Genomic DNA, 510,167 nt, shown 5'->3' with positions numbered 1-510,167 from the left:
TTCAAAGCCTGACCTGGGGCTGGGCAGGGGCACCGAGGCCCAGGGGTAGAAAGTGGGGCCTGCCAGGGGCATCCCCACGCCTGAGGATCAGCAGGCCTGTGCCCCACCGTCGGAGCTCCATCGGGCCCACACAGGGGCCTCCCTTCCGGCCAAGACACCTGAGGAGTGCTCTCCAGGCTGAGGGCACAGCACCAGTGAGGGGGCAACAAAGCCAACACGGTGCTGGTGCCAAGAGCACAGGGGTGGGGGGGCCCTAGTGCGGGAAGGCCGGGAGATGCGGCTCAGCCACGAGCGCGTCCGCCCGGTGCGGGGAAGCAGGGTTTGTGAACAGCCCTCCCCCATGCCTGCTTTCTGTCGCTGCCGAGCTGGACGGGCCCGGGTGTGTGCTGTCTAGGCAATGGCTTCACCAGAGCCCTGGACAGAGGCACACTGCAGGTGACACGGGGCCACTGGAGCTGCTAGCTCCCTCTGCCTCTAACTGGCTGGGGGCATGGTGGTGCTTCCAGCATGGGCAGCTCCCAGGGGCCCCGAGGAGCTGGCCCTGGGGTCGAACCAACCCCTGCCTGATCGCCTGTGGCCTGGGGCGCCCATGCCGAGGAGCTGGGGGCTGCCCGAGGACCAGCTGTAGGAACGAAGCCCTCAGTCCCCGGGCTGAGGGGGGCCCGTCTGGCGGGGAGACGGGTGTATGCATGGCCAGTCACACGTGGGGAGGTCTGGGTGGGGAAGGTGCTGGGCCCCAGAATGGAAATGGCAGGGGCCTGTGATGGGGGCTGGCGGGGCAAGAGTGGACTCACCCCCGGCCCCAGGGTGGCTGAGTGTTGGTCTCTGCCCCATGAAACCCCACAGTCCCTTCCCCTTCTAGGCCCCAGGTGACTCAAGACAAGTTGTTCCTTGCGTGTTTGTTGAGTGAGGGCTTGAATGAATAGGGGCCCGACAGGTGTGGGCAGCAGGGTTTTATCTCCACTATAGGAGCAGCTTATCCCATGAGATGGCACAGAAGCAAGGGCATGGGAGAGGATCCCCTGGCCAGGCAGCGCCCCCAGCTGGTACCTCATCGTCTGCCTCTGGCTCAGGAGGTGGCAGGGCAGAAACAACACAGTTCCATTTTACACGTGAGGCAACGGGAACCTCAAGGCTGAGGGAAAAACACAGCAGCAGTGCAGCCCCGGGGGGGCAGTCCCAGAGGCAGTGTCCCTGCCTGGTGTGTGTGTGTGGGGGGGCTCTTTCCTTTGGTGCCCATCGCCCCTCACAGGAGGTGAGTGGGAAGGGGGCGGGGGCTACAAAGGCCTACACTGGGGGGTGGGGGACCAAGGTGGGGAAGGGCCAGGCTGGAGGTTGGAAAGGCATCCAGGGACTGTTCCCAATTTGAAAAATCTCGCATGTGCCTCACCAACACCTGGAGTTGTGTTGGGGTCGTGACCCCTCCCAGCCCACACTCCTCCATCCCCCATGGCCTATCCTAATCCTGGATATTAGGGAAAACAGGAACCTGGGGACCTGAGCCAGCTGAATGGGGACAGGAGCTCAGGCTCAGGAAAGAGCTGGAGGAGGCTGCCAGGCAGTGGAGGCTGGCTGACTCCAGGCAAGTGATGGGCACAGCCTCAGACTCTAGTTCCTCAGCTGAGCCTGGGCTCCCACCGCCTACTGGCGCTCTCCCCCTGTAGGAGACACCATGCTCCTACGGGGGCCCTCAGCTCTAGGGTCCGGTCTGACCCTGCACAAGCCCCTCTCCTGGGCTTCTCACCATGACCCCGCCGGCCCCCAGAGGTTCAAGAATGCAAGGGTTCCCATGAGCCCTTGGCCGCCAATGCCCTGGCCTCTGGCTGTCTGATACAGTTCCTCTTGCTGTGCACCGAATTGGGGTTACCCCGGCTGCGCTGATGCAAGGGTAGAAGGAACATCCCCTTGTATGGCTGGACTGGGGCCATTGTGAGGTCCTTCCCAATTTGAAGTCCTTAAAACATGGGCCTGGGGGTGAGGGGAGGATGGATTCCCAGCCCGAGTCTAAGATTCCAGGTTAGTGTTTGCTTAGAGAAGTGGAGGTGGGGGACAGGTCCCAACTGGGCCCCAGAGGCTGTAAGAACAGGAGGGGCCCTGGCCCAGAGTCTGTGCTGGGGCAGTCAGAGGGGCCACTGGAAATCGGGGTGGGCTTCCTAGAGGCATCCTTTGAGCTGAGGCTACCCCCCACCCCAAGCCCCCCTCCCCACAACCTGGGGCAGGGCTCAGGAAGGGAGGGCAAAGCCAGAGACCAGGCAGGGCCTGGTGGCTGAAGGCCTTGAGTGCCTAGGGAGGGAGGCTGGGTCTTAGCCTTCAGGAACAGTGCAGCCATGGAAGGACTTGAGGAGGAGGTGGCCCCTGCGCACTTCCCAGATCACAGGTGGACACTGGGGACGGATGACAAAGGCAGGCGCTGACCCAACTCAGCTACAATGATAAGGGATATAGCAGAGCCCCGGGAGGACCAGAGCTGCAGGGACAGCCCTGCAGTCTTCTTGGAGGAAAGGGAGTGCGGGCCGAGGGCCGGGCGGGGAGGAGAACTCGGGCCGGGCCACTCGTCGAAGGGGAGGGGGTGTGGCGCTGGAGGTGGCCAGACGGACGCGAGCCAGGAAGAACACGCTGGGGGGCCGCGGGCAGGGATGTGGCGCTGTCCAGCTCGTCGTGGCCTCGTCCTACCGCCGGCATCGTCCAGGCTCGCAGGCCGGCTGCTCCCATCCCAGGCGCACTCAGGGCCTCGGTTTCCCCGCGCGGCGGGGCGGGGCGGGGACAGTGCGAGTCTCGAAGCCGCCTGCAGGGGGCGCCCGTGAGCGCCGCGGTCGGAGCCCGAGCCCGAGCCGCCGCGGAGACAGCGGGAGCCGGCGCGCGAGCGGCAGGTCAGCCGGGGTCTCCGGTCCGGGGTCCCGAGGGTCCCTGGCGGGCGGCCGGGCGGCATGGGGCCGTCGGAGGTTGAGGGGCTGGGAGGGACGGGTGGCTCGGGACCCCTCCCTTCAGGGCACCCGGCCGTCCCGACCCTCTCTTCCCGCCCCCCCGAGAGCGAGTTCACAGGGCTGGGGTCCGAGCTCTGCCCCGAGGCGGGGACTGGAATGCCGGGCGGGTGCAGGGGCGGCTCAGGCGCGGGCGCACGTCTTAAGCCCGGTCGGGGGGCGGTAGTGCGGACCCTCCGGGCCGCCCCAAACTGAACCGGAAGGTGCGCACGGGTAGGCGGGGAGGGGAGGGGGCGCGAGAGCCTGATGGCCCGGGCGGCGGGGGTTGGGGGGGCAGGCGTCTGGACCCGCAGGTGACGTGCGGGGAACGTCCGTCGGTCCGTCTAGGCGCCACGGGCCGGCCCCAGGGCACTCGGCTAACCTTCCGGACGCGCCCGGCGGGGGTGGGCTGGGGGCGCAGAGGTGCGGCCCGAGGGAGGGCGGGTCGCATCCCCGGCAGGGGGGGGGGGCGCGAGAGAGGGCTTCCGCAGGTGGAGCAGCCCAGGGCGGGGACCGCATTCCGGGGGAGGAACGGCGGCGAGGGCAGACGCTCGGCATCCCGAACGCCTGGGGCGCGGCGAGAAGGGGAGTCGGGAACGCTGGGCCGAGGCGGGAGCGTTCCGGGGACAGTGGTGGCGGGACCCGGACTTAGGGGACCCAGGGGAGTCCGGAGGCCGGGCAGGGTGGGTGCACGCCTCGGAGTGGGCCTGGCCGTCTGCCGGGCTGCCCTGAGCGGAGGTAGGAATGGCGGGAATGGTGGCGGCCCTCGAGGGATTTGGCGCAGGACGGCCCAAAGGCTCAAGGAGGGGGCCGCGGGCCCGCGGAGCGGAGACCTCTGCGTTCCCGGCACCGCCATGCCGCTTTAGACTTTAACTTTCCAGACTGTAAAATGGGAGGACGGTGGAGGCCAAGGCGGAGGCCGAGGGATCTGTGGCGGGAGAAGAAGCGGGAGGGCAGGTCTCCCCCTACCCCATTCCCTAGGACTGGAACTGTGGTTGGCCCCTGGGGGAGGATTCGGCTGCCCCTTTGTCCCGCGTTCCCTCACCATCGCAGGGAGCACCCAGGCCCGTTTCCACCCACAGGGCCAGTGCTCACCTGTGGCCCAGGACTCAGGCTGCCCTCCCTTTGGCCTCTGCTGTCCAGCCAGCCTCTGCACCCTCCAGAACATGCTCTGTGTTACCTCCATGCCCCACCATGGTTGCCCCTGGTTGTCCGCCCCCCACCCCGACCGTGGGGACCGTGATGGGGAGCTCTTTGGAGTGCAGTGGGCCAGAGAGGATGTTGTGGGGTCCGGGGCTCCCTCTTCAGTCCTGCTGTGGCTGGTCCTGGAGGCACTGGCTGGGCTGGCACAGCCCTGCCCTGTGGGCCAGCTCCCCATCTCGGGTCTCAGCAGGTCCATGACGGGAGCTCCTCACCGAGGCCTGTCCACAGGTAGTGGTGTCAACACCTCTTTGCTCTGTCCTTGCCCTTTAGGGTCTCCCTGGCTCTCCCAGGTTTTAGTGTCCCTCGGGCCACTGCCCCTCCATCCTAATCCCCTCAGTGTAGACCAGGCTCTGGGCTAAGCCAGCTTCCCTGCTGATAACCTCAGAGAAGCTGAGGGCAGCCCAGACATGGATGGCAGGTGAGAGGCTTTGGGCCAGGTCAGTCCTGGCTAACCTTTGGGGCCCTGCATGTTGTCCTCCCTCATGTTGGTCTGTGGGGTGCAGGCCCCCAACCACACCGTGGTCCTGCCCCCTAGGAGCCCACAGACCAAGAGAGCAATGGCGGGCTTCAAGGGCAGCCCAATGGGCGGCAGATTTCGATGCCCAAACCTGGGTTCTGGTCTTGCCTCCTTGGCACACTCGCTGTCTTATCTGTGAAACAAGCATGATGGAAAGAACCACGCTCGACGTACAGGGTTGTGATGGAGAGTAAATGAGAGATGGGCATGAAAGGGGCAGGTCAGAACCAGAGGACGGGTTGGGGTCTGTGCTTGAGCTGGGGAACCCCAGAGGGAGGCTGTTGGCCCTGCGTGGAGGGGGGCACACCACAGGGGATCACAGAGGGACATGTGGCCTGGAGTTGGCTTGGTGGCAAGCACTTGGCTTCAGGGCACCACACCCTGCAACATTTAACCTGTTTCATTCCTGAGCTACCTTACCCCGATGGGCTGCAATCGCCAGCTCAACCATCTTGTGGCGTTTGTCTCGTCTGCCGCAACTCGGACTGGGTGCTGAAAGATGTGCACAAGGGAGGCTAAGGGGAAGATGACCAGAGGGTGGGCCACGGCATGAAGGATGCCGAGAAGGGGTTTTGGGGTGTGTGTCAGGGGCTGCTGAGGAGACACCGGGAGTCAGGTGCTGAGCAGGCAAAAGGAACAAGTCCCAACTCCCAGGGAAAGGGTCTGGGCCCAAGAAGCATCAGCAGTCACAGAAGGGAGGGGTTGTTACTTCATGGTCGGGAGGCAATGGTTGGGGTGCAGTGCCTGAGGGCGGTACCCTGGAAGTCTGTGCTGGGCCCAGATCGGGGGAGGGAAGTGGGAAATGGGCAGGAGCTTGGAGCTGGGATGCAGAGAGGAGGCCCCCAGGAGACTGCTCACCTTCTGGACAGGCCCTGGGAGCACTAGGTGGTGCGAAGGGGCAGGTTAAGTGGCAAAGGTCCCTCAGCCCCTGCCTACAGAATCGCGAAAAGGGCCCTGGCAGAGTGGGGTCCACGGGATCCTGCAGGGGAGGGGAAGGTCTGGATGGAGGCGAGGAGCAGCTGTCTCTCACTCCAGCCTGGGGGGTGGGGGGTGGGAGGTACACAGGGAAGACAGGGTGCTCCAGCTTTCCAGGACCCCCCCCCCCAAGCTGTCTCTGACAGGCCTCTGAGCCTCATACAGGCTGTTGTATTTGCCTGGAGTCTCCCCCCTCCCTCCCCTCATTTCCCTGTCCTCCAAGCCCCGCCCAAGTGGCCCCTCCTCTGGGAAACCATCCAGACTGCTTTGGGCCCAGACTCCCTTCTGCAGGACACGCCTGTCTCCGAAGATGCTGGGCAGGGGCTGGTGCTGTCTTTCTGCGGCTCCCACTTCTGCCGCTGCTGCCAGGTACTGGGGGCCACTGAGTTAACAAGGAGCAGTGGCGGAGCCGCGTGGCGTCCGGTGCAGCCCACGGGGCCGTGCTGCCCTTGCTGGTTAATGCTCTCACCCTCTCCCTTCAGCTTCCAGGGCTGCGTCATCACACCTTCGTCCCAGGGACCCCAGAAAGGGGGTCTGCTTCCCTCCCATCCTCAGTGGGGCCACTGTCTAAGGAGCTCCTGCCTCCAACAGACCAGCCTTCTGCCAGGGCCCCACCCAGGCCCACTAGGGCCATCTAGGACCCACCTCCCCCCGCCGTATCCCCTTCAGGCCTCATAGTGCCTGTCATCCCACCATTAGAGGATGCATTTGAGGGAGGTGTGGGTGCCAAGCACGTCCTAGGGTGCCGTCTCACCGGAGCCTCGGTGCAAAGGGGAAGACTCTTGCTCGGGATCTCAGGGAGTGTGGGATGGAGCAGGAGTGGGATCCCTCCTAAGCTCCTTCCACCACAGAATGGGCACCCAGCACCTTGTGTGTGGGGTGACTTGGAGGGGAGCCTGTCAGAGAGGTGGCCAGTGAGGCGGTGAATGGAGACCTCCGGCTGGGAGGACGCAGACTCTCCCCGTATCTGGCCTGGTTGTGTGGAGATGGGAGAGGGCCTCTGGGCGCCCCTGTGGGGAGAAAGGAGTTGGGGCAGGCCCTGTGGCCCCAGGAGCCGATGATGTGGAGGCTGCTCGAGGGGCCGGATTCAGTACAGGGAGCTGGCTCTCCACCCCACCAGTTCCTGCCCACATCCTGCCCCTGGGGCTGGAAAGGGCAGCCTCCAGAGGGGCGGTGGGGGAGGGGGGGGGACCACTGGATGTCTGCCTGGTACTTCGGGCCCGGCCTGCACCATGGTCCTGAAGTTGTCCTGCAGGGAGGGAAGGAGAGAGGCCCGGGGCCCCAGTGCTCCATGGTTGCTCACCTCCAGGCAGTACAGGAAGACACTTGTCCCACTCCAACCGATGGGTTTGGAGAGGGGCTTGGTAGCTTCCAGGGCCCCTGGGGTTCTGGGAGGCGTGTGCCCAGGCCCGGGCCGCTCCAAAGACTAGTCACGGCAGAGCCAGCAGCGGGCTTGTGGCTGAGAGCTGGAGCAGAGCTGCCTGTCCCGCTGTTTCTTCTTTGCCTGTTGCCCTCTCCACGCTGACTGAGCTCCCATGAGACAGGTGTGGGTACTTCTCCGTCTACCTTCCACGCCCCTCAACTTTATCTCCTCATGGGCTTTGTGTCTTTGGGAAGTTGCTGTGATAATTCCTCAGTGCTGGTGAGCGCTCAAATCCGCAGGTGTCTCCCAACTGTGTGCATGCCTGAAGCGCAGCATGTGGATTGTGTTCTTTGCCTCGGTCCCTTTATTTTTCATTTCGGGGACTTTTTATTATTTCTTGTTCACGTTCATCTGTTCTTGTTTCATTTCTGCCAGTCGAGTCATAAGTTCTCATTCTTGCTTGTGGATGCTACTCCTTTTTTCAGTTCTTTAAAGATCCTAAATGTCTTTGAAAAGCATTATTAGATTATTACCTTCGTCTCTTCCCGAATGAATGAATCTCCATATTTGGGGTGCTGTTGCTTGTCTTTCTTAGCTCGAGTTTTGCTCCGGTGCTTCGAAATTGTGGTTTGCAGGCTCATCATCAGTGGGAACTGAGGCCCTGGAGGCAGGGAGTGACTGCACGCTAGGGTAGCAGCTGGCTCTCAGCAGTCTCCTGGGACAAGTCCTCCTTCAAGGTCCCGCACCGTAGGCACTGTAGGCTCAGGACCCTGCTGGGGCCAGGCTCAGCAGCATGTGGTACAGAGCTCCCTCCCTGTGATCCTGCAGCTGGGATGCTGCTTGGCACAGAGTAGGCACTGGTGGAACGTTTGCTATGAGAAAGTAACAGGAGAGTCTCGGGCCAGGATTCTGGAGCCCAGCACTGGGCCGAGCATGGTTATTCCAGGTCCACGTCCCTACACTGGGCCTGGTATGTTGCCTTGTGCAGCACCTAGGAGCAGAGGGACAGGGTCCTACCTGGAAGCTAGCAGGCACCTCCGTCCAGTAGACTCTGGGGGGGTACAGCCACCACCTGGGCATGTGTACAGAAAGCCTTGCTAGGTGTGACTTAAAAGGAGCCAGAAGTGGGCCAGGAAATATGTGGGTTTTGATTAAATGGAGTTTTAAATAAAGTGGCCAGGTCGGTGGGGTGAGGAGGAAAGCCAGAAGCAGCAGCAGCTTTGAATCTGACTGCTGGGAATCCTCCAGGGCTGTCCCTTCGAGGCTCATCGTGCATGTTCCCCAGCACGTGTCTCTAGTTTTTATGGGACAGCTTCTGCCCTCTGCCCTGTCCCCAACAAGGGATAATCAGAGGGAAATATTACATTATTAACATTTAATTTCCTTTCCTGGCTAGCAACAGATGACTCAAGAATTAATTAGATAGAGCCAGCAGAGAGGGATAGGAAATTGCCAGATCCTGGCTCCACCCCTGGCCCCCTCCCCGTGGGCCTCAGACCTTCCTGTTGCTCTGGGAGGCCTCTGAAGGGAGGGAAGCTGAGAGGGGCCAGGAGGCCCCAGGAAATCTTCCTGCTGCTGTGTTTTCCATGGGCATTTCTCTCAGCTCTATCCCACCCTTGCATGCTCTCGGTAAGGCTGGGGGAGGTCGTTAACCTCTTTGGGACTTAGCTTCCTCATCTGTAAAATGGGGCTCATGGGGCCAACGAGAATAGATGAGCCCATTGTCACCATGCCCTCATATTGTGAGCTCCCAAGCAGGCTGCCTCTGCTAAGAGGGTCTGGAGTAGAGTCCCGGCATCCTGGGAGAGCGCAGGGCTTGGTGGCTCAGTGGTGGCCAGAGCCCAGTGACACAGGCTCTCTTGAGCTGTGTGTGCCAATTCCCATTTCTTGTCAGTGACACATTAGTAGCTTGAAATTGGCTATCCTGGGAGCATTTACACCATGAAAGTCTGACAGAGGCCACAAGTTAGGGTGCCCCCACCCCCTGGGCTGATTTGCCCACCTGTGGCTGGGAAGCTCCCAACCTTCCCACAGAACAGCTCCAGTAGGGGGCTGTTCAGCCTTCTTCCTGCCCTGTCTGTCCCCTGGTGCCTTGGGCTCCACTGATGTTCTCTGCTTGGGGGCTGGCACTCTGGTTTACAGATGCCCAGTCTGCCTGTGGGGCCAGGCCAGCCTCACCCCAGGATGAGGTGGCAGCAGCTGGAAGAACCCACAGGAATGCTGTAGGAAGGGCAGATGCAGAGCCAGATGTGCAAGGAGGCAGCCTTTTAGGACCCAGCTGTCAGGGGCATTAGCTCCTTGCAGGACTGACTTGGGCAGGAGGATCTGCTGCACCCAGTGAGATGGGGAGGGCACCCCAGGCATGGTGTACAGCAGGCATGTGGCTTCAGTGTCGTCAGGAAGAGTGTTGGTACCGGGTGCTGTTCACCATGGAAGCCCATAGCGCAGAAGGTGGTGGGGAGGCCCTGAGGACTGGGGGTTTGCAGGCAGGTACCCAGGGCTGCCAGGAGAGCCTCACCAAACAGAGGGCTGGGTTAGGCCCCTTGAAAAGGCCTTTCTAATCCAGGCATCCTGGCTCATGGAGTCAACCTGGCATCCAGGACAGGTGCTGGTGGTGTGACCCCATCAGCGGGGCTTTGGGCAGTGGGATAGGGCAGCCCGGCCTCAGCTCCACAGAAATGTGATACATATTTGGGTCAAGTGGACCACTGGTGGTCCTACGTCGTCTTTCCCCAGGAAGGGCCTTCTGAATCTGGACAAAGGTCTGGGGCCAAGTCAGGCCTCTAGCCTGGGCTGGTCAGATTGGCAGAGGCTGTGGCGCCTCTCAATGCAAATTCCCCTGGAGAGACCGTAAGTCCAGGTCAGAAGGGTGACGGGTGATGGTGAAGAGGCTAGAGGGCAGACAGCTCACAGGTAGTGGGAGGCAGGGTCCCTGAGGCTTACTGGGCCTGGCCAGACCCCACTGGACAGTGGCCTGCTGCCTCTACTGCTGGACCTGGGAGGCCCCTGTGTGGCAGGCAGTCTTGGGCCTGTCACTTCCCTTCTGCTGGGTGAAAACTAGAGCCCGGACACACAGCTTCTGCAGTTGGGGGGCGGGGGGGGGGTGTCCCTGGTGAGTGCTGCTTTGGGCTCTAGGCCAGGGACCCTGGGGCCAGTGATAGTACTGGGGGACTTGGTCTGGCCCTCCTCTGCCAGTGACATGCTTCGTGAGCAGTTGGCTGGCAGGTACCCTGCGTATACTGGGGTCTTGGGATTCATTCACGGTCCCTGCGTAGTGGGCCCCTGCCGGGCCTGGGAGAAGCCCATGGGGTCTGCCCCAGGCTGCGGGAACCCCTCCACTTTTCAGGGACTGTCCTGTTTCCCGGTGTTGGGTGCTCCACTGGAGCCTCCCGGTGGGCACAGGGCCTAGCCCTCGGGTGTAGGTCCAGCTGCCTGAGGCACACTGGAGTTAGAAGGAGACTTGTGTTCCTCTGGTGCAGCCCTCTGTCACCTCCTGGATGGGGTGGGAGGAGCCTGGCCCTTGGAACATGGCAAGGGACCATGAGTCACCTTCCCCCAAGGTTACCAGTCCTACCTTGTGTCCTGCAGGAGTGAGGGAGGACACACTTTCCTGAGCCCATGTGTGGGCAGCTGAAAGGCAACTTCGGGCCTCTTGCCCCCAGGCAGGCAGCAGCTACTGCCCGTGCGCACCTGGGGCCCCGTGAGGGCCCAGGACCGGAGGAGGGGGTGGATGTGACATGAGGGGACACTGCGAGGCAGCACCTGTGAGTGACAGGTGGGGGCAGCGGCAGTTGGGAGAGGCCCCCAGGCTGGTAGTGGGAGATGGAGACCATTTCACAAGCCCAAGGGAACCCTGGGAGTTTGGGCTGGGGGAGCCCGAGACCTTGACTTCTGCTTGTGCTTCTGCGGGGTGTCATTCCTTACATTTCTATGACGTTTTGACTCTGGAGGAGCCCTTTCAGATCTATTTATTTCCTTCTCATGGAATCACGAGTGAGAGCTGCAGCGGTCCCCAGAGGCTCTCTGGGGTCTGATCTCCTCATGGTATCAATGAGGAAACTGAGGCCTAGAAAAGAAAAAACCATCCTTGCCTGCAGTTCCCCAGCAAGTCCTGGCTGAGCGCCCTGCTTTCTGCCCAGCACCACACTAAACTTAGCCTATGCTGGCATCAGCCAGGCAGAGGAGCAGGTTGGGGAGCAGGTGTGGGAGGAGGGAGGGGAGGCCGCCGCCCCCCCCCCAGACGTGCCGTCAGCTGTCAGGGGCTGCTGAGGGGCGGGCCCCCTCTGTGCCTGCTCCTCCACACTGTGCAGCGTCACCAGCAAGGGCCTGGGGGCTCACCTGCCAGCAGTGGGAGACAGGACCAGACGGGCCACCCGGGTCCTTCCAGATCAGAGCTCTAGATGTCTCTGGGCCTCTCCTTAACCTAGCGGCGTAGGTAGGTCCTGGTGGTTCCCAGGGAAAGCTCTTGGGGGACGGAGAGGACTGAGGCTGGCCGAGAGAGAAGGTACGTGGGCCTGGGAGAGCCGAGGAGTGAGGGGGCCTTTCTGGAAGGGTCCTGGGGGTGGCAGTGAGCTCAGGGACCCAGGAGACTGAGGGCTGCCACAAAAGGCTTGGGGAGCTGAGCATGGGGGGCAACACAGGTGACTTAACTTTAAAAGATTCCTGTCTCCCCTAGAAAACACAAGGGCTGAGGCTGATGACCAGCCCCGTGTCCAGGGCGGGAGGGGCGGGGCACAGCGGGTTGTCCTCAGGCCGACGCCTGGCCTGCGGGGAGGGCGCTGGTGAGTGCGACTGATGGCCGCCCCCCGGGGAGTCTTCCGCTTTGCCCGCTTTGCGGTCCAGCTCCTCACGAGGCTTCTCCCTTGGCAGGTGCCTTGGGGACTACGAAGCCGAGCTGAGCCAAGATGCCGCCGGGGCCCCTGAAAAGGGCCCAGTTTCTGGAGACTCAGAGTGGGCTGTGAAAAGCCCTTGGGGAGCCCCCCTCCCAGGCAGGGAGGCTCTCGGCTCCTGTGAAGAAGGGGCTCAGGGGCCTGGGCAGGGCCAGCTGCACTGCAGCTATGGACCGTGAGCTGGCCTGGCCCGCGTCCTTGCTGACCCTGCCTGTCTGCAGCCGTGCCCACCATGGTCTCCTGGGTGTACATCATGGTGGAGCTGGCCATTGCCGTGCTGGCCATCCTGGGCAACGTGCTGGTGTGCTGGGCCGTGTGGCTGAACAGCAACCTGCAGAACGTCACCAACTACTTCGTGGTGTCCCTGGCGGCAGCCGACATTGCTGTGGGAGTCCTCGCTATCCCGTTCGCCATCACCATCAGCACAGGGTTCTGTGCGGCCTGCCACAACTGTCTCTTCTTCGCCTGCTTTGTCCTGGTCCTCACGCAGAGCTCCATCTTCAGCCTCCTGGCCATCGCCATTGACCGCTACATCGCCATCCGCATCCCACTCCGGTGAGCTGGGGTCTGGGCGCGGTGGGTTGCCCCTGTTCTCTTCCTTGGCACGCCTCATGCCGGGGTTCACACCTGTGAAAAGGCTGCCTGTGCCAAGGTCTGCTCTGCGCCCAGCCAGGGTCCGGGTGAACCCGGGGTCCGGGTTCGGTCTTTGATGTCTGCGTGTTTGAGCGGAGGACAGCTCCATGGGGCTCAGTCTGGGGCTGCCCAGGGCCCGGCACACGGCCAGCAGCCGTGCCGATCCAGTTGATCCCTGTGGGCACTGGGCACCCTGGCCCTCCCCGGTCTTCCCCAAGCTGCGTGGTTGAGGCTGCTGCTTCGGCTGTTGGCAGATGTGTGTGGCCCAGGCCTGAGCGGTGCATCTGGGCCATTTTCTCACACGGCATGATGCTGGGGTGGGGCGGGGCACCACGGGAAACCACAGGCCCTCAGAGCCAGAAGCCCTCCCGCCTGCCCGCCTCCAGCTCCTCTGGGCCAGCTGCAGTTTGCACATTAGGAAAATGACCCAGAGAGGGGAAGTGATTTGGCTGAATGCCACAGTGAGTCACTTGGACCAATATGCAAATTTGGTGCTCCTCAGGTCAGCAAGTACTCATGGTCTTGGAGAGAGCTTGTGGGCTCAGCTAGTGGAGGGGGTTTTCATGGTGAATCTTCTGTGAAGTGACTTCAGCCCTGGACTGTGTAAATGAAGACTTTCCCTGAGGCTGAGTTCATTTAATGTGGCCTCCACCTACCTGGCCCTGAGGGAAGCTAGGAAGTACCTCCCTCCCCCAGAGTGTGTGTGTGTGTGTGTGTGTGTGAGGGGGGAGGGGACCTCCTGTCCCACCTCCTTGACCCTACATCTGGGAGCTGGGTTCCACAGCCTGGGTGGCTGCAGACCCTGAGGGAGGTCTCAAAGGACCAGGGTACCTGGCCCTGTGGGGAATTCTCCCAAACAGGTGAAGTGCCTACCTGTGGAGCAGGCCTCAGCAACCCCGTGCTGGCCAAGCGCAACCTAGCCAGGAAGAGGAGCGGGTTCAGTGAGAATGGAAATTTAGAGTATCAAACCCAAGGGGGCCCTTAGAGGTCACTTCCTGTCATCTTCTGGACGGAAAAATGAGGCTCAGAGAAGGGAGCCAGCCCCTCAGGGCCACACAACGAGTTGGCAGCACAGTTGGGCCTAGGAAGAAATGTGGCCTGTCACCCAGCGCAAGACTCCAGTCTTTGGGGAACAGGGTCACAGGGTGGCCCCGGGCTCCCAGACCTGCAGTAGGTGGCCACTCCCATCACGTGGGCTCAAAGCGGGAAGCAGGCACCCTCCTCATGCTGCTCAAAGGAAGGGAGGAGCCTGGGCCCCGTGTAGCCCTGTAGGGTGCTCTGGTCTCAGGAGAGCTTACGACTCATGTCAAAGAGGAGACTCTGGCCAGCCTTAATATTAGAGGACTGGCCTCATAGTGCAGAGTCCAGGTTCACTGAGGGACAGCTCAGAACTGGGCTCAGGATCCCTCAGGATCCCAGGTAGACTAGAGAGAATCGGTGTCTATTTTAGGCGAGGCTGAGCATGAGCCGAGCCTGGGCCAGCCCTGGTGGGCACATTGAGTAGGGAAGCCGAGACCTCGCTTTCACTTCCTTTCCTGATTCAAAGGGCAACAGTAGTCTAGGGAGAGATCGGGGCTCAATTGAAAGGATCTCGGCTTCTTTTTCTCATCTCTCTGTATTCTGAGAGTCAAGAGAGTGATTCCTGATATAGGAGTATGGGACATGCTGTGTGATCATAAAAAGTCAGCTGTCATTCTCTGGGCCCATTTCCTCATCTGTAAAAGGGGACGGGCCTCTCTGTCCTGCTGAGCTCACAAAGGTTTTGTAAGGGTCCAGTGAGTGGACGGGAGTGATGGGGCCCGGAGGAAGGAGGGTTGGTGGGATGGAGCAGGTGGGGATTCAGCTCTTTCTTGAGCTACTGGAGTTTGAAAGCGGGGTCCCTAAATGGAGCCTGGCCCTGCCCTGCCCCATCTGTATCGCCAGTTCCCACGATCTTCCAGAGCAGGACCTAGTTCCGCCCAGACCCTAGCCGTTTGAGCAACGCTTGATAAAGCTTTGGAAGGGTCAGCCTGGATCTCTTGGATCTGGGAGTTGTAGGGATGACCATGCTCATCCTCCCGTCAGGCAGAGAGCCTCGAAGTTGCCAGAGGACGTCAGCGCAGTTTCTCCTTTGATCCTCACAGCCCGGCCTTGTGGCCAGGGCGGATGTTATGACCCTGGTGTTACTCATGGGGAGGCCAGAGCAGGAGAAGGAAAAATGTCTGCTGACTCGGGGGCCTGCAGGGCCCTTCGTGACATTCCAGGCTTCCTTGGGTCCCTCCACTTTCTTATTCCTCAAGGGCCCTGGGCTGGGGAGGGCGAGGTGCATGAAGGTGCAAGGGGGAACGAGGTGAAGAACCCAGAGCTCCTGGCAGCTCTGGAGCCACTGCCCGACCCAGGCTGCCCGCTCCTGCCTGTCCCCATGTCCGCTGCCAGCTGGGAATCTCCCCTCCTCTGCATGCTGGCCCCTGCTCCTCTCGGTAGGTGCGTTTGGCTGCTCTAAGGGGCACATCCCCTGACTGCTGCCCTGCACGTCTAGCCCCAGGCCTGGGTCACCCACCCTTCGGTTCTCTCTCTCTTTCCTCTTTCGCCTCCTTCTTTCCTTTTTTTTTCTTGTCCTTTCCTTTCCTTGCTTTCCTTTCTCCCCCTCTCTTTTTTTAGACTTTTTATTTATTTATTTGAGAGACAGAGCACAATCCGGGGAGGGGCAGAGGGAGAAGCAGACTCCCCGCTGAGCAGGGAGCCTGACGTGGGTCTCAAATCCCGGGACCCCAAGATCATGACCCGAGCCGAAGTCAGACGCTTAACCAACTGAGCCACCCAGGTGCCCCTCTCTCTTTCTTAGAAGAATTTAGTATCAGAAAAATCTGTGCTCCTTCCCAAGTGCAGGGACCCTGGTGAGCTGCATACGGCAGGGCTTAGTCAGGAAGCCAGTGAGAAGCAGCCTGGCCAGAGGCAGAGATGGGAGCTCTTGTAATCCCCAAAGGACGGAAAGCCTAGGGTGAGAGACTTTATTTTTTGTGCCCCTTGTCTCCTGCCTCTCACATTAGCCCCTGGTGAGCACTCACTGTCCTTGGGAAACAGGCCACATATGGAGTAGCAGTTGGTGCAAAGACCTGAGGTGTACGTGGTGAATCACCCCATGGGGACAAAAACCACGTACCTGGCTTCTAAGGAGGGCAGGACTGGGGAGAGGGCTCCCTGGAGGAGGTGATGCTGGCTGGGTCTTACAGGATGGGCATGTGTGGGGGGCAGGTGTAACAGGAGTGGGCCAAGCCTGGACAAAGGCCCCAAGGAAGGAAGGAATATGTGGGCTCTGGGTCAGGGAGAGGTGACAGACAGAAGAACAGGAGGGCAGGGAGGGTGTGAGGCTGCCTCAGGCCTGCGTATGCCCAGGAGAGAGTTTGGGTTTCACTCATGGGTCAGTGGCTCTTCAGTTCTCAGATCACTGACTCCTTCAGACAATTTAGGAAAGAGAGCTCCACCTTCTCTCAGTGTAGGGAAAATGCCCAAGAAGCCCCAGCTGGCGTTGTGGGTGGTATTCCTGGATCATAGAGTGAGCCCCCAACATGGGTAATGGGGAGTCCCCAGGAAGGGGCAGCCTGTGAGCTGGAAGACGCAGGGATGCAGAGGTACCTCCAAACCTGGTGAGCAGTGCTCTGGCACCTGCTCCCCGTGATGCGTCTGGGATCCCCTGAATGGCAGAGTGTTGTGCTGGGTGCCTTTGGCACCACTTACACTAGACGGTCTGTGCCTGGGGCCCAGGAGGCCAAGATGTGACTACCATCAGTCATAGACGCAGCCCAGGGGATGCCCCTGGGCCAGGCTGTGGCTTGGCTGTTATTCCGTTTGGGCCCTAATGCTGTTCCAGTTCCCCAGGGGCCCGGGTCCAGGGCTCTCAGCCTAAGGACTTTTCTTCTGAATAACAAAATTAATCTGTTTGATATTTGTGTGTGTGTGTGTGTGTGTGTGTGTGTGTTTAAATAAATTATTACCTGCACATACTAAAACATCAAAAAGGAACAACAGGGTATATGGTGAAAAACCTCCCCTTTTGTCCTCTGCCCTGCCTTCAGTCCTCTTCCTGGAAGTCAGCATCAGGAAACCTGTCAGAGATATTCCTTGCATGCACAGGCAAGTGCCATTAACATGTGTTTGTTTCTGTCCCCACAAGGGCTTTCATTTTAAAATGCAGTGCCAGACTTCCCCTCATGGGTTTCCTTGTCTGTAAAAGCAGACAGCTGAACAGACCAGGGATTTTCAAACTGTCCTGGAAGCCTTTAGGCTGGGCTCTGGTGTCCCCACCACCTCATTCATTCAGTGAATATCAAGCTGCCTCCCTTCCTCACCACCCTACCTCTGTGGTTGCCTGGGAATGTGAGCAAGAAGGTCGGCTGCTGGAGGACAATTTGGAAATCCCCAAAGCAGGTGGTCTCCAGGCTCCTCTACACCATCCCTATAACTGCTTGCTTCTGCTTGCTTGCCTCAAATGACAGGAAGCTCACTTTCCCTGAAGCAGCCCATTTCTTGTGTGCACAGCTCAGCTGAGAAGTTCTTACTTGCCCTCACTCACAATCCACCTCCCTGTAATCTCCGCCCACAGATTTTACATTCTGCCCTCATGGGACAGGGCTCACAGGCCCTGGATTTTTAGTGCCATTTTACAAATGAGGAAACTAAGGCTCAGAGATGCAGAGTGACAGAACATGGCCAAACCAGGAACGCATCAGCGCTGGAACTCAGGGAGGGATACACTTTTCTCAGGAAAAATACCAACATTAAAATAGCCTCCTAGTCAATGAGATTACATAAATTATAATTTGTAGAGTACTAAAGGTGCTGTGTAAGTATTAAGTGGGGGGGGGAGGGGGGAGCCTGAGACTTTGTGTTTGAGGCTCCAGAATAGGAAACAGGGCAGCATAGGCTCTCTGCGGCTTGGTGGAAATGGTCAAGTCCATGACCTTCTTCCTGCCCAGCCCTGTTGCAGGCACCCAAGCCTCTGCTAAATGGGGTGAGGGCGGGCTCTTGGGGGTGGCCCTGCCCAGTTACTGTTTGGATTTAAAGCTGACGTAGATTCAGAACTGACACACTTACCTTGGCCCAGGGTGCTCTGGGCTCCTAATATGTCCACGGCAAATCCATTCCTCTCCTTAGGCTTCAGTTTTCCCATCTATAAAATGAGGTGGTTGGATTAGATAAGAGGTCAGAGGCCAGCAGATATTTTTTTCCCTTAATTTGAATTTGTTGACAAAATGTAAACCACGGGCGATCTTACCCAGAGAATCAGCTCTTCGGCCCCTTCTGAGATCTGGCGGCACCAGAAACACATTCTGCATGGGCGGCCAGGAGCTGAGCGGCATAAACTGTCTCTTGTACGCACAGTAAATGTCCTGCCAGCCTGCCTCACACACTTCTTACTTGTAGGCCCATGTTTGCCATCCATGGACTAGATAGTTTCTGTGGACGCTTCCCATTCTGGAATTAAGTAAAGGACATCTGCTGTGTGTCCCTGTCTCAATGCTGGTGATGCAGAGATGGATGCAGACAAACCCTGCCCCCAAGGGGCCCCTGGCCTCAGGGGCCCAGATGGAGTAGAGATTAGCTGCCCCTGGGTAGGAAACTTCTCAGGGAAGATATCTAGCCTGAATGAGAAGGATGGGTAGGGTTTACCAGGTGAAGGGGAGGGCAGTCTGGTGTTGCCAGAATCAAAACCATTAAACAAATGGTCATCCCTCAGAGATCACTGAGGTCACCTTCTTCAATCAGGGAGATGATTTTTTAATTGCCCATTCTCTCTCTTTTTTTTTTTTTGGAGAGAGAGAGAGAGAGAGAGAGCGTGCATGTGCAGGTGTGCATGGGGGGGGGGGGCAGAGGGAGAGAGAGAATCTTAAGCAGGCTCCCTGCCCAACACAGAGGCAAATGCAGGGCTTGATCTCATGACCCTGAGATCATGACCTGAGCCGAAATCAAGAGGCAGGCACCCAAATGACTGAGCCACCCAGTGCCCCAGACTGCCCATTCTTTTAATAAAATCTGTGCCACCTTTTCTGTGGGCCTGGGATCAACTTCCTGGCTGGCAGATCAGGTCAACACTGTGAGTTTGGGACTGAGTCTGGCTCTCTATAGAGTCCTGAGTGATTTCAGGCAGATATTTTTCCTCTCTGGACCTCAGTACCTCATGCAGTTCTTTCCTCTTGAATGTTAAGACTGCTACATGAATGTTAAGACATACTGATGTCGTGTCTCTCCAGAGGGCTGTGAGCGAATTTGGAAGGGAGAGAGGGTCTATTGCCCAGGACTTCCACCTCTCCTTGGGGGCTTCTGGAGACCTTCAGTTCAGTGGGGAAGAAAGAGCATGGAGAACAAGAGACATGAATCATCTACAATCTGATCTGGCAGGTTCTGCCCCCAGCCATTGAGTCTGCACTCCTGACCCATTCCCACTCTAAGGGGAAACTTATTCTAGCATCAACTAAGATCAACATGGAGGTGATAAGTTCTCTCACGTATAAATTCCCTCAGACTGAACTAATTGAGTCCCAGGACTACTTGTAATACTATTTAGTAATCATCTGAATGTCTATGCAGTGGCTTCCTTGCCAGGGAGCCTGCTCTCCCATTAGCTCCTGTGGGAAAAGGCAGGGCTTGGACCTGCCATGAACAGAGGAGGATTCTGAGGCTAGGAGGCAGGAAGTGACCAGTCCAAGACCTTCGAGCCAGTGGGTGGGGGATGGGGTGCCTCTCTGGGTTTCTGACTCTTGGCCCCCCTCCAGCCTTGGTTTTTCAGACCTCTGATGCTGGTCTCCTTTCCCCAGGTACAATGGCTTGGTGACTGGCACAAGGGCCAAGGGCATCATTGCAGTCTGCTGGGTGCTGTCGTTTGCCATCGGCTTGACTCCCATGCTGGGCTGGAACAACTGCGGTCAGCCAGAGGGGGGCCAAAACCACTCACAGGGCTGTGGGGAGGGCCAGGTGGCCTGTCTCTTTGAGGATGTGGTCCCCATGAACTACATGGTGTACTACAACTTCTTTGCCTGTGTCCTGGTGCCCCTGCTGCTCATGCTGGGCGTCTACTTGCGGATCTTCCTGGCGGCTCGGCGACAGCTGAAGCAGATGGAGAGCCAGCCTCTGCCGGGGGAGCGGGCTCGGTCCACGCTGCAGAAGGAGGTCCATGCTGCCAAGTCACTGGCCATCATTGTGGGGCTCTTTGCCCTCTGCTGGCTGCCCCTGCACATCATCAACTGCTTTACCTTCTTCTGCCCAGAGTGTAGCCATGCCCCGCTCTGGCTCATGTACCTGACCATCATCCTCTCCCACACCAATTCTGTCGTGAACCCCTTCATCTATGCCTACCGCATCCGTGAGTTCCGCCAGACCTTCCGCAAGATCATCCGCAGCCACATCCTGAGGCGGCGGGAGCCCTTCAAGGCAGGGGGCACAAGTGCCCGGGCCTTGGCAGCTCATGGCAGTGATGGAGAGCAGATCAGCCTCCGCCTCAATGGCCATCCTCCTGGGGTGTGGGCCAATGGCAGTGCCCCTCATCCTGAGCGGCGGCCCAATGGCTACACCCTGGGGCTGGTGAGTGGAGGGAGTGCCCATGAGTCCCATGGGGACATGAGCCTCCCAGATGTGGAGCTCCTCAGCCATGAGCACAAGGGAGCATGCCCAGAGTCCCCTGGCCTCGAGGGTCCCCTGGCCCAGGATGGAGCAGGAGTGTCCTGATGATCCACTGAATTTGCCCCTTCCTGCAGGAAGGAAATCTTTCTCTTTGGTGGATAGAGCCAGTCACGTTGGGAAAAGAGTGAATGTGCCTGGAGACCCTTTTCATGGCCAGTTCCCACTTTGGACTGAGAGGAGGGGGCCCTGGCTGGAGCAGCATGAGGCCGAGCAGGAAGGGTTTGGAGTCCGAGGAAGTGGACGTTTCACGTTGGGAGGCCCTACATCAGGTCAAGGCCACGGCACCAGAGCATCTTGGCTGGGCAGGGCCTGGTTCCCCACTCTGGTGGCATCTAGAAGTACCACCTTGACTTGGCAGAACAGCTGTGGCAGAGCAGGCTGGCCGGCCCTGAGGCTGGGGGGCGGGGAGGGTGGCTCCAACAGGCCCCCTACCACACACACAGACCACCCTCCCCAGACTTTCCAAGGGTTCAGGAGCTGCTGTGCCCAGAGGTGGCATTTTTCTCTTTCTTTCTTTCTTTTTTTTTTTTTTCCCCAGGAGAAAATGTTAAGTGTGAAGAATACTTTTTTTTTTTTTTTTTTTAATTATCTTCCTTCCCTGGTTGCTGGGTCTGTTGTCAGTCCTGCTGCTCACCCCGCTCCAGGGGTCAGCCCAGGGAGCCCCAGGCAGCCCTCTCTGGCTACCATGAGCAGCCATGCACTTCTTACACTATCAGTCCCAGGGCCATCTTTGGGGGCCACAAAGCTGGACTCAAGGACGGGGAGTTGTAATGGAGTGCTGCCTGACTGTGGGCTCAGGGGAGGAAATGGGGACTGGCCCACCGTGCAGTGTGCCTGGGTAGCTCAGAGCTGCCCAGTCAGAGGCCCTATCTAACTGCCTTTCCTTCTGAAGGGAATGTTTTTTTCTGAGATAAAATAAAAATGAGCCATGTTGTGTTTTAAGCTTGTCCAATGAGAATGGTGTCTGAGTTCCTTTCCCCATTCCATAGTCATGCCTGGCACACATACATATGGGGTGCATATTGCATGTGTGAGAGAGTGTGTGCATTTGTGCATAGAGAACAGACAGACACCCTGCCTGACTGAGGGTGCCTCACAGGCTCCCATCTTCCGAGGGAAAAGGCTGTCTGGATGCACCAGAATCTAAATGCCCCTGAGCAGCCCCCAGACCTGTGTTCCTGTGAGACGGGGGGGTTGTGGGAAGAGGGGCTTCCCAGCTGCTCTCCCTCCAGAGGCCATGACCCCTCTAGCCCTCAGTGTGGAGTGTGGCTCCTCCCTCCCTCATTGCTTCCTTAAGTCCTGAAAGGAGTGGCCTACTCTCCCCATGCCCTGCTCCACCCCTTAGCCGAGAGGCCACAGAGGGATCTGGAAAGAGATATGGGTGAGGATTCAACTGCCTTCCCCTTCCTCTGGAGTCACCCCACTTCTTGCTCCCAACAAAGAAACCTATACGGTTTCCTGCTCTGAAGCCTGCCCCTGGGGCTGTGTCATCCTTCCATGCTGGACGAGTTTGAGGCCCAGGGGGAAGTTAGCAATCTGCTGCCGCCGGACGGCCAGTCTGGCCTCAGGTCTCATAAGCACACTCAGGCAGGGAGGGGGAAGGGGTGTTAGAACTTCACAGGTAATCCTCACACAGCCCTGGGAGCCCCATTTCACAGACGACTGAACAACCTCTTTTGAACAGAGAGGTTAAGTACTTGCCCCAGGTCACATAGCTAGTAAGTGGCCGAAATAAACCTAAAACCCAGGTCTGACTACAAAACCCATGCTCTTGTGATGAACTATTTCAACCAAACCAAAAAGTATGAGATAATACCAGGTCCCCACCACTCTGCTCAATAAATGAAACATTACAACTACAGTGGAAGCATCTGACTCCCCCCCATATTATTACCCTGCTTCCTACACCTGGAAACGACTGCTTTCCGAGGATTTCATTTGGTTCCACTGCACATCTTTGTACCTTTACTACACGGGTGCATATGTACTTCTAAGCCAACACAGATTTGCTTTAGGCTCTATTTTACCGTTACATCAATCAGAGGTCCTCCAGGCTGGCTGCACGGAAGAGATACTTAAGGTACTTTGAAAAGCACCAAAGCCTAACCCCCTCCCCCAGAGTTCCCCAGGGGTTCTCATGGACAGCCAGGGCACAGAAGCACTGAGATAATTGCACAAGCCCATCCCTGTCCACACCAGCTCCCCCCTCTCTCCTACACACTTTGGTCTGTGCTGACTATGGGCTGAGGGTAGAGCAGTGCCTGGGTTGTTTCTAAGGAGGCCAAGAGTATGGATGCTGTTGGTCCTTGTGACCAGTTGGTGGGAAGAGGCCAGAAAGAGAACCACAAGGGTAGAGAAGGAAAAACATTGTCTCGCCTGGGGCTTCTTAAGTACTGAGCTTTGGGTACTGAGTACATGCGTGTAGGCTTTGGGGGCCAGGGAGGGACAGGACCAAGGGCTCAGGAAAGGCTCCCAGGTACTACCGATCCCCAAGTGCTCTTAGGGATGGCCCGCAGCCTGGCTCCAGAGCCCAGACAATTCTACCTCCTCAGGTCCCATGGGGCCCAGTACCCTACTTCCATACGCCGCCCCCCATGCAGGCTCCCACTGTGAGTCATGCCTAGAGTATAGGAGCACACGCACAGAAATAAACAGATGCATGCGTCACCCCCTGACCATAAGAGAATACACGTGTGCGCACGCGAACATACACATGGGCAAAGCCCACTTCAACAGAAATAGGTGCCCACAGTAGCAGCATAAGGTCGATGTAAAGCTTGGCCCAGCCCTACGGAGTGCAGATGCGTCTGCCCCAGGCCAGGCTGCCAGGGGTACTACCAGGGCCGCTCTGAACCCTACAGCTCTGTCCAAGGGCCCCTGCATTCTCCATGCTCTGCCCAAAGGGCTAAGAGTGGATAGCATGTCTCATTCAGACTTGTCCTGAGCACAAGGGTCCCATCACAGAACCTACTCTGGTGATGGCCTGAGCCCCTCTCCATGGCAGCAATGGCCAGGGCCCCCAGGGAGGCCTATGGGCAGAAGCCTGGTTCAGCCTGTGTTCTGGTTCATTATCACTGGCCCTCAGGAGAGGCAGGCCCTCTTGGAAGCTTCCCCTTTCCCTCCTCCACTTGAAACCCTTCCTTTGCAGCTCTCCCCACTTGTGTTAAAATCCTTTCCTCTAGGAGACCTCACACAAAATGCTCTGGGCCCCAGAGAACCACTTGGGAAGTGACGTAGAGCCTCAGTTCTGTATGTGCTGACAAGGGGCAAGCCCTAGTGACAAACCACAGCAGAGCAGGGATGAGGGACAGCCTGGAGAGTAAGAGGAAATGAGTGATGATGCCCCCTGGGTCTACCAGAGCTGAGACCATGGTCTTCTTTTCAACCGTGGTTGGAAAACAGGAGCCGGCGGGTCTCAGAAGCCAGGTGCCTGGAGAGAGGGAATGGTTCTGTGCAATTTGCCCCCATGCTTGGGGCTAAAGGAATGGTATGTCAGCGTGGCATTCTGTACCTAGAATGCAGCTCCTATCCTGCTGTGCCAAATAACACCTGGCATGGCTGCTCCAGTGGGCAACCCCCCGAGATCCTGTGCTGGGCCCAAGTGCTGCCTGAGCCTGGCAACAGCCCTCCGAGATGGAAGAGGTTACGTAGGTGTTGGCGGGGACCTAGGTCGACTGTGGGACAAGCCAGTCCCTACCAGGTCTTTATTTACTCTGAAAAGTGGATGGTGCTCTATAGAGTGTCAGATTATCACCTCTCCCCCTCTCCTCACTCCAACCCCTCCTCTGTCCCTAGGTGCCCCTCGCTACAGCTGTCACTCATCATTAGCTGTGACTGTCACTGTTGGAACAGCCCCTGTCAGGTTGCAGAGCCAGGAGGGGGCAGGAGAATGTCAGATGACTCAGACAACCTCAAAGGACAGGGATGGGCACGCAGAACCTAGAGCCTAGGTACAGGAGGCACCATTCTAGATGCTCTGCCCTGACCCTTTCCTCTGCCAGAGGAGAAAGAGCAGCTCAGCAGAGCTTTCCCACAAGCCCCCCTGCCCTCCCACTAGTCAGGCTTAGAGAAGGGCTGGATGCAGAGAGAGGCCAGGCTGAGGGTATCATCGGCATGAGGCTGGGCAGGCGACAGGTGAGACAGACCCAGTGTTCTCTGACAGAGGGATTTTTCCCTGCCAGTGGAAAAGGCTTTGCATGGAACCGTCCACAATTCTTTGCCTTGCCCAAGGGAAGTGTCTGTGTGTATGTGTAATTTTGCAGAATTAGCCGTCAGACTAGCACCTGATGACCAGCTAACTTCTCAGCAAAGGCTTGGATAGGACAGAGCAGGCTAGAACTCGAGCCCCATCTCCTGACTCTGTTCCACTCTCAACAACTTAATGAGCACCTACTGATGAATGCTAAGCCTGGAGGGGGGTCAGCAGGGGTGCACAGGGAGCCAACAACCAACTAAGGAAACTAAGCTAGATGCAGCCTGTCAGGGCGGCCAGAGGTGAGGGCCCTGAGTGGGACACAAGTGCTGGAGGTTCAGAGGAGGAACAAGTTGCATCCAACTGGGCAATCAGGAGGCTGAAGTTGAGTTAGCCTTTTAAAGGCCAGCGGTCAACTCCAGGGCCCGTATCTTCAAGGTGTTCGGTAGGAGATAAGAACAAGAAGCAGCTGAGTAACTGTGCGCCTGATTTACATCTGCCTACACAGAGGCAATTTTCAAGTTAAAATGTTGTCAGAGGGTTGTCACAGTTTTGATCTTTCCTTTCTGTTCTTTCTCAATCCACCCACATTTTCTGGTTGGGTTGGAAAGGGGAGTGAGGGGAATAGAGCCTGGTTTAGATTCCAAGATTTTTGGAATTGTTAAAGTTAAACAGGACTTTTTAAAATGATCTAGTTTTCTCTTAGGAAAATTCAGGCCCAGAGCCCAGCATCACAACTGTTCCATCAGATGCAGAGCCTTCAGGGGAATTAGAGAAAGCAGGTCAGGAGTTCTACAGTCATCCCCAGACTATCTCTTGGTGTTGCAGCTTGATTCTCTTTCCTGCCTAGTTCAGAGATGTGAAATAATCCCTCTGCACACTCCTTCCAGCCACCACCCTGCTCCACCGAACTCTAATGGGGATTCAGCAGCAGGCTCTACCCTGGCCTTGCTGTTGACTTCCTCTCTTACTGTGGGCAAGTCATTCTCTGAGCTGCCATGCCCACTTTCAGATAGAACATGACAGTAAATGCGAAAGTGCTTTGGAAAGTAGGTGTGACATAAATGCCCAGGGTTATTATTCGTGCTATAACAAAACCATTCTCAGTTCAGAAAACACAAGAAGGCAAGCAATCATAGCTTCAGTGTTCTTGAGACCAGAGTAGAAAGGAGGCCAGAAGGGAAGAAAGATGGAAGGGAGAAAAGGGCTGCTTACCTGGTTGCTATGCTCTGTTCACTGGTATGGCCCAGCCATCGCCAGATAAAGAAATGTGGTGAGTGTGAATTTAAGCCAGGCACCTGGTGTCTGTAGGACCCAGGAGGTGGGTGTGGGAACTGGCAGATGACTTAGGCAAGGAGCACTGTCTGTGGATCATTTACTATCTTCAGCCCCGTCCTGTCCCATATTTTCACTAAAGTCTTGAATCCAGGGGAACTAGGGCTTATCAAAGAGGTGAGCAGAGAAGGGGTCTAGTCTGGGCTGACAGAATTCAAAATCACATCAGGGGGCCAGAGAGATAATACTGAACAAAGATCCGTGTAAAGTCCTCCACTGAGTTTGAAGAAAGCAAATGTACAGGACTAAGACCAATCATTTCATATCAAAACAACATGGACATTTCACCTGCTAAGTTCAGCACGGGCTAGCCTGGTGGGAAATGCCTGGGAGACAGGGGACCATGGCCTTAAGGGGCATCACACAACAGTCCCTAGGGGCCCCAGGCTGAAGGAGCTCCCTCCCAGCTCATGGCAGAAGACTCGTGCTATTCTCAACACCACAGCTGATCACTGACAAGCTGAAATACCGTATGTGACCGTGCCTGCGATGAAATAGTAGTCTCTGAGCTATACCCAGCAGAACTATCAAATGGCTGAAGGAAGGCGAGCAACACGGGGAAGGTCTGGAAACTGGAACCTGAAAATGGGAGGAGAGGACTTAGTGCTGTGGCAGCAGGTGAACAGACCAGAACAAGGAACGAGGTTGGTTAGAACAGAACAACAGGGCTTGGTTAGAACAACCTGTTGGAGTTCTGCAGCTCACAGAAGCTCTGGTGGAATAATTAGGTCATGTTTGAGGCCACCCTCAACAGTTGGAGACCCATAGCTGGGTCGTCAGTGTGTTCTGAGAGCACTCAAGCACTCACTGGCCTAGAAGGGGCCTGGACACCCCTGCAGGCCCTTGAGGAGCCTCCCCTGAACCTTGAGGGCACAAGGCCGGGTAATGATGGTTCATCTTTCTTGGCCAGAATCACCAGTTTTTGGATCCTAAAAGCTGAAAGCAGGAATGGGGGAATACGACAGGTGATTGGAAGGAGGGAATGACAAAGTATTAAAAAAATAAAGTGATCACCTGAATTAAGTTTATATAGGTGGGAGGCGATGACCTGGTTGTATCAATGGAATATACCCAAGGCCTGAATTCCTCCCACCAGAACCCCCTGTGGTGACAGCGTTGTCACCCCAGCTGAAGCACACTGCTATCTGGTGGGGGTAGCATGACTTATCGGGTCAGCCTGTGGACGTCTGGTAGAGAAGCCAGAGGGCTTGGACATGGGGGACATGAGGTTTCACCCAGCACAGGGTTAAGCAAACTTTGCCAACTTACAAAACGCTCTCACCCAATCAGTGAATGCCAGAGGGTCAAGCACAGGAGAGCCCTTACCCACCTCCTCCTTTCTACCCCCTACTTCCCATTTGCCACTTCTAACTTCCCTAATCCTACCAATGGGAGGGTGAGTCCTGGCTTTATCTTCCCAAATCCAATCTATTGCATCCTGCTAATTCTTCTTCCAAACATCTTTCGAATCTGTTCCATCCGTTCTGCCACCAGTCATGCCCCTCGTCATGGTGTTTGCTGAGGCCTCATCATCTCTCACCTACCTGGATAAACTCCACACTGACTTCTCTGCATTTGTCTCTTTTTGTCATATTGACTCAGCCCACAAAGTCAGATACATCTGTCCCGTGTACACCTGCCGTCATGTCCCTTCCTTGCTCCAGAATATTTAGTGGGCCCTAAATGTAGATCAGATCAAGCCTCACTCTTCGGTATGGCATTCGGGGTCACAGCTTTACTCTCCAGCCTTGTCTCCCCACTTGCTTGACTAAGCCCAACTGAATGGCTACCATCTTCTTAACCCATTCCCTCCCCTTCCCTTTCAGGGAGGCCTCTGCTAGGAGTGCTGTCCCTCTGAATCTCCCCTACTTTAAACACTTCTCATGTTTCAGCCACCACCCGAAGAGCCCTATCCTCCACAGGGCCTTTCTGAACCCTCTGTTGACAGCCTCTTGTCCCTCTTCCGACTTCCCTTTAGCACTGTCTGTCCTATGCTCCAGAAGTTTGTCACCTACTTCTGGTAACATCTCTTCTTCTGCTAAGGTATGACTTAGCTCCTGGATAAGGTGCTGGTTTTTCCCAGTGAATGTTCTATCTCCCCACCTAGACCATAAATTCTAATCTCAACCATAGATTCCCAGAGAGTGGAATAGGGATGGTATCTCCTCCATCCCAGGGCTAACCACAGTGAGCACTTGATAAGGCTGGCTGGCCAGATGTGCCGAGGAAGAGTGTAGCCCTGAGGTCAAGAGACCTGGGTTTTACTTCTTCGCTGTTATGATGGCGCATGTGACTTAGGGTATGGCAGGCAAGCTTCCTTCCCTGCAAAACGATAAAGCAGATGGATAGATGCAAACGTCCCTTCCAGCTCTAGTATTCTCCGAGTCTGGATGACTGGGGACTGACCCAGCCCTAGGTCTGGCTAGGGAAGGAGCATGGGAGGCTATGGAGGGAGAGAGAGAGGGGGAGATGGGGAGCTAATAGCTCTGGAGGAAGGAAGGACATGCTGGGCTAATGGGATAATTGGATAATCCTCAGAGCTAGGGGCTGCCAGGCTGGGGCCAGCTGTTAGAAGCAGACACAAATAGCACAGGCAAAACAAAAGCACTGGTGCAGGAAGCACTTCGCTGAGACATATGGGGGAGGGGTGGTGGTGGCCAGACGGTGGGGGGCCAGATAGTAGGGGAGGGAGATGGAAGGAAAACTGGAGCCCCCATTCTGTGAGTCTCCCTTAGGGACCTGGTGGTCTGATCCTGTAACAAAGATTCCACTTAGGGGCTCTGGACCTATTTCGCATTAGGGGACATTATTGGAGAACTTGGAGTTATTCTGGCCTCAAGGGTGTCCCTCTACCAAGATCATCCTTGGGGAACATGAAGCCCTCATCCCTGCCTATTGAGGGTTATCTGCAGATGGGTGTGAAAATATTGCTGGACACTTGCAAAATAATAGTTTTGGACGCAGGTCTCAGGGTTTCCTTCATTTCAGGCTAATAAGTGGGAATGGACATAAAACAAAAGAAATTTGAGATGGGGCTCAGGTCTAGGAGTCAGAAGTCTGGCTTTTAGTCCCAGCCCTGCTGTGTCACATAACTCATGATGGGATCTCTCCAGACCTCAGTTAGCCCATCCATAAATGGGGGCAATAAGCAATACCCTCCCTGCAGAGCTGTTGTGGAGATAAAATGAGGTCATGAGCGGGAAGTAACTTGAAATTTGTAAAAAAGTACTTTAGTCCCAACTCTGTTTCTAACTCTATATCATTTTTAGAAAGGCTATTTCCTTTCTCTGAGTTCCAGTTTTTTCCACTATAAGGTGATGAGATCAAACTGAATGCTCTTTAAATTCCCTTCTAATTCTAATGACTCTAATCCTCAAAAAAAAAAGTATATTTACATCTGTATGTATTATAAGAAAGGCATGAAAGGAAAATTTAAGACCAATATTATTCATGAATAATATTGGTATAAAATACTCAATATTAGCAAACGATATCCAGCAATATATAAAAATAATCTAAATCATGACTCATTAGCGTTCATCCCAGGAATGCAAGGATGGCTTAACAGTAGATAACAAATCAGTGTTATTCATATTGATAAATTAAAGAACATTACAGGAGTTTCACAACAGGTGGAGAAAATGATTTTGATTTAAAATTCAACATCCATTCATAGTGAAAACTCTTAGCAAACCAGAAATATAAAAGTATTTTCTTAACTCAATAAAGGGGATTTTTCAAAACTATATATCAAACATCATACTCAATGGTGGAATATTAGACTTTTCTTTCTAGTATAGACCAAACACATTATTCTATACAATATTGTACTAAAGGTCCTAGAGATCACAATAAGACAGGAAAAGAAAAGATGTAAGACTGGAAAGAGAAAAAAAAGTGATACTATTTGCAGATGAATTAACTATCTATATAGAAAAATCCAAAAAATGTCTTTGGAGTATTAATGGAACTAATGAGACTTCACCAAGGCTGTTGGATATAATCAATATAAAAAAATCAATAGTGTTTCTATTTACCAGCAAAAACCACTATAAGAAGTAATTTAAAAATGTATCATTTATAACAGCAACAAAAACTAGAAGGTACCTTGGATAAATCTGACAAATATACACACAAAAGAAGACTCCAATCAACGAAGATGGGCCATGCTCATGGATGGGATGAGTCAGTATCATAAAGCACAATTATTTCCAAATCAGTCTGGAGGTCAAGTGCAATTCCCTTAAAAATCCTGATAGAATTTTTCATGAAATTTGACGATTTGGGTCCAAAAGATTGTGTGCAAAGAAAAAGGGCCAAGAAGAGCCACAATAATTCTCTTCCTATTGAAGAGTATAAAACTTTGTCCTAACAGATACCTAAAGCATAAAGTCTAAGTAATTAAAATAATGTGGTACAGGAACAGGAAAAGAACAGAGCAAATGGGGTATAAAGGTTAGATGCAAACTTGTCTGTGTATGGAAATGTGTCATGTGGTGGAGGTCACATCACAAGCCACAGAAAAAAGAAGGAGTATTCATTAAACGATTCTAACAAGTGGGAAAAAAACTTTAATGCTTTTAAAAGCAAATATCAGAAAATATCTTTATGATCTCTGGGCAAAAATGGATTTCTTTTTTAAAGATTTATTTATTTGAGAGAGAAAGAGCACAAGCAGGGGAAGGGCAGAGGGAGAGGGAGAGAAATCCTCAAGCCGACTTCATGCTGAGCATGGAGCCCAATGTGGGGCTCAATTCCACACCCTTGAGATCATGACCTGAGCTGAAATAAAGAGTCGGATGCTTAACCAATGGAACCACCCAGGCTCCCTGCAAGGACGGATTTCTTAACACACAAAAGCAAATGCTATAAAACCAAATGCTGCTAAATTGACTAATTGAAATTAAAAAAATTTTTTTTTTTTCCCAATGAAAACAACATAAAGATAGGGCAAAGAAAAGCTACAGACTAGGAGAAGTTTTCTGCGATGCATATAATCAGTAATCACTAAAGGATTAGTGTCTATAAAATATAACTCCTCTGAAAATAAAAAAACCTATTAGATAAATGGGTGAAGTTATGATCACGGAATTTAGAAGAAACCCAAATGACCAATAAGCATGTGAAAGTAAATTCAGTCCCTTTATACATCATTTGTGGGGATGTCAATTGGTCTAACCACAATGGAAAACAATATGGAGTTTCCTCAAAAAATTAAAAATAGAGCTCCCTTCAATCCAGAAATTCCACTACTGGATATCTCCCCAAGGGAAATGAAAACAGGATTTCGATGAGAGACCTTTACTCCCAAGTTTATCACAGCATTATTCACAATAGCCAAGATATGGAAACAACCCAAATACCCATCAACAAATGAATATATAAAGAAGATGTGGTACATATACATAATGGAATATTATTTAGCCACGAGAAAGGATATCCTGCCATTTGTGACATGGATGGATTTTGAGCACCTAATGCTATGTCAAGCAGAGGAAGACAAGTACTGTATGATAACACTTATATGTGGAATCTTAAAAAGTTAAACCAGGCGCCTGGGTGGCTCAGCTGGTTGAGTGTCTGCCTTTGGCTCGGGTCATGATCCCAGGACCCACATCAGGCTCCCAGCTCAGCGGGGAGTCTGCTTCTCCCTGTCCCTCTGCCCCTCCCCCTGCTTGCGCTCTCTCTTTCTCTCAAATAAATAAAATCTTTTTAAAAAATTAAAATTTTAGGGGCGCCTGGGTGGCTCAGTCATCTGCCTTCAGCTCAGGTGATCCCAGGGTCCTGGGATCAAGCCCCGCGTTGGGCTCCCTGCTCGGCGGGAAGCCTGCTTCTCCCTCTCCCACTCCCACTGCTTGTGCTCCCTCTCTTGCTGTATCTCTCTCTGTTAAATAAATAAAATCTTTTGAAAAAAAATAAATTAAAAAATTAAAATTTTAAAAAAGTTAAGCCTGTAAAAAACAGAGAGTAAATGGTGATTACCAAGGGCTAGGAGTTGGGGGGATAAGATTGATGGGGCTTAAGGGTACAAACCTGTAATGAGTAGTAAATAAGCCACAGAGATCTAATGTACAGTATAATGATAAAGATAATAAAATTGTACTATAATTATGTGATATGATAAATATCCCCACATCAGCAATCATATTACAATATATAAATGTATTGAAGTAACTAACTGTACACCTTAAACAATCAATGTTACATGTCAAATATATTCAATAAAAGAAAGTTTAAAAAATGACAAAGAAGTTCAATCTCATTAGTAATTAGGGAGAGGCAAATTAAAATATATTTTGCAGCCATTCATAGTTACTCAACAAATTAAGTGTTGGTGGGGTTCAATCATGTGATTAGGGGGTTGGGGCTTTAAGTGTGACCTTCAGGGAAGGGAGAGGGAGGCCTGGGGACTGAATTCAATGAGCCTGTGTAATGAAAGCCCAATAAAAGTAAAACTCTGGGAGCACCTGGGTGGCTCAGTCGGTTAAGCGTCTGCCTTTAGCTCAGGTCGTGATCCCAGAGTCCCTGGATCAAGCCCCACATCAGGCTCCCTGCTCTGCAGGGAGTCTGCTTCTCCCTCTGCCCCTCACCCAGCTCATGCTTTATCTCTTTCTCTCTCGCTCTCAAATAAATAAATAAAGTCTTAAAAAAAAAAAAAAGTAAAACTCTAGACACCAAAGCTTGGGTGACAGTGAGCACTGGATAAGGCATGGTCCCTGATTAATAATGCTCGGTGCATATTGTTATACACTGATGTGCTGGGAGGGTGATTCCTCCTGACTCCATGGGGAGACAGCACAGAAGTTTCAAGTTTGGGGCCCTCCCAGACCTCACCCTATGCATCTCTTCTTTTGACTGCTCAGGATTTGTATTGTTTTTGTCATAATAAAACTGAAATTTTAATTTTTTTTAAAGTATTGGTGGGGAGATGAGGAGATAGAAATATGCAATAGGTGAAGCTGTGAATACCCTATGACCTGGCATTTTCTATTTCTAGGCCTCAATCTTCAATAAAAACATACGATATAATAAAGACACACATATATATAAATAAAACCATGCACAGAGGTGTTCACTGTGTCAGTGTAATACTAAAAAGTTGAAGCAACTCTCAGAAGTAGAATGGATATATAAACTGCAATCTGTCCCTTCAAGGAACTATCATATGGAAGACAAAATGAATGAACTTGATATATCAACACTTACTCTGTACTCCAAGTTAAATGTCTCTAGCTATTTCTAGACCATACTTTGAATCCCTACCTTTAGTGCCAATGCTCATGGCTGTTGTCCTTTCCCTCACTTTTGGCTCAATAAATCTTAATGAGATAATTTACATGCAGCTTCCTCTTAAAACATTCCTGGGTCCTTTTAATGCTGACGTTACAGATGAGAAACCCAAAGACCCAAAAAGGTTGAGTCATGCTAAGTTCACACGGCAGATGACTGGCAGAATTAGAACGGGAACCCTGGCCTTCTGACTCCTTGTATGCTGTAAGGCTACAGATAATCTCAGAGAATGGTAAATACAGAATTTATCCCACCTCTCAGCATGGGGGCACTCTGTTCCTCACACAACCTCAGATCGTTGTGGCCTCAGCTGCTACCACCCCTTCTGGCTGGTGAAGTGTTTGGATCTGACTTTACCAATAACGTTCCACGTGACTCAGTAAGTCAAACTCTGAGTCTCAGTTGTGTGGTCTGGCTGATGCCAATAATCACATGAGCTGCCTGGCTATCACATGAGCTCATTAATAGAATCAAGTGAAATAAAAGATAAGAAAACACAAATATATGAAGTAAGGGAGAAATTAACTTTTTGTTATTCTCAGGATGCAAAAATGCCTGCCCTCTGGCTAAAAGGAGCATGGGATGTCCAATTTGTAAAAACAAAAAAACTGACGTGGAGAGTTTTGCCATTGCAGATAAACAAAGCATGGTGGTGGAGTGGGGGGTGCTGGCCCTCATACCAGAAGCAGCACTCTGGAAGCTCTGCTCCCTTCTCCTGCCTCCTCCTGCTTACAGCCTCTGTGCCACTGAGTTCTGTGGCACGGGAACACTGGCAGGCAGTCTGGGGTCCCTTGAGACAGGGCTGGCCAACCCTGACAAAATATTGAAGTTAGCCAAGTTGGTCTTCTACATTTCTTCCCTGTGTCTTTTCTCCTGGTCTAGCCTCATATCTTTCCTGAGTTGCTGAGGGAGGGGTTCTATACAACCAACCCCCCCTCTCCCAAGCACTGTTGGGTTTCCCACTATTTAAGACCTGAAAGGACCCTGAGGTTAGGAACTGTGTCTGGCCCCCTCTCGGCAGAGAGTCCATACTCAACAAATGTCAAACTGAGCCTCTCTTCCTCCTTAACCTGCCTGTCCTCCTCTTTAACCGGAAACTCTGTGCTGAGCTGAGCTTCCTGCTCACAAGGAAATGTCTGATAGGTCCCTTCCCACAGACTCTTGGGGACTATTGCCTTGTCTTCCCCTCCCAGGCTAGCTGCTTTTTCCTATAGGCCATGGGAAGTGATGATAAACCCTAGGGGGATGGTCACATAGGGAATGGAGAGAGGAATAATGACTGGGGAATGTTTGTGCTGGGGGACCCTGCTCCCTGCCCTGACTCCTCTGTTGTAGACCAGAGGTTTCACACCACCATGTTCCCCATCAGGGGCAGGCAGGTAGCCTGGGCTTCCCCGCGGACAGGGCTCGTGCTGATAAAGGCTTTGAAGTTGAGCAAGTTATACTCTCTCTCTTTTCTCATTTTGAAAATAGAGAAATATGTCCTATTCTCTTGCTTCACAATGTTGTTAAGAATTAAATGTGAATTAATTAATGAGGAATTAAAGATTAAATGTGAAAATCAGTAAGAAGAGAAGCGAGACAGGCAAGACAACTTCAGAGCCAGGCTGGTTCGCCAGGCTCCTCCGCCCGTGATGGACCTCCTTTCACCTGGACCAGAGACAAGAGGACCAAACACAGGAGGCCCTGCCCTTCTGAGTGAGCTTTCATCTACATAGGACTGTTTTCTCTGCCAAATAGACCAAAAGGAAGGAAAGCCAGCAAGATGAGTTCTTTTCTTAGCTCCTAAATAGCTGACATTTCAGGAAACCAAAATTCTGAATGGGACCAGAGGGGATTTCAATTCATCCTGCCTGTCTACAGGCAGAGTCAGTCTTACACAAGGACTCTGTTACACAGGATATACTTTCAGAGGTACTTTCAGGGGATGCCCTTGTCCAAAAATCTCTTCCAAACTTATTTGCTAATGCTTAAAAAATCCATCATTACAGCTTTATTTCTTTGGCAGAATTCAAATGTAGGTTTTGTCTTCTGTACAATCGCCCAAATCACACATATAAAATCCTTATCAGTCACCTCAGTGTGAATGGAATACATTGGTCCTTTCCTGAGAACAGGCTTGGATGGAAAGGAGAAGACAAGAACATTGCAGGCAGCAGCCCTTACGGCCGGGAGAGGGAAGATGGGAAGGTACAGAAGAGAAAGGACGTAGAAGGAGGTAGAGCTGGTAAAGACTTTCCTCCTGGAAAGTTAGGTATAGCCTCCAAAATACCCAGAAAATCTACATGTGAAAAAAAAAAAAAAAAGCCAGACCCCCACCCTTCACCCCTCCCACCAAAAGATCACATTCTATGATTACATTTATATCTAGCAAATGTAAACTAATCCATAATGACTGAAAACAGATCTGTGGTTGCCTGGGAAGGGTTGGGGGTAGGTAAGAGGGAGAAATGACAAGGGGCATAGGGAAACATTGGGAGGTGATCAGTATCTTGATTATGATGATGGTTTCAGGAGTGCATAGATGGGCCCAAACTTATCAAATCATACACATTAAGTATGTGCAGTTTACTGATTGCATTTCTGTTATACCGCAATAACATTTTTTGGAAAAGAGTGGGAAAAAAAAAAACCAAAAAACTATGTGAGTACTGTATGCCTGCCAAATAATCCATCTCACATACCTCTGGTAGATTCTGGCAGAAACAAGTGTTTTCCAAGAGCACACCTCATCTCTCTGAGAATCAGGTACTCTCTCCATAAACTGATAAAGATGAACTAGACAATCCCAAGGTCCTATCCAGATATCACAGTCTCGATTGTAAGGGTCAAATATATAAACCAATAGAAAACCATTATTAAAGCCTAAAGGATTTGATACAAATACAAGGCAGGAATTATTAAATAATCAACATATAGAGAGATATTGGGCAAAAATAATGGATTAAATACATGCATCTAATTTCACTATATCTACAACTCCATAAAGAGGGATATTTTTCCCCCCAAGGGCAAAGTCTCCAATGGGGACTCTTAGAAAGAAAAATTATGACATCAGAAATGAAAACCTTAATGAAAGGATTAGAAGACAGATTGAGGAAATTTCCCAGAAAGTAGAGCAAAAAGGAATAGAAACTAGGAAGGAACAGATAAGAAATTCATCTGAATAGCTGAATCACAGGAGTTTTAGAAACACAACAAAGGATACAAACTGAGAACACTCCAGAATCAAAGGTCATGAGTTTTCAGATTGAAAGGGCCACTGAGTGGCCAGCACAATAGGTATGTCACTGTGAAATTTCTTAACACGGGGGACAAAGAAATCCTACAAGGTCACATGCAAAAAGGGCTTTGGCCTCAACCACAGCCCTGGAAGCTAGAAGACAATGGAGCCAGGCTATCAACGTTCTGAGGCAGTCGGACACACACGATTTCAAAAAATTTCCCTCTCATGAACTCTCAGGAAGTTGTAGAAAATATGTCATCAAAAAGAGGGAAGAAAGCAGGAAATGAGAAGACACAGGATCCAGAAACAGATGACCCAACACAGGAAAGAGGCAAGGGAATTCCCCAGATGGTAGTAAAGGGAGGTTCCAGGGTGGCAGCTGTGCGGTCTCCCCCAGCTCTCCAGCAGGAGAGAAGGCTCCAAGAGACCTTCTCAAGAACAAACTGAGAAGACACCATGGTAATTGGCAGAGTTTAAGGTTAATTAGTGATGAGATCTTAGAAACCCACGTGTATGAAAAAACAAAATAATCAAACAAGAAGATAATGTTGTGAAGGAGAAACAATCATGGTTGACTATGTGGCTTAGCTGTGAGTGGCATTACACTGTCATAATAACAAGGGCACTAATTATTGATCTACCAAAAATTACCATATAACTATATAGAGAGTAAGGGGGCCTGGGAAGCGTGCATGTGCGTAAAAGGGGGGAGTAGAGTAAAGGGAGCTGAATCCTCACCTCCCATTGTGGGAAGTCAACAGATAACGCCTGAACTGAAAAATCAGGAAGTAGCAACACAAACATGTTATTTATAGATAGGTAAAAGAATTACTTAAACAACTTGAAAATGGTCCCTCTAGGGAAAGGGAAATGGGGGGAGGGGAGTAGGTGGAGAGAGGCCGAGGACTGCTCTTTGTCTTAATTAACCTTGTAGAACTGGTTGACTTTTTAAATTATGTGCCTGGTATAACGTTGATAAAATTTAAAAAATAATTTAAAAATGAGTGTGGTGAACGAGTAGTGTGACATTAACACTTACTGAGGGCCTACAGAGCCAGCAGGTGTCCCACATCTATGTGCTAACCTGCTGGTGCCAGGTTTGCTGAGCTGCTGCAGGTCATGCGAAACACATGTGTGAAGGTGCTTCCATTAGGGAGGTAGCATGGGGGCTAATCCCACACCTGTGCTTACTGCTGCCTCAGTGACTTAGTTGCTTAGCCTAACTCTCAGCATCTCACCTTGGGCAATGCTGTGAGGGTTTTGTGAATAAATGTCTATAGAATGCCGAGTGCGCAGGGCCTGGATCTACAGCCAGCTGCTTCAGGTCCTAATTTGGAGAAGAGCAAGGGATAGAAATGTAGTGAGTGGGACAGAAAACTATGCGCTCTGCTAAGTGACAGACTCTGGTGCTGGCAGCATGAAAAGAATGAGAAGGCAGTCCTGCTTCTGGGTTGGTTCATACCCGGAACATCAGACTTTGATTCTTAAGACACTTGTGTCTTAAATTTCAGTGAAAACTGGAAAGTTTCTGCTTCTGGAGGTTGAAATGGAGACTCCACAGGGGAAGTTTCTGAGACTGAGTCCTGTTGTCAGCTACCACAGTGAGGGGTGGCACAGCATGGGGCCAGATCTCAATACAAGGTATTGTGTGGAAGAAAAACACCCTAAACTAGGAATGAAAAGACCCAGCTTCCTAGATCCCCCTCTGACACTTACTGCTTTGTGACCCTAGACAGTTTACTCACCCTCATGGCTCACTTTTCTCTTTAGTTAAAGGACTTGACTCCATGATCTCAAGGGTCCATTCCTAGCAGGTAAGACAGTAAACTCCCTAAGGCCAGGGACGGTGTCTGTCTTGTTCTTTGTTGACTGTATATTGCATTCTGTAAACCTGCTATGGTCCCAAATGTGTAAGGGGTGAGGAGGAGAAGAACCTTTTGAGGGGGTTTTTTTCCTTTCTTATTTTTCATTCTTTCGTGTTTTCTCCGCTATTGTTGTTTTCTGTTGGCAGGACACATCCAAAGATCCAAATTTGTATTAAAAAAGAAATGAAAAAAGGGGGAAAAATTACCTAGCATAGTGCCTGGTACATAGCAGGTATTCAATACCTATTTGACGAATGAGTGAAATGGAAGATAAAGACAGTTCATTAGACCCTTCAAACCAGAAAATGACCCCAGTCAATGAAATTAACTACAGATGAAGAAACAAAAGCCTAGTGAAAAGGAAAAAAAGTCTTTGTGGTCACCCCAGCTAAATAGGAAAGGAACTGGACTCAAGTCCCAACACTGTGGAAGCTCAATAGATGGTAGGTCAGCACAGATTAGACAGGGAAGGGAAGGGGCCACATCTCGGAATATTTAGAGGAAAACATCAGTGTAACAAGATACTGTTCTGGGGGCGCCTGGGTGGCTCAGATGGTTAAGCATCTGCCTTTGGTACAGGTCATGATCCCAGGGTCCTGGATCGCACCCCACATCAGGCTCCTGGCTCAGCGGGGAGCCTGCTTCTCCCTCTCCCCCTGCTCATGCTCTCTCTATCTCTGTGTCTCAAATGAATAAATAAAATCTTTAAAAAAAAATACTATTCTGAACGAACTGGTGAAGTTTGGCAGTGGAGTAAGACAAAGTAAAAAGAACACATAGCATTTGGTTCAAGTTCCCCCTCTGTTACTTGCCTGTGTGATTTTAGGCTGGCTACCTAATCTCTGAGGCTGTTTCTTTTTCTAAAAAGCAGGGATAATAATAGCATCTACTTCACAGAATTTTGGTTAGAATGGAAGTAAGTTAGATGTGGTATGTGAAGAAAATGTTTTGCAAGCTATAAAATATAGATTGTTAATCTGTTTGGCCAGGATCCCCCCTAAGTAATCTCTCACTAACAAATCAACGTGGATCATTAACAACAGGGTTGTTGGTTTTTTTTTCAGCCATCTAGTTGTCACTTTGAAAATCAAATGGAAGGACCTTGAAAGGTGGGTAAATTTTGATGGAGGAGGGCAGGAGGAAGAAGATGTGGGCAGTTAGAGCCTAGGTAGTGATGCTTCATGGGAATATGAGCTGTGGGATCTTAGACAAGTTAATAAATTTTCTAAACCTGATTTAATTTCTTTTTGAAATTAATTTTTCAAATAAAAAAGTAACACATGCACAAGACTTTTAAAAATCAAATACTACAGGGGCGCCTGGGTGGCTCAGTCATTAAGTGTCTGCCTTCGGCTCAGGTCATGATCCCAGGGTCCTGGGTTCGAGCCCGGCATCAGGCTCCCTGCTTGGCGGGAAGCCTGCTTCTCCCTCTCCCACTCCCCCTGCATGTGTTCCCTCTCTCGCTGTGTCTCTCTGTGTCAAATAAATAAATAAAATCTTTAAAGAAAAAAAAAGTCAAATACTACAGGGGCGCCTGGGTGGCTCAGTCGGTTAAGTGACCACTGAGTGGTCAAGAGCAGATAACTTCAAGGCCGAGCATAAAGAGGACTGGCGCAGGAGCCAGAAACCGGACTCTAGACTTTGTGATTGGGAGAACCTGTGAACCCTCATCTGGGTGGTTTCCAATTCTGTAGAGGAGAGGTAACCGCCACCTCTGCTTTCTTGGAGGTTACTGTAATGTCACGTGAGACAGTGGATGTGAAGAATTTTTAAGAATTATTGATCACCATCTCTACAAATGAGAGAATATCATTCCTTTAGAAGAGATGGATGAGGTGATGGGAAGCACATGTAGAATAAACCTTGCCCACTGTCATGGACTGAATTGTGCCCCCAGCCCCGATTCTTATAATGAAGTCCTAACCCCCAGGGGGACTGTGTCTGGAGACAGGGCCTTTAAAGAGGTGATTAAGAGTAAAGGAGGTCATAAGAGTAAAGCCTTAGTCCAATAGGACTGTGTCCTTATACCACGAGGAAGAGACACCAGGGGATGTGTGCTCACAGAGAAAAGGCCATGGGAGGACACAGCAAGAGGGTGGCCATCTGCAAAGCCAAGGAGAGAAGAGGTAGGAGAAACCAAACCTGCTGACACTTTGATCTTGGACTTCCAGCCTCCAGAACTGTGAGAAATAAATTTCTGCTGTTTAAGCCCCCTGTTCTGTGGTATTTTATTACAGCAGCCTAGCAAACTAGTACACTCACCTAACAGCTCTGCTTCCCCAGAACAAATTCTCCCTTCATACTGAAGGATAATGCACAAAAATGGTTCCTAGAGGCACTCTGGCCAGCCAGCAAAGGGAGGAGGCAGTGTGGCTGGTGGTCAGGACCAGGTGTTAGAAGCTTGTCCTGTCCAGTTAATGGATTATGCTTGAATTGCTGAGTGAATGGAGACCAGCTTTGTCTGCTCTTAGACACTAAGTTTGTTTTCTTTTGCCTATATACCAAGATTCTGAAGCGCAACAGAATGATAAACTGTTTAAAGAGCTTTTAGTACAAGGGAAAGATGTAGGCCCATGAGTAAAGCTTAACTTTACTCTTTGTGATGTGCTAGGTAATTTGAATAATGATACCTTAGAAATAGGAGACAAAGTTTAAATCTTGGTTGGGAGCTCCGAGAGTAATTATGTGGGCTTCTTTTGAGCTTGAATTCTGTCAGAATTAAAAAGACAAATCTGGCAATTCTGCAGTACTCCCTACACATTAATTAACTTCATAGGTTTATTCATTCAGCAGATTTTCTTGATCACTTACTACATGCCAGTTTCTATTCTAAATCATACAGTTGAATGTGGGAAATATAGACAAGAGCCTGAGGATAAAAATAAATTCTATGGCCGGACATTTAAAAATCCATTTCAGTCTGGGTCCTGACAACCTCTTCAGTTACCTTCTACACTCCTACTCAAATGCCTTTCTCCAAACAAATCATCCCAGTGAAACATTTCTAAACTTTGTACTTTCACTCTTATCCCGTACCTGGATTGCTTTCTATACCTTATTTTAATCCTATCCATCCAGCAAAGTGTGGTAGTTAGCCCCTGAGAGGACCCCCCAATGATCTCTGCCTCTTGGTATTCACACACTTGTGTGTGGGCTGAACCTAGTGACTTGCTTCTAATGAAAACAATCAGCAACAGTGATGGGATATCACTTTTGAGATTAGGTTACAAAAAGACCAAAGCTTCTATCTTGGTTTCTCTTAAGTCTCTCACCCAGGGGAAGCCAGCACCAAGTCTTAAAGCAGCTCTGCGGAGAGGCCTGTGTTATGAGGGACTGAGGCCTGCCAATGACCACTTCAGGGGGCTTGAAATTGTTTTCTCCTCTACCCTCCCTATTCAGCCTTGGAGCTTAACTGCATCCTCATGAGAAACCTTGAGCCAGAGGAGCCCAGCTAAGCTGTACCTAGATTCTTAACCCATGAAAACTGTGAGATAATAAATATTTATTGTTTTAAGCCACTAAGTTTGAAGGTAATTTGGTACTCAGCTATAGACAACTAATACACAAAGTGGGGTAATTTGTTATATAGCAGTAGATAACTATACACAAGCCTTGGTTCAAATTGCTCCCCTGAATTGGCTTTGACCTTGCCTAGCCCAGAGAAGCTTCTGCCTTCTTTGAACTTGATGTAGAACTGTTTATCTCATTGGTCATTTTACATTTTTGCAACATTAGCTACCTTCTATCCTCTGTTTCTAGTCCTTTCCAAATAACCTAAAGTCAGTAGCTGCTTAAATTACTCGCTCAGAGTTAAGTATTGGCAAGGTAGAGAAAGGTTTTGAGAAGCTAGAATTTTGTATAAGAAAGGAGGTTTAGTTCATTTTTGGTGGCTGACATCTTGGACTTCCAGCCTCCAGAACTGTGAGAAATAAATTTCTGCTGTTTAAGCCCCCTGCTTATCAAAACACCTTGTAGGTGGGAAGTTAAAGTAGAAGTTAGAAGAGGAACCACAGCTTGGGAAGAACTAATTTTTAGTCTTCATCAAAGTGAGGCATCAGCAGCCAATACTAACAGCCAATTCTCCTTATAAGTTCTTTCTAGTGATTTCCTTCTTATTGTGTGAGGAGCTTAGCCTTCTGTTGGCAGTTACGAGAGGTAACAGAGGGTGGCTCTGGGGCACTGGGGTCACTTCAGAGAAGGGAAGCCAATTGTTTTCTCAGGGCCCCTCTCTCACGTTTATTCTTTTCAGGGCCTCCGTAGCAGGACTGTGCTAAAGCCCATTTCCTACACGTAGCACCATTTATTTAAAACACGCAGCACATATACACAAAAAAATCAAATGCAAAGGAAAAGGGGGGGAAAAGGCTGCTGAAGACCAGAGTCACTAAAAGTTCAGGCTAAGAATAGACAAGGAACTCTGAGAGCTGCTTGGCTATGTGACCTCCTGCAGGGGCTTGGCAATAAGCCCAATTCAGCTTTGTTTTTTTTCTATGCCTTTACAAAAAAAGAGCACTAGCTTGGGAGTCAGGAGACCTGGGTTCTAGGCCTGGCTCTGCCAGTGCTGCCTTCTATGAACTTGGGTGAGTCCTTCCCCTTTCTAGGCCTCAGTTTCCCATTTGTAAGATGAAGGGGTTAGGCTAGACTCCAAGATGTTCCAACCCCAATACTGAGAGAACACAAAGGAAAGTAGAAAGAATACTGGCTGGCCTGGGAACTAGGAGATCAGACTTCTTACCCCAACTTTGTCATTAAGAACCACACCTCTTTGGACCTCTGTTTCCTCATTCATAAAACAAAGTGATATATTCATTCATTCATTCGTTCGTTCCACAAGTATTTCTTGAATACCTGAATACCAGGCTTGGTGCTGGAGATAAGATGGTGAGCCAAGACAGACATGGTCTCTGTTCTTGTGAAATTTCCGGTCTGTTGGGGGTGGAGGAAAGGAGGAGAAGATTAACTGTAAGCAATCACATAAATGAGGGTGTTATTAATGTCAAGATAAGTGTGACAAAAGAAGGATCATACTTGGCTCTCAGTAACTGGGGAACGGGATAGTCACAACTTCCATCAATTTCAATGTCCTGTGATCCAGTAGGCATCTCTGCCAGGAGGCGAAGAAAAACCCTTTGAAAAACTAATATCCCAAAAAACAAAGACAACTTACATCTCATACCATAGCTATTTTTCAACTCAATTAACCCAATCAACCATCTATTGTGTACCTACTACAAGGAATCAACCTCCCAATTCCCGTCTTCCTGGAGCTTACACTAGTGGGCAGAATGGATTCATAAATTGACATAGCTATAAAATGTCTCACATCATTCTCTGATTGCTACTTATGTGCTTTAAATAATAATATTTATAAGAGTTAAGAATCAAGTAGGGACTTGGATGTGCTAGGGCAATCAGAGACATTTTCTTGGAAGTAAAAAATTGAGATAGGTCCTGAAGGTTTGCTACATGGTTTCAGATACACAGAAACAATGATATCGGGGTACAATGGCCCTATTCCCTACTAGTAAGCAGTATAGGTACATGGGACGTAGAAGAACAACCTAAATCCCCTTTTGCGCAGGAGGGACCCAAGCCTCACTCTTTGTCAAGGGGCAAGAGACCTCTTCTGTGATCTACTCTGAACAGCATCTCGTGGATCAGGAGGCCTGCTTCTGATGGACATCCTGACTTGGGGTGGCTACCTTACCCCTGTGAGTCTGTTATCTCCTATGTAAAATGAAGGTATTAGATGATATCCAACACCCCTTACTGACTAAAACCTGATTCTTTGTAAGAATTTCTATTCTCTTATAATTACACTGGTGGTTGCTGCCATGGAATATGAGCTATGGGATCTTAGACAAGTTAATAAATTTTCTAAACCTGATTTAATTTCTTTTTGAAATTAATTTTTCAAATAAAAAAGTAACACATGCACAAGACTTTTAAAAATCAAATACTACAGGGGCGCCTGGGTGGCTCAGTCATTAAGTGTCTGCCTTCGGCTCAGGTCATGATCCCAGGGTCCTGGGTTCGAACCCGGCATCAGGCTCCCTGCTCGGCGGGAAGCCTGCTTCTCCCTCTCCCACTCCCCCTGCATGTGTTCCCTCTCTCGCTGTGTCTCTCTGTGTCAAATAAATAAATAAAATCTTTAAAGAAAAAAAAAAGTCAAATACTACAGGGGCGCCTGGGTGGCTCAGTCGGTTAAGTGTCCAACTCTTGATTTCGGCTCAGGTCATGATCTCAGGGTTATGAGACTGAGCCCTGCGTTGGGCTCTGCTCTGGGCCTCCTTAAGATTCTCTCTCTCCCTCTGCCCTCCCCTCCCCTGTCTCCCTCTATTAAAAAAAATCAAATACTACAAAAGACTATTATAATGATTACAGAGTTTCTGTCTGGGGAATAAAAAAAGTTTTGGAGATAGATAGTGGAAATTGTTGCACAACCTTGTGAATGTAATTAATGCTGCTGAATATATGCTTAAAAATGGTTAAAATGGCAAATTTTATATTATACATATTTTGCCACAATTTAAAAAAATTTATAATGCGATACAGCAAAACCACTGAATTAAACAATTTAAGTGGCTGAATTGTATGATATGTGAATTGTATCTCAATAAAACTGCTAAAAAGGAAAACTTAAAAAACAAGAGTGTACCGTAAGAGTATGTTCTCCATCCCAACCCAGAACCTCTGGCCACCCCCACAGGCAGCTATTTGTTTCTTGTTTCTCCTTCTAGAAACAGCCAGGCATAAACAAGGATATGTGAAAATCTGTCATATCTTTTTCTTTTTTTTAAAGATTTTATTTATTTATTTGACAGAGAGAGACAGCGAGAGAGAGAACACAAGCAGGGGGAGTGGGAGAGGGAGAAGCAGGCTTCCCGTGGAGCAGGGAGCCCAATGCGGGGCTCAAACCCAGGACCCTGGGATCATGACCTGAGCCGAAGGCAGACGCTTAATGACTGAGCCACCCAGGCGCCCCTCTTTTTCTTTTAATTCAAATGAAGGAAGTCATATTCTGTTCTGAACTCTCCCAATTCACTTAATATTTCTCGTGTTGTTGCATATCAGCACATGCAGATATACTTTATTCTTCCCTGCTCCTGCATAGAATTCCACTGTAGGGATCCACCACAATTTATTTAATGAATTCCTTTATTGATAAGCATTTTGATTGTTTTTAGTCCTTTTATACAGCAAAAAGTGTTGCAGTAAACATCCCTGCACTAATGACTTTAAGCACATGCCTGATGATATCATCTACAGGATAAATTCCTCGTTCTGGTATTGCAGTGTCAACATATCAAATATGTGCATTAAATATTAATATTGCTAAATTGATTTCTCTAGAGTCTATATTAATTTATACTCCTACCAACAATTCATTCATTCATCATATTTGAGTCCCTACCATGTGCCAGGCACTATTCTAAGCCCAAATGAACAACAACAAGAACATAAAGACAAAATCCATTCCCTGATGGAGTTTACAAGTCTTGACCAGGGAAAGGGCAAACAAAAAAGTAAAATATGTAGTATTTCGGGTAGTAAGAAGTGCCATGTCTAAAATAAAGCAGAGAAAGGGGTGTTGGCCAGGGGTGGGGACTGGTGATTTAAATAGGGTGGTTAGGGAATGAGAATTCTAAGCCTCAGTTTCCTTATCTGTAAGGTGGGACAATAACAGTACCTATTTCATAGGACACTACTGAAAGAATGCTATGAGATTATATCTAGTACATGGTAATGAACATTTCCTAAATGGAAGCTATTGTTATTATAAACAAACTTATAGTTAGGAAAATCTGTGGCCTAGGGAAGAATAATTTGCCCGCAGCCCCAAGGAAAATTGCGGTTGGGCAAGAACCAGAACCCAGGCCTCCTGACCGGTCATGCAGTGCACTTCCAAATATACCAAGGGACCAAAAGCACTAAGAAGCCATCCTCCCAGGTCTGCTAATGGGCAACATAGTTTTAAGTTGAAGAGCTCTCTGAGAACGTGATTTTTGAAATCAGCAAGAGAGGAGGGAAGATGGGGGAGTACATAAGGTTCCTCTTCAAGGAGAAGCAGGCCAACTTCACTCTGGCCTAAGGCTGAGCCTGCTGGGGTTTACTCATAAGACGTTCAGATCCAGGATGGTGCTCCCAGCCAAAGGCAACAAGCTTTCTGGCTGCTGCTGGCCCATCTGCTCTGATGAGACTCTCCCAAACCCTGATCTCCCATTGGTTTCATTCCAAGGAATCTCCTGGAGGAAAGATAAGCAGCAGTTATTTCACAGCTGTAGAAATAGTAAGTTCTAGAGGGACATTTATATCTGTTTGGCTGGGTGAGATTTTTGAGTAGGCCAAGGATGCAGTGGTGGTCTCTCAACTCTCTTTCTGTGCCTTTTTCTAACCCTGTGGCACCTCCTCTCCCTGCCCAAAAGCAGGTACCCGCCGCTTGCCGGGCCTTCTGCCTACACGGAGCCCTCTCTCTGCCTCGGTTCTATCCTTTCTTCACTGAGAGTCTTATTCCCTCACTCATCCTAACCGCTCCTTTAAAAGAAGATGCTCACTAGTTTAACAGAGTCAACAGGGAGTAGGATTCAGAGAAATCAGCATTCTGGGCTTGACCTCTGTTAATGAGTGTTTGTAAGAACTTGGGCAACTCAATTATCTTTTCTGGGCCTCAGTATCTTTATCTACAAAAATATTTTATGTAATACGGCATTTCAAGTACCATGGAGTAGATTATTTTGCAAAGGGCAGAGACCCCAGGGATCTACCTAAAGACAAAAAAGTACACAGAGAGATAGTGAGGCCAAGGGCAGAAATTTTCAGAGTGGAGATGTCAGGACCCCTAAAATGCTATTAAAAGGTGTGTTGTGATGACCAGTGTCTGGTGAGTGGCATCAAGGATCTAGTCCTGGATCAGCTCTAAGGGAGTTCCCCCCTAGACAAGAGGCCTAGGTTTTAAAGCCTATTCTTGTATTGAGTAGGCCTCAATGCAAGGAAAAATCCAGACCAGCCTTGTACCATACCATGTCCACTCTTGAAAGAGCAAACATAAGTAAAAAGAACTTTGGCCCAGATCACCAACAGTTACTTGAACATCATGGTATAGGCCTAGCTGCAAGTTTCTTCTGCAGGGCTAAAAAGAGGACACATGAGAAACATTTAATCAATAAAAGGGCTCTTGAGCTCAAATTTGGGTAAGTGACATAAGAACATTTCAAAAGACATCAGCAAATGTGTGGGTGTGTCCACTTTTGTTTAAACTCTGGCCAGTTACACTTAATAGATGAAGCTTCTTTGGGGTAATTTGACAAAACTTAAAAATCTTAGTGATTATCACTAATAAGTGCTCTCTCTCAAGGTGGCGTCCATAATCTTAACTTTACACACAGAGAAAGGTGTGGGGGATGAAGACTTGAGATTCCGAATTTTGAAATAACCTGACAGTCACTACATCATTGTTCCTGCCTGGAAAAACGACCCACACTCCCAACTTTTCTTCTTTGGTGCCCCACACTTGGGTTGACAATGAACTCTCACAGGCTTGAGCCTTGCAACGTTGTTGGCACAGCAGAAGCACCCGCAGACACTTAGTACTTGGGTTGGTAAATCTACCAAGCCTGCTTAGATCCTCTCCCTGCCACAACACTGATACAGTCAGACCTCCAGAGTCAGCGGCGCATCCCAGCTGAGAAACACTGAAGGAGGGGTGGCACTGTTTTCGCAGAGTCTTCAGTGACTTTCCACTGAGCTGTGGGAAAATTTGACAGTTGACTGTGGCTGAATCATAACTCAGAGGTCCTGACCAGTCAGATCTTTGAAGATTCCTTTCATTCCTTTCCCAAAAGGGGAACCTGGCAAACTCCAATTGGTTAATTCCATTTACCAAGGTTGCAAGGAACAGAAGGTAAATGGAACCTTATTGTTGTCAGGCACTTTTTATAGGTTTTTTTCATTGAATCTTCATAACCATTCAGTGGGTTATTTACTATTAGTATCCCTAGTTGACAGATGAGGACACTGAGGCCCAGAGAAGCTAATAACTTGCCCACAGTCATACAACTTGGGTAGGAGGTGCTGAGATAGTGTAGCATCCTGACTCCAGAGTCTGTGCTCCTAACCATTATGTTATACCATATCTAAACACCAGCACAGATATTCCAAGCTCAAAGGCACTTCGGATATCATAGATCAATCCCTAGATTTTGCAGCTGAGAAAATAGACCTAGTGGGATGATGGGAATTGCCTAGCGACAGAGCCAGGATCTGAGGCAGGTCTCTTCACTCCAGGGTTCAATGCTCTCTGTTGTATCAGAAGGCCTTGGGTTCCCTATATCATCTTAAGAATGTGGAGTCCTTTGATACCTCATCCCTTATTCTTTAGGGAATAGGAACTTAAATTTATATAAACATAAAAATGCTTTCATATCGTTTTTCTACCATATACTGATCTTCCAATTCTTCCTACCCCTTTTTTAGAAGTCCTTTTTTTTTTTTTTAACTTGGCTCCTTTTTGCCTTCTCCTTTTTTTAAATCTCAAGAAAATGAAAGCATTTTCAGATAGGATAAAAAAAATCTTTAACCAACTTTCCCTTCTTTTACCAAAGCATTTTATTTTACTTTATTTTTTGAGGGGGGAGGGGCAGAGGGAGAGAGAGAATCTTAAGCAGGCTCCACACCCAGCACGGAGCCCGATGCAGGGCTCAGTCTCACAACCCTGGGATCATGACCTGAGCCAAAATTAAGAGTCGGACATTCAACCAACTGAGCCACCCAGATGCCCCTACCAAAGCATTTTAAACACTGCTATTCATTGATGATTTCTGTCAATCATCCAATTAGCATTTTTTATTCTCACACTACCCTCCTCTGCTCCCTCTTCTAAGGGGATGACCAACTAAGGCTCGGTATGTCCCCTTAGCTCCCTGTGTCCAACTGCAGGCCTTACTCTGTTCACGTTTTTCCTCACGTCCTGCTCCTTGTCATGAGATAATGTCCTTACTGCTCCCCAGGCAGTCTCTATACAGTGACCTTGGTCTCATTCTTTCCCACCTCCTTCTAAATCTGGACCAACAATTTTTTTAAAAAAGATTTTATTTACTTGACAGAGAGAGACACAGCGAGAGAGGGAACACAAGCAGGGGGAGTGGCAGAGGGAGAAGCAGGCTTCCCGCCGAGCAGGGAGCCCGATGCGGGACTCGATCCCAGGACGCTGGGACCATGACCTGAGCCGAAGGCAGACGCTTAATGACGGAGCCACCCAGGTGCCCCTGGACCAACAAATTTTAAAGGGGTGGGAATGAGCCTGGAAACAACATGTGGCAGGCAAGTGTTTGGTCTTTGTAGTCCAACAAATCCTCACCCCTCTGGGCAAGTTAGTTAGCCTTGCTGAGCCTCACACGTCAAGTGGACAGGAGACCCCCACTTCAAGGTGATTATGAGAATGGAATGAAAGAATGTATAAAAGTGTTAGGAGATAGCCTAGCACACAGCAGATACCGCCTTCTCCCTATTCTGGCTCCTTCCCCTTTTTTCACAAAAATGTTCAAAAGAGTTTCATTTTTAAAAAAGCCAGATCTCATCCTCAAGCAATGAACTGTTCTTTCTCCTTCCTGTCGTTCCAAGCTTATTCAAAGCTTAATCTCACAGTTGTCCCTTCTTCTCCCTATTCAATTCATTTTGGCCACTATATATTGAACTACTAGGGACAGCTTAGCCCATTTCAATGCTCTCCTCAACTCTGAATTCAATTAACTCTTGTGAATTGACCCCTCAAGAATTAACTACTACCTGGCACTCTGACCTTGGGCGGCCTGCTCATTTCTGCATCTCCTCTAACTTCTCTGAACACTGCTGTCTCAGTCACTTTCTACCTCTCATCTTTCTGCATCCTGTGTTCAGGTGATCTCTTCCTTTCCCATGGACTCAACCACCACTATTTACTAAGATTCCCAGCTCTCTCTCTCTCTAGTCTAAATTCTAATCCTTAGGTTCCAGACCTGAATTTCCAGCTGGTCACAGGAATCTCTCTTTGGAAGTTCCATAGGTATCTAAATCTCCAAGTTTGCTCTTTTTCCCTCATGGCTCCTGTTTCCTAAATGGCTCCACCATCAAACCAATTCTCAAGGAAGAAACCTGAGTCATCTTGAGTGTATTGTCTATACTCCATAGTCTGTATTTGGATGGTCACAAATCCCTTTTAATTCTCACAATATCTCCTGAATTCATCCTATTTCCAGTGCCTTAGTTCAGGCCTTTGTCATGCCACAACTGATGCTCCAGACTGAAGGCCCTGACTTCCAGTCCCTCTCCTCAGATCTGTGATTTATCTAATTAACAGATCCGAGCATTAATCACCTGCTCTAAAGTCTTCCATAGCAGTGACCCTACAAAATCCTGAATATTTACATCTCTAGCTCCCCATTAGAATGGAGGCACCTCTTATTAATTATTGTATCCCACTGCCTACTAGAGTCATTAAATATGCATAAAGAAAGCACATCAAATGAATGAATACAAGCCCAGAACAATACCGTGTATAGTAGAGAATACAAAAGAAATATAATATGGTCCCTATCCTCTAGGAGCTTATACTCTAGGTAGTATACTGGACAAAAGAAACATAAGAAACTACAGTATTAGGTACCTAAACTGAGATACAAAGTCCAAATGCCAGAGGATCTCAGAAGAGAGAGGTGAGTGTAAGATGGAACTGCTGATAAAGGCCTCCCACAGGAGGAGATACTTCCTGAGGACCTTAAAGGATATGGGTGGGGTTTGTGAGGGCATTGGTGGAAGGGGAAGGATGCTCCAGGATGGAAATGGCCAGTAAACAGTACAGTGCACTGGATGGACAAAAAGGAGCGTGGCCTAATGGGAATGAGAGACTATGTTAGGGGACAGTGAGACTAACCTGGAGAGATAAGGTGGTCCCGAAAGCAGAGGCCCTCAGAGAGTCAGGAAAAAAGGAGTTTACCTTGAATTAGAAAGCTGTAACTTTTTTGAGTGTTAATAATAATGCAAAAACAATCATATACAAAAGCTATCATAACATAAAAGCTATCTTTTGATACACACACACACATACTCTTAACACAGCAAAGCTTTGAGATAGAGACTATTATCACCATTTTACAGATGAAGAAACTGAAGCACAGAATAGTTATATAACTTCCTTGAGTCCACACAGCTGTGTGCAAGGCCCTGTACTACTGGCACAGATAAAGAACATAGTTCCTGTGTTCAAAGATTTCAAAATCCAACCAGAGACAGGTACTCAAATTAGTACCTCATAAATAATTATTCATAAATCAATGTGTTAGGTATTGTAACAGATACCTACCCAAGATGGGAGTGTTATTTTAGGAAAACTAATGTAAAACAGCTCTGTCAGGAGACAAAAGAAATCAGAGAAATGAGCTTCCTAGCTAATACAGTGATCCAGGCGAGCTCCAGCGAGGAAGGTAATGATGGTGGATACAGTAAGACTGGAAAAGGGGCAGAATGCAAGACGTTTCAAAGGCAGAAAGGACAGTAACAGGTTTAATGTAAGTTTTTTGTTTTTTAAAGATTTTATTTGTGAGTAATCTCTACACCCAACGTGGGGTTCGAACTCACAACCCTGAGATCAAGAGTTGCATGCTCCACTGACTGAGCCAGCCAGGTGCCCCCAGACTGAAGTCTGGGAAGTCTGGGAAGCTTAAAGAAGGATGTTAATAAGGGAAAGACATATTCGTTTGAAGGTATACTGAGTTGAAGACAAAGTAGGACTGCTCTGCTCTGGGAGAATGTAAAAGGCCTTAATATAGTAAGATTTAGAAATGTGACTTTTAAAATTGTTAGTACCCAGCCTTGAGTTGTATATAAAGAAAGAATTTTTAAACATTTTAATTAACTCTCTGCCAGTAGGATGGCCTCTATGTATTTTCTATGGTTTTATTTTCTCCTCACATTCTGCTAGTCTCTATTATCAATGCTGTTTTATATCATCCTTTCCACAGAAATGAGATATGATTATAATGTAATAAAGCTGATGTTTAAACATACAAGAACTTATCTGAGACCAATTCCAAAAATGCTGTTTTTGTTCATCACTTTTCTGGAAATTGCTGGCTCTGGAGTTGCTTTCAGGGTCAATCTATAACCCACACTTGTTAACACACTTGTTAACATCGCAAACCTGATCACCCATTAACTTAGCTCTGAGTTAACTTTTCTTGTTTTTGTTTCTTCAAAAATAAAATCTACCGTCCCCCCTAAAAAACAAACTGGATTTCTTGAGCATCAACACTAATGCTCTAGAGGTTGTGCCACAGGCTCTGTAGGCAGTTTAGGGAGAGGCTTTCCTCTTTTTTTTTTTTTTAAAGATTTTTATTTATTTATTTGGCAGAGAGAGCAAGAGAGCACGAGTACAAGCAGGGGAAGCAGCAGGCAGAAAGAGAGAGAGAAGCAGGCTCCCCGCCGAGCAGGGAGCCTGGATGCGGGGCTCCATCCCAGGACCCTGGGATCACGACCTGAGCTGAAGGCAGATGCCCAACCGACTGAGCCACCCAGGTGCCCCAGGGAGAGGCTTTCTAAATATTCTGAAGAGTGGCAACATCACTATGGGGAAGGGTTGCTCCTACTGAGAGTGGGGCATTGTACTGCTAATTATTTTATAGATCTACTTTTCTTTTTTTTTTAAGATTTTATTTATGTGAGAGAGAGAGAATGAGAGAGAGAGAGCATGAGAGAGGGGAGGGTCAGAGGGAGAAGCAGACTCCCCGCCGAGCAGGGACATCCCTGCTCGGGGATGTCCGACATCCCCCGATGTGGGACTCGATCCTGGGACTCCAGGATCATGACCTGAGTCGAAGGCAGTCACTCAATCAACTGAACCACCCAGGCGCCCCAACAGATCTACTTTTCATTTAACCTTTGGAGCAGCCAGACATGCAAGTCCTATCATCTTATGCTAAAGAAGAGGAAAAGAAGGTCCAGAAAAGTTAAGTAACTTGTATTAGTTATAAACCTAATACAGAGCTCTGCCAGACTTTAAAAACTTATGATTTTGCCACCATACTATGCTGCTTCTGATAAAATAAGAACATTGCTTCCCAATGGATGGTAAAGTTACTAGTTAAAGGATATCAATACTAGGGGCGCCTGGGTGGCTCAGTTCATTAAGCATCTGCCTTTGGCTCAGGTCATGATCCCAGCATCCCCGCATCGGGCTCCTGGCTCAGCGGGGTGCCTGCTTCTCCCTCTCCCTCTGCCTCTCCCCCTGCTCATGATCTCTCTATCTCTGTGTCTCAAATGAATAAATAAAATCTTTTAAAAAGAATAAAGGATACCAATACTATATAATCACATCTCACGTAGCCATAACTTTAATATTCTTTTAATTTCATTGGTTTCCCCACCACTTTCTGTAATCTATTAACTCAGGAAAATGTAAACAACCCAGCCATGAAAATGTGTCATAGAACTTGAATTATGTCTACCTTATAGAGATATAGAACATTAGCAATAGAAAGGTCTTTAAATCATCAGGCCTGACTCCCTCAGATTACAATATTACTATATGGATGGTGTAAGTATGTTATAATCCAGATCAACAAGCAAATAGAATTTCCTTGTGTTTGTATAATGTGTTCAACTGAAGGCTATTGTATATTTATCATCAGGGGTTTTATTCATGAACATTCAGTTGAATACAGACAGTTTTACTTATTCCTCTTTTAAATTCTACTCATTCACCAGTGGTATGTCATACACATTTATATATAGCAGACGCTTATACTATCTTCAACTGAATTGGAAGGCTGCAGGCTTGAATTATTTAAGAGAAAAACATTTCCACTTGTCCTGCCAAACACATTGATCAATGCTCACTTAAGTGATGCAATCATCTCCTCTCATTTTGTAAGGGCTACTCTCTTCAGGTGACTAAGCAGTCTGCAATCTTCCTTCCTTTAATCGGATTATTTTGAGGCTTGTCTTCTCCTTCCGGTTTTTACAACTTCATACAATCATTTTCTCCTGTGAATATGGTTAATGGTTTCAGGGCTAGAGTCTCTAGCACACATATATCTAGAACTCTCTAGACATCTTTCCATATACTGGTACAGTGCAACACTTTATCTACTCTGCTGCTCCAGACAGACTGGCTACTCTGCAGTGGTCATCTTTTTCTGCTTGCAGTCTCGCTTTTCCTTTTTTTTTTTTTTTTTGTATGGACCTTCCTGGGTCTTCTACACATCCTCTGGCTCAGATGTTCTCCCACCTCTGGACCTGTGTGGCACTTTCAGTAATGTTATCACCTAATATTATAAACACAGCTATTGTTTATCAAGCACTAACCATGTGCTATGTCTGGAGCCTTGTGTATATAATACAAACTACCCAGCTTTTCCTCCTACCCCTTCATAACACACTTCCTGTACCTTATAAAGGCTCTTATAGGTCCAGCACAGTGCCTGGTACATAGCAGGTGCTCAAGAAATTTCTACAGGAGACATTATTATGATGATGAAAACAAGCACCACAACTTATTCATGTTTCACCCCAGTGCCTAGCACAATGTCTGGCACATTCAACACAGGTTTACAAAACTAACCAGTGAAGAGAACAAATATTAAACACCTATAAGATCTCTGTGAAGCAAGTTGTACAGCTTGCCACGGACTGCTAAAACTAACTCTTTAGAGTCCAGACAGAAAAAGTACCCAGCTATTAAGTTAACAGAGATGGGGCGCCTGGGTGGCTCAGATGGTTAAGCATCTGCCTTCGGCTCAGGTCATGATCCCAGGGTCCTGGGATCGAGCCCCGCATCGGGCTCCCTGCTCAGCGGGAAGCCTCCTTCTCCCTCTCCTTCTACTGCTCCCCTGCTCGTGCTCTCTTGCTCTCTCCGTCAAATAAATAAATAAATAAAATCTTAAAAAAAAAAAGTTAACAGAGATGGAGCTAGGGAGCCCAGAAGCACAGCTCAGAATTCCAGCAGGACACATACTAGGTTCAGGAAGTTCTTGTTGGCTAGCGGCTGCAGAGGCTGAGTACAGAAGATGCGCTTCTATGGATTGCTCTGGCACAGGCCAATATCAGTTTGGCTCCCCAAGTGTAGATGGCATGGTCAGACCAACTCCCTTAATCGGGGAGAAACCTGGGACTGTAAGAAATGCTCATGATAATCAAGGGGGCCCCGATTCTTAGAGAATTGAAGCCTCTATCTGCCGCACCCACAGAGATCCAAAGGTGAGGCTCTGGGGCCGTGAGATTTAGCAGCAGGCAGTCCAGGAAACAGTGTTAGAGTCTGGCAAGAACTAGCAGGGCCCGAGTGCGCCTGGGTGGCTCAGTCAGTTGAGCCTCTGACTCTTGGTTTCAGCTCCGGTCATGATCTCAGGATCACGGCATGGAGCCCCATGTTGGGCTCCACAATCAGCGGGGAGTCAGCTTGGGATTCTCTCCCTCTCCTCCCTCTGCTCCTCCCCCTGCTGTGCTCTCTCTCTCTCTCTCAAATGAATAAATAAATCTTAAAAAACAACAACAAAAAGAACTAGCAGGGCCCAGCAACCAGAATGAGACTCAAAATCTAGATTCAAGTCTTTGGCAGTGCTAAGTTTGAAAGGTGACGGTGCACTGTGATGGGTTTAAGGAAACAAAATGTAGCTTCCATTACTGAGCTGGAATGCAAGAAGGCTTAATGCTTCAAATATAGTAGACTAGTTATCCGATTTGGGGCATTCATTCAGGCAGGACAAGCAGCAAGGTTGAGATATGCAGTAGGACTCAGATCCTGGGACTAAGGGCAGGACTTGCCAGTGGTAAGGTAGTTGGTGGGGCAAAGAACCCCTTATTACAATACTGCAAGCACTCCATGATGGATCATTAGCACACACTACAGCCTCTCAGAGCACAAAATCTACTTTGCTTCAGTGAGGATTTCAAGATGTCAGTTATCTAAGGTGTCAAAGTACAGAACACAAATCTGTTTAGCTTGGCTTCACAAATATCTAATTCTTTCTGTATACTTGTTTCACCCTTAGACTGTGTACAGCTGTGTACCTGCTTGGTCTCTTAATCCCCATACAGTGCTTTTTCCCCTTTAATAGAGCCCCAACCACTTCCAAGTTGAAATTACTTTTTACAACCACAAATTGGTTGTTTCATCCTCTGATTCTGCGACCAAAACTCCAGTCATCATTAGGTCCTAGAATCTAGGTCCACTCACACTAGCAGTAAAAATGGTCCTTTTCCTTTAAAATCAACCTTACCAAATACTATACTACTTGAGCGCCTGGGTGGCTCAGTTGGTTAAGTGACTGCCTTTGGCTCAGATCATGATCCCGGGGTCCTGGGATCGAGTCCCACACTGGGCTCCTGGCTCAGCGGGGAGTCTGCTTCTCCCTCTGACCCTCTCCCCTCTAATGCTCTTTCTCACTCTCTCTCAAATAAGTAAATAAAATCTTTAAAACAAAGACAATACTACTACTAATATGAATAATGAAATCTTCTCATCACCTAGTTCTTCAGTAAAATCGCACTTGCTGACTTTCACTTTTTCAGATACCAAACTGTCTTATATTATTCTATGGTCTGTGTATGGTTCTTTGGATTTGATATGCCTAAGTTGTTGGGTTTTGTTGTTGTTGTTGTTGTTCCTATTAAAGCAATATACACAAATCATGGGCTATCTGGTTCAACTACCCATCTGATGACTGACTTTCTTCTACAATACTCCCACCAAGTGGTCATCTGGACCATCCTTGAACACCCAGAATGACTGAGAACTCATTGCCTGCAGAGCCAGCCTATTTCATTTTGTACCACCTGTTGAAAATAACTGCTTTCGGTTGAAATACGCCTCCCTGAGTTGCTATCCATTGACTCCAGCTCCTCTCCTTAGGGCCAAATGGAACAACTATAAACCTCTTACATGTGGCCACCTTCAGATATCTGCATAAAGTGACAATATTCTTCCTTTGTTTGCTTTGTTTTGCTACATAAATGTTCCCAGTGCCTTTGACTATTTGTTGTTGTTGTTAAATGTTCTCACCAACATTACTCTTTCTTTTCTGGATGTATTCAAGATGATTTATATACCTTGTATCCAACCCAGAGCTAGATAAATTTCAGGTGTGCTTTAGATACTACACCTCTCAATATGCAACCATACTGAGACCATAACAGCTTTTTTTGGCAGCCACAACACACTGTTGGCTCACATTGAGCTTACAGACAACTATCTCTAAATGCCACATGTTTTGCTGCTAAGCCCACTGCATATTTATGTAATTGTTTTGGGAGGAGAAGGTAGAGAAGAAGGTTGGTTTTTTGTTTTGGGTTTTGGTTTTCTTGAGAAGAAGCTTTATTTACCACATTGATACTTCATGAAATTTGGGTCCCAAAAAGGCAACCTGGGATTTTGCATTCCTAATGATACATGAGCCTGTGCTTAGTTGGCTAGCCTAAATGATTAACAAACTAGTGATGGTTCATGGACTAGATTCCAGCTTCCAAGAGTCAACTTTGCTTTATTTCATGGCCTCAGACTGCAGTCTTCCTCAAAAATTACTCAATGTTCAAAATGCTATTTATCACCAGAAGAACTGGTGGAAAGCGTGTAAATGATTCAGTGCAAAGGCATTATCACCACTGGAAAAATTACTCAAAGATAAATATTCAGTACATTAAGGATGGTGTGTGTGTGTGTGTGTGTGTGTGTGTGTGTGTGTGTGTGTGTGTGTGTGTGGTTCCCATGGGAACAGTATATTCAAACACCTTTTCCTCAATTAAAAATAATTATCTTACAGAGATAACACTGTATAGATTTTCAAAGATATTTCAACTTAACTTATTTGATTCTTTCAAATCAAAGGAAGTGGAATGGGTATTATTATCCTCATTTATAGATAAAGAAACTGAGGTTCAGAAAGGTCATGACTTGTCTATAGTTACATAACCAAAAAGTATAGAACCAGGGTTGAACCCCAAGTTCTTGGATTTCTAGCCCAGTGCAGCTCCCACTGTACCATGGCAATCCAATATAAGTGTGTACCCGTCCTGGCCTTAAGGCACTAATGTCCAAGAAGTTCTCCTGCGGGTGTTGGGCACATGTGCTCTACTTGCCCTTGCCATCCACATAAAAAAAGGGGGAGGGTCTCAATGAAAACAGTTGTTACAACACTTGAGAGATGTCAAACTCTAGCAATAATAAAATCACAATTTATGAGAATTAGTCCAATACCTTTAAATTAAGAGATCAGTGGGCGCATGGGTGGCTCAGTCGTTAAGCGTCTGCCTTCGGCTCAGGTCATGGTCCCAGGGTCCTGGGATCGAGCCCCACATCGGGCTCTCTGCTCAACAGGAAGCCTGCTTCTCCCTCTCCCACTCCCCCTGCTTGTGTTCCTGCTCTCGTTATTTCTCTCTCTGTCAAATAAATAAATCTTTAAAAAAAATTTAAGAGATTAGGAAGTGGTATCAAGTAATTTACCTAAAGCTGCAATTACCTAATAGCAAAACCAGGATTAGAACCTCTTTATATACCCGATTCAATGTTCTTTCTGTTACACTGTACTGTTTCTCAAAATACAAGTAGGCAGCTGTTACCTATATCTAGGACTTTCTGAAAACGGGGTCTGAAATGTATTATCTATAACTCAAGAATGTTATGGCCAAGGATGCCATGAAACTCTCAATCCAAAGAAATATGAACCAGGAGGCTAATTAGAGATAGATGAACTATGACATATTAAACCGCAACTTCCCAGTAAACAGAGATGTGCTATATGAAGTAGTCCCCCAGGATGGACTCCCTCCCCCAACATCTATTGCTGTTGAGAGCCACTCAAGGATTTGGGCTACTTGTATCCTATATGATCAGGGTGCAGCAAAGACATCTGAGAGTGTTACTGAAAGGAGAGGAGCATGAATCTGTCCCAGCCAATTGTGGTCTTTTTAAAAAGCAGGCTAAATAAGTAGCTACTGAGTTAATGTACATAACAAGGACTCATCAAGTGACTATAAACATTTATAACTGATATCGTGTTCAATTTGGTTCAAAAATCATTTATTGAGCTCCAGTTATATGCAAAGCTCTGTAGATTCAAAGATATATCATACCTCTATCCTCAAGAAACTTAATTATTAATTATTATTAATAATAATTATTATTATAAAATGAACCCTAGCAAATAAAGAAGAACTGTGACTTCTGAACTAAGGAACATCATGTAGGGACAAATTAAGACAGGAATTGGGTCTTTAGAAGGTTGCTTAGAAATCAGGTCACCTCAGATCTTTCCCCCATGACTATCAGTAAAATATTGGCCCCTGTATTTTCATTTCCAGTAAGTGTCATGTTTAACTTGGAAATCTGACAAATACCAAAAACCCCTGCCCCATAGTTCACAGTATTACTGGGAGATGAAATGGGACAAAAAGAGGCATAAGCTTGTGTGTGTTGTAAAGTGCTAAATGACAGTATAAGCAGCCCTCTTGCTCGAAGGAGAAAAGAGAACAGATGGGATCTCCGCCTCATAGCCTTTGCAAGGACTGCTCAGCAATGATTATAAAATTTTAGTTCTTCAAGGCCATAGTACTTTATTTTTTTTTAAGATTTTATTTATTTATTTGAGAGAGAGAGAGAAAGAGAGCACATGGGGGGGAGGGTCCAAGGGAGAAGCAGACTCCCCGCTGAGCAGGGAGCCCGATGCGGGACTCGATCCCGGGACTCCAGGATCATGACCTGAGCCGAAGGCAGTCGCTCAACCAACTGAGCCACCCAGGCGCCCCAAGGCCATCGTACTTTAAACACTTTCCTTAAGACTCAAGATTAACGCACACTGTGAATTTAAAAGTAACACCTAAAAACAGACACTAGTACATTTCTAACAAATGAGCTCTTTCTAATAAATCAGCTTCCATAATGAAACTCTTTTGTCACAAATAAGCATATTAACAGACAAATTTATATATGACTAGATTATTAGAATCATATTTTGTTAGAATTAGGAAAGGCTTAGTTCATCTCCGTAAACTCTCTTCCCAGCCTCTTCCCCTCACCAACCTTTCTTACAACAGGAAAACTGAGATAAAGGTTGAACCCAGACTTAACTGTAGATTTCCTGCTCCTGGTCTAAGGCTCTCTCTTCTATAAAATAATTTTTAATAAAGTATTTCAAATATAAAGAAAAGCATAATAACAAATACCCAGATTTTTTAAATGTTAACATCATATGCTTTGAATCTTTTTTGACAGGAAATGGCACTTTAATGCTTTGAATCTTTTTTAAAAAAGAATTAAAATATTATGTATCAGCAGATGATGCCCATTCCTCTATCCCATTCCCACACCACCTTCTCCAGAAATAACCACCATATTGAGGTTGTGGTATATTCTATTCTTCCTGTTCATGTTTATATACACTCAAATGATTATATGTCCATAAACCACACCATGTTGCCACAAAACGAGTTGGTCTTCAAAACAAGGAGTCCCTCATTCTAGTACGTTTGCATGCAATTAAAACCTTTGGGGCTTGGCTGGGTATTTCAAAAAGAAACTAGGGCAGAGCTTAAAGTCTTTTTTAATGATTACCATAGAAGGATCTAGTGATGTGTCGTACAATCTAGAGTGAAAAATAAATTTTAGGCAAATGTAAAATTTAAATACAACTTTTTTTTTAATCCTTCTCAAGTTAGCACTTCGTATTTGTGAAACCCTGGTTTATAATGACCTAGTGTGAATGACCTGTCACGGAACAATAGGGAAAGATGGATTAAGCAATTTAAGTAGTAATAATAGTTTCTACTTCTGCTTCAAGGTCCAGCTCAAATGTCACCACCTTAAAGAATCTGTTCTTGATCCCATCAGAATTAATTCCTTCAACAGTCGTTTATTGAGTGCCAGAGCCCCGTAGATACAAAAGTAGATCAGACCCAGTTCCTGCCCAGAGCTCAGAAATAATTACACAATAGTTTTTGATAAATGCTCTAACAGAGGTATCCATAAAGGGTTAGTGAAATCTATACTCTTCCTGGACCAGTTGGAGAAGACAATACAGAGGAGGCGATATTTGAGCTGCATCTTGCAGGATGAGTAGGAGCTCACAAAACAGAAGATAAAAGGTCATTCCAGGTAGGGAGACACTGAATGAGAGGGTACAAAGGATGGTAAGATATCAGTTTTAGAAAGACAACTAAGGATAGACATCAGAGGTATAGGGATAAGTTAGAAGACTAACAACAATTCAAGCAAATGATGACATGATTATAGGCATGAGGTGGGAGGGGGAAGGATTTTAACAAAATTTGGGAGATAAATTTAGCAGAATTTGATGCTTCCTTGGAGGGAAAGAAAGAACATGGAGGAGTTGGGGATGACTCTCAAAGGCTTGGCAAAATGAGTGGGCAGTGAGACCATTAACTAAAATAGGAAATACCATACAGAAGATAAGAAGTTTCCTTTGACGCTCTTAGAGCTGGCAACGAGACCTCTTTCTTGGGTCTTAAACAATTTCCTTTTCTAGGCCAGAAATCACCCCTTCCTCTGAATTCCATAGCATAAGGTATACCTTTTCCACATCAGATTATTTAAATCTGCTGTATCTATAAGTATTTACAAGTTTGTCCCTACCTTAAACCATGAAGAAAAAGTACTAGGTTTTGTTCTCTGCGTATTGTCCTTATATCAGAGCCTTAACATACAAAAAGCCTCAGCCAAAGTTTGCATTCTTGAAAAGGGAGCTCCGTCAGATACTAGAAAACTGTCGGTTAACGTTTAGCAAAACAATGGCCAAAACTTGTGAGTTATTGACTTATATAAAATACCTAAAGCATTTGGTCTACAGCACCTGCTTTTAGATCCTTTTGCGCTTATCTTATCTTACTTTTTTTATTTTTTAAGTAGGCTCCACGCTCAGCGGGGAGCCCAATGCCGGGCTTGAACTGACGACCCTAAGATCAAGACCTGAACTGCGCTAAGGGTCGGATGCTCAATCAACTAAGCCACGGAGGCAACCCTATCTTATCTTACTTTTAAACAACCCTGCAAGGTAGTTGTACTCCTATTTTACAGATAGAGCAACAGAAGGTCAGAGTGTCTGAGTAACTTTCCTGGAGGCACAAGGTTTGCAAGTTGCTGAACCGGGATTTGGGCCGACTGGTTTCTTCACCAGAGTTAAGCTGCTCTGTTCTAACTCTCAGTTGGGCTTAAAAGTAGATCTTTGGCTCCTGAGAGGGTAGCACTCTCTGGTTCGGCGGGAACTGCGAGAGGGCCCTCACCCCCATCAACTCATTGAGTCTAAAGCGCCCCCCTCCCAGCAAAGTGCCCATGCGGGCACATCCACTGCAGACGCCAGAGCTGAGAGGGGGCCCAAGGGCCCGGAGGGTGAGCTCCCTGCCTGGGGACCCAGCATTTTGCGGTATTCACTCCACGAAAGCGCATGGGATCACTTGACCCTTCGCTCAAGTGAAGCGCTGGCCAGGCTCGAACCCCGAAGCCCCGAGTGGGCGCGTGCGGCCGGGGCCTCCCAGCCTGGCCCCGGCGGGGGTGGGTGGCGGGGTGGGCCGGGGGGAGCCATAAGTTCTCACAAATACGGGGCACTGGAAAACGGTGGTGCAGTTACTGCCCTTGGGACACTGAAACTCGTCCCGTACCTTCCTCCGCAGTCCCGTGCGGTGGGCCGGCCCCGCCCGGCAGCCCCGGTTCCGCCGACCGGAGACCGAGGTCGGGGCGGGGAGAAGCCCTGCCCACTGGCTGCGGCGGGAACCGGCCCCACGAGGGTGCGACCGAGCGGGCCAGGCGTTTACCTCAGACCGCGCCGCTGCCCCCCCGGAGGCCGCGCCCAGGGCTCCCTCACCGCTTCTCCGGGTTCTCGGTCCCGCCCGACACCTCCGGCCAGGAACCGGAGGGCGAGGGAGAGTGAGAGGGTAACAGAACGCTTCTGGGGACTGGCGCGAGAGCCTCCAAAGGCCGCAAGTAGGGAGCAGCAGCAGCAGCTCCGGGCGTGCGGCCGAGGCGCGAGGGCTCAGGGCGCTCCCGCCCGTGGAAAGGGGCGTGTCCTGGCGCGTGCGGAAGGAGGTGCGAAGGGCAAGGGGCGGTCCCCCCAGCGAAGCCCTGGAAGGCGCGAGGAGGGGGCGTGCCTCACGTGAGCCTTCCAGGGGCCGAAGGTGCGCGGGTAGAGTGGAGAGCGCGTGCGCGGACCTGGTTGTTGGCTCCTCCTTCTCCTCTTTCTGGGGGCAAAGGGTAGGCAGTATTAGCCTGGACATCAGCCCCTCCTCCGCGCTTGCAGACTCCGGCCATGGCGGGGCCTGAATGGGAGTCGCTGGAGCAATGTTTGGAGAAGCATCTGCCACCCACAGACTTGAGGGAGGTGAAACGCATTCTCTATGGCAAGGAAACCAGGTCTGGGGCCCAGAGGCTTGGGTGGGGAGATCTTGGGGCCAGCGAGTGTGGGTCTGGGGAACCAGGGAGAGTGCTTCAGGATCTGAAGGGTTCCGAGGGGGCGATGAAGATCGGAGTTGGTGAGCAGAGGCCTTCGGAGATCTAGATGTGACGGCTCTGGGCCTCAGGGGTTCTCCAGCCCCCGAGTGACCTTTACAAGCCAGTTCTCCCTTTCTGGCCCAGAACTCGGAAGGGGAAAAGGCCACCCAGCTCTCTTTACCTACTTCCAGTGACCAGCTTCCTCCCCAGAGGCAGGCCCATGCTCTGGGGGTCTGTCTGGGTCAGTGCCTCCAGCCAGAGCCCCTAGCAAGTCACCTGACTGTCCAGGCCCAGCCCTTACTTCCTGCAGTGACTGGGCCTCTGGCAGATCCTGGAGGTAGAGGCTGGCTGAAATCTGGTTGGAGTAGGAACATTTTCCTGTGGCAAGGCCCAGGAGTTGGTTAAGTGCAACTGTTTTTCCACTCGCAGCGAGTCGTGTGCATCACTAGGACTTTCTGAGGCTAGTGCACTGCTGGACACTGGGTATACAAAGCTGGAAGACACTTCCACTCTTGGTTCTCTTCAATCCACTTTTCTCCAAGCAACCCAAAGATGTAAATCATTATCTTGTTGCTCCTTTGCCTAAAACTCTGTGAAGGAGGGGCACCTGGGTGGCTCAGTCCGTTAAGCGTCTGCCTTTGGCTCAGGTCATGATCCTGGGGTCCTGGGATCCAGCCCCTGGTTGGGCTTCCTGCTCAGCGGGGAGCCTGCTTCTCTCCTTCCCTTGGACCCTCCCCCCGCCCTTGTGTGTGCATGCTCTCTCTCTCTCAATAATGGATGGAATCTTTTAAAAAAAAAATAAAAAACTCTGAAGGATTCCCATGGCTCTTAGAATGAAATCCAAACTCTGACCCCATGCAGCTCCTGACTTAATCTTCTTTCCACTTCCTTGCCCATTGGCGGGCTCCCCACCCCCAAGTCAGACTGTGCACTTCCTGACCTCATGGCAGTGACCTTGAGGCAGGAAACTGATAAACCTGAAACTCAAGGGTGTTGATTGGGTCAGTGGTTCCCAGCCGCGCTGGCTGCTGTGGGAGTTACTGCAGGGAGGCCAGATCTCAGATCTAAGAGAACATAAAGTGAACTTCACCATCCGCTAGTGAACAGAGCTAGTGGATGGTAAAGGTAGAACAACTGCCTTTGGGGGTAGGAGTGGTACAGAACTCTGCTGAAAAGGGCTCTTCATACCCCAAGAGGGATACCCAGAACCGAATGACCTTCAAGGTCCCTCCAGTGAAATCATGCTGACCTACTACTTTCCACCACACCTGTCAAGAGGGAAGCCTCTTAGAGTTGAAGGTGTTGAAGGTGTCTTAAAGCAAGGGTCTCAGGATGGGAATAGGTTTGTTTTGTTTTGTTTTTGAGGATGAGGTGGGCATATTCTTCTGGGAACAGAAATGGGGAGAGTCTGTGGTGTCAGAGAGAGGTAAAGCACAAGAGCCTTAGGAAAAGAGAAATGTCTCTCATGTAAGTGACTGGCTGAGGCACATTCTAGAGACTGGGATAAGGACTACCTTGCAAGAGGGACCTCATGTGAGCATTTGGATCTCTCCAGAGTGGGGAGGAATTATAATGGGTGGTAAAATGAGAGCCAACATCCATTAGCCAGTGATAACTGGGCCTCATTGAAGAGCTTGGCTTATAGTAACTATTCATGAAAGGTTCTCTTCCACTCTGCACTGAAGCCTTTCAGACTTTACCTCTAGGGTATTATCCTTTGTACGTGCTCAGTCCTTGCAATTGGATGGGATTTGGCTATGCACAGGATTGTGAACTGAAGATGGAAAATCATTAGTCATTTAAAAACCTTCTCCCACTTAAACCCCTGCTCACTGCTTATAGCCTGACGTGAAGCTATAAGGAGTGAAGGCCTGGTGGAGCCTCTGTGAAGGCCTGGTGGAGCCCGAGTCCTCAGCCCCTCCCTCAGGACTCCTGACTGCATTCCACACAAGACCACCTTCTCTCCCGATTAATTGCTGTGCCCAGCACAAAGACGATGCTTAGTAAGTGTATGTCAAGTGAATGAGCTAAATGGGCTTTTGCATAGGCCAGGCAGATGAAATCCTCAAAGAGCATGGACTCTCGATTTTAAGACAGCCAGAACCAAGAAGCATTTATTCATTCAACAAACATTTAGTGCATGTTTATTTTTGTCCTGGGCACTAGGAGTACATGCTTCCCCCACTGGAGGGGCTTTCCGCCTTTTGATGGTCGCCATGCATGGTGAGAGAAGGATGCAAGGAGACCTGGAGAGAGTGTACATGAACAGAGGTGGAGGTGAAGGAGATGGAGAAGTTGGTTTGGAGACAGGAAGGGCTCAGGTACTCCGGGTCAGGGCCCAGACACCAGGGAGCATGCTCATTCAGGGACTGCATGTGTAGAATGCTTTGGGGAGGAGGCAAAAGTAGGCACGGTAGGCCCGGGGACTCTGTACACCATGCTAAGGGAGCGGAACCTGTCCTAATGGTGGTGGGAGTCTTTTAAAGAATTTGAGAAGAGCAGGTGAAAGATGAGGAGGCCTAAAGTAACAGAGCGCCTGGGAGCCAAGAAGAGGAAGGGTTCCAGAGGTCTTGGGAGGTCAGCAAGCGGTGCGGATAGCCAACACAGCAGAGGAGGCAGATCAGGTGGCTGGTTCATTCATCTAATGAGGAGCAGCTTTGGGGAAGTCTGATGAGTTGAATTGAGGATGCTGTTCAGTTTCCTAGGGCTGCTGGAACAAATTACCACACACTGGTGGCTTAAACCAAAAGCAATTTATTCTCACAGTCCTGAAGACCAGACGTACAAAATCAGGGTGTCAGCAGGGCCACGCTTCTCCAGAGGCTCTGGGGGAGAATCCTTCCTTGCCTTCTCTAGTTTCTGGTGGCTTCTGGCCTCCCTTAGCATGTGGCAGCATCACCCCAATCTCTGCCTCTGTCTTTACATGGCCTTCTCTTCCCCTGACTCTCCCCTGGGCATCTCTTATAGAATACTGGTCACTAGATTTAGGGCTTGCCTGGATAATCCGGGATGATCTTATCTTGAGATCTTTAATTACATCTGCAAATGTCCTTTTTCCAAATAAGGTCTCGTTCACAGGTTCTGGGTATTAGGATGTGGATGCATCTTTTGGGGAGCTTCAGTTCAACCCACTACAGGAATTGTGCAGAGGTGGTCCTCACTGGGGGAGGCTGGGCTTGGGACTGTCCTCATTGCAGGCGGAAGAGTGTGTACAGAGTGGGACAGGCCCAAGGAGGGATTCAGGAGAACCTGCTGTTAAAAAAAAAAAATCAGAGGAAGTGGAGACTTTGCATGGTACGCCAGAGGTGAGCAAGTAGGGATCAGGGGCCCTAGGGCAAGTATCAAGGACACCAAGCGGGATAGGGACAGAGTGTCAAATGGTATAGGGAGGTCTAGAAGGATGAAGACAGGAGTGTGAGTGTCTCTCCCATGGCTAAAGCCAACCAGAAGGCTGGTGGCAATTCAGAGTGGGGGAGTGGGCCCCAGGGAATAGGGGGCTAAGGAAGGTGTGGGAGGTGAAGGCTTTGGGGAAGCTCCCTCTGAAGGGGAGGTGAGGAGAGCAAGTGAGGTAACAAGAGGAACCTGTGGAGAGTGTTTCCTTTTTTCTCTGTTATTTATTTTTTTAATGGGAAAGATTCAAATAGCTTGCTTTTTTTTTTTTTTTTTTGAGAGAGAGCATGAGCAGGGGGAGGGGCAGAGGGAGAGGGAGAAGCTACTTCCCACTGAGTGCGGAGCCTGAGGTGGGGCTCAGTCCCAGGATGCTGAGATCATGACCGGAGCTGAAGTCAGGAGCTTAACCAACTGAGCCGCCCAGGTGCCCCTCAAATAGCTTTAACGGTGGATGTGGTAGGTCTGTAGGAGACAGGGAGAAATGTCCAATTTATACATATTGTTAAGTAAGAAAGGCAGGTGGAGGAGCAGAATATACGGAAGGACACCAATGTAGTTTACACACTTATAGGAAAATGTTGGAAAAATACCTACAACATTATTAAGAGGGGTTGTCTCCGAGATTCCGTACTGGAGCTGAGGGGCGGGATGGAGAGGGGAACTCAGTTTTCATTTGATATCCTTTCCACTGTTTGATTTTTTTCTCCCAACGAGCATGTGTTTCTTTTGTAGCAAAGCTCTAGTTTAATTATTTAAAACGCTGATGGTAAAGAGCTATTAGAGAGGAAAGAGGAAGTTCTAGAAGCTAGAGGTTGCAGAGGAGGCAGGAGCTGGGCTCCCTCAGACGAGGTCTGCCTTGACCCTGGTGGGGGAGGTGGGACCAGGAGGGTATGTTGGAGCCAGAGCAGGAAATGATGGGCTCGCCTCCTTGACGTTAGAGGTGAAGCCATGTGGGGCCTTAATATCAGGATAAGGGGCTGAAGGGCAGAAGGCCGACTATAGGGACCAAGGGAGGGTTTCCGGCAGCATGGAGCCCTTCTGAGGTTGTGGTTCATCTACTGGTCTCTGCCTCAACCCCCCTGCTGGGCCATAGCCAGTCTATATCCCACCACATCCCTATGCCTGGCCTGTGCCATCTCAAGCCTAGGAGAATGAGTGTCTGCAGGGAACTGGGTGTAGGAGGGATGGAGGCAGCACTCAACATAGTGACAAGGCAGGGAGCCTGCACATCATCACAGAGTAACGGGGCTCATGGTGATGGAAAGATGGGGAGAGCCAACAGCTATGGGCATCGGATGGGGAAAGACGGCCAGAGGCTGAGGGGCATCTTGTCATCCAGGTGACGGCTACAGGTGGGCTTGCAAAGGTGAGACCAGATCTCTTCCATCTGCTCTCTTCCTGGGATGAGACCCAGATGGAGGACAGGCCTGCCAAGAGGTCTCCCAGAGGACGGTCCTGCTGCCCTGCCCGAGGGCCTGAGGGCAGACAGACACACAGAGCCCTTCTCCTTTTTCTCCTGTCCTCCATGGTGACTTGTCGTGGGGCTGAGGGCTGTGGCAGGGGAGCCCTCTGCTTGAGGGCAGGAGGACTGTGTCTGAGGCAATCACGGCAAGGGGAGGTGCGGTGTGGGCAATGCTGCTATTTCTAACCTGCTAAAGTGAACAGAACCCTGACTAGTTGAAAAGCAAGCTGATTGTCAGGGGTGGAACCCAACTTGGAGCTGTCAGGGCCGTCACATGGAAACTGCCTGGCAGGGGGCGGCGACAGGGGGCTTGGGCTGACAGGGCTGTGATTTTGAAAGAAATGTCTTTAAGAAAGTGATTTAAAGTAGGAGAGAAATATTATTATTAGATAATGGCTGTCAGGTTATTTTTTGATGTGTTCTCTGAGTATTTCATAACCATCTCGCCCCTAGATGGTAAGGCCTTCCTGGCCAGAGGCCATGTCCCGTGCACCTGCTGGTTTCGCCTCAGTGCGCGGCATCCAACCAGCGTCAGGAGGTGTTTGCCGTTTGGCCGGTGGTCACTTAGGTGGAAGGTGTTATAATTAATCCATTTGCCTTTGTTAATAAACCACAAACCAGGATGAGCGCCTGCACCTTTGGTCTGGACGCCTGGGTCCCACCAGGCGCCGCCCCCAGCACCGGGCATAGGACTGCCCCTGGTGGGAGCGGCAGCAGGACAGGGGGATGGGGCTCACCGGAGACCTGTAACCTTTAGTGGCGAATGGTCACAGGACCCCCCCCTCATGCTATCAGTCCCAGCTCCTCCACCCAGCCATCTCCTAAGCCCTGTCCTCAGCAGTTGCTCTCAGCAGAGCCCTCTGATTCTAGTCCACAGACATTTTTGGAAATCCATTGCCTCTCTTCTGCGCAGACTGCTGAGACTTTAATCTCCACCCTGAGGTCAGCAGCTCTAAAACATCAGCCTCTTGACCAGTCACCCTACAGCCCCCCTCCCTGCTCCCGGGCTTTGCCAGGCCTGACCCTGGCACCTCCCTGGTGAAGCCCATACTCAGTGTAGTGTCCATTCTCTACCAGGCAGGGCCCCCCCCCCTCCTCCCAGCCCCCGCTCCAGCTTCCCATGAGTGGGCCCTGGCACTGGGTTGCTCTGTGTGCCTCCTTGCCAGATGCCCCTGCCTCCTCTCTCCCTGACGGGTGACTACAGGGGGTTTGGAGGGGAATTTTCAACTCAGCAGACCTCATGCAAATCGTTTCCCATCTTTCCTGCCCATTTAGGAAGCTTGATCTGCCCAGCAGGGCTTTTGAAGCCGCCTCCGAAGGGGACTTTGAGCTGCAGGGGTATGCCTTTGAGGCCGCAGAGGAGCAGCTGAGACCTCCTCGGACCGTGCGTGTGGGACTTGTTCAGAACAGAACTCCCCTGCCTGCAGATGCCCCTGTGGCAAAACAGGTGCAGCCTCTTTTGACCATAAATACATAAACGGAGCAGTTGGCCCGCTCTGTGTTTTGAACACGTCCCCAGTCCCCAGGTGGCCACTCACTGCAGATCCATAGGCACCATGAGTGGTCATCTAGATGCTTCTGCCCTGGCCAACCCCCTTCCCTGTAGCCCCCATCTCTGGCTCTTCTTTCTTGTCTGGCTCCTGCCTTCTCCTTGCCTTCTCGCTCCTCAGTGTTTTCCCACCTTCCCCTCTACGTCCTCTCCTGCGATTGATCTGAAGTTCCATTTCTCAGTGGGGAGGGTGCCCTTTGTCTGGCTCAAGCTCTCTCTGGAACTCTGCCTCTCACCCAGTCTTTTGCCAGAAGGGTACCTGCTAGCACACGCCGGTCAGGACCTGTCTGTCCGTCCGTGATCCTGAGGGTGGGGACTCACCAAACCCAGATGTCTGTCAGCTGATGGTGCCTCAGGGTGGTGGGAATATGATACGCATTTCCTTATGACCTTACAGTTAATATAAATGTGACAGCATTCTTGTATGTCCCTAAAGAAATATGTTGTCACGGACACAGGCGATTTGTTGTCTACACTTCTTCACAGCATTCCTCCAGCTGCTCAAACTTTTAAGGCTTTCTCTGCAGAGGTTTCCTGGGAATACAGCATGCCTCAGAACTCCTAGGGATTATCGAGAAAAGGTCAATTGGATTCCAGGTCAGGTTCTGCATCATCTTTCTCTTTGGTCCTGCTTTTGTTGGATTAAAAGATTTCTGGTTCTCAGGTCACTTTTTGTCTCTGGATTAATTGACTGTGAGTATGTTTCCTCAACCGTCCCAGATTGTCAGGGGCAGGGACACTGTTCTCACCCCCACGGCACCTAGGAGCACACTCCGCACACTGTCAGCACCTAGCAAACACCCATGGAGCCTTGGTGTGCAGTCTTGAAGGGGAGAGACAGCATCGTGAAGAGCTGTTGCTCTCCGGGTTTTCAGCCTGGTTCTTCGGGTCTTTCTCTGAACAGACGGTTCCAAACATCTCCTGGGGGCCAGGCATTGTGCTGAGGACACCAAGAAGATGAAGACAACTTTCCTCCTGCCCCTAAGGAGCGCGTGGGGTAATGGGAGTGACAGACAGTGGGGAACACAACAGCACAATGGCAACAGCGCCACCATAGGGACCTACCAGGGCGTGCTGAGGCACCTCTTGATGCTCAGCCTTTTGCTGGGAGAGTCACTCCTCTGTGGGTGACGCATGACAGGAATAACACATCCAGGGAAGATTGGGTGGAGTGGGGAAGTACATTCCTGAAGGAGAACACACCTGGAAAATGGGATCCATTCATTCAATGATAAGATACACACAGGAAAATGGAAGTGGCAGGACAAGTCATACCGGAAGCCTTGAGTACAGAATGGTAGAAAGTGGACTCTGTCCTGAGGCAAAAGGAGCAGTTAGCCCAGGGGATGGCCAAAGTGTGCACTGGGTGTGGGCCCCTCTTGCAGTAAATAGCAGATAAGCTTATACGCTCCTCTGAGCAACCCTTTGGGGCAGACGGTGTTCTCCCTATTCTCCAGGTGAAGAAACTGAGGCTCTGAAAGGCGGCATCAAGTGTGTGGGACCCTAGAGCCTCTGCACCTCCACCTTTTATTCATTTGTTTATTTAGAGCTTGTAGGGGAGGGGCAGTGGGCAGAGGGAGAGAATCTCAGGCCGACTCCACTGAGTGCGGAGCCTGACACGGGGCTGGATCCTACAACTCTGAAATCATGACCAGAGCCAAAACCAAGAGTCAGAAGCTCAACTGACTGAGCCACCCCGGGCACCCCATGCACCTCCACCTTTTACTGCAGTTTTTGGGCTTGATGCGAGTAGGCTATATCAGAATATCCCCACCTTCCTCATCCTCTTGCCGCTGCCTAGGTGGGGGCGTGTTCCTCGTCCTTGTGGATGAGTTCGGAAAATAGTCTCAACCAACAGGAGAGAATAGGTTCTAATCCTTGCTTTTTGAATTGCCAGGTCACTGCCCTTCACAGACGCATAGAATCCATTGTAGAGGTGGCCGCTGTGTGCGGAGTGAACATCATCTGTTTCCAGGAAGCATGGAGTAAGTCTCTCCTGGGGCGCTTCCTCTGCTGCCTTCAGATAATAGTGTATTATCTCCATGTCACCAAGAGGACTACTTGACTTTTTAAAAAATCTCTTCTTCTCTCATGTATAGAAAGATTCTTTTGTCAACGACACCAGAGAGCCAGGAATCCTGGCCTCCACACACCGCAGTCTGTTGTCTGGTCCTGCCAGTTCTTCCTCCCAAACGGTCCTGAACCCATTCAGTTGCTCCTACCCACCTTCTCACCACTGCCCTGGCCCAAGGTGCCACCAGCTTAAACCTGCCTTCTGTATTTGCTTCCAGCTGGTCTCCCTGCACTCTCCACTTTGGCCCCTTCTAACTGGCTCTTCGTGCCTTCTAGGAAAGATCTTTACAAAACTCAACTCTGTACTGCTTAGTCTGTTCCTTCCGCCTCCTCTGCGGCCTCATCACGGCTGGGCTCTGCCCTGACCTTCCAGATCCTTCACTCCCCTACGACACCCTCTCCCTCCTCCCAGGCCACTGCAGCAGCCGCTCCCTCTGGCCTGGCCTTCATCCCCCTTGCCCTCCCCTCCCCCCTCCTTGCCTTTTAGACCCTGTCCAGCCTTCACATAGAAGCTCAGAGCCCACCTCCCTATCTCAAGGTACGTCCCTATAACCTACCCCTGATACCATATACCTTTATTTTCTTTTTATCAAAGTTCTACATGCTTGTGGTTGGGAGTCAAATGGTCTACAAGGTCTGTTACCAAAAACTAGCTGTCTTCCTCCCCAGAGGCAACCACTTTCTACTCTTGGCTGGTTCTCTGGGAATCTACCTTTGTGTTGCTGCTTCCTGATTGTTCAGTTTCATACCATCTGTTACCTTCCCACTGTGGAAGAAGACAGCATTAGTCCCTTGCCTCCTCTGCTCACTCTGTTCACACATACCCTTCTTATCTTCCATCCGTTCTCTGCCAAGCCATTTTGTAGACTTAGATTTCTTTTCCTGAATCACTTTCTGTTTTCCTCAGAATTTGCTTTGTTTTCTGTACACCTACCCCAAATTCTACCCCAAACTTATTTTACCCCAGCTTCCTAAATCCTCTTGGGAGGTTTAGGCACGTAAAGCTGTCTGTTGGTTCCATCTCCTTTTTCTTCAATTGTAAGTTTTCATTTTAATTCGTTAGTTAACATACAGTGGTATGCTCATTTCAGGTGTACAATATAGTGATTCAGCAGTTCCGTGTATCACCGGGTGCTCATCACAAGTGCTCTTCTTAATCCCCATCAACTATTTCCCCCGTACCCCCTACCTGGTTTCATCTCCTTAAAGGAGTATGTCCCCAGAGCCTTCTGACTGCTCTAGTCTGAATTAGTTGCCCCCTCTGCTGGCTGCACGGCTGTCATCCTGGGATTTCCCGTCACCATCATGCTGGGGAGTTCCTTTAGCTTGCTCTTGGGTGTCTTGTATCCCACATCTCCCTCTTTCTTGCTTTTCTCCCTCTTCTTGGTTGAGTAGTTTTCTGAGAAAGAACGCATAGGAGGTAACCTTTTTGAGCCTTGCATATCTGACAATATGTTCCTCCTACAACGATCTCGATAGTTTGGTTGGGTATTGAATTCTAGGTTAGAAATAATTTTCCTTTGGAAGTTTGAGCACATTGCTCCCTTGTCTCCTGGCTTTGAGTGTTGTTGACTCATCTAAAGCCCTTTTGACTGATGAGTTTCTTTTTCTCTAGAAGGTTGTAGAATTTTCTCTAATGCTTTGAAGTTTCATAATGATACGCCATTGTGCGTACCTATTTTATTTTTGTCATGAAGTCATCAAATATTTATTAAGCCTCTACTATATGCTGGGTGCCACCATATGTCCTTGAGATACAGCAGCAAGCCAAAAAGAGAGACACCTCTGCCCTTAGGGTGCTTCTTGTGGGGAGTGGGGAGACAGTACATAATGTGTGTGTATCTATTTTAATCCATTATTCCAGGAACTCATTGGGTTCCTCTGCTAGAAATCTGGGTCCTTCAGATCTACTGTTCATTAGTGATTTTCTCCCCTCTTTTTTCTTTCCTCTCTTTCTGATATTCCTACTATTAGGATGTTAGAACCCTGGGCTAGATCCCTAATTTTCTTAAGTATTTCCTCCGATTTTTCATCTTTGTCTTTTTGCTCAGTTTTCTGGTAGATTTTATCTTGATTTGCCATTCAGTCTTTTGTTTCCGCGGTCATATTTTGAATTTACAAAGAGTTCTTTTGGTCTGTAAGTTCCTGTTTTATGACATCCTGTTCTTATTTTATAATCACAGTACTTTTCTCTTGTCTCTGAGAATGTTAGGTAGCATTTTTTTTCTCCTTGCACATTTCCTACTTACTCCAAATTGGTCTTTTCTCCCCAGCTGCTTATATTTTAAGAATTGGGGGTTAAAAAGCTGATTGCAAACTCTCTGAGTTTGTGGGAAGAGCTCCTTCCCACTGAGTTTCATGAGAGGATGACTTGGTTTAGCTGTTTGTTAGCTATTCCTTCATAGTAGTGTCTTTGGGTCATTCTTTTCAGGCTGGTCAGAGTCCCCAGAGAAGATTCTTCTTACCTCCTGCCAAGAAGAGAAGGAGGATAGGGGTCGGGTGTGCCAATGTTTACTGAATCCGTCTGTTTTTGACACTCTACTCGTCTTCATCTGTCCTGGCTTCCCCAAGGCCAGAGACCTTCTGTTTAAGCACCTCCAGAGAATGAGACTCGAGCCTTCTGCTGGGCTGGGAGGGACTCATGCCAGCCTTGTGCAGTGGAGGAGGGATCTGGGCTTCTGACTGCTTCTTAAGCAGACTTTTGACCAATTTCTGTTTGTCACCCCTCCCTGCTTCCCCACCTTCAGAGCCCCATGGTACCTCTGACTCCTCAACTTTCCAAGGGTGTATGGTGGAGAACGGTATATGGCTTCCTCTACTGCTGGAAGCCTGAATTTTCTGGGTCGATCACAATATCTACCCTCATCCCTTGGCTCTCCAGCCGCCCGTGTTCTGTTGCTCTTGTCCTTTTCTCAGTGCTTCATCCTCATGGGTTTGTACCTTTACATAAAAATCCCTTTAGTGTCATTTGGTGTGGGTACAGAAAAGAGCAAAGGCTTGCATCCAGTCTGCCATCTGTACCCAGAAGTTCATCTCGTTTTCTGTGTTCCCAGTTACTTATATTTTCACTCATTTGGGCAACACTTGTGATGTGTCTGCCTCTTCCATTAGACCATAAACTCCATGAGGTCATTGCGTGGTGTTAGTTTATTTTTCCCATTCTAATTATCACCCCTATTTTTTTAACATTAAAAATATTTAACTGTGATAACATAATATTCATCACTTTAACCATTGGTAAGTGTACAATTCAGTGACGTTAAATGCATTCACAAAGTTGTGTAACCGTTACCACTATCTATACCCAAAACTTTTTCAACATCTCCAACAAAAACTCTGTACTCATTTAATAATACCCCTCCATCCTGCACCTCTGATAACCTCTGTTCAACTTTCTATCTCTCTGAATTTGATTACTCTAGGGACCTCATGTAAGTGGAATCATATAGTATTTGTCCTTTTGTGACTGGCTTATTTCACTTTGGAACAATGTTTTCAAGGTCCATCCATGTTGTGGCATGTGTCAGAATGCCTTTCCTTTTTATGGCTGCATAATATTCCACCGTAGAGACCACAGTTTATCCATTCCCACACCCCTGTTTTATCTTTAAAAAAAAATTATTTCTTTGTTAGAGCACGAAAGTGCAAGTTGCGGGGAGAGGGTGGTGGGAGAGGAAGAGAGAGAATCTCAAGCAAACTCCCCGCTGAGCAGGGAGCCCGACATAGGGTGAGATCCCACGACCCTGAGATCATGACCTGAGCCGAAATCAAGAGCCGGACGCCTGACTGACTGAGGCACTCAGGCTCAGCTTTATCTTTAATGAACAATCCCTGCTACATGACAGACAATATGTTTACGGGATGGTTTCACCAACTTCTTCCTTTTCTTGGATCTGGAAAACTCCCAGTCATCCATCAAGGTCTAGCACAGACATGCCCTTCTTTGGGGGACCCTGGGAACTCCCCTGCATAGAACTGAGCCTCTGTGGAATCGTGCAGCCACACGAGGTTATAATTCACTTCCCCCCATCTAGGCTGGCAGCTCCTGAGGGCAGGGCCAGGTCTAAATTAATTAATTAATTAATTTATTTATTTATTTATTTTTAAAGATTTTATTTATTTATTTGACAGAGAGATAGAGAGCACAAGTAGGCAGAGCGGCAGGCAGAGGGAGAGGGAGAAGCAGACTCCCCGCAGAGCAGGGAGCCCGATGCGGGGCTCGATCCCAGGACCCCGAGATCATGACCCGAGCCGAAAGCAGACGCTTAACCAACCGAGCCACCCAGGCGCCCCCAGGTCTAAATTTAGAGCCTGACTCATAGAGTGTTGATTCAATAAATAAGGAAACCTCTTCCCCTCTAATCTGAAAGCTGTGGAGTTGGACTTTGCAGCCAGGCTCCCGCCAACCTCCATTCCCCATTCCTCTTTGGAAAGTTTGTTTACAGAGGTTGTGTAAACAGGAAAAGAAGCCATTAAAATGGAAATGGAGAAATTTGGAGAGCTTAGCAACCTGAAATGAAGTCAGAAAGGTAGGTTTTATTCTCTTGGGGTATTTGAGTCTCTCCTAATGTGCTGAAAGCTGAGAATAAATGGTCATTAAGGATCTTTTTTGTCATTAACAGCTTTTTCGTTGGCTTCCTTAAAATAGTCTCTCCCTCTTTCCTGAAGGCAGGCCTGGGGAGTCTTGAGCCTGAGGCCAAGGCCCCTGGGGCTGTTACTGGCAGAGCCTGGGTGGCCAAGGTGGTGGTGGTGCCATTGGTAGCCTCTTCACACTGGCCATATCTTAGGACCAGCAATCCTACGACTGAAAGGAATTGGAAGACTGATGCTTCTTTTCTCTTTCTTCTCTGTGAAATGAGGAGAGTCTTCCCTACTTCACAAGGATATGGGGACCAGCTGCCTATTACTGGGCCCATGGCCCACGTTTGGGAAAGGTTGACTACAATTAGTAACCCCAGACAGGCCACCCGCCACATGCCATGACCACATAAGGCACTTGCCATGCGCATCACGCTGCTTCCTGAATACCCTCCCTTCAGGTTAGTCAGTTGAGAGCGATGTGAACCATAGCAAGCATCTGGAAACTTCCATTAGGCTAAGCTCCCTGAAAGAAAATGGACTGGGGTTATTGGAAGGAGGAAGGTCTAAGGAGTATACAGAATTGGTCCAAAGAATTCAGTCATCCAAAGCAAGAAGAAAAAGACAAACAGCCTGTTAGGAAACGGGCAGAGAGTTAGGAACAAGACTGCCTAGAGGATGAACCCAGAAAGGCCAGTGACCATGTGGGAAGGTGCTCCACCCATAGGTGAGGGAAATACATATTTAATCATGGTGCTATACCAGCTCACACCATCAGACTGGCCGACACTAAAGAGTATGGGAGCGATGGAACACACGTAGCCAAAAATCCCGGTACCCACCCCCATTGCAGCCCCCACTCTCCCCCACAAAGGCAAGCATCATTTTGAACCCGGTATATGTAGCGTTCTGGGAATTGTTACTACATATGTAGGTACCTGCTGTTTGAAAAATAAAAAGCAAACAAAAATCAGTTTATGAATTTAATGAAATTTCTTATTTAATTAGCCCCCTGATGGCATCTAGCCAGAGAACATGGGAATAATGCATTTATTCTTGGGGAACATTCAGTCCATCATCCAGCGGTTCCCAGACTTCTTACGGGAGTTCATTAAGTGAGTGGCTTTTCTTGTTCCTGAACAAGCCTCTCTATCCCCATGAGGAGGAACATTTCTGTGGGGATGTGTCCAGGGTCCCCAGTGCCATCCTCAGTGGCCCTCTGACACTTTCCCCAGGGAGTCTTGGCCTTGCTTATACCAAGCCACAGATTAGCCAGCAGTTTGGGATCCAGAGTAAAATATACGTAAGATCAACTTTACCAAGTTAGTCATTTTTGCACAGATCAGTGGCATTAAGCACATTCATACTGTTGTGTAACCATCACCATCATCCATCTCCAGAATTTTTTCCTCTTCCCAAACTGAAACTCTGTCCTCCCCCACCCAGCCCCTGGCAACCACCATTCTAATTTCTGTCCCTATGAATCTGGCTATCCTAAGTACCCCCATCTAAGTGGAATCCTATAGCATTTGTCCTTTTATGACTGATGTATCACTTAGCATAATGTCTTCGAGCCTCGCCTATATTATAGCATGTGTCAGAAGTTCCTGCTTTTTAAGGCTGAATAACATTCCATTGTATGGATACATACCACATTTGGGTTTATCCATTCATCCATCAGTGGACACTTGGGTTACTTCCGTCTTTCAGCTGTTGTGAATAGTGCTTCTGTGAAATGATTATGCAGATATCTATTCAAGTCCCTGAATTGTTTTTTTCCCTAAATTCAATTGTTTTTTAAGACTGCAGTAAAGAAATTTGGCCCAGCCCTTTGTTTTGCTATGAAGCCTAGAAGGTTAGGGTCTGCCTTGCGCCCACATTTGGGGACACAGGACCCAGAAACCAGGCTGGAGACCCTCGGGAGCCTTGTTAACTTGTGGAGACCCTCAGCTGCTGGGCTGAGGAGTGCCCCCTCCGAGGTCACGAGTGTTGGATGTGATTCTGACTTTCTCCTCTTCACAGCTATGCCCTTTGCCTTCTGTACGAGAGAGAAGCTTCCTTGGACGGAATTTGCTGAGTCAGCAGAGGACGGACCCACCAGCAGATTCTGTCAGAAGGTACAGGTCACAGAGCATGACCACAGCTGCTGGCTGTGGCCCTTCACCATGGAAAATGCACCCATTCGGTGCTTGTTTTGCCAAATGAGATTAGATAAGACTATTTGCTGCCCTTTTTTTTAGTGTACTTTCACTTGAAATCATAGACTTTCAGAGCCAAGAGGGCCCTTAATGACTTTTTCAGGTGAGGGAGCTGCAGCCCAGGGAGGGGTAACCTCCCATGGCAGGTTCTGCCGTTAGCAAGCAGCAGAGGTGGCCTTTGGGGACCAGGGATGAGGTTGATTCCTTGTCCGGACCTCTGCTGCTGCCCATGTTGTTTGCCTGCCTTATGTAAGCTTCTCTGTGTGGCCTGTCTCATCAGTACCGAGATCAATCTTCATTTTTCTTTGTTAAAACCTTATAATGTTGTTTGACCCCACTGATATGAAATGTCCAGAGTAGGAAAATGAATAGAGGCAGAAAGACATGGTTGCTGGGCAGAGAGAGGGATGGGGAGTGACTGCTAATGGGTGTGGGGTTTCCATTTGGGGGTAATGAAAAGGTTCTAAAATCAGATTGTGGTGATGGTTGCACAACTCTGTGGATGTACTAACAACCACCCAGCAGCACGCTTTATTTTTTCCCCCCTCGCCCATCAGCAGTGACCCGAGCAGCACACTTTAAAAGGATGAGTTTTGTACCATGCGAATTAGATCCTAATAAAGCAGTTCTCTCTCTCTCTCTCTCTCTCTCACACACACACACACACACACACACACACACACAAACCCAACCCATAACAACAAAGAGGTTACGAATGATGACTTATCCTTATTCTTAACAAAGCACTTTTTTCACTTCTCCATGTCCCATTTCAGATTTTATACGTATTTTTAGGGGATTTTTTTGAGCAGAACTGTAATCATAGTGATTCTATCAAAACTGAGTCGCAATTCCAAACATGAGCATTCTCATGCTATCAGAAAAAAATCTGTCGTCTGCCAGGTTGTTGATTCCATGCTGTGGATAAAAGAGAGGGGACTGGTTAAGTGGTGACTATAGACAACACACTTGAACCAGGGCCAGAGGAAGAGGAAAGGGGGAATAGGGGATGAGAACTGGTACCAGGGACACCAGTCTGCATCAAGAGGGGCCCAGGACCCATGGATGCCCTTACATGACTTGGAACATCACCTTCTGCCCTTTGTGCCTTTCTCCATCCTTAAGGCCAGAGGTGGTGACAGGCTAGTTAGAGTTGAGGACAAATGACCATCTGGGGCTGCTTATCCTGATGGTCACCAGGTCCTTAATATTCTTATGTGAGACAAAAGGAATTCAGCATCAAAGAGTTTGGTTTGGCTTGGTTGGTATGACGAAAAGTATGAGGAATATTCTTTTTTTTTTTTTTTATTGTGGCAAACAGCACATAAAATTTACCATCTCAGCCATTTCTAAGTGTATCGTTCAGGGGTGCTAAGTACATTCACATTGTTATGAGACAGATCTCCAGAACTTTTTCATCTTGTAAATCTGAGACTCTGTACCTATTAAACAACTCTCTATTCACCCCTAGCTACTGTCAGCCAATATCCTACCTCCTGTTTCTATGAATTTGACTACTTTAGATGCCTCACATAAGTGGACTCATTCAGTATTTGTCTTTTTGTGACCGGCTTATTTCATGTAGCATAATGTCTCCAAGGCTCATGGTGTCACGTGAATCACATGTCATCCATGTGATGACAGGATTTCCTTCCTTTTTAAGGCTGAATAATATCCATTGTATGGATATACCATATTTTTAAAAGATTTTATTTTATTTTTTTTTTTAGATTTTATTTTTAAGTAATCTCTGCGGCCAGTGTGGGGCTCAAACTCACAACCCCGAGATCAAGAGTCACTTGCTCTACCAACTGAACCAGTCAGACACCCCAGATATACCACATTTTATTTATTCCTTATCCATCAGTGGATTTTTGTGTTGCTTCCACTTCTTGGCTCTTCTGAAGAGTACTGCTATGATCATTGGTGTGCAAATATCTCTTCAAGATATTCTTTCAGATATATACCCAGAAGTGGGACTTCTAGATCATATGGTAGTTCTATTTTTAATTTTTTTGAGAAACTGCCATACTATTTTCCACAGCCGCTGCACCATTTTACATTTCCGCCAACAGGACACAAGGACAACAGTTATTCTTACTTAGCTCAGCTTGGGCATCAGGACAAGGCTGGCATTCAGTCTTCCAAAGAACAAATACAAATGATAGCTCTGAACCAAGTCAAATTATTTAGTAGCATCATTTAATTCTTCAATAAAAAAAAAAAACCTATGACAGTCAATTTAAAAGTATGACTCTGTTACATTCCTCATCTTTGCAGCTGGCAAAGAAGCACAACATGGTGGTGGTATCTCCTATCCTGGAACGAGACAGAGAGCACGGGGACGTTCTGTGGAACACAGCCGTGGTGATCTCCAATTCCGGAGCAGTCCTGGGAAAGACCAGGAAAAACCACATCCCCAGAGTGGGCGACTTCAACGAGGTGAGCTGGCCCTACAAAAACCCGCTCAGCTTACTGGCCCTTCGGTCTGCACCTGCCTATGGATCTTTCCGCGAGGGAAACCCTGTGTTGGATCATGTCCCGTCACACAGCACTGGAACACGGTATGGCTGTAGTGATCACATGGAGAGATGAGATTTGAATGGGACTCCCAGGTGAGTCCCAAACACCAAGCACAGAGGGATATTTCTTTTTTTTATTTTTTAATACAATTTTATATAAAATTATTATATAAAAATAAATTTTTAATTTTAGAAATTTCTTATTTCTTATTTTATTTTATTTATTTTTAAACATTTTATTTATTCATTTGAGAGAGAAGGGGAGAGGCAGGAAAGGGAGAAGCAGACTCCCCACTGAGCCAGGAGCCTAACACAGGGCTCGATCCCAGGACCTGGAGATCATGACCTGAGCCTAAGGCAGACACTTAATCAACTGAGCCACCCAGGTGCCCCTAAGATTTTATTTATTTATTTGAGAGAGAGAGTGAGAGAGAGCAAGAGAGAGAGCGCACGAGCAGGGGGAGGGGCAGGCAGAGGGAGAAGTAGACTCCCTGCTGAGCAGGGAGCCCAATACGGGACTTATCTCAGGACGCTGGGATCATGACCTGGGCTGAAGGCACTGAGCCACCCAGGTGCCCCTGGGTATTTCTTTTTTTAATATAACCTGACTTGGCTTTCTTAAATTCATCTCTGAGGTAAGTGGTATATAGATTAAAACCAAAATAAATAAAATAAATAGTGCACAAACATGAAATGATTCCTGCAGCCCCTTTCGGGCTCTGAGCTCCTCACCTGTCACAGTCTAGCCCTCATTTGGGAAGTGTCGATGTGTTGGATGGCAGGAGGTAAACGCACTTGTCTGTGCGCATGGGTATTAGGTAAATCTTTGTGCCTGTGATCAAGGTATAAATGAGGAGAGCTATTCTGATTAGTTAATGCCAATGCATGGGTGGATTGGGTGAAGAGGGGTGGACTCCACCTAATACCTAAGATATGAAACCTGAACTTGACCTGCAGTAAATACAGTTGTTCAGAATGTGATATACCCAGTCCTTTGCTGCCCTCCCTGATTGTGGGGGTTCCAACTACACTCCCAGGCTGGTCAGAAGGACAAGGAAGGATCTACAGAGCTAGATGGCATTCCCTAGGGAGAAAAAAAAACCCTGGTGTCTCTCAGTGACAGCTGGAGGTGGGGGTGGGAAGATGTGCTCATCACCTGTTTACACTGGGATTAATCTTTAGCTCCCAGCAGATAGTGAAGGGCTTGTCTCAACACACCAGGATCTACTCCAGTATCCACCACATGTACACATCCTGGTTGCTGCCTGATCCTAACACATTTTGAAATTAATGGGAAGAGGCAAAATGTTCTGGGAGCAGATCTGTTTGGGACCCCAACTAGCCCTCTAGCCCCTCCACAGTGCCAGCCATGAAAATGTCCCAGGGCCAGCACCCCAAGGGGGCAGGCAGAGAGGCAGACATGGCAGGACGTCCCTAGTCCCGGGCAGAATGCCCAGGGAGCTCTGTGGAGGAGAGTACTTTCAGGGTGTGAGCTCTAGTCTCAGATTGGCCTTCATCAGCTGGACAAGTCTCATGGCCACTGAGGCCGTGGTGTTCCCCCCCAATAGGCGGGGATTGCTCTGTATGAATTTCTAGTCCCTTCCGCTCTGACATTCTTCATAGGAACATGTGGTTGGTGAAGACATTGACTAACTCGTGTTAACATTGACCAAACCTTGACCATTTGTTGTACCATGACTGAAACCTAACCAAAGTTTATCCTTAAAATACTGTGGGAAGTTGCTTCGGGGATTTTTTTGGACGTGCCACAAAAGAAATTGTGGGGAAAAAATTAACCATGGTGATTTCCCAGTTATTGTGTCTGGTTTCTTCGGTTTCTCTCTCTCTCTCTCTCTTTTTTTTTTTAACAGATTGAAATTTGGGAACTTAGAGTCACAGCCAAGATTGTTACTTTTGGAGTCCTGGCAATATTTTCTTTTTTCCTGTCAGGTCTAAGGAAAGAGAAATTGTACAGCTCAGAGGCTTTCATGCATGGTCCTTTGTTTTTCAGTCAACTTACTACATGGAAGGAAACCTCGGACACCCCGTGTTCCAGACTCAGTTCGGGAGGATTGCAGTGAACATCTGCTACGGGCGGCACCACCCTCTCAACTGGCTCATGTACAGCATCAATGGGGCTGAGATCATCTTCAACCCCTCAGCCACCATTGGAGCGCTCAGGTCTCTCAGCAAGTAGGATCTGGGAGGGTTCTTGGGACCTAGCTCTTTTCGGCTCATGGCTGAGCAGCAGGGTTCAGAGGTGGGTTTGGTAAACTGGAGCAGGCAGGTGAGGCCACCAGGTTGTCTAACAAATCTGAGCCATGGGATTGCAGTTCACCAACTGTGAAAAAAAAAAAAAAATACTCAACGTCAATTAAGATCCCCCCTCCCAAGAGCTGCTTTGCTGTAAAATACTATTCCTTTGCTATTATTCTGAACACTGAGAGGATAACAGTCCCCCTTCACTCATGCCCTAATTGTCAGGCTTCCAAAAAGTTCCTCTTCTAAAGTGCCCAGAGCATAGTAGGTGCCTGGCCAGAATTAGCCCCCTTCCCTGTCACGGCCACTGTGCTCCCTGACAGAGGGACCACAGATTCCTAAGCCTCTTGTCTGCGACATCCAGCACATGGAGGGCAGACAACTGGACGAGGGAAGGAACCAGTGAGAGAATCAAGGCCGAGAGGGTCCTTAAGAGATCAGCCAAGTGGCTCTGAAATTTGTTTTTAACCAGCAAAGTGTTTTCTTCTAACAGCTAACACGAGTTTCGGTGTTAGCCTCATCCTGAAACGGATAAATCTATCTTGATGAAGGCAGTGGGGGGACAGGCCCTGGCAGTCCCTGGGCCCCTGCGCAAGACCCCTGGGGCCCTTCATTTAATAATGGCGGGTGAGCTAAGATGACCCAGCATGACTGCACTTCCGCTGCTTCTCTCTTCCCCAACGGCTGAATATTTGGGTGGTTTCCAGTTTTGCATCATTAACAAGTACCAAAACTCTAGGAATTTATGTGGAAATATCTTTCTCTCCAACTCACTTCCTCCAAAGCAGGATTCCTGAATGTGGAGGTGCTGGCTTTCACTCTCGTTGTCCTGGTTGCCAGGGCCCTAGCAGTGGGACGCTGGTGGTGGGGAGGGCCCCGGTCCCTCGGTGGGGAGCAGCTGGGACAGTTCTGGTGGGCAGCTTTGAGTTCCCTGCCAGCCTACCCCTGTCCCTCTTCTCTCTTGACTAAATTGCAGTCTAATTTCTTCTGAAGGTCAGAATGTGACATTTACTTTACCTTTTCTTCTAAGCACTGTGCCCCCTTCTCAAGAGTGACATCCCCACAGCATTCTGATTTGCACAGCAGGTCCCTCAATGAGCCAGAACGCAAACCTAGTGGGCTACCTCAGGTCAGCTGCCCCCTCCGTGCACCCGAAGTTTCTGTCTGTGTCCCGGAGGGGCGCTGTTGGGCAGAAGGGGAAAAATCTCATCTTCGACATCCCCTGAAGAATCTCCCTGGGGCCTCATGGCAGCTTGGTTACTATGACAGAGTCCAAAGGCAGTTGTGATGTAGGGTAATTACTGGTCATTCAGCATCTGGACCTGGGCAGAACCGGGCCAGCCCCCTGGAGCAGCCTCCTCCTGCTGGCCATGTGTAAGGCATTCAGCACGTGCCATCTACCTGCAGGGGTCCCTCGAGGAACCTGAAGCCAATGTGCTGAGCATCTCTGCCTGAACTGGCTCTTGGGCCAAGGCAGGCAAAGCTGAGGACTCAGGCTCAGATGGCCGCATCCCTGACCTTATTCTGTCGGGCTTTTATTAGCCCCAATTAAGCAAACAGAAGCACCCCAATGTAATATGCACATAACTGCTTGCGTCTTCAGCAGCCTAGTAGGCTTATTAAAAATTACTGATTTTCCTTCCTCAACCAACAATCATCCAACTCGTGCCTTTCAAGGGTATGATGAGGCTGTCAGTTAAAACGATAACAGGTCCTTTGGAAAGTGGTGTGTTTCGTGAGCTCCCAAAATGTTCACACCCTTTGACCGGATAATTATACTCCTAAAACTTTACCTGACAGTGTCTAAAAGAGGAGGAAAAGGCTGTATGCATTAAGATGTTTCTGGCAGCTTTATTTATAATAATAAAAGAGCTAGAGGTGAGAGAAATGTCAGGGTTAGGTAAATTTCAGCCCATCTCTTCCATGTTAGTGAACAGCCACTCAAAAGTCATCCTGAAGATAATGCAGGCTCATGACAAAAGCCTGTGAGCAAGGAAAGATGTTTCCAGGCTGCGGTCAGAGCTCTGTAAACATCTTTTGCCAAGGATGGATGTGGAGTGTGGAAAAATTACAACAGATGGTTTATTAGGATGGTGGGGATTCTGGGTGGTTTTCTTAAAATGATAAATGATTATTTATAGAATTGATGGTAAATGTTTTTCAGCACAAGGCCAGGTAAATCCCCACCAGCTGCATATAAGCAATGGCTTCTGGAACCATCCATCCCTTCTCTGGCATGTCCTGTCTCCCTGACTCCCACATGCTCTGTGGGTTGGTGGGGTGTTCTCACTCATTTTGGGGGTCCCACGGTTCTAAGCACACAATAGAATTGAAGTGTGTTTTGATGAACGGAGTCGTCCTGACGGTGCCATGCAGCCCATGTGGTCTAAGGTTTCGGCCACATATATGTGTGAATAGGAGAGTCGTGCCTTCATCCCTTCGGTGCGTGTCTTCTTCCCACCATGATTATTTTTAGGGGCTAGTGTAGCCACACTGGGAATAAGGCAGATGTCTCCATGCCCCCAGTGGGCTTTCCGTGATTCCCGCACACACTGGGCTCTCATGAACCTCCAGCTTCCTCTCCCTTGCTTGTTTGGAGAGCCTAAGTTTTATTGCCAGCTGTGGGTTTGAGTCCTACGCAACGTACCCTCCCAGGAGAATTGCAAGAATGATGTTTTATGGCACTCACCCTGCAACTGTCTATTTAATTCCTGAAAATGTCATTTACGGGTGTGTTTCTATAAAAATCCTTTCTTAAAAGTTTTGTCAGCTTGGCTTAGCAGCTGGGGGAAAAAAAGCAGCAAAATGAGTCCCCTCAATCAAGCCTGTGATTTTTTTTTTCCAGACTCGTGAATCCTCCTGAGAATTAGGCTTATCAAGCACCCACTCCCTCCACCTACTCCCGGTTTAAACCAGGTGCACACTGACAGGAAGAAAGATTCTAGGGCATTTTGCTCCCAGTCACTTAGTGTTTCTAAGTGGGCATTACGCCTGTCAATCCAGAATCCTAATGATGTTGTTCCTTAGACAAGAGATAATTGGTGACAAGAAGGCCCACTGGACCCCATGGCCCATTGTAGTTGGTGGGCCGGAGAAGGGCGGGGTCTTCAGTTGGGACATCGCTTCCCATCATATCCTACCTTTGTGGGCGCTGAACTGAGGAAGGCCTGTGCCCTTGTGATGACTCCTTTCTGGGCCAGTAAGAGGGCCAGGGAGCCTCTGCTTAGAGTCTCGGGGCTCAGAAGAGGAAAACAGGAAGGCACTGGGAGATGGGGACCGGCTCAGGGGAGATGACACCTGCTACAGAATCTACTACCCTTTCCAGTTACCTAAATTCCTTTCAGGTTTCCTCTGTTTGCTCTAGGGACTGCTTTGCAAGGCAACAAAGCAGGATAGGGATTAGGGCAGCAGTTGGAGCTCACAGAGGGCTGTGCATGAGCCCTTAGACCCCCAGCTCCCTTCTAACATTTGCTAGGTGAGGCCGTGACCAGCCTGGAAGGTGAGTTTCTCACCCAACCCAGGAGGAGGGAAGGAGAGAGAACTAGCAGTTACGGAGTTTCTGCCATGCAGCCCCCTCTAGAAGCTTCACCGGTGTAGTCAGTCCTTACAATATCCCTTTCAGGAAGTTTCAGAAAAGAAAACTGCGGCTCAGGGCTGTTTTGGCTTGCAGCAGGCCCGCCCCAAAAGGCTGCTTGGGCTTGAGCACAGGACAAGCTGGCCTGCCCGTGGGTTTGGGGACACCCACAGCCACACCAGTCTCCCTGGCCATCCCCACTACAGAGCCGAGAAGGCCGGCAGCCTGGCTGTAGCTTGGGACCAAGCACCCAGCCCGTCTGGCTGGGAAGTCAGCCACCTGGTTCTTCTCGCTTCTCCCTCACAGTGAGTCCCTGTGGCCAGTTGAGGCCAGAAATGCAGCCATTGCAAATCACTGCTTCACCTGTGCCATCAACCGAGTGGGCAAGGTAAGTGCCCGCGGTCTGGCTGGGCTCCCGGGCTTGGTCAACCAGGTGTGCTGGGGAGGGGACAGAGCTGTTAGGAAAGCTGCCTGCCTAGAGGGGGCCTGGCCTCTTCAACCAGCAAAGGCCACAGAGAAGCAACTGTCTGCTGGCCCCGGTGGGGACACCACAAACCTCTTGTCCTTGTCCCTGTGTGTGTGCCACAAATTCTAGGGTCCCGGAGGAGGGGAGACTGGCTTGGTCTGTTCCTTTTAAAGGTATTACTATGTCTCTCTTCTGTTTTTGTCTATTTGGGTTTGTAGCTGAAACTGTTTTGAAAGGCTCTCACCCTGTCACCACCAAGTCTCCTGTTTCATATATTTTTTTAATTTTTTTAGATGTTATTTATTTATTTATTTGACAGAGAGAGAGTGAGAGAGCGAGAGAGGGAACACAAATGGGGAGTGGGAGAGGGAGAAGCAGGCTCCCCGCCGAGCAGGGAGCCCGATGCGGGGCTCGATCCCAGGACTCGGATCATGACCTGAGCCGAAGGCAGACGCTTGACCGACTGAGCCACCCAGGAGCCCCTCCTGTTTCATATTTTTCCCCATTGACCCATGCACTGAGTGAACTTGACTACAAGACAATGCGTTCGTTATGTAATAATCCTCTTCCTCATTCTTATTAATCGGATGTCAAACTCTGATCAGACACCTGCTCAGGCTGAGATAATCAAGGTTTCTACAGTAAGTTGGTCCAATTTCTGGCAACATGAAGAAACTCAGTGTTTTCATTAGCCTGTATAACCCCATCACGGCTTGAGGTACTGTTTCCATTAGGCTTTGGGGGAAATTCTGATGGCAGTGTGTGAGCACCCCCTTAGTCCCCTCAGAGACCCCAAGCTGGGGCTTTATTTCCCAGGCAGACAAACCTCAGCCGCCTTCCACAGGCCTGAGAACCACTCTGCTCAACGTCTTTTTTTTTTCCCCTCCCAGCAGATTATAAACTCCGCAGAGACAGTCAGGGTTTTTACCTTGCCTGTCAAATTCCCTGCTGGCCGCCTGTGTTGGCCCAGTGCTGGCGACTCAGCGGGGAAATTTCATAAGTACTTGTTGATTGCCCAGCGAGTACAGGCCATTCCTTCTCTCCCTGTAACTTGCTTCCCTGAGTCCTCCTCAGCCGGACTTCGCACTGGTACGTGCTGGTAGTGCCACCTATAGGTTTTGCCTTACCTCAGTTTTGTTTCACAGGAGTACTTCCCGAACGAGTTTACCTCTGGAGATGGGAAGAAAGGTATGTTCCAGGAATTTCCGTGGTTGGCTGCAGCTGAGGCGTGGGCCTCACTGTCCCCTTCTCTGTCTGCCCCCTCCGGGCAGGGTCTGCCCCACAGACTGTGGTCTGCACATGTGGCCCATTGTCGGAGGGGTGCTCTCCTCTCATCTTCGTGGCCCACAGTGTGGGAGCCTGACTGTGGCTGGGTCCTGGGTTTGTGACTACCTCATTCCCTAATTGGGAATTGAATGGCACTGGGTTGGACTCCATCCCTCCCCTGGGACTGGTAAGGAGATGGGCCTATAAGACATGGAAGAGCCTTTTGTGGGCTCCCTTGAAAGAGGGGGTGCTTTATCCACCCTACACATCTCCTTCCCTCTCTTCCTTTGTCCTCGTTCACCTGCCACCACCACACCCCATCCCAAGATGCACAAATGTCCCAGAACATCAGCATGGACTGCCTTGGGTTCCTCAGACTGCAGCTTGTCTTGATCTGAGGGCAGATACCAGAGGTGAGGACCTCTGGTAGGAATCCCCCACCCACTGGTCCCGGTGGCTAAGAATGTGGAAGGCAAGGGCCCACCAAGGAGGTCTCAGAACTGGCTTAGGGTATCCCCTGGAAAAGGCAGAGAGGACTGAGCAGGTCTGTTTTCCCAGAAAAGCGCTTACTAAAAGGGTTCCAGATCCCCTCACTGGAGGTCCAGTGTGTCCAATCCCAGTTAGCTCCCTGCATAGAGAGGTGCAGTGAGGCAGGGAAATGAGGCCCACTGGGTGCTTTCTGTGTCCAAGCCCCTCCTAGACCCTGCACTGTGCCCACCTGCTCCTTACAGCGTAGCTGTTAGCACCGCCTGACTTGTAAGGGGCCTGAGGCATGGAAGGAAGGTACAGCAGATGCATCTGGGAAGGCAAGTGAGGGCAGAGCCCCTAGCTCACCGTGTTGGGCCACCACAGGAAGCAGATCACACAGGAAGCCCTGCAGAGCTGTATGACTCCCTTGGGCTGTGGGTGGCTAATGTTGGGAGTAAGGGCTAATACTTCTACAAGGATGACCTTTAAGAATGTTCCCAGGGGCAGAGGTGAGGGCTGTGAGGGTGACTTTTGTAGGGACTTGCTCAGCCTCAGGCCTGAGGAGGGAGGCAGGTTGTTTGAGGGGGTGGCACAGGGATTCCAGGGAAGGTGGGGAGGGTGGCACAGACACTTTGTCCTGGGTGTCGCTCAGTGTGCCTACCTCTCGGCCTGCACAAGCTCATGGATGCTTTCTTTTGCTCCTCCAAAGCTCACCAGGACTTTGGCTACTTTTACGGCTCGAGCTACGTGGCAGCCCCCGATAGCAGCCGCACCCCCGGGCTCTCCCGCACCCGGGACGGGCTGCTGGTTGCTGAGCTCGACCTGAACCTCTGCCGGCAGGTGAATGACATCTGGAACTTCAAGGTGGGTCCCTGAGTCTGCTGCTGTTGCCCCACTCTTCTGCTTGGACACCCATCCTGCTCTCAAGAGCTGGAAACCACAGCTGCTGGGTTTGCTCTCAGGAGCGGCCAGATGAGGCTCCAAGCCGAGCAGAGGACCGGGTCTCTTCCTCCCAGAGCTGGTGTGCGAGGGGGGAGCCGCTGGGTCAAATGATGCCCAAGCAGCTGACCTTAATAAATTCTCCTCTGGTCTGATGTAGATTCTGGGCGCCTTGAAACAAATTAATCTCAATTTCATTTGTCCGGAGAATAGAGTGGATTGGCTTCTCTAATCCCTTTTTTCCTTTCCAGGCATTTGCACAAGATAAATGTGGGTGTCTGGCTCTGCCTGTGGCCTGGCCCCATGGTCTAGGCCTTGACAGTAGAGGGAAATGGGTCACACAGAGAAATGGAATCTAGGCCCAGCTCTGCCACTGCCTTTCTCAGTCACCCTGAGCAAGCCCTTTCTGCTCCCAGGCCTTAGTATGCCTGTTTGTAAAACTGGAAGATCTCAAGTGGCCTTTGAGACCTAACACATGTGACACCAGGGGTCCTGGGAGGAGCGGAAGTGCCCACCCTCCTGGAATGGGGTGGTGGCATCCGTTGGACCCCTGGAATACACCCTCTTATCCTGGATGCAGATGGAGTTTGCTGCATTCGTGTCCAGCAGTATTTCTACCAATTCAGAACCCACTTACACATGCAAATGAATGTCCTCATGACTGCATGACTTTGCCCAGCGTGTCTGGGAGGAATCACCTCCCCCGTTTACCTGAGCATGGGTCTTTGGGCATGTTCCCTGAGTCTCAGATCCTCATCAGACAAATAAGGCATTGCCCACATGAACGTCTCCTGGCCGGGCTCTCCTCTTCCTGGGAAGCTCAGATTAATGCAGGATTCCACACAATAAACAGGATGTTTTCTCATCGGTAACTTTTTGAATGCAAAAGCCCACACCCCCCCCCCAAACTATGGTGATGGGCCTGAGCTCCTGTCGGGGTTTTGGGAAGGAGGGAGGGAATGCCTGGGTGTGAGCACCGGTAGGTTTGCCAGCCCTGTCCCCACTCACCCCCAGACCCAGAACCAGGAGTCCAGGGTGCAAACCCCAGCAAATCCCACTGCTGCCTGGAGACCTGGAGCAGGTCACTCCCCTCTCTGGGCTGTAGGCTGTTCTTCTGGGGTTCTGCAAGACCTCAGGACAGGCTTCTTCCCTTCTGCCTCGGGGCAGGCCACACCTTCTGGATGGACAGGTCACAGAGGACTTCCAGCAAGAGGGGCCAGTGTGTGTGAGTCATCTCAGCATCTGTGATCTTTGCTATAGCGCTAGAATCAGTACCCAGTGGTCACACAGGGGTTGTTCCTCTACGTTATGGTCTGAAACTGTCCTGTCCTCCCGCGGGCCTTCCCGACAAATTTCTGTCCCGTGGCTGCCCTCTAGTGGCAAGAGGTGGTGGTGCGTAACCCGGATCTGTCTGCCTGTGTTTCGCTTTCAGATGACCGGCAGATATGAGATGTACGCTCAGGAGCTCACCGAAGCCGTCAAACCCAACTACAGCCCCAATGTCGTGAAAGAGTAGCTGGATTTTAGCCCCTGCCCGCCAAGGAGGGCACCTCTGCCCCTGGCAGATCAGCAAGTACAGCAGGCTTTACACGCCCAAGTTCTCCCTGATGATGTCCTGATAACACTGTTGATTTAAAAATGTTCCAGGCCGGGAGGGTAGATTGAAGAGTAACTGCAGTGGGTATGAGGTTTCCTTCCTGGCTGACGAAATGTTTTGGGCCTACACGGAAGTGATGGTTACACAACACTGTGAAAGTACCCATGTGAAATGCCACTGAATTGCATGCTTTAAAATGGCTAAGTCCATGTCACGTGAATTTTACCGCCATTAAAAAAAAAAAATCTCAGGCACTGATGGTGCAGGTGGATTTGCAGTTAGACACACAGGATGCCCTAGTCCTGAGGTTCGTCTCTTCCTCTGTTTAGACCGTCGGCAACCTGAGGGTAGGGGAGGGAGCATCTGTGCAAGTAGGGGAAGCTGAGGCTGATCCAGTCATTAAGCTACTGGGTGGCTGTGGGCAGGGAAGACAGTCACTGGATGTGTCAACATGGCTGCTGTCCCCACATATTCAATCAGACGCTAATCTGGGTGTTGCTATGAAGGTATTTTGTAGATGTGATTAAAGTCCATAACCAGTCAACTAAGCAAGTGAGATTATTCTAGATAATCCAGGTAGGCCTGATTCAGTCAGTCAAAAGGCCCCCAGGAGGAGAGCTGAGGCTTCCCCGATGAAGAAGAAATTCTGCCTGTGGATAGCAACTTCCCCCACCCCTATGTGCCTGAGAGATCCCATTTGTTTTTCCTGACCACCTGCCCTACAGATTTCAGACTTGTCTCTCCAGCCCCCACAATCACTTAAATCAATGCCTTGCAATAAATCTCTTAATATATATGCTACTGTTTCCGCTTCTCCAGTTGGACCCTAGCTGATACAGATTCTGGTACCAGAACAGAATCTTCAGGACGAGTTTTCTGCATTGGTGCTAGGTTTTCTGGAATTCTGCTCTAATTTGTTTCATTTAAAGGCACTCATGACTCTGTTTGCAGTGTTAAAGGGGGCCATGGTAGTCCATGGTATGATGTAGCAATAGAGATTTACAGAGAGAGCAGACCATCAGTCTGTGCCCCCTGAGTCTCAGCCTGCCATTCCTGGTGGCCTATCCCATCTGTGGATTTTAGGCTTGGCTAACCAGTCCCCATCATCATGTAAGGCAATTCCTTGCACTAAATCTCTGTGTGTCTATCTATCTATGCATGTGTGTGTGTATACGTATGTATCTCCTGTGTATATAAATATATCTGCATTCCCTATTGATTCTGCTTCTCTGATTGAGCACTGATTCCCTGACTGACATAGCACGTTACTTACCTCTCTGCACCTTGCCTTCCACATCTGTAAAGTGGGACCATATCTCCTCTTCTGCTTTATGTCACAGGACAGTGGTGAGAGACAGACTAGATGGGCCAGGGAGCCTATGTGGGCTCTGTTCCTTGCATCACACAGCAAAAGTCCCACCTGTGCTGAGAGCACCTGGGTGACTCAGTCGGTTGAGTGACTGACTCTTGGTTTCGGCTGAGGTCATGATCTCAGGGTCATGATCTCAAGGTCATGAGATCCAGCCCTGAGTCGGGCTCCTTGCTCAGCAGGAAGTCTGCTTGAGATTCTCTCTCTCTGCCCTTCCCCCTGGTCTCTCTCTCTCTCTCTCAAATAAATACATATTTTCTAAAAAAAAGAGTCCCAACTGTGAAGTCTCAAACCTCTACAGTCGGCCACAGTGTTGGAGGTGGGAGTGGGGTCCTCTGGTTCTACCCTTACTGTGCCCGGTCAGGGAAGGCAGCTCATTCCTTCCCTGGCCCAACAGCTGAATTGCATGAACCCATCCCATGTCAGGGCCGGGGTGCTCCTGGACAGCCACCTGGGGAGAAAAACCTGGTTGGAACTGCCTGGTCATCCCTCTGTGTTAACCCCCTCAGCCTCTCTGAGCCACAGACTTTTCGCTTCATGTAAAAGCCCCTTTGTACTTATTTTTCATAGAATCCAGCCCTGCAGATACAGTGAGCTTTTCTGTCTGGCCTTCAGTGTCCACAACTTTTGTGCCTGTGGTTTCTAAGAGGAGCGTGTAGTCAACCTAATACAGAAGCCAGCTTAGATAACAAGTTGGTGTATTTATGAAATGGGCACTAATACACCAGAAAGGATTTGATTGTCCACACCTCTCACTGCCTAAAATCAAAATGTTCAGGTCTGCCTTAGAGTTGATGGGACCTGCACACATGGACTCATTTGAGGGTTTAACTCATGTTTAGGTGCTTGGCAAACATCTGTTGACTGAACCTAGGGTGGAAGTGGTGTGATCGTTGCTGATGCCACAGAAGGGAAGTTGCAGGGGGCCTGTGGCCTATGGGTGAAGCCTCTGATCCTCTGAGCCTCAGTTTTCTCACCTCTAAGATGAGAGGTGACTGAGTTTGAGGCTTTCGAGGGTCTCTGCAGCTCTGCAGACAGCATTTCTGCCAGCCCATGGCTTTATTGCTAGAATCTGGGTTACCAGGGGAGGACAGTGCCAAGCCACAGTGTGCCTGACAGGAAAAAAGGCAAAGACATTCTCCAGGATAGATCACATGTTAGGCCACAAAACAAGTCGTGATAAATTTTAAAAGACTGAATGAAATCATATGAAGTATCTTTTCCAATCACAATGGAATGAAACTAGAAATAAGTAGCAGAGGGAAAATTCAAAAATCTATGAAAATTAAACCACACATTTTTGAACAACCGATGGATTAAAATCACAAAGGAAATTAGAAAATGTCTTGGAACAAATGAAAACAATGACAAAACATACCCAAACTTGTAGGATGCAATGAAAGCAGTGCAAGAGGGGAATGTATAAACACTTATATTAAAAAAGAAGGCAGGTGGGCGCCTGGGTGGCTCAGGCGTTAAGCGTCTGCCTTCAGCTCAGGTCATGATCCCAGGGTTCTGGGATCGAGTCCCGCATCGGGCTCCCTGCTCTGTGGGAAGCCTGCTTCTCCCTCTCCCACTCCCCCTGCTTGTGTTCCCTGCTCTCGCTGTGTCTCTCTCTGTCAAATAAATAAAATCTTAAAAAAAAAAAAAAAAAGGACAGGCACCTGACTGGCTCAATTTGTAGAGCAAGTGACTCTTGATCTCGGGGTCATGAAATCAAGCTCCACACTGGGCTTAGAGTTTATTAAAAAAAAAAAAAATTTAAAAAGGAAGGATTTCAAATCAACAACCAAATTTTACATCTTAAGGAACTAGAAAAAGAAGAGCAAACTAAACCCAAGGTAACAGTAGTGAGGAAATAATAAAGATTAGAGCAGAGAGAAATATAATAGAGAATAGAGAAACAATAGAGAAGAGCAATGAAAACAAAAGTTGGTTCTTCAAAAAGGATAACAAAATTGACAAACCTTTAACTTGAGTGACAGGAAAAAAGGGAAGACTCAAATTACTAAAATCAGAAATGAAAGTGGGGACATCACTACTGATTCTACAGAAATAAAAAGGATTATAAGAGTACTATGAACAATTTGTTAGAGGAGGTCATCAAGAGCATGTGATTGCCGGGTGACCCATGAGCTGGACCCAGGCAATCAGAGGCTCCTTCCCTCCCCCGCTGCTTCCCCCCATCCTTGGAATGTGCGTTCTGCCCACTGTTGCTACACTAGGAGCTACTTCAAAGACACAGCTTGAGAGAGTAATATTAGGACCATCTGGGCAGTACATGTGACTGAACCCCATTAAGATTTCTATATGAACTCTTAAGATTCTGGTGGACACGTGCAGAGATCTACTTGTCTTGTGGCCACTCAAGACGAGCCTCATATGTAAGTGGCCTTGCTTATTAAAACTGCCACCTACAATCTGGGAAGGTCTGCGTCTTTCTTCAGTCTCTCCTTGCCCTCCAGGTATGGGGGCCAGTTTCAGATTTCACCTGGGGAGCTCCCACATTGGCAAACCAACACAACTGTCTGCCAACACATTGGACAACCTAGATGAAGTGGACGGATTCCTAGAAACATGAACTACCAAGACTGAATCATGAAGAAATAGAAAATCCGAATAGACCCATAACTAGTAATCAAAACCCATAATAAGTAATCAAAACCCCCCTGACAAAGGAAAGCACTGGACCCGGGGGCTCCACTGGTGAATTCTATCAAACATTTAAAGAAGATCTAACACCAGGGCACCCAGCTGGCTCAGTCAGAAAAGCATGCAACTTTTGATCTCAGGGTCATGAGTTCCAGCCCCACATTGGGTGTAGAGATTACTAAATAAATAAATAAGCTGTTAAAAAACAAAAAGAAAGAAAGAACTAAAACCAATCCTTCTCGAATTCTTCCAAAAAATTGAAGAGGAGGGAGCACTTCTTAACTCATTGAGGCCAACATTACGTTAACATCAAAGCCAGACAAAGACACAGCAAGAAAACAAAACTACAAAGCAATATCCCCTTTATGAATATTGATGCAAAAATCCTCAGCAAAGTACAGTTGACCCTTGGACAATGCAAGGGTTAGGTAGGGGCACCGACTCCCTACACAGTCAAAAATCCATATATAACCGTCGACTCCCCAAACCTTAACTACTAATAGCTTACTGTTATCAGAAGCCTTACCAGCAACATAAACAGTTGACGAATACATATTTCATACGTTATATGTATTATATACTATATTCTTACAATAAAGTAAGCTAGAGAAAAGAAAATATTAAGAAAATCATCAGGAAAATACATATACAGTACTGTACTATATCCCCCCCCAAAAAAGTCCACACACAAGTGGACCTGTGTGGTTCAAACCTGTGTTGTTTGAGGGTCAACTGTACTAGTAAACTGAATCCAGCAGCATATTAAAAGGATTAATGGCTAAGTTAGTCTTATTTCTATTGTTTCCTTTAGGATAAGTTCTAAGAAATAGAATTCACCATGTTAAAGAAACACGAACATCTTGTCAGGAACTGGGAAGAATCTGAGCTCTTACCCTGTTTGGAAGCTGACAACTTAGCTGACCTCAGTTTTTTTTTTTTTTTTTAATTATTTTTTTTAAAGATTTTATTTATTTGAGAGAGAATGAGAGATAGAGAGCACGAGAGGGAGGAGGGTCAGAGGGAGAAGCAGACTCCCTGCCGAGCAGGGAGCCCGACGTGGGACTCGATCCCGGGACTCCAGGATCATGACCTGAGCCGAAGGCAGTTGCTCAACCAACTGAGCCACCCAGGCGCCCCTGACCTCAGTTTCATGGATGCTAGCAGAAGACACAGCATTCCTCAGAGACAAAGGAGCTTAGGACAGCAGTAGAAGCAGCCAGAGTACCAGCACCGTCTTGCAGTTCCCTGGGCCTCAATTCCCCCAGGACAAGACAAAAGCAGGTCAAGACACTCCTGCATGCGCAGTGGGTTGCATTAAGAAGAGAAAGGGAAAGAGGGAGAAGAGCTTAGAGAATTGGAATCTTTCATACTGGAAAGTAAAGCATGTCTGCCCTTTGCTCTAAAGGCAGACACTATCTTTGTCTGCCAAGATTGCAAAAACACCTGCACTTTGCTCCAGAGGGAGACAGCTCTATCTTCTAAGGCTGTTGGCTCTGCAAACATCTTTGGAAAGACAGTCCAGGACAAAGGCATTCATGGTTCTAGCTCATGCGTCAAGCAGAAATTTGAGAAAAGTGACAGACCTATAGCAGTAACTTCCAACCAATATCCATTTCTCATTTCTGCATCATCTTGACTTCTGGCAATTTCCCCATGAGTGTACTACTCTATCAGACACTCTGATTAATTTGACTGACAAAGGCTGGACCAAATCAGTTCCATTTTTCTTGTAGGAGTTCCTCAATTTTATCCACAGAACTTCAAGGAGCAAAACAAGCCCAACCTGCAAATTACCCTCAGTCTTACTTCCCAGGGTCCTCAACCCAACGGGATGGACAAACCCCACGAACCATCAAGGTCTACCTTAGAATGCCAAGTGGCTGTCTCAAATATTGACCTTTCCACTTGGCCTAGGCCATTAATCCAGGTATGGCAGGATATATTAGATATTGTCCAATCTCTACCTTGGCCTACCTTGGAGGAAGTCTAGGCAACTCTATTATCTATACCAACCTAGCCAGTGATTTAACACTGACCTGAAATGCCTTCCAGGGCCAAGGTAGAAATCCTGATTGCTTCAGCTAAAGTCAGGGGCAAATGTTGCATCACCTTTTCTAATCAGATGACTACCATCATGGGGATATCTGCTCACAGAGTGCACGTAAATAACGAGTCAGTTACTGGTTCAGGAAGCTCCCCTTGATAACTAAGGCTAGCCTCATTTTAGCGACATCTCCACAACTGTCTGTGGGCAACCTGATCTATTGGTGGTATGTGCTTCAACAATTGAATGGACCAAAGACCTAAGTGTAAGAGCTAACACTCTACAATTCCTAAAAAAGAAACCACAGAAAACAAAAAACAAAACACCACACAGAAATCTTCATGACATTGGATATGGCAGTAATTCCATGGATTCTGGCCTACGACCAGCATGAAGATGCAAGACACTATTCTGGGGGAGGTTGGCAGGTTACTGCCTGGCTTCCATACAAAAACAGTCATCAGGGCGCACGTGGTGCCCCTAGAAAATGTTCTTCACAAGTGTTGGGGTTCCCCAAGTAGGACCTATATAAGTCAGGGCACAGGTTGATTACATCTCCGGTGTGGCCTCCTGACCAGCTGGTAGGCCTTAAGTTTCCCAGTTATTTTGAATAATTGAATCTAATCCTTGTTTTTGGAAGGACTGCCTGCAGGTAGTCAGGCCAATCAATGCTGTTTGCCCATGCCACAGGTTGGGTGACATTTGTCTTCTTCCCAGAATGGCTGAATGAGTTCTGTGAGGATAGGGGTTGGGAAGACATCTGGCGGTATTATGGTTGTTTTTCCTGGGAGATGCAGGAGCCAGGGACATCGCCTGTGTTGTGTTTCCAACAGGTTTCTGGTAAGGTTAATAGGAATGGTGATCAAGCTGTGATCAAAGCCATCTGGTTGGGAAGAAGGCAAACGCCTGCATGTTAAATTATATTTAACATGCTTACAAAAGTCTGGGAGCGCCACACTGGGGCATTTTTCATAACGAAGACTCCAGAGGCAATTATGAAAGACCAAAATCATTAATGATTAGTGCTCCTCCCTACCTAGCTCCTAGAATCTAAGCTGTTTCCTATCTAGGTGTCAAAGTTGCTGTTCCTCCTCCAAAGTCAGTGTGAATTCCAATAGCTGAGACATCACCTTCCCCCCTCCCCCTGTCCCAGTTACCCCTTTCTCAACCCCCTAGCCTTTGTTCGGAAGGGCCAACAAGGGCATTTTTATAAAATGTGCTAGAGCTGTTATTTTCCCAACTTCATCCTCCATGGGCCGCCATAGTGGGTCTCGGCAAACAATATACTCACCCAAGTGGCCATTGTTCTTATGACTTACGGCCAGGTCAGTCCAACAAGAGAATCCAAGCGGCTGAACTAAAATCAAGTTTGAAGCCCTAGGCCTCCTTTTAGCTGGGCTGTCACTTGATTTTTTTTTTTTAAGTTATTTATTTATTTGAGAGAGAGAATGAGTGAGAGCATGAGCAGAGGGAGGAGCAAAGGAAGAGGGAAAGAGAGAGAGAATCTTAAGTAGTCTATGCCCAGCGGAGAGCCCCAAGTGGGGCTCGATCTCACAACCCTGAGATCATAACCTGAGCCAAAATCAAGAGTTGAACGCTTAATGGACTGAGCCACCCAGACGCCGCTGGGCTGTCACTATAGAACATGTGGCAACCAGGCTGGCCTGGAGTTGCTCTTAGGAAAAAAAGAAGCAACATGCCCAGGAATCATCAAGTCTGAATCCCCAAATCCAAACTGCTGTATGAGAGAGTGTGGACCAAGAAGGAGTGAAAGAGGCCGACTTAGAAACCTTTTTAAGTTGATTCTTGAGGAGGCATTCCGGGGAGGGGGGGCCCACTTCTCATTATCAGCTACCTTCATCAGCATTGCAAACCCAATTGAAGGTAGTAAGAGGTGTGCATCTCTGTAACTGTTGTTTGAAAGGGGTCACATCCATCTCCCCACCCAGGATGAGACTTACTACTAGTTGTTACAATGGGGCAGACAGAAACTGACCACCAGATAGTGCAGGATGCCTCCTGCACACAGGGAGTTAGCAACAACCAGTGCACCATCCAGGTAGAGAACCGCATTATCTTGCAGATTCTCCAAGTCCCAGTCCCCGGAAGAGCCAGGGACACTTGCACGTGCAATGGGTTGTGTTACAGGAGAGGAACCCTGAGTTTAAGGAGCCCAAATCTTTTATAATGGGCAATATATCTGCCTGTCTGTGGCCCTAAAGGGAGATACTTCATGTCTTCCAAGGCTACTTGCTATACAAACATTCCTGAGAAGTTAGTTCAGAATGCATAGCCAGTGTCTCTGCTCTTGAGACGGGCAGAAATGTAGCCACTAGTGGGCGGGGCGGGGGGGGGGCTTCAACCTCCCACTCATCCTCATAAGAGAGAGTGTCTGCTGAATTCTGCTTAACACCGTAGGTTCAAATGCAACCTTCCCCTGAATGGTGACCTCTGATTCTGAAAAGTACAAGAAAGCCACTAAAACAGGCATCATTAAAAATCTGCCACTGACCATTCACATACTTTATCAAGCATCTACTAGGTGTCAAGGGCTGGGGGCTACAGTAGTGGAGACAGGTAGACAGGATGATGTGGCTGAGGGGTGCAGAAAAAGGTACTCCTTTAAAAGGGGTGACATTGAGCAGAGCCTTGAGGAAAGAAAGGACGTTGGTGAGTGAGAGGTATAGAGAGCAGGCCAACTTGGCTGCCTCATGGGTCTGTTGTGAGCTGTGCACATCCAACCCTTGTAAATCAAGGGGCCCCAAACAGCTTGGGGAGACTGGCTCACCAGATCCCTCGGTGCTGGGGGAAACCCAGGGGCTGGAGGCAGATCCTCAGGAAGCAGTATTCAGGATGCGTGTCGGCACAGGCAGCCAGGGAGAGACACAGAGGAGGGAGACGGGTGGGGGAAGAGGGCTGGAGAGGATGGAGAAGTCACTGGAGAGGCCACTACACTGGGCCCATGGGACCAGCAGCACAGCATTTTGTGTCCATTTTCTGGCACTGAGGTTTTCCCATGAACACTTAAGTCCATGCTGGTCCCATCACTTGGCCCCTGGGACCAGCAGCACAGCAGGATGATGTCTCGGTATCTTCCTGGTTTTCTCAATTCTGTTCTGACTCTGGAGGGTGGGGGCAAGTCTGTGGTGTGTGTTCTTGGATAATGTAGCTCGAGACAAGTCAGCAAGGAGAGCAGGAGCTCTGCTCTTCCAGAGTACTGGGGCCACACGCCAGGCTTTCTACCTGGAGGCAGAACCCCAGGGGCCTGTGGCAGCCCATCTCTAGCTCCAGAACTCAGAGTTCATTTCCTGGCTCTTCTGGCATTGGCTCGCCCCTACAGGGCCACCAGGGTTACTTTGGACTATGGTCTGGGCTGAAGGTTGGGAAAGTAGCACTGGTGGGTTGGGGTCCAGCTCTGTCTGTAGCTGAGTGATGACCTTGGGCTAGTTGCTCCCCTCTCTGGGCTGCACTCTCCCCCTTGGACTAGACCAATGGTTACCCAAGTGCTAGCATATTTCACAGAGTAACAGTGTTACCCAAGAACAGCTGTGGCTAAGGAATTTGGGGAAACCCTAAATGAAGGGAGTCCCCTTGCTGCAGGATTATAGAGAGCCTTTTCTGCACTTCTTAAATCCCGCGGAGGGGACTGTAGCATGCAGTATTTGCCAAACTGACCTGACCAGGGCACCCCATTATACAGAGCTTCTCACCATTGGTATTCTGAAGGGCCCGTCTCAGGATGTGCTAGCCGAGACGTCTCCAGGGGTGTTCCTAGCTCTAAGATTAAAAAAACGTAACCACCAGATGTCCAGTGATCCTTGCCTCCTGGTATGTCCTGTGTAAATCCCCGGTATATGCTGGACTTACTGATGCACATCTATCTAAATAAGAGTATTGCAGAAATGACAGGATGTCACTTCTGAGATTAACTTATTAAAAAGCTGTGGCTTCCATACTGGGTGCTTCTTTTCTCCTTCCCTCTCTCTCTCTCTCAATCTCTCTCCCTCCCTTCCTCCCTCTGACTCGCTCCCTCCATGTCTTTACCACCTGCTCTAACATGAGGACACCCAGGCAGCCTATGGCCAGCAGCCCCGTCAGTGAGCTTGGAAGCAGACGCTCCAGTACGTCAAACCCTGAGGTGACTGCAGCCCTGGCCAACAGCTTGAGAGACCCCGGGCCAAAGGCACCCGTTCAGCTGTACCCAGCTCTGCCTTCTGGCCTGGCCCCTTGGCTCCCAGTGGGGCCTCTCCCAGGAATCCTTAGCCTGTCCTCCGCTATCCTCACCCTGCGTGCTCTGGGCAGCCAACTCTACCCAGTACTCGCTACCTCATCTACATTTGGCCCCCCATTTCAACACCTCCCTCATCTTCATTTTTCTCCTGTAATTATATTCAACGGCCACTCAGAAGCCCCAAACCGATCTTTCCCATGCCTGCCCCAACGATGATATGCTCATTCAGAATGGGGCAGGGCAAGTGTTGTTGGTTAGGCATGTAGACAGAACCCCAGCTATGCTCCCTGGCATACTCTAGCAGGGCACCCCGGCCTCAGCTGGCCAACGCCCTGATTGAAGGTATGTCTGCAGGGCCACTCACCAGTTTGGAGAAGCGTCCAAGATCTCAGTCGCAACTCCTAATATATCCCCACCATGAGGGGCTTGGGGAGGGGCAGAACAGCAGTCAGTCAGGACGAGAATAGAGGCCAGAGACTGGGACCCTACCCAAGAAGCCAGTTCTGGCTCTGTCAGCTCCCTGTGGGACGTGGGGCAGGTCTGAGGCTGCCGGGTAAGGTAGGATTTCCAAACACTTCCTTTTTTCAGAAATAGAATTCTTATCAAATGTAACACTAGAAGAGCCCAATAGCTAGCAAATAAGGGGAGCTGCTGATTGGGGGTGGAAGGTACAGGGAGGCTGGGGTCCTGCCCGCAGGGCTCCCCACTCTATTGCCTCCTGTGGGCCCCACTGTCCCTCTTATTTGATTCCACATCACCCCAGACCTTCCTCCTGCCCAAGGCTGTGTGCGCTCCATGCCCTCTTCAAGAACCGCGATCAAGCTCAGCTCTGAGGCCCTTCCATCTCCAGCAGTGCCTACCTAAGCCCTGCACAAGCATCAGGAGGGAGGCAGAACTGAAAAGCAGTAAACAGGATTCTAGTCCCAGCTTAAACCTGGCATGGCAGGTCAAGGATTCGCATGTGCTCAAGCTGAGAGTTTGGGAGGGAAACAAGAATTCACAAAGGTGGGCCAGGGGCTGCCATTGATTTTGCAGTGAGAATAATGTTTATTGAGAATGGCTCATTAAAGACAAAATTATATATATATATATATATATACACACACACCCCATATATATATATATATATATATATGTAGAAAATCTCTGCAATGCAAAAGATCCCTTTTGTCCCTGTGCGGCTGGAGTGAATAAAACCAAGTGTCCAGTGTGGCTTTGCTGGGCCCCCAGCATGTGGACAGGGGTCATGGGTGCCACGTGCTATGGGCAGAAGTTCCTGAAGTCTGGGCTTTCTCCAGCCTTGTGTTCAGGACGTGTGCAAGAATGCCTTTACATTTGCTTTCCACCCCCATGACCCCCCCAGGCAGATGGCACCGTCTCAGGCACAGGTAGCTTTCTTGTTAATCTTCCAGATGGGTGACCTCCAACTTGTGGCTTGCCCAGGGACTGACTGTTTCTACATGCCGTGTGATGGACTGAGGTGCTGTGACCGCTCTGTGGAGGCTGCTCCCTGTCATCCAAAGCTTCACTTCCTCATTGCTTTCCTTTTTCCTTGATGCGTCTATTCTCACCACAGTTTGAGCCAGATCCTTCCTGAGGGTGCCCAAACCCCACAGCTGCCACACGTGGTATTCTTGGGCGTGAAACTGGAGCTCCCTGGGGATCTTGGGCCACCCAACATTAAGGCAAAAGAGAGAAGACCAGTCTGAAGACACCGCTAGTCCCTGAAACCAGGGTGGCTAACCTGGCAGCTAACCAGCTAACAGTGCCTCCCTCTGGGCCGAAGGCTGCATCTGGTGTTGAGGAGCAATACGGCTGGATGGTCTGACAGCCCTCGTAAGCAGAGCCCACCTCTGCCCCTCAGAGCAGCCATGGTGGGGAGGTGTCAGCCGGCTGGTGGGAACAGACGCTGGGCATGGTTTGCAGTCCAGAGGGTAGCAGCTACCACCGTGACATGCCTTGGGCAACAGACCAAGACACAGGGGTACAGGGGCAGTGTGGCTGCTGGGACAGCCCTGCTCCTTTGCCAGGGACAGCTCATGAGGGGTGGGTGTCCTTGGCCCCTTTGGGAATGATCCAGTTCCCTTAGCTTTTAGGTGCAGACCTGGGTTCGAGACCCAACCCCACCACTGTCCTGGACAAACTGCCCCCAGACTGATGGCCAGTTTTTGTCTGTAAGGTGAGGGGCCCTGGCTCTCAGCCCGCCAGCCCTGAGTCCCTTTCTCTTTGGAAGAGAACTTGGGCTGGCTTATCTGCTCTGTGAAGAGAGGTGTCAGTGGTTCCAAAGTACCTGCAATCTCACTATTATTGTCTTACTTGAGGGTGACTCTCACTCCCCACAAGTGAAAAACTTAAATCGCAAACAAAACAAACAAACAAAAACAACCCCCTACCCCCACCAAGAAAGAAGGAAACAGCTCTAGTCCATGCTACGTGCAGTGCTATGTGACCCTGGGCAGGTACCACCCTTCTCTGTCAGGACAGAAGAGACCCAATATTCTGTGCAAAAGGTCTTGGCATGAGGATTAGGGTGGGTGGGAGGCCACAGGCTGTCTCCCACCATTGCCTCAGGAGTGCAGGCCCCAGCACCCCAGCACCCAGGCCTGTGAGGCCTGGGGCCCCCCACACCCAGAGAATGGGCCCCACCGTCGGGGCTTAGGCTAGTGTTAGGAAGGCTCAGAGGTCGGGGGGACCTGTGGGACCCAGGTGACCGCGCCTGGCCCTCCAGGTCAGGCATTCTTGGAGTACACTCAGCACTGCTAGCTACCAAGAGCCGGGGCTCTGTCTACTCCCAAGGGCCCTCCAATCTACAGTGCTATAGTACCTGCAGGCTGGGGGCGGGGGGAGGGCTCAGCATCCTTTCGGCCTGAGGCCCAGCCCTCCCCAGGGCCCGGAGGCCTTGCAACCAGCCACAGGAACTTGGGTCCACTGGGAGGTGGAAGGGAGTGGCGGCATCCACCAAAGGGCACAGGGAGGTCTATAGCACTTCTGGGGGGGGGGGGGAGGGCAGTTCCCAGCAAGGCCTGGAGTAGTCTACAGCCCTGGGGGCCGGGGTTGGCTACATGGTCTCCAAACACATGGACACCATCCTGACGAGTGGCATCTCCAGGGCTCAACCCCCAGGTCTGTGGGGAGACGAGCTCAGGCTTCTCCCCTGCCCTGGGTCTGGTTCACAGGCAACAAGGGCACCCAGAGGGCTGGAAGTCCTCTGGGCATGGTTCAAGTCAGGCTTGGGGTCCTAGGGGAGGCTTTACTCAGATGCTCTGGGGATGCCTCCAGCAACCAGCAGGTGCGTAGGCTAAGTGGCATGACGACACGCATGACGCTGGCAGACAAAGCACGCATGCCTCAGGCTCTAAGAATTCCCTGGGGCTTTGTCACACGGTCAAGGCTGCAGTTCCGCATCCAAGCCCCAGCAGCTCGGGGCCTGGGCCAAGGCCTCCTGAGTTGGGCTAGCCGGGCTAGGGTGGGACAGGGTGTGAGGGCCTGGGCACACCAGGCTCCCGCTGTCAGCTGTCCAAGTAGACAAAGAGGATGTCCTCATCTGTGCCATAACTGGTTCTGGCTTCCTCGAAGTTACTGATGCTGGTGCTGCACATTCCTGCTGGGGGCAGGAAGGGCAGAGTGGGGTCAGAGGGTGGGGGAGTATACCTGCCTCACTGACACTCGGGGGAACTGGGGGAGGGTCTGGCCATGTCCCACCTGCCTGGCCACCCTCTGCCACTCGTCTTCCACCCACAGGAAGCTTTCCTTGCCTACTTTAGCCTTCATGAACTCATTCTCTGACCCCCGCCCCCCCGCAGTTTAGCAGATGGAGGTGAGGCCCAGAGGAGAAGAAACATGCTTAAGGACACATGGGGTAAGTCTGCTAGAGTCGGGGCAGTCCTTCCCAGTCCCCAGGGTGGTGGGGAGCCCTTGCTGCATCTGGAGCAGGAGCTGGGACTGGGCGGACTTTCCTTTCTGATGAGTGTGCTTGCTGGCTGTCCTGGGAAGGCTGCAGTGAGGGAGCTGGGCGGGGAGGAAACTGCAGAATAAGAGTGAGGTGGGGCCCCGGGCAGTGGTGTAGGGCTGGTGGTGTGGGAGGGACAGATGGCCGAACCTGGTATTAGGTCAGGTGTCAGGTGTGTGGCTAGTCTATGCATGGCCAGAGGAGTGGCACAGATGACAGGAGCCCAGGAGGAGCCGAGGCTTTGGGGAAAGGCAGCGAGGGAAGTCTTGGCCACCGGGCCGAATGAGGAGGTGTCACGGGGCCTGGACGGTGAATGCAGCCTGCCCCACCCACTGTCCCCAGCCAGCCCAGCACTCACGGTCAGCGTAGGCTGGATTGTTGTAGAAGATGCAGCCAGTGGCCCGGTTGTAGCCACGTAGCACGATGAAGTGGCCTTGGTAGTCGGGGGTGCGGCAGAAGCAGCGGTGGCCACTGGGGGCGAAGCAGCAGTACTTGACGGGACTGGAACAGAGGTCGCAGTGCAGTACCCCAGAGTTCACCAGCACAATGGCCACGTGGCCCTGGGCCAGGTGCTCCTGGATGTCCTGCACACTCACTGTGCTGTGGGCAGGAGGAGGGTCAGCTGGTGCCACTGGGCCCCATTCCCCAATCTCTCAAGTGGACCCCTGCCTGGATCACAAAGCTTGGGGCCGCGGCTCATCTGCCCTCCCTCCTGAGCTCCTTGCAGGTGGGAACATCCTGCTTTGTCACTGTGGCCTGGGCTCAGCCCAGGATTAAGCATGGGACCAGTGCCTGGGGGCAGAAGGGCTCTGAGTATGCCCAAGGACAAGCTGGCCCTGTCAGGTCCTTCCAGGGGTGGCAGGAAGTTGGCTCTAGAGGGGCCCCTGTCACGGGCCACTGAAGCAGCACATGGGACCCCACCTCCCAGCCTGGCTGGTGAATTTTTCTTTCTTTTTTTGCTGAGCACCTTCCTTGGTCATTTACCCTAAATCACATGCGGTTTATGCTGGAAGCTGTCAGTCCAATTTAATCCCCCAAATCTGAGCCAAGCGTGGCTTCGTCAGTTTCAAAACCACATGCTTCTCTGAAAAGACTAGTTTTCTTTTTTTTCTCAAAGGCTCCCAAGGCAGAAGCGGTTGTCCGGGAAGGGGCGGGTCAGCAGTGCTTCCAGGGGATCCCTAGTTCTGCAGAGTCAGCTGTTCCCTAAGGCAGACTCTTAGGCACGGCCCCATTCAATGCCCCCACAGAAAGCAGCAAACTAAGATTTCTTCAAACTAAGAATCCAGAACGGGCGAGGGGCTGTGAGGTAGTGGGCCCCTAAGTGAGGGGCCTCCTTCCTCCACAGTCTCGTCAGGAGCGACGGCATTGGCACACCGTGGCCGGGCCCAACTCCAGCCCATGGCCAAGTCATGTGGCCGTCTGGTTTGGTTGCCTCAGCCCAGGGAAACATGCCATTTTTCCACTTGGTCTTTGAAATGATATAGCTGTCTGAGTTCCCAATGGTATGTACGAGCATGGGATTTCAACTACAGGGGAAAAGCGGGGGATGGGCCGGAAGGAAAAGCGCCATGCTCCGTGGAATAACGGGGTGCAGAGTGCCAGGTTTGGATCACAGCATGGCCAAGGTGCCGGCGGTGACTTTGGGCCCCCTCACACTATTTTCCCATGGGACAGCACCAGCTCCCACTCAACAAGACAGCACGGGGCACGCGCCACTAAACGAACATTGGGTGCCTTTCCTCCCAACATGTGCTCGTGCGGTGGACAGATGCGTGGAGACTTTTCCTGTTTTCCTAACTACCTATCGTGTGGTAACATGATGTTAACAGTGAAAACAGAAGTCATTCAAGAACAGGGAGACCTGAGCAGAGTGGTCTAGGGTAGCCCAGTGGGGATCTAAGCTAATGCACCTGAGCCTGGAGAAGAAAGTCTAATATTAGCATTGGGGCAAGTTACTCCCAAGGATCTGCCCGAATCCTGCCCTCACGTATAGATGAGAATGGGGGAGACCCACATAAGGTCACAGCAGCCTGTGGGGAGATCTGAGGGCCACGCCTACACCCTCCATCACTTTGCCAGCATGTTCCTTAGGCTGTCACCCCTTCATTAAGGGTTCCTATGTTCTGTCTCAAGCTACCACTCTGTGAGCAGCCTGAGGGCTGGCTGGAGTCTGTCTTGCTCACCTGTCCCTCCAGGGCCGGCTTGCCATCCATCCTAGGCCACAGTTTTGTGTACAGCAGGTCATGTAGTCCCACTTGTCTCCATTTTATGGATAGAAACAGTAAGGCTCAGGAGGGCAAGTCCATGCCCTTGGCCACCTGGGTAGGACACTCCAGTTCTGCCTGACTGCCAGAGTTCTTAGCCAGCCTTTCCTGTATGCCATCCTGAGGCCCCTCCCTGACAGCAAGCATGTGGGTGAGCAGGCACACAAGCAAGAGTGAGGGGAGGCTCACCATTTCTCCACGAGCACCTTGCAGGCCTTGGCTTGTGCGAACAGCTGGTTCACCCGGGTCTCCTCTGTGTCAAAGTGCTTCCTGTAGAAGGACTGAAGACAGGAGGGCAGGTTGGAGGGGCTGCCTGTCCTGGCTGCCCTCGCCCCTTCTGGATGAAGTACAGGGCACATGATGGAGTCAAAGAGGGGAAGAGCCCAGTCTGCTAGGGGAGATGGCAAATGTAGCATGCCTGGGCAGAATGCTGTGTGTGTCTTGAACCAGCAGGGTGGCTGGCCGGAGTGCATGGGACTACACAGAGGCATGAAGAGGATGCTCAGGAGATGGGTAGGCAGCTGAGCTCAGCTCCCCTGGCAAGGCTAGTCATCCCTGGGCTTGTGTACCCTGTGGGCATGAGCAGGAGTCTGTGGTAAATGAGCAAAGGGGGAGGCTGAGCCCACTCAGATGCTCCTCCACTGTTTGGCTTAGCAAGGTGAGGTCCAGGGAACATACTTCATTTGGTGTAGGAGACTGAAGGGGGTTAGAGCCCCTGTGGGGGAAGCAGGAGAAACCCTGTTCTTGGGCTCTTTTCTCTGCCTTGCAGCTACAGTGATCAAGCCAGATCCATTAGCCCTCCTCCCCTGGCCTGGAAGGGTCAAAGGAAAGTTAGGTTGACTGGCCCTGGCCACCATGTGACAACCCTCTTGCCAACGAGGCCAGCAGAGACTCTACTCTGCCAAGTTTTGGAGCCTGGGCCAACATGTGCCTCTGTAGCAGGCAAGACCGGCTGTAACTACATGGGTCGGTGGCGGGGTGGGGGTGTGCACTAGTATAATGATGAGGCTATCTTTTTCTTTTCCAAAAAGAAAAAAAAATAGGAAAGACGGTATTTCAGTTTCTCTTCCAGAATACCAATTATCCAGCTTGGAGCCATCTGTCCCTGTGACAAGGAAGAAAATGGGCAAGTGGTGGCAGCGTAAGGTCAGAGTGACATGCTCTGAGGCTCTGGGCCCTGAGCGACAGGAGGGAAGGATGCAGGAAGGCAGCCTGAGATGCTCCTCTGCACATCATCAAGTGCTCTTGAAGGTAGGCAACAGGAGTCTCACTGCTCAGAAGCTTTGAGCAGGCTGGACCCCAAGGTCACCTAGTCTGGCTGGATCGAAATCCTACCCATAGAGTCTGGTCTCTGCACACCTGTGCGTCCACTCGTGTGTCCAGGCCTTGACCATACCCCCTTTCAATTACCGGACCTAGGTGAAGGCCTGATGGCTGGCTGCCCACCTGGTTCTTGTAGCCCTTGTCGACACCCAGGGTCTGAGTGCAGAAGCGGTGCCTCACGCCAAAGTGGCGCATCAGGTAGGCCAGGTCAATGGTCCAGATGCTCCTGGTTAGCCGCAGCTCCTGCAGGGCACTCTCAAACTCACCGTCGTCCAGCGGGCCCAGGTACCTGTGGGCAGATGGGCTGCTGAGGTTGGCTTGCTTACGTGGGGAAGCTGGCTGGGGCCACCCTCCTCCCAGGGGCCCACCAGCCACTATCAGGGCTCCCACTCCCCAAAGGTTCCAGCCTTTGTCATGAAATCCTGTATCTTGCCTACTTCTTGGGCACGACCTGAGGCTGCCTGGGGTACCATGTTGGCCCCAGAGTCAAGGATTCTGCTTCTTGAATCTCTTGAAGGTTATGTAACTTTGGGTAAGTTGCCAACCTCTCAGGCCTCACCAGCTTCATCTCTAGGATGAGATGCTTGGACCACATCAGTGGTTTTCTAAGTTTTAGGCACAGAACCCTTTTGTTGAACACGATCTTGCCTGGAATTCCAGGATATAAAACAGGTAAGGGACAGGTTGCTCTGGGGTTCCTGGCAGCTACCTGAAAAGTCTCCTACAAGGAGATGACTATGGTGCTCTGTGGTCTGACGGTCAAGGTTCCTGTGATACTCACACAGCCTTAGTTCAACAGTTGGCTCCCTAGTGACACAGTCTTGCAGGAGCCTGAAGTTGGAACGTCCCGTGTCCCAGTGATGGGGTCACTCTATGGACCAGGCCCAGGTACCTGGGACTTCCCTGGCTATCCCCAGAACCGCTACCTAGAAGGCCTCGTCCACCCTTTGCTTGCTTTTGCAGATGGGACCAAGCCTGGATGGAAGCTGGGCCTCCTGTAAGCCCCACCCAAGAAAAGCCATATGGATGATCAATCCCACCCAGGACTCTCCCTGTTTCTCCCTCCAGCCAGAGCAGATGGTGTGGATGGGGAGGGCCTGGGCCTGCCCACTCACCGCAGCACCATCTTGGAGCAGGCCAGGCCACAGTCCCAGTGGTAGAGCTGCTGGATAATGGGCACAGGCAGCTGCACAAAGTCTCCTGCGTGGAAACACAGGGAGGTCACAGACTCTTGACATTATGCCTGTCACTGCCACCCCCACTGAGGCCACCGTCATTGGCTCTGTCCAGATCCTGTAGGGGCTGTTCAGGGGCTGGAAACAGCCTTTCAGGTGCCCCAACCTATTCTCCTTACAATAGCAGTAATCTCCCCAAAACACTAGTCAGAGTAGGTCAGCCCTATACAAAATCCTCCAATGGGTTGGTTCCTATATCTTAGGACAATGCCTTCATGGCTGCTGCCCCAGCACCCTCTGCCCTCTCACCTCCCCTCGTCCTCACTGGGCCGACCTCTAGGCAGAACCTTCACCTGCTGTGATCCCTTATGCCTCAGGGCCTTTGCACACCTCTTCCCCCTGCCTGAACTCTGGCCTCCCAGGTGCCTGACCTAACTCCTGCCTTTGGATGTCACTTCTCCATCATGCCTAGCCCCCAACTACATGCACTCCCAGCCTTACAGGCCTCTCTTTCAGAACACTCTTTTTGGTGGGACCTCCAAGGAGGCTAGCACACAGGGCAGACACATGGGAGATGCTCAGCAGATATTCATGCCTGAATTCATGAGGCCCCTGAAGGTTTGCCCGACTCCAAAGCCCCCAGGGCCACCAAAATATGAAGTCCACAGTTAGATGGAAGGGAGACTGTCATGTAATCTGTGTATATGCAATGCTACCCTAGGTGATCTCTCAGTCTGTTCTTGCCAAACGTGTGGAGGAGTAGAAAGGGCCCAACCTCGGCATTTTAGCTCCAGCTCTGTCACAGCCTGGCTGTGGGCTGAGCAACCGACTTCCTCTTGCTGGACTGAGTCTGGCTATCTCTAAAGTGGGGGACTTTGGTCTGATTCAGTCATTCAATCAACAAATATTTCCCAAGAGCCTAGTACCTGGCATGTGAACCAGAGATGTGGTGGTAAGTGACACAAACAGATTCCTGTCCTGGAAGGGTAAGAGAAAAACAGAGGGCTAGGCTGGGGAAATGGTGGGGGTGTGCCTTAGAGAGTGAGAGTCAGGGAACACAAGACAGAGGGGAACAGCACGCTAAGGGAGGACCAGCTGGAATGTGGCCTACTGGAACCTCCTACTCTGGGAGCCCATGAATCTGGACAAAGTTCAGAGTCTGAAGAAATGGGAGGGACGTCCCTTCAGCAATCATCACCCACTGCTCATTCATGACACTCCTTCAGCATGTGAAAACGCAGCCCACGTTGTTTGCTCATCTCGGGGGGTCTCTGGGGTCTCTCTTGAACCCACAATTTGCCTGTGCAGAGTGCCCCAGAAGCCGACTTGCCATGCCAGCCCTGGCTCCCACTGCAGGGAGCAACCAGAAGGGCCCTGATGTCTGTCCTGGCCTTTCAACCTCCTGGCCCTGTCTGGGCAGTGTCTTGCCTGGAATGAGTCCCAAGCTCCTACTCTCCTATGTCTAAACCCTCCCCAGCCTTCAAGGCCTGGCTCAGATGCTACCACTTCTGGTGCCTTCTCTGATCCTAGGCTGGCCACACCCTTTCCCTCATCTGCACTCTGCTAGGCCAGAGTTCATGCTTTGGTTCACAGGAGAGGACCCTTGCATTGAGTTTGTCTGTGTCCTGCTGAGCTGTTGTACATTCTCAGGATGCAGGGACCTGTGACTGCTCCTTCACTGCCTTATACTGGCCTTCCCCCCTCCATTCCCCACCTCCAAGGGCATGAAACAGGGCCTATGGATGGCAGGATGGCATGAGTGAGTATAGGCCACCTGCTGGCTGAGTCACTTGAGGAGAGGCACTTGGCCTCTCTGTGCCTGCTTCTTCCTCTATGAAATGGACCGCCACAGATGCCAGCCTGCAGAGTGCTATAAGCATCCAGGGCAGGAGCATGTTGCAGGTGCTGACATGAACCCTGCGCTCCATCTAGAGGGCCCTGGCGCCCTGAGCCCAACTGGGCTGAGGCTTTGTTCCCTCCTTCCCCTGACCCCAGATGCCTCTAAAAGGAACCCAGGCCATCATTCGAGGCCTTCCCACATTTGCCTCTTCCTACTGTCTTGGATTCAGTTCTGAGGGCTCTGTCCAGCCTGACTTCTGCTTAGCCTCTGTCCTAAATTCCACCCCCAGCTCCTCTCCCATCTGTACATAGTAGCCAGAGGGATCCCAGTCCCAGTCTCCCATTGTTCTTGGAATAAAGTTGTCACTCCACACCATGGCCTGCAGGGCCCTGCCCACCCCAGGCCCCACCACCCTCACCTTGGCCCTTACATCTCACTCACTCAGTTCCAGTTACTGCGGGAAACCCATCAGGCTTCACTGTACAGCTGCATGTACAGCCGCCTCTGTCTGGAACTTTTTTCCCTTGCAGATCTCAAGGCTGCCCCTTTTTGTCATTCAGGTCCCAGTCATCACTGGATGTTCCTCCTCTGAGAGGCTATTTTCTGACTATGCCTTTGCGGGGAGAGGGTCCCCCCTTCCCAGCATCCTGTTTGTTTCTTTCACAAAGTACTTGGCAAAATTAATGAGAAAAAGAAAAAATAAAATAGAGCTACTCTGTCTCCCCACAAGACTGTAAACTTCCTGAAGACAGAGAATTTGCTAATCTTGGTCACTGTTATTCCCAATGCCTAGTATTTGATGCTTAGCAGTAACTCAACAAACATTTGTTAGAAGAAATGAACCTTTTTTTTTTAAGAAATAAAATTATTAAGCACTCAGTGTGTGCTATGGTTTGGGGACACTAAAGATGACTAAGTCCCAAGTCCTGCCCTCCACATTCATATTCTAAAATAATTCCCCCCGATGGGCTGAGTGGAGAGAGAGCTCTATGCAAGGTACTACTCTCTCATGATGGAATGCCTCCCTTTTCAAGAATCCTTCACTGTGGCCATAAACTGTCTTTCTGTTTCTCTCTACACAGGCTATTTACTCCCCAGTCTTTGCTCTTGCAGATCCCTTAGTCTGGAATGTTGTCTCCCATCTCTGAACAGCCAAATGCTCTGGTCTCTTTCCCTCTCTGAGCCCTTCAATATGAGTATTTGAGGGGATCGTGCCTGCCTTCCCCACCGGACAGACAGAATATCTCAGTGGCAGGCAGGGACAGGGCTGCGTGTGCCTTGCCCCAGCCCTTGGACCAGAGCAGGCAATCAGACATGCTTGATGAATGGAAGGTGTTTTTCCAAAAAGGCCTTATCCCTTGAGATGCCCAGGCCTACTTGTCACAACAATGCCCCAACCCCTCCCCCAATTTCCCCCACTCCGGCTTCCAGACTACAGCCCCTCTGTTCACGGCTCCCTCCTTACTCTGCAGCCTGGGCTCTGGCACCAGCTAGCTGGGTCATCTTAATGGCCAGGCTTTGTCTCTGTCTGTGCCTTTCCCTATTTCCAGGTGTAAATGTGGCACAGGACAGCAGCTCCCTAGGGTCTTTGTGAACTCCACTGCCCCTCCTCTTCTTGCCCTGATCCTAGAACCCCTTGGTTTCCAGGCCCTGCAAGGCTAAATACTCCCACGTGGCCATCCCCAGTCTTGGCATGGGCAGGTCAGCTCACAGGGATCCAGAGATACTCCTGTGGGGGGCTGATAAGGGGAGGGAGGGCCTTCCAAGCCCAGAACTACTGCCAGATGTTGATGCCTGGAGCCAAGGGACTGTCCCACCTAAAAGTAGGGTCTGCCTGTAAGGCCCTGGCCTGGCTTCAGTTGGCAGCTGTTGTCCAAGAAGGCAAGCCCTGTATACTTAACTCTATCCGCTCATGTGCAAAAGTGCAAGTAAGAATGGTAACCTACTTTACAAAAGGGTCCTTATGAGGATTAATGAGGCATTGCATGTAAACAACTTAGCACAGTGTCCACTCATGGAAAGCTCCCTATGACTGTGAGCCATTACTTCACTGGGACTCAGGAAAGGCAAATGTCTGGTCCAAGATCACAGAGTTAGGTAAGTGGAAGAGTAGGGATGCAAATGCCAGGATAGCATCAGACCCTATGCCCTGCTGCATTCACAAGAGACCACTCCCTGGGTGTCACACCAAGGTCCCTGATGTCTTAGGGTGGGGTCCCACATGCTCTTGACCTCTCCCATGAGTTGGCACCTCACTTTAGAGTTTACTAGCACTTTCTCTTTCTCATCAACCGCGAGAGCAGGAATCATTCCTTTCCCCCTCCCCCACTCAGAGAGGCAAACTGAGGCCCACAGGCACTGAATGTCAGTCTCGGTTTCTGCCCCAAAGGAACTCAGGCCACCTGGGGGCAGAAGGAACCCGAGGGTCAAGAACCACAGCAAGACAAACCGCTAAGTCTGGGAGGCCAGGGTAAGGGGCACATCCATTGCTCTATGCTCTCAGCCAGTTCCCTGCCCTTCTAGGCCTCAGTTCCCCCATAGTTCCCCGGAGGGGACGCGGGATTTCCTAAGGCGCTCCAGCAGGACTTTTCCCTTCTGGGCAAGGTGCCGCCCTTGCACCGCAACCAGGACCCTCCCACCATGACCGCTTTCAAGAACTGACTGGAGTCCCAGCCCTTGGAGTATCAGGAAATCCCAAGGGACCCGGGCTGGGGGTTGAGCGGGCAAGGCGGGAGTGTACACCTGGCCAGGTATCGCTCAAAGCTCTACAGCCCGGCCCGTGGCGGCGGTGGACCCAAGGTCGCGCGGCTGGACCCTGCCCGCGCTAGGGCGGGGTCCCCCTCGTTGCCCCCGGCGAAGGCTGGGCCCTCGGGGAGACACTGACCCGGCTCGAGCGGCGGCCCCGCTGCCTCCGCCTCCGTCCTCATGACCCGGGCCACGCGGGGCGCCCATGGCCCCGGCCCCGTGCCGGCTGCAGCTTCGGCTTCGACTGGGGCGGGAGCGGGGCTGGTGCGTGTCAGGTTCCTCCTCCGCCGCCGCCGCCACCGCCACCGCCACCGCGGTGGGGAGGAGGGAAGGCGGCGGCAGGGCCGCCCCAAGCCCCGCCCCGCCCCTTCCAGCCTTCGGCTCGGGGCCCCGCCCCTTCTTTAAACCCCACCCCTTCGCTGGGGCTCAAAGAAGCCCCTCCCTTTCTTTTCCCCTGACTTCTATTCCTAGGGGCCCCCAGCCTCCGGATCTAAACGGGTCCTGGCCATTGGCAGTCCCGGCTTCTGGTAGCCCCGCCCCTTCCCCCCCCAACTCCTCGCGCAGACACGCAGGCCCTTTCACGCCTCCGTTCCCCGGAAGCTCCGCCTCTTTGCCTGAGAGCGGCCCCCCAGCCCTGCCTTTCCACAGGCACTGGTTCCCTGGAGACTTTTCACCCTAGCGAACTCCGTCTCTGCCTGGCCGCACTTCTCTGCCAGCCTCAGGCCCAAGACCAGGTCCTATCCGTACACCGCGGGGCTTCAGGAGACCTAACACTACTTCGACTTACTTGAGGGACGGTCGTGGGCCGGCTCCCGCTGTACTCTAAACCTGTTTCTCTATCCGTACGGTGAGATACCTCGCCTTGCTGAGGGCGCCCCTTACCTGGTGGTGCCTGGTTCCAAAGGTTAAATTGTGAGAGTAGGTCCTGGCCCTCAGCCCCCGATCCGAGGGCCCAAGCCCCAGATCCCCACCTCGCTGTCCAGCCTGTCCCCGGTGTTAGGTGCTTGGAAACGCGAGCCCCTCCCCCCACCCCCTTGACGGCCTATGGATCAGTGTTTCCGGCGGCACCTGGGCCCTGTCATCAGCTCTCTCTTCCGGGGCCGGAACTATCGTAGCCGAGTCCACGTTTCCCGACCGGCCGAGTGAGAAGGAAGCAAAAGCAAGACCGCGCTCACCACTAAGAAAAGGAAGGGGCCGGGCCTTACGCGCAGCATTTTGGGAACGCGTGGTATTCTGGGAGCGCGAGACCCGCCATTCGCTTGGCTCACGCCTTCGCAGTCTCTAGAGTAGCCGCGGCACCGGAAAGGAAGAGTAGGCCGGAGCCGGTGAGGTGAGGCCGGGGGCAGGCGAGGGTAGACCCGAAGCACCCGTGAGGGGCCTGGGGCTGGAGAAGGACGCGCTGCCGAGGAACTCTGGGAGGTTCGGGGAGGGAGAAGAGCGGGAAGCCCGGGTCAAACATCAGCGTTGCCTCACTAGTGCCTGAAAGTGAGTTCTCATTAGCTTTTCCTCAAAGTACATGCTCTTCGTTTACTGTACCTCTCCAGGCCATGTTTTTCCGAACATACAGGCAGTAGTCTTGAAATATTTCTGGTTGCCTCCTTCCTCCAGGTCCGCTCTGGGCAATCCTTTTCAAAGTTGTTTGCATCTTTGCTCCCATCCCCCTTTCAGGCACTGGTCCTCTCATGCTTTCCGTATTGTTACAGAAGCTTTATCAAGTTCCTTGCTTCTAAACTGTTTGAAAAAAAAAACTGTGTTTGATCCATTTGTAAGTGCTGCTGCCTTTTTATTGGATCATTCCTTACCCATAATCCTGCAGTAGTTCCCCCGCTGTCTTCATTATAAAAGCCAAACTCCTAAGCCTACTTCCTCACTGAGGGAATCTGTCCTTCCCAATGTCATGTTTCCTTTCCAATCTTGAACACAAATGATGTGTCCCAACCTTCATTTGTTGCTCATCTGGGAATATGAAATCTGCTTGTTTCTTTTATTTACACGAGATCAGGTGATTTCCCTGATGATGTTTTTCCTCCAAACATTTCCTGCTTATAACACGTTGTCCCTTTGTGAACACTTTATTTTCTATTTAACCTTGAAGAAGTGGAGGGTCACTGGGTCGAATTAAATGCACAGCCTCTTCTAGATTTGCCTGGATCTTTTGGTCTATATCTGTATTGCCCAGTACTTTAGCCACTAGCCGAAGGCCATTACCTCTTGAAATGTGGCTAATGTGATTTATTTCACTTTAGTTTAAGTAGCTACGTGTGGACTGTGGCTACTGTATTGGACAGCTCAAGTCTATATCATGGGTTCTCAAAGTGGTGTCATCCACAACTATGGGTTGGCATGTACATCGTGTGGCGCGTACATTTCAATCCCCTGTCCCCAACACACACAATATTGGTTACTGGTTATTTGATGAAGATAAAGAGGCATATGGGAGCAGGGAGGGAGATGGAAGGCACTTTCTTCTCATCCCATTACCTTTCCCTCTCTCTAGCCCCCCCCATTCTTCACCATCCCACATCTTGCATGTATTTGCCAGATGAGTTCCTCAAACTAGGAGTTAAGCTTTTTTTTTTCCCCCTGTGGAAAATGGCAGCTTTGGCATTCTTACTAAATTCTATGGAGTGTCAGGCCTTAAGGGAGTTATGATATGTGCCACATGACTTCCTAGGCCCTAAAGGATGAACTAACTGTTGTCTCTCTCACTGTAGAGCTCTTTTCCTGCCAAGATGTCTATTGGTGTGCCGATTAAAGTCCTACACGAGGCTGAGGGTCACATCGTGACATGTGAGACAAACACTGGTGAGGTGTATCGTGGGAAGCTAATTGAGGCGGAGGACAACATGAACTGCCAGGTATCCTGCTTTCCACATGAGGTTATGGGGGAAGCTTGGGCCTCTGTCTTGGAGCACAGAAAGATAGTGATTGGAGGTCTTTTTGAAGTTCTCCTCCTTGAACAGTTATTTATGGAGTGCCTGATGTGTGCCATGTGCTGTTATAGTTGCTGCTGATATGGGCATAAATAAGAGCTCTTTAGAAGTTTGTTTTCTCCATCCTATGATCATCTTCTATATTTTGGAGACTTGTTTAAAAGAAGTGGCACTCTTTCCTTCAGTAGAATCTGTCAGGTTCAGGGCCATTCTTCATTTGCCCCTACATGTTTGTATAACTGCTTTGCCCACTTTCCCTAAGAGTGGAATCTTCCACTCACATACCGTGTTTATTTTCCATCTTTCTTGGAAGAGGAGTCTCATTTGATTATAGCAACAACCTTATGAGGTAGACAGGTTCGGTGATAGTTTTGTCATCCATAAAATAGGGAGAATAAGATTAAAAGACTTCATCTACTGAATGTCCTTCCGCTAACAAATATTGGAACAGCTTCCTCATACTGTGCCCTTCCCATGGCACTCTTTTGCATTTTGCTAATAATCACATGAGTTTGTATAGCATTGCTTTGGCAAGGTGTATCAGCACACTTTCTCCTTTGTTCTTTAAATCATCAGTTAAGAACTTGGGCTTCAGAATCAGAGGTGTGGGTTTGGATCCTAATTATCTGACCTTGATCATGATAATCGCTTCAGTTTCCTTGTCTCTAAGATAGGACTGGTATTATTTTATGTCCTCTGAGACATAGTTGCCAGGGCAGAATTGTGTAAGAGATTTATTGGGGGAAATAATAATGAAGGATAAAGGAGAGGGAGTAGGAGTAGCCAGGAGAGCTTTTAGTCTATTACTGGTCTGGTGCTGGGGAAAGGAGAGGGAAAAGACAAGATTGAGTGGGAAGAGCCTTATACCGCGGTGTATCTCTGAGGAAGTCTCAGCCAGCAGGAGTTGCTCATTAGAAGAGTCTAGCATGGGGCAGAAATGGCCTGGCTCTAGGATCCCCACTGTGATCACTCATTGGCTGGCAGCCTAGGGAGACAGTGGCTTCAGGGTGAATGCTGTGATGGATCCCGTAAGTGGCAGCTGGAGACTCTCAGCTCCATGCATGCCTCATAGCCTGACAACCCTTGCAGGGAGATCTGAGCAGTGCATTCTGAAGACTGCCATAGGGATAACACCCACACCCCGGGATTGTTCTACAGATCAGATTAGTTATGTATGTGGAGCAGCTAGTTTCATACCATGCACGTTATACATGTCCACATGTAGTTTCTCTTAATGTTTTCTAGGTGAGAAAACCGAAGGTCAGAAAGGGCAGGTGACTTCCCTAAGATCACACTGCAGATCAGGTGTCCTATCTGTTGCTTCGCAGAGTTCACATATTTACTTGTGATAGCTCTATAGCTTTGAGCATCATCTTCCTGCCAGGTTGACCAGTGGGGCCAGTTCCCGTGCTCAGGGAGATAGACATCTAGTGACTGTGCAGGTTTCTCTCTTCAGTGTTGATGCCATACAGGTAGATGGTGTGGGGTTTCTGAAGGTCCTGTGGGGCTTTGCATACCTTGTCTTTGTGAGGCATCCCTGTCATAGATCCAGTCCTCTGGTTTAAGGCATCCTTATCCATTTTAAGGTACTTTATTTTGGTGAGTAGAATGCAAGACTGGGGGTAAGGCACCTTAATGTGTTTGTTTGGCTATTTTTTTGGACAACTTACTGAGTTTTCAGGGCCTCAAACTGCCCATTTGTAATGTCTGACCAGATGACCTTGGTGGTCTCTCAAATGTAGCCTGTGTGATATAAAGCACACAGCCTGGTGATAGATCTGGAATCAGGTTGCAGCCCGCTACCTTGTGTGACTTGGGTCCAGCTTTGGACCTCCGTCACCCTCTGTTCCCTCCTTTTTTTTTTTTTTAAAGATTTTATTTATTTGACAGAGAGAGACACAGCAAGAGAGGGAACACAAGCAGGGGGAGTGGGAGAGGGAGAAGCAGGCTTCCCGCCGAGCAGGGAGCCCAATGTGGGGCTCAATCCCAGGACCCTGGGATCATGAGCTGAGCCGAAGGCAGACGCTTAACGACTGAGCCACCCAGGCGCCCCTGTTCCCTCCTTTCTAAGTCAGGAATAAAAATAACACCTCAGCCTCAGTATTATAGTGCAGAATAAATGAGTGAATGCATGTCAAGTGGGGGGAGCCAGTCACTTGCTTCCCGCTTACGTTAATCTGCTAGGGCTGTCATAACAAAGTTTCACACTGGGTGGCTTAAACAAGCATATTTATTCCCTCAGGGTTCTGGAGGCAAGAGGTTTGAGATCAAGGTGTCACAGGGTTAGTTCTTCTGAGGGCCATGAAGGAAGGATCTGTTCCAGGCCTCTCTCTTTGGCTTGTAGATGGCTCTCTCCTTCCTGTATCTTCACATGGTTTTCCTTCTGTGTGGATCTGTATCCCGATCTCTCATAAGGACACAAGTCACATTGAATTAGGGCTCAGTTACCTCTGTAAAGATCCAGACTCTAAATATGGTCACATTCTGAGATACTGGGGGGTTAAGACTTCAACAGAAGAATTGGAGGCAGTTAGGATTCAGCCTATAACACTGCCCGTGCCCAGATGCTGAGGCTTTGCTGGATTTACCTAAGTCTGGTTCACTGAATAAAAACCAGCAGGCTAAGGCAGAGCTGAATATATTGCGGTAAGCCCAGCACAGTTCATTCACACATCCCCAGGATGCGTAAAGCCAATGGCTCCTGCAGTTCCCGCTGCTTTTCTTCCTTCCTGGCCCCAGTTAGTCTGCCCTTTGGGGGTGAGAGCATCCCCTTAGCACTTTCTAGCCTTTGCTAGAGGACAGCTGGAGTTTAGTGTTTGCCATTCGATGTTGGGTTTTAATAACTTTTGTTTTTTCTAAAGATTTATTTATTTATTTTAGAGTGGGGAGAGGGGCAGAGAGCGAGAATCCTGAAGCAGACTCCCAACTGAGTGTGGAGCCCAACACAGGGATCGATCTCACGACCTGGAGATCATGATCTGAGCTGAAATCAAGAGTCAGCTGTCCAACCAACTGAGCCATGTGGCTTTCTTGAGCTGGTTTTTGTCTATAGCAGAGATGGGACCTGATGGAGGAGTGTATCACATCTCTTGCCCAGCCTGGGTATGGATGATCTAAAGCCAGGGGTCCCCAAATGGGGAAGTTTCTGTTCTTGGTTTTGTGTACTTAACATGGTTTTGAAGCATCCTGTTTTTATTAAATGTCAGCGAGGGAATGAAGGGATTTTTCTTCAAAATGGAAAGTATATATATTTCTTAAGCATACTTCTAGTCAAATATTTGGTAAAATATTAAAAACCAAAAAGGAGCTTTAAGGTGAGGAATTATGAGTAGAAATAAGCACATTGTTTTTATTTTATAGACTAGCCTATATTTATGTAACCTTTTGGGGGCAACTTTTATGACTATGGATTTTATTAGGTATCCACTGTGAAGGGTCCCTGGAGGTTCTTCGTAGCGTCTTGGTGAATGCTAGAAGTGTTCTCCGGGCTCGGCAGTATTCAGACATTTAGGACGTCTCATAATTTTTTTATGATGAAAGTTTATTATATTTAAACATATAAATAAAAGGGCCCCTGGGTGGCTCAGTTGGTTAAGCGACTGCCTTCGGCTCAGGTCATGATCCCAGAGTCCCAGGATCGAGTCCCGCATCAGGCCTCCTGCTTAGCAGGGAGTCTGCTTCTCCCTCTGACCCTACCCCCTCTTGTGCTCTCTCACTCTCTCTCAAATAAAATAAAAACCTTTTTTTTTTTAAGATTTTATTTATTTATTTGAGAGAGAGAGAATGAGAGATAGAGAGCACGAGAGGGAAGAGGGTCAGAGGGAGAAGCAGACTCCCCGCCGAGCAGGGAGCCTGACGCGGGACTCGATCCCGGGACTCCAGGATCATGACCTGAGCCGAAGGCAGTCGCTCAACCAACTGAGCCACCCAGGCGCCCTAAAATAAAAACCTTTTAAAAAGTAAAATAAAAAATAAACATATAAATAAAAATTAAAAATAAACATATAAATAGTTTTTGCAAGTCAAAAATGTTAATTTCCCAATTAAAAGTGGACCCAAGTCATAAAATGGCTAATTAACAAAAAAGAAAAATATGTAAAGCGGACATTTATCATACAAAAATAATGGTCTTATTAATATTTAGACGTGCAAATTGGGAAACAGTAAGAATTTCTAAACTTACAAGGTGCCAAAATAAAATTAGTAGTTCTACCAAGGGTTCCTTACTAGTCTACCAGTAGAAGTATAGATTGTTAAATCCTTTCTGGAAAACACTTAATATACGTCAACATAGAAAAGTTCTGCCCTTTGGTGCTGTAGTTCTACTTGTAAAAATTGTTTTTAGTGCAGGGCTGTTTTTTTTTTCCCCCTTAAGATTTATTTATTTATTTTAGAGAGAGAGAGCACGAAGGTGGGGAGGCAGAGGGAGAGGAAGGGAGAAAATCCCAAGCAGACTCCCGGCTGAGCATGGAGCCCGTGCAGGACTCGATCCCTCAACCCCTAGATCTGACCTGAGCTGAAACCAAGAGTCAAACACCTAACTAACTGACAGAGCCACCCAGGTGCCCCTGCAGTGCAGTTTTTAATGATGAAAACCTAACAGCAAACATTCCTAATGAGTTAAATAAATTATGATTAAACAAATTAGGGTACATTACAAAGAATATTATTTATCCAGTCAAATAACATGGAAGAATATTTAACGTCATGGGAAAATGCTGTTAGAGCTAAGTGGGGAAAAATATAAAACTCTACGATATGTTTCCAGTTTTATAAAAATAAAGCCAAATTATAAGTGATACATAAAAAATGCATTAAGTTTTTGAGGAAAACAAAAGTGAGTCGTTTTCTTTTGGTGGAAATTAAATGGGATTAAAAACATTTTTATATATATGAGGTTTGGCTCGCAAGGCAGGGAGTCTTGTCGTCCCGCTCTGTACGCCACAGCTGCAAGGCAAGCATGATCTGCTAGCCTGTGCTGCAGGATGTGGCATCATCCCTAGGTGACAGCCCCGCAAAATACTGTTTTTTGTGTGGTGGGGGGGGGTGGTTTGTTTTGTTGTTGTTTTTAAGCAATCTCTACACCCACTGTGGGGCTTGAACTCAGGACCCTGGGATCAAGAGTCCCATGCTCTTCTGACTCAGCCAGCCAGGCGCCCCATGGGGGATTAAAATTCTTACGAAAAAAAAATTTTTTTTTCACTTTAAAAATCAAAATATGTGTTAAGTTTATGATCATGAAGCACAGTAAAGATTATTTAAGAAGAGGGTAGAGGCACCTGGGTGGCTCAGTCAGTTAAGCGTCTGCCTTTGGCTCAGGTCATGATCCCAGGGTCTTGGGATCGAGGCCCGCATCAGACTCCCTGCAGGTAGACTCCCTCTACCTGCTGTTCCCCCTGCTTGTGCTCGCTCTCTTTCTCTGTCAAATAAGTAAAAATAAAATCTTAAAAAAAAAAAAGAAGAGGGTATGCAACTAGTAGATAAATAAAGTCCTGGGGTTCTAATACACAGTACAGTAATTAGAGGTAAGAAAACTATTATAAGCATTAAACTTGATGAAATAAGAGATCTTTTTTTTTTTTTAAAGATTTTATTTATTTGAGAGAGAGAATGAGATAGAGAGCATGAGAGGGGAGAGGGTCAGAGGGAGCAGACTCCCCGCTGAGCGGGGAGCCCGATGCGGGACTCGATCCCGGGACTCCAGGATCATGACCTGAGCTGAAGGCAGTCGCCCAACCGACTGAGCCACCCAGGCGCCCGAAATAAGAGATCTTAATTATCATCACCAAGAAATGATAATTATATGACCTGATAAAGAAGTTCAATGCTACAGTGGCAGTCGTTGTAATATAAATGTAGCAAATCAGTATACTGTATACCTTAAACTTACACAATGTTATATCTCAGTTATATCTCAATAAAACAAAAAGACCCAGAAAATTAGCTAAAAGAAGAGAGTAGGGGCACCTGGGTGGCTCAGTCTATGAAGCGTCAGCCTTCGGCTCGGCTCACGTCATGATCCCAGGGTCCTGGGGTCAAGCCCCACATCAGAGCCTGCTTTTCCCTCTCCCTCTGCCACTCCCCCTGCTTATGCTCTCTCATTGTCTCTGTCAAATAAATAAATAAAAAATAATAATAGGGGTGCCTGGGTGGCTTAGTCGCTAAGCATCTGCCTTTGGCTCGGCATGATCCCAGGGTCCTGGGATCGAGCCCCACATCGGGCTCTCTGCTCCACGGGAAGCCTGCTTCTCCCTCTCCCACTCCCCCTGCTTGTGTTCCCTGCTCTCGCTCGCTGTCTTTTTGTCAAATAAATGAAATCTTAAAATAATAAAAGATTAAAAAAAAGAGGGTAAATGGTCAAACCCAAAATTTCACTTCTTAAAGCAACATAATTCCTGGAAATTTTGGTGGGAGAGGGTGATGGAGTTCAGAGACTCTCCTGGAGCCGAAATAAATGGTGCTTTTGGGGCTTTAGCATGATCACCCCATCACTGACTGGACTGTTCAAACGCTATTTTTTTGGTTATGGAATAATGGTCTGTGGGAAAATGGCCTGTGCATGATTTCTTTCTGTAAAAATTATAACCTGAGAGAAGCCCTCACATGACTGTCAGAAAACTGCCCAGAATTAACATCAGGAAAGTTTTTTGAAATTTCTGAATGCAGGTGGTTGGGAATTTCTTCAGATATGCTTTCTAGCTAGAATGAAAAAGTACTTATCTATATGTTATTTGTATATGCAGTGTTTTCCTCTCTGTGCCATTCAATTCAGGATTATGTATTATACTTAGTGATCAGCTTGCTTTGTGCTTCTTTAGTCTGGGACAGTTCTGCTTTTGCTTTTCACAGCATTGACAGTTTTGAAGAATAATGACCACTTATTTGTTTTAGAATGTCTTTTGATTGGGGTTTCTGTGGTGTTTCCTCATGATTGGATTCGGGGTTTGTTTTGTTTGTGTTGTTTTGGCTGTTACTGTGTAAGTGACGACTTCTCCTCGAGGTGTCACCAGGAGGCCCAAAACACTTGTTTGCCCCTTATTGGTGCATGTTAACCTTGATAATTTGGTTGAAGTGTTGTGTGGTCTCTCCACTGTCTGTTCTTTTTCCTTTTGCAACTAATGAGAATTTTGTGAGGGAGGTTCTTTAAGTAAATATCTTGTAAGTGTTCTGTTTCTCATCACCACCTCCACCACCCCTCTTTGAGCATCCAGTGAAGATTCTTGCTTGAATCTTTATACCATAACAGTTGCAAAAGAATGTTGTTTTTTTTTTTTTACTTTCTAAGATTTATTTATTTGAGAGAGAGAGAGCGCACGTGAAAGGGAGGGGCAGAGGGAGAGGGAAAGAGAATCTTAAGTGGACTCCAGAGTGGGGCTCGATTGCACGACCCTGAGATCACGACCTGAGCCGAAACCAAGAGTTGGATGTTTAACCCACTGTGCCACCCAGGCGCCCTAGAATGGTTTTTGTTTATAACTCCATCATTCTATATTAACTAGGTCTGCTGTATGGAAGAGCCTTCCCTTGTTCCCCATTTATTCATTCATTTATCATCAGGATAGGCTCATGGGTTTCTGTTTCATTAATTGGGTTATAATCTGTTACTATCATTATTTTGATTGACTTATCCCAAATTTGTCCAGAAGTTGACTCCTTTTGTGTCCTTTTGGTGTCTCCTGGCCATTTTGGGGGATCACATCCTTAACCTTCTGGAATAAGATGTTTGTTGCAGGCTCATCTTTTACCTTCCCTAACCCAGCTCTGGAATTAGCCATTTCTTGAGGTAGCCTTGGTTTCTTTTTGGTTGGGAGAATTTAAAAACCAAGATCTGGGTACTGTTAAATATTTTAAAAAGTCTTAGTTTAACCTGTCAAGCTAAGAGCTGTCTCCAAAAGGCTGTGTTTAATAGTACCAGAAATTTCCATTCATGAGGCACCTAGGTGTCACAGTGGGTTAAGAATCTACTCTTGGTTTCAGCTCAGCTCAGGTCATGATCTCAGGCTCATGAGATCAAGCCCTATGTCAGGCTCTGCACCGAGCAGCAGTGGGCGGTGGAGGGGAGCGGTGGTGGGGAGGTCTGCTTGAAGATTCTCTCCCTCTTCCCCTCCCCCCACCCTCTCGAGCACGTGTGCTCTGTCTCTCTCTCTCTAAAATAAATAAATAAAGGGGGGAAAAAGTAGTACCAGAAACTTCCATTCATAGCATGCTTATTTTGTACCAGGCACTATGCTAGTGTTTTTTATGTACAGTCGATCTTTCAGTTATCACAGGACCTCTCTGAGGACAAGCTTCCAGATGCCCAGGGTGACCAAGCATAGAAGGAACAGATCTAAATCCAAGTCTCTGAGTCCCAAATCTCTAATCTTAACCGTAGTCTCTGAAGATGAGGTGTATAATAAACCTGCTAGGTCCTGTTGCTTCTAGAAGTATCAGACCCTCACTCTGACTATCAGATTTCAGGCAAGAAGATGAGTAGAAGGGAGCAAAAGAGGGAGGCTCTGCTGTTAATGGTAGGGGAGGGGACCAGACATTTGTTGAGCACTTGCTGTGTGCCCCACAACAGGGATGTTGTGATTGATGACCTAAAGCATGCAAACATTGCTTTATAGTCCTGGAGTTAGTGCTCTCCTCTTGGCCCCGGATGTGTGAGGAAATTCCCACAGTTTTGACTGTACTAAGATCTCTCTCCCCCAAGATGTCATTTCACTTGGGCACCTGGTTTATGCCACCTGTTTCATTATGGGTGTTTGGGAAAGTGGGAAGGTTGAGTAGAGTGGGTGTTCCTACCTGACTTCATTGAAACCTAGTTCACTCAAGTTGTTGCCTTTGGCTTATGATGCAGACATAGCTTGGGCTTATTAACAAGCTGTATAGGTGGGCGGGATTGTGGGGTTTTATACACAGCACAGCCATTTCTCTGCTGGTGCTGCAGGGGGCGCATGAGAACAGTAGCCAACCTGGTCATTATTAGGGTTGTCATAGGAGTCAGTTGATGCTGGACCGTTTGTCCTGTTGGTCTTACAGAACACCCTCTGTCAGGGATTTTCAAAGTGGGTTGGGGAGGTTGTAACAGAGGAAGGGGGTGAGATGTATGTACTGGAGGAGAAGTAGCTTAGCAGTAGCATAGCCTCCAAAATAGATGTCTTGACTGTCATTTAGATTCATTGTTTACTGAGCTTCTAATACATGCTCGGTAATAGGAACAGCGTTTAGACATATTTGTCTCATTCAGTTTGCTCCTTAACTATTTGAGGAAGTAAGTGATCTGATGTATGGTTTCAGAATGAATGATGAGGAGGAAGTGGTGATCTGATGTATGGTTTCAGATGGTGGGTTTAGAGTTAGACCTGAGTTTATAGTGCTCTGTAGGCCACACAGGTAGTGTGACCTTAGGCAGAAGAATAGAGAGTGGGTAAGAGTGTGGCCTCTAAGACAGGCCTGCCTCTGCTGGCTGTGCCTCTTCATCTCTAGTGGGGATGGCAATGATCTCTATCTTGTAGAATCGTGTGATTTGTAGGAGTTATGATGTGAAATTGCCTGGGATACTAATAAGTGCTCAATAAAAGTTGAGTTTTATTGAGCACTTATGCTCAATATGTGATATATTGAGCTCAATATGACTATATTATGTTAGTCATACTTCATGTTCACTGTGGCACCAGAGGTTATGGTATTCTTTTTTTTTTTTTTTTTTTAATTTATTTGAGAAACTGAGCACAAGCAGGGGGAGGGGCAGAGGGAGATGCAGACTCCCTGCTGGATGCAGAGCCCGATGCAGGGCTCGATCCCAGGACCCCAAGATCAGAACCTGAGCTGAAGTCAGACACTTAACTGACTGAGCTACCCAGGCGGCTCCAGAGGTTATGGTATTCTTTGAGGCAAGAACAGAATGGCAAGGATTTAGAACCTGTGCGGGAGTTTGTTAAGAAACTGGGAATGTTGAGCCTGGAGTAGAAGATTTATGGGAAACTTGAGCCCTATTACCCCTGAGGGTGGAACAGGGACAGTGGGTTGAAGTTGAAGCTCTACAGACTGTTCCAACTGCACAGATTTAGCGAGGATGGCCCTAGAGTGTTGTTAGTCTTTTTGCAAACTGGGTGTTCAAGCAGAGGCTGGGTGGCCAGTGAGCACTTTGAGGAAAAGAATGAGTATAAGATGGCAACAAGCCAGTCAGAAATCTGGGGAGACAGACCTCTCTTTACAATGTGGGCTTTGACCTATTCTGAATAAATGTATATACTGTTTCATCCAGAAGACTCAAAATAAGCTACTTTTTGTGGTAAATGTGGTGCCTGTTGAGGTTGGCACTGGCAAGTTTAGATCCCCTTCCTATGCCAAGCCCGTCTGCTGGCTGGTCTCACCTCTAGGCTCCCTGTCTCTCCATCCCACAGTTTATCCATGTTGGCATATTTGATCTTTCCAAAGGGCTATCCTAACCCTATCCACTCTCCCTCTGTCCACAAATGAATGAGCCCCATAGTCTCCCAAGGTGATAACTTTTTCCCCCTTTCCCAATTGCTCTGCTCCAGTCCTTGTATCCTGTAGGTTCGTGCCCAAGTGTCCTGTCTCAGTGTAGGCTCTCGCCTTACACCTCTCCCAATATTCTGAGCCTTTTGTACAGGCACTGCCCCCTATACTTCTCATTCTTAGTCATTGAAGCTAGAAGGGCTCTGTCCCACTTTCTCGAGTGTGCACTCTGGGAGGGTAGGAGCTGCCTCTGGTGCACGCTCATGACCTTTGTGGTGCCTCCGCAGTGTATGTGCCGGGCGGACGCAGGACGGGACAGAGTTTGGACAAGCGGTTCACAGCTGTTTCGATTAGAGTTTTTCACCATGAGAACCCTTCACATGCTGGCAAGGGAGGCAGTATCCAGAGTTAGGGCTCTGGAGTCAGGCCAGCTGGATTTGAATCTGGGTTCTTCCATTCTGGCTTTTGGACTTTGGACAAGTGCTTTAGGTTTTTTTAATCTGTAAAAAATGGGAATGCCCATAGCCTATCCTGGAGGTGCTGTGAAGACCAAATATGTGAAGTGCTTTGCCTGGCTCCTTTATTTCATGATGTTGGTTTGTGCATTTCTGGACTTACCCTACCACCAGCCAAGGCTCCCCCTCTTTGTCTGTCCTTGTCTGCTGGTGCTGTTGGCCCTTGTTGATGAGCTGGTGATTCCCTTCCAGATGTCCAACATCACAGTCACATACAGAGACGGCCGGGTGGCACAGCTGGAGCAGGTGTACATCCGTGGCAGCAAGATCCGCTTTCTCATTTTGCCTGACATGCTGAAAAATGCGCCCATGTTAAAGAGCATGAAAAATAAAAACCAAGGCTCAGGGGCTGGCCGGGGAAAAGCTGCTATTCTGAAGGCCCAAGGTATGTGCTCCTCTTGCACTGTTTTTAACATATGTGTTTGTCCTGTATCTTTCAGGAAAGGGCCCTGTCAGTTGCCCGGGCATGGGGGGTGGAGTTGGACTTCAGCCATCTCCACACCCACTGCCACCCTGTAGTCTTGGGGCCCCCACCTCTGAGGAGCTGGGGGCCATGTCTCTTCTCTGTCTTGCCTCACCTGATCACAATCATAGGGCTTATGCAAAATCCAGAGTACCCCCTTAGAAAGAAGAAGGGGACACGTCTTAAATGAAGAGTGGATCAATCTCCTACCATGAATTTCTAGGAGCCCCTTTGTTTCCAGAAATTCTGTCCAAAGAGCCTGGGGGAGGCTTGCTCTTATCTAGTTTGCTGAGCAGGGGCACTGTGGTATGGATTAGCTGCCACCTAAAGCAGTGGGGCAACAGTTCCCAGAGAGCTGGGGGTGTTTATGGACACCCAGTGTAAGTGGGGCGAAATGCGGACGGTAGGGATCCATTTTCACATAAGAAATAAGCAGTTTTAAGCCATCTTTACCCATTATAGGGACTGGACTTCTGTTTTTAGATATTCTTATATTTGAAAATAAATCCTTCCTTTAGCATGTCCCCAGTGATCCACTGACCTTCCTTAGTCTGGCCTTTCTTTTGGGTTAGCCCAGTCAGAGGTTTTATCTTTGGGTCCATGAAAAGCTCTGCCATGTTTATTATCTAGGAAGCAGGTGCATTCATTAGAAACTATCTGAGTATCGGTGAAAAGATTTGTAGTGCAGGAAAGTCACTGGATTCTCCTTCAGTATCTTTTTTTGCTGTGCATATTTTATATATGAGGTAGTTTTTGAGTTTAAAGGTGCAATAGAGTAATCCTTTAAAATGTCCTTCCAAAACACTGATGGGAGAATCTCCTTTCCCTTCCTAGATAAGTGGCATTTGTAGAACCGGAAGCTCTGGACCTTTTGTTTCCTTTTGGTTTTCAGGAATACTGGTTTTCCTATTAGAACTGCCGTTCTCTCTGCTTTCTCAGGGAAGGGCTGCCCTCATTGTCACTGTGTAACTGCACCATCATCTCTAACAAAGGTGCAGCCCAGTAGCTGTGCACTAGAAGGCACTTGGCAGTGAGTTTGCCCAGGCCCATTGGCTTCTGCCTGAGCCATCTGTGCCTCCGTCAGTCCTTTGCTCTGGTTCTTTTCAGCATGTGGCTGGGCTCTTGGGTGACTTTCCTCCCTCTTCAAGGGGCTCTAGAAGAGGGAAGTAGCCATCAGAATATTTTCACCTGTCCTTCAAAGACACTGAACCTCTCCTGGAACTCTTGAAGTCACAGAGAACAGCAGCTTGTATGCCCTTTGAATGGGGAGTGGTTTTATTTGTTTGTTTTGTTATTATGAAACATTTTATATTGCAGAATAGCTTAAAAAATAATAAAACCGGGCGCCTGGGTGGCTCAGTTGGTTAAGCGACTGCCTTCGGCTCAGGTCATGATCCTGGAGTCCCGGGATCGAGTCCCACATCAGGCTCCCTGCTCAGTGGGGAGGCTGCTTCTCCCTCTGACCCTCTCCCCTCTCATGCTCTCTCTCACTTTCTCTCTCTCTCAAATAAATAAATAAAATCTTTAAAAAAAAAACTATTCTATGGGCGCCTGGGTGGCTCAGATGGTTAAGCATCTGCCTTCGGCTCAGGTCATGATCCCAGGGTCCTGGGATCGAGTCCCGCATCGGGCTCCCTGCTCCTTGGGAGCCTGCTTCTCCCTCTGCCTCTCTCTCTCTCTCTCTCTGTCTCTCATGAATAAATAAATAAAAAGTTTAAAAAAAAATAATAATAAAACCTGTTGCCCAGATTTAACAATGTTTACTATTTAAATGTTTGTTTCAGAATTTTAAATGTGAATTAAGTTCATCTGTTGTGTTTTATTAGCTCACCCCTAGGCCAGCGCTGGGAATTCATCTTTTCTGTGGTTCTCAGGCTTGCTCCCCAAACCACCTTAGCTCTCAACAAACACCCTGACTCCCAGCCTCCCGTTGAGAGCAGTGGTGGACCAGAAAGCAGGAGTTTTGGAAGGCACTCCAACTCTGATGCCAGCCACGAGTCCTCATGCAATGAGGAAATGCCATGGGGTGGGCAAGGTGTTGGACCAAGTGGCCTTTCAGGCCCCTTCCTGTGCCCGTGTCCAAGGGCTCTGGCTGCTCCGCGGCTTGAGCATTGGCTGACTGCACTGACCTGGCCTTATCCTTTCTTTCCTACCTTTCAGTGGCCGCGAGAGGAAGAGGACGTGGAATGGGGCGTGGAAACATCTTCCAGAAGCGAAGATAAATTTATCTGTTGAACAGAACTTTGCCATTATTTTTTTCTTTTAGGTTATCTGGGTTCAGGAGGGTGTATATGTTCTAGATTTTCTTTTGACATCTTTCTCTTTAGATCAGGGGAAATGTTACACTAAATAAATATGGTGGTCTTTTTTGTTGTTGCTTTTCTTTTTTTTTTTTTTTTTAAGATTTATGTATCAGAGAGCGCGTGAGCATGTTGGGGGGTGGGGCGTGTGGAGCAGAGGGAGAGGGAGAGAGAAACCAAGCAGACGCCATGCTGAGCACTGAACCGGATACAGGGGTCAGTCTTATGACCCTGAGATCACAACCTGAGCTGAAACCAGGAGTTGGATGCTTAACCAACTGAGCCACCCAGGTGCCTCTGTTGTTTTTCTTTTTGAAAAAATAAGGACTGTGTGTTCATTGTGGGGTTTGATGTTCTGTTTGCTTTGGCAGCAGATTAAATTTTGACACCCAGGAAGATATCCTGGGAGAACGCCAGTACTTTGAAATAGCACAGTTACCGATAAGAGTTTAAGCTACTGTTCCAGGCCAGTTGCTGGTTAAACCCTCGGAAAAACTCCAAGAACGCACAGATAGATGTCTCATTGGTCTTCAGACACAAGCATTTGTACCGTGCTTTGTTCAGGTAACCTTTGTGGAGATTTCATCAGCTCAGCTTAACACCGCATGGGTGCTCCTGGCCGATGAAAAAATCCACCATTCTGATCTTTGTAGCCTGGAAACCCTAGTGGTTCAGCATTTGGCAAAAGTAATCTAATATTAAAAGATAATTTAGGGAATCCTAGTGGCATCTGTGGCTCCTACAGTGGCTTCATAAGCAGTGTTGTGATTTGTGGGGACAGATTCTTAGGCATTTGTCAGAGCATCTCGGCATGCAATGGCACAGTCACGGCTTTTAATGTAGCAGAGGTAGAGAGGACAAGGTATGCAAAGTGAATAACTGACAAAAACACAAATTGGAAAATCAGGCTTGAAGAAGTCAAGTACTGAAAAGAGATCTTGCCACAGGTTCAGTATAGGATGAGCTTCAGCAACAACTGTTACGAGGAAAAGGGATTGATTAATTGCCCTTAGAACATTGCTCATGGGACACATTGTTCAAGTAATAAGAAAATCCAACATATCTGTTAACTAGGTAGGCATCAAGTAGGGGTTTTCTAACAAGCTTTGCCTTATAGTCATGACACTACCACAGTGTTAACAGACCTTGTGTTATTCCTGTAATAAAGAACTAAGGAATAAGCCTCAGAGTGTTGGTCAGATAGTGCAGGCCTGGAAATAAGGCTTCAGAGACCCATCCCCGAGAGCAACCCCTGCACCTCTTGCTCCAGCAGCCCCAGCTCTTCTGACACATTTGGATGAATGCTGATGGCGCTGCAGGCTGTGCTATCCCAGTGGGAGGGCTCCTGGACTGGGGACCATTGCAAATGAACTAAATGTGAATGGAGTTAGAGTTCATTTGTTTTAGGTTTGACCAAGAGTTAATATATTGTTTCTGATAAGAAAAGAAACTTGTAGATTGAGTTACATATGGAGTGGGATTTCTCTGAAGTGTTTTAAGTAGAATTCTTTCAGGTAGACATGGTGGTATCCACTACCCTTCATGGATTCCTTTTCCTCCTCCCTGCCTGTGAGCTTGATTTACAGACATTGATTTATTGGCTTATTAATGAACACTATTGAATTATTAACACAGTGAGGGAGAGCAGTTTTCAACATCACTTTAGGGATCTTGTTAGAAATGAAAATTCCAAGGCCCTACCCCTAGAGATTGCTGAATAATTGGTCTGGGGTAGGGCCCAGGAATCTGCATTTTAAGCAATGCCCTTGCCACCCAAGCTAGGTAGATCTGATTCAGTAGGTCTGTGGCCACATTTTGATATCCTGGACTAGAATATGTTATTTTAGTATGGTCACTGCTTAAATTATCATACTTTTATAGTAAACAAGACTTTACTAACACATTATACTTAACACATGAATTGCATAAAAAGCTGACCGGGTATGGTTTACCTTGGGAACCATGCAGGAATACCAGTTTTGCATGATTCTACACGCAGTAAAAACTAGCGGTAACCCTACCTAGATCCCGAAAAGTGGAGCTCCCATTTATGGTTTCGTTTTTAATTAAATGTGCACAGTAAAAATTTGGAAACTTTTAAAATATTTTTTATAAAGATTTTGAGAGAGCACGAGCGTGGGGTGGGGGCAGAGGGAGGAGAAGCAGGCTCCCTGCTGAGCGGTGAGCCTGATGTAGGGCTCAGTCCCAGGATCCCACAATCATGACCTGAGCCCCGAAGGCAGACTCTTAGCCCACTAACCCACGCAGGCCCTCGCAAAATTTTGAAACTTTTAAAAACAATAAATTAACAAAATAGGTTTGTAAACAGTTTTATATCCTGCATTTTAGGAAGAAAATCTTATTTTGCATTGGAAAAGCAAATAGTTCTGCGAGGTTTGTTATGAAAAACAGCAACTCTCCTACCCTATCTGCCCTTCCCCGTTTTCCCCACTTCATGGTATTCCCTTTCAACTGTTGGCTGGTAAGTTTATATTTGCCACCAGGTCTCAATTTAAACGTGTGCATGGCTATTTATTGATGTTTGCATTGTAGGCATTATCATTTGACTTCTCTCTCCCTCTTGCCCACCATGCATGTACTCCCCATCACCCATCTCCCTGGTATAATTCTGGTTGGGTCATATATTAAGTGTTTACTATGACTGGGTATTTATATCACGGCTGAGCCATGTAGTGGATGAGATTACCTTCCTGCAGAACTTTCTTATCCCTAGAATTAGTAATCCTCTTGCATTTTTATTAGTTATTAGCTTAGTTTTCTCTCTACTTGTCACTAATTCAACCCAAATTCTCTTAAGGACATTAACATCTATTTTATCGATTTCTTGACCTGCCCTATCTGGATTGGCGCTCCCTTAGGCTTAATATAGTGCTGTCATCATGGGCTCTCCCCTGCTGAGTCTCCTGTTTTCCGTGTCCCCACTTTCCCTTGATTTATTACCTCATTCTGGTAGAACGCTTGCAGTAAAAGATGTGCATGGAAAGTAGTTTGAGTGAATCGCATGTCTGAAAAATGTCTCCTCTCATACTTGATTGGGTGTGAAATTCCAGTTTGGAATTTATTTTCCTTTACGGTTTTGAAGGCATTGTTACTTTTCACCTACCATCTAGTGTTTCTGTTAGAAGAGTCAAGCCATTCTGAGTCCTGATTCTTTGTATGTGACTCTTTCTCCCTTCTGTCACCAGCGTTCTGACATTTCAGGGTGGCATGCCTTGGTGAAGGTCTGTTTTCATGCAGTGCCAAGCTGTTGTTGAACCCTTTCAGAATGAACTCTGGTCCTTCACTTCTGGGAAACTTTCTTGAATTCGTTAATGATTTCCTTCCTTTAGTTTCTGGCTTTTCTTTCTGGAATTCCTGTTCAGGTATTGGATCTCCTGGACTTATCTCTGTTTTTAATTTTTCTGTCCCTACCACCTCCTATTTTCTTGACTTTTTGATCTCCTTTATGGAAGATTTCCTGTTGATTGTCTTAAGTGTTCCTTTTTTTTTTTTTTAATTAGGACCTCATTCCATGGTTGCAACATCTTATCTCTGAGAACATTAATATGTTTTGTTGAAAACTTTCATCTCCTGCGTGGTTTTTTTTTCCCTTTTTGTTTTGCTTTTAGTCTTTTATGTTATAGACTTTCCTTAGCTGCCTGGCAATCATTGGTAGTGTGCTTATATTTACAGGTGGGATATTAAGAACAATATGTGTTTGTAAGATGAGCTGATTGAACTTTTTTTGGCAGATCCCTAATGTCCACTACTTTTAGGACTTTCCCCTTGGACTGGTCAGGTTCCCTATAGGAAACTTCCAGTTTCATGTCTGGAGGGTTTACCTTGAACTGCTGCTGGCCTTGTGGGAACTCAGTGGAGGAAGAGGGCTAGGGAGCTTCAGCATTCTAGTATGCCTAGGTTCACTTGTCTTCCAGGTCTCTGAGAAGGTCTTCTACCCCAGAAACCTACCCCCTCTAGAGAAAAAGCTTCTAACTTTTTGCCAAGGTTGGGGAGGAGCAGTCTCAACATCACGTGGAGGTCTGGATATTGATGCACATTCTCTCTTTTTAAAAAACATGTATTTTGACAAGATGAAATCAGAGGGAGATAAATCATAAGAGACTCTTAATCATAGTAAACAAACAGGGTTGCTGGAGGGGATGGGGGTGGGGGGATGGGGTACCTGGGTGATGGACATTAAGGCGGGCTCATGATGTAATGAGCACTATTATGTAAGACTGATGAATCACTGACCTCTACCTCTGAAACTAATAATACATTATATGTTAGTTAATTGAATTTAAATAAAAAAAATTTTTAAAGTTATTTTGCTTGAAAATATACTAGTCTAGGGGCGCCTGGGTGGCTCAGTCAGTTAAGTGTCTGGCTTCAGCTCAGGTCATGATCCCAGGGTCCTGGGATTGAGAACCCTGCTTCTCTCTCTGCTCCTCCCTCCTGCTCTGCTCTCTCTCGCTCTCAGATAAATAAAATCTTAAAAAAAAAATAGTTGAAAATGGAAAATAACTTGGCAAGATAAGAGAGCAAAGAATGATGTCAGATAACTAGACCAAGATTTAAGGGATAGAATCTGGTTCTGATTACCTCCACTACTTCTTTCCAAACCTCTAGTTTGTTATCTATGCAAGGGAGGGTTTAGATTCAGTTGTTTCATCGATACAATCTCAGCCTCTATGCTCACCTGCTGGGTATTCCATAAGCTTAAAAAAAATGCAGGAATTTTTTCTGCCTCTGGTCAAATGGAGTTAAGTGCATGGATTTGGTCTCAAACCTGAATCTTAAAAAAAAAAAAATTAAAACTCAAACATTGAAAGAGCAATCCCTAAGAGATGGGAAACAAGATGGCTTACTACTGCCTTGTGAGAGTTTCTGGGCAGTGGAACAGGGAGGAAACTGAAGGATTGAAGGGTCTGAGCTAGGAGTTAGAAGTGGAGGCAGCTCATGTTCATGAGACAGAATACCAGAATAAAGCTGCACAGAGAACCCAGGAGATCTGCAGAAGGGCCCTCTTGAGTACTCAGAATACTGGTCAGCACGAGAGTGTGAAAAAACTAACCGAGGCCAGAGAAAGAACCATCAAAAAGGATTATAACTGCCTGGCATTACACAAGGCTGGGAATTGTTCCTACCAGCCAGATAAAAAATTCACAGAATAGGGGCACCTGGGTGGCTCAGTTGTTAAGCATCTGCTTTCGGCTCAGGTCATGATCCTGGGATCAAGCCCCACATCGGGCTCCCTGATCTGCGGGAGGCCTGCTTCTCCCTCTCCCGCTCTCCCTGTTTGTGTTCCTCTCTCATTGTGTCTCTGTCAAATAAATAAATAAAATCTTAAAAAAAAAATTCACAGAATATTGGGTAGACCATTGTTTGAAAATGTACCAAGGATTTTGTTTTAATTAGGTATTGTATAGACGTGGCGACAACTGCCTTGAAAAAAGGTGATTACAGTTTCCAAGAGAAGGGAGCATGCCATACCATTCACAGTCACATGAAGAAACCCCAGAGTGGGTCAGGAGGCAGTAGGAGTGAGGGGAGTGCATGACCCAGAGCCTTTAACGTGTGGTTTCCATGGGGAAGGAATGGGCAAGGTAAGGTAGGCAAGTTTGAGAAAGCTTAGAATCGGTTCATTCAAATAAATTCAGAGAGTTCTTGGCTATGGGAGTGGTCTCTAGTTGTCCATAACCTGGCCCTGAGGTGACTTAAGACAGAGAAAATACTGGTTTGCTATGTGAGAATTAGGTAAAGGTGGTTGGAGTTACAGTTTGATTAGTAAAAGGCGAAAGATTTATGCGATCTGAAGAGAAACCAGAGCGTATTGTTACAGTTTGATTAGTAAGTTTGTATATGAAAGGCTCACTCTGCAAGTGAATTGTTTACTGTCTAGGAATTAACCAATTCTGGAAGGGCAGTCTCCAGGATTAGCAAGTCCCCAAGACACAAAGCATCATAAAAATAAATTTTTAAAACATTTAAAAATTTTTTGGGCGCCTGGGTGGCTCGGTTAGGCGACTGCCTTCGGCTCAGGTCATGATCCTGGAGTCCCGGGATCGAGTCCCACATCGGGCTCCCTGCTCAGCGGGGAGTCTGCTTCTCCCTCTGACCCTCCCCCCTCTCGTGCTCTCTCTCTCTCTCTCTCTCTCTCTCAAATAAATAAATAAAATCTTTAAAAAAAATAAAACATTTAAAAATTTTTTGAACAAAATTAAAAAAAATAAGGTATCAAGGAAAGTCTTGCCTCGTTAAGTGAGGAATAATTAGCTCTGGACTGAGCATTGCTTAGGACCCACATTAACAAATAATAAAAATGAGACTCGAAAGGATCAAACTGTTTCCAATTAGCTGTAACCTAGAGCAAAACTCAACAAGATTTATAGGAATATAAAAATACCAAGCACATTACAAGGTAAAATTCTGGCATCCAATCAAAGATTACCAGGCATGCAAAGAGGCAGGAAAGCACAACCCATAATGAGAATAGTCAAAGCAGATCCAAAACGGACCCAATTTTTAGAATTAGCAGAGGACATTAAACATTATTTTAACTATTTCCTTTTTCAAAAAGTTAAGTGTGGTTCAGAGGGTTGAGCATCTGACTCTTGATTTCCGCTCAGATTTCAGGGTTGTGAGATCTACCACGCGCTGCACCCCCAGCCCCCCCCACCCCCCGCCCTGCAGCCCCTGGGCTCTGTGCTCAGCAGGGAATCTGCTTGAGATTCTCTCCCTTCCTCTCTCTCTGCCCCGCCCCCATTTGCACACTCACTCCCTAAATAAGTAAATAAATAAATAAATAAAATCTTTTTTTAAAAAAAAGCATAGATGATTTAAAAAGACAGAGGAGGTGAGAGGAAGGGGGAAGGGAGGAGAAAGAAGGAAAAGGAGGAAAGGGGTGAAACTTCAAACTGAACTTCAATGGCTGGATGAGATTAACAGCAGATCAGACACTGCTGAGAAGAAAAGACGAGTGAACTTGAAAGCATAGGCATAGAAGCTCTCCAAAATGAAACGGAGAGGGGAAGACATCTGCAGAAGAAGAACATCGTGAGACAGCTTCAAGACCTAATCTATGCAGAGTTGGAGTCCCTGAAGGAGAGGCAATGATGGGGACAGAAATATTATTTGAAGAGATAATGGCCAAAAACTTTCCAAACTTGATGAGAACTATAAGCCCACAGATCCAAGAAGCTACATGAACTTCAAGCACAAGGAACATGGAGAAAACGACACCAAAGCATATCATAACTCAAAACCAGTGAAGAGAGAACATTTTAAAAAGCAGCTAGAGGAAAAATACGTTATAATCAAAGGAACAAAGATGAGGATGACATTACTCATTGGAAAGAGTGCAAGGATAAAGATCTTTAAAGTACTGACAGAAAAGAAAAACCTGCTAATCTAGTATTCAGTACTTGAGAAAAAGCATCTTTCAAAAATGAAGGCAAAATAAAGATGTTTTCAGACCTACAAAGGCTGAAAAAAAATTCATCACCAGGAAGCCTGCTATATACAAAATACAATGAAGGACATCCTTTGGGCATTAGGAAAATTACACCACATGGAAATCTATTATCTACACAAAGAAGTGAGATTGTGTTATGGGGCTTATGACATACGTAAAAGCAAAATGCATGACAATATTAGCATAAAGGCCAAGAGGGAAGAAAGGAAAGCATACTATTGTAAGATTCTTATATTAGAAGTGGTATAATACTTGAAGGTAGATTGTGATAAAGATATATAATATAAACCCCAAGCAGCCCTGAAATGAAAAAAGCCAACACTCAAATGTCCATCAGCTGATAAATGGATAAACAAATGGTATATCCATACAATGGAATATTATTTAACCATAAAAAGATGTGAATTACTGGTCCATGCTATGACATGGATGAACTTTGAAAACATGCTAAGTGAAAGAAATTAGACACAAAAGGCCATGTATGATTCCATTTATATGAAATGTTCACAATAGGCGAATTCGTGGAGACAAAGCAGATTAGTGGTTGCCACAGACTGGGGAAGGGAGAATAAGGAGTGCCTACGTGATGGCAATGGGGTTTCTTTTATGGGGTAATGAAAATGTTCTGTAATTAGGGTGGTTGCACAACAGGGAGAATATACTAAAAGCCACTGAATTGTACACTTTAAAAAGGTTAAAATGGTGGGATGCCTGGCTGGCTCAGTGGCTTTAGGGCGTGACTCTCAATCTCTGAATTGTAAGTTTGAGCCCTATGCTGGGGGTAGATTACCTAAAAATAAAATCTAATAAAAAATGGTTAAAATGGGGAATTTTATATTATGTGGATTTTGCCTCAATAAAAAAAGTTAAGCCAACAAGAGAAGATTTATGATGGGTTCATAAATATTCTAAAAGAAGGCAGAAAAGGAGGAAGAGGGGAACAAAGAACAGATGGGGCAAATAGAAAATAAATAGCAAGAGGCGCCTGCGTGGCGCAGTCGTTAAGTGTCTGCCTTGGGCTCAGGTCATGATCCCAGGGTCCTGGGATCGAGCCCTGCGTTGGGCTCCCTGCTCTGCAGGAAGCCTGCTTCTCCCTCTCCCACTCCTCCTGCCTGTGTTCCCTCTCTGGCTGTCTCTCTCTCTGTCAAATAAATAAAATCTTAAAAAAAAAAAAAAAGAAATAGCAAGATGACTGGCCATCAGTAATGGCCTCTTGAGGGGTCCGAGCCCGTGGTCCTGGCTGTGATGTAGGGGAGGCTGGTCGTGGCCGCTGTGGAGGTTTTGCCCCAGTGCCCAGCAGAGGCAGCCGCTTGCAGGCAGAGCCCCCTGGGAGTGGTGGCTGGGTAGGGTAAGGAAGGAAGAATGAGCAAGGGGGAAAACAAAGGATGGAGGGGACATGCTGATGCCGATGAAGTACAATCAGCTGCAGCTTCAGGAGCTGTGTGTGTCCGGTTTGGAGATCTAGTCTGGTGGACCCCTTAGGGAAGGAAGATACAGAATTTAAACCTTGTCTCACAAGTGTATGGGAGAGCCAAAGAAGACAAACAACCAAGGGTCATCTGAAATTGTTACCAGTTCACTAATAATCTCAGGACAAAGTTGGAGATCACTACTAAAGCATAAGACTTACAGAGATGTTTGGTATAAAGACTTGGGCTGAGTGTGTTGTGGAATGGGCTGCAAAGGACCCACATGGCTTCCTTACAACTTTGTTTTGGCCCTTACTCCATTGTTTCTAACAAATGTCATACTGTCCGGGAAATTGGCCAAGATGATTGAGGGAAAAGGAGCAAAAGAAGAAGCAAAACCATCAAGGAACTATTGCAAAAGCTAAATGAAAAAAAGGATTGAAGGAATGAACAGCTTCTTACGCCCAGAGGAAAATAATTTGGAAAATTATGCAGTTTTGGAAGGACCCACTAAGGTTTCTTTTCTGGTTTTTATGACAGTAATTTGTAGTAAACGAAGTCTGAGCACATGGAAGAGTCATGTTAGTTGTGACTTCTACTGCAGCAACATTTAGGCTCTGGTGTAGAAGTCTGTTGATGGTTATTGTAAATTGCCATTTATTATGCTATAAATAATTTATAACTGACTTAGTCATTTGCCATTTTGCAGTTTATGTACTGTAACGAAAACATCCTGTGGAGAATAATGACTATATATTATGAACTCTATTCAAATAATGGCTTAGAATGGAGTTCTTTTCTGGACGAAGGGAATTAAGAATGTAAAAATCAGAACTATCTTGAGGTGAAAAGTGTGCTTTGGCTTAAAAGGCATATAGTATACTAATTACATCTTTTATCATTATTGCTTATTTCTTGGAATAGAATTATTTCTGGCTTTCTCAAAGCTAAATATTAACCAATGACTATTTCTGTGTTCTGCCTTTTTCATTTTTTAGCCTTTGAGATAATTATCAGACATTCTGCATTTTTTTCTTTAATTTCATTTATTTGACAGAGAGAGACACGAGAGAGGGAACACAAGCAAGGGGAGTGGGAGAGGGAGAAGCAGGCTTCCCGCCGGGCAGGGAGCCCGATGCAGAGCTTGATCCCAGGACCCTGGGATCATGACCTGAGCCGAAGGCAGACGCTTAATGACTGAGCCACCCAGGTGCCCCAATTCTGCATTTTTTAAAATCTAATTTTATAAAGAATTCTTTTATTGACTATGTAAAATACCACCTACCGGGTATAACAAGTTTTGTACTTATGAACATGAGTAAAATAACACTATGACTTAAAGCTTGCAGTAAAGGGGCCCCTGGGTGGCTCAGTCGGTTAAGCCTCTGACTTTGGGGTCCTGGGAATGAGCCCCACATGAGCTTCCCTGCTCAGTGAGGAGTCTGCTCCATCTCCCTCTGCTCCTCCCCCTGCTTGTGTGCCTTCTCTCTCTCTCAAATAAATAAGTAAAATCTTTAAAAAAAAAATAAGGCTTGCAGTAAAAATGCAAACCTTGTGGTACTTTGGAACCAGGTTATTCTTTCTTGTGGTATGTAGAAATGTGAATTAGTTAAAATGTCTTTATCAGATAATTTGCAGATTATATAGATGCCACTTTTGTGGTTTTTATTCCGTTCTTTGTTTCAGTTTATTTAGTAGTGATGTTCTATATTTTGATCAAACAGGTTCATGGTGAAAATTAAAAATTCACATTTCTTGTAAGGAATTCTTAAAAAGTAATAAGTCATGTTTCTTAAGTGGTAAGAAAGGTTTAACATTTGGAAAAACTTTGTTCATCGTACTAATAATTGGGTGAAAAAGGGAAATTATGTCAAAATGAAAATGTGTTAAAATTAGAAATAGGGTGGGGGGATGGGTTGGCCTGGTGATGGGTATTAAAGAGGGCACGTATTGAACGGAGCACTGGGTGTTATACACAAACAATGAATCATGGAACACTACATCAAAAACTAATGATGTATGTATGGTGACTAACATAACATAATAAAATTTTAAAAATTAGAAATAAAGAGCTAAAGTATATTTCCTCCAGTTAAGTAGTATAACTGGAACTTTTAGTATTAGACATGGCTTTTATAAATGCATAGTCCAATAATTTTATTCGCTGTCAGTACATAATAGCTTCATAATGTTTTCCTCACCTCTGATGATGAATTTTAAATTACAAAAAATTATCTAACAGCTTTAATTTAAAAATGAAACTAGATATTGAAATAAATCTGAGGGGTGCCTCAGTGGCTCAGTTGATTAAGCATCTGCTTTCTGCCTTCAGCTCAGGTCGTGATCTCGGGGACCTGGGATCAAGCTCCGCATCAAGCTCCTTGCTCAGCGAGGAGCCTGCTTCTCCCTTTCTCTCTGCTTTTCACCCCCTGCTGGTGCTCTCTCACTCTCGCTCTCTCTCAAATAAATAAATAAATAAATAAATTTTTTTTTTAAGATTTTATTTATTTATTTGACAGAGAGACACAGCGAGAGAGGGAACACAAGCCGGGGGAGTGGGAGAGGGAGAAGCAGGCCTCCCGCTGAGCAGGGAGCCCGATGCGGGGCTCGATCCCAAGACCCTGGGACCATGACCTGAGCCGAAGGCAGACGCTTAACGACTGAGCTACCCAGGTGCCCCTAAATAAATAAAACCTTTAAAAAAAAAGGAAATTTGATACTTTTTCATAAAGAGAAAAAAATAATGACCTATTAATAACCATACTAACCATATCAAGAATCACATTAAATGTAATTAATAATCACATTAACAGTCACATTTAATAATCACAGTAATTATAAATGGTATAAACACTCCAATTTATTTTTTTAATTTTTTAAAAAGATTTTATTTATTTACTTGACAGAGCACGAGCAGGGGGAGTGGCAGGCAGAGGGAGAGGGAGAAGCAGGCTCCCCGCTGAGCAGGGAGCCCGATGTGGGGCTTGATCCCAGGACCCTGGCATCATGACCTGAGCTGAAGGCAGATGCTTAACCAACTGAGTCACCCAGGCGCCCCCATCTGTTTTGTTTCTTAAATTCCACATATGAGGGGCACTGGGTGGCTCAGTCGGTTAGGCATCTGCCTTTAGCTCAGGTCATGATCCCAGGGTCCTGGGATGGAGCCCAGCATCTGGCTCCTTGCTCTGCAGGGAGCCTGCTTCTCCCTCTCCCTCTGCCTGCCACTCCCCCTGCTTGTGCTCGCTCTCTCTCTCTCTCTCTCTCTCTCTCTGTTAAATAAATAAATAAATAAAATCTTAAAAAAAAAAAGAAACAAAACAGTTGAACGTATAGAAAGGAAAAAACAGAGAGAGGGAAGCAAACCATAAGAGACTTAAAGCTAGAGAACAAACTAGGGGTTGATGGAGAGAAGTGGGTGGAGGATGGGGTAACTGGGTGATGGATATTAAGGAGGGCACTTGTTATGATGAGCACTGGGTGTTATATGTAAGTGATGAATCACTAAGTTCTACTCCTGAAACCAATATTACACTATATATTAACTAACTAGAACTTATTTATTTTTTTTAAAGATTTTATTTATTTATTTGACAGAGACACAGCGAGAGAGACAACACAAGCAGGGGGACTGGGAGAGGGAGAAGCAGGCTCCCCGCCGAGCAGGGAGCCCGATGCGGGGCTCGATTCCAGGACCCCGGGACCATGACCTGAGCCAAAGGCAGACGCTTAACTGACTGCGCCACCCAGGCGCCGCTATTAACTAACTAGAATTTAAATAAAATTTTTAAAAAATTAAAAAGCAGCACCCACCTATATGCTACCTGTAAGAAACACACTTTAAATATAAAGACACAAATAGGTTATAAAAGTGAAAAGATGGAAAGAGATAATACCATTGCTAACAACTAATCAAAAGAAAGCTGCAGTAGCTATATTAATATTAGCTAAGTAGGTTTCAGAGCAAGAAATATTACCAGGGGGCGCCTGGGTGCCTTAGTCGGTTAAGCGTCTGCCTTCGGCTCAGGTCATGATCCCAGGGTCCTGGGATCGAACCCCACGTTGGGTTCCCTGCTCAGCGGGAAGTCTGCTTCTCCCTCTCTGTCTGCCCCTTCCCACCCCCGTTTGTGCTCTCTCTTGCTCTCTCTCAAAATAAATAAATAAAATCTTGAAAAAAAAGAAATATTACCAGGATAATGGTCATTTCATAATGATGATAGGGTCAGTTAATCAAGGAGCCATAAGAATCTTAAACATTTATCCACCTAATAATAAAGCTTCAAAATACATGATGCAAAAAATGCAACTAGAAATAGACAAATACCTTTACAGTCAAGGGTTTCAGTTCCCCTCTCAATAATCAATAGCTCAAGGAGACTGAAAACCAGCAAGGATATAGTAGTCAACTTGATTTTGATTAACACTTAATAGAACCACCCAACAATAGCAGAATTCTCAAGTGCACATTCTTCTCAAGTGTACACAGAACATTTACCAAAGTTCAAAAGGCTTCAAAGCCATACTATGTTGTCTGACTACAAAGCAATTAAATTAGAAATCATTAGCAGAAAGATCCTTGGAAAATCTCTAAATAATTTGGAAACAAAATAACACACTTCTAAGTAACCCATGGATCAAAGAAGAAACCAAAAGAGAAATTAGTATTTTGAAATGACTTTTATTGTATTTATTTATTTATTTTTTGAAGATTTTATTTATTTATTTGAGAGAGAGCGCGGAGCACGGGTGCATGCTCAAACATGAGCAGGGGGAGGAGCAGAGGGAGAGGGAGAAGCAGGCTCCGCACAAGCAGGAAGCCTGATGGTAGGACCCCGGGATCATGACCTGAGCTGAAACTTAACCAACTGAGCCACCCAGGCGCCCCATGAACTGACTTTTAAATGGAAACACAACATGTCAGAATTTGTGGGACGCCACTAAAACAGAACTTGGTGTGATGGGGGGACAGGACATTTATAGCAGTAAACATATATTAGAAAAAAAAGAAAGGTCTCAGATCAATGATCTCAGCTATATTAATACCAGACAAGAAAATTCATTTGAGAATCTAGAAAAGGGGCTCGTGGCTGGCTCAGTCAGTGGAGCATGCACCTCTTGATCTTGGGGTTGTCAGTTTGAGCCCCACATTGGGTGTAGAAATTACTTACAAAAAATAAAAAATAAATTAAAAAAAAGAAGAACCAATGAAACCTAAAGTAAGCAGAAGAAAGAGATCAAAGTGGGTATCAGTGAAATAGAAAACAGAAAACCATAGAGAAAATCAAGATCATAAAATTGATAAACCTCTAGCCAGACTGATCAGGAAAAAAAAAAAAAGACACAATTACCACTCTCAGGAATGAGAGAGGTGACTACTACAAATTCCACAGATATTGAAAGGGATTATCATGAAAAATTTTATGCCAACAAATTCAACAACTCAGATGAAATGGACAAATTCCTTAAAAGATCCAAAATACCAATACTTACTCAAGAAGTACTAACCTGAAACTAACCTGAATAGTCCTATACCTATTAAGGAAACTGGAATTGTAGTTGAAAACCATCTACAAAGAGAACTCCAGGCCCATGTGCCTTCATTGAGAAATTTTACCAAATATTTAAGGAAGAAATAATATCAATTCTCCTAAACTCTTCATAAAAAATTGAAGAGAAGGGAATAACTTCTCAACTCATTCTATGAGACCAGCATTACCCTGATAAGCGAAACCAGGCAGGCAAAGATATTACAAGAAAAGAAAACCATAGTGAGATACTACTATCCAAAAGAAAAGGAAATATATATTCACGTAAAACCTTGTACACGAATATTCATAGCAGCTGTATTTTAATAGCTAAACACTGGAAACAGCCCAAATGTCCATTGACAGGTGAATAAATGGCAGTGCATCCATCCAATAAAATACGACTCAACAATTAAGAGGAACTACTGATATATGCAACATCGTGGGAATCTCAAAATAATTATGCTGAGTGAAAGAAATATAAAAGAGTACACTCCGTATTCTTCCATATATCTAAAACTATAGAGGCGCCTAACTAGCTCAGTTGGAAGAGTGTGTGACTCTTGATCTCGGGGTCGTGAGTTCAAGCCCCACATTAGGCGTAGAGATTACCAAAAGAATAAATAAACTAAAAAAAAAAAAAAAAAGCAACAAAACCCTCTAGAAAATGCAAACTAATCTATAAGGAGAGCAAGCAGGTCAAAGACCCCCTGCTTGGAAGGGAGTGGGCAGAGAGGGGTAGGAAGGATGAATTATCAAGGGGCACACGGAAACTTTTGGAAATTACAGATATCTTTACTGTCTTGATTGTGGTGGTGGTTTCATGGAAGTCAAAATGTACCATACTGTACACTTTAAATTGTAACACTTGTTGAGGCACCGGGCTGGCTCAGTTGGCTAAGTGTCTTGACTCTCGGTTTCCGCTCAGGTCATGATCTCATGGTTTGTGAGATTGAGATTGAGCCCCCTTTGGGCTTTGCGCTCAGCGGGGCGTCTGCTTGAAGATTCTCTCCCTCTGCCTCTCCTCCCACGTGCGCACACATGCAAGCACACACAAGCACCCACTCTCTCTAAAAATTTAAAATAAATAAATAAATCTAAAAAAAATTGTAACACTTGTTATGTCCACTTTATTATTTCAGTTGTACCACAATGAAAGATTATACAATTCTGGGGGTGCCTGAGTGACTCAGTTGGTTAAGCGCCTGACTCTTGATTTCGGATCAGGTCATGATCTCAGGGTCATGAGAATGAGCCCAAAGTGGAGTTCCACGCTCAGCTCCAAGTCTGCTTGAGATTCTCTCTCTCTCTCCCTCTGCCCCTCCCCGTGCTTTCTCTCTTGAAATAAATCTTTTTTTTTTTAAAGATTTTATTTATTTATTTGACAGAGAGAGACACAGCGAGAGAGGGAACACAAGCAGGGGGTGTGGGAGAGGGAGAAGCAGGCTTCCTGCTGAGCAGGTAGCCCGATGAGGGGCTCGATCCCAGGACCCTGGGATCATGACCTGAGCCGGAGGCAGACGCTTAACGACTGAGCCACCCAGGTGCCCCGAAATAAATAAATCTTTTTTTAAAAAAAATAAAGAAATAGGGACGCCTGGGTGGCTCAGTCAGTTAAGTGGCTGCCTCCGGTTCAGGTCATGGTCCCAGGGTCCTGGGATCGAGTCCCACATTGGGCTTCTTGCTCAGAGGGGAGCCTGTGTCTCCCTCTGCCTGCCACTCCCTCTGCTTGTGCTCTCTCTCTCTCTCTCTCTGACAAATAAATACATAAAGTCTTTTTTAAAAAAATTAAAAAATAAAAATACAATTTAAAAAAATTAAAATTGAAGTATACAGTTGGGAAAGGAAATACTGGTTTTCGTTGATGATTGGCAACTATCTCTAAGAGGAAGAAGTTTGTTTTCCTTTCCCTCTAGAACCTAGAGAAAAACCTCTGTTCTGGGTTGATATCAACCACTGGTATCAGCTGCTGGAGATTTTGGATTTTCAAGACGAAGACTCAGCAGAAGCTGACATTTGCTGTAAACTCATATTGAAAGCACCTTATCTGAGCTCAAATATTCTCCCTTCTGGGACAGAAAAGAAGTCCCCAAGTGTTGGTCCCAGAGATCCTGTGGATCACAGGTATCTTTCCTACACATCTCCCTTCAGTGCTCTGAACATCCTGGCAAGGCGGCTTTAGGCTTGAGGAGGCTGATGCCCAGAGAGGTGAAGGTACGTGCAGTTGGCTGGGCTTCCTTCAGTCTGATGAGTACTTCCGAACCCACTTCCCATCTGTCCCTTTCAATCCTGGAAGAGGGCAAAGCCTGGGTCCTCTCTGCTTCCCTCCCCACCCATTTTGAACACAAAGAAACAGGTCCAGGGAGGTCCTGATTGGTCTTGTGCTAGGAGTGGGCTGAGGGTCTCTCCCACTGCAGGACACCTGCCATCAGAGCTCTGTGATGGTCTCCTGTGTCGAATGGTATCTTTGGCAGGGGCTTACTCAAGAATTCCAGTGAATCCCCAGCCCCCAGGATGGCTGTAGCATCACAGACAAGCCAGGCCTCCTGGCTCACATCCTGTCTCCTCCAGTTTCTAGCTCTTTACCTTAGATCACTTAACCTCTCCCTGTTTCAGCTACTCACCTATAAGTGGGAAGAGAATTAAAGGTGTGTAAAGCCATCAGAACAGTACCTAGCCCACTGAAAAGCTACAGGAGTACTCTCCAAATAAATAAAGGGCTTCAGCTCTGCCTAGTTCTGAAGGTTTGGGCTCCTGCCATTCCCATCCAGGGGGCCCTGGGTGGGGGCCCCAGTGATGCTGAAGAGTGCCTGCCCTGTGCCTCCCCCCCCAACACACACACAGCAGGCACTTTCCAGACCTTGTCATGCTCTCTCCAGCAGAATAAGGGGAGGCTTGGTGTATCTAGTTCCCAAGATGAAGGAACAGGCCCCGAGAGGACACCGCCAGTGGGTGACAGGGCTGCGACCAGGCCGCGCATATCTGCCTCCAAGACGGGGCCTGGGCCAGGCCCACCTGCTGCCTCTTGGGTCTGGAAGTCAAGCTGGAGGCCACCTGGCGGGGGCTCTCTGCCCACCAAGCTTCACGGCACAAGCCCCCTCCTCCCAGAGTGTCCCTGCTTGTAGAGTAGCCGGTGGCCGAGAGGCCCTGACAGGAGGGCCTGTGAAGGGGCTGTGGACACCTGCCTGGCAACAAGGCCAACCCTCTTCTCTTGAGCGGGTTTATGCTTGAGCTCAGCTGCCGCATCGTCTGCCTCCGTCTGAGAGGCGGGGAGATTGAGACCAGCTGCTGCTGCCTGAATTCTCCCAGAGCTCGCCTGGTGACACCCCGCTCAGGTCGTCGTAAAAATTCTGGTAGGAGTCTCTCCCAGCAGCGACATTCAAGGTTTGTGGGCTGGATTGGGGCCAGTGGTGGGCAGGGAGCGAGGGGAGCAGGAGGGCTGGGGGGAGCAGGAGGGCTGGGGGGAGCAGAGAGCTTGGCATTTCTCCAGCAAAGAATCACAGGAGAACACTGCCTCTTGTTTGTGACGGACTTATCAGCCTGCCCCGTGCAAGGCTGGTTTCCCCATCTTTCTCTCTGCCGGCCTTTTTCCTCTCCCACCCTGCTTTGCCTTGCTCTGGGAAGCCTGAGCCCCTTGCTCCGGAGTGAGGGCACCGGAAACACTTCTGTGGCTCCCAAGCCAATGGGCAGGCCCATGTCTTTAAAACGAGGAGGATTGAGAGGGTCAGGACCCCAGGATGGAGGGTTGAGAGCTGGAAGGAACTATGGAGAGCCAGCCCTGTTTAATACAGAGGAAAAAAGAGAGACCCAAGGCCGGGAGAGAGGAGGCCATGGCCAGGTCCCAACAGCAAGTCAGGAGCAGAGAGCTGGTGTTATTCACACCCTTCCCACCACGTCCAGATAAGGGTTCCTCCAAAAGCAGCCAGGCTAGCAGGGGCCTGCCCTCAGGGTGAGCAGGCAGCAGCTGAGAGGGAGCTCTTTTCCTCCCCACTTCCTGCCTGGTCCTGGAACCCAGCACCATGCTGTCCTCACCCTTCTTGGCCATCGCCTTTCTGGCCCAAGAGGCTGTTGTATATCTGGCCAGACTGGAATCCGTGCTGACTCATGGTCCCCTGTGGGCCCAAATGTGGAGGAAGGTCAGCTGGTGGGCCTGGGTACGTAGGCCCAGGGGTGAGCCCCACCTTCTCTTTGGCCCAGGGGGCTTCTCTCTGCCACCAGGTCTCTCCTCATCCATGAGGATTCCCACTGCCCCAGACCTGACCTGGCTGTGCATGGGAGACTTAGGCTGCTGGCTTCCCCACTCTGGGACCCAGTTCCCCCCACCCCGGGGCATCTTTAAATTCCTTCCTTGTCTTTGCCCTGCCCAACTCCTAGTTGGGCTGTACTCCAGCTCTCCACACAAGGCTGGGGTGGGAGGGGCAACCATGGCTTTAGGCTTCTGATCTGGAGCCTGCCCTGATGGTCCTTAGGGAGATGGGAGATAGCCCCCTGCTGGGTACAGGCTACTCCTGGGGCAGCCCTAGGAATGCTCCACCCCCAACCACCCACTGCTGGATGTGCCCACCTCCACCTCCTACGTGCTTTTTTGGGGTCCACCAGAGGGAAGGACTGTGCACGTGGGCCTTCAGGGCCTGGAGGGAACACACAAGCTCTTTGTCTCTGGTCAGAGGTACCTCCTAACCCCGTGGAGTTGCCCACTAAGTACAGGAAGCCTGGGGGGTGGGTACTAGGGGTGGTGGGCAGGACTCGCCCTGTGGGCGATGAAACTTGCCTCCTGCCAGCACAGTCTTGTCCCCAGTCCAAGGGGTCCTGGGCTCAGGCACAAGATTACTGTGGGCTCCATTCTGAGCTTTGCCCTTCTGTGGCCTCCCAACCTGCTCCTCTCCAAGCCCCACCCAGATGTGAAGGTCAGGTCCCTGGCGGCCTCCTCTAACTCCCCAGCCTACAGGTGGACCTGACCGCACACCTTGGTGTCTGCCCAGGGAGCACCTAGAGGAAGTCAGTGTGAGCTTGGGCCCTCCCTTTCAGGTGGGCAGCATCCTTGAATCTTTGGCCACCCCTCCTCCCCACCCCAAAAGCAGGGCTGGCGCTCAGTGGCCCTGAGGTCCACAGTGCAGAAAGGCTGAGGCAGAGCGGGACATCACCGTTTACTGTGGGATCGCTTCCTGCTGAGGGAAGCCTGACAGTGCATCCTGGGTTGACCATCTGGACTCTGGTGAACCCCTTCTCCTTCCATCCCCTTCATCCCAGGCTGCGCATTTACACTGGATTTCTGGGGGCCTGCAGGGCCTCCATCATCCCCCATGCCATGTGCCTAGGAGCATCGGGACTCAGGTAGGAGCCAGGGTGGGTGGCGGGTCACCTCGTGCAGCAGGCCTGGGGCTCAGACCCTGGCCCAGCGGCTGCAGAGCCCCAGGTGGAGGCAGCAGAGGTGGCCCCAGCCACGCTGCCCTCAGGCTCAAGGTCTAGGCCCTCATAGATGGTGGGGAGTGAGGTGCGCTGGCTGAGCCGCCGGCGCAGGCCGACCAGCAGGGGCTGGGGCAAGGAGGCCACGTCCACATTGTTGCCCAGGTCCACCCAGGCCAGCGCGGGGAACTTGGCGGAGTCCTTGACGGCCTCAGTGAGCTCGCGAGCAGTGGCCCTCGTCAGCCTGTTGCCGTTGAGCAGGAGCTGGGTGAGGTGGGGCAGCGTCCAGAGGCTGGGCAGCATCAGGCGCAGCAGCTCATCGCTCAGCCCCGTGAAGCTCAGATCCAGCACCGTGAGCCCGGCTCCCTGGCTTCCCAGGTAGCGCATGATGTGCTGCACATCCCTCGAGGACAGCGGAATCCCTGAAAGGTTCACGGTCTCCCCCGCCAACTGAGTCATCTGGAGGCTGCTCTTGAGGCTGTGGGAAGGTGGCAGGCAAGGATGGACTGAGCAAGGGTCCATGGCCCAGGCAGGTCCCCACTGGCTGCAGATAGTGACCCGTCGGGGCAGCCCATGGTGCTAGTGGGACCCGGGCCCTACAGTCAGGCCACGCTACTTTCTAGATGGGTGGCCATGGGCAATTCTTGGAACCTCTCTGAGCCTCAGTTTCTCCTTTGGTGAAAAGGAGACCTGGCTGTTGTGAGGAATAAATATACATGTGTTAAACTTCCCCGAGCCATTGTTATAAAAACCTACTGCATGCCTGCGTGGCCACACCTGTTACATCTAGAGTAAGAATGATTATCCCATTCTGCCGGGGAGCAAATGACGCTCAGAGAGGTGACAGGACTCTTGCATGGTCCCACACCGCTAAGAAGGAAGCCAGGTCTTCAAATTGAGGTGCTCCGACTCCTGAGCCCACACCTCCTCTAAGGTTGACCCTTTGTGGGTACAGACAGATGTTCCTATGAGGGTGACAGGGTATCAGGCTGGTCCCCCCGGCTTTGGGGGCTAAAGAGGGGACAGGCCCAGAGTAGCAAGAGGGGAGGTGTTGGGAGGTGTAGGGGTGGGCTGCTGGGAGGTGAAGGGCCCCCCATGTTCTAAGCTGGAAAGGAAGTTTAGAGACTGAGAAGTGTCCCCCACCACCCTTGGAGCCCCCTCTAGGTCTCTCCTGTCATTTGAACATGTCCCTACTATGCAGATAGGCGGTGGGACTACCTCCAGGGCCCTCACCCACCGTGGCAGGGAACAACCCCGTGGGCTCTGGGCTCATCGTGAACCACCAGACTCAAAGGATGGGGAAGAAAGCAGGGGAGAGCCCTGGGGCTGTGGTTCTGGGTCCCTGGACCTGGGTGTCTGCAGCCAGTCCCCAGACTGTTGGGCCCCGGAGCTGTGATGGAGTGCCTGGGAGGGGGACCCCATGGCAGAACAAGCTCTCAGGCTGGCTGTGGAGGCCTTGGCTTCAGGCAGCCTGGCAAAGGCTTTTCAAAGAGCTGTAGGAAAATCAGGGCAGGGTGTGGCCTTGGGCAAGCCACTTTGCCTCTCCCAACCTCAGTTTCCTTTCCTGTAAAATTGGAATCATGACCCAGAATCTGTCTCCCTCCATAGCCTGTTGTGAGGATTCAGCAGACGTCTGCTGAGGTCATCTTGGCCCGGGTCAGGGCCAGGCCCTGTGACAGGCCAGGGATTGAGGGGCGAGCAAACGGCAGGAAGCAGGTCATACAGAGGGTGCATCTTGGCTTGGGGAGCATTCCAGGGCTGTGATGCAGACAAGAGTGAGGGGCTCACAGGGTAGGGTTTCAGGCACCAGCCTCTTGCTGAACTGCCTCTCCATGCCGGCCTAGGAAGGGACCCTCAGGGCCCACAAGGTGGGGCTGTGGCTATAGGTTCCCCTTACCAGCTCTGGGTCTTCCTCCGGGGCAGGCTGGACCCTCGCTGCCGCTTGGAGTGAGGGGTGAGGTGATAGATTAGCTGCCGGCAGATCTTATCCGAGGATTTCCAGAGCTCATAGTCCTGTTGAGGGGCGGCGTTGTCAGGGTGAGGCTGAGCCCCTCCCATCCCCCTCTGGGCCTTGGGGATCCAAGTGTGTGCCCCAGCACATGATTCATCATGGATCACTGAGCTGTCCACTAGCATCCCCCTCTCACCCCCCACCCTGGCTGTAGCCTGGCACAGAGCCAGGGGAGGCTGCCCGCTGGTAACTGGACAGGCTGGTCGGAGGCCCGCAGTGCCCGGCGGGAGGAGGCCTAGACAATGGGCCCTTGTTCCCTGTCCTCAGGCCCAAGGCCAGTGTCCCGGGCTATCAGCCGGCTCCCTGCCCACCCTCAGCGCTCCCCGGGGACTCGCCACAGGGGGAGGCAGAACCAGGCCCCTCCAGGGAGCCCTGCTCCACTGACACCACCCCCAGGGAATAGAAACAAGCCAGGTCAGCATGCTCTTCTTCCTCTCACTCTCAAAGCTAGACTGTGTGCCTGTAGGACCTGGGTCTGGGCTGCCAGGGCTGGGAGGGTTCATGCGTTACAGCACCGCCCCCTGGCTCTCTCCTGGGCCTAAGCGGGCCCTCATAGAGACCTAGCTCGGGTGGAAAAACAGGGATGCTCTGCTTTCCACAAAGCTGGCCCTGTGCACCCTCCACTACCCAGCACATTCTTTATCCTGTTCCTCTGTTAACAGTGCGTACACACAGTGGCAACAAGCCCTGGCAGTCACTGTGTGGCTCTAGGCTAGCCTCAGGATCCTTGGTGATGTCTGCATATAAGTGTAGGAGTTCGGGGCTGGCCGGTCCCATAGTGGGCACCACTGTTTCACACAGGGACTCACTGTGACAAAGGGATGGGGGCTGGTGGCTGTATCAGGAGCACAGCACCTTCAAGGCTCATGGCAGAATGTCTGCAGGTGCCACCAGAGCGGAGTTGGGAGCAGATGTGGTGGCTTGGGAGGGGCGGGGGGGGGAATGGAGGCCCCAGGTGACAGACGCCAATTCAACATGAGGAGGGATTTGCTGGTGGCTCACACTGCTATGGGAAGCAGTGAGCACTTGTCCCCAAGTGTATCCATTCAGGATGGGGACATGCAGACAGGGTTTCCAGCTGAGGGCAGCTCTCTTCTGGCCCCAGGAACTCAGAGGCTGGGAGTTTGGTTCCGTCAGCAGATCTGTCAGAACATTCTATGTCCCTCAGGGTCCCTGTGTGACTTCCTGCCTGGATCCTGGGTCCTGGTGCAGAGGAAGCAGGTCTACCCAACACATGACTTTTCAGGTGTAGGAAAGCACAGCTCACATGTGTTCCTAGTACACTGAAGCTGGCATCAGGTCCCAGTGAGGGACATTGATCTGCTCAAGGCCTCGAAGCAAACCAGATGAGGATGAGGCTCCTAGCACCCAGCCCTGGGCACTCCTGGTCCCTGTCAGCTGCACTGCCCAGCCTGAGGTCCATGTCTACTGGCCTCACCGTCTTGGGGCACTGCAGGTCCCGGGCCAGGTTCACAAGCAGGTCATGGGAGATGGGGTCCACCAGATTGAGGAAGGCCACATTCCTGTAGAGGATGTCGGTGAGGAGGGTCCCCTCGAGGCCCAGGTCCTGTGGGTGGTGAGGAGAGTTGAGTGAGCCAGGAGTTGGGCTCTCCCTTCTCCAGGCCCCCATCCAAGCCAGCCCCTCACGTCTGTTCCCCTCTCTCTGTCTCCCTCCCTGATGCTTGCTGGGGTCTCTTCCCAGGCAGCAATGGGCCAACTGTCCAGAGGCAAGTGGACCCTTTGGATGAGGAGAGTGTCAGTGCATCAGGGGCTTCAGGGAGGTGATATGTAGGTTCCCAAACCCTTAGACTGGTTCCCTGGAGGCAAAACATGGTACTGTGACACCTGCCTCCTCTGGGGTTGGGCTTATCTGGAAGGTTCTTTGGGGGGCTCATCTGACGATTCCCCCCCCCATGCTGCTGTCCTCCAGCATTCCTTCGGGGCCATTTGCCTCTCTTCCATCTATTCCTGAGCTCTCCCGAGTTCTGGCCACCATCTGTTTGCTGACAGGTCCAGGCCCCTTTTGTGAGCATGGGCCCCCTTCTCAGCTCAGATGTCCCAAAGGCAGCTTAGACTGGGTGTGTTCACCTCCTGCCCTGAAGCAGGCCTCACCTCCTGTGCTGCAGCGCAGTAAAGGGCGTCGCCATCCCCATCTTCCCAGCATTCAGGTAGGAGCCCAGAACCACGCTGCACTCTTCCTTCCCCCCTCTCTGCCCAGCTCTCCCTCCCCACTGCTCGAGGAGTTTCAGGCCTCTCTCCCTAACAGCCTCCTCCTGGGCCTGTCAGCCTCCCAGCACCCACCTAGTCTCACCCTTGGGCTGCCGGAGCCAGCTCCAGGAAACACACACCTAATCTTGACCCTTAACTGCTTTGGTGGAGACAAAATGCTCTCGTTGTGTAACACTAGGGACTCCTGCGCGCCCTGGCATTCCCACCCTCCCCAGCCCACCAGCCTCTTTCTCCAGCCTCCAGGTCTCCCACCCCTCACAGAGACCTCACCATTGGGCCCCTGGCCTGCCCTTCAGTCCTTGGGCTTCTCCTTCTGTTATTCCCACAGGCCTGCTGTGGCACTGAACATCCTTTTAGAGATTATACTGACAAGCTGATGGGGCAGGCACAGCCAGGAGGGGCCTCCAGACCCCTGGGCCCTCCCCAAGCCAGAGAGTGACGCGGTCTGTGCACAAGCCCCCTGTGCACAGGAAGACAAGCGGGAATGCCCAAGGGCCATAACTGCAGAGTCCCTGTAGCTTGTGGGGCAGGACAGCCCCCTCTTTGGTTGGGAATCCTGACCTCTGAGACACAAGGGGGCACATAGCTGGTTTCCCCGCTTAAAAAAAAAAAAAATGTCCTTCTGGTGCTTTGGGCTCCAGATACCATCCCAGACAAAGATCTGTACCTCTGGATCAGATCAGTTAGATTGGGTGCTGCTTTGCTGTTTGCATTTTAAACACCATTCAAGTTACAAATGCCAGCTAGGGAGGATCCAGAAGAGAGGGCTAGCTGGTGAGCCTGGGCTGACCCAGACAGGGCCCCAGACACACAGCCAGCCTTCTGCTGGTCTGGACAGCTCCTCTTAAAGGGCCAGTCCCACCTTTCCAGCCGAGTCGGCCTAGAAAAAGGAAACCCAGTACAGCAGGGAGTGGGGCTGGGAGACTAGAGGCTGGGCTCCAGCCTCCGCTGCTCCCCAATCTGCTCTGTGGTCATAGGCTCACCACTGTTCTCCAAGCCTCAGTTTCCCTTCTCTAATTATCCACCTGCAGGCCAAACACCTACATGGCTGATTTCAGATTCCTGGATGGGGCAGGTTGTGGTGGCAGCTGCTGTGGGGGAAGGGGACATGGCCAGAGAGGGAAGTGGCTTGCCCAGTGGTGATGCTGGGACCAGAACCCATGTCTCCTAGGGCACCCCAGGCTGGCTCCGGTACCTGGTGTGTGTGAGACCAGAGGCGCACTCCCCCTGCCCCCCCCGCCCAGTCCAGATGTGGTGTTGTGATGTACAGATGCCAGGTGTATGTACTCAGTGGGCGTGATCTGCCTGTTAGGAGGTTGGGTGATGTGAGTTGTAGCTGCTATAGGGTCATGGTGGGTTGCATTGGCTGACCAGCTGGGCTGTCACTTCCCAGGGTCCTCTCTCCAGGCTCCTGTGCAGTGCCTCCCTTCACCCTGGAGGAGCCAGGAGCCGTCCGCTTCCTCTTGCCCCGCAGTATAAGATGTCCTCCCCCTCCCACCACTCCCTTGCCGCTCCTCCCAGCTCTACTCTTCTCCCGCCAAGGCCTGAATCTGGGTCCTTAGCTCCAGGCTTGGGGCACCCTCAACACACACAACTGACCTCTCAAACCCCAGATAGGTGGACACCGTCACGGCCCCCTCCTCCGCACTCACAGCCCCCACCCCACCCCGCAGCCTCGCGAGCCTTCGCTCTAGCCGATTGCTTTCCGTCCCTCGTCCTCTCGCCCAGACAAGCCCCTTCAGCCAGTCGTACCCTCCCCTCGGAATCCTGCCGGCCCGCGCGCCCGTCCGGGGCCAGCCCTGCCTCCCGCGCCCCGGGCCAGCTCCGCAGCACCTCCCGTCCCCTTCCAGGCCCGCAGCCCGCGGCTCCCGGCCCCTCCCCGGCCTCCAGCCCTGGGCCGGCCCGCTCCTTCTCTCGCCTGGCGCAGGAGGCGCAGCAGCTGCCGGGCGCGCTCCGGCCGCTGCTCGCGGAGCGTGGACTGGATCTCGCGGAGCCAGCGCACCCGGCGCTCATAGGGCGCGGGCCCGCACCCCGCCGCCGCCCCGGCTTCCGAGCCCGCCTCGGGTCCGGTCCGCCGGCCCAGCCGCGCCCCCATGGCCGCTGAGCTGCGGGCGCGCAGCTGGAAGGGAGTCCCGGCCGTCTGCGCCCCGCCCCCGGCCCCGCCCCGCCCCCGGCCGGGGCTGCACTGGGTGCGGGGGCGCGGGATCTGGGGGTGCCTGCCCGGGCGGGACCGCCGCGGTGGAAGGGGGGGGTTCCTGCTGGGGTCCGCGGAGCTCCCAAACACTCGGTTCGGGAGGTCTTGCTAGTAGAGGCCCCGGCCCGCGCTAGACTGGGCTCTGGAGCTCTGTCGCCAGGGCCTGGAGCCGTTGGGGGAGGCGCTGAGCCAGGGCCGGAGGAGGTGGCGCTTGGCCATGGCCGGCTGACCGTGGAACAGTGGCTTTGGTGGTGCAAAGAGCACTGGACTCGGAGTCAGGCTGGGCTGTGTGGGGATTCCGGTGCCAGCCTTAGGCAGTGCCATCACCTGCTTTCAGGAATTTCCCCGGCAGTGGGCAAATTAATTGTAGTATCTGACTCATCCATCTGCATAGATGGTCCTGCTTGACAAATATTTACTGCCCCTCCCTGCCTGGCTGGGGGGCAGACCCGGCCAGGCTAGGTGGTGCGGGCTCCCTCTGACCCAGGCCTGGGAGATTTTTGGGATGAAGAGTGCTGGTTAACCCTTAGGGCTAGCTCTGGGCAGGCTGGCCAGCAGGTCAGTTGCCCCTGTCCCAGGCTTCATTCTTCCAGCTTGACAGGGGTGGGGAGGCAGTGTGAGGAGGGGGAGCCCTGGCTCCTCCAGAGATCAAGTTTGAGCTAGGGACCCACCCCAGCTCTAGGGGCCTACTTGGGGGCCTGCTGTCCCCTGCAGGCCCCCCTCCCAGCTCTGGGCCCTCACATTCCCTGGGTAGGGGACATTTGGAGCACTAGGCTCCAAGTTGGCATCCCCAACTCCCACAGCAAAGAGGGTGTGTCCAGCCTATGAGGACAGTGGGCCTGGGCACAGGTACAAGAGGGCTGAGCACAGACAGGGTGTGTGTGCGGTAAGGGGTGGCCATCTGAGGGCACATGTAAGTGAGGGCAGACTCAGGTTCCTCTTTTGGGTTAAGTATTGCCCTCCAGGAGTGTGTCTGGGGACAAGGTGCTGGGGACTGTGGTCCCCCAGGGCTGAGCCCCTGATACAAGACAGAGGACAGCTTAGTGTCCCTGTCACTTGACCATCCACTGAACCCCGACCCCTGTTGCCTGCTTGGACACCCCTGTTGGGACTCCTGGGGCCTTTCTATCCTGGGCCCCCTTCTCCCCTGCCATCTGCCAGCTGGACCCAGCAGCCTCCACTACCCCCCTCTGTAGTCAGCATTGTCCTGGGGCCACCTTGGCACCACAGGTTTCCTTCCTGGCAAACCTGCATGACCGCTTGGACTGCCTTCCTCTAGGGCCCAGGCGCTGTCGCTGACCTGACGTGGTGGTGACAGGACCAGAGACTTACGCAGCAGCCCCTTGCCCCAGGGACCTCTCAGACCCCTGTCCAGAGCTGGCAGCCTGGTAAGAACCCCCTCCCTCTCCTCTACATCCTCAGGGCTGGAGCCAAAGCTGGGCTGTCTCCCAAATCCTGACCATATCCTTCCAGAGGCCGAGCCAGGCCTGGACATTGTCCCCTCAAACATGAGAAGGCCGAGGTGGGGGTCCAGGGGTTTGGGGAGGGAGGGCCGAGCTTGGTTGTCACGGAGGGGGCAACCCAGGCAGTGGCATGCGGGGGTGCTCAGAGTTGGAGTCCTGTGGAAAGCAGAGAACTGCCCCCCAGCCCCACACCCCTCAGATCCTACCCCACCCTCTGTGTTCTTGGCTGAGAAATTCCTGGAGGACATTTTCCCAGAAAAAGAGGGAGGTGGCGTCTGGGCCTGGATCCCTGGATGGGCCTCCCTCTGCCTCCTGTGGGGGTGGTTAGGTTGAATTGGCTCTTAGGGAGTGTTTCAGGCCTAACCTGAATTGGGTAGGAGGCCCCAGAGACAGAGCTGTGCCCTCAGGAGTGGGGGGCATCATTCCCCTTTACTAGTCTCCGTGTATATTTAAGTAAAGGCCGCTGGCTTCTCTCCCTGGAGTTGCCTTGCTCTGTAGATCTGTGTTTGTGGAGACCCTCTTTGGTGGATGGGTCGGGGGGGGGGGGGGCGGGGGTGTGCTCTGATTGCCCCCCCAGCCGCTAGGGCTGATAGGGTTCAGTGGCTTGTATCAGGCCCCTGGACAGCCAGTGAGGGGGAAAGTTGGGGAGCCAGAGAGTCAGGTGGGAGGGACACAGCTGGACCCCAGGCCGTGCTGGGGACATCCTGGGCCCCAGGTGGGGCCTGCCAGGAGACAAGTAGCAGTGCCAGTCACATCTTTGGCTTCCCACACTCTTGGCCACTCCATGTGGTGACAGGGAGCTGGAGTGACAGGGAACCAAGGTCCAGATTACCCAGAAGAAGGGGAGAAGGGTGTGGCTGTGGCTGGAACTGGACCTGCCCCACAGTTGGGCCTCTTCTCTATCCACCCAGTGGGATAGTCTAAGCCCCAGTACCTGCAAGAGTACTGGTACCTCAGCAAGTAGCCAGGTGACAATGAGCCTTCTGGCAGCCACTCCCCAGAAGGATGTAGGATGGTTTGGGAACTCACTAGGAGGAAAGAAGCAGACAGACACTCAATGGAAACAGTTTCTTTTGGAGCTGGCTCTATAGGGATGTGCTGTAAGGCTGCTGCAGGGCCAGGAATCCCCATGGGGGGTAGGGTCACAGGTATAGGCTCGGGACTGACTAGAATCCCCCGGACCTGTCCTTTTTAGGGCATATGAACATGGGCAAAGTAGGTAGCTGTCATAACAAATCATCGCAAACTTGGTGGCTTAAACAACAAACGTATTCCCTCACATTTCTGGAGACTAGAAGTCGGAAATCAAGGTGTTGGCAGGGCTGTGCTACCTCTGAAGGCTCTAGGGAAGACTCTTCTTTGCTTTTTCCTAGCTTCTGGCGGTTGCTGGCATCCCTGGCATTCCTTGGTTTCCATCTCCATCACTGCCCCCTGGGTCTGGGTTGCCGCCTGTGTCTGTGGGTCCCTCCTCACATGGCCTTCCTTCCTTTTTTTTTTTTTTTACGATTTATTTATTTAGGGATGCCTGGGTGGCTCAGTCAGTTAAGCGTCTGCCTTCAGCTCGGGTCATGATCCCAGGGTCCTTGGATCAAGCCCCACATCGGGCTCCCTGCTCAGCGGGGAGCCTGCCTCTCCCTCTCCCGCTTCCCCTGCTTGTGCTCTCTCTGTCAAATAAATAAATAAAATCTTAAAAAAAAAAAAAGATCGGGGCCCCTGGGTAGCTGTTGGTTAAGCGTCTAACTTCGGCTCAGGTTGTGATCCCAGGGTCCTGGGATCGAGCCCCACATCTGGCTCCCTGCTCCACGAGGAGCCTGCTTCTCCCTCTCCCTCTGCCTCTGCTCTGCCTACTTGTGCTTGCTCTCTCTAGCTGTCTGTCAAATAAATAAATAAAATCTTTAAAAATTAAATAAATAAATAAAATAAAAGATTCATTTATTTATTTGAGAGAGAGAGAGAGAGGAGGGAGGCACAGAGGGAGAGGGAGAGAGAGTCTCGAGCAGACTCCCCACCGAGCGCAGAGCCCGGCTGACCTGATCCCACGATCTGGAGATCACAACCGAGCTAAAGCCAAGAGTTGGATGCTCAACTGCCTGCACCACCCAGGCGCCCCCAATTCACATGGCCTTTTTTTTTTTTTTAAGATTTTTTATTTACTCATTTGAGAGAGAGAGAGGGCAAGCCAAGCACGAGCAGGAGCGGAGCGGAGGGTCAGAGGGAGAGGGAGAAGCAGGCTTCCCGCTGAGCAGGGAGCCCGATGCGGGGCTCGATCCCAGGACCCCGAGACCACGATCCGAGCCAAAGGCAGATGCTCAACTGACTGAGCCACCCAGGTGCTCCCTCACATGGCCTTCTTATCAGAACACTGGTTATTGGATTTAGGGCCCATGGTAACGACATCTACAAAGACTCTATTCCCGGATAAGGTCACTTTCAGAGGTCCCGGATGGATATGAATTTGGGGGGTTGCTATTCAAGTCACTATGGTAGCTTCTGCAAACTTCAGTTTCCTCATCTGTGACACAGGGAAAATAGGATGGCCCGCCTGGCATCTTATTATAGGATTAGACACAACAAAGAGTCCCGCACACAGCAGTGTTTCTACAAATTGATTTTCTTTGGCTTTATACTGAATCCACCCAGCCACCCCACAGTCTTTATTTGCCCACTCAATGCTGACTACTGGGCCCTGTGGATACTGTGGAGCCTAAGACACAGGAAGTCAAACTAACAGCTATGCCCACAGGGGTGGGGAGCTGTGATGGGGCCCCACGGGGCACTCTGGGGCATTACTGGAGCTGAGGAAGACACCTGACCAGGAGGCGGGGTGGGGAGGACTTCCGGAGGAGGTTGCATTGAGACTGGGGTCTGAAGGAGGAGTGCCAGCTTGAAGTTCCAGTAGGGAGCAAGGGATGAACCTCAGGGAGGAAGGGGTGGGGCCCTAGCAAGGCAGGAATTTATCTAGAGGGTGTAGGGGCCTTTGAAGTGTTCTTAGTGAGGGAGGAAGTGCTCAGATTTGCATGTTCAGCAGGGGCTACAGCAGGGAAAGAGTGGCTGTGGACCCCGAGGAGGAGTTGCCAGGTGAGGGGGGCTGGGGTCCTGTGCAGACAGGAGGAGGGTAGATGTAAGGCTGCTGGACAGGACCAGTGAGGTTGGGGGCTGGGGTGCTGAGGCTACGCTGGCTGGGGGGAGCTATGGGGAGGGCTGTTACTTAGCTCAGGTTTAGGCACACATGTTGACCTGAGGCTTCTGAAACAGCAACCCACAAAATGTTGCAAGCAGGACTCAGACAGTAACTGAGTTCAGCTTGAAGCCATGCAGGAGGCGGCAGGGGGTGGGGGGTCCTAGAAGCCCTGGGGGAGGGCCAGCAGGGCATGCAGGTAAAGTGTTAGGTGGTCTTGGCATCAGGAGAACCACAGGACCACCTACCCCCCGGGGGAGTGTCGGGAGTGGGGGTGGAGGTGTGGGGGTGGGGGGTTCGAGAGGCATGGACAGACAGGCTTGAGTCAGTGACTGACGCTCCTCGGAGACAAGACCAGATGCCCCTCTGTGACAAGACCAGGCCCTGCCCTGGGGTGGGGGCTGGGGCCGGAGAGGCTCAGCCTTTCTCCTCCACCCCCTGGAGCTCCCAGACACCGCAGATAATTAGAGGTGATGTGATAAATGCTATCTGCACAGGGTGTCGTGGGCAGAGAGGGCAGGGCAGCCAGGACGAGGGAGGCACTTTCTGCCGCTGAGCCCTGAGCCGTTCATCAGGCAAGGACAGAGGCGACTGCAGGCCTGGGCGTGGGAACCATGGAGGTAGCGGGAGCTTACTGTAGCTCATGCAGCAATCTCAGGGAATCCGCCCAACAATTATTTTATTTTATTTTTTTTCACAATTTTATTTATTTATTTGAGAGAGAAAAAGAGCGAGCATGAGCGGGGGTGGGGAGGAGCAGAGGGAGAGGGAGCCCGAGGTGCCCCCAATTATTTTAATGATGTCTGCTCCCCAGATAGAAAACTGAGGGCAAGAAGAAGAGACCCTGGGCCATGGGGTCGCAGGGGTTGCATTTGAACCCAGGGACCCGAGAGCCCATGCTCTCCTGCCTCTGGGTTTGGGAGCTGGGCTTGGTCCACCGGGTGCCGGACTGGCCCTGCCGCTGGCCATTCCCAGGTGTTAATGAGCTGGAGGCCCACACACTGGCAGTGCTCCAGCCTCCATCCGCACATCAAAGGCAGGTGTTGAAATGGTGACTATGCAGATGGGGCCAGGGGGAGTCAGCCAGGCTCCCTGCTACCATGGGGTAACAGCAGCCTCTTCACTGAGCTGGAGTCTTCCTTCCATCCAGTCAGTGTGGTCTGTGTGGCTCTGAGAGGCTGTGGCCAGGTGGCAACAGGGTCTGTCAGGCAGGCCACTGCTCCTCAGTGGGCAGGAAGTGAGGTCAGGCCCACCTACAGCATGCTGACACTCACAGCTGCAGAAGGCTTTCGCAGAAGGCTTTCCAAGAAGGCAAATTGGGGCTTAACACTGGGAAGAACTTGCTGACCAATCACAGTTTGGCTGGCTTTGAAGGTAGCGAGGGCCCCCGTCAGGGCAGGTATGCAAGCCAATCTTTCTGGGGTGTCGGAGATAGGATATCAGAGACCAAACCTTTGGGATTCTGTGATCCTAAAGCTGATTAAGATGCTATGATGTTGGGCATCAAAGTCACTTTTGTTCAGCCAGCTTACCAAATGTCTCCTCGGTGCAGATACCAGGGGACACTCTGGGGTAACATCAGGTTTCCTGGCTCCCAGTGGGCTCTGAGATGGTGTCCCAGCAATTCTGGAAGGACTGGACCTCCCTCCCAGCTCACACATGGTGAGGCTCCCGACTGCATTTTGGGAGGTGATGTCTCTACTGTGGCAGTAGATGTCTTAGCTGTGGCCCACTCAGAGCCCGAGGTTCACCTGGCACTTCCTGAGGCTCAGGCCCAGTCCCCCACAGCAGGGTGAGGCAGGATGGAGGCTGCGGTGAGGTTCTACTTTCAGGAAGTGGCTTGTAGGGCCTTCCCCATGTGTCATGGGTCAAGTTGCTTCCCTGCTGAGTCTGCGGTTTCCCTTAAGCACCCCTCTTGCCTCACCAATACCTTGCTTTCCCAGACACAGAGCTGGGGCAAACCCAAGCCTCTCAGTACAGGAAGGGCCTTGGAGGCCACTGTAGTTCCTCATTTCTCAGAGGAGATGGGCCAGGTGCCCAGCCCCCCAGCCCCTTCTGTCTGACCAAGGCCCCCGGGGCACACTAGGTTGCTGATGCCTGCGCAGAAGGGGTGACTAGGAGATAAAAGGCATCAGGATGGTGGGGTAGCACCCCCTCATGCTGCCTTGGCAGCTACCCCTGGCTGGAGGCCAGCCTCGCCCAAGAAACTCTTCAAGGAACAAGGACACAGAGAACCTATCTCAGCAGTTCCCCAGCCCTCAACAACACTCCCTTCTTCCCACGGCCCTTACCCTCTGGTCACCCACCAGGGTCTTAATGAGTGAGTTGGGGTTAATGGGTTACCCAGCCAGGTGACACATTCACCAGGCTCCTGGGGCTCTCAAAGTCCAGACCCACTCCCCTGGCCTTCAGGGTCTGAGCTCAGCCACTTCCCTTATTAGTGTTGACACCTCAGGGCTCAGGAAGGGCCCAGGGAGGTCAAGAGTTTCCCTTGTGCCCTCACTACTCCCAGAGAGGCCTCCAGTGCCAGGCTCCGGTGCTGGCCTCCAGGCCCAAGTGATTTCCTCCACCTGGCATGTCCTACCCAATCCAATCCCAGCTCTGCCCGGATTCTTTTTTTTTTTTTTTAAAGATTTTATTTATTTATTTGAGAGAGAGAGAGAGAGCACATGAGAGGGGGGAGGGTCAGAGGGAGAAGCAGACTCCCCGCTGAGCAGGGAGCCCGACGCCGGACTCGATCCCGGGACTCCAGGATCATGACCTGAGCTGAAGGCAGTCGCTTAACCAACTGAGCCACCCAGGCGCCCCAGATTCTTTTTTTTTTTTTTTAAAGATTTTATTTATTTATTTGAGAGAGAGAGAGAGAATGGGGCGGGGGTGCCAGAGGGAGAAGCAGACTCCCCACTGAGCTGGGATCCCGACGTGGGACCCCGACGTGGGACCCGATCCCGGAACTCCAGGATGATGACCCGAGCCAAAGGCAGTCGCTTAATCGACAGAGCCACTCAGGCGCCCCTCCTCCTGGATTCTTAAAGCCCCCATCACAGCGTCTGCCTCTCCGCCAGGGCCCTGGGCCGCTCCTCCTCCCTGGCGGACCATCTCCAATCCTGCCGTGGGCTCTCTGAGAAAAGAATCTGGACAGGCCAGGCTTAGATGGGGGAATGACTGAATGGATGAGTTTAGGCGAGGGCCGTGCTAGTGGTGGTCATGCTGGCCATAAGTGGGTCTCAGAGACAGGTAGTCTTGGGCCTGCCAGCCCTGTGGGGGCACCCACCCTTTCTCATTCAATGGGCCAGAGCAGCTAGGACCACGAGCAGACAACCCCATCTCTTGCCCTTACCGCCATGTGTCCTTCATCAGCCTTCCTGCTCACGACCCCAAAAATGTAGGGGATGAGGAAAGGCTCCCCTGGGTCATGTGACTTCCTTCAGTCCAGGTGACCAGGGTCCTTGGAGTGACAGCCCCTATACTCAACCTGTAGCCCCAAGGGTCACGGAGAGGGCATGTCTGGAGGAGCATCCCCATCCAGAGTCGTGGAGAGAATCCTAGACTCCTCAGCCTGCTAGGGCCTCCGATGCTTACACTCCCCAACCCCAGTGGTGTGGGCATCTGGTTGCACCCCTGTCTGGACATCGTAAGTTGGGGGAAGCCCACCTCCTCCCAGGGGACCCTTGGCCTGAACTGCCTCTGCCTGAAACCCAGCTTCATTCAGCCCCACTGAGGCCTCCAAAGCTCAGGTCTCTCATTCAGGATTAGGGACCCTTCTGGACTCAAAGAGGCCAGCAGCTGTCCCAGGTCACACAGGCCCAGGAACAGGACAAGGAGCCAGCCCAGTTCCCACCTGGAAATGTTCCTGTGCCTTTAAAGCTTGCCTCCACCCAAGCCGGCAGGGAGAGGGAGGGAAGGAGCTGGGTAACAGCTGCGCACTGGGGACTCCACTCTGTGCTGGAGAGTAGCAGGAGGACCAGCCCTGGAGCCAGGTGAGCCAGGAGGGGCGTCTGACTGTGCCTCAGTGCTGTGTGACCCCAAAGGACAGCTCATCCTGTCTGAGCTACTGGACATTGTAGGTTGGGGTCGCCCAGGCTTAGGGCCTCCCGGAAGTGTGGGTTCCATTTCCAGCTCTGCCACGTGCTGGCCCCTTCCTCTCCAGCCTCAGTTTATGCACCTGAGTAATGGGAGTGAGCTGACCTTCAGGGTGAAGGGGACGGGGCTTGTGTGAATGGCTCCTGCAGAGGGGTTGCACAGGTCTTTGTCTGACCGGCTCTAGGCTGGGGGTCCTCGGTTTTTTTGCCTGGTAAGGGGGTTTGAGAGTGCCTGTCCAAGCTTTCTGGCTCACTGTGCCACAGGTGTGGGGTGGGTGGAGGCGGGCCACATGGAGCTGCTGGACTTCTCTAAGGAAGGCTTTGAAGAAGCCATGACACCCCGGAAGTGGACTTTTGGAATTAAGCGGGAGGAGTGCAGCATGGAGAAACTGAGGCCCAGGAGGATCTGGTAGCCTGGAGCGAGGGAGCTGTGATGGGGGCTGAGGTACTGTGTCTTCCGGCCGTCCTTTGCCCCTCCCTGGGCTCTGGTTTGCGGCTGTGATGGGGCGCGGGGCCGGCTTAATTGTGCAAGGGGTCATTGTACAACTCTAGGGGGTGCCTTGAGGGGTGTGGGCAGGGCTCAGGAAGACGCCGAGAGCTATGTTCTCATGCCTGGTCGGGGGTGGGGGTGACTCCTCACTGCGGGTGGAGGTGTTAGCGCCAGCCGTGTGGGTTCTGGGCTCACCTGCAGGTCCCCACGTCTCCCCCCACCCGGAGCCAGCTGACTTGCGTGAGTTGCTTCCACCTAAGCCTTGGTTTCCTGTCTGTGAATGGGTCTGGGGTTGTGCCCCAGTTTCACCCCTGGGGCTCTGAGGTTGTGGTGACATAGTCCTCAAGCTGGGTTGGAGGTTTAACAGAGAAACGTCAGGATTCCTCATGCTCCCCTCTCTGAGATTCCCACCCCTCCCCAAGCTACTCCACTCAGCCTAGATTCAGCGTGTGTGTGTGTGTGTGTGTGTGTGTGTGTGTGTGTGTGTGTGTGTGTGTGTTGGGAGCGGGTGGTGCTGATGATAAAGTCAGTATCTCTGGTGGGTGAGGCTTTTATATTCCTGAGGACGGGGAGCTTACTATCTTATGTGCCTAGGACAGGAACCATGGGGCCTGGAGGAGACTTTTCAGGCCAGCCCCTGCAGTCTCTTCTGGCGTGACATGGTTTCCCCAGACCGACACCCCTCAGGTCCCCTCTTGGTGTGTAGGGGTTGGGGGGGCCTGACCAGAATAGAATGTGACACACTCAACATGTGAGGAAAGTTCTTTGTTCTGTAAATCATGCCTTTGGGTTTTTGTTTTGTTTTGTTTTTAAGATTTTATTTATTGATGAGAGAGAGAGAGAAAACACAAGGGGGGCAGGGGCAGAGGGACAAGCAGCCTCCCTACTGAGCAGGGGAGCCCCATGCAGGCTCGATCCCAGGACCTGGAGATCATAACCTGAGCCGAAGTCAGACACTTAACGGAGTGAACCACCTGGGCGCCCCCATCATGCCTTTGTTGACACCGCTTTTAATGAGACCCCTTTCCTCCTGACTCCCCTCCCTGGAACCCGCAGCTGCAGCTAGGCTTTGTGCCCCCAGGCAACTTCCCCCTCCTCAGCTTGCCCCAGGCCAGGGATTTCCTGTTGGGATCACCTGGGGGGTTTGGACCACCCTCTGCCCACTCACACATTCTTCCTACCCTTCTGGAGCTGCAGATATGGCCATGTCTTATGCCTTCCCAGGCAGGGAGAAAATTGCTGAGCAAGCTCAGGCTGGGGGCAGAGCCCTATGTCTCTCCACTATAGACCCCTCCCCGCCGACTGCCCTGCAGTGCAAATCCCCTGACATCCTGGCTGGTGTCTAGCCCTCAGGGATGAGCCATGGGCCTTGGTCCCTGGATCCTGGCCCGTTCATCTTCTCAGTCATCCTGGTCTGCAGGTGATGTCCCGGGAGAAAGCTTAGTCATAGCACCCCCATCCTGGGGCCATGGAGGATTTACGTAGGAATGCATTTTTTGGTGGATTTCGTCCCAAGCCTGCTCAAGAGCAGTGAGTGAGAGGACAAGACTTGTTTTGATTGTGTGACCCAGGATGGGCAGCAATACCTGGTCAGCCTCTGTCTCTCTACCTGCTTATCGGCTGGCACAGCCTTGTAGGGTGGTCATAGATTAGATATTCCAGATGGAGACTGTGGGGGCTCCCAGGCAGCCTAGACACAGCTGGTTGGGAGCCAGGGAAGGAGCCAGGACTCAGGGAGTGGCTCAACCTTATTCTTGGCAGATGGAAGCCAAAGGGGAGTGGGAAGCAGGTTCCAAGGTCTCCTGGGCTGGGCATGCACTTGTTCCTGGCTCAAGCTCTCCTTGTTGGACTGGTAAGGGCACGCAGCAACTTGGGGGCCGGTATGGGATGGCCTGGTGTGTATTGCTGGGCTCTGTGACTTGGACCAGCTCTGGCCCTCTCTGGGCCCTGCCTTTCCAGGCTGCTCCGGTGGTATCTTGGGCCTGAGGTGCTAACATTCCTGCATAGGCAGTGGAACTGCTCTGGACTTGAGGCTCCAGACTATGTTCTAGGAAGTCACACTTGGCATCTGCCTGAGTGGTGTGGTAAAGGCTCTCAGGTCCTGGTTCTGGACATCATGTTTGGCCCTGGAGTTCAGATGCTCTGAACAGGGACAGGGTGAGCTAGGGGGGTACCCAGCCTAGGGCTTGCTGGCGGGGTGCTTGCCAGTGGACTCTGCCCTTTGGGGGGAACCGAGGCCAAGAGAGGGGGACCCTCTGCCTCTGTCACCGCACCTCTCCTTCCCTGCTGGGGCCATACTCCTCACCTCCTGCCGTTGCCAGGAGGACCCCAAGAGTCACTGCTCTTATAGCACCTCCCAACTCCTGCCCAGGGCCCTCCCAGGACTGCGTGAACTTTAGTCACTTAGTGACAGGCCGAGTCACTGCGCCTCTCTGCTGCCATGACGTCAGACTCTGGGGCTGTCCTCCCTGCCAGGCTGGATCTTTTAGAGGACAGCCTGTTCTCCACCCCACTCCGATACCTTCAACTGCCCCATGAGGTGGCTGGGTGTCCCCTGGCCTGCCGCTTGCCTGCTCTGGGACTCTGTGAGCAGGAGAGTTCCTCTGCTCTCTCCTGCCCCTTTCCTGCCTCTGCTCCTCCTTGGAGGTGCCCTCCCTCGGATCCCAATCCCAGTTCAGAGGCCCCCTGAGGAGCTTTGCAGGGGCCGCAGGCGTGGCTCTGGGCCACTCCTGGGAGTTGGGGGGCGTGGAGGGCCAGCCGGAGCTGTGGCCCAGACTTTCCCAGGCAGACAGATCTGGCCGTCTCCCAGCCCAGAACTTCTTCTGAGGACAGGAGCTTTCTTGGGCCCCTGCCAACCCCAGGCCTCAGGTAAGCCCCCCTGGGTCATGAGGAGTGGGGTGGGGGTTTGAGGCCAAGCGCTGTGCCTGACCTATTCTCTGGCCTCAGTTTCCCCTCCTGACAGCGATTTGGGTGAGAGCCAGGCCTCTGGGCTTGGACATTATTTTAATAAGTCTTTGAGAAAAATGTGGGGTATGGGAGGGGGGTGGGAAACGGAAACCCAGTCCCCCGCAGGGTGTCTTCCGCAGGGCAGGGGACGTCTGCCTGCAGGGCCTGGGCTAGGCCTCCCTGCTGCCCTGCCCAGGGAGGAGAGGATGGGGGTCGGTGCTGTCCACCCCTCTCCATACTCCCTGGTAATCTGAGCCTTGCTGGGTGCCCCGTGGCCCTCTGGAAGCCCACCTGAGCCCTTGGGTGGTTGGATGGATGGATGGATGGAAGGATGGATGGATGGATGGATGGATGGATGGATGGACAGAGAGATGGATGGACAGGGGAGACTGGAGTACAGACCCCAGGAGGTCATGGCTGGACACTACAGGGGCCCGGGGGGAGGAGAGAGAGGGGGGCTCTGAAGGGGGTCTTGGCTCACAGCCCCAAGCCCAGGAGAAATGAGGCAATGCCCCCAAGGAGCCTAGTGGATGGGACTGGAGGGCCTCCTTGACAGGTGTGGCTGTGCCCATGCTGGGAACGGGGTCACTGGCCTCTGTCCTACCCCACCCACCCCCACCACATGTGATGGGAAAGTTCTGTGTTCCTGGCCCAGCTTCTAAGGCCCCTTGGACCTCCCAGCACGGTTACCTCTACGAGGAATCCTTAACCCTGACCCAGCCTCCAGGGTGTGCTCCGAGGGCTCTCAGGCCTGCCAGCGCAGAGAGCATAGACTGTCCCCTGGAGCAGTGGCAGGGGGAAGGTACTGGTTGGCACTTTGGAGAGAGCCTTCTGCTGCTTTTCGGAGGACTGAGGAGCCAGGGATGCCGTCAGGAGGGAGGGTGGGGAGGAGGCTTTGCAGGAGTCCCACCAGAAAGGCTGGTGCCTGGATTCAGTCAGGGTGGGGAGGAGAAACTGGCTTGAATCCCCTTCTGGGGATGGAGGGTAGTGTCTGCTGTGTGGCTGCCCACTGAGCCTGGGAGGGGAGAACCCTTCCGTGTTGGCTGGCTTCTGGATGTCCCCGACGTGGGGTGGGACTCCAGTCCTAGACCATTTCTGGGACACCGTGTCTGGCCCTGGAGCTCAGGCCCTCTGAATAGAGACAGGGTGAACCAGAGGGAGTCGCAGCCTGCGGCTTGTCAGCAGACATCCCCCCCCCCCCCCCCCGCTTTGGAGGTAACTGAGATTACCTCTGTCACCACACCTCTCCTTCCTTGTGGTGGTCACACTCCTTGCCTGCTGCCAACACCCGCAGGGACCCAAAAGCTCACCGCTGTCTCTCCCTGCACAGCCTGGAAAGGAGTCAACACGGAAACAGTGAGCAGGAGGCTGACCAACTTCCTCCTGCCCTAGCTAGGCCTCCAGGGCATCACCCTGGTAGCCGATGACCATTACAGCCAACACTCCCCTAGCACTCCAGCCTTTCCAATTCACTTAACCTCCACAAGATACCCCTGCAGGATGCCTCTGTCATTCACGCTGGGCAGGTGGTCAGTGACGTGCCCAAGACCCCACATCAGATGAGGGGCAAGACCCAGAGGGGATGAGCTGGCTCCAGGGCCTGCGTGCCCCATCCCCCTGGCCCGGTGCACGGGGGCTTCACCACTTTGTCACATGACGCTCACACCACTGAACCCGGGCCTCGCTCTGGGCGAACCCTCTCTCGGCTGTGCCTGGAGACCTCCCTCAAATGTGGGAGCGGCTGACAGCTTCCTCTTCGGCTCCAGAGTTCATCTGGAGGCAGAGGAACCTCACAGAGCTCCTGGGGGAGGGCCGACTCAGCCTGTTTCAGGTACAGCGTCTCAATTTGCAGAACAAGGAGGCTGTGTGGTCGGGGTGTCTCTCTGGAGCAGACTCTGTGGCCACGGGTGCCTGCAGTGTGTGAGGGAGACCCCAGTTACCTCAACAGCTGCTTCAGCCAACCGCCCCCCCACCGTCCCAGCTTTGGTGGCTACCCCTGCAGGCAAGGCGTGGGGCTCCCGTCTGCTGAGAAAGGTAGGCCCCTGCCCTGTGGCAGCTCATCTGATGATTGGAGGAGACATGGCTGTCCGCTCCCTGAACCCCACAGTCTGTGGCAGGCAACTCTGGGGGGCCCATGGACGGTGCATGTCTCCGGGCTGAGGTGGGGGTCACAGAAGTGATCGGACCAGGCTTGTCCCTCATGGAGTTCCCTGCTTGGCAGTGCCTCCCACCGTAGGAGATAGACAAGGCCCGGCAGAAGCAGGGGCACGTGGAATCTGGGGGCTCCCAGGAGAGGAGGTTTCTGCTGGAGATGGGGTCTTTACTGGAATGGGGCCTTGAGGATAAGCAGGGAGATTTGGGAGGTCAGAGAATGGCGTGGCAAAGGTCCGGGGGCTGGAAGGAGACACGGAGACATGTTTCTGAGGCTTGATCTTGGGCTGTGCCCTGTGAAGGTGAGGGTCAGGATGTGCCCAAAGGCAGTCCCCCGACCCTGTTAACCCCCACCTCCCCTCCCCCCCACCAGGGCCCGCAGAGCCATGAAGAGGCGGTGTGTGTTCCTGGCCCTGCTGGCCGTGGTCCTCATGCTCTTGCTCATCATTTGCCTGTGCCTTCTGCTGCCCTCAGCCTCTAAGCCACACAACCATGTCTACTCCAGGGCAGCCGTGGCTGCAGATGCCAAGCACTGCTCGGAGATCGGGAGGTGAGTGGGCAGGGCGTAGGGGCACAGGAGGACCTCTGCAAGTGGATCTGGGCAAGACCCTCATCCCTCTGAGACTCAGTTTCCCCACCTGTCCATGAGCTACCCAGACAAGGGGTGTCTGATGCACGTGGAGCTGCCTGTCCTTTCCTTGGAACTTCTCCGCAGCCTCTGGTCAGGGCAGAAGGGGACACTGACTCTAAGAGCAGGGTGTGGGTTTCCCAGTGCCCAGCTGGGCCCCTTTTCTCAGACCTAAGGATCTCGGTCTCTTTGGATAAACTGCTGTTTTATGCTATTTTGGACCCCTGTCTCACATTATATACAAAAATCAGGTCCCACTTAAGAGACTTAAACAGAAAAAAAAAAAGTTACTGATGAAAGTAACAATTTTCCAATTTTCTTTCTATTATAAAAGTCATGTGCATCTGTTTGCTTGAAAAGGAAGAACATACAAGCCCACTGGCTTTAGACTTTTATGTAAAACCCCAGAACTATGGGCTCTTCTTCCATCCTCCTTTGGGCAGGGTGGCCCAGCAGGGTGGAGGTGGGTGGCAGGGTGCCCGTGTTGGGGTGGGTCGGGGAGACTTTAGGTGCTCACTCCCTACCACATGCCGTGGGTAGGGACGTGCTGAGGGAAGGCGGCTCGGCGGTGGATGCTGCCATCGCAGCCCTGCTCTGTGTGGGGCTCATGAACGTCCACAGCATGGGCATCGGGGGCGGCCTGTTCCTCACCATCTACAACAGCACCACACGTGAGTGCCCCCGGGGAGCGGGAGGTGAATGGCAGGAGCTGTTTATCTCAGGCTGGACTTGGGCTGGGGGCAGGCAGAGCTGGGTGGCCCCTGGGCTCACACCCTGGGGTGAGGGTGTTGGTGCTGGTCCGGACTGCCCACCTGCTTCTGCTTCCAGGAAAAGTTGAGATCATCAATGCCCGCGAGGTGGCCCCGGGGCTGGCCTCTGAGAACATGTTCAACACCTCAGAGCAGTCACAGGAAGGTGAGGTGTAAGCTAAGGGTGCGGGTGCAGAGCTGGGCTGAGCTGCTGGGAAGGCATGGGCATCTGGGGCTGGGGACAGCTCTGGCTGGGCTGATGCCTACCCTTCTCAGCCTTTCCTGGCCCCACAACAACCTCCCATAATGAACAGTCAAGACCATCATCACGGAAGGAAAAGAGACGGAGCTTCCGTTATTTTTGCTCAGGTCCCTCCAGAGCCACCCTGTGTTAGTACATGGAGGGAATAATTATTTCAACAACTTGCACATACCGGGGGTCACTGGGGCCAGCACTCTGCTCAGCCCTTTTCACCGATGAGCCCCTTGAATCCTCCCTGTATGCTTGGGAGTCCGGGGAAGCGCTGTGTTGATTCTCATTTTACAGGTCCAGAGAGGTCATGCAAACCAACTGAGGTCACACAGCTGGATGGTGCTGAGGCCAAAATTGAACCCAGGCTGTCGAAACCCTGAGTTTTTCAAAGGCATCTAAGTCATTCATTTATTCGTTCGTTTGTGGGGCTAGCTCTCAAGAGGCAGCAGAGTCTTTTCTTTTTTTTAAAGATTTTATTTATTTATTTGAGAGAGAGAGAGAGCACGAGAGGGAAGAGGGTCAGAGGGAGAAGCAGAATCCCTGCCGAGCAGGGAGCCCGATGCGGGACTCGATCCCGGGACTCCAGGATCATGACCTGCGCCGAAGGCAGTTGCTTAACCAACTGAGCCACCCAGGCGCCCCAGAGTCTTTTTTTAACAAGGTTTTATGCAGAGAAGAGGCCCCCAATCTCCCCATGCAGCTGAGGGGAAGCCAGTGGCCACCAGGGCGTGCTGCTCCCAAGGACCCAAATGGAATGCACGTTAGGAGTTTGGAGGCAGGAAGTTCTGGCTGTTGCCCTTAACAGATCTGATCCGTACCGGCAGCCTCTGGGCGGGGCCCTGTGAGTAGCCCAGCCCTCTTGGCGTCCTCTGCAACATACAGAATCTCCGAATTCTTACATCCGTTGGGAAACTCCGAATGGGTAGAATTGAAATCATTCAGTGTGATTGCTGGAATCTTACAGACTTAGCACCTTAGGGACGCTTGGGATTCATTTATTTAAGCAGGACTTACTGGGCACCTCTTAAAATGCCAGGGGCTCTTCCGCAAGCCAGGAGACAAAGCAAAGGCAACAGGCGAAATCCGTGGCCCAGTCAAGCCAGGATAGCGGAGGCAGGAAGAGCCGGAAGGCGTGCGATTCACCAAGTACAGCCTGCTCAAGGAGGGGCTGTCTAAGCAAAGACCCAGAGGCTGGAGTGGAGTGAGGGGTGTGCACGTGTCTGGGGGCAGAGCAAGTGGCCCACGTGGGAACCAGTGAGGCTGCAGTGGGTGATCCCAGGGTCAGAATGGTTCAGGTGGTGTCAGACCTCATGGATCATTGCGAAGACCCTGCCTCTTGTCTGAGAGAGGTAGCAGTGTCCCCTGGGGTGTTTGTGGAGGTGGATCTGGCCTAGGTCGGACAGAACCCCTTGGGCTGCTGCAAAAGGGTCAGGGAGCAAGCCGCCTGCCCATCAGGTGACCTGTCAGGAGGTCACCACGATAATCAGGGAGAGAAGAGGGTGTTGGGAGGCGGTTGGTACTCAACGTACTTAGAAGGTGGAGCCTGCGCATCTGCTGATGGGTTAGGTGTGACACATATGCGAAGTGTCCTGGATGACTGCTCTTTGATCTGCATCTGGAAGGATGGGGTGCCCCTAAGAGAGAACAGCAAGGCTTCGAGGGACTGGGTCTGGGTGACAGGCGGGAGTCGGGTTTTGAGTGTGTTAAGTTTGAGATGCCTTTTTGGCGTGGGCAGGTGCATCCTCAGATCTGGTCCTTAGAGGAGCAGGCCGGGCCAGGGAGTACAGCTGGAGTTGTCAGCACATAAATGGACCTTGAAGCTCTGATCTGGGGGAGAAGACAGAGGAGGCTCCAGGAGAGCCTGGCAGGTGGGATGCAGAGGTGACCCGGGAGGAGAGAAGGGTTAAGTAAGGTGAAGTTAGGGCGCCTGGGTGGCTCAGATGGTTGAGCGTCTGCCTTCGGCTCAGGTCATGATCCCAGAGTCCTGGGATCGAGTCCCGCATCGGGCTCCCTGCTCTGCGGGGAGCCTGCTTCTCCCTCTGCCTCTCTCTCTCTCTCTCTCTCTGACTGTCCTGAATAAATAAATAAAACATTTAAAAAAAAAAAAGTAAGGTGAAGTTAGGAGGGGACCCTGGTCTGCCAGTATGGGGGTCACTGGTGACCTTGGCGAGCAGGGTAGTGTGAGACCTGATTGGCCCAAGTTCAGGGCAGCATTTATTTAAGGTGGGGGGAATTATGGGCTGGGTGTCAGACCTTCTGAGATGTGCAGACATGTAGATCCTAACAACCTGGCTCTCGTGCCCAACTTCAGGTTGTTATGAATCTAGAAGCTGCCTAGTCTGGGAGTAGCTGAAATGGCCCTGGTCATCCAGGGTGAAAGCAAGAGGGTGTCTGGGAGCAGGGGCCGTGGCTGTACCTTTCTGCATCAGTGTCCAGCTTAGGGCACGGTGGGCGGTGGGGGTGGATGGGAATCAGGGTCCATGGGTGTTTCCAATGGAACTGTGGGTTCCTCTAAGGTCAGCTGGGAGAGACAAACTCTTTGTGGTCAGATGGGGAAGCTGAGGCCCAGAGAGGGTACAGGGCAAGGGTTTGGGTTCAGGTCCTGGCTGTTGTGGTTGTTTTTTTTTTTTTAAGATTTTATTTATTTATATGACAGAGAGAGTGAGAGCGAGCACACAAGCAGGGGGAGCAGGAGAGGGAGATGCAGGCTCCCCGTTGAGCAGGGAGCCCAATGCGGGGCTCCATCCCAACCCGAGCCGAAGGCAGCCTCTTAACCGACTGAGTCACCCAGGGGCCCCTCGGGTCCTGGTTCTGGGAAAGTAGAAGGGAGGAAGGGGGAGGTCTTGCCTTGGCACTGGCTCAGTGTCGAGGATGGCCCGGGCTTGCACTGGGGACTTTGGTGGGTTCTGGTGGACCCCTTGAGCCTGTGGGCGAGGAGGCTCAGACTGAGAGATGGCAGGGGTCTGGCTTCCCCACATTCTTGGTGCACAGCTGTGGGCCTGGCACAGGATTTCAAACCTGGTGGCCCTTGCAGAGGCAGACATCTAGTCCTGGGACCGCAGAACCCAGCACAGGAGGCACCTCTTCCCACTGTGGCCTCCCTCACGTGTCCCAAGCAATCTACACTCTTGCCTGCCGAGTCCAGATATGACAACTCCCATTTCTTTCCGAAACCTCACTAATCCCATGTGGGGACTGTGCCTAGGTTGTGGCCTCAGAGAGCATCCCTCCCGATGTCCCCGGCCCGGAGCCACTAATTGTGTGTGTCCCTGTCCCTGTGCAGGGGGCCTGTCGGTGGCGGTTCCTGGTGAGATCCGCGGCTATGAGCTGGCCCACCAGCGGCATGGGCGGCTGCCCTGGGCTCGCCTCTTCCAGCCCAGCATCCAGCTGGCCCGCCAGGGCTTCGCCGTGGGGAAGGGCTTGGCAGCAGCCCTGGAGAAAAGCCAGGCTGTCATCGAGCGGCAGCCTGCGCTGTGGTATGTCTGTGGGGGTTGGCCTGCCCTGGGCCACAGGCTGGGCACACGGGGCCCAAGGTCCCTGCGGGCTGTGAATGACTGGCAGAGTGCTTTCAGGGCCCTGTGCTGATGGAGGGACGAGGTCTAGAATACAAGAACCCTTCCCAATGTGTGTGGGGTCACATTCTGAGCCTGCTGCCCAGGGTCCCAGGCTTGTGTGTCCTGAGTGGCAGGGGCTCTCGGAGGCATGGGCTAGACACCAGAGGATGAGGGCCACCCACCTGTGGACAGGTGCTCACCGTCCTTTGATCTCCTTTGTGGTTGGGTGGGAGTGGCTGGCTGAATCCGCCCCGCCTGCCGGCCTCACGGGAGCCTCTCTGCCCCAGCGAGGTGTTCTGCCGGGATGGGAAGGTGCTGCGGGAGGGGGACAGAGTGATCATGCCGCAGTTGGCCGACACGTACGAGACGCTGGCCTTGGAGGGAGCCCAGGCCTTCTACAACGGGAGCCTCACAGCCCAGATTATCAAGGACATCCAGGCTGCTGGTGAGTGGGCAACCTCAGGGACCCCGGGGAAGGAACCCTGAGCCAGAGCTCAGAGGCCTTAGGTCCTCTGGTCCTGCCTGGCCAGGGGCCCTGGGCCCTCAGGCAGCATCTGGCGGGGAAGGGGAGGCAAAGGATACATCTGCAGTCAGTGACAGGCCACGTGGATCTACAGATCTTGGTTAGGTCAAAACTGAGAGACCAGTGCAGTTCAGGAGAGAAAGTTCTCGGTGGATAAATGCAGGCCTACGCAGGAGCTCTGGCTGAGGGAGCATTGAAATGCAGATCTGGGAGGACTTCCCAGAGGAGGTGGTACTTGAGCTACAGATTAGGCTGGAGAGAGGAAGAGCATTTCTGGCAGATGGAATAGGCTAAGGCCCAGAGAGGGCGAGCTATAATTATCCCTGAGGGTCACAGCAGATGAGGGTGGGCTTGGTGGGCTTGGTGGGCTTGGTGAGAGAGGCCTTGGAGGGGCTACAAGCAGGGACAGGTTCTGATGAATTTCAGCCAGGCAGCCTTTGGCTGCCTCTCTGTCCCCCGCTGTGGATTTCTTCATACTGTTATTGTGGTCCGAGACATGGAAGAGGGTGATTAGCATGTTGACCTTTAGGACTGATGCAGGAAATTAGCCTATAAATACCTGGTCTGTCTGGAGTCCGTTCCCTGTAGAATTAAGAGCCTCCTTTCACTCCCTCCCACGCATTCGTCTCTGGAGGAGAGGAACTGGGCCGGGGGGAGATGGGAGCAGATACTTTCCACTTGGAGAAGACTCTCTGGCTGCTAGGAGGAGAGAAGGCAGACCTGGAGGCCAGTGGGGCAAACAGGTGGAGGGCAGCTGGCCTGAGCCTGGCAGTGGGGAAGTGGCATCTTCAGGGAGCACAGAGGGACTTGGGGGTGGGGCCATGTGGGGGTGGAAGGGCAGGGCTTTCAGTTGGATGGTCTTGTCCTCCCCTCAGATGTGGGGGCCCATCCCCATGTCCACCCACTGAGCTGCTCTTTGCAGGGGGTATTATGACTGCCAAGGACCTGAACAACTACCGTGCCGAGCTGATAGAGAACCCACTGAACGTCAGCCTTGGGGATGCCCATCTCTACGTGCCCAGCGCCCCACTCAGTGGGCCGGTGCTTGCTCTTATCCTCAACATCCTCAAGGGTGAGCTGTCCCTGAAGGAGGCAGAGCAAAGTGACCAGGGCTGTGGGGGCGATGGTCAGGGGCTGGAGGAGGGGGAGGAATGGTCGGGAGGTAAAAAGGTTTGGAGCAGTGTCCTGGGGTGGGAACAGCTCCTGCAAGGGCTTAGGGGTGACAGGGTCTGTCTGGCTTGCCCAGTTACTCAGTGCTGGAAGTTCACAGCTCGGGGGGCCTGGTCCAGAGGATGTGTCTGGCAAATCTAAGTGATCTTCTGGGACTGGGTAAGACTGGGTAGCCCTTCCGGCTGGCCGTTTGAGGCCCAGGCCCAGAGGTCCCTTGCCTCATTCCATCCTTACATTCCTCCAAAGTGTCCACTGGTAGTTATTAAACGTTCCCATTCTCAAGCTGGGCCAAGCGAAGCGATTCAGGGAGGTGTGAGCCTACCCCGGGGGCACCCAGCTGTCTTGGCCGAGCTGGGGTTTTCCAAGGGCCCCAGGACTGCAACGTGTCCCCATCTCTGCTCAACCAGGGTACAACTTCTCCCGGGCGAGTGTGGAGACACCCGAGCAGAAGGGTCTGACCTACCACCGCATTGTGGAGGCCTTCCGGTTCGCCTATGCCAAGAGGACCCTGCTTGGCGACCCCAAGTTTGTCAATGTGATGGCGGTAAGAGGCAGGGGCTGGCCCGTGATGGGTGGGTTGGGGGGTGGGCCTGCCATGGAGGTGCCAGGATGGCTCCTTGGGGCCACCCCAGCCTCACACATGCTTAATTAATCCATTCCTACCACCAACTTTGGTGGTGGGCCTGACATGTGCTGGGGTGGACTGGTGACCCTGAGTTTGGCCCTCTGCCACAGGGAGCTCACAGTGTGACAGACTCGACAGTGAGTGATTAGTACCCCCTACCCCTGGCCACACTCCCACCTTGGGGACTGTACCCTTGGCCTGGGAGGTTTTGGAATGTTCAGTGCTGAGGTGAGGAATCCATGGGGGGGGGGGGGCTTGCAACCCTCAAGGGTAATGAGGAGGTTGGGGGAGGGAGAGGGGTGGTGTTCTGGGTGGCAGAGGCCTCGGCCACCGGCTTGCTGGTCACACCCGGGAGCTAACGCTTCCCTGATCCCCCCCAGGCCCTGCACAGCCTGACCCACTCACGGCCAGATGCCCCAGCTCCAGGCTGGACCTTCACTGAGACTCCCGTCATAGCCCCCCTTACCTGCTTAGATCCCCCATCCCGGGGCAGATCCGTAGACCCCCTCACATGGACCTGTGCCTCTCGGCTGCCCCTCTGCTCTCCTGGATCTTTTTTCTTTCCCGAGGACCATTTCATAGTACTCCCCACTGCAGCCCGTGACTTGGGGTCGCGTACCCCTGGGGCCACTCCCTCTCTGCCCTCCCTCCTGGCTGAGGCTGACCCCTCTGCTCAAGCACTTGCCGACTCAGCACGCCCCTCCCACAGCACTGCCCTACAGTGATGGATCATTCCCGAGAGAGGCATATCCTTGTCACTTCAGAGCCCCCAGCTGCTGCCCCCATTCCTCTGCTTCCACTCAGAGCACACTGGGCCGCTCCATCCCTTTCTCATGCCCTCTCCCATCAGGCTCTGCCCTCCTCGCTCCACATTCCCCCTGCCAGGACCCCTCACTCCACCCCTGGAGTCCAGCCTCAGTTTCCCCCTCCGGCCCCCCTCGGCAGCGTCTCACGCAGTTCAGTTTGCCACCTCCTTTCCCCAGCTTTTCATTTTGCAAAGTGGTGGACATTTTGCCACATTCCCTCCCTCTCTCCCTGCATCCATCCACCCCTTTATCGATATGCATGTGTTTTTCGGGTATCAGATGGTTAGTCCCCGATATCATGCTTTGGGTCGTAGCTCCTAAGACAGGACTCCTACATACTGCCATCAAGAGGACCTGGCCTGTTAGACACCTGTGTTCCCAAGGGTCCTGGGGTTGTTTCGGTCCAGAGCCCATCCGACTCATCCCTTGTTCTGTCCCTCCAGTCTCTGAAGCTACAATAGACCTCTTGGCTGTTTTGCTGATTTTTAAAGCCCGGGGCAGTCATATTGCAGAACCATCCCACATCCTGGATTTGACTTTCTGTTTTCTTGGGAGTCGATTCAGGCTGAACATTTTCCCTGGGGGGTTGTTGCTGGAAAATTCTGGAGGCATTTCCTTTGCTCAGTCCCCAGGGCCTTCCTTGCTGGCTCCTGTGTCATCTCCTCTCCTCTTTGTCCTCACCGCCGTGGGGACCCTGTTCAGGCTCACAGCTTTAAGCAGCCAACGGAAGCTGGTGGCTTCATGTTTATCCCTCAGCCGGGTCTTGCCTGTCAACTCCATACACACACACAGACCCACCACCCACCTGAAACAGGAAAGGGCACCTGTTCACAATCAAGGCTCCTTACTGTCCCCTTCACTGCCCCTTCCGCAGTGTTTGCCTCCCCAGTTCAATGGCCGCTCTGGACGGAAGACTTTGGGGCCATTGTTTCTCTCCCATCTGGGTCAGCCACCATCTGTCACTTGGTTGATGCCATAGCCTCCCAGTTGGGTTCTACGCTATACCCCCACACAGCTGCCATAGAGATCCTGTGAACTACCAGTGTGCCCCTTCCTCTGTCCCAGGCCCAGGTGGCTCAAAGCAAAAGCCAGACTCCTTATAGGGCCTCTGAAAACTTACAGAATAACCCCCTGCTAACATCTTCCACCACCTCTCTCTTTGACCCTATTCACCCTCTGCCTGTCACTCACGGGCCTGCCTCAGGGCATTTGCATTTACCACCTGGCCTCACTCGGGCCTCTTTTCAGCTGTCACCTCCTCTGAGAAGCCCTCCCTGACCACCTCGCCCCTACCTCATCCCTCTCCATCCCCTTTACTTCGCTTGTTCTTTCCAGCATGTCCCTGCCTGCCTTTGTCTTCCCTGCCAGGAGGGCAGGGACCTGTGTGTCTGTTCCCTGTTCATCCAAGCATGCAACACAAGCTCCACGAACGAATGAATGATTGAATGCGGCAAGAGTGGGGGGTTGTGGGTGGACAGATAAATACTAAGAGTTGCTGGACGGTAGCAGAGGCAAAGGCTGGAAAGGGGATCAGACGGGCCACGTGAGGCTGGGGGTGCAGGAGGGTTGTGGTCAGGGCCATGTCGGGGGGCTTCCCAAGAGCTGCTCGCACAAGCCTGTGCCCCCTCCCCCTCCTCCCCCCCCCCACCTCCTCAGGCCAGCTCTGGGGTCTCGGCAGGTGGTCCGCAACATGAGCTCCGAGTTCTTTGCCGCTCAGCTCCGGGCGCGGATCTCTGACAACACCACTCACCCGACCTCCTACTATGAGCCTGAGTTCTACACGCCTGATGACGGTGGCACTGCTCACCTCTCCGTGGTCGCAGAGGACGGCAGCGCTGTGTCGGCCACCAGCACCATCAACCTCTAGTAGGGGCTGCCAGGTGGTCCTGGGTGGGCCAAGGGCTGCTTGCATCTCCCAGATGGGAGCTCCATGAACCCCTTTCGTGGTGCGGGGGGGGGGGGAACCGAGGCACTGGACCTTGGTAGAGCACCTGCCCCCAGCCTCACTGGGGTCAAGCTGGAGCTTTGGTGGGTGGGTGGGGGCTGGGTCTGGCATAGCTGTCTGATCCCGCTGGTCTGCAGCTTTGGTTCCAAGGTACGATCACGGGTCAGCGGGATCCTATTCAATGATGAGATGGATGACTTCAGCTCCCCCAACATCACCAACCAGTTTGGGGTGCCCCCCTCACCAGCCAACTTCATCAAACCAGGTGTGGGGTGGGGGGCTCAGGTGGGGAGAGGGCTGGTGCCCTGGGCAGGCAGCTGACTGACATCTCTGTCCCTGCCCGCCCATCTGTTGACCACAGGGAAGCAGCCGCTCTCGTCCATGTGTCCGGCAATCATTGTGGGCCAGGATGGCCAGGTCCGCATGGTGGTGGGTGCCTCTGGGGGCACACATATCACCACGGCCACCGCGCTGGTATGTGCCACCTACCTATCCCCGTCAGCCCCTGCCCCTGGGCCACACTGACCCCCTTCCCCTCCACCCCCAGGCCATCATCCATAACCTGTGGTTTGGCTACGATGTGAAACGGGCAGTAGAGGAGCCCCGGCTGCACAACCAGCTTCTGCCCAACACCACGACGCTGGAGAGAGGTTTTGACCAGGTGGGGCAGGGCCAAGGAAACTGAGTCACAAGGGGAGGGTCACAGGGTGCCCCTAGGATGGAGGCCTGGATCTCCTGAGTCATCATAGACTACAGCCTCTGCCTGGGGCAGATGACCTTCACATCTACTGCCCAGGCCATCTTGAACCTCTGTGCGCTGGGGGTCAGACCACCTGCTCCAGGGAGACCCAGTAGGCTCAGTTGCCCCCAACTTGTTGTTCCCGGCCACGGGGCTGGAAATGGCACCACCTGTGCGGGTCAGTGTGGGTCTATGCGGTTCCAGTGGCACAGTGGGCCCTGCTGAGGCCTCTCTATCCCCTCCCACCCCCAGGCGGTGACCGCAGCTCTGAAGACCCGGCACCACGACACCGAGGTCACGTCCACCTTCCTCGCTGTGGTGCAGGCCATTGTCCACACGGCCGGTGGCTGGGCAGCTGCCTCAGACTCCAGGAAAGGCGGGGAGCCTGCTGGCTACTGAGCGCTCAGGGCGGGCAAGGCTTACTGGCAACCTAGGGATGAGATGCCTGCGGGGCCAGAGTGGGACCTTGAGGGATTTGCTTCCCCTGTGAGTGACAAAGCAGTGCAATAAATGGGGGTCGCAGCGTGAGGCTCTGGGCAGCCTTGCCGGCCTGGCTCCCTTATCCCTGGGCCTCAGTATCCTATGTATGAAATGGAGTTGTCCAGTGGGGAAGGGAGGAGAGGATGGATTCAGAGGGCTTTACCCCTCAGGTGCTGGAGCTAGCCTGAGAATGTTCTCGAGAGCCCGGCGGGTGGGTGAGTGGGGACAGGGCCCGCTCATACCTAGTGCTGTCCTTCCTCACCCTGAGCCCCAGGACCAGGGGGCCCAGTCATCCCTTTTCTGGCCGGGGTAGTGGCACTTGCTAGGATCGACCACCAGGGGGCGGTGCGGCTCTGGAGTTTTGGGGGCAGCACGCCACCCGCAGATGCTTGTACCCCAGCTACCTCGTCAGCCTGGCGGGTGTCCCCTGCTCACACTGTGGAGGACACATGGAGGTGAACCTGAGGTCTGAAGAGTGGGATTGGGCAAGAGGCTGGAGCAAAACATCTTGGTCAGGGCCAGGCCTGGGGTGGCGGTGGGGGGGGGGGGGTTTCCAAGCACAAACCCAGAGTGAAAACCAAGCTGTGATCAGCTCCAGAAAGAGGCCCAGTTCTCAGGGAACAGTGAACTGGGAGAGGTCCCCAGATCCCAAGGGTCAGGGCTTGGACCTGTGGGCGGCTGGAGAATGCAGCCCAGAAAGAGGGCCTGGAGTGGAGCAGTGAGACCCAGCGGCCTCCCTCTTCCCCAGTGCACAAGCCCCTCCCGCCCTCCCTCAGGGTCTGCTAACTTGATGGAACGTCTGACTGAGGAGATATGAGAGACTGGCTGGGGTGGGCAGGGGAGGATGGGTCACGGCCTGACGGCCAGGCATCCCCCTGACCGGGGAGCATAAGTGCGGACCCCTGAGGGCACGGGCACAGGGGCCACCCCAAGTCTGGGCTCTCCTTCAGGAGGCAGGCAAACTTGGTGTTTCGAAAGTGCCCACAAGGAAACGGGGTTTTGTGTCTGCAGAGTCTGGGCCCTGAGCCTGGGAGGACGGTACCTCTGGGGTCCTCTGAGGACAGGTTGGAGGCTGAGCTGGTGGGGTGTGCAAGTCTCCTCAGCCTTCATTTTGGCCCCAGAGGAAAGGCCACGGCCCCGTTTGCAGGAGAGAAGACTGAGGCCCGAGGGCTAGTCTTGTTCTGGGTGGAGGTTAAGCTCCTTGGGTTCCTGCACATGGGCTGGGTGCACCCAGTTCCCCAGGCCCCATGGGGCTCAGCTGAGGTCTCCGTCAGGTGCTGGAGGACTTGGTTTCCTCTCTTTCCTTCCCATTGACTCCTGCACACCTCACCTCCTGCACAAGGATACTCAGGGCCTTTCCCAGCTCAGCCTGTCCAGCCATACCTCCAGCCAGGCCTAGCATGATTCTTTCCTTTCCTGGGACTTTGCTCCTCTGGTCCCTGCACCTGACCTCAGCCTGACCAGGATGGCTGGGGAGATGGGGGAATGTCCTGCCCTCAGCGCCTCAGACCTGCTGTCTCTGCTGCCCCTGCCTTCCCAGCAGGGGGGCTGGCCCTGGCCCAGCAATGCATTTTGTTTCCGGGCTGAGCAATGTCACTGGCATGGGGGACAGTGGGGGCAGAAGAAGGCGCCCACGGTCATCCACACCCCACAGAGCCGCTGTGGGAACAGGCCCACTGGAGAGCCTGCCCAGGCTGACCAGGGGCTCGGGATGGGGCTGGCAGGCTGTGTGGCTGTGTGGGCAGTTCCTCTGCTGTACCAGGAGGTGTCGAGAGGCCTGGGGCGGGCAATGCTCAGCTGGGGAGGAAGCCAGAGAATGGGGGGTGGGGGGGGGCGTGTGGGTGGGAGTCCTGCCTGTGGACCCTGCACCTTGTGCTCCTGCTAAGCCTGGTCGAGAGGAGCCTCAAGGGTCCCCCTCCCACAGCTGCCTCCCTGTTGGGTACCCTGAGGCCTGGGCAGGGGAGGATCTAGGCTAGTGTCCCCAGGAGAGGCTCACAGCCAGCACAGATGGACACAGGGAAGCACACAGCCAGGGAAGCGCCGAGATGCTTCCCTGGGATGGGAGGGCAGCCTCAATCTCAGGAGGCCCGTGGTGGCATTTAGACAGCAGGCCCCAGGGGTGGATGGTCTGGTGGGCAGTGGGTGCCAAGGGCCAGATGCAGGCTACAGATGTCTTGTAGTCCTGGGTGTTTGATGCAGATTGGGAAGCTGAGCCCCGTCCTGGTCACCCCTGTTTCCTGGCTAGGCTGCGGCTGAGCTGCGACTCGAACCCGGGTCCTGAGTGACCTTGCCTTGGGTCCCCCCTCCCTCTGTCTCTGGCCCCCTTCAGCCCCAGCGCTGGGCCCCAGACATCCTCAGTGTCCTCTGGCTCTGGGAATGCTGAGGCAAGCTGTTGCTAGGGGGAACCGCACCAAGAAGGCAGGAGCCAGGGTGTCACTGTGGTCCCTTTGTCCCTCTGAGACTGATCCAGGGGAGGGGACTGGGCAGGCCTGAGCCCTGCTGTCCTGGCTTTGCTGGGAACTGGAGAACAGCCGTGGGGGCCCTGGGCAGCCTGTACCCTGGCTCCCTCAGGGAGAGGAGGTGCCAAGTCCTCAAGCACGTGGGTTGGGATAGCCCTGGGCAGGAGGGGTGTCTATACCAACAAGACAAGGCTGTGGGAATGAGGGAGTTAACAGCAGTTGCTTCTCCTCTCTGGAAGGAAAACTCCCCATAAACGCCCTGCTCCCTGGCCTCCTGCCAGGGCCAAGAACAGGGGCTGAAAACTAGAAGTTCAGGCGTGCGGCCAGCCCTGCCTCTGTAGCAGGCGCTTGGGTAGGGCAGCAACCCCGCCACTGGCTGCCGGTCCATATACCCACCTGTCTGCCGGGGCGCCGCTCTTCATCTGTAAGCCTGTCTGTCCCTCCGTCTGCAATCCTGTGTCTGTCCAGCTGGCTCTCCGACCATCTTTCTCTTACTGTCCTATATCCAGCTGTCTAGACTGTCAATCCGTTTGTCTGTCTCTGGCCTCCATCTGTTTGTTCATCTGTCCAATCACCTGCGAATCCATCTGTGCATCTTCTTGTGCGTTCATCCATCCATCTGTCTGTCCACCTGCCTTCTCTCTCCACTCTGGGCCTCAGAGCCATGGCCCAAGGCCGCAGGACCACAGTCAGCATGGTGCTGCTGGGGTTGGGGCTGGCCTTGGCCATTATCGTGCCCGCCGTGGTCCTCTCTCGCCGCCACACTGGCTGCGGCCCCCAGGCCTTTGCCCATGCTGCGGTCGCCGCTGACTCCAAGGTCTGCTCGGACATTGGACGGTGAGTAAGAGGTGGGTGGGAGCTGGATGGCTCTCAGTGGCTGGCCCCTCCTGGAGACTTTGTGACTTGTGGTGAGAGTGTGGAGAAGGGTGTGTGTGTGTGTGTGTGTGTGTGTGTGTGTGTGTGTGTGTGTGCGCGCGCGCGCGTGTACTCGTAGTGGGGGCCACATGGGTTTGGATTCCAGCAAGGACGTGGCCCCAGGACCCTTGCACAGAGTAGGAGGCAGATGTGTGCCCAGGACAGAAGGGGAGTTGGGGATATTGACGGAGGTGGTGTGTGAGTCTCTTCCTAGCTCTAGGGCTCAGGAGGCCTGGAGAGGGCACTGCCACAGCATCACTGGTCTGGCCCAGGCTGACCCTGATGACTGGCGCTAGCCCTTCAGAGAAGCCACAGCCATTCTCCAAGGCTGGGGTTTTTCCACAGAAGCATGGGCAAGTCCTGGCCTGTCAGTGTGCACTCAGTGCTGCCCAGGGCCAGTCTCTCATCCTGGCCCGGGACCTGGGAAACCTGCCCTTGCCAGCACGATGTCCCCCACCGCCTCCCCTTCTAATGTCAGGGCCTGGGGCCCAGCCAGTGACTGTTGGATGTTTGGGGCCGGGACAAGGTGGGTGTTAGAGAGGGGCCCCAGTTGGTGTTTTCCAACCCTTTTCCAGGAAGCCCAGCCCATGGGAGCCTTCCGCTGCCCACCGGGGCAGAACATAGCAGGACACCCCTCCTGGCCCTTGGCCACCAGCCCGGGCCGACGAGAAGCTCGAGCAATCATCCCCCTCCCTGCTGGCTGGGTCTGTTTCCTGGAATAACTGCCTCATGGATCATTGTCAGGATCAGAAGTGCTTTGTAAACCCAGGGGACAGTCCCTGGGAGCAAGGGGGAGCGTGGTCAAGTCCCGGCCCAGGTGGTGTCCCGTGTCACCTTTGTGCTGGCTTCCCTGTTCCTGCATGCGTTATCTTTCTGTTCCAGTCAGTCACCTTCTACTTCTTTCCTTCCTTTGTCTGTCCATCTGTCTCTCCTGCCTGGTCCTCTTTCCCCTCCCTCAGGGCTCCTTCTAGGATAAGGGTGGCAGCTCAGGCGGCATGGTCTCCCCAGGGGCCTTCCAGGTGATGGCAGGGGAGTGAGCCTCCCTTCCCCCACGCTCTGGGGAGCGTGCAGAGGTGCTGAGCCCACCGTGTAGCTGTAAAGATGCAAACAGGGCCTGGGGCTTCAGGCCTCAGAGACCACTGACAGAGACGTGGCCCCCAGCAGTGGGAGCCACTGCCACATTTCTCTGGGGCGGGGGGTCCTCTGTGGCATATCCTGCTGTGGTGTGAGGGTTGGGCTGGGGGTCTCTGCTCGGAGCCCATGATGCCCCCCGCAATTCTCCTTGGTGAGGACAGAGGATGTGGTTTCTCCCCTGTGTTTTGTGTATTTGTCGAACAGCGCTCTCCACTTCCTGTTCTTGTTTTAAGAAGCCCGGAGTGGGAGGGAGCCTGGAGCTGGCCCCAGCTGCTGTGGAACATGGGACAAGAGACCCTGGCTGGGCTGGGGGGCCTGCTGGCCAAGGTCCATCCCCTTGAGGGCTCTTGGCCATGCTGCTGTGGGGTCTGAAAGGAGCTGCCAGTCTGAAGCCCACTCTCCTTGCCCCCTGCTGTCCCCAGCTTCCCCACCACCATCTCCTCTCTCCAGCAGCCCCTCCCAGACCCAATCTCCTCCTATCCGACCAGCACCAGGTTTACCCCTTTGGGGCTGGGCCTTCTGCCGCAGCCAGAGCTCCTGGGGGAGGGTTTTTTTTTTTTTTTTTTTAAAGATTTTATTTATTTGAGAGAGAGAATGAGCGAGCCAGAGAGAACACAAGCAGGGTGATGGGCAGAGGGAGAAGCAGACTCCCCGCTGAGCAGGGGGCCTGATGCGGGACTCGATCCTGGGACCCCGGGATTATGACCTGAGCCGAAGGCGGGCGCTTAACCGACTAAGCCACCCAGGCATTCCTGGGGGAGGGTTCTCAAGGTTGGCATGATGAGGACCCAGCCCCATGAGTAATGGATAAATAGACACGTGTGATGGTGAGGTCCCTTCCCCGCTAGACTGTCATCTTCCAGCACTATGTCCCAGCATGTTAGGCTTGTGTACAAACTGGCTGTTCTGAGGCTCTGAGTAAGTGCTTGTCTTCTAGGCAGACTGTGAGCTTCAGGGTCGCGGTGGCTTTTAGGTGTGTGACCTGTGTCTGCTGTGCGCACTCAGAAATACCTGCCCTCCCATAGGAACCTCAGCGGGACGGTTCATTGCTTTTCCCAGAATCCAGTGGCATTCACTGCTGCACTTGATTTATAAGGAAACGAGGCCTGCACAAAAGGGAGCTCTCTGGTGTCACAGAGTGAGCAGGCCCAGCTGGGATTGTCCTTCTGTGCTGCCTCTGCAGGGGTAGAAACTGTCCTGAGGGGCTGGAGGGGTGGGGTCCTCCCAGAGCCCTCCATCGCCTCTCCTGTACCCCAGTGCCTGCCCAGCCCCTAGCAGGCTTATAAAGGCCAGAGTTTTACTTGTAAAGGGAGGAGTTGTAGAAGAGGATGGGGAAGGGGGGCGCCTGGGTGGCTCAGTCGTTAAGCGTCTGCCTTCGGCTCAGGTCATGATCCCAGGGTCCTGGATGGAGCGCCGCATCGGGCTCCCTGCTCAGTGGGAAGCCTGCTTCTCCCTCTCCCTCTGTCCCTTCCCCTGCTTGTGCTTGCTCTTTATTTCTCTCTCTCTCTCTGACAAATAAATGGGTGAAATCTTTAAAACAATTTTTTTTAAATCAAAAATTAAAAAAAAAAAAAGGAGAAGAAGAAGAAGAAGAAGATGGTGGGGTCCAGAGCGCTCACCTTCTAGAGCGCTGAAGTCTGGGCTGGTACTGGACTGCAGAGGTGAGGATGGGGGTGGGCCCCTGAGATCTGGGTCTTATCAGCTGCTCCAGCCCCATCCAGCGGTGTGTGGGTCACGCTCTCAGTACAGAGGAAAGCAGGGACTCCGGCAAGTGGTTGCAACCTTCGAGCCTCCGTTTCCCCACCTATGAAATGGGACTCAGCCAGTGCTTCCTTCATGGGGGTGGGGGGCACCTGAAGCTCACCTGGTCCGTAGGACGTGCTCCCTTGATGGCAGCAGTCTGACCACCAACTGTTACAGTCTCTTGGACTGGATGTGAGGAGACAGAGTTAGGGCCCAGAGTCAGAGTGGGGGACCCTACTATGGGGAAGGCTCATAGGGGTTAGGGCGTGTGATCCCACCCCTTCCTTCCATCCCAGCTCCCATGACTCAATTGGCTCTCCAGACTCCTGGCCAGCTCACCAGGAAATTACTGCATTTCCTCCCCTCCGGGGCTGTGCCGGTGGAAACAGCCTGTGCACCTGGACGCTGTGCACCCGCACGTGGGAGTGTGCATACTGGATGGCTGTGTGACAGTGATAGTGATAGCAGACTCTCAGCTCCTTGGGGACAAACGTGTTAGCAATGCACAACTGTTCTGCATGGCAGCTCTCTGCTGGCCAGGACTGCTCCCACTCACAGCTGAAAAGACCCAGGTTTGGGGCGCCGGGCTGGCTCAGTCGGTAGAGCATGTGACTCTTGATCTCGGGGTCATGAGTTTGAGCCCCGTGTTGTAGAGTTTACTTAAAAAAAACAAAACAGGGGCGCCTGGGTGGCTCAGTCAGTTGAACGTCTGCCTTCGGCTCAGGTCATGATCCCAGCGTCCTGGGATCAAGTCCCACATCAGGCTCCCTGCTCAGTGGGGAGCCTGCTTCTCCCTCTACCTGACGCGTCCCCTGTTTGTGCTCTCTCTCTCTTGCTTTAATAAATAAATAAAATCTTAAAAAAAATTAAAAATTAAAAAAGCCCCCCAAACCAGGCTCAGGGTGGTTGAATCACATGCCCTGTATCATGCAGCTGGAATGCAAGGGTGGTTTAACATATTTTAAAAGACAGAAAAATTATTTGATTGTCTTGATAATGCCGAAAATGCATTTGATGTGAAACCTGATAGGAAAGCGGGCAAAAGATTTTGACAGAAACTTCATGAAAGAGGATATTCAAATGGCCAGAAATCACAACCCCTCAGCATTAGGCATGGGTTTGTTGATTGTCTGTCTCAGCCACCACAAAGGCAAGGACTCTGACCATCTGGTCACCACTGTGCCCCCAGGACAATGTCTGCCTTGCAGACAGTAGGTGCTGCGTTCCTATTTGATGAAGGATCCTGCAGGTAGAGAAGCGTGTATGCACCTCACGCATCCACAATGCCCACTGACTTGTACTCCATACACACGTCCACAGGCATGATGGCCCCGGCTCAGGACCACCTGGGCTGGAGTTCCTACTCACCAGCTGCATGATACGGGGCACGAGATTCAACCTCCCTGAGCCTGGGGCCTGGGTCTTTCTTTCTTTCTTTCTTTCTTTCTTTCTTTCTTTCTTTCTTTCTTTCTTTCTTTCTTTCTTTCTTTCTTTCTTTCTTTCTCTCTCTCTCTCTCTCTCTCTCTCTCTTTCTTTCTTTTTCTTTCTTTCTTTCTTTCTTTCTTTCTTTTTTTTTTTTTTAAATAAACTCTATACCCAACGTGGGGTTCAAACTCATGACCCTGAGATCAAGAGTCACATGCTTAGCTGCATTTCACACATTTTTTTGCTGTTGTTTTGGCTATTTCCCCCCAAATGCTTATATTTTTATGTTTTCAAATATTTATTTATTTATTTTAGAGAGAGAGAGCGTGAGCTGGAGGCACTGAGGAAGAGGGAGAGAGAATCTCAAAAGCAGGCTCAACACTGAGCACAGAGCCTGATGCGGGGCTCTATCCCATGACCCTGAGATCATGACCTGAGCCAAAATCAAGCATCAGACGCTTAACCCACTGAGCCACCCAGGCGCCCCTGTTTTTATTTTGAAAAAGTTTAAACCCACAGAAAAATGGAAAGAATGCTCATTTACACTTCACTTAGGTTTACCAATTGTTACTATTTCACCTCATTTTCTTTCTCTCTCTCCATATATTATCTATCTGCATTTTTTAAGTTGCATTAATCATGGCACTTTATCCCGAAATACTTAAGTATGTATCTACTAAGATCGTTCTCCTATATAACACTGATACATTATCACACTCAAGAGCTTTGACCTTGATATAATAGTAGTATTTGATACCTCATCCAATTCAGATTTTCCCAGTTGATTCAGTAATTCTGTCATCTAGCCATCTAGCCATCTAGCCATCTATCTTCTATTTATTTATCTCTTTAGATCCAGTATCCAATCAGTGATTGTCATGTGTTTTTAGTCTTCTTTAATCTAGAACTACCTCCTGCTTCTTAAAAAAAACCACAAACTGATCTTCTATGACATTAAGTTTTTAAAGATTGATTGATTGATTGAGAGAGCATGTGAGTGGGGGGAGGGGCAGAGGGAGAGGATAGAGATAATCTCTAGCGGACTCCCGCTTGAGCGTTGAGCCTGATGTGGGGCTCAATCCCAGGACCCTGAGATCATGACCTGGGCCGAAATCAAGAGCGGGCTGCCTAACCAACTGAGGCAGCCAGGAGCCCCTATGACATTAACGTTTTTAAAGAAGCCTGTCCAGTTGAATCACAGCCTTGCTTCACAATCCTGGTTGGTCTGATTATTTCCTCATTATCAGATTCTGGTTCAACATAAAGGCTCTCTCATCACTGGTGATGCTGAGTTGGATGACTTCATGAAGGTGATTATCTTCCAGATCTCTCCTTTGTAAGGGATATCATTTTCCTTATGAAATTAGTAACCTATGGTTTGATACATTGAGACCAGGTGAATATCCTTTTTTCAAACAACACTTGACCCCATGTTTTAGCATCTATTTTGATCCTTGTCTGAATAAATAAATTTGTGTTTGCTAAAAGGTGATTTCTAAACCTGTCATTTCTTCAACATTCATTAGTTTGCATTCTTCTGTAAAAAAAAAAAAAGAACCCCTGCTCCCAAACCTAGATGTTCTTGAATATCATTATTGACTCAAGGATTGTTTTGATTCAATATGTTATAATCCATCCCTGTTCTTCTTTCTGATGCCCAAATCGTCACAAATTTGACCAATGGGAGCCCCTGTAAGCCAGCAACTATCTTCTTTTACCGCGAATCCATTAGTCTTAGAAAATTTTCTTGACTTCTAGCCCAAAATGTTCCAGGATCTACTTGTATACTCCCTCAGCCAGATCTGAAATCAGGAATCAGTAGAGTATGGTATTTCAGAAATCAAGATCTGAGGGCTAGGGGTGTTCACTGAGACAGGGAAACCACTGCTTCTACATTGTGTCCGTGCATAGAACCCGAAGAAATGTACAAATATCATGAGTCTGTACCGAGACCTCCAGTTGAGATCCACGACCATAGGCTTCTTTCCATTTCCTCTGTCTGATATTGTGTGTCTCTTCTGCCATGGTCAAAAGAGTTCCCATCAATGTTAATAAATTTACGTACTCGTTCTATCTCCAGTAATCACAAAATAGTTTCCAAATCACTTCAACAAGACCACTATGAACAACAAATCTACTAAGTAAAATTTGAGATGCCTTTGCAGGTTGTTTTTGTTGTTGTTGTTGTTGTTTTATTGTCCTTGGGTTATACCCCACAGAGGATGTATGGTGAAGTTAAATTATTTTTCCTCTGTGGTTATCAGTTCAATATACCATTAGCTTAATTTTTTTTTCAGTTTGTATTCAGTTTTAGGGTTTCCTTTTTGTTTTAATTTTACTTTTGAATATAAGTCAAAACTATGTAAAAAGATATCCTCAGAGATCTCATTCGCACCCCCTTCATCCCGTTCCTGTTCAGTCTTTTAGAGGGAATCATTTTCATTTGTCTCTGATTTATTTTTTTCTGTGTTTTTTTTAATTTACATCTTTCTTTTCATTTCCTTTTTTGCTCTTTTTTTGGCTATTATTTCTGTATTTCTATTTGCAAAACAAGCAAATATATCACTTATTTTCTCTTTGTGGCATAGCTTTTGATATGAGAAAAGTTTGTATTTTTGCTCTAATGGTTATTATATTTCTTTTTTTTTAAGATTTTTATTTATTTATTTGAGAGAGAGAGAATGAGAGATAGAGAGCACGAGAGGGAAGAGGGTCAGAGGGAGAAGCAGACTCCCCGCTGAGCAGGGAGCCCGATGTGGGACTCGATCCCGGAACTCCAGGATCATGACCTGAGCCGAAGGCAGTCGCTTAACCAACTGAGCCACCCAGGCGCCCCATGGTTATTATATTTCTGTTGATATCTTCATTGTATGTTATATATTATACGTAATTACAATATTCGATATATAAATATGGTACTTTTAGTTCTACTTTTTTTTGGATATTCTGTATTTGCTCTTCTGATGGTTAAACGAGGCTATGGTGCCCAGTCATTTGGTCAAATACTAGTCTAGAATTTGCTCTGAGGGTATTTTGTAGATGCGATTAACATTTCATTCAGTTGACTTTAAGTAAAACATTACCCCCAAATGTTGGGTGGGCCACATCCAATCAATTGAAGGACTGAAATGCAAATCAGTTTTCCCAGAGAAGGAATTCTGCCTCAAATCTGTAACATAAAAATCCCACCTGAGGGGTGCCTGGGTGGCTCAGTTGGTTAAGCGACTGCCTTCGGCTCAGGTCATGATCCTGGAGTCCCGGGATCGAGTCCCGCATCGGGTTCCCTGCTCGGCGGGGAGTCTGCTTCTCCCTCTGACCCTCTTCCCTCTCGTGCTCTCTGTCTCTCATTCTCTCTCTCTCAAATAAATAAATAAAATCTTTAAAAAAAAAAAAGCATCTGCCTTTGGCTTAGGTCATGATCCTGGGGCTCTGGGATTGAGGCCTGCATTGGACTCTCTGCTCAGCGGGGAGCCTGCTCCTCCCTCTCCCTCTTCCCCCACTCATGCTTTCTCTCTCTCTCTCTGAAATAAATAAAATAAAATCTTTAAAAAAAGAAATCCTGCTTGAGTTTCCATCCTCCTGGCCTGCCCTACAGATTTTGAACTGGCCAGCCTCTGTAGTAACATGAACCAATTCCTTAAAATAAAAATCTCTCTTTCTACATCTGTCCCATTGGACTGATAGACTTCCCTACGATGAGTAATACTGAAACTACCTAGAAATCTCTTATTTCCCCTGTTCCTCCTCTTTCCCAAGATAGGATCTGAAGGGATATGGGATATCTTTTTACTCTCAGTTAATACCTAACAGTCAGTCAATAACCTTATTCTACTTCTCACATAGCCTCTCCCTTCTCACTCCTATCCTCCTTTTTTTTATCCACACAACAGGCCTTACCACCCATAATAGCTTTAGCTGTTTCTACTGTTTTTTCAGTTAATTTTCTCTCTTTCCACCAAACGAGTTTTCTGTCCACACAATCATTAAAAGGAAAATTTTCATTGGTTCATTTAACACATCCAAACATCCGGTTTCGTGCGCAATAACACAAGCACGTTTATTTTTATCAATCCTGGGGGCCTGTAAACCAGAGTATTTTTTTTTTTACCTGTCATTTGACTGGCCCGTAAGTAAAAGACAACAGTCATGTCCTCAAAACCATATCCCCACTCCATTTTTTATGGTTGTACTCTGCCTCCATTTTCAGAGCAATAGACATTACGTTGCTGTCCTGTTTCCATAATAACTATCATTTTTAGTCTTAGATCTACAGTAAATATATATTTAATTCCTACTCCCACTCATGTCAGTCTTTCCCATTATTTTCGTTGTCTGAAGTTTGTTTTCTATTAGATTCCTCAGGGAGTTTTCATGGGGAAAATATTCACTGAGTTCTTGCATGCTTAAACAAACAGTTTGTGGCCTTTGTAGGTGACGATCAGTTTAGCTGGATATAAAATCTTTGGTTCACATTTTCTCTCCTTGAATGTGTTGATTATAACACTTCATCATTCCTGGCACAAACCATTGGTGTTGAAAAGTCTGATGACAATTTGATCTTCTTTCTCTTATAAGTGAGTTAATCTTTTCATCTAGATACCCAAATAATTATTGTTATTAAAGTCCAATAGGTTTGTTAGAATATGCTTCAGTGTTGGCTATTTGGAATTGATTTTTTCCATGCAGTGGAGTGCCCTTTTCAATACAGAGTAAGTTTTGTGTTGTCTTCTTTTTTTTTCTTTTTAAGTGAAGAAAGTTATCTTGAATTATAGTGTTTATTATTTACTCTGTCGCAGAGATTTGGCTTTCTACTTTGGGGCTCCTACTAAGTTTATGTTTGATCTTCTTGCCTATCTTTTATATTTTAAAATCTCTTTTCCATTTCTTTTTGATTAAAAAAATTTCCCCCTTTTCATCTTCTCTTTCTTTTTAAGGAAACTCTGTAGGTATTTGCTCTGTGTTTATCTTTGTTTAGCCTTCATTTCTGAGAGTTTTTTCTTTTATGTTTTATTTTTTCCTGAGTCATATATAATTTTAGTTTTTTTCCTATAATTTTGTTTTTTTAAGTCATCTTTTCCAGTCTCTTCATTTGCAGTTTTTCTAATTCTGATGTATGCTGCCCCTTCATTGCTTCTATAATCCTTTTAATTTATTTTGGCACATTTTGAAATATTAAGTTGCTATTTACATCTGCTTTGTAAGCTTGTCTTTCTGGTATGACTCTGTAGGTCATTATTCTGTTCTTTATATCTTTTTTCCTTATAACAACTCTGTATGGGGTGTGACTTCAACATGTTTTATTGTTCATGTTCAAGCAAGATGAATTTTCCTATAGTTTTAGGCTGGAAGGCAGGTCAAAATAGTTTTATCACTTTGTGGCTCTTGAATTCCTTCTGCTGTTTTCACAAAATGATTGGAAATATACATCTGGTCTCTTGCTTTCTGATAATTGTTTTCTCTTTCCTTTGCCTCTGTGGTTCCAGTCCTGTTCAGTTTGCTTCTACTACAGCAGCTTCTCATCAGGGCAGGTCTCTCTCCCCTGGAGGAGAACACTGGTTTATTCATTTTGAGAGTTCTCAGGATCCAGAACTCTTTAGCACCATGCCTTCCCTTGTTCACCTTTCACTCATCCATAAGCTGGAGACTGCCAAACCCAATCTGTAACACTCATCTGAGTGAAGGTTCTCAGATTGATTGGCCCTCCAGACTTTCCTATGACCTTGGGGCCAATGTGGGAATTCTTCAGACCCATTGCCTCCCTTCCCTGTCCTCCCACACCATTGCTGATTACCCCACACGTTCTGATGTTTGGTGTTTTCATTGCACTTTGTTCAAAGCACTTTCTAATCTCCGTTGTAATGTCTTCTTTGTCCCATGGGCTATTTATCAGTGTTTTTCTTGATTTCCAAATACATGAGGATTTCCTTTTCTTTTCATTTTTTTAATTTAAATTCAATTAATTAACATATAGTGTATTATTAATTTCAGAGGTAGAGGTCAGTGATTCATCAGTCTTAGATAATACCCAGTGCTCATTATATCATGTGCCCTCCTTAATGTTCATCACCCAGTTACCCCATCCCCTCACCCCCTTGGCCTCCAAGTAACCCTCAGTTTGTTTCCTATGATTAAGCGTCTCATCATTTATCTCCCTCTCTGATTTTGTCTTGTTTTACTTTTCCCTCCCTTCCCCCATGAGCCTCTGTTTTGTTTCTTAAATTCCACATGAGTGAGATCATATGGCAATTGTCTTTCTCTGATTGACTTATTTCACTTAGCATAATACCCTCTAGTTCCACCCACATCATTGCAAATGGCAAGATTTCATTTTTTTGATGGCTGAGTAGTGTTCTAGTGTGTGTGTGTGTGTGTGTGTGTGTGTGTGTGTGTGTGTGTGTGTGTGTGTTTATACACCACATCTTCTTTATCCGTTCATCTGTCAATGGACATCTGGGCTCTTTCCACAGTTTGGCTATTGTGGACACTGTTACTATAAACATTGGGGTGCAGGTGCCCCTTCGGATCCCTACATTTGTATCTTTGGGGTAAATACCCAGTAGAGCAATTGCTGGATTGTAAGGTAGCTCTATTTTCAACTGTTTGAGGAATCTCCATACTGTTTTCCAGAGTGGTTGTACAAGCTCGCATGCCCACCAAGAGTGTAAGAGTCTACATGGGGATTTTCTTTCCTTTTGTTTTTTTAAGATTTTCCTTATTTGAGAGAAAGAGATAGCAAGAGAGAGCGCGCAAGCAGGGAGGAGAGGGAGAAGCAGGCTCCCCGCTGAGGAGGAAGCCCCATGTGGGGCTCAACCCCAGGACCCTGGTATCATGACCCGAGCCGAAGGCAGCCGCTTAACTGCCTGAGCCACCCAGGCGCCCCTACCTGGGGGTTTTCTAAGTCATTTATATTATTTCAGTTCTTTGACATTTGATGATCTGTTTATATAAATATTCTATGTGTTCTTGAACATGTATTCGAGTGCATGACTGTTGAGTACCGCATTCTGTACATGTCAATTCATTCAGCTTATTATAGTGGTGGCATTCAAATCTTCTATAGCCTCACTGATTTTTTTTCCTGCTTCTGTAAGTTTCTGGGAGAAGTATGTTAAAGTCTCCTACCATGTATATTTGTCTACTTCTTTTCATTCTGCCAAGTTTTGCTTTATATGTTTTTAAACTGTTAAGTGTACACACACCCAGATTTGTATATCTTCCTGTTGAATTAAGCTTTTTATAATATTAATGTGTTCCTGTTATCTCTAATAATGTTTTTCTTCTTAAAGTCTACTTTGTCTGAAATTAATATAGTTCTACATGTTGGTTAGCGCTCACATGATATATATATATATATTTTTGTCATTTTATCCCTGTGTCTCTTAATATATTTTCTATATATTCTATACTTTTTTCCCCGCTCTGTACTTAAATTTTGATATTTTGTATTGAATTAATCTTTTTTTTTTTTTTTTTTTTGGGTCCTGGGCGCCTGGGTGGCTCAGTAGGTTAAGCGTCTGCCTTCAGCTCAGGTCAAGATTTCAGGGTCCTGGGATCGAGCCCCGCATCTGGCTCCCTGCTCAGGAGGGAGGCCGCTTCTCCCTCTGCCTCTGTCACTCCTCCCCGCTCATGCTCTCTCTCTCTTTCTCGTACTCTCTCTCACTCAAATAAATAAATAAAAGTCTCTTAAAAATTATTGTGTCCAATCTGTTGTTAATGCACTGTTAGCACTGAGCTCCTAATTCCATGTTTTATTGTTGCCATTTCTCTGGGGGAAATCCCTAATCTTGTCTTTTATATCCTTAAATGTAGTTATTTAAAGTTTGTGGTCTGACAGTTTCATAATCTGGAGGTCCTATGGGTCTCTTTCTTCCATTGTTTGTGCTTTCTCTTGGGCTTTGTTTATGTTGTATCACTGCCTTGTTTGCTCAGTTATTTTATTTTATTTTATTTTACTTTATTTATTTAAAGATTTTATTTATTTGACTTTGACAGAGAAAGACACAGCGAGAGAGGGAACACAAGCAGGGGGAGTGGGAGAGGGAGAAGCAGGCTTCCCGCTGAGCAGGGAACCTGATGTGGGGCTCGATCCCAGGACCCCGGGATCATGACCTGAGCCAAAGGCAGACGCTTAACGACTGAGCCACCCAGGTGCCCCTGCTTGGTTATTTTAAAGTTAACCTTTGGGAAGTGTTGAAAATTGTTAAAAATAATTGTTAGAAATAATGAGGCCCAGGATACCAACATTCTGGAACTACTTTAATCCCATTTGATTGAAAGTGATGATTTGAAGCTGGGCCACTGGGCTTGTCAGGGCTGGCTTATTTCTCCTTTTACTCCCAGAGTGAGGACCCATTGCCAAGGGCGGTTCACCAGGATGCCCCGGCCCCAGCCACCCAAGGAATCCGTCAAAAGCACTACATGGCCTCTTGGCCACTTCTTTCAGGACTGGCAAACACCTTGAGGGAGAAAAGCACCTCCAAATGCCAGGCTCCTCTGTCTCTAGGCCTGCATTTCTTCCCTGCTTGTGATGCCTTTAAGTGGATATTTTCTCTTTAGCTGGCTCATCTAGGGGTCTGTGGGAAATCTGACCTGAATGATTCCATTTCCCATTACAGGGATGTCTGATTTACATTTTGCCAGATAATTTTGTTAAAATGGAACGGTTAAGGCAGATGCGGGGGACCCAGTAGGAGACCGTTGCAATAACCCAGTGAGAGATGCTGGCGGCTTAGATCTGGGGATGACAGAAAGTGACCAACCAAGAGTGACTCCAACATTCATGGCCTGAGCAAAGGGGTGAATGGTTGTGTCCTTTTCTAAGGTAGCAAAGTAGTAAGGGAGCCATTTTGGGGGGCAGAGTTGGGAAGGAAGTGCAGTTTAGGTCATGTTAAGAGTGAAATGCCTCAAATAAAAACATAAGAAACAAACAAACAAACCCAAGCCAATCCAAAAAAAAAAATGAAATGCCTTAGACACCCAGAGGAGTCATCTTGTGAATGGCTGGGGATGTGTCTGGAGTTTAGGCGAGAGGCCTGAGCTGGAGATAAAACTTGGGGGTCATCAGTGTGGAAGTTGCATTTTAAGCTCTGAGCCAAATTAGCTCATCTGGGAGAAGATATAGGTGTACAAGGACGGAGGACTGAGCCCGAGGCCCCCAACAGCATGAGGCCAGGGAGGTGGGGGAAAACGAGAGCGTGGTGGGTGGTGGTGGTGGGAGCGTGTCTTCTGGAAGGAGAGTGCAGAGAGCACTTCCGAGGCAGGGAACAATGGGTCAGACGAGATGAGGCTTTTGTGATGGGAATTGGTTTTAAAAAATTGTTTTCCAGTTTGTCTTTTGTTTTTGTTTGTGGTGTTTTAATCTTATGAAGCATCTGTGTCTCTCTCTGCCTGGATGTGACCATCTTCATTGTGTCATGCTGCTGGCTTCCACCCTTTTCCCTGTTCCCACATTCCGTGTGTCCATGCTGTAGCCCTGTGTGCCCACGGGTAGGCCCAGAGCAGGGACATGTGGCTCAGGGGAGGCTGTGGGCCCAGGGTGGATTGGTCAGGCTGAGGTGCCCGAGCCAAGGGAGGCCCTATGGGGTCAGAGGTCCTATGGGGTGTGGGAGGGCAACCAGTTCCACTCCCTCTTTGGGCCTTGGTTTCCCCATCTGGTTTAAATGCTTGCTTCCTTGAAGTGCTGGGGAGGATTCCTGAATGTGCAGGAAGAGGCAGTCCCCCCGCCCCCCCGCCCCCGTGAACTGGGCAGGGCTGTGCCCTAGGAACAGGGTCATTTCCTCAACACAGACCAGTCTGACTAGCACCTTGGAGCTAAAAGGCCCACCCCTTGGTGCCCACGGACAAGTGGTAGACTGAGACCAGAGAATATTCCTGCAGACACTGGGGCCCCAGGAGGGGCTGGAGAACTCATTAGCCCAAGCCCCTGGTGGCAGGGCAAGATCCTGGGGTCACCTGAAAAAGTCCAGTCTTAAAAGGGTTGGGACCTGTTGTAGCCCCACTGGAATGCGGATTGAGGGCTGCCTAGGCTGGGCTCCCGGACTGCTGGGAGGGACTGGGGGTCTGGCCCAGGCAAATGAGCCAGGGCTGCTGGGAGCGGCTAAGGAATAATGGCTGCAAAAGCACAGCGCAAACTGAGAAGTACCTTATATAAGGCAAGGGCGAGTGTAAATGGTATTACAATTTGCAATCTGTAGAGGGCTCTGGACCTGTGAGCAGCTGGACTTGAGGGGGCAGCCCAGTGTGGTCTCTGACTTAACCCAGAGTTTGGTGACAGCAGATGGTCACCCACCTGTCACCATTCCCCGGTAAATGCCCACTGAACAAGCCCATGTTGAGAGGCTGGGGCTGGGGAGCCAGGCTTCTTATTCTGTGCCGTGTCCCCTAGAGCCATCCTCCAGCAGCATGGCTCACCTGTGGATGCCACCATTGCGGCTCTGGTCTGCACCGGAGTCATCAACCCTCAGAGCATGGGCCTGGGCGGAGGGGTCATCTTCACCATCTACAATGCAACCACAGGTGAGTTCATGCCGGGGGCCCCACGGGGACGACAGGCATGTCCACAAGCACTAACAGGGAGGTGCTTACAAACATCCTAAGTGTTTGCCTAGCTGTCCTGTGCACCCATGGCCTTTCTTGGGTCCTCTTGGTGCCCCCCACTTCTTCTACCTTGTCTTTGCAAAGCCACCGCAGCCTATCTCAAATAGGAACATTGTCAGGGAGGAAGAAATTCTTCTGCCCTTCAAGGTCCTTCTAGCTGGACTAAGGATTAAATTGACATGAGATAAATTAACAGGACAAAATCGAATTTAATTTCCCATGTATGGGGAATCCACACAGACATGGAAATCCCAAAGACAGACAAAATGAGCTAAGGAGAAGGGGGTAGGGTTCTGGGACTTCAAAGGGAAGGAATGCAATTCACAGCAAGATAAAGAATAAACTGTTTGCAGGGCCACTGGGCAACAATGGGACACAGAGGACTTTTACCAAAGGCCTTGCAAGATCCCTCCCTGTTGCCCCTTACTGGTTCATATCCTACTGTAGTTATCTATGGTGATGGCTCTCTTCCTGGAGCAGGTCCTCTGTCTAAATTCTTTCAGGCAGCAGTAGCGGGGGAGGTAAAAACTCTTCGGGATTCTGCTGGGTCTTAATTGCTTTTAACTCAAAAATAATCTTCAAGCCAAAGTGGCTCATCTTTGGGTGGCCTGCTCTTGGCCCCTACAGCACAGGGACCCGTTCAAAGTACAAAGAGAGAAACTGAGGCCTAGAGCAGGACCAGGGCCATATGAGGGGTGACTATGGTGTGGGGCGAGGACTGGCAGCCCCAGGAATGCCCCTGAGCACTCACATGCCCTGCCCCAACTCTAGGGAAGGTGGAAGTCATCAATGCCAGGGAGACAGTGCCCGCCAACTACGTCCCAGGCCTACTGGACCAGTGTGAGCAGGCTCAGCCGCTGGGCACAGGTGAGGCCCTTGGAGGGGCCACCCTCTCTCATCCCACTAGGCCACTGGAGCTGACCAGAACCCTCCCCCGAAGGGGCTTTGTGGATAGGCTGTGCAGCTATTGAATGGGGAGCCCCCATGGAGGTCCTGACCCACCGGAGTTGGGGGAGACTTCCTGGGACGGGACTGAGTAGGGAGTGGTGATCCAAGCAGAGGGACCAGCCTGGCAAAGGTCTGGAAGGTTCAGTGGAGATGGGGTGTTGGGTGGGGTAGGGGGTCCTGGGGCCCGTTTGTGCTGGGCCTGATGGAAGGCAGTGGGGAGCCACGGGGCGGTGACGGGGTGGGACCAAGTCAGGTGTGGGCTCCAGAAAGCTCATTCTGGCTGCCATGCCAGGGGGACCGAGCGGGTGGGGCGAGTGTGGGCGTGGTGGAGAACCCCTGCGGAAGGCTAGGGGGCTGAGGGCAGGGACATGACACCACTGTGCCTTGCAGGGGCCCAGTGGATTGCAGTGCCGGGGGAGCTCCGCGGCTATGCTGAGGCCCACCGCCGCCACGGCCGCCTGCCCTGGGCACGGCTCTTCTGGCCCACCATCTCCTTGCTCCGAGGGGACTACCGCATGCCCTCCATCCTCAGTCAGTTCCTGCAGAACGACTTCCTACGGCCTTCCTTGTACAAGACATCCCTGAGGTGAGCCCTTCCCCAAAGCGTCCCTGGGCCCCCGCTCGGCTCCTGAGTCCAGACTATGGCCTGTCTGCCTGGCTCCCACCCCAGTCCCACCTCAGCCCCTCCTTGAACTGGAGCAGGGTGGACCCCGTGCAGGTGTTGGGGGCCCGAAGGCCAGGAAGGCCAGTACTTTGCGGTCTCGGTTGCCAGACCTTTGAGCAAGGTGGCAGCATAATCAGAGGGGCTCAGGCCAGAAGGGGTTTATATCCAAGTGATGCGACTCCAAGATGTGGATTTGGGCTCGGCCACCGCCCTCCGGCCCCTCCCTTCTTCTCCACCCCCCAAGCCCGTGCCCGGCCACTGCCCCTGTCTTCCCAGGGCTGTCCGGGGCCTGAGGAGGGAGCATGCCCTCCCCCAGCCAGGGTGATGAGTGAGGTGAGAGGCTTCAGCCTTCCAGTCCTAGAGGAACCGTCTCCCCTGATGTCTACACCAGCCCCTCAGGACCCCAGACCAGGACTGCCTCCCTGTAGGGTCCCAAGGAAGCCAAAAGAGCCCCTGCAGGAGTGTGGCTGCTCCCGGGGCCCCGCTCCACCCTGAGACTGCCCCCCACCTCCCCAGGCAGCTCTTTTTCAATGGCACAGAACCCCTGAGGGCTCAGGACCCATTCCCCTGGCCCGCACTGGCTGCCACCCTGGAAACCGTGGCCACGGAGGGAGCAGAGGCCTTCTACACAGGGACGCTGGGCCAGACGCTCCTGGAGGACATTGCCAATCAAGGTCAGCTGCGCTGAGGCCCCAGAGCCCCCAGCCCTGCCAGAGAAAGAGTTGGGTTCTGGGTGCTAGGGGTGAGGGCAGGCCCTTCCCCAAGCCCCGCCGGAATGTCAGCTGCTCCCAGGACTTGGGGAGGCCAGGCATCCAGGCCTGCCCACTGCTGGCCTCAAGGACCCTGTGGTTGGGGCCCTTGAGGAGCAGAGCTCCCCATAAATTAGGGAGTTAGTGGTGGCCACAGGGGGCCACAGGGGGGTCACAGTGGGCTCCTGGGCCTGGAGCTGGCCACCCTCACAGTCTGTCAGAGGCAGGCTTCCTCTCTCACCTTCCCGTCCTCTGCCCACCAACCTGCCCGCCTCTGGCCTCTGTCCACCCATCCCTCACCTGGCTCTAGGGCCCAGCCCGGACAGCACTGCCTGCAGACCCTGCACCACCCCTAGGGCTCTTGGAGGCTAGTTGGTGTGGGGAGGAGCCCCACCCCGTGACCCGGGATCAGGGGCTGTCACTCTGCCTGTTTTCCCATCCGTACATGGGGTCTCTTCTGTCTCGCCTCAGGCAGCAGGCTGACCCTGCAGGACCTGGCCTCCTTCCAGCCAGAGGTAGTGGATGCCCTGGAGATGCCCCTGGGGGACTACACCCTGTACTCACCGCCACCACCTGCAGGGGGCGCGATTCTCAGCCTCATCCTCAACGTGCTCAAAGGTAAGACTCTCCGCGCTCCCACCCAGAGTCCTGCCCCACTGGGAGCTCCGAGCCCAGCTGTCGCTTTGGGCCGCCCTTCTTTTCCGGCTCAGCCCCTCCTCGGACACCAAAGATGGGGCTGTGGAAACGGGGCCTCTGGCGCAGTCCACGCTGGGGGCAGGCGAGTCTGCCCCACAGGTGGGCTCTGCAGGCGGTGAGCGGCCTGGTCAGCGGGTACATCCAGGGCTGAGGCCTGGCCTGTGGGATGGCGAGGGGGGTTCCCGGCGTGCCCAGGGTTGGAGCTGCCTGCGGCTGCCTGTGTCACTTCCCTGTAACTACCGTGACAGAGTGCCACAAACTTGTGGCTTAAAGCAACAGAAATCTATTTTCTCTTAGTTCTGGAGGCCAGATGTCCAAAATCAAGGTGTCAGCTGATCCATGTCTCCTCCGGGGACTCTGGGGGACAATCTTTGTCTCATCCAGCTCTTGGTGGCTGCAAGCGCTCCCAGACTGCGGCTGCATGCCCATCTCTGCCTCCTGCTCACTCACACAGCCTCACCCTCTTCTCTGTGTGTCTGTTTTATAAGATTACATTTAATTGTGTGATTACATTTAGAGCCCACCCGGATAATCCAGGATAATCTGCTCTTCTCAAGATCCTTAACTTAATCACACATTTTGCCATATAAGGTAAAATTCACTCTTTTGCCATTTAAGGTAGTATTCACAGGTTCTGGGGATTAGGACATGGACAGATCTTTTTTGAGGGGGGCCAACATTCCACCCACGACAAAGGGTGACCCCGACCTGCACCCGTCCCCTCCCCAGTGTTCAACTTCTCCTCGGAGTCGGTGGCCAGGTCCGAGGGGAGTGTGAACTTGTACCATCACCTTGTGGAGACGCTCAAGTTTGCCGGGGGACAGAGGTGGCGGCTGTGGGACCCCCGCAGCCACCTGGATATCCAGGTGAGGCAGCCTATGGCTGCTGGAGAGCCCCCTTCCCAGCCCAGGGCTCAGCATGAAGGGAAGGTGAGGCTGTCCCTGGACCCCGAGAGTGTGACTGGGTGAGGTTGGAGGGATGCGTACAGAATTTTAGGGCAGAACAGCCTGGCAGTGGCCCAGGGCTCGGAGGGTGAGGCCGGTCTGTGGACTAGAAGGGGCCCCAAAGTGGCAAGTACTATAGGGACAGTGTTGGCACCATACCTCCGAGGGCCTGGAGGATGGGCCGGGTCTGGGGGTAGCCTGGGCTCGAGCAGCACGGACTGGGGAGGGCCTCCCAAGGGACCCTCTTCTCTGTGGGCCCCCCCGGCCCCTCACTGACCCTGCCACCTGCCCGGCCACCGCAGAACGCCTCCCAGGACCTGCTGGGAGAGGCTTTGGCCCAGCATATCCGCCAGCAGATCGACGTTCGGGGTGACCACCCTCTCAGCCACTACAGCCTGGCCGGGGCCTGGGGCCACAAGATGGGCACGTCGCATGTGTCTGTGTTGGGGGAGGATGGAAGCGCCGTGGCAGCTACCAGCACCATCAACACGCCGTATGTGCCTGCCTGGCCCCAGGCCCCGCCCCTTTGCCCCCTCAGCTGGTTTGACGAGCCCCCGGGGTCCCCTTGCTTGTGTCCATGGGGCCATACCTTGCTTTTCCCTTTGCTTCTTCCTCTCCGTCAGAGGGGCCATCCACCTCTGTCTTCTCCGGCTGAGAGGCTGCTGATGGGTGGCCCGGAGCCAGGACCTGCTTGGGCATGAGCTCTACCCAGAAGGACACCCTGATGGGGGGCACAGGTGGATCTTTGGGGGCGAGTGGCAGCTCCGGCATGCTAGCAGGCTGTCGCGAACACGAGGGGCTCAGGCACCCGTGCCAGGCTGGGAGCCCAGACTCCGCCTCTGCCCGCAGCTTTGGAGCAATGCTGTACTCACCACGCACGGGCATCCTGCTCAACAACGAGCTTCTGGACCTATGCTGGAGGCGCCCCCCGGGCTCCAAAGTCACCCCCCAACCCGGTGAGCCTGAGGACCCCACTGGTGAGAAGAGGGAAGGTGGGCAGCCCCTGGGCCAGCCCCAGCGTGCACAGCGGTGAATGGAGACACAGACGGAGGGGGGTTCCGGAGGGTGCTGGCTGAAAGTGAGGCCGCAGGTGACACCCGTCCGGCCTCCAGTTCCAGGCGAGCGGCCTCCATCATCCATGGTTCCCTCCATCTTGGTCAACACAGCCCAGGGGTCAAAGCTGGTGATCGGTGGGGCTGGTGGGGAGCTCATCGTCTCTGCCGTGGCCCAGGTGAGTCAGGGAGCTCCTGGCTGGAACTTCCGCTCTCCCAGGGCCAGGGAGGGGTTGGTGTACGGTGGCCCGTGGCTGGTGGCCCCTCCCTCCCCGCCTGTGTTCTCTTTCTCTCCCCCAGGCCATCATAAACAAGCTGTGGCTTGGCTTTGACCTGAGAACTGCTATTGCAGCCCCTATCCTGCACGTCAACAGCAAGGGCCATGTGGAGTATGAGCCCAACTTCAGCCAGGTAAGGCCACTGTCCCTGCCACCACCGGGACAGATGCCTCAGTGCATGCTGCTCAAAGCCCCCCCGTGGGATCTCAGCCCCTGAGTGTCTCAGGCTGGGCACACTTCCCCTGTTGGGGCCATCGGCAGGTCAGAAGCTCAGTGGGGAAGGCACCAGGCCAGTCTTATGGCCTCCAAGGCAGAAAACAGGGTGTTGTCCATGCTTCTCCCCCAGGCCAAGCACCTCTGCACATTGGTCTCTGCTCTGTTCTGTTCCCTCTAGGCGCTAGTGTTCTTGGCTGTGGCCTCTCGGACTCTCTCTCATGATGATCTGTTTCCTTGTATGACTTGTGGCTTTTCTGTGTGAAGTTGAGTTGTAAGAGTATTATTCTGTGACAGTCTGCATAGCGATGTCCTTTTGAGGCATGGGGGTCACGTTAGTGCTGGTGCTTACGAACATTTCTTGCTTCCCCCCACACAAGCAGGTCCCCAGAGCTAAATTCTCTCATCCAGACCCCTGCCTAGCCGATAGTCAGGTCCCACAGAGCTTCTCTGGGCAGACAGACACCCTTTGCTAAGGTCTAATTTAAAAGTCTGGCAGCTTTTAGGGCGCCCGGGTGTCTCAGTTAGTTAAGCATCTACCTTCGGCTCAGGTCAGGATCCCAGCGTCCTGGGATCGAGTCCCACAACCAGCTCCCTGCTCAAGCAAGGAGTCTGCTTCTCCCTCTCCAACCACCTCTCCCCTGCTCATGCTTTCTCTCTCTCTCTCTCACTTGCTCTCGTTCAAATAAATAAATAAAATCTTAAAAAAAAAAAAAGTCTGGCAGCTTTGGAAGGCTCTGAGCTTCATGCCTGGGGTCCGTTCAGCCAGCTGGGGTTTAAGGCCCTCAAAGCTGCCTTGTCCGTGTAAGATGCTCTTGGTGCCAAGGCTTCCTCTCATGGCGCTCAGAGCACTGAGGACCATAGAGTGAGGAAATTTACTCCAAGGGAGTGTGTAGTTCCTGAGAACTTTGGCCTTGGGGGCTGGAGACTAAGGACTCTCAGAGTCTGAGGCGCTCCCTCCCTATACAGGGTACTCCCCACGGTGTCCTCAGATCCAGGCCAGAAATGATCTTGCATCTCAAGCTCCCTCTGGCCTGGGTGATGTCCTCCCTGCCATGCTTCCTGGAGCCTGGCTTCTCCATTGGGACTTTTTGTGGGAGGCCACAGACTCCAGGCCCTCCAGACGAGGCTACACCCCGTGCCCTCCCATCCTCACCGCGGCTGAAGCCCCGTCCTGCCTTCTCAGTCGGGACTCAGATCTTTGCCTGGAGCCCCGTCCCCTCGACAGGTGGAGCTAAGCCGTCTTCACCTGTGCACTGGCCTTCTCTCCCCTCCAGGAGGTGCAGAAGGGGCTCCGGGCCAGGGGCCACAACGAGACCAAGAGTCCCTTTTTCCTGAATGTGGTCCAGGCTGTGTCCCAGGACGGGGCCTGTGTGTATGCCGCAGCGGACCCGAGGAAAGGTGGGGAGGCCTCAGGCTACTGAGGACACTGCTCCTGAGAGCTGCAATCTGGCCCACCGTCAGTGTGTGCCCAGGCTGGCCTTGACCATGGGACCAAGCACTCAGGCAGGATCTGGACTCTTTGGTGGAGGGTCGGCCTGGGGCTACAAGAGGTGGGGACAGCCTGGAAGATGGACGACTGTGGGGGCTGAGCTGTCTCCCCGAGCCCCTTGTGGCCCTGCCCTGACCCCCAAGCCTTCCCTAGGCCTCTCACCCTGGACTGTGGCCTACCCTCCCCCCAGGCCCCACTCCCCATCTGTATACCCTCTAGTCCAAGATTAAAGAGGAGGGTGGATCTCGGCCTGATTTGGGGTCTAGTTGTGGGAAGGCACCCTTAGAAAGCACACACACTGAGTTCCTACAGCCCCCCACAACACACCAGCATGGAGGTGTGGAAACTGAGACCTAACGGCAGGCTGGTGTTGCCCAGGCCACCCCTGGACGGAGGGAGCACCCTACCACCTGCCGGGCCTCTGCAGGATGGCTGTCCGGGGCCTGCCTGTTGGTGGGAAGGCAGGGCTGTGGCCCTGACTCTTGCCAGGCCTTAGGACCATCTCTGGATCTTGCCCTCTGTGCCAGGAGAGGGTTGGATGAAGTAGGACCCCACCCCAGTCCCCAGCCCCAACAATCGCCCGTGTTCTCACACTCAGCACTGTTGCCATTTTGAGTGAAATAGTCTTTGCTGGGGAGCTGTCCCCCCATTGCTGTGTGTTGAGCAGCATCCCTGGCCTCTACTTGCTAGGTGCGGCAGCACCTACTAGCACCACCAGTGGCCAAATCATCCCGAGTTGAGAATGGCTCTCCTGGACCCATTAGCCCCCAGTTGCTGAGATGGCTTTACCAGTTGCTGGGGGGACCGCCCTCCCTAAGAGTGCCTCGCTGGACCGGCCTGGGGGTCCTGCCCCACACGGGTTCCTGGGAGCATTGGGTGTTACCCCAGCGTCCTGCAGGGGCATACCTCCACCTGGCAGGGTCTGAGGCTTGGTTCCACTGCTGAGCCACGGCCTCCCACCCTGCTTTTCCTATTTGGCCAAGCAGGACGGGAGTGGCTATTATTCCCCTGGGGCTGCTGAGACAAAATACCCCGGAGTGCCTTCAGACTACAGAAATCTATGCTCTCACAGGCTAGGAGTCTAAAATCAGTATCACCGGGCTGAGAGCAAGGTGTAGGCAGGGCTGAGTTCCCTCTGGGGGCTCTAGGCAGAATCCTTCCTGCCTATGCCCACTTTTGGTGGCTGCTGGGCTCCCTTGCTTTGTGGCCACATCACTCCAGCTCCTCCCTCTGTGGTCATGTGGCCTTCTCCTCTGCATGTGAAGGCTCCTTCTGCTCTGGGCGGGTCTGGGTGGAGAAGGTGCCCCCAAAAAGGGGGTAAGGACACCTGTGGGCATCTAGGTCCCATCCAGATAACCCAGGATACTCTCTTGTCTCAAGATCCTTAACTCAGTGGCAAAGTCACTTCTGCCATATAAGGTAATATTGACAAGTGCCGGGGATCAGGACAGGGACCTGATGTCAACCACACATGGGGAGAGGGGGCTGGATGGGGCAGATCTCTGATCTGAGCTTGCCTGCGAGGGTATGGGGGGGTGGCATTCTGACAGACTCCAAGAGAAAGGACTGGGGACAGGGGTGGCTGACTTTGAGAAGGCGGACAGGCCTGCCATGGTCACTGTGCTCTGTGGTGATCTCAGGGCCACTCACTGCTGCACTCAGCCAGCCTGGAGGTCACAGGTCTCCCAGAGTCTGACTTTGGGAGGGAGTAGGAAGAGGAATTTTGGGAAGGGCAGGTCTGGTCCAAGAGTCAGGGGTGCAGAAAAAGTGGGCTTAGACAAGCAGGAGTGGGAGGGCAGTTTCTGACCTGGTGGGGTCCAGAGTCTTGCCCTGTGCTGTCAGGAGCATCCGTAGCGTGGCCTCCCCCTAGGGGAAGCACCTGGGTCACTGTCCCGATGACTCTAGCACATCGCTCACTGAACTTCACAGCCAGCGGGGGTGACAGAGCTCCCCTCCACGCTGCTTTTGAGGCTTAACAAAAGTCTCAGGTGCAGCTCTCATGGGCCTAGCGGGTCCCTCCCTGAGGCTGTTACCCCTCATGAGCTGATGGGTCCCCACCCCAGCTCTGTCCCAGGTTTCTGGATCATCAGACCCCACACCCACACACCAACCGGGGCCACAGGCACCTCGGACTCAACACACCAAACTGGAAGTCAGCTCTGAGGCAACCAGAGGCTCTCTGGTGTCCACTTCTCTCATTCCGGGCACCCAGTCCTCTCTCTCCCTCTGTGTGGCTCAGCCCCGGCTCCATCTCCTTATCCCTCTCCACCTCCTTGCTGCTGCCACGGCCTCCATCCACTCCCCACTCATGCCTTGGAAAACGCATACCTGATCCACGAGGCAGCACGGAGCTCTCCTTGGTTCCTGGTGCCCCTGGAGGAACCGCACTCCTCTCCCTCCCTGCTCATCCCACCCAGCCCGTGCCCACATCCCACCCGGACCACCAGCAATGCCAGTGATGCCGTTTACACAGCTCAGTCAGGGACTCTTACAGCTGGCTCTTTGAACGTCTGGTTACACAGGGGCAATCAGACCCAGGGCTGCAGTATCTTCAAAATAACCCTGGCATAGTACAGATCAGCCCCTACAGAATGCAGGTACTGCAAGATCAAAGGAAAATTCATTGCCTTAAGCAACTACATTAACAATAAGAATCAAAAGGAATAAAGTATCTAAGTGAAAGTTAGTGAAGGAACAGTCAGAGCAATCAGGAAAGCAGGAGGAAAGGCTCAGTAACAACAGCAGAGATTGATAAATCTGAAATCAGAAAAACAGGTCTTTGAAAAAAAAATAGGTTTCCAACAGCTTACAGTACAAATGAAGAAATGACAACGGGGAAATGAGTTAAGATATAGAGGAAGTTAAAAGATCATTCATCCAAATAAATTTGGCTAGTTCAATAAACGACTTTCTAGGACAATGTAAGTAGGGTTGCAATATGTGAGACTTACACTGAAAATATTGTTGTTTATCTGAAATTCAAATTTAATTGGGCATCCTATATTTTTGTTTGCTAAATCTGGCAACCTTAAATATAAATGACAGATCCAACAAAGGGCAAAGATCTAGATGTGACAACAATCATCAAAAAAAAAATTAAGAACATTGCAGGAACACCAGCCTACCTCAAACACCCTTCTAGAAAGTTCCTCAGGTGAAGTGTGTCCCGCCAGCTAAGCCCCCACAGTGAGGCGCAAGAAGGAAAATGTCCACACTCAACTTTATGAAGCCAGCAAAGGACTGATCCCAAACCGGCCAAAGCGAACCACGGACCCGTCGTGTTTATGAAACTCAACACGAAGTTCCTAAAAACTGTTAGCAAGGAGAATCTAGCAACGCATGAAAACATGACATGTCCCTCCTCCCCCAGTGGGGTGGATACCAGCGCTGCAAGGAAGGTCTTCTCTCAGTGTGTCCATGAGCGTGACTTACTTCTTATTTTTCACCCTGAGGAGAAAAGGTTTATCTCCACAGAGAATGAAGGAGCATTTGGGAAAATTCAATAACACCCATTCTTTTTTTTTTAAGATTTTCTTTATTTATTTGAGAGAGAGAACATGAACAGGGGGAGGGGCAAGAGGGAGAAGCAGGCTTCCCAGCTGAGCAGGGAGCCTGGGGTCATGACCTGAGCCAAACAAAGGCAGAGGCTTAATGACTGAGCCCTCCAGGCGCCCCTCAACACCCATTCTTGATAAAAACGGACAAAAAAGAAAGAAAGAAACCCACCAAAAAAAAAAAAAAACCACTGATTAAAAGGGGAATGAATGGATACTCTTTTAATATGAATATATGTCCCATGGCAACAATAGCAACCTCCTCTGGGCATTGACTGCGGGCTGGGTACTAGTCTATTGCTTTACGTGTATTAACTCAATTCATATATTCTCCTTAATGAAGTGGAGCTATGATTATCCCAGTTTTACAGACGAGGATCCTGAAGTCACAATGGACCAAGGGTCATGCAGAATAAATGCCAGAAGTGAACGCCCGATACACTGATGGAGAAAAATGAATCTTGACCCCTACCTCACACCGAATATAAAAATAATTTAAGATGATCTTAGGAGGGGCGCCTGGGGAGCTCAGTTGGTTAAGCCTCTGCCTTTGGCTCAGGTCATGATCTCGGGGTCCTGGGATCAAGCCCCTGGTCAGGCTTCCTGCTCAGCAGGGAGTCCGCTTCTCCCTCTCCCCACCATCCCCCCTCATGCTCTCTTGCTCTCTCAAATAAATAAAACGTCTTTTTTTAAAATCAAGTAAACAAGTCCATCCAAATTTGTTTTAAAACAAATTATAAACATACAGTTGTTAAAGCAGCATATAAATAAACCTAAGAAATCATGGGGCGCCTGGGTGGCTCAGTCGCTAAGCGTCTGGCTCAGGTCATGATCCCAGGGTCCTGGGATCGAGCCCCGCATCATCGGGCTCCTTGCTCGGCGGGGAGCCTGCTTCTCTCTCTCCCACTCCCCCTGCTTGTGTTCCGTCTCTCGCTGTGTCTCTCTCTGTCAGATAAATAACATCTTACAAAACAAAACAAAAAACTCAATGGACCACAGTACAAATTCCACAGAGACGTAAATAAACATGGAAATCTTGTCTCTGCTAAAGGAGCATTTCAAAGCAGTAAGAAAAGGCTTGTTAGCAATACCTATTGGAACAAGTGGGCAGCCACCTAGGAAAATAACGAAGTGGGATCCCTACCTTTTTATTTACACCAAAATAAATTCCAGCTGGGTCAAGATGGAAGTGTTAAAAGTGAAACCATATAGATTTATATAAAAAAAAAAACAAAACAAAACCTCGCAAGGAAGTTTTATTTATATTCATAGAGTGGGGAAAGCCTTTTCAGGCATGACATAAAAACAAGAAGTAAAAGAAAAAAAAACAGATATATTTGAACACATAAAAAGTAAAAATTTTGATGTGGAAAACTTCTTTAAAGACCGACAAACATTTGCAATGATGTGGCTGGAGCTAGAGTGTAGTAAGCGAAGTGAAATCAGTCAGAGGAAGGCAAATACCATATGATTTCACTCATATGTGGGATTTGAGAAACAAGAAAAACAAGCAAAGCAAACAAGAGAGGAACCAAAAAACAGACTCTTGACTAGAGAGAACAAACTGGTAGTAACCAGAGGAGAGATGGGAGGGGGATGGGTAAACTAGGTGATGGGAATTGAAAAGTACATTTACCATGATGAGCATCGAGTAATGTACAGAATTGTTGAGTTACTATCTTGTACGTCTGAAACTAATATAATAGTGTATGTTAGTTATGCTGGAATTAAAGAAAAATCTTAAAAATAAAAAATAAAATAAATCTGAAAGGCCAATGAAAAACTTGGGGAAAATGGTTTCAGTACATAATATGATATGGGATTGGTCTCTTTAATACTTAAATACTTAAGGGAGCCTGGCTGGCTCTCATCAAGCGTCTGTCTTTGGCTCAGGTCATGATCCCAGGGTCCTGGGCTGGAGCCCTGCATCCGCATCCGCATCCGCATCCGGGGTCCCTGCTCCGCGGGGAGCCTGCTTCCCCCTCTCCCACTCCCCCTGCTTGTGTTCCCTCTCTCACTGTCTCTTTCTCTGTCAAATAAATAAATATTTAAATATTTAATGTCAAAGACCAAGTATCCATTAGAAAGACGCACAGGGATATGACTCATTTTAGACCACAGAAAGAGAGCTACAAATGGGCTGCTTTAACATTGAAAAAGTTGCTCAACCTCCCTCATAAGTAAGTGTTGCCAATAAAAACAACAGTGAGACCCCCACAGGGACAAAGTAAACAACTCCAGGCGCAGAAGTCTTCCTCTGTGAATTCTTCCAAACACTGATGGAAGGGAAAACTCCAGTCTTACACAAACTCTTCCAGAGAACAGAAAAGAGGAAAGAAACATTGCCCAAAGCTTTAAATGAGGACAGCATCATCCTGAGAAGAAAACCTGACAAAGAAATTTCAAGAATGAAAAGTAGAGGGCGATTTCATTCGTGGACAGAAATGCAAAACTCCTAAATGAAAGATGAGCAAGCCAAATCACCCCCGATTGGGGTTTATTCTGGGAGTGCAAGATTGGTTGCCCACGAGAAAGTCAAGCCATGTAATTCCTCATGCTAACACACTAACAGAATAAAGGAAAAAGAGAGAGAGAATCGACCATCTCGATATATGCAGAAGAGCGTTTGATTAAAGTTCCCAACTTGCATTCACAATAAGAACCTTCAGTAACTATAAACGGAAAGAAACTTTCCTAATCTGATAACTTGCAGCTGCAGAACCTTTACAGAAAACGTCATACTTCGTGGTAAAACATAAAAAGCCTTCCTTCTGAGATCGAGACCAATTCTTTTTGAGACCAAGATAAGCATGGCCGGCTGTTATAATTTCCTTTCATTAGTGGAAGGGAAGTTTTCACTAACATAATAAGATGAGGGAAAAAAATAAAAGACACAAGGATTGGGAAGGAGAACATAAAACTGTAGCTACTTTACAGATAACTGTTAGAAATAGGTGAATTTTACACAATCGCAGGGCTCAAGGAAAATACACAAAAACCAATAATATTTCTACATATAGCCACAAACGGAAAACATCTTTTGGAATTGAAATCATAAAAGCATAAAAAAAAAATCAAAGTTAGTAAAACTAACATGGGTACGCGAGATCTCTACAATGACCATTATAAAATATAAAATATATAAAATGACCAATATAAAATTATATTTTATAATGGAGTAAATAAATGGAGTCTTATACTGTACTCATAAACTAGGGGGCTTAGTTTTGTGAAGATGCTCATTCTCCCCACATTCATCCAGAGGGTCAGTGCAACCTTAATAAAAATCCTAAAAGATCTTTTTGTGGAAATTGGCAAGCTGCTTCTAAAATTCATATGGAAACGCCAAGAACCAAGACCAGCCCAGGCAATTTTGAAGAATAACATAAATGGAGGACTCACACTACCAGGTAGCAAGAACAAGCTATGTAATTAAATAATTAGGTAATTGATAAGTAAGGCAATTTGGTATTGGAGCACAGATAAACTAGGCAATAGGACAGAACAGAGACTCACCGCGCCTCTGACAGAGGGGACACAGCAGAGGGGAAGGAGTGCTATTTCAATACGTGGTCTGAGTCAACTGGACATCTGCATGAGAAATGTGTATGCTGACCCCTACTTCACACCATGCACAATCTATACCAGATGGCCTGCAGATCTCATTATAAAGTAGGAAGCAATAATGCTTTTTTTTTTTAAAGATTTTATTTATTTATTTGAGAGAGAGAGAATGAGAGAGAGAGCACGAGAGGGAAGAGGGTCAGAGGGAGAAGCAGACTCCCCGCCGAGCAGGGAGCCCGTTGCGGGACTCGATCCCGGGACTCGATCCCAGGACTCCAGGATCATGACCTGAGCCAAAGGCAGTCGCTCAACCGACTGAGCCACCCGGGCGCCCAGCAATAATGCTTTTATTGGAAAACACAGGATAGCTTTGTAACTTTGGAGTAGGTGAGTGTTCTTAAACAGGACACGGAAAGCACTAACTATAAAAGAAAAAAATTGATAAATTGGACTATATTAAATTTAAAAACCTCTGTTCAACAAAAGACATCATTAAAACAGTGAAAATCATTAAAACAGCAACTCATGGAGTGGGAGAGTATTTACAGTATTTATATCTGACAACACACTTATCCAGAGTAAAAAATTTCTACAAATTAATTTGAGAAATCCAGGTAACCCAACAGAAAATGGGCAAAGGACTTGAACAGGCACCTCACAAAAGAGGTGCTCCAGGTGGCCAATGAACATATGAAAAGGTGTATAGCTTCACTAATTGTCAGAAAAATGCAAAGTAAGTCCACAATATATCACCAGTACATACCCATGAGAATGGCCAAAATGAAAAAGACTGACAGTACCAAGTGTTGGCAAAAATATGGCAAAATGAAACTATCATATGCTGCCGGTGGGAATGTCAGTTGTTAACATCACTTGGGAAAACTGGCATTATCTACTAAAGTTACCAACACATATGCCTCATGCCCAGCATGCTGCTCCTGGGAACTTAGCCAACATAAATTCATATATTTGTGCATCAAAGGACACAAACAAGAATGTTCACGGCACTGGCCATTATAGCTCCAAACTAAGGAACCAACCCAACGTGCCTCGGTAGGAAAATGGATAAACAAATTCATGTGATGGAATAATATTCAGGAGAAAAAAAGTCAATGACTTTTGACTTTTGAGGTATGAGGTTGAGCCTCATACCTCAACATGGATGAATCTCATAAACATGCAAAAGAAGCCAGACACAAAAGAGGATCTACTCTATGATTCTATCTATTTAAAGTACAAAACCACACAAAAGTAACATTCGGTGTGAGAAATCAGTGGCTAACCTGGCAGTGACTGATAGAGAAAATGGTGGGGGAGGGCTGAAGGGGTTGGTACTGTTCAATTTCTTGACATGAGTGGTGGTTAACTGGGCATGTTCACTTTGGATTTAATTCATTGAGCTGGACCCGGAGCGGTGTACTTTCTTGGCATACAACTTATACTTTATTTATCAGGGTTCCATCAGAGAACCTGCAACTGTGGAAGCTGGTCAAGGGGCCTCTGTAAGGCTGCTGTCTTCCATCTGATGTTGGAGCTTGAGGTCCATGTAGCAGAGAGTCTGGAGGGCAGGTGGGTGTTAGGTGGAGGGGAGGATCCGGAGCTGGCTGGAACCCCACTTGTTGGCTGGAGCCCACATGGCTTGGTCGAAACCCAAGAGCCTTCTTGTTGCCAAGGGAGACACAGGTTTCCTGGACTCCCCTGTCAGGCACCTGGCCCAGGAGCAGGGAAGCTGCAAGTGGCCCGAGGGCAAGTGAAGCCGCTGCAACCTTGGCCTCTACTGGTGCAGATGAGCTGAGTCAGCAGACACACCATGATGAGTGTGAGCTATGAATGAGACTGCCGACTTGCTTCCTGCCTCCGAATCTGGGCATGGGACTCTTTCTTGCGGTCCATCCTGACCAGGATGGGAATTCTGGGAATGTTCAGCCTAGCCAAGTTGAGGTGGGCCTCAGCACATGTTTTGTCTATCTGGCAAAGAGCAAAAAATATGTGAAGGCTCCTTGTACTGACGAGGGGGAGGGGACCGGGCTCTCTCAGTAGGTTAGGGTAAGTGTCATTGAGCATCGCTCCAGGAGGAAAATGCATGTGCTGTTTAACCAGCCAGTCCTCTGGTATGAACTGCTCCTGCAAGTAACCCTGGACTTATTTACAAGGGACAACAGTGTTTGAAGAAGCCAAAGACTGAGCACAGCTTCATGCCCACCAACCGGGGACTAGTTAAGTAAACTTTGAATTCTTTATTTATTGTAGTAAAGTACATAAATACATAATGTTTACCATCGTAACCGTTTAGAAGTGTCCAGCTCGGTGGCATTAAGCCTTTCACGGTCTTGGGCAACCATCGGCGTCATTCCTCTGCAGAACGTTTTCATCTTCCCAGCCTGAGACTCTGGCCCCATTAAACACTAGCTCCCCATTCCCTGACCCAGGCCTCGGTAAGCTCTATTTTACTGTCTCTATGAATTTGATGACTCTAGGAACTTTGTATGAGCAGAATGGTACAGCATTGTCCTTTTGTGTCTGGCTTATTTCACTGAGCAAGATGTCTTAATGTTCATCCGCGTTAGAGCCCGTGAACAACATTCCACACATGGGTGGACCATGTTTCCTTTACCCCTTCAGCCATCCGTGGACACTTGGTTGCTCCCACCTTTTTGGTGATTGTGAGTAACACTGCTATGAACATTGGCCTATCTTTTTTTTTTTTTAAGATTTTATTTATTTATTTGACAGAGAGAGACACAGCGAGAGAGGGAACAGAAGCAGCAGGAGTGGGAGAGGGAGAAGCAGGCTTCCCGCTGAGCAGGGAGCCCGATGCGGGGCTCGATCCTGGGACGCTGGGATCATGACCTGAGCCGAAGGCAGACGCTTAACGACTGAGCCACCCAGGCGCCCCGAACATTGGCCTATCTTTCAGTTTTTAAAAACCTTGTGCCTACAGTATTGTAAGGCCCTTTTCTCACTCCTGCCTCTGGCATTACAGAGAAACCAACTACTGCAACAAACAGACCCAAAAATGTATTATGGTTTAATCCCAAGTTTGTTTCTTGTTCCGGTAGTAGTACTGGATGGGTGAACAGGTCAGTGAGGGAGGGAGAGGGTTCCCTGCCACATGCTGGGGACCCAGGTTGGCACGGGGTCCAGAGCCACCCTTGCAACAGAAAGATCTTGGAAGGATGCGGGTGGAGTGTTATGGCTCAGGCCTGCAAGTGCCCTGTACTTTTCTGCTCCCTTTGCACGAGGAGAACTCAGTCACGTGACCACCCCAGTGCAAGGGGCACTGGGAAATGCAGTCTAGCGTGCAACCCGGGAGAGGTATCTGGGTGTCATGGGCTGTTCTGCTGCTTGCAGGCACCTACTCAATCTCACTTCCCTAATGGTTTTTGTCCTTTCAAGTTCCACTGCAATGGGACTCCTCCAGGAGGAATCCCTTGATTTCCCACTCTCAACACATGCTGCACTGAGGATCCCCTCCCTGCTGGGCAGCCATCAGAATGTGAGCTCTGAGGACAGAGGTGGCCCAGGGCAGGCACTCAGCCACCCCAGGGCTTGCAGAAGGAACCAGCCTGGCCAAGGAGGGGGCCCTGCTCCTCACTGTGCTGTATTGGCCCCTCAGCCCTATGCTCCCCACTGTGTTCAGCTAATGGGAGGCCCTAGTGGGAGGTCGGAGGGCAGGAGAAGCAGGTGCTTCGCCCATCTTGGGCCTGCACAGTTTCTGCTGTGAGGTTCCCACTTTTGTGAGCGCCTGGGCCTGGCTCTGGCACCCTCCTTCCTCTGTCCCTCAGCCCAGGTCTGTTGCTGGGGTCCTATGGTATCCTCACCAGCTATTTGGCTTCTCGATTCTCTCATCCCTGTGTTTCTAATTCCCTGGATTTCTGTCCCTCAGGCCCTGACCAGTACAAAGGGTAGGGGACTGGACATTGGCTTCTGATGCCTTGGGACTGTGGTTTGGGGAGACCACTTCCCAAGGCGGTGGTCCCTGCCTTTGAGGTCTCTAAAGGGAGTCTATGTGGGGCTCTGGGACCTTCTGCCTCACACAGGCCCAACAGTGCCCCTGACTCCCTACAGGCCCCTGGGAAAACCCGTCAGGTGTCGGGGCTTCCCAGCCTGGCCTGTCCCTGGCACTGGGAATGCCAGATGTCTGGGGCCAGGGCCACAGACAGTGCACCCCTTCTCCTGCTGGGGATGGGTGGGGGCAACTCTCGGTCCCAACCTGGAGGGACAAGTAAGTGTAGGGTGGGGAAGCCAGAGGGAGGCCACGTTTTACTCTTTTAGGATGAAGCTTAACCGCCACTGGCTGGTGGACCAGAAGCCTCACTATTCCTCAGACCGGACTGCACTTCTTTCTCTGAGCCTTTGCCCAGGCTGTTCCTCTGCCTGGAATATCCGCCCTGACCAATCACATCTCTGAGAATTTGACCTAGCCTTTCAGTTATGGCCCCGGAGCTGTGAAGCTGCTCCTGCCCTCCTGGGCCCTGGTGTGCCTGCTCCCACAGGCCCGGGCTGTCTCGACAAGGAAACCACCCTGTCACCCACGGGCTCGTGCTGGGCCCAGCACTGAGGACTCAGGTGGGTGGAAGCGCCAGCCCTGCCTTACCTCATCTGCAGAGAGGAAAGTACCTGCCCAGTGGCCAAAGGGCCAGCCCTCAGCCCCACCCTGCCCTGAGCGGGAAGCCAGTGGGGAAGCAGGGGGATGGGGCCTGGAAGGGCAAGCACTGACCCCATCCCCCTCCTTTAGTCTCTGGGGTACCACTCCAGGGAGACCCCCCCAACCCCTCACTCTCATCGCTGTTCCTTTGAATGTGCCCCATCGTGCAAGACTGCCTCCTCCAGGAAGCCTTCCAGACTGCACCTGCCCCTACCGCGCAGCTTTCCCACCTCTGCCCAGGACCCTCAGCCAATGGCATGTCTAATGGTGTGGGGAAGCTTCGCTTCTGACCCTGGCGGTCAGAGCCAGCTGGACGGCCTGTGCTCCTGAGACCGGGGGATGACTCAAGGCCCTCTTAGCAGAGACAGATGCAGAAGTGGGCCCGCACGAGCCTTGGCCAAGGTTGTGACAAGCCAACTGGCCCAGCTGGAGCGGCCGCTGACTGCCGCCTCCTAGGACCTGGTGTAACCTCCACCTCCCATCTCTGTTCCTACCCTCTGCTGCCCCCACGTGGCCTCTCAGCACTGCAGGTCGCAGGGAAGAGGGCCTCCGCTCATTACCTTGCACCCCAAGGTTCTGCCTCCCTTGGGCAACCTCCTCCCGCCCCTACCTCCCAGGCTGAGCCACTGGCCTGGACCAGGGGGCACCAGCCTCCAAACCCGCCCTCCACTCTGCTTTCGCAGAGACAAGCCTGGCCCTATCCTATGCTGCCAAGGCCCTCCCCTGGCCCCCACTCAGCACCCTCACTAGAGGGCAGCAGTAGCGGGAAGCCTGGGTAAAGGACCCAGGGACCCAGAACATGGGCTGTGGTCAGGAACTACCAGTCACTGCCTACCTGCAGGGCAGTGCTGGTGCAGGGGAGGGGCCCAGGGCCAGGCTGGGCCAGCCTGCTGCTGGGGGAAGGGGCGGGTGCCTGTGCTGACCCCATCCCATCTCCTGGGCGCCCAGCAGGACACTCCACCTGAACCCTTTGCAGACACTTGCCCCACGAAGTGGACACCATTCTCGATCCCACTTTTCAGTGGAGACAAGCTAGGGAGGGACCCACCCCAGGTGGCCTGCCAGTGGACTAAGGTTGCTCTGGGTGCTGCTGGCCCCACAAGGCAACCATGGAACTCTCCAGAACCGAAGTGTAGCATGAGCACCGGACACCAGGGAGGGAGCACCACGGGCTTGTTTTCTCTGGGTGGACAAGGAAGGGTATTTCAAGTGCCATTCCAGTAGAGTTAGTTAGAAGTGCCATTCCAGTAGAGTTAGAGAAGTGACATTCCAGCAGGGTTAGAATTACAAGCCTGGAGCTCAGAGAGTGACCCTCCACGCTGGGGTCCGGAGGCCTCTCCCACTCAGGCCGGGCCAAGTCCGGCAATCGAGGCAGCTGGGTGTTCGGGCTCTCGTGCTGGGGCACTGGGGACCAGTGGATCAGGCTCGCAGGTATCCGACACGGGATCTGAGGTATAGCATTTGCGTTTCAGGTGCCCCCGAGTGTTGGGGTCTCCGGAGAGAGGCGTTAGAATTCACGGGCATGGAGTCTGGGGAATTGGAGCTGAGACTACACAGGAACTAGAGGACCAGATGCCTCTCGGGAGCTGCACGGCTAGAGCCAGGTGGTCCAGGTCTGAGGAGACAGAGCAGGGCACCAGGTCTGGGGTGCACGGACATTAAAGGCTCAGGTTATCAGGTGTCCAGGTCCCAGTAAATGGTGCTAGGGATTTGGGGATCGAAGTGTCGGGGTGCATGTTCTCCGGGGTGGCCCCGTGTGCCTCTTGCTGTTGGCCAAAGGCGCTCCCTTCAGGGCTGCGAACCCCAGCTGGCCCTGCAACAGAGACATGGTCTGGAGCAGACATGGGGGGCACTCCGGAGCCTCAGGAGAGCCAAGGAGGGGCACAGACGGGGTCCCGCTGGTAGAACCCTGGGTCCGGGGGGGAGGGGCGGGGGCAGGGGCCTTACACGTTGCGCTTCCTGTGACGCAGCAGCACATAGATGAGCGCGACCAGAGCCACCACTGCCAGGCCTCCGAAGATGATGCTCAGCAGCACCGTGTAGCTCCGCGCTGGAGAGGGGGCAGAGTGGTGAGGGCTGCCCGAGGGCGGGCGGGGGCGGGGGGCTGGGGCAGGCAGGCAGGGCATCCTCACCTGGCTGGCACATGGGGGTGGGCCTGGACCAGGTGCCATCAGCCTGGCAGGTGCTGGCCTCCGCCCCAAACAGGCTGTAGCCGCTGTCGCAGTGGAAGGAGACGGTGGAGCCCGACAGGTACCTGATACCCTCCTTGCGCCCATTGGGGGGCGGAGCCAGCCAGCCGCAGGACGTCACTGGGGGTAGGGGGCCAGGAGCAGACCACAGGATGAAGCCACTGGCTGACCACCCCTACAGCTGCCAGCTTAGGAGGTCATGTGCCAGCATCAAGTGCCCACCCCATTGCCCTCACCAGGCTGCAGGCTCTGCACGCGATGCTGGTGCCACTGGTGGGCCATCCGCGTAGCATTGCCCACACTCAGGTTCCCAGTGGCCATCACGTCGAACATGCAGAAATCGTTGTCTCCACACAATTCAGCTGCCTCAGCGGCCTGACTGGGGTCGGGGACGGTCTCCTCGGGGAACAGGGGCTGAAAGCTGTAGTCATGCTTGGACTGATACAGGAAGTTGTTGACCAGGAACCAGGAGTCATAGGTGAGCAGAGATGAGGCATTCTCCACGGCCCCTGGGGAGACACGCAGCAGGTCTTGCTGGTGGCCGAGGGTTCTGGGGTCTCTCCCCTCACTTCCAGGGCCATGTCCCCCTGCCCCCCACCCCCAGTGGGCCTCAGGGTCACTCACAGTCGGCCCCAAAGTGGAAGAGCTCACGGGAGGTGGCCTTGTGGGGCAAGACCTTCCCATTGCGCAGGGTGAAGTCATCGGTGGGGTCATCATTCAGTGTCCCGAGAAGGCCTTGTGTGTGGGTAAGGAACTTCTCAGGCAGGAGGACAGTCACACTCAGGAATGGACCCTGGATGCTGACCTCCAGGCCAGCACCTGATGACAGCATGATGGATACGCTGTCCTGGGCAGCTACGGACAGGAACATACCTGGGCACAGGTGGAACTGGGGTCAGGGCTGCCCACTCAGGGCACCGTGCCGTGACTCCACAGCCCCAGGATGAGAGGGTCAGCATCCGTGGGCTCCCAGGGAAGGGGAGGGCGTCCCCAGGGCCAGCCCTGCTGTGACACTCCCTCAACCCAGGCCCACATCTGTACTGGGACCCCCACACTGACACCAAGTGCCCAGGCTCCGAAGGGACCCCTCACACTGAGACCCTGCCTGGGGGTCCCCCGTCGGCCCTCACTCATTGAGGAAGGCAGCAGCCATGCCCACCTCTGCCCTTCTGGGGGTTCCCTGCAGCCTCAGCAGCAGCAGGCCCATCCCAGGTCCCCACCCATCCCAACCGCAAGAAACTCATTTCATTAGCTCAGTTCCCTGAGGCAGCACAGGGAAGGGGGTGCGCAGGGGGCTGCTCCTTAGCCCTCAGGGCCAGCCAGCATCCTCAAAGTAGGCAGTTCCTATTATTGCAGCTTCCAGCTCCTCGTCCCACCGTCCGGCCATCTCGGGGTTCTGATCACATGTCTGGGGCTCCATGGGTGTGAAAGCACGAGATCAGACCAAGTCCCCAGGCTGGACCTCCCTACCTGGGGCCCAGAACCTCACCTGCCCAGACAGCCGTGGGCTGGGGACATGTGTCCACTGTCCTGGGCCCCTCACCGTGGGGTGCAGGGGAGCGGGGCAGACTTGCATCACTATGCTGGGGACAGCATATGGATCATATCGAGAGGCCTCCATCTCCGCATCCACGCTCTGAAGCCCAGGGCCATGCCGGTGAGAGGCATGGAGGCTCAGGCGGGAGGGAAAGGGCACGAGAGCAGCCCCAGGAAGCTCCCCGGCCATCGCACTCACCCTTCAGGTCCATCCAGCTCTGCTCCGTGAATCTGAGCACCTCCTGGTTCAGCAGCACCTGCAGGACCCGCCCCTCGCCAGTCAGCCGGACCTCCACCACGTCGGAGTTGCCCTCCTGCACAGCCACGGCCACCAGCCCCGTGCCCCGGTCCTGCGGGCCTGCGGTGGCGCGTGCAGAACGCAGAGCGCTCAGCTCCAGCCTTCCTCCTGGGAAGGCCCTGAGCCTCCCGGAGCCCGCGGGGCCCCAGCCTCACCCTCCGAAGTCGTCCGGGGCTGGGCCCGCCCCTGCACCCTCAAGTTGGTCAGCGTGGCCTCCAGCAGCACGTACTCGCCACGCCCGTTGAACGAGAAGTTGGCACCGTCGAAGGTGACAAAGTGTGGGTCCCCAAAAGCGGAGGCTGGGGAGAGCAGAGGATCAGGGGGGCCGCGCGGGTGCAGCCCTGCCCGGGGCCCAGCCTCGGCTGGCACCCACCTAGGCGCGACGGCCGGTAGTTGCGACAGTCACTGGAGGGCCGCCGCCGCATGTACCGGGAGCACTCGGGCGCCCAGAGGCAGCAGTGGTAGAAGCTGACGACATCGTAGAGCCAATGCGAGAGGCCAGGCACGCGGGGCGGTGTGCGGAACGGGGGCGCGCCCCAGTCGTGGCCGCGGTCCGGGGTGCTGCCCCCGGTTGAGTCGGCCGTCAGGAGCAGCGTGCCGGCCTCTGTGTAGCAGCACTGCTGGCCGGAGGCGTACTGGGGGCTGGGGGCGAGGACAGGTCAGGGCCGCTGTTGGGGCCCCGCCCCCCCCCCCAATGGGGACTCACCTGGCTTGCACGGAGCGCACACAGTGCACGGCCCCAGGGTGGTAGGTGCACACGCTGCCGCGCTCAATGTCACAGCCATAGTCCGTCTGCAGAGCGGGAGGCTGCTGTCACCTGGGCTAGCCTCAGGCTCTGCCATCCCCTCCCTGGCAGCCAACCTCTGAGGGCCCTCAGACCCCAGCCTCCCCTCCCTGGGGCCTCTACCTACCGCCCACCCTTGCCAGCCTCCAGCTGGCCCCTCGCCCTCTCCTGGGCCCCGACTGGGGTAGGGGCTTACGTGGAAGCGGCCCGAGTCAGCCCGGGCCTGAGCCAGGGTGCAGGGGCAGTCAGGCAGCTCCTGCAGGAAGTTGGGCAGTTGGTCCTCCAGCTCTTCCCAGGCCAGGCACTGGGCCCGAGCCCAGGCCTCAGGGTCCGCCCGGAAGTCCTCACCCAGGTGCCAGGCCAGCGCGTGCTCGCTGCTCCAGAGCGCCTGCACGTCCCTGGGGGGGCCATGCACACGCTTAAGGGCCGCTCCCACCCTCCGTCCCGCAGCCCCGGGCCTCCCTGTCCAGCCTGCGGAGCAGTGGCCCAGGCCCAGCAGCCCGTCCTCTGCGTGGCCGGTGGCCCTTACTTCTCCCCTGCATAGTATTTGCTGTTGATGATCCGAAGTGCACCCACTTCCCATTTCCGGTAGGTCGGAGGTGCGGGTTTCGGAGTGAAGGTGAAGAAGCCAGAGTTGGGGATGCTTGTGGCCAGGGGGTACAGGTACGACCACTTTGCTGCCCACTTATCTGAATAGGGCTTCCCTAAGGGAGAGAAGGCCTCAGTCAGCCCCTGGGGCCCTCCAAAGAGTCCTGGGGCAGAGGAGGGGCCAGGCGCCCGTCTTTGGTGCTCGGAGAGGCCTGACAGATGGACAGACAAGAGGATTACCAGAGGAAGACCTGCCCTGCTGCCCCAGCAAGGATCCTGGCTCAAGGGACCACCACCCCCTCCTCCCACACGTTAGGGTCCCAGCCCCGGCTCGAGGCAAGGCCTAGAGCCAGGCTAGCGGTCCAGGGGCTTGGGGAGGCTGGGTGGAGCAAGCTTTTTCTGTTTCCAAGGCAAGCCTTGGATCCAAGGGCTGGGAATGCCCATACCTCCTCCTGGAGCTGGGCGCAAGCAGCTGGGGGTTCCCAGCCTGCCCCCGAACTCCCACACTTTCCCCAGTCCCCCTTTCTCGCCTGTACTCTTCCTGCTCAAAATCCCCGCTTGGGGTTGGGCCCTGCCTGGAACCTCCTTGCTCCCATCCCTGCAAGCCCTAAACTCCCAACCCTACGGGCCCACAGAGCTCCTCCGCCAGTCCAGCCTTGGGCCGGCCTTACCTGTCTCCTCATAACCCCAGAGCTCGATGGTGACAGACTGTGTGGACAGAGCCGAGGGCTCCCAGGTCACGGTGAGGTTGCCCGTGACGCCAGTGGTGCCATAGTACTGCCAGTGGGTCTCGTTCACCAGCTCGCTCTTCTCCGTCTCCGACACCTTGCTGGGGTGCACTGGGCAGGGGGTGAGGTGAGCGAAGGCCTGAGGCCTCAGGGGCTCTGAGAGCTGGGGGTGCCCTCCCAGGGACGAGGCGTGGCAGTCCTATTAGAGCATGGTCTCCCCCGGACCCTCATGTCAGGAAAGGACAGAGGCTGCGGGAGAGGTGGGGCCCTGCCCTATGTTGCCCAGGCCTCTGGCCTCCACCTGGCTTCCCCCCTTCCCCTGGCCTGGCCGAGTCGAGTGGCCTGCCTTGCCGGGGGAACCCCCGAAGCCCCCAGCCCCCTTTTGGGCCGGCTGTCCTGTGTGGATGCCAGGGGCTGGGGAGAGGAGCTTGAGAACGCTCGCCCCCGTCGGGCGCACCTTCAGAAGGACTGGTTAAGCCAGGGCAGCCGGGCACTGCCCCGGCAGGCAAGGCGTGCCTATATTAGCGCCAGGGAAAGTCCCTGTGGGGGTGGGGGCCAAGGCTCAGGAAGACAGGGCTCACCGGCTAGCCAGGTCCCCGAGCGCGGAAAGGAGCGACCATTGTCCATGGAGAGTGTGAAGGGGATGCGGCCCGTCTCATAGAGCAAGGGGGACACACAGTGCACACGTCCAGAGGAGTCTACATGCCCGAGGGTCTGGATGCTCTCCTTAAACCTGTGGAGGTTGCACGTGGCAGGAAAGGCTGGGCCAGGGTGGGGGGACCCCAGCCAGGAGCTGCCCCTGGGCCCCCAGCAGGCACGGAGCCCCTCGGGCCTCCCACCTGCAGATCACGCCATCGGTGGGGTTGAACCAGCTGAGGTGCTGCACTACGAAGTCCTTGCCGCCCATCATGGAGCCCGAGTAGGGTGAGACTTCTAGACAGAAGTCCCAAAAGTCCAAGCAGCAGGAGCTCAGGCCGGAGCAGGTCGGGTGGCAGGAGCACAGCCCATCCTGGTCTCCACAGCGGTGGGAGCAGCTCCCCCCGGCACCTGCAGGAGAGGGCCCTGAGCACCCGGCTGCCCCACGGGCAGGGCTGGCGATTATTTTCCCGGAGCCCATGAGAGAGAAGCATCCCCAGGAGTCTCACTGACCACCAAGTGAACACAGTAGAAACCCAGGGGCCCCGTGGGGTGAGGGATCCTTGGTACAAATGATCTAGCAGTTGCCTGAATGACTTGCCAGAAGGAGGGAAGATAAGGGGAAAGGCGTCCAGATATACGTTTTTGCAGCATCAAGAGGAGCCTCTAGGGCAGGACTGGCCTTCAGCCACCAAGTCCCGGAAGACCGCATCCTCAGATGGCCAGAGGTGGCTGAGCCCTTGACCTGGCCTGGGAGCTGTCTCTATTCCCTGAAGGGTCAGTGAACCCAGACTGGCGGCCCGTCTGGAGTCTGGGGACATGGCTGCTAAGTCCCACTGGAGGCCTGGCAGGGGCTCATTCCCAGGCTTGGCTGTGGCCCCCAAAGGAGCCCCACCCTTAAGGGAGAGGAGGGTCATCTCCAGCCGAGGGCCCAGTGGGGCCAGGGTGAGGGAGAGGGTGGTCTGGTGTGGGGCCGTGGACATCAGGCCTCAGCTCTTACCACCACGGGGACCCACAACAGGGCCATATCTTCAGGGAATCTGTGCCTCTGTAGCGGGAGTGGTGGGGCAGGTTGGAGGGTGGAGACTGAGGGGCGACTGAGACACCCAGGCAGGGATCACACGTCCCACCTGGCCCTTCCCTGCCACCCCACCAACGGGGGCCAGTCAAGGGCTGGGTTTGGACCTGAGCCACCCCGGTGACCCCATTTCACCCAGTGCCGGGCCTGGCACTCAAGAGCGTCAATAAATTTTTATTGACAGATGGCTCAAGGGAGTGGGGGAGGAGGCCAAGGGAGGCCAGTAAGTGAGGTTAAGTGGCTGAAGGGTGGTGGCGCTTCCCTGAGATAGGAGATAGGGGTGTGGTGGGGGTGGTTACCCGGGAGCCTTTCACTGCTAGCCCAGCCCAGCCCAGCCCAGCCCAGCCCAGCCCAGCCTAGCCCAGCGTGAGGCTCGGAGTAGGAGCCTTCCCCAAGACTTTCCCGGGTTCAGCCCCACCCTAATAAGGACCCACAATCCTGCCTCTCACCAGTGAGGGGGTTCAGTAGGGCTGGGGGCTCCTCCACCTGTGAGCACACCCTCCACGGGGGCTCGGGGCTGCGGGCCGGGGGCTCTCCTGAGCCCTCCACCCGCCCCTGGGCCACCTCCCTTGCAGGTAGCCGGTACCTCCCAGCTCCCAGCGGGTTTAGGGTAGGCACAGCCCAGACTCCATCCCGCCAGCAGTCCCCGGACCCTGGGCACCCCAGAATTTCTTCTCACAGCCCCCAGTACAGTCCCAGATGGCCTGGCAGATGGACACAGGCTGAGCAGAGGGGTCTACCCTGGGCTTGGCTGCAGCAGGGAGGCAGGCAGACAGAGCCCGGGATAGAAGCGCAGGGTGGGGGCGTACCTGCTGCCGGCCGGGGGCCTGGCCCGGGGACTGTGTCGAGCAGCAGCAGCACGGCCCAGAGCAGGAGGGGCAGCGTCATGGTCCGGCCTGAGTCTGCAGCCTGCAGCGCGGCAGTGGCTGGGCGGCTGCGGGCCGCCTAACTCCCCTCGGCCTGGCCCCGCCCGCCCGGCGCACAGTGCTGCCGCCCCGCCCCGCCCGGTCCCCTCTCAAAGTCCACAGGTTCCCTTGGGGGCCGGTAGGGCCCAACCTGCCCCGTTAGCACATTCCTGGCCCGCCAGCCCGGGACACGGGGGTTGGGCGTTCAAGCCTCCAGGGGTTGGATCCCCACGTCCAGAGGCTGCGACCCAGACCACCGGATCCCACCTCTGGCCCAGCCCGGGGCAGCCAGGGTGGGGCTCCAAGCGATTTGGCGGGGTGGTTCTTGCAATCTCAGGATTCTAGCGCCCAGGGGCCCGCAGCCACAGACCTCTCATCCCTCTTCCTCAGCTTCCCTGCCCAGAGCAGGTATTCCCAATTCCTCCCCACAGCCTCGCAGGGAGGGGGGAGCAAGTAACTTCCTGGTGTGCGTGGGTGCTGAAGGAGGGCTGGAGGAGGGGAACCCCTTTGGTGGGGAGGTGAAGGCTGTGGGAGGGGCCCAGCCAGGGCAGGTTAACAGTGGGTTTGGGGCTGAGACCAGAACCCCCTGCTCTGGAATCCCTGGAGTGGGGAAGGCAAATGAAACAGGGCTCCAGAGAAGAGCCACCCAGCCCCACCCACCCCTGGCTATCATTCGTAGAATTTGCGTAATCTCTTCCATGTTCTCCCTTCTCACTGTGCAGGGGAGGAAACGGAGGTCCAGATGTAGACAGGTGGGGTCAAGGTCACTGGGAGGGGCTGCCGGGCTGGGCCAGGGCCCAGGCAGCTTCTTGGGGACCCCCACTCCACTCCTGAGGCCTGGGACCCACTTGGGCCCTGCCACCTGGGCTGGGTGTTCAGACAGACAGATGGTTCTCTCCCCAGGGGCGGCATCCCCAGACCTCGAAGGGAGCTGAAGCTGGCGGCGGCTATGAGCTTAGGCCACCTGGCTGTGACCCATCTCAGTTCCTGGGATCTGGCCAGCCCCTGTGCCCTGGGCACCACCCCTTCCTGTCCGGTGTGTGGGCCTGCAGTTTCATCAGAGAGGCGGCTCCTATAGGTGTCAGGAAAGCCAGTTGGGGCACTTAGAAGCCACATCTCCCTGCTTGGTTGCCAGGTGCTCAGGTCACCCTCTGTAGGCAGGTGTCGGGGACTGGTGCTGGGACTTTTCCCAGGCCCAGGGTCGAAGGTGTTCCCTGTGGCCCAGGTTAGAGGAAGGAAGACGACAGGAATGCTCCCAGGATGGATCCCAAGTGTCCTGGGGTCCTGAGAGCCAGGAAGCCCTGGGAGACTTGCTGGGCTGTTCCCAGAAATTCCTCTTTCTGGACACTCCAGTCTGAGAAGCTAGGAATTTGGAGAGGGGGCATCAACTGAGTAACGGCTGGCCCTACCTTGCAAAGAGCCTGAATCGGGGCAGTTTTGGCAAGGGTCTTTCCGAGGCTGCTATGCTCCTGGGTCCCCATGATGGCTCTGCCAGGCGTGCGCTGGGGACCCTGGCGGTGCCCAGCCCATGAGGGGCACAGGGCAGCAAGGAGCATCCCATCTCCCTCCCGGACAGAGAGCCTTTCCAGGGAGACCCCTGGGGGCAGGGCCAGCTCAGATCTATGAGGGGAAGACAGCTGGGTCCCCAAAGCACCGATCGGGTTGTGAAGGGCTGGTTGGGGCCCCCACAACCTGTGCCCCCCCAAAACAGATGTACTTGGAGCCTGAGAGAACAGAGCCAGCATCGTGGGTTTATATGATGCTCTGCTGTCACCTCTAAAGAATGAATTTTTGGACAAGGAACCCCCATTATGTTGCACTGAGCCCCACAACTTATATGGCCAGTTCTATCAGAGGGCAAGTGTGGTGGGAGGTAAGTACCTTTCCTGCCAGGCCCCGCGTCCCCCTTCCTGACACTGACCCTACCTCTCAGGGTCCCCTGCAGCCCCCTCCTCCCACCCCTGCCCACACTCCACAGGGGCACACCCCACACTCTTTTGAGTCCTTCAGGGGACACTCTGGAGAGCCCTTCCAGGCCTGGCTCCAGTCCCACCCAGAGGGTCTGCCCTGCTCGGCCTGTGCTCACCTCTCCCCTCTGACTCACTCCCCTCCCTCCAACCCCTGCCTACTCCTGGGATGCCCAAGGGCTGGTCCCTGACCAACAAGAAGAAGGGTCCAGAAACCCTGGACAGCAACCAGTTGGGGGAGGCCCCCGGGGGTTGAACAAAGAGGCAAGACAACTGTTCCATCTTTATTAGAAAAGAAACCAAAAAAAGGGAATGGGGTGAGCCCAACCCTAAATGACCCCTCCACTGTGACACAGGCAGGAGCCGGCTCATCCGGGCGTCGAGGTGTGGACATGGCCACCTGGGCTGGGCGTGGGCACGGTTATACAAAGTCAACATTTCATAGAAAAGGATGCCAGCCCTGCTGTGTGAGCTGTGGCCATCTTCATGTGGCCAAGCTCAGTCTCCTCTGGGCCCCCATGCGGCGGGGACAGACGACGGCCCAGGCGGGTGGGGAGGACACCGCGAGGGATGGAGGCTGAGCGGGCCGGGATGTGCGTGGGGGAGAAACAGTGCTCCGCCTGGGCCTGGCACGCCCCGAGGGGCTCAGGCCAAGGTGGGGGGGGGAGCGGCCCCAGCCCTCAGATGTCCATGTAGTCATCATCCTCATCGGTCTCGCTCTCCAGCGAGGACTCCTGGCTCGACGTCTCCAGGACCTCCAGGGCCGGCTGGCACAGGCTCTCCTTCCGCACGTTGGCGGCCGACTGGGCAGACAGGATGGCCGACTGCACACAGAGCGGGCAGGGAGCTGGTCAGGGGTGGCCCGGGCCTGGCCCCAGTCCCGCCTATAGGCCACATCCCGCCCACGCCCCCCACTCGGCACCCGTGGTCACCTTCAGCTTCTGCTTGGTCTCCTCCGAGATGCTGCCTTTGGGTGAGAGCAGGGTTGGGGTGGGCGGCGTGACGGTGATCTCAGGGGGGAACTTGGTGGCGGCCGAGGGGATGACCAGCTTTGGCATGCTGGGCAGGAGGCGCGACTTGGCCCGGCCGGGCTCTGCCTTGCCGGGGGGGCCCTCGGGTGGCTGGGCACTCGCACTGCTGGGTACCTTGGAGCTGGTGACTGTGGGGTGGACCGTGGGAGCTGAGCCTTGCTCACAGCCTCCTGGGCCTGCCTGCCCTTCCCTGGCTCGGGCCTCAGTTTCCCCTCTGGAAGACAGAGGCAACCAAGAACGCCTCCTCCTGCCACGTCATACCGAGGGTGCTTTCTCTTGACGCTCTGGTGTGTGCTGGCCGGCAGGCTCCCGGCCTCCTGTGTCTGCCCCCCTGACTGCCTGTCTGGCTCTGGGCTGCGGGGCCTGGCGACTAGGATACAGGCAAGCCCCTGGAGCTTTCCCAGGGACTCTGCAGGCCCTCCAGGGGCTGTGCACACACGAACTGTTGCATCCCTGCAACAATGCTAGGACGCACGTCCTAATGGTGTCCACACCCCAGGGAGGATGCGGGGGCCCGGAGCCAAGTTGCTTGGCCCCGGGGCATCCACTTCCCCTCCGCTCCAGAGCTGCATATCCCCAGAGCCTGGAGGCAGCAGTTCCGGGGCTGGCAGCCTCCAGGAAGCTGTAAGAGTTAGGAGCCCTGGGGTCAGCCTGGCTGGTCTCCACATTCCTCCGAGGTCCCATGGCTTTAAAAGGAGCGCGACTTACTCAGAGCCCAAGCCTGGCTCCGAGGGGCTGGCAGCAGGCCCTATGCCCTGAGTAGGGTCGGTGAGATCCTTGAACCTAAGGAATCCCCAAGGGGGGCTGGCCAGTTGGGAAAGGATGACGACGACACGGACAGTGGTCTGGCAGGACTGGCCACCCCTCTGCCGGCCCGACTCCTCCCTCCGCACATCAGCCCCTCCCTTGGCCCCTAGTCTGGGGAGGCTCCTCCCCGGGACTAAGCAGCCTCAGCTTGGGCCGGCCACCGGCCCTCGCTAGTCTCTGTGGAGCTGGAGGTAGAATGAGGGGCTCTCCACTCCCCAGCTCTTCAGCCCAGGCCTCCCTGCCCAGCTGCCACTCCACTTGGCTTCCCCACCCCTGGGTCCTCCCAGGTCCCCCCTGGCAAGCTGTTCACCCTGTGATCCAGCGCACCCCCCCCCCCTCGCCATCCTTCCAGGCAAAGCTCCCCTGGCAGCTCCCAACTCGCCTTACCCTGGCTACAGGTGGGCTCGGCGCCTGTCCGGGACGCGGGTTCTGTGGGCCAGCAGTGCGGCTCTGCTGAAGGGCTCTCGGGGATGGTCTTCACCTGCTCACTGCACAGTGGCTCCTGGGGCGGGAAGCCCAGGCCCTCTGCCCCTCCTGCCAGCTCTTCTCCCTCTGTGGGGCATGGGAGGGCCGCAAGTTATGATCCTCACCCAGCCTGGAAGACAGGGCCCCTCCCTCCTGAACCCTGGGACACCTGGCAGGGGACCTGCACTGAGGCAGCTCGCCACCTCCACTGGTGGACCAGCAAGGGCTTCTCTCGAACAATCACATGGGTGGGGCCAGGCTGGTACAGGCAGGAAACCACTCCCCCTCCAGGTGGACACTGGTGGGGCCCGCGCACTAACTGGGGTCACTGTGTGCCTGACACAGCAGGGGCAACATGGACACTGTGGGGCCTCCAGCCCCATCAAACACCATCACGGGATTTAGGGGTGGGCTCACGGGCTCTCTCCTCTAGCCCGTGGGAGTGGCACTCAGAAACATAGTCAGGACCCAAAACCAAACCAGCTAGCTAAGCCCAGAGTGGGTGGAGTGGCGTGCTGGCCCCGTGCCCTCCCGCCAGGCCACACCTTCCCTGGCATGAGGCAGGGGCCGGGAATTGGCCTCCTCTGAGCCAAGGCCTGATGGGCCCGAAAGGTGCCCGTTGCGTCTATGGCTGCCAGCCAGGCCGTTAGTCAGCATCAGTCCCCCGGCTCCCAGGCCCCGGGGCCCCGCCTGCAGCTGCCCCTCAGCTCCTGCTGCATCCAGTCCCTCCTCATGTTCCCTTCCTCACCTTACTCGTCTCTTCCTTCTTATTCAGGCCGAAACGGCCACCGGCCCACCACCCTTTCATTCCCCCACTTGCCCATCAAGTCCTTCCTCTCCCTTCTGCAGCAGGTGAAGTCTCACCTCCCCACACCCCGCCCCGGGCCAGGCAGGAGTGAAAGCTCCTGGGACAGGGACAAAGCTGGGGTGACTTAGCACCCTGGCCTCTTGCCTGTTGGCTTCCAGCTCCCGGACGACAGAGCCTTCCCTGGCTGCCCACGCCATGAGCCAGTCCCTTCCTTCCTTAGGACCCACTGCCTGGCAGTTATTGTCTGTCACAGCCTCTGTGTCCCAGAGTCCAGCCCCCTACACTACAGCAGGCAGGGATAAGCACCTCGGAAGGCTCCTCCTGTTGCCCTCCCGGACCTGGAGAGCAGGGACCACAGCCCGAATCCCGTGCCACTGGGGCAGGATTCGGTTCACCATGGCTGGGCACGCACTCATGAAGCAGGCCCAGTGGGTGTCTGCTCCAGGCCTTTCTATAGGTGGTAACACTCTGCCTGCCTCTGCCCAACCTCTTCTCATGTAGCTGTTCCCTGAGGGCTCTGGAGGAGCTGCTTGGGTGGCTGCTTGGGCAGCTGGCTTCCTTGCTGATAGGTATCTATAGGACAGGAGCTTGATGGGGGGGCAGGTAGCAGGCTGCAGGGAGGGCCTGGAGCTGGTGGCAAAATGGATGGAGGCTGCCCTCAGGGGGGCCAGGTGTCAGGCTGGCTCTCTTCTACCCCAGGGGACTGTCCACTCTTTGCAGGCCCTTTCCTCTTAGTAGGCCACCAGGAGGAGAAGGGACACTTGGGGCAAGGGCATCCAGCAAAGACCTTCGAGCATGTGGCAGCCCCCTCCCCTCGCCAAGACCACCCTGGAGGCCTGTGAGGAGGGCTGCAGGTAGGCTTGAGCAGGAGGGAATCACCCTGGAGGCGCAGGCTCTAGAGAAGGGCCCTATGGGCCCCCCTGGCCTCAGGTTCTCTGTCAGTGGGAAATATATGGCCAGGCTGGAATCCTCGGCCATCAGGCCCACTCCCCCTCCTCCTCCAGGCAGACTCATGGCCTGGGCACCGGGTCTCCAAGGACCAGTGTCCTGGAAGCGCCAGTCCTGACTCAGACTCTTCCTGGCTTCTCGAAATGGCATGAGGCCGGCATTACAGCCTGTTCAACTCACTGGCTGGCGGCTCCCTGCTGAGGCAGGCGCTTTCCTTACCTAAAGGCTGGCCCCGTGGCCTGAAGTGTCCTTTCCACTCTTCTTCCCTGATCTAGTTCCCCACTCTGAAAGCCTGACCCCTCAGTTAAAGGGACCCTCACTTATTCGTGGGCCAGGCACTATTCTAGCATGAAACCAGGTCCAGGCCTGTGGTGGGCAGACACCCAACACAGAGATAGCACGTGCTCAGTAGAGAGATGGGGGGGGTGGGGGACACATGGTTAGGCGCCTCCCAGATGCCCACGAGCCCCTCTGAACTCCCCGAGGGGATGCATCTGCCACATAAGGCCAGTGGCCCAGGTCAGCACGACCTGGGTGGATGGGTGAGGTCTTAGCTAGTGACCAGGGGAGCCTGGGAGTGCCCCCATCCATCTGCAGGCCGCAGCAGGTGGGACAAGTCGGGAGTGGACACTGCCAGCCACTGTCAGCTGCCTTCCCCTGGCTGGAGTCAGAAGGCCTGGGGAGGGGCAGGGCAGGGCTGTCCACCTTGGGGATGGCGCCAGTCAAGGTCTCCTCTGAGGCTGCCTTCCCCCTGTTCTCGCACCTTGGGGATGGTATCCTGGGAGGATCCGTCCCAAGCCTGCCCTCTCAGGTGGCTTGTGACCTCCGTGTCATCGTCTCTGGCTACAGCTCCCAGCCTATACACGCTCTAGTTCCCAGGCGCCTCCGCAGGGCAGGCCTACCCTTCCTGTCCATCCCAACTGAGCCCCAGGTCTGGGCTGCCCACTGGGCACCAGGACAGGCAGATGCAGATCACATCACCAGGCCTCTGGGGAACCTCTGGGGAACCAGGAGGTGCTAGGCAGCTCCTTGCGGGTGCTCTCCCTGTCCTGGATGTGGGAAGTGGGCTCTGAGGTGATGTGCCCGTCCCAGCATGGCCCTGATGCCACCCCAGAGAGCTCTGGGAACCGTCAGCCAGCCAAACACCATCCTCCTGCAGCTCCCAAAGCAGCCCCAAGAGGCCGGCAGGTCACTCCACACCAGGTCCAAGTGTCCCATATTCTCCACCCAGGGCCACCCCCACCCCCAGGGTCATGTAAGAGTTCCATCCTAGCAAAACGCTATTCAGTTTCATCTGGGGCAAGGAAAGAAGCAAGCATCAATTCTTCAGGATGAAGAATAACACCGAGAAGTACATGCTCTTCCCCTGATCTAACAGAGGGAAAAACATGCGAACCAAGTTTGGGGCCTGCTTGGAACCGGGGCATGGTGAGCAGGGGAGGGAAGGCAGGCAGCCGGCCCCGCCTCCTGGGATTCACACCCTGAGTAACCTTCCCACCCTGTACCCGTTCATGTGTGCCCAACAACAGTGATGGTCACTCGCTTCCAAGATCAGGGCATAAAGGACGCTGTGGCTTCTTTCGAGGGTTCTCTATCTCTCAGGCCCCGGGCTCTGGGGAAAGCCGGCAGCCATGACGTGGGGACACTGAGCAGCCTATGGAGAGGCCCAGAGTGGAGGAACTGAGGCCTCCAGCCAACAGCCGGTGAGAACCTGAGACCTGCCAGCAACTGAGTGAATTGAGATGACCAGCTGACAGCTTGATGCTCCTGAATCCAGCCTAAGGTGCGGCGGGGGGATCCCCTGGGGGAAGCCAAGCCTTCGTGGGAGAGAGAGATTTCCCTGGGCTGTGGACTCCCGTGGTGTCTGCCCTTTGAAATCACCGTGACCGGAACCCGCGCGGTGGCTGTGCCCACTTCTGCCGAGCACTGTGCTGAGTGTGTATCACCCCCACCTTCCACACTGTGTGCTGGACACAGAGACGCGGTAAGCTACGCAGAGGGGAGCAGGGACAGCCAAGGTCACCTGGTGGCGGAACTGCTCTTTGTCCTGCAGCCTTCAGAGGCTCCTCTCAGAACAAATGGCTGCAGGAGCTGACTTAAGGGAAGTGATTCTTCAACTCATGGGGCCATGACCAGGGTAACTGTAAGTGACGGGGCAGAGGGTCCCTATACTTCCATGATCCTCAATGCAAACTGGGGACCGGCATCAGGTGAGAACATCAGCACCTGATGCCTGCGCTGTAGGAAAGGGCGAAGAGAGGGAACTGCCACCCTCAGCCTCCGCTCGGGCAGCACCCTGCTCACAGCTGCCGCCACCGCCCTCAGGTCAAGGCGGCGTGGCCAAAAGGCTGCATGGGACTGTGACCGGGAGGACAGAGGAGCCTGCAGAAGCAAAGGGCCCGTGCAGGGCCTCAGCAGGGGCACAGGCTGGTCCCAGGAATGGGGCAGGGAGGGCAGCGGGGAGGGCCTGGCATGGAGGCTCAGAGTCCCCTCCCAGGAAAGCTGCAGGCCTGTCTGCCCTCTGGCCTGCCAGTGGGCTGCCGTTCCCAAGGGCATCTTGGGTTTTAGAAGGAACCAGGGCTCCCTCTGGCCGCCGGAGCCCAGGGCCCTGTTTCTTGTCCTTCACAAGCCCACCGACCAGCCTTGCCCTGCCCCATGCTTGCCGGCTTGCCCACAGGGCCCTGGGCAGGAATGCCCCCAACCACAGCAGGTCCCAGGGATGGCTCGCAGGCCTGTGAGGTCTCCAGGAAGCCAAAGTCAGGACGCCCTCTCCTCTCCAGAATTCCTATTTATCTATTCGTCACAAGGCTTTGTGGTAAGAGAGAGGGATGGCAAACATGTAAACACCTGATGTCAACGTGGGCCCCCCCTCCTCGTCCCACCCCCGTGAGAGGGCTGCTGGTTGGGATGGGAGGAAGGAGAGAGCGGTACGCACGCCAGCAGGTTGTGCCCCTGCCCTCCAGGGCCCCCGTGATGTGCTTCTCAAGGACCACCAGGCTGGGTGTCGCCCCGGCCTGGCCTCACCCCGCCCTGCCCCCACTCTCTATGCAAGGAGCAGGACTTGCTGCCACTGGTGGCAGGGGCCTGGGCCCAGCTCTGGCCTCACCGCCTAGTGGATAGGACAGACTTACCTGGGCCCGGAGAGACCACGCTGGGGGTGGCCTCTGGCCTATGTGGCTGGAGGGGTCCAGAGTCCTTGGACAGGTCTGGAGTGGAGGCCGACGCTGAGGGAGGACAGGGGATGATCGCCGTGGAGGCGGCCGGTGCAGGGCGAGGCTTGGTGTGAGTGTCACTGGGCCGCTGGAGAGCGTCAGCCGATACAGGGTCAGGAGCCGTAGGGGCCACAGCCCCGGGGAAGAAGTTCTCTCGGCTGTCCTTGGGGTGCTTTGGGGTGGTGGGTGTGTCCCCCGCGGCCTGTGAGAACAAAGGGAGGTGAGGAAGGCCAGCTGGGCAGCCCAGAGCCCTCGCCATCCCACAGGACACCTGCCTGAGCCTGGGCCTGCCAACATGCCCTCATGGCACCAGACCCTGAGCCCCCCATGCTGCCAACGAGGCCCCCAGGCAGCCCTTCAGAACTCTGCAATGCTATGAAACTGCTGGGGACCCACAGCCCCTCCCTGGGAGGATGTCCAGGCCCTGCTGATAGGGACTCAGCAGAGGGCCTGGGGCTGGCCGACCTCATGCCCCCACTCTTGCGTGCCACGCAGAGAGGAGCATGACTCCAGGCAAGGGGGTCGCTGCACCCGATGCGGGGACTGCAATAACACAAGTCAGTCTTGGAGGGCGATTTCCCAAGGGCCACTGGTGGGACCATCCTGAGGGAGCTGGGGTGACACAAAGAGTCAGCTTCCTGAGTTCAAGACTGCAGCCCCAAAGCCACGGTGCCAGACAGCCAGGCTTTAGCCGCCCCAGCAGCTCCCACCCCAGGCCGTCTGTTCTTAGGCGAGCCAGGCCCACTGGGGCCTCCCGGTCTTCGTCCACACTGTTCCCTCTGCCACCAGGTCCCTTCTGCTTTGCACCCAAAGCCCACGCTCCTGGGGTGGTGTGAAGGCTGCAGCTCACTGAGGGCATGCTGCAAGGTGGGTCCCTGTGTGTGAGCCTAGGGCCGACTGTACTGTCTGAAGAACAGGCCCACACTGGGGACAGTGGGAGCTCTCCTGGTGGCTGCAAGTGCAGGGAGGTCTCACACCTGCTGGGGGCACCTCGGTGCTGGGGAACAGCTGGCTCCCCGCCGTAACTCTGCTTCTTCTGGTATCTGCTCTGCCTGAGATGTCCTGTCCCCGGTTTCATGGGGTCCGGGACAGCCCCTGCAACTCTGCTGTGTGATGTGTGTCTGCGATGAGCAAGGGCAGACCTGTCTCTCATGGGCAGACATGCCATGGAGAAAGTGGGTGCTATGACTGTCCTTGCAGGAGCCAGCCTCAGCCACCGCGACAGCACTGAGCCTCTATGTCCAGAGCACTCTCCAGCTGTGTGCTCGGCTGCCATGGCAACTGGGACATGCCTCCAGCAAAACGGACCCTCCCCTGAGGGGCAGGAGAAGCAGGCTCAGGGGCATGGCCGCCCCCTCCCTGGCACTGGCCAGAGGCGGGCCCAGGCCCCAGCTGGGTGCTGGTCCTCTTTGGGCCGCGATCTCATCTAAGAAATGGGACCCTTCCCTGCCTTTGGCTCCTGCCAGCTCAGCACCTCCTTTTGCCACAGGACAGGGAAGGTAGGTGTTTGGGGGTTTCCTGTGTGGTTCTATCACTTGGAGCACCTTTTAAAGGCTGCATCAGAAACAGTCCTCCTCCGTCTGGAGTGCTCACTGCCCACCTGCCCCCATCTGGGTCAGCAGAGGAGGGTCAGCAGGAGGGGACCCCTGGGGCCAAGCCCCGCACTTGGGCCCTGGGCAGTTACTCCTGTCCCAAGTAGGAGAGGCTGTGGTGAGGGCCGCGCAGGCCGTAGGAACCGCAGTGGCTGCGCCGTGAACTCTGGCTGCTCTGGCTATGGAGTGGCGGGGACTGCTGGTGGCCTGGGGCATGTCTCCCCTGGGCTTCTGGCCCTCAGCTGGGGGATCAGCCCGCTTGGTGAAGACTGAACTGGACTTCCTCAGACCTAGAGCCTGGGCAGGGATGGTGGCCCCTATCCCATTTCACTGAGAGGAAGCCCGTCTGGGCACGGAGGGCATCCACCAGCCTGCTGCTGGGGGACCTGGGACTTGAGTCCCCAGGCTGTAGGTGGATGGATGCCCACTGTCCTGAGCTCCTGCCTCCGGACTCCCTGCGAGGTACTTCCCCAGGGAGGAGATGCCAAGAAAGGGCCGTGTGTGGGCGAGGATGGGAGGGCAAGACCTGCTCTCTTGTGCTGCTGGGGAAGGGGCAGTTGGGCCACCCTTGGAGGGACAAGACGCCACACCTATTCAAATGGCAAGTATCTGCCCTTTGACCCAACGACCCAGGCCCAGGGGTCACTCCTGCAGAAATGCCCAAGTGTGGTGCAGGAAGATGCCCCGGTGGCACTACTGAACAGGACTGCAACGTCCCCCCAGCTTTAGACAGGATGCCCCCTTTCTCTGCCGGCCAGATCCTGCCTTCGGGCCTGTTCTTGAGCTGGGCCTCTCCCACAGGACCCCTCTCTCCTTCATCCCCGGCCCCTCACCTCCTCCTCGGTCCCACTACTCCTCAAAAGCTGTGGCCTCTGAGCCCGAAAGCGATGGCTTCAGGGGCACCTACACCCTGGGCTCCAGCCTAGACCTCTCTCCTAGAGGAAGATCTGCCGGCCAGAGCCCAGGAGGGCCTCACCCCTCCTCCCTGTCACCCAGGCACGCTGGCTCATCTTCTGCTGTCTCAAACCCACCTGTTGCTCACTGGGCCTCCGCCCCAGCCCATTCTCTCCACTCACTGGCGGGGAGGCTTTCTCAAACCTGGCACCACCCGGCCCCCTCCCTTGCTGAGTAAGTCCCAGGGACCCCATCCATTTTGCTCCTATCCAATTCATATCCCAGCCGCACATCACTCCCTCTACCTTTGTCCCAGATGACGTCACCTTTCCAGGTGAGGTCAGCTGGGTAAGGACCATCTTATCTTCCCCATTTACAGAAAAGGCAGCTGAGGTGGGGGGACCCCTCAGGTCACACACTCAGAGCTGGGGTCTGGGCCTGCCAAGGCCCCACCCACCACATAATGCTGCTCCACCTGGGCCAGTGGTCAGGGGCTCCCTGTGGGCCTGAAGCCCGGATGCCTCCTGTCCATCTCCCCTCGGCCCATGCTGGCCCCATGCTGGTCCCTCCTGAGGTGTGCCCACGTTTCGGCCTGCAGCCTGGGGCCCTGGCGTGGGGCCGGCCCCATAGGAGGAGGTTGGCACAGGCGGCATCCAGTTTACCTGTCTCTGGGCGGCGGCTCCAAGGTGGACCTGACAGAACTTCACGGCCTGCTCCAGAGCAGCCTCCTCGTCCACCTGGGCAAGGAAATGCTCAAAGTCAAAGGGCCCGGGCCATGGTGGCTGGCCTCGTCCCAGCCCCGAGAGTGTGAGGACCCCCTGACACTCCCACCCCGCTTGGGGAGCAGGGGTAGAAGCACACGTCCATCTCCCGGGTCTATCCCACAGGGCCACTGCTCTGGGCCAGGCCAGCCCTGTCAAGACCACGTCTAGACGGGACCATGTTATTGCATCCTCAGGGGCTGAGGCTGGCAGAATTGGAGCCAGATCCTGCTCCTCAAGCGAGCGGGATGCAGGGCCTTTCAGAGTCTGAGGTCTAGGTGGGGGGAAGGTCTGATGGACCCAGAGACCAAGAGCCCAAGGCACAGGGGGATGGCAATGGAGGCCAGGGAGGCCCGGGGGCTGCCCTGGGGGAGCCGTGGGCAGGGTGTGAGGAAGGGCCCACCCTCACCAGCAGGGAATGTAGGGCGTGGTTCTTCCTAATTCATCAGCAACAGAAACAAAGAAAGGCTGATCCCGGATGCTGGTGAGGGGGTGACAGAACAGGCACTCTCCAAACCACACACAGACACGATTTGGGAAGAAACTGCTTATCAGGACGGGCACCCAGTCTGAACCAGCCACTGCAGTTCTGGGGGCTCTTCCTGTACAAATCATTTTAAATAGAGAAAGAGCTACACGTCTTAATCTATTTAAAAAAACAAAACAAGAAGGGCGGCAGAGCCCCCTCACATACTCAGGGCACTGCAGCCCCCTTCAGATGCCAGCCACAAAGGTCCCTGAGGCAGTGACCCAGAGCCCGGCACCGAGGTGGGGTCAGGGGTCCCGTCCCCCTGTTGGATGTGTGGAATGTGATAAGATTTCTGCAAATGGGTTCATTTCCTTTAAAGTTGAGAAGATAGTTTTCCGAGCGTGTTGTTAAAAGGTTTTCTTTTTTGTGGGTGTATTCTCCCCAGCTCTCTTGAGATACAGTTGACAAAATCGCCCCATACTTAGAGCGTACAACGCGATGACTGGACGTGACCCTTGTTTTTCTGACTCTACGGCCCACCTGTGGTAGAAAACCTCAAATGTAGAGAAGCAAACAGCAGGGCTGGAGTGGGAATGACACCTAACAAGCATGCCCCACGGGCCCCAGCACCCCGACACAGGCTGCGAAGTACCTTCGGTGAGAATACAACTGCAGGCCTGCCCTGCGGCCACCCACCTGCTTGATGAGCATGTAGGTCTCGGACATGATCCTCTCGATGCGGCCCAGGTCGTAGGCCACACCCTTCTGGCCCTGCTGCCACACCCGGTAGGCGTCCAGCAACAGTGTCTTGCCCGACTCCGTGTCCTCCAGGAGCTTCCTCTTCCGGCTGGGCCGTGTGGGTGGCTCCTCGGGGTGGCTGCCCCCTCTGGCCCCACTGGTGGTGGTAGGAGCGGCGGCCAGGGCTGGCTGGGCTGGTGGGAGCGGGTTGGGTTGCTGCCGGGCACTGATGCTCAGCTCCTCCAGAGACAGCTCAGTGGGACGGTTCTCGGGGCCCCTGTCCCTTGGAGGGCGGCCTGGCTGTGGGGGTGGTGCCCGCTCGGAGTCTGAGCAGCGAGCAGTGGCCTCACCCGTGTCCATGGGCTCAGCAGGCCCTGCCCGGGGGCTCTCCTTGTCCTTCTGCTCTCCGGCCTGGTCTGTGCTGTCTCCTGCCTCCATGGCCACAGGCCGGTGGTTGAGAGGGCCCACTTTGCCCCCTGGCTCGGCCCCTGGCCCTGAGCCATCAGCCAGAGGGGGCTTCTTGGGGTGGGGGAGGCCCTCTTGACTATCCTCAGGGCTGGCCTTGTGGGGGACGTCGGTGGTCATCCTGGCTCCAGGGAGGCCACAGGCCTTGGGCCCTGGACGTTCTGACCCCTACGAGAAAACCGAAGGTAAAAGACTGTATCTTTTGTGGTTCTGCCACAACAAAACAGCCCTGGGTGTCAGGGGTGGCCATCCCGGGCCAGTCTGGGTCTGCCCGTCTGCTAGCTGGCCCAGGCTGGGCCTGGAGACCTGCCTGAGGAAGTCCCTCCCTGTTCTGCTCCTCCAGCCTTGAGAGGGACTGACGGGGCATTGGAGGTGGTGCTGCTCCAGAAAAGTAGGGTTGGCCTGTGCGGGGATGGCCTTCCTCTAAATGCGGGCCTTAGGGCAGTCCTGGGCATCTAATGGTGGGGGTTGGGGGGACCCACCAGGGGCCACCTCGAATGCTTGCTGCAGAGCTGATTTCTGTTCTGGGCTCTCATGTGCCCCTAATGCACAGGAGCCAAGGTGGAGTCTCAGGCCGCCACCCTGAGCCCCTGCACCGGCACTGCCCTGGCTCAGACCCTTCCTGCCAGGCCGGTGACCTAACCTCCTAGGCCTCAGGGTGCTCAGCTATGAAAGGGGGTGAGGGCTGTGCCTGCCTCGGGGGGTGGAGGGGCGGTAAAAAGGAAGCAGGTGTGCCTGGAGCAATCCGAGGCCTCGCTCAGCCCACCAGGAGCCCATCATGTGCTTCAACATCAGAGCAGCTGTGACCCCGAGGTCGACCTGCCGGGTGGGGGTACACTGCTCAGGTAGCAGCCTCACGGAGTGTCGCTACTGTCCTCCCTGACCACAAGTCCACATCTGCCAAGCCGGTCAGCACCTCACTAAGTGTCTGCCACTTCCTTATTGTGCTGATCTTCGCCAGCCGGGGAGGCAGAGCGTGCTACTTCACAGGTGGCCGGGGCCGCGGCCTGGGAGAGGACAGGGGCCACAGGCGTACCTCTGCAAGCTCGCTCAGGGTGTCCTCCAGCACCTTCACAGTGAGGATGAAGGCCCGCTGTGCCAGGACCTGGCGGTCAGCATCTCGCAGATACTTCCTGCAGGCACACAGGGGTGGCCAGAGAAGACAGCAGAGCCTCAGAGCCACAGGCCCCTGGATGGCGGCCGAGGCCCTGCCCTGCCCTGAGAATACCTGCTGGTCCCTCAGCATCCCTCCTGCCTCGGTCCATGCGCTGGAAGCCTTCCCTGAGCCTCCTGCCTTGGCACCGAGCACAGACTGCCCTGGGCCCTCCGGACCTGGCCGGGAACCCCGGGGGCAGGGTGGGCAGGGCTGGGCCGAGTGAGAGCAGGGGGCCTCTGGCTTCTCTCTGTAAAGCCTGTCTCCAGGGCGCCCCAGGCCCCGGCTGAAGGCCCCACCCCAGCTCCTACAGGTGAATGAGACAAGAGAAGGTAAAGCAGTGCAGGCGCAGAGGACAGCTGTTCGCCCAGCTGGGCCAGACCATGTCTCCCAGGATCCCCTCCAAGCCCCACAAATGGCGGCTGCAGCAGATGTCCCTCGGGCCTGTCTGGCAAAGGGATCCCTCGTTACCTCTGCGGCCCAGGTCCCCCTGTTGCCTGGCTGGTTATTACTCGCCTTCACCTGAGGGACCCTGGCTATCATCTGGACACCTCTCTTTCCCCAGACCTGACAGCACCCTGAAAGCCCCAAGCTAGAGGAAAGGAAGGGGTAGCTTGTGTTTGCCCCAGGGGGCACAGGGCAGGGTGTTGTCTAGATACCGGAGAGAGAGGCCCCTGGAGAGAAGGGCTGGTCTAGGCTCCCCAGCCAGCGGAGAGACGCCCCGGGTGGGTGAGGGGCTCTAGCCCACATGTGCGCTCGTGCTCTGACCCCCGGCAGCGCGAGCTGCCCTCACGGGGCTGAGCACACACTAGGCCGGGTGGCTGCACTCACTTGCCCTGGTCCGGGGTCCGCTGCAGCATGGAGGACACCTTCAGCAGGGTGCTGTGGTCCCGGAGCTGGGCCAGCACCTTCAGCAGCAGCACAATGGAACGGTTCATGTGCCAGGCGAAGCTGCCTGGTCGGTCGATCTCGTCCACGGGGATCCGCCAGATGCCCTGTGAGATGGACGGGGGTGGGCATGAGGGGGGGCTGCTGTGGCTGGAGCCTGCCACAGTACCAGAGGGCACTCTGCCCAGTCCACGACGCCTCGGACCCCTCTTGCTGCCCCACGGGGAGTGGGAGGGTGGCCACCCCCACCTACATCCCCCTGCAGATGGTGGCAAAGGATACACGCGCTGTTTCGCACTCTCCTCCTCTGAATGGCTGCATGGCACGTATGTACTTGTTCTGTCCCCTACGGGAAACACGCAGGTCATGCCTAGTCAAATGCAACCAGTGGGAGAAGCCCAGAGCCTCTGTGCCTCCACGCAGGGGCTGACTCAGCCACGGGACCAATTCCTAGGGTCAAACTGATGGGTCAAAAGGTGGCCACTGTGCTTCTGGCAGCTGTTGCTGGCCAGACAGGCTCAAGCCTGGCCTCCACCCATGCGCATTTGCTCCAGCGATGCCCAGAGTCTAGAGGGCCGGGCTGAAAATGACCTGCAGCTTGCAGAATGCCCTGGTTCCCGCCAACCTGCCTTTGTCCGCGGTATACTCCGCCCGGGACCCCCTCCTCCACTTCTCGGCCATCCAACCTCACTGTCTGGAAGGCTGAGCTGGAGCAGGGCTGGCTCTGGGGAGCCCTGCCACCATCCCCCTCAGTCTGTGCTCAGCCCACTGCTGTACTGGGCACCCTGCCCATTGGCAGCTCCCTGGGGCATCCCCACACCCAGCACGGTGTCTGAGACATACTGGTCCAGGTGAGGCGTGGTGAAGGAAAGGACAACCAAGGGTGCTAATTATAAGTGAACAGAAGCAGGCCTGAGGCTGCGGGGCCTGGACGTTAGGATTTGTGTCTCTGGGGCAGGACTTTGGGGGCCTGGAGGGAGCAGGCAGGCTCACAGCTGGCTCTCTGTGGCTAACACCCTAGAGAAATTCCTGCCCAAAATAGACTGGGGCTGTAAGCAATGCCGCCTCCTCTACCTGGGGCCCCCAGCAGGGTACCCAAGGGTGGGGTGCAACTCCAAGGGCCCTATTCCCGTGGGTGCTAAGTCCATGCTCCAGCAGTCCCAGGAGGGAAGGCAGGGCACCTCCAAGCCCCCATAGCCTCCACACTGGATCCCTGGGCTTACACTGGATACAGACCCACCCCCCCCACCCCCAAGCAGTCTGGGGGTGCTGTGTGAAGGCTGGCAACCACCCTTCATCCCAGGCAGTGCCAAACAAGTCACCAGCTGCTTCCCGGCCTGGACAAAACCAGGAGGCTGAGGCCACCCTCACCCAAGGCACCGACACCAACGCTGTGATTTCCCACTGGGCCCAGGGGGCTTCTGCAGCAGCTCAGGAAAAGCTGCCACTTGAGAGGACAAGGGACAGCTTTGAGCAGCTGTCTGGCCAGTGTGGCCCTGACACCCTGCCCCCAGATGTACAGCAATGGCCGAGAAGGTGCCGTCTCTGTTGCCTGCCAGGCCTAGCGGTGTAAGACAAAAGAGCCCGGCTCTTCCACGGCACTGCAGACATCACCATGTTACGTTCATCACCACGGGCTCGCACAGCTACGTCGGGGAGGGCGGAGCTCAGAGATGAGGAGTGACTCCCTCAGGGTCACACAGCATGAGGGGCAGCCCCACAGCTGGCCCCTCGCCGCGCCCAAAGCTCTGAGGACAGGGAGGACAAGCGCAACCAGCCCAGAGGGAAGCCTCCACCACCTGCCCCAGCCCTCTGCTGCTGGTCTCGGGCTCCTTCCCACACCTAACAGGAGAGGCGGAAAGCCAGAGAAACACAGCCCAACCATGTGCGGAGACACTGCAGGCATGTGCCAGAGCTGGCCCAGGGCCACAGGCCAAGTCCGGGAGCTGGGTGTGACCCTACTGCTCCCGGATCTCATTCTTCCTTAGGGCACAGAGGGGCGTGCCCTGCTCTGCACCATCAATCCTAAGGGCCCAGAATGACCCTGGATTTCACTGAATCCCTCCCTCTTCCCTGGCTGAACCTCTGAAGACTCAAGGGACACGGTGAGGTCACTCTTCCCAGTGTACCTTGATCTGGGGTCAGAAAGTCTCTCCCAGCTGCCTTATGAGCACCTGGGGGCGGAGGGCCCCTGACGTCCTTCAGGGAATAATCAGGGAGGATGAATGGAAGACTCACATTTGTTCCTCCAAATCGTGTTTGGGGGTAGCTGTGTAAGGAGAAGGGTGCTGACTTTTCTGGATCCTCCCCTGGCGAGTGGCTCTGTTCCTCCCATAGCACCCCTGCCCTCCATGCTAGCTGAGTCAGGGCACAGGCTGGGGGAGGAAGGGAGGAGGTCTGAAGACAGGCCTGCCAGGGACTTGGGGTCAGCCTGGTTGTGGGCAGAGGCAAGGGTCATGGGGCCTCAGATATGGTGCCAATGCCTCAAGAGGCTCCAGGCACTTGGGGAACATGGGCCCCAATACCTGGCCCCCACAACCTGCCTGGTGGGCACCAGCCTTAGCCTGCATGTCTGGGGAGTTCACCCCCTCTGGAGATGGCCCATTTCATTCTTGATAAATTGTTAGACAAGGTTTCTTCCACTGTGCTAGAACCCCAGGAATGTTCCCACACCCCTGGCCCTCCCTGGCATCCAAGCCTGCACCTTGTGCCCCTAACATTCCTGCCCCAGCTTGGCCCTCATCCTGCCTCTTCCTCCCACTCTTGCCCCCAATCCATCCACCCAGCCGGGGCCAGGACAATTCAGGAAAAAGATAATGTGAGCACATCACGCCCCTGCTTATATCCTTGACAGCCAGCTCCCTTACCTACCTCAGCTGAAGCCCGAGGCTCACTGGCCTTTGCACCCCTCCTCCCTTGATTCTGGACACTCACCACACCCGCCCCCTTACAGAGCTGTGAATTTTATGCTTCTCACTTTTTGGGGTGCCCTCTCAAGCCTGGCTGTGATGTCACCTCCTCGCTGAAGCCCTCCTGGCCTGCTGCCCTCCTAAGTCTCTGCCAGGACCACTCAGGGTCAGCCCCTTAGATGGTCAGGGGGTGGGCCTGTGGCTGGGAATGCATCCTAAGTGGGGGCAGGTCTGCTTCAGCTCCAGGTCCCCAGGGACCCGACACAAACCTGGCAGAGCAGGCAAGGTGCCCGCCCAGCTTGAGAAGGGCTTGCTGCTCGCAGAAGCCTAGCTCCTCCATCTCCCTGCCGGTCTCTCACCCTGGAGATTTCTAGGGTAGGTGGGAAACAATTCTGCTCTTCTGAATGCTTTTCAGAGCTCTGGGTGTGCATATGAGCCCTGCACTGGAGGGGGGTGGTGGCAGCACGCCTCCTTGCTGATGGCAAGTCAGCAACACGCTCACTGAGGGCTGGCAGGACCTGGGGCTGCTTGGAGGCCTATCCTGCCAGGCTCCTCGTCGGGCGAGGGCCAGCTCTCCTCTCCCCCCTGAAAAAGGTGGGGCCGAGAAGACAATGCCAGAGGTAAAAAACATTTGGCCCTCTGCAGGGTGGGCCAGGTGACCACAGCAGACTTGGCAGATGGTGGGGTCATGGGTAGGGTCCCTGCAGAGAGGGGATCCCAAACTCCTGCTCTTGCTCCCAAGTTCTAGAATCAAAGACACAGAGCATTTACCTGTTTGGTTTTCTTCTTGGAAGAGGGATGGGATGTGCCAAAATGAGCCAGTAAGCATGCCAAAAAAAACCTGTCTGAAGGACTTACCACGTCATCCCCCAAAGTGGGCCAACCTGGGACTATGAGGGGTGGCTGGGCACTGCCAGCCCCACCGGCAATCATATGCAGGCAGGGGCTGTCATCTGCTCCCTGAAGCAAGGAAGTGCCTCAGATAAGACACTTTCTGGATGCACAGCGAGCAGGGGCGGGGTCTGCCTGCCATCCGCTCCCCGTCACGCCGTGGCATCACAGGCCTGCCCTTCCCACCCCTACCCTTCCTCCTGCACCCCGTTCCTGGTTTCCAGGATGCTGCTCCCTGCCAGGCACTGAGAGATCTGGTGGCATCAGAGTTCCACGGTCATGGACGTTTTCAAGCACACTTAGCTGGCTCAAACTGCTCATTGTGCAGGTGGGAACTCGAGGCCCACTGAGGGGCAGCGAGCCCCCAGCCCCATTGCTGGACAACAGCCAAGCCTGGAATGCAGATGGATTCCCTCCTCACAGCTGGGGCACTGGGCTACCTTCCACCGCAGGCACGGACTGAGAGCCTGGCTGAGCAGCCTCTGCATGGGCCCGGCCAATCTGTGATCACTCTGAGAGCAGAACAGGGTCCCTGTGCCCGGGAGCCAGACTCCCGAAGAGCTTTTAGCCAATCCCTGAGGAGGGACGGGGCCAGGATGCACCCTGTGAGGACAGATCTACTTTGTCCCACGTGTTTTAGGGCGCCCTGTTAATCCATCTCCTTTCCAGATATGTGCACTCGGCCATACCGTAACCCCCTATTTCAGCAAGGATGGAAGACCACACAAATCAGGCACAGAGTCCATAGACATTCAGAGGGGAACCACAGCCACCATAAGCCCCGGGGAGGTTCCTGCAGACAAGCAGCAGCCTCCAGGGACAGCTGGCCCGAGGGCGTGGAGCCACCAGGCAGAGTCACAAGCTGGCAGGGTGGCAGGTTAGCCAACAACTCTGCCTTCTGCCTCTGTTTGCAGCCAGAGCCCCCATGATACTAGCAGCCCCGAGACGAGTGGGACCCTCCCCGCCCCCTCACAGAGGGGAAGAAGCCAAAGCACACTCCCACATACTGCCCCTCAGGAAAAGACAGCCCTGCCGTGCCGGGCCTGCTCTGAAGCCCCTCAGAGAACCAGGGAGCTCCCAGGGAGGGGACAGGCATCGGGCGAGGGATGTCTGCACGCGGGAGGAAGGGGTACAGCCAGGCTCCACCTGCAGCAGCCGGGGCCACATGCGCAGGCCTCAGGGAGGGTGCAGGGGATGTGCCAGGGGGCATCTGAGGGGGAGGAAGAAGGGGCCTAACGGGAAGACAGTAGGCAGCAGTGCCCAAGACGACGGGCAGATGGGAGCGGCCCGAGGGAGGCCTGCACCTGAGGTTGAAGGACAGGCCAAAGCAGGATCACAGCGAAGTGAGGGCAGGAGTGGCAGCCAGGGGCAGCAGGGACCCCACAAAGAGGGTCTGGGATGGGGCTCACCCTCGAGAGAGGAAGGCAGCACTGGTGCTCAGGTGCCGGGCAGCGCCCAGGGGGCATGAGGCAGGGTCCCTCCGACTTCTCCCTTGTGCCCCACCCAGCTGCCCTCCTGTCCTGTAGCTCTGGCTGCACCCCCCAAGACTCCCCTCTGCCAAAGTGCAGGGCACACACTCAATTCCTGGCTGGGATGATGCCTGCTTGGAGAGCTACGGGCAGTTGGGGGCGCCCAGCAGCAGCCTCAGAGCACTTAGAAACACAAAATGGGCTCGAAGCTCCACCCATGTGCAGCTCCTCCGGAGCATCTCAGCCGACCCCCAATGCGTCCAAGTGGTTCCAGGCTCCTAGCAAGCAGATGAGGTCACTGAGACAGACTATAGCCGCCTGAATAATTCATGGAGCCCCAGACTCTGGGCTGAGCACTTGATACAAGTTACCAAACTCTCCCTGTAGCCTTGAGACTCCAGCATCCTCCTACCGCTCTTAAGGAAACAGAGCTTCAGTAGCTGAGCCCCACACTTGAGCAAGCCTGGGGGTTCATGGAGGCTGGCCAGCATGGCTGGGGGCCCTTGGAGCCTTTCCCAGGGGAGCTGAGAGCTGGGTTGGTGGAAGGGGTGGGTTGTTGCCGGGCCACCTTGCACTCTTGCCCATTGTGGGCAACAGTGTGTTCACTGTCCACTCACAAAGGGGGGCTGGAAAGCAGCGTGAGGCTGGTGCCTGGCCAGGAAGGCCACGAGGCCTTGGCCTCTGGTCACCAAAATCTTGGCAGGTGGCACCTCAGGATGGACAGCAGATACCCCTACTGGCATGGAGCACTGCGCCTGGCTGCCAGGCCAAAGTTGGGCTCATTCCTAAGGCTCATGCTGTCTCCAGCACACTGTAGTTTGGGGGCAGCTTCTTCCTGGAGGGACAGGGACTCCCCTCTCCCCAGATTCCTGATCAGCTGGCCAGTCCACACCTCCCTTACTGCCTCAGTGTGGGCTGGAAGGCCTTGCCCATCATACTCCTGGGCCCCTGGCTCCCTGCACACCAGCAGGGCTTCCCATGGCTCAGGACCAACTCTTGAGCTTGGCAACCCAAAACCACAGGTCCAGATACAGTTCTGACTCTCATGTTAGCTCCAACTGCCCTGTGCAGAGCCGCTGTTCAGGCCATTCTCGACAATATACCCCAAGGTCATTCTGAGGCTCCCAGATGCACTTGTCACCTTCACATCTCTCAGTAACAGCTCCTCCTGGGGCCTCCTCCACTCCAAGGGCACAAGCAAAGGCCCCCCCAAGGGAAACAAGGGGCCCAGAAATGCCAAAGCAGAGAAGGAGGCAGGTGGCAGGTGTGGCCCAATCGGGCTCTTCCATCTAAGCCACACTCAGACCCAGGGCATGGGCTTGTCACTGAGTGGAGGAGGCTCAAGCCATGGGGACCAGGTGTAGACTCAGACTCCTCCCACGCCCACACTGACAGGGACTGTCCAAGTGGGTAATCAACCCACTCTTCATTTTCCAGAGGGGGAAGGTAAGTTCACACAACCTGCCTGAAGCTACCCAGTGACCTGGTGTGGGATCAGACACAGGGACCAGACTCCCCCTCTTCAGGTCTCTCTCCCTGCATTCTCCCTGAATGCTTACAAAGGTACAAAAGGTCAGCAATGTGATCTGTGATTTACAGACTAGAAACAGAAATGCAGAACCGAGCAGTGATACCAAATCACTTCAGTTCTGAGCCAGGACCTTTGAAGACCTGAGAACACCCCCTTGAAAGGGGAGGCTGGAACTGGATATCACCTGCTGGCAGAGGACTGGGGAGTGAACATCCTTCACCAGTACCTCTGAGCGCCTCTGACACTTCATAATCCAGTCCTCTGAGCCCCTGTTTTGGGCATGGCCTCCAGCCTCAGTCTTCCAGAACTCTGCTGGGCTCCTCTTGCTGTCCCCTGCTGCCCTACCCACAGGACTCAGGTGTCCCTTCCCCACTCTGCTATTACTGGGGTCATGCCCAGCTGGGGCACCTGGCAAGGCTCAAGCAGGAGGACAGAAGAGAAGGTAGCCATCCCTGGGAGCACCCAGAAAGGCCACAAAGGAGACAGGCTTCAGTGCCTTGGGGATAAACTAAGCAGGGAAAGACGGTGAGATGCCAACAGTACTGCGGGAGACCTAGGGGTGCTTAGTCTGCTGAGGCAATAGGTAGGCAGCTGGCTGTCTGGACCGTCTCCAGTTCACCCCAGGCTGCTACAGCCTGAGGGGGTCTACGTCTGCCTGGGGCCCTCTCAGGCCTCCCCTACCTGACCAGGGGCTGCTCATAGGATGCTTATAAAGGCTAGCTCTTGAGATCAGTAGCCAGTCCCAAGGAACCCGAATCCTGGCCTGCCCTGCCACGGCCTCCCAGACTCTGAGCTGCCTAGGGTTCGGCATGAAGGGCTGCGCTCACTGGCACCGTGGGCCCCTGAAATAGATCCTGGCCTTCTGGGGGAAAGGGAAGCCCTCCCACATGAGAGTCAAGCTAGGCAGACAGGGACGTGGGCCCACTGGGCCTGCCCAAGCAGCCTCCAGGAAAGGAATGTTCCAGGGCAAAACCACAAACCCTGGCCTCCAAGTCCCCTCAACCTCGGTGCAGCTCTAGAGTGCCTCTGAGTGAGTCCCCAGCATGAACCAAGGTGAACAGGCTCTGGAGAGTTTATGCCCCAGATGAATCCCCTCTGGGTGCTGGGAAGGCCCAACTCAGGAGTTGCTCCAGAGTGACCTCTGGGTCTCCCAGGGCCAATCGGCCTGGGAACTGGGCAAAAGGCCAAGTGTATCCCAGGAATCAGGAGTCTCGTGGATGGGTCAGGCACACCCACCAGAGGGGGTCCCTGCTAGTAGGAGAGACAGACACACATGCATCCAGGGAGGGGAGAGAAGGAATGGTTGGTACGAGGAGTAATGGGGCGAGAAAATAAGGACTTCGGGGAGGGAGTGTTCAGGGAAAGCCAGAGAAAAGCCAGGAAGGAGAAGGGGCCAGAGGAGGAGGAGCCTCTGTCAAGTGGGGAGGAAATGGGCAACCCCCTAGGGTTGACCTTATCACCCAGAGTACCCTGAGCAAGAGAACAAAGAAGTGTGGATTTTTTTTTTTTTTTTGCTTGTAATTTTTATCTTAAATTATAACTCGGTAAACAGAGCACAGCTTTTTTCTACCATCAAAATTCCTGTCATTTAAAATGACCACAGCACATCACCCCACAGGTGTACCCAAACCCATCCAGTCCCCTCCTGGTGGGCACCTGGGGCTGAGTCCTTAGAATTATGAACAATGCTGGCTGAACAGCCATCCCCACAGATCTTTTCTCTCTCTCCTTGGAATGGATCCCCCAGAGGGGACAAAAGAGTAGGTATGCAGCAGCAGCAGCAGCAGCAGCAGGGCCTTGGTTCTGACCTATGACAGGTGTGTGTTGCGGGGCGGGGGGGTGGGGTGGGGGGAGTCCATCATCCTAGGCCTTCCCAGTCCCCAGTTAGCCCCGTGTGCCACAGTATGACAGGTGAACAGGCCTCCCAGGGCTGCTCAGCTCCAACATTCCTGTCCACAGAAAACACAGTGCTGTAAGCACCCAAGGGAGAACCCATCCCCCCTCCCCGCAGAGGGATTCCTGCAGCCCACCCCCCACCTGGCATGGGTGCAGTGGTGACTCAGCGCTCCAAACAGGCGAGGGCGGGCAGCCTGCTGGCATCCCATTCCCAGGAGCAGCGGGCTTGGGGCTGTGGGAGCAGGCTGCTTCCAGCTGAGGACCTTCTTCCATGCAGGTGACAAGCTGGAGAGAGCAAGGGAGCCCCTCAGTAGGGAGGGGTGCTGGGGTAGATTAGGGCCTCTCCCCCCAGAAAAGCATAAAAACTTTCCACAGTCCAGCAGCCCAACTGACCCCAAGCTGAGCCAGGACAGAATATTGACCCTTGGCCCTCAGGTCAGGAGCAGCCTTAGGGAGAATACCAGCATCCTCCAAAGTCTTAGGGAGACACCTGTCGCGGGCAAACCCATATGAACCTCCCAAACAGCAAGACTACTTGGAGAAAGTGTGTAGGGCTGAACTTGGTGGCTGTAAGCCCGGGGTGGGGGTGGGGGTGGGGCAACCGTACTGACAGGGTGCCTGTCCAGCTTCTTCAACATGGGATACCAATTTAGAGCTCATGGGGAGAGACTCGTCCCAGGGCACACAGCCAGCAGGGAGCTGAAACTATGGCAAAACTCAGACTACTCTACTCTTCCCACTGCACCCCGCTTGTCCCCAAGTAAGGCGAACATCAGAGACAGCGCCAGGCTGGCAGGGCGGCACCTCTCCCATAGCTGGCCCAGACAGCTCCATCTCCTTCAGGAGCCACCCTCCTCAGGAGTCCCGAGGCCTTTGGGGCTAAGACTCCCCATCTTCCTGATGCCCGTAAGAGCGAAGGGCCCTGCCCCTCCCACAGCACTTGGAGCCACTGTCCTGTTCCAGGCCTACGGTTGGCTGCACAGCCAGCGGTAGGCTAGGTTGAACACCCCTGGGGGCAGGAAGTCCTGCAGCCTCCACTGCAAACCCACCAGGGCCCGCCTCTCTGGCCGCAGGGTTGCACAGAAACCGCCGGGGGCGCCGTCACCCTCCACCCAACCAGCGGTCCTCGCTGGGCTCCCGAGGGCAAGGGATTCCCCGCGCCATCCACAGGTAATGAGTCCCCAGCACAGGCAGGGTTTGGGGAAGCCTGCAATTTGCCTGCAGCTGGCGCCCGCCCGCTTTCAGCCTCTTCTACCAAATGAGACGTCGCACACTGGGTCCCCGGAACGGCTGGCTGCCCCTCCCCTCCCCTCCCCCGCATCCCCCCCCCCCGCGCCCCGCGGAAAAGCAGAAACGACAAACAACTAAGTGCGTGGGGGGGAGCCCAGCCCTCAACTCCACCGCGGCCCCGCCTGCGTGTGCCGCACCCCTGTCCTGCGCCCGCGCCCCCGCCCCACGCCCCTCTGCACCCTCCCTTCCCACTCCGCCGCGGGGCAAGGTCCTGGCCCAGCTCCGGGCTCCGAGCAGGCTAGGCGCTCACAAACCGCTGGCACCATCCTGCCGCCCCCGCACAGCAGCTATTTATAGCTGGGGAAGCACCGCGCCCGGGCGCCACTGCCCACCCCGCCGGCCCGCTCACCATCCCCAGGAGCGGCCCCGCGCTGCTCCTCCTCGGCGCCGCCCGCCGCGAAGTTGCTCGGGCCGGCGGGAGAGCGGCTTTGGCTTTCGCTTTCGCGCGGCGCACACCCCCGCGCGCCGGCTCGCGGCCCCGGGCTGGGTCGGGCTGGACTCGCCCGGGGCTCGCTGCGCGGGCTTCTCCCCCAGCGGCGCGGGTGCGGGTGCGGGCTCCACCAGTGCCCGCCGCCCGCCCCCGCGCGCCGCCGCCCGGCCCACCCGGCCGCCCACCTGACGCTGCGCAGGGCGCCGGCCCGGGGGCATGGGGGCGCCGCGGCCCCGCCGCCGGCCGACTTCCTCCGCCGCGGCGCCCGGGAAACCACGACCCGCGGGCTTCCTGCTGCGCCTGGCGGGGCAGGGGGCCGGGGCGGGGGTGGCAGCCCAAGCCGACCCTGGGAGGGCTGGGCAAAAGCTTTGGAAAGCGGGGAGCCGGCAGGCAGAGGAGGAGAGGCGGTCGCGGCCCAGGCCCCCGCCCCCCAGCCCCGGTCAAGTTCCTACCCGCCGGCTCCGCCGTGGCATCTGTGCAGCAGAGCTAGGGCGGGCGCCGGGCCATGGCCGCGGAGGCTCGTTCGCTCGCGGCGGGCCGGGGCGGGGCGGGCAGAGCCGGACGGGGCGCGGGCACTCGCTCCCTCGCTCGGCCTGGAAGCGGGCCCAGCAGCACAACTGACTTTTGCCGGCCAATCCTCGCAGGTTCCCTGGCCCGGTGCGCGCCGGTGGTGGTGGGCTGCCCACCCGGCGAGGGGTGCGGCCCTCACCGCGGGAGGCTGTGGGTCCCAAAGGCCCCGGACCAGGCGATGTAGGGCCGGCAGGGAGTGCGGCGAGTTGGGGGTGGGGGGGAGCCGTGGCAGTCCTCACCCTGCACGCGGTATCTATGTGAACGGCGCCCCCTGGAGTTGTGCCAGGCGAAGGCCCTGTGGAGGGCAGAGGAGTGGGTGTGTGGGGACACGCAGCTACACTGAGATGTCCTTGCAGATCCAATGGGGCAGTGGGAGGTGGAGTAAAGTCCTTCCCACTAACATTCTCAGAGGGAAGGGCAGAACAGAGATGCCATGGCAGTCCCCCAGTGGGTTTTACAGCTGGCAGGGGCCTCATTTTCCAGTTGGGCCGTGAGGCTGAGCCTGGAGAAGGCCCTGGGTCAAGGCGGTGGGAGTGGCCTGACCAGGCCAGGCAGAAGCAGGGTGGGCTCAGGATTCCCCTCTTGGACTCTATTCCAAGAAGGGCAGTAGCACCCCTCCCTCTCAGCACAGGGTAGCCTGGAAGGGGGCCTGTGCTCATTCTACAGATGAGGAATGGGCTCAGAGAGAAGAGCCTCACCCAGGAACATACCACCATGGCCCCAGCACCCATAGCTCTGGTGTGCACACAGCACTGTGGGGCACGCTGCTCCAGGACTGTCCACCAACTACCAGCAGCTCCTCCCTTGCCAGGTGAGGAGAGGCCAAGCAAAGGCAGAGACAGTGAATAGAGAGATGCTGCACCAAGCCCTGGCCTGCCACCAGGCAACTGCCCCCCGTCCGCTGCCCCCCCAAGCTTCTCTCTCACCACCTCAGTGCCTTGAGTTCCTTGTTTCCTCCTCTTTCCCCACACACCCAGAGACCTCAGATCCACCTGTCCCCTATCCTGGTGACACTTGTCTTGGTGCAATCTCCCTGAGCCAACTTGTTTCCACCTATCCTACACTTAGGCTAGTTTCTGCCCACTAGTGTTCCCAGTCTTACTATGTGCCCCTGCCAGGTGCCCTTAATCCAAATGGGCTCGGGTCCAACCTACCCCTTCAGCCAGGGGGATGTCACACTCTCTGTCCTCCCTCCCTCTCCCCCTGGAGGACCACTACTCCCTGCCAGGCAGTGGAAGAACCAGGCTGCAGTTCTAGAGGTCATCCACTCACAGGGAGAGAAGCATGAGCACAAGCCACCCAGGGTTATGTGAGGACGAGGGTCTCCTGACTGGGTGCTCGCCACAGGTCGAGTCTCAGAGGAGTTCTAAATCCACATGGTGCTCAAGTCACAACAGCCCCTCGCCATCTACACGCATATCATCATTTGACACTCACATGTGGGGACAGGTTCAGAGAGGTTGGGCACTGGTTCAGAGTCACACAGCAGTAAGGTCAGTATGGCCAGGACCTGCTGCCAGGCCTGGCTGGCTTCAGAGCTGGTTGACTCCTCCTGGCTGTACGGAAGGCTGAAGCAGACAAGTGACACTTGTGCCTTGCACAGCTCATGACCTCACTTCATACCTGATCCACTTCCTGTAAGATAAAGTCAGACCAAAGGAGGCTGAGAACATGTGCTCATCACACCTCGGCCAGGAAAAGCTGTCTGTGTTACAGAGTATGTAGTTGTCTGGAAACCAGCCCTTGCGGTGCTCTCATGAGCACACTGAGGCCCAGGGTGGGCTGGGGCAGCCGGGGGTCCCATGGTCTTGGCTGTCATCGCAGGAGGGAGGCCCGTAGTGGGTGAGGGGAGCTCAGAGGTTCTGTGCCTGGCCTCTGCCCAGCAAAGTCTCTGGAGAGAGACTAGCCTGGGACACTGTGTGCTCCCAGTGGTCTCCAGCTTCCTCGGCTCTGCCCCAGGGACCTCGCAGTACCCAGCACCCCAAGCCCTGGTTTGTGCAAACCCTCTCCAGAGCCCCGTGACATGGGCATTGCCATTTCTAGCTGACAGACCATGGCACTGAGGCCCAGAACTGGGAGGTGGGAATCACTCTCCCTGAGCCCCCAGGAGGAAGCATTCCTGTGCACACTTCATGTGAGAGTGCTGAGACAGGGGACCCGGGTGGGCTTGCATCAGATCCTCAAGAATTCTTTGGGCCCAAAAGAGCCTTGTGCCCCTTCTGGGACTTACCAGTACCCTACACAGGAGAGCCCCCATGGGTCCTGATCACCCACAAAGCACCTGGCTGTGCAGCACACAGTCCTCTGACTGCTGTCCAGGGAGGATGGCAGCTCATCCACCTCAGGGCCACCCCTGAAACCTTGGCGGCTGCTGCAGCACTCCGCCAGCCTCAGGGGCCCAGGAGGCCAGTCCATCCTGACCATGCTCACCCAGAGGCTGGCAGGAGCCCCGGCAAGCAGGGTCTAACCGGTGGGTTGCCTGCTCTGGGTCAATCCTGGCGATCGGGTGGCCCTGCCCCCTGTCTGGGTGTTGAAGGGCATGCTCCAGCCTGTCCGTGGAGGAGGACCGATGTTAGAAGCAGATGTGCTGGCCCTGGGCTGCATGCAGGCCCAAGCCTCCTCAGCCTCGGGGCAGGAGGGGCCCCGTGCCATCAGAGTATCCCACTGCCTTTCCAAGGGATATCTGACCTTCAATCTCCAAAGCAAACTTCGATGACTGATCATAAGAACACAAAAGTCTTGAGGACATCGCCTGGTCCTACAGGGACCTTCCCAGGCAGACCCCTCGCCCCAGTCCAGCTCCAGGACAGATGGGTCACCATGGAGAGGACAACGGTGGCAAGGGCAATAGGTAGGTGGCCCTGAGAGCCACCTCCCCACCCCTGGGCCCGAGGCCCCTGGTTAAGGTCCAACTCTGAGAGGTGCTGACCCATCACGTCCCCCCCAGCTGCTGTCCACCCAGCAGCCCCTGGCAGCCACCAGGGAGGTAGGGAGGCCAGGGCTTCACCCATTTTCATGCTGGGAAGTTGTGTGGCCAACATTCCTCTTTGCAGCCCCTATCTGGCCCCTCCGCCCACCCTGTACTGTCTGGCCACGTTTATTCTCTACACCACAGCCATTTCTACAATGCCAACTGCCCGCTGCCCTTAGGATAGAGGCCTGACCTCCTCCGAAGCACGCATGCTCCCATTGGCGGCTGCAGACAGGGAAAGCTGAGCTGGCTCTCCAGGAGCCCAGGGATGATCACCAAAGCCAGAGGAACTAGAGAAAGCCAAACTGAACGACTGTGACCTTGTCTGGACGAGCAGCCCCTAGCAGGAGCACGTGAGGTGAGGAGGAGGGTGAGCAGGGTCAGAGGGCAAAGTGTGAACTGTCTCAAGGTGTCTGTTGAGTGAGGAGCCACAGAGAGGGATGAACAACACTGGCCTGTGGGGCAGATGCTGTCACCCTGTGTTACTTAGTAGAAAGGAAGACATGCTGTGTCCCTGACCCAGACCAGTGGGTGAATGTGTGCATGTCCCCAAGCCTCTGCCTCAGCATGTCCTCACCCTGGGGTGGACCAGCAGAGAGGGCAGATGGGGCACTGTTCACCCTTTTCTGGACACTTTCTGGTCACCGGAGCAGTGCAGCCCGCTGGAGTGGTAACCACAGCCTTCCTTGCCACATAGGCGCTTGGCCTTTGGCTCATGTGCCAGTGAGGGTAGGCAGCCCACAGCAGAAGTGGGTTCCTGGCCCAGTGAAGCCAATCAGATCCCAGAGTTGGGCTGCTGCCCCAGGCGCTGCCGGCTGAGCTGCCTAGGGGACCATGGGGCCCTAGTGGCCCCCTGCAACCATCCCTTCTTAAGACCTGAGCCAACACAGACCCGCAGGTCGCTCCTGGTTCCTTTCTGCTGACTGTGACCTTAGTCCCCACTTGACCTAACCCCATCTTCCTCCTTGGCTGAGTCCAGGGCTACCTTTAGGTGGCAAGAATGCTCCCAATCCTCAGCCTTAGAGTTTTGAGCTGCCAACTGGTTTGGAGACACAAGCCTTACCGCTGCTCACCTGCCTCCCTGCTGTGGGACACTGGCTCCGTGTGATGTGGGCCTGGGCAGCCTCTCTGCCAAGTGCATGCCAGCCAAAGACTCTGGGCCTCCCAGTCTCATGCGAGCCAGCTTCTTCTCCCTTTCCTGACAGCTAGGACATTGAAACGTGCCTCTCCTCCCCAGTTCACAGACCCCCAGCTACAACCCCACTTCCTTCTCGTATGCTAGAGCTTCTGGTACTCAGGAATTCTTTAGACTGTGCTCTAAGGCTGCAAGACTGAATCCAGCTGTTTTGCCTGTATGACCACGAGTGAGCACAGTGGTGGGGAACAGGGAAATGACGTGCCGAGGGGAACAGACCAGCCGCGGTGGGCAGGGCACAATGCAAGGATCCCTGTCCCTCAGGCTAGGGCTGCGTCTGCCTCAACAGACAGCCGTGCCCATGCCACGCGCAGCTCCACAGGGACCAGCGTGTGGGCCTCTGGCATGCATACATTCCCACCAGTGCCTTACCAAGAGGGGAATGCCATGTCCACATCCCCAGTCACCATGAGGCAGACTCGGACACCAGGGTTCTCATGGGCAGGGACTGACGCAGCCACAGTCCACATCAACTCAGCTTACCTGGCACTTCCAGCCCAGCCAGCTTGGGGATCAAGAGCAGAGGTGGCCACAGAGGGAGAGAAACAAGAACGAGACAAAGGGACAAGGCAGCTTCCTGGGGAGGACACAGTGGCATCTGGGCTGGGTGCTGTTGGACAGGGATCTCCCCACACAGGGGACCAGAACAGAGGAGAGACAGGTGGGGGGCCTGTGACATCAGGGACAGCCAACGGGACCACGTGGAGGGCCATCTGTGGAGAGAGAAGGGTCGCAGGCAGGGCAGAGGGGGGAGGCCCAGCAGGCTGTGAGGCCTTTCGGGGCAAGCTGGGTCTTGGGGTGTGACTGACAGGGACCATGAGAGCCTCCCTGGAGCGAGAAGACGCTTACAATGGGCTCCTCTGAGCCCACCCCCATGTCGGGGCTGGGAATGAGATCTGCGTCCAGGCTTCTAGAATCGCCCACTCTTTGGAGGACTGCTGAGCTGCTTCCGCTTCATCTCAGGAGGGAAGCCCGCATCCTAGAAAAGCCATGTCTGACATGCACACTGAGAAAACTAGGACACTCTACCTACCGTCCGACCCCAGGCTCCTAATAAACGGCCTTTGTGGGCTTGGGGGGGTGGGGGGGCAGCTCTGGCTTCTCTGGCTGGGCTGCTAAGTGAGGGGGAGTGACAGGAACCTCAGTAGGGTCAGGTTCAAGGCACGGTGGCTGCAGTAGCTGTGCCCCATGCCAGGTTTCTTCCCTGGATGGCCCCCACAGGATCCTCGTGCAGGGAGAGACCGAGCTGAACGGTGGGCAGGGGTGAGCAAACACCAACCACCACACAGAGGCGAGGGCCTAGACAAAGCTGGCACCGCCATGGGCATGTGGCTTCCCAAGCAGGGCCACCACTTTCTCCTAACCCACAACAGCCCCTGGCAGAAACCCTTCAAATCTCATATACAGCATCAGAACTCACCCTGCAGAGCAGGGCTCAGTCCGCAGTCCAGAGGGGCCCCCGAAGCAGAACACATTTGAGATGTGATCAGAACACACATCCCAGGCACAGCACCCTCCCCTCTCTGGAGCAATGTGCAAGCTCTGTGATGGCACTGGGACCTCCCACTTATGCTGTGAGGGGACGGGACAGGGCTCCATCCCCTAGCAGTGGGGTAGCCCATTCAGAGTGGCTCCCACACAGGCAGGATGCTCCTGCTGGCCCCACAGCAGAAGGTCAAAGCCCAAACACAGCACTCGCACACCGAGCTGCAGGGGACATGGGTCTTATTTCTCCGTGGCCAGAACCTACCCTCCCCCAGCCTCCCCTGACTCTCCACAAGGCTCTTTTTGGCCCTGCCTCAACATTCCCCCTAACCTCTCTAGCCCCCAGGCCCTTCTCCAGGCCTTCCCTTCAAGCTACACAGCCCACTGCTCTGAGAGCTCCCCACTCGACCACGACACTGCAACCAGGACACCCTGTGGTGGGCACCCCACTGCCACAGGACAGAGCCAGCCTGCTGACCACAGATATAGGGCTGACCCAATCTACCTTCTCCACCACTCCTGCCCTGAGCCGTGAGGACCCTCACACCCCACACTGCCTCCCTTGGGTTCCCTCTCCTGGAACGCCTTCTCCCTGGTCTGACAATCTGGCCAACTCCTCCAGCAGTGTTCCTAACTACCTGCCCCCGCTCCACTTGCTGAGGCTGGTAGATACCCCTCCCCTGCACCCACAGCACCTCGAGACACATAAAGTAGTACACTCAGGGTGCCTGGGCCAAGCGCTGGGGGTGGGTACTGACACTCAACCTCATACAGAAGTGAAGCTATGGAGGGTAGTGAGCTCCTGTGCTCCCGAGCAGAGTTATCTCCTGTCACCCAGGGGAGGGCTCCTCATCTGCAGCCCCTGGGGGCCAGCCTTCCACTTCCAAGGCCTCCATGGCACCACCTCATTGGGTTTCACACGCCCCTGCCCCTGTGGCAGAGCCAGGTTGACTTTCCACCTGTGGGGAGCCCAGACCTGAGCCTCAGCCAAAGCATGGCCTGGAGCCCAAGGCTCCCCACCTTCCTCCAAGTAGGTCCAGGTGGGTCTCTCTCTCGGAATAAAGCTCAGCAGTGACCTGCGGGGGCTGAGGCGGCCAGGCCCCGAGAGAGGCTCCTGCTGCCTGGGTATCCCCGTGGACTCTCTCCTAGGCACAATGTCCCCAGGGCACATGGCAGGCTGTACCGTTATAACCTCCTGAGGTAGGTCTAATCAATCCCACTTTGCAGATGAAGAAACTGAGCCTTACGAAATCTGACTAGCTTGTCTGGAGCCACCCGGCCATATGGGTGGAGCCAGGCGTGGAGCAAGGGCCTGGGCCTGCCCTTGTGAGGGAGTCCTTGCTCTACCCCCAGGGGCACTGGTGGCCACAGCCCATCACCATGGAAACCAGGCAGGGACTCCTGGAGCTGGAGCTCTGGTTTGGATTTTAAACCCAATGCTGCTCTCTCAGAAGCAACTTGGTCAAACTTTCCAAAGAGGAAAAGTGGAAAAAGGGGGCTGGAGGAGGAGACAAATTCCCAAACTGAAGTCACCCCAGAAAGAAGGCCCGGCCACTGAGCTTAGGAAGCCTTGTCTGGGTTGGCAGAATGGTGGCAAGGCAGAGACCCCACAGGCTCTCTGGGGCTCCTGCCCCTCCTTCCCGGGAGCCTGGGCAGGACGGGAGTGCGGCCAGAGCAGGTGGCACCAAGCCCTTCCTGTCTGCTAAAGAGGCTGCCCTTTCATGTTTCCCAGCGGGGTGTGTGGGAAAGTGTTCTTTTGGAAAATGGGCTGGAAAACCACTGACCTCATCCACTGGCCCACCTCTGGAGATGGGGAAACTGAGGTCAGCAGGGACCAGGACCAGGAAGCCAACAGCAAAACTATACTCTGAGGGCAGAGCAGCGTCCACCTTGCCCAGAGTAAGGTGCGCAGGAAGATGTGTGGGCCAGACATGCGGGTATCCCCATCCCAGCCACGCTCCAGGCCCTGCTTGCCATCCACAAGCCCCAGCCACGCCTGCAGAGAGAGGCTCCTAGCTGGAGAATCCCCGTACAGGGCAACCTCACCATCACGCACAGTAAAAGATGGGAGACTTCAGGCCAGAGTGTGACCTCCAACCCTGGGGCTTAAGGGCAACCAGGGCCCCCCAGAGGGGCAGCCCCATGCTCTCAAGAATCCATCACAAGCCAAACCTGGTGGCCTTGCCATCGGATATGTTCTTGTAGGGGAGCATCTCTGGGCCATGGGAGGTACTGTCTGGGCCCCTCACTCGGGCTCCTATGGCCAATGCCCATCGCCTCAGGAAATCCATCCTCCTAGCTTCCACACTAGCTTAGGCTGCCTCAGAGCGGCCAAGGGCTGTGGGCAGCTCACCCCGAACCCCCAAGCTCCCCTGAGGGTACCAATGGCCTGTCTGGAGAGACACCCAGGAAGCAAGGAAGGGGAGGCAAAAGGGCAGCATGTGGCAGTGGATGCCAGAGGGCAGCAGCCATGGCACATCTCTGGGGAGGGCAGGCAAAGGCCCGCAAATACATCCTGCCCTCCCTTCTGTCCCCACCCCTGTTGCAAGACCCCTTTGGGACCATCAGCTGCTCTCTACCCCGGCCACCTCCGACATCTGGAATCTTCCCTGGTGGGGGGATGCTACTGCTTCCTCTTTTTATCAACCAGGTGGGTTTGGAGGAAGCAGAATAGGAATGCTACGTGCTGCCAACAGCCCACCAGACACCACTATTGCAGGGAGGACCAGGCAGGGCAGGGTGGGTCTCTCCCGTGACCTGAGGCTCCTGTCTACCTGCCCAGGACAGGGAAGTCACACACTCTGGTAGGGGTTAGGCCCAGAAAAGGCCCCGTCTGGGCTGCACAGGGCTACTTCTTGGGGCTCAGATATGGGACCTGTGGCCACCTCAACACAGGGCTGGGACCACTGCTCAAGTGTCAAGTGCTGGACACTCCCATCTCCCATCTCAGAGATGAAGAGATTGAGTCTGAGAGGTCATGTACCACCCCGTAGAGGACATGGTACTCCCACACCCTGGCTCAATCAGCGGGTACACCAGGCCCACGGGGGCGGCACCATGGCAGGAAGCAGAACCCTTACCCTACCACTCCCTGGCTCAGGGGCCCGGGGCTTGCCACCTCGGGTTCCTCATCTGAAAACAGGGTAATGCAGCACCCCTCCTCCCCGCAGGCTTTGGATGGGGCCAACTGGTCGGAGCCTGGCAAGCAGGATGAAGCCCAGGGCAGAGGTGGGCAGTCACGTCTGCAGGCCCCTTCCTGTCTGCCCTGGACACCATGGCCAACAGCACGGGCTTTTACCTCAAACTTTGCCGGGCCGGGTGCAGGCTGGGTGTGGGTGGGTTGGTGGGAAGGGGGGGAGGGGAGGCAGGGAGACGTCTGAGCTCTTTGGGGTGGGAGTTCCAGCTTTGCTCCTTCCAGGCTGAGTGATGCTGTGCCCGTGCTGCCATTGTCCTTAGCCTCAGCTTGCTCATCATGAGATGGGGATCATGGCGTTGCAGGGAGGAATAACGAAGGAAGTGCCTGCCACCCCCGCGAGTCCCTGCACCCATGGAAGCAAGCCCTGTGGCCTCCCTCCCCTCCCTGGTAGAGGCCCACTCACTGGCATTCTCTCGTACCTTTTGGCTTTCCATCGGGCCATACCCACCGATTGGCCGTCTGCAGCCTGGGGACGGGGACACAAGGAGGGCCTGCCAGGGAACCCCATCTTCTTTCTGGCCCTGACGTGGGGTGCCTACAAGTGCCTACAGCCTCAGCAGCCAGAGCCCTCCCTCAGGCTCTCCCCTCGCTCCCAGCCATCCTCAGGTCCTTGCTCCGCTTTCCAAAGCCTTGCTGAGGCCTGGGCCTCCTCCCAGAAGTGTGCCTCCCCCTGATGCCTTCGGCACCACGGTGCTGCCCCTCCAGATGGTGGCCTGGGGCCTGGGACAGTGTCCTGGGGGGTAAAGCTCAGAGCTCTCTGCCCGAGCTGAGGCAGTTACGTGCAGTGGCCCAGAAAGACACAGCAGGGACGTGTATCCAAGAGCAAGCCTCTAAGAACTAGCGTGCAGTGGGAAAAGAAGTCTACCCTGGAAAATGTTCTTCTCTTCAGGAATGTTAAACAGCAAGCTCCTGACGGAGCACCGCCGGTGGCTGGGTGGGGGGGCTGCGGGCCCGAGGTCAGTTCTGGATGTGTACACAATCACTGCCGTCCCCCCGGGCTGGCCAGAAACTCCGGCGTGGAAGCCGGCCCACAGGATGTGGGTCCCAGGCCTGGGCTCTAGTTTGGGCTCTGCCACTTGCTGGCTGTGTGGCCCAGGGCCAGTCACAGCTGTACCATCTGCGGGGGTCTCCGCACCCCCTTGCAGGACTGGCACGGTGTGCGGGATCACAAACGCCAAGGGCTTAAACATATCCTCTCCCTCTGCCCAGGCATCCTGGCACTGCCACAACTGTGGATCCATATCTGGAGATGGAAACTGTCTCCAACGGCCAGAAAAGACTGCACACTGGGGGATGACCATCTAAAGGCTGTTTACATTTGATTGTTGGTGGTTTTTAAAAAATTCTAGCTGTGAATGAGGGCGGCTGGGCTTGGGCAGGGATTGAGGACTATGCTGTGGTCCTGTCAGGATAGGGGCCTGGGTATCCTGTGGCCTTGTCCCCACTGCTGCACTGCATGCCAGCCCCTTGGGCTGGGGCCACTCTGCAGCTTCTCAGGTGGGAACCAGCCCCCCTCACCCCCCGGCCACCTCTTGGGCTCACGAGGTTCCCACGGACAGGGAGACAGGGATGTGGACAGGAAGCCTACAGCACCTGTTCCAGGCTGAACCTGGGTCCAGCAAGCCAGAAGAGCTGTGAAGTTCAACAGAACCTGCAGAGCACAGGACATGGGAAGGAAAGAGAACCCGGGGATAAGCTAAGAAGCCATGCAAGTTTGCTAACCTTTTTAAAACTCTTAAAAACTGGACCTTTTTTCCCTGGAGAACTTGAAGTGAATCTTTTGTTTACTTTTGCAACTGGCCCATAGATCATCTCAACAATGCTAAAAATAGCACCACTGCAGCAATTTCTACTACAGCCAAGGAGCTCGGATTTCCTCAATTTAAACTTTTCCCTTCTTTTCTGTTCTCTAATTCCCACTGTGGTGTGACTGGGTTTCCTTTAGCCCTGAGGACGGCGCGGCTGCGCAGCTCCCGGCATCTCAGTGAGGAGGAGGGGGAGGCCAGGACACCTGCCACAGTCAGCTCCGCCGAGGGCAGGGCCAGGGGCAGAGCCTGATCCAGTTCCTCACTGGCCAGGTGGGATATCTGCAGGTACCATGGGGGAAGAGGAAAGCCACAATGAACTCCAAGATAATTTCTTTTGAGAATCAGATGACATGGATGCGAAGTAGTGGGATGATGAGCAGCGGCCCCTCGGTGGCGTCCTGGAGTCCCACACCACACCGGGTAGAAGTGTGTGAGCCAGTGGACCTGGCGTGCCAGAGCAGAGCTGAGCTCCAGCCCACCCCCACCTGCACCCCCCCATGCTTCCTGTCCTCACAGCCCTGCCTATCATCCCACTGGTCTGAGGGAGCCCCGTGTCCCTCCTCTGCCTGTCTCTAGGGCCCATCCACTGGCTGCCATTCCCACCACCTGGGTCCTGACTCAGGTGCAGACTTGCTGGCTAACCAAGCCTTGGTGTCCTCATCTGTAAGGCAGGGATAATGGCACTACCTACATCTCGTGGCTTACAAGGATTCAGTGAGCGGTCATGTGTAGTGAAGTCCCAAAAAGAAGCAGGTCAGCAGCGCTGTGGGCCCTGCCCCGGCCTGGCCCCTCCAGTACATCGTGTGGGCAAGTGTGACGTCTTGAAGATCTCCCTCCCAGCCCCTCGGCCCTACGAGGAAGTCCACACTCTGTACCTGGCCCAGCCAGTGCCTCTGCAGGCACACGGCCCCCGCCTGATGCCCATGCTGGCTCACACCTCCCTCTGCTCAGAAGCCTGCCGAGCAGGCACCTCCTCCAATGTCCCCTCCTCTGCCTTTCTCCCACTGTCAGCTCCCCCTCAGATTCTGGGGTCTCAGCCCTAGGAAGGGTAGGGGTTTATTCAGGCCTGAGGGTCTCAAAGAGCACGTGTACAAAAATGACTCAGTGGTGGGGCTCAGGCAGGTCCTGACACTTGCTGGAGGAGACCAGCCTAGGGCAGGGTTGGGGCGGGTGGAGTGTCAAGAGGAGGTGGCGTAAGCTTGGGAAGGCTGGGCTGGGCCGCAACCCGGCGGGAAAAGACTGTGAGGGCACCACAGAGAGAAGCCCCTACTGCAAAATGGCCCTCAACCAGCATGTTCGCAGAGGCCGAAGAAGGCACTGAAGCCACAGGCCTGTGGGCAGGAGGGACAATGACAGCCAGGCGAGGCTCCAAAAGGGAGGCCAAAGGGTGGCGGGACTTACATTTGGCTTGAACAAACCCACCCTTGTCCCCACCTCCTCACGATCCTTCCCCATCTAGCCAGTCCCACCCAAAACCCACCGTGAGCTCTGGGCTCCCACAGCTTTTGTTCACCAGCTCACCTCCCCCAGGGATCTGGGCACCCCTCAAGAGGGGGCCTCTCTAATGGCTTGAAGGAAGACAAAATGGGCCATAAGGTGACAAAGAGCCGTGCAGAGAGTGCCTCACCACGAGGAGGCCTCAGAGCAAGGGAGGGGCAAAGGACTCTACCCCCGAAGGAGGGGGCAGACGCACAGGACACAGTCTGCCACAGCACACAGCAGACATCACTAATGGAGCAGACAGAGCCTGGATGTGGCCACTGATTTCCCAACACAGCAGCTTAAGGAGCCGGTCATGGAGTAGGACAGACCTGGGTTTGGACTCCAGCCTCACTACTTGCTAGCTGTGTGATCCTGGCTCACTCCCTGGGCTTTTGCATGCCGCTCGAAGGGGGGGCAGATGGAACCGATCTCTGCAGGGTCCCTCCCCTCTGCTGCAGAAGCACACCCCACAAACGCCCTTTCAGTGCCATTCTCTCCCATTACCCGGAACAAGCACATCAGCCGGGGAGTGGCCTTTGAACAGGGCCTGAAAAGAGGGTCACGAGCTCTGCTGTCCAGCAGGGGAAGGCAGGTCAGCCTGGCGGGCAGAGGACAGAAAAGGGCTTTTGATTTTGACAGCCTACGGCACCTGCTGGTATCAACTTCCCCATCTGTACAATGGGGATAATAATAGTATCTAAGCCACTCACACATGCTGTGGAGGATCAAAGGCGGCACCCCAAATGAAGCCCCCAGTGAGTGCCTGTAAATGGGGCCAGTCTTGCCATTGCTGCCGTGGGCCCGGCTGGGCACAGATGCTCTGGGCCTGTGGCAACAGTGGCAGCCTCCGCTGTTATTGTGCTCTGCCTCAGGAGCCCCAGCCCTCGGGTGGAGCCAGGCAGGGTCTGTCTGCCATAGACAGGTGGCCCAACCCCGTCGCGCCCACACAGGCCCAGTGTCCACGCCAGCCGACAGTGCAGTCCTAGCCTCTACCATGGCCCAGCTACTGACTCCAGCCCCCATCAACCTGGAATCACAGCCCCACCTGCTAGGGCAGGGCTAGATGCCCCTGTTCTCCTACCCACTGCCACACCATCCTCCCTACCCAGCCAATGAACCATGCGGGCAACACTCCTGCTTGGGAGCAGCTGGGCTGATCCCAGTGTAGGAGCCAACCTGTCCCTGGCTTTCTGCTCTCCTTCCCTCATGTGCAACTGCGGGCCACCACCCACAGGCTTCAGCACCAGACAGAGTGAGGTTCACATTCTTCCTCCAACATGGACCGGTTGTGGGACCTCAGCCAAGGCACCTTACCTCCTGGCACCTCCACGAAATGGGTCCGTGGACACTGGACCTCCCTGACAACGTAGCTGGCCAGGGCCCGGCGCACAGCAGGTTTAACAACGGGGCAACACGTTCCTTGAGGTGTGGGCACAGGGACAAGTAGAGGTGGAACCGGAACTGGTCACAACCGGTCCTGAGAGCAGCAAAGGTGACATGGGTGGACTGATTTCAGGAAAGGTGTGGGTCTGCCGCCAACCGGGGGCTTCCTATTCCGACATTCCCTGGCCCTGACCGGAGAGGGTGGGTGGGACTCTGCACTGGAGCGCCCCATGGGCTGAAACACCCCACGCTGACGCTTCTGGGGCTTGTTTACTGCCAGGAGGCAGGACAGATCTGCTGCTGTCAGGAGCGGTAGAGGGTATAATTAACTGGGTGGAGACCAACACCTCGTCCCTGGGTCATGCCTTGGTCTTCCCTGATGTCTGTCTGTTGCAAAAGGCCCCGAACTTGGGGCTGGCATCCGGGGGTGGGTGTCAGTGACTCAGCTCCAGGGGTAGGTGCAAGCGAGGCAAGGGCTGCCCACAGGCCCACCAGGCACCGTGCCTCTCGGGAACTAGGAGGGGGCGGGTAGTGGGAAAGAAGGGCCAAGTCTAGCCCTGCAGCAGGAGGCAGATGTCTTGGGCACAGACCCCGGGACCTGGCCAGGGCTCACCCAAGCCAGGATGGTGCCTGCTGTCCCTCACTCTGGGGCTGCTGGCTTCCCAGTTAACCCTGTCCCAGGGAACTCTCGAGGGCAGGGAGAATTCCTGCCAGGGGAATGTGCTGGGGGTGGGGGTGACAGAGACACTGTTGTAGATGAGGTCCCTGTTTGGCAGTGCCCGGTGTGCTGGGCTCCAGAGGCTGTGCCCTGCTTGGCACCACCGGCCTCCATCTGGACCCCCGGCTCCCTCCCGAGGGCCGGGGCACTGTCTCAGGGGCTGGGCTACCCGCCTGGAAGGTGGGCCCGCTGTGCCTGCCCCTCCCTAATACCTGGCATCTGCTCACTGCGGAGGTGGAGGGGGACTCCTCCAAGATCACACAGCCAACTGGCGGCAAGTTAGAGTAGAAGGGGTGTGACTGATTCTTGCCTAGAAAGATGGGATGCCGCGGGTTTTAGAGGCCTTCTCTCCTTTCCCCCAGCTCTGGTGGGGTGGCTCTCCCCTGAGCTGGCTGCCCAAGCTCTGGGGGCCCTTTCTCTCACACGAGGGCCCTCGGCGAGCACGTAGGCACCAGGGCTGGGGACCACACAACACAATCGCTTGAAGAACAAAGACGGCTCATGACAACTGTATCTCCCAACACTTTAAGCAACAGGGACTCAGGACAAACAGAACCACAGAGCCCACCTGGTGGCTGCCAGGTAGCAGTGCACGCCAGAGCCGGGGCAGACGGAGGCACTAGCCACGGGTATAGGAAGGGGCTCAGCCTTCCCAATCACCCCATAGATAGGCCAAAATGAAAGTCATCTGTGGTTCTGAGTGCCAGGAAGGGCGGAGTGGGGACTGGTGAGAGGGAACCTGGACAGGATCCGCAGAACCACCTGGCTTCCAACGTGTGGAGGCACTGGTTTTGGAGGGCCCGTGACCTTGTCCTGGAGACCTGCACGGTGAGGAGGGAGACCAGGGAAGGCCATGTTTTTTGTACCAGTGAAGAACTGGAAGCTACTGCTCCCCTGGGCAGAGGGCAGGTAGATAAGCTGGAGGACAGACAGCAGAGCACTATGCAGCACTGACAAGGAGTACGCACGACCTGCATCCACAGGCACCAAAGGCCACGCCAGGCCGTGCAGAAAGGGGCCTGCGTGGTGGGCAGAGACAGCCCCGCACTTCAGACTGCCCCACTTGAGCCAGGGCAGGGCCTGAGCGTCTGGAGGGCCCCGGCCCTGTGAGATGGGGCTCCCACCACTGGCTCTAGCCACGCCCCTTCTGGTACCAGCACTGTCCTCCCGCGGCACCACTGGGATCCACAGATGAGCCCCAAAGCCCCATGCAGGCTGACTCCTGATCCCAAGGGTGAGTTGTGTGATGTGCCAAGCCCATGCAGGGCGAGGGCTTCCATCCGCCTATTGTGACCACCCTGCCAACAGGCAGCCCCGTGCCCAATGCGGGGCCTGGGAAGGGGTGGAGTGGCCAGGAGCCAAGCCTACCTAAGTCCAAAGTCCGTGCTCTACTCAGTGGGCCCAGAGCCTGGGGACGTGCGCTGGGTGCTACTGGCCACAGGCTGCTCGCCTAGGCCGCAGGCAGACCCCCACATGGGGGCAGGAGTGGCTATGGGGGAGCCGTGGCAGGGCAGCCAAGTCCCAGCCAGGCAGCGCCTCCCCTCCACTCCCCCCGACTCGAGCCGCAGCTGTTGCCCACCCCACGCAGTCTCGGACGCAGGAAGCCGTGCTAGTTGGGCCCTCAGCTCCCTTTGCTTCTTTCACAGGGGCTGGAAACTGGGTTGAAACAAGAAAAAACCCTGCCTGCTAAAATAAGCAAACATTTTGGGAAAGGAAGGAGAGCCATCTCTGGCTTGGTTACTATGGGAACATTTCTGAAGCAACTCTAAGAGGGAGAGAAGTTCACTCTGGACAGAGCAGCCCAGCTCCAGCCTGTGCCTGGGCCCACCTGCCCAGAAGTGTGCACACCAGTACAGGAGGCTGTAAAAGCTTCTGGGCACCCAGAGACAAGCCCTCAGCCTCCACCGTGTGCTTGGAGCCTGCTTTCCTGGCCCCCTCTGCCCAGAGAGGGAAACCCCCCACCCCACAGCCCACTCAGGGCTGGGCATTGGCTCAGGAGGGTTCATATGACCCCAGGCCCAATCCCCACCTCACAGCCCCAGCCCCAGGCCTCCCTGTCTTCCCTGCTCCCTGTTCTGCACAGTTGGCCTGAGGAGCCACCTCTGAATCACACAGCCACACGCCTCCGCCGGTCCCGCCCGATGCTGTGAAGAAACAGGCACCGGGGCCCAGGCCAGGCCCTGCTGGGTCAGGGAGGGCTGCACACCTCAACCAACAACGTCCAACAACCCTGGCTCTGTTTTGGCAAAGACCAGACTGTTCCGCCCGGTGGGAGAGGGCTGAGGTAATGGGGCCCTCAGCCGGGACTCCGGCCTGCTCTGGAGCACGAGCCACGGCCCAGGAGCTCCAACCTGCTCGGCACACAGCCCGCAAGCAGGGATTTTCCACGGCGGAGGAAGGGGGTGGGCTGGGAACTGTTCCCTCGCAGCCAAGTTATGGAACAGTGGGACTGGAGATATGCCAAGTTCATTCCTCTCTCTCTCACATGCTCATCCAACCGCATTGCTGCGCCCTGCTACACGCCACGTCTACGCTGTGCGGCGCCCCAGCCAGCTGTGCAGCAGGCCTGCTAACCCCCATGTGCAAGAGCTCCCGTGAAGAGGGCTGCCATCAAAGCCCCAGGTCACACTCACCCGCCCCTCAGCATCCCTCTGGCTCTTCACCCTCCCCATGAAGGCTCAGCCAGCACTGCCTCAGGCATGGCCCAGCCTTGAAGAGCTCCCCCCCACCGCCCCCCGAGGGTGCCTCTAACCGTGGCCTTCATTAATGGCCCTTTCCTGGCCCAGCGGCACCCGCCCTGCAGTGGGAACCCTGCCTCCAGCATACCCAAACTCCTCAAGAGTTGCCCCAACTCTCCCACGTGTCCCACGGTATCCTCCAGAGGCCCTCCACGGAGGGACCTGCATGTGGGGCTCTACTGCAAGCCTGCAAGCATCCTGGGGCAGGGCCACCACAGCAACCAGCACTGGCTGGACCCGGAGGATGTGCCTAGAGACCAGCTGTTAAGGGAAAAAGGCACGAATGGAATCAGTCCACAAACAGTGAGCACCTCTCTGAGCCAGGTTGGGACAGCTAGGGCCTCCAAGAGGAACACGGCCCAGAGATAGGCACAGGGAGGCCTGCTGCAGCCTCCCTGCGAGCACAAAGCTGGGCCCCACATATGTGCCCACTCAAGGAGACCGTGGCCCTCCCACGGCACAATGCTGGGAGGCAGCTGAGTGAGACGGCCTGAGCCCTCACAGGGAAACTTCTCTCAGACTTAATGTCAGCAAAAAAAAAAAAAAAAAAACCACCAAAACCAAAACAGAACCCACAAAAAACAACAAAAACAACCCCAGGTCACTGAAAAGCACGCACGTGTGTGCACACACAATTTTGTACAGCCGCACAACAAACTTGTCTGATTCTGTACACACACTTAAGATAAGAGAACAGCCCGACCATGCAGAGAAGCACCTCTGAGAAGGCCGCGGTGCCTGGGCCCCACTGTGTGTCGGGGCTGTTTGCAGGGACAATGTGTAGCCCTATGAGACTCACACAATTTTCAGAAATTATCAATAACAGGAGGATCCCCTAGCCGGGGCCCTTGAGGATGACGAGGGGGGCTGTCCAGACAGCCTCTTGGGTGCCATGGGTGGTCCAGGACAGTGGGGGTTTTGAGGGATGGCAGGTCAGGGTGCCTAGAGCCCCCACCCTCACCCTCCCTGTACCTCCTCACAAGGGCCAGCAGCCCCATGCCTTTGCCCCCACCCCAGGCTGAAGCAGTAAACCCCAATGCACAGTGGAAGGGAGAAGAGCCAGCCTGTTCCTCCTGACCTACAGCCCCAGTTGTCAGAGCCATGGTCCCGTCCCAGCAGAGTCAGCTGAGGGGGCTCTAAATGCTCCTTTGTAAACGTGGCAGAAAACCATTTCCTCACACTTGGTCACACCTGCTAGACAAATTCCTGTACTGAGAGCACACAGGGTCAACACTCTCTCAGTGTGAGGCAGGGCTGGAGGAAGTGTCCACCCTGAGGGTCCTCCTGCAGCAGTGGCAAGGACGGGGTGGGGGTGGGGGTGGGGCGCTCAGCAAGGGCCATCCTGTCACCAAGCAGCTGGGAGCACCTGTCCCTTGGGCACTTCACAAATAGGGGTGCAAGTGTTTGGCCTCTGCCCCAGAGGTTAACATTTCAGGCTGGAGAAGCACGAGGAGCCCCAACCCACCTCCAAGGAGAAGAGCCGAGAGAGCAGAGATGGCCAGGACTTGGGCCAGAGAGGGCCTGGGGGTGGTAAAAGCAGCAGGTCACTGGGAAGCATGGAGAAATGAACAGCTGACACAGCAGAGGTAAAACCACCCACATCATCCAGTCCAGGCTGGGTGGCCTGTATCTGCAGGGGCTACTGGCTACGGGGAGGCGTTGCCCAGGTGCCAGGCTCACCCAGGGCGCTGCCGCCTTCTCTCCCACAGGCACAGCCTGACTGCTCTTCTGCAGAACTCATTTTCTGGAAAGCCCCAGGAACCCACAAGAGCTGCTACAGGGAGTGAGCCCAATGGGGAAGGGGCCTGGAGCACCCGGCTGCCAGCTCAGACGTGCCCTGGGTTTACAGGCATCTGAGGTGCTGGTCTCCTAAACTCTGTCATTAGGAAGGGTAAGCACTCCACCTAGGAGGAAGAGAGGGAGGCTGGCTCTCTCCTTCCAACGTTACTGTATAGTCTTCAAGGGCAAACACCAACAATGGGAGAGGGGAGAGGGAGGGAAGCTGTATTCTTGAGCACCTACCATGTGCCAGATCCTGAATTAGGGTCATTAGCCCATTATATAACTTGATCCCTACAATTACTCTTCAAGGCAGGTTCTAACGTAGCTCGTCTGATAAAGGAGCTCAGGGAAACTAGCTAGCTGCCTGGCTCTAACTTCAATTTAGAAACTGCACAAAAAAAAGGTTTGCACAACACTGACAAGGAGCCCATTTCATTAATATATAGAGTTCCTATAAATCAAAAAGAAAAAGATCAACAATCTAGTAAGAAAATTAACACGAGCAGAAATGGCACAGAAGAAATTAGAACTACTAATGTGGTATCACGGGCAATCCCACTAATAATAAATGAGACACAAGAGCATTTCTCATCTACTGAATAAAGGGCAAATATGTAACAGTTAAGTAACACAGAGTGTAGAAGAGGTCTGAAAAAAATGAATCTGTGTTTGGGAATGTGGGCTGGATCTCTGGAGGGTACTATCTTCTAAAACTTGAAAGCACCACAAACCCTCTGACCAGGGAATTGTTTCTAGGAATTTATCCTATGAATGGATTTCCACATAGCAAAGATGTATACACAAAACACGGAAATAACAAGACTGGAAACCATCTACATGCCCATCAATAGGTAGGGTATGGGGAGGTAAACTGTGGCAAATCCATATGTTGGGAATACTATGCAGCTATTAAAAAGACAGAACCAGTTCTTAAACACACTAAGATATATTTTTAAGTGAAAAAGAAAAAAACCCAACAACAATAGAGCTCAGAAGCACGTGTACTTTGTCCTTTGTGTATATGTTTGTGCCCTGGCTTATAAACAGGCAGACACCCTCTGGAAGGACACACACAGGATGAGGAACAGTGGCTGCTGAGGGATGGTGACTGCGGCCTGGGCATCTGCAAACCCTTGGTACTGTGTAGACTGGTTACAGGTCACATCTACTGCTTGTCTATAAAATACCCAGGGCGGGGGGCGGTTGCTGGCAGAGGCAGAGCTCCTAGGCTCCATGGCCCCTGCCTAGCCACTAGAAGGTCAGAGCCCAGGAGAGAAGAGCCATGGGACCCAGACCCCTCGGTGCCTGCCTGGCTCTCAGTGGGGAGGCCCCCACTGCCATGTGCCTCGAGAACCAGCCTTTGACACACCCCTCCAGACCCAAGACCTGCTCTCCTCAGCTCCTGTCCAGGCCAACCTCACCCTCAGTTTTCTGACATGTAACGGGGCATCAGGGAAAACAGAGAAGACACCAAAGCTCAGAGGGTCTGGGTAACTTGACAAAGCCACCCAGCTAGGAGCTGGCTGTGCTGGGAGGGGTGGATGAGGACTTGCTGGTGGAGCAGAGTGAGGGGCCAGCTGTCTCTGTGCAGGACAGAGCAAATGAGGGAGGGATGGGCCTGGGTGGGGTGGCCAGGAAGGGTAGATGTGGGCTTTAGGGGGCCTCAGGGATGGAAAGCAGACAGGCCTTGGCGACAGGCCATGTCCTGGCCAAGAAGTGGGTCTCTACCCTATCCAGAATATCAAGGCTGGAAGGGCACTGAAAGCCCAGCACTAGCCAAACTTGTTTTTTAAGCAGTAGACCCGGCTTCGGTCAGAATTTCCTAGGCACCCAAGACCACATGAGAGCACATGGAGCCGCTCTAGGAGAAGCAGACCGTGGGCCTGGAAACCCCTTCACCACTTCCTGCTGCAGCCCCAGATTACCTGGGGCTCCAGAGAACACAATGAGCCCATCCATGCCTCTCCCCACAGACAGGCAAATCAGTGCCGAGAGGGGGCAGCGACTTGCCAGAAGTGGCTCGGCAGGCACGGCCCCACTCCCGAGTCTGGCGCACTCTCGACTACGCCACCCTGCCCGCCCTCTGAGGATGCCTCAAAGCCCTGGTCCTGGCAACGCCCGCCCAGGGGGACCATTCGCACACCTCCGGCGCAAAGCAGGGCAGCAAGCAGCCTCGGAAATCAACAAGGCAAAGTACTCACGTTGAAGAAATTGGTCTTGTTCCTCTCGCAGAAGAGCCCCTGTGCCGGCATGTGCTGCAGCTGTTGCCACGGGATACCGCTGCCTAGCAACACGTCGCGGGCCCACTGGAGGTTCTGGGGAAACAAGAAGTAGGTTGGAAGTGAGTGTGTGGGCAGCTCGCGGCGCCCACGGGGAAGGGAGGCAGTCCCCTCCTTCCTGGCTGCGTTGGCAGAGCGGCGATGAGCAGTGGCTCCTGCAGACACCGATCCCGCAGCTCCAGGGAGCTCTGGCTTTGGGCTTTGATCATCTGGCTGTGGGGTACATTTCCGGAACTGATTTCCTGCCTAGCATAGCTGACTTAGGAGATTGTGGCCTCAGATTGCCCCAGAAGGGCACAGACAGGGACCCCTCGCCCAGACCGGCCTTGAAAAGCTGCTACATGGACCCACTGCCCCACCTTCTGTCAGGGGGACCCCCGCTGGCCCAAAGGGTCAGCCCTAACTTGTCAGGGTGTCAGCAGTACTCCTCGCAGCTGGCGACACAGCCACCTTAGGCTTGGAAGAGCTGGTCCCTGTGGGATGCCAGGGGCCCAAGTGCTTGGGAGGGCACGGGGGTTCCACCCATAGTGCTCAGGCCAGTGCTCTCTGGAATCCAGGCCCAGGGGCCCAGGAAGGTGGGAACAAGAGCCTGCTAGCCCTTGTGGGACTCTGGGGCAGCGAGAGAGGCTGGGTGTGGGCTTGGCTGCCTTGGCCTTCTCTGGGGCCTTCTCACTGACTCAGAGGGCAGCCCTTCCCCATTGGCTGCCTGGCCTGCCACCTTCCCCTCTCAGGTCTTTCCCACGGAGGCTCCCACGCCAGGACCATCTCACCTTAGCACCTGGGACAGTGCTGTCTTACAAGGGAGAAGCCAGCAGGGGGCAGAGCTGGGACTGGAACCTGGACGTCCCAACATCAGACCCTCTTCTTTTCCACAGCACCCATCTCCGCCCCCCCAACCCCCAGCCAATCAGTACTCCTCCCCCACCCCCATTCAGGTCCCTTCCTTGCCTCTCTCACCGCTGGTGCCAGGTCTTTATCACCTCGCGTCCCAATTGCTTAACGCCTTCTCACATCTCAGCCTGCAAGCCTGTCTCACCTGCTCCCACTGCGCTCAGTATTGGTCAGGCTGAACTTATGAAATAGTCCCCCTAGTCACAACTTCTGGCAAAAGTGCAAACCCCAGCTCCCTGGCTTGCTGGCTGGGGGCCCCTGCTGGCCTGCACCTGAGCCTCTGCTCCTACCTCTGCACAGAGGGACATGCCCCAGGGGCTGCTATAGGGGCTGAGGGCTGCTCTGCACCCAGCACCAGGCCAGACCCTGCAGCTGTAAGGGGGTGGGACACAGAACTGAGGATCCCTCTGGGATGGAGACAGGTAAAATTTCAAGCACGCATCTCCTGGATGACACACTCCCAGCAGACGAAGGTAGCTCTTCCGTGGAAGCCCGAGGGAGAACATCATCTCCTGGGAGAAGCCTGGATGATTAAGCCTGGCAGTGACTCTAAGGCCATTTCCTATGGGGACATGGCCTGGCTCTGAGAGTGGCTGAAGGCTGAGGCCCTGTAAAGTCAGGGCTGCCCTTGCCCAGCGGGGCTGCAGCCCAGCCTGGTCTAAGCAGGTTCAATGTGGGGCTGGAGGCTAGAGAGGCCATGGGCAGCCCAGCGTATAGGAGAGCAGGGCCAATCCCAGCTGGACGAGAGGGCACATGCTGTCCACAGCCCTCTGCACAGCTGACCCCTCTAAGCCAGCACTCAGGAGGCTGGCTTTTTTGCTCAGAGCCCTCCTTGAGCCCAGACACCTGCTCAGATACATCTGACATGCTGAGATCAGGAGCAGACTGAGACTCCAATCAAAACAGCAAGGCGAGCCCAGAGTAGGAATTACACCAAGGGCCGTGTGGGGGCTGCTCTCGTTGAGGCTCCAGCGGCTGTCAGGAAGGGGCAGCCATAGCTACAGTCTCCTGAGACATTACTTCTCCAGGACTCTCAGGCCTTTCTAGGGCCTCAGGGACTGATGCCACAGCCATTCATGGTGAACGACGAGGCTTCCTGAAGGCCAAGGCACCTCCTCTCTGCCCCCACATGGGGAAGGCAGAAACAGGCAGCGGGGAGGGGTTACCTAGGCAGCAACAGTCCCTGGCCCTCAGCCCGGGCCCTTGACCAGGAACACATGGGCCACTCTGCCCTATACATAGGAAGAAGAGTGAACTACTCAGTCCCAGCCTTCAGCTTATGAGCTCCAAAGAGCCAGGAGGATCAACTTGCAGTTCACATTCCAGTGTCCAGAGCAGTGCCCAGCAGTCTGGCTCAGAGACCCTGCCTCCCAGACCAGTCCATTAAGAAGCCTCCTGAGGCTGGTTACAAGCCTGGCCTGATACTTCTGCCAGGGGAGGGAGGGTTGGCGGTGGACAAACGGAGCGCAGAGAAGGGAAACAGGGTGGGTCAGGCGTGCTTCATTACAAGGAATGAGATCCAACTCAAGATTAGTTCACGCTGATCAGGGCTCTTCAGGGCCCCGGGACATGGGATCCAAATAGAAGATAAAGCCTGAGACATCTAGCAGGCAGGGCAGCCACTCAGGGAGTCCAGGAGAGAAGCTCACAACCTTTATCAGTACTCAGCCATGATCCCTTGGTCTCAGTGCCACTTGGCTCAAAGTCTCTCCCAAGTGAGATGTGAGAGGCTGCCAGTCTAATCGGCCATGAAGGGGACCCTCACAGAAAGGAACATGAGACAGAAGACCAATACCTGAACTTCAAATACGACAGGTGAGCCCACCTGACCGTAACCACGGAGACAGGGCACAAAGGAGACCCACCTCTGGTCCAGTCTAAGTAGGTGAGTGAAGCTCCTAGGGGAGATGACACCTGAGCTATGGTCCGCCCGTAGAGCTATGACACAAAGGTCCCTTCCAGGGCTCCTTTGGGACTTAAAGGAAGTATCCAATTAGCAGCAGTTTGAGAAGGGTGGGGAAATGAGACCTGAAGAAGCATCTCCATGGTGGCCATAATTTTCATAAGAACATCAAGAAAATAAAATACAACCAAGACTTCCATGTGGCTTGGGGACACATGAGAGAGAATGGCGGCAGGGCCAAGCTGGAGAGAGTGGGGGACCCTGCATCCCTGAGCTAGGTGTCTCATTCCAGGCCCCAAGGCTGTGGGACAGGAACACACATCCCTGCAGGGCTTCTGTTTCTGCCATCACTCTGCAGCTTCTCCCATGACACCTGCACCAAGACGGCCCTTCTCACCTGAACACTCAGGCAAGAAGGTGGAGGGCCAGGGAGGGAGGAGGCTGGGGGAGAGGTCCCAGCACTCGTGGAGACCTGTAAACCAGCCACTTGAGAAGAGTGCAGAAAATGCAGGCCTGCCAAACCTGATCAGGATTGTCAACTAGCCTCCTGCAGACTTGGCCCCTGAACACCAGCAGAGAGAGCAAGGCTCCTCAGCCGTCTCCCAGGTCCGCCAGAGAGAGCCGATCAATGGCTAAGGCACAAAGCGTCCAGACGGCTCACAGGAGACCTTAGCTAATTTATGTCTGAGGCCCCGGATGGGAGCTGACAGGGACAAGGAAACCTGCCCGAAAAACGGACAAGTGCTAGGCTGGGGAGGGGAGGGGAGGGGAGGAGCAGGGGCAGCTTACCCACCACCACCGCGGCACACCTGTACTGCAGAGTCTGCCCTGCAGCTTCACGCTATGGGGAGCTGAGAGGCACGATGCCACCTGGGCCAAGCACAGCACATAACTCCCCATCCCATGTATCGCCAGTTTACCGAGGAAATCGAGGCTCAGAGAGGTCCAAGAGTTGGTCCGAGTCCCCCAAGCCAGGAAGTGGCAGAGCCAGACTTGCATTCCGGTCCAGACCCGAAGGACTTAAGGCTTGGGCTCTTACCCTGCCCCCCCCCCACCCCAGGGTGGGCAAGTCACTTTACAAACCTGCCTGGGGTCATGCTATGTGCAGCTCCAAGGCAGCCCTGTCTCAGACCTTGAGCAACCTGTCACCATGCCACTGGCCTGAAGCTTCAGTTTACCGTCACCCCGGGAATGGGAGAAACACCACAGGGCCACTTGCCAGATAACAGCACCAGTCTTCCTGGGATCCATGGGCTCCCTGAAGCTTGGTACACAGACCCTCCTCTGACAGAGGGCAGAACACACTAAATGCCCAAACAGGGGGCAGATGGAGAGTGGAGTCCTGATGAGAGGCGGGGAGAAGAATCCCTAGAAGCACATGGCACCTCGAAGTCCCCCACCGCCTGTAGCCTAGACACCACTATCCTGCCATAAGGCAGAAGGACCCTCCTGACTCCTCTGCTTGAAGGCCTCAGCTCCTTCAGAGTGAGAGCCAGCTCCATATCTCAGTTTACCTGCACACACGCAGGCTCCTCTCCTTCCCTCCCCTCTCCCATCATGCGGGGCCCTGTAGCCATACCTGCCTCTGCCCCCACCTTGGTCCCTGCAGGTCTCTCTGCTGGCGCCATCTCACCCCACTCCCACCTGCCCCCCAATACTGTCCCCATAGCCCCATGGCCACCTTAAACAGCCTCTTCTGCTGACCCTCAGATGGCTTTGTTGTCTGCTCCCTCTTGTGTGTCAGCCCCGTGAGGGCAGGGACACCATCTGACTTCTTCACTGATTGCCCCTCAGGGGCTAGACCAGTATGGGGCCCACAGAAGGGATGCGAGAGATATTTGGGAAGAGTGAAAGGAATGGGCAGGGTTTGAGCTTGTGGGACAGTCTGAGAGGCCGAGGCAGGAGTGCCGGCCGTACATGGTGGGCGTGGGGGGCCCAGGACTGGAGGCAAGAGTGCTGGGGCAGAGCCATCACCCTGAGCTCCTTTACCCAAAGAAGCTGCTGGGAAAGAGCTCACGTGCTGGTCAGACTAGAACATGAAGTCCATCTTTCAAGACACCCTTCTCTATTCTTTCTTCAAAACAGTAATTCAGAAGCCCTAGGTTTGCCTGGCAGTTCTTCCCAAGGGCACGCAGTGGTACACACTGAAGTTTTATTGAAGGAATAAACGAATGAGTTCCCGGTAGTCTTCGAGTCCTATGACTAACCTCCTGGGGCCTCAGTTGCCCACTTGGAGGATGGGGGTGGCAGTGACCATCAGGCCACTCTTAGGGTCGGTTGAAGAATGCCAGAAATAGCAGATGGGAAGCAACTGTCTACAAATGCCCCAAGTTCCACACCTGCGCCTTGGGGAGAACATCCCTGCCCATGCAGCCCACCCCCCTGCCAAGCCGGGCCTTCCCACATCTTCTCTGAGGACCTGGCCTTGCCCCTGAACTTGGCAAAGTGTGCCAGTGCTCCTCCTCTGCCCTCCCCACATGGACCTGAAAAGCCAGGACTGAAGTGTACCCCCTGGCTGCTGGGTGGGTTTGACCAGCAGAAGGTACCAGTGAGAAAGCACGGCAGGGCAGGGATGAGAGCAGAGCATTTATCCCAAGTTCCCTCTGGTGCTGAGGGTTGGCCACCAAGGACTGAAAGCTCTGACAGGCAGCCTGCTGCAGAGGTGCCCAGGGCCCTGCACTAACCCTACCCTGTGGATTCCTGATGTCCACCCAGGCCACTGTAAATCCCTCCTTCGTTAAGGCTCTTTGGATTAGCGGTTGGATAGAGCCATCTGAGGCCTGACTGACAAATGCCCTCACTCTCAACACAGCAGCCCAAGTCTTTCACACACACGACCTTGCGGTAGCTTTAACCACACTTAGAATGATGCCCCACAGTTCCTTCCTGACTCCCCAGGCCCTCATGAGCTCTGACCACACCTTTTCCCCCCTCTCCTCCCTGCCCAGCCAGTCACACAGGCTTCTGGCTGATTCTAGTCCTGCCAGGCCCATTCCTATCTCAAGACACACATGTGGCCTGTGCTATCCACCCAGAAGCCTCTCCTGATACCGCCTTGCCTAGTTCTCTCACCTGCTTCAGGTCTTTGCTCAGAGAGGCCTTCCCAGACCTCCCTGCCTAAAGAGCCACACTCCCCTACTGCACCCCCTTACCAGCTTTATCTTTCTCCCAGACGCATCACTAACCGCCGCTAGGTGTTTCTACCTTCCATTCCCTCTGTGCGCACTCAAGGGGCGGGGCTTCGCTATGCACACCACTGTATCCCGGCCCCTCAGGCAAGGCCTCGCACGTGACAATGCAGGAGACAGCTGCTGAATGAATGAACCTGCAGAGATGCACCGGCACCACGCTGGGGGGCTGGGGGAGGGCGGAGGACGACACTAAAATACAGGGGTTCGGCCATGTCGTGGTCTATGGGATGATGTGGTGGTGGTAGTTTCTTCCAAATTGGAATACGATTTGTAATGCGTGCTGGCAGCAGAGTACTCAACCCATTCAAACTGCTGGGATCCATCTCTCTCCTCTTCCCTGAGCGAGAACAAGGAAGGCAGTGGGCCTTTATGGGGGCCGTCTGCCCCCCGACCCCCAAAGGCACAGCAAAATCTTCAAGCCATGTTGCAGACAGACTTTGAAATGTATAATCGAGATTCTGAAGTTGAGAAAAATCTCGAGTTTCATTTTGCAAATAAAGCCTGCTAAGAACCTGGCTGGCTGGGCTGGGCAGCAGCCCAGGGCTTGTGCGTGGGGAGCCTGGGGGCCAGCATCATCCTGTGTATGCAGAAAGAGAGCAGGGGCTGAAGGAATGGAGGGGAACGCCCTGCTCTGTGGCCGGCACGCCCTTGTCATGCCTTGTCATGCCTTGTTCCTGCCGTCTGGCACGGAACGCGCAGCTTACCACCTGCTCCTGGGACACTCACCGTGTTCGTGCAACAGGGTCCCCCAGGCTGTGCGCTAGGGTGACTGTCACAGCCCGAAGGCGCAATTTCCCTCACACCCACCCAGTCCAACAGCGCATGGCTCTCCTCGTGGGCTCTCATTTAACCTGACTCTGCAGGGTCCGGACATGAATGGTGGCACAGGCAGGTGGGCAACTGCCCACAATGGATGGGGGGAGGGGCAGGGGCTCACAGCCCAGCCGGCCAGCCCCTTGCCCAAGCTCACACCAGAGCATAAGCTGACCCTGAAGTCAAAGTTCAGTGGCTTCTATGGAGATCACAGGCAGCAGCAGCACTGCCGGACTCTCCTGGCAGGAGGCAGCTTCTCACCAAACAAATCCTAATCAGACACTGGGGCCTGGGCTCATCCCATACAGGTTCTGGGCCAGAGAGTGGGTCTGATTGGGCTGGAGCGGCCAGGCCGCTATCCCGCCATACGCCACATCGACAGGGCCTTGCCGTCTACCATGAGGGGGATGCACTGCAACAAGGTTCAGCCACGACGCCACACAGCTGCCTCCAGGAGGGCAGTGGGACAGGGACGGAGGCCTGAGCTGGTCTAGAGCACTGCTCAGAGTGAGCAGCCTCTGCTCCCATCAGAGCAGCATGCACATGGGGCTTGCAAGACAGGCTGCTCGCATGTCAATCGGTATGCATGTTTCCCAGCTGGGAAGGCGCTATTAACTCAGCTTTTCCTCACAACAAAACCTAAACCTACCACAAAGGTGCTGTTATTCCCACCTGACAACTTAAGAAACCTGTCCAGAGGACTGAAACTGGAAGCCGGCTGTCTAGCTGGCCGAGCCTGAGTGAGGTTCTGGGAGCTGGCACTTGGGAGGGGTGGCTCAGGTTCCAGCATGCACACCAGCAAGGGGACAAGTGCTGGGAGGGGGACACACTCGAATCACAGGGTCTGGGGAAGGGCCAGGCCTATGATCAGGGCAGGCTGAATAGCCCCATTCCCATCTCACAGCCCTTAGGCTCCTGAGCAATCCTCACCTGGGTGTCACCTCTGGGTGACAACTTGGATGCTGTGTCAGAGAGCTGCTCCAGCTCAGAGGGGAAAAGCCACACAGCAAAAGGTGGGCTTCATCCCACAGCAGAGCCAGCAAGGCTCACGCCCACCCTGGAGAGTGGGAAGAAAACCTTTTGGTCAAGCGTAGGGCCAATGAAGGTCAAGCCTTGACTTGGGCAGTGCTGGGGCCACATGAGCAGAGCCCCAGCCCAGGGCCCAGAAGCCAGCTGTGCGCCGAGCCCCGGGAAGGTGGCCTCTCCCACAGAACAGACCCTTCTCCTCTCCTCTCCTTCCTTACTTGGGGTGCCATGCACCCCTGGCTCACGGCCGGCCTCCTGCCACACTGACCAGCAGCAGCCCAATGACTGTGGCCACTGCGCTCACAAGAGCCGGCAGGTCAGCCTTGCTTCTGCTAAAGCTCCAGCCTCCCCTTTCCTGGCTCAGCCTGACGTAGCCAGTCAGTGGCTGTGTGGCTGTAGCAGGAAGCCGGGCATCCATCCACCCGGCCAGGTGAAGGACTCAAGTTAGAAGGCCTCGGTCTCCCCGACCTGGAAAGGAGAGGCAAAGGAAATATCTGAGCCCCAGGGGGTCCAGGCCCCGCCACGTCCTCAACCAAGGGGTTCAAGACAAGCTGCTGCCCCCTCCGAGCCTCGGTTTCCCGCTCACCGGGCTGGGCAGGGTGCTGTGCGAAACCCCAAGGAGCTGGCCCAGGCCAGGCTGCGTCAGTGCCGCACTGGAGTCTGCTTTCTTGACCTTTCTCTTATGACGTCAAGTGACCTGGGAGGATGAGCAAGAGCAAAGAATGGGAAGAACATTCTCCAAGTTGAGACCCAGCAATGAGTACAAAACAAAGTAAGTTTAGGAGAGGCAGTAACCTAAACAAGAGGCTCCCCGGAGGAAACTAGCTCTGGAAAGCACCACCAGTGTTGACAAACCCTGCCTAGAGGCCAGGTGCCCAACTCCCTTGCCCCCGCAGAACTGCTATACACCCCCAGACCCCTAGGAGGAGAGGCTGCAATGTTTGATTCTAGCCAGACTGGCAGGTATGAAGTGGTATCTCAGTGTGATCTGGATTCCCATTTTCCCAATGGCTCATGGTGGGTAAGCATCTTCTCCTGTGCTTATTGGCCATTTGTACATCTTCTTTGGAGAAATGTCTATTCAGATCCTTTGCCTACTTTTACGTTGGGTTGTCTTTTAATTATTGAGTTGTAAGAGGTTTTTTAATACAAGTCCCTTACCACATATATGCATACCTCAGAGGTAGTGTGGATTCAGTTCGAGACCACCACAAGAGTGAATACCAAAATAAAATGAGTCAAATGAACCTTCTGGTTTACCAGTGCTTATGAAAGTTATGTTTATGCTATGCTATACTATAGTCTATTAAGTGTGCAATAGCATTGTCTAAAAAACAATGTATATATCTTAATTTAAAAATACTTTATTGCTAAAAACTGCTCACCATAGTCTGAGCTTTCAGCAAGTCATAATCACTGATCATAGATCACTATAATAATGCAAAAGTTTGAAATATTGTGAGAATTACCAAAATGTGACACAGAGACACAAAGTGACCAAATGCTGTTGGCGCTGAAAGACTTGCGCAACGCTGGGTTGCAGCAAAGCTTTGATTTGTGAAAAAACATAGTATCTGCAAGTTGTAACCAAGTGAAGCACAGTAAAACAGCTGTGCCTGCATGTGATCTGTAAGTATTTCTCCCTTTGTGTGGACCATCTCTTCATTTCAATGTCTTTTGAAGCACTTCACCTGGAAAGTAGAGGCAAAGGAAACATCTGAGCCCCAGGAGGTCCAGGCGCTGCCATATCCTCACCAAGGGGTTCGAGACAAGCTGCTGTCCCCTCCGAGCCTTGGTTTCCCGCTCACCCGGCTGGGCAGGGTGCTATGCGAAACAACACCAAGGAGCTGGCCCGGGCCAGCTTTTAAATTTTGATGGGGTCTGGTTTATTATTATTATTCATTTATTTTTATCACCTGTGCTTTTGGGTGTCCTATCTGAGAAACCACTGCCTGGTCAAACCACATCTATGGTCAAAAATCAGTTGATCATAGATGTATGCCTTTGTTTCTGCGCTCCCAGTTCTATTCTGTTATCTATACATCTACCCCTAGGCTAATACCAACCAAACTTGTTTATTTTCAGTTGTGGTACAAAACACATAAAAATTTACCATCTTACCCATTTTTAAGCGTACAGTTCAGTAGTGTTAAGTATATTCACACTGTTGTGCAACAGACCCCTAGAACTTTTTCATTTTATGAAACGAATTTACTGAAATTCTATACTGATTAAATAACTCCCATTCTCTCCCCCAGCCCCTAGCAGGCACCATTTCACTTTGTCTCTGATTTTGACTGCTTTAGATCCCTCATGTAAGTGGAATCATAGAGTGTTTGATTTTTTTTTTTTTTTTTTTGTGCCTGGCTTATTTCACTGAGCAAAACGTCCTCAAGGCTCATCCACGTTGTAGTACATGTCAGAATTTCCTTCCTTTTAAAGCTGAATAATATTCCATGGTTTTGATTACTGTAGATCTGCAGTAAATTTTGAATTTGGGAAATATGAGTCCCCTAAGTTTGTTCTTTTTCAAGACTATCTGGCTCTAGGAACCATCTTATAACTCACTCTGTCCTAGACCCCTTGCAGCAGGAGGCGCTGAAGTTCCCCAGCTGAGCCACAGGCAGTGGGAGGGGGGAACTGGGACGGGCGCCCATGCCTCAGCCTTCTTTCTGGATCTCATTAGTGAATTTCAGAAGCCTCACGATAAAAGGCCCCAATGCCATGTGGCCTCTCTCCTGGGTCACTCACGTGGACTCTAAGAAACAGTTTTTTTCTGAGCACAGACTGAAAGTCTAGGGCTCAAAATCCTGGTGGAGACTGTAATCTTGGAAATTGTAAGTGATGTAATAGCTACACTTAGGGCCCTTATGGCCAACAGCATGTGTGATATTCCCTAAGGTGTGGAGAGCATTAGGGAGCCCTGCTTCCTCAGGTGCCCCTGGCCCTCGGTGTAGGCTAGCAGGAGGCCTGCCTTGGGAGGCCCACTGGGGTCAGCCTGTGTGCAGCAAAGCCAACCTTGGGCAGAAGCGCAGCCTTAAGCAGGCATCAAGGGTCCCTTGATCCAGCCCTCAGAAGACCTAGTAGAGGGGCTAGGAGCCATGGGAGATGCAGACACTGAGGAAATGGGCTCTCGGGTCCTGGCAAGAAGCTCAGTGGGAAGGCCCCCAACCCCTCACCTCATTGTCACAATAATCCTGTGCGAATACCACAAGAGAAGAGTCGTGTTGCCCCCCTCCACCCACCCCCCAGCTGGGATCTGAACCCAGGTGAATCCACATTCAAAGCCCACATGCCCTCTCCCTCCCCCAGAATTCCTGCTACCAATAGCTAAGGAAGTGGTTCCCTGCACCCTGAGGGTAGTTTCTCTGTAGAGGCCTGGCGTGGGGAAGCTTACAGAACAGAGCTTTAGCTGGGGAAACTTTAAAGACCTGAAGGATCTGGAGCAACATGCACAGCCCCTGGGGCCCCTCTGAAGGCAGGGATGATGGATGTTCCGGCCAGGTGGCCACTGAGCCATGAGATGGCAACAGGAAAATACCACTGCCAAGCCCACAGACGGATTTTATGAAGAAATGTGCTGCTGTTAAATATACACAGCGGGAAGTGTCTGTTACCCAACAGCTGTGTTTGGAAGGCAGTCACTGCTTGTCAGCTAATGGTGCCACATGAGTCACTGAGAGCACTGGTTGTGTCCCCCAGATCTGGGGACACACTGACACCCGGGCCAGGGCAGAACCATGCCCAGCCCCCAGGACAATGGCATGCCCCAGACAGGGTCAGCCTTAACTCAGGCTCTCAGTGCAGCAAGGTGTTAACGACCTGCCCTTCAAGTTAAGGTGACACCTGCTGCTCAGCGAAGGTCTCTGAGTCAAGTAGGCAAAGGAGCCAGCGGAGCCCCCCGGGCTGCACCAGGGCCTAGGGTGTGGCAGTGTGGCGGCCTGGAGCTCCTGAGGCACACCTGGCACCCATACCCAACTGCCATGTAAGCGGGGGTCTCTCTCAGAATCAAGACCAGCATTCCATCTCAGAAAGCCAAGGAACCCAGCCTGGGAACGCAGCTAACAGAAGAGCCAGCAGAAAGAGAGTGTGATGGCTGTGGGAAGGTTTTCCGGGAAGGAAGCCAAGGCAGCCTCCATCCCCACGACCAGGGATGGCTGGATCCGCTGGGGTCCACCCACCCCACAGGCCATCTGAGGGTGACCAAGATGACCTGGGGGACATTCACAGAAATAGCAACAAAATGGCAAACTGAGCATGGATGCTCTAATGGCAGGGGGAGCAAAGGAGCAACTGGGCCAGGGTGAGGCTACCTGAGCCCATGCCAGGCTGTCACTCCCCTCTGTGTGACCCTAAGCCAGGTAGGCAGATGTGAAGTAGAGAGAGAACAAGACCCCCACCTCCTGGACCTGAAGTATCTAAGAGCTTCAGAAGTGACAGTCAATGGCTTGTGTGTACGAGAACTGGAAAAAATACACATATAAAATAGCTTTTGTTTTAGGGTGGCAGAACTGTGGATATACCCTCTCTAATTTTTAATTTTGACATAGATACTATTTTCCACTTTTAAAAAACTCATCCAGGTGCCTGGGTGGCTCAGTTGGTTAAGCGACTGCCTTCGGCTCAGGTCATGATCCTGGAGTCCCAGGATCGAGTCCCACATCGGGCTCCCTGCTCGGCAGGGAGTCTGCTTCTCCCTCTGCCCCTCTTCCCTCTCCTGCTTTCTCTCTCTCATCCTCTCTCTCTCTCTCTCAAATAAATAAATAAAATCTTTATAAATAAATAGATAGATAAATAGATAGACAAACAAACAAACAAATAAATAAATAAATAAATAAAAAAAAATAAAAAACTCATCCAGCAAGGGGAGAGGCAGGGAAAACGGCAGCCTATGCTTTGCACCAGGTGGGGCCCTTTGCATGCATTGGCTCCTTTGAGCTCAAAGCCATTTAATGGGGAGGCTGTGGCTGGATGCTAGGGGCTCTGTAGGACCTGCATTGCAACTCAACTCTCCCTCCACCCAACCCTGCATCTTCCCCTCCTTTTCATTGCGGCTGATCCCTAAGAGGCATCTTGTACCCCAAATTCTGTCAAAGCATCTGCCACAGTGTGGGGAAGGTTTGGGCTCAGCACAGGAAGCTCCAAGTCCTGCTAAGCGCTGACCACAGCTGGGGGGAGCATCTGAAGAAGGGGACACCCAAGGCGGCGGAGATCCAGATGATGGATGCTAGTGTCCCTTCCAACCAAGACTCGTAAGAGCTCCTGCACTGAGCTCTGCTGCTCTCAGAGGAGGGAAGAAGGAAAGTTCCCAGAGCAGTACTGGAACATGGTGGGGGGCAGGGGCAGTGTCAGCCATCAGGCCCCCGAAGACTGCTGCAGAGGGGGTTTCATTAAAGCCCAGGTCTACCTGGATTCTGAAGGCCCAGGGCACCAGAGGTAAGGTCCACTGCAAAATGTAGGCTGGGCAGTGAAGGAACTAGGCTTGGGGGTTCAGCGGCAGCCAGGAGAGCCAGACGCCCTGAAGCAGAGACAAAGCCCAGAACGAGATCCCCTTCTTCCCCAGGCCTACCAACACCAGTTTCCCCTGTTCTGCTCTGACAGAAATCAACCAAACCACGTGAGCATGTTGGGCAGTCACGACTGTGACAGGGCACCTACCTGTGCCCAGTCCCCAACAGAATTTTGTCAAGTAACAATTTCCTGTCATATAACCAGCGCCAAGCCAGCAGCCATCCCTCCAGCCAACTGCCCTTCCTGGTTCTTGAGGTCCCACAGAGGCTGGTGAGGAGGGATTCGCAGCGGGGGGTGGGGGGGGAGCCTCTGGGAGGAAGAAGTTTCTGAGCCTGGACCTTACTGAGTAGGGGAGCCAGACAAAATTATAGACTACAGCCAGACTCCAAGGGGGCTGCCCCTGCTTAACCCCGTCACCCTGGCCCTCTCTGGCCCTCGCCCACACCAGTTTGGCTCACCCAGCACTGCCACAAGCCCGGGCAATTTGCCTGATCGGGGCTCTCTCCCTGTCCTCCAACCTGCCCACCCTCCCCCACTCTGCCCATGGCCACCCTACAGGTCTCAGCTTCATGGGTGCCTCCGTGGTGCCGCAGCAGCACCCCCACCCCTGTGGGTCCCCCATTATCTTCTCTGTAGCATGTGTCACAATGGGACTAGCTTTACTTGCTTGTTTGTGTATTTTAAGAATCTGCCTGTCCCTTAGAATGTAGCTCGGTGGGGGCGAGCGCCGTGCCCAGGGCACTTTCGTCAGTGCCTCCCAGGTGTGTGAGAAGGGGGTGGACGAGCACACACGCCACACTCCCTGCACAGATGCTCCATGCCAGCAGGAGCGGGCCGGCCAGGAAGCCCCCGAGAGCGCTTAAGCCTGGGGCACAGCTGTTAAGAATCGCTACATCATCTGCTTTCCAAAAAGAGCTGGAGGAGGCTGTCAGCACCCAACCCCCATGCAGCAGAGGCTGTGAAGATGGTTCTGGCAGCTGCACTGGAGAGGGGCAGGATGATGGCACGGAGGCCTCTCTGCAAGACATGTCTGGAGGGGACGGAGCCTGCAGCAAGGCCCTGGGACGGGGGACGGGGGGGGGGGGGATTCTGTAAGGCATCTGGGGGATGTGCATGCGGGGCCGTGCTGAGGACAGTGGAGTAAGAGTCACTACACAGGCCCTCACAGACAAGAGCTGATGAGCATGTAGGTCCTCATCCTTCAGCCCACAGCTAGTACCTGAACCTGAGATCCTGCTTCGGGATCCCAGGAGCCACTCTTCCCTTGATCCCTTGCTGCAACCCATCGTCCTCACCAACTCTCACCCAGAAAGCTGGACCACTCTCATTAGGACCCGCCTCCTACATCTCTCCCGTCCCTTCCATGCACCACTACCCAAGATCTTCAGCAGCTCCACCAACACTCAGATGCTTGTGGGCCCTGGGAAAACCAAACCCCTCTCCTGCCCCCAGCGGGCCGGCAGCTCACTCACCCGGTGAGTCTTGCTGTAGGTGTAGAGGAAGGCCAGTCGGTAGAGGCTCTTATAGTGCTGGGGAAAGCGGCTGAGGCACAGGCGGAAGGAGGCGATGCACTGCTCCGTAAGGAACTGGCGCTGCTCCTCTGCCCCGGCCGGCAGCCCCTGAGGAAAGGCTGCTGGCTCCCCCAGGGGGTCAGCTCTCTTCCTCCCGTCCCACAGGGCAGGTGCAGATGCTGCAGGTTTGACAGCAATGCAGGCAGAGGCTGGGGCGTCTGCGGCAGGCTTCTGGCTGCCTTGCTCTGTGGCCCGGAAGCCTTCTGTGCTCTCCAAGGACTCCTCAGTTTTCCCTATGGGTGAGAAGAAAAACAAAGTCACCTCGGTAGTGGTCCACCACCAGCAAAAGAGGTGCCTTAGTGAGGCGACAGGCACAGCTAGCCCTGTGCCCTTGCTAGACAGGTGCTGGACTCAACAGACCCAGCAGTAGGAGGCATGGGGCCCAGTGTTGGCTCTGCCCCTGCCGGCTGAGGCCTCCACAGCCTTCCCAGTCTCCTCCCCTGTGAAACAGGATGTCCCAGCAGGCACACAGCAGAGGGGCCCCAAGGCTGCAGATAGCAGGGGTTGCAAGCAGGGCTCTGGGTCCCCCTCTGAATGGCAGCACAAGGCTGTCCCGCCTCCGAGGCCTGTGCAGGTGCATGCAGAAGCAGTCCACAGAAGGAAGGTGTGGGCACCACAACCATGGAATAAAACAGCCAGGAAAGGCACACAAAGGACTGCACCTGCTCTACCACTTAGCACCTCAGCCCACAGTCTACCCGACACCCTTCTCCAGGGCTGCTGCTGCCACTCTGCACGAACCAAGAGCTCACACGCAGGAGAGCCCAAGCTGGATGGCAGGGGCTGCAGAAGATGACTGGACCAGGAGGAAGGGATGGAAGGAAGAGGGTGGGGGCAAGCATCAAGGGTAAGGGGGCTCCTTGGGCACCCGGGAGTTTGGCAAGGCCTGCATGGAGGAGGCCAGAGAAGCAGACCGGCACCAACTCTGAAGCCTGTCTGCCACAGTGGGCTGAGCCCCTTCCTGCCCTTAGCCTGATGGCCCCTTCTCAACTGTAGTAGCAGCCAGGAGAAGGCTGGGGCCTGCCGTGGCAGGGCAGAGCGGTCAAGGACTAAGGTCCCAAGTTCCCCTAAGCAAAACCACGCAGACATCAGGTGCACATTAAGCTCTTCCCGCCCAGGAAAGAATCTGAGCAAGACAGAGCCAAGCTGCTCAGCACAGCACGCAAGGCCACCTCCCACCAGTCCTGCCATTCCTCCTAGCTCCCCTCCTGGCCTCACACCTTGAGACCAAGCATGGGGAACAAACACCTCGCTCTTTGTTCCTACCTCTCCACTGCTGCTCCCTCTGGACACACCGTCTGCACTCCCTCCCCTGCCTTGCCCACTGCTCTCATCCTTCAGGACTCCACTCGGTGCCACCTCCTCCTGCAGGCCTCCTCGGCCCCAGGGTGGGGTTTGCAGAGAGCCTTGTGCGCCCAGCTTTTTGATATCACCCAACCCACTGCATTTATGCACGGATGCCTCCCTCTCCCCCATCGCCCAGAGCCTAGCACAGGGTCTAGTTTGAAGCTGACTGAATGCCTGGAAAGCAGATCACGTCTGATCTTGACACTATGCTCTCCTTTCAGAGGAGCTCAGCAAACCCATGCAGGTCCCACAGGCACCCACTCAGAGCTCAATGACTGCAACCAGGAGTCTGCTCAGGGACGGCATCTTACAGGGGACACCAGCACCTTACTCACAAATGTGCCCGATTACTAGTGTTCAATTCAAGGGACACATTTCAAATATAGCTCAACACACACATTCTGAACAACCACTCTGGGCCTAGCCCTGTGCTAGGCACAAGGGAGATAGGGAAACAGGATGAAGATGCAGGCCTCCCAGGGGTCCAAATAAGATGCTAAGCATGTGCTCACACACAAAGACACACAGGAACAGGTTTCCTGTGGAAAGTGGGCAGAGGATCAAGAATTAATCCAAAGAGGGGCGCCTGGGTGGCTCAGTCGTTAGGCGTCTGCCTTCGGCTCAGGTCATGGTCCCGGGGTCCTGGGATGGAGCCCCGCATCGGGCTCCCTGCTCGGCGGGAAGCCTGCTTCTCCCTCTCCCCACTCCCCCTGCTTGTGTTCTTGCTCTAGCTATCTCTCTCTCTGTCAAATAAATAAATAAAATCTTTTAAAAAATTAAAAAAAATAAAAAGAATTAATCCAAGGAGATCTCAGAAGACATGTCTGAAGACACATAGGGAAAAATAGAGACGCCAGAAGAAGTGAAAAAACCTAGTGGCTTTGGGATCCGGGTGGCCTCTTGGGTGACACGCCTCACCCACAGCGTCCACTCTTAGGGCTGAATGAGGCTCACAGGTCACATCAGTGGAAGGAACGGGGTCAGAAATGTCAGTAAGCCCACACAGCGCTTCCCAGCCAAGAGGCCCAATCCTAACCCTGGCAGCATGAAAGTGAGAAGACTTCCTCCTACAGATAAAAAGCAAGCGAAGCAAATGCTCTGGACACCCTGGTGCCTGCTGCTGGCAAAGAGGACTGGCTTGGAATGCCCATGGTGCACCAGGCCACCTCCCACTCCAGCCACTGCCACCCCAATCCATCTTGAGCACGGCACTCAGGCATGGGCATCAGGCCACTTGACCAACAAGGGGCAGGCGCGCAGCCATGGGATGGCGGTCCCCGAATGAGGTGCCTGGTAGCCATATCAGCATCCTCGACCCACATCCTGCCCTGGGCCCAGGTGGCAGGGAGGGCCCAGGCCAGGCACCTGTGTCCACTGTCTGGACCACAAGCTGTTGACAAACTCCGCTGTCCTCAGAGTGATATAACAGACTGCCCTTGTGTTTAGGTAGTGAAATTTGGGCAGCTTTTTCCTCTATTAAAAAGAATAAACCTTTACTGTGGCTACATTCACATTATATACATTTCTTTTAAGCTCTGACCCCTAAGAAGGTGAGCTCCAACTAGCTGTTAACAGTCACCTGTGGAGAAACCTCCTTCCTGGAGGCGCCCTGTCACAAACCAGAGTGGAGAAGTAGAGGGGAGGCGAGTCCTTGGGAGCCGGCGCCCACTGGACGCCGTGGGACAGAGGGCACCTGGAAGGGCGCGGCTGTCAGAGCCGATCTTACTTCCCCTTGGCACCCGCGGCCTGGCACAGACTTGGGTTCTATTATGCCCTGCTGCTCAATAATGCCCATGAAATTTGTGCGTGAGCCCTGTGCCACTGACCGTGACAGAAGCAGCAGGCCGGTGGCAGGGCCGCCCACAAGGGTGCACCTGAAGGGCTGGGGTGTGGAGCACACTAGGGGCACACAGCCACCACTGGCCCAGAACCATATCCTGGTTTTCTGCAGGGGGCTGAAAGCTGCGGGAGTCCTGGTGGCCAGGGTTCCCACCCCGTGGGAGCCTGGAGGAGGGGGTGTCAGAGACCACCACTGACCAGAGCCAGGCCTAGAAGAGCCCACTGTTCCCTATGCTGTCTGCCTGGTGTGGGCTCAGAACACACTCCCTGTTGCACCTACTTTCCTGACAGGAAGTTCACCAATTTCACTGTGGTTACAAGGAAAAGCTGGGCTTAGAGCAGAGAGATGCATCCACAGAAGTAAGATGTTTCCCTTCAAGCCCACCAGCTACTGCGGTGACTCTGGTTCTACTTGAACTTTCTTTACCAGTGGTCAAGCCCCCACACTGTCTGCTTAAACCACTGGCTCTGAATGGAAGAAGGGCAGGGGTGGGATGCTCCTCGTGTGTCTGGAAAGCCCGGGCCAGCCCAGGCCAGACCACAGCTGACCCTCTCTTGGCTCAGCACCGCAACCTCCGTCCCCCACTTCCCCAAGCACAGTGGAGAGAGGCCTGTGATGACACAACAGCACCCAGAGCAATTCACTGCTGGATGGCCCACGGAGCACGGACAACAGGCCCCACCTGTCCAAGAGTTAAAATGATCTTATTGGTAAGACTGGACATGAACAAGAGTTGCTGTGTTAGAGCATGGGCACTATTGGTAACTATTTCCTTCCCCTTCCAAACACCCTGCAGTGTGTTTATGTCAGCTGTAGAATGTTAACATCGGTTTGGGACAGCATAAAAAGTGCTTAGTGGGAAAGTGGGGCACTGGCCTCACCTTCCATGTCCTCTTACCTGACCCTACTGGGGGCACCTGTGCTAACCTGCACGGCATGCAGCCTTACCAGCTGCTAAGGCCAGCTAGGGGAGGCAGGCGAGGAACACAGGGCTGGGATAGGCCATCGCCAGCACGGGCTCTGGCCACATCTACATGTGAACCCCTCAGCCTCGACTCTCCCAGCCAGGGCCTGTGCAGACACATCCTAGGGAGTGGTCATCGCCAACCCTAGCTGCCCCTCCCAGCCCACCCAGAGACGGGGAATGGGGCAGAGGTTTAGGGTGCAGACTAACCCTGGGCAAATTCCTGACCCTCTCTGAATCTCAGGTTCCTCACCTGTAACGTGAGAAGAGCCACGGGGCTGTTTCCTAGGTTGGCTGGGAGGACAAAAGGAGTTCAAACAGCACCTGGTACAGGGCTGCTGAGCATGGGTCTGGGTTGTGGTTGTTGTGGTGGTGGTTGTTGTTGTTGTTGTTGTTGTTCGGCAAGCCTTGGCCAGGGTGGGAGAGCTCTTAAAACCCGCAGCCAGCCGCCCAGCTGCAGCCCTAGAGCAGCACCGTGGACATGCAGCCTGCCCGAGCTCTCCTGCGAGCCGGGCATGGGGCTCTGCCCACTGGTTTCCACAAAGGGGGCCTGGGGGCCCCATGAGAGCTGGGCATGCCCCCGGGGTTGGATCGGGGCCCCCTGCCCAAAAAAGGGAGTACTTTTTCCTAAAGGCCTGATGTGATTCAGACTAAAAAGAAAACACATTGGTGACATTTAGGATCCAAAGACTTTTTTAATAACTATGTAGCAAGAAAAAAAATACGGGCACTCACGTCACGGACGTGGCTTTCCCACACTGGGCCCCGGGGGTCATAACAACAACGTGTCACTGAGTGCACACTGTATTCCAGGCACCGTGCGAGCACCTTCCTGAGCCACCTCGTTTCATCCTCACAACCCCCGGAGTGGGCCTCGGGATCGCTCCCACCCTACAGGGAGCACAGAGGCCCAGAGAGATGCGTAACTTGCCCAACTGAGGTCCCAGAGCAGCAGGTGGAGGAGCAAGGACAGAAGCCAGGCCCGACCTGGGCCACTCGGGAGCCCATGTTCTTCAGACTGCCCGAACTGGCACAGGTCACCAAAGCAGTTCTAACGCACTGAGCTAGGTCTTCATACCTCTTTCCTCTGTGGCCCCCTGAAGGTCTTTACCAGTCGGTCCTGCTTGGGAAGTGGGAACGGGCAGCTTCTTCTCCATGTAGAGCTTCCGGGAGCCCTCCAATGAGCTGGCAGGCTCATTAAAGAAGTCCTGTGTTGAGCTAGAGTCTGAGAGTGCCACGGCCGTGCTGTCCTGGCTGCGCTCTGAGGGGAAAAGGAGGGAGAGAGGGCAGCAGCATGAATCTACACCAGCTCCAATATGGAGGGGCCTCCCCAGGGTGAGTGTCCTGGTGATTGCCCTGCAGAGGAGATGGTCTGAGTACAGCTACTGTGACCCTGCTGAGCCCGACCTGTGCCAGAGGCCACTAAGCCACTCACCAAAGGCACCAATCTTCATGGTCAACCTTGTGGGGCTTCCCCAAATGGTGGCGTTCTGGTAAATGGTTAATAACTGGCTCTCAGGGTAGGGGGGAAGCCCGCGTTTGTAGCATTTACTGATTTCTGTGGTGTAAATACTCCCAGCATGGCCAATTTCAGGCTACCAGCCAACATGATCTTGCTGAAGATAGAGTTGGAAAGAGATGCACAGTAGTACACCATTCTATAGCATTTCTACCACACAGAGACAAGAGGCATAAACAACTGAAGCAGGTCAGAGTCCTGCAGACATTTTTATCCGGTTGCTATAGGCCAAGTACAGTCTAGAGTGAGAACCGAGATCCCCGGAAGACATAGACACAAGGGAGGTTGCTACCCACGTGTTAGCTCCTCTCCTCGGCCCTCCACATGTGCTCATGAGAAAGATGAGGGGCAGTGCAGGAAGAGAGACTGAAGGAAACCTTCCGGCGGTGCAGGCCTGGAGAGGAGGCGTGTTTGTTGCTATAGGAAAGGAAGGAAGCGCTGATGGGACCTTCTGGCTCTGGGGAACAAAAGCCTTAAGCCAGCCGGGGAGAGAGAGCAAATCTTGTTGCCTCCAGGGTACAGGTGAGGACCCACTGCAGCTGTGAGAAGGGAAAAGAAACACCTCCCGAGGGAGGGGCAGGAAACCATTTAGGGCCCAAACATGTGAAGTCTCCCTCCACTAGGGGAAGAAAAGCCCCACTCCTGAGATGCAGGGACACAGTCTGCCTAAGTCTGAGGCTGGACAGAGACAACAGAGAACCAGCCTTGCCCCTACGCCAGCCTAGCAAGCACAAGTAACAGGCAAAGCAGTCTACCACAGGAAAAGGGGCAAGAACATGGAGAGAGACCCTCCCTGAGGTATACACAAAAGGCCTAAGGCTGAAGGTGGGGCTGGAACATTGAGAAAACGTTCTGGCAAATCAGCCCTGCTGTAAGCATAAGGTAAGATCCTGGACATTGGAAACCAGTGGTACACTAAAGGTAACCATGGCAACAACAAAACCCAACCCCAGCTCAACTTCTGACCAGCCTAACTCCCCCGCCTAACAGCCTAGAAACAGGAGAGAGAGGTCCATTCCAGGCATAAATACAACTTATTTCAGTTTCTTCTGTCCTACACATAATATCTGATATTCAGTATAAAAATGAGGTGCACACAAAGAACATCGTCAAGAGAGAAAATAATCAACAGAACTAAACTCAGAGGTGACCCAGATGTTGGAACTACCTGATAGGAAACTGAAAAGTAACTAAGATCAGGGCCACCTGGCTGGCTCAGTTGGAAGGGCATGCGACTCTTGATTTGGGTGTAGAGATTACTAAATAAATATACTTTAAAAAAACAACTAAGATGAATATGATTTATAAATGTGATTAGTGTGTTAAAGGCTCTGGTAGAAAAGGTGTAGAGATTACTAAATCGGGTGTAGAGATTACTAAATAAATATACTTTAAAAAAACAACTAAGATGAATATGATTTATAAATGTGATTAGTGTGTTAAAGGCTCTGGTAGAAAAGGTGGACACATGCATGAACAGAGGGGGAGTTTGGGGAGTGAGATGGAAACTATGAGCAAGAGTCAAATAAAGATGCTGTAAATAAAAGACACAGCAGAGATGAAGAGTGCCTCTGTCAAGTTTCTCAGCATACCTGACACAGCTGGGGGGAAAGACAACCAAAACCCTAAGACAGAGCAGGTGAAATCATCCAAACTGAGGGGGCGGGGGGACCAGAACAGAGCAGCCAACAGCACCCAAATGATCTAACATACTAATTAGAATCCCGGAGGGAAATGGGACAGACACATGTCTGAATAAATATTTAAAGAGATAATGACAGAATTTTCCAAAAGTAATGAAAGACATCAAATCACTAAGAATCTCAGAGAACACCAAGCACGGCAAAGACTCCTCCACACATATTTAGAAAGCAAACAAACAAAAACATCAACAACAAACCACACCTAGAGGTCTCATATTCAAACTGCTGAAAACCAAAGACAGAGAGGAAATCTCGAAGGCAGAGAAAGACACATCATATATAGAGGAACAACGTTAAGAACTACAGCACACTTCTCAGCAGAAACCATGCAAGTCAGACAACATCTTTAAAGTGCTGAAAGAAAAAAAAAAGTCAACCCCAGGGGCACCTGGCTGGCTCAGTCCGAAGAGCATGTGACTCGTGGTCTCAGGCTTGTGAGTTCGAGCCGCACGTGGGGTGTTGAGATGACTTAAATTAAAAAAAAAAAAAAAAAAGGTCAATCCCAAATTCTATATCCAGTGAAAATCTCTCTCGAAAATGCAGGAGAAATAAAGACTTTTTCAGACAAACAAAAGCTGAGAGGAATCCTTACCGTGAAATCTGAGTTACAAGGTATGTTAAAGAAAGTTCTTCAGGTAGAATGAATTGAAACCAGACAGAAATTTGGATCCACATAAAGAAATGAAGTTCCTCAGAAATGGTTAAAGTAATAATAGAAAAGACATTCTTTCTCCTCATGTGTAGTTCCTCTAAAGTATTCCTGTCTACTGCCTAAAGCAAAACTAGCAGCAGCCTATTGTGAGTTTATAGTTTATGTAAAAGTAAAAGGAATGAAAGCAAGGGTACAAGAAACAGGAGTTTCCTTCAGTGCACCTGAGTAGTATAATATCACTTGAAGGTGGACTATGATCACTTATACACGTATATTGTTAAGATTAAGGCAGTCATTTTTAAAGAGATATGAATAATAAACCAATAATAAAAGGCAAAACACAACCTTAAAAAATAAAACTTTTGTCTCCCAACTTTGTGTATCTGAAAGAGGAAGCTCAGTGAAATAGGAATCAAGAGAGCCAAGGTCAAGCCCCTCTCATGCCACTCCCTAGTTGTGTGACCTTGAACAGGTTAAGCCCTTGCCCACCTATGAGTTGCAACTACATATCCTCTCAGACAGGTCAACAGTATAGCAGCATCTGGGGACACAGGGAGAGAGGCAGACATGGCCCCCAGGACCTTCCAATCTTTTGCTCAACTAACTCAAATACTGGGGGCCCCCTAGGAGGGCAGAAGTGAGCAGCCTGGTGGGCAAAAAACTTGCAACAAAATGTGAAGTTGTTTCAACAAAATCAAAGGCCTGGACTCTGGGAGAGCCAGGCTGCCTCTGTTCAAATCCTGCTCAGTCACTTTTTAGGTTGGAGAGCCTATGCAATTGCCATAATTTCTTTACATTTTAGTTTCCTCCTGTGTAAAACTGTGAGATATACAAATGCCCACTTTGTAGAATTGTTATGAGGATTAAATACATTAATACATGGAAAGTGCTTGAAACAGGGCCTGATACACCAGAAGTGTTGACAAAATATCACCTCGGTTATCAGTATTATTATTTCAGAGAACCTGGACCGATTTTATTTTTTTTCCAGTAATGTCTCAAACTTGACATTAGAGATTTTGTTCTGAACGGGCAAAGGGTTCTGCTTATGCCAGGCAGCAGATCACACCTGAGCAGCATCATGTGGATGGGGTGGTAATCGCTTCTTATTGACATGACAGGGTCGTCCAAAGTGGTCCTGCCTGCACAGAGAAACATGGAATCGGGCCTGTGCTTCCAAAGGCAGCTCTGCTGCTCCACCCCCTTCACCCATGTCTGATCAGAGACCAGGGTTTGGAGACAGCGACCTGCCAGGCAGCCTCACAGTGCCTGCCATAGCCTTCCCTCCTTAACTGCCTATGGGCAGTAGAAGTGTATGTGAGACCCTTCAGCAGCCCACACAGAAGCTCTGTGTCTCACTAATGGGGGAGCAGGGACCTGGCTGGACCCCTCTGTCTCACACTCAGTGAGGGGCTCTTGCCTGACCTGCAAGGCCAGACCCCAAGGCTCTGTGAGCACCGAATGGGGATTCCTGGCAAGCCTGCAGCCCTCCTGAGAAGTCCCAAACCCAAGTCCCCAATGTGAGGGAATCACTTCTCCGAGAGAAATGGCAGGGACAGCCCATCTGCTGTCTCTGTGGGAAGGAGACCCTTGGCTCCAGAAGCCACACAGGGTCACTGCAGGAGCTCAGGACCCAGGAGTCTCAGACCCACATTCCAGATCTGCCACTTGGGCTGCTCCAGGCCTCCCAACATATTTATCACTGCTCTCCCTGCTCTGTCCCCAACACACAAATGGGATCCCCACAGGGGCCTGGCCTAGTGCCTGGCACGCAGGCGTGACAGCCCGGTGACCCGTCCCACCCTATAGCATTTGCTCTGGCCCCGACAAAGAGAACACTGATGGCTCGGACAAGATGGCAGGCCACGCTCCTGCAGTGAAGAAGTCCTTCTGAAAGTCAGGCCGGGGCAGGCGCTTCTCGCCAGCATCCAGAGCAGCTGTAGTCACTGCACGGCTGAGCAGCACATCGTGTGGCAAACGTCTGGGAAGCGAGCCTAGCTGGGAGGGTCTCACGAGAATTGGCATGCTGCCTGATGAGCTCACGCACTCACAAGCTGTTGGGCTTTGGGCCTAAAGAATCACTAATTTGCTGGAATCCCAGTTGTGATTATTACAAAAACCACGGATTGGCTTAAGCAAGTGGATATTTACTCCCAACATGCTAATACCCTCTTGATGCTGCCTTCTGAGGGAACCTCTAATGCACCGGAGCGAGCAGGGATGGCAGCAGACTGCCCTAAGAGTGGCGTGGGCAAGACAGAGTAGCATCAGGCTTCAGGGGGGGCTGCTCCCCTGGGAGCAAAAATCAGCAGGTGGGGCCTCTGCTGAGACTTTAGTAACAACACCCACAGCAACAACAGCCACAGCCAAGGAGCAGGACACATGTAAGCTGAAGGACTGCGACCAGGCCTCCCGTTTTGAGCCTCTCAAGACATACGCACGAGAACCCAGAACAGCTCACCCTCTGAAAGGTGGAGAGCAAAACCCAACATCAGCCCTGGGGGGCACCACGGTGATTCTAGACAAGCCCTCCTCCCAGGGGTGATCAAGAGCACCTAAGGACCCCTGAGGAAGACCGATGCTGGAGGGAAGTGACAGGGATCCGGAAGCCACCCCCCACCCCCCAGCACAGTCGGGTGGTGCCCCCTGCAGGCGGGCTGCTGGGTCAGAGCTGGAGAGGTGGGAGCTCTGCACACTGAGGTGCCCTGGCTGGAGCTGGGACCCCCTCCTTACCAGGCCTGTAAAGCAAGGGGGTGGGGGGTGCTTGCCAAGGTTCCCGCCCACCCCTGAGAGAGGTACACGCCTGGGAAACAGAGGACAAGCACATCACTGCAAATGAGAGCCCAGGGCCAAGTTTCTCTCCAATCCCTTCAGAGAGGGTTGGCACAAAGCTATTTAAAATCATCCTGATTTTGAATACTAGGAAGCGGCCTACACCAAGGTCTCACACCAAGAAGCAAGTCAGATTAAAAGAAAACTAAGTTCATTTCTTTCACATCACCAGAGGAATGAAAAACTCCTAAAGAATGACTCTATCACTGGGCAGACGATGCCTCTGGGCACGGCCCAAACCACCCTGAGTATGTCCTGCCTGCCTCCTGGCCAGCCCAATCCAGCACAGGCTCAAGCAGCACTGTGCACGGCACGGAGGCTAGCACTGTGCCCTGATAAAGGGCACAAAGGAAATATGTGTCTGTGGGGGCGGGGAGGCAGCTCTGGCTTAAAGAGCACACAGCTTCCCTCCAGGCCTGGCTATAGTCCCACCTTTTCCTCAAAGTGGTCTATGGATATCACATTCCTTTTCTGGGACACTGTGGGCCAAGGGTCCAAATGAGCTGACATCCGGCTTTGTGTAAGTGTGCACTAATGGCCTGGGGTGCTTCCTCCCCATCCTCTGGGCACCACAGGACACCCCCAGGGTGCTGGCCTAGGCTGATGCTCAGAGAATAACCAGGTGGGGCTGCCGGGGCCCAGCGGGCAAAGGCTGCCAAGCTGGGAGGCAGTGGCCCTCCCCCGTCTCACCTGCCTGCTGGTGCAGAGCCAGAAGGGGAGAGCAGAGGCGAGCAGAACTGGCTGCCTTCCTGCCTCTGCCACCACCTGGAGATCCTGCAGATTGGCCTGGGCCTGGGTTTTCCCGGCCTCCTGGTCCTGAGCCAGAGCAGGAGACAGATGGAAAGCTCTTCTGCATAGGAGAGCCCGACTCAGCTAAAGAGCCAGGCTTCCTACAGGACTGGGCGGAGAGGGCCTTCCAGGTAAGCATGTGCCTAAAATGGGACGCCAGGGACTGCCCACAGCCCAGGATCCTGATTTCCTTAAGGAGCTGCCTAGAGATCAATAGGAAAGAAGACACACTAGTGGACAGGCTGAACAGGCTGGCTCTGCTCTTCTTCAGAATGTTTTTTTAAAAGTCTGCCCACACAAAACCTGTTCACACTAATTAATATCTGTGGCAAAATTATAAATATTTCACTCTCTTACTGTTAATCACTGGAATGTTTCACATCTCTGCCTCTGGACCACCCCAGCCCCTCCCTGGAATCCTTAGAGGGATCTTCATCTGCCAGCCAATGGCTGATGACACCCTTCACTTCTGAGGTGGGACCTGCAGGGCCAACTGCAAAGGAACGGCAGCTGGGGACACAGAGGGAAAGGGATCTGGCTTGGTGACAGAGAGGCTGTCCGTTCCATTGAGAGTGAGAGCAGACGGTATTCTGAGGATTTTTTGGTTCAGGTTTGACTCAGTTCAAATCCCTTCAACATTCTCAGGATTTCCAGGCCAACCTAAAAAGAGCTCTTTGCTTACAAGGCACAAGTTTCCTAGTACATTTTCTCCACTTGCTCCAGCAGTTGAGACTAGAAACAGCTCACAACCATTTATTCCATGACCTCAGTTCAATGAAAGTTTGTGGGAAAAGGCATGGTTGTACCATCAAAATCTGCAGCAACTCTGACTAGTGAACTCTGAAAAGATCACAAATGCTCTGCCAAGTAGAAAGCAACAGGTTTCTAAGAACAGTAAACTTGGGTGGAATCAATATTTTGACAAATCTCTCAACTGGACAAACTCTGCCCCAGTGGGTCCCCGATGACCACCAGGAAAGAACATATCCACCGGAACTAGGCTAGCTGTGTGGGAGGGGGGCCCTCTGGCAGGCCAAGGAGCCTGGACAGACGCCCAAGAGAAGAGACATACCGGATACACGAGGACCCCTGAAAAAGAGGCAGACACACAGAGGCAGCAGGCAGGCACAAGAGTATCACTGTGGCCAGTGGTCAGACAGCAGTGCCACCCCTCTGGGCCCCCCATGCTCAGAGCTGGGAGAAGACTTGGCCTCGTGTGCACTGCTCACCGTGTGACCCTCACCATGCATCACTCTGTCACACCGTGCCTACAGCAAAGAGTCCTTGTGCCCCTACCTCGGACCAGCTGGTTTTCCCAAGCTCTCTCCCTGCAAGGTCTCTCTTCCTCCCACCCCAGTCACCTCAGTACCCAAACATGGCAGGGCTCTCCGACCTCCATGTCTTTGCTCCCACTGTCCCTCACCTGAAATGGCCCTGCAGGCCTCTCTGGAGGGCTATCTCCTCCAGGAAGTCCTCCCAACCCACTAGGCCCCACAGCCAGCTCATGGCACTCCCTCTTGGCACCAACCACTGCCCCAGGACACCACCTAGGGACACACAGATCCAACCAGGCAGCAGGGGATCAGGGCGCCCTCCTCCTGGCTTTCCTCATGGGGCTCTGTTCCATGCCCAGCACACAGCAGGCACTCAACATATGCCATGACCAGCTTCAGCCTGGAGAGGTTTCTTGGAAGGTAAGAATGGAGAAGAGAACAAAGGTGACTGGCTCTGCCCTCTGACAGCCTCCCTCCCTGCCCCAACATCAGTCCCCCCGCCCCCCGTGCAGGGGCACACGCAGGGCCACCCAAGCTCCACTCCGAGCCTCTCCCACGTTGAAAACGTCTGTTCATGGACTGTAGCTTGCCCACCGTGAGCTGACTTCTCCCTCGCCCTGGGAAGGGAGGCTGGCGCGGACTGATGCCACACGCAGCCCCCTGCCCTGAGCCTGGACACCGCGGACTGCACACAGAGGGCCCACCTCAGAGCGTCTTGGCTACTGTGCACGATGTGCATTTTTACACACTTGTCCTTGTGAAGACAGCTTGGTATCTTAGAGTCTGTCGCCTTTGTTACGTTTTTAAAGCTGGAAAGAGCAAAGCGATGGAAATATAGGACTAAGCCACCTGCCAGGCAGACAGGCGGCAGGAGGAGGCCACCACTGCATCTGGCCAGAACTGAGAACATGGGCTGTGGGTAGAAGCCAAGCACATCAAACACACACTCTCCAAATCACAGGACCAGCAGATGTGGAGGAGCTCCCGGTCACAGGGGGAGCAGGGAGCCGGACTGAGGATTAAGCATGCGGTCTGCGCTGTCCCCTGAAGCGAGCCGTGACAGTGCAAGCAGAAAGACAAAGCCTGGAGAACAGAGTGTGGTCAGGGTTAGGGGCAGCACGGGCAATATTGGTGGAGGCAGTGTGGGTGAGCAGGCGAGGATGAGCACAGATGGGACACGACACAAACGGTGACAGCATGGTGGGTGAGGACAGATGGTCACATGGGAGCTTGCACAGGGCACCCTAGGCTCCCATCTGGCCTACACCCTACAGCCTGGGGCTCAGGGCAGGCTCTGTTCGTGCTGTAAGTGGGGCCAGACGGGCATCCTGCAACCCTGAACACCAGCCTCCATGGGTCCCACTCTTCTGACCCCCGGCTTGTTCTCTCTTCTCACCCTTCACAGTAAACACGCCCACACCTGACACACGCCCAGACCTTGGCTAAGCTTTGCCTCCTCAGGAAGGCCTCTCACCTACCAAGGCCAGGCCAGGTGTCTTGGGGGTGGTTTCAGTTGCACCCTGACCCTTAGCTGATTCATAGCTTCACACCTGCCTCCCCCAAGCACCTGCAGCAGGAACCAGGATTTTTCCATGCACCCAGCACAATGCTGATGGGCACTGGATGGGCATGGCCACGAGCTGGCTGAAGAACCCCACAGAAGGCTCAGCCTCAGACTGACCACAGGGTAAGGCCTCTGCTCTCTGAGGCCCTTTGTGGCTCTGAGATTCTCAGGTGACAATGGAGCATGGCAGGCAGACAGCAAGGGTCTTGGCAGTCCAACAGAGCCACTATGCACACATCCCGAAGGCTGGCTGGGCTGGGCGAAGCTATGAACCAAGGCATCCTGTAACAACCCTGCTCCCTGGGCCCTGCTACTGACACACCTCCAACAAGCAAAGCAGGGAAATGCACACAGATCCAGTCTCCATCAGGTCAGCAAACACAGGACCTTCCCAGTGTTAGCCTTCTCTGGCCTGGGGTGGAAGGAGACTCAGACCCCAGTTCTCCCTTGGCTCCACCCCAGCTAGGTGGGCAGCCCTAGACGAGTGCCCAATTGCCCTCAGCTCGGCTTCCTCCTGGGAAACCAGACACGTGGCCAAGCCTGCAGGGCAACTGTGAGAATGGGACCCCAGGCACCTCTCCCAGAGTCCAGCCCAGAGCAAACATAACACTGCTGTGTGGTGGGGCCCAGTTACTCACACACACGCTCCCATACTCCATGCCAGGGAGGGGTTATAGAATTTGTTCAGAAATCTCATTATGCTATGTTTGAACATGTGTAAACAGCAATCACTGGGAGCCTCTTGAGGGTCAGAATGTATTCCCTATGTGATTTCCTCTTCCTGGTCAGGAAGTGTTAACGCCAAGGATTTCAGGACTTTAGACAAGTCCCAAGATGGAAGGGAGAAATAAGGCAGCCAGGGAGGAGTGGTCAGGCAGGGTTGCCAATAGTGGCAGCCATGACTTAGTTCATCCTCTGTCTCGGTCTCTCTCTCCCAGCCTAGCCAAAGGGCCCCTCTTCAGGTCAGCTGTGGGCACCCTCCCAGCCACCCTGAGAAGGGCTGGCTTTCACACTTGACCGTGGTGAAGTCTCAGAGCAACCAAAGGGCCAGTACCACGGGTTTTTAGCCAGAGCTGTGGACAGGCTGTAGAAAGCTTCCAACGCTAGTGTAGGATGGCACAAGGGTGCAGGTGGGGCCAGTCCAGAGAGCAAATCTGGGTCCCACTAAGAAGCCATTATGACATGTCGTGAAGCTCTTTTTCTAAATCTCTTTTAAAGATTCACACCAAATAAGAATTGACCCCAGCTGATTTCTGATTTTGAAGCACAGGTATACAAAAGTAGAAGGGCAGCTCGGAGGCAGGGTATCCTAACCGTCCCCAAGGGAAGTCCTAATGCCTGGCTCCCTGTCTAGTTGGTAACAAGTTAGCCTCTGACAGGCTTCAGGGTGCATGAGACTTAGGCCCAGAAAGCCGGAGGCCCAGGCCTACTCGGGGGCTATTGCTTCCAAGGACACTGCTCGCCCCTCTTCTGAGGCCACACCACTGGCCTGAGAGAGACAGGGTGCAAACCAAGGATGACTGGCCCCAAACCCGGGCTCCTCCCGCTGTGTGGTGCTGCATGGCCCTTGTGCCAACTCCGATGGTCGGGGGTTGACTGTGTCTAGGATGTGGCTACAACGTGTGCACACCTTCCTTTAACACCCATGAGAAGAACATTACTCCCACTCTCCAGGTGAGGAAACAGTCTCAGAGGGAAGTCCCTTGCCCATGGTGGCCAAGCAAGGTAGCAGTGGGGCTGGGATTGAAATGCAGATCCCCCTGACTCTAAGGCCTGCTCTGCCCTGGCCTCCCTGTCTGAGCTCGAGTGGGTCCCTGAACTGCCTCTCTTGGCCGGTACCAGGGCTAGAAGCACCCATCAGCCTTCCTGTAGAAAGGCTCGGCTAAGGCCTAGAGTGAGCACTAATGCCCCGTGTGCTACCACAAGGGAGGCTGGTCTCAGGCTGAGGAGTTGTATGGAAAGTGGGAGGCCACACGTTCTCCTCCCAGGGCTAGTTAGCCAGCCCTGGCTGGGTCACGGGAGGCAGGAGCAGAGGTGGGCAGGCCTTGAGGCTACCAGCATATCTCCTGACACGAGCAGTCACTGCTTCGGCCAGAGCCAGGGCCTTTCCCTACGAGCTAGTGTAACGGCTGAAAGGGCCACTTTAACATTCTAAGAGCATGGCTATTTTAGGGCCCAAACATTTTCCTGTTGCAGACACTGCTTTCTTTCTGTGGTGAGGAGGGCAGGGGTTCTGAAAGCACTGTGCAGCCAGGCCTGTGTGGAGCACAACAGGGCTAGTCCAGAGCTTCCTGGCACACTGGGCTGGGACTGGGTGAAGGTATACCATGGTTCCACATCATTGACAGAAATCACTTTGAAAAAAAAAAAAATTTTTTTTTTTTAACCATCATTGAAAAATGGGCAACCACTAAAATGATATTTGAGCTTGTATGTATGGCTCCGTCTGCAAACTTCCAGAACAAATAACCATTATGTTGGCACTCAGGCCATGTCACACCAGTGCCTGCCCCCCACACTCTGCTTCCCTACAGCTCCACATGCATGGGACAGCTGGGCAGCGGTGCCAGGTGACATCACGGCCCCTCCCTGCCTCCCTTCCTCTCTGCTCCCGGGGTGTGCCCACACCAGGGGAGCCAATTTCAGCTCTAGGGACTCCTGCTACCCAGGCCCTGCAACCCCAGCTCAACTCAAACCTGCAGGGCTGGGAGGGGTGCCGGCCACAGGCCTGTGGACAGCCACGAGAGGCAATCCTTTCTCACAAAAGCTGACATGAGGTTCAATCGTCACAGGAGTACCTGGCAGAAACTAACTTGCAGAGCAGAATGATAAAAGGTGGGGAACAGGGAAGTTTCCCTGTTGAACTTGGGTTAAGCAAGCAGGAGCAAGACCTTGCTCAGGCTGCATGCAGGACTGAATTGGCCCTCTGGGGCACAGGGAGGTGACGCAGTCATGCAGCACACACTCACTCAGCTCTACAACCGGTCTCCCCACACATTCCCCGCAGGCCAAGCAGGACCCAGGAGGGGACGCTGCAAGTCTCCTCTCCTCTCAGATCACCAAATCCCAGCCCGCCCATCCTCCCTCAGTGCTTCCCTAACCCTGCTCTCACACCCCTCTCACGCCAGCTCTGGGACCCCATGCCATGGGGGAGGGGTGCCCCACGCCCTGGGGAAGGCAGGGCAAGGCCTGTTTCCCCACAGCCTGATGTGATCATTGACTTGTGAACGAGGGCCTGCGCACCTGTCGGCATTGCCACTGCTCCCCACCCCCCACCCCCCCGGACTCCACTTTAACACCCTCTCAAGCCACCGATTTAGCTCATTCCAGCAAGGACTTTATCACAGCCTAGCGCTGTAAAGGTGAGGAGAACATGAAGAAATCAAGCTATGAGGTCAGCATGCGAGCCTCCTAATGTTAGTAAGAAATGTGGTTCAAAGGTCGCCACCTGCCCTATCCCATGTGGGACGGCCTCGTTCATGGTCCCATGGGTGGGGATTCCCACCACCCCCATCTGGACTCCTAAGGGTGACAGACTCAGCCTACCCACAACTGTCAGAAGGACATGCCGTAATAACGCAGGCACGATGCCAGCATCACTGGGCTGACTGCACAGAGGCCACTCCAGGCAGCCTGCAGACCCTGAGAGCTAGTCCACAGAGTCTCAGAGAGGCAAGGTGCCTTAGCTTGTCCTGCCCCTTCCCAGCCCCCAGGTGGGCTGGCAGGTGGCGACCCTGAGCATGTTTTGGAAGCACAGAATCACCGTGAGGCCATGAGGTTAATGAACAGCCGCAACATTGCCCGTGTCACCCCAGACCCAGCACCCCCCCTCACCAAAACAAAGCGAATCGTCACCCGAAGCACCCTCCCCCGTGATTGGCGTGCCGCCCTGGGCTGGCAGTAGGGAGAACAGGGACTGTACCGTCCGGCGTCGCCTGCTGGTGGGGTTTTTTACATTTGACGTAATCGTGGTCAATCGGAGTAGCTGTGTAAGGTGGGGATGTCAGACCTGGGCCAGAGGAGGAGGGGAGGGAGGCTCCGGGGCCCGGCAGTGTCCCAGCTGAAGAGTGGGAGTCCTCGTCCACCAGGCAGGCCTTCTCTCTGTGGGAAGATGGTTGGGGTGCAGGTCAGAATCTCTACATCCCACCGAAATGGGACGTATGCTGGTCTGAAACAGTGCCCTTCTTGACTGCTGGACCCCATGCCACCTTCAAGGGCCTCCTCGGGCCTCCTCTGCCCTTCTAGGGCCCACTGCCCCCACACACCTCAGATGACTTACCCCTCTGGCTGGTGGTCCCAAGTGCTGACGGAGCTGCCCCCATGGCACCCATTTGGGCTCTGGCCCCCAACTGGCCACTGTACAACCATCTGAGGCCCCAGGCCCCAGGCCCCAGGCCCCAGGGAGACTGCAGGGGAGCTGACAAGCCCTTCCTCAGAAGCACCCACCCCAGGTCCCCTCCATGCCAAGTCAGGACCCTTCCATGCGATGGCCGAGGCCTAACAGATTTAATCCCCAACAAGATGCAGAGAAAACATCTGGATTTACTGAAAGCTCCCATGTGTATAAGGATATTTGCGACAACACTGTTGAGCAAAAAAGTTAGAAACACCTGAAATGTTCCATCAAAATGGCTATGGAAAACACGATGCACCCATGCTAAGTAATAATACATAGCCACAGACTGCTGAGAGCCACTAGAAAGAATGGAGTAAGCAGGGTACTATCTCTATGGATGGGGTCCCAGACCCCTTGTCAGGGGAGAAGTAAACTCTAGAATAGCACCTTCAGTAGTTTGTTTTTATAAAATAAAAGAAATTCTTTAATTGTATGTATAAATGTAAGTGTGTGTAAATGTACAGATAATTATTTGAGAAAATAAACTATGAAGAGTGGCTAATTCTGGGGAGGAGAAGGGACTTGTCACATTTTAGCCTATATGTTTATATATTGCCAGAATTTTCCACAACTAGAATATAATTCATGTATTGTTTGTATAATTTAATAATTTTTCTTAAAGATTTATTTATTTGAGAGAGAGAGTGAAGAGAGAAAGCATGAGTGGGGGGAGGGGCAGAGAGAGGAGAAGCAGACTCCCCGCTGAGCAGGGAACCTGACATGGGGCTCAATCCTGGGACTCTGGGATCATGACCTGAGCTGAAGGCAGACGCTTAACTGACAAAGCCACCCAGACGCCCCTATAATTTAATCATTTTTAAAAGGTTTATTTATTTGAGAGAGAGAGGGAGAGCGAGCACGTGCATGAGCGAGGGGGAGGGGCAGAGGGAGAGGGAGAGAATCCCAAGCAGACTCCCCGCTGAGCATGGAGCCCGCCACGGGGCTCAATCCCATGACCGTGGGATCATGACCTGGGCCGAAATCAAATCGGACGCTTAACTGAATGAGGTACCCAGGTGCCCCAATAATTTTTTTTTTTAAAGAGTTACGATCAATAAAAGAGAACATCATTGTACGAGGGGGCCCTTTGTGACTAAAAAGCATACACCTATAATTTCTAGGGCACACCACACCCACCTGGGTGACCTGCCACACGCATGCCCAACTCATTCCCATAAGACAATGGGCCTCAAGGACAGAGCCTGGGCGCAGGTCTCTCTGGCACTTGGCTGAGCCCTGCACAGTGCCCAGCCAGGTCGGGGCACAGAGGTGAGGCAAGCTGAGCTAAAGCTCCAAGATGTGGACACCGGGGCAAAAGAAGTCTGGGCCACAATCAAGGGGAGGCCCAAGGGTCCTCCCTGGCCCAGGGAAGGGACCACACCATGGCCCTAGCATCCCCACGCTCTCTGGCACCACAGGAAGAGCCTCCAATGCCCCTCTCTGCTTCTTGGGAGAACAGGCAGCACACAGGCCCTAACAAGGCCCCATTCTTGGGAGAGGCCATGGAAAAGGACCCAGGAGTAAGAGCCTGAAACGTGAAAACTGCTTTCCTACAGTGTTCTGCATAGAACAGAGCTGTGCCCCAGCGGGGAGAGGGAAGGAGCTGGCTTCCCCCTAGGACCTTCCCCTGAGAGTGGGGTGGCACCGGGCATGGCCCCAGCGCAAGGTGACCTGGGATTGCACACTCAGCCTCTCCTTCTCAGTTTCAACAGAAATAACTCAGACTAGCAATCAGGAGTCTCCAGATGAGTTACAGAGGCTGAATGAGCTCTGATTTACTCAGCAGCAACCCCCCTGAAAGCCACTTTGTGGTAAATGAGCCATCAGGGTACATATGGGGTAAGTTGCTGGGTGAAAGCATGCTACTCACTTCTCTGAAGCTTTGGGCGTATTCTTCTCCTCGCCCCTGGCAAAGGGTCCTTCTGCAGCCTCCTTCATGAAGTTGACCAGGACCTCTGCACTGACCCCAGAGTCGGACTTCCCCAGGAGCTTTAAGATGGAAGCATGGAGCCGGAAGTACACCTAGGAGAATGATACTTGGGTGTGAGCAGCCCTCCCAGCTGCTAAGGTTCATTCCACAGGCCAGTTGGCCACACTGGAAAAGAGCCCCTGACCAAGGAGACAGGCCACCACACACTGCCTTTTTTCACTCACTTTTAAACCAGCCAACCTGTAAGTCATTCAAAGCAAGCTCTGACAATTAAAATGGACATGAACCCTCAGGGGTCCAGCTTAAATGGTTAGCCAGTAACGCAGGCAAGTAGTGGTAAGACAATGAGAGTAACAGCCCTCAGCCCCGCTCACTGGGCACCTCCTCCTACCACAGCCCCTACCACCCTCTGTGGCCCTCTCTCCTGGCGCCCATACAAAGGGAGCCTCCACACCTGTCTCCCACTGCACTGCGGACTCCCTGAAGTGAAGAACAGCTGACTTCTGTTTGTGTGCCCGCAGCTGGGCCAGCCAGGTACCATAGGCCTGGAGAAGCTTGCCCCGGGGGTGCAGGACGGGTAGGAGGCACGCTGCACCATTCGGGGCCTGTGCTTTTCTTCATTTCCTTGAGTCCTCACTGAAATCCTTCATTTACAAATGTGTAAGGTAAGTTGCCCAAAGCCCCAAAGCCCCACAGCCAGCAAAGCCCAGGGCCAGGTTAAACTCAGGTCCCCCCTGCCCTCTACTTCTCCCAAGTGCACACCGCATCACACACAGGCACCTCCACAGTGACTTGGCCTGACCTTTGCACCCAGAGGTGGGTGCAATGGGGGCCCCTGCCTGTGGCACAGACTCCCACAGATGGCACAAAGGATGTCACCAAGACTGGGATCCCCTGTGGCTGCAGGCCCTGATTAACCAGCCTCCCCTCACCCAGAGGTGGTTCTCAAGAGACGCTGCCAAGGACCCACTCGGGTGAGATGCCAGGTGGTCCACCAGGCAGCACTCTCAAGGGGGCATCCTAGACAGAGGCGCCCGCACCCAGAGCCCCTCCACCTCTAGCCCGCCTGCGGCCCCCAGAGTGATTAGTCCACCAAGTCCATTTTCAGCCGCAGAAAACCTCTGAGGCCCCCACACACGTGCAGGTGGCTCCTCCTGGAGAAACACAGAGTGTTTCAACTGGCAAAGTTTAACCAAGTGGCAGGTTCAGTATTCTGACTGAAGGTTCAACAGCAAAGGTGAATTTTCACCAGGGCAGGGATAAAGTCTTAAGAGAAATGTCATTTTTAAAGCAGCTGAGTGCTCATTCGCCTGAGAGCCAGCACAGTGCGCTAGGCCTCAGTTCCTCACCTCAAAGTCCCAGGGCCCCAGAGGGATACCATCCTGCCTGCTCATTGGTTCCAACAGGCAGCAGCAGAAGCCAAATGTCAAAGAAACAGCATGGAGGAAAACAGGGTTGTCGTCTTCCTAAGAGCTGGACCACCTCCCCTACACCAGAGATGCTGCACGGGGGCCCTGGGCTCAGGAGAGCCGGCCCCAACCGCCCTTCTCTTCTGCTGCTGACTTAGAGCAAGTCACACCAGCTCTCTGGGCCTCAGCCTCCTTAGCCCCAAAGCGGAAGTCCTCCAGGGACAGGCCCGTGAGCCTGAGTGGAAAGCACGAAAGAGCTGTGATAGGAAGGGCGTGGGACCTGGGGCTGGGAATGGCAGCAGCCTGGAAGCTGCCGAAGACGGACATGCTCAGTATGAAACTGCGCTTCCACATTTCACCATGAACCCTATGCATGTGGCCCCGACGGCTGCTGCCAACCACTCGGCATGAACCATTTTTCAAAGGCAAATTTATAAAAATGAGACTTTTTTGCTTGCTCACACAATTAGCAAATATTAAAAAGAGGGAAAACATGGTTGAGGGAAAACAGACATGCTCATAGATCAGTATAACCTTTCAGGGCAATAAGAAATTGTGGATGCAACATTAAAAGACCCTTGGAAATACTCCTGTAAGTGCTCCCTGACATGCAGGCCAGCCCCTGTCTGCACCCTGAGGAAGAAGTGGAAAAGAAGGCCAAACCCATGAAGGAGGAATTGGACAAATAAGATATCCAGCCAGACTGGAGGGCCCAGGGGCAGGGAAGGAAGCCCACAACGTCTTGCACTACATCTTGTCTAGTGAAAAATGCCAGGTGCAAAATGATAAAATGTTACTGTGTATCTATAATGTTAACAGGGGGAAAATCTAGAACAATAAGGACATGCCCAAACTGTTAACAGGGATTATTGGGTTGGGGGGCTAGGATCACCAGGAACTTTAGTTTTTCATTTTAAACACTTGTGAATGTTGGATTCTTATATATATTTTTTAACCATGAAAATGTGTTAGTTTTATAATCAGAAAAAAAACACCAAGGCAGACAAGGCATAAGCAGCAAGCACATTCTGCCCCAAACTCCAAAAAGCTTGCCTGGCACAGGGGACCAGCAGGGGCTGGGCACCGCAACCTCAGAAAGGGCAAAGCTAATGTGCTCAGGAAGCAGCGAGGCCTGGGTCGGGCCAAGCATACATGGATCCTCACCCATGCAGTTTCCTCCCTACAAAACGTGCTGATTGCAGTCTCCCAGCCTGCCTCCCAGCACTGCCCTGAGCATCGGAGGAGAGCATGGTATGAAGTGCTCCAGAAATCATAAAAGCAAATCTGAGCAGTAAACAACTGCTCTTCTCTTGAGGAGCAGCACAAGACCCCAAATCTGGGGCCAAGAGAGCAGGCTACCCCCTCCCCTCGCCCCCCAGCCCTGTCCTGCCAAGCCGGGTGCTCTGGGCTCAGCCTGTGCCCTCGCCAGGAACAAGGGCACCAGGAAACGCTGTGCCGCACTGACATCCTCACCGAATCAGGTTCCGGCAACCTGCACGTGCTAAGGAGGAAAGGCAATTTTCTTCTGGGAGAGACAAACAAAACACTCGCTCTCCCAGAAAGGATGCTAAGCACCACTTAGAAGAGAGAGGAAAGGCTGCTTTAATTTCATTGCACACAGAGCTGCTGAACACAGAGAAGTTTCCAACAGGTTGCATGGGAGTCACTGGGACCTCATGCCCCATCCCCAGGGAGACAGGGAGACTGGCCCGCCCCTGCCCTGCTTCCCCGCCCGGCGCCGGCACGGTGTCACCTCCAGGGCCTCCATGGCCAGCTCAGGGGGATTGTGGTAGTGGATCTTCTTGGGGTAGCGGGCGGCCTCTTCGTGCAGGTAGTGGCCGGCCTGTCGGTAGTGCAGCAGGTACACAGCGGGCGGCTGCTGCTGCTTCTCGGCAACCTTGCCCAGCATGTAGTGGATGAGCCACTCCTCCTCGTCACCGTCACCCTCGCAGCGGGCTGCGGACGTGAAACAGTGCCTGGCTGTCTCCAGCATGCTGTCGCGCCGGCCCTCCATCTGGAATGAGAGCGCGAGACCAGGCTGGGCCAGGCCCGGGGCCCGAAACTGCGCAGGACCATGCCTTATCCTTCGGGAGGCCCTGCTGTCTTCTTTGCAAAGTTACGATCCTCTCAACAAGCCTGACACACAGAAGTGCTGTCACCATTTCATAGCTGGGGACACTGAGTGTGGAGAGGCCACGGGAGCCGTGCGAGGCACACCTCAAGTGAGGCACAGAGCTGGACTGAAACCCATGTCTCCTCACGTCAACTCCAGTCTCCTTTCTTTTACCGTCCCCCTGCAGTATCTGTACCACACAGTTCAGGAGTTTATGAAGTACCTCCTGATCCCCTTCTACAGGTCCCAGTGGTGACCCTTACTACGGCTGCAGTGAGGTTCTCTGCCTGGGAGGGGGAGACAGCATGAGGCCGGGGCGGCCAGGAGAACCAGGTCAACAGCAGCTCTGCTGTGTCAGTCTGAGAATGCCAAGAGCCAGCACCAATGTTCTGAGCCCCCACCACAGGCGATGAGCACTTCGTTCTCTCCCCCGCTCACCAGGGTGGGAAAGCAGAGCTGGAGAGGGTGTGCACCCAACACCCAGCAACACAGCACTGGAGAGGGTACCATGGGACTTCTCACCCTGTCCTCTGCACCCTTCCAGAGGGACCCGGGGTACTTACAAAATGGCAGATTCCTGAGCCCCATCCAACACCCATGGCCTTGGAGCTGTGCCTCCAGCCACCCTCTCGCACACTGAAGGGTGGAAACAGCTAGGACAGAGGATCAGCTTCTAAGATGCTTTCCAACTCAGAGGATCACTTTTCCCAGTCCCTGTATAAGGGCTACGGGCCAGCACCTAAGCACTGTCCACGTGGAATGTCAGCCATCACGTGCCCTTCATCCCAGAGCTCCTGGGCTGGGACCTGGAATGAAGATTGCCCGTGTGGGGCTAGAGGGGCCACTGTTCCCAGAAGCCCAGGTCTCTGGCCCCTCATCTCCATGGCCCTAGCCCGACAGCAGGGAAACGGCGACCTCTTCTAGTCTCGCCTAGGGGCCTAGAGGAAGCGCTAAGCTCTGGCAAGTGCGCTGCCTGCCACCCATGGGAGGAGTACCCATGCCCCACTGAGCACAGGAAGGCTACTCTACGAACGTTTATCCAGCGGGCGCTGAGCTACGGGAATCTCCTGCAGCAATGGCCCTGGGGCCGGCACAAAGAACCCCACCGCTCCGTCAAACACGTCTTGGGAAAGAAAATTACCACCTAGGAATCAAGACACCATCAATGGGTGAGATATGATAGGAAGAATCACAGTGGAGAGCCAGGACACAGCACAAGCCAAGTGACCCCATCGTACCCCTCCAAAATAAGATTCTGTAGATCTGTGTAAGGAAAAGGCAGCCACTTCACTGGAGTCCTGTTCTGACCGCTCTGTAGCCATGTGGCCTCAACCAAGTCACTAGCCCGTTGCCCACCCAGCTCTGCCACTGGGGCTCATAAAGCCACCTACTGAGAAAGGAAGGGCAACTGTGAAGAGCCCCAGCTGGTCTGGTACCACACAGATCCCCACCAAGAGGCCAAGCCCCTCCCTCCCCCACATAAAACACATGCTGCCAGAGTCCCAGTCCTCAGTAGGTGTGGCGGTCACAACACTTAAGACAGGAACAGAAGGGAGAGCCACTAAGGGTCCGCCATGTTCCAGAGCTCTGCCAGACACCCTCACACCACCTGTAAGGACAGGTTCAGCGAGATGTGCACCTGCCACTATGGCCCCTCATTCACCTCATGGCCAGGGTGCCTGGCCCAGGGCCGGCCCATGAGAGGGGCTAAGGAGGTGTCAGTTCTCACCACACTGCCACACAGGAGAAACGGTCAGCCTTCTTACAACCAAAACCACAGCAGGGACATCAAGTTCCTCCCTCAGGCCACACAGCTAGAAGGCTCTGGCTCCAAAGAGTACCAAGGCTCCTCTGCCCTTGCCTGAGAATTGACAAGGGAAACCACTGGTTTTCCTGTAACACACCCCTTTGGCAAGTTTGCAGGCAGAAGCTAAAGTGCACAGCTATCAACATGTGTCCTACAGCTCATCTGGTCAGGCACAATAAACCCAAACTGCTCTAGCAACCAAGGGGCTGTGTCCCCATGACATACTTCAGGTAGAAAACTGCCTTACCAGGGGTGGAAAAAAAAAACAGGAGGCACAGGGCAGCCCTGCGAGGCAGTTTTCACCCTGGGCAACAATGCAAAACCTCCTTCCTTCCCTGCTTGCTGGGACACCTGCACGCCTGGTGGATTTCCATCTCTCTCCTACCACCCCCAACACTCTGGCAAGATGGCTTGGGAGCCCAGTTTCAGGCCCTGAACTACCTGGGCCACTGGCTTCCAAAGATCAGAATGGAGTTCAGCCACAGAGGCCACGAGCTATGCAGGAGAAAGAACAGGCAAGGGGAAGAGGTGTGCAGGGAGTCAACCTGGGTCTCCTGTCTGTCGCCCACTTTCTGCCTTCCCTGCCCCTTCCTGGGGGAGCCAAAAGTTCCCTCCTCTTGGGGAGCTCTACAAACAAAACCCTCAAGTACCAATGGCAGAAAGGGCATTCTGATTTCTCATCATATTTACTTCCTGGAAAACCTCTATTCTGCTAAATCCTACTGGGCTTCACTGGTGGAGGACGAGAGAAAGAAGCCCAAGGTCCGTGCTCCACCCACCCCAGTGAGTCCCAGCAGAGGGTAACATTGTTCCTGGTGCTACCAGGGACTTGGTTCCGAGCCTGCTCAGCCCTGGGGCCACTACACTAGAAACAGAATGGAGTAAGGGGCCTCTGCATAGGACGGTCACAATCAAAGAGGGTTGCATGGCGTGAGTAGAGCTCAACAACGTGGTGGCTGAATGAAAAGGAAGCTCAACAGCCATACACAGCATGACAGCATTTAGGCTAGAAGAACAGGTAAATAACGGCATTCTTTCCAGGAGTACATGTATACATAAGAAAGAGTGTTTGTTTAAAGTCTGGAAAGATACAAGCCTAACTGTAGGTTGCTCTGAAGCAGGAATGAAGGGACTAAAAGCGGGGGTGGGGGATGGGGAGGAGCCAAAAAGATTTTAGCTTTGTCCTTACTGTGGCAGTTGTTTTTTGTTTGTTTTTTTTTAAGATTTTATTTATTTATTTGACAGAGAGAGACAGTGAGAGCAGGAACACAAGCAGGGGGAGTGGGAGAGGGAGAAGCAGGCTTCCCGCTGAGCAGGGAGCCCGATGTGGGACTCGATCCCAGGACCCTGGGATCATGACCTGAGCCGAAGGCAGACGCTTAACGACTGAGCTACCCAGGCGCCCCGTGGCAGTTGTTTTAAAGAAGGTGTTTCTTCTATGACTGAAGAGTGGTTTCTATAACGGAGGCGATGGTTAAAACAGGGCCATGCTGCTCTTCTCTTGCCCATTTTCTTCCAGGGTTTGGCCCTGTCACAGAACCCAACACCTGTCCTTGCCCCGTGGCCACACTACCCTTCCCGCCGCCACCTTTGTCCTCTGCCACTGGTGCCAGGCTCGTCCCCAGGATACCACCCAGGGAGCCTGCGCAAGGGCAGCTTCTGACTGTGAGTTCCCGACGGGGCCTTTTAACAAGCTCCCCAGTCCCTCTGAAAGGTTCTGATGCCCAGTCATGTGGGGGAGCCACTGTTCTCGCTGGCCTGTTAGGCTTCATGCGCTCCGGGCAGACACAGAGAGAGGGACAACCTGAGGGCCGAGGTGCCCAGAGTCCGGCCCCCTGAGACAACCCTCCGGGTGCATGGGCGGTGGCACACAGAGCTCATGGGAAGAAGATGAGGCCACCGGCATTCCTCAAACAACACCGAGGTAGAGCCCCAGGTCGCCCTTGCCAAGTGTGGGTGATGTGTGGAGACCCGGAAATGTGTGAAGAGAGAAGGGGATTTTAGCCTTTTTGTGGCTTTCTCAAAGTGTACCATATAGCACTCCGATGTCCGGCAGGACCTCATGTGGGAACTCCGAGGCCCCCAAGGCAGTCACGACAGCATGGGAACGGTCGGATTCCGCTCGTGCTCTTCCAGCATAGTCCCCCAGCGCTTTCACGGACACCCATCCCCACCCAGCTCACTCCCGTCATTCTGTGGCCAGTCTCTTGCTGATTTCTGTACCTCATCTGATGGTATAACGCAGATCTACTGCAAACATAAATGGCAAATTTTGCAAAAGATGTGGGATTTCATGAAATCGATGAAAATAATGGGGACAAAGCCTTTATACATGAGCACCAGGCACATTTAACGTGGTTGACAATCTCCCAAACGGAGGACAACTGGTCAAGGAAGAGACCATAACACGCTCTTCTAAGGCACAAAGACATTAGAGAATCCTGTGAGAGGGAAGTAGCCCTCGAGCATTTCTGCAAAGGTAGCTGCCTAAATTTATGCTGCTGAGGTGAAGGGGCATCATAGCATGCTATCCTAAAACTGTTGGAAAATTAAGCTCCCTCCAAGCCAACCAAACTCAGTCATTCCTGGTTCGTTCAAAGAATTAACACATCCTTGCAATTACCACCAAAGTCCTAGTAAGGTAAGATTTAGGAGTTAATTTCATCATTCTTTAATTACGAAGGTAAAGTCCCAATCACACCTTGTAGGCACTATTCACTAGGATAACTGAGTCCCACTGTGAGTAGATTCGCTTTGTGACTCTTTGCTAGAGCTGAATGCCCTCAAATAGCAGCCCCTCCCCCTCACACACCCCTGCTAGTGGGTAGGGATGTCGCCCAGGTACAAAAGGGGCCACTGCAGGAGGGTGACATATATGTCATTATTACATTCCCACTTACGCTTTTCCATACCAATTGAATTTTTAATGCTAAGGACACCTCACTTCTATATAAAATCAGTAAAAGCAACAAAGAGCTGTCACCTCCTTGCACAAGGCTAGGACTTCCCCTACTTAGCACAATGTGGGAAGGTCAGGGTCATCACGAGGCCAAGCACTCTGGAAGCCTGTGACCTGCCTCTGAAGGGTCGCAGGGGCCGGGGGTAGGGGGCTGGGCATGACAACAGAGGCCCAATCTCAAGGACGAAGGGGCTGTCAGGATGGCGGCACAGCCATAGCTGAGAGTCCCACTGACAGGACTGCTCTCACCGAGTTCCCATAACAATCCAATGGCAGCATTAACAAGGCCATTATCTTGTTTAGATTTTGACCGCATATGATCACTGCAAGAAACAGTCCCCTTCGGTACTCTGCTCTCCTAGAAACCCTTCTGGACCATGGCATCTTATTGCCACACCGGCCTTAAACATGTCGGTGGGACTCCTTCACTTCCAAGTCAAGGAGGCAAGGGTGCCCTGCTCAACAGAGACCTCAGTCTAGACATCCAGCGACCCGCACTAGGGGCACCCCCTACCACGGCGGACCTCGAAATTCCCAACACAGTGTCAAAAATTTTACAAGTACTCAGGAAGTTCCTTTGAAGGAACAGGGAAGAGACACAACTACTTCTGGTGGCCAACACCCCTCCCCTGCTTCTCCACTGCCGGGAAACTGATGGCTGACCAGCTAGATCAAAAGAGCCTGGCTCTAAATTCACCGACACCAGACTAGGTGTCTAAAGACCCAGGACCAAGCTGTCACTGACCATAGTATGGCTTCAGTCTCAAGAGAATCATCTGTGAGCTCACAGCAGGGTTGTGAGGACAAGTGCAAGGAAAGGACAGGACAGAACTTTGCCACCTGAGGGCACTTCAGTCAGAGAGCAGCACGGCAGCCCCTCCGCAGAGCCCCGCCTCACCTGCTGCACCAGCTCGGGGGGCAGCTCAGCCCGCCACTGCTTCAGCTGGCGTGAGGCGAAGGAGTGCAAGGCGTAGGACATGGTTCCATACTCGATCCACAGGGAAAGGTTGGAGCTGTCAATTTCCAGGGCCCGCCGGAAGCAGTTCAGGACAGGCGTGGCATGCTTCCAGATGGGCCCATCACTCTTCAGTTCATTGGAGTTCAGCTTGTCCTGAATGCGACTGGCCCGGGCCAGAGCCATGCCTGCCCAGGAATCAAACCTGTGGTCACAACAAAAGCACCAGTAAACACACCACTGCCCTTACAGCACCGCAGACATGATAGCCTGCGGGGCGGCGACCCCGGGGATTTGTGGGAGCCCGTCTCCCAGGCCAGGGCCCAGAGCCCAGCTCCACCACCCAGTGACACCATGTCTCTGAGCTATGAAATATGGCTAAGAAAACACACCTCACTGGGGCATCTGGGTGGCTCAGTCGGTTTAAGCATCTGCCTTCAGCTCGGGTCATGATCCAGGAGTCCCAGGATCGAGCCCTACATCGGGCTCCCAGCTAGGCAGGGAGTCTGCTTCTCCCTCTGTCCCTCCCCCTGCTCCTTCTCTCTCTCCCTCACTCATTCTCTCTCAAGTAAATAAATAATAAAAATCTGAAAGAAAAAAAAAGAAAACCCACCTCAAGAGAACACAGCTGCTGGGACACCACAAGACATGTATCTTAGGTCATCCAGCACCTCACAGGTACTCAGGAAGTGTTCTAAGAGGATCCCCACCAACTCGAGCCCAAACTGTGCTCACCAGCACTGTGGGCTCTTGGACTCTGCTCCCTTTTGCTTCCTTGCTTGGAAGGGTTACCTATAGAATGTCTCTGATGGAAAGGAAAAGGGGTGCTTTACAAAGCATTGCCCATCCAAGGTGATAGAGAGGCTCCTATCTTGTTGCCACCTCACCTAACCCCTCACTGGTAGCACCTGCCATCAACACACCCACTGACCAAAAGCATGGGGCAGCCAAGACCCTGAAAACACAATCAGGTAGCTTCTACATGGTTCTCCCTCTGGGACCTTGACCAGATCCTGCCCTCTCCAGCTGAGTTCCCAGCAGCGAGATGGAGAGCGAGGGGACCACAAGACAGCTAAGACCCCACTGCTCTGAGATCGCCTGAAAGAAAGTAGTAGGGAAAACGCAGAAGGTTCTCTGAGATGAAGAGCAAGGCTAAGATGATTTCTGGGCACTTGGGAGAGTGAAATTTCCGGAGTGTGAGTACAGACAACAGAAAAGGCAGCAATCACATGACAGATGCTACCCTCCGTGAACACTAACAATTTTTGACCCACTGCTATACTAACTTTAAAACTGGCTAACTGGCTTCCTGGACTATTTGACAGTCTCTAAGGCATTATGTAGGGACACAGCAAACTTATGAAGCTCACACGTGCTTCTGCCATACTCCAGGCACCTGGAGATGAGAAAGTGCAAACAAAGGAGCAGTAAAGAGGCCTGAAGGCTTAAATGGTAACCAGGGATAGCAAAAATGAAGGCTTCAGCCCCTGTGTGGAGGTCCTGAGTATACCCTTTCCTCCTCAGGGCCTGGGGATCCAGGGCTCTGCTCAGGTCACCTCCAGGAGGAAGCATGGCGGTAGGTGTCAAGCTCCCCTCCAGACGGTGGGAACCCTGTCAGGGACTTTCTACCAGGGCCAGCTCCTTCCACATTGAGCCTTCAGCAACTCCCTCTGCCCTTGCCTTGAGGGAAAGGACCACATCACGGTGTATGCCCAAACGCCTGCATGAGTACCCAAATGGAAACCACTATGCACAGTCACAAACATGAGTAACCAAGAACACAGACACATCATCATAAAACCTCAAAATGCTCCTCTATGTGTCAACAAAAGCAAAGTCCTGACGTGGGTTCTTGATTCTAGCAGAGCAGTACACAACCCACACTTGGGGAATGCTGACCCACAGGGACAATGGGGGCCAGCCCAAGGGCCAGTGACGCCATGAACTCAGGAGGAGGAAGTGTCCAGAACCTGTGCGCTGGGCTCTTAGACTCATGCAGGGCAGGCCTGCTCCTAGCACTGGGCCCAGAGTTGTTTCTTTGGCAGAGGGATGAGCTGTATTGTGGCCTACTCCCATCTTGTCCCCCCAGATGCCACTCTATGAAATGCCTGGCCAAGGCAGCCCAATCCCAGCTGAGCAAGAGCAGTGGAAGAGTGCAATGAACACAGGTCGAGAAAAGCCATTGCTAGCATCCTCATAAGACTCTGTTTTCCCCACAGGAACCACCAACAAACACTGTGGCCAGAACACTCCACCATCCACCCAGCTGTCTGTCATGGGCTTCACCTGTATCTAGAGGGCTCAGAAGATTTAAAGAAAAAACCAGTATCCGAACTTCCATCTTAACTAGCACAGAAGATGAGACTGAGCCCAAGTCATCCCTGACGTCAGCCTGCTACATAGGGCTGGAACGAAGGAGGGCCCAAGAGTGGGCTACCAAGTTCCTCCTGGCCCTGGGACCAGTCCTCACAGGACATCCCACCTCTCTGGCAGGGCTCTGAACAGGTGCACGTATAGGTTCGAATGAGGCCCAGCTGAGCTGTCATGAACCTCGTCTTATAGCCCACGTGGCTGTTGGGTGAGAGGTGCCATGCCAAGCTCCCACTTCCCCATGGACAGGTGGGTTTTATCACCCTTACTTTTCAGATATGGAGGTAGCAGTACAAGGGAGGTGACTGCTCGCTGTCTAGAGCTGTGAGCACTCAGCCGGCCTGAGCCACCACACTGGCCTACAGTGACCCCAGAGAGGACATCCAGGGCCACTGGCACATGGCTCCCTGCCTGGAGGAAACCAGAGGCCGAGCAACAGGGGGTCTGGGAGAACCTTTCCCCCAAGCTACAGAAGTTGTGTAAACTGGCTTCCCCATTCAGACCCCAGCCCCTCTCCCCTGGGCCAGGTGGATCCTGACAAGGTGGAGCTCGCCGGTTTCGCCTGAGGGTGGGCAGCCACTGTGGCCTGGCCCCTGAGTACTCACCTACAGATACCACTCTGGACCCTTCAGACACAAGGCTTACCTTGACCCCAGGCTAACCTCCTAGGTGTGGCAGCTATGAGAAAATGTTCCCTCTCAATCAAATGAATCAGACTTTATGGGTAGGGCCCTTACCCCCAAATAACAAAACAACCATAACTAAAGACACAGAGAGCACATCAGCCCACTTCCCAGGGCCAGAAGCCAGGAAAGGAGACAGTACACAACCAACAGGATGGAGCCAGGTGGCATCCCCTTCCCCTGCTGGCCTGGACCCTGGACTCATACCTTCTCTGATCCCAACGCTCATCCCAGGCACCTTCTGGAAAGAAGGCTTCTTCATTGCTCTTCTTTTTATGAAGAACTTATCTTTCCCAAAAACTGCAGAGTGCTAAACACACTTTCCCATTCCTTTTTCCCTGGTCTCTCTGCTAGGGCAGGGAAACCCCAAACTGGCCCAGTGAGGAGCTTACTGAGCTGGAGTCACCCCAGCCCTCCGTGCCTGACCCTGTGCCCAGGCCACTGACCTGTTGGGGCAGATACAGATGTCGTGCATGTAGAACTTGATGGCCTTGGACTGCTCCTTGTTTTTGAAATGGTAATCAGCCAGGAGGTAGTAGAGCTCATTCACCACCGGAGGGGAGGGGTCGGCCCCTTCTGGAAGGCAGGGCACCTAGCAGGTGAAGGACCAAGGATAAGGAGAGATGGAGTCAGGGTTTCAGATGTGACCAGTCAGGCTGTAAACCCAGGACCATGCACATTAGCACAGGACAGACCTTAGGCTTCTCATGGCCCTGACTTCTGGTATAAAGCAAGCAAAGAAGCCAAGGTGCATAAACAGCAATGCTGGAGGAAAAAAATGACAGGACACAGCCCCATCACACTCAGTTCCTACCTCAGTTGAGGCGCCCTCAATGTAGGCGGAGACTTTGTCCAGGCTCAGCGCTGGCCTCTCTGTGCGGGGCACAATGGTGGCGATTCTCTTCAAAAGGTTGGCCAAATCAGCAGACACAGTGCTGGTCTTGTAGCTGTCAAATTCAGGAAGGGTCTTGGGCTTAAAATACTCAAACATAAACAGGGCGTCCTCCCATATAAGGTCCACCTTGAGAAAAGACAGAAGGCAGATCATAGTGCAGTCAGGGTTAAAGCAGAAAGGGAAAAGTTCTTCCATGGGAAAAACACAGACGAGGTTACAATATATTAGAGTTTAGAAACAGACCTGTATACCCTTAAAATTTTGCATACCCACTGTAATCCCCGAAACCAAACGTCTGAAGAACAGAAGAGTAAACTGGCATACGCCCAAGTCTTTATAGAGACAAATATTGGAAACTGAGGGCTGCACTCTGTGAGTCCATGTGGCCAAGCCAGAGGGTAGGTTCAAGCACGAGTGGGGACTGTGGCCAGGCCACTGACCCTCTCCCTGAGCCTCAGCTACGCCACTGCTTGCTCTGGACCAGGGTGGTTCTGCATTCTGTATGGTGCCCTGTGCGGGCCCTGCCCAAGTAGCTTACATTCAGGGGATGGAACTGGTAAGATTAGAGAATAAATGACGAGCCATGAGGTAATATACCCAACACTGCTCTGAAAACCAAACAAGAACAAATGAAAACCTCTAAAGAATTATTTGTATTATACAAATTGGAAAAAGAAATCCTCTGAAAATTGCCATGCTGTGCTTTTGAATGATTAGTCAACATTTGCGAAAAGGTAGTTTTTGCAAGGAAAACCCTTTTCCTGCGATCAGACTACGTCAGACCAGTCTCATTCTTCTGGTGCAAGAGCTATGCGTCTGATGTCCTTAAAGAGTGCTCAGACCCCCTGCTTCTCTGAGCCCCACTCCTCTGCGCAGGGGCAGGTGCGGGGGGTCTGGGCAGCACCCTCACCTGCTGGGCCGAGTGCTCCTCCAGGTACCTGGCCTTGCTTTTCTTGCTAGGGAAGCTGTACAGGCAGTAGAAGCACTGCTCCAAGGCTGTCTCCAGCTCCTCCTTGTAGGGGTGTGTGTCTTCCGAGGCAGACGCAGCAAGCTCCTTCTGGAGAACTCGTACCTATGGTAGGCAGGAAGAGATGCCTTAGAAGGCCCATAGCTTCCCTGGCACAGTGGGACCCCTGGGAGACCACCACTCTGTCAACTCTGTCAACCTGAGGAGGCCGTGTCTGTTGGGCCTGTTTCCTGGAAAGGGCCTATTTACCCTCATAGGAGCCATTCTGGGCGCAGCTCTGACATGACCTCCTGAGGAGCTTGCTGGCCAAGTCAGTAATCTACCAGCTGCTAGAAGGAGATATTATACGCCCTCTGGGAACTTCTCTACTTATTTATTGGCCATTCATTTGCTTCCCAAATATTTACCGAGCACCTTCTCTTGCTAGGCACAGTGTGACACAGTCCCTGCTTTTAAGAAGCTCAGATTCCAATAGAGGGGCAGTTAAACAAGTGGTTAGAATGCAAGATGGTAAATCCCATTAGGGCTGAGGGAGTCTGAGAGTGACTCCCTCTCTCTCAGCATAAAGTATAAAAATACAGCACAAGATATATCCAAAGAAATAATATCCAAAATATATCCAAAACACAAAATATATCCAAAGACGTAATAAATTGTCTCTCTCAGATAAAACATTAATAAGGATTATAGAGGATATAAACAACACAGTCAACAATCTCCATATATCTATGGAGATTAGTTATGCCCAACTGTTAGCAGCTACATACTCTTTTCAAGCATCCATGGGATTTTTACCAAAATAGACAAAAAGCACATCTCAACAAATACTAAAGACGAGATACGATACAGACCACATTCTCTGAACATAAGTCAGTAAAATCAGAAATCAGTATATAAAGGTAGCAAATACCAAATGTCAAAACTTACAGCATGCAGCTAAAAACGTACTTGGAGAAAACATAACCTTCAACACATGTACTAGAAGACTGAACACTGTCACTGAGTGGCCATCTAAGCACAGCGCAGTTCCAAGGACTTAGCGCAGGCCTTTCCCATATGCTTCTAAACACAGGTTGAAAAAGACTTAGACCTTAATGAAAGGAAGATGTTACTTGAGAGATGGTTTAAACACCATGTAATTTCAAGGGGGTAAGCGTATAGCTTTTCCCATAAGCTTCACACATAAATTTATAACACTTACATCTTAACAAAAGGAAGAAGTTACTGGGGTGCCTGGGTGGATCAGTTATTTGAGCAACTGAATCTTGATTTCGGCTCAGGTCATGATCTCAGGGTCGTGAAATCAAGCCCTGCATTGGGCTCCACACTCAGCAGGGAGTCTACTTGAGGATTCTCTCCCTCTGCTCCTCCCCCCGCTTGTGCGTGCTCTCTCTCTCGCTCACTCTCTCTCAAATAAGTAAATAAATAACTTTTTAAAGATTTTATTTATTTATTTGAGAGTACGCAAGTGAGAGAGACCCCACGCACGTGCATGCACTTGAGCGGGGGAGGGGCAGCAGGAGAGGGAGAAGCAGACTTCCGGCTGAGCAGAGAGCCTGACTTGGGGCTCAATCCCAGGACCCTGGGATCATGACCTGAGCCGAAGGCAGACGCTTAACCGACTGAGCCACCCAATCGCCCCAATAAATAATCTTTTTAAAAAAAGGAAGAAATTACTTGAAGGATGCTTTATACAGTGTCCTGTCAAACAATTCAGCAAATGTCTTTTCACACAGGCTTTTAAACACAAGTTTGTAAGTACATCTTAATGTCAGGAAGATGTTACTAAATGACCTTATACAAGATGTTGAGCACATGGTTTTTCCCAATGCTCCTATACTTAATTTAGAAACACTAATACCTTAATGATAGCAAGATGTGAAAAAAAAAAAAGAAAGAGTAAACACTGAAATAAGCTTTCACCACAATAAAGTTACAGAAGACACAAAATATATCCAAAAAAATAATAAATATTAATGTGGCAATTAATGACTTAGAAAGCAAGAAAAAAACAGATCAATAAATCAATAGCTGGTAGTTTGAAAAACCTAATTTATTTATTTATTTATTTATTAGATTTATGTATTTATTTGACAGAGAGCTAGAGAGAGCCAGAGAGCACAAGTGGGGGGAATGGCAGAGGGAGAAGGAGAAGCAGGCTCCCCACTGAGCAGGGTGCCCTATGAAGGGCTCAATCCCAGGACCGTGGGATCATGACCTGAGCCGAAGGCAGACGCTTAACCAACTGAGCCACTCAGCTGCCCCCTGAAAAAACTAATTAGATAAGCTTCAGGAAAGACTGACTTAGAAAAAAGGAGCAGAGGAAGCACAAATAAATGACTTGAGCTCTGAAACAGAGGCATAACCAGAGGTACCACAGAGACTTTTTAAATCATGAGCACACTTCATGAACAATTTTATGCTTATGTGGACACTATTTCAAAAATATAATTGGTTTAAGAAAAGAAAATCTAAATGGGCCTAGAATCACCAAAGAAAGGGTCAGTAGTTTAAAATTTATCCCCCCTGGGACGCCTGGGTGGCTCAGCCGGTTAAGCGTCTGCCTTCAGCTCAGGTCATGATCCCAGGGTCCCGGGATCGAGTCCCGAATCGGGCTCCCTGCTCAGCGGGGAGCCTGCCTCCCCCTCTCCCTGCCGTTCCCTCTGCTTGTGCTCTTTCTCTCTGTGTCAAATAAATAAAATCTTTACAATTTATCCCCTCCCCCAAAAAAAGAGAGAGAGCTCTAGGCTGGGGTGACAAACTATGGACCAGGGGGAACACTGCCTATTTCTGTATAGCTCAGAAGCTAAGATTGGCATTTATATTTTTTAAATGATTGAAAAAAAAAATCAAAAGAAGAATTTATTTTGTAACATATGAAATTCAAATTTCAGCATTCACAAGCTTTTACATATTATCTTTACATATTGACAAGGCTGCTTCTGTGCTGCAATGGGAGAGCTGAGTTATCTGCAACAGAGACCCTATGGCCAACAGAAGCTTACAAGATTTACCATCTGTCCCTGTACAGTGAAAGCTGTGCCAACCCCTAGGCCAAAAGCATTAAGACAAGGGGAAAAAAAAGGAAACCGTAAGGATTGAAAAGAAGGGAAAAAATAGTTATTCATGGACGATATAACTGTCCACAAAGAAAATTTGAGAAATCTACAATCCGCCAGAATTAATAAAAGCAGTAAGTAAAGGAGTTACGGACAGGAGAAACTTATTTTTTAAAAAGTAGTATTCCTATCTGTCCACAAACACAAAATAGAAAACTTAATTTTTAAATATTTATTTATAACAGGAATAAAAAAAAATAATGCCCAAGCATAAATCTAACAGCATATACATAAGAGCTTAAGGAGAAAATTATAAAACTGTATTAAGGGACATGAAAGTATAAGACCTGAATAAATGGAGAGATATACTACATTCATGACTAGAAAGAATCATATAAAAATGGCAACTCTCCCCCAAATTAATCTGTGAGATTAATGCCATTCCAATTAAATTCCAACGGTGGCGAGGATTAGGGAGTGGGGGTGGGTCACAAAGTTTTACCAACTGTCCTTACAATGTTTTAGAAGAGGAGAGGGCAAAGAACAGTCAAGAGAATGTGACAAATAGGCAAGTCGATTAATCCTAGCAGGTGTCAGTATACCGCAAAGGCAGTGTGATACTGGTTCAGGAATAGCTAGACCAACAGAAAGAACAAAGTCCAACAACAAACCCTCACACGTATGGACAGAAGGTGGAGGGGGGCCTTACAAATTAGTGCAGAAAGAACAGAGTCTTTGATGAATGGTACAAACCAACTGGCCATCCATATGGAAATTCAAAATGGATCCCTACCTTATGTCATAAACAAACCAAAATTGAGAAGGAATAAAGACCGGATGTGAAAAATGAGAGTGAACTTTAAGATTAACATAGAGAAGAATATATTAATAATCTTGTGGGAGGAAAGGATTTCTTAAAGTACAAATAACAAAACAAACCACACACAGAAAACAAAAACCCCACAAACCATAAAGGACTAACAAATTTGACACTTAAATTCTGTAAAACAAACACTATACACAAAGTTAAAAGACACGTCACATAAAACTGCATAGAAATTAGAACTAAATACACACACGTACGTGCACACACACACACACACGGGCATGTAAAACTGGTGAAACTAGAACTAAATACACACACGTACGTGCACATACACACACACACACACGGGCATGTAAAACTGGTGAAACATACGTATCAGACAAAAGACTGAATTCAGAGTACATAAAAACTCTACAAATCAATAGGAAAAAGAAAAAAAGCCCAACAGAAAAATGAGCAAATTACATGAGCAAGCAAATCGCGAGCGGACACCTAGATGGCCCTGAGCAGAGAGGGAAATCAATAAGCAGGGGCCGAGCCCACAAAGGTGAAGTTGCTGCAGGAATAGAAAAGCTGGGCCTTGGGTAGAGAAGTCAGGAGCTATGAAATGAAACACGGAGGTACTCCTCTATCACTTCCACTCCCTCAAACTCACTTGGCAGACCCTGGCGGCCAGGATTCACGCTCCACCAAAGACGCTGCAACCTAAGGAAAACCTGGAGTAGGAGTGTCCTGTTATTGTGTGTGCTGCCTGCCGGCAGGCCGCTCCTCAGCACCACTCCTGCTGGGTACCAGCTTGCAAAGGTGCTACCCCATTCTTGACTTCCCCCAAGCCGCGTAAGAGCAGAAGGGTGACTGACTGCCTTGTGGAGGTGACCCTGTGGAAGTAGACAATGTCTCCACACTCTGTAATTGGGAGAGGGAAGGCAGAAGAAGGAAGTTGCCAATTTCTGGGCAGCAATATAGTCTAGGCTTAGCACAATTCTTCCAAAAACGGTCCTAAAGCGTGGAGCTGACCCAGGGTGAGCACCTGGGAGGCCCTCAGAACTCACAGGGTAGAGCAGACACTCAGGCATCTATGGCTAGGGCTCCTGCCAAGTCTCTGCCTCCTCAGCACAAGTGCTCTGCAAACTGTCAAGCCTTACACATACATGAGCTCTATAAATATTCTCTCTCGTTCATTCATTCAACCCACTATGTACTAAGCACCTACTATGGGCTAGGTGTGCTGCTGTGCTAAGTAAGTGCTGGGATCCAGCAGCGAACAAAACTACAAAAACCCCTACTTCATGGAAGTTATGTTTCAGTGGAGAAGAGGTACACAATAAACATACTAGATAAATAAATTAGAAGGCGTGCTAGAAGGTGATAAGAGCCACGCGGAAAGCCACAGGGCAGAGGAGGAAGATCAGCACTGGGGAGGCGGACTGCGGTTGTAGAGGGTATGTTGCTCGCTGAAAACATACACAGCAGAGGTCAGCACACCTTTTCCTGAAGGACCACACAGTAAATATTTTAGGTTTCATGTACCATATGGACTCTATCAGAGCTTCTCATCCCTGCCACTGTATTGCCAAAGCAGCCATAGTTCATAGGTAAATGAATGGTTATGGCCATGTTCCACTAAAACATTTATTAATAGACCTTGCAGGCTGGGTTGGGTGACCCTCTCGTGCTCTGTAACCTGTCTGTGTGCTGCTTGGCCTTACACTCAGCAGTGAGTTTTGGGGACAGAATCATGCCGCTTATCCCCAGTACGCCCAGTCAATCACAGCTGCCAAGTGGGGGAAGGCTATTTGCACTCACCAAATATTTACTTGCTAAATAGCTTGCTAAATAGCTATTGATTCAGCAACTCCTACCTTGTATGAGTGGTGCCTGGCAAACAGAACTCAATGGAAGGCATGGTGAATACAGCTGTTTCTTCTAAAATTACTATGAAGAGCCCGACCCTATGCCTGACACACACACAACAGACACAGTAACAAGTAGTGGTTCTAAATCCACCCATAGGTCAAGGCCAGGTCCAGAACCCCTGAACGCAGGTGCACAAGGGAACCAAGTTCAGACTTTCTGGCAACTCTGAGTAGTCACATACAAAATCAAAGAAGCACAGCAGGCCCCAGTGCAGGGGGAGGCCAAGCAAGCAAGCCTCAGGGTGCCAACCCATCCCACCCTGCACTCCTCCCCCTGCCCCCCCGCCCCGCCCCCAGCCCTGGCCAAGAGGGCAGTGCTTACATAGAATCGCAGCAGAGCCCCATCGGAATTGCAGCACCAGGACCTCCTGCCCAAATATTCGTGGGCTGTGTTGAGCAGCATGAGGGAGGATGGGAGCATGGGCGTCTCGGCCATCACTAGGGAAAGACAGACCGGCACAGAGTTAGCATGGGGACATGTGTGGGAGCTGCAAGGCTCAGCCTCTCCTTTGTGGGCTTTTCTGTCTTTACCAGAGATAAGGCGGCCACAGATTTTTCTTTCTTTCCTTTTTTATCTTTTTAAGTAAGTAATGACTTGACTGGCTTTACTAAAGCAATACACGCTTCTCAAAAAAACAATTCAAATCATACAAGAAGACATAAGGAATGCCTCATCCACCTCCAGATAACCACGCTGACATTTGGTGGACATCACTGGAAGCATCTTTCTGGGCACATATATGAAACATTTTGAAAGACAAAGATAATTTTTATTTTTTTCCCCCAGGTTTTTTTTTTTTTTAATTTTGTTATGTTAGTCACCATACATTACATCATTAGTTTTTGATGTAGTGTTCCATGATTCATTGTTTGCGTGTAACACCCAGTGTTCCATGCAATACATGCCCTCCTTAATACCCATCACCAGGCTAACCCATCCCCCCACCCCCTTCCCCTCTAAAACCCTCAGTTTGTTTCTCAGAGTCCACAGTCTCTCATGATTCGTCTAGAAAGATAATTTTTAACAATGAAACCCATATGACATATACCATTTCTTTTTTTCTTTTTTAAAGATTTTATTTATTTGACAGAGAGAGCACAAGCAGAGGGAGAGAGAGGGAGAAGCAGGCTCCCCGCGGAGCAGGGAGCCCGATGTGGGACTCGATCCCAGGACCCTGGGACCATGACCCGGGCCGAAGGCAGTCGCTTAACTGACTGAGCCACCCAGGCGCCCCTGACATATACCATTTCTTAAAGATTCTTATACACAGGCCTAGTGGAGTATGATAGAAGAAAAAGAGAATGACCAAATTTTAGTTAAGTGTCTGTTCACCACTAGAACTATTACTAGTTCCTCAAAGGTGCTTCGGTGTTTTTGAAACTCTAGGCTATAACCCACTGGTGGGCTTGTAGTCAGCATTTTTAAAGAGGGCTAGGATAGAACACAGGGCAGAAAATACCAGTGGGGCTCACGCCAGGTAGAATAAGGATTCTTTCATGAAATTTGTTCTATACTTTTTGACCACCGGCCAGCCCCAGTCAAAAAGGTGTGAAAGGGGGGCGCCTGGGTGGCTCAGTCCGTTCAGCGTCTGCCTTCAGCTCAGGTCATGATTCCGGGGTCCTGGGATGGAGCCCCTGCTTCTCCCTCTGCTCCTCCTCGCCTCCCCCCCGGCTCATGCATTCTTGCTCTCTCTCGCTTGCTCTAAAAAAAAACATAAATTAATTAAATTAAAAAAAAAACAAAGGTATGACGGGGCACCTAGGTGGCTCAGTCGGTTAAGCGTCTGCCTTCGGCTCAGGTCATGATCCCAGGGTCCTGAGATCGAGCCCCACATCGGGCTCCGCGCTCACTGGGGAGCCTGCTTCTCCTTCTCCCTCTGTGGCTCCCCCTGCTGTGCTCTCTCTCTCTCTCTGTCAAATAAATAAATAAAATCTTTAAAAAAAAAAAGTATGAAAGGCATGGATTTAAAAAAAAAAAAAAACACCTCAGAAAATCATGAAGAAATTAAGCCATGCCAGGCCTTTAGTCTCCATTTTCAACAGCATCAAGTGATTCTATTATTCAAGATGGATGATAGCTAGCTTATAACACTTCCTTTCTCCCCCTTCTCCCAATTTTGTTGTACATGTATTATTTGTAGCACTTCAAGGTTTGTAACACTGACACTCTGTTCTGTGACCATAATTAGCACAGTTGCTTTCTCTCAATTCCAATTCTAAATGGATTTGGTGCTCATCACAAAATCTTGCCTGTGGCTTTTCCACTCCTGACGAATTTCATTCTGACTCATGTTGGTTTACTGACTTCATTCTCCAGTGGTGTTTTTAGAAGCACCCACAGAAGCTGGAATCCCTGTTTATAAATGTCTCTTACCACTATTAATTACAAGCAACTTGGCTAGATGTCCTAGTTTGCATCATCTTTCCTTGAAAACGGTGTAGACTTTTAAATATCACCTCAACTGCCCTGAATGCGGCTAGGGAGAAATCTGAAATGAGTCTCATGTTCTATCCCGTGAAGATAAATTGCTTTTTCAGTTTACAATTCTAAGAAACCTTTATTCTTAAAGTAGATCCTTAACCAGGATGTATCTTGCTGTGTATCAAATTTTTCACGGTATATACCGAACACTTTGAATCTGCACATTCAGTTTTTATTACAGAGAAATTCATGTTATTCCTGTGTTTGACAGTGGGTTGACTGCTTGTCCTGTTTCATTGCTAGAGTCTTTCCATCCGAAGCACAACTTATCCTCGCACAGGACCACCTGTGTCCTACATCTATCCTTCTCATGAACACTTTTAGCTCTGAACTGTATCCCTGGTTTCAGTTCTAGATATACTCATTCTGCTCCTCGCAGCCTGCTTTATTAGTTTATAATGGTGAGGCTTGGTCTGCAATGTTTTCCCTTAGTTTTGCAATTTTCTGTTTCATTTCATTCTGCTTATTAGTTCCAATTTTGTAATAAGCGATTTCTTTTTTTTTTTTTTAAGATTTTATTTATTTATTTGACAGAGAGAGAGACACAGCGAGAGAGGGAACACAAGCAGGGGGAGTGGGAGAGGGAGAAGCAGGTTTCCCACCGAGCAGGGAGCCCAATGTGGGGCTCGATCCCAGGACCCTGGGATCATGACCCGAGACAAAGGCAGACGCTTAACGACTGAGCCACCCAGGTGCCCTAAAAAGCGATTTCTTGTGCAAATCATTACAGGGCCCCTGACTCTGTTCCTTGGTGTAAGTTTTCTTCCTGATTGAGGTCATCCATTTCTTTTTCGTCCCCCCACACAGGGTTGGGGGTGGGCTACAATAGGTCAGCACACTTGCCACGTCACTTCTCTACCCTGCTCATGGTCTGCTAGGGCACTTCCTCCATATTACGTTAAGTACTCTAACACGTCAGCAATGAATTTACTGGGGCACTTTCCCAAATATAAGATCAATTTGCCCTTTCCTTAAAACCATTATTTTAAAGTAGGTGCTGCTCTCAACCCACTTTCCTGTAACCTGTGTCTGCAGAGGTAGAAGGGAGATTACTGGGCGAGTGCCGCACACAGTCCTCACTGGGACACCTGGATTTTGTCTTTTCTCTGAGATGCCCTTTAAGGTAGGACTGGCTACCCACTGAGAGGAGTGCAGTCAGCAGACAGCCCCCAGCAGTCAGCTCCTTCAGGTTCTTCTGTAGCTGCAGAGATGCACCTCACCCAAGGTCATGCACTTCCTGTGGGAGTCCATGTGCAGTGACTGAGCAAGACAGGAGTCTAAAGACCGACTACTTGAGTCCAACATGGTAGGACAGCTCTGATGGGCCACTCTGGTTCCAGAGCTGCCTGCCAGGTTGGCCAAGGCCTGGGTCAGACCTGAAGCACAGATCAACTTTCCTTTGCTCTATCCTGCTTCCTCTCCCCAATGAACTGGCTCAGAGAACTCAATTATGACAACATTCTACCCTACACCGGGCCTCTCTCCACCCAGCCAGTAATGTGCTTCATCCCTGGATCCCACCCCTCAGCGTGATCTGGTCACTGGAAGGCGGCAGGGCCCAGGAGCCCTTCCTGTCTCTGTCGAACCCAGGGTGATATGGAGGGGTTTCCCCACTTGCCCACTCTCTACAAATGAGAGGACGTTCATATTTCCCAGGATTTTGCCAACTTCCCATCTTCCCTCAGCTTTCCTACCAGTGGGAGAGGATGGGACAGGAACCACACCTGCTGCCAGTCCACCAGAATCTTGGATTCTTTCCTTGGCCTACCCTCTCAAGTTGACGGCATTCCACTGTCCCCCTTTCCTTGTTTGCTTACCGGCAGGTTTTTAAAATCTTTATTTTGTTTGTATAATTAATCAGAGGAGAAAGGATACTCTTAATTCAGGAGTCTCTCTGTATTATATTTATAAGAAAAACAATAAAAATAATTGTAAACCTCAATTTTTTTTCCACTTTTAAAACCCCTTTGGAAAATATAAAGGTACTACTTGTCAAAAGCTCAAAAGATATTCATCCTAGAAATTTATCCAAAAAATCAATTAGGCAGAAGCAAAAAGGTATACATGAGGTTCATCGAAGTGTGACCTATAAGAGAAAAATGCTGCAGGGCGCCTGGGTGGCTCAGTTGGTTAAGCGACGGCCTTCGGCTCAGGTCATGATCCTGGAGTCCCAGGATCGAGTCCCGCATCGGGCTCCCTGCTCGGCAGGGAGTCTGCTTCTCCCTCTGACCTTCCCCCCTTCTCATGTACTCTCTCTCTCTCATGCTCTCTCTCAAATAAATAAATTTTAAAAAATTAAAAAAAAAAAAAAGAGAGAGAAAAATGCTGCAGGCATCCTGAGGGGTCAGCAGGGGGGATGGTTCAGTAAAGCAGGACACCTCTCAACAGCATTACAAAAACTACAGAGCAAAATCGAAACAGCTTCATAAAATAGGTCCTGAAAGCCTTTCTCAGTCTGGCCCTTCCCATGTTCAACCCACATAGCCAGCACTCCTGCAACCGTGCTCACGCTGCTCCGTCTCCCCATGTCCTCCCCTGCCCCTGCTCTCCTCTCCCCCCAGTACCACCCTGCCCCTCACCCCCGCCCAGGCAGCATGAGGCACCCTTTTCTCAGCGGGCCACCCTGGCTTGGCACTGTGGGTGTTCTGGTCTGTCTCCTCCCACCACAAATCTGTCGGAGCGAAGTGCCTTATTCCCAGAGGTCTGACATGCAGTGAGCAGCTGATAAGTACCGGGGGAGTTAGAGAAGTTAGAGAGAATGAACGGAAGGAAACAAACTGCATGTTAACTCTGGCCTTCTCTAGGTCGTTGGAATAGGGATGACTTTCTTTCCTTTCCACTTTTCTGACTTTTCAAATCACTGAGGAAAGATTCCCAATAAAGTTAATCTGAAGCTTGGCTGAATACATAAGTATGTGTATTAAAATCTCAGCTATATAAAAAATTTGTGTCATTGGCCAAGTCCAGACAGAAAATGCAAGAACATTCTACCACTTGGTAGAATGATAGGGAATCTTTGTTTAAATGTCATTTAGTTGCTATTGTTAATTCTTCAGTTCACCACATTTCCTACCACTGCACTGACTTGGCTCAAGTACCACCTCCATGAAGAGTCCTGGGCTCACCCTCTTCGGCTTCTTGTTATGACTACTCATCATTTAGCACTCCCATGTGCCAGGCACTGATTTGACAAATGACAGCTTTATTATTTCATTTTGTCCTCAGAACAATCCTCTGAGATAGGTACCATTATTCCCAGCATGTACCTGGGAAATAGAGGCTGAGAGGTTGTATGACTTGCTCTAGGTCACACAGTGAAGATGTGATAGTTGGGATTTGGAACCTGTGCTCACTCCATACCTCCGTTGCTGACGGGCGGGCCACAGAGCGTGGTGGTTAAGTGCAAGGGCCAGCGTGTGGCTGCCCATCTCAGAGGGCTGCCTTGAGGATTAAAGGAGTAAGCAAGTGTGAGATTGCCTGGAGCAGTGTCAGCACTCCTTGTAAGCACTTGCCGTGCTGCCATTCTGTGTTGCCACTGGCACCAGACATGAAATACCACACCCCATTGCCTCTTGACCTCACTGCGCAATGAGCTCCACACAAAATCCTATTGACTGAGCCCTAAGTCCACTCAGCACCTGGATAGGGCTGTCAAGGCCTGCCCCCACCCAGACCCATTTCCTGCCACCTTCATCTGTCGGGTTCTGGAGCTGTTGCTGGTGGCAGAGGGAGTGGAAGGTGTCCTCTTCCTGCCAGATGATCCGGTGCAGGATGATCCAGGGCAGCACTGAGGAGACGTGGGGCTCCTTGGGCTCCTCTTGCACGGCCATGCTACAGTCAATGACCTGGGAGAGGGAGAAGAACAGGGGGTATCATAGTAGGGCCAGCTGTTCCTCCCACCCTCTTGGATGACTCCTCAGGGCAGAGGTGGGGACACTGACCTAGAAGCATTCCAGCACATCATCAGCATCCCAGAGTGCCCAACAACAGAGTTAAGCCCAGGCATTGGAGAAGCCAGCTCTGATAGTCCTCCCTTATGTTACGTGCAGCTCCTGACGCCTTCAGCACCTACTGTGTGCTGGGCCCATGCCAGATGTGAGGGTTACAGAGGTGAGTGGGGCAGCGGGGGAGTTAGTAGTGCAGGGGGAAGAAAGCCACAGACAAGCCACTCAAGAGTTAAGAATCAGGAGCGCCTGGGGTGCCTGGGTGGCTCAGTCGTTAAGCATCTGCCTTCGGCTCAGGTCGTGATCCCAGGGTCCTGGGATCGAGCCCCGCATGGGGCTCCCTGCTCGGCGGGAAGCCTGCTTCTCCCTCTCCCACTCCCCCTGCTGTGTTCCCTCTCTTGCTGTGTCTGTCTGTCAAATAAATAAATAAAATCTTAAAAAAAAAAAAAAAAAGGAATCAGGAGCGCCTGGGTGGCTCAGCTGGTTAGGCAGCCGACTCTTGATTTTGGCTCAGGTCATGGTCCCAGGGTCGTGAGATCGAGTCCCCCGGTGGGCTCCACGCTCAGCGTGGAGTAGGTTTGTCTGTCCCTCTCCCCCTCCTCCTCCCCCTGCTTACGTGCACGCTTGCTCTCTCTCAAATAAATACATAAAATCTTTTTTAAAAAATTAAGAATCAAAATCAGTATGGCCCCTGCATTTAAGGTAAATGAGGGCCACAGTGGGGTCGCCAAGGAGGGGGTGGGAACCTGAGGTTTCCTGGAGTGGAGGTGACACTCCAGGTGAATGGCTGTGGTGGAACCAACACTGAAGAGGGCAGGAGTGGGTGGCAGAGGACAGGCATGCAGGCAGAGGCCCAGAGGAAGCCGAGGAAGCAAAAGATGAGTAAAGGAGGCTGGGCGGAATCGTGCACCTTGGGTAATGGGCAACCCGGAGGGGTATGAAGTGTTGAAGAGAGGGAGGAATATTCCCGTGTCGGGGCGGTGGCTGCACTGGGAGGGTAGAGGGGGCAAGGAGGACTGCAGGGAGCAAATTGCCACAGTTCAAAGAAGAGAGAGCGGTGGCCTGGGATAAGGCAGAGCACTACACACAGAGAGGAGAAACAAAGAACGGGGACATTAAGGCATTAAGGACGTGGATTTGGCAGGACCTGCTGACGGCGTGCGTAGTCGTTGTCAGGAGAAAGAGCTTACGGACGGTTCCCTGCTATGAAGCCCACCTGGATGACGTGGAGTGCTGTGATCACCCCTTGGCTATGAGAGCCAGGATGACGTGGGGGTGGTGGAGAGCCCCGGTGGGGAAACAGAGGGCCTGGGGTTCCAGCCCCAGCTCCACCTCCTGCTCACAGCACACACATCAGGGCCTCCTGCTCTGAGCCTGATTCCACCCTTTGGGGACGGGTGGTCTGGAAGAACCCTGTGGTGCCAAGTGCTCAGCAATCTTCACTGACCCGACCAGCCCCATGGAGGTGTGCAGCCAGGGCACAGCCACCCGCCACCTGCAGCCAGAGCAGTGGCCGCTTCCTGCAGCCAGAGCAGCCAACACATCCCCTTGGGGTGCCTAGCCTGCAGTAAAGCCCGTGAGCTATGAAGAAAGGGGATGTCCGCAAAAAGGAGCGGTGGGTTACCTGGATGAGGTTGTTGGTGAGCCGGGTGAGGCCAGCGGAGGAAGACGATTCCTTCAGGATGCTGCCACTGCTGTCAGCCGAGAGTGCCTGCTCCATGCCCAGCAGCAGCTGGGTCACCGTGGCCACCCACTCCTCCTTGGCTGAAGACTCACTCGCATTCACCATCTGCTGGACGGCCTCGTGCAAAGCCACATCGGAGCACTCAAAACACTGTCGGTGGTCCTTTAGCCGGAGCAAGGAGTCCTGAGCACAGGGAGGGGTGAGGAGGAGGAGGAGGAGGAGGAGGAGGAGGAGGAGGAGGAGGAGGAGGAGGAGGGCATACCATGAGAGGACTGTGATGGCACTCTCCACGCCTAGTCCTCAGGACTGAGGGGCGGGTGGCTGGGGACAAAGACATGAGGGGCAGTCCAAAAAGAGGGCTTTCCACAGGCCTTGAGGCATCTGTGAGGGCAATCACAGCACAGTGTGTGCCAGCCAGGGGGCTTTCAGAAAGGGGCTTGACCTCTGCACCTCAGTTTCCTCATTTATAAAGCTGGGACATGGATGAGGCCACAGAGCTGGCGAGCAGCCAAGGTGAGACTGAGTGAGTGACTCCACCACCTCTATCAGCTCTCACCCCGAGCCACCGTGCCCCAGGCCACCCAGTCATGCACTCATCTGGTGCCGTGGCTCTGGAGGGGTCTCAGCAGGGAGGGCAGGCTGCCAGGGAGGGACTCTCTCTGCGGAGGAGGGCCTGAGCAAGGCCACAGCAGAGGCAAGCAGCCCGGCAGCGCTGAGGTCATGGCTCTAAGAGGCCCTGCCCTCTCCAGGTGCCCAGGCGGAACAAGGTACCGGGCACAGGAAATGAGCTGCTGTACCTAGCACACTCAGCGCCGTGCCTTGGCACGTGGAAGAGCTCGCAGTACACCACACTATTTTAAAATCTTCTCTTTGGGAGCCATCGCTTTTTGTGCAGCCCCCTCTCCTTTTGCTCTAGAACAGAACCCACTTAGGCACCTCAGTCTCAGCCACTTTCATCACCATGCTGCTGTGCAGGGAAACTCAGCCTGGCTGTGAATTTGCAGATCTGGCGGGCAGCCTGTCAGACCAGCAGGAAGCACCTGCTGCCCGGTGCCCCGTCAGGCTCTGACCTCGCTGCAGCTGAGGCCTGGCAGCACCTCCACACAACGGGCGCAGCTGCCCCTCTCCAAGGGGACGCAGACAGGGGTGCCCAAAACTGCCCTGGGATGTGCTGCAATGTCTGAACACAGATCAAAACCATCCTCAATTTAAAAGCCCTAATTGCTCAGGAAAACAGGGTCTGTGTTTCTTTAAAGAAAGCCAACACTCTTTAGCAGGAGGCCAGAGTCATGAAGGAGCCTACGGGGTGTAGACATGGAACCCCAAGGCCCAAGCTGACCCCTCCTGATCAAACACCAATCACGCAAGGGACAGGGGCTTACTGTGTAGCTAGATAAAGACTACAGACCTGAAAGTGCAGCTAGCGTTGCCATGAAAGTCAGGGACAAGACAAGGACCCACCAGCAGTGCTCTAATGTGACATAATCCCCAGGGCTCAAGGCTAGAAAGAGCTCAAAAGCACAAGAATAACTGCCAACAAATGAGGAGACCAAGTTACCACTGACTGTGGGCAACATGATCGTCTACCCCAAACAAACAGAAACTTTCAGAAATAATGGGAATGCAGCAAAGTGGCTAGATTTAAAATAAACATGCAAAAATCAATAGGGTTCCTATAAACCAGAAATGTACAGTTAGACAACATAATGACCAACAAAAGGATCCTGCTCAAAGTCGCAACCAAAAATACCAAGAACTTAGAATCAATTCAACCAGAAAAAAACTACACAGTTACATCAAAGAACATTAAAAGCAGCTTGCCTAAATAGGGAGAGAGAGCCATCATACTGCTAGAGGAGAGGATTCCAAATCAGAACCCCTCCACAGACACATTCCATAAAAGTTAGACAAAGGACAATAAATGCAAAACTAACACCAAGAGAAGAAAACAAAGGCAAATACACTTTTTATCTATCTGTTGACATGCTTCTTGTCTGCCTCCCTTCTAAAATAGAGGTTTGGCCAAAGGGGGCCTCTCTCCCCTGCCCAGTGCCAGGCACACTACAGGAACTCAATCCATGTATGTGGAATGAGTGGACGAATATTCTTCTAGTCTTGGAAAGGCTACCTAACCATAATGAACAAAATCACAAACTTTTAAAAATATCAAAAGATTTGACAACATAAAATTCAAAACTCTTATATGTCAAAAAAAAAGGCCATAATTTAAAAGCAAACTGGGAAAAAATATTTGCAACATTTGATGAAAAAAAGATTAGTATCTTTAATGGGGCGCCTGGGTGGCTCAGATGGTTAAGCGTCTGCCTTCAGCTCAGGTCATGATCCCAGGGTCCTGGGATAGAGCTCCGCATCGGGCTCCCTGCTCGGCGGGGAGCCTGCTTCTTCCCCTGCTCACGTTCTCTCTCTCTCTATCTCTGTGTCTCGAATGAATAAATTAAAAAATCTTTAACAAAAAAAAAAAGATTAATATCTTTAAAATATAAAAAAATACTCCAAATCAATAAGAAAACACACCCCCTCAATGGGAAATTTAGGAAAAACCAACAGTCACTCATCCTCAAAATAAAAACCAGGTGCTTCCACAGCACTTGGCCCAGGCCTCACCACAGCCCTCTCAAGTACTGCTCAATGCCCGTCCAACCCATCCGTGGAGCACCCTGCCATACCCAGGGGTTCTGGACAACAGGAGCAGATGGACATCTGAACACTAGGGCCATCTTAACAGGCGCAGTGGGGGCTAGCCTCTCCCCTCCCTCTCCCCACCTAATGGCCTCCCTGGTACACCCAGCCATCCCTCCCGTATGCAGCCATGCTGGACACTCCTCCATTCCCCCACCCACCCACCCCCACAAGCCTGTCATGGTAACTGAGGTCAGACACACCTCATCCCTTGATCTCAGCATGGGCCAGCCTGACACTACTCTGCCAGGAACTGGAACCTCCCTTCCTCCCTCCCACCCTCCCTTTCTTCCCAGAACCAACTCTTTCCTCCCCTTTCACCAGGATGGAGATGCCTCCACTTGCTCCTACAGCCGCACCTCTTAACTATTTCCCAGTTCAAGAAAGTTAATTGAAATGTCTCATATAATGGGAGCAAAAAGCCTGGGAGAAGATTGGGCTCTCTTTCCAAACTGAAGGGGAAGGACCCAATAAGATAATAAACAGAATGCAATTAGTGTGTGAACCATAAGAGACAGGACACCAGACCACCCCAACGCCCCTAAGCATATCATGTTTATCACCATCCATGTTTATCATCCAACCCCACGCTTCCCGAGGATGGCGGCACTGGTGAGAGCCAGCACCCACCCATACGGCACTTGCTACATGCCAGGCACGGTGCCAAGACACACTAACTCGTATAACCCCTGTAGCAGGCCTCTGAGGGATGGACAATGATCATCTCCATTCTAGAGATGGGGAACCGAGGCACAGAGAGACTGAGTAACTGCCTGGCACCGAGCAGATCCTGATGCCCAGTGCTCAGTGTTTACCTCCTAAAGAAGGCAGGCACGGAGGGAGTCGAGAGGGCACATGGCTTCAAACACCACAGTAGTGTTCTTTTTTTCATACACATGGTATTTATTTGATCTTGATTATAATGTATAGTTTGTCCATTTTAACATCTACTCAAGACTTAATTTCAAAGGTAATATAAAAAGACAGGCAGATGAACAAACAGGTGGATCGATGGGTGCCATCCTTGACTATTCTTCCTTCCTTGTCTGCCAGGCAGACATTCCGATTCAAGTATGGGCTCATCTTGAGCCACACAGAACCCTGGAACCTGCACTCCTAGGTTCCAGCTTTCCCCCAGTCTTGACCATGTCTTCTAACTAGCATCTTCCTGAGTGCCAGTAAGCAGTTTTTATTCCTCTATTTTTCTCTTCTAGATGCGTGTTCTTGAGGGCCACCTCAAAGCCTCCAGAGAAGAAACCCACAACCAAGCAAAGAAGGTAAGAGGTCAGGGCAAGGGGGACCGTGGGCAGCACACACCTGCAGCAGCAGCAGCTGGGCCGGCCTCTCTGGAATAGAAGTCATAAACTCCAGGTGCTTAGCCCGGTCAAATCCACTGGTACATAAGGTGGGGCGAAGCAGATGCACGACGGCCTTATAGTCCCCAGCCTCGTATAGCCGCTGAATCTCCTCCAGGGACTGGCACCGCTCCAGTGACTTCAGGTTCTTATCAATCTGGAAAAGGCCCAGACATTCTGCCCGATGACAAACCCCTCATCGTCTCTGAATCTGGCCAGTGTCTGCATTTATTAGACCCAAATGAGGAGTACGAAAGTGGACTCCCTGTTAGTACACCAGCATTTACATTAAAAAAATGCTTTTTAAAAAGTACTTCTATTGGGGCGCCTAGGTGGCTCAGTTGTTAGGGTGCTTCTCCCTCTCCCTCCACCTGCTGCTCCCCTGCGTGCTAACAAATAAAAAATGAAATCTTAAAAAAAAAAAAAGTACTTCTATTAAGGTCAAGTCACTCTATTCTTTTAAAAAGAAAAGCAAAAAATGGGGTGCTTGGCTGGCACAGTCAGAGAAGCATGCGACTCTTAAACTCTTAAAGGGGCCGTGAGTTTGAGCCCCACCTTAGGTATAGAGATTGCTTAAATACCTTAAAAAAATAGCAAAAAAACAAAAACTACCCCAGAAGCAGAGAGGTTCCAGAAAATTCTCTGCCAAAATAGTTGGACAGCGAACCAGACTCCTGGAACCGAGGAACCAGAGGCCACTGGAGACGTGGGTGAGCCCTGGTCCAGAGGCTGACACACAGCATTGACCCATAGAACCCACTCCTCGCAGGAGTTCTGCTGCAGCCCCCAGAACGCAGGCAGCAGGGGCACTGCACTTGGCCTTGTCCAGAAAATTCTGTAACAGTCTGAAGGCCATTCAGCTGATGTGGACATGTCACAGCCATGGAACTGTGGCAGGGTCTGAGGCTGTGCAGTGAGAAGAGGATCAGAACCGGACAGAGCCAGACATACATGCCCTGTACCGCTGACCCAACCCACAGCCAAACCATTACTGCAGGCTTCTACAGCAGTTTCCCTCTAATCCTGCTGGAGCTGCTGCAGCATACGGCCCAGTGAGCCAAGCAATGATCGTTCCAGATCTTGCCGGTAAAGGCCTCCCTCCATCCTTGCCCCCTGCCGCCTGGATGAGCTTTCCCTCAGGGGGGTGTGCCGGGGAGTCCAAGGCGCCCTCGTGCACCACAGCTGCCTCTCCCTGGCCCCTTCACCCTCCCCTGGGAGGAAGGGGCCCTGCTCAGCGCGTGGGCCGCTCTCCTGCTCCACAGGGACACAGCAGGCCTGGTCTAACTGGGCCAACCCAGAATAAATCTTTGACCAAGAAAATACCATTAAATAACTCCCACCCACCTCCTCCAAGGAAACGACCGAATCATTGTAGAGGTTGGGCAGGCGGATGACGACGTCTCTTTGCTCAGTCCCTGCCTCCGCCTGGATGGCAGTGGGGCTCTGGAGCAGTTCTGTGCAGATGTCGTAGTTCTCCAGGGCCTGCTCCATGTCTCCCTGGTCAGAGGAAAAGCAGTCAAGGGACAGGAGCAGAAGGAAGGAAACTCCCTGTGCTGTGGCAGGTGCCTTACCTGCCTGATCCCACTAGACTGTAGGCACTAGGGGGGCAGTTTTGTCCAGTGACTGCAATACCCTCTACAGGGGGCCCTGGCACAGAGCTGGGGCTCAACAAGTATTTGTTGAACGAATGAATGATTACTTCATACCACAATTCTAAGGAAAGGTACCATTAACCCTATGTTGCAGATGAAGACACTGAGGACACCTGAGGAAGGCTGAGTGTCTTGTTCAAGATCATGAGCAAATAAATAGCAGAGCCAGGATTAGAACCTAGGCCGGTCCTAATTCCAGAACCAACTATGACAATCTGACTCATTCTACCACAGTGCACCAGGTACCACCATGTGAGGTGCTGGGTAACAGCCAGTCCATCTGGGCCATCCAGACCAGGCTATGACAGGAAGCCTTCTGAGAATTCATGCAAGATAGGTGGTTTTCCCTTCTAGAAAGCTCTGCATCCATTTGTGCACGCATTCAGGCGCTTTCAGGAAAACAAAGGCAAAGGGTTCAAGACCTCAGGGTAATCCTGAGTGAGGAGGTCTACAGGGTGCACAGGAGATCTCTTCCAGAGCTCTGTGGTCGTGCTGATATGCTGTACAGATGGGGGGCCGTGCTGAGATACCTGAGATCTCAAGATTCCCCACCACATCCCACTTCCTCACCCTGAGACCAGTACCGGACAGGTGCCATGTGTGCACATGCACACATATCCTCAACAAGACATCCAGCTCTCTTCCCTCCCTTTGGGTGCCAGGGAATGCTGACCACAGAACCAACCTGCAGTGCCAGGAACCGAGCCTTCAACCAATAAACGCGGACCACAAATTCCAGCCAGCCATCCTCAAACAGGTCCCGCTGGGATGAGGCAAATGACAGCTGCAGGAGGTCCCCCAGGAAGTGGGTTCCAGGGAAATCAGGCCCAAACCTGCCATTCACCACACCAGCAGGGCAGTTCCGAGGAGACACTGAAAATCATTCAGGCCAGAACAAGTCAACTTCATGTACACGTTCCAAACACCCTTCTGCTCCCTAGAGCTTGCCCTTAGCCCTCACCATACTTGCTTTAGTGTCCAGGAGTACCCTGAGCCCCTTGGAGCCTTATAGCCGCTCAAGTAGCAAGCATCAGAGAAGTTAGACAAACCAGACATAGGATGCAGAGACCCTAAGGGTCCTCATTTTACATACTGAACTTAGTTCACCAGGTAGTGGTTTAAAAGTCAGAATGATTCACATCACCTAGGAAAATTCTTGGGACACATAAAGTGTCAGGTGATAACTTGAGAAATCTTGAGATCCTACTTCCTTCAATTCTGAATAACAGAAAAAGCAGGTAGGTGGCTCCCTCTGGGGGCTCAGCTATAACTAGCTACTTCCTATGTGTCTAAAGGACTTCTCTAGGGCCCTGGATTTTCCCTAGTCCAACAAGCCAACCCAGGAAATGTGCCCACTGCAGATGTAAGTCTGAATTCCATGACTCAGCCTCCCCACTCCTGTTTCCTCCTCGCTGCTGAGGGTTGAGAAAATCACTCCTACCACGGAATACAGAATGCTTTCTACCTGCAGAACTTCTGCCCTTGGTCAGCAGCCACTGGTCCAGCTGGAGCTCCATGCAGGAGAGAGACATCAGCATCATATCCTGCAGGACAGGCACCAGAAGGTCAGGAAGGGAGTCACAAAGAGGCATCAAAGGGTGAGGCATGGGACAAAATGAGACTAAAACTTACTTTGATAAAGATATAATTCTTTCTTCAACCTACTTTCCATTTTATAATCAGTGGCTACTTGCCAGAACATAAAAAGAGGCACATGGATCTATACTGGGACAAGACCTGGGAGGAGCCGGAGACCTGTCTTCAGTCCTAAGGGACTGCCCTATGGAAGAGGCAGCTCTGTCACCTGCCAAATGCCAGGCCAGATGCTGCATCCATACCATAGCGCTCAAGCCTTAAAAGTGGCTGGGTCAGGCATCACCTCCAGAGTCACAAGGAAGCTGAGGTTCAGCAATATGAGGCACCTGCCAAGTGGGCAAAGCTGAGAAATCACCAACCTAGTTTGTCTGGAGACCAAAGCCACTCCACACTGGCTGGGGGAGCAGGCCTAATGGGCAGCAGCTGTCAGGGTGCTGTCCCTGAGCTGTCCCTGTGGAGGGGGCATGGACTCACATGGCCCTCAGGACCTGCCAAACCCCCCTGTGCCCCCAGCCAGAAACACCACCCAGCTGGGCTCTACAAGCTCCCAGGGCACCCTCACGGGCATCCAGCCTTCCTCCTGTAACAGGATAAGGGGACCAGAGCATCCAGGGTTCCCTTGAGCCTCAGGAAACCCCGAGTGGAGGAGCCTGGGTGTGGAGTGCAGTCAGCAGGTAGGCTGAGTATGGGCCAGCCCCCTACTGACAGTGGGCCCCACCACTTCCCTAAGCAACCTATTTAGCCTCTGCACTTCTATCTTCTCACCCGCTAAAAAGATTGGTAACAGTCCCTGGCACCTGGAACACAGCCGAATGTTTCACTTTCACCCACTCTCTCCACTGGCTTTCCTCCATCTCGGGAAGCCACCCCACCACCAGCCTGGTGCCCAGGCCAGCCCTAGAAGCCCTGTCCACCATCTCATTCCCACACTTCCACTTACAGCTCATCCTGTGATCTCTACTTCCAGAACCTTCCACTCTACTGCCACCACTGTCGCTCACCTGGCAACAGCCTTCTAATGGCCCTGTGCCCGCTCTCACCTCCGAGCGCAGCCTCCACTCAGCCACCAGGGATCTCTCTAGACACAAACCAGGTCCCATAACTCCCCAGAGGCCCAGATCCTAGGCCCACAAATGGATGCAGCCAAGTAGGCTCAATGTGACAACAACCCCATACCCACAGAAGGTCCATGTGCCCACCCCCTGACCCCAGCCCTCAAGAAGCCCCCCGCCCGCCTGACCTTGATGTGCTTGTTGCTGCAATCCCTCAGCAGCGGGTTGGGCAGGCTGGTGCTGTGCCTCCTCCAGCTGTGATAGATGCTGAGCACAACCTCCGCCAGGCCCGGTGGCCACCTCAGCAGGAACTTATGGCCCATGCTCTTCAGGTAGCGCATCATCAGCTCCAGGATACCCCCGTTGGTCAGGTTCTCCAACAGGAATGCATGTACATCCTGCTTCTCTGCCCGGAGAGGGAGAAACAACTAACTTGAATGAAGGACCTTCCACGCCAGGGTCTCCCATTTTTACTGAGAGAAGAGAGAGGCAGGGGTGGGGCAGGGCAGGGGCAGAAGCAAGAGAGCACCTGTGTTCTCCCATGTGGTGGTGCTGAGGCCAGGCTGCTAGGCCCCAACCCTAGCTCCATGCCCTCATCGGCTGTGAGCAAACCGCTCTGAACCTCCAGGTCTGAGGTAGGTACTGAAGGGCCAACCTGCCTGCGCTGCCTCATGATGTGCACTCGATAGCTGGGTCGTGTGCATCTGACTTGCAAAGCCAGGCCCCTGGCTTCGGCCTGAAGCACACGTCCTTCATGGAGCACAGTCATGTATGAGCGTAGACATTTCAGCAGACCTCCCTGCTGACCACGGAGCTCAGGCCCAAAACAAATCCAGGCAAACCCCTGACATGCTTTAAAGATCACCCCAGAACTATTTTCCCAGAACAAAACCTAAGCAGGCTATATAGGATAATGGGAGGAAGAATTCCCAACAGCGAATGATCAAGTTGCTCAATTCCTACCAGATTCCATGAATGTAGCCGAGTCGTATGACAGTCGGTGAGGCCCGATGCTCGGGAAGCTTTGCAGTTTGGCTTCTGACTGGACTTCGTAAGTATTAAAGGGGTCATCTTCCTCCTCTGGGTCCAGCTTTCTTAGCCTGCATGGAACACACCAAAATCACAAAAGCCATACCAACACATTCTGACAGGAGCACTTGAATGCTTCCAATTAGAAAAATGAAAGAGCAAGACAGAAGATGTCAATCAGTGAGCGGATGGAGGGGTCCAAAATCCAGGCCTCTGGGAGGCTCTGCCTCTTTCCATGCCTTTTTGAGCTGGCATCTAATCTATACCATCACTCATTCATTCATTCCACCAACAGGACTTGTTGATTACTAAGCATGTGTCAGGCACTAGAATTCAGCTGTGAGTGTGGCAAACCCAGCCCGCAGTAAGCTTACCTTCTAAATGGGAGACAGACAATAAACAGGAACACAGAAACAAAGAGCCCTAAATAAGGACCAACCACCACAGACTGCTTAAAACGGAGGGTCACAGGGGACGTTCTTTGGAGAGCTGAATGAGGAAGGCCTCTCAGAGGTGATAACGTCCATGCTGACAATGGAGGAGGAAAAGGGGCTGGCCGTGCAAAGAAGCAGAACAGGGACAGGTGGAGAGGCACAGGCCAGAAGAGCACCAGGTATGTTCTAAGATCTGAGGGGAGCCCAGCAAGTAAGAAGAAAGCGGAGTGAGTGGAGTATGGGGGCATAGACGGCCCTTCTGAGCTTGGGCCCTCCATGGCTCCGTGGCTCCCCACAAAGCCCTGGGCCTGGGGAGGAATATTCTTTCAGCACCTCCCAAGGACCACATTTTGGCCATCCTGTAGCTTCCCCTCAACCAAGCAGCAGAAACACATAAAACAGGCGCTCTCTGATGGCTTCACTTATTTATGCACACGCACCTCCAGGGTGACTACTCTAGGCAAGATCTCACATTGCTCCTGCCTGGCCATTCGAAGAAGCAGACATGGAAACCAACAATTAAAATAAAGATAAAGAAGGTAGAAAACATTCCACACAAAGAGGGCAAGAGGGGTGCCTGGCTGGCTCAGTGGATACAGCATGAAACTCTTGATCTCGGGGCTGTAAATTCAAGCCCCACGTTGGATGTAGAGATTACTTTTAAAAAAAATTTAGGGGTGCCTGGGTGGCTCAGTCGGTTAGTGTGTGCCTTTGGCTCAGGTCACGATCCCAGGATCCTGGGATCGAGGTCCATGGCTGCGGGGGGCGGGGAGGGGTCCCTGCTCAGAGGAGAGCCTGCTTCTCCCTCTTCCTCTGCCACTCCCTTGGCTTGTTCTCCCTCCCCCCCTCCACCGTCAAATAAATACATAAAATCTTAAAAAAAAAAAAAAAAAAAGATGCATACTGAACACACATGGTTACCTTCCAAACTCCACTCCAGAAACTGTGAAGGGATAAAAAGGTACAGGGGATAGAAGAGGAAGCCCCAGCAGACAGGAAACGTGTCCACCAAATGTCAGATGGCAGTAAGATGATGGAGCAGCAGAAACAGAACTGCTCTCTTCACTCAGCTAAGGGCAGGGGAGGAGGCATGAAGAAGCCCATGCACTGCCATCATAAACAATGGGCCCTGGCACCTCTGAGGAGCTGGGGAGGCAAGGACAAAAAGCAGGAGCACTGGTGAAAACTGACTTAAGGAGCACGGGCACCCAGGCCCCTCCCAGCTAGGGGCAGCCTGGACTCTTCTCCTCCTGGACTCTTCTCTGAGAACACTAAGAACTGGTGAAAGCAAGGGAGGATTTCTAAGCCTGTCCTCCCCCTCCTCAGAATTTGAGGGAACCCTACTGAGCCTGGAGAAACCAAGCATGCACACTCTTCCTGAAAGTGGAATGGGTGCTCCCTTCTCTGGGGTTTCCCAGAGTCTGCACCCAAGAAGCAGCAGCCCTAGGCCTCCCAGCAAGCAGATGTCTATGTGTGCATGAGGACATGAGTGGCCTCCAGCTTGGTGATCCATCCATCTCCTGAGGGCCCAGGGAGTATCTGGTTCTCTGAAAGATGTATATATAAGTCATGGTTCCTGCCTTCAGAAGTTCAGAGGAAAGAGAAGTGAGATCTGTGTTTTAGCCATTGGCATAGATGTTATGGGAAAACAAAGGAGGTGCCCAAAGGAGGGGGAGGCAATGGAAAGAGAAACTTTATCAGTGGTATAGGCTGGAGGTTTGTAGGTTTGCCTGTTTTCACAAACGAGAAAAAGTGTGCATGGTACCTGGATGGCAAGAACTTCATCAGAAGCTCCTGGAAGTCTACCTTCTCTTCTTTCTTGCACTTGGTGTTTCGGACACGGGCAGACCGACGCTTTGCTGTCTCTCCACTCTCTTCTGCAATCTTCTTCCGCTTTACTCCTTTCTTGGATTTATCTCCCCCAGAAACATCACCTTCACAAAGAGTGCAAACTGAAATCTTACAAGGGGCAGGGGTAAGAAAATGCACCACACAGGCACATCAGTGCCCCTAATTTTCTAACTCTACCAGTATGTTTCATCTTTATCTCTGATGTTCAAGAAACCTCCCATCTTTCCTTTAACAAGAGTCCTGAGCAAAGTTAATTTCAAACTCAAATCACTTCAAATTCCCAGAACCCATAAGCCAGATGTGAAGATTACTCTCCACGGCTACAGAACACCAGGGGCCCCAGCAGTCCCTCCCCTCAACCCCCCACCAGCTGGCTCTGAGAGCCTCTGGGGCCTCGGTGCGTGTACTTGGGACATAACCAAGCAAGTGGCAGCAACACTGACTCTGCCCACCACCCAGGACCTTCTGAGCACCCACTGACAGGATGTGAGCAAGAGAATCATGAGAATTATACAGACAGCAGAGGAGTGTCACATATGATCAAGCAAAAAAGTTAGAACAACCACGTATATGTTCATTCAGAAACTCGTTTAACGGCCAGATAGCCTTTTTTCCAGGGACACAGAAATCAAGAAAAGGCTTGGGAACGGCTGTCTGAAATTTTTTTACAACTTGATTGATAGTAAAGATCAATAAAACCACTAAAAAATAATACTACCACATATAGTGGTCACTTTGCCGGCTTTCTTAAGGTCAAATGATTCAGCGTCAGCGCACAGCGCAGCAGGACCAGCAGAGGGCCCCACCAGCTCCCACATTCCCAGTGAAAAGGGCCACCCTTCCCGCCAGGACTTCGCAGCCAGGAATTTAGCAGTCCCAAGAAGCTATGGTTCTGAGCTCTGACCCACTCCCCTCGGGGGCCTCATTGCTGAAGCGGCCCCTGGCCAGCCGCAGCCCCGGGCGTAGGCTCAGCCTCCCCTGCAGAGCTGGGGGCCCCCCACTTAAACCTTGGGCCAGAAGTGGCAGCAAGACCCATCCCTCCAGGGAGGCCTACCCCAGAGCTGACCCCAGGAGGGCTCCTCACCCGCAGGGACGCCGGTCTCCAGCAGGCTGGGACTGTGCAGCGGGAAGCTGGCCGCAGCCACAGGGGCATAGGAGAGCACAGATTCTGCTACAGCCACGGCCGGGTTGGCGGGGACGGGGCTTGGCTGGATCACGCTGACAGGGGCCACCACCACAGAAGACACCAGAGGCTGGCTGGGGTCCCGGTAGTCGGACAGGTCGATCCTCTTGCCAAGGCTGGGCCGCAAGGGCTCACAGGTGGTGAGGTGGTTGTACATGGCCAGCAAACTCTCTCCCAGGCACTTCCAGCTGCAAAGAGAGGGTCACCACACCTGGTCAGCACCCAGCATTGGGTGCTCCAAGCACAGGGCCAGCTGGCCTGTGGAGAGGCAGCAGCAACAGCCCACGGCTGCCATCTCCATGAGGGCAGGCAGGAGCACTCCTGGTTTTGTCATCGTGGGTATGGACAAAATCCTAAATCTAACACCACTTAGGTGGAACAGACCAAGCAGGAGCACAAGCCTCACCCTGGCATAGCCCTGAAGCACCTCAGGCCCAGGCACCTTCAGACTCCACCAGGCAGGCATGAAAACCACTGACACACTTCAAAAACTCCTTCCCTACAAAGCTGATCATCATCAAGTCCATTGTGTGTTTTACTGCGTGCTATGTTGTGTGCCGTGTGATATGTGTTGTGTCACGTGTGTGTTTTATTGTGGTATGGTGTGTTATGTTGTAGAGTGTCTCGTTTCACATTTTACGTTGTGTTATATGTTGTGTTGTGGCATGATATGGTGTGGTATGATATATCCATCCACCCATCTCTGAATGTCTTCCCATGCTCTCAGGCTAAAAATCACACCCTCAGCCTCATGGTGTTGCATGGCCAACTGACCCGGCCTCATCTCACACCCCACCCTCACCCCGACCCTCCCACCATGATAGCTTTCTTTCAGTTCTGCAAACAAAATCAGACTCCTGCATACCACAGGACCTTTGCACAGGCTTCTCTCTGCCCCAAAACGAGGCCCTCACCCCCATCCCAGCCTCTCTGCCTGGTCAATGTCACTCCTCTATCAGACTCTAGCTCCAGTACCTAAGCCTTCCCTGACCCCCAAAGCAGTGCAGACCCCATTATGAGCTCCCCCCAAGGTGCTGTGCTCCTTTCCTCAAAGGGCTCATCAGCTTGCGGCATGTGCCTTTTCTTCTGGGTGACTGACTACCCCTCAAATCATCCCCAGAGAGGGACGTGCCCACCATGCTGAGTCCCCAGGACAGGGCACAGTGTGGCATGAAGCTGGCATCCAGTAAACGCTGGGAAAAGAATGAAAATGGAAGGTGCTCTAAAATCCAGAATCTAACCAAATGAAGGCTCCTGGGACCGGAAGGGATCTTCTACCTGTTCTTTCCCTGTCTTCAGTAAACGCTACATGCACACGGGAAGAATTTGCTCACAGCTGGGTTATGTCTAATGCCTTAAGTACACAATTTCATTTACTCATGCCTTGTCTAATGGGCACTGAATAGACCAAGGGGTGGCAAACCGTGGCCCACAGCCTGTTTTATACAGCCCACAAGCTAAGAGGCAGCTAAAGGGTTGTCACACACACATTACCCACACACCCTGAGGATAATATACAACAGAGATGGTACCTGGCCCACAAAGCCTAAAGCATTTACCACCTGGTCATTTGCGGGAGAAGTGTGCCGAGCCCTACAATAGATTGTGGTTATTTTAAAAGCCTGACCCCTTTCCTCCCAGAGAGGGACTCCACACTCTGCCTCTAGTAACCCAATCCCAGACTTCACTCCAACCAAGCCCATCTCCCTCATGCTTCCCTTTGGTCTTCCCCCTGCATGAGGGCGGCCGTGATACCAGTTCACAGCTTCTCTAGTCCTATCGCCAGGACCCTCTCCAGCCCTCTCCAGCGTTCTCAGGCCTTCCCCAGCCTTCCCCTCCTTCACTGTAAAGGGAAGCACTCAGGGCTCTTCCCAAACTCCCAACGTCTCGGCTAGGAAGCCCACACTCAGATAGGATGGGGCTCCTGACCCAGCTGACCAAATAATGGGAAGGGCAACTGACAAAGAGTCTGAGAGCAGCCCCAACTTCCTGACCCATGTCAGGGTCCGGGCAGGAGACATTCCTGGGACACTCAACATGTGAAACACACAGGTAGTTGTACCATGGATCAAAAGCCAGCCCCTCCTGAGTGTGTGAGGAAATACTGGTTCTGTGCTGGCCCCCAGCGGTTCTATTTCACTATCACAACTCTGTAAGAGAGGGTTGCTCTCCCTGCTTTTAGGAGTGGCGAGTAGCATCCCAGGGTCACCCACTTAGGGGTGCCAGGACTGGCCCCAGGCCTGTCTGATCCATGGTGGGAGCCCCAGACCACTATGGGACAACACCTCTGAGTATGAGAACACTGCTGTCAAGCCATGCTAAATTTAAAGATTCAAGATTCGAAGTCAGATTTTTAAAAAACAAAAACTACACACGAGATCTCACTAAGGGGCTGAATGACCCCAACTCTGGAAGGCTGCCAATACCAGTTTTCCCTTCCCTGGGGGGTCTCTCACACACTGCGGGACTCACAAGGGCTATGCGGAGGCCCATCCTCCAGGGCACCCCACGTGGCCCCAGAGGGAGAGCAGGTGCTCAAGAACCATGGAACCCACACCTGGGACCAACTCCAGACTCTCCATTCACCACCTGACTGCTCTGAACTCCGTTTCTGCCTGTCCAGTGTGTGGCAAACGTTACTCTCCTTTTCCCCTCTGGGAAGGGCAGACTGAGAGAGGGCTTGCAGGGATGTGGCAGGTGGCTGGCATCAAGAACGGCAAGAGCAAAGAGAGACTTCAACTGGGCATACTTGGGAGAGGCCTGGCCTGCCTCTTGGCGGCCAATAAGTGCATGCACGCCTCTAGGTGTCTGTCTAGCATGCACCCGGCCCCCACGCACACCATCAGCCCAGGAGCAGGCCTCGGGGCCTCTCCCTCCTGTGCAGGGCCCACCAGCTGACCCAGCACCGCCACAGACCCGGATGACCTACGTGAAAAAGGGGATGGGCTGCACCAGCTTCAGGTCTGGCTCCTTCTCCCGCATGGTCAGCGCTTGTCGCTTCTTCCGCAGCCCCAGGGCCTCCTCTACAATGGCCTGCGTCTCAGCTGCGCTCACCGACACATCATGGATTGACATGTCACTAAAGTGTGTAAGACAGAGAGAAATCACAATGTCACAAACTACAGCAGAGGCTGAAATTTTACAGAGATGCAGTTAATACCCTTTAATCTGTATTAATTCTTCCTACAAATAAAATAACCCCTTGAGTGGCCTCTAAGGGCAGTAATTAGCATTCTTAATACCCACATACAATACAAGTGACTAATACCTTTTGTTCCCTCTACAATTCAAAATTGAGCAAAGGGTTTTTATATGTATTAACAATATCACAGTAATCTCAGAAAAGCCACAGAAAAATAAAACCTTGCTCTCAATTATTTACAGAGAATTGTAAAAGAATGTAACTTTCCCATCCTGCCCAGCCCCAAAGTCATCAGACTCCCGAAGCTCACCGAAGTCCCTGGTATAGCCAAACTACAGAAAGGGCAGGGGCTGTGAGGCCTCAGGTGCCCTCACACAGACACACGTCCACCTGAGGCAGGCCCAGCAATACCTGCTCTCCTGCCTGGCTGTCCTGATGCCTCTCAGCAGGGCTCTACCACAAAGCCATTTGCTTACAGATTTACTTTTCCCTTTTCTCTCTCTCTCTCTTAGGATGGTTAGTACCATCAGGACAGATATGAACAAGAAATACAGTCTTATGAGGGATAGACACAGAGATAAATAACCACTAACCCCTCACCAGCTGAGCTGCCGGGGCCAAGGACCAGAGGACTGGAGGAGTTGGTTCATTTGGAGCGTTGAGGGAGGAAGGCAGCCAGAGTTTGGAAAGCTGCCCAGATGTGACCTGGGAGCTGGAACATGAAGAAGGAGCAATGGCACGACAGATGGAGAGGTGGGAAGTTGGTCTTCCAGGTGAGGGGCATGAGGGAGCCAGGGCACAGGACAGGACAGGGCACAACGGGGCCAGGCCTGGAATCTGTCAGAGACCTAGGGCAGTCTTCTCCTGGGGCAGGGAGAAACAGGAGGCAAGGAGAAGAACTAAGGGGGTCAGACTGTAAAGGACCTCCTGGGTGATGCTCTGAGCATGAGCTTTGTCCTGGAGGCAAGGCAGGGGTGTCAGGGTCATATCTGGGACACCGAACTTGGGAAGCACTTGGGAACAAAGCCCTGGAAAAGGAAACAGTGGGTGGCGGGCAGACAAGGTGCACAGCAGGCTACCGCAAGCACCCAGAGGAGAGCTGGTGAATGCCAAGAGCCAGCAGGGCAGGGGGAAAGGTGGGCAGCAGAAAGCCAAGGAGGCACCGCCATGATTAGGTACACAGGCGAGTAATAGGCAAAGCAGGATCAAAGCCAGGTGAGGGGGTCCAGTGGGGGCTGAAGTGCAGGGGCTTAACTGCCAGGGAGTCAGGACCTGAGAGGAGGAGGTGCACACGCCTCCTGCTACCCACCAGCCACACACCTTTTTGGGGGAGAGGGGAGTGCAGAACCAGCACAGGAAGAGGCAGAACCCACCATTTAAGGAACATTCGGAGGGAGTCCTTCCGGAGACAAGGCTGTTCTTCAAAGATCTTTTCCTTGAGAACCAGTCCTTTGCTGTACCGGCAGTCCTTCTCCAAAGCTTTGCAGATGAAGTACAGACATGCTGGTAAGGAAAGAAACGATCTGATTTCTGAGTGTGCACCCCAACCTCTGGCCTTGCCAGTTAACACCAAGAAAACGTCCCTACTCTGGAATCAAAGAAATGTTGGCAAACAATAACGGGATGCTGAAAATACTACTACCCACAGCAGATGAGGCAAAGCCAAATGCTGATGGGCAAGGACAGACTGTATGACGACCTTTCCAGAGAGCCATGGGTATTACACACAGACCCTCAGCCCAACAATCCACTTCTAGGAATTGCTGCAAAAACCTACAGGCCCATAGTGATTGGCTATTGGCTAATTGGAAAAGAGCCTTCAAAAAATCAGGAAAGCACTCAGCACCACTAGGGGCGCCTGGTTGAGGAAAGCGTCCCCAGTCCACACACTGGGCTGCTGAGGAGCTGCTGTACCAATGGTTGAGGGGTGTCTTCACTGACCAGAAGGAAGGCCACAAGACAGCCTGGGAAAAAGGCAGGAAACAAACAGGCCACACGGCTCCATTTGTACACATAAAACTGGTTTCTGCTCCCTTTGCTTATCTGAACTTTCCAATTTTCCTCTTTTTGTTTTTTTAACTGTTCTTACTAAAAAAGTTATTGCCTGCAATTAAAGGCATGTCCATCATTCATGTCAACGAGCCTTCTCAAATCAATGATCTGGAAAGCCTATCCTTCTCTAGCTCCTCCAGGAGTGGAAACAGTCACAGGCAAAGCAACACAAGAGAAAAAACGGGATAGCAAGGAGTCACGAAGCAGATCTGCGATGTGAACTAGGAAAGCCTTTGGTATTTATAAGTGGGAATAGCCCCTGACAGACGTGACTGCCATAAATAGATCTCCAGCAGGCCCGGTGCCACCCGGCCTCACCTGTGAACACACGGGGAGAAACAATACAGTGCAGCCAAGTACCAGCTCTGCTCCAGCTGGGCACTGCCACCACTACCATGCCCTGCTCAGCTTCAGAGTCTGAGTGTAGATGGATTGCAAGCCACTGCTGTCAAGAATAACCAGACAAAGAAGGAGCCAGGGGTGAGGAGGAAGGAAAGGGAGAGCAGAAGCAGAGATGTGGGCATGGAAGCTCTGAGAGACAGAAGGAAGTGGTGTCCTCCTAGAGTGCCATGGAAGGAGAGAGCAGGGCCCCATCACAAAGCTCCACAGTACCACGCTGTCCCCCGCAAGGCACATGAAGGTTCTGCAACCTATGCACAGGGAGGGTCTGGGTGGTAGAGCCCAGCAAGCTGCTGACCGAACGGCTGCACAGACGACCCAGAGGCTCCTGGCCACACAAACAAGCACACGGTTTCTCTGGGACCACAGTGGGACACGACAGTGGCCCTCAGAGACACCCAGAGAGAAAACCCGGGAGGCCTGGAGCATCGGGCGATGCTGGCTCTCAGCAGGCGTCTGGCAGTGGTAAAGCTCACCACACTAGCTGTACTACGGCGGCGCTTCCACAGACGAAAGGCCTGGGAAGTTCCAAAGGAACAAGAGGTGGTCAGTGGGCAGCAACCCCAAGCACCCCTGCCTACTCATCTCAAGTGAATAAAAGCCACTGGGAGTCGATTTAACATGCTGCTTTTACTCTGGGGTTTAAATAAGTGTCAGGTCTAGGACGCCTGGGTGGCTCAGTCAGGTAAGTGTCTGAGTCTTGACTGTGGCTCAGGTCTTGATCTGTGTCGTGAGTTCAAGCCTTGCGTTGGGCTCCACACTGGGCATGGAGTCTATAGTTACACACACACACACACACACACACGCAGATACACACACATGTACATTTGAAATCAATAAATGGATGTCAGGTCTATCAGGACGGGGCTCCCCCAGACAGAGCAGCCATTCAGCCCCCCAGGCCTGTTTGCCCCCAAGGACTTAAGTTTACCAAGTACAACTTCTCCTACCACGACAGAGGGGTACAAAGAACTAAACCCGGTAGCTGGGGAAAGACAGGCAGAACACAAGACTGTCCACCTCAGGTGGCCCCCAAGATGCCGGAAAAGCTTCCAAGAGGAGCCTAAACACCTCTCGAAGAAGGAGCTGTGAGAGTCCAAAGGGCACCTCACAAGCACTATCACATTCCACTGGTGGGCGTGAAAACTGGGGCAAGCAGAACAAGTGCCGTGTCCACCGGAAGACGCCCACGGAGCATTCACACCAGTGTTAGGCACGAACTCGACTCTGCAAACGACCCGATGTGCAAGCACAGAATGGTCAAACTGTGCAGACGCACATAACAGACAACACGGCAATAAAGAGGCCCAAGTGATGGCCCGGGTGCCCTCACGGATGGGAAGACCACAGCCCAGGGAGCCAGGTGAGAAGAGTACACGCCACCACCTGCTGCCACCTAGAGGAGCCTCGACAACAAGCAGAGCTCCTCTCTGGCAACAAAAAGGAGAAATCAAGATCACCTCCCAAGTGGGAATGATTGGAACGGGAGCGAAAGCAGCCTGCCTTCTGGGGCTCTAGAAATGTTCTGCATCTTGGGCATGTTTCACATATACATATTGTGCACTCTACTGTGTGCGTGTGCCCCCTCAATCAAAAAGTAGTTGTGGAGAACCGGAGGTGGGGGAGTGAGAGCAGGGCCTAGTGCCTCTCTAAACACTCCACACTATTTGTCTTTAAAAAAGGGAAGGAAAAAGCCTCTGCCAGTCAGTCTTCCAGGCCTAAACCTTGAAAGTGATAGCAAGTGCTCATTGGCATGTCTGTCCTAAAAAGAGTAACCGGGCCCAGCCAGGTGCGGAGCACCCTCACACACTAGACCAGCCTGCAGCGTACGTAGTGGACAGAGCCCTGGGCTCCCACTGTGCTCGGTCCTGCTCCGAGCACTCCTGGAAAGCCCCCTTCCTCTCTGGCCTCAGGGGACACCCAGAGGAGGCTGACCCCTAGAACACCTAATCAGTGCCTGCCTCAGGACCAGCCCATGCAAGGGACAAAGGAATTCTCTGCAGAGTAGACGGAAAGACTGGAGCCAAGGAGCTTAAGCAACTGGAGGGCAGACTGGGGCTTCATCTGGCAGAGACCATTCTAGTAGCCCTGCTGCTTTACAAAGGAATGGACCGCCTCAAGAGGTAGTGAGGTCCCCAGCACCAGAAGGAGTCAAGCTGCAACTGCCAGGCCATCTTGTCAGCAAGTTACAGAAACAGGTTCTGGAGCAGGATGGGACAATGCAGGGATGAAATGAAATAAGCAAAGGGAAAACCACTCAGAGAACATGCTACCTATCACCATAGTGCACTCAAGAAAGCTCAGTTGAGTGAGAAAGACACATGCAATAAAGCAGGAATGCAAAGCCATCTCTCTTCCTGACAGTCAGGCAGAAAGCACTTCAGTGTTAACCTGGCCTCCAACTTACCCAAGCTGCCCTCCCTCCTCTGTCTGCAAAAACACGAGCGCGTGGGAGAAAGCCATCAAAGCCTGACTCACTTGTGTAATCGCTGAGGGTGTACAGGACAGTGATGAGGTTGTCCAAGCAGGGCCAGTGGTCGGGATTGCACCGCAGCCCTTCCTCAAAAGCATGGCGAGCCAGGGGGACCCGGATAAGCCTCAGGGCCACATGTCCAATTTTATACCAGAGGTTGACATCGGTGGAATCCAGCATGACTGCCTGGAAGCAGCACAGAGAGCGCACACGCTCAGTCGGCTCTCTTGCCGAGCAGGTGCCCATGGTGACAGGAGGGGCAGAGCACCAACCTAGCCACCCAAGCCACCCAGAAAAATGGCAAACACAGGCTATATGAACCAATTTATTGAATTCAGAACATCTTCTTGACATAGTTTGCCACTCTGAACACCTGTACTCCTTACATATTTGATAAAGGAAGTGAAAGTACCATTAAAAGCAAATGGGATTTGTGGGGTATTTTTGTGGGAATTAAAATCTTTTATTTAGGGGCGCCTGGGTGGCTCAGTCGTTAAGCGTCTGCCTTTGGCTCAGGTCATGGTCCCAGGGTCCTGGGATCGAGCCCCGCATCGGGCTCCCTGCTCCGCGGGAAGCCTGCTTCCCCCTCTCCCACTCCCCCTGCTTGTGTTCCTGCTCATGCTGCGTCTCTCTCTGTCAAATAAATAAATAAAATCTTAAAAAAAAAATTATTTAATTTTAAATTGTGGGATTCTAGGAAGATTATGGGCTCTGAAGACAGACCTCAGTTCACATCCCTGCTCCTATACTGACTGGCAGCATGATCCTGAGCCTCAGTCCCCCCCACCACTAAAATGAAGATAAAGACACCTTCCCTGCAAGATGACGTATGGTTAGCGCATGCGTGGAAAGGTGTCCGCGTGGTGTCTGGCACCTCAGAGGTGCCCACAGAGACGGTGACGGTAACATAGAGTTCATGGCAAAACTGTTATGAGCAGGTACAGGGTGCCAGGGGGTCAGGCTGTGTTCTTAGTACCAGTTCATTCCGTTTTCACAACCGCCCTCTTTCTTACCATGCCCACTATACTGGTGTAGACCTGGAGGGCCAGAGTCAGCAACTAGCCGCGGCCACACGTGCCCTGAGTGGCAGAGGACCAACGCACATGCAGGCCCCTGCTCTCTCGAACGCACTGCTGTCAGCTGATAAGGGTCTCAGGGACCACAGCTTGGTGATACACCACTACAAATTCTTTTTAGCCCAGAAGACCACAACCTTACCCCCTCCACCAAGAGCTTTCAAAAACCCCAAGAGGCTTATAAACATTGCCAAAACCACACCTCCAAGTAGAATTCCATCGCGGTTTCCAGGTCCTCTCGCTGGGCTGCCAGCTGGGCCAAGTTCTTATATGTGGAATATTTCAGCATCAGCCCAGGGTGCTTCAACCCTTCTTTCTCATCACCAGAAGAAACTGCCTGTGAACAAAAACAGAGGTCCAGAGTGACACCTAGGCCCTGAAACCTCAGCAGGCAGTCAGCAGGACACCTGGCTTCCCGGCTGGCCTCTGCTGCAGAGGCCCTTGGCCCAGTTCGGTGCCAACCTCCATTGGAAAATGAAAGCTCTACACTAGATGTTCTCAGGGGAACGCCTCCAGCTCTGAGCAGACAGAGAAGGAAAGCTAGATCACCACAAGGCAGTTTGAAGATAGTCTCGGCACCAAAAGAGACAGAGGGAACCCTCCCCGTCGCCACGGCCATGGCTGAAAGGTCAAGCCTGGAGCCTGCAGCTCCCCAGCAGCAGGCCTTGGGAGGGAGGACAGGACAGGAGGAGGCCACCTGGGCGCAGCGGCAGGGTCTGGAGGTGGCCAGGCAGCCAACTTACACAGCCCTACACATCCTACAGCAAGAAGAGCATCAGATTAGGAATCAGGAGGCTGAGCCCCCAACTCTGTAACTCTTCACGTAACTGTGGACAAGTTACTTTAAGAAGTTAGTGCCCTGACAACCTCTGTATTACAAGGACAGTAAATCCTACCCTAAATATCAAAAGTGTGAGCCAGGGGCGCCTGGGTGGCTCAGTCGTTAAAGCGTCTGCCTTCAGCTCAGGTCATGATCCCAGGGTCCTGGGACTGAGCCCCGCATGGGGCTCCCTGCTCAGCGGGAAGCCTGCTTCTCCCTCTCCCACTCCTCCTGCTTGTGTTCCTTCTCTGTGTCTCTCTCTGTCAAATAAATAAATAAAATCTTAAAAAAAAAAAAGTGTGAGCCAAAAGAGCATAAACATTATAAACGTGGGGGCGCCTGAGTGGCTCAGTCGTTAAGCGTCTGCCTTCGGCTCAGGTCATGACCCCCAGGGTCCTGGGATCGAGCCCCGCATCGGGCTCCCTGCTCCGCGGGAAGCCTGCTTCTCCCTCTCCCACTCCCCTGGCTTGTGCTGTGTCTCTCTCTGGCAAATAAATAAATAACATGCTTTATATAAAGTTATTTCACTACAGCTTTTATGAAAACTCTTAGAAAATCCTACAACTTCTAAGACACCACTGATGAGGAAAACTACTGCTCTAACCATGGGACAAAGTAAAACATTTTCTAACAGAAAAACTCGGTGGCACAAAGAAATTCTTTCCAGGGGCGGGTCCCTATCTCAGCCTTGTCCTGGGACAGGTCACATTCACATGACATTCTTCTTCATGATCAGAACAGATGAGACCTGAGGACATGCAACCTTTAGGAAGCACCCCTTGACTAATCCAAGCAATCTACCCTAGCACTCTTACGGAATCCCAACAAGAAGACTAAAAAGCTCAAATCAAACCTCATTCCTTATCTTCTCCTGTCGTCTGGCTTATACTGCTGAAAGATCCCCAACAACGGGCTGACCACAGCGGGATACCAGGTACCTTCGCCGCTCCAGGTACAGAACAGTTCAAAATCTGGTGTGAACCCTTCAAGAGAGGCTGTGTGAGTCTACCTCGGAGGCTAGTCAGTGTGCCTCCACACACAACAGCAGAAGCTCTCGTAACTAACCTCCACCCAACCAGCTGGGCTCAGCACCGTTCTCCACCCTCTGAGACAGACACACTGACACCCACGGAAGACAAAGGGCTCGCCCCAACGAGCCTCCCCAATGAAGCTATCTACTTCGTAGGAGTCAGCTGTGTTCCAGGGCCCGTTTATGCCAAGTGTTCGTGAGACCAGAACCACATGATTTAGTTTAATAGTAAGTATACCAATGCAGATGAATGTGAAAAGAAACTTTTCTGTACATTTTCTGTACTTTTCAACTGTTTGCAATGACCATGCTTTACCTTTACAAGCCAAGGGGGAGAGTGCCACAGCAGTCTTTCAAGGCTGAGAGTGACAGAGAAAGAGGTGGACACACCTATGACGACAAGGACGACCAGCACCCTTCCGACTTTGCTCTGCTCACCCACTCACACCTCGGAGGCCCGCTCCACCATGGTGTGAGGGAACACCCCCTCCTCCTGAAACACACCCAGCCCCTGGCCTATGGCTGGAGCTCAGTAAAGTGGAATAAAGTCTTTTTAATCTCTGGGCCCTCACTCACTTCCTACCAATGGGGGAGGGGCGCGTCACATTTCCCACAGCCCGAATTCCAAGACATTATAACCAGCACCAGAGAATCCTGACATCCACGAGTGAGGGAGGGGATGGACTCCTGTAACCGACAATGAGAACTCAGTTAGCATTCTGTCTCATCCGTGGTAAAAACCATCCGGGGTGGGGGCTTCAGACGTAAGTGTCTGCCTTCCTAGAGGTGTAGGAGACTGCTCAACTGAAGGACCGCATTCCAGAAAATGCCCTTGGATGGAGTCTGTCTGCTTCCTTATTGCATGTCTCTGTGTGTAGGTACTTAAAAACAAAAGCCTTTCCTCCTAATGGAACATAATTCTTCCTAAATCCATTTCAAGTTGAGACTCATTCTCAAACCTCCAGGCAACATCTCCATGACCCAGCCAACTCAGGCTGAACTCACTGGCCACTAGCATGGCCGCCACACTGGACCACTGGGTCCTGCCCTGCCTGCCCCTCTCTGCCATACCCTTACCCTATGCCCTCCATGTGGCTCTGTGTTGCTCTTCCAGCCTTCTCTCTGAGAGCCTACACAGGCTTCCTGAGTTCACGGGCCATCACCTCAACGGCATTTGCCAAGATGTGTTACCAACAGGATCATTAAGTATCAGGAAACCACGGGTTCCAATCCTGGTTCTAATGCTTCGCTAGTTGGGGGGCTCTGAGCTACCACAACGGTAAAATGGGGACAGTGGCCCCCACCTTCTCGGCAGAGTAGTTGTAAAGAGAATGTAACAAAATAGCCGACACAGAGCTCTTACTACATACCAAGAACCACTCTACATGCTTCACTGGATTCACTCAACCCTCACAGCAACCCAAGGAGGCTGACACTGTACAGGTGGGGAAGCTGAGGGGCAGAGAGAGGAAGTAACATGTCCAAGGTCGCCAAGAAGGGGAGGGCAGAGGGCAAGCCCGTCACCTGGCCTGTGGTGCCTCACCTCTCGCAGCAGGCGTGCCTCCAGGAGCTCATGGTAGGCCTTGGCTGACTCCTCAAACCGGTCGTGTTTCTGGAGATCCAGGGCTTTGTGATACAAGGCAAAAGCCTCTGCTTCCTGTGAACCAAGAGAGGAGATTACAAAGGTTTGTCTTTTTTAAGCCAAAAGTGTGTAAGGGGAGGCTACAGTCAAGGCCATGTTAACTGACAACCGTAATGGAAACAGTCCTAACACTCCAACCTCCCAGGAGCTCATCACTGGGAGAAGAACCCCTCAAGAGTCCCCCAAGGAGACATGAGCAACATAGGCTCAAGTGAGTCTAAGCAACAGCAAAAGAGACACTGGCCCAGGGACACAGGATCAGAGCAATGGCAAGGTTATGAACTCAGCTGGCCTCTTCTGGGTGAAGCTGGGAGAGTGGCCGCACCAGCCAGAATAACCCAGAGATTCCTAGAGAATATGGATGGTTTCCATTGCGTCTACCTGCAACTCTGCCCTTGCCTGATCATTGCCCAGGGAGGATGACAACCTCCTCCAGGACGGAGGGGCACTGGGCAGGCTGAGCCCCAATGACACCCCTTAAAGACCAAGGACCGCTGACTATAGACTTTTGAGAGGGCTCCAGACTGCCTGTGTGTTTCTCCTGTGAAAGGGGAGGCACATGTTTATTCCAGGGAAAACAAAGGTGGGGGCAAGAAAGAAGCAAACCACTGTGATACCACAGCAGGACACGGGTGGAGATGGGTGGAGGGAAGAAGAGGGCCAGGCTGAAGGGGAAGTGGTACCAGGCCTCATGGAAGGAGGAAAGACCAAGAATCTCGAGAGCTGAAGTTGAACCCGGCCCCTCACTGACCCTCAGTGAGACCCCCTCAAGACAGCTCCCAGCAAGGGCCCCCTCACACTGGCACGTGAGGGCAATACACCAGGAAACCTCAAAGCACCGCCTACCATTAACACGCTACCACCCCTTGGGCATGCCAACTCCTGAAGTGAGCACAAAGAATGGGCTGCACAGAAAGTGAGGCCCCGCTGGACAAGTGGGCCCAGGGGCTGAACCGGCCCAAACAGTGCTCACAGAATACAGAATTTCTCTTTGGTCTGACCACCCCCAAGTGAAGGTGTAACATGAGAGGGAGAGCTAAAATCCCATTAAGTCTTGTGAATGCATTTAAAATGAGGTACCATGTACAGAGATGAAAAGCAAGGTCTACCTGCAGAGGAAGACCATGGATTATATACCTGGGCCTCCTTGGTCTGCGTTTTGTGACTTTTAAAGCTTCCTTCATGATCATCCTCAACTGTAGAGCTGGCATTTAAGGCTGCAATTCGAATCTAAAAACAGGGATTTGAGGGAAGAAAAAAGTTGCTTTTGAGATGTTACTTGTCTCTTTAACAACCTACAATGAAGACAACTCTGCTCCAGCACATAATCTTGTAACTCGAACAGCTATGGCCTTCTCAGAATGTAATGAACAATAAAGGATCATCGAGGAGAAAAACAAAGACCAGAACACGTCCAGGGGGACCATAACAAGCTACTTGGGGAGCATGTCCTGGGTGCTATTCACTGCAAAAGGAACACCCCCGCAATGCCAGACACAACAGAGGACCTAGACATCAGAATAACAGACACCAACAAAATATGTTAACTTTGTACCTTTCTCACCGTGACGAGGCCCGGCAAGCCACTCCAACAGCAGGCCAAACATCCCTACCCTCAACTGCACCAACAGCTCTCCCAGGAGGAAGGCTGTCCCATACTTAGTGTCACCCAGGAAAAGACCCCTCACCCCCAGGAGTGAAGCGACTAAAGAACACTGACACCAGGGGCACCCGAGTGGCTTGTCGTTAAGTGTCTGCCTTTGGCTCAGGTCATGATCCCAGCGTCCTGGGATCGAGCCCCGCATCGGGCTCCCTGCTCCACGGGAAGCCTGCTTCTCCCTCTCCCACTCCCCCTGCTTGTGTTCCCTCTCTCGCTGTGTTTCCCTCTGTCAAACAAATAAATAAAATCTTAAAAAAAAAAAAAAAAGAACACTGACACCAGCAAAATAGGCAAGCACCAGTCCTTACCATACTCAGAGAGCTTCAGCGCTGCCACTGAGCACCACTTCCCATCACTGGCAGGGGCTGTGCTGGTCCACAGTCTTCTAGACAGGAAAGAGGAGAGACTGAGAGAGGGTCCAGGAAAAGCCAGGAACGTCACAGTTCCAGGGGCCCATCACAAAGCAGTCCCCAAATCCAGGGGCCTACCCAGCTCTAAGCACACAGGCCGGTGAGCAACTGCTTCAGGACGGCTGTGTGACCTGTCACCCAGGTCCTATGGCCAGAGCTTCTGCCCTAGCCAGGCAAGACACCAGGCACCGGGGACAGAGAAGAGTGAGACCAACTCCTGCCCCCAGGGCTCACTGCTCAGCAGAGGAAAGAGACCTATAAACAGTTATTTTTTTCAAAAATTGAATGAAACAAAGAGAAACCCAGGCAACATCTATAGGTGGAAAACAACTCACTTGAAAGGATCCAGGACAGTGAGGGAGGCAGCCTTTGTGGTAAGCCCTGGGAAATAGACAGCACTGCAGTAGGGAGTGGTGAAACAAAGAGGTAGGGGGTGTGTGGTGTGATGGGGAAATGTGGACACACGCAGGAGCCAGCACAGCCCGTGGCCGGGCCTTACAGCAGAGACGGGTGTGGGGGATGGCAGAGTGCCGGGCCAGGGAACTGGGAACATCATCCCGTGGGTAACAGGGGGGCCACCGAGAGTTGTCAGGAAAACAAAATTTTAGAAATATAAAGGAAAAAGTATTAGAGGTAGGCAGACCAGTTTAAAGTCTGCAGAAAAAAGACAGGATTGGTGAGGATATGGAGAAATTAGAACTTCGCACATTACTGACAGGAAGGCAGAGTGTGCGGCCGCTGTGGAAACTGGTCTGGTAGTTGCTCAAAATGTTAAACATGGAGTTACCGAATGACCCAGAAGTCCCGCTCCTAGATGTATCTACCCAAGAGTAACGGAGACATATGTCCACCCCCAGTCTGGTTCAAGAATGTTCACAGAGCATTATTCATAACAGCTTGAAGGTGAAAACTTCGAGGTGAAGAACCTTCCTGGTTCTTTAGAAATTGTTCCATGCTAAAACTTCTTGTCAGTTTTGAAAAGCTGTTTTATTTTTATGTCTTAGGTAAAAATTCTTATATGTACTGATATTTAAAAAAATAATTATTCTTCAGTCATAAAATAGACTAAAGTACTGAAACATGCTACAACAGGGATGAACCTTGATGCCAAATGAAAGAAGCCAGTCACAAAAGGCCACATATTGTCTGATTCCATTTATATGCAATGTCCAGAATAGGCAAATCTATCTAAACAGAAAGTAGATAGTGGGCTGTGGGAGAGGGACAAATGGGGAATGACTAGGGTTTCTTTCTAGGGTGATGCAAATGTTCTAAAATTGGTTGTGGTGATAGTTCCACAACTCTGTGAATACACTGAAAACCACTGACTTATACACCCCACACAGGTGAACTACAAGGTATGTGAATTACATGCTGTTGTTAAACAAAGAGATGCCAGGAACCTGGATGGGGCAGTGAACAGAAGGGACACACTCCAGGGGACAGACTCATAGGACTCGGCACCTGGAGGGTGAAGGGAGCAGAGGGGTTCTGGAGAACAAGGGTTCTGGCCTGAAGGGCCGGAGCAGGGAGGGGGCACCGCCAAACAAGCCAGATATCGCAGGAAGAGTCAGAAAAAGTCCCATCTGAGAGGCTGGCAGAAGGCCTTTGGAAGGGCCCAGCAAGCACTGGGAGTGAGCCTGGGCAGACAGACTGAAGGCATGCTCCATCCAGGTAACATGAATTGACTGCTATTGTTGCCAACAGCACGGCAGCAATGATTTCTAGCACGGCTTCCAGCACGGGCTCTGAATTCTCCAAGGGTTCCTAAAAGAAAGGAAGTACAGTCTTTTCACAGGCAAGGAAGACTCAAACCTCCCCTAGGCTAATAGCTATTTTATCTCCTGGGTCTACATCTAGGAAAAAAGAATGTTGCTGCCCAGTCTGGAAGCTGCTGCTTCACCGTAAGTTATGCCCTGATGAACACCGTGACCACCATACAATACAGAAAAAAAAGAGAGAAAAGTAGAAACTGTACATTTAAAACTCCGCCTCTAGACTATCATCTAAAAAATACACATATCAACAGAGGAATGGATAAAGAAGATGTGGTATGGATAAAAAAGATGTGGTACATATATACACAATGGAATACCACTCAGCCATCAAAAAATTGAAATCTTGCCATTTACAATGACGTGGATAGAACTAGAGAGTATAATGCTAAGCAAAATAAGTCAATCTGAGAAAGACGATTATCATATGATCTCACTCATATGTGGAATTTAAGAAACAAAACAGAGGATCATAGGGGAAGAGAGGGAAAAATAAAACAAGACAAACTTGGAGAGGGAGACAAACCATAAGAGATTTTTAATCATAGGAAACAAACAGCGTTGCCGGAGGGGAGGGGGGGTGGGGAATGTGTTAACTGGGTGATAGACATTGGGGAGGGCACATGATGTAATGAGCACTGGGTATCATATAAGGCTGATGAATCAGAATTGTACCTCTGAAACTAATAACACATGGTAAGTTAATTAATTGAGTTTATGGGACGCCTGAGTAGCTCAGTTGGTTAAGTAGCTGCCTTTAGCTCAGGTCATGATCTCAGGGTCCTGGGATTGAACCCTGCCATCAGGCTCCCTGCTCGATGGGGAATCTGCTTCTCCTTCTGCCCCTCCCCACCCCCCCGTGCTCGCTCTCTCTCTCAAATTAAAAAATAAATTAAAAACCTTTTAAAAAATTAATTGAACTTAAATTTAAAAAAAATTTTAAAAGCTTTGTCTGCAAAAAAAAGAAAAAACAAAACATACATACATAGGGGGCACCTGGGTGGCACAGTCAGTTGAGCATCCAACTCTTGGTTTCAGCTCAGGTCTGATCTCAGGGTCGTGAGCTCGAGCCCTGTGTCAGGCTCCTCACTCAGTGCACAGTCTGCTTGAGTTTCTCTCTCCCTCTCCCTCTGCCACTCCCCCTCACTCTCTCAGACATATAAATAAATCTTTAGAAAAAGAAAAAAAAATACACACCTAGAAAATAACAAGCACTGGCAAGGATGTAGAGAAAATGGAACCCTCATGCACTGCTGTGGAAAACAGTATGGTGGTTCCTCAAAAACTTAAACATAAGGTTACCTTATAACCCAGCATTTCCACTTCTGGGTATATACCCAAAAGAACTGAAAGCAGGGGCAAACAATTATACCCAGGGGTAAAGAGTGCAGGAGAGAAGTTGTAGGGTGGTGCTGATACCTAACCATAGGCCTCCCAACTGGCTCTCCACAGGGCAGGTGCTAGCCCCAGGTCACAGCAAGTCTTCCCAGATGCCACCTGAATCCTCATGGAGAGAAAAATAAGAGGAGGACCCAAGGATGACTGAGAGATCAGGTCTCTGTGTGGCAGCAGCAGGACCCACATCCATAGGTGGGAGAACATCAATACAGCCATCATGCCGGGGGCAACCTACTGCTTAAGGAGGAGAGCTTACCTGTTCCTGCCTCAGCAGCACCTTGCAGGAAGGCACCCAACAACCACTGGGATTGTGCTAGATGGGCCAGTGCCTTCCCCTGGGGCTTCTGTGTCACCCAGGAGCAGGATGGGTGTAGGTCACATTTCAGAGTTGACAGGAGATACCTCCTCAGAACAGACTGAATGTAAGATGACCAGTCAAGTCGGAGGGGAAAAACAGTGAGCTCCAAGTCGAGAGAGAGGTTTCTGGCCCCGCTTGCTGCCCAAGTCCCTGCCCACCCGCCTCCATAAAGAAAGCCCCTAGATTCCTCGAAACAAAAGCTCCTTGGGCACTATGATCAGGGCCAGAAGACCCTCACGGAGCCCATGGTGCTGAAGAAAAAATAAAAGCCTTCCTGGTTCTTTAGAAATTGTTCCATGCTAAAACTCAAGCCAATTGTCCCCACCGAAAAGGGCTCCTGTGCTAACTTTAATTTAATCTAAAAATACAGTACCCTCCACACTTCTACTGCTATAGTCCATCCCAGACACTTACAAGGCACATTTGTGTTATCTCACTTAAACTCAAAACAGCCTCTGGAAAGAAAGAATACAGGGCTTAGAGTCATATTTTCGTCCCTCTTTAGCATTGCGACTTTGGGCAGATCAGCCTAATCCTTAAGCCTCAGCCTAATCTGCAAAATGGGTATGATAATGCTTATCTCCTAAGGCTGGCAGGCGGGAAGGCTGGACACAGCTACACACTGGAACTGAGGCATACTTGTGAGTGTCCACATAATATTTCAAGAGGAACCTTAAAAATGATCCTCCCAATGACTCATCATGTACATTAGTCCCATGAGACCAGGATCCCCTCTGCCGCAGACCCTCAATTCTATCCTATCATTACCACTCTTCCTCAGCCCCTTCAATTCCCAGTAGCAAAAGAAAGAATGAGCCAGAATACGGTACTCCAATACACACTGAGAGATGTAACTGCAGGAACTCTGCAGCGTGGACTGTATTATCCCTTTTACTTTTGCCACAATGGTACATAGCAATCACTATCTTGAAACTGACCTTGGATTTTTAAATATCAGTACATATAAGAATTTTTACCTAAGACATAAAAATAAAACAGCTTTTCAAAATTGACAATCTTACACTGACTTAATACAGCAAGAGCAGGTTCTTTCTCAATTTCCCCTACATACTCTCACCTCCACCCTGGAATTACCCTGGGTCTCTCCCACCCACCAGCCTTTAAGCTCCCAAATAGTCCTGTTTTATTTATCTTTGCACCTGCATGTCTGGCACAAAACAGGTGCTCCAGAAAGGAAGGGATGAACAAGCAGATGAGTGGTATCTAGGCAGCTTGTCTGTTTTAGTGGGAGACATAGTTAATTTCTCAGTCAAATCTTTCTCCAAGACCAGCATTTGTCATTCACAGGATACCCCTTGTATGACAAGCCAAGCTGCAGAAGCCATGCAGAGGAACGGCTCACCGATGGCTTAGGTGACACTGTGAACTATGACATTCCTGAGTGAAGAGAAACATTCCCATCCCAACTCAAAAGGGGCTTCATCAAGGAGCTTCCCTGACCCCTACCCCTCTGATGTGGCCCCTACTGCACATGATCATCACACACTATGTTCTCCATTAGTGATTAAAAAAAAAAAAAAATGAGGGACGCCTGTGTAGCTCTGTCGGTTGGGCATCTGCCTTTGGCTCAGGTCATGATCTCGGGGTCCTGAGATCAAGTCCCGCATAGGGCTCCCTGCTCAGTGGGGAGCCTGCTTCTCCCTCTGCCTTCTGCTCCCCCTGCTTGTACTCTCTCTCTGACAAATAAATAAAATCTTTAATAAAAAGAAAGAAAACTTTTAGAAAACCAGGAATTGGGGCACCTGGGTGATGCAGTCAGTTAAGTGTCTGACTCGTGGTTTCAGCTCAGGTCGTGGTCTCAGGGTCATGAGATCGATCTAGCCTGGCATCAGGATCCATGCTCAGTGCGGAGTCTGCTTAAGATTCTCTCTCCCTCTCCCTCTCCCTCCGCACCTCCCACTCATGCACACGCTCTATCTCTCTAAAATAAATAAATAAATAAATCTAAAAAAAGAAAGAAAGAAAACCAGGAATAAAAGGAAACTTCCTCAATCTGATAAAAGGCATTTACCAAAAAAGCTACAGCCAGCATCATAATTTTTTAAAATATTTATTTATTTATTTATTTATTTATTTATTTATTTATTGAGAGAGAGAGGCAGACAGATGGGGTGGGGGTAGAGAGAGCAGGTAGAGGGGCAGAGGGAGAGGGAAAGAATCTCAAGCAGACTCCATGCTGAATGTGGAGCCCAATGCAGGGCTCGATCTCACAACCGTGAGATCATGACCTGAGCCAAAATCAAGAGTCGGACACTTAACCAACTTGAACCACCCACGGCACCCCTACAGCTAACATCATAATTAACCATAAAAGACTGAATGCTTTCCCCCTAAGATAAGGAAAAAGGCAAGGCTGTCCACTCTCATCACTCCTATTCAACAGTGTACTAGAAGTCCTAGCCACTACAATAAAACAAGAAAAAGAAGTAAAAGCAAAGAGATTAGAAAGGAAGAAATGAAACCACTCGTATTCACAAATGACATAATTGTCTACATAGACAATCCCAAAGAATCTATAAAATAAAGCCCTAGAAGTATCAGGTGAGTGTAGTAAAGCCACAGGGTAAAGGTCAACACCCAAAAAAGTGACTGTATTTCTATACACTAGCAACAACTGGAGATCAAAATTGAAAGGAAAAAAAAAGTCATTTATAATAGTTCCAAAAAAATAAAATACTTAGGTATAAATCTAAAAAAATACATACAGTCTATATTCTGAAACTTAGAAAACAATAATGAAAGAATTCAAAGAAGACCTACATAAATGGAAAGACATACCATATTCTTGGACTGAAAGACTCAACCTAGTAAAGATACCAATTCTTCCCAAAGGGATATATAGATTTAATGCAATTCCAACCAAAATCACAGTAGAGTTTTTTGTAGTTATAGACAAAGTGACTCTAAAATTTAGATGGGGGCACCTGGGTGGCTCAGTCAGTTAAGCATCTGCCTTTGGCTCGGGTCATAGCCCCACATGAGGCTCCCTGCTCGGTGGGGAGCCTGCTTCTCCTTCTCCCACTCCCCTGCCTGTGTTCCCTCTCTCGCTGTGTTTCTCTCTGTCAAATAAATAAATAAAATCTTAAAAAACAAAAAAGAAGTAAAACAATTGTTAATTTTATACAATATAATAGAATACCTGGAAAACCCCAAAATCAACAATAAAACTTAAAAGAACTCAATGAAGTAGCATGATACAAAATTAACATACAAAAATCAACAGTTTTCACATAAACAAAAAATAAACAGAAGACATTATGATAGAGAAAAGTTCTGTTAGTAATAGCAACAAAGATGATTAAATATTTAGAAATAAAGTTAACAAGAAATGTGCAACCTATGCAAGGAAAATTTTAAAATACTACCAAAAGATACAAGAGTAAAGTTGAACAAATGGAAAGACATCCTCTGTTCTTGGACAGGATTTAACATTATAAAAATGTCAGTTCTCCCTAAGTTAACTTATGAAATGAATGCAATACAAATAAAAACACCAACAAGATACTACACAAGTTGATACTAAAGTTCATATGGAAAAACAAAAATGTACAAATACCTAGGAAAACAGTGAAGAAAAGCTGCAGGAGGGGATGAGCCCTACCACACATTAAAGAATACTATATAAAGCCTAAGTACTTAAAACTGTGGTAGTGGCACATGCATAGAGAAACCATGTTCAGAATTAGACTCGAGTACATATGAAAATGTAAAATATGACAAAGGTGGTATCTCAAATCACTGGAATCAAAATGAACATTGTAACAAGAGTCGCTGGGAAAAATTGGTACCCATTCGGAAAAAGATAAAATTAGATCCTTAACTCACACCATATACATAAATAAATTCCAAATGGATTAGGGATCTAAATGAAAATAAAAGGAACCAGACATGGGGCGCCTGGGTGGCTCAAGTCATTAAGCGTCTGCCTTCGGCTCAGGTCATGATCCCAGGGTCCTGGGATCGAGCCCCGCATCGGGCTCCCTGTTAGGCAGGAAGCCTGCTTCTCCCCCTCCCACTCCCCCTGCTTGTGTTCCCTCTCTCGCTGTGTTTCTCTGTCAAATAAATAAATAAAAAATCTTAAAAAAAAAAAAAAGAAAAGAAAAGGAACCAGACAAATATTAGAAAAAAACATGGATGATTTCCTCTTTAACCCTGTATATGGAAAGTCTTTCTCATAATGATCTAAAATCCAGAGGCAGTAAAAAAAAAAAAATTAATATATTTAACTACATAAAAATGTTTTAAATTGTGCATGACAAAAACATCAGCACAAGCAACAAAAGCAAAAACAAACAAGTGGGACTACATCAAACTAAAAAGCTTCTGCACAGGAAAAGAAACAATCAACAAAAGGAGAAGACAACTTATAAAATAAGAAAAATATTTGCAAAACATATATCTGATCAGGGTTTATATCCAAAATATATAAAGAACTCATAAAATTCAATAGCAAAAAAACAAACAAAACAAAACCCAAATAATCCAATAAAAATGGGCAAAGCACCTGACTAGACATTTTTCCAAAGAAAATAAAATATGGCCAACAGGTCCATGAAGAGGTGCTCATCACTAATTATAAGGGAAATGCAAATCAAAACCACAAGGGGTTATCATCTCACAAACCTGTTAGAATGGCTATCACCAAAAAGACAAGAGATAACAAACGCTAGTGAGAATGTGGAGAAAAGGGACCCGTGTGTGTTGTTGGTGGCACTATAAATTGGTACAGCTCCTATGGAAAATAATGGAGGTTCCTCAAAAAATAAAAATAGAATTACTATATGATCCAGCAATCCCACTTCTGGGAATGCATCTGAAGGAAATGGAAACACCATGTCTGAGAGACATCTGCATACCCATGTTCTTAGCAGCATTGTTTACAATAGCCAAGACATGGAAACAATGTAAGCGTCCATCTATGGATCCATAATCATATGTGTGTATATATATGTACGTACATACATACACACACACACACACACACACACACATACACACACACAATGGAATATTATTCAACCATAAAAAAAGAAGGAAACCCTGCCATTTGTGACAAAATGGATGGACCTTTAGGGCATTATGCGAAGTGAAACAAGTCACACAGAGAAAGACAAATACTATATGATCTCACTTATACGGCAATCTAAAAACCAAACAAACAAATAAAAACAAAACAACCCAAATTCATAGAAGATATCAGATTTGTGGTTACCAGAGGCAGGAGGTAGGGAAGGGGTGGGGAAGAAAACTGGATGAATGTGGCTGAAAGGTACAAACTTCCAGTTATAAATAAGTACTAGGGATATAATGTACATGATAATTAGAGTTAAACACTGCTATATGATTTATTTGCAAGTTAAGAGAGTAAATCCCAAGAGTTCTTATCACAAGAGAGAAACATTTTTTCTTTTCTTTTTTTTTTGTATCTATATGAGGTGAGATGAGATGATGGATGTTAGCAAAACTAATTGTGATAATTATTTTACAATACATGTAAGTCAAGTCATTATGCTATATACCTTAAACTTGTATAGTGCTGTATGTCAATTATATCTCAATAAAATTGAAAAAAGATTAATCAGAAAAAAATGTTTAATCAGAAAAAAAGTCAAAAGTCAACTGATAAATTGGAAGAAAATATTTGCAACATATACTGTAGACAAACACATAAAGAGCTCTTAAAAACTGAGGGAGACAGCATTATTCACAATAGCCAAAAGGTAGAAGCAACCCAAGTGTCCACTCACAGATGAATGAATAAACAAGGGGCTTCTGGATGTCTGTCGGTTAGGCATCTGACTCAATCTCAGCTCAGGTCTTGATCTTGGGGTCATGAGTTCAAGCCCCACGTTGGGCTCCACACTGGTCATGGAGCCTACTTTTCAAAAAAATGTGGTATATACATACAATGGAATATTATTCAGCCTTAAAAAGGAAGGACATTCTGACACATGGTATAATACGTATGAACCTTGAAGACATGCTAAGTGAAATAAGCCAGCACAGACTGACAGTGTGTGATTCCACTTATACAAGGTACCTAAAGCAGTCAAATTCATAGAGACAGAAAGTAAAATGGTGGTTGCCAAGGGCCGGGGGAAGGGAAGAATGGAGAGTGTTTAATAGGTACACAGTTTTAGTTTGGGAAGATGGAAATAAAAGTTCTGGAAGACATATGGTAGTGATGGCTGCACAACAGTGTGGGTGTACTTAATGCCATGAACTGTACACTTAAAAATAGTTTAAAAATTACATTTCATATTAAGTGTATTATACCACAAGCAAAGGAAAAAAAAAACCTGATAGAAAAATAGGGAAACTATATGAATAGACAATTCACAGAAACAGACATACAACTGGCTCTCAAGGATATGAAAAAATGTTCATACTCACTCATAATTAGAGAAATGCAAATTAAAATAGCACTGAGACGCTACTTCTATTGCACTATTGCACTCACAAAAATCCAAATTCACAAAAATTAACAGCATACCATGTTGGAGGTTGTCAGGAAACAGGCACTATTTTCATACCTTGTTGATGGGAATGCAAACTGGCACAACCACTCTGGAGGGGAATTTAACAACAGCTAACAAAATTACAAATGCCCTTCCTTACCTTTCAACCCAGCAATTCGACTTCTAGGAATCAATCCTAGAGAGGTACCTCCAACAATATGAAATACGTATACGAAGAGTTATTCATTCCAGCACTGTTTGCAATTCCAAGAGACTGGAAACAACTTAAATGGATATCGATAGTATAGTGGATGAATACTATGGTACATCCACACAATGAAATAATATGTAGCTGTAAAAATTAATGAGGAAATGTTTATAGCAGCATTATTCATATAACCAAAAAGTAGATCCAATCCAAATGTCTATCAACTGATAATTGGATAAATAAAATGTGGTATATCCATACAATAGAATATCATCCAGCCAAAAAAATAATAGACTACTGACAACAGGATGAACCGTGAAAGCATCACGCTAGGGGCGCCTGGGTGGCTCAGTCATTAAGCATCTGCCTTCGGCTCAGCTCATGATCCCAGGGTCCTGGGATCGAGCCCTGCATCAGGCTCCCTGCTCAGCGGGGAGTCTGCTTCTCCCTCTCCCACTCCCCCTGCTTGTTCCCTCTCTCACTGTCTCTCTGTCAAATAAATATTTTTTTTTAAAAATAAATAAATAAAAATGAATAAGATCTCTATCAACACATATGGGTGATTTTCAAGACATATTTTTAAGTGAAAAAAGCAAACACAATTATCTATAGCATGCCATTTTTCATATACGAAAGAAGAGGATGTAAGAAAATACACAACCACCTGTGCATTTGTGCAAAAGAAAGGATAATCCAGACACCAAAGAGATCAGTTAGCTACAGGGGATCAGTGGGAAAGGGGTGAAAGGTAGGGGAAAACAGGAACAAGGTGGCAGGGGTGGGGGAGGGAGTGACACTTCCCTGAGTATACCTTTGTTACAGTTCTTACTCTTAGAACCACAGTCATGTTTCCCAGTCAAAAAATAATTAAAACCAACTGAGATCTACGGGGAACCCAAAATGAAATACAAACGTTAACAATGAACCTACTGTATTACAAATTACATAACCACACTGAAGGGTATGAGAAGAAAAGAACTAACCTAAGGAACTGTGGAGAATAGTATCTTGATGGGATACTAGAAGGCTAAAGACAACAAGAAGTGTGATTCCAGGTTTGGGTCAGAGAAAACACAAGATGAGTCTGGAACATCTTGAGGTGCCAGAAAATAAGTAAATGCTCCAAAAAATGATGAGGGTTTGTTGAGAAGACACAGCAGCTAACCTGAAGGAGATCCTGAACAAACAAAGCCAGAACAGTGAACAAAATAATGGTAACATTAGATTTTAACCCATGGAATAAAATGAGTATCTATGGGGCCCATACTATTACATATAAATGAGAGAAGGGCTAGCTCTTCCTTTAATTGAATTTGAGTTAATAAATGTAGAAAGAAAGAAACAGGTAATTACCTTTAGGCAAACACCACAGAGACCCACAGATGGATGCTAACTATGGTCAGCGGGCATGAATTTGTGAGAACCAGAATTCCCATCCTTCCAAAGTATTTCCCCCAAGATACTTATTAAAGGGAAAGATAGTAACTTTATAGTATGGAAACCTGGCAGACACCAACTAAACCAAGCAATGAAGATAAATATCACCAGTGATAAGACATATCAGCATCTTGAACTCCTTGATACACTGAGGACAACACAATGTTTGTTATTCTGGCCAAAAATGCATAACCACACATGAATTATGAGAAAACATTAGACAAATCCAAGTTGAGGGATATTAGACAAAGTAACTGATCAGTACTCCTGAAAAATATCAAGGCTAAGAAAGACAAAACTACGTGATCGTTAAGGACTAAGGAGACTAAGGAGCAATAACTAAATGCAATATGGGAAGTTAGAATCATAGAGTGGAAACTAGAACATTGTGCAAAACTGGTCAAATTCAAACTAGGTTTACAACTGGGTTCATAATATTGTATTAATATTAGTTTCCTGTTCTTGATAGTTGTATTATGTTTCTGTAAGATGTTAACATTAGGAGAAGCAGGGTGAAGGAAATAAGGAAACACTGTATTATTGTTGCAACTTTTCTCTAAATCTAAAATTAGTTTAAAATAAACAGTTTAAAAAGAAATAGCCACTTGAGCACTTGAGATTATGTATTCATCATCTGTAAGCAATGTGAGGATGGGGACCATGTCTGTATTATTCACCATAAACCCCAGAAACCCACTAAAAGGAGCCAAAAAAAAAAAAAGCAGCCATTTAATAAAGAAAGAAAATATCTATTCATTTCTCAGACTCCCAGCCCAGTAATCATATTATCCTAGAATAGCACATTTAGGAGTTTAATGTCACAAATGTCCAAACTCTTTAGACCATGGTTTCCATGGCCTTAAGAACACATGATAAAGAACAGCACACCTTAAGTACCTCAGCACCTTGACCCAGTCAGTGATAAGCAGTAGTGTTTCCTGACATGCTCTGGTCTGGGAGTCAGGAAGCTTAGAGTTTAGGCCGAGTTGTGTTATTTCCCGGCTGTGTGGTTAGCTTGGCATAAGAGACCCCTCTCTGAATCTCAGTTTCCTCCATCCTATGAGGTCTTGGGCTAGATTAGGGGTCAGCAAGCTAATCAGCCTACCGTTTTTGTACAGCCTAGGAGCAAAGAATGGTTTTGACTTTTTTTTTAAGATTTTATTTATTTATTTGAGAAAGAGAGAGACACAGAGCACAAGCCAGGAGGAGAGGGAGAAGCAGGCTCCCCGCTTGAGCAGGGAGCCGGATTTGGGGCTGATCCTAGGCTGCTGGGATCATGACCTGAGCCGAAGGCAGAAGCTTAACCAACTGAGTCACCCATGCACCCCAGTTTTAACATTTTGAAATGGATGAAAAAATTCATGACACATGAAAATTATATAAAAATTACATAAGATTCAAATTTCAGTGTCCATAAATAAAATTTTATTGGAGCACTGCCACCCGCCTACCTATTGTCTCTGCCTGTATCCAATGTACAATGCCAAAACTGAGTAGACAGAGTAGGCCCCCTGAGCCTAAAATACTCACTATTATAAATACGCTTATTATATTCACAACATACTATGATATAATTATATTAATATTATAAGCATTATTACACTTAAAACATAAGTTTGCCGACCTCTAAAGGAGACCACTCAAAGGATATTTTAGTTCTAACCACAGTTATGAATCTCATAGAAGGAACTTTAGCTGCATGAAACCCTAAGTCCCACAGTTATGAACCACAGACCCATAGTAACCCAGGCCCCAAAGAGTTCAGTGGCTCCTAAATCACTTGTGCAGACACCTGAGCGTCAATAGGCTCTACCTAACTGGGGTCCTCCTCCTCCTCCTCCTGGGAAGCAGTGCACTCAAGATTTTCAGTCTACGGGTGCCTGGCTGCCTCAGTCGGTAGAGCATGCAACGCTTCATCTCTGGGTTATAAGTTCAAGCCCCACATTGGGTGTAGAGACTGCTTAAGAATAAAATCTTAAAAAAAATTTTTTTTTTCAGTCTAGACTTGGGCTGACACAGTTAGTTGGCTGACTCTGGACAAGACCCTTCACCTCATCTGGGCCTCTGTTTCCACCCGTATAAATGGCGCTATTAACAGCACTCACCTAGCAGGGCTGCTGGGAAGGTGAACTAAAAGGACGTTAAGTGAAGTAAAGGGTTAGCACCGGGCTCAACACCCGGCAGACGCAGAATCAATGGTGGCTCCCGCTGCTGTCACCGAGAACTATTCCCGAGGCTGGAGCCCGTCCTAGGGACCCCAGGGTGACGGCAAGAGCCGTCAAGAGACCCGCGAGGAAGCCAAGAGCCCTGGCCTCGCCGCTCCCGCCCTCCAGCCTCGGTTTCCCCGAATGTGGCACTCAGGCTACCGGAGGCGCTCCCCTCCCCCGCGTCCGCACCGGCCGCGGCCCCGCGCCCACCGCCCCTCAAGCCCGCGCCTCTGCTCCCTTCCTTGGTTCAGCAGAGCCGCGCCCCCACCCGGGGGATGCCCCCAAACCAGCCACACGGGAACTTACCAGGCGTCTCCACGGCAACGGCCGGCCTGCCCCGACCCCCGCGCCGGCCGGCTGAGCGCCTGACAATAAGGCGCGCTCCCATTGGTTTCGGTACCGGCTCCGCTAGCCAATCAGCGAAGGCGCACGCGCCGCTCGCCCCACGGGGCGAGCTCTCGGGGACGCCGGGGACTGCGTGAAGCCGGGCGCGCGAGTGTAAACCCTCCCGGTCCCGGCATTTGGGCATTCGAACTATGGTGGGCTCCGAGCGCCGGCTTGAGGTTCCGACCTCTGTTCCCCCACCTCTTGTAATATTTGGGAAACGCAGAGTTTGGTGCCTGGCCCTGAGCAGTCGCTAAATGTTGGGCGGTGTTACTATTTGTTACAACCTGGGACAGGTGCTCTGAAGGCAATGGAAACTTGGGGAACACTTAGGGGGAATCAGGGTAGAAGGAGCGTTCTCCTTTATATACCCCGTGCCTCACCTCTTTCTGAAGAGGATTTGAAGCCCAAAAGGCACAGATACAATGAACTACTGAAACAAAGATAAAAATCACAAAAATTCAAGATCGGGTAAATGAACGGGCTGAGGAGGGAGTGACAGAATTCCAAACCTGAAAAGAGGAGTCAGCATTGAAAGTTTTCCGGAAACGGCCTCGGCTTGAGAGGTTAAACCCTTGGGAGCTATGCCTTTTAGGGAAAGGTTTTACAAGCGGTGGTTGAAATTCATAGTTGCTTGCGTCCAGCAAAAATGATTTAACTAGGAATGGATACTATGGCTTTCTCTTTGGCCGTCCGTAAAGACGATAAAATCATGGTGAAGAACTCATAGCTTCAGTTCAGAACAATAAAGTTTTGTGATACCCAGGAGTTGCAAAAGTAATGGAGTCATGGGACGCCTGGGTGGCTCAGTCAGGTAAGCGTGTGCGTTCCGTTCACGTCATGATCCCAGAGTCCTGCTCAGTGGGGACCCAGCTTCTCCCTCTGCCTGCTGCTCCCCCTGCTTGTGCCCTCTCTCAATCCCCACCCCCCTTGAATGGATAACTAAAATCTTAAAAAAAAAAGAAAAAGATGGGAAGGGTAGTCCATGCAGCAGGGCGCTGTGTGGCAAGCTTTTGGAGGTGAGAAACAGGGCAGGCCATGCAGGATCCTCAGGCAGCACAGTAATACCAGGGGGCAAAGTTCAGGGCCACAGTGGGGATAATGTGGAGGGGGAGGGGACAGTCGCCCACAGCAAGCAGATGACATCACTCTCACTACAGTGGGGCTAAGACATTTAAGGTGGACCACATAGGAGGCTGCTGCCTTATGTCCCCTCTAGGGTTAGGCCTGAACCCCTCCTTGGGCACTTCAACCATTCATTCAGATTCAATCCATGAACATTCCCTGAGCCCCTCTGGGAAGCAGGACACCCATGTTGGCAAAGGGAATGAGCGACGGAACATTTGGGACAGGGAGCCAAAGGGAAGAACTCCAAGTGCTAGGTTTTAATGAGAGTCCACAGTAGTGGTCAGGTACAAATACCACAAGCACAAGAACACGCCACTGGAAACTAACTTTACCATGTTGACAGCATAGGCTAAAAAAAAAAAAAATCTCAATTTGGCATTTCACAGGTGTACTAAGACAAGAACGATGAGACTTTCAACTCTATAGGTAAACAGAGTGCTCACCAACGTGTCTAAGGGTCATGGCATGTAAACTCTGCATCGAGCATCTGGAAGGAAACTGAAAAGGACACCCTTTGGGCTCCCCCAACCCTGCCCGTATATTCCCTGAAATGTGAAAGCGTGATATAGTATTTAGATGGCAATTGCATTCATTCCTTTTCTAGTGGCAGACATTGCATTTCCAGGCTTGCTATTCCAGAACACGGCTTTTACAAGGTGCACAGCTACAGAGGATTCTCAGCAAGACTCATGGGAGAAGATGGGAGTTTGGGAATGCCCAGGAGAGGTCCCTGAAGCCAAGGTGTTCTGCTCCCCTGCTGGGCACAGCATTCTATGAGCTGCATGGGCCAGCCCAAGCTGAGGACAGGAACATGTATCTGGTCAGCAAAATCTGCAGGAAGACACAGCCTGGGCCAGCTGCCAGCCCTATCAGCCAGCACACGGGCATGGAGAGGAGGACCTCCAGGCTGCACCCTCCACCCTTGGATTTGAGCAGCCTACATACAATACATGAGACAGTGGCCTGGAAGACAGGAAACATCCCACCTCTCAGGTTCCCTAAAGTTCCCACCTCATAAACCAACCCTGCTGCCCAGGGTGACCCAGAATGCCAGGGAGGGGTAAAGGGAGATAATGAAATCATGTTTGAAAAACAAAGGTCTCGGGGTGGGGTGGAAAAAAAAAAAAAGAAAGACGAAGGTCTCTTCCTTTATTTGACACGAGAATGGGGAAGAAGATGACTGTGAGGTCACGGGCACATCTGCATGAAGGAGTGCCAGAAGCTGGTATCCACGAGGCCCTTACTCTGCCAGGAGGCCTCTCTGGAAGGGGCAGACAGCGGACAGATGCATGCCCTGATGCCCATGTGCCAATCATAGGAAAGTCATGACTGTCCCTTTCTTGCCAATCTGCCAGGGCTCCAGGGGGGAAAAGCGGATAATTATCCTTCAAGAGAAAAAAAGAAAAAGAAAAAAAAAATGTTATCAGCTCCTTGGCTAATGCCTTATATTCCAACTCCTAGCTGGGCACTCCTACCATAGGCTCCCAGACCAGCCTGCCTTAACCTAGCAGGCATTTTGTATGCCTACCCCATCCCATTAATGATCTCCCACTGTGGGCCAGCCAGGGGCAGGATGGTGACTGCCCCAGACAACACAGCAGCCTCTATGGTCACTGTATGCTCTGTGGACTCAGAGGGGCAGCCCTCCCACTTCCAAACTGCAGGTTCCCTGGGGGCATGTGCAGTGTCCCAGCCACCTTTGTTTTCTCAAAGCCTAGCTCAAAACCAGGCACAAGGTGACCGCCTCCCCCACCCTGATGTCTATGGAATGAACAAACATGCCCCTTTCACAGAAGTGATGGGAAGTCCCTGGTGAAGAGCAAGATATTTGGGGTAACCTGAAGGGTAGTAGGCGAAGGGTTGGTGTGACAGGTTTAGTTTCCCCATCTGTAAACCTCACAGGGATGGCATGTCTGCACAAAGTGGTGTGAACAGAGGGACAGAGCTTGCATGGATCAAATGGGATGATGCACATAAGGTATCTAGAGATAACCTGGCACGCGGTAAGCATTCACATGTTACATATTGTTCTTACAATTATTATCTCACCCCAACTTGAGGACCAGGTCTGAGCACTCCCAGGAATAACCATTCCTCACCAGTCTTCCTGGGCCAACAAAGGATCCATTCTAGAAGGTTCTTTCAAGCTGCTCATGCTCTTAGTTCCTCATAGGCATGGGCTTGGCTCAGGAATATTTTTCACCCAGAAAAAAACTAACTCTGACACCGAATCCCAGGTTGGGGAGCTGTTCAGGCTTCTTGGGTGATCATTTAATACATTCCCCTCTGTTCACAGAAGAGAAGCGTACAAACCAGAGATGGTTCATTTCCAGGTTTGCCAGGCATCCCCCAGCTGTTCTGGACCCAGAACTCAGGTCTCCAGACATCCAAGCCAATGTTCTTTCCACTACTTCCTGAGCCTCCTGGGAGGCTGGGAGCTACCCGGGACCTAGCTGGCTACAGTCCCAAAGGTCACACAGCCTCAGGACATACCCAGAATTCCTCCCAACCAGCCTGGATAAGTTGTCCTAGAAAATTATTCTTGATTGTCTAAGATGTGAAGACTAAAGGCGGATGATAAATGGCCATAGCTTTGTCAGGTTAATAACGTTCTACCCTACACAGTGCCAAGGCAGATACAGTGCACGGCCATCCCACAGGACTCTGGCAATTGCCCCAGGGAGCTGTTAAAGTAGAGCCTTCCCACAGCACAGATGTTAACAGGTTTGCAAGGCCGCGCCTTGCCCAAGTGTCAAGAGGACCATAGCAGAGTCAGGGAGTCATTCAATTCCGCTACCATTCTGAGGGTTGGACCCACCATCCGAGGGCCCAGGGCACTAGGCCTATCTGAGCAGGGCAAGGAATGCATTTTTCTCCCAACCTTAGAAGGAACTCTGGTATGGGATCACTGCCCCCATCCTCTCCCTGCCCCCACGCACCGATCCTGGCCCAGGTTCAGCTCCTTGGTGAGAAACTCGAAGAATCGGGCGCTGTGGCCACGGTTGTCCTCGGCTGTGCCTACCACACCGATGGAGGAGATGAGGAGTTGCGCGCAGGGCTCCGTGGAGCCGTTCACCGCCATGGCCAGACCTGGTCGCACCGTTACGTTCACGCGCTGCGGGGAACACGAAAGTTTCACCTGAAGCCGGTGCAGGCCGAGTTCGCGCTGAGGACCCGGGAGGACGAGGGCCGACAAGCGCCGGCCCCTGGGGTCAGGGCTAGAGGCTCAGGACGGGGTCCTTGGCGGTCACGTCGGTGTCAGGGCCAAGGAAGGAAGCACGGAGCAGACATGAGGGGTGGGGAGAGTGGGAGGCCAGGGCCTGGCGGGCGGGGACCCCTGCGACGAAGAGCCCGGGTCGCGGTGCGGACGCCAGGGCGCGGACAGAGCCCGACCCCCGGCGGGGTGCTCCCCGGCCCACGCTCACGTCCTCAGGTTTGCTCAGGATGGCTGCAGTGGCCGCGCAGAGCCGCTTCTCCAGTCCTGCGGGCACACGGCCGGCGGGCAAGTTCGTGTCCAGCTCGACGAACGGCATGTCTGGCCAGAAGGAACCGCAGGGCCACAGCAGCAGAAAAAGAACGCACCGGGTGCGGGTCGCTGTTCCCAAGGGTCGCGGACTAGGCAGCAGGGGCGGGGCGCCACGGAAACCAGGCTCCTTATTGGCTGGGCAGGCAACAGCGCCCCCGGATTGGCTGCATAGTCTACACCACCCCTCCTCTGCGGGCGCTGATTTCCGGAAGTCCCAAGGCCGGACGGGGAGAGGGGGAAGAGTGAGGTGTATGACTGTCTCCCAAGCCGACTGGCTGGGCCACGGCCCGGCCCACAGTGTCCCGGCCTCTACCGGCTCCCGACACGCTGGCCGGGGGTTTTCTGGCTTCCTGGGCTGCTGGGTGGTGCAGTCCTCTGCTTCCTAGCCCATATTTAGATTGTTAACCCTGAAAATAAAATAGCCAGTTATTTTACCAGTAAAAATTGGGTTCTTCGAGGATAGCAGAGAATTGCAATTTGGGACACGCAGCCTAAGACAAAACCACAGCCAAGTCCAACCAACAAAGAAGAGAAACGTTTTCTAACGGAGGAGAAGGAGGAGTTGGGACTGTTACAAACAAAAAGTCCGCGGGAATAAGCTGAAAGAGTGTGGTCGCGTTTCAGTGGCTGAGTTGTGACAGTATCGCACTGGCTGGACGGGGCAGGGAGGTTGGGGGTATCTTTCTTTCCTCTGCTGGTAGTATATAGTCTTCTTTCCCTTGGGAATGCAAGGTAGGGTTCTTCCTGTTGGGGTTGCAAAGAGCTGCAAGGAGTAGTAGGTGTGAGAGTTCCCCCTTCTGGCCTCCCGACTTTATTGTAAATGAGGTTTTCTTTATTCCGTTTCACAAAATGGGGGTTTGAACACACCCAAAACATACACACCTGTAGGGGCCTTTCCTGGGCTCCATCCTAAATTTTTTTTTTACTGTGTTGCTACCATTTCCAAGTAAGGTGACTTCTCGTTATATGTAGGGATCTACACTTCTCTCTCTTTTTTTTAAGATTTTATTTATTTATTTGAGAGAGAGAGAATGAGAGATAGAGAGCACGAGAGGGAAGAGGGTCAGAGGGAGAAGCAGACTCCCTGCTGAGCAGGGAGCCGGATGCGGGACTCGATCCGGGACTCGATCCGGGACTCGATCCCGGGACTCCAGGATCATGACCTGAGCCAAAGGCAGTCGCTTAACCAACTGAGCCACCCAGGCACCCAGGAATCTACGCTTCTCTTGACCAGGAGCCAGGTGACACTTGTGAGTTCAGGTGGGGCTGGGCAGAGAACCTCTGGCTCACTGCATCCCTACCTGGCCCTGAAAGACATCTGCCTTTGTGGCCTCTTGCAACTGCGGCAACCTTGTCTCATAGTGAAGTACTGTCCATCAAGGGATGAAAGTCAGATCCTAGTCGAATTACCAGCCATGTTTACAGTACCCTATATTTTTATGGTCAAAACAAAATGTGTCACTCAAAACATGGAAATCTGGGGGTGGCTGGATGGCTCAGTCAGTTAAGTGTCTGCCTTTGGCTCAGGTCATGATCCCAGGGTCCTGGGATCTAGCCTGGTATCAGGCTTCCTTAGGGAGTCTGCTTCTCCCTCTGCCTCTGCCTCTGCCCTTCCCCCCGCCCCCCCACCCACTCTTGTGAGCTCTCTCTCTCTCTCTCTCTCTCTCTCTCTCTCTCTCTCGGAAATAAATATTTTTTAAAAACATGGAAATCCTGTTGATATGGCTAAACATGGCACTCTCATCAGTGTTGCAAACTTGTTTGACTTGTAAATGAAAATGCAATTGAAATTCTGTGGGTGTATATGAATAATTTCAATTACACTTCTAAAGTCCTATATGAGTGTGCACATTAGAGGAGCCTTGGGGCGCCTGGCTGGCTCAGCCGGGAGAGCATGCGACTCTTGATCTCAGGGTTGCAGGTTCAAGCCCCATGTTGGGTGTAGAGATCACTTAAAAATAAAATCTTAAAAGAGAAGGCAGGCAGTCTGAGAGGCTCTCTGTTCATGACCCTGTCCCATTAGCAGTTTATTGGATGACTAAGATATCAAAGGATCTAGGACACAAGACAGGTAGATTCTAACAGTCTTGAGGAGAAAGGACGGGGACAGGTGGCAAGTCTGGGACCCAGGATGGGGCACAGGTAAGACAGTGGCCAGGTTCTGAGTAGGCTTGGGAGAGCAAGGCCTCTCAGTGATGGGGTTTTGGAATATAGGTGAGGTTCAGTGGGGGTGGTGTCGGGAGCACACAACTAAGAAAGAATTCTTGAGACGTCTTTGGTGCAAAATGATGGTTTATCAAAGCATGGTAACAGGCCCCATTGGGCAAAAAGCTGCAACACTGGGGTTGTTAGGGGTGGCTGATTATATACCATGGGGTTGGGGGAGGTCAGGAAAAAGGTTTCAAGAGAACTTTCATATGCTAAGGAGGACCTACAAGATAGCGGAGGCCTTGCCATTGTCAAGTTAAGGTTGTTTTTCCCCTCTAGCAAGGCATTAACATTAAGACAGTTGGGAACTTTCTGGAGGAACATTACATTCTGCCCACTTCAAGTACCTGTCGATGGGCTGCAGGTTATAAGGATATTCAATTGTATTTGCATTCCCTTCTGGAAGCTATTGCTGAGGCTTTTGTAAGTAAACTGAGGGAGACTCAGGTCTTGCAGGATTGTGGTCTCCAGTTAACTATTTGTTTTTCCTTTTGGGCATTCAGGAGTGCCTGAGGAATGTCACATATATCCCATGGGGGGCGGGGGTATGGGGTGTCAGCTTCTGCTTTGTCCTCAGCTTGCCTTCTGTTCCCTCAGCAGCAGCAGCACCCAGAGTGCCAGGAACTAACCTGGGACTTCCCTCCCTGCAAGGACCTTCAGAAACCAGCCCTGCACCCAACCCACCTGTGGGAGACAGCATCACCCCAGAGGACAGAGACCTAAGAGAACAAGGCCATGCCTGATTCAGACATCTCTTCACCAGCGTGACCCCCATCTATGACATGTGCTCAGTTGAGGGGGTGTTGAACCAGCTTTGTTCCAGGGTTGAGGGGAGGGAGGCACTGGGGCTAAGGAGTCTGGGGGGCGGGGGGGTGTCACCTGACTTGGCCTGGAGCTGAGGAAGTCAGGGAAGCCTCCCTGGAGAAGTGAAAGGTGACAAATGCCTAAAGACCAGAAGGGGCACCGGGCAAAGGTGAAGACAGGCCCCATTAGCAATGAAAACAGCCTAAGCCAAGGCCAGGAGGTAGAGGTGGGAGCTGGGAGAAGGAGTCTAAAAATGATGGGCTACTGTGTGCAACTAGAAGGGAGTGCCCTGGAGGGGTGGGCAAGGCCTTGAATGCAAAGTTCAGTGATTCATACTTTAGCCCCAGAGCAGTTCAGCACCATGGAAAGTTTCAAACACAGGAGAGCTGGGGTCAAATATGTGTTTACTAAGCTCTTTCCAGGGGTGACACGAAGTCAGAGTGGAAGGGGCGGGAGTGGAGTGTGGAAACAGACAGAAGAAGGAACGAAGACCTGATGCTTGGAGGGAACCAGGGACCAGAGACTGGAGAGTGTGTCTTGCTCACAGCCTGGGAGGGACAACTCCACCTCTTCATTCTGACAACAGGGTCTCCATCATCTCTGCAAGCCTGGCCTTCCACTCACTGCAATAAACACTGCACGGAGGGCTTCAGCTTCTCCTTTATGGCCGGGTCAGCTGGAGGCAAATCCTCAACCTTCATGACAGCTGCATGTGCCTCCTGAAAGAGATCCTTCCCCACCTCGGCCTCCACACGTTGGCGCCATGCAGCCAGCTTGGGTCGGCTTCTGAAGACTTGGCAGCCAGCACTGACAGGCTATGGGGAGAGGAAGCCAAGTGGAGGGGGTTGGCATGGTCAAGCACAAGCCAGGATGACCTGGTTGAGTAATTCCCCAGGGTGGATTTTCCTTCCTTGGCCACAACATGTAATAAGCTGGATGTTCTCTGGGAGACACTGGGAAGCTTCTCAGTATTGCTGCAGGATAGGTCTGAAGCCCCATTTTACAGATGAGAACACTGAGGCTCAGAGAGGGGAGTGACTTGCCCAGGGTCCCACAACCAGGAAGGGCAGCATTGGCTCCCTCCCAGGACACCCCACTGCCCAGTGGACCACCCCATGGCACTCACATGCATCAGCTCTGTGATTGCCACCAAGTCAGCCACTGAGATGTGAGGTCCAGCAACGAAGTCCTGGTCCTTTAGGAACTTGTCCTCAAGCAGCTGCAGGCACCTGTCCAGCTCAGCCAAGGTAGATGCCAATGTCTCAGGGGGCACCTGTTCACCCAGGAACACTGGGAACATCATCTGCTAGATGGGCAGGCAGAGAGAGGGCTTAGGGTCTGCTCAAAGCCTAGCCTAGTTCCTGCTCTCATCCAATCTACCACCAGGCCTTCAAATTTCTCCTCACTCTGACCCACTCCTTCCACCCATGGCCAACACCAGCCCAGGCGTCATCTTCTACTCCAACATGGACAGCCTCCACTCTCCCTAGGTCCTCATGCAAGGCAGCCAGTGGGGGGAACTTCTGGAATCCCCGTCTGCCCATAACACCCCCTGCATAAAGCCTTCCATGGCTCTCCACTACCCTCACCATGAAGGCCTCAACCCAAGGCCCCTCCTCAGTGCAGCAGTCACCCTCTCCCCACTCCCCACCTCCTCTTCCACCCCAGACTTCTCAAATGGGATGATGCATGTGAATCCCTCTGGGATCTGGTTAAAGTGCACATTCCTCCTAATCTGAATGCCCGGGTGGTGCCTGAGACTCTGCATTTCTTTTTTTTTTTTTTAAGATTTTATTTATTTGAGAGAGAGAGAGACAGAGCAAGAGAGGGAACATAAGCAGGGGGAGTGGGAGAGGGAGAAGCCAGCTTCCTGCGGAGCAGGGAGCCCGATGCAGGGCTTGATCCCAGGACCCTGGGATCATGACCCAAGCCAAAGGCAGACGCTTAACAACTGAGCCACTCAGGTGCCCCAAGACTCTGCATTTCTAAGTTCCCAGGTGGTCTGATGCTCCTGGTCCCTGGACCACAGTTTGAGTACCTAAGGTCTATACTCACTCTGTTTGACTTCTCTCCGTTCTGCCTTCAAACCCACCAGGCTCCTGCTCCTACCAGCTTGAAGGGGTTCCTCTTCTAGCCCCGAGAGGCTTGAGGAAGACACTTCTAAGGTTATAGAAACCTGCACTTTGCTCAAGGGCCCTTCAGAACAGTGGTACTCTATCTGCAGCAGAGTATGAGCATACCCTTCTCATGCTCCCTCCCATGAACAGGGCACCCACTGTGTGCCAAGCCCTTTGTAAGTACCTTACAAATAACAATTCAGAGCACACATCTCAAAAACATCCGTACATTTGTTGGGTAAAAATGGTATGGGTGTGCTGTTTTAGTGTGCATTTACTTGATTCTTACTTAGGTTAAATGTATTTTCATCCACTTAATGACCATTTCTCTCTGTTCTTCAAGTAAATCTCCACTGGTTTCCTGTGCCCATTTTTCTCCTGTGCCTTTGTTTGAGGGCTTTCTGAGAGCATCTTAAATACTAAGAATGTTACTTCTTTCAGGGGCAGCTGGATGGCTCAGTTAAGCATCCAACTCTTGATTTGGGCTCAGGTCATGATCTCAGGGTGGTAAGATGGAGCCCAGTCGGTCAGGCTCCACGCTCAGTAGGGAGTCTACATGAGATTCTCTCCCACTGCCCCTCCCTGCACCCAGTTCATGGGTGGGTGCGTGTGCATGCTCATGAGTGCTCTCTCTCTCTCAAATAAATGAATCTTTAAAAAAAATGTTACTTTTTTTTTTAAAGATTTTATTTATTTATTTGAGAGAGAGAGCGCACAGAGGGATGGGAAGAGGGAGAAGCAGACTCCCCGCTAAGTAGAGAGCCCAGTGCAGGGCTCGATCCCAGGACCCTGAGATCATGACCTGAGCCAAAGGCAGATGCCTAACTGACTGAGCCACCCAGGTACCCCTTTCTTTTTTTTTTTTTAAGATTTTATTTATTTATTTTAGAGAGAGCAAAAGCAGGGGGAGGAGTAGAGGGAGAGGGAGAAGCAGACTCCATGCTCAGTGCAAAGCCTGACCCAGGGCTTGATCCCAAGACCCTGAGGTCATGACCTAAGCTGAAATCAAGAGTCTGATGCTTAACTGAGCCACCCAGGCGCGCAAAATTTACTTCTAACAAATCTTTGCCAGTTTTTTGCTTGTTTTAAGTTTAATCCTTTCCTCCTTACACAAAATGTCATTGTATGTGTAAAATCTATTAGGCTTTTCTTTAAGTCTTTCAGTGTTTTTAGGCTTAGAAATCCTTGAATACCCAGAAATCAGATCAACTTTATTGAAATGATGCCTCATTTCTTCCTAGTTTGAGATTTTTCTGATTCCCAGCAGCTCAGGAATCGGCACACTGGGGGAAGTCACTCCCTGGCTCTGCCCTGGCTTCCCCTCTGGGAAACAAGTTGGTTGGACTAGAGTCTCTGGCATTCTAGAATTTGGTGTTCTAAGGCCTCAGGTCTGAGCGGAATTTTTTTTTCAAGATTTTATTTATTTATTTGAGATAGAGAAAGTGAGCGAGAGAGTGAGAGAGCACAAGCAGGGGGAGTGGCAGGCAGAGGCAGAGAGAGAAGCAGACTCCCCGCGGAGCAGGGAGCCCGACATGGGCCTCAATCCCAGGACTCCGGGATCAGGACCTGAGCCGAAGGCAGACGCTTAACCGGATGAGCCACCCAGGCGCCTGAACAGAATTTTTTAAACCGGAAGCACTGTCCCTTGAGCATCCTCGAAGGGTCCCCGTCCTGCCATAGCTCACCTTCTGCCACATGGCTCGAGTGCAGCTACTCCGCAGGGCTGTGTGCTGCCAGGCTAGGTACTCGTCCACACGGGCACGGGCCTGCAGGTCCTGGGGGTACCAGTGGTCGGGGACCTCATACTTGCGACTCAGATACAACAGGATGGCCACACTGGGGGACATGGAGGGGGTGAGGAACATGTACTAGTCACTTTTCAGCCACTCCACAGGGGCTAGGCCCCAGGTGGAGGCTGGCCCCCACTACTCACATTTCCCCAACTCCTATGGGTGGAGCATTACACTATCTCTGCACCATGATGCAGAGTAGGAATGTGAGGCTCAGAGAAGTTAGGTGACTGCCTAGGGTCACACAGCTCTACACTGGGTCATCCTATCATCTGAACTAAGGGCACCGAGTGAAAAACAAAATGTCTTGGGATTTCAGAAGGAGGGTGATGGGTACTCAGAGAAAGCTTCCAGGAGGAAGGGGGGCCCAACATGGTTCCTGAAAGACAACAGCAACTCAGCACTCCCCACCATATCCCGTGCATGGTCACGACAGGAGCAAGGCCAGCTGTCCCTTCACACTCCCTGGGGCTGGGACAAAGCCTCCCAGGTGATGGGTCACTGCTTCCCACCCTGTCCCACTCTCCTCTCTACCTGCCCAAAGCCTCCAGCCTCCTCCCCCAGGAAGCCCTCTCTGACCTCCTCCCCTCCCCTCTCCCTCCACCATGTCTGGCCTGTGCATCATGTCTGGCCAGAGCACCATGCCTGCATGGATGTTGGACTGTCCAACGACCAGAGGTTCTGAAGCCAAATGGAACGTGAATCTGGCTCTACCGCAGAGGTACTATGTGCCCTCAGTAAAGGATATCACTATTCAGTCACCAACCTGGAAGCTGGCCTGAGTTCTCATCTCTCCCACCTACCTCCATCTCTTCAGCACACTCTTGGGCTTGACCTTCAAGGGCAGTCAGAACTGACCACGACGTCCCCCTGTACCACCACCTTGATCTGAGGTCCCAGCACCTCTCTCCTGGATTAGCATAGTGCCTTCTCACCCCAGCCAGAGGGATCTTTTAAAACCTAAGTTGGATCTTAGCTCTCCTCTGCTTGAACTCCTGCAATGGCCCCATCTTACCTACAGTAAAAGCCAAAGTCTTCCTGGCCCCACATGCTCCCCTCCGACCTCATCCCCTGCTTACTGCCCCTCCCTCACCCCAGCCACGCTGGATGTCTTGCCTCTTCAACCCGTCCCCCAGGCATTGTCCCACTTCATAGCCTTTGGCTTTGCCGTTCCCTCCAGCCAGAACACTCTTCCCAAATACCTTGCTCCTCTGTTCCTGTAGGTCTCTGCACAGATGCCTCCTCCTCAAGGGGCCCTTCACTCAACATCCTACTCAAAATTGCACAGCCCCCCACTCTTAACCTATTTATTTTCTCCATGGGTTACACCTTACAGAGATTAGCAGTCCTCCCTTCTAGAATATGAGCTCCAGGAGGCCAAGGGCTTAGAATTGTTCATTGCTTTGGCACCACAGCAATGGTTCTTGGCCCTGGTGGGTGCTCAGCAAGTAGCCACTGAAGCTCTCTGGGTGCTCTCTTGACTCCCAGGGCAATAGTACTTGCCCCCAAAATTTCTAGAAGTGGTAGGGTACAGCTACTCCTCAAAATTTAGCTCTCTGCTCTCCTTCCATCTGGGGGCTGGGTTAGCAGAGAGGAGGCCTGGAAAGAGGCTGGGCCCTGTGACCTTGGGCAAGCCCCTCCTCTCTGGGCTTCAGTTTCCTCCTTTATACTATGGGCTGGAGGGGCGGGAGGGGCTGGAGGGGGGGATGCCATGACTTCAATAGCTCCTCCTAGCCCCAGGCTCCTCTGCCTGGTGGGGCTACCACAGGTGCTCAGGGCACACAAGCCGTGATCCAAGCCATCAGCAGTAGATACACGGATGGCTGACTGGTCTCACAAGGCCTGGGTAGCAGCCTGGGGACCTGATACCTCTCAGCCAAAGTGAAGTCCCCGTCCTTCAAGGCTGGCACCTTCTTCAGGGGATTCACCTGGGCAAAAGCATCACTGTGCTGCTGGCCTGTGGGAGAGAGCAGTGAGGCTGGTGAGAACTCTGAGCCCCCCCCCCCCGCCGAGGACTCTCCCCACTGCCACCCCAACATCCAGGCCCCAACTTTCTGAGGCCCCTATCCAGGTGGGCAACAGGAAAGAGACCACTCTACTGGCCACCAGATCACAGACCCTGACACCACCAGAGGCCGACCCTTCCTGCGTCCAGCCCCACTGGGAACCCGGGCCAAGCAGCATCTCAGCTTGGCCATGAAGGGAGGGTGAGTCCCTGAAGCTGGAAGTCACCCCCCAACCCCAGCCCCAGCCAATTCATCCATATGTCAGACACTCCAGTCTCCTCCTTGGGCTCTAGGCTTGCCCCTGAAATCCATCTTCCTAAGCTGGCCGGGTGCCCTGTCCACACCACACCTGCCCCCAGCCCTCAGTCCAGCCTCATTCTCTCCAGGAGCTCCCACCCTCTTCAGTCACCCAGGCTCCAGCAGCTCAGCTCTTCTTCCTGTCCGGTGCCAAACTCTCAAAACTCCTTCCCCAATGGGGGTTCTCAGGTCTGTACACTTCTGCATTCCTTGAGCTGGGCCAGTGCTGGAGGGTACAATTACTGTGTGCGGAGTCACACGGCCTCTGTGGAACCAGGCTCCAGCCTGGCCATAGGCTCACCTGTGGTTCTCTTTGCCCTTCTCCTGGGTGAAGAGAATCAGCCCTACCCATTTTCCCTCCAGAAAATGCCTCTGTGCCCAGGCCCCAACCCAAGAAGGGCTGGAAAGGTGGAGCAAGGTGGCAGCATAGCACTTGGTGGCCCAAGCTGGGGGCACCAAAGACAGAAGGTGGGCAGGCTCAGACAAGGAGAGATCTCCCCCCTGGCCTGCCCAAGGGTAGGCCTGCTGTCCCAACTGTCCTGCGGTCCAATTACAGCCCTGCCCCTCCACTGGATCCTGTAAATGTGGAGGCGAGGTAGGCAGGCCTAGGTAGAAGTAAAGAGACCATTTCCAGGTGGAACCGCCTTCTTCTGCAGGCAGCTGCAGACATTCAAGAGATGCAGGCTACTCCAATTCAGAAATGAGGAGGCAGTTTCATTGTTTTCTCCAAGCCCGGGGGCGGGGAGGTATTGGGGCACTCACTCCACTTCCCCACACTTCCCCTTCCCGCCCCCCAACCCACGCCCCCCACTGCTCCCTCTCTCGGCTCTGCTCCCTCTCAACCTGTATTTCTTTTTAAAGATTTTATTTATTTATTTGACAGAGAGAGACAGCGAGAGAGGGAACACAAGCAGGGGGCGTGGGAGAGGGAGAAGCAGGCTTACCGCGGAGCAGGGGGCCCAGCGCGGGGCTCGATCCCAGGACCCCGGTTCACGACCTGAGCCAAAGGCAGACGCTTAAGACTGAGCCTCCCAGGTGCCCCTCAACCTGTATTTTGAAAAACGTTTCGTATTCACTAGGCAAAGATCGGGGCTCTTGAAAAAGACACAACCAATAACCGATTACACAGTTTCCGTACTGGAGAGTGTCACCTCCAGTCGGTCTGCCGCGCCGGCGGGAGGGGGTCCGTCAGCACACAGGCGACCCCGACCGCAGGGCCTGCCTCCCTGCCAGGCCAACCTTTGAGCAGCTCCACCGAGCGCAGCTCGAAGGGGATGCCGTTCTTCTTGGCGAAGATGTAGACGGCGCGGGAGGGCTGGGACAGCAGGTCCAGGTAGAGCTCTAAGCCCATGGCGGAAGCAGCGGACCACCCCCGGGGCCGCGCCCAGGGTATAAGACCGGGAACAGAAACGGCCAGGCCACCGAGCCTATGAGGGCAATCCGGGGGAGAGGGGTTGGGGTGGGGGGTGGGGGGCGTCTGAGCCCCGCCACACCCTCCCCGCCCACTGGATGGCTCTAGAGAACTTTGGGCCAATCAGCGGCGCCCCAGCTCTTCCTCCCTCCCTTCCCTGGAATCGGGGCTGCAGTTCTCTTGGAGAGGGCGCTGGGAGACTTGGCCTCTGACCTGAGATTTCGTTGCCAGGTCACACCCCTTTCCCGGACCTCAATGTTTACCTTTGTCAAATGGTGCAGTGGAGGATGGTAATGGGAACGGGACGCCAAGGACGCTTCCAGCACAGACCCTCAGTGAAATTAGGATCGAAAGGGCTCAGCTGCCTTCAGTTGGCCCAAGCTACCTCCCCAGACTCAAGGAGGGGACTGAGAGAGAAGGGCTTCTAAGTCCCCAGGAACACAAAAGGAGGCAGAGAACGGAGGTACAGTAGCCTCCCCTGCGCCCAGTGCCCAGGATGGAGGCTGCGGAGGTTTCTGGACCCCAGCTCCTTACAGAGCCCTGGCCCAAACTCCAGGTAAAGAATGAGCCACCCCTCCCTAATCCCTGGGGTCATATTCATTACAACCCAGCTAATCCTTCTAGCAAAAGGCAGAAGCCAGTGGGGCCCATCCAGAGGTTTGCAGGGGGGCCTGAAACTTCCTCACTTCCTTTGCAGAGCCAAGTCCCTCCAACTGACACCATCTGGCCCCTGAGGTCAGTGGCTATGAACCCCCATTCCCTAAGAGAGGCTCTTGGGGTAAGAAAACCCAGCCCCCAAAGCCAAGATTCACAGAAAACCCCTTGGCAAGAGAATGTTATTGGAAAATTTAAGTAAGATTTAAGTAAGACCTATCCCCCCAGGAGACTGCCTTCCTGTGCTAGTGCTGGAGCCCTATCCAGGCTGGGAGGGGCCATGTTCTCCAACCCCTTCATTGCCCTGCCCTCCTGCACAAATCACTTTGGCAGGATCACTATAATATCCAATTTCCCTGCTTCCTCTTTGGCCACCCTCAAGTGCAAGCCCTCTCACCCCCCTGGGGAGGCAGAATATTATTTTAAAATACAATGTGGTGGGGTGTCTGGCTGGCTCAGTCACTAGAGCAAGCAACCCTTAATCTCAGGGTCATGAGTTCAAGCCCCACAGTGGGTGTAGAGCTTACTTAAAATAAAATATAAAAAGGGGCGCCTGGGTGGCTCAGATGGTTAAGCGTCTGCCTTCGGCTCAGGTCATGATCCCAGGGTCCTGGGATCGAGCCCCGCATCGGGCTCCTTGCTCAGCGGGGAGCCTGCTTCTCCCTCTCCTTCTACTGCTCCCCCTGCTTGTGCTCTCTCACTCTGTCAAATAAATAAATAAAATCTTAAAAAAATAATAAAATATAAAGAAAGAAAGAAATGCAGTCTGAGCACACTATGCCTATTTAGGGTTTATAGATCATAGGCATGGCCTTTAAGGCCCTGCATGACTGATTCCTGACCAGGAGAGCTGCTGTTTAGATTTGCCCTGCCTGATCAATTCAGCAGAACAGAGGCAGGACTCATGAGCTACGGGACTTGATGCCAAAGGGCCATGTCCTAGGAGGTTGGCCCAGCCAACTGATTGATCACCATGCCTATAGTCACCATATAAGGGATGCCTGCTGATTCTTATGGTGTCTGATACATCACTTTCTCCAAGAATTAGAAGAGTAGAGGGCATTTGTTAATTTCACTCTTGGCAACCATCATGGATGGGGAAGCTGACCCATAGAGCCTCAGAAGGGGGGTTGTCTTTCGGGTAGAGACCAAGACCAGGGCCAAGACAGAAGGTCAAATAAATCACACCTCCAAGTTAGAAGTGTAGGCTCAGGCTTAGCCCAGGTTTATTTCCCAAACTGAAAACAAGATGCAGTGATTAAAGGAGATAAGATCTGGCTATTCCGTTCTCATTGTGGCTTTTAGGTAGCTGTGCAAGATGGTTCGGGTGCAGGGACCTGACCTGGGGAGCACAGGTGCAGTGGGACTGAACAAGCAAATCACTACTGCCCTCTGAGCCTGCCTCCCATGGGACAGTGGAAATGAAGGTGCTTTCTGAACTGCCACGGTCAAGCACAGGGACTGGGCTTCCCGGCTCACTGGATCATGGCCAGCACCAGAGGCATCAGCTTCTGCTTTATGGTGGGGTCTGCAGGTGGAGAGTCCTTGGCCTTCAGGATGACCTCATGGGCCTCCCGGAAGAGATCCTCCCCCACTGCTGCCTCCACACGCTGGCGCCATGCAGCCAGCCTGGGTCGACCTTCAAAGACTTGGCAGCCAGCACCCACAGGCTGCAGGGAGAAAGAGAACAGGATGAGGGTGGATGGGTAAGGTCAAGGGTGGCCGCATCTGCCTGGTGCGGGGGCCCCAGAGCTCCAGAAGAGGCTTCCGCACATAAGCTTGGCACATGGCCAGGTGGGGGGGGCAACATAAGCCCAGGGCCCTGCCTGCCTGGCAGGCCACCCTATCCATAACACTCACATGCATCAGCTCTGTGATGGCTACCAGATCAGCCAGCGAGATGTGGGGCCCGGTGAGAAAGGTCTTGTTCTGGAGGAACCTGTCCTCAAGCAACTGCACGGTCACATCCAATTCAGCCAGCGTGGCTTCCAACATCTCAGGAGATACTGGCTCACCCAGGAAAATAGGGAACATCACCTGGGAGGTGAGGAGGCAAGGTAGAGGCTTAGGGGCCAGCCCAGCCTCAGGGGCAGGAAGGCAAGTGGGCCTCCCCCGCCCCAGTTTGAGCTGCTTTCTGGTTCCATGCACCTTTCTCCTAAGGCTGGACTAGGCCTTCAGGGCAATTCCCAAAGGACCACCTCTCCCAAAAATATTCCTGCTTCCGTGTTCTCTGATGGCTGAGCCTCAGGGGCATCTGACAGAAGGACTCAAACCCCTTTGAGAATGACTGGAGGGGGGACTTGAACCATGAATTTTATACTTTGGAAGTATAAATCTAGCCTAGGGACAGTCTATGTTATAACCTCTTTCCCCCTGAACGTAAAGTCAGTACCTCTTACTGTATAATTAGGAAGATGAGCTTGTAAGGTTTCCACTCTGCCACTTACAAAGCGTGTGACCTAAAGCAAAATACCCAAACCCCCTGAGCCTCAATTTCCTCACCTATAATATAGGAATAATAGTACAGGGCGCCTGGGTGGCTCAGTTGGTTGAGCGACTGCCTTCGGCTCAGGTCATGATCCTGGAGTCCGAGGATCGAGTCCCACGTCGGGCTCCCCGCTCTGCGGGGAGCCTGCTTCTCCCTCTGATCCTCTCCCCTCCCATGTGCTCTGTCTCTCATACTCTCTCAAATAAATAAATAAAATCTTTAAAAAAAAAAAGGAATAGTGGTACATGACTCCTCTTGTAAATGGAAAAGTGGGGCCCAGAGAGAGAGGGACAGTCAGTTGCCCGAGACAGCAGAGCCAAGAAAAGACTAAGCCAAGAGTAGAAGGGACATTGTCTGGCAACGAGCTACCAGGAACTAAGGAGGAGGGCCAGGAAAGAGCGGTGTCCAGGATTCTGGGAGGAAGGTGTTTTAGGGGGAAGCCATCAACAGCCTCATGGGTTGGCAGAGCTGTCGGGAGATACAGTGGATGGGGAGCGAGGGGGGAATGCTTCATGCTGTGTTTGGTAAAGTTGCTTGGGGGAGCCTGGGATCTAGGTAAACAGGACGAGATTGTACCCAAGCCCTGGCTTTGGGCTTCAGTTTCCTCCTCCATACAAGGTAGACAGAATCAGCAGTCGCCCACTGGCACCCTGGAGGCCAGCCCTAAGCTTATGACATTGCTTTGGCTATAGAGGGCTTTTTTTTTTTTAAGATTTTATTCATTTATTTGACAGAGAGAGACAAAGCGAGAGAGGGAACACAAGCAGGGGGAGTGGGAGAGGGAAAAGCAGGCTTCCCGCTGAGCAGGGAGCCCGATGCGGGGCTCGATCCCGGGACCCTGGGATCATGACCTGAGCCGAAGGCAGACGCCTTAACAACTGAGCCACCCAGGCGCCCCCCGGCTATAGAGTTTTTTAAAAATATGGATCAGGGGCGCCTGGGTGGCTCAGTCAGTTAAATGTCCAGCTCTTGATTTCAGCTCAGGTCATGATCTCAGGATCATGGGACAGAGCCCCACGTTGGGCTCCATGCTAGGCATGGAGCCTGCTTAAGATTCTCTATCTCTCTGTCCCTCCCCTCCCCACTCTCTCTCTCTAAAATAATAATAATAATAAAAATAAAAATATAGATCAGTTGCTGACATTTAAAAATGGGGGCATTTCATACAGGAGTCCAGATTTCCGGCTTCTTTTTCTTTTTTTAAGATTTTATTTATTTATTTGAGAGAGGGAGACAGAGAGCAAGCACAAGTGGGTGGAGGCGCAGAGGGAGAGAGAGTAGACTCCCCGCTGTGCAGGGAGCCCAATGTGGGGCTCAATCCTGGGACCCTGGGATCATGACCTGAGCCGAAGGCAGCCACTTAACGGACAGCCACTCGTGTGCCCCTCCAGCTTCTTTTTCATGTAAAGGGTGCTGGCCACAGGGTATCCCTGCTCAGTGTCTAAGGCTGATGTTGGGGAGAAGCCACTCCTTCAGGAGGGCACAATGGGCTCTCACTCCGCACAACCGACCTAGCCCTCCGCCCTCATTTTTTATCGACCTCGCCCCTGCAATAGATTGTCTACATCTCCCTTCTGTTCTGCTTTGGTTGATCCAAAATTCTTAGGGTTTTATTTTTTTTTAAAGGTTTTATTTATTTATTTATTTATTTATTTATTTATTTGACACAGAGAGACACTGCGAGAGAGGGAACACAAGCAGAGGGAGTGGGAGAGGGAGAAGCAGGCTTCCCGCGGAGCACAGAGCCCGATGCGGGGCTCGATCCCAGGTCCCTGGGATCATGACCTGAGCCGAAGGCAGATGCTTAATGACTGAGTCACCCAGGCGCCCCAATTCTTAAGGTTTTAAAGAGTGGTTTTGTTCCTCTTTAAATATAAAAAGTCATAATAGGGTAATAAATACATTCTGATTTATTTATATAATGAATTACTATAGAGTCGTTAAAATGGATAAATTAGATCCACCAATGGCAATACGGAAAAAGGCACATTGCAGAGTGATATGAGAGCATTTATATAAAATTTTAAAACACTCAAAGCAAAACTTTATTATGCTTATGATGACACCTAAGTGTAATAATGCATAAAATCGTGAACTGGAAGACTCCCACCAGATCCCAGAGCAGAATGGCCACTCAGGAAGGAATGAGGACAACGAAGAGGTCTTTTGAATTTTTGTCCTGTTTCTGTTTTATATAAGAAATGACAGGAGACAGAGAAATAAAGCCCATGGCCCACAATTAGCCATACACTTTAAAAAATAAGGCTACCTCTCTCTCTCTGTCAAATAAATCAATAAAATCTTTAAAAAAAAAAACGAATCCCACTTCTGATAAGGACATCAACGTCACAAAAACCATAGCTCCCATCGTAACAATGGTGGAAAGAACATAATCTTATCTTTCTTTAAAGCCATCAAGGAGTTATAGAACTTTTAAAAATAAAAAAATAAAAGAAAGGACAAAAAACAAAAAAGAAGAAGGGCAGAAACCTATGATGTCTGATATGGTAGCCACTAGTGGCTAGCTCTTGAAATGTGGTCGGTCCTAACTGAGTTGTGCCGCACATGCAAAATACACACCAGATTCCGAAGACACAGTATGAGAAAAGAATGCAAAATAGTGCATTAATGATTTTTCTACTGATTACATGTTACTATAATTTTTTTAATTTTTAATTATGGTAAGAGACACGTAGCATAAAATTTCCCATCTAACCATTTTTAAGTGTACAGTTCCATGGCACTAAGCACATTCACACCAGAAGCATGTACAACTATCACCTCAGACATAGTAGAGGGAAAGCCAGAGGGGACTAAGCTCCTGTGAAAGTCACTGGTCTGAGACAAGGGTTAAAAATTTCCATAAGCTTGGAGACAAATATCTCCTGGGAAAGAGAATGAATGAGAGATAAGAGCCGTGAGGGAGTAATGGTTGCCTGGGCAAAATTAGAAGTAACAATTTAAAGCCTGCTTGCCCAAGTATTTCTGTTTTCCAGGAGCCCTAGAAGAATGTCGACCATGAAGAAAAGCATCTTGTGATTGTCTTGTATCCACTAAAATTGACGCCCACAAAAAAAAATAATAAATAAATAAAAAGTGACGCCCACAAGATAATGACCGTGGGACTGAAGGACGCTTCCCCATTCCCAGCCCCTCACCCTTTGGAAAAGTGCCTTTATAAGCCTCGCAACGCTACCGAGGTGGGTAGCGACATTCCTCTGTCTTGTCGGCCCCCTTTTATACAAGCTATCTCTAATAAACTCCACCTGTTTTCTTTCTCTCAAGTTCAGTGTTCATTTCTATGACATTGAGACTCAGGAACCTAGACTCGGGGGTTAGGTAACACCACCAACCATCTCCAGAACTCACTCGTCATCCCAAACTGAAACTGTCCCCATTAACCAAAACTTCCCATACCCTCCTCCCCCCAGCCCCTGACAGCCATCCTTCTGCTTTTTTGTCTTTATGGACAGAACTACTCTAAGGATCTCATATAACTGGAATCATACATGGCTGGCTCAGACAGAAGAGCATATGACCTTTTTTTTTTAAGATTTTTTTTTTTTAATTTGACACAGAGAGAGAAATAGAGAGACAGTGCACAAGCAGGGCGAGTGGAAATCAGAGGGAGAGGCAGAAGCAGGCGCCCCACTGAGCAAGGAGCCCAGGACCCTGGGGATCATGACTGAGCCACCCAGGTGCCCCTCTACCTTTTTTTTTTTTAATCAGAACAACCAGTATTCACTGTTTAGATGATTTTTTTAAAAAATGACACACATAACACTTATTTAGAGACTTACTTAATAAATAGTCCACCTTTCAATATTAGCTCTTAACACTTCCATGGAATTGGCAAAAAGCAAATTCGTGACCCTGAAGTGATAGTAGGTCTCAAAGTGATAGAACCTGAGACTTGTGAGCCGATTCTCCTACCTTCATGTCATCGAGGAGGTAATGGGACAATATGAACATATTCGATTCCTAAGGTACCCTAAATGGCCCACATATTCTTTAATATTCAGCTGTACTAAACAGGTTTTTTTGAAAAGAGTATGTGAAGAAGTTATCACTGCGCCTCATTCTGAACGGTATTTTCTGCTTCGTTTTCATTTTCAACACCGATAGAATATGGTGCTCTTCCTAAAAGAAACTGTTCCCATTTGGGAATATATTCTTCTACTGATGTCCAGTAAAGAGTCTCAAGAGAAACCACCTCTGGTGATGGACTTGGGTGAATCCGGGTCTCTAGCGACTTTTCTGATGCTTCTATATCCATTAAAAGACCAAGGTTCCTTTTACAGGCAGTCTCAGCGGCTTGCATCTGAGATGCCTTTTCCTTGTTTTCATCTATAAATTTATTCTACCTTTGTTGAAGTAACATTAATCTTTGTGATACGATTTCTCCATGTCTTTTATAAAGGTGAATTTCTTGAGCAAACAAGAACGTCATCTTTAGTCAAAGCTGCCGTATAAGCTTTCTGCTTTGCTGAAGAGCCTGGGCCAATACAGATAAAGATCAAGTGAAGACTCTTAAGGCTCGGAGCCTGAAGGCAAATCATCCGGTTGCATGCAAAAGCTGCAGGTGACTGTCCCAGTCACACTCGGACCTCCTCCGTAAAGCTCTACCTTTTTTTTGAACATAATGTCTAGCACACCATAAAAAACAGAAGAAAATGTGACCCATAATCAGGCGGATAAAAAAATGGCCAATAGAAATAGACCCACAGGGGACCGAGGTATGAAAATTAGCTGACAAAGACTTCTAAGTAACTATTATAAATATGTTAAAAATTTTAGAAGAAAAGATGGACCAAATGGGTAAACAGATGGTGAATTTCAGCACATAAATGGATACTTAAAAAAGAACCAAATGGAATTTCTAGAACTGAAAAATACATGTCTCAAAAAAGACCGTATTAGATGGGTTGGATAGCAACGTGGAGTCAAAGTTAATTTCATAGAGACTACCCAAATGGAAAAGAATGCAATGGTGCTTTAGCCCCTTTGGGGCGATGACCTCAGGGCCTCACCTTATGCCACAGGGCCCGGAGGCAGCTTCTCCGCAGGGCTGTGTGCTGCCATGCCAGGTACTCATCCACAAGGGCGCAGGCCTGTACATCCTGGGGGTACCAGTGGTCGGGGACCTTATACTTGCGGGTCAGGTAGAGCAGGATGGCCACGCTGCAGGGGAGGGATGACATGATGGGTGGAGGAAGGACACTGTGCTAGGGGCTTAATCAGAGTCCCTTCTTTAATCTTCCTGACGATGTGCCAAGGTATTTGCCTCACTTTCCAGAGAAGGAAGCCAGGCTTAGACAGTGAAGGGACTTGCCCAGGGCACAGGGACTTTGGCGGCAGGGCTGAGAGTCTTTCTGAGGCTACCACGCGAGCTCATCCTCCCACCGGACAAAAGCCCACAGCAGAGTATCCTGCCAGGTGTTCAGAGACAGTCTCTGATCAGAGGGTCAGAGGGCTTCCTGGAGGAGACACCATCAAAGCTGAGCCTTGAATAAGCTCAGTTCTTTCCAGTCTGCATCCATTCTCATCCTCTGGCATCCAGACCAGCCTCAGATGGCCTGACCACTCAAAAAGGCATTCCTCTCATCTTTCTGTTCTCCCTAAAGCACCCTGTAGGAAACACTGGGGCTGCTGCAGGATCATGGGACAGCAGAACAGACCAGGCCCCTGGAGCTCGCCTCCTGCCCTAGGTTATGAGGGCTACCATGGTGTTGGGACAGGGATGGACCCGGAAGGGCCCTGAGGATGCATGAATTTGGGGCCATAGGAAAGCTTTCAGGAACTTGGGGTACCCCAAGTGTTGTGCACCCCAGCCAATAAGGGCAGAAAACCTCTGTTCCCTATTAGGAATCCTGTATCCATGCCCTGGCTTCACAACTCACTACTCTGTACGAGAGCTCCTTTTCCTCCCAGCTAAGGGTTCAAACCACCTCTGAGGAGGGCTGCAGGTCCCCGGGAGTCACAGACCTCCTGACAGTGAGTAAAGACACAGAGGAATGCAGAAATCGCACAATGCTCCTAGCAGGTACCGTGGTGCTCAACACTGGGTGACACAAGGACCCAGGACAGTAGAGAGCAGCAGAAAGAAAAAAAAAATGACACTGGCATAGTGTTAGGAATTCTTGGAGGGATGCACCCATCTCACAATTCCAAAGATAGGTTCTAAAATTTCAAGTTCTCCTTGGTATGGGTGGGCTGACTCAGGTGACAAAAGGGGGCAGAACTGGGAAAAAGACTTGACCTTTTCACTTCTTGGGACCTGTGGTGATGTAAAACACCCACATGTCTCATGGTCCTCCCTCGGTGAGGCCCACCCAGGGAGGCTGCTGCCCAGACTTGGAGCCACTGGGTAGCCCAGATGCCCATGGGCCATCTCGAGACAGAGCGCTGCCCCTGCCCTGCCCTGCACCCCTGCCCTGGGGCACTCTCACCAACAACCACAGGATGGGTACAGAAGTAAAATAGATGTTTACTTGTCCAAGCATCTCTGTGAACTGGACCAGCGGGCAGGCAGGGGTCCAGCTTCCAGCCCTGACTCTCTATGGGATGTTGGGCTAAGAGCCCTTCACCTCTGAGGAGTTTAGTTTTTTGTCTCTGAAATAGAGAGTTAGGGGGCGCCTGGGCAGCTCAGTCAGTTAAGCAGCCGACTCTTGGTTTGGGCTCAGGTCATGATCTCAGGGTCCTGGAATCTAGCCCCTGTCAGGTTCTGAGCTCAGCAGGGAGTCTGTTTGTGGATTTTCTCTCTTCTCCCTCTTCCTCTGCCCCTCACTCAGCTCACTCAAGCTCTCTCTCTCTTTAACATACATACATACATACATACATACATACATACATAAATACAATACAATACAATACAATACAATACAATACAATACAATACAATACAATACAATAAAGGGTTAGGACAAGATGGTTCCAGTGAGTTCTGGTAGCAGCCCCAGGGCCCCAGTTACCTCTCAGCCAAGGTGAAGTTTCCATCCTTCAAAGCAGGCACCTTCTTCAGGGGGTTCACCTGGGCAAAGGCATCACTGAGGTGCTGGCCTGCAGAGAGCCCATCACGGTGGGTGAAGGAGGAAACACTGAGCCCTGCCCACTCCCTACCATGCCCAGGCCCCAATTTCATGGCTCTTCTCCAGCCCCCAGGTGCTCTCCTGCATGGCAAAGGCTAGTGAGGGCCACTTTGGGAGAAACGGGATGCTACTCTGCCAAATGTTGCAAAATGGACCTCGACATCCCATGCCAAGTCCCATTGGACACAAGCTACACCCACAGCCCAAGGTGCAGGATATGAGGCTTCAGCTGGGCCTTCACACTCACCGCACCCACCACCTCTGCACCATCCCCGGCCTCATTAAGTACACATTCAGGGTGCCCCAAGCTGACAGAGGATGGTGGTTGGTCACCCAAACGGCGCTCCGGCGCTCTGATTTCTTACAGTGCCCCTTTCCCTGTGGACTCTAAGGTAAGGTCACCAAACACAGAGAAGTGGCTTTTTCCTGGTATCTATTTACTTGCAAACAACTTCCACCCCTGCTCCTCTGTGTTCCCTTGTTCACCCTGCCCTGGCCGCTGGGGACACAGGGCTGGCCCTGCTTTTAGGCTCCGCTGGAGCTGGAACAGTCACATTTTTGTCCCACCTACCGCCCCCCAAAAGGTACAGCCACATGTCCCCTGGGATCCTGGCCTCTGCTTCAGTTTGCAGGGCTGGTGCCTACTCCTGCAGATGCAGTCAGAGAGAAGCTTCTGAAGAGCATTTAGGCTCATCGCCACCCTGCTCAACGGCCTTCAGTGGCTCCCCATTACCCCGGGATCAGGTGGAAGCTCCTCGAAGCCATACACGATTGCCTTAACACTCTAGCCTCAAACACACCCACTTTCCTCCCTTTTCCCTCCCCTTAGACTGCGCCTTCACCAGACACACCTGCCCTGCTCTCCTGGTGAAACACACCGCTCTGCACCCTTTATTTAACAGTCTGGCTGGGATATTCCTTTGTCCCCAGGCGCTGTCCCCTGTACTCGGCAGAGTAAGCCCTGGGCAGGACAAGTGGGAAATCCCCCCAGGAGAAGCCGGGAGAAGAGAGACAGGCCCTCCAGCTCAGAGTGCCCGGCCCAGCAAGCTCCAGCAGCCTCCCCTGCAGTCTCCCCTCAGGCTCCCGGCATACCCCCTGGGGTGCCCCTCCCGGCAGAAACAAGAAGGCAGAGGTAAAGCAGAAGAAGGCAGCGCAGAAGCAGGGACAGAGAGGGACCCCCAATGCAGACTGCGGCGGTGCATAGCGCAGGGCTGGAAGGTCGGGACCCTGGTGACTGCTGTGGCAGATTTTCGGCAGTTGGGGACCACAGAGGAGGGACTCGGCTCTGCCGCAGTCTCTATGCTGGGCGCCCTAACCCCCCACCTCCTGCCCCCATCTCTTTTCTGGAGGTCCTCTCTCCCTATGTCGAGATACACCCTGGTTTTGTTCACCAGGTCTCTCTTTTTCCTCAAGCTCCCCACCCCTTCACTCGGCCTCGGCCGAGCCCCGTCGTCTATCCCCCGGGACCGAGCAGAGTTTGGGGGATTACCCGATTCTCGGATCTCCCCGGTGGCTCACCTTTTTCAGCAATGGCCCTAAGAAGGGGTTGGCGCCGATCGTCCTCTTAAGCAATCTTTGGCCTCCCCGTTCCGCCCCGACCTCTCGCTTCCCAAACCCAAGCCTGGGCCCACCTTTGAGCAGGTCCACCGGGCGCAGCTCGAAGGGAATGCGGTTCTTCTTGGCGAAGATGTAGACGGCGCGGCAGGGCTGGGACAGCAGGTCCAGGTAAAGCTCCAGGCCCATGGCGGGGGCCGCAGGACCGGACTCGCGACCCCAGGGACTCCGCGAACCCGAGCGCAGCCAAGAAACGCCCTCGGTCCTGGGGCCACGCCCCACCAGCCTCCGCTCCCCATTGGGGGACTGCAGTCACCCAGGCACTTTGGTCCAATCGCTGGAGCGGCTGGGGGCGCGTCTGAGGGGTTGGGACCAAGAGCGCAGGGCCCAGCCGGCGGGGTGGTGACGCGATGGTCGCCCCTCCAAGGGTCCCGCCGAGGGTCCCCAGTCCTTTGGGACCATCTTATTTCACTTACCATGGTGTCTTCAAGGTTCATCCACGTTGTCGCTGTCAGAATTTCCTATCATCTCCATTTTAGAGATGTCGAGATTGAGGCAAGAAGTGATTATGGACCCAGAAAGTCTGGTTCCAGAGTCCATGTTCCTAAGAACACTCCCGAGATCGTGATGCCAGCAAGTGGCACAGCCTCAGGGCTTCTGTTTAGCATTTTGTGGTAACTCACTCAGCTCAGATTATGCTTCCTGTAACGTGGCAGCCTTGGTCTTCCTGCTCCTGCCAGCACAGTGCATCACATTCCCTGAATTTGTTTCTTGCTGGCTCTGGGCCTCAGTTTCTCCAACTTTAAAATGATGGGGAGAGATCCAACAATCCCACTTCTGGGCATATATCCAAAGGAAATGGAAACAGGATATGAAAGAGATAGTTGCGCCCCCATGTTGATGGCAGCATTATTCACAATAGCCAAAACATGGAAATAACTAAGTGTCCGCCAAGGAAGAATGGATAAAGAACAGGTGGTATGTATACACAATGGAATACTATTCAGCCATGAGAAAGAAGGAAATCCTGCCATTTGTGACAACCTCAATGGACCCTGAGGGCATTATGCTGAGTGAGATAGGTCAAACAGAGAAAGACAAATACGGTGTAATCACACTTCTTTGTGAAATCTAAAAAAAGCCAAACTCATAGAGGCAAAGGAGAATGGTGGTCACCAGGCACTGCGAGGTGGGAAGCCTGGAAAAATGTGTAAGAGTACAAACTTGCAACTTGGAGATAAATCAGTTGTGGAGATCTATCACAACATAATGGTTATTAGTCAACAACATTTGTTGTCGACAACATGGACAAGTGTATTATGATTTCCAAGTTGCTAAGAGACGAGATTTTGTTATTCTCCCTATGAAAAAGAAATGAGAATTAGGTGACATAATAGAGTGTTAGCTCATATTACAATATATAAATGTATCAAATCAACAAGTTGTACACCTTCAACTTCCACAGTGTTATGTCAGTTATATTTCAATACTAAATAGATGGGTAGATAAAATAATGAGGAGGCTAGAGCCCTACAGGGCCCTTACAACTCATCACCCCTCGACTCACCTGCTGAGCCTCAGTCTCAGGCCTGTTCCTTACTACCCCGGGATCCCCCAGAGCATGCCACCTGGCTGGTCATATGGTGTCAGTGTCATTTCCTAACATAAGTCCAACTGAAAATGCATCCGCAAGAAGATAACATTTTCTACACAGTAAGAAAGGTCTTTCCAAAGAAAGCAAATGTTGGTAATAATGATTTCCAAATGAAAAAAAAAATTAAGGCAGGATGAGAACTTCAGATTTCAGATGTTGAAGTTTGAAAGAGGAGCTAGACACTCAGAGGTGGCAAGTTACTCGGTCCCCACTTCCCGCTGACCCTAGTCAGCACCCCAGGAGGAGCTGGGCGGGATCCTGTCTAGGGCTCAGCCTCAGTCTTGAAGGCTCAAAACCTAATTTGGCCCATGCTCCAGAATTAATCTTTTCCTTAGGATCTGAACTCACAAGAGACTGATGGATTTCTTATTTTATAGAAAAAGAGATAGAGGCCATTTAGACAGAATGCTCCCAACCAATGCTCAGAGCACTCTAGAAGTGCAGTCTCCCAGCGAACCTGGGCAAACAGAGTGAGAACAAAGCAAGCCAGACCACCTGCAAGGCACTTTCCAACTGAAAGCTTTAGAGAGTCAGGAAAACCATCTTATTCATTAATTATTGCTACATAACAAATTACCACAAACTTAATGGCTTAAAACAACACATATTTATTATCTTATACTTTCTGTGCATCAGGGGTATGGGCATGGGCTCACTGGGTCCTCAGGAAGGCTGCAATCCAAGTGTCGGCCAGGTTTCTCATCTGACAGGCTCAAATGGGGAAGGATCCACTTCCGAGTTCACTCAGATTTTTGGCTGAATTCATTTCCTTTCCTGGGTAGGACTGAGGGCCCAGGCTTCTTGCTGACCACTCTCAGCTCCTTGCCACAGGGACCTTCTAACATGGTCGCTTACTTCTTCAAAGCCAGCAAGGGAGAGAGTCTCTAGAACCAGTCTGCTAGCAAGATGGAGTCTTGTATAACAAAACATAATCTCAGAAGTGACATTGCATCATCTTTGTCACATTTGGTAGCTTAGAAGCAAGTCACGGGCCCTGGACACACTTGAGGGGAAGGGATTATATAAAGATGTGACATCGGGTAAGGTCATTGGGGGGTCAGTTTATTTTTTCTTGAGATTTTATTTATTTATTTGACAGAGAGAGTGAGAGAGCCCAAGCAGGGGGAGCAGTAGAAGGAGAGGGAGAAGCAGGCTTCCCGCTGAGCAGGGAGCCCGATGCGGGACTCGATCCCAAGGACCCTGGGATCATGACCTGAGCCGAAGGCAAGTGCTTAACCGACGGAGCCCCCCAGGCGCCACGGGGGGTTAGTTTGGAGTCTGTCCACCACACCTTGCAAGGCTTCACTGGTGTGCAACCTGTGCAACTGCCCAGCCCTCTGCATCTAGCCCCACAGTTGTTTTAACGCGTTGCTATTGCCATCGTCAAGTTCTTAATAATCTTTGATCGAGGGGCCCCTCACTTTCATTTGTAGCCAGTCCTGTCCAAGGGGTTCAAAGAGCTCAGAAAGCCAGACAGGGCGTTGCTCCGGGCAGTGACAGGAGCACCTGACTAGGAGCTACTCTGCGGTCCCTCTCCTAGGGCCAGCTCTTTCCCTGTGGCATCTCACCCTCTTGACACTTAAACTGCTTCCATCTTTGACAAGGAACATAGGTGCATTTAAACATCTTCAGGTGAGCGCCTGGGTGGCTCAGTTGGTTAAGCGACTGCCTTCGGCTCAGGTCATGATCCTGGAGTCCCGGGATCGAGTCCCGCATCGGGCTCTCTGCTCGGCAGGGAGTCTGCTTCTCCCTCTAACCCTCCCTCTTCTCGTGTGCTCTCTCTCTCTCTCTCTCTCTCAAATAAATAAATAAAATCTTTAAAAAAATAAACATCTTCAGGAAGAAAAACATGTTTTCCCATTGAAGAGTTTACATGACCTAGGTACTTGCTACTCACATGGTGGTCCTCAGAGCAGAAACAGCATCCTTGACCGTGAGCTTGTTGGAAATTGTTGAGCTTCAAAATAGAAGTTATTTTACTAGCAAAAATGAGTTTATTCAGGAATAGCAGAGAATTGCAACTCAGGACATGCAAGCTAGGGCAAAAACTACAGACAAATCCCACAAATGATAGGGAGGAATGGTATTTTATTAAGAAGGCAGAAGTTGGGAGGGGTTGTTTTGAACGGAAGTCCATTGGAGAAAAACAAGAGTTCAGGGTGGTGAGGGTTTCTCATTGGCTGTGTTACTGGAGTAACGGATTTGGGTTTTTCTTATTTCTTTTTTTCTTTTATTTGAGAGAGAGAGTCAGAGATAGCGAGAACACAAGCGGGGAAGAGAGGGAGAAGTAGGTTCCCCGCTGAGCAGGGAGCCTGATGCGGGGCTTGATCCCAGGACCCTGGGATCATGACCTGAGCCGAAGGCAGACGCCCAACAACTGAGTCACCCACACGCCCCTGGAGTAATGGCTGTCTCATAGGAGAAGCACTAGACATCTCTTTCTGTTGGGGTCTGTAATCGACAAGTCTTCCTGTAATTGACATCGAGTGCTATGGCGTGAGAGGTCCCCCTTCTAGCCTCCAGATTCCATTTTAGTGAGGTTAGGAGACATAGATATGGATGGATATTCCATTACAGATTATATAGATATTCCATTATAAATAAATGTATAGTATTATTGGAACACACACACACACACACACACACACACACACACACACACACACACACAGAGGTTATTATTCAGCCTTAAAAAGAGAGTAATCTTGGGGCGCCTGGCTGGCTCAGTCGGTAGAGCATGCAACTCTTGATCTTGGGATTCATGTCCCACGTTGGTGTAGAGATTACTTAAAATAAAATCTTTATTAAAAAAAGGTAATCTTGTCATTTGAAACAACGGGGATGAACCGGGAGGTCATTACGCTAAGTAAAATAAACCAGACACAGATAGACCAATACTGCATAATCTCACTTGTCTGTGGAATCCAAAAAAAAAAAAAATGAAACTCTTAGAAGCAGAGACTAGATGGTTACCAGGAGATGGGGGAATGGGGAGCTGTTGATCAAAGGGTACAAAGTTTTAGATATGCAGGACGAATAAATCACAGAGATCTAACATGGTACAACATGGTGACTATAGTTAACAGTACCATATGGTACACCTCACATTTGCCAGCAGAGTACATCCTCTTGGTTCTCAACGAGAACCAAATGGCTACTACGTGAGATGGTGGATATGTTACTTAGTTTGATTATGGTAATCATTTCACAACGTTAGGTGTATATCAAAACATCACGCTGTACACTTAAAATACATACAATTTTTATTTGTCAATTATTCCTCAATAAAGCTGGGAAAATAAATAAAGAAACCAGGGAGTGGGGCAGAATTGCACTGTCACCATGCTATCAGATAGTTTTAATTTCCCACGTAGCTCTGCGAGGGAGGGTACTCGGTCTGGTCTGTCCCTCCTGTGACCCTGAACATCCTTTTATGTTCCTGTTGGGGGTGGGGGCAACTTTCAGTCTTTCACCACTAAGGATGATGTTACCCGTGAGTTTTTTACAGATGCCCTTTATCAGATTGAGGAAGTTCCCTTCTATTCTTTGTTTGTTGAGAAATTCTATCCTGAAAGGGTGTTGGATTTGTCAAATGCTTTTTCTGCATCTGTTAAGATAATTATGGGATTTTTGTTCTTTATTCTATTAGTATTGTGTGTTATATTGACTGATTTTCCTATGTTGAACCACCCTTGCATTCCTGGTCACGATATGTAATCCTTTTAGTATGCGGTGGATATGATTTGCTGGTATTTTGTTGAGAATGTTTGCACCTGTATTTATAAGTGGTGTCGCCATGTAATTTTATTTTCTTGTGCTCTTTTTCTTGGCTTTGGTCTCAGGGTCATACTGGGTTCCTAGTGTAATAACACTCCAACCAGTCTTCAAGCTTCTGTGCTCCTTGCTTGCTGACCTAAGTCCTTTGATCTGCAGCAGAACTTTCCTTGAGATTTGCAGACCACTGGCCATGAGGAGTGAAGGACCAAACTTTCCCAAAAGACAAGGCCTGACTACATTCAAAAACAGCTGCCAGTGAGGCCAGCAAGTCTGTTCAGGGTCATGTCCACATAGGACCAGCCACCTGGGCACCTGAGTCTCCTCCATATAACCCCCTCCCTCTTCCCTTACCTTCCCATTTAAAACCCTCTGAAAAAAAGAAAAAAGAAAAAAGAAAACCCTCTGCCTTCATCTGGACGGGAAAGATGATCTTTGAGATGTTTGTCCACCATCTTCTCAGGTTTCCGGCTTCCTGAATAAAGCTACCTCTCCTTTCCCACCATCACTTGTCTCTCAGGTATTGATTTTCAAGCTTCCAGAAGCAAAACCTGAGTTTGGAACCGGTTCTCTGCCCAGTAACAATAGAATCAGATGGGAAATGTTCCCTCTTCATTTTTATTTTTTTTTTTTGGAAGAGTTTGTGAAGGCTTAGTGTTAGTTCTTTTCTTTCTTTTTTTTAAGATTTTTTTTAAGATTTTATTTATTTGAGAGCATGAGGGACCAAGAGGGCACGAGAGGGGGGAGGGGCAGAGAGAGGGAGCATGAAAGGGTAAGGGGGGGCAGAGGGAGAAGAAGAAGCAGGCTCCTGCTGAGCAGGGAGCCCGATGTGGGACTCGATCCCAGGACCCTGGGATCATGACCTGAGCTGAAGGCAGACACTTAACTGACTGAGCCACCCAAGCACCCCTGTGTTTTTGTTTTCATGTGTTAGAGGTATTTTCTAACTTCCCTGTAGTTGTTTAAGAACATACTGTTTAATTTCCAGATATTTGTGAACTTTCTAGTTTTCCTTCTGTTATTTTCTAGTTTCACTCCATTATGTTCCAAGAACATACATGATATGACTTCAATCTGTTTAAATTCATTGAGATTGATTTTGTGACCTGACATAAGATCTATCCTGGAGAATATTCCATGTGCACTTGAGAAGAATGTGTATTCCGGGGCGCCTGGCTGGTTCAGTCGGAAGAGCATGCAACTCTTAATCTTAGGGTTGTGAGTTTGAGCTCCACGTTGGGTGTAGAGATTACTAAAAAAATAAACTTTAAAAGAAAACAAAAGAATGTGTATTCTGTGGTCATTGGGTCGAGTGTTCTGTGTATATATCCAGGAGGTCCATTGGTTTACAGCATAGTTCAAGTCTTCTATTTCCTTGATGGTCTTCTGTCTTGTTTCATCCATTATTGAGAATGGAGTATTGAATTCATCAACTATTATTGTTGATAATTTAATCATATTTATTTTTTAAGTTGTATTAAATCCAGTTGACTTTTTTTTACTTTTATATATTTATTTATTTGAGAGAGAAAGTGTGCGAATGCAAACGCACATGAGTGGAAGGAGAGGCAGAGGGGGAGGGAGAGAATCTCAAGCAGACTCTGCACTGAGCATGGAGCCTGACGCAGGGCTCAGTCTTGCAACCCTGAGATCATGACCTGAGCCAAAATCAAAAGTGAGATGCTTAACTGACTGAGCCACCAAAGCACCCTCAGCTGATTTTTTTTAAGGAAGCTTTATGCCCAATTGGGGCTCAAACTCACAACCCTGAGATCAAGAGTTGCATGCTCTACCAACTGAGCCAGCAGGGCACCCTTAATCATATTTAACTTTTAGTTTTTAAACTCTTTTTGGAACCTGGGAAGACCCATGACCACTACCCTCTCCCACACCATGCATACCCTGTGCTCACAGCCCCTGTCCCGGGCTCAGCAGCCTTGGTGGTTGTTATAGTACTTTATTAAGCAGAGAACTGGAGTTGTTTGCAACATCGCCTCTAAGGAAGGAAGCTCAAAAAGGTTGAGCCAGCCAGGCCCTGCAGGATGGGCGGCTTCTACTTGAACTTCTGCAGCAACTCGCAGATCTTCTCCTTGACCATTGGATCCAACGTTGAACAGTCCCACTCTGCCAATTTCATCAGCCGGTCATGGGCCTCCCAGAAGAGGCCAGAGCCAATAGCCAGCTCCACCCTCATGCGCCATTCAGCTACCTTGGAGTTATTGACGAAGACGTTATACTTGCTTCCCATGGGCTGTAGATAGACAAAGAGGAAGGAGGGGTCAGCCAGGAGGGGGCGGGGACCAGCCTCACCTGAGTCCCCTCCTACAGCCTCAGGGGCTCTCCCCATCTGCCTCCCACAAAGAGTGAGTCTGTGACCCACCCCACCCCCAGGCCCGGGCGAGAGGTCAGAGGCTATGTGATAGACGTGGGGGGACCAGTGGAAGATGGATCAGAATCTCTGGGGTTCTTGGCCACTGGTCTTGCTGCAAGGCTCCTGAATCCCTCTCTGAGGTAGGACCTGACCCAGATGGCTCCCACTTCTCCAGCATGACACTTTCCACGAGTCCTGCCTTCCACCAGGAAATCCCTTGTCCTCCGATGAGGGTGGGGAAGAATTCAGTTCTTTTTTCTCTACATTGAGCCTTCCTCTGTGATCAGGCACAGCGCCTGGAATGGGAGACCCCGCAGGTAGTCTAAGAAACATGCACCCAAGAAGCTCGGGGGCCCCACAAGGGGGTGGGTGTGGGTGAAATGTAAGGGGTAGGGTGTGAAATGTAGGGGACTACACCACCTGGGGCAGAAAAACTGAAGTGGTTTTTCCTGGTGATGGTCTGCCCTTCACCCTGACCAGGGACTAAAGTGGATACTTTGCATACTGGCCAGAAATTATGTTGGTCTTTCAAGACATTGGCCAGGGTCTAAAGTGGCCATCCTGCACACCAGCTAGGTCAGAAGTGGCCACCCTCCCCTCATGTAGAAACCACATAAATGCCCCACACCCAGGTATGCCTCCCAAACGCACAGTGGATGCCCCTCAGATCCGGAGCCATGGGAGCTGCTTTGTATAGCCATAAGTCTGGAGCTCTAGAAAAGAAGCACTCAGCCGAAGGACACTTTGGAGGGCTCTGTATAATTCCTGGAGAGTCCAACGGGAAGAGGAGGCATCCAGGATCCTGGTGGACTCCCTGAGAAATGTTATGTTCTTCTCCCTGTCCCAGGCCTGCCCTCCAGCCCCTCCCCATGCTGAAAAATCATTGTGAAGCATGGATAATCGTGATCCTCCTTGGTTCAAAATCTGTGCTTCTTGTACCCCTGGGTGGGGTCCAGGCACCCCATCCCCGGCTCCCACAGTCCTCCATGTCTCCTCCTTTACCAGCCTATCCTCGAGCTATGGCCCCAGTGGTCACAGAGCAGTCTCACCTGTGCCCAGGTTCTGTGCCCGCCCCCCACCCCACTCCACACCTGCATCATCTCCACCAGGGCCACCAGGTCGGCCAGTGAGATGTGGTCCCCAGTGATGAACATCTTGTCCTGCAGAAACTTGTCCTCAAAGAGCTGCATGTTGTTCTTCGCCTCTACCAGCATCTGCTCTGTCTTCTCAGCTGGAACCTCCTCACCTGTGATCATTGGGATCAGCAACTGGCCAGGGTGGGGAAGGGGAGGGAAGAGAAGGCTGCACTCTAGTCCCATCTGACCCTCCCGTCTTCAGCCTCCTTGTCTGTTGGAGAGGTGTTGGACAGAACCAAGGAAATAAAGTAAGTTCAACTCTTTTAGCGGTTCTGCTTGGTAGAGATCACCTAGGGCCATTGTTCAGGGGGAGTTTGAGATCCCAGCAGGAAGTAATCCTGTGATTGGTTAGTGATGTCTGTCACAGGCATGAGATGAGAAGTCAGGGTACATATACGGGCTACTGGTCATCTTCAAAATTGGTGGTCTCTATGGGCCCTTTGACTCTGATGTTTTCTAATTCAGAATGAAATTTCTTGGCTCCTCTCCCAGCTTGAGTACTATCAACTCCTTCTGGGTGCCCTTCCCCTTGTTTTTACAAGGCTCTTTCATACCCAGTGGTTCATTCCACACTCGCATCAGCTCTGTAAGGCAGGCAGGGGAGGGAGCCAAGGAAATGAGGCTCAGGAAGGGAGGGAGACTTGCTTGAACTCACCGGTGGTCAGCCATAGCTTTGGTCCCACTCACCTTGATCCAGAGGATCTTGCTCATGGGCAGCTGAATGGCAGTGTGCTGCCAGGCCATGAACTCATCCACGCGGGCGCGTGTGTGCAGGTCTGGTGGGTACCAGTGCGAAGGTGTGCTGTACTTGTGGCACAGGTAGAAAAGGATGGCCACACTGTAGAAAGGGAAAGCCAGGGATGCTGCCCTCTCCCTCCCTGAGCCTGTTACACCCACCACCCCAGCATGGCCTGGGTCCAATGCAGGACCTCCAGCCGGAGGTGGGCTCTAGGCACTGACATTCTTCTAGGGGAAAGACGAGCCCAAAGGGTGCCAAGAAAGGCAGTCAGTCCGCTAGTCAGTGAGTGCAAGAGGGAGGCCAGCATGGGAGTGCAAGATGGGAGTTGGTGGATGGCATCAGGAAGGCAGTCTCGGTGCGGAACAGCACGTACGGGAATTCCGGGGTAGTAAGAGGTAGCAATTTGGAGAAAAGGAAAAAGTGTGACCAGAAGAAGGGTGGGGAGAATGGTCAGAGACAGCCAGAGATACTGTGGAGGCACCCAGGGACGCCCCCGGAGATGCAGGAGGATATGGACTTAATCCTCAAGGTTATGGTTACATAAGCAGGAGGATGAGAAAATCCACCCTGATTTTTAGAAAGATCCCTCTGTCCTACAACTCAATAGCAAGAAAACAAATAATCCAACCAGAAATGGGCAAAGAACCTGAGGAGACATTTTTCCAGAGAAGACCTCCACATGGCCAATGGACGCATGAAAAGATGCTCAACATCACTCATCAGCCGGGAAATGCGAGACAAAAACCACAATGAGCTATCACCTCATGCCCATGATATGGCTGTCATCAAAAGGACAAGAAATAACAAATGTTGGCAAGGATGTGTAGAGAAGGGAACCCTTCTGCACTGTTGGTGGGAATGCAAACTGGCGCGGCCACTGTGGAAAACAATATGGAGGTTCCTAAATAGAATTACTACAGTACCGGGCGCCTGGGTGGCTCAGTTGGTTGAGTGACTGCCTTCGGTTCAGGTCATGATCCTGGAGTCCCGGGATCGAGTCCCGCATCAGGCTCCCCGCTCAGTGGGGAGTCTGCTTCTCCCCCTGAACCTGCCCCCCTCATGTTCTCCCTCTCTCTATCTCATTCTCTCTCTCAAATAAATAAATAAAATCTTTGAAAAAAAAAAAGAATTACTACAGTACCCAGCACTTCCGTTTCTGGATATTTATTTGAAGGAAACAGAAACACTGTAACAAAAAGATATCTGCACCCCCATGTTCACTGCAGCATTATTTAGAAGAGCTAAAGCATGGAAACGGCTTACGTGTCCATCGATGAATGAATGCATACAGAACATGTGGTGTAAATATACAATGGGATTTATTCACCCATAGAAAAGAAGGAAATCCTGCCATTCGTGACAATATGGATGGACCTTGAGGGGTTATGCTAAGTGAGATCACACAGAAAAAAATACAGTGTGATCTCATTTATATGTGGAATCTAAATACAAACAAACAAACAAAAACAAAACCATAAGTACAGAGAATACATTGGTGGTTGCAGGAGGCGGGGGGAGGGGGTGAAATGGATGAAGGGAGCCAAAAGGTTCAGACTTACAGCTATAAAATAAGTCACGGGGATATAATTGTGACCAAAGTTAATAAGACTGTATTGTACACTTGAAAGTTGCGAAGAGAGTAGATCTTAAAAGTTCTTACCATAAGGGAAAAAAATCGACAACTCTATGTAGTGATGGACATCAACTACAACTTACTGTGGTGATCATTTCACAATATATACATAAATTGAGTCATGATGTTTTACACCTGAAACTAATATAATGCTGTACGGCAGTTACATCTCAAAAGAAAGAAAGAAAGATCCCTCCGGTACTGGGTGGAGGGGTTCTGAGGAGGGCAGAGGCCAAGGAGGTATGGGGAGGGTACAGACTGGAGGCACCATTTGGAGGGGGAGTTCTTGCTCTTGCCTGGCGGGGGGCAGGAAGGGAGGACTGCAGGGTGGACACAGGCGTTTGAGGTGTCTAGGTCATCTGGGGCCCTGGAGAGTCCTGAGCTGGAGTCTGATATGACATCAAAGTCCAAGGAGCAGGTGCCTGCCCGCCCCACCCTGCGCCCCCTCCCCAACCAACACTGTCTGTGCAGAGTCAGCAGATGAGGAGGGAGCAGAGATGGGTGGGGGGAGAGGACAGGAAGGAGCAGCCTGGGAGGGAGGAGGGAGGGGGGAGCCCCCAGAGGCCCAACTCTATATAAGAAGGGGGAAAACCTCAAGGATGGAAATCCTAAATCCTAAATCATCTCAGCTGATCTCACAATAACCCTGTAAGGTGTGTACCAGTATGCTTCCATTTGAGGAAACTGAGGCTCGGAGATACAACTAACTTGCCAAAGACACACAGCCCATGAGTGACAGGATCGGGGTTTGACCCCAGCAGCCAGGCCCCATGCCTGAGCCTGAGCCTGAGCCTAAGCCCAAGCCCTGCCGCTGTTCTTGACCACCTGGCATAGTATGTGACCTTGGCCCGGCCGACCAGGGGGGGAGGGAATGGATAGAGTCAGGTGGGGAGGACAGTGAATGGGCAGCAGAGACGAGAGGGTGGTCCCTAGCCTGCACGAAACACCTGAGGGGCAGGCAGAGGTTTGCCTCACTGGCCCAACGCCCCTCCCCATTTTGTGACCTCTGGGAACACACCCTTGGTGGCCAATCCTGGATCACGACTGTTCTGGGCAGACCTGTCGGTGGCCCCCGGTCCCGACTGCTCCTCCCAGGCTGTCTGTAGCCTGTGCCACGCTAACCAACCCCCAGCCCCCACGGCCACACTCTGTGTCTCTGTCCTGCACCTTGAGGCTGAGCCCCCAGTGCTCGTTCCCTGCATCAGCCCTCCTGGCTCCCACACCGGGAGCGCCAGGGCCGAGTGGGGCCCACCAGCCTATTCTTGAACTCTTCTTGCCACCGTAGCAGGCCAGAGCTCACTGTGCCTGGAGGTGCCCCATTTCTTGGGGGGCAGACACCCAGCTGGCATCACAGTTCCTGGTCTGACCCTGGAGTGGGCGCCTGGCCTTTTGTCTGCCTAGCACCCTCTCACTGACTCTTCTCGCAGGGACCTGCTCTTTCATCTTTAATCCAGTGATTTGGAGTGGGGGGACGGTTGCTGGTAGTCAGGGGTCCCAGTGCCACGGCCAGTGAGTGCTCCACAGGCAAGAGGGCGGCTCAGACTATGCCCATGCGTGTCCTTCCCTTGGAACATCAGATACCCTGAGAAGGAGGGGCTGATCCTTCTCCAGACAGATGGACACAGAGATGGGCAGGGGAGACTCTGCCCATCAGAGCTCGGCCCAGATTCCCCTACCTGGAGGGGGTGGGGAGATGAGGGTCACACTAGAGCCAGTAGGGCCGTCCTGCCACCAGCAGGCCCGGAGCGGGGCGGCGCAGGTGGGGGCCGAGCCTCAGTCTCCCTGGTTCCACAGGGTGGGGCCACCACCCTAACAGGTCCAAGGGACACAGCATGGAGCCAACAAGGATGATTCTCAAGCCTTAAAATGTAAAGCGATTTACCCAGCTAGGTTTCAGACTTGGTTGGGATGCATGAGATTTTTTTTTTTCCCTTCCTATTTCTCTGTTTGGGAATGGGACTATCCAACCTGTGCATTTCCCCCCATTGTATTTTTTTTATTATGATCTTTAAGTAATGTCTACGACACCCAATGTGGGGCTTGAACTCAAGACCCTGAGATCAAGAGTCACATGCTCCAACAACTGAGGCAGCCAGGCGCCCCTCCCCATTGTGTTTTAGAAGCAGGACAACTTGTCATCTGGTTTCCCAGGTTCAGAGAGAGCGGAACTTTGCCCCAGGACGAATCATACCATGACTCTCACCCATACCTGATTTGGATAATGTAGAAACTGGCATTTGGGGCTGAGAGTTGATGCCAGAGTGATTAAGACTTTTGGAGATGTTGGGATGAGGTGAATATATTTTGCACGCGGGAAGGACATGAATTTGGGGGGCCCAGGGGACAGACTGTTATGGGTTGCATTGTGTCCTCCAAAGATGTGTTGAAATCCTAACGCCCAGTACCTCAGAATGTAGCCTGATTTGGAAACTGGGTCTTTACAGAGGTAATCAAGTTAAAATGAGGTCTTAGAGGGGGGCCTGGCTAGCTCAGTCGGAAGAGCATGCGACTCTTGACCTCAGGATTGTGAGTTCAGGCCCCACACTGGGTGTAGAGATTACTTAAAAATATAAAAGTAAAAATAAAGTGGGGTCTTAGAGTAGACTCTAATCCATTATGACTCGTGTTCTTATGAAATGGGGACGTTTGGACACAGAGACATGCACAGACGGAAGGCAAGATGGCCATCTCCCGGCCAAGGAATGCCTGAGGCTGTCAGAACCTAAGACAGAGGCCTGCAACAAAGCTTCCCCCGCTTCAGAGGGAGCAGGGCCCTACCGACGCCTCGATTTTCACTTCTAACCTCCAGAACTGTAAGACAATCCATTTCTATTGTTCCAAGTCATTCAGTCAGCAGTAATTTGCGACAGCAACCCTAGGAAAATAATCCAGGCCCTGGGCCCCCTGAAGTCCTGTGGGCCACTTGGAAGATGTACTTTAAGGCACCGCCTGGGAGGCAGCCTGAAAAACAGTCTACCCCAAATCTTACCAAACTTCTACTTCCAGTGACCAGTTCACAGGAAATGAAAGGACAGAAAGACTGTGTAAACATGACACCCTGAGAATGTGATCAGCAAAACTCAGACTGTGGGAAACTCCGCAGGACAAAGGACTCGGTTTCTTCAACCACAACAAACACTCAAAGGCAGGGGGCGCCTGGGGGGCTCAGTGGGCAGAGCTCAGACCTCTGGATCTCAGGGTCCTACACAGGACCCCAAACTGGGTGTGGAGACTACTTTTAAAAAATGCAAAGGCAGAGGTGCCTGGGTGGCTCAGTAGGTTAAGTGTCTGCCTTTGGCTCAGGTCGTGATCCCGGGGTCCTGGGATTGAAACCCGAGTCAGGCTCCATGCTCAGCGGGGAGTCAGCTTCTCCCTCTGCCTCCCTCCTCCTTGCGCTCTCTCTCTCTCTCTCAAGTAAATAAACCTTAAAAAAAAAATGCAAAGGCAAAAAAAGTGGGTCATGGAGGGGGCTGTAGATGAAAATGGACTCAGGAGGCAGATCACCCGCTGCAATACTTGGAAGTTTATTTGGAACGGGATTCCAATGCACAAGCTACAAAGAAACTATTTGTGACATAAACAGTTTTGAATACAAATAGGATATTAGTTGAAATCCAGGGATTATTGTTAATTTTACAAGGTGTCATCATGGTATTGATGCTTTTTTTTTTTTTTTAAGATTTATTTGAGGGGCGCCTGGATGGCTCAGTTGTTAAGCGTCTGCCTTCGGCTCAGGTCATGATCCCAGGGTCCTGGGATCGAGCCCCACGTCGGGCTCCCTGCTCCGCGGGAAGCCTGCTTCTCCCCCTCCCACTCCCCCTGCTTGTGTTCCCTATCTCACCGTGTCTCTCTCTGTCAAATAAATAAATAAAATCTTTAAAAAAAAAAGATTTATTTGAGAGAGAGAGAGCGCATGTGAGTTGAGGGGGTGGGCAGAGGGAGAGGGAGAGAAAAATCCCAAGCAGGCTCATCCCCCGGCGCAGAGCCCACTGGGCTCGATCTCACAAACTTGAGGTCGTGACCTGAGTCGAAATCAAGGGGCAGACGCTTAACTGAGCCACCCAGACGCCCCTGAGGCTTTTTTTTTTTTTTTAGAGAGCCCTTATCTCTTAAAAGTATATTCCTAAACATTTATGGGTGAAATGATAGGGTGGCTGGCAAGCAGGGGAATAGAAGTGGGTTACAGGTGATGAGAACATGGGCTCCCCAAGCAGATCACTGTTGGAATGGAGTGAGGGGTACCATGTGAAGGTCGCTATACTCCTCATTAGTTAGTATTCATTCTACCTTGGTGTACATATAAAACTGATCACAGTAAATAAAAAATAAGCACTAGCAGTCGGCTCCACGTGGATCTCCCGGGAGGAACAGAGACAGGTGGCGGGGTGGGGGGCCCCAAGGAAGACTCACCTTTCAGATAAGATAAATTTTCCATCTTTGAGGCTGGGTAGCTTCTTCAGGGGGTTGATCTCTCTGTATTCCTTGCTGTGGTGGTGACCTGAGAGGGGCAGGAAAGGTAAAGGTCTGAGGGTGCTGGGACTGCAGAGAAGAGCGAACCAGGTCTCCCAGGGGCAGAATGCCTTCCTCCCCATTTTCACTAGAAGAGGAAACAAGCCCAGAGGAATACCACAGCTCACTTCAGGTCAAAGGGCAAGTCAGCGGCAGAACAGGGATTAGGATCAAGACTCCTGCCCCCAACCCAGGCTTGGTGACCAGGACAACCTGTTGGCTCACAGAAGTTGGAGGCCTCCAGCCCCCACTCCCAACTCCTGGCCTGAAGCCACAGCCTATGAATCAGCAGAAGCCCTAGAAGCCTGGATCTCGCCCCTTATAGCCCCCTCGGAAAGGGGCAGGGCAGCCAAGAGCCCCAGCACACCGCCGGAATTCAAAGGGAACCTCTCATATGCAATCAATCTATGGGGAATTTTGTTTTGTGGTGGTGTTTTGGTGTTTTTTTCCAAGGTCATTACTTTATTTTTTTAATATTGTTTTTAATTTAAATTCAATTAATTAATATATGATGCATTATTAGTTTCAGAGGTAGAGATCAGTGGTTCATCAGTCTTATATAACACCCAGTGCTCATTACATCACGTGCCCTCCCCAATGTCCATCACCCAGTTACCCCTCCCCTCCAGCAACCCTCAGTTTGTTTCCTATGATTAAGAATCTCTTATGGTTTGTCTGCCTCTCTGATTTCGTCTGGTTTTATTTTTCCCTCTCTTCCCCTATGATCCTCCATTTTGTTTCTTAAATTCCACACATGAGTGAGATCATATAAGTGCCTTTCTCTGATTGACTTATTTTGTTTAGCATAATACCCTCTAGTTCCAGCTACGTCGTTGTAAATGGCAAGATGTCATTTTTGAGATGGCTGAGTAGTATTCCATTGTGCGTGCGTGCACACACACACACACACACATATGCCCCATCTTCTTGATCCATTCATCTCTTGATGGACATCTGGGTTCTTTCCATAGTTTGGCTATTGTGGACGTTGCTGCTATAAACATTGGGGTGCCTGTGCCCCTTTGAATCACTACATTTCTATCTTTGGGGTAAATACCCAGTAGTGCAATTGCTGGGTTGTAAGGTAGCTCTATTTTCAACTGTTTGAGGAAACTTATTTTTTTGTTTTGTTTTGTTTTATTTTTTTAAGTAAGCTCTGCTCGGGGCACCTGGGTGGCTCAGTCAACTAAGCGTCTGCTTTCGGCTCATGATCCCAGGGTCCTGGGATCGAGTCCCACACCAGGCTCCCCGCTCAGCAGGGAATCTGCTTCTCCCTCTCCCTCTGCCCTTCCCCCTTGCTCTTGCTCTTTCGCTTGCTTGCTCTCTCTCAAATAAATAAAATCTTAAAAAAAAAAAAGGTAGACTCTGCTCGACATGGACTTGAACTCAGTTTTTTTTTCTTTTTTTTTAAAGTAAGCTCTCCACTCAACATAAGCCTGAACTCACAACCTGGAAATCAAAAGTCCACACACACGACCAACTGAGTCAACCAGGTGTCCCAATCTATTGGGAGTCTTAACCCTTCCACAGCCAGCTGCCTCTGGCTGGAAACATTTCTGGGGCTGGACTCACACTTCATTTCAGAGCATCAGGTCTCCTCCTCTATGTTCTAGACACTTCTGCCTCTGTGACCTGAGCTTTTAAGAATCCCTTCCATGCTTGGGATAGTGTTGGGTCTGTGTCACCCTGGGCAGGTGTGAACACGATGGGGAGGAATGGGTGTGGACTGAAGCGGGGGTCTTCCCTCAGATGTGAAATGACCACACATGTCTGCAGCCTTTGCCAACTGATCAGAGGTACTGCAGCTAACAAGTGCTACCCTCCCACGAGGGAAAGCCAAGGGCACTGGATGCGAGACTGGGGGACGCTCAGCAGCTCTGCCTTCCACTTTACCTGATAGCAGGGTAGAATATGTGGGAAGGATGGACAGCCTATAGTTCCCTTGGGAAATGTTTCTTCCCCTGTGGACTTTGATGGGGGGGGTGTCTCCTCTGTGTCTCAGTTTAGAGACACCCTGACCTTGTGCCCTGCCTCCCCTCTGGACCAGACCTATGCGCAGCAGCAGGGGGTGCCTACCCTTTAACAGATCCACAAACTGGAAGTCGAAGGGGATGCCATTCTTCCTGGCGAAGATATAGACAGCACGGCAGGATGCTGACAGCAGGTCCAGATAGAGCTCCAGGCCCATGTTGAGACACACGTTGGGCACCCCCACCAGCCACAGCCGCCAGGCTCTGAATCTGAACCTATATGCAGACTGAGCCCTTGGCCCTGGCCGTGTGCCCTTCAGCCGTCTCTAACCCAGGCCCAGGACCCCGAGTTCTGGAACTTCTTGTTTCATTTGGTGGTGTCATGAGGCCAGGAAGGCCGGAATTCTCACAGCAGCAAAGATTCTGGGGAGACTCAGGAGCAGACTGGGGAGATGCCCCTGGCTTGGGGGCAGAAGGTGGGGGCCACCTGCAGCCCTGCCCCTCCCCTCCGTCTTGGTGCCTGTCTGTCCTTGCGGCCCATTTCTGTAAAAGGACTTACACACAGGAATTCTCAGGGCCGGAACTTCATTGCAGCCCATGACCCTGGGCTCTGCGGGGTCCAGAATGGAGACAGGGCAATGAGAACTGACCACGGAGGGTTTCAGAAGCAGGGCTTGGGGGTAGGCATAGGTCAGTCTAGCCTGAACTGTAGCTAGAAAAGTGTTGGGAGAAAAAGAAACAGGAGCCTGGGGAGCAGTCAGGGCACCGGGGACAATGTCACAGGGGTGTCAGGGGTCGGCCAGCCAGGCTGTGCCATGCAGAGAAGCCCAGAAACTTCTGGCTTGGCTTGGGACTGGCAGTGGCCAGGGGAACTCAGCACCTGGCAACTCAGGAAGGCAACTGGACGCACGTGGAGAATTCTGAGTGTTGTTCACTCTAGGCTGCATCATTGCAGGACATCTGTCCCTCTAGATTCTGCTCTAGACCCCCCCTCCGAAGACCGAGTGAGGCTGGAGACAAGTGGAGGGCACACAGCACGTTTATTGTGGCAGGAGAGTGCAGGGGAGCGGGCCCGGCCATACCCCTCTCAGCTGAGCCGCTCCAGCAGTCTCTGCACCAGCTCCTGGGCCAGCTTGGGGTCCCGCTGGGCGTCTCGGGGGTCCCGAGGCTGTAGCACAAGCCTGTGGGCATCCTGGACGAGCTCAGGGCCCAGGGCAGCCTCTACTCGGGCTCGCCACGCTGCCAGCCGGGGCCAGTCTTGAAAGATGTCGCAGCCAACAGCAGTGGGCTGGGGAGACAGGGCAGCTGGAGCAGGGGACTCAGCCCTGGGCCCGGGGTCCCCCCAGGGGCAAGCAGGCAAGAGAAGCTCACCTGCATCAGCTCCGTGAATGCCATCAGATCTGCCAGGGAGAGCTGCTCGGTGGCCAGGAAAGGCTTGGCGGCCAGGACCTCCCCATCCAGATGCTGCAGAGCTGGTTTCAGCTTCCCCAACAGCCGGTCTAGCTGCACGGGGTCCACAGGCTGCCCCGAGAAATGGGGCAGGAGGGACTGGGCGGGGGAGAATCGAGGCGGCTTATCCCAGGCTCCTCCAAACAATCTCAACCACCTTGCCACCCTTCCTGGCCACCATCCCCACCATCCGTCAGTGATACCCCCTGGGGCACTGTATTCAGAAGGCTTCTGAAGCCGACATTCAGACTCGTTGGGGGGGGGGGGTGCAGAAAGAGTACTGTGATAGATTACGGATGTCTACCAGGGACAGTGGATGGCAGGCTGTATATAGGCCAGTGGGTTCTTTCCAGCACAGGGGGCTCCGGCTCTTGCCCAAACCTTCACACTAGGGCAGGGAGTCTCACCTTACACAGGTAGACATTGCTAGCAGGCAGCTGGACGGCCGTGTGCTGCCACGCCAGGTACTCATCCACACGCGCGCGGGCCTGCAGCTCGCTTGGGTACCAGTGGGTCGCTGCCTGGTACTTGTGACTCAAGTATAAAAGGATGGCCACGCTGCAAAGAGGAGGCGTCGGAGATTTCCCCAGCCCTCAACGCTAGGCAGCCTCATCTCTCGCAAACAGGGTGATGTGACTGGATCTCTCTCCAACGGCACCTCCAAGGGAGGACCCCCCCCCCATTCCCACATCCCCACCGATGGTCACCTTTTCCCCACCAAACTGCTCCATTCCTCAAGTGCTCCCCCATGGGCCCATATTTCCACCTCCCGTCCCTTCTCCTACCCCAGCCAGCCCTCTGTCTCCAGGCCCCGCTCTCTGGCGTCAGAGTCCTCCTGAACGGGAGGAAGGCGGACCTGCGCGAGGGGTCTCCCAGTTCCCTCCCAGGCCAGTGCTCCCCAGAACCCTTTTCGATCCCCCCTGGGCTCCTGGTACTCGGTGACCAGTTTCTATTCTCAGGCAAGTCCCGGGAGGGGGTTACGTTACTCCCCCATTTGACAGAGGAGAAACATGGGGCACGAAGTTCTGTGACCTGTCCATGGCAGAGAGCGAGGGTGGGGGGAACTGGGATGCAGAGCCCAGGAAGGCCGGGATTCTCTCTGCATCTCCGGTGCAGATCTGGGGCTGCCTCGCCCCCGGCTCCTGTGCCTGAAAGGCCCGGGTTTGGGACCTCTGGGGAGAGCTGACCTCAAGCTTGGATCTTCCCCAGCTGGCTCCAGGTTGTCCAGGACTGCCTGAGTGACCTATGCCCCTTTTCCAGGCTGACGCTACCAGCTTTAGCCCCAAAGCCGCCCCCCAGTCCAGCCCCCGCCACCTCCAAGCTGGGTGAGCTGGAAGGAGGGGGGGGGTCACACCAGTTTGGAAAAATCTCCCAGTGAGGGGTCATCAGCTTTCTGCCTTCCTCCCTCCACCTCCCCCAACCCAGAAGCCTCTGCAGACCCCAGGACCCCATTACCTCTCCGCCAGCAGGAAGTCCCCGTCTTTGAGGGCAGGTAGCTTCCTCAGGGGGTTCACCTTCAGGAATTCAGGCTTCAGGTGCTCCCCTGAGGGATGGAGGGGACGAGTGGCTCAACAAGTTCTGGCCCCTGGACAGACACCCCCCTCCATGGAGCCCAGCCTAGTCAGGGCTCACCCCGTCCTAGGTCCACAGGCCGCAGCTCGAAGGGAATGCCGTTCTTCCGGGCAAAAATGTAGATGGCACGGCACGGGGGTGAGTACAGGTCCAGAAACAGCTCCAGCGGCATGGCTGCCCCTCCCACTGCCCTCACCTACCCTCCTCTCAGGTCTGCCTCCCGGGGCTGGTTCGGTCCCTCCAAAATGGGGCCCGAAGAAATTCGTTCCCCTTCCCTGAAACCTATCTCCTCTGAGCTAGGAGCTGGGCGCCCCGCCAAGCCTCCACACCGCCTGGCCTCTGTGGGACGAGGCACGGTGGGTTGTTGGAGATCTGTCACTGGTTTTCCAGAGCAGAGTCCCCCAGCCTGACCCTTCTCCTCCTTCGTGGGGTGTTACAAAGCACTGCCCTCCACCCCCGGCCTGCGTCTCCCTCTGGCTGGGCCACCCCCTTATCTCTGCTTCCGGGCAGCCAGGGCGGCTTTCGCAACGCAAGCTGCAGGGGGATGCTCCCTGGCAGACACGCACTGTTGGTCTTGAAGGCCTTTTAGTGTCTTTCCTCCCAGCCCATGCCTGTGCCCCCCCCACACAGAGTCACACACTCGCACGCAGTCACGCCTACAAACACACACACGCACAGAGTCACACACTCGCACGCAGTCACGTCCTCACAAACACACACACGCACAGTCACACAGTCACACAGTCACACAGTCACACACAGTCTGTCTCTCTCTCTCACACACACACACACAGAGTCACACACTCGCACACAGTCACGCCCTCACAAACACACACACGCACAGAGTCACACACTCGCACACAGTCACGCCTACAAACACACACGCACAGAGTCACACACTCGCACACAGTCATGTCCTCACAAACACACAGACTCACACACAGTCACACACACATACACAGTCACACAGAGAGTCTGTCTCTCTCTCTCACACACACACACAGTCACACACTCGCACAGTCATGTCCTCACAAACACACAGACTCACACACAGTCACACACACACACAGTCACACAGACACACAGTCTGTCTCTCTTGCACACACACACAGAGTCACACACTCACACACAGTCACGCCCTCACAAACACACAGACTCACACACAGTCACACACAGAGTCTGTCTCTCAAACACACACACACAGAGTCACACACTCGCACACAGTCATGCCCTCACAAACACACACACACAGAGTCACACACTCACACACAGTCACGCCCTCACAAACACACAGACTCACACAGTCACTCACACACACAGTCAGTCACACAGTCACACACAGTCTGTCTCTCTTGCACACACACACACACAGAGTCACACACACACAGTCACGCCCTCACAAACACACAGACTCACACAGAGTCTGTCTCTCAAACACACACACACAGAGTCACACACTCGCACACAGTCACGCCCTCACAAACACACACACACACAGAGTCACACACTCGCACACAGTCACGCCCTCACAAACACACAGACTCACACACAGTCACACACACACACCGTCACACAGTCACAGTCACACAGTCACACACAGTCTGTCTCTCTTGCACACACACACACAGAGTCACACACTCACACAGTCACGCCCTCACAAACACACAGACTCACACACAGAGTCTGTCTCTCTCTCTCTCACACACACACACACACACACACACTCACAATTATATGACCCCACCCCCACCCTCCCAGCCCGGGTCTCTCCTCTCTCTGGTCTGAGTAACTGTCCTGACATCCTGACTTGGTAAAGACATCTCTCTCTCTGTTTGTTTGTTTGTTTGTTTGAGAGAGCGAGCGAGCAAGGGAGCATGTGAGCACACAAGCAGGGGAAGGGGCAGAGGGAGAGAGTATCCAAGCAGACTCCCGCTGAGCGCGGAGGCCCAACTCAGGGCTCTATCCCACCCGCCATGAGATCAGGACCTGAGCCAAAACCAAGCGTCGGGCGTTTAACCGACTGTCCCACGCAGGCACCTCAAGGCATCTCTCTCCTGACTGTCCTCCTCTGGTGCCCCCCACCTCAGGTGCAGCACCCCCACCCCCTGGGGCTCAGGCCAGCCCCCTGGAGTCTTCCCTCCTCCTTACCCAGACCTGATCCCTCCAACCTCACCAGCTTCCTGACCAGCCCCTCTGCCTCCACCAGAGGCCCTCTGTCCTGGTCCACACAGCACCATGGGGGATTCCTCAAGTCCAAATCCGATCCCATGCTCCCCTGCCCGGCACCCTACCACAGCCCAAGTGCCCTCAGCCCTGCGGTGCCCCCTCACCCAGTGTAGCCACACTCCCCAGCCTTGTCGGTTTGCCTCTTGGCCTTCCTCCTGGACTGTCCCATGCACTTCTTTTCTGTCAGAACCCAAGTCTTGAGATGATGAGGGCTGGGCTGTGGGCAGCGCCTCCCTGGACCCAGAGAACAGCCGTGAGTGGGTTGGGAGCTGGGGCCTTAGCCTCCACACTGGCCCATGCCGGTGGGGTGGGGCATGGCACAGGAAACAGCCGCACAAGTCCCCTGGGAACTGAGAGATGGCCTCCCAGGAAGCTGCCCCCTCCCCATTCTGGGACCTGAGGAGGTCGGAGCCACTCTCTGACTTTCTAGGCCCATGCAAGGCAACTGTAATGCCTTCCCCACTGTTTTCACAGGAACCGGCAGGATTTTTAGGCACAAATTCCACCCTCCACAAACACACATAATTGTAGGACATGTAACTTGGGCAGGGCTGTCCCCACCCTTGGTTTCAAGGACAGTTCATGGCTCAGACCAGCCAGTGAAGACCCTGTACCCCTTGGCCACTCTGATCGGATCAGCCAGGGTCCGAGGGCTGTGGCAGGACTTTCTGGGAAAGAGGGGCTGGGAACAGACACAAAGCTGACCCCCGCTGAGGCCCACGGTCCTTCCCAGGGAGAGGCTCTGGAAGCCACTGGCTGCAGAAGGAACACAGCTGGCTGGAGACTCTTCCCCAGTGGAGAGGGAGGGCCAGGGCCGGGCAGGCTCCAGGAGCCAGGCTGTCCAGAGCCAGCCATCCTGGAGCCCAGGCAGAAGGGAGCGAAGCCAGGCAGGCCCGGCCACGCCGTAGAGGGGAGGCTGGGCTCAGACCCGGCATGCCCGGAGCTCTCAGGGAGCCCTGAGTCCAGTGGCCGGGACCTGTAAGCCCACAGTGCCCAGAGAACCCCAGCTGGCTCCACCCTATGGGACAGGGGTCCCAGCCATGCGGTACAGGGGAGGAGCGAGAGAGGGACGACAGGGAGAGAGTAACCTGGAAGCAAGATGGGGAGACAGAGCGAGGGAGCAGGGCAGCGAGGCGCACTTCCGTTTGTTCCTTTACTCCTCCATTCACTCATCCAACAGAGAGCGCGACTCCGAGGCAGACAAAAAGCAGTGGAGGGAGAAGTAAAAGGTTCGGGGGCCCAGAGAGGAGGCTTGCGTTTCCCCGCTCTCCAAGCAGGACCTGTGATGGAACCCTGGTTGGGTTCCCCGGAGGGATCGACAGCTTGCACCAGGACCTTCGGGATGGGGCTGTGGGCCCCTAGGAAAGCCCCCATTCCCTCCTGCCAAGCCACCTGCCATGGAGACCCTTCCCAGCACAGCACAGCCAAGATCCACAGCCGTAGCAATCACGGACGGGCCAGTGCTGAGGCTTTGATTCTGGGGACACCGGCACAGGAGGCAAGGAGAGCCAGGCCATTGACTCCACCTGAGACCCAAGGCCGCCACAGGACCTGAGGGAAGCCAGGGAGGGATTCCCACCACCCCTTTCCAGGGGCAGGCAAAAGGTGGGGCGAGGGTGGTTCTCCATCTGTCAGACAGATGGCACGCCTGGCACCCCCCCACCAGGCAGGGTCAGTGGAGGGAGCGTGCCCTACTGAGCCCAGGCCTGCACCAGGAGCTCCTTCAGCACCATAAGGTCCTCTAGCATCCCTTGGGGACTGGAGGTCAAAGCCCTGCCTTCAGGAACTTGTCTGTCCATGTTCCTGCCCCGCTTCTTCCTGGGTACCTGCATACAGGTGAGCAGAGCCCGCATCTGCCGGGTGGGTGGAGGGTGGGCTCAGTCCGCAGCCCCCACTCTCCAGCCCTGGTACCCTTGGCCCTGCCCACACCTGTCATACTCCCTTCTCACCCATCTTGCTGGGGTCCACACAGGCGTGTGTGAGGCACCCCGGGCACCGACACCGTGTCAGCTCGGGCACTCATTCACGCGGACATGGGCCTACAGGCAGGATGGCCCCAGTGGGCCACCATCTGGTATTGACAGGCAGGGTGGGGGCAGTGACCTTGAGGACCCTGGTACCCGGCCATTCCCACCTCCCTCAGAAGCCGGCAGGCCTCTGGCAGAAGAAGTCTCTGCCACTGGTAGAGGCCCCTTCACGCTGCCCTCCACCCCGCTCCCCCCACCCCACTCCAGCCGTCAGTCCATGCCCCTGGCCGGTCACATGCCCGAGCAACAATAGTTCCTAGTAACTAATGGCCCGCCCTCAGCATGGCTCAAGAGCCCGTGTTCCTCTTGCCACGAAGACCTTGGCCTGTCAGCATGCCCTTCGCTATGTCCAGCTGCTGGAGAGTCCCGAACACGCTCAACCTTCTTGCTTCCAGCATTACCTCAGGCCCTTGCTTCTGCCAAGACCAGTTCGGGATTCAGGGTCACTTCCAGGAGTCTCTTCTGTCTCTCCTCCTGGCAGGCGACCTGAGGATCCTGCTGCCCCCCTCCTTCGATGGTGCCCAGCGTGGCTAGTTCAGTGGTGGCCACCCTCCAGGACACAGCTGTCCCCTACACTGAACTCAGAGGGCCTGTTTACTGTTCGTTTACTTCTTATATTTTATTGCAGTATCTTTGGAAAGTAAAACCATCCGATTGTGAACCAAAAAAGTAGCTGGTGGGGATCTAGAGGGCACAGGCTGCCTCCACCCCCAACCCTCTGGGGGAAGATGGAAAAGGCCCAGGAAAGCGAGCAAGTATGAGGAATCCCTGGAAGGGAGGTCACCGGAACAGGATCTAAGAGGGAAGACAACCAACCACGAGGGACCCCCAGAGCAGGAACAGATGCGACGTGGGAGATGCTCAGGGCTCCAGCTGGGAATGGCACAAGGATGAGTAGAGCCAGGCGCCGAGGCCCAGGGAGAGATGGGCTCAGAGGCCAAGGGTAAGGACCCCATTTCTTGGTTGGCAGTGACATCTACCGTCACATCCAAGAACTGCAGCCACATAAGCCACATGGCCTCCTGCAGAGTGTCCTGAGAGACTGGGGACCTTGGCCCTCTCCCAAGAAAACAAATGACTCAACAAAAAACAAATGTTGGCAAATGGAACTTTGAGAAACTTGGGAGTGTTGTGTGTTTTGACCTGTGCTGTTTCTGTTACATTAGTTCAAGTTCCTAAGTTTTGTGTTCAGGCACTTGGTTGGTGATGAGAAGCTCTTGATTATAAAACAGGGTGGAGGGGCGCCTGGGTGGTTCAGTGGGTTAAGCGTCCGCCTTCGGCTCAGGTCATGGTCCCAGGGTCCTGGGATCGAAGCCCTACATGGGGCTCCCTGCTCAGCAGGGAGTCTGCTTCTCCCTCTCCCTCTGCCTGCTTCTCCCCCTGCTCCTGCTTGTGCCCGACTCTCGCTCTCGCTCTCTCTCTCTCTCTGTGTCAAATAAATAAATAAAATCTTAAAAAAAAAAACAGGGTGTAGGCTTTGTGATGACTAAAGACGCCATGTTCTTTCCTCCCTAGACCCCACGTTCTTTCCTCCCTAGACCCCGGTAGGATGCTAGTGAAGCCGGTCACCAAAGAGTTAACAGGGCAGGTAGTGCAGCTCAACTCTTTCCCCCAAATCTGCTTATTCTCTGTCACCTTGTTTCTGTAAGATAATATTCATGCCTGACACATGACAACCAAAATTTACTTTAGTTGTTTTGCAGGAGCTCAAGGTTTCCTAAAGAAGCCAGCAGAACCCAGGACCACTGACTTCCTCTTTGAGCACAACAAAATGAAATCGACCCTCCCGTTCTCAGCAACTTCCTGGGGCTGATCCTGTGTCACATGACTCTTCTCCCCTTTACCCAGACCCTCTTTCGCTGGCCTTTATTTTATTTGTTTTTAGATTTTATTTATTTATTTGTGAGAGGGAGAGAGAGAACATGCGCACAAGCAGGGGATGCTGCAGGCAGAGGGAGAAGCAGACTCCCCATTGAGCAAGGAGCCCAATGGGGCATTTAATCCCAGGACCCTGGGATCATGACCTGAGCCAAAGGCAGATGCTTAACCGACTGAGCCACGCAGGCGCCCCTTGCTGGCCTTTAAAAATCCCTGACTCTACCCCTTCCGGTAGGCGGGGATGTGTGCATGTGTTTTGTTTTATTTTATTTTATTTCATTTTATCTTATTTTAGATTTATTTATTTATTTGAGAGAGAGCGCGCATGCACGAGCTGGGAGAAGGGCAGGGGAAGAGAATCTCGAGCAGACTCCCCACTGAGCGTGGAGCCAGACTGCGGGGCTCAGATCTCACCACCCTGAGAGCACCAGCTAAGCCGAAATCAAGAGTTGGATGCTTAACCAACTGAGCCACCCAGGCGCCCCTCTGATAGTTTTTAAAAATCTCCTTCAGACAGATTATTTTTTAATTTTAATTCCGGTGTAGTTAACGTATAGTATTATATTAGTCTCAGATGTACAATATAGTGATTCTATCCTTGTGCTCATCATGGTCAGTGTACTCTTCATCCCCAGCCCCTACTTCACCCATCCCCCTACCCACCTCCCCTCTGGTGACCACCAGTTTGTTCTCTAGAGTTAACAGTCTAGGTTTCTTTTTTCTTTGTTCATTTGTTTTGTTTCTTAAATTCCACATACGAGTGAAATCATATGGTATTTGTCTTTCTCTGACTGACTTATTTCACTTAGCATAATACTCTCTAGCTCCAACCATGTCATTGCAAATGGCAAGATTTCATTCTTTTTATGGCTGAATAATATTCCATTATGCATATATGCATATATATATATATATGCTTTACCCATTCATCTACTGATGGACGCTTGGGCTGCTTCCATAATTGGCTGTTGTAAACAATGCTGCAATAAACATAGGGTTGCATATATGTTTTCGAATTAATGTTTTCATATTCTTTGGGGAAATACCCAGTAATGGAATTACTTGACCATATGCTTCCATTTTTTACTTCCTGAGGAACCTCCAAACTGTTTTGCAGAGCGGCTGCACAAGTTTGCATCCCCACCGACAGTGCACACGGGTTCCTTTTTCTCCACATCCTTGCCAACACTAGGGAAGGTTTGAGGCTTGCCCCCTGTATCTTTGTGCGGCAGCCTTCACACTCAGTGTCTCGGTGATGGGCTCTGCTGTGCGTTGGACAGGTGAACTTGGGTTCGGTCACACTGGCATGAAATAGGAGGGCGTACAAGCAGGAAGATAAGAAAGATGAGATGAGGAGATCTAAAGCGGGGCTGTGGGAAGGAGCCCCAGTCTCCGGGCCCACAGGGCAGACGGGGGTCTACAAAAGAGGAGTGCGAATGGTCAGGTGGCAGGACTTTGGCCTGGCACGTCCCCCAGAACTCACATCTCGGGGAAGCCAGCGACAGCTGGGTGAGGCCAGGGGGCCTTTGCTGCTGGACCAGTGTAAGCCTCAATTAGGGCCGACTTATCCATCCAGATCCCAAATACCATCCTTATGGTATTTGGCCCTTATGAGGGCCCTTCAAAATGACACGAAAAGGTCACAGGAGAAGAAATGCAAAAGGCTCCTAACACTTGAAAAGTACCCAGTTTTGGGGCACCTGGGTGGCTCAGTCGTTAGGCGTCTGCCTTCGGCTCAGGTCATGATCCCAGGGTCCTGGGATCGGGCCCCGCATCGGGCTCCCTGCTCCGCGGGAAGCCTGCTTCTCCCTCTCCCACTCCCCCTGCCTGTGTTCCCTCTCTGGCTGTCTCTCTCCCTGTCAAATAAATAAATAAAATCCTAAAAAAAAAAAAAAGTACCCAGTTTTATTCTAAAAATGTAAATCCCCAGGGAAACCAGCATGAGAATCCGCTCTGTCCCCATCAGCCCGCCACAGTCAAGCTTCTCAGCACAGAGCATACACGTGCATGTCATGTTATGAGCTCAAGTGCGTCCTTCCCCCCACACCCCTATGTCAAAGTCCTAACCCTCCCCCCCCCCGCCCCCGTGGGCCCTAATCCAATCTGACTGGCGTCCTTAGAAGAGAGATTAGGACCCACAGAGAGACACAGAGGTGTCTCACATGTGCCGGGGAAAAAACCATGTGAGGACACAGGGAGAAGGTGGCCATCTGCGAGCCCAGGAGAGAGGCCTCAGGAGAAACCAACCTTGCCAACACCTCAATCTTGGACTTCCAGACTCCAGAACTGCGAGAAAATGAGTTTGTTGTTTAAACTCCCCGCTACCTCACCCCTGTCTGTGGTATGGCACCCCAAGCACACTAACAAAAGCAATCCACAAGTGTTAAGGACAATCTCCACAGACAGCAATGTGGTGATATCTAGTGAAAAAGGGCATGGGATCGCAGAATCAGACCTTTAAATGCGGAGGACAAACTGCTGGCTGCCAGAGGGAAAGGGGGTGGGGGATGGGCAAAATGGGCGAAGGGGAGTGGGAGGTACAGGCTTCCAGTTCCGGAATGAGAAAGTCCCGGGGAAGAAAGGCACAGCATATGGAATACAGTCCATGATACCGTAATGGCATTGGGTGATGACAGATGGTGGCTACCTTTGTGAACATAGCATGATGTATAGAGTTGTCAAATCCCTACACCGTATCCCTGAGACTGGTATAACATTGTGTGTCCACTAAAAAAACCGAACAAAACAAAAACCCCACCAACTTGAATAAATAAATTTTCGGGGGCGCCTTGTTCCCGCAGCTGGGGATTCACCGGGAGGGCAGCTGGAGGCTGACTCTTTCACTGCCTGGAAGGACACTCCAGAATGAGGATGTAGGAACCTGGCACATCAAAACTGAAATCCTGCAACGAGCCCCAAGATCAGGAGGCAGTTTGGGGGAACACAGAAGAAATGTCAGACCATCAGCTAAAGCGAGTCTACCTCCCGGACTTGAAGACAGAAGCCTCCCACCTAGCCCAGGGCTTTGTTTCAAGCCCCCTTCCATCATTGTCAGGGATGTCATCACAGTCAGTTGGCGGGGGGGGGGGGGGGGGGGAGGTGCTACACCTGGGGGTGAACCCATTGCTTCCTACCCAGGATTCCAGATGTCAGTAGAGTCCTGGACCAACGTCTTTTCTTCCGTGTGGTTCAACTGCCTCACTCAGACACACCTCGTTTTGTTAGGTAGCCTGGGACAGGTGCACAGCTGACATGTTTTACCTCCCCACAAGAGTGCTATTTTGGTTAGACATGAAATCTCCTCTGGGGAAACCCATTGTCCTCAGCGTTATTTTTCTATTCTGGCCCTCCTGTTCAAAGAGATAGAGACATTTGATTCCCAGACAGAAATGGCTACAGGGATGCAACTGGGTACTGGCTTCTCCAATTTAGATCGTGCCGTACACCGAGGGGTATTAGAGACAGGGTTAAGCCTTGCCCTAAAAAACGTCGAATACCATGAGCTGAGTAGGAGGCTGGAGGACGTCGGAAGGTTCCTGACGCCGCCAACATCCCCACGCCTAGGGGTCTTTGCTCAGGTGTCAGGAATTCTCGCATAAGTGCAGTTGAACTCCATTTGCAATTTTCCAACACTCCTAGGACCCGTGTTTTCATTCACCGAGATGGGAGTACCCTCCAACCAGTGCTCCTTCTCCAAGGTCTGATCTCAGCCCCATGGGACTCTCCTCGGGGTTTCGGAGGCAGCAGTACCCCCCTCAGAAGTCTGACTTCCACAGGGCGTCCCCTCCAGCACCTACATTTGGAGAATTCCAATTTCCTCCCTTGGTCTACCCCCAGCCCCCAAGCCCTAGGGTGAATGGCTGTCTCTGTGATAATCCGGGTGTCCTCTGCCTATGGAGTTCTATAACGCCCAGTGACCAATTCTGAACGTTTGGATGATGAGATGATGATGATGATGACGATGGGGCCCAATGCAGGGTGTGAACTCATGACCCCCGAGATCAAGGCCTGAGCCGAGATCAAGAGTGGGATGCTAAACCAACTGAGCCACCCAGGCGCCCCACCATTTCTTTATATGAAATTCTCTCCGTTAAAGTAACTGCTGTGGGCTCTGTCACACAGACAAATCCAGCTGATAGACGTGGTGGCTTATGCCACAACCCTATAACCCCACCGTTTGTTCTTACGCTGAAACCGCACTGGAAGACGGGGGTGCTTGTTAAGTCTTGTATGTTTTCCAGACTTCAAAAACCATTACCACAGCCCTTCCAACATCATCCATATCCTTTAGTAGTTTGCCGTCCTAATGGATTTCTTAACATCTTGTTGCCCCAGTAACAATGTTATATATTGACTTGTTCTCTGTGAGGTTGTTTTGATTAACTATGGTGAGGGTTCCCGGGACATACTTTTATTACATACATATAATACGACAGTGTGATAAAACCAATCATTCTTGGTTTCTTACTCAAGAGTCTGAGTCTTCATGATTTTTTTTAGGATTTTATTTATTTATTTAGAGAGAGAGAGAGTGCAAGTTGGGGGAGGCACAGAGGGAGAGGGACAAGCAGACTCCATGCTGAGTGTGAGTTGGACACAGGACTCCATCTCAGACCCTGAAATCATGATCTGGGCCGAAATCATGAGTCAGATGCGTGGGGCGCCTGGGTGGCTCAGTCATTAAGTGACTGCCTTCGGCTCAGGTCATGGTCCCGGGGTCCTGGGATCGAGCCCTGCGTTGGGCTCCCTGCTCCGCGGGAAGCCTGCTTCTCCCTCTCCCACTCCCCCTGCTTGTGTTCCCTCTCTCGAGGTGTCTCTCTCTGTCAAATAAATAAATAAAATCTTAAACAAAAAAAGAGTTGGATGCTTAACCACCTGAGCCACCCAGGCACCACAAGTCTTCTTTATATTTACAAGACCAATGACATTTGCTGATTTGAAGTTGATTTGTTTTTCTTCAGGCTATTGAATTTGCAGATCTCTTTATATATGCTGCGTTTTAGTCTTCTCTTGATTAGATCGGCTCCCCCTGAGAAGCAGCACTGCCAAGGACATCCGATGTCCTCCCCGTGCAGAGCTCCTCCAGGAGTCAGAAACAAGAGACCGAGGCAAGAAAGGATGAAGAAGGACAAGTCAGAAACGAAGAACGGATCTTTATTGCTAATCTTCTGGCTGCCAACCATCAGCCCCCCTTCCAGACTCCTCAGGGAATGTTGGAAATACGAAGCAGCATAAAAGGATGGACTTCTGGGGGAGGCTTCGGGATTTGTTTGTTGACCATCTGCTCCAGGATGTTCAGGATGGGACCGTGGGTCTCCTGGAACAGATCAGAACCCAGGAAAGCCTCCACTCGCTCACGCCATGCTGCCAGTCTCGGCCGTCCCTCAAACAGGTCATAGCCGACAGCCACAGGCTGCAGGGGCAAGGATGGGAAAGTGACAGTGATACTGAGACCCCAATACCAGAACCACCAGCACAGGTGTCAGGTCCCCTACCCAACTCCCACGTGAGGCCCAGGGACTCGTGGCCAGCCTTGGGACCCGAGAGCACCAGCATGAAACACCACACCCAGGAGGGAAGCAGAAGTTCAGGGCAAGAGCACCAGTTCGGACAGAAACTTGCTCTGTGATTCTGGGCAAATTCCTAGCTGGCTCTAGGCCTGCCTCAGTGTTTCCGTCTAGTGAGGGTGGCGAGAGGAGGGATGCCGCCCACAGGTGCTGCTCCACCCGCCAAGCTCACACCTGCAGCAGCTCCTCCAGCGCCATGAGGTCGGCCAGCGACACCTGCTGGCCTGTGAGGAAGGCCCGGTCCTCCAGGAACTTGTCCTCCAGCTGCTGCAGCATCCGGGCCATGGTGGTCCTGTTCCGCTCCACCTTCTCCTCAGGCACGTGGACCCCGATGAGTGGTGCCAACACCTGACGGGCAGAGGGTGGGCTCAGCCTGTGCTCCCTGCCTCCCCCCAGGTCCCGGACAGTCCACAACCCGCAGATGGCTCTCCTCACCTTGGTCCACAAGGGCACGCCAAAGACGCCACGGATGGAGTCAGCATGCCAGCCCAGGTACTCGTGGACCCGAGCACGGGCCCAAAGGTCAGATGGGTACCAGTGGTCCGCCGTCTGGTACTTAGAGCTCAGGTAGATCAGGATGGCCGAGCTAGAGGTAAGGGCGGGAGCCGTGGCTGTGAGGATCCTGGTTCGTGGCCTTTTTCCTCAGCAGCTCCCATCCCTCAGTGGGGCCCTGGGGCTTCTCTGTACTTGATGGCCTCAACTCCGCAGCTCCCCTGGGCAGTGCCTCCTCCCTCTCCCCTGATGGTACCCTCCCGAGTCTCCTTCCTTTGCTGTCTCAAGCATGGACGCTTGGCCAGACCGTGCGCTTTGCCCTTTAAGAGGCTCATCTCCGTGGTACTACAGCAGCGCCCTGTGCGGTGGAGATTTGTTATCCCATTTGCATGTGAGGAAGCTAAGGTTCAGAAGAATTTAGTGACTTGTCCGAGGCCACACAGCTCAGAAAAGGCTCTCTGGGCCTCTGGATTCTTGCACCAAATCCCCTGCATGTCCAAGTGTATGGGTTGGGGACCAGGAGGGGAAGCACGTCCTCACGTCTGTCGTGGGTCCCCTCTGACAGGTCCCCCGGCCATCACGCCTGAGCTGCCTGACCTTTTGTCCTCTACCTGCCTGGTGGCCGGCCCTCACCATGAGTTGTCCCCTCAGGCCCTGGCCGACTCTAGAGAGTGGCCTGAGGAGTCAGGAGAGGACCCTTCAGCTTCCATGTGTTGACCCTGTTCTCTGTCCACCTGGACAAATGCCCCCATGTCCTCTTCTATGCCCCTCAGTCTGGGGGTGAGGAGGCCCTGGGGTCCAGAAGAGGAGGCTGAAGACAAGAGAGGTACAGAGCTATGTTGCATCAGCTTCCAGGCATCCCGGTCACCCCCAACCCCTGTCACCAGCACCAAGTCCGCTCTCACCACACGCCTCCCGTCTGCCCTCACCTGCCACATGGGGTCTAAGAGCGCACACAGTGGGACAGCCAGAGGCCGGGGGGCTGGGGGCTTAGGGGAACGGAGGGAAGGAGAGCACCTTTCAGTCAAGATGAAGTCACCATCCTTGAGGGCAGGCACTTGCCACAGCTTATTAATCTGGAAGAACTCCTTGCTCGGGAGCTGCCCTGTGGAGCAGGAAGTTTTGCCCCTTCAGGGCAAGAACCACAGCCGCTGTGCCCTCTCTCTCCCTTCCCCAGCCAGAACCCCAAGGCCAGGCTGGGCGAAAAGAAATAGCTGGGGTTGTGGGGAGAGCTGTGCGGGGCCACGGCCGGGCCTTGGGGCCAGGAATGGGGATGGCCTCCCTGCCCTGCCACCTCCCAGGGCGGCTGAGGGGTTTTGGTGGCATGGCCAGGTGCTCCCGATGAGTGAAAGGGAGTTTTGCGGCCGGACCAGGGTGAGCAGGGGGAAGGGAGGCAAAGAGGCGAGGCTCAGCAATTTCCACCTCTAAACTCTCACATGGTGGCCAGCTCCTCAGGGTCTTTAGGGCCTTAGGACTTCAAATACAGGCTTTCAAGGCAGGCACTGTGAAAATCCAGTTCAGTATTTACTCCCCCATCCCACAGAGTAGAAGTAACATTATCCTCCTTCTCAGAGAGGAAAGCTAAGTAGGGTTCAGAGAGGTCTTGCCACCCGTCCAAGGCCACACAGCAGAGGACAGTCTCTGGTGGGAGATACCAGAGTAGAACAAAGGCAAAACGAACGTAGATAAAGTTGAATTTCCTTACACCTTGCAGCCCTGTGATAGATACCTGAGACAGGCAGAGTGTGACATTCCTCCAAGAATTCACAACTGCCTTAGTGTTAATACTTTGCTAGAGGCAAAAAGCAACTTAGCTCAACAATAGCCAGAACTCCAGGGTCCTGTTAGTCTTCTCTAAATCCCTTTAGGGACTCCCTTTGTCTCTACTCACCCCCCAATTCCAAAATATATAATCGGTTGCATCTTCCAAGCCAGTGCAATTCTTTCTCCCTACGTCCCCGAGCCTTAATAAAAGCACTTTTTTTTTTTAAGATTTTTTTATTTTAGGGACGGCTGGGTGGCTCAGTCGGTTAAGCGTCTGCCCTCGGCTCAGGTCATGATCCCAGGGTCCTGGGATCGAGTCCCACATCGGACTCCCTGCTCAGCAGGGAACCTGCTTCTCGCTCTGCCTCTGCCTGCCGCTCCCTCTGTTTGTGCTCTCTCTCTCTCTCGCTCACATAGAAATAAATTTTTAAAATCTTAAAAAAAAAAAAGACTTATTTATTTTAGAGGGAGAGAGAGCACGCACCCGAGCGGCAGAGGCAGAGGAAGAGGGAGAGAGAATATCAGACTCCACACTGTGCTTGGATCTTACGACCTGAGCCTAAACCAAGGGCCCAACACATTCAAATGACTGAACCAGCCAATCCCTGAGAGTTTCTGGATTTCAGAGGGTTCGGGTAGAGAAAAGTTAAATGCTTCAATGCGTTCACAAAGGAATATTTTATCATATTTCTGTATATCATGGATATCTTAAAGTTTCCTTAATCTAGAAGAGTGAAACAGAGAACCAGCAACGTTTCAGACGAGAGTCACAAAAACTATCATCATCTTCCTCAGTTCATTTAGTCCTGTAATTAAATCTTGTTCAGTTTGAATCCAGCTTTTTTAGTTAGTTCTGGAAATTCTTATCCATTTTGGTTCTATGATTTTAAAGATATCAAAAGCCTGTGTTTGTCAAAAGCCCTTTTAAAGATTTTATTTATCTATTTGAGAGAGAGACAGAGAGAGCACAGGAGTCAGGGGAGGGGCAGAGGGAGAAGCCGACTCCCCACTGAGCAGGGAGCCCGATGCGGGGCTCGATCCCAGGACCCTGGGGTCGTGACCTGAACCCAAGGCAGATGCTTAACCGACTGAACCACCCCGGCATTCCCCAGTGTACTTTTATTTTATTTATTTATTTGACAGAGGGAGAGAGAGCAAGAGCAGAAACACAAGCAGGGGGAGTGGGAGAGGGAGAAGCAGTCTCCCTGCTGAGCAGGGAACCCATGTGGAGCTCGATCCCAGGACCCTGGGACCATGACCTGAGCCGAAGGCAGATGCTTAACAACTGAGCCACCCTGGCGCCCCCACGTTTATAATGTTTATGCTCTTTTGGCTCACACTTTTTTTTTTTAAGATTTTATTTATTTATTTGACAGAGAGAGAGAAAGTGAGAGAAGGAACACAGGCAGGGGGAATGGGAGAGGGAGAAGCAGGCTTCCCTCTGAGCAGGGAGCCCAATGCGGGGCTCAATCCCAGGACCCTGGGACCATGACCTGAGTCGAAGGCAGACACTTTAACAACTGAGACGCTTTAACAACTGAGCCACCCAGGCACCCCTCCAAAAGGATTTTCATATGTTAGAGTAGACATACAGGATTCTGACGGTCTGGCTATTGTCGAGCTAAGGTTGCTTTTTACCTCTAGTAAAGCACTAACGTTAATGGATTCCAGAAATGGACTCTCAACTCATTATGGTCAAATAATCTTCGACAAATTAGGAAAAAACATCCAAGGGAAACAAGACACTCTCTTCAATAAATGGTGCTGGAAAAATTGGACGGATACATACAGAAGAATGAAACTCAACCATTCTCTTACACCACACACAAAGATAAACTCAAAATGGATGAAAGACCTCCATGTGAGACAGGAATCCATCAAAATCCTAGAGGAGAACATAGGCAGTAACCTCTTTGACACCGGCCACAGCAACTTCTTTCAAGGCATGTCTCCAAAGGCAAGAGAAACAAAAGCAAAAATGAACTTTTGGGACTTCATCAAGATAAAAAGCTTCTTCTTCTTCTTTTTTTTTTTAAGATTTTATTTATTTATTTGACAGAGATAGAGAGAGCACAAGTAGGCAGAGAGGCAGGCAGAGGGAGAGGGAGAAGCAGGCTCTCCACCGAGCAGGGAGCCCGATGCGGGACTCGATCGTGGGACTCCAGGATCATGACCTGAGTCGAATGCAGTCGCTTAACCAACTGAGCCACCCAGGCACCCAAGATAAAAAGCTTCTGCACAGCAAAGGAAACAGTCAACAAAACCAAGAAACACCCCTTCGGGATGGGAGAAGATATTTGCAAATGACATTACAGATAAAGGGCTGTATCCAAGATCTATAAAGAACTTCTCAAACTCAACACCCCAAAAAACAAATAATCCAGTCAAAAAATGGGCAGAAGACATGAACAGACACTTCTCCGAAGAAGACATACAAATGGCTAACAGAGGGGCGCCTGGGTGGCTCAGTCGTTAAGCGTCTGCCTTCGGCTCAGGTCATGATCCCGAGGTCCTGGGATTGAGTCCCGCATCGGGCTCCCTGCTCGGCAGGGAGTCTGCTTCTCCTTCTGACCCTCCCCCCCCCATGTACTTTCTCTCGCTCTCATTCTCTCTCTCTCTTAAATAAATAAAATCTTTTAAAAAAGATTTTATTTATTTATTTGACAGTGACAGAGCACGAGAGAGGGAACACAAGCGGGGAAGAGGGAGAGGGAGAGGCAGGCTTCCCGCCGAGCAGGGAGCCCGATGTGTGGTTCGAACCCAGGGATCATGACCTGAGCGGAAGGCTGACGCTTAACGACTGAGCCACCCAGGGGCCCCTCTAGCCCAGTCTTTGAGAGTAACCCAGCCCTCTGACCGGGACCCAAGCAGGTGGATCAGAAGGCTTCCCTGGGATACTTGAAGTTGGAATTCAGGAGAGAGGAGGGAAACGTGGGCATCATCAATGATGCGGGAAACAAAGGCAGAAGAAAAATTATTAAATTTACTTAGAGCCCGCTGACAAGTCCTTGAAACAGGCAGAGTGACGTTCCTCTAGGAACTCAACTGCCTCAATGTTAATATCTTGCTAAGGGCAAAAGGCAATCCTAGCCTGACCGCCCCCCTCCCCCCACCTTCCCTGGGATCCTGTAAGTCTACTTTAACATATAAAAATTCCTTTAAAATTTTCCTTAATCTCTGGAGCGCCTGGGTGGCTCAGTCTGTTAGGCGTCTGCCTTCGGATCAGGTCATGGTCCCAGGGTCCTGGGATCGAGCCCCGCGTCGGGCTCCCTCCTTCATGGCGAGTCTGCTCCTCCCTCTCCCACTCCCCCTGCTTGTGTTCCCTCTCTCGCTGTGTCTCTCTCTCTCGAATAAATAAATAAAATCTTTTTAAAAATTTTTCCTTTAGGGCGTCTGGGTGGCTCAGTTGGTTAGGCGACTGCCTTCGGCTCAGGTCATGATCCTGGAGTCCCGGGATCGAGTCCCGCATCGGGCTCCCTTGCTCAGTGGGGAGTCTGCTTCTCCCTCTGACCCTCTTCCCTCTCGTGCACTCTGGCTCTCATTCTCTCTCTCAAATAAATAAATAAAATTAAAAAAAAAATCTTTAAAAAAAAAATTTTTCCTTTATCTCTAAACCCCCCCAAGACATGTATTGGGAATCACCGCCCAAGCATACGGCCTACCGATATACATCGGAAGGGTCCCGTGATTAAGGTTTTATAAGATGGCAATAAATGACATTTTCCCAAAATAGCTAGCCCCCTCAAGGTCCTGGAAACCTTTGCTTCCAAATTCCTTAGAAACATGCTATCCCTAACCCCCTTCCAAATTGAAAGTCTATAATGGACCATTCCTCATGCCCCCAGTGCAGCTCTTTTTGCACCAAAGACATCTCAAGAATTCTTTCTTGGCTGTGGGCTTTGAACCCTAACATCTTTCCTACAGCATATGGCACCCAACATGGGGCTTTGAGTCCAGAGTCCCATCTGAACTCTGAGCCTCGGTGCCAACATGGTGAGTACTTACTTCCTCTTCTCTTCCTTTATTTTCATTTCAGGAACTTTTCAAGTAGTACAGTCTTTTTACAGTCTTTTTTTTTTTTTAAGGATTTTATTTATTTCTTTGAGAGAGAGAATGAGACAGAGAGAGCATGAGAGGGGGGCACACTCCACCAACGGAGCCAGCCAGGCTCCCCTAGAAGTCCTGTTTTGTTCTTTTTCATGTCTGCCGTGTCATTTCAATAGTCTTTTTATTCCTTGCTCTTGTTTTAAAATTTATTTATCTATGGGGTGCCTGGGTGGTTCATTCAGTTAAACGTCCGACTCTTGATTTCAGCTCAGGTCATGATCTCAGGGTTGTGAGATGGAGCCCTGCGTGGGGGTCTGTGCTGGGCATGGAGCTTGCTTAAGAGTCTCTCTCCCTCTCCCTCTGCCCCCCTCCACCCCTGCCGCACTCTGTCCCTCAAAAAAAAAAAAAGCTACTTGTTTTTTAGAAGTCTTTTTTTTATTCCGTACTTTAGTAAAACCACTTTTTTGCACCCAAGATGTCTCAGGAATTCTTTCTTGGCCTTCAGCTTCGAACCCTCAAGTCTTTCCTACATCCATGAGCTGGGGCCGCTGGTGGGTTGGTCACAATTGCAAGCTCGCTAGGCAGGCTGGCCTGAGAGAAAGCAGCTTAGTCACAGAAAAGGAAAGTGGGGGAGAAAAGCAGCTTCTGATCCCAGTTCCTCTGTGGACCAGCTGTACCTCTCCCCTCCTTTTGCTTAGACCAGTTGGCACTGAGTTTCTGTCCCTTCTAAGGAAACGAATTCTAGCAGTCAGCAAGGAGTTCCAGGGGGGTCCAGTGGTATAGTGGCATGAACTTAACTAAATTATGGTCTGCAGGTGTGTGGAAGGCAGAGTTTGTAAACCATGAACTTAAGATTTCCAAGCAAAGTGTTCAAGATGTGTGGCCTGGTTTCTTCTTCCTGCTCTCAGTATAATATGTGAGCAGAGAGATTAATTGAGGGAAGAACTGTCGAGCAGAAGATGAACCCGAAAGTCTATAAGGGGCTTAAGATGCTTGATGATCTGGAGGAATCCTCAGCCTACCCAGATTGCAAGGGCCCCTAAAATTAGGAGACTCACTGTCAGGAAAGCACAACTCTGCCTCTGTCCTGGAAGTCACTGTCGAGTTTGATCCATGCACACCTAGGCTTCTTTGGGCTTCAGGTGTGTGGAGGGTGTGGTGTGGGGGGAGGTGGGAGTGCTGAGAGGGTATACGGTGGTGTTGGGGGGTGTATTTGTAGGTGAGGGGGCGTGGTGCGTGGGTGCGTGTGTACATGTAAACACACACACACACACACACACACACACTTGTGCTGGGAGCATGGAGGGCACAGTCCAAAAAACCTGAGTTTAAATCCTGACTCTGTGGGCGCCTGGGTGGCTCAGTTGGTTAAGCGACTGCCTTCGGCTCAGGTCACGATCCTGGAGTCCGTGGATCGAGTCCCGCATCGGGCTCCCTTGCTCAGTGGGGAGTCTGCTTCTCCCTCTGACCCTCCCCCCTCTCACGTGCTTTCTCTCTCTCTCATTCTCTCTCTCAAGTAAAATAAAATAAAATAAATCTTTAAAAAAGCCTGACTCTGTCGCTCATTAACTACGTGACCTGGGGCATGTCATGAACTTCTTTGAATCCTGGTGTCCTTTGCTGTCAAATGTGATCGTTCCTCCACTCGGACTTGGGTCTAAGACATAATTTTCAAAATATCTGTATAAAATCACTGAGTCCTGTGCCTGTTAGATGTTAGCTGCGCTCATTTTCATATTTGCTACAAAGTCCATCTACCTGTAATTTGAACAGCTGTGTAATGTTCCATCAAGCAGATATGGATTTGCTATATGGGCCTGATAGAGTGATATTTGTTATGGCACTAAATTTAACTCCCCAAAGAGGGACATGCGTCAATCTCTCTACCTTTGCATGTGACACCCTCCACCTGAGAGGCACCTCCTCCCACTTCCTGTCCTCCCTTCTACCTCTAAACTTCCAACCCCATGACAGCGTTCAGTCTGAAGAAAGCAAACTCCTGGGCTTTGGATGAGATGTGCCTGCAAGCAGGACCATTTTCAGCCTCTGTGTTGCAGATCCCCATGAGGCAAAGCCCAGGTGAACCGGTACCAGCCTCTAGAATCCTCTCCCATTGAAGTCGCACAGGGCGTGCTTAATTAGCCCCAACAACGAGCTGAGACAACACGTGTGAGGTGTTGCTAATTAGGGAAGCTCCTTACAGAGTCACTGCTTAGGACTTTTCCTGGGGTATGACCCCTACCTGGCACATGTCCAAATGCCAGACTCCCAAGAGAAAAGAATAAACCATATTGGTTGTGCCAAAAGTTGAGGGACAGTGAGCTGCTCCTGATGGTCTGAAAATGATTATGGGAGGCCTCCCGAAATACACACCTATGGAGGGCCAACCTTGAAAGCAGGTCTTTCAAAGAATAGCAATCAGGCCTGTTATATTAGCTTTTCTCTGCAGTCAACCCCTCCGTCTTTGGCCAAGGTGTCTTCAGGGCAAAATTATCAGTGGAACCCCACATGACTGGATCAGACCAGTACGCAGTACTCACTACTCAAAAGTAATGCCTTTTTAAGGTCCTGGACTTAACCAAGCACGAGAAAGCTCATTAACCATCAAGACCATCTGAGCAAGACAGATGGTTTCCTCCCTCAGTCTCTGTATGAGCCTTTTTTTGATCCAACCCAAGGCATCGACTGCAGCACAGCACAGCTCTGGCTCATAAATTGGAGCTCATCTGGGACACCTGGGTGGCCCAGTCATTCAGCGTCTGCCTTCGGCTCAGGTCATGATCCCAGAGTCCTGGGATCGAGTCCCACATCGGGCTCCCTGCTCAGTGAGGATCCTTGGCTTCATGCAGGTTGGAAATCAAATGTGAGCCAGCAGGAGATGAGAGCAGTGTTTAGTGAAGATAAAGAGAGTGGGTAACAGAGTGAGTGTCCAGGAAACTCAGAAAGGAAGGAGTCTCTCCTGTGTTCAGAGGCTGGGGTTGTTACTGGGGATGGTGATCTGGGGCATGCGTCCTCTCGGGCATCCAGGAACCACTTAGGACAAAGACAAGGGCCCAGGTGTCATTCCTTGGAGCAGAAGGGTCTTGGCATTGGTGTCCAGCTCAAGTGGTCTGGGATGCGCAAAGGATAGCCTCCTGGAGAACCTTAACTCCTTGTCCCATACAAGGAGGATGTCTGCTATTTTAGCTATGTCTGCTAAAATAATAATAATAATAAAAATAAAAATATAGATCAGTTGCTGACATTTAAAAATGGGGGCAATTCATACAGGAGTCCAGATTTCCGGCTTCTTTTTCTTTTTTTAAGATTTTATTTATTTATTTGAGAGAGAGAGACAGAGAGCAAGCACAAGTGGGTGGAGGCGCAGAGGGAGAGAGAGTAGACTCCCTGCTGTGCAGGGAGCCCAACGTGGGGCTCAGTCCTGGGACCCTGGGATCATGACCTGAGCCGAAGGCAGCCGCTTAACGGACAGCCACTCGTGTGCCCCTCCAGCTTCTTTGTCATGTAAAGGGTGCTGGCCACAGGGTATCCCTGCTCAGTGTCTAAGGCTGATGTTGGGGAGAAGCCACTCCTTCAGGAGGGCACAACGGGCTCTCACTCCGCACAACCGACCTAGCCCTCCGCCCTCATTTTTTATCGACCTCGCCCCTGCAATAGATTGTCTACATCTCCCTTCTGTTCTACTTTGGTTCATCCAAAATTCTTAGGGTTTTATTTTTTTTAAAGGTTTTATTTATTTATTTATTTATTTATTTATTTATTTATTTATTTGACACAGAGAGACACTGCGAGAGAGGGAACACAAGCAGAGGGAGTGGGAGAGGGAGAAGCAGGCTTCCCGCGGAGCACAGAGCCCGATGCGGGGCTCGATCCCAGGTCCCTGGGATCATGACCTGAGCCGAAGGCAGATGCTTAATGACTGAGCCACCCAGGCGCCCCAATTCTTAAGGTTTTAAAGAGTGGTTTTGTTCCTCTTTAAATATAAAAGGTCATAATAGGGTAATAAATACATTCTGATTTATTTATATAATGAATTACTATAGAGTCGTTAAAATGGATAAATTAGATCCACCAATGGCAATACGGAAAAAGGCACATTGCAGAGTGATATGAGAGCATTTATATAAAATTTTAAAACACTCAAAGCAAAACTTTATTTTGCTTATGATGACACCTAAGTGTAATAATGCATAAAATCGTGAACTGGAAGACTCCCACCAGATCCCAGAGCAGAATGGCCACTCAGGAAGGAATGAGGACAACGAAGAGGTCTTTTGAATTTTTGTCCTGTTTCTGTTTTATATAAGACATGACAGGAGACAGAGAAATAAAGCCCATGGCCCACAATTAGCCATACACTTTAAAAAATAAGGCTACCTCTCTCTCTCTGTCAAATAAATCAATAAAATCTTTAAAAAAAAAAGGAATCCCACTTCTGATAAGGACATCAACGTCACAAAAACCATAGCTTCCATGGTGGAAAAGAACATAATCTTATCTTTCTTTAAAGCCATCAAGGAGTTATAGAACTTTTAAAAATAAAAAAATAAAAGAAAGGACAAAAAACAAAAAAGAAGAAGGGCAGAAACCTATGATGTCTGATATGGTAGCCGCTAGTGGCTAGCTCTTGAAATGTGGTCGGTCCTGAGTTGTGCCGCACATGCAAAATACACACCAGATTCCGAAGACACAGTATGAGAAAAGAATGCAAAATAGTGCATTAATGATTTTTCTACTGATTACATGTTACTATAATTTTTTTAATTTTTAATTATGGTAAGAGACACGTAGCATAAAATTTCCCATCTAACCATTTTTAAGTGTACAGTTCCATGGCACTAAGCACATTCACACCAGAAGCATGTACAACTATCACCTCAGACATCGTAGAGGGAAAGCAAGAGGGGACTAAGCTCCTGTGAAAGTCACCGGTCTGAGACAAGGGTTAAAAGTTTCCATAAGCTTGGAGACAAATATCTCCTTCTGGGAAAGAGAATGAATGAGAGGTAAGAGCCGTGAGGGAGTAATGGTTGCCTGGGCAAAATTAGAAGTAACAATTTAAAGCCTGCTTGCCCAAGCATTTCTGTTTTCCAGGAGCCCTAGAAGAATGTCGACCATGAAGAAAAGCATCTTGTAATTGTCTGGTCCACTAAAAAGTGACGCCCACAAAAAAAAATAATAAATAAATAAAAAGTCACGCCCACAAGATAATGACCGTGGGACTGAAGGACGCTTCCCCATTCCCAGCCCCTCACCCTTTGGAAAAGTGCCTTTATAAGCCTCGCAACGCTACCAAGGGAGGTAGCGACATTCCTCTGTCTTGTCGGCCCCCTTTTATACAAGCTATCTCTAATAAACTCCACCTGTTTTCTTTCTCTCAAGTTCAGTGTTCATTTCTATGACATTGAGACTCAGGAACCTAGACTCGGAGGTTAGGTAACACCACCAACCATCTCCAGAACTCACTCGTCATCCCAAACTGAAACTGTCCCCATTAAACAAAACTTCCCATACCCTCCTCCCCTCAACCCCTGACAGCCATCCTTCTACTTTTTTGTCTTTATGAACAGAACTACTCTAAGGATCTCATATAACTGGAATCATACATGGCTGGCTCAGACAGAAGAGCATATGACCTTTTTTTTTTAAGATTTTTTTTTTTTTAATTTGACACAGAGAGAGAAATAGAGAGACAGTGCACAAGCAGGGCGAGTGGAAATCAGAGGGAGAGGCAGAAGCAGGCGCCCCACTGAGAAAGGAGCCCAGGACCCTGGGGATCATGACTGAGCCACCCAGGTGCCCCTCTACCTTTTTTTTTTTTAATCAGAACAACCAGTATTCACTGTTTAGATGATTTTTTTAAAAAATGACACACATAACACTTATTTAGAGACTTACTTAATAAATAGTCCACCTTTCAATATTAGCTCTTAACACTTCCATGGAATTGGCAAAAAGCAAATTCGTGACCCTGAAGTGATAGCAGGTCTCAAAGTGATAGAACCTGAGACTTGTGAGCCGATTCTCCTACCTTCATGTCATCGAGGAGGTAATGGGACAATATGAACATATTCGATTCCTAAGGTACCCTAAATGGCCCACATATTCTTTAATATTCAGCTGTACTAAACAGGTTTTTTTGAAAAGAGTATGTGAAGAAGTTATCACTGCGCCTCATTCTGAATGGTATTTTCTGCTTCGTTTTCATTTTCAACACCGATAGAATATGGTGCTCTTCCTAAAAGAAACTGTTCCCATTTGGGAATATATTCTTCTACTGATGTCCAGTAAAGAGTCTCAAGAGAAACCACCTCTGGTGATGGACTTGGGTGAATCCGGGTCTCTAGAGACTTTTCTGATGCTTCTATATCCATTAAAAGACCAAGGTTCCTTTTACAGGCAGTCTCAGCGGCTTGCATCTGAGATGCCTTTTCCTTGTTTTCATCTATAAATTTATTCTACCTTTGTTGAAGTAACATTAATCTTTGTGATACGATTTCTCCATGTCTTTTATAAAGGTGAATTTCTTGAGCAAACAAGAACGTCATCTTTAGTCAAAGCTGCCGTATAAGCTTTCTGCTTGGCTGAAGAGCCTGGGCCAATACACATAAAGATCAAGTGAAGACTCTTAAGGCTCGGAGCCTGAAGGCAAATCATCCGGTTGCATGCAAAAGCTGCAGGTGACGGTCCCAGTCGCACTCGGACCTCCTCTGTAAAGCTCTACCTTTTTTTTGAACATAATGTCTAGCACACCATAAAAAAAAGAAGAAAATGTGACCCATAATCAGGCGGATAAAAAAATGGCCAATAGAAATAGACCCACAGGGGACCGAGGTATGAAAATTAGCTGACAGAGACTTCTAAGTAACTACTATAAATATGTTAAAAATTTTAGAAGAAAAGATGGACCAAATGGGTAAACGGATGGTGAATTTCAGCACATAAATGGAAACTTAAAAAAGAACCAAATGGAATTTCTAGAACTGAAAAATACATGTCTCAAAAAAAGACCGTATTAGATGGGTTGGATAGCAACGTGGAGTCAAAGTTAATTTCATAGAGACTACCCAAATGGAAAAGAATGCAATGGTGCTTTAGGCCCTTTGGGGCGATGACCTCAGGGCCTCACCTTATGCCACAGGGCCCGGAGGCAGCTTCTCCGCAGGGCTGTGTGCTGCCATGCCAGGTACTCATCCACAAGGGCGCAGGCCTGTACATCCTGGGGGTACCAGTGGTCGGGGACCTTACACTTGCGGGTCAGGTAGAGCAGGATGGCCACGCTGCAGGGGACGGATGACATGATGGGTGGAGGAAGGACACTGTGCTAGGGGCTTAATCAGAGTCCCTTCTTTAATCTTCCTGACGATGTGCCAAGGTATTTGCCTCACTTTCCAGAGAAGGAAGCCAGGCTTAGACAGTGAAGGGACTTGCCCAGGGCACAGGGACTTTGGCGGCAGGGCTGAGAGTCTTTCTGAGGCTACCACGCGAGCTCATCCTCCCACCGGACAAAAGCCCACAGCAGAGTATCCTGCCAGGTGTTCAGAGACAGTCTCTGATCAGAGGGTCAGAGGGCTTCCTGGAGGAGACACCATCAAAGCTGAGCCTTGAATAAGCTCAGTTCTTTCCAGTCTGCATCCATTCTCATCCTCTGGCATCCAGACCAGCCTCAGATGGCCTGACCACTCAAAAAGGCATTCCTCTCATCTTTCTGTTCTCCCTAAAGCACCCTGTAGGAAACACTGGGGCTGCTGCAGGATCATGGGACAGCAGAACAGACCAGGCCCCTGGAGCTCGCCTCCTGCCCTAGGTTATGAGGGCTACCATGGTGTTGGGACAGGGATGGACCCGGAAGGGCCCTGAGGATGCATGAATTTGGGGCCATAGGAAAGCTTTCAGGAACTTGGGGTACCCCAAGTGTTGTGCACCCCAGCCAATAAGGGCAGAAAACCTCTGTTCCCTATTAGGAATCCTGTATCCATGCCCTGGCTTCACAACTCACTACTCTGTACGAGAGCTCCTTTTCCTCCCAGCTAAGGGTTCAAACCACCTCTGAGGAGGGCTGCAGGTCCCCGGGAGTCACAGACCTCCTGACAGTGAGTAAAGACACAGAGGAATGCAGAAATCGCACAATGCTCCTAGCAGGTACCGTGGTGCTCAACACTGGGTGACACAAGGACCCAGGACAGTAGAGAGCAGCAGAAAGAAAAAAAAATGACACTGGCATAGTGTTAGGAATTCTTGGAGGGATGCACCCATCTCACAATTCCAAAGATAGGTTCTAAAATTTCAAGTTCTCCTTGGTATGGGTGGGCTGACTCAGGTGACAAAAGGGGGCAGAACTGGGAAAAAGACTTGACCTTTTCACTTCTTGGGACCTGTGGTGATGTAAAACACCCACATGTCTCATGGTCCTCCCTCGGGTGAGGCCCACCCAGGGAGGCTGCTGCCCAGACTTGGAGCCACTGGGTAGCCCAGATGCCCATGGGCCATCTCGAGCCAGAGCGCTGCCCCTGCCCTGCCCTGCACCCCTGCCCTGGGGCACTCTCACCAACAACCACAGGATGGGTACAGAAGTAAAATAGATGTTTACTTGTCCAAGCATCTCTGTGAACTGGACCAGCGGGCAGGCAGCGGTCCAGGTTCCAGCCCTGACTCTCTATGGGATGTTGGGCTAAGAGCCCTTCACCTCTGAGGAGTTTAGTTTTTTGTCTCTGAAATAGAGAGTTAGGGGGCGCCTGGGCAGCTCAGTCAGTTAAGCAGCCCACTCTTGGTTTGGGCTCAGGTCATGATCTCAGGGTCCTGGAATCTAGCCCCTGTCAGGTTCTGAGCTCAGCAGGGAGTCTGTTTGTGGATTTTCTCTCTTCTCCCTCTTCCTCTGCCCCTCACTCAGCTCACTCAAGCTCTCTCTTTAACATACATACATACATACATACATACATACATAAATACATACATACATACATAAATACAATACAATACAATACAATACAATACAATAAAGGGTTAGGACAAGATGGTTCCAGTGAGTTCTGGTAGCAGCCCCAAGGCCCCAGTTACCTCTCAGCCAAGGTGAAGTTTCCATCCTTCAAAGCAGGCACCTTCTTCAGGGGGTTCACCTGGGCAAAGGCATCACTGAGGTGCTGGCCTGCAGAGAGCCCATCACGGTGGGTGAAGGAGGAAACACTGAGCCCTGCCCACTCCCTACCATGCCCAGGCCCCAATTTCATGGCTCTTCTCCAGCCCCCAGGTGCTCTCCTGCATGGCAAAGGCTAGTGAGGGCCACTTTGGGAGAAACGGGATGCTACTCTGCCAAATGTTGCAAAATGGACCTCGACATCCCATGCCAAGTCCCATTGGGCACAAGCTCCACCCACAGCCCAAGGTGCAGGATATGAGGCTTCAGCTGGGCCTTCACACTCACCGCACCCACCACCTCTGCACCATCCCCGGCCTCATTAAGTACACATTCAGGGTGCCCCAAGCTGACAGAGGATGGTGGTTGGTCACCCGAACGGCGCTCCGGCGCTCTGATTTCTTACAGTGCCCCTTTCCCTGTGGACTCTAAGGTAAGGTCACCAAACACAGAGAAGTGGCTTTTTCCTGGTATCTATTTACTTGCAAACAACTTCCACCCTTGCTCCTCTGTGTTCCCTTGTTCACCCTGCCCTGGCCGCTGGGGACACAGGGCTGGCCCTGCTTTTAGGCTCCGCTGGAGCTGGAACAGTCACATTTTTGTCCCACCTACCGCCCCCCAAAAGGTACAGCCACATGTCCCCTGGGATCCTGGCCTCTGCTTGAGTTTGCAGGGCTGGTGCCTACTCCTGCAGATGCAGTCAGAGAGAAGTTTCTGAAGAGCATTTAGGCTCATCGCCACCCTGCTCAACGGCCTTCAGTGGCTCCCCATTACCCCGGGATCAGGTGGAAGCTCCTCGAAGCCATACATGATTGCCTTAACACTCAAGCCTCAAACACACCCACTTTCCTCCCTTTTCCCTCCCCTTAGACTGCACCTTCACCAGACACACCTGCCCTGCTCTCCTGGTGAAACACACCGCTCTGCACCCTTTATTTAACAGTCTGGCTGGGATATTCCTTTGTCCCCAGGCGCTGTCCCCTGTACTCGGCAGAGTAACCCCTGCGCAGGACAAGTGGGAAATCCCCCCAGGAGAAGCCGGGAGAAGAGAGACAGGCCCTCCAGCTCAGAGTGCCCGGCCCAGCAAGCTCCGGCAGCCTCCCCTGCAGTCTCCCCTCAGGCTCCCGGCATACCCCCTGGGGTGCCCCTCCCGGCAGGAACAAGAAGGCAGAGGTAAAGCAGAAGAAGGCAGCGCAGAAGTAGGGACAGAGAGGGACCCCCAATGCAGACTGCGGCGGTGCATAGCGCAGGGCTGGAAGGTCGGGACCCTGGTGACTGCTGTGGCAGATTTTCGGCAGTTGGGGACCACAGAGGAGGGACTCGGCTCTGCCGCAGTCTCTATGCTGGGCGCCCTAACCCCCCACCTCCTGCCCCCATCTCTTTTCTGGAGGTCCTCTCTCCCTATGTCGAGATACACCCTGGTTTTGTTCACCAGGTCTCTCTTTTTCCTCAAGCTCCCCACCCCTTCACTCGGCCTCGGCCGAGCCCCGTCGTCTATCCCCCGGGACCGAGCAGAGTTTGGGGGATTACCCGATTCTCGGATCTCCCCGGTGGCTCACCTTTTTCAGCAATGGCCCTAAGAAGGGGTTGGCGCCGATCGTCCTCTTAAGCAATCTTTGGCCTCCCCGTTCCGCCCCGACCTCTCGCTTCCCAAACCCAAGCCTGGGCCCACCTTTGAGCAGGTCCACCGGGCGCAGCTCGAAGGGAATGCGGTTCTTCTTGGCGAAGATGTAGACGGCGCGGCAGGGCTGGGACAGCAGGTCCAGGTAAAGCTCCAGGCCCATGGCGGGGGCCGCAGGACCGGACTCGCGACCCCAGGGACTCCGCGAACCCGAGCGCAGCCAAGAAACGCCCTCGGTCCTGGGGCCACGCCCCACCAGCCTCCGCTCCCCATTGGGGGACTGCAGTCACCCAGGCACTTTGGTCCAATCGCTGGAGCGGCTGGGGGCGCGTCTGAGGGGTTGGGACCAAGAGCGCAGGGCCCAGCCGGCGGGGTGGTGACGCGATGGTCGCCCCTCCAAGGGTCCCGCCGAGGGTCCCCAGTCCTTTGGGACCATCTTATTTCACTTACCATGGTGTCTTCAAGGTTCATCCACGTTGTCGCTGTCAGAATTTCCTATCATCTCCATTTTAGAGATGTCGAGATTGAGGCAAGAAGTGATTATGGACCCAGAAAGTCTGGTTCCAGAGTCCATGTTCCTAAGAACACTCCCGAGATCGTGATGCCAGCAAGTGGCACAGCCTCAGGGCTTCTGTTTAGCATTTTGTGGTAACTCACTCAGCTCAGATTATGCTTCCTGTAACTTGGCAGCCTTGGTCTTCCTGCTCCTGCCAGCACAGTGCATCACATTCCTTCCCTGAATTTGTTTCTTGCTGGCTCTGGGCCTCAGTTTCTCCAACTTTAAAATGATGGGGAGAGATCCAACAATCCCACTTCTGGGCATATATCCAAAGGAAATGGAAACAGGATATGAAAGAGATAGTTGCGCCCCCACGTTGATGGCAGCATTATTCACAATAGCCAAAACATGGAAATAACTAAGTGTCCGCCAAGGAAGAATGGATAAAGGACAGGTGGTATGTATACACAATGGAATACTATTCAGCCATGAGAAAGAAGGAAATCCTGCCATTTGCGACAACCTCAATGGACCCTGAGGGCATTATGCTGAGTGAGATAGGTCAAACAGAGAAAGACAAATACGGTGTAATCACACTTCTTTGTGAAATCTAAAAAAAGCCAAACTCATAGAGGCAAAGTAGAATGGTGGTCACCAGGCACTGCGAGGTGGGAAGCCTGGAAAAATGTGTAAGAGTACAAACTTGCAACTTGGAGATAAATCAGTTGTGGAGATCTATCACAACATAATGGTTATTAGTCAACAACATTTGTTGTCGACAACATGGACAACAAGTGTATTATGATTTCCAAGTTGCTAAGAGACGAGATTTTGTTATTCTCCCTATGAAAAAGAAATGAGAATTAGGTGACATAACAGAGTGTTAGCTCATATTACAATATATAAATGTATCAAATCAACAAGTTGTACACCTTCAACTTCCACAGTGTTATGTCAGTTATATTTCAATACTAAATAGATGGGTAGATAAAATAATGAGGAGGCTAGAGCCCTACAGGGCCCTTACAACTCATCACCCCTGGACTCACCTGCTGAGCCTCAGTCTCAGGCCTGTTCCTTACTACCCCGGGATCCCCCAGAGCATGCCACCTGGCTGGTCATATGGTGTCAGTGTCATTTCCTAACATAAGTCCAACTGAAAATGCATCCGCAAGAAGATAACATTTTCTACACAGTAAGAAAGGTCTTTCCAAAGAAAGCAAATGTTGGTAATAATGATTTCCAAATGAAAAAAAAAATTAAGGCAGGATGAGAACTTCAGATTTCAGATGTTGAAGTTTGAAAGAGGAGCTAGACACTCAGAGGTGGCAAGTTACTCGGTCCCCACTTCCCGCTGACCCTAGTCAGCACCCCAGGAGGAGCTGGGCGGGATCCTGTCTAGGGCTCAGCCTCAGTCTTGAAGGCTCAAAACCTAATTTGGCCCATGCTCCAGAATTAATCTTTTCCTTAGGATCTGAACTCACAAGAGACTGATGGATTTCTTATTTTATAGAAAAAGAGATAGAGGCCATTTAGACAGAATGCTCCCAACCAATGCTCAGAGCACTCTAGAAGTGTAGTCTCCCAGCGAACCTGGGCAAACAGAGTGAGAACAAAGCAAGCCAGACCACCTGCAAGGCACTTTCCAACTGAAAGCTTTAGAGAGTCAGGAAAACCATCTTATTCATTAATTATTGCTACATAACAAATTTCCACAAACTTAATGGCTTAAAACAACACATATTTATTATCTTATACTTTCTGTGCATCAGGGGTATGGGCATGGGCTCACTGGGTCCTCAGGAAGGCTGCAATCCAAGTGTCGGCCAGGTTTCTCATCTGACAGGCTCAAATGGGGAAGGATCCACTTCCGAGTTCACTCAGATTTTTGGCTGAATTCATTTCCTTTCCTGGGTAGGACTGAGGGCCCAGGCTTCTTGCTGACCACTCTCAGCTCCTTGCCACAGGGACCTTCTAACATGGTCGCTTACTTCTTCAAAGCCAGCAAGGGAGAGAGTCTCTAGAACCAGTCTGCTAGCAAGATGGAGTCTTGTATAACAAAACATAATCTCAGAAGTGACATTGCATCATCTTTGTCACATTTGGTAGCTTAGAAGCAAGTCACGGGCCCTGGACACACTTGAGGGGAAGGGATTATATAAAGATGTGACATCGGGTAAGGTCATTGGGGGGTCAGTTTATTTTTTCTTGAGATTTTATTTATTTATTTGACAGAGAGAGTGAGAGAGCCCAAGCAGGGGGAGCAGTAGAAGGAGAGGGAGAAGCAGGCTTCCCGCTGAGCAGGGAGCCCGATGCGGGACTCGATCCCAAGGACCCTGGGATCATGACCTGAGCCGAAGGCAAGTGCTTAACCGACGGAGCCCCCCAGGCGCCACGGGGGGTTAGTTTGGAGTCTGTCCACCACACCTTGCAAGGCTTCACTGGTGTGCAACCTGTGCAACTGCCCAGCCCTCTGCATCTAGCCCCACAGTTGTTTTAACGCGTTGCTATTGCCATCGTCAAGTTCTTAATAATCTTTGATCGAGGGGCCCCTCACTTTCATTTGTAGCCAGTCCTGTCCAAGGGGTTCAAAGAGCTCAGAAAGCCAGACAGGGCGTTGCTCCGGGCAGTGACAGGAGCACCTGACTAGGAGCTACTCTGCGGTCCCTCTCCTAGGGCCAGCTCTTTCCCTGTGGCATCTCACCCTCTTGACACTTAAACTGCTTCCATCTTTGACAAGGAACATAGGTGCATTTAAACATCTTCAGGTGAGCGCCTGGGTGGCTCAGTTGGTTAAGCGACTGCCTTCGGCTCAGGTCATGATCCTGGAGTCCCGGGATCGAGTCCCGCATCGGGCTCTCTGCTCGGCAGGGAGTCTGCTTCTCCCTCTAACCCTCCCTCTTCTCGTGTGCTCTCTCTCTCTCTCTCTCTCTCTCTCAAATAAATAAATAAAATCTTTAAAAAAATAAACATCTTCAGGAAGAAAAACATGTTTTCCCATTGAAGAGTTTACATGACCTAGGTACTTGCTACTCACATGGTGGTCCTCAGAGCAGAAGCAGCAGCCTTGACCGTGAGCTTGTTGGAAATTGTTGAGCTTCAAAATAGAAGTTATTTTACTAGCAAAAATGAGTTTATTCAGGAATAGCAGAGAATTGCAACTCAGGACATGCAAGCTAGGGCAAAAACTACAGACAAATCCCACAAATGATAGGGAGGAATGGTATTTTATTAAGAAGGCAGAAGTTGGGAGGGGTTGTTTTGAACGGAAGTCCATTGGAGAAAAACAAGAGTTCAGGGTGGTGAGGGTTTCTCATTGGCTGTGTTACTGGAGTAACGGATTTGGGTTTTTCTTATTTCTTTTTTTCTTTTATTTGAGAGAGAGAGTCAGAGATAGCGAGAACCCGAGCAGGGAAGAGAGGGAGAAGTAGGTTCCCCGCTGAGCAGGGAGCCTGATGCGGGGCTTGATCCCAGGACCCTGGGATCATGACCTGAGCCGAAGGCAGACGCCCAACAACTGAGTCACCCACACGCCCCTGGAGTAATGGCTGTCTCATAGGAGAAGCACTAGACATCTCTTTCTGTTGGGGTCTGTAATCGACAAGTCTTCCTGTAATTGACATCGAGTGCTATGGCGTGAGAGGTCCCCCTTCTAGCCTCCAGATTCCATTTTAGTGAGGTTAGGAGACATAGATATGGATGGATATTCCATTACAGATTATATAGATATTCCATTATAGATAAATGTATAGTATTATTGGAACACACACACACACACACACACACACACACACACAGAGAGGTTATTATTCAGCCTTAAAAAGAGAGTAATCTTGGGGCGCCTGGCTGGCTCAGTCGGTAGAGCATGCAACTCTTGATCTTGGGATTCATGTCCCACGTTGGTGTAGAGATTACTTAAAATAAAATCTTTAAAAAAAAAAGGTAATCTTGTCATTTGAAACAACGGGGATGAACCTGGAGGTCATTACGCTAAGTAAAATAAACCAGACATAGATAGACCAATACTGCATAATCTCACTTGTCTGTGGAATCCCAAAAAAAAAAAAATGAAACTCTTAGAAGCAGAGACTAGATGGTTACCAGGAGATGGGGGAATGGGGAGCTGTTGATCAAAGGGTACAAAGTTTTAGATATGCAGGACGAATAAATCACAGAGATCTAACATGGTACAACATGGTGACTATAGTTAACAGTACCATATGGTACACCTCACATTTGCCAGCAGAGTACATCCTCTTGGTTCTCAACGAGAACCAAATGGCTACTACATGAGATGGTGGATATGTTACTTAGTTTGATTATGGTAATCATTTCACAACGTTAGGTGTATATCAAAACATCACGCTGTACACTTAAAATACATACAATTTTTATTTGTCAATTATTCCTCAATAAAGCTGGGAAAATAAATAAAGAAACCAGGGAGTGGGGCAGAATTGCACTGTCACCATGCTATCAGATAGTTTTAATTTCCCACGTAGCTCTGCGAGGGAGGGTACTCGGTCTGGTCTGTCCCTCCTGTGACCCTGAACATCCTTTTATGTTCCTGTTGGGGGTGGGGGCAACTTTCAGTCTTTCACCACTAAGGATGATGTTACCCGTGAGTTTTTTACAGATGCCCTTTATCAGATTGAGGAAGTTCCCTTCTATTCTTTGTTTGTTGAGAAATTCTATCCTGAAAGGGTGTTGGATTTGTCAAATGCTTTTTCTGCATCTGTTAAGATAATTATGGGATTTTTGTTCTTTATTCTATTAGTATTGTGTGTTATATTGACTGATTTTCCTATGTTGAACCACCCTTGTATTCCTGGTCACGATATGTAATCCTTTTAGTATGCGGTGGATATGATTTGCTGGTATTTTGTTGAGAATGTTTGCACCTGTATTTATAAGTGGTGTCGCCATGTAATTTTATTTTCTTGTGCTCTTTTTCTTGGCTTTGGTCTCAGGGTCATACTGGGTTCCTAGTGTAATAACACTCCAACCAGTCTTCAAGCTTCTGTGCTCCTTGCTTGCTGACCTAAGTCCTTTGATCTGCAGCAGAACTTTCCTTGAGATTTGCAGAGCACTGGCCATGAGGAGTGAAGGACCAAACTTTCCCAAAAGACAAGGCCTGACTACATTCAAAAACAGCTGCCAGTGAGGCCAGCAAGTCTGTTCAGGGTCATGTCCACATAGGACCAGCCACCTGGGCACCTGAGTCTCCTCCATATAACCCCCTCCCTCTTCCCTTACCTTCCCATTTAAAACCCTCTGAAAAAAAGAAAAAAGAAAAAAGAAAACCCTCTGCCTTCATCTGGACGGGAAAGATGATCTTTGAGATGTTTGTCCACCATCTTCTCAGGTTTCCGGCTTCCTGAATAAAGCTACCTCTCCTTTCCCACCATCACTTGTCTCTCAGGTATTGATTTTCAAGCTGCCAGAAGCAAAACCTGAGTTTGGAACCGGTTCTCTGCCCAGTAACAATAGAATCAGATGGGTAATGTTCCCTCTTCATTTTTTTTTTTTTTTTGGAAGAGTTTGTGAACTAACTTAGTGTTAGTTCTTTTCTTTCCTTTTTTTTAAGATTTTTTTTAAGATTTTATTTATTTGAGAGCATGAGGGACCAAGAGGGCACGAGAGGGGGGAGGGGCAGAGAGAGGGAGCATGAAAGGGTAAGGGGGGGCAGAGAGAGAAGAAGAAGCAGGCTCCTGCTGAGCAGGGAGCCCGATGTGGGACTCGATCCCAGGACCCTGGGATCATGACCTGAGCTGAAGGCAGACGCTTAACTGACTGAGCCACCCAAGCACCCCTGTGTTTTTGTTTTCATGTGTTAGAGGTATTTTCTAACTTCCCTGTAGTTGTTTAAGAACATACTGTTTAATTTCCAGATATTTGTGAACTTTCTAGTTTTCCTTCTGTTATTTTCTAGTTTCACTCCATTAAGTTCCAAGAACATACATGATATGACTTCAATCTGTTTAAATTCATTGAGATTGATTTTGTGACCTGACATAAGATCTATCCTGGAGAATATTCCATGTGCACTTGAGAAGAATGTGTATTCCGGGGCGCCTGGCTGGTTCAGTCGGAAGAGCATGCAACTCTTAATCTTAGGGTTGTGAGTTTGAGCTCCACGTTGGGTGTAGAGATTACTAAAAAAATAAACTTTAAAAGAAAACAAAAGAATGTGTATTCTGTGGTCATTGGGTCGAGTGTTCTGTGTATATATCCAGGAGGTCTATTGGTTTACAGCATAGTTCAAGTCTTCTATTTCCTTGATGGTCTTCTGTCTTGTTTCATCCATTATTGAGAATGGAGTATTGAATTCATCAACTATTATTGTTGATAATTTAATCATATTTATTTTTTAAGTTGTATTAAATCCAGTTGACTTTTTTTTTACTTTTATATATTTATTTATTTGAGAGAGAAAGTGTGCGAATGCAAACGCACATGAGTGGAAGGAGAGGCAGAGGGGGAGGGAGAGAATCTCAAGCAGACTCTGCACTGAGCATGGAGCCTGACGCAGGGCTCAGTCTTGCAACCCTGAGATCATGACCTGAGCCAAAATCAAAAGTGAGATGCTTAACTGACTGAGCCACCAAAGCACCCCCAGCTGATTTTTTTTAAGGAAGCTTTATGCCCAATTGGGGCTCAAACTCACAACCCTGAGATCAAGAGTTGCATGCTCTACCAACTGAGCCAGCAGGGCACCCTTAATCATTTTTAACTTTTAGTTTTTAAACTCTTTTTGGAACCTGGGAAGACCCATGACCACTACCCTCTCCCACACCATGCATACCCTGTGCTCACAGCCCCTGTCCCGGGCTCAGCAGCCTTGGTGGTTGTTATAGTACTTTATTAAGCAGAGAACTGGAGTTGTTTGCAACATCGCCTCTAAGGAAGGAAGCTCAAAAAGGTTGAGCCAGCCAGGCCCTGCAGGATGGGCGGCTTCTACTTGAACTTCTGCAGCAACTCGCAGATCTTCTCCTTGACCATTGGATCCAACGTTGAACAGTCCCACTCTGCCAATTTCATCAGCCGGTCATGGGCCTCCCAGAAGAGGCCAGAGCCAATAGCCAGCTCCACCCTCATGCGCCATTCAGCTACCTTGGAGTTATTGACGAAGACGTTATACTTGCTTCCCATGGGCTGTAGATAGACAAAGAGGAAGGAGGGGTCAGCCAGGAGGGGGCGGGGACCAGCCTCACCTGAGTCCCCTCCTACAGCCTCAGGGGCTCTCCCCATCTGCCTCCCACAAAGAGTGAGTCTGTGACCCACCCCACCCCCAGGCCCGGGCGAGAGGTCAGAGGCTATGTGATAGACGTGGGGGGACCAGTGGAAGATGGATCAGAGTCTCCGGGGTTCTTGGCCCCTGGTCTTGCTGCAAGGCTCCTGAATCCCTCTCTGAGGTAGGACCTGACCCAGATGGCTCCCACTTCTCCAGCATGACACTATCCACGAGTCCTGCCTTCCACCAGGAAATCCCTTGTCCTCCGATGAGGGTGGGGAAGAATTCAGTTCTTTTTTCTCTACATTGAGCCTTCCTCTGTGATCAGGCACAGCGCCTGGAATGGGAGACCCCGCAGGTAGTCTAAGAAACATGCACCCAAGAAGCTCGGGGGCCCCACAAGGGGGTGGGTGTGGGTGAAATGTAAGGGGTCGGGTGTGAAATGTAGGGGACTACACCACCTGGGGCAGAAAAACTGAAGTGGTTTTTCCTGGTGATGGTCTGCCCTTCACCCTGACCAGGGACTAAAGTGGACACTTTGCATACTGGCCAGAAATTATGTTGGTCTTTCAAGACATTGGCCAGGGTCTAAAGTGGCCATCCTGCACACCAGCTAGGTCAGAAGTGGCCACCCTCCCCTCATGTAGAAACCACATAAATGCCCCACACCCAGGTATGCCTCCCAAATGCACAGTGGATGCCCCTCAGATCCGGAGCCATGGGAGCTGCTTTGTATAGCTATAAGTCTGGAGCTCTAGAAAAGAAGCACTCAGCCAAAGGACACTTTGGAGGGCTCTGTATAATTCCTGGAGAGTCCAACGGGAAGAGGAAGCATCCAGGATCCTGGTGGACTCCCTGAGAAATGTTATGTTCTTCTCCCTGTCCCAGGCCTGCCCTCCAGCCCCTCCCCATGCTGAAAAATCATTGTGAAGCATGGATAATCGTGATCCTCCTTGGTTCAAAATCTGTGCTTCTTGTACCCCTGGGTGGGGTCCAGGCACCCCATCCCCGGCTCCCACAGTCCTCCATGTCTCCTCCTTTACCAGCCTATCCTCGAGCTATGGCCCCAGTGGTCACAGAGCAGTCTCACCTGTGCCCAGGTTCTGTGCCCGCCCCCCACCCCACTCCACACCTGCATCATCTCCACCAGGGCCACCAGGTCGGCCAGTGAGATGTGGTCCCCAGTGATGAACATCTTGTCCTGCAGAAACTTGTCCTCAAAGAGCTGCATGTTGTTCTTCGCCTCTACCAGCATCTGCTCTGTCTTCTCAGCTGGAACCTCCTCACCTGTGATCATTGGGATCAGCAACTGGCCAGGGTGGGGAAGGGGAGGGAAGAGAAGGCTGCACTCTAGTCCCATCTGACCCTCCCGTCTTCAGCCTCCTTGTCTGTTGGAGAGGTGTTGGACAGAACCAAGGAAATAAAGTAAGTTCAACTCTTTTAGCGGTTCTGCTTGGTAGAGATCGCCTAGGGCCATTGTTCAGGGGGAGTTTGAGATCCCAGCAGGAAGTAATCCTGTGATTGGTTAGTGATGTCTGTCACAGGCATGAGATGAGAAGTCAGGGTACATATACGGGCTACTGGTCATCTTCAAAATTGGTGGTCTCTATGGGCCCTTTGACTCTGATGTTTTCTAATTCAGAATGAAATTTCTTGGCTCCTCTCCCAGCTTGAGTACTATCAACTCCTTCTGGGTGCCCTTCGCCTTGTTTTTACAAGGCTTTTTCATACCCAGGGGTTCATTCCACACTCGCATCAGCTCTGTAAGGCAGGCAGGGGAGGGAGCCAAGGAAATGAGGCTCAGGAAGGGAGGGAGACTTGCTTGAACTCACCGGTGGTCAGCCATAGCTTTGGTCCCACTCACCTTGATCCAGAGGATCTTGCTCATGGGCAGCTGAATGGCAGTGTGCTGCCAGGCCATGAACTCATCCACGCGGGCACGTGTGTGCAGGTCTGGTGGGTACCAGTGCGAAGGTGTGCTGTACTTGCGGCACAGGTAGAAAAGGATGGCCACACTGTAGAAAGGGAAAGCCAGGGACGCTGCCCTCTCCCTCCCTGAGCCTGTTACACCCACCACCCCAGCATGGCCTGGGTCCAATGCAGGACCTCCAGCCGGAGGTGGGCTCTAGGCACTGACATTCTTCTAGGGGAAAGACGAGCCCAAAGGGTGCCAAGAAAGGCAGTCAGTCCGCTAGTCAGTGAGTGCAAGAGGGAGGCCAGCATGGGAGTGCAAGATGGGAGTTGGTGGATGGCATCAGGAAGGCAGTCTCGGTGCGGAACAGCACGTACGGGAATTCCGGGGTAGTAAGAGGTAGCAATTTGGAGAAAAGGAAAAAGTGTGACCAGAAGAAGGGTGGGGAGAATGGTCAGAGACAGCCAGAGATACTGTGGAGGCACCCAGGGACGCCCCCGGAGATGCAGGAGGATATGGACTTAATCCTCAAGGTTATGGTTACATAAGCAGGAGGATGAGAAAATCCACCTTGATTTTTAGAAAGATCCCTCTGTCCTACAACTCAATAGCAAGAAAACAAATAATCCAACCAGAAATGGGCAAAGAACCTGAGGAGACATTTTTCCAGAGAAGACCTCCACATGGCCAATGGACGCATGAAAAGATGCTCAACATCACTCATCAGCCGGGAAATGCGAGACAAAAACCACAATGAGCTATCACCTCATGCCCATGATGTGACTGTCATCAAAAGGACAAGAAATAACGAATGTTGGCAAGGATGTGTAGAGAAGGGAACCCTTCTGCACTGTTGGTGGGAATGCAAACTGGCGTGGCCACTGTGGAAAACAATATGGAGGTTCCTAAATAGAATTACTACAGTACCGGGCGCCTGGGTGGCTCAGTTGGGTTGAGTGACTGCCTTCGGTTCAGGTCATGATCCTGGAGTCCCGGGATCGAGTCCCGCATCAGGCTCCCCGCTCAGGGGGGAGTCTGCTTCTCCCCCTGAACCTGCACCCCTCATGCTCTCCCTCTCTCTATCTCATTCTCTCTCTCAAATAAATAAATAAAATCTTAAAAAAAAAAAAAAGATTTACTACAGTACCCAGCACTTCCGTTTCTGGATATTTATTTGAAGGAAACAGAAACACTGTAACAAAAAGATATCTGTACCCCCATGTTCACTGCAGCATTATTTAGAAGAGCCAAGGCATGGAAACGGCTTACGTGTCCATCGATGAATGAATGCATACAGAACATGTGGTGTAAATATACAATGGGATTTATTCACCCATAGAAAAGAAGGAAATCCTGCCATTCGTGACAACATGGATGGACCTTGAGGGGTTATGCTAAGTGAGATCACACAGAAAAAAATACAGTGTGATCTCATTTATATGTGGAATCTAAATACAAACAAACAAAGAAAAACAAAACCATAAGTACAGAGAACACATTGGTGGTTGCAGGAGGCGGGGGGAGGAGGTGAAATGGATGAAGGGAGTCAAAAGGTTCAGACTTGCAGCTATAAAATAAGTCACGGGGATGTCATTGTGACCAAAGTTAATAAGACTGTTTTGTATACTTGAAAGTTGCGAAGAGAGTAGATCTTAAAAGTTCTCACCATAAGGGAAAAAAATCGACAACTCTATGTGGTGATGGACATCAACTACAACTTACTGTGGTGATCATTTCACAATATATACATAAATTGAGTCATGATGTTGTACACCTGAAACTAATATAATGCTGTACGGCAGTTACATCTCCAAAGAAAGAAAGAAAGATCCCTCCGGTACTGGGTGGAGGGGTTCTGAGGAGGGCAGAGGCCAAGGAGGTATGGGGAGGGTACAGACTGGAGGCACCATTTGGAGGGGAAGTTCTTGCTCTTGGCTGGCGGGGGGCAGGAAGGGAGGAATGCAGGGTGGACACAGGCGTTTGAGGTGTCTAGGTCATCTGGGGCCCTGGAGAGTCCTGAGCTGGAGTCTGATATGACATCAAAGTCCAAGGAGCAGGTGCCTGCCCGCCCCACCCTGCGCCCCCTCCCCAACCAACACTGTCTGTGCAGAGTCAGCAGATAAGGAGGGAGCAGAGATGGGTGGGGGGAGAGGACAGGAAGCAGCAGCCTGGGAGGGAGGAGGGAGGGGGGAGCCCCCAAAGGCCCAACTCTATATAAGAAGGGGGAAAACCTCAAGGATGGAAATCCTAAATCCTAAATCATCTCAGCTGATCTCACAATAACCCTGTAAGGTGTGTACCAGTATGCTTCCATTTGAGGAAACTGAGGCTCGGAGATACAACTAACTTGCCAAAGACACACAGCCCATGAGTGACAGGATCGGGGTTTGACCCCAGCAGCCAGGCCCCATGCCTGAGCCTGAGCCTGAGCCTAAGCCCAAGCCCTGCCACTGTTCTTGACCACCTGGCATAGTATGTGACCTTGGCCCGGCCGACCGGGGGGGGGGAGGGAATGGATAGAGTCAGGTGGGGAGGACAGTGAATGGGCAGCAGAGACGAGAGGGTGGTCCCTAGCCTGCACGAAACACCTGAGGGGCAGGCAGAAGTTTGCCTCACTGGCCCAATGCCCCTCCCCATTTTGTGACCTCTGGGAACACACCCTTGGTGGCCAATCCTGGATCATGACCGTTCTGGGCAGACCTGTCGGTGGCCCCCGGTCCCGACTGGCTCCTCCCAGGCTATCTGTAGCCTGTGCCGCTCTAACCAACCCCCAGCCCCCACGGCCACACTCTGTGTCTCTGTCCTGCACCTTGAGGCTGGGGCCCCCAGGGCTCGTTCTCGGCATCAGCCCCCCTGGCTCCCGCACCGGGAGCGCCAGGGCCGAGTGGGGCCCACCAGCCTATTCTTGAACTCTTCTTGCCACCGTAGCAGGCCAGAGCTCACTGTGCCTGGAGGTGCCCCATTTCTTGGGGGGCAGACACCCGGCTGGCATCACAGTTCCTGGTCTGACCCTGGAGTGGGCGCCTGGCCTTTTGTCTGCCTAGCACCCTCTCACTGACTCTTCTCGCAGGGACCTGCTCTTTCATCTTTAATCCAGTGATTTGGAGTGGGGGGACGGTTGCTGGTAGTCAGGGGTCCCAGTGCCACGGCCAGTGAGTGGTCCACAGGCAAGAGGGCGGCTCAGACTATGCCCATGCATGTCCTTCCCTTGGAACATCAGATACCCTGAGAAGGAGGGGCTGATCCTTCTCCAGACAGATGGACACAGAGATGGGCAGGGGAGACTCTGCCCATCTGAGCTCGGCCCAGATTCCCCTAGCTGGAGGGGGTGGGGAGATGAGGGTCTCACTAGAGCCAGGAGGGCCGTCCTGCCACCAGCAGGCCCGGAGCGGGGCGGCGCAGGTGGGGGCCGAGCCTCGGTCTCCCTGGTTCCAGAGGGTGGGGCCACCACCCTAACAGGCCCAAGGGACACAGCATGGAGCCAACAAGGATGATTCTCAAGCCTTAAAATGTAAAGCGATTTACCCGGCTAGGTTTCAGACTTGGTTGGGATGCATGAGATTTTTTTTTTTTTCCCTTCCTATTTCTCTGTTTGGGAATGGGACTATCCAACCTGTGCATGTCCCCCCATTGTATTTTTTTTATTATGATCTTTAAGTAATGTCTAAGACACCCAATGTGGGGCTTGAACTCAAGACCCTGAGATCAAGAGTCACATGCTCCAACAACTGAGGCAGCCTGGCGCCCCTCCCCATTGTGTTTTAGAAGCAGGACAACTTGTCATCTGGTTTCCCAGGTTCACAGAGAGAGCGGAACTTTGCCCCAGGACGAATCATACCATGACTCTCACCCATACCTGATTTGGATAATGTAGACACTGGCATTTGGGGCTGAGAGTTGATGCCAGAGTGATTAAGACTTTTGGAGATGTTGAGATGAGGTGAATATATTTTGCACGCGGGAAGGACATGAATTTGGGGGGCCCAGGGGACAGACTGTTATGGGTTGCATTGTGTCCCCCAAAGATGTGTTGAAATCCTAACGCCCAGTACCTCAGAATGTAGCCTGATTTGGAAACTGGGTCTTTACAGAGGTAATCAAGTTAAAATGAGGTCTTAGAGGGGGGCCTGGCTAGCTCAGGCGGAAGAGCATGCGACTCTTGACCTCAGGATTGTGAGTTCAGGCCCCACACTGGGTGTAGAGATTACTTAAAAATATAAAAGTAAAAATAAAGTGGGGTCTTAGAGTAGACTCTAATCCATTATGACTCGTGTTCTTATGAAATGGGGACGTTTGAACACAGAGACATGCACAGACGGAAGGCAAGATGGCCATCTCCCAGCCAAGGAATGCCTGAAGCTGTCAGAACCTAAGACAGAGGCCTGCAACAAAGCTTCCCCCGCTTCAGAGGGAGCAGGGCCCTACCGACGCCTCGATTTTCACTTCTAACCTCCAGAACTGTAAGACAGTCCATTTCTATTGTTCCAAGTCATTCAGTCAGCAGTAATTTGCGACAGCAACCCTAGGAAAATAATCCAGGCCCTGGGCCCCCTGAAGTCCTGTGGGCCACTTGGAAGATGTACTTTAAGACACCGCCTGGGAGGCAGCCTGAAAAACAGTCTACCCCAAATCTTACCAAACTTCTACTTCCAGTGACCAGTTCACAGGAAATGAAAGGACAGAAAGACTGTGTAAACATGACACCCTGAGAATGTGATCAGCAAAACTCAGACTGTGGGAAACTCCGCAGGACAAAGGACTCGGTTTCTTCAACCACAACAAAAACTCAAAGGCAGGGGGCGCCTGGCGGGCTCAGTGGGCGGAGCTCAGACCTCTGGATCTCAGGGTCCTACACAGGACCCCAAACTGGGTGTGGAGACTACTTTTAAAAAATGCAACGGCAGGGGTGCCTGGGTGGCTCAGTAGGTTAAGTGTCTGCCTTTGGCTCAGGTCGTGATCCCGGGGTCCTGGGATTGAAACCCGAGGCAGGCTCCATGCTCAGCGGGGAGTCTGCTTCTCCCTCTGCCTCCCTCCTGCTTGCGCTCTCTCTCTCTCTCTCTCTCTCAAGTAAATAAACCTTAAAAAAAAAATGCAAAGGCAAAAAAAGTGGGTCATGGAGGGGGCTGTAGATGAAAAGGGACTCAGGAGGCAGATCACCCGCTGCAATACTTGGAAGTTTATTTGGAACGGGATTCCAATGCACAAGCTACAAAGAAACTATTTGTGACATAAACAGTTTTGAATACAAATAGGATATTAGTTGAAATCCAGGGATTATTGTTAATTTTACAAGGTGTCATCATGGTATTGATGCTTTTTTTTTTTTTAAGATTTATTTGAGGGGCGCCTGGATGGCTCAGTTGTTAAGCGTCTGCCTTCGGCTCAGGTCATGATCCCAGGGTCCTGGGATCGAGCCCCACGTCGGGCTCCCTGCTCCGCGGGAAGTCTGCTTCTCCCCCTCCCACTCCCCCTGCTTCTGTTCCCTATCTCACCGTGTCTCTCTCTGTCAAATAAATAAATAAAATCTTTAAAAAAAAAAGATTTATTTGAGAGAGAGAGAGCACATGTGAGTTGAGGGGGTGGGCAGAGGGAGAGGGAGAGAAAATCCCAAGCAGGCTCATCCCCCGGCGCAGAGCCCACTGGGCTCGATCTCACAAACTTGAGGTCGTGACCTGAGTCGAAATCAAGGGGCAGACGCTTAACTGAGCCACCCAGACGCCCCTGAGGCTTTTTTTTTTTTTTTTTTAGAGAGCCCTTATCTCTTAAAAGTATATTCCTAAACATTTATGGGTGAAATGATAGGGTGGCTGGCAAGCAGGGGAATAGAAGTGGGTTACAGGTGATGAGAACATGGGCTCCCCAAGCGGATCACTGTTGGAATGGAGTGAGGGGTACCATGTGAAGGTCGCTATACTCCTCATTACTTAGTATTCATTCTACCTTGGTGTACATATACAACTGATCACAGTAAATAAAAAATAAGCACTAGCAGTCGGCTCCATGTGGATCTCCTGGGAGGAACAGAGACAGATGGTGGGGTGGGGGGCCCCAAGGAAGACTCACCTTTCAGATAAGATAAATTTTCCATCTTTGAGGCTGGGTAGCTTCTTCAGGGGGTTGATCTCTCTGTATTCCTTGCTGTGGTGGTGACCTGAGAGGGGCAGGAAAGGTAAAGGTCTGAGGGTGCTGGGACTGCAGAGAAGAGCGAACCAGGTCTCCCAGGGGCAGAATGCCTTCCTCCCCATTTTCACTAGAAGAGGAAACAAGCCCAGAGGAATACCACAGCTCACTTCAGGTCAAAGGGCAAGTCAGCGGCAGAACAGGGATTAGGATCAAGACTCCTGCCCCCAACCCAGGCTTGGTGACCAGGACAACCTGTTGGCTCACAGAAGTTGGAGGCCTCCAGCCCCCACTCCCAACTCCTGGCCTGAAGCCACAGCCTATGAATCAGCAGAAGCCCTAGAAGCCTGGATCTCGCCCCTTATAGCCCCCTCGGAAAGGGGCAGGGCAGCCAAGAGCCCCAGCACACCGCCGGAATTCAAAGGGAACCTCTCATATGCAATCAATCTATGGGGAATTTTGTTTTGTGGTGGTGTTTTGGTGTTTTTTTCCAAGGTCATTACTTTATTTTTTTAATATTGTTTTTAATTTAAATTCAATTAATTAATATATGATGCATTATTAGTTTCAGAGGTAGAGATCAGTGGTTCATCAGTCTTATATAACACCCAGTGCTCATTACATCACGTGCCCTCCCCAATGTCCATCACCCAGTTACCCCTCCCCTCCAGCAACCCTCAGTTTGTTTCCTATGATTAAGAATCTCTTATGGTTTGTCTGCCTCTCTGATTTCGTCTGGTTTTATTTTTCCCTCTCTTCCCCTATGATCCTCCATTTTGTTTCTTAAATTCCACACATGAGTGAGATCATATAAGTGCCTTTCTCTGATTGACTTATTTTGTTTAGCATAATACCCTCTAGTTCCAGCTACGTCGTTGTAAATGGCAAGATGTCATTTTTGAGATGGCTGAGTAGTATTCCATTGTGCGTGCGTGCACACACACACACACACACATATGCCCCATCTTCTTGATCCATTCATCTCTTGATGGACATCTGGGTTCTTTCCATAGTTTGGCTATTGTGGACGTTGCTGCTATAAACATTGGGGTGCCTGTGCCCCTTTGAATCACTACATTTCTATCTTTGGGGTAAATACCCAGTAGTGCAATTGCTGGGTTGTAAGGTAGCTCTATTTTCAACTGTTTGAGGAAACTTATTTTTTTGTTTTGTTTTGTTTTATTTTTTTAAGTAAGCTCTGCTCGGGGCACCTGGGTGGCTCAGTCAACTAAGCGTCTGCTTTCGGCTCATGATCCCAGGGTCCTGGGATCGAGTCCCACACCAGGCTCCCCGCTCAGCAGGGAATCTGCTTCTCCCTCTCCCTCTGCCCTTCCCCCTTGCTCTTGCTCTTTCGCTTGCTTGCTCTCTCTCAAATAAATAAAATCTTAAAAAAAAAAAAGGTAGACTCTGCTCGACATGGACTTGAACTCAGTTTTTTTTTCTTTTTTTTTAAAGTAAGCTCTCCACTCAACATAAGCCTGAACTCACAACCTGGAAATCAAAAGTCCACACACACGACCAACTGAGTCAACCAGGTGTCCCAATCTATTGGGAGTCTTAACCCTTCCACAGCCAGCTGCCTCTGGCTGGAAACATTTCTGGGGCTGGACTCACACTTCATTTCAGAGCATCAGGTCTCCTCCTCTATGTTCTAGACACTTCTGCCTCTGTGACCTGAGCTTTTAAGAATCCCTTCCATGCTTGGGATAGTGTTGGGTCTGTGTCACCCTGGGCAGGTGTGAACACGATGGGGAGGAATGGGTGTGGACTGAAGCGGGGGTCTTCCCTCAGATGTGAAATGACCACACATGTCTGCAGCCTTTGCCAACTGATCAGAGGTACTGCAGCTAACAAGTGCTACCCTCCCACGAGGGAAAGCCAAGGGCACTGGATGCGAGACTGGGGGACGCTCAGCAGCTCTGCCTTCCACTTTACCTGATAGCAGGGTAGAATATGTGGGAAGGATGGACAGCCTATAGTTCCCTTGGGAAATGTTTCTTCCCCTGTGGACTTTGATGGGGGGGGTGTCTCCTCTGTGTCTCAGTTTAGAGACACCCTGACCTTGTGCCCTGCCTCCCCTCTGGACCAGACCTATGCGCAGCAGCAGGGGGTGCCTACCCTTTAACAGATCCACAAACTGGAAGTCGAAGGGGATGCCATTCTTCCTGGCGAAGATATAGACAGCACGGCAGGATGCTGACAGCAGGTCCAGATAGAGCTCCAGGCCCATGTTGAGACACACGTTGGGCACCCCCACCAGCCACAGCCGCCAGGCTCTGAATCTGAACCTATATGCAGACTGAGCCCTTGGCCCTGGCCGTGTGCCCTTCAGCCGTCTCTAACCCAGGCCCAGGACCCCGAGTTCTGGAACTTCTTGTTTCATTTGGTGGTGTCATGAGGCCAGGAAGGCCGGAATTCTCACAGCAGCAAAGATTCTGGGGAGACTCAGGAGCAGACTGGGGAGATGCCCCTGGCTTGGGGGCAGAAGGTGGGGGCCACCTGCAGCCCTGCCCCTCCCCTCCGTCTTGGTGCCTGTCTGTCCTTGCGGCCCATTTCTGTAAAAGGACTTACACACAGGAATTCTCAGGGCCGGAACTTCATTGCAGCCCATGACCCTGGGCTCTGCGGGGTCCAGAATGGAGACAGGGCAATGAGAACTGACCACGGAGGGTTTCAGAAGCAGGGCTTGGGGGTAGGCATAGGTCAGTCTAGCCTGAACTGTAGCTAGAAAAGTGTTGGGAGAAAAAGAAACAGGAGCCTGGGGAGCAGTCAGGGCACCGGGGACAATGTCACAGGGGTGTCAGGGGTCGGCCAGCCAGGCTGTGCCATGCAGAGAAGCCCAGAAACTTCTGGCTTGGCTTGGGACTGGCAGTGGCCAGGGGAACTCAGCACCTGGCAACTCAGGAAGGCAACTGGACGCACGTGGAGAATTCTGAGTGTTGTTCACTCTAGGCTGCATCATTGCAGGACATCTGTCCCTCTAGATTCTGCTCTAGACCCCCCCTCCGAAGACCGAGTGAGGCTGGAGACAAGTGGAGGGCACACAGCACGTTTATTGTGGCAGGAGAGTGCAGGGGAGCGGGCCCGGCCATACCCCTCTCAGCTGAGCCGCTCCAGCAGTCTCTGCACCAGCTCCTGGGCCAGCTTGGGGTCCCGCTGGGCGTCTCGGGGGTCCCGAGGCTGTAGCACAAGCCTGTGGGCATCCTGGACGAGCTCAGGGCCCAGGGCAGCCTCTACTCGGGCTCGCCACGCTGCCAGCCGGGGCCAGTCTTGAAAGATGTCGCAGCCAACAGCAGTGGGCTGGGGAGACAGGGCAGCTGGAGCAGGGGACTCAGCCCTGGGCCCGGGGTCCCCCCAGGGGCAAGCAGGCAAGAGAAGCTCACCTGCATCAGCTCCGTGAATGCCATCAGATCTGCCAGGGAGAGCTGCTCGGTGGCCAGGAAAGGCTTGGCGGCCAGGACCTCCCCATCCAGATGCTGCAGAGCTGGTTTCAGCTTCCCCAACAGCCGGTCTAGCTGCACGGGGTCCACAGGCTGCCCCGAGAAATGGGGCAGGAGGGACTGGGCGGGGGAGAATCGAGGCGGCTTATCCCAGGCTCCTCCAAACAATCTCAACCACCTTGCCACCCTTCCTGGCCACCATCCCCACCATCCGTCAGTGATACCCCCTGGGGCACTGTATTCAGAAGGCTTCTGAAGCCGACATTCAGACTCGTTGGGGGGGGGGGTGCAGAAAGAGTACTGTGATAGATTACGGATGTCTACCAGGGACAGTGGATGGCAGGCTGTATATAGGCCAGTGGGTTCTTTCCAGCACAGGGGGCTCCGGCTCTTGCCCAAACCTTCACACTAGGGCAGGGAGTCTCACCTTACACAGGTAGACATTGCTAGCAGGCAGCTGGACGGCCGTGTGCTGCCACGCCAGGTACTCATCCACACGCGCGCGGGCCTGCAGCTCGCTTGGGTACCAGTGGGTCGCTGCCTGGTACTTGTGACTCAAGTATAAAAGGATGGCCACGCTGCAAAGAGGAGGCGTCGGAGATTTCCCCAGCCCTCAACGCTAGGCAGCCTCATCTCTCGCAAACAGGGTGATGTGACTGGATCTCTCTCCAACGGCACCTCCAAGGGAGGACCCCCCCCCATTCCCACATCCCCACCGATGGTCACCTTTTCCCCACCAAACTGCTCCATTCCTCAAGTGCTCCCCCATGGGCCCATATTTCCACCTCCCGTCCCTTCTCCTACCCCAGCCAGCCCTCTGTCTCCAGGCCCCGCTCTCTGGCGTCAGAGTCCTCCTGAACGGGAGGAAGGCGGACCTGCGCGAGGGGTCTCCCAGTTCCCTCCCAGGCCAGTGCTCCCCAGAACCCTTTTCGATCCCCCCTGGGCTCCTGGTACTCGGTGACCAGTTTCTATTCTCAGGCAAGTCCCGGGAGGGGGTTACGTTACTCCCCCATTTGACAGAGGAGAAACATGGGGCACGAAGTTCTGTGACCTGTCCATGGCAGAGAGCGAGGGTGGGGGGAACTGGGATGCAGAGCCCAGGAAGGCCGGGATTCTCTCTGCATCTCCGGTGCAGATCTGGGGCTGCCTCGCCCCCGGCTCCTGTGCCTGAAAGGCCCGGGTTTGGGACCTCTGGGGAGAGCTGACCTCAAGCTTGGATCTTCCCCAGCTGGCTCCAGGTTGTCCAGGACTGCCTGAGTGACCTATGCCCCTTTTCCAGGCTGACGCTACCAGCTTTAGCCCCAAAGCCGCCCCCCAGTCCAGCCCCCGCCACCTCCAAGCTGGGTGAGCTGGAAGGAGGGGGGGGGTCACACCAGTTTGGAAAAATCTCCCAGTGAGGGGTCATCAGCTTTCTGCCTTCCTCCCTCCACCTCCCCCAACCCAGAAGCCTCTGCAGACCCCAGGACCCCATTACCTCTCCGCCAGCAGGAAGTCCCCGTCTTTGAGGGCAGGTAGCTTCCTCAGGGGGTTCACCTTCAGGAATTCAGGCTTCAGGTGCTCCCCTGAGGGATGGAGGGGACGAGTGGCTCAACAAGTTCTGGCCCCTGGACAGACACCCCCCTCCATGGAGCCCAGCCTAGTCAGGGCTCACCCCGTCCTAGGTCCACAGGCCGCAGCTCGAAGGGAATGCCGTTCTTCCGGGCAAAAATGTAGATGGCACGGCACGGGGGTGAGTACAGGTCCAGAAACAGCTCCAGCGGCATGGCTGCCCCTCCCACTGCCCTCACCTACCCTCCTCTCAGGTCTGCCTCCCGGGGCTGGTTCGGTCCCTCCAAAATGGGGCCCGAAGAAATTCGTTCCCCTTCCCTGAAACCTATCTCCTCTGAGCTAGGAGCTGGGCGCCCCGCCAAGCCCCCACACCGCCTGGCCTCTGTGGGACGAGGCACGGTGGGTTGTTGGAGATCTGTCACTGGTTTTCCAGAGCAGAGTCCCCCAGCCTGACCCTTCTCCTCCTTCGTGGGGTGTTACAAAGCACTGCCCTCCACCCCCGGCCTGCGTCTCCCTCTGGCTGGGCCACCCCCTTATCTCTGCTTCCGGGCAGCCAGGGCGGCTTTCGCAATCCAAGCTGAAGGGGGAGGCTCCCTGGCAGACACGCACTGTTGGTCTTGAAGACATTTTTGTGTCTTTCCTCCCAGCCCATGCCTGTGCCCCCCCCACACAGAGTCACACACTCGCACGCAGTCACGCCTACAAACACACACATGCACAGAGTCACACACTCGCACACAGTCACGCCCTCACAAACACACACATGCACAGTCACACAGTCACACAGTCACACAGTCACACACAGTCTGTCTCTCTCTCTCACACACACACACACAGAGTCACACACTCGCACACAGTCACGCCCTCACAAACACACAGACTCACACACAGTCACACACACACACAGCCACACAGTCACACAGTCACACACAGTCTGTCTCTCTTGCACACACACACACAGAGTCACACACACACACAGTCACGCCCTCACAAACACACAGACTCACACACAGTCACACACAGAGTCTGTCTCTCAAACACACACACACAGAGTCACACACTCGCACACAGTCATGCCCTCACAAACACACACACACAGAGTCACACACTCGCACACAGTCACGCCCTCACAAACACACAGACTCACACAGTCACACACACACACAGTCAGTCACACAGTCACACACAGTCTGTCTCTCTTGCACACACACACACACACAGAGTCACACACACACAGTCACGCCCTCACAAACACACAGACTCACACAGAGTCTGTCTCTCAAACACACACACACAGAGTCACACACACACAGTCACGCCCTCACAAACACACAGACTCACACACAGTCACACATAGCGTCTGTCTCTCTCTCTCTCTCACACACACACACACACACACAATTATATGACCCCACCCCCACCCTCCCAGCCCAGGTCTCTCCTCTCTCTGGTCTGAGTAACTGTCCTGACATCCTGACTTGGTAAAGACATCTCTCTCTCTGTTTGTTTGTTTGTTTGTTTGAGAGAGCGAGCGAGCAAGGGAGCATGTGAGCACACAAGCAGGGGAAGGGGCAGAGGGAGAGAGTATCCAAGCAGACTCCCGCTGAGCGCGGAGGCCCAACTCAGGGCTCTATCCCACCCGCCATGAGATCAGGACCTGAGCCAAAACCAAGCGTCGGGCGTTTAACCGACTGTCCCACGCAGGCACCTCAAGGCATCTCTCTCCTGACTGTCCTCCTCTGGTGCCCCCCACCTCAGGTGCAGCACCGCCACCCCCTGGGGCTCAGGCCAGCCCCCTGGAGTCTTCCCTCCTCCTTACCCAGACCTGATCCCTCCAACCTCACCAGCTTCCTGACCAGCCCCTCTGCCTCCACCAGAGGCCCTCTGTCCTGGTCCACACAGCACCATGGGGGATTCCTCAAGTCCAAATCCGATCCCATGCTCCCCTGCCCGGCACCCTACCACAGCCCAAGTGCCCTCAGCCCTGCGGTGCCCCCTCACCCAGTGTAGCCACACTCCCCAGCCTTGTCGGTTTGCCTCTTGGCCTTCCTCCTGGACTGTCCCATGCACTTCTTTTCTGTCAGAACCCAAGTCTTGAGATGATGAGGGCTGGGCTGTGGGCAGCGCCTCCCTGGACCCAGAGAACAGCCGTGAGTGGGTTGGGAGCTGGGGCCTTAGCCTCCACACTGGCCCATGCCGGTGGGGTGGGGCATGGCACAGGAAACAGCCGCACAAGTCCCCTGGGAACTGAGAGATGGCCTCCCAGGAAGCTGCCCCCTCCCCATTCTGGGACCTGAGGAGGTCGGAGCCACTCTCTGACTTTCTAGGCCCATGCAAGGCAACTGTAATGCCTTCCCCACTGTTTTCACAGGAACCGGCAGGATTTTTAGGCACAAATTCCACCCTCCACAAACACACATAATTGTAGGACATGTAACTTGGGCAGGGCTGTCCCCACCCTTGGTTTCAAGGACAGTTCATGGCTCAGACCAGCCAGTGAAGACCCTGTACCCCTTGGCCACTCTGATCGGATCAGCCAGGGTCCGAGGGCTGTGGCAGGACTTTCTGGGAAAGAGGGGCTGGGAACAGACACAAAGCTGACCCCCGCTGAGGCCCACGGTCCTTCCCAGGGAGAGGCTCTGGAAGCCACTGGCTGCAGAAGGAACACAGCTGGCTGGAGACTCTTCCCCAGTGGAGAGGGAGGGCCAGGGCCGGGCAGGCTCCAGGAGCCAGGCTGTCCAGAGCCAGCCATCCTGGAGCCCAGGCAGAAGGGAGCGAAGCCAGGCAGGCCCGGCCACGCCGTAGAGGGGAGGCTGGGCTCAGACCCGGCATGCCCGGAGCTCTCAGGGAGCCCTGAGTCCAGTGGCCGGGACCTGTAAGCCCACAGTGCCCAGGGAACCCCAGCTGGCTCCACCCTATGGGACAGGGGTCCCAGCCATGCGGTACAGGGGGGGAGCGAGAGAGGGACGACAGGGAGAGAGTAACCTGGAAGCAAGATGGGGAGACAGAGCGAGGGAGCAGGGCAGCGAGGCGCACTTCCGTTTGTTCCTTTACTCCTCCATTCACTCATCCAACAGAGAGCGCGACTCCGAGGCAGACAAAAAGCAGTGGAGGGAGAAGTAAAAGGTTCGGGGGCCCAGAGAGGAGGCTTGCGTTTCCCCGCTCTCCAAGCAGGACCTGTGATGGAACCCTGGTTGGGTTCCCCGGAGGGATCGACAGCTTGCACCAGGACCTTCGGGATGGGGCTGTGGGCCCCTAGGAAAGCCCCCATTCCCTCCTGCCAAGCCACCTGCCATGGAGACCCTTCCCAGCACAGCACAGCCAAGATCCACAGCCGTAGCAATCACGGACGGGCCAGTGCTGAGGCTTTGATTCTGGGGACACCGGCACAGGAGGCAAGGAGAGCCAGGCCATTGACTCCACCTGAGACCCAAGGCCGCCACAGGACCTGAGGGAAGCCAGGGAGGGATTCCCACCACCCCTTTCCAGGGGCAGGCAAAAGGTGGGGCGAGGGTGGTTCTCCATCTGTCAGACAGATGGCACGCCTGGCACCCCCCCACCAGGCAGGGTCAGTGGAGGGAGCGTGCCCTACTGAGCCCAGGCCTGCACCAGGAGCTCCTTCAGCACCATAAGGTCCTCTAGCATCCCTTGGGGACTGGAGGTCAAAGCCCTGCCTTCAGGAACTTGTCTGTCCATGTTCCTGCCCCGCTTCTTCCTGGGTACCTGCATACAGGTGAGCAGAGCCCGCATCTGCCGGGTGGGTGGAGGGTGGGCTCAGTCCGCAGCCCCCACTCTCCAGCCCTGGTACCCTTGGCCCTGCCCACACCTGTCATACTCCCTTCTCACCCATCTTGCTGGGGTCCACACAGGCGTGTGTGAGGCACCCCGGGCACCAACACCGTGTCAGCTCGGGCACTCATTCACGCGGACATGGGCCTACAGGCAGGATGGCCCCAGTGGGCCACCATCTGGTATTGACAGGCAGGGTGGGGGCAGTGACCTTGAGGACCCTGGTACCCGGCCATTCCCACCTCCCTCAGAAGCCGGCAGGCCTCTGGCAGAAGAAGTCTCTGCCACTGGTAGAGGCCCCTTCACGCTGCCCTCCACCCCGCTCCCCCCACCCCACTCCAGCCGTCAGTCCATGCCCCTGGCCGGTCACATGCCCGAGCAACAATAGTTCCTAGTAACTAATGGCCCGCCCTCAGCATGGCTCAAGAGCCCGTGTTCCTCTTGCCACGAAGACCTTGGCCTGTCAGCATGCCCTTCGCTATGTCCAGCTGCTGGAGAGTCCCGAACACGCTCAACCTTCTTGCTTCCAGCATTACCTCAGGCCCTTGCTTCTGCCAAGACCAGTTCGGGATTCAGGGTCACTTCCAGGAGTCTCTTCTGTCTCTCCTCCTGGCAGGCGACCTGAGGATCCTGCTGCCCCCCTCCTTCGATGGTGCCCAGCGTGGCTAGTTCAGTGGTGGCCACCCTCCAGGACACAGCTGTCCCCTACACTGAACTCAGAGGGCCTGTTTACTGTTCGTTTACTTCTTATATTTTATTGCAGTATCTTTGGAAAGTAAAACCATCCGATTGTGAACCAAAAAAGTAGCTGGTGGGGATCTAGAGGGCACAGGCTGCCTCCACCCCCAACCCTCTGGGGGAAGATGGAAAAGGCCCAGGAAAGCGAGCAAGTATGAGGAATCCCTGGAAGGGAGGTCACCGGAACAGGATCTAAGAGGGAAGACAACCAACCACGAGGGACCCCCAGAGCAGGAACAGATGCGACGTGGGAGATGCTCAGGGCTCCAGCTGGGAATGGCACAAGGATGAGTAGAGCCAGGCGCCGAGGCCCAGGGAGAGATGGGCTCAGAGGCCAAGGGTAAGGACCCCATTTCTTGGTTGGCAGTGACATCTACCGTCACATCCAAGAACTGCAGCCACATAAGCCACATGGCCTCCTGCAGAGTGTCCTGAGAGACTGGGGACCTTGGCCCTCTCCCAAGAAAACAAATGACTCAACAAAAAACAAATGTTGGCAAATGGAACTTTGAGAAACTTGGGAGTGTTGTGTGTTTTGACCTGTGCTGTTTCTGTTACATTAGTTCAAGTTCCTAAGTTTTGTGTTCAGGCACTTGGTTGGTGATGAGAAGCTCTTGATTATAAAACAGGGTGGAGGGGCGCCTGGGTGGTTCAGTGGGTTAAGCGTCCGCCTTCGGCTCAGGTCATGGTCCCAGGGTCCTGGGATCGAAGCCCTACATGGGGCTCCCTGCTCAGCAGGGAGTCTGCTTCTCCCTCTCCCTCTGCCTGCTTCTCCCCCTGCTCCTGCTTGTGCCCGACTCTCGCTCTCGCTCTCTCTCTCTCTCTGTGTCAAATAAATAAATAAAATCTTAAAAAAAAAAACAGGGTGTAGGCTTTGTGATGACTAAAGACGCCATGTTCTTTCCTCCCTAGACCCCACGTTCTTTCCTCCCTAGACCCCGGTAGGATGCTAGTGAAGCCGGTCACCAAAGAGTTAACAGGGCAGGTAGTGCAGCTCAACTCTTTCCCCCAAATCTGCTTATTCTCTGTCACCTTGTTTCTGTAAGATAATATTCATGCCTGACACATGACAACCAAAATTTACTTTAGTTGTTTTGCAGGAGCTCAAGGTTTCCTAAAGAAGCCAGCAGAACCCAGGACCACTGACTTCCTCTTTGAGCACAACAAAATGAAATCGACCCTCCCGTTCTCAGCAACTTCCTGGGGCTGATCCTGTGTCACATGACTCTTCTCCCCTTTACCCAGACCCTCTTTCGCTGGCCTTTATTTTATTTGTTTTTAGATTTTATTTATTTATTTGTGAGAGGGAGAGAGAGAACATGCGCACAAGCAGGGGATGCTGCAGGCAGAGGGAGAAGCAGACTCCCCATTGAGCAAGGAGCCCAATGGGGCATTTAATCCCAGGACCCTGGGATCATGACCTGAGCCAAAGGCAGATGCTTAACCGACTGAGCCACGCAGGCGCCCCTTGCTGGCCTTTAAAAATCCCTGACTCTACCCCTTCCGGTAGGCGGGGATGTGTGCATGTGTTTTGTTTTATTTTATTTTATTTCATTTTATCTTATTTTAGATTTATTTATTTATTTGAGAGAGAGCGCGCATGCACGAGCTGGGAGAAGGGCAGGGGAAGAGAATCTCGAGCAGACTCCCCACTGAGCGTGGAGCCAGACTGCGGGGCTCAGATCTCACCACCCTGAGAGCACCAGCTAAGCCGAAATCAAGAGTTGGATGCTTAACCAACTGAGCCACCCAGGCGCCCCTCTGATAGTTTTTAAAAATCTCCTTCAGACAGATTATTTTTTAATTTTAATTCCGGTGTAGTTAACGTATAGTATTATATTAGTCTCAGATGTACAATATAGTGATTCTATCCTTGTGCTCATCATGGTCAGTGTACTCTTCATCCCCAGCCCCTACTTCACCCATCCCCCTACCCACCTCCCCTCTGGTGACCACCAGTTTGTTCTCTAGAGTTAACAGTCTAGGTTTCTTTTTTCTTTGTTCATTTGTTTTGTTTCTTAAATTCCACATACGAGTGAAATCATATGGTATTTGTCTTTCTCTGACTGACTTATTTCACTTAGCATAATACTCTCTAGCTCCAACCATGTCATTGCAAATGGCAAGATTTCATTCTTTTTATGGCTGAATAATATTCCATTATGCATATATGCATATATATATATATATATGCTTTACCCATTCATCTACTGATGGACGCTTGGGCTGCTTCCATAATTGGCTGTTGTAAACAATGCTGCAATAAACATAGGGTTGCATATATGTTTTCGAATTAATGTTTTCATATTCTTTGGGGAAATACCCAGTAATGGAATTACTTGACCATATGCTTCCATTTTTTACTTCCTGAGGAACCTCCAAACTGTTTTGCAGAGCGGCTGCACAAGTTTGCATCCCCACCGACAGTGCACACGGGTTCCTTTTTCTCCACATCCTTGCCAACACTAGGGAAGGTTTGAGGCTTGCCCCCTGTATCTTTGTGCGGCAGCCTTCACACTCAGTGTCTCGGTGATGGGCTCTGCTGTGCGTTGGACAGGTGAACTTGGGTTCGGTCACACTGGCATGAAATAGGAGGGCGTACAAGCAGGAAGATAAGAAAGATGAGATGAGGAGATCTAAAGCGGGGCTGTGGGAAGGAGCCCCAGTCTCCGGGCCCACAGGGCAGACGGGGGTCTACAAAAGAGGAGTGCGAATGGTCAGGTGGCAGGACTTTGGCCTGGCACGTCCCCCAGAACTCACATCTCGGGGAAGCCAGCGACAGCTGGGTGAGGCCAGGGGGCCTTTGCTGCTGGACCAGTGTAAGCCTCAATTAGGGCCGACTTATCCATCCAGATCCCAAATACCATCCTTATGGTATTTGGCCCTTATGAGGGCCCTTCAAAATGACACGAAAAGGTCACAGGAGAAGAAATGCAAAAGGCTCCTAACACTTGAAAAGTACCCAGTTTTGGGGCACCTGGGTGGCTCAGTCGTTAGGCGTCTGCCTTCGGCTCAGGTCATGATCCCAGGGTCCTGGGATCGGGCCCCGCATCGGGCTCCCTGCTCCGCGGGAAGCCTGCTTCTCCCTCTCCCACTCCCCCTGCCTGTGTTCCCTCTCTGGCTGTCTCTCTCCCTGTCAAATAAATAAATAAAATCCTAAAAAAAAAAAAAAGTACCCAGTTTTATTCTAAAAATGTAAATCCCCAGGGAAACCAGCATGAGAATCCGCTCTGTCCCCATCAGCCCGCCACAGTCAAGCTTCTCAGCACAGAGCATACACGTGCATGTCATGTTATGAGCTCAAGTGCGTCCTTCCCCCCACACCCCTATGTCAAAGTCCTAACCCTCCCCCCCCCGCCCCCGTGGGCCCTAATCCAATCTGACTGGCGTCCTTAGAAGAGAGATTAGGACCCACAGAGAGACACAGAGGTGTCTCACATGTGCCGGGGAAAAAACCATGTGAGGACACAGGGAGAAGGTGGCCATCTGCGAGCCCAGGAGAGAGGCCTCAGGAGAAACCAACCTTGCCAACACCTCAATCTTGGACTTCCAGACTCCAGAACTGCGAGAAAATGAGTTTGTTGTTTAAACTCCCCGCTACCTCACCCCTGTCTGTGGTATGGCACCCCAAGCACACTAACAAAAGCAATCCACAAGTGTTAAGGACAATCTCCACAGACAGCAATGTGGTGATATCTAGTGAAAAAGGGCATGGGATCGCAGAATCAGACCTTTAAATGCGGAGGACAAACTGCTGGCTGCCAGAGGGAAAGGGGGTGGGGGATGGGCAAAATGGGCGAAGGGGAGTGGGAGGTACAGGCTTCCAGTTCCGGAATGAGAAAGTCCCGGGGAAGAAAGGCACAGCATATGGAATACAGTCCATGATACCGTAATGGCATTGGGTGATGACAGATGGTGGCTACCTTTGTGAACATAGCATGATGTATAGAGTTGTCAAATCCCTACACCGTATCCCTGAGACTGGTATAACATTGTGTGTCCACTAAAAAAACCGAACAAAACAAAAACCCCACCAACTTGAATAAATAAATTTTCGGGGGCGCCTTGTTCCCGCAGCTGGGGATTCACCGGGAGGGCAGCTGGAGGCTGACTCTTTCACTGCCTGGAAGGACACTCCAGAATGAGGATGTAGGAACCTGGCACATCAAAACTGAAATCCTGCAACGAGCCCCAAGATCAGGAGGCAGTTTGGGGGAACACAGAAGAAATGTCAGACCATCAGCTAAAGCGAGTCTACCTCCCGGACTTGAAGACAGAAGCCTCCCACCTAGCCCAGGGCTTTGTTTCAAGCCCCCTTCCATCATTGTCAGGGATGTCATCACAGTCAGTTGGCGGGGGGGGGGGGGGGGAGGTGCTACACCTGGGGGTGAACCCATTGCTTCCTACCCAGGATTCCAGATGTCAGTAGAGTCCTGGACCAACGTCTTTTCTTCCGTGTGGTTCAACTGCCTCACTCAGACACACCTCGTTTTGTTAGGTAGCCTGGGACAGGTGCACAGCTGACATGTTTTACCTCCCCACAAGAGTGCTATTTTGGTTAGGCATGAAATCTCCTGTGGGGAAACCCATTGTCCTCAGCGTTATTTTTCTATTCTGGCCCTCCTGTTCAAAGAGATAGAGACATTTGATTCCCAGACAGAAATGGCTACAGGGATGCAACTGGGTACTGGCTTCTCCAATTTAGATCGTGCCGTACACCGAGGGGTATTAGAGACAGGGTTAAGCCTTGCCCTAAAAAACGTCGAATACCATGAGCTGAGTAGGAGGCTGGAGGACGTCGGAAGGTTCCTGACGCCGCCAACATCCCCACGCCTAGGGGTCTTTGCTCAGGTGTCAGGAATTCTCGCATAAGTGCAGTTGAACTCCATTTGCAATTTTCCAACACTCCTAGGACCCGTGTTTTCATTCACCGAGATGGGAGTACCCTCCAACCAGTGCTCCTTCTCCAAGGTCTGATCTCAGCCCCATGGGACTCTCCTCGGGGTTTCGGAGGCAGCAGTACCCCCCTCAGAAGTCTGACTTCCACAGGGCGTCCCCTCCAGCACCTACATTTGGAGAATTCCAATTTCCTCCCTTGGTCTACCCCCAGCCCCCAAGCCCTAGGGTGAATGGCTGTCTCTGTGATAATCCGGGTGTCCTCTGCCTATGGAGTTCTATAACGCCCAGTGACCAATTCTGAACGTTTGGATGATGAGATGATGATGATGATGACGATGGGGCCCAATGCAGGGTGTGAACTCATGACCCCCGAGATCAAGGCCTGAGCCGAGATCAAGAGTGGGATGCTAAACCAACTGAGCCACCCAGGCGCCCCACCATTTCTTTATATGAAATTCTCTCCGTTAAAGTAACTGCTGTGGGCTCTGTCACACAGACAAATCCAGCTGATAGACGTGGTGGCTTATGCCACAACCCTATAACCCCACCGTTTGTTCTTACGCTGAAACCGCACTGGAAGACGGGGGTGCTTGTTAAGTCTTGTATGTTTTCCAGACTTCAAAAACCATTACCACAGCCCTTCCAACATCATCCATATCCTTTAGTAGTTTGCCGTCCTAATGGATTTCTTAACATCTTGTTGCCCCAGTAACAATGTTATATATTGACTTGTTCTCTGTGAGGTTGTTTTGATTAACTATGGTGAGGGTTCCCGGGACATACTTTTATTACATACATATAATACGACAGTGTGATAAAACCAATCATTCTTGGTTTCTTACTCAAGAGTCTGAGTCTTCATGATTTTTTTTAGGATTTTATTTATTTATTTAGAGAGAGAGAGAGTGCAAGTTGGGGGAGGCACAGAGGGAGAGGGACAAGCAGACTCCATGCTGAGTGTGAGTTGGACACAGGACTCCATCTCAGACCCTGAAATCATGATCTGGGCCGAAATCATGAGTCAGATGCGTGGGGCGCCTGGGTGGCTCAGTCATTAAGTGACTGCCTTCGGCTCAGGTCATGGTCCCGGGGTCCTGGGATCGAGCCCTGCGTTGGGCTCCCTGCTCCGCGGGAAGCCTGCTTCTCCCTCTCCCACTCCCCCTGCTTGTGTTCCCTCTCTCGAGGTGTCTCTCTCTGTCAAATAAATAAATAAAATCTTAAACAAAAAAAGAGTTGGATGCTTAACCACCTGAGCCACCCAGGCACCACAAGTCTTCTTTATATTTACAAGACCAATGACATTTGCTGATTTGAAGTTGATTTGTTTTTCTTCAGGCTATTGAATTTGCAGATCTCTTTATATATGCTGCGTTTTAGTCTTCTCTTGATTAGATCGGCTCCCCCTGAGAAGCAGCACTGCCAAGGACATCCGATGTCCTCCCCGTGCAGAGCTCCTCCAGGAGTCAGAAACAAGAGACCGAGGCAAGAAAGGATGAAGAAGGACAAGTCAGAAACGAAGAACGGATCTTTATTGCTAATCTTCTGGCTGCCAACCATCAGCCCCCCTTCCAGACTCCTCAGGGAATGTTGGAAATACGAAGCAGCATAAAAGGATGGACTTCTGGGGGAGGCTTCGGGATTTGTTTGTTGACCATCTGCTCCAGGATGTTCAGGATGGGACCGTGGGTCTCCTGGAACAGATCAGAACCCAGGAAAGCCTCCACTTGCTCACGCCATGCTGCCAGTCTCGGCCGTCCCTCAAACAGGTCATAGCCGACAGCCACAGGCTGCAGGGGCAAGGATGGGAAAGTGACAGTGATACTGAGACCCCAATACCAGAACCACCAGCACAGGTGTCAGGTCCCCTACCCAACTCCCACGTGAGGCCCAGGGACTCGTGGCCAGCCTTGGGACCCGAGAGCACCAGCATGAAACACCACACCCAGGAGGGAAGCAGAAGTTCAGGGCAAGAGCACCAGTTCGGACAGAAACTTGCTCTGTGATTCTGGGCAAATTCCTAGCTGGCTCTAGGCCTGCCTCAGTGTTTCCGTCTAGTGAGGGTGGCGAGAGGAGGGATGCCGCCCACAGGTGCTGCTCCACCCGCCAAGCTCACACCTGCAGCAGCTCCTCCAGCGCCATGAGGTCGGCCAGCGACACCTGCTGGCCTGTGAGGAAGGCCCGGTCCTCCAGGAACTTGTCCTCCAGCTGCTGCAGCATCCGGGCCATGGTGGTCCTGTTCCGCTCCACCTTCTCCTCAGGCACGTGGACCCCGATGAGTGGTGCCAACACCTGACGGGCAGAGGGTGGGCTCAGCCTGTGCTCCCTGCCTCCCCCCAGGTCCCGGACAGTCCACAACCCGCAGATGGCTCTCCTCACCTTGGTCCACAAGGGCACGCCAAAGACGCCACGGATGGAGTCAGCATGCCAGCCCAGGTACTCGTGGACCCGAGCACGGGCCCAAAGGTCAGATGGGTACCAGTGGTCCGCCGTCTGGTACTTAGAGCTCAGGTAGATCAGGATGGCCGAGCTAGAGGTAAGGGTGGGAGCCGTGGCTGTGAGGATCCTGGTTCGTGGCCTTTTTCCTCAGCAGCTCCCATCCCTCAGTGGGGCCCTGGGGCTTCTCTGTACTTGATGGCCTCAACTCCGCAGCTCCCCTGGGCAGTGCCTCCTCCCTCTCCCCTGATGGTACCCTCCCGAGTCTCCTTCCTTTGCTGTCTCAAGCATGGACGCTTGGCCAGACCGTGCGCTTTGCCCTTTAAGAGGCTCATCTCCGTGGTACTACAGCAGCGCCCTGTGCGGTGGAGATTTGTTATCCCATTTGCATGTGAGGAAGCTAAGGTTCAGAAGAATTTAGTGACTTGTCCGAGGCCACACAGCTCAGAAAAGGCTCTCTGGGCCTCTGGAATCTTGCACCAAATCCCCTGCATGTCCAAGTGTATGGGTTGGGGACCAGGAGGGGAAGCACGTCCTCACGTCTGTCGTGGGTCCCCTCTGACAGGTCCCCCGGCCATCACGCCTGAGCTGCCTGACCTTTTGTCCTCTACCTGCCTGGTGGCCGGCCCTCACCATGAGTTGTCCCCTCAGGCCCTGGCCGACTCTAGAGAGTGGCCTGAGGAGTCAGGAGAGGACCCTTCAGCTTCCATGTGTTGACCCTGTTCTCTGTCCACCTGGACAAATGCCCCCATGTCCTCTTCTATGCCCCTCAGTCTGGGGGTGAGGAGGCCCTGGGGTCCAGAAGAGGAGGCTGAAGACAAGAGAGGTACAGAGCTATGTTGCATCAGCTTCCAGGCATCCCGGTCACCCCCAACCCCTGTCACCAGCACCAAGTCCGCTCTCACCACACGCCTCCCGTCTGCCCTCACCTGCCACATGGGGTCTAAGAGCGCACACAGTGGGACAGCCAGAGGCCGGGGGGCTGGGGGCTTAGGGGAACGGAGGGAAGGAGAGCACCTTTCAGTCAAGATGAAGTCACCATCCTTGAGGGCAGGCACTTGCCACAGCTTATTAATCTGGAAGAACTCCTTGCTCGGGAGCTGCCCTGTGGAGCAGGAAGTTTTGCCCCTTCAGGGCAAGAACCACAGCCGCTGTGCCCTCTCTCTCCCTTCCCCAGCCAGAACCCCAAGGCCAGGCTGGGCGAAAAGAAATAGCTGGGGTTGTGGGGAGAGCTGTGCGGGGCCACGGCCGGGCCTTGGGGCCAGGAATGGGGATGGCCTCCCTGCCCTGCCACCTCCCAGGGCGGCTGAGGGGTTTTGGTGGCATGGCCAGGTGCTCCCGATGAGTGAAAGGGAGTTTTGCGGCCGGACCAGGGTGAGCAGGGGGAAGGGAGGCAAAGAGGCGAGGCTCAGCAATTTCCACCTCTAAACTCTCACATGGTGGCCAGCTCCTCAGGGTCTTTAGGGCCTTAGGACTTCAAATACAGGCTTTCAAGGCAGGCACTGTGAAAATCCAGTTCAGTATTTACTCCCCCATCCCACAGAGTAGAAGTAACATTATCCTCCTTCTCAGAGAGGAAAGCTAAGTAGGGTTCAGAGAGGTCTTGCCACCCGTCCAAGGCCACACAGCAGAGGACAGTCTCTGGTGGGAGATACCAGAGTAGAACAAAGGCAAAACGAACGTAGATAAAGTTGAATTTCCTTACACCTTGCAGCCCTGTGATAGATACCTGAGACAGGCAGAGTGTGACATTCCTCCAAGAATTCACAACTGCCTTAGTGTTAATACTTTGCTAGAGGCAAAAAGCAACTTAGCTCAACAATAGCCAGAACTCCAGGGTCCTGTTAGTCTTCTCTAAATCCCTTTAGGGACTCCCTTTGTCTCTACTCACCCCCCAATTCCAAAATATATAATCGGTTGCATCTTCCAAGCCAGTGCAATTCTTTCTCCCTACGTCCCCGAGCCTTAATAAAAGCACTTTTTTTTTTTAAGATTTTTTTATTTTAGGGACGGCTGGGTGGCTCAGTCGGTTAAGCGTCTGCCCTCGGCTCAGGTCATGATCCCAGGGTCCTGGGATCGAGTCCCACATCGGACTCCCTGCTCAGCAGGGAACCTGCTTCTCGCTCTGCCTCTGCCTGCCGCTCCCTCTGTTTGTGCTCTCTCTCTCTCTCGCTCACATAGAAATAAATTTTTAAAATCTTAAAAAAAAAAAAGACTTATTTATTTTAGAGGGAGAGAGAGCACGCACCCGAGCGGCAGAGGCAGAGGAAGAGGGAGAGAGAATATCAGACTCCACACTGTGCTTGGATCTTACTACCTGAGCCTAAACCAAGGGCCCAACACATTCAAATGACTGAACCAGCCAATCCCTGAGAGTTTCTGGATTTCAGAGGGTTCGGGTAGAGAAAAGTTAAATGCTTCAATGCGTTCACAAAGGAATATTTTATCATATTTCTGTATATCATGGATATCTTAAAGTTTCCTTAATCTAGAAGAGTGAAACAGAGAACCAGCAACGTTTCAGACGAGAGTCACAAAAACTATCATCATCTTCCTCAGTTCATTTAGTCCTGTAATTAAATCTTGTTCAGTTTGAATCCAGCTTTTTTAGTTAGTTCTGGAAATTCTTATCCATTTTGGTTCTATGATTTTAAAGATATCAAAAGCCTGTGTTTGTCAAAAGCCCTTTTAAAGATTTTATTTATCTATTTGAGAGAGAGACAGAGAGAGCACAGGAGTCAGGGGAGGGGCAGAGGGAGAAGCCGACTCCCCACTGAGCAGGGAGCCCGATGCGGGGCTCGATCCCAGGACCCTGGGGTCGTGACCTGAACCCAAGGCAGATGCTTAACCGACTGAACCACCCCGGCATTCCCCAGTGTACTTTTATTTTATTTATTTATTTGACAGAGGGAGAGAGAGCAAGAGCAGAAACACAAGCAGGGGGAGTGGGAGAGGGAGAAGCAGTCTCCCTGCTGAGCAGGGAACCCATGTGGAGCTCGATCCCAGGACCCTGGGACCATGACCTGAGCCGAAGGCAGATGCTTAACAACTGAGCCACCCTGGCGCCCCCACGTTTATAATGTTTATGCTCTTTTGGCTCACACTTTTTTTTTTTAAGATTTTATTTATTTATTTGACAGAGAGAGAGAAAGTGAGAGAAGGAACACAGGCAGGGGGAATGGGAGAGGGAGAAGCAGGCTTCCCTCTGAGCAGGGAGCCCAATGCGGGGCTCAATCCCAGGACCCTGGGACCATGACCTGAGTCGAAGGCAGACACTTTAACAACTGAGACGCTTTAACAACTGAGCCACCCAGGCACCCCTCCAAAAGGATTTTCATATGTTAGAGTAGACATACAGGATTCTGACGGTCTGGCTATTGTCGAGCTAAGGTTGCTTTTTACCTCTAGTAAAGCACTAACGTTAATGGATTCCAGAAATGGACTCTCAACTCATTATGGTCAAATAATCTTCGACAAATTAGGAAAAAACATCCAAGGGAAACAAGACACTCTCTTCAATAAATGGTGCTGGAAAAATTGGACGGATACATACAGAAGAATGAAACTCAACCATTCTCTTACACCACACACAAAGATAAACTCAAAATGGATGAAAGACCTCCATGTGAGACAGGAATCCATCAAAATCCTAGAGGAGAACATAGGCAGTAACCTCTTTGACACCGGCCACAGCAACTTCTTTCAAGGCATGTCTCCAAAGGCAAGAGAAACAAAAGCAAAAATGAACTTTTGGGACTTCATCAAGATAAAAAGCTTCTTCTTCTTCTTTTTTTTTTTAAGATTTTATTTATTTATTTGACAGAGATAGAGAGAGCACAAGTAGGCAGAGAGGCAGGCAGAGGGAGAGGGAGAAGCAGGCTCTCCACCGAGCAGGGAGCCCGATGCGGGACTCGATCGTGGGACTCCAGGATCATGACCTGAGTCGAATGCAGTCGCTTAACCAACTGAGCCACCCAGGCACCCAAGATAAAAAGCTTCTGCACAGCAAAGGAAACAGTCAACAAAACCAAGAAACACCCCTTCGGGATGGGAGAAGATATTTGCAAATGACATTACAGATAAAGGGCTGTATCCAAGATCTATAAAGAACTTCTCAAACTCAACACCCCAAAAAACAAATAATCCAGTCAAAAAATGGGCAGAAGACATGAACAGACACTTCTCCGAAGAAGACATACAAATGGCTAACAGAGGGGCGCCTGGGTGGCTCAGTCGTTAAGCGTCTGCCTTCGGCTCAGGTCATGATCCCGAGGTCCTGGGATTGAGTCCCGCATCGGGCTCCCTGCTCGGCAGGGAGTCTGCTTCTCCTTCTGACCCTCCCCCCCCATGTACTTTCTCTCGCTCTCATTCTCTCTCTCTCTTAAATAAATAAAATCTTTTAAAAAAGATTTTATTTATTTATTTGACAGTGACAGAGCACGAGAGAGGGAACACAAGCGGGGAAGAGGGAGAGGGAGAGGCAGGCTTCCCGCCGAGCAGGGAGCCCGATGTGTGGTTCGAACCCAGGGATCATGACCTGAGCGGAAGGCTGACGCTTAACGACTGAGCCACCCAGGGGCCCCTCTAGCCCAGTCTTTGAGAGTAACCCAGCCCTCTGACCGGGACCCAAGCAGGTGGATCAGAAGGCTTCCCTGGGATACTTGAAGTTGGAATTCAGGAGAGAGGAGGGAAACGTGGGCATCATCAATGATGCGGGAAACAAAGGCAGAAGAAAAATTATTAAATTTACTTAGAGCCCGCTGACAAGTCCTTGAAACAGGCAGAGTGACGTTCCTCTAGGAACTCAACTGCCTCAATGTTAATATCTTGCTAAGGGCAAAAGGCAATCCTAGCCTGACCGCCCCCCTCCCCCCACCTTCCCTGGGATCCTGTAAGTCTACTTTAACATATAAAAATTCCTTTAAAATTTTCCTTAATCTCTGGAGCGCCTGGGTGGCTCAGTCTGTTAGGCGTCTGCCTTCGGATCAGGTCATGGTCCCAGGGTCCTGGGATCGAGCCCCGCGTCGGGCTCCCTCCTTCATGGCGAGTCTGCTCCTCCCTCTCCCACTCCCCCTGCTTGTGTTCCCTCTCTCGCTGTGTCTCTCTCTCTCAAATAAATAAATAAAATCTTTTTAAAAATTTTTCCTTTAGGGCGTCTGGGTGGCTCAGTTGGTTAGGCGACTGCCTTCGGCTCAGGTCATGATCCTGGAGTCCCGGGATCGAGTCCCGCATCGGGCTCCCTTGCTCAGTGGGGAGTCTGCTTCTCCCTCTGACCCTCTTCCCTCTCGTGCTCTCTGGCTCTCATTCTCTCTCTCAAATAAATAAATAAAATTAAAAAAAAAAATCTTTAAAAAAAAAATTTTTCCTTTATCTCTAAACCCCCCCAAGACATGTATTGGGAATCACCGCCCAAGCATACGGCCTACCGATATACATCGGAAGGGTCCCGTGATTAAGGTTTTATAAGATGGCAATAAATGACATTTTCCCAAAATAGCTAGCCCCCTCAAGGTCCTGGAAACCTTTGCTTCCAAATTCCTTAGAAACATGCTATCCCTAACCCCCTTCCAAATTGAAAGTCTATAATGGACCATTCCTCATGCCCCCAGTGCAGCTCTTTTTGCACCAAAGACATCTCAAGAATTCTTTCTTGGCTGTGGGCTTTGAACCCTAACATCTTTCCTACAGCATATGGCACCCAACATGGGGCTTTGAGTCCAGAGTCCCATCTGAACTCTGAGCCTCGGTGCCAACATGGTGAGTACTTACTTCCTCTTCTCTTCCTTTATTTTCATTTCAGGAACTTTTCAAGTAGTACAGTCTTTTTACAGTCTTTTTTTTTTTTAAGGATTTTATTTATTTATTTGAGAGAGAGAATGAGACAGAGAGAGCATGAGAGGGGGGCACACTCCACCAACGGAGCCAGCCAGGCTCCCCTAGAAGTCCTGTTTTGTTCTTTTTCATGTCTGCCGTGTCATTTCAATAGTCTTTTTATTCCTTGCTCTTGTTTTAAAATTTATTTATCTATGGGGTGCCTGGGTGGTTCATTCAGTTAAACGTCCGACTCTTGATTTCAGCTCAGGTCATGATCTCAGGGTTGTGAGATGGAGCCCTGCGTGGGGGTCTGTGCTGGGCATGGAGCTTGCTTAAGAGTCTCTCTCCCTCTCCCTCTGCCCCCCTCCACCCCTGCCGCACTCTGTCCCTCAAAAAAAAAAAAAGCTACTTGTTTTTTAGAAGTCTTTTTTTTATTCCGTACTTTAGTAAAACCACTTTTTTGCACCCAAGATGTCTCAGGAATTCTTTCTTGGCCTTCAGCTTCGAACCCTCAAGTCTTTCCTACATCCATGAGCTGGGGCCGCTGGTGGGTTGGTCACAATTGCAAGCTCGCTAGGCAGGCTGGCCTGAGAGAAAGCAGCTTAGTCACAGAAAAGGAAAGTGGGGGAGAAAAGCAGCTTCTGATCCCAGTTCCTCTGTGGACCAGCTGTACCTCTCCCCTCCTTTTGCTTAGACCAGTTGGCACTGAGTTTCTGTCCCTTCTAAGGAAACGAATTCTAGCAGTCAGCAAGGAGTTCCAGGGGGGTCCAGTGGTATAGTGGCATGAACTTAACTAAATTATGGTCTGCAGGTGTGTGGAAGGCAGAGTTTGTAAACCATGAACTTAAGATTTCCAAGCAAAGTGTTCAAGATGTGTGGCCTGGTTTCTTCTTCCTGCTCTCAGTATAATATGTGAGCAGAGAGATTAATTGAGGGAAGAACTGTCGAGCAGAAGATGAACCCGAAAGTCTATAAGGGGCTTAAGATGCTTGATGATCTGGAGGAATCCTCAGCCTACCCAGATTGCAAGGGCCCCTAAAATTAGGAGACTCACTGTCAGGAAAGCACAACTCTGCCTCTGTCCTGGAAGTCACTGTCGAGTTTGATCCATGCACACCTAGGCTTCTTTGGGCTTCAGGTGTGTGGAGGGTGTGGTGTGGGGGGAGGTGGGAGTGCTGAGAGGGTATACGGTGGTGTTGGGGGGTGTATTTGTAGGTGAGGGGGCGTGGTGCGTGGGTGCGTGTGTACATGTAAACACACACACACACACACACACACACACACTTGTGCTGGGAGCATGGAGGGCACAGTCCAAAAAACCTGAGTTTAAATCCTGACTCTGTGGGCGCCTGGGTGGCTCAGTTGATTAAGCGACTGCCTTCGGCTCAGGTCACGATCCTGGAGTCCGTGGATCGAGTCCCGCATCGGGCTCCCTTGCTCAGTGGGGAGTCTGCTTCTCCCTCTGACCCTCCCCCCTCTCACGTGCTTTCTCTCTCTCTCATTCTCTCTCTCAAGTAAAATAAAATAAAATAAATCTTTAAAAAAGCCTGACTCTGTCGCTCATTAACTACGTGACCTGGGGCATGTCATGAACTTCTTTGAATCCTGGTGTCCTTTGCTGTCAAATGTGATCGTTCCTCCACTCGGACTTGGGTCTAAGACATAATTTTCAAAATATCTGTATAAAATCACTGAGTCCTGTGCCTGTTAGATGTTAGCTGCGCTCATTTTCATATTTGCTACAAAGTCCATCTACCTGTAATTTGAACAGCTGTGTAATGTTCCATCAAGCAGATATGGATTTGCTATATGGGCCTGATAGAGTGATATTTGTTATGGCACTAAATTTAACTCCCCAAAGAGGGACATGCGTCAATCTCTCTACCTTTGCATGTGACACCCTCCACCTGAGAGGCACCTCCTCCCACTTCCTGTCCTCCCTTCTACCTCTAAACTTCCAACCCCATGACAGCGTTCAGTCTGAAGAAAGCAAACTCCTGGGCTTTGGATGAGATGTGCCTGCAAGCAGGACCATTTTCAGCCTCTGTGTTGCAGATCCCCATGAGGCAAAGCCCAGGTGAACCGGTACCAGCCTCTAGAATCCTCTCCCATTGAAGTCGCACAGGGCGTGCTTAATTAGCCCCAACAACGAGCTGAGACAACACGTGTGAGGTGTTGCTAATTAGGGAAGCTCCTTACAGAGTCACTGCTTAGGACTTTTCCTGGGGTATGACCCCTACCTGGCACATGTCCAAATGCCAGACTCCCAAGAGAAAAGAATAAACCATATTGGTTGTGCCAAAAGTTGAGGGACAGTGAGCTGCTCCTGATGGTCTGAAAATGATTATGGGAGGCCTCCCGAAATACACACCTATGGAGGGCCAACCTTGAAAGCAGGTCTTTCAAAGAATAGCAATCAGGCCTGTTATATTAGCTTTTCTCTGCAGTCAACCCCTCCGTCTTTGGCCAAGGTGTCTTCAGGGCAAAATTATCAGTGGAACCCCACATGACTGGATCAGACCAGTACGCAGTACTCACTACTCAAAAGTAATGCCTTTTTAAGGTCCTGGACTTAACCAAGCACGAGAAAGCTCATTAACCATCAAGACCATCTGAGCAAGACAGATGGTTTCCTCCCTCAGTCTCTGTATGAGCCTTTTTTTGATCCAACCCAAGGCATCGACTGCAGCACAGCACAGCTCTGGCTCATAAATTGGAGCTCATCTGGGACACCTGGGTGGCCCAGTCATTCAGCGTCTGCCTTCGGCTCAGGTCATGATCCCAGAGTCCTGGGATCGAGTCCCACATCGGGCTCCCTGCTCAGTGAGGATCCTTGGCTTCATGCAGGTTGGAAATCAAATGTGAGCCAGCAGGAGATGAGAGCAGTGTTTAGTGAAGATAAAGAGAGTGGGTAACAGAGTGAGTGTCCAGGAAACTCAGAAAGGAAGGAGTCTCTCCTGTGTTCAGAGGCTGGGGTTGTTATTGGGGATGGTGATCTGGGGCATGCGTCCTCTCGGGCATCCAGGAACCACTTAGGACAAAGACAAGGGCCCAGGTGTCATTCCTTGGAGCAGAAGGGTCTTGGCATTGGTGTCCAGCTCAAGTGGTCTGGGATGCGCAAAGGATAGCCTCCTGGAGAACCTTAACTCCTTGTCCCATACAAGGAGGATGTCTGCTATTTTAGCTATGTCTGCTAAAATAATAATAATAATAAAAATAAAAATATAGATCAGTTGCTGACATTTAAAAATGGGGGCAATTCATACAGGAGTCCAGATTTCCGGCTTCTTTTTCTTTTTTTAAGATTTTATTTATTTATTTGAGAGAGAGAGACAGAGAGCAAGCACAAGTGGGTGGAGGCGCAGAGGGAGAGAGAGTAGACTCCCTGCTGTGCAGGGAGCCCAACGTGGGGCTCAGTCCTGGGACCCTGGGATCATGACCTGAGCCGAAGGCAGCCGCTTAACGGACAGCCACTCGTGTGCCCCTCCAGCTTCTTTGTCATGTAAAGGGTGCTGGCCACAGGGTATCCCTGCTCAGTGTCTAAGGCTGATGTTGGGGAGAAGCCACTCCTTCAGGAGGGCACAACGGGCTCTCACTCCGCACAACCGACCTAGCCCTCCGCCCTCATTTTTTATCGACCTCGCCCCTGCAATAGATTGTCTACATCTCCCTTCTGTTCTACTTTGGTTCATCCAAAATTCTTAGGGTTTTTTTTTTTTAAAGGTTTTATTTATTTATTTATTTATTTATTTATTTATTTATTTATTTGACACAGAGAGACACTGCGAGAGAGGGAACACAAGCAGAGGGAGTGGGAGAGGGAGAAGCAGGCTTCCCGCGGAGCACAGAGCCCGATGCGGGGCTCGATCCCAGGTCCCTGGGATCATGACCTGAGCCGAAGGCAGATGCTTAATGACTGAGCCACCCAGGCGCCCCAATTCTTAAGGTTTTAAAGAGTGGTTTTGTTCCTCTTTAAATATAAAAGGTCATAATAGGGTAATAAATACATTCTGATTTATTTATATAATGAATTACTATAGAGTCGTTAAAATGGATAAATTAGATCCACCAATGGCAATATGGAAAAAGGCACATTGCAGAGTGATATGAGAGCATTTATATAAAATTTTAAAACACTCAAAGCAAAACTTTATTTTGCTTATGATGACACCTAAGTGTAATAATGCATAAAATCGTGAACTGGAAGACTCCCACCAGATCCCAGAGCAGAATGGCCACTCAGGAAGGAATGAGGACAACGAAGAGGTCTTTTGAATTTTTGTCCTGTTTCTGTTTTATATAAGACATGACAGGAGACAGAGAAATAAAGCCCATGGCCCACAATTAGCCATACACTTTAAAAAATAAGGCTACCTCTCTCTCTCTGTCAAATAAATCAATAAAATCTTTAAAAAAAAAAGGAATCCCACTTCTGATAAGGACATCAACGTCACAAAAACCATAGCTTCCATGGTGGAAAAGAACATAATCTTATCTTTCTTTAAAGCCATCAAGGAGTTATAGAACTTTTAAAAATAAAAAAATAAAAGAAAGGACAAAAAACAAAAAAGAAGAAGGGCAGAAACCTATGATGTCTGATATGGTAGCCGCTAGTGGCTAGCTCTTGAAATGTGGTCGGTCCTGAGTTGTGCCGCACATGCAAAATACACACCAGATTCCGAAGACACAGTATGAGAAAAGAATGCAAAATAGTGCATTAATGATTTTTCTACTGATTACATGTTACTATAATTTTTTTAATTTTTAATTATGGTAAGAGACACGTAGCATAAAATTTCCCATCTAACCATTTTTAAGTGTACAGTTCCATGGCACTAAGCACATTCACACCAGAAGCATGTACAACTATCACCTCAGACATCGTAGAGGGAAAGCAAGAGGGGACTAAGCTCCTGTGAAAGTCACCGGTCTGAGACAAGGGTTAAAAGTTTCCATAAGCTTGGAGACAAATATCTCCTTCTGGGAAAGAGAATGAATGAGAGGTAAGAGCCGTGAGGGAGTAATGGTTGCCTGGGCAAAATTAGAAGTAACAATTTAAAGCCTGCTTGCCCAAGCATTTCTGTTTTCCAGGAGCCCTAGAAGAATGTCGACCATGAAGAAAAGCATCTTGTAATTGTCTGGTCCACTAAAAAGTGACGCCCACAAAAAAAAATAATAAATAAATAAAAAGTCACGCCCACAAGATAATGACCGTGGGACTGAAGGACGCTTCCCCATTCCCAGCCCCTCACCCTTTGGAAAAGTGCCTTTATAAGCCTCGCAACGCTACCAAGGGAGGTAGCGACATTCCTCTGTCTTGTCGGCCCCCTTTTATACAAGCTATCTCTAATAAACTCCACCTGTTTTCTTTCTCTCAAGTTCAGTGTTCATTTCTATGACATTGAGACTCAGGAACCTAGACTCGGAGGTTAGGTAACACCACCAACCATCTCCAGAACTCACTCGTCATCCCAAACTGAAACTGTCCCCATTAAACAAAACTTCCCATACCCTCCTCCCCTCAACCCCTGACAGCCATCCTTCTACTTTTTTGTCTTTATGAACAGAACTACTCTAAGGATCTCATATAACTGGAATCATACATGGCTGGCTCAGACAGAAGAGCATATGACCTTTTTTTTTTAAGATTTTTTTTTTTTTAATTTGACACAGAGAGAGAAATAGAGAGACAGTGCACAAGCAGGGCGAGTGGAAATCAGAGGGAGAGGCAGAAGCAGGCGCCCCACTGAGAAAGGAGCCCAGGACCCTGGGGATCATGACTGAGCCACCCAGGTGCCCCTCTACCTTTTTTTTTTTTAATCAGAACAACCAGTATTCACTGTTTAGATGATTTTTTTAAAAAATGACACACATAACACTTATTTAGAGACTTACTTAATAAATAGTCCACCTTTCAATATTAGCTCTTAACACTTCCATGGAATTGGCAAAAAGCAAATTCGTGACCCTGAAGTGATAGTAGGTCTCAAAGTGATAGAACCTGAGACTTGTGAGCCGATTCTCCTACCTTCATGTCATCGAGGAGGTAATGGGACAATATGAACATATTCGATTCCTAAGGTACCCTAAATGGCCCACATATTCTTTAATATTCAGCTGTACTAAACAGGTTTTTTTGAAAAGAGTATGTGAAGAAGTTATCACTGCGCCTCATTCTGAATGGTATTTTCTGCTTCGTTTTCATTTTCAACACCGATAGAATATGGTGCTCTTCCTAAAAGAAACTGTTCCCATTTGGGAATATATTCTTCTACTGATGTCCAGTAAAGAGTCTCAAGAGAAACCACCTCTGGTGATGGACTTGGGTGAATCCGGGTCTCTAGAGACTTTTCTGATGCTTCTATATCCATTAAAAGACCAAGGTTCCTTTTACAGGCAGTCTCAGCGGCTTGCATCTGAGATGCCTTTTCCTTGTTTTCATCTATAAATTTATTCTACCTTTGTTGAAGTAACATTAATCTTTGTGATACGATTTCTCCATGTCTTTTATAAAGGTGAATTTCTTGAGCAAACAAGAACGTCATCTTTAGTCAAAGCTGCCGTATAAGCTTTCTGCTTGGCTGAAGAGCCTGGGCCAATACACATAAAGATCAAGTGAAGGCTCTTAAGGCTCGGAGCCTGAAGGCAAATCATCCGGTTGCATGCAAAAGCTGCAGGTGACGGTCCCAGTCGCACTCGGACCTCCTCTGTAAAGCTCTACCTTTTTTTTGAACATAATGTCTAGCACACCATAAAAAACAGAAGAAAATGTGACCCATAATCAGGCGGATAAAAAAATGGCCAATAGAAATAGACCCACAGGGGACCGAGGTATGAAAATTAGCTGACAGAGACTTCTAAGTAACTACTATAAATATGTTAAAAATTTTAGAAGAAAAGATGGACCAAATGGGTAAACGGATGGTGAATTTCAGCACATAAATGGAAACTTAAAAAAGAACCAAATGGAATTTCTAGAACTGAAAAATACATGTCTCAAAAAAAGACCGTATTAGATGGGTTGGATAGCAACGTGGAGTCAAAGTTAATTTCATAGAGACTACCCAAATGGAAAAGAATGCAATGGTGCTTTAGGCCCTTTGGGGCGATGACCTCAGGGCCTCACCTTATGCCACAGGGCCCGGAGGCAGCTTCTCCGCAGGGCTGTGTGCTGCCATGCCAGGTACTCATCCACAAGGGCGCAGGCCTGTACATCCTGGGGGTACCAGTGGTCGGGGACCTTACACTTGCGGGTCAGGTAGAGCAGGATGGCCACGCTGCAGGGGACGGATGACATGATGGGTGGAGGAAGGACACTGTGCTAGGGGCTTAATCAGAGTCCCTTCTTTAATCTTCCTGACGATGTGCCAAGGTATTTGCCTCACTTTCCAGAGAAGGAAGCCAGGCTTAGACAGTGAAGGGACTTGCCCAGGGCACAGGGACTTTGGCGGCAGGGCTGAGAGTCTTTCTGAGGCTACCACGCGAGCTCATCCTCCCACCGGACAAAAGCCCACAGCAGAGTATCCTGCCAGGTGTTCAGAGACAGTCTCTGATCAGAGGGTCAGAGGGCTTCCTGGAGGAGACACCATCAAAGCTGAGCCTTGAATAAGCTCAGTTCTTTCCAGTCTGCATCCATTCTCATCCTCTGGCATCCAGACCAGCCTCAGATGGCCTGACCACTCAAAAAGGCATTCCTCTCATCTTTCTGTTCTCCCTAAAGCACCCTGTAGGAAACACTGGGGCTGCTGCAGGATCATGGGACAGCAGAACAGACCAGGCCCCTGGAGCTCGCCTCCTGCCCTAGGTTATGAGGGCTACCATGGTGTTGGGACAGGGATGGACCCGGAAGGGCCCTGAGGATGCATGAATTTGGGGCCATAGGAAAGCTTTCAGGAACTTGGGGTACCCCAAGTGTTGTGCACCCCAGCCAATAAGGGCAGAAAACCTCTGTTCCCTATTAGGAATCCTGTATCCATGCCCTGGCTTCACAACTCACTACTCTGTACGAGAGCTCCTTTTCCTCCCAGCTAAGGGTTCAAACCACCTCTGAGGAGGGCTGCAGGTCCCCGGGAGTCACAGACCTCCTGACAGTGAGTAAAGACACAGAGGAATGCAGAAATCGCACAATGCTCCTAGCAGGTACCGTGGTGCTCAACACTGGGTGACACAAGGACCCAGGACAGTAGAGAGCAGCAGAAAGAAAAAAAAATGACACTGGCATAGTGTTAGGAATTCTTGGAGGGATGCACCCATCTCACAATTCCAAAGATAGGTTCTAAAATTTCAAGTTCTCCTTGGTATGGGTGGGCTGACTCAGGTGACAAAAGGGGGCAGAACTGGGAAAAAGACTTGACCTTTTCACTTCTTGGGACCTGTGGTGATGTAAAACACCCACATGTCTCATGGTCCTCCCTCGGGTGAGGCCCACCCAGGGAGGCTGCTGCCCAGACTTGGAGCCACTGGGTAGCCCAGATGCCCATGGGCCATCTCGAGCCAGAGCGCTGCCCCTGCCCTGCCCTGCACCCCTGCCCTGGGGCACTCTCACCAACAACCACAGGATGGGTACAGAAGTAAAATAGATGTTTACTTGTCCAAGCATCTCTGTGAACTGGACCAGCGGGCAGGCAGCGGTCCAGGTTCCAGCCCTGACTCTCTATGGGATGTTGGGCTAAGAGCCCTTCACCTCTGAGGAGTTTAGTTTTTTGTCTCTGAAATAGAGAGTTAGGGGGCGCCTGGGCAGCTCAGTCAGTTAAGCAGCCCACTCTTGGTTTGGGCTCAGGTCATGATCTCAGGGTCCTGGAATCTAGCCCCTGTCAGGTTCTGAGCTCAGCAGGGAGTCTGTTTGTGGATTTTCTCTCTTCTCCCTCTTCCTCTGCCCCTCACTCAGCTCACTCAAGCTCTCTCTTTAACATACATACATACATACATACATACATACATAAATACATACATACATACATAAATACAATACAATACAATACAATACAATACAATAAAGGGTTAGGACAAGATGGTTCCAGTGAGTTCTGGTAGCAGCCCCAAGGCCCCAGTTACCTCTCAGCCAAGGTGAAGTTTCCATCCTTCAAAGCAGGCACCTTCTTCAGGGGGTTCACCTGGGCAAAGGCATCACTGAGGTGCTGGCCTGCAGAGAGCCCATCACGGTGGGTGAAGGAGGAAACACTGAGCCCTGCCCACTCCCTACCATGCCCAGGCCCCAATTTCATGGCTCTTCTCCAGCCCCCAGGTGCTCTCCTGCATGGCAAAGGCTAGTGAGGGCCACTTTGGGAGAAACGGGATGCTACTCTGCCAAATGTTGCAAAGTGGACCTCGACATCCCATGCCAAGTCCCATTGGGCACAAGCTCCACCCACAGCCCAAGGTGCAGGATATGAGGCTTCAGCTGGGCCTTCACACTCACCGCACCCACCACCTCTGCACCATCCCCGGCCTCATTAAGTACACATTCAGGGTGCCCCAAGCTGACAGAGGACGGTGGTTGGTCACCCGAACGGCGCTCCGGCGCTCTGATTTCTTACAGTGCCCCTTTCCCTGTGGACTCTAAGGTAAGGTCACCAAACACAGAGAAGTGGCTTTTTCCTGGTATCTATTTACTTGCAAACAACTTCCACCCTTGCTCCTCTGTGTTCCCTTGTTCACCCTGCCCTGGCCGCTGGGGACACAGGGCTGGCCCTGCTTTTAGGCTCCGCTGGAGCTGGAACAGTCACATTTTTGTCCCACCTACCGCCCCCCAAAAGGTACAGCCACATGTCCCCTGGGATCCTGGCCTCTGCTTGAGTTTGCAGGGCTGGTGCCTACTCCTGCAGATGCAGTCAGAGAGAAGTTTCTGAAGAGCATTTAGGCTCATCGCCACCCTGCTCAACGGCCTTCAGTGGCTCCCCATTACCCCGGGATCAGGTGGAAGCTCCTCGAAGCCATACATGATTGCCTTAACACTCAAGCCTCAAACACACCCACTTTCCTCCCTTTTCCCTCCCCTTAGACTGCACCTTCACCAGACACACCTGCCCTGCTCTCCTGGTGAAACACACCGCTCTGCACCCTTTATTTAACAGTCTGGCTGGGATATTCCTTTGTCCCCAGGCGCTGTCCCCTGTACTCGGCAGAGTAACCCCTGCGCAGGACAAGTGGGAAATCCCCCCAGGAGAAGCCGGGAGAAGAGAGACAGGCCCTCCAGCTCAGAGTGCCCGGCCCAGCAAGCTCCGGCAGCCTCCCCTGCAGTCTCCCCTCAGGCTCCCGGCATACCCCCTGGGGTGCCCCTCCCGGCAGGAACAAGAAGGCAGAGGTAAAGCAGAAGAAGGCAGCGCAGAAGTAGGGACAGAGAGGGACCCCCAATGCAGACTGCGCCGATGCATAGCGCAGGGCTGGAAGGTCGGGACCCTGGTGACTGCTGTGGCAGATTTTCGGCAGTTGGGGACCACAGAGGAGGGACTCGGCTCTGCCGCAGTCTCTATGCTGGGCGCCCTAACCCCCCACCTCCTGCCCCCATCTCTTTTCTGGAGGTCCTCTCTCCCTATGTCGAGATACACCCTGGTTTTGTTCACCAGGTCTCTCTTTTTCCTCAAGCTCCCCACCCCTTCACTCGGCCTCGGCCGAGCCCCGTCGTCTATCCCCCGGGACCGAGCAGAGTTTGGGGGATTACCCGATTCTCGGATCTCCCCGGTGGCTCACCTTTTTCAGCAATGGCCCTAAGAAGGGGTTGGCGCCGATCGTCCTCTTAAGCAATCTTTGGCCTCCCCGTTCCGCCCCGACCTCTCGCTTCCCAAACCCAAGCCTGGGCCCACCTTTGAGCAGGTCCACCGGGCGCAGCTCGAAGGGAATGCGGTTCTTCTTGGCGAAGATGTAGACGGCGCGGCAGGGCTGGGACAGCAGGTCCAGGTAAAGCTCCAGGCCCATGGCGGGGGCCGCAGGACCGGACTCGCGACCCCAGGGACTCCGCGAACCCGAGCGCAGCCAAGAAACGCCCTCGGTCCTGGGGCCACGCCCCACCAGCCTCCGCTCCCCATTGGGGGACTGCAGTCACCCAGGCACTTTGGTCCAATCGCTGGAGCGGCTGGGGGCGCGTCTGAGGGGTTGGGACCAAGAGCGCAGGGCCCAGCCGGCGGGGTGGTGACGCGATGGTCGCCCCTCCAAGGGTCCCGCCGAGGGTCCCCAGTCCTTTGGGACCATCTTATTTCACTTACCATGGTGTCTTCAAGGTTCATCCACGTTGTCGCTGTCAGAATTTCCTATCATCTCCATTTTAGAGATGTCGAGATTGAGGCAAGA

General features: G+C 51.9%; 18 protein-coding genes and 4 pseudogenes across 32 annotated transcripts; 6 read left to right on the top strand and 16 right to left on the bottom strand.

Annotated features, from left to right (window-relative positions):
• Positions 1–2,782: 2,782 nt before the first annotated feature.
• ADORA2A (adenosine A2a receptor) lies at positions 2,783–21,138 on the top strand. Its single transcript, XM_028094159.2, has 3 exons — positions 2,783–2,870; positions 11,888–12,462; positions 19,335–21,138. The coding sequence occupies exons 2-3, from the start codon at positions 12,140–12,142 to the stop codon at positions 20,239–20,241; spliced, it is 1,230 nt and encodes a 409-aa protein (XP_027949960.1). The 5' UTR covers positions 2,783–2,870; positions 11,888–12,139; the 3' UTR covers positions 20,242–21,138.
• Positions 21,139–37,857: 16,719 nt separating this feature from the next.
• On the top strand, positions 37,858–92,155 carry UPB1 (beta-ureidopropionase 1). The gene is made up of 11 exons (XM_088019403.1): positions 37,858–37,880; positions 39,169–39,213; positions 69,688–69,859; positions 71,859–71,946; positions 78,635–78,729; positions 81,091–81,252; positions 83,344–83,513; positions 87,472–87,553; positions 88,777–88,819; positions 90,075–90,229; positions 91,737–92,155. The coding sequence occupies exons 1-11, from the start codon at positions 37,858–37,860 to the stop codon at positions 91,818–91,820; spliced, it is 1,119 nt and encodes a 372-aa protein (XP_087875529.1). The 3' UTR covers positions 91,821–92,155.
• Positions 92,156–103,220: 11,065 nt separating this feature from the next.
• Positions 103,221–115,819, bottom strand: GUCD1 (guanylyl cyclase domain containing 1). 3 transcript variants are annotated; one of them, XM_028094161.2, is made up of 6 exons: positions 115,633–115,819; positions 110,849–110,933; positions 109,857–110,022; positions 108,600–108,691; positions 106,505–106,746; positions 103,221–103,861 (listed from the first exon to the last, which is right to left on the bottom strand). In XM_028094161.2, the coding sequence occupies exons 1-6, from the start codon at positions 115,673–115,675 to the stop codon at positions 103,731–103,733; spliced, it is 759 nt and encodes a 252-aa protein (XP_027949962.1). In that variant the 5' UTR covers positions 115,676–115,819; the 3' UTR covers positions 103,221–103,730. The 3 variants fall into 3 exon arrangements, with proteins under 3 accessions (XP_027949962.1, XP_027949964.1, XP_027949963.1); XM_028094163.2 differs by having other exon boundaries at positions 103,772–105,798; XM_028094162.2 differs by having other exon boundaries at positions 103,772–105,801; positions 115,633–115,762.
• A 757-nt stretch (positions 115,820–116,576) lies between these two features.
• SNRPD3 (small nuclear ribonucleoprotein D3 polypeptide) lies at positions 116,577–132,240 on the top strand. The gene is made up of 4 exons (XM_028094164.2): positions 116,577–116,823; positions 118,208–118,351; positions 129,601–129,793; positions 132,032–132,240. The coding sequence occupies exons 2-4, from the start codon at positions 118,226–118,228 to the stop codon at positions 132,091–132,093; spliced, it is 381 nt and encodes a 126-aa protein (XP_027949965.1). The 5' UTR covers positions 116,577–116,823; positions 118,208–118,225; the 3' UTR covers positions 132,094–132,240.
• An 8,935-nt stretch (positions 132,241–141,175) lies between these two features.
• LOC114201506 (small integral membrane protein 15-like) lies at positions 141,176–141,982 on the top strand (annotated as a pseudogene).
• A 9,724-nt stretch (positions 141,983–151,706) lies between these two features.
• Positions 151,707–158,354, bottom strand: LRRC75B (leucine rich repeat containing 75B). The gene is made up of 4 exons (XM_028094178.2): positions 158,141–158,354; positions 155,432–155,560; positions 153,880–153,995; positions 151,707–152,460 (listed from the first exon to the last, which is right to left on the bottom strand). Exons 1-4 carry the CDS (start codon positions 158,315–158,317, stop codon positions 151,935–151,937), a joined length of 948 nt encoding a protein of 315 aa, XP_027949979.1. The 5' UTR covers positions 158,318–158,354; the 3' UTR covers positions 151,707–151,934.
• Positions 158,355–162,877: 4,523 nt separating this feature from the next.
• Positions 162,878–184,288, top strand: GGT1 (gamma-glutamyltransferase 1). Of its 2 annotated transcripts, none has more exons than XM_088019621.1 (13): positions 162,878–162,957; positions 173,100–173,276; positions 173,895–174,025; positions 174,183–174,269; positions 177,640–177,832; positions 178,198–178,355; positions 179,356–179,505; positions 180,011–180,147; positions 182,713–182,900; positions 183,117–183,244; positions 183,341–183,453; positions 183,527–183,640; positions 183,971–184,288. In XM_088019621.1, the coding sequence occupies exons 2-13, from the start codon at positions 173,113–173,115 to the stop codon at positions 184,115–184,117; spliced, it is 1,710 nt and encodes a 569-aa protein (XP_087875747.1). In that variant the 5' UTR covers positions 162,878–162,957; positions 173,100–173,112; the 3' UTR covers positions 184,118–184,288. The 2 variants fall into 2 exon arrangements, with proteins under 2 accessions (XP_087875747.1, XP_027949968.1); XM_028094167.2 differs by lacking the exon at positions 162,878–162,957 and adding an exon at positions 172,521–172,609.
• A 1,767-nt stretch (positions 184,289–186,055) lies between these two features.
• On the top strand, positions 186,056–209,725 carry GGT5 (gamma-glutamyltransferase 5). Its single transcript, XM_028094184.2, has 12 exons — positions 186,056–187,494; positions 202,259–202,389; positions 203,242–203,337; positions 203,809–204,004; positions 204,599–204,756; positions 205,303–205,449; positions 206,257–206,393; positions 206,774–206,964; positions 207,321–207,427; positions 207,584–207,702; positions 207,824–207,934; positions 209,292–209,725. The coding sequence occupies exons 1-12, from the start codon at positions 187,322–187,324 to the stop codon at positions 209,436–209,438; spliced, it is 1,713 nt and encodes a 570-aa protein (XP_027949985.1). The 5' UTR covers positions 186,056–187,321; the 3' UTR covers positions 209,439–209,725.
• A 12,728-nt stretch (positions 209,726–222,453) lies between these two features.
• Positions 222,454–229,997, bottom strand: SUSD2 (sushi domain containing 2). 2 transcript variants are annotated; one of them, XM_088019369.1, is made up of 15 exons: positions 229,919–229,997; positions 228,235–228,457; positions 227,977–228,128; positions 227,339–227,506; positions 226,609–226,783; positions 226,276–226,477; positions 226,002–226,087; positions 225,669–225,937; positions 225,451–225,594; positions 225,197–225,355; positions 224,086–224,334; positions 223,698–223,970; positions 223,405–223,581; positions 223,220–223,322; positions 222,454–223,085 (listed from the first exon to the last, which is right to left on the bottom strand). In XM_088019369.1, the coding sequence occupies exons 1-15, from the start codon at positions 229,995–229,997 to the stop codon at positions 223,061–223,063; spliced, it is 2,484 nt and encodes an 827-aa protein (XP_087875495.1). In that variant the 3' UTR covers positions 222,454–223,060. The 2 variants fall into 2 exon arrangements, with proteins under 2 accessions (XP_087875495.1, XP_087875494.1); XM_088019368.1 differs by having other exon boundaries at positions 226,609–226,879; positions 228,235–228,442.
• Positions 229,998–232,252: 2,255 nt separating this feature from the next.
• Positions 232,253–383,810, bottom strand: CABIN1 (calcineurin binding protein 1). Of its 4 annotated transcripts, none has more exons than XM_028094169.2 (37): positions 383,745–383,810; positions 369,475–369,551; positions 368,644–368,736; positions 367,408–367,521; positions 364,217–364,351; positions 362,944–363,124; positions 359,388–359,517; positions 357,802–357,951; positions 354,774–355,060; positions 353,604–353,772; positions 351,339–351,475; positions 350,564–350,781; positions 349,193–349,271; positions 348,413–348,600; positions 347,420–347,572; positions 346,038–346,232; positions 341,961–342,203; positions 340,081–340,237; positions 334,233–334,348; positions 328,053–328,214; positions 327,062–327,268; positions 326,694–326,839; positions 323,138–323,399; positions 317,114–317,374; positions 313,892–314,043; positions 311,548–311,726; positions 298,371–298,553; positions 293,043–293,374; positions 278,158–278,271; positions 246,156–246,319; positions 245,208–245,304; positions 243,665–244,339; positions 242,401–242,475; positions 239,172–239,454; positions 234,207–234,371; positions 232,914–233,140; positions 232,253–232,805 (listed from the first exon to the last, which is right to left on the bottom strand). In XM_028094169.2, exons 2-37 carry the CDS (start codon positions 369,475–369,477, stop codon positions 232,662–232,664), a joined length of 6,576 nt encoding a protein of 2,191 aa, XP_027949970.1. In that variant the 5' UTR covers positions 369,478–369,551; positions 383,745–383,810; the 3' UTR covers positions 232,253–232,661. The 4 variants fall into 4 exon arrangements, with proteins under 4 accessions (XP_027949970.1, XP_027949973.1, XP_027949972.1 ...); XM_028094172.2 differs by having other exon boundaries at positions 311,635–311,726; XM_028094171.2 differs by having other exon boundaries at positions 369,475–369,548; positions 383,745–383,766.
• Positions 383,811–386,085: 2,275 nt separating this feature from the next.
• DDT (D-dopachrome tautomerase) lies at positions 386,086–388,587 on the bottom strand. The gene is made up of 3 exons (XM_028094158.2): positions 388,376–388,587; positions 387,890–388,065; positions 386,086–386,335 (listed from the first exon to the last, which is right to left on the bottom strand). The coding sequence occupies exons 1-3, from the start codon at positions 388,481–388,483 to the stop codon at positions 386,263–386,265; spliced, it is 357 nt and encodes a 118-aa protein (XP_027949959.1). The 5' UTR covers positions 388,484–388,587; the 3' UTR covers positions 386,086–386,262.
• Positions 388,588–391,535: 2,948 nt separating this feature from the next.
• Positions 391,536–399,049, bottom strand: LOC114201477 (glutathione S-transferase theta-3-like). Of its 3 annotated transcripts, XM_028094152.2 has the most exons (5): positions 398,938–399,049; positions 397,265–397,352; positions 395,291–395,441; positions 392,615–392,791; positions 391,536–392,303 (listed from the first exon to the last, which is right to left on the bottom strand). In XM_028094152.2, exons 1-5 carry the CDS (start codon positions 399,047–399,049, stop codon positions 392,109–392,111), a joined length of 723 nt encoding a protein of 240 aa, XP_027949953.1. In that variant the 3' UTR covers positions 391,536–392,108. The 3 variants fall into 3 exon arrangements, with proteins under 3 accessions (XP_027949953.1, XP_027949956.1, XP_027949954.1); XM_028094155.2 differs by lacking the exon at positions 398,938–399,049 and having other exon boundaries at positions 392,615–392,794; positions 397,265–397,348; XM_028094153.2 differs by lacking the exons at positions 397,265–397,352; positions 398,938–399,049 and having other exon boundaries at positions 392,615–392,794; positions 395,291–396,478.
• Positions 399,050–400,965: 1,916 nt separating this feature from the next.
• Positions 400,966–411,156, bottom strand: LOC114201494 (glutathione S-transferase theta-1). 2 transcript variants are annotated; one of them, XM_088019370.1, is made up of 5 exons: positions 410,971–411,156; positions 409,223–409,310; positions 407,282–407,432; positions 401,624–401,800; positions 400,966–401,433 (listed from the first exon to the last, which is right to left on the bottom strand). In XM_088019370.1, exons 1-5 carry the CDS (start codon positions 411,080–411,082, stop codon positions 401,239–401,241), a joined length of 723 nt encoding a protein of 240 aa, XP_087875496.1. In that variant the 5' UTR covers positions 411,083–411,156; the 3' UTR covers positions 400,966–401,238. The 2 variants fall into 2 exon arrangements, with proteins under 2 accessions (XP_087875496.1, XP_087875497.1); XM_088019371.1 differs by lacking the exons at positions 407,282–407,432; positions 410,971–411,156 and having other exon boundaries at positions 409,223–409,302.
• On the bottom strand, positions 406,364–406,701 carry LOC148162311 (centrosomal protein 15 pseudogene; annotated as a pseudogene).
• Positions 411,157–417,852: 6,696 nt separating the features above from the next.
• On the bottom strand, positions 417,853–429,612 carry LOC114203999 (glutathione S-transferase theta-4-like). Its single transcript, XM_088019731.1, has 5 exons — positions 428,786–429,612; positions 426,611–426,698; positions 420,516–420,666; positions 419,784–419,960; positions 417,853–418,572 (listed from the first exon to the last, which is right to left on the bottom strand). The coding sequence occupies exons 1-5, from the start codon at positions 428,895–428,897 to the stop codon at positions 418,375–418,377; spliced, it is 726 nt and encodes a 241-aa protein (XP_087875857.1). The 5' UTR covers positions 428,898–429,612; the 3' UTR covers positions 417,853–418,374.
• An 88-nt stretch (positions 429,613–429,700) lies between these two features.
• On the bottom strand, positions 429,701–432,178 carry LOC148162310 (glutathione S-transferase theta-1-like). The gene is made up of 5 exons (XM_088019730.1): positions 431,761–432,178; positions 431,584–431,671; positions 430,536–430,686; positions 430,051–430,227; positions 429,701–429,967 (listed from the first exon to the last, which is right to left on the bottom strand). Exons 1-5 carry the CDS (start codon positions 431,870–431,872, stop codon positions 429,767–429,769), a joined length of 729 nt encoding a protein of 242 aa, XP_087875856.1. The 5' UTR covers positions 431,873–432,178; the 3' UTR covers positions 429,701–429,766.
• A 10,791-nt stretch (positions 432,179–442,969) lies between these two features.
• Positions 442,970–460,692, bottom strand: LOC148162308 (glutathione S-transferase theta-2-like). Of its 3 annotated transcripts, none has more exons than XM_088019727.1 (5): positions 460,507–460,692; positions 458,759–458,846; positions 443,834–443,984; positions 443,573–443,746; positions 442,970–443,244 (listed from the first exon to the last, which is right to left on the bottom strand). In XM_088019727.1, the coding sequence occupies exons 1-5, from the start codon at positions 460,616–460,618 to the stop codon at positions 443,035–443,037; spliced, it is 735 nt and encodes a 244-aa protein (XP_087875853.1). In that variant the 5' UTR covers positions 460,619–460,692; the 3' UTR covers positions 442,970–443,034. The 3 variants fall into 3 exon arrangements, with proteins under 3 accessions (XP_087875853.1, XP_087875854.1, XP_087875855.1); XM_088019728.1 differs by having other exon boundaries at positions 442,970–443,148; XM_088019729.1 differs by lacking the exon at positions 458,759–458,846 and adding an exon at positions 444,908–444,995.
• Positions 455,912–456,280, bottom strand: LOC148162309 (centrosomal protein 15 pseudogene; annotated as a pseudogene).
• A 6,696-nt stretch (positions 460,693–467,388) lies between the features above and the next one.
• On the bottom strand, positions 467,389–479,165 carry LOC148162307 (glutathione S-transferase theta-4). The gene is made up of 5 exons (XM_088019721.1): positions 478,339–479,165; positions 476,164–476,251; positions 470,053–470,203; positions 469,321–469,497; positions 467,389–468,109 (listed from the first exon to the last, which is right to left on the bottom strand). Exons 1-5 carry the CDS (start codon positions 478,448–478,450, stop codon positions 467,912–467,914), a joined length of 726 nt encoding a protein of 241 aa, XP_087875847.1. The 5' UTR covers positions 478,451–479,165; the 3' UTR covers positions 467,389–467,911.
• Positions 479,166–479,253: 88 nt separating this feature from the next.
• LOC148162306 (glutathione S-transferase theta-1-like) lies at positions 479,254–481,748 on the bottom strand. The gene is made up of 5 exons (XM_088019719.1): positions 481,312–481,748; positions 481,135–481,222; positions 480,088–480,238; positions 479,604–479,780; positions 479,254–479,520 (listed from the first exon to the last, which is right to left on the bottom strand). The coding sequence occupies exons 1-5, from the start codon at positions 481,421–481,423 to the stop codon at positions 479,320–479,322; spliced, it is 729 nt and encodes a 242-aa protein (XP_087875845.1). The 5' UTR covers positions 481,424–481,748; the 3' UTR covers positions 479,254–479,319.
• A 10,398-nt stretch (positions 481,749–492,146) lies between these two features.
• LOC148162304 (glutathione S-transferase theta-2-like) lies at positions 492,147–509,869 on the bottom strand. Of its 3 annotated transcripts, none has more exons than XM_088019716.1 (5): positions 509,684–509,869; positions 507,936–508,023; positions 493,011–493,161; positions 492,750–492,923; positions 492,147–492,421 (listed from the first exon to the last, which is right to left on the bottom strand). In XM_088019716.1, exons 1-5 carry the CDS (start codon positions 509,793–509,795, stop codon positions 492,212–492,214), a joined length of 735 nt encoding a protein of 244 aa, XP_087875842.1. In that variant the 5' UTR covers positions 509,796–509,869; the 3' UTR covers positions 492,147–492,211. The 3 variants fall into 3 exon arrangements, with proteins under 3 accessions (XP_087875842.1, XP_087875843.1, XP_087875844.1); XM_088019717.1 differs by having other exon boundaries at positions 492,147–492,325; XM_088019718.1 differs by lacking the exon at positions 507,936–508,023 and adding an exon at positions 494,085–494,172.
• Positions 505,089–505,426, bottom strand: LOC148162305 (centrosomal protein 15 pseudogene; annotated as a pseudogene).
• Positions 509,870–510,167: the final 298 nt, after the last annotated feature.

The sequence above is a fragment of the Eumetopias jubatus genome, unplaced genomic scaffold (assembly GCF_037043125.1).
Source record: "Eumetopias jubatus isolate StellerSeaLion01/CBP00866 unplaced genomic scaffold, mEumJub1_p1.0 scaffold_16, whole genome shotgun sequence".
In the NCBI taxonomy this organism is placed as follows: domain Eukaryota; kingdom Metazoa; phylum Chordata; class Mammalia; order Carnivora; family Otariidae; genus Eumetopias; species Eumetopias jubatus.
The sequence above is the reverse complement of the archived record's forward strand: the minus strand, read 5'-3'. Positions and strand labels throughout refer to the sequence as shown.

Bases quoted from the DNA above. Each gene is read 5' to 3' on its own strand.
- LOC148162310 (XM_088019730.1), bottom strand. From the start codon at position 431,872: ATGCCGCTGGAGCTGTTTCTGGACCTGTACTCACCCCCGTGCCGTGCC. The intron at 431,672-431,760 runs GTGAGCCCTGAC...TCCATCCCTCAG, and splicing joins GCCTGTGGACCTAGGACGGG to GGGAGCACCTGAAGCCTGAA. The intron at 430,228-430,535 runs GTGAGACTCCCT...TCCCCCGCCCAG, and splicing joins GCAATGTCTACCTGTGTAAG to TCCCTCCTGCCCCATTTCTC.
- LOC148162304 (XM_088019716.1), bottom strand. From the start codon at position 509,795: ATGGGCCTGGAGCTTTACCTGGACCTGCTGTCCCAGCCCTGCCGCGCC. The intron at 493,162-507,935 runs GTAACTGGGGCC...CCTTACCTCTAG, and splicing joins AACTTCACCTTGGCTGAGAG to CTCGGCCATCCTGATCTACC. The intron at 492,422-492,749 runs GTGTGAGCTTGG...TTGCCCCTGCAG, and splicing joins CGCTGGAGGAGCTGCTGCAG to CCTGTGGCTGTCGGCTATGA.
- LRRC75B (XM_028094178.2), bottom strand. From the start codon at position 158,317: ATGGGGGCGCGGCTGGGCCGGCGGACCGGACCCGAGGCGGGCTCGGAA. The intron at 155,561-158,140 runs GCGAGAGAAGGA...CACCACCCACAG, and splicing joins TGCTGCGCCTCCTGCGCCAG to GACCTGGGCCTCGAGGGGAC. The intron at 153,996-155,431 runs GTGAGGCCAGTA...GCCCCTCAACAG, and splicing joins ACCTGCAGTGCCCCAAGACG to GACTATGAGCTCTGGAAATC.
- LOC148162307 (XM_088019721.1), bottom strand. From the start codon at position 478,450: ATGGGCCTGGAGCTCTATCTGGACCTGCTGTCAGCATCCTGCCGTGCT. The intron at 476,252-478,338 runs GTAGGCACCCCC...TGCCCCTCTCAG, and splicing joins GTTTGTGGATCTGTTAAAGG to GTCACCACCACAGCAAGGAA. The intron at 469,498-470,052 runs GTGAGTGGGACC...CACCCTGGCCAG, and splicing joins GCAAGATCCTCTGGATCAAG to TTGCTGATCCCAATGATCAC.
- LOC114201494 (XM_088019370.1), bottom strand. From the start codon at position 411,082: ATGGGCCTGGAGCTTTACCTGGACCTGCTGTCCCAGCCCTGCCGCGCC. The intron at 407,433-409,222 runs GTAACTGGGGCC...CCTCCCCTGCAG, and splicing joins AACTTCACCTTGGCTGAGAG to CGTGGCCATCCTGCTCTACC. The intron at 401,801-407,281 runs GTGAGGCCCTGA...CTCACCTCCCAG, and splicing joins TCCGGGCCCTGTGGCATAAG to GTGATGTTCCCTATTTTCCT.
- LOC114203999 (XM_088019731.1), bottom strand. From the start codon at position 428,897: ATGGGCCTGGAGCTCTATCTGGACCTGCTGTCAGCATCCTGCCGTGCT. The intron at 420,667-426,610 runs GTGAGTCTTCCT...CCCTTTCTACAG, and splicing joins AAATTTATCTTATCTGAAAG to TGTGGCCATCCTTTTCTACC. The intron at 418,573-419,783 runs GTGTGGAGTGGG...GTCTATCTACAG, and splicing joins CCCTGGTGGAGATGATGCAG to CCCATGGGAAGCAAGTATAA.
- UPB1 (XM_088019403.1), top strand. From the start codon at position 37,858: ATGGGGCCAGATCTCAATACAAG. The intron at 71,947-78,634 runs GTAAGTCTCTCC...TCCTCTTCACAG, and splicing joins CTGTTTCCAGGAAGCATGGA to CTATGCCCTTTGCCTTCTGT. The intron at 83,514-87,471 runs GTCTCTCAGCAA...TCTCCCTCACAG, and splicing joins GCCACCATTGGAGCGCTCAG to TGAGTCCCTGTGGCCAGTTG.
- CABIN1 (XM_028094169.2), bottom strand. The intron at 346,233-347,419 runs GTGGGTGGGAGT...GGCCTTTTCCAG, and splicing joins CGGTCGTTTCCTTGGAGGAG to ATTGATAAGAACCTGAAGTC. The intron at 245,305-246,155 runs GTGAGTGCAGCC...GTGTGCCTGCAG, and splicing joins CGGACCCCGGACCAGGGCAA to GAAGTATCTGCGAGATGCTG.
- GUCD1 (XM_028094161.2), bottom strand. From the start codon at position 115,675: ATGAGGACGGAGGCGGAGGCAGCGGGGCCGCCGCTCGAGCCGG. The intron at 108,692-109,856 runs GTGGGCAGCCAG...TCCTGTCTTCAG, and splicing joins ACAAGGGCTACAAGAACCAG to TCCTTCTACAGGAAGCACTT. The intron at 103,862-106,504 runs GTGAGTGCTGGG...GGGTGGCCCAAG, and splicing joins CAATCCAGCCTACGCTGACC to ATCCCCAGGGAGCTCCAGTT.
- DDT (XM_028094158.2), bottom strand. From the start codon at position 388,483: ATGCCGTTCGTCGAGCTGGACACGAACTTGCCCGCCGGCCGTGTGCCC. The intron at 388,066-388,375 runs GTGAGCGTGGGC...TGTTCCCCGCAG, and splicing joins TCCTGAGCAAACCTGAGGAC to CGCGTGAACGTAACGGTGCG. The intron at 386,336-387,889 runs GTGCGTGGGGGC...TTTCTCTTGAAG, and splicing joins CTGAACCTGGGCCAGGATCG to GATAATTATCCGCTTTTCCC.
- SUSD2 (XM_088019368.1), bottom strand. From the start codon at position 229,997: ATGACGCTGCCCCTCCTGCTCTGGGCCGTGCTGCTGCTGCTCGACACA. The intron at 226,478-226,608 runs GTAAGGGCCACC...TGGCCCCCCCAG, and splicing joins AAATACTATGCAGGGGAGAA to GGACGTGCAGGCGCTCTGGA. The intron at 226,088-226,275 runs GTAAGCCCCTAC...CCCGCTCTGCAG, and splicing joins CTGACTCGGGCCGCTTCCAC to ACGGACTATGGCTGTGACAT.
- SNRPD3 (XM_028094164.2), top strand. From the start codon at position 118,226: ATGTCTATTGGTGTGCCGATTAAAGTCCTACACGAGGCTGAGGGTCAC. The intron at 118,352-129,600 runs GTATCCTGCTTT...ATTCCCTTCCAG, and splicing joins AGGACAACATGAACTGCCAG to ATGTCCAACATCACAGTCAC. The intron at 129,794-132,031 runs GTATGTGCTCCT...CCTACCTTTCAG, and splicing joins TGCTATTCTGAAGGCCCAAG to TGGCCGCGAGAGGAAGAGGA.
- GGT5 (XM_028094184.2), top strand. From the start codon at position 187,322: ATGGCCCAAGGCCGCAGGACCACAGTCAGCATGGTGCTGCTGGGGTTG. The intron at 206,394-206,773 runs GTGAGGCAGCCT...CGGCCACCGCAG, and splicing joins GCAGCCACCTGGATATCCAG to AACGCCTCCCAGGACCTGCT. The intron at 206,965-207,320 runs GTATGTGCCTGC...CTCTGCCCGCAG, and splicing joins ACCAGCACCATCAACACGCC to CTTTGGAGCAATGCTGTACT.
- LOC148162308 (XM_088019727.1), bottom strand. From the start codon at position 460,618: ATGGGCCTGGAGCTTTACCTGGACCTGCTGTCCCAGCCCTGCCGCGCC. The intron at 458,847-460,506 runs GTGGGCCCAGGC...GGCTCTCTGCAG, and splicing joins CCCGGTGGACCTGCTCAAAG to GCCAGCACCTCAGTGATGCC. The intron at 443,985-458,758 runs GTAACTGGGGCC...CCTTACCTCTAG, and splicing joins AACTTCACCTTGGCTGAGAG to CTCGGCCATCCTGATCTACC.
- LOC148162306 (XM_088019719.1), bottom strand. From the start codon at position 481,423: ATGCCGCTGGAGCTGTTTCTGGACCTGTACTCACCCCCGTGCCGTGCC. The intron at 481,223-481,311 runs GTGAGCCCTGAC...TCCATCCCTCAG, and splicing joins GCCTGTGGACCTAGGACGGG to GGGAGCACCTGAAGCCTGAA. The intron at 479,781-480,087 runs GTGAGACTCCCT...TCCCCCGCCCAG, and splicing joins GCAATGTCTACCTGTGTAAG to TCCCTCCTGCCCCATTTCTC.
- LOC114201477 (XM_028094152.2), bottom strand. From the start codon at position 399,049: ATGGGCTTAGAGCTCTACCTGGACCTGCTGTCCCAGCCCTCCCGCGCC. The intron at 397,353-398,937 runs GTTGGCCTGGCA...TCTCTCCCACAG, and splicing joins CTCGGTGGAGCTGCTCAAAG to GCCAGCAGCACAGTGATGCT. The intron at 392,792-395,290 runs GTGAGCTATGGC...CCCATCTAGCAG, and splicing joins CTCGAGCCATGTGGCAGAAG to ATGATGTTCCCAGTGTTCCT.
- GGT1 (XM_088019621.1), top strand. From the start codon at position 173,113: ATGAAGAGGCGGTGTGTGTTCCTGGCCCTGCTGGCCGTGGTCCTCATG. The intron at 178,356-179,355 runs GTGAGTGGGCAA...TGCTCTTTGCAG, and splicing joins CAAGGACATCCAGGCTGCTG to GGGGTATTATGACTGCCAAG. The intron at 183,641-183,970 runs GTGGGGCAGGGC...TCCCACCCCCAG, and splicing joins TGGAGAGAGGTTTTGACCAG to GCGGTGACCGCAGCTCTGAA.
- ADORA2A (XM_028094159.2), top strand. From the start codon at position 12,140: ATGGTCTCCTGGGTGTACATCATGGTGGAGCTGGCCATTGCCGTGCTG. The intron at 12,463-19,334 runs GTGAGCTGGGGT...TCCTTTCCCCAG, and splicing joins GCCATCCGCATCCCACTCCG to GTACAATGGCTTGGTGACTG.